The sequence below is a fragment of the Phaethon aethereus genome, assembly GCF_964289735.1.
Source record: "Phaethon aethereus genome assembly, chromosome: 2".
Classification (NCBI taxonomy): domain Eukaryota; kingdom Metazoa; phylum Chordata; class Aves; order Phaethontiformes; family Phaethontidae; genus Phaethon; species Phaethon aethereus.
The window spans coordinates 75,324,739-75,901,454 of record NC_138582.1 but is presented as its reverse complement, the minus strand read 5'-3'; the positions used below and the strand labels follow the sequence as shown (position 1 = coordinate 75,901,454).

Here is a 576,716-nt window from a genome sequence, read left to right as displayed (position 1 = left end):
CTTCCAAAACAAATTGATTAAAAAAGACACCACATTTAAACAGATAATTGTGTTCTACCACAAAAGGAAAAAAAGAACAAAAATCCTCTTTTAGAAGTTGAGTTGTTTCTTTGCCAAGTAGAGAAAACTTCACCCATTCTTTAAGACTGAAAAGTGCAATTAGATTTGTTTAAACATTTTAGAGGTAAATTCTATAGCAATGCACTCCTTAATGCCAATGCCTCTATGTTCTGTTGGTCTATAAACAGAATACCTGTAATTAAATTTTATACAAGTAGTTAGAGAGCTATTGTTCATCTTAAGATCACAGGGCTAAAGTTCAAAAATACATAAATAAATTTTACCCAAGGAGCAGTCCACTCTAGCTCAGAATCATTTACCACCATCAAAATATCGTGACTTATCAAGCAAGGAAAGAAAAAACCCAAACCAAACAAACAGCCACCCTAAATAAAAAAAAAAGTGGGTGCAGTGTTGCCTCTGAATTTTAGGAGAAAGTACGTATTACTGCAAACTTTATACAATTTGAAGGACAACCTTCAGAGAAGCCTGCAGTGCCTGTGTTTGCTAGGCACCCATTGCACTTACTCTAAAGTTTGTTACTTAAAATGCACCCTTAAGAAGCAGTCTACTTCAACAGCTCAATTTAAAATGCTTTCAATGCAGGACATTCAATGCAGGACACACATGGAAAAGAACAAATCCTTTGTCAGACTGCGTAGAATGAAAAATTCTCCCAGAGTTGCTTGCTGCAGGAGAGGCTCCACCTTTCCTACACAATGGTGAATCAGTCTAGTGCGAGTGTATCTTTCTGGACTGAGCTTACTGTTGCACTTGCTGGGTTGGCAGCAATGCAAAACGCAGCTGGCTGCACTGCAGCCCTATTGCATGTTGTGGGCAGAGGCAGCCCGAGAGCCTCAGTTGGGCTGGAATAGCAAAATTAAACCCTCTGATTGCTCTGACATGAGTTATCTCCTTCTGCTATGGTGCTGAGGGTAATGCTTATATGTTGGGAACAATTACGCCACGTAAACAAAAAGGAGAAATTTTCCTTTTTCCTAGCTCTCTGGATGGTAACAGTTCACTTAACGCTACCTACAGGGCATACAATCTTGTCTGTGGTGCCCGAGGCAGAGGTGGTTCGGGCAGTGCCATACTTGTAGTTGATTATTACCTTGAGGAGAGCTTTTCTCCAAAGCTAAGCTGATAGCAATATTGCAGGGTGACAGAGAACAGCATTTCCTGCAGACAACCCTACAATAATCCCCAAAGCAAGCAAGAAATTCTTCCTATCTCTCCACCATAATGCACATCCAAGGCAAATATTACTCTCTCTGGCATGAACTGACTTACTCCCTATGTCCCCCAGCTCTGAAACAAACACAGAAGTAGTTAGGGAGGAACAGCTCTACTGTCCCTATCTAGGAGCAGAGTTACCAGAGTGATTTTTGATGTTTTGGGAAGAATGTTCAAGATGCCCAACTGTATGATGTTAAAACATAATTCAGAATCATTTGCATGGGTTAAAATATGTAAGGTAAGTGAAGAGAATTGTCAAGGGGGAAGAGGAAGCTCTCTGAAAGCCTGCAAGGTTCAACACACTCACAGATTACATACTTTACAGTTATTCAGTGATGGACTAGTGGGAAGATACAAAGATGTTCAAGTTGTACGTTAAAATATGCATCTCCTGAATAAGCTTTCTGGAAGATTCTGTGTTACTCAGGAGTGTTTAACTGAAACTTTTGGCAGCACTGGTACAATACACAAGCAGCTGGTGTTCTAAAAAAATAAAAATCCATGGATACAAAGGAATAGCGAAGCAATGGTGAACGGATAAAAACATTGCCTGGATACATTGCCAGAAATATGTTCTGGAAGTAAACAGCCACTTTCCCTTAAGGTGTTTCCGTATCTTGTCCTTGCAGAAGACAACTGAGTCACAACTGCTCAAAAGAGTCAAAATGAGACGTCCAACAAAGCTATGGGACCCTGGAACAGAGTTCCAAGCCTCAAAATATTACCTGGCACTTTTATTGTGTGATTCACAGAGCTGTTTGTTTGTTGTTATTTAAGAGCATTGTAAGAACAAGTTGTGTATAAACAACACTTGCAAATCCCAAAGGTCTTATGAATTTTTAGAATGAATGCTTATTCACTCTCATTAGTAAGATAGTGTAGCATTCCTCTTTTCTGCAAGAGACAAAATGACAACACAACAACAAAAATAGCAGAATCAGAAAAAAAAACAGACACAAATCAAACCAGAGACTGATAGCGACTCAGGGTATTTTGGACATACCTACGAATAACTGCATACACTGAAATCAAGACTGAGTTGTTAGAAAGACTATGTGAATCATGTTATAGGATTACTCACTATGTGAAATGAATGAATTCATCCTAATTTGTCTTCACAAGACACAGAAAGAAATGGAAAGTTCTGTAACCAGTTATAAAATACAACACAAGCTAGTTCTTCAAAGTGCCTCCTCAGGTAAACCAGACAAAAGATAAAAAGCACACCCTAATGACAACTTGGAAGTACACACAAAAGACAGTATTTAACTGAATTATGGGGGTACAAGCTAGGCAGTAAAAAAAAAAAAACCCGAAACAAAAACAAAAAACCCCACAACCAACTTTAAATTGAAATGTTACATATTTAATGAGGATTAAAGTACAGCTCAAAGGACCAGTGACTCAAGTCAATACTTCTAATTAACCCTCCAGTTTTGTACAACCTTAAGGTAAATCTTCTTCTGGTTTAAGTCCTAAGACACAAATTCTTCATTCTAGCAAGAAAGCAAGAAAGGATTTGTTCTTTGGAGATGCTAGAGCAGAGTATTAAGACACTGAAGTGCTGTTCAGCTGTTTCATACTGCATTCAGAAGGCAAGAAACATGTCCAAGCTCTTCATAGAGCCACCTTAGAATCATAGAATAGTTTGAGTTGGAAGGGACCTTTAAAGGTCATCTAATCCAACCCCCCCACAATGAGCAGGGACATCTTCAACTAGATCAGGTTGCTCAGAGCCCCGTCCAGCCTGACGTTACTCAAATCCTACATTTTCTGCCTACAAAAGTCAAAGAAATAATGGCACACAAAAACAGTGGGGAAGCAGGGAAAAAAAAAAGTTTTTGGTTTAAAGAATTTTGCCAATTGACTGAAACATCTCCAACATTTATACTTATGAATACAGGTGAGTCTGAGAAGAGGTAAAATATGGAAATACTATCTACAAGTTATTTGCGTTCTCTCTCCTGTATACGCACAAACCCTTATTGCTAAGTCTTGCTCCTTCCCAGAAGGGTAGTAAGATCACTACTACAACAACAGGTAAACCCCTATTGCTGCCTCATCTCAAATTTGGAACATGCTTGGATTTAATTCTTTAAGGCCTTACTTAATTATTTTCTGAGTTTTATTTTTCATGTTCATTCGCTTTATCTTAAAAACTGCTCAGCCATACATGACACTTCTATTTTCCTAAGACTATTGGGCATGTACTTACAGAGGACTATAAATCACAGCTAAGGGCACCATGCTCATAGCTTTTACAACAGTCCTTCCTTCTTAACCACTTCCCAGTTTTCAGTCATTCAGGGTGAATTTAAGGAAAAATATACACATGGTCAAAACACTGCTTTCAGACTCATCAACTTGAAGCTGATCATCCTCATCAAAAAATAAAAAGCCGTAAGTGTCTAAAAACTACGGGAAGCTGAAAATCATAGCTCCAGATACTACAAAACCTTAGTTACAGAGATGTCAGTTAAAAATAAACTCTCTTGGAATGGTTTATAATTCCACTTCTTCCTGAATCAAGCTATTCTTTCAATAAAGATTTTTTGTAAGTTTGGTTTGTTAAGTGTTGACACATCATCTTGCCAACAAATTAGCATAAATGGAAGACAGCACCAATACACTGTAGCGATAAGTAAGGAAAGTTGAGATACAGTTTTCTTAACTCCTGAAGAGAAAGTTCCCCACACCCACCCCCCATAATTAACATACATGATCCAAGTCAAAACAAAAAGAATCGGACACCAGTGGATTTCTTGTGCTTGACCATAATATGACAGTTAATAGCACATACATTCTATTGGCATCATTCAGGAATGGCTCTGCCCAAGCATCTTCTCTCATTTGGAAGTGATTTTTTTTTATCAAAATCTTCCCCACAAACCTGACACATTTCTCAAACCAATCATTTCCACGTGGATTTCATATTTGAAAAATTGATCTCTCAGCAAGATGTAGGTGCACTAAAAACAGAAGAATAATGAGTTATTGATTCCATCCAACAGCACCAATGATTTGAGCAGTAACACTAAATTCGGAGAGCGAGAAGAACTTAGAAATTGAGAGTGCACTGAAACAAGTTGAGGGAAAAAAATATTGTCCAGTTAAATGGTATTATGTTTTTATTGCCTATCATTTTATTAAAAAAAAAAAAGCAGAGCTGATCAAGTACCTATTTTCTTACATTTAGAGACAAAATAGAACAGAGTAGTAAAAGGATTTTTTCCTTCAGGTAACGAAAAAAGTTGTGCTCATTTTAAATCTCCCAGTGAAAATTTACTTTCTCCCTCAGTTACAATTTTAAGTGGCAAATAGATTAGAGGAACAGCTAAACTTTACCATTAGTACATTTATTGTGAATCAATTTGTCCAAATCTCTTCCAAGAACATGAATGAATAACTGCTATTATTGATTCCAGTTACGGTATTAAGAACTCCAGAAAAGAACTAAACGACATTGCTGTAGTAATGGCATTGTACCCAGAGTTTATATAACCACTGAGGAACTGATAATGCTCTATCCAAAAACACAGAACTGGACAACAGACTAACATGGTTGATAACCTTCCCATTGCTTTCCCCTCTAGGGGGGCTGGCCAAGAGCACAAGCCTTTTGAGTCAACCAGTAAGACCAAGGGAATTAATGTCACAGATATGTGACAAAGACAACATAAGTATTCATGAAGCAGAAAACAAATGAACAAATAGCTAGTTCCCTCTTAAAATTCTACAAGAGCCTGTTCTTTTTTTCTTCCCTTTGAGAAGGGGAATTGCCTACACTACCACATGTAATCTTTAAAGGACTATGCCTACTTACAGATCAGTTCAATTCCTTTGAAGAATCCACCATGCTCCAAACATACATACATATATATATGTATATATGAAATCCTAGCTGTAAAGACTATTTAATATTGACAAGGGCATCCATGACATTCAGTTCTAATATAGAAACACTTGCAGCAATTCAGGCTGCTGAGCCAGAAATTCTTTTCTTTACATCGAATCTAATTAATAAACATTCCTCACTTCATTTACTTGTACTATTTCTTTTCTTTACCTAGAAAAAAAAATGCTGAATTTTTAAGTAAAGATGCTTTGCCATGCCTTAGTATTACCTCTGTCACCAACCATAAATCCTTCTGCTATACACCAGAGTTGGATACTCCAAAAACGACATTTATCAAGCAGGAAAGTGATATTTCCAGGATAAGCCTTCAAAAGTTGTATTACACAAGTTAGAAAGTTACAGAAGTACTAGTTCAGTCTTTGACACGTCTACAGGAACTTACTGCATATGGTGAAAGAAGACAGAGTAGGTACGGATTAGGCAAACTAGTATCAAAATACCCCTGGGTTCTGCCCATCCCTACAGCCAACTGGATTCCCAAGATGCTGCCAAACAGCTTCGAATGGTACAGAGAGTAGCAATGTCACCATCTCACTCAGGCATACCTACACATTTTGGGATACGAAGCACAGCTCTCATGTTGTTCCTATCCAGACCTCAGTTCTGTCTCTTGTGCCAGAAGATTTGTAAGAAATGTCACCACAGTCTTCCTACAGACCTGAGATCCATGTCTCAAGCAAATGTCATGACCAGATTTACAATTTTCCAGGTGGCAGCAATGAATCTGAAGAACATGCATGTATGTATATGCCATATTCATACACCTTATTTGTTCATACTGACAGTGGGTAAGATGTGTAAGCTTCTTCCCTAAGTACTCCCAAATACATCAAAAGCTATTTCTGCACCACGGACTGAACTCAACCAGCAGGTGTTTGCACACTTATTTAAAATGCTTCACTGTAGCATTTTTTTGGTGGTATTTTTTTCCCCATACAGGTGAAATACTATCAGTTTCCTAAAGTCTGAAAGCAAGTGTTTGTACAGATGGGGACAGATGCAAGAACAACAATCATCAGCTAGCCTTAATACAACATCTGTTGTATGTTTTTAGTATAGTTATTCTGAAGACACAAAGATTAGCAAATCAAAGATTAAGTGATTTTTAATAATAAATTCCAGGCTGACTACAGAAATTCTTACAGAACTAGCAACAGCAGTAGATGGAACACTTTATGTTTAGCCTGCTATTTATGACTGGCTAGTTACAAAGTCAACTAATACTCACGTAGGCTGGGCCAGTAACTTTTAACTGCAGATTCACATGCCTCCTTTTTCAAATCATTAAAAATGAGTAATTTTCACATAAGACCTCAAGAAAGTAAGGTTAGGTACTCAGTTCCTTTGGCATAAACGTGATTTAGTGTCTCAGGCCTTTCAGTGAAGGCCTAAGACAAGACCAGATGACAAAGAGATAACCACTACTTTCCTGATGACATACACACAAGTCCCTTTTAAAACATAAAATGATCTTTAAATCATTAGCTCTCTAGCCACTAAGAAATGTGTCCAGACTACAAAGTAAGCTACCCTGACATAAGTAATAGTACCACTTTCAGAAGGTAATACAACGTCATAACATAGTTACCACAGTCATCCAGTATAACTCCCCATAAAAATGCCAGCAGACCATATACAGCAAACTGTTCTGCCTATGAAATGGATATGCAGGGTAGTAAAGAAGAGGCACGTTAACGCATCTGTGCTCTAGTATAGACACTGTTAAGTCAACATCCAAAAGTCTTGCTCCATTTTCATGCATTGCTTGAGTAGGAATACTGCATCCACTATTAGAATAAAGGCTGAAGTAGTAATACTTGGGCTAGACCCTATCACCTGCTGACTTGAAAAACTTACACATGAGAGGAAGGTGAAACCCTCAAGAATGCATTGGCTCACGCTGGGGTCCTGGTCTGCATTGCTAGACAGACCTCCATGGAAAACATTTTTAAAAGTATTTTGAAGCACTGCCAGTGCAAGTCAGTCAGACCCATTTTCAGAAGTTGCCACTACTGTGGTTTAACCCCAGTGGGCAGCTAAGGACCACACAGCTGTTTGCTCATTCCCCCACTGTGGGATGGGGGGGGAGAATCACAAGGATAAGAGTACAAGAACTTGTGGATTAAGATAAAGACAGTTTAATAGGTAAAGCAAAAGCCACACACACAAGCAAAGCAAAACAAGGAATTCATTCACCACTCCCCATGGGCAGGCAGGAGTTCAGCCATCTCCAGGGAAGCAGAGCTCCATCACACATAACGGTTACTTGGGAAGACAAACACCATCACTCACAGTGCCATTCCCTCCTCCTAACGTTCCCCCCGTCTCCTTTTCCCCCAGCTTTTATTGCTGGGCACAATGTCATATTGTATGGCATATCCCTTTGGTCAGCTGCAATCAACTGTCCCGGCTGTGTCCCCTCCCCACTTCTTGTGTCCCCCCCCCAACCCCCAGCAGGGCAGTGTGAGAAACAGAAAAGACCCTGACACTGTGTAAGCACGGCTCAACAATAACCAAAACATCCAAAGCATAGCACCACACAAGCTACTATGAAGAAAATTAACTCTGTCCCAGCCAAAGCCAGTAGAGCCACATTTCTTAAATACTCTGAGACAACTATCAAAAAGATAAATAAGTAAATTTTTATACATGAGTGAAAGATCAGTCTAGCTTAGTCAAAACATAGATCTTCCTGTCAAAACCTTCAGAGCAGTGGCAAAGATACCACTCAGTTCAGCAGAGTTCACTCGTTCTTTCAAAGGTGAGGGCAACACACATAGCCTACTGCTCTTGAGAAAAGCATGTCTGAAACAGAGACTTGCCCATGAAAACATTACGCTAGTCGCTAATTTCGGCTTGGTCTGAATTTTTACCTCGCACAACCCCACTAAATATTTCTAAGTAGGTATACACTTACGAGTACATACTTAAGTACAAACTAACTGCACAGACTAAGTGCAGTTAATTGAAGGAAATTCCCCGAGTCTCCTTCAAAGCTAAAGAGATTTTTAAAAAAGGAAAAGGTTTCCTAAGATACTACATGTTTTATCACACCCACAGCATTCACCAAGAGATGATCCTGTTTGTGGCTATTGAATTAAGAACCTGCTTCAGTACTCATCTGTCTCAGTCTACAAACCACTGTTACTAAGACTGCACTCTTCAATTATGCATGTAACAGAAAGCAAATTTCTTCTGTGGCATTATCTACATGTGCCTACAGAGCAACTGTCAAGACAAGGAGAACTCTATGATACAGATCTGAAGATGTAATGGAAAGGTGTATAGGTTTCAAAGGTTTATAACAGCTTTATGCTGATCTCCCCATAATGCCATAAAGTCTAGAATTGTGTCATATTAGATTCCAGATTGACTTCACAGTGTTGATTTTTGACCTATAAAATCCTAAATGCTCTGCCATTTTGTGAGATAGTGGCACAGCACAAACATGATAAATTAATACCTCTCTGCCAGGATCTAAGTGCCCTGTCCTAACAATTACTACTTTCCAGCCATGGTTTCAGTCCATTTAATATACAGGCTTGTGTTGTCACACCAATCTCTTCACAAGATCACCACAGTGATGATGCAAGGTAGAACTCTCTGACATTGCAATACTACGATTGAAAAAGCTGATGTAGAAAGAATGTTTGATTTTGAAATTAATTTTAGAAGTTGGCATAGTTTCCTGGGGCACCATAACTGTTAAGATTAAACTAAGACACCTGAACTTCAAAGACTTTGTGGTAAAAAGGGGTGATGGGCAAATGGAAGACTAAGACTTTTAACAGTATGGTAGTAGCTGCTTGTGGGAAGGCTTATAGATACCCTTTGAGTTACAGCAGCTAGAAATTCTACAAGAACAGAGGTGACTCTGTACAACATGGTGGGAGGATTTGTTTTGGGGTTTTATGTTTAAAGATCTCAGACACTGGGGTTGCCCCTGTAAAGGAAAAAAAAAAAGAAGAGGAGAAAAAAGATTAAAAAGAAGAGCGTTACAGCACTTCCCAGCACTTCCCCCCATTGAATGCCGCAGACGCAGTAGAGCACAGAGCAGTCTGTCAGTGTGAAAAATCAATGAGGAAGAATTGTTCATTTAATTTAATCAAAAAAACCCACAAGCACAAAAGAAATCTTCAAAGCAGCCTGCAAAGACTGAATGCCATACTGCATGAAGAGGTGAGAAAAGGCTCATTGGAACACAGGCTAATGCTCAATTAAAGAAACAACTTAGTGAACTGAGGAAACAAAAATTCCTTCCAGCACATGTCAAATTCCTATTAGAAGTAAGTCGACATTACTGCTACCTGCAAGAGAGTCAAGTAGCAAGAAGGAAACTGAAAAAGGGAAACATCTTCAGCCAAAAAACAGGAGGATGCTGGGTATTGAAGAGAAGCCCCATTTGCTGGCTGTTACTTGATACCAAGTGGGAAAAAATATGAAGGAACATGGTCAGAGCACGCTAAAAGAAAGCAGGGGTGGCGGCAGAAGGTGAGCCTAACACCTTGGTCTTCAAAAGGGATAGGGTTGGGTTTATCTCAGTTAACCAAACTATCAAGTCAGACTCATTACTCATACTAAAGCTCATAAACCAGTTCAGTTGTTTTAGTCCTACTTACATTCTTGCCAAGATACAAGTTCATTAAAATCAGCTATTCTTCTTAAAGAAAAATAAATTTAAAGCATAGGGCTGCTGTTAACTTGCTTAGAGAAAAGGAAAAACTTGTAACCATTAGACTCCCTAAAACCAGAGGGAGCAACTAAAAACCTCAGGTTCAGTTTCAACTGGATGTTCAGTAGATGGAATGGTCCAGGAAAGCATAGAAATGAATCAACATCATCTTAGTACAGAACAAGCAGACGACAGTACAGTAAAGAAAGTGCCAAAAATAGTAACCCTTGCCACTACGTACTCCAAATATGAAATGCATTTCAATGAATGAAAGCTGCCCAAATGTCTATGTCCAGTATTAACAACTTAACGACCCAAGTTATCCAGAAAGACACAATCTCAGAAAATTAATCTTTTCTGAAAATTTGATAAAAATAAGTTACCCACATTTCAAAATATCTTATCCCATCCAACTCATGTAACAGTGCTCTGTATAAACTATCCATATCCCCTCCTTTTTTCTCCCTCACCACACAATTTTTTTTTTTTCTTAAACTGTTGAAGAGATGGCAGATGCATATCTCAATTCCAAAAAAGCTCTAATGTTAAGATAGCTTTGGAATTAAGATGGCATATCAATGGGGTATGAAGCTTCCTAACCGCATGTTTCTGACGTTAGTGTAGTCTCTCTGTCAAGAAGGGCACTGCTGCTCCTTGTCCTGGTTTCAGCCAGGATAGAGCTGGTTTTCCTCACAGAAGCTAGTGTGAGACTGTGTTTTGGATTTGGGATGAGGAACTGTTGATAATGTGCTGATGTTTTGGGTTGTTGCTGAGCCGTCAAGGACAGTCCAGCTTCTTGTGCTGGCCTGCCAGCGAGCAGGCTGGGGGTGCACGGGGAGCTGGGAGGGGACACAGCCGGGACAGCTGACCCAGACTGGCCAAAGAGATATTCCCTACCATACGACGTCATGCCCAGTACATAAACTGGAGTTGGCCGGGGGGGCGGAAATCGCTGCTCGGGGACGGGCTGTCGATCACGGGGTGGTGAGCAATTTCTGTATTGGGCATCACTTGTTCTTATACATTCCTTTGTTGGTATTATCATTATTGTTCCCTTCTTTCTTTCTGTCCTATTAAACCGTGTTTATCTCAACCCACGAGGTTTTTCCTAATTCTCTCCCCCGTCCCGCTGTGGGAGGGAGAGTGAGCGAGCGGCTGCGTGGTGCTTAGTTGCCGGCTGGGGCTAAACCACGACAGTCCTTTTTGGCGCCCAACGTGGGGCCCGAGGCTTGAGATAATAACGGTTGCAGGTCACAATATCAGTTTGAGTTGCATCATGCTCTCGTCTTTGCTGTACATGTTAAGGATCGGTGTTGGTTTCTGCGGGCTGCTGTACTCTGCAATGATTAGTAATGTCTCGCCTGTGAATTTTGTTTTTAGAGCACTGACCTTGAGCTTAATGTGGTATCATCTGAGCTCTGTACTAAAGCCGTTACTGTATTTTGGCTACAGTCTTGTGGAGACGATTAGCAATTATACTTCTGCCTCTGAAAGGTTTTTTATGGAGGAAATGCAGAATGGTACCTTTGATACCCTCTATCATAACATTTCCTCCTTCATCACAATAATTTTTCAGTATTTTGAACACCCTTGGCTGGTTAAAATACCTCTATTGCTACTTCTGGGGAACATGGTTTCAGTTTTGTCTAAGGTTGGCAAGCAATTTAAGAATATCACCCGGAGATCTGCCCCAAGGCTGGATAGTTATGAATGGCAGGGCGTGTGGAACAGCATGGGCAAATGCCTGGGGCGGTGGGCACCTCCGGTGTTTTGGAGCTTCACTCCCGAACAAGTGCAGAATCCTGATAAACTAGCAGAATATCTGGAAGAAGTATGCTGTCAGCCTGGCAGCTCCAAGGAGACACAAATCATTGCCATGTGCTGGGGCCTGGCCCATGCCTACCGAACCCTATTTAACACTATGCAAAGGGGAGAGGGGCTCTCTGGGTCTGATGGCAATGTGGCAGGCACTGTGACTACTCCAACGTCTGTAGCAGGCACTGTCACTACTCCAACCCCCACGGCGGGCACTGCCACTACTCCAACCCCCACGGCGGGCACTGTAGCTACTCAGACTGTTGCAGCTGAACCAGAGGACCAGCCCATCCCGGTATCAGTTGCCCCTGTACAAAAGAAGAAATCTTGGAAGCGGAAGTCAGCTCGTTTAGTAAGGGAGGAGGAAGATCCTGCTAAGAAGGAGCCAGAGGAAGAGAGTGAGGAGGCAGAGTGCTCTGAAGCAGGGCCATCACAAGCACGGAAGAGGGAAGAGAGCGAGTCATCACTTGAAGAGGAGGAAGAGGAAGAACTTATAAAAGAGACGGTAACTACCCGATCTCTATCCCTGAGTGAATTGCGAGATATGCGAAAGGATTTCAGCCGTCGTCCAGGTGAGCACATTGTCACCTGGCTGCTCCGATGCTGGGATAATGGGGCCAGTAGCCTGGAATTAGAGGGTAGGGAAGCCAAGCAGCTGGGATCCCTTTCTAGGGAAGGGGGCATTGACAAAGCAATTGGAAAAGGTGCACAAGTCCTCAGCCTCTGGAGACGACTCCTGTCGGGTGTGAAGGAAAGGTATCCCTTCAAGGAAGATGTTCTATGTCACCCAGGCAAGTGGACCACCATGGAGAAAGGTATCCAGTACCTGAGGGAGCTAGCGGTGCTGGAAGTGATTTATGGTGACTTGGACAATGGACAATCATCCAAAGATCCAGATGAAGTCAATTGCACGCAACCTATGTGGCGGAAGTTTGTACGCAGTGCACCATCGTCATATGCCAACTCATTAGCAGTAATGGCCTGGAAGGACGGAGAGAGACCAACGGTGGATGAATTGGCTGGCCAGCTCCGGCAATACGAAGAAAGTCTCTCTTCCTCCCTACGGGCCTGCGTCTCTGCTATAGAGAAACTGTCCCGAGAGTTCCGGCAATTCAAAGAGGATATGCCCTACCCTCCACCCATACGGACCAGTGTCTCAGCCATTAGGAGTAAGCGCTCTTCTGTTCAAGAGAGAAGATATAGAGGATACACACCACGAGCCACCCTGTGGTTTCAATTGCGTGACTACGGAGAGGACATGAGGAGGTGGGATGGAAAACCTACCTCGACCCTAGAGGCACGAGTACGCGAGCTGCAAGGAAAAACAATTACAAAAGGGGGTTCAGGTTCCTCGAGGAAAATCGTCGCTCCACTTTCCAGTGGGCAGCTTCCCAGAAAGAATAGAAGAGCTGATCTCACCTCTGATCCTCTTGAAGGGACTTCTGATTCCTATTTACAAGAAGTGGGTAACGAGTACTATGAGCAGGATTAGAGGGGCCCTGCCTCCAGCCAGGCGGAGGAGAGGGACAACCGAGTTTATTGGACTGTGTGGATTAGATGGCCTGGCACGTCAGACCCACAGGAATATAAGGCTTTAGTGGACACCGGTGCACAATGTACCCTGATGCCATCAAGCCATATAGGGGCAGAACCCATCTGTATTTCTGGAGTGACAGGGGGATCCCAACAGCTGACTGTACTGGAGGCTGAAGTGAGCCTAACTGGGAATGAGTGGCAGAAGCACCCCATTGTGACTGGCCCGGAGGCTCCGTGCATCCTGGGCATAGACTACCTCAGGAGAGGGTATTTCAAGGACCCAAAAGGGTACCGGTGGGCTTTTGGTATAGCTGCCTTGGAGACGGAAGAAATTAAACAGCTGTCCACCTTGCCTGGTCTCTCAGAGGACCCTTCTGTGGTGGGGTTGCTCAGGGTCAAAGAACAACAGGTGCCGATCGCTACCACAACAGTGCACCGGCGGCAATATCGCACCAACAGAGACTCCCTGATCCCCATCCATGAGCTGATTCGTCGGCTGGAGAGCCAAGGAGTGATCAGCAAGACTCACTCACCCTTCAACAGCCCCATATGGCCAGTGCGAAAGTCTAATGGAGAGTGGAGACTGACAGTAGACTATCGTGGCCTGAATGAAGTCACGCCACCACTGAGCGCTGCTGTGCCGGACATGCTAGAACTTCAATATGAACTGGAGTCAAAGGCAGCCAAGTGGTACGCCACCATTGATATTGCTAACGCGTTTTTCTCGATCCCTTTGGCAGCAGAGTGCAGGCCACAGTTTGCTTTCACTTGGAGAGGTGTCCAATACACCTGGAATCGACTTCCCCAGGGGTGGAAACACAGCCCTACCATTTGCCATGGGCTGATACAAACTGCACTGGAACAGGGTGAAGCTCCAGAGCATCTGCAATACATTGATGACATCATCGTATGGGGCAACACAGCAGAAGAAGTTTTCGAGAAAGGGAAGAAAATAATTCAAGTCCTTCTGAAAGCTGGTTTTGCTATAAAGCAAAGTAAAGTCAAGGGACCTGCACAAGAGATCCAGTTTTTAGGAATAAAATGGCAAGATGGACGTCGACAGATCCCAACGGATGTGATCAACAAAATAACAGCTATGTCTCCACCAACTAGCAAAAAAGAAACACAAGCATTTCTGGGTGTTGTGGGTTTCTGGAGAATGCATATTCCAAATTACAGTCTGATTGTAAGCCCTCTTTATCAAGTGACCCGGAAGAAGAACGATTTTAAATGGGGCCCTGAGCAACGACAAGCCTTCGAACAAATCAAACAGGAGATAGTTCATGCCGTAGCCCTCGGGCCAGTACGGGCAGGACAAGATGTTAAAAATGTGCTCTACACGGCAGCCGGGGAGAATGGCCCTACCTGGAGTCTCTGGCAGAAGGCACCAGGAGAGACTCGAGGTCGACCTCTAGGGTTTTGGAGTCGAGGATATAGGGGATCTGAGTCCCGCTATACTCCAACTGAAAAGGAGATATTGGCGGCATATGAAGGAGTTCGAGCTGCCTCAGAAGTGGTTGGTACTGAAGCACAGCTCCTCCTGGCACCCCGACTGCCGGTGCTGGGCTGGATGTTCAAAGGGAGGGTCCCCTCTACGCATCATGCGACTGATGCTACGTGGAGTAAGTGGGTCGCACTTATTACACAGCGGGCTCGAATAGGAAATCTTAATCGCCCGGGAATCTTGGAAGTGATCATGGACTGGCCAGAAGGCAAAGATTTTGGAATATCACCGGAAGAGGAGGTGGCGCGTGCTGAAGAGGCTCCACCATATAATGAACTGCCAGAGAACGAAAGGCAATATGCCCTGTTTACTGATGGGTCCTGTCGTATTGTAGGCAAACATCGAAGGTGGAAAGCTGCTGTATGGAGCCCTATACGACGAGTTGCAGAAGTGGCTGAAGGACAAGGTGAATCAAGTCAGTTTGCGGAGGTGAAAGCCATCCAGCTGGCTTTAGATATTGCTGAACGAGAAAAATGGCCAGTACTCTATCTTTATACTGACTCATGGATGGTAGCAAATGCTCTATGGGGGTGGCTGCAGCAATGGAAGCAGAGCAACTGGCAACGCAGAGGCAAGCCCATCTGGGCTGCTGAATTGTGGCAAGATATTGCTGCCCGACTAGAGAATCTCGTCATAAAAGTACGTCACGTAGATGCTCACGTACCCAAGAGTCGGGCCACCGAAGAACATCAAAACAACCATCAGGTGGATCAGGCTGCTAAGATTGAAGTGGCTCAGGTGGATCTGGACTGGCAACATAAGGGTGAATTATTTATAGCTCGGTGGGCCCATGACACCTCAGGCCATCAGGGAAGAGATGCAACATATAGATGGGCTCGGGATCGAGGGGTGGACCTGACCATGGATGCTATTGCACAGGTTATCCATGAATGTGAGACGTGTGCTGCGATCAAACAAGCCAAGCGGTTAAAGCCTCTCTGGTATGAAGGACGATGGTTGAAATATAAATATGGGGAGGCCTGGCAGATTGACTATATCACACTTCCACAAACTCGCCAAGGCAAGCGCTATGTGCTTACCATGGTGGAAGCAACCACCGGATGGCTGGAAACATACCCTGTGCCCCATGCCACCGCCCGGAACACTATCCTGGGCCTTGAAAAGCAAGTCTTATGGCGACATGGCACCCCCGAAAGAATTGAGTCAGACAATGGGACTCATTTCCGAAACAACCTCATAGACACCTGGGCCAAAGAGCACGGCATTGAGTGGGTGTATCATATCCCCTATCATGCACCAGCTTCCGGAAAAATTGAACGATACAATGGACTGTTAAAGACTACACTGAGAGCAATGGGTGATGGGACATTCAAAAATTGGGATAAACATTTAGCCAAAGCCACCTGGTTAGTCAACACTAGGGGATCTACTAATAGAGCCGGCCCTGCCCAATCAAAACTTCTACGTACTGTAGAAGGGGATAAAGTCCCTGTGGTGCATGTGAGAAACATGCTGGGGAAGACAGTCTGGGTTACTCCTGCATTAGGAAAAGGCAAACCCATTCGTGGGATTGCCTTTGCCCAGGGACCTGGGTGCACTTGGTGGGTAATGCGGAAGGATGGGGAAGTCCGATGTGTACCTCAAGGAGACTTGATTTTGGGTGAAAACAGTCAATGATTTGAATTGTATTATGTTAATTGTTCAGAATGACATTACTACTATGGCTGCTATCTACCATATCAATGGTATTATAGTAAGAATCACCCAGACTGATGAAGAATGAGCTTCACTGAAACCAAGCAACGTGCAGCAGTGATGAAACCAGAACTGGCTTCAGCAGCTTGCGCCCAACAAATCCCTCGAGATCGACATCTTCGACCTGCAGATCATGGACATGGACCGTGCCAGATGACAATCCAACACCACATACCATCTCCCCTGCCCTGAGAGACTGCTATGATGGATGAAGCCCAGAGTCATGGACTGACTGAACTCCATAGACATTTTAAGTGATGGCCCATGGACTAAGAGAGTGATATCTGTGTGTATATATTAAAGGACAGGAAGAGTAATAATGAATAATTGGAATGTATTGAAAAGTATAGGACCTGAGCATGACGTAAATGGTATGGAATAAGGGGTGGATACTGTCCTGGTTTCAGCCAGGATAGAGCTGGTTTTCCTCACAGAAGCTAGTGTGAGACTGTGTTTTGGATTTGGGATGAGGAACTGTTGATAATGTGCTGATGTTTTGGGTTGTTGCTGAGCCGTCAAGGACAGTCCAGCTTCTTGTGCTGGCCTGCCAGCGAGCAGGCTGGGGGTGCACGGGGAGCTGGGAGGGGACACAGCCGGGACAGCTGACCCAGACTGGCCAAAGAGATATTCCCTACCATACGACGTCATGCCCAGTACATAAACTGGAGTTGGCCGGGGGGGCGGAAATCGCTGCTCGGGGACGGGCTGTCGATCACGGGGTGGTGAGCAATTTCTGTATTGGGCATCACTTGTTCTTATACATTCCTTTGTTGGTATTATCATTATTGTTCCCTTCTTTCTTTCTGTCCTATTAAACCGTGTTTATCTCAACCCACGAGGTTTTTCCTAATTCTCTCCCCCGTCCCGCTGTGGGAGGGAGAGTGAGCGAGCGGCTGCGTGGTGCTTAGTTGCCGGCTGGGGCTAAACCACGACACTCCTGTTCAGGGCAGGTTCCATAGTGGGCTAAAATGCTGCTGCACTGAAGCTCATTTTTATAGGGAGGTACCCGCGTCCAAAGGAAGGGGCAAGGACCAAAGTGAAGGTGGGTATGCAACAAACGAAAACAAAGAGATCCACAATGCCTCCTGGCATCCTAAACTACTGAATTGAGCATTCAGAGGGGCAAAGATGTAATAGCCTTTTGGTAGGAATCAGCTAATAATTTTATTTTTTTCCTCAATGGGGGTGGCCCACCTATATTTCCTGTTAGAGACCACCTATACTGGGTGAACTGTTACTACACACTTCATATTTTGGGGAAGAAGAGTTACCATAAATAAGTGGGAAGTGCTATTAATATACAAAATAAATCACAAGAGCATCTGATGAGAGGTGGAGTAAAGAAAACAATCATGATGCAGGAAGTAAGTACTCTTACCTAGTAAATACAGTAAGAGAGGGCAGAGACTAAATGAAAAGAGATGAACAGCAAATGGTAGACTATTGTAAACTCTAAGCTGATGCCTAAATACAAAATGTTTTTATGCCAAAACCAAATGTGCAAGAAGTCAAGGAATCAAACTTCTGAATTAAACGTTAGTATTAGGTTTGTAAAGACAAACACTAAGCTTAGTTTATGATATATGCTATAAGTGAAAGCTTACTATTCATGAAGCTTTTAAAAAGTAACATCAGAATTAATGACATCACTAAAAATTCATGGCAGTATTTGATCTGAGAGAGGAAGAAGAGAGAAAAATCTACAATTCAAATCAGAACACGGAGTCTGTGATCACCTCACTCCCAAACAGCTGGGCCATACATCAGTTGCAGAACTTCAGAGACATAAAAGGCCATTATTTTCTTAGATCTTTGAAGATCTCAGGCCACAGCTTTGAACTACCTGAGTATTAGTTAATGTTGTAGACAGGATGGGTTTTTTCCAGATAAATATTCCTTTATACTTGGATAAACATTAACAGTAGGCTTGCATAAGTAGAAGACTAAAATACTCATTGTTTCCCACGGAAATAAGACTGTTTACTACTGTGTTCAAACCTTGAACTTGATGTTTCAAGGTCAGCATGTCCTACCAACTGATGTATTAAACAAAAATAGAGGCATAAAAGGTAGAAATAAAATTGAGATGCTTGTTCTTGTTATACTTCCCAGGGCTTACTGAAATACTCTTCTGATACTGAGGTTTTCTTCCCTGTGCAAATACTTTTAGAATGATCTTAACCTTCTTTTTACAGCAAAAACAGCAGATGATAATAAAATGCTGCAGGCAATATAACCACAGGCATACAAACACAAAACATTAAGTATTTTCTATGTAAGCAGATCACAAGGGTGTTTAACTGTCAAAATCTTGACGTTAGGAAATATTTCTTAACTTCAGTTTTGAATTAGGATGAAAATAAAAGTTTGACAGAACTTCTAAAATCTTATCCTATAGAATCTAAACATATTTCTGCTGTGGGGATTTAGTTCACTTTCAAGTATTAAAGAATGTAATGTCATTCAGATAGACTGATGTTTCCACAAGGACTACGGATACTGCTTGGAACATTTTCATTTTTATCTGTTCTAAATAAATTTATTTGTCTCCAGATTAGCAAGATGATCTTCTTCCTTGTGATACTTCACATGCAGTGTTATAGAATTATAAAGGTAAAGTCACTTACTTTTCTGATTTGAATTTTGAGTTTTCTCCAGCTTAAATATCTTTATCTTGTTCTCCCTCACATCCCCCTCAGACATCCTACCACCTTTATTACTTGTCTGTAGACCTTCATAATTCCTCAAGTTTTAGTTCAACAAGTATTAAAAAGTGTCATACTACACGCCTTCAACTTATGCTACTACTTCAGTGTACCTAAAATAAGCGCAAGTCCCCTATATCTGCTTTGCACTTCAGAAAAGTTCTTGAGCCCAAAAAGACTATGTGTTAAGGGATGTTCCTCTGGCAAAGAGGTGCATTGCTGGTGAACATCTTGCCCTTATCCCTGTTATACTATCACATCCAAACAGATAGTCAGACATATCAGCTTCACTCCTTGAACATCAGCTTACCGTTCAGTTACTTCCCTATATCTCATTTCCGGTAAAGTTATTGCCCGTTATGACAGTTTTCTCCAAGATCTAGAAAGCCCCTGAGCATCCTCCCACCCCAGAGAAACCCATGGGAATAGAGAGCTCCCTAAAACCCAGCTTCCTCCCAGTACCACCCCTAATTAGGCCAATAATGCCTCTGGTCACCAGAAGAACTCTGTTGAGCAGCTAGAGTAGTTCATATTGTTCCAAGTCCTGGTTCTCCAGGCCTGCTGAATTCTGAAATATTTCCAATAAATTTCTACTGACCTTGCATTGTTAATTGTTCACAACTACAGCATTTTGAAATGCTGTAACTGAAAGAACAACAGCCTTTTTTTTTTTTTTAACCAGCTACTGCTCCAGAACAAAGCAAGGAATACCTGTTTGAGGATTTCAGTGCCTCCTGGAACCCTAGGGGCTTGTGCTTCTGCAGTCCTGTGAATTACCTTGAAAACAGAGAGGCTCTCATATTAGAAAAATAGTAGCAACAGACTTAAAACAGTCTTATTTTCTAAGTCAACACTCACAATGCAATAAATGCTTTTCACAGTTTAAGAATAAAACAAACTCTGAGTGCTCACATGAGCAGCTTCAACTGTCCCGTGTGTCTTAACAACAAACTCTGAGACCCACAGCGCGGTTTATACTTACTATCCCAACATGAAGCAATGCTGTTCACTTTTTATAACCCAGAGCAATCTAGCTAATCAGTTCACTGAGTAGCATCAGATGACAGTGGTTTAATGTTGATAGCATTTTCTGTCTTAGAAATTTGGATGAAACACCTATGACCAGAGCTAAAATTAGAAGAGTTAACATTTGCCTATTCTCTGGAATAGGCATTGTGTGAGCTTACAGCTATATTATTCCTTTTTATTTTAAGAGAAACCTGTGCTTTGACAGAAAGGAAAGGGAAAAAGAAAAAAGAAAATAATCCATCTTGCTAGCATCACACAGTGCTAGGAAGTGGATGGAGCTTTTCAGATTACTGCAAATCATACATCCATCAGTCATCTGCTCACCTGGTTCTTTATGATCCTTTACAGCAGTAAGAACAAATTTCTGGAAGTAAAGAGAAATCTAAAAGCCTCATAGAAGCCAATCCAAACCAAGGAAAAGCAATTTGACAACACCACCTTGTTTCACTTTTCACTGTAACCAACATACCAAGCATTGTAACCTAGGGACACTGAGAAAACACATCTTGTCCTGGGAAAAATCTTTCCACAACTCATTTTAGAGTGAGACAGAAAGGAAAGGTTGGGCTTTGGGGATTTTTTGTTTGTTTGTGATGTTGGGGGTTTTTTTTGGTTTTTGTTTTTTTTTTTTTTTAAAAAAGAGGTAACTACACAAGAAACACATATAGCTGAAGCACTGTGCTATTCTGCACTCAAGCAGCCTCATGTCTGAAAAACCCTCCGTAATGGAAAAGCTTTTACCAGCCAGGCACAGAGAAGACACATGCCTGAATGTAATCATTCAAATATTGGATATAAGGACATAACCTACCAATACATGTGGATTATTCAATTCAAAAAAATATGGTTCAGGTTTTATTTCAAGTGATTTTTCACTAAAACATCTGTTGAGACAACAACTAAAAATGATTAGCAGGAGACATGTTTTGCATAAAGGAATACAGCAGGATCAGAAGAGATCTTTTTCCTCACCACACACACACATCCCAAGAAAGGGAAATGACAAAAGTACACTTGTGTCCTTTAAAGGAATATGCTTTGATCGTTTCTTCCCAAACACAAATACAGAGCAAATATATATGAAGTCAAAGAAGAACTTATACAATATGGAAGGGAATAGATCTGTAAACCAGGAAAGCAGCTAGGCAGTCAGAAATGCTACCAAAGGACACCTAGAAAAGAAGAAATGTGAAATTGAAGTGACTTCCAAAGCTCATGAAGCATCCAGTCATACTGTTACAGGCATCATATACTGTTTATCCTACAATAGACTGAGTTGGTTTGAAACTATTTTAATAACAAATTTTGGAGGAAACCACCTTTTTTAATTCCTGATAGAGGCAAGAGCAAAGCTGTCCTGGGTCCAAGATGTTATTTGCTGCACTACTTGCAAAGATAGAGACAGCCTTATTCTAGCACAGGTGGCTGGCAAAGGAAACCCAAGAGCAGGTAAACCTTGCAGCCTATAGATCATAATTCCTGTGCATCTTGGACATGAATTCTGTCACAGCAGGAAGCCTCAAAACTCCTTCCCAGAAGGAATTTCATCCTGCACTCCTGCCAAAATGCTGACAATTTTAGAGGTACAGACAGCCTACCAAGTTTTTTACAAGGAAGAAATGAGAGCTTCGCAAATAAACTGAGTAACCTTTTGTTGATTAACTCACAGACTGGAAGGATCTAACTGATCCTTACTTCGAAAGCTCCTGGTCAGAAAACAACTAAAGGAGTTAACCACAGTTTAATGATAGTTAGGTATCCATAAGCTATAAATACTGACAAAATTCCCTTGTAACCCTTCCCTGTGTCAACTTTAGTGTTGCTATATTGTACAAAAACGTATTTCTGCAATTACCTACTTTGAGCTTCAACTGTTTTTCCAGAAACCGATGTCACTAAGCATGAGTCAAAGAACTTCATGAACTACTGAACAAGATTCATTTAAGACTGAAAACTGTTTAAACTGAGAAGCCAACTTTCCTTGTACATCTGAGGACTCAGGTAACCCCCAGCAGTGGATGACTAAGGCAACATCTGCTCCAAGCAGGCGTATGCATGAGCACGCACACTCTTTCTGTTATAATCCCTAGAATACCTGGAGGAAATGCACAGGAGTTTCCATGTAAAACAAACTCTTAGAAGCAAGGTCCTAAAACACACATTTCAGAATGGATTTGAGTAATGCAACTCCAACTCTGTTATGCTCCATACTACAAAAAAACTAAACCAAAGGCTTAAATGTCAGTTCTGTTAAGAAATGTTGAGCTGTTAGCCCTCTCTTCAGAAAGAAGAGGCCATCTGAACAGGCTCTCAAGTATTTAGTAAATCAGAATAATAAATTCAACTGTGGGTTAACTAAGCAAACCAGCAAATACCCATTCAGGAACATAACAGTGACAACTTCCTGCCACAAATGTATGGCAGGTCTTGTACTGTACTGTACCCAAAGAGGAGACATGCTAAAACACCAATGGAGTTTATATTAATTTTTTTATTATTTACTACATTAGTACGGGCCCAAAAACAGCTTTGAGGTTTCTGAGGGCTCACAGTACATCAACCTGTACATAGTACAGTACGTTACACTCTTACGTTACAACTACAGGCATTCACATTAACATGATTGCACTTCCTTGAGTCTTCATGAAAATGAAGAAGCCTCATGAAAAATCAGAATTTCTAATGAATTTTAAAAGACACCACACACATGCATTAACAGATTCACTGTAAGGGGGAGACCATCATACAGTTTCTTACAGTCTACAGAAAAATGAGTTGCAGAGCTGAATGTGAATTCCTGCAGCAATCCTAAGTCTACAGTTTTGTTGCATATTTCAGCATGTTTTAAAGTCATTTTTCCTAAAATAACATCCTTATGCAAGTGCTCTTGTTGAATGAGACAGAGCTGTTTAAAGAGGCTTTTTTATTATTAATGTAGTACTTAGCAGTTCATCCCCAGTTGAAATAAAAGCCTGCTTTTGTCACACAGAAAAGCTTCAAACACATTTACATATTTGTATATTTTCAGATATAATCATGACCCATTATTTATAAGAAAAAAAAATCATCCCAGGACATTTCAAGTTTAAATTCTGATTTTATAGCCACAATAAGATACCATCTGTTTCATCAAACTAGAAAGACTACTAAAAAAATCAAGGTGAGCACTCCCACTGTAATAGGGCAATAGAAAACGCATGCTTTCCCAATTAATTTAGATTTGGGCTCTGTCCCTCAAACACTTACTATTGCCTGGACTGTCTACAACCAAGAATAGCCTCAGCTATGATTTCAACAGTACAATATGCTGCCATCTCAGCAGCATGCAGACATCCAAAGCAGAGGAATCCTCATCATTATTTACTTGACAGCAGCCATATTCTTCCTCATCTAAAAATAAGGGGTGAGGGTGACAAAAATCTAAGACTGAATTACTTGAATTTACTTCTACGTAAATATAAAATAGGGATTCTTGTTTGTCCTTCCCACGCCTCCTGAGCTCTAAGTACAAGAAGAAATGCAGGTTAGGTGACAGTACAAGAAGTCCTTTTAAGGTTCCCATCCAGACCTGCCATTCATTCTCAGTAAGCAGTGCAGATCTGCCTTCAGCTGGTGACATGAATCACCTCCATTAAGGAAAAGAGCAGACAACAAAATAGGGTATTCCTACAAAGCAGGGAGCAGTACCCATACCTGAACTACCAGAAACAGTGATTCCTGATGATCAGAGCCATCACATTGATTTGCAGAGGCTGACATGTCCCAAATTTCAGCAAGACTAATTGATGCACCCCGTGTTTTGTGTTCTCTCTACTACCTTGTTTCCTCTTCCACATTAATCAAGGCAGAGCTATCAATGAAGGTGCTTAAGATGCTTAAGTGTGTTATGTAGGCATAATACTAGACATGAAATATATGTCAACATCATGCAGAAGGCAAAGCGAATGTTCTTCCACTGAACTAGTGTCTTTTTCGGGCTTTCAGTAAAATGGACACCTCTGAAGATAACAGACAACCATCCTTATAGCCCCAGTCAGCTACTTCTTAAATTGGAGACAAGTTACGGAACTCCTTGCCAAATATATGGTGTATATAAAAATTTACACAAGTTCAAGAAGAGACTGGACACATTCACACAGTGAAATCTACTAAACATTACCTAAGTATGGAGAAACCACAGGTGGCTCTGGAACTCCCTGAGAAAAGACCAGTCAAAATCGGACAAGAATTAAGAATACGTATTGTAGACACTTGTCCTGCTCTTTTACTCTTTGTAATTACCCACTCTTAGCTTATTTATAACCTCCTAGTCATTTTTCAGAGACAGGATAGGAGTACACAATGATTTGGTTGGACTCTGTACATACGCTTCTGTGGTGTAGATTTTCCTGGGCTCTTGACATGAAAAAAAAAAATCTTCTCATTTGCACTGGGCAATTACAAGAATTAGTATCTTTGTAATGGCCAAGAATTAGACTTCTAGATATCAGCATCAGCTCTTGGTTAGTAAAGATACTAGACAGTAAAACAGTGCTTTTTAAACTCTATGCACTGCAGTGCCAATGTAGTGCTCTGTATTGCTTGAAGAGTACAGTTACTTTCTCAATTAATCCAACAAACAAATGCCTAAGAAAGGTTTTCCCAAAGACAGCATCCCAAAAGTTTCTGCCCACTTCATCTCAAATTAATGGAATTAAACCTGTATATCACTTCTCCAAACATACACCTGTCAGTTCGTGTTTTTCTCTCAGCTTTAATAATCACTGAAACTGGTAACATGGTCAGCTATGGTACACATACTGTCTGCACTCTTTTGCTCATATCTGAGTAAATCTATTAGTAAGACATATCCCTAGCTTGTTTGCTAATGACAGTCACTCTGTATAGTACGTTGTCATTCTCTAATACTTTCTGGGAGCACAGCCTTTCTTCTTTGACTTTATGCCTCTGAAATACAGCACCTACAACCAATGTATTTGCACTGCTGTTGGAAACATGGAGACCTTTATGAACTTACCTGTAATAAATCTGCCCATCATTCCTAGCCATCCAGTCCAGCACAGCTGCTGGCAATAGCTACTGTCTGTAGATCTCATGTTTCTGCTAAGCCTGAAAACACTGCCCTGTGGTTCATCATTCGTGTCACTGCAAGGAGGTCCAAAACTATCCTTGGATTAGATGCTCTTGAGGCATTATATAAAAACAGAGGAAACCTTTTTCTACACTATCTAACTCAGACTGCAACAGTACAAACAAAGGAAACTATGTTTTCAATACATATCAATAGTTAAAATCTACAAGGATGACTAGATTTATATTCTACTTTTGACCTATTCTACCTTCACCTCACTGTTATCTTAAACCAGGTTTAGAACACTGGTTTGTTTGCACATCTGTTCAAAAATAGAGACAAAGTCAGTCAGTCCATTCCAAAGCCCATTTCTGTGCATCTGTTCAAATACCTGTAACCAGATACAAGTTCTTACCACACGGAGAATTTAACTACTTCTAAGACATCCTTATCCTCATTCAATTTACTGCCTAAATATTCTTTAAAACTCATTCCCACCAAGTCTACTCCGACACTCATGTTTAGAATTCCAATAACCTGAAATCTCAACCTGTGCTCTCCCTCAGTTTTTGTGGTTGTAAAAAGCAAGTGCATATGCATGCACACACATGTCCAAAACATAGCTTTTAGTAGCACAAAGTGACGCATTTGTAGTTTGACAGATGCTTTCCTCATGGAAAGGAGCAGCCCTGCAGAACAGCTGGCAAAGCTCCACAGAACACTTGTGCACAGACTGGTACACCTGAGATTGTACCATCTGAAAATGTCCCTCATAAATAACCTCAACCAAAAGCATAAAGTAATTATTCTGTCCGGCTACATATAATACATCTCATAAATCGAGAGTTGGAAGTGTTTATCTCAAAAATCTTTGTAATTACAGATCATATGGCTCTTCTGGGTGTATTGAAGACTTACCCATTTGTGTGCAGTCAAAGCATTCCTTTGCTTGCAATATAATCCTGAAGTGTCAGTGTCTGAGTGTCAGCAATTATTTCATGCAACGCAACTTAAGGGATTCAAATATTCAGAACATTGCAAAAAATAATTCAAATTACATATGATTTCCAAGTATAAAACTCCTGTGTTCTTCCTGCAGTTAAAAGTGACACTACCAACAGAAGAGAATGTATTGCCATTGGCTTCCAACCCAATTTTCTATATGCTACATAGTTTACGGAAAAGAGAAGAGGTAATTGTTAGAGTGTGGGGTTTGGGATTTTGGTTTTTGGGGGTGGGGGAGTGTCGTGGTTTAGCCCCAGCCGGCAACTAAGCACCACACAGCCGTTTGCTCACTCCCCCATGGTGGGACAGGGGAGAGAATGGGAAGAGTAAAAGTAAGGAAACTCATGGTTTGAGTTAAAGACAGTTTAATAAGTACAGCAAAAGCCGCACACGCAAGCAAAGCAAAACAAGGAATTCATTCACCACTCCCCATGGGCAGGCAGGTGTTCACCCATCTCCAGGGAAGCAGGGCTCCGTCACGTGTATCGGTTACTTGGAAAGACAGATGCCACCACTCCCAACATCCCTCCACACCTTCCTTCTTCATCCCAGCTTTATGTACTGAGCATGATGCCATATGGTAGGGAATGTCCCTTTCGCCAGCCTGGGTCAGCTGTCCTGGCTGTGTCCCCTCCCAGCTCCTCATGCACCCCCAGCCTTCTTGCTGGCAGGCCAGCATGAGAAGCTGGACTGTCCTTGACTGCTTAGCAACAACTCAAAACATCAGCACGTTATCAACATTTTCTCATCCCAAATCCAAAACACAGCCTCACACTAGCTTCTATGAAGAAAAATAACTCTACCCTGGCTGAAACAAGGACAGAGAGTATTGGCATTAAACGCACTCATGCAAGATTCTCCCCTACAGAGCCTGTGGATTTCTAATTTAATGCATAAAACTATGCCCAGTCCATATTTTTGTTATTATCTCATGTAAACCATTATGTCTACTACTTTTAAACACCAGAAGCTCAAAGTTAATAGCTGAGAAAAGCAAGTTTACAATGATGGATTTTATGCTTGGCTTCTGCACTAGACAACAAGTAGTAGGGAGGACTCCTACTTGGACATAGAAAAGAGGAAGTCTTGGAGATAGTAATAGTATTATTTCTGGAATCCTGACATGAACTTTTATTTCTCTCTGATTCTGAGTTAACATGATCGTTTCTGTGGCTCTTTCAGACTCTGCTTCATCCACATTTATCTTCTTTGACTTTTCAGTAAGCCTCAGAGTACAACTCCTGTTTTTGATATGCACAAGCATTACAGAACCACAGAATAGTTGAGGTTGGAAGGGATGTCTGGAGGTAATCTGGTCCAGTGCCCAAGCAGTGCCACCTACAGTCAGCTGTCCAGGACCATGTGCAGACAGCTTCTGAATATCTCCAAGGATGGACACCCTCTGGGTCCGGCCATTCAGCTAGTTTTCAATCTACCTCACTGTCTGCTTACCCTGTCCATACATCAACAGCTTGTCTATGAGGATCTTATGAGAGACAGTGTCAAAGGTCCTACTGAAATCCAGGTAGACAATATCTGCTGCTCTTCCCTCAAATACCAGGCCATGCATTTCATTGTAGAAGATTAAGTAGGTCAACCATGGCTTTCCCTTGGTGAAACCATGCTGACTATTCCTGATGACTTTCTTGTCCTTAATGTGCCTGGAAATGGTTTCCAGGAATAGCTGCTCCATCACCTTCCCAGGGATCAAAGTGAGGCTGAGCAGCCTGCAGTTCTTAGGGTCATTCCTGAAGACAGGGGTGACATTTGCTTACCTCGTCTTCAGGCACTTCTCCTAGTTGCCATGATCAAAGACTATTAACAGTGGCCTTGCAGTAACACCTTCCAGCTCCCTCAGAAATCATGAGTCCATCCCATCAGGTCCCATGGACTTATGTAAGTCCAGTTTGCTAAAGTACTCCCTGACTTGATCCTCTTCCACCAAGGGTATGCCTTGACTTCTCCAGACTTTCCTCCCAGTCTCTAGGACCCCTGAAGGCTAGTAAAGACTGAGGCATAAAAGAAATTCAGTACCTCAGCCTTTTTCATGTCCTATGTAACCAAGCCCCCCCATCTCTTTCAGCAATGGGCCCACATTTTCCCAAGTCTCCCTTTTGTTGCCTAAGTACTTACAGAAGGCCTTCTTGTCTTTCATATCCCTGGCCAGATCAATTCCATTTGGACTCTAGCTTTCCTAACTTCATCCCCAGACCCTTGGATAGGGTCTCTGTATTCCTCCCAGGCTACCTGTTCCTTGCTTCCACCCAGTGTATGCTTCCTTTTTGTGTCTGAGTTTGGCTAGGAGCTCCCTGCTCATCCACGCAACCTTCCTGGCAGTTTTGCCTGACTTCAAATTCACTGGAATGAAACTCTTGATCATGGAGGAAGTGATCCTTAATATTAACCTGCTTTCTTTGCTCTCCCTTCCCGCCAGGCCCTTATCCCATGAAAGTCTTCCAAGTGAATCTTTGAGGAGGCCAAAGCCTGCTCCACTGAAGTCCACAGTTGAGAGCTTGCTTTTCACCCTCCTCTCTGTCCTCAGGATCCTGAGCTCCACCATCTCATGGCCACTGCAGCCACTGTTTCCTCCTGGTAGTCTTGCACAGTTTAGGGTTAGGTGGACCAGGTCCTTTGCTTTTAGGCACTTCTAGCTCCTCTTGAACTTTGAGGGTAGTGAACCATCTTGCAGTTGTAAATCCTTAGGTGGGGCAGGAGACTTCTTCCTGTTGGTGCCAGAAGTCACCAGCTTCCATCATTCTCCTTCTCCAGGGTTTTTGCTTACCTTGATACCAGCAGTAGACACTGCTTTCTTCTCTACTGAAGATGTGGGCTGTGGCCCTTCAAGCTGTTCCGCCTCAGAGATGATCCCATCTATCTCCCTTGCATCTCTTCTGATGCTGCGCAGCCTGCTCACTTCCTCCTGTAACTCATTCCCTTGGTGGCACCAACTTCTCCAAGACAGCACACCTCCTGCAGGACACAGCTGTCTCTCCTGATATCAGAGGCAGGCCCCAGGCACTCCCCGCCACCTGAAACTTGGAGGGCTGCATCCACCATCTGAAGCTCAGTCCACATCAAAGCCTCTACCTTAGGAGGGACAGCTGTTCCCACATCTACTGGGGAAACTGCTCTGTGGTAGCTCATCACCACATCCAGGACTGCTACTGTGGCACTGTTTCAAGTGAGTCTCTCTTACTTCGCTCCCCTCTTTGCAAACTACCGCATCTGTTGGCTGTCTCATTACACTGATATCCCCTCCCCAGACTGCAGATGTCTCATTGGCCACATCTCGCAAATTCTGCTCTATGGGCCTTCTGGACTTAGGCAATACAGGCAAAAGTCTTGGCCTCACTGGACTGAGCAGAATCCTTGTAATAGATTCCGTCTGGACCAGAGTTTCAACACCCATTTAAGCATATGGTAAGTGTAAGGTGAGCTGTCCAGTATTTAAGGCCTTGGTCTCATTTGCTAAAGTAAACTGCCCTAAAGTGATACTGCTATGGAAGAAACATACTAAGCAGTCACATGCCGGGGGGGGGGGGGGCAGGCGGGGCAGGAACAGGACACAGGGACAACACAACACAGACACACACACCCCAAACAAAACCAAACATGTTTTTGACAATATCTGTGACTTTGCCAATAAAAAACCCAAACAAACAACAGTTTAAAAAAGTGAAGGCTTTCAACTCTGTGAGTTTATAGGCAATGCTGCCATAACTTTTCCTTTGCAAGTTTCCATGTATACTCTTTCTTCTGCTTTCAAAAACATGACATCTAACTGTAAGAAGGCATTTGACCAGATCCTCCTCCCTTCTGGCATCACAGTAATAAGGCAGCAACTACAGCAAGCCACCAGAAAGGAAGGCAAGGGAAGTAAGTAGACTTTATATGGAGATATAGAAAATTGTAAGAGAAAGTACTTTCAGACATGCACTTTAGATTAAATCTTACAGAGGGCTAAGTCACTGCCCTTGGCAAAAAATAAAATACAAAAAAAAAAGTAATGCATTTCCTCTTCCTCCTAAGCTTATACAAAGGTTTGACACTCCTGGTCTTTCCAGCCCTTTACCTAGAGACTGATGTTCTGCATTTACTGAGGCTATTTTTCTCAAAATTAATTTTATTTTAAAAAAATATATATGCACAGACACAACAGCTTCACTGCTGGTAGAACAGAAAAGCCTCTTTCATTTTCTTAACATTTTCAGTAGCACTCTACATTTTTCTCCTTAATGACACAGCATCAGTATATGCTTTTAACTTTTATTTCTCGCCCATAGGTTTCCCTACAGTTTCTGCAAGATGACAGTCATTTTACTTCGGCAGTAACCTTTCAAGATGTAATCACACAGAAGCCAACATGAAACATCTGGACCACGTAATAAGAACACAAAGAGTAGACTTTTTTCCACAGAAAAAAAAAGAGTGGTATGACCATCATCATTTCAGTCTTAAAAAAATAAGTTAATGGAGAATTAGCTGTAACCTTTTTGTAATACATTAGCCTTACCTCTTTTCCATTCAAATTACGAAAAGGAGCTTCCTATATAAGCTAGTTAGGCAAGAGAAAAATGTTATCCTCTGTCTATTATACATCATTAAAAGTGCCTTTTTTTAAGCTTTGCGACAGACAGTAAAAACACTTTCATGGCATTATGACTGCAAAATGCATGCTAAATGAAAGAGAGGGAAGGGGAAGGAAAGGAAAAAGCTTTAAAAGACAGTTATTAGGTACTAAGGAATTCTGCCAGAAAGTTATACAAGTCTGCATATTTAGGAAGACAGCACTTCCGCTCATTGCCCAAGTCCACAGTTTGAAAAAAGTCTCTGTAGAAGGTGCTGCCTTTATACATGTATTTAAGTACAGTTATTTTATGCACACATGTAGTTGTTCTGGTCTAGCTTTAGCATCTCTTCCACAAAATTTTATGTAGCAGAGATGCTGCTCTCTGCATTCCTACTTCTTTCATGATAAAGATCTGGAACTGTGCATAGTCTGTGTCAAATTAAATTGATTTGCATCAAGCGTCAAGCAATTTAGGAGCATAACTTTATTTTCAAAAGCATCCAAATCCCTTAGAAGGCTTATTTTTCATTAAAAAAGATAAGGCTTTAGGCCTAAGGCACTTCAGATAATACCTGTTTTTAATGACAAAAGCTTCTTTTGTGAGTTTTTCTAAACAGATTAGACTCTCCCAGTCCCACACTTTCAATCCCCATATTCTCTGGTACAGTTCTACTTTTAACATCATTCAAGTTGAATACAAACAAAGCTTAAAATAGAAGGTTTTCAAAAGATGTAAAACTGAGTACAAGTGCTCTGCGAACAAGCCATTATTCAGCTTTTAAATGTAGTCACCATTGCTGCTTGCACTTCATGTTTCTTGGAAACATTCTTAAATATAAACAGGTAGAGATTTCAAATGAATCTGTTGTAGTGTAGAAAAGAAATGTGTACAACTGTATTGGTCAGAATTGTGATGTTAGTAAAGCCACAGCATCACATGATTCAATCGGGATTCCTTTGGAAGACATGAAGGACAAGAACACTTCCAAGTCACAGCATGTAGTCTGACTTACTATTAGAAGCTAATTTGCACTATAGGAGAGATGATTCTTATAATAACATTTATATATGAAAACCTGTGTTTCAAGTTTCCTCAACTGCATTGAAACTAAACAGTGTTTTCATTCTTTTTTTCTCTGTGGCAAGAGCAAACAGCATTTCTCAGATGCTTGAATAATATAGACTTAGGAAGAAGTCTGAGTTTGTTGTTATACAGCAAGAAGGATTTTGGTCCTTTGCCTACAAAACTCAGAAGTGAGAAGAGCCAATAAATTATTTGCCCCTCTGTACCTCTGAGTGCTCAGGAAGTTTCTCCATCCACAGCAGGAACCCAAAAATATGAGGTGGTTATGTATTGTGGAATTCATCAGCCACAAAACATTTATGAACCATGACAGTCCAGAAACACACTCTCCCCACTCTGTAAGACCATTTTCACAGAAGTTGTTATAGACTACTCATGCTCCACACTTACATATGTTAAAACATGAAAACCCCTAAAAATGCAAAAACATACAGTGATTCCCCCCCCCCTTAAACTATAGTTCATACGGTGCTTTTCCATACACCAAGGGTAAGGTAAAGAACTATGGAAAAAAGATATTGCTTACAGCCACTCAGCTACAGCAACGCTCAGACTGTGTCATTAGAGCAGGAGGAATGTACTGTAGTCAGAAATTTGGCATCTAGCTGGCAGAAGAATTTTTCCTTTGCAGATAACCAGGGTCAATTGAAAAGCTTGATACCTGAAGTTGTCCACAGCTACCCACAAAATCAGACTCCTTGTTCAATTCAGGCATTTTTTTATTTATATGTAGTATTTAATTAGCTTTTCAGAGAAAACCTAATCAAAAAGCTTCTCAAGAAGCAGCCTGGTATCTTGACTGCTCAAGAGAGTTTCAGGGAATGGAAATCAACACAAACTTAGGAACATCAATCCTTGAGGCAGAAGCTCCTCCTGTTTGATCAGGCATGACACAAAGACAAATGGAAGGTGGGACTTACTAAAACCAGATCCCAAAAAATCTGTGTCAGGATGGTTTCCTGCCCAATATTTATGTTGTTTCGCCATTACTGGGGAAGCTCTGTTTCACTAAACCAAAAGCTATAGGAAACCAGACTTAATTTTCTTCACAAGGTACCACTTCTGCTCTCAGTCCAATTTTCATATTATTTCCATTCAAGAATCACACCAGCAGACTGGAGCCTAAGAAAATAAAGATAATCTGCACTTTCTGTGCTGCTTCAGCTCAAACAACTGAAAAAGACACGCCCAGTTACTACAGGAGAAGGAATCGGAGAAAAGGCTGAGAGAAACAGCAAGAATGAAGGACTCACTATTATAGATCAGTGGTACTTTATTTTGAATAAAAATTAGGGCTCACAAGATTAGGATGAAATACAAGACAGGCCCTAGATTTGTTTCACTTTTAAACCCAAAGTTAGATATCAATGCTTTTAAAAACTGAATTTTAAATTTAAAAGCAGAACTAGATACTCTCCTCTCCCTTAAAAGCTGAGCACTACATGCTACTTAAATAATAAACACATTTTACTCATAATTTATGTTCATGCTTCTGCACTCCCAACATAGCAGTGGGAATTCACAGAAGTAGGTGGAAAAAGGAATTTAATTTCCTTCCCCAGCATTCAATATTTTAACATTTACCTACAAATTAAAATCTGTTATAACAAATACATTGTCACCACTGTCATTTTATGCTAACTACTGATAAATTACATGACTATACACAGATCCTAAGAATGCAGAAATTAAATTGATTACTCTTTCATATTAAAGATTTGACTTACTCATTCCATCTCCAGGGTACCATTTGGTAACAATAACTGATTCCATCTTTTTCTGGTTTTTCCACTATTTCCCTTTATTATATATAAATATTTAACACAACAAAACTAGGAAAAAAACCCCTCTCAGAATTGCAATTAAATTTGAAGTAGATGGGGTTTCAGGAACTGAAGCAAAACAGAAGGAAACATTCAAGTACAAAAAAGTCGTTGGAAAGTTACACCACAAGAGAGTAGAACCAAACTTTCTTAATAAAACTATGCCATTATGAGGTAAGAATGAGTCTTGAATGGATACAATTTATTCCATACAACAAGGGGGGGGGGAATTAAACTACACTAGAGCTTTGAAAAATACACAGGCACTTTTAACCTGGAAATACCAGCTTTTATAACAAGAACATTGAAAAACTTCCTAGTAGTTTGACATAATCACTTTTTGAGTGGCAAGCAAATAACCTTCCAGGTTTCTGTGGAACTGCATCCTCTAAGACTCATTCCCACTTTCCTTCCACTCCCCACTAGATCTTTACGAAGATTTTGGCAGTGCATTTTCTAGAAAACAGAATCAGCATTAGCACACCAGTTACCTCCACAATATGCAAGTAAATTACAGTAACAATATTTCCTCTGGTCTCCTACTTTCAAAGGAAGACCTAAATTCTTTTCAGGACAGCAAGTCCAGCAATTCAACATCTTCTACACACTCACCCCCACACCACCCCCCCTCATCATTGGAGATGAACATTAGATGAACATTCATCTGCATTGAAGAAATGGATACTGCCCATCCTAGAAGTTCTGTTTTGTGCTCAGCACCAGCACAATGTTTTTAATCGGTACAGGGGGTGGTACATCCACAGTAAGGGAGGCTTGGTCTGTATGATCCTTAGAGCTGTTTTGCAGGGCAGGTACACATACAGGTGATCTAGGGAAAGGTATTCCAGGTTTATAACTAACCAAGTGGAAAGAGGCTGCCTTTACAGTCAGCCAGTGGAAAAATGCATGGGAAGACCACACAAAGATGAAACTCTCAAAAATGAAAAGTAAATCCAGAAGCTACAGAAAAATCTTTCACCCACAAAGGAAAAAAGATAGAAAACTTGATGTACAGAAGAGTTTTTGCATAACTCTGTCTCAGTCTATTACCCCAATTTCTATTCATGCTAATTAGAGCAAGGTCCTTTTGAAGTATTGGTTATCTACGGATATAAATATGAGTTATGCCCATGTTCCCACTTCCCCTGAATAGAGCATACTAAGTATGATGGAAACTATTAGAAAAAGCATTTAAGAAAAAAAAAGAAGAAAAAAATCACTACATGCAGTATTGTCTACTCTTGTCTTTATTATTCACGGTAAAGGTATTTCATTGCCCAGAATTTATAACTGCATCAAGGAAATCTAGTATCTCAGGCTCTAACTTGCACACTTATACTTCAAATTTTAGAATGAGTTTGGATGCATGCAAAGTTGTGCCATTAATAAATGTGGTTTTAGATTTACTTCACACACACAACAATAGCATTAGACTTTTACAGAGAAAAAAAAAGACAGAAATAAGACTATAGGAACAGGGACATTAGCCGAAATGAATACGAAATATCATTGCTTGCATTTCTCTGTGAAACAGTTTCAAAATGTAATGTGCTAACAGAGTAATGTTTTATATTCACATTTAAATACATGATCATACATTCATTCATGTGGAATCAACATAAAAAGCACTATGTTATACATTCAGAGTTGGCAAAGTTTTGAATCTCCACGTCTTTCCTCAGGTCATTAGTCTTTTACCATTGGTTTAAAACTTGCTATACAATCAGAAATACAGGAGCACGTATGTAGCTCTCTAGAAGGAATAAATCTTCATTATATACCTTGTATTAATAAATATCTATCATTGGGGGAAAAAGAAACTGTTAATAGAAGAACGTTTCAGACTAATCAAGGTGTCCTTGGCCGACTTACACAGCGGTATTTCACATAATGAGGACCATCACAAAGTTTGTGTTCCAAAACATTTTATGTCATTTTAACCTTGCCACAGGCACGAAGGTTAGTGTTAATCACCCCAGTCAAAGCCATTAACTTTGAAAAGCTAAAACGTAAAAAAAGACTTTAATGAACTCAACAAAATACCAGCAGTTAATATGCAGGTTCTTTAGCCAAACTGATTACTCGGACACTGCACAGAATGTGCCTCAGAGTCACAGCAGCCTCACAGGACACCATGTTCTATAGCGACAGAATTGATTTACTCCGAAACATCCCATGTGAAACAAACTGGTCAACCACAGGAAAATTTCAATTCTCCTACACCTCCAGTAGTCTAGAGTGTTGTAGGACACCAAATGAATGAAGGTAAATGATCTAATCTCTTATTTACTGTTTAAATGTCTATTCTCTAGATCAGCACTCTCCAACTTTTTTATCAGGTACTGCATCAATAAAAAAATTTGAGCATGCATCCCCAAATATGCATATTTATTTTTTAAAAGTTATGTACATTGTACATAGTGTATTAATACATTATGTACATTCGAAAACATATACAAAAATATAAACTAGAAAGAATGAAAGTAGTAAACAGTATTCTTGATTTTTTTTTTACTTGTTAACAGTACAAAAAAAACCTTTTTGCTCTCTCCCCAAAACAATATTTTTTTTAATTTAGTTTTTTTAGGGAGAGTTATGTGATCAAATATGCTGCTTTTTTTTTTTTTTTTTTTTTTTTTACACAATCTTCGTTTAACACTTTGTGATGCAGCAATTCAAAGGCCTGCTTCAAAGTTTGGTTTATTTCAATACTGATAACTGCAGGGTTTTTTGTGGACAAGTTCTTGTCACATCTGATTAGGACACCCTTGTTTTTACCACGTACTGTGGCTGACAAAGAATTTCTACTAAGAGTAGGACAAGTGTCAGCTCTGCCATTTTCTTGTTGTTCACTTCTGCTCACATTATTAGTATAACATTCAATCCACAGTTTCTTTGCAGGAATCTTTTTAAGACCATTTTGTGAGGGTTAGTTTAGTTAAACATAGATAATATAATCTTTAGATCCACTTAACCGGCCACACATAAACTATAAAACATCACAGTATGCTTGAAGCAAATGAACAAGCGAAGGCACCATTGTCAACCTCTCCAGATTTTGGAGTATCTAGTCTTCCCTCAAGATACCTTGTGTACCATACCTTGTATGTGGCCATCTGACATATGGACCAAGTGAGGGCACCAATGTGCTTTATTATTAAATATTAGTAAAGCTTAATTTTGTTTTTTTTTTTAAATCTAAAAAAAATAACATAAATAGAAGGTCAACTATTTTCTCTCACACCCCAACAGATCATCTTGCATACATCCCAGGGTGTGCACACCTCACTTTGGAGACCACTGCTCCACCTCTCTCCAAACAAGATGCCATGCTGTATTAGCTAATAGAACGATAATGTATTACCCAATACACATACTTCATGCCTGACTGGGGATATTAGCTACGCATAGCTCTTCCACAACACCTGGGAGGCAGCATTACTCACTCTTACTTAAAACATGGACAACTAAGGTCCAAGAAGGTAAAATTAACTGCAAGGCAGGCAAGGAAGGGCGGCGGCATTGCCTCTAGATAAGAAATGGACAGAGTGTGAAGAGCTTTCTTTGAGGAATAGCCACAAGCAGGTCAAAAGCTTATGGGTAAGAATCAGGGACCAAGGCAACAAAGGCAACCTTGTGGCTGGTGTCTACTACAGGCCACCCCACCAAGGGGAGTCTATTGACGAAGTCTTCTCAGTCCAGCTACGGGAGGCATCACACTCACCAGCTCTCGTCCTGCTGGGGGACTTCAGCCACCCCGACATCTGCTGGAAAAGCAGCACGGCGAGTTGTAGGCAATCCAGGAGACTCCTGGAGCGTGCAAGAGACTGAACCATGGGGCGAACTGTGGGGCATTTGTCTCAACGATTGTTTGCCTGGGCAAGAACTCCTTCGGCTGGCGATGGGAGCGGCTGCAGGGCCACAGAGACCTGTGATTGGTGCTACAAGGCCCAATCACGCACCATTGCGTCACGCGAGAGCCGCGTGATCATCACACAAGGAGCGGGGCTGAAGCTGCGTGAAGCATGTGCGGATGTGCAGGCAGGCAAGTACGTGTCGTTGTCATGGAAATTGCAGCCAGTGAATGAGAATTAAAGGGACTGCCAAGATAAACCCTCATGTGCACGCTGCCGTGATCGCCCACCACCGAAACATCAAGAAGCTTGGACCCCGGGAGACCACGGATCCATGGTGGTGATTTTCCTTGCAAGTCTATCCCGAATGCTTGCTTGATTTCGGTCTTTTTATTCCATTCTGTCATATCGCTACTAATTTCTTACTTTTGATTATAAGTTATCACTACTATTTTTTTTTATTTTATTTTTGAGAATAAAAGTTGCTTTGGGTATACGGCATTTGACCTCGTTTGTGCCTTAATCTCGCTCTTGGGATCATATCAAAACCTCACCTGACATTGGATCGGGACAGAGAGCATGGAGGATAACATCCTGTGCCAGGTAACAGACAGCCCAACCAGAGGGGATGCCATACTGGACCTGTTGGTCACCAACACAAGTGAGCCAATTGGGGACATCAAGACTGGAGGCAGCCTGGGCTGCAGTGATCATGCACTGGTGGAGTTTGCTGTCCTGAGGGATACAGGGCAGGCGAAGAGTAAAGTCAGGACCCTGAAGTTTAGGAAAGCAAACCTCCATCTCTTCAGGGAGTTGGTCAATAGAACCCCCTGGGAAACTGCCCTCAGGAACAAGGGAGCAGAATAGACCTGGCAGGTCTTTAAGGATGCTTTCCATAGAGCTCCAGAGCTCTCCATCCCCAGGTGTAAGAAATCAGGAAAGGAAGGCAAGAGGCCAGCATGGCTAAGTGGGGACCTGCTGGGCAAACTAAAGGGCCAGAAGGAAATGCACAGGCAGTGGAAGAAGGGACAAGTATCCTGGGATGAGTACAAGGATGCTGCCAGGTTGTGTAGGGATGGGGTCAGGAGGGCCAAAGCTGAACTTGGCAAGGGATGCAAAGAAGAGTAAGAAGGGCTCCTACAGGTTATGTCAGCCAGAAAAGGAAGGTCAATGAAAGCATACGCCCCTTGATGACCAAGACTGGGAAGCTGGTAACAACAGATGAGAAGGCTGACATACTCAACAAATTCTTTGCCTCAGTCTTCACCAGCAATCTCTTCCCACACCTCTCAAGGGGATGGACTGCAAGACAGGGACTGGGGGAGCAAAGTCCCTCCCACTGTATGAGAAGATCAGGTTCAAGACCACCAGAGGAACCTGAACATGCACAGGTCTATGGGACCTGACAAGATGCATCCCAGAGTCCTGAGGGAATTGGCTGATGTAGTTGCCAAGCCACTCCCCATGATATTTAAAAAGTCATGGCAGCCAAGCAAAGTCCCTGGAGACTGGAAAAAGGGAAACACTGCACCCATTTTTTAAAAAGGTAGTAAGGAGGACCCTGGGAACTACTGACCCACCAGCCTCACCTCTGTGCCTGGGAAGATCATGGAAGAGATCCTCCTAGAAGCTATGCTAAGGTACATGGAGGACAGGGAGGTGATTCAAGACAGCCAACATGGCTTCACCAAGGGCAAGTCCTGGCTGACCAACCTAGTGGCCTTCTGTGATGGAGTAACTATATCAGTGCGCACAGGAAGAGCTACTGATGTCATCCATCTGGACTTCTGAAAGGCCTTTGACACAGACTCCCACAACATCTTACTCTCTAAACTGGAGAGAGATGGATTTGATGGGTGGACTGTCGGGTGGATGAGGAGTTGGTTGGATGGTCACATCCAGAGGGTGGTGCTCCATGGCTCAACGTCCAGATCGAGATCGGTGATGAGCAGTGTCCCTCAGGGGTCTGTAATGGGACAAGAACTCTTTAATATCTTTACCAGTGACATAGACAGTGGGATCAAGTGCACCCTCAGCAAGTTTGCGGATGACACCAAGCTGAGTGGTGCAGCTGACATGCCTGAGGGACGGGATGCCACCCAGAGGGACAAGCTTGAGGAACGGGCCCATGTGAACCTCATGAATTTCAACAAGGCCAAGCACAGGGTCCTGCACCTGGGTTGGTGCAATCCCTGGTATGAGTACAGGCTGAGGAATAAACGGTTGGAGAGGAGCCCTGCCAAGAAGGGCTTGGGGGGACTGGCGGATGAAAAGCTGGACATGAGTCAGCAACGCATGCTCGCAGCCCAGAAGGCCAACCCTATCCTTGGCTGCATCCAAAGCAGCATGGCCACCAGGTCAAGGGAGGTGATTCTCTGCACTCTGGGGAAACCCCACCTGGAGTACTACATCCAGCTCTGGAGCCCTCACAGCACAGGAAAGACACGGACCTGTTGGAGAGGGTCCAGAGGAGGGACACAAAAATGATCAGAGGGATGGAGCACCTCTCCTATGAGGACAAGCAGAGAGAGTTGGGGTTGTTCAGCCTGGAGAAGAGGAGGCTCCAGGGAGAACTTCTTGCAGCCTTCCAGTACTTAAAGGGGTCTTATAAGAAAGATGGGGACAGACTTTTTAGCAGGGCCTATAGCGAAAGGAGAAGAGGTAACTGTTTTAAACTAAAAGAGTGTAGAATTAGATTAGATATAAGATTTAGACTATATACAAGGAAGAAATTTGTCACAATGAGGGTGGTGAAACACTGGGACAGGTTGCCTAGAGAGGTGGTAGAGGCCCCATGCCTGGAAACATTCAAGGTCAGGTTGGACAGAGCTCTGAGCAACCTGCTCTGGTTGAAGACGTCCCTGCTTACTGCAGGGGGGGTGGACTAGATGACCTTTAAAGGTCCCTTCCAACCCAAAGATTCTATGACCATAAACAATGTAGACTTCTGGGCTGGGGACTGCTGGATACACACACAAGGCTACTTTCTACCCTTCTCACCTCAAAGGTCAGGGAGGGTTAATCCTGGGGGAGGGAGCACTCTGCAACCCCCAAAAGATCTGGGCAGCTCCACGTAGCTTTTTCCCCGAAATGGTTCCAAAGTAACAAGTTGTTAAGAACCTCAATATAAATTATATCAGGAGCTCTTCTAGCCAAGCTACGACAACTCAAAGGTGACGTATGCAATATTCAGCAGACTTTTCTGAAGCAATTGACACTAAGTTCAGCTAAAGGGAATTGTCATGTTGCCACAAGGACTGGCTATCAGCAGCCTAACATAACTCTCTACCATATATTTGAACTCCATGAATCCTATAGAAGCCTCTGATATAACAAAAAAACAAATCACATTAATTTTATCCAATGCAAGCTGCAGAGTGAGGCTACAGACAGTGATAATTACTGCACTGTAACTCTTGAGCGGCCTCAATATGGAAAGATGTGACTTATCTGCAAACCAGAACTTACTAAAGCGGGGTGAAGGGCGGTGTGCCACCGCGCTTTTGAAGCTCTCACCTTAACGAAAACTTGATTGCACAAACTCATCAAGGACAGCAAGAGGGGTCAAAAAGTCTCCATGCGCTGATATTCCAGTCATACATCAGCTTCAGAGTGCAAAGTCAGCCATGAAAACCACCTTTGGCAAAACATCTTATGAACTAACATGTAGTTTGGCATGAGTTTCCATAATTTAAAAGCACACCTGAGTTGGATCTGGTTTCTCTTAAAATAAACTGCATGCAATTATCCCAGAGTAAAACACACTTGGGAAAGACTGGCAGATATGAATGGGGCTCCAAACTCTCCCTGTTCCTTACAGCCTTTTTCTCCCTCTATAATACTCCTCAAGCCAGCCTGTTCCTGCTGAGAGGGCTGCCCCTTGCAGGGTTCCCCCAAATGTAACTGCAACACAGACCACTGCTAGACCAATGAGTTAGACCCAGAAAAGAGCCAAGGTGTGCAGAACAGGGACATCTCCAGCACAGAGTACAGACTCTCATAATCCACTATCTCCTTCCATCCCTCATCCATACAGGTAAAAAAATCTCCTGAGCAGCACTGAAAGGCTTGCAGCTCCTAAGGAATACACCCATACCTTACAGTCACTTCACAAAACAAAACACTGAAGGGAAAGAAAACAACAAGAGCTAACCACAGCCATGTTGAAGGAGTCTGTATTGCATTAAACACAGGTATCAAAATTACTCAAGTCCTTCCCAGAATTCCCCCTCAATTTCTTAAAGTGTTTGTTCCCTTTAATATATCTAGATGACATTAACAACCTCAAACCTTTCTGTAGCACTAAATATCCCTAACTGCTTTCCAGCTCATTCATTATATCCCATCCCTTGTCATATTCTGCCTAATTTCCTTCTCTAGCAGAACTCTCTTATTTAGGAATAAGTCCATCAGCTGCTTCTGTTCTGCAACCTTCTATAAATCTGGCACAGGCATCTTCATTCAGGGTGGCCTCACTCTAAAGCAGTAAAGGGAACAGCCATCTTGCTGGTTACTATCACAAATAAGCCAACATCATTTTAAATAAAGAGCATCTGAAGAAGGAATGTCTTGTCAATATGTGAACACTTTTATGGCATAGGAAAGAAAAAGTCACACCCAAAACTGGTTTGTTGTAACTGCTATCATTACCTTAAACTGAACTTAAAAACCTCTCTAATTTCTATGCTAGAAATACACACTTCTTGACTCCCAGTCTTAGAAAAATGTACAAACAGTAAAACCTCTCTGTCCATGCACTGCATTGCTAAAATTAGCCATAGATGCTGGAACAGTTTTCTATGAACTTAGCATTCACTTATAGTAAGCTCTTTACAAACACTGGTGTCTTTGACTGTCTCAAGCTCTTACCTAAGCCTGCAACAAACATGACCTCCTTGCTGGATACACACTATGGCCTTCCTACAAACACTCTAGAAAGTTTAGATGTCTTGTATTCTTTAGACTACATGTAAGGAGTCATTACAAAGTAGAAATGTACAAGTTTCCCTTAGTTAAGTCCACCACATTAGACACCCTTGCTTTCCACTCTACAGCTGACAAGTTTGTCAATATGTCTCTCTAATAGTATATATTATAGTATATAGTATATAAACATTTAGTGGAAGCAGGGGAGAGCTGGACAGCTTGAATGAGACTGAAGAAGCATTTTTTCTTTATTTACTCCCAAGACATATAATTTCACTGCCACCTCAAAATAACAGCCACTTGCTAAATTAATTAGTATCTTGTCTCTGATCTGTGTGACTGCTCAGACTGTGAAACACTCCAGAAGAATGCAGAATTATTTTAGCCACAGCTTTGTAAGCGGCAGACAACAAAAAACACAAGGCCAGAAGATAACCTCATCTCAAACAACTGGAGACAGTAACTAGAGGCCTAATCAAACATGTAATATTTAAAGTCTGCATAATAGCACATGGATGTATAAGAAATCTTACCAAATATATAGAAAAGCAATGACTACAAAAAATTAATACTGGCCTGATTTGAGTTGAAAGAACAAAAACACAGAATTGGCTGGGCAAGGATTAGGGTTTTTGTGAAAAAGTCTCAGTCCTGCTCAGGAGTGTGCACTCCTCATGCCTCTGCCGAAACCACTTAAAGTTTCTCTGTAGACTTCAAAGGAAGGAGGTTGAGCGCATAACAGCTGTAGAGAAAGGGATTATTTACTGTTGGATGTTAGAGTGCTTTTATTATGACACTTCCTACATTTGGTGGTACATGTAAATTTTTTGAAAGCTCCAGATTTCGCAGCCCAACTGTTAGGTAAGCAACTCTTCTTTCTATATAAAGTTTCCAATTGCAAGGAAAAGCTTGACAACATTCCATACAGAGAGTTCTCTCTCTCAAACAAGAAAAAAAAATAATCAATTTTTTAAAAAAATTATTCCTCGCCATCACTATTTGGGAAGGGATGTAGTCTGAGTTATTAAATAGGTAGGACTGTCCAACTCACCTCTGAAAATCCACATCTAATTTGAGTCTGAAAGACAAGACTGCCATTGAAAGACAAGACTGCAAAAAACCTTTCAGTCTCCAGAAGTATTATGTTCTGTACCTGAACTGCTACACCACACAGGTCATCTGTTCCATAGCATAATGGGAGTAAGGTTTCAGTTACAGTTGCCTATATCTTAAAACACCGTCAAGTAAAACACATGCTAACAGCAGAAACATTCTTCAGTTATTCATACAGCCATGAAGTCCAAGAAGTGAGAATCTTGCTTGCTCACTTACTACATAAAATATAACATTTGGATGGGATCCAAAGCCCTCATTACAGACAATTACTTCGGAAATTTAACAATCATGCCCTTGAAAAACATTAAGGGAACAGGAAAAAAAAAAAAGGAGAAAAAATGCCTAGACAGAAGCTTTTGATAGTGGCATTCATGCTCCACAGAGGCTGTGTCATCAAGATCCCTTTTTAGTAGCCTTTGGTATTCACCGTTTCGTTCATTAGTATCTCTTGAGGCCTTTTTAGAAGTTTTGTTCAGCAACATTACAGATTTCCTGTCCCTTGTACTGCTCAGCTCTTAAACTTTGTTCTATATAGAACAATCTCCAAGCACAGTATGCTGCTTCAGTATACAAATTAGTGGGACAATTTAAATGCTTTAAATAATCATGTGCTCACTCCATCTTAACTGTGCGTAACAGTAAAATAAAACTGATGATGATTTGAGATTTGTATGCATGTCATCACTGGTAATTTTTCTTTCCTTCCAACTTACACAAACACACACACAAAGTGTCAATTTGATAGCGAAGGCCTATGTATCCCTTGGATACGTAAGCTTTCTTATTTGCAAGAGCACTATTTTGGGTACAAATGTATACCAATCATACTACTAACAGAATTATATACAGCTCCATAGTTCTTGAGTATCAGAGAAAAGTCTAATGCATTTGGTGTCATCTACACAACTTGTATACCATCATTCTTTCAACAGTAATTGATATAAAATGCTAGTCATAACATACATTTGATTGTGTCAGGCTCAGCTAATTAGCATAAAGACACATGCAGCACAGAAGTCAAAACTCACGTTTTTCCTCAGCTTTTCTTAAAAGCAGGCGGTAGAATTTAGGGAAAAGAGGCAACTTTTTAAAAGGCAATTAGCAATCACTTTGCAAATACCATCCACTTACTGAGCCTGACTTGATGGAACAGTGACATTACTGCTGCAGCCAAAAGACTCATGGAAGACAATCCCTCTATCTTCATGACCTACATTCCTTGAAAAGTCAACTCTACCTATCACCCTCCACAGCCAAACAGTGCTTTGCAGAAGTGCTCATGCACAGCTGCCACAGCCCCAATTACAGACACTCCCTCCCTTCAGCAACCTTCTGTGTGTGCTACTTCAGGCAATTTGCCTTTATGGTAGCCAACAGCTGTGCAGTCTAACTTCAGCAACACCTCTTTGCACATAAAGGTTCAATAAGGTTTTTCCAGACTGTTTCTGTTTTCTATGTGTATCTAATAACTAATCATTTTTACAAAGCAGCCATTAAACAAATGGTCATGAATGATTCAGGACAAAGAACTAATTAAGGATGCACTTGCAAAAGAAAAGCTTCCGGCTTCAGTCTTGCTTGCTTTAAGCAGCAGCAAACAGCCAAAGTTCTAGGAATAGCAACCACATATCGGGGGGAAGCTACAGACATGAAGAGATCTCCCCTCACTAAGTTTAGGATACATGCTATTATCCTTTAACCTCAGGCATCTACCCAGATTCTTGAATGTGTAATTTGACAAACCAGCTCAGGCACAAAGCACAGTAACAACAATCCTACTGACTTTCACAAAAGCTATCCACCAATGCATTTATTTATTCAGACATACAAAATAAGTCTATAATCTCATTGTTAAGTTGTTAGCCATATGCAGACTAGTTAATTTAAACCTATCAAACATATCAAAGTGTATCACACAATATCAAATTAAAAAAAAAAACAACCCCAAAAAACCTCCTTCAGACTCCAGGCCCAGTACAACAAAATTAGAGGGACTACAGTATGCAAGAGCACCACCTAAGTAAAACACTGGCAAGTGGTGATGGTTTATATAAAATAGCTCTATCACAGTTTTGCAGAATATAAACTTACATGCATTTTTTTCTGCCCTCAGTAATGCACGTAATGCTGTTTAAATAAATCTCTAAATTCAACATGCTTATATTTATTTATCATTCATCTACAATGAACTCAACAGTTCAGCAGTATATACACACAGTAGGACTCTAAATTAAAACATCAGGCATATTCACTCTGCAAGACAAATTTCTATTTAAGTTTGAATCTGAACCTTTATTTTCAGACCACTCCTCCCAGCATTTCTGCAGTTTCTGTTCTCTTCCTACAATATCTGGAAACCTTGAAACAGAACACCAAGGGTGTGTCAGGTTGCCAGGGAAGACTGAGCTCTGCCTTTACACAGCAGGAACTGTGACCTGTACAGATACTTTGCCAAGGGACTCGGTGAATTCCTCTCTGTACTTGCTTGCCTTGAGCACTCCTCTGCTCCTTCAGTGCAAAACAAAACAAGTAAGTAGAGACTGAGAGGAGACAGCTACGGACCAAGTCATTGAAAATATGCAGAAATTATCGGCAACAGTCTAAAACGAATGTGACACTAGTTTATAGCTATCCGATTCCATAAAAGCAAGTCTGAAGCTTAACCACAGCAAATCTGTTTTCCTCTCACATTCTGTAGAATTAGTAAGCAACATCTATTCACCTGTAATACAGGAAATAGTCAGTATGATTCATTATCAGACCAGAAATAGTCAATCAGCTCTACAGACTGATCTTTACCATTTAAATAAGGGGATCTCTCAAGCTCTCAAACATTAGGCATTCGTTTTTATTCTTCCAAGTGAATGCCCCAACTATTAGGTTACCACATCAGTCTCACCATCCATGTCTTGAATGCATCCCAAGTCAATATATTCCTTTTGTTCCCTTTCCAACTAACCAGCCCACTGCACAGAGTAGGAGGAATACCTTCCACTCCAGACACACCAGGACTTGGGCAGAGAAGGGCTTCTGCTACCACTGCTTCTTTCATCAAGTGGGCCCAGTCACAAAGCAATGACTATTTCTCGTGCCAGATCTACCAGGCAAGCCCCATGACCCTGCTCCCATGTAGTTTCTCAGTCTAGAGCTTATTACTTAATTGAGGAAAGATGATGTTTTCAGAGTGGTTTTGAGTGAACAGAGTATTTGTGAAATAACATTCTTAAAGAAAGGCTGTCTGTCCCTATTCTATTTTTTCCCCTCAAAAAAACACTCTGCTTATACTGCAGAAATCACTGTTAGCAGACCACATCCTCTCATCTCTACAGCCATCAACTGTTCTACCATCTCTAGCACAGAGAGCTACAGTAAAATGGATTCTGCATCAAGCCAGCTGAGAGAACTTTCAAGAGAGAGTGAAAAAGGACATTCCTGAGTGAAATTCCTTTATTAACAAACATAAAAAACATCAAGTACTGGATTATGCTCATGTTTCCAGCTATAGTAGTTTAAAGACTTTGTAACAGCAAGAGATTATTTGTTTTCTACTGCAAACCATCATTTTAACCTTCATTTATTAATGTCTTCCTCACAAAAATAAGTTAAAAATATCAGCCTCCTACCTTCACTAAAGCAAGCTCCCAGACAGTCCTTCCAGCCATGTTTCATTCTAAACTCACCTTAGATCTCCACCCAAACAAACCTTTAATTTTAACAAGTTAAGCACAACAAGTTAGCTGCCCTTCTGCAGTCAGAACAAGCAACACCACACATACAGGTTTGCTCTTAACTAATCCAACTCCACAAGCACAAAGAGCCCAAGTGCCTACTGCTAAATGGATAGGACCGACCACCCTTTTAAAGCATCAGCAGGCTGCATATTCCCATGCCTCTGCAGCAGTGTAGATACAAATGCTGAAATAGTCTGAACATTTAGGTATACCCTCTCCTCCAGCAGACCTACCTTTCAGTCTCCATGCAAGATAATTATACTGTGCAAAAATGGCATCTACTCACTGTGTATATCTACTTTCCACAAACACTCAGAATCATCTTTGCTGAATTGACTCATTGAAGTGCTTTCTACTCCTCTATGTACTATAAAGCCAACATAGCTACAGGTGAGGAAAATATGGTTTGTTTGTTTGAATACATAAATTCTGACACATCACTGCATTGCCTCAATTTCACCTGCTGAGCCAAATTACTCTCCATAAACCCCAGTCCCACTGAAGACAATTAAGTGCATCTGTGCAGACTCACAGTCATAGTCACAGGTGTAACAGGGCACAATTTCAAAACAGGTTATTCCACCCTACCAGGCCTTCCCATGTGCAAATAGTCAACAGCTGCTCTTCACAAGATGTCTTTTATAGACAGAGACCACTTAAGTATTTTTAAGGCCTTACCCTAAGCTCTAGCTCAAATAAATTATTCTAAAATAAAAAGTTCTTCTGTCTCCTCTGAACTGGCACAGAACATAATGCAGGTCATAGGAGTTGTAGTCATCCACCTTGGTGCCACAGAATGAGAACCACAAGCCATCAGTACATTTTAATGACACCCCAACTGCATTCAAGTTAGCCTTTCGGCAGCAATTTAAACCTGGTAAGTACCCACAGCAGCTACTAAAGGCATCAGAAGTCTCAGTTCAGGAACACAGTGTGCCTCTAATATTCTTTATCTCTGTCTGTTTCTGCTCAGGACTATAGGCAGGTAATTTTTCAAAAGATTAAAGTGTAGTACAGAGAATAAACAAACATCATGGATAAAGCCACATATACCACATAGATGAGGCTTTCATTTGTACCATCAGGGCTGTATAGGTGGAGGACATGGGATAACCATATTACTTTGTCAGTGGAAATTTCTGGTGTTGGTAATGATACGTAAATTAATGCACTAGTTTGACCTCTAGGTCCCAAAGGTGCTTCTTGGGATGACTGACTCACACATTTCCTTTCTCCTTTAAAATTGAGCACAATTTTTCTAAAATGAAACACAATAAATAAGGAATGCATAATGATTTTTCCCACTCTCATTGTAAAGCTTCACTGTAAACCAACTTGCATAGTCTGAGGCAGTGTAGATTTCTTGAATTTCAGTCTAGTGCTCCATCCATTAGCTAATCATTGCTCTCTAAAAGTATTGCTGCATCAGCTGTTTATTCAAAAACTACTTCCCTAGACACAGAAGACGGATACATGATGTACAAGACAAGACGTATGCAAAGTATATAAAGTAAAGGCTGCAGTGAAGGAAGAGAGGTCTGAAGCCCTCAGCACATGGATATGTTGGAGAGGGTCCAGAGGAGGGCCACACAAATGCTGAGAGGCATGGAACATGAGGACAGGCTGAGAGAGTTGGGGTTGTTCAGCCTGGAGAAGAGCAGGCTCTGGGAAGACCTTATGGGATCCTGCCAGTACTTAAAGGGGGCTTCTGAGAAAGATGGGGACAGACTTTTTTGCAGGGCTTGTTGTGATAGGAGAAGGGGTAATGGTTTTAAACTAAAAGAGGGCAGATTTCAACTAGATAGAAGGAAGAAATTTTTGACAATGAGGGTGGTGAAACACTGGCACAGGTTGCCCAGAGAGGTGGTAGCTGCCCCATGCCTGGAAGCATTCAAGGTCAGGTTGGACAGGGCTCTGAGCAACCTGATCTAATTGAAGATGTCCCTGCTCATTGCAGGGGCTTGGAGTAGATGACCTGTAAAGGTCCCTTCCAACCCAGATTCCATGATTCTATGATTATTTTCCTGTCACACAGATGTTATTAGGATGCGCTACTTGGGCTAATTGTTTCCCAAGATGCTGTTTTCTCACAAAGAGAAGACCTAAGGAAGAGTTGAAGGAAGAAGGATATCAACCAGCTTTCTATCATAAAGGACAACCGTTGCTAGGATATCCAGGGGCTTCTGGCCCAATTGACGGGAGATGCTAAATCCTCCCAAAAGAAGCAAAAGGGCCCCAATTCCCCTCAAAGCCCCACAGAATTTTAAAGCTGGCCATTTTAAAGCATTTTCCTCAAACTGAAATCTCTGGATTGTCTCAGAGAGAGAGAAAACCTATCCAGACTGCATAACCAAAACAGTCTGAAAATGGTAGAAGATAGGAGAGAATAGAAAACCTGGAACAAACAATGCCAGACACCTATATTCACAACCCTGCTTCCAAACTAGAGAACCTTAGCTGACATTTCAGTGTTTTCCAAAAAAGTCAGAATCCTTATAGGGCAGACTTGAGACACTGTCAAGAAACATATCACATCCTTCCTGTGCTACACGGGGTCACATGACCAAGGTCTGCAGTACACCAAGGCACCCTGAGCTTGTGCCAGTCTGTATCATTCTCCATGATGTAATTCCTCGGGGCCCTCCTCCCTCCCATTGCTTTCCATACCCTCTACCTTTAAAGAAATTTAAATTCAAACGTCTACACTGAAGAACAGCTAAGATCAGGGATATAAGCAGGTTACTCAAAGTAGGTAAGCTAAGGAGCACAACACTGAGAAGAACAAGTGGTTCTTGAGACTCAGTTAAAAAGAGCAATGCCTGGGAAAGAAACCTGTAATAAACAAACCAGAGTAGGTCGACCACATCAGCTATACATCATACCATCTACAAGAGGACAAGACTTGGATATCTGCCTGGACTTGTGCAGAGCATTTGACACTGTCCCATATGACATTCTTGACTCTAAATTGGAGACATGGATTTGATGGATGGACCACTCTGTGGATAAGGAACTGGCTGGGTGGCTGCACTCAAAGAGCTGCAGTCAACACCTCAATGTCCAAGTGGAGATCAGTGATGACTGCTGTTCCTCAGGGGTTGGTATTGGAACCGGACCTGTTTAACATCTTTGTTGGCGACATGGGACAGTGGGATTGAGTGTACCCTCAGCAAGTTTGCAGAGAACACCAAACTGAGTGGTGCGGTTGACACGCCTGAGGGATGGGATGCCATCCAGAGGGACCTGGACAGGCTTGAGAGGTGGGCCCATGCAAACCTCATGAGGTTCAACAAGGCCAAGTGCAAGGTCCTGCACATGGGTTGGGGCAATCTCAAGCACAAATACAGGCTGGGGGGAGAATGGATTGAGAGCAGCCCTGAGGACAAGCACTTGATGATGTTGGTTGATGGGAAGCTCAACATGACCCAGCAATGTGCACTTGCAGCCCAGAAAGCCAACCGTATCCAGGGCTGCATCAAAAGAAGTGTGGCCAGCAGGTCGAGGGAGGTGATTTTGCCCCTCTACTCTGCTCTGGTGAGAACGCACCTGGACTACTGCATTCAGCTCTCAGGCCCTCAACATAAGAAGGATATAGACCTGTTGGAGCAGGTCCAGAAGCCACAGAGATGACCAGAGGGATGGAACACCAATGTGCCAATGTGACACCCGTCTACAAGAAAGGCCGGAAGGAGGATCCTGGGAACTACAGGCCTGTCAGCCTGACCTCTGTTCCAGGGAAGATTATGGAGCGGTTGGTTTTGAGAGTGCTCACAGGGCATCTGCAGAACAGCCAAAGGATCAGGCCCAGCCAGCATGGGTTCATGAAAGGCAGGTCCTGCTTGACCAACCTGATCTCCTTCTATGACCAGGTGACCCGCCTAGTGGATGAGGGAAAGGCTGTGGACGTTGTCTACCTGGACTTTAGTAAAGCCTTTGACAGCGTCTCCCACAGCATTCTCCTGGAGAAACTGGCGGCTCGAGGCTTAGACGGGTTTACTCTTTGCTGGGTGAGGAACTGGCTGGATGGCCGAGCCCAGAGAGTTGTGGTGAATGGCGTTAAATCCGGCTGGCGGCCGGTCACGAGTGGTGTTCCCCAGGGCTCGGTTCTGGGGCCGGTCTTGTTCAATATCTTTATAGATGATCTGGATGAGGGAATCGAGTGCTCCCTCAGTAAGTTTGCAGATGACACCAAGCTGAGTGGGAGTGTTGATCTGCTGGAGGGTAGGAGGGCTCTGCAGAGGGATCTGGACAGGCTGGATCGATGGGCAGAGGCCAACTGTATGAGGTTTAATAAGGCCAAGTGCAGGGTCCTGCACTTCGGCCACAACAACCCCATGCAATGCTACAGGTTTGGGGAGGAGTGGCTGGAGAGCAGCCCGGCGGAAAGGGACCTGGGGGTGCTGGTTGACAGCCGGCTGAATATGAGCCGGCAGTGTGCCCAGGTGGCCAAGAAGGCCAACAGCGTCCTGGCCTGTATCAGGAATAGTGTGGCCAGCAGGAGCAGGGAAGTGATTGTGCCCCTGTACTCGGCACTGGTGAGGCCGCACCTTGAATACTGTGTTCAGTTTTGGGCCCCTCACTACAAGAAGGATGTTGAGGTGCTGGAGCGTGTCCAGAGAAGGGCAACGAAGCTGGTGAGGGGTCTGGAGCACATGTCTTATGAGGAGCGGCTGAGGGAACTGGGGTTGTTTAGTCTGGAGAAGAGGAGGCTGAGGGGAGACCTTATCGCTCTCTACAACTACCTGAAAGGGGGTTGTGGCGATGAGGGTGTTGGTCTCTTCTCCCAAGTAACTAGTGATAGGACAAGAGGAAATGGCCTCAAGTTGCGCCAGGGGAGGTTTAGATTGGATATTAGGAAAAATTTCTTCACTGAGAGGGTGGTCAGGCATTGGAACAGGCTGCCCAGGGAGGTGGTGGAGTCGCCATCCCTGGAAGTGTTCAAAAAACGTGTGGATGTGGCGCTTCAGGACATGTTTTAGGGGACATGGTGGTTCTGGATTAATGGTTGGACTTGATGATCTTAAAGGTCCTTTCCAACCTAGTGATTCTGTGATTCTGTGATTCTGTTAACACCTCTCCTCCGAGGGTAGGCTGAGAGAGTTGGGGTTGTTCAGCCTGGAGAAGAGAAGGCTCCGGTGAGACCTTACTGCAGCCTTCCCGTACCTAAAGGGGGCCTACAAGAAAGCTGGAGAGGGACTTTTTACAAGGGTGTGTAGTGATAGAACAAGGGCTAATGGCTTTAAACTGAAGGGGAGTACATTTAGACTATACAGAAGGAAGAAATTTTTCACAATGAGGGTGGTGAAACACTGGAACAGGTTGCCCAGAGAGGTTGTGGATGCCCTGTTCAAGGACAGATTGGATGGGGCTTTGAGCAACTTGTTCTAGTTGAAGATATCCCTGCCCATGATGGGGGATGGAACTAGATGGCCTTTAAGGTCTCCTCCAACCCAAACCATTCTATGAGTTTCAGGCAACCCTCACTCCACCTACCTGAAAGAGCTGCAACATTTTTTGAACACCTAAGTTGTATAATTGTAGGCTAGTAGCACATCACTTAACTACTTTGACTATTCCACTATCACACTGCTGGAAATCATCAGTTAAGTTACACTGCCATAAGACTGGAGCTACAGTTGTGAACTTAGCCCAAAAACTCTCAGAAAATATTATTTTGCTGTGCTGCATTTAGTTTTGCCAGGAAAATTAAAAGAAAAAAGCTATCTTAAGTGCAGTGCCAAAGCTCTCTTTGTCTAATCAAAGTGCTCTTTGCTGCCATTTCCCAGCACAGGGAAAAGGAGGACTTCACCTGCCCTGTGTTCCAGCTGGCAAGGCTTCCCAGCCGCTCCATCTCTACGATCAAAGACTGTGACCAATACTGCTCAGAGAGCCTGGCTAGCCATAAGTATTCACAGAAGCCTCATTTTTCATAAAATGGACCATTTTGTACATCTAATTTAAGAATCCCTGGAAGACACTTTTTCAAGAAAGCTAATTAGTTCTAAACTCCTGCAGCCTGATTTTTCTCCCATCATGTATCCGGGTCCAAAAACTCATGGCAATGGATCTTCCTTTAGGCTTTTTGGAATGCAGTAGCGACTGCCATTCCTGGGAGGAAAAAACTCTCTAAGTCACTGTGGAAGAAGAGCAAAACACACATAAGTACACACACTGAAAAGGAAAGGAAGAAGGCTAAAGTCTGTGTAAAGGAGCTTGCATTAAGATCAGAGGCCAAATGCAGCATTTATGTCATCACTTCCTTAAATAACCCTAGCAACTGATGGACTGTCTATGGTATGACTTTGAAAGAGCTTTGTACTGCTTTTCCTCACATCGTTTCGCCCGTATGTCCTCTGAATAGATGTGTAGGTGAGGGGAGAAACTACATTACACTTTCGGGTCCTCACTGTACCGATAGGTTAGGAGCAAGCTACCATCTGACAACCCAGACATACTAAGCTACTAAATTTCTGCCTTCAGACAAATTTCTCCATATCTCCCCTGCTAAAAGTGCAAAATCCTTTTTGAATTAATAGCGAAGTCGGCTTACTGTGAAAGTGGCATAAATTCCAGCTGCCACTAATTGAAGTGGCAGTTTCAGCGTTCATCAGATAGATTCACAGGTTCCAAATACATAGTTAAGAATAGGTGCAAAGGCAATAATGACTTAAAATGAGGCAAACTGATTACCATTATCTACTTCACTACAAAAGAAATGAGCAATATTGGATTGTTTCCAGCAATACTTTTCCTGTAAAATGAGAGCTTTTGTTTTCCTGTCTATAATGTGCTTTTCTGCACTAGGCTGACAAGAAGCCTTTTCTCAGGTTAATAGCCCAATTATTTCTCATCTTAATACAAAAACAGTACTGCAGTATCTATCTCAGACAATAGTGTATGTAAGATACTATCTATTAGGGTCAGAAAGTCTTCCAGGTTTTTCGTCTGTTGTGATATAGTAGAAGATTATTTTAACTAGCACCACTACGCTCTCTGCAACAGTCCATAGGAAAGTCATCCTATAACATCTGGCATAGGACAAGCAGAAAACATTTCAATGCCTGGACCTGGATTCTCATCAAAGCTAATGATACACTGTGACCTTGGAAACAGTGAGATTAAAATTTATTTCTAATAACACTGAGGTAAAAGTAAGTAAAATAAATTGAACAAGTACAATAAATGGAATTTTCATGTTTTTCTGTTCCCTTTTGAACTGATCTGCAGTGCCTGCTGCTCTTCTTTCAGAACATCACCACACACCATCACCTTCTTCACCTTTCCTGGCTAACAGTTCCTCCAGCCTATGTGCTGAATTCCCTTCTGTTAACCCTCTCCTAAACCTTCTGTATAGTTACACAAAGATTTTGCAAAATTTAATTTTAATGGACAGACTTTGGCCTATTTACCAGCCATCTTAGAGTTTGCAAGTTTGGGTTCCTGGTGAGTGTCCATTTCTCTCTTTTTTTTTTTCCCCCCTCTTTGGATAACCATTTCACAGTTCCACCTCTGAAGATCACTTTTAATCTGTGAACCACGGACTTAACAAACACTCCGAAAATTCTCTTCATTTCACCTCGTTACTTCCTTCATTTCTGCAAAGGCAGATTCTGAGTAGTCATAACATTGCCATTTTAATTTTTCTAATCAGAAGTCTTTAATAATAAAGACCCACAGGCAAGCCTCCGTGGAATCACTGCCATGGCTCAGCAGACAACAGAGCTCAAAGCAACATTTGTTGTGTCAGATACCCACTTACAGAGTCACCAGTGAAACCGCTGCAGTAGCATGCTAGTTTCTGGGGGTTGCATTCCCAGCTACACCTTCTTTTTAATTCTGTTGTTTTAATCACTTCAGCTCAGCACCGGTAGTTAAGCATAAGATTCCTACATCAAACAAAAACCTCCAACATACAACTTACAAGGCAACGACTCAGCACGATCTGTGGCAAAAACCTGTCTGTGAGAGCACACCCCAGCAAAAATTACTGATGGGAGAGGTGTTCAGGTAGACATAAGGACATGTCTAACAGCAGAAAGGCCACTACAGTGCAGATGCTGGAAACTGATGTTGCTATTTTTGCAGTAGGTACGTGGAGCGGTATCTTTGGTACCAGAAATGACATCTGTAACATAGCTTGAAGTCTGTTTGACACACTGGACAAGCTTCAGTCTGCAGCTCCTATGCAGAAGTTACACTATCTTCTAGAGCTGCATGCAAATCAAGCAAGCTATGCACAGTGACAAGGGTATATTAATCCCAAGTGCGGCATACATGAGGAACCCTTCAGTTTAGTGCTGATTTTAGTGATGAAACTCCAAAATGCACAAGGATGACTAATGTACAGGAACGCTTTAGAGTCACATCCACAATGCTTGCCCTCAGTCAGCTACACGTGGCATTTTCCTCATGTGCTTAAGGATCCAGCTCCCAATTTGGATATTGCCATGAGACTTCAAGCAACTGAAATCCTTTTCAGAAGGAGATACCAGGATTAAAGAAGTAATCGATTCCAACAGTGGCAAAAACCTCCTGCAGGCCTAAAATTAATTCTATTTCCAATCCTTGGAGACTCCCTATGGGACAGCATAGATTTTTTTTTATTAGGCAAATCTGAATCTGACTAAGGTTCAGCCCACAGCAAGTCCACTGCTGGGCAACCTACTCAACTGAAAACAGAAAGGGGGAGATGATAAAGCATACAATTGTATATTTACCTGAAGACTTATTCAGCATAAATACATGAGGTTAAAAACATGTCATATTTGATGCCTGCAAATCACTGAACTACGTCCAATTTAATACAACTTTCTCTCTAAGGGAACTGAGTGAACTGTGTAGCTTGTATGTTGGCATACATATTCATGAATTGCTAAGAAAGCTGATAGGATCAGTAAGAGTACAACCTAAAAGACTACATCACTCTTGCTAAGTAAGAATCCAATGCTCTTGCCAGCCAAGTCAAGAAAACAGTCTGTCATTAAATTGCCTCTCCATTGTCAAGACAGGGAACAAAACCGCACATGAAACTACTCCACAGTCTCTACTGGAGTCTGCAAGGAGCACTCAGCTTAGGGATCACTTAGGAGCTACTAACAATACACAGCTCCAGTGAGAAAAGCGATCTTCCCATCTAAAACATGTAACAAAAATGATTTTACAAAACTGCAAGAGGAAAACCCAAGTATAGTGTTCCTAAAGATTTTGGGGTTTTTTTTAGAGAAAAAAAATTATCTGATGTTTCCCCACTCCTCTTACTGCTGGCTATGACGTGCGGAAAACAGACTCCACAATCTGCAAGACTGTAAAGTAGGTATGTTTATTCAGCACTGGGCAGCCCGGGGGGTAGTCTCACCAAAAACCGTGCGCACCCCAACGCGGCACTTACTTCAAATATATACAGCAAAGTGTTGCATATACATAAAGTTTCGCAATATGCCTATACATATGCATGACCTGTCCCCACTTCGTATTGAAATGAGTTCCAAGACGTTATTTCCATGAACCCCTCCCATCTGCGCTTGCGCAGTGCCTCCTAGTGGTGGTCGTCGGGGGTTGTGGGGATGAAGGTTGGTGGTTCCTCTTCGTCACCGCTGGTAACCTTTTGTTACCTGCGCAGACTCGGTTGTTCCTTGGTTCTTACTCAAACCGCAGGGTCGGGTTTAGCTAGTTTCTTGAGGCAAGTTCCTAATTCTTATCAGGGACTGTCCTTGTGAGGAGCCACAAATCTTGCTCCTGTTAAGTTTATCAGGAACTGTCTTTGTGAGGAACTACAGGTCTCCTGCTTTAGTTACTTTACGCCATAGCTAACAAGATTTCAAACCTTATCTACTAATTAACTGCTAAGATTCCCTTAACCCCTTCTCTCAGCTACCCGTTCCCTTTTCACCCCAGCGGACCTGTGAAAGGGAACTGCTGGATGTACAGCTCCCTACAGCGTGCTTCACCTTTCCGTTTCTGCGAGGGTCTTCTGTACCTCGCCCCGCACCCCTGCTGACCGAGGGCTCCCACCGTTTCCCTTGTCGATCCCCTCAGTCTCCCTCACACCCCACACACGAATGTGGGCCATGGAGGAAGAGACTCCTCCGGCTAAGGACACGCCATGTGGCTCACCGCTCCTCGGGCGGCGGGCACGCCAGTCTTTACCGCAGGCAGAACAAGTGTCCGTACGCAGAGCCCCGCTACGGAACACCCCGTATCAGGCACCACCAGACACGCTCCGGGGGGGGGCCGAGCTCAGCTCGTCCCGCTCCCACGCGGGTACGGGGCGGGGGACGCCGCGCGCTGCCTCGCGCCCATCGCGAGTGGCATCCGGCTTCGCCACTGGCGAACACGTTCCCCCACCCCCTCCCCACGGCGCTTCAGACCCTCCGCCAATCAGAGGAGCCGGCTGGGGCGCGCGAGGAGAGCGGGCACCGCGCGCCCGGGGCTGAGGGTGGGCGGCCCAACCCGCGGCGGCGCGAGGTCACACCGCCGTCACACGCCCACCCCCCCCCCCCCCCTCAGGGAACCGACCCACAGAGGACCCGCGGCATGCCGGAGGAGCAGCAAAGCAGCAGTAGGGGAGAGAAAAAAGCCAAACCCGAGTAGAGAGCAGGACGTGGCAGCTGGGAACCGCCGCCTCAGCGAGGGGGCTCGGAGGGGGCGCTGCGACAGGCAACGGGTGGATGCCAGGCGGGGAGAGGCGGGTGTCGAACTGCAGTTGAGCCGAGCGTGTGGCAGGGCCGCTGGGGCAGCCAGCGAGCTGGGAGGCAGAGAGGGAAGGGCTCGCCCCGGGGAGCACCCCGACATCTCCGGTGGGGAAACGGAGGGCAGCGACGAGCGTGAAAATTGAGCCGTTTCAGGCCGTCCTGCATACGGTGGGTGAGCAGGCCTGTGAGAAACTGCTTCCCAGAGTGCAACGGTGGCTCGATCCTGTTGTCAAAGTGCCATTACAGACATGTGGGATACCTACAGCCACCATCCCAGGGAGATGCTGCTGCAGTGGCAATGCTGGGAAACTGATGCTGCTGAAGTACTGGTGGCGACTTCAAGAGAGCGTCACATTGATTTGTGTAATTTGGGGGCTGTGCCCCTTGTAAACACTGCCCTGCAGAATGCAACACAACCTTGGCATCAGTGATGACCCGCTCCTGCTGCTCCCACAAAGGAGGTGACCCCGTGCAGCGTCAAAGTGTGGAATTTGTGATGCACATGTAATCAAACTGCTGTAGTGTTCTTGGCTGTGAATTTTGCAGGAAGAAAGCCAGAAGTTTGTAATGCAAATTCAGATGATTATATAGTCTAGTCTGTAGAAATAAGGGGTGGAGTTTGTAATGAATATATATATTCAAACTGTTGTAACCTGCCAGGTTCTCTAACCTGCCAGAAGCATGGAGCAGTGGAGGTGAAAAAAGTAAGAAGCAAGAAGCAGCTGAAACCAGAATGCACTGACCCCAGCCTCCAGCATCACCTGTTGCCTCACAGAGGGAATCAAGAGCTAACTGAGCATAACTCACGGTGAAAACAAGGGGAAATGAGACTAGAAAGGGAGGAGGAGAGGTACTGCACTGAAACTGAGCTTGGGGAAGGGAAAAGAAAAGTGTTTAATTGCTCATTATCTTGGGTTTTTTTTCAAAACCCAAATTAATAACTTGAAGTTTGTTAATTGGCATTAAATTAAGTGAAACTGAAGTCAAGACTGTCTTGCCCACAGCAATGGTCTTCATCCCAAATCCTGCACAACTGCTATAGTCCTGGACTCAGAAAAAAGTGGAGAGAGAACTGCTACCCCACCCCCCTGACTCCAAGAAGTTAGACCCCATTTCTCTTTTGTTTTTCTTTCAACTCTCTGGATTGAAATGGTACATTTCTAAACAAAATGAAATTTCAGTTTTTGTTTTGTAGCATTCCATTATTGGTTTTGAGTTGAATGGTCAAACAGAAAATAGCCACAAAACCAATTTTTCATGTGGCTCTAGTATCAAGGGCATGTTTTATCATTCTGTAGCAGCCCAAGTATATTTTGCAGTCTGCTAGTTATAACAATAAATTTTCTCTTTGCACTTTTGTAAAATTAAAGTCCGGATTGCTCCTGAAGTTGGTTTTAGTTTGGTTGAGGGAAGGAAGGTTGTTCTGTTTCTTACGTCAGAAACTTATATAGGCAAGAATAACTGGAAAAAAGACATCCGAATGGATAAAATAAGTCCCTGTCAGACAAGTGTTAAAACAGTGGTGGGGCAAGGATGCTGGTTATATAAAGTAAGTGAGACCATAGCATTGAGATAGCACTGTACTTAAGAGCACTGAAGGAACATAAGAAAAAAATAGGGAAATCGGTTGTAAAAATATGTTTCCCATAGAAGTTGACTGCTGTAGCTAGGAACAGAGGATAACAAGTGATGTACTGGAAAACACACACACAAACCAGAGGGCAAGCTGTCTTTGGGTTTAGGGAGACAAGTAAGCCTTCCTGTGATAGCAAATAAATTGGTTAGAGACCCTCCCTCTTCGGCTGAGTTGGTGCATCAAAAACAAACCAGTAAGAGAGAATAAAGCCTCCCTTACTTAGGCTAATTAAAAGATTCTGATCACCAGCAAGGGATCAGGCCCTAGACATTTCAGCAAAACATACTGTAAGGCATTCAGGCACAACCAGATGAAGATGTGTGACCTCATATTCTGACCTGTTTCTGAGATAGGCCTTGAATAGGCTGCTCCAGCACTGGAAAGCTAAGTAAATGGGTTTCCACTGAAAAAGCTGCTGTAGGGGCAGCAGCCTTCTAGGCCCCTAGAGAAGAAGGAATTCAAGGGCATGCTTCTTTATGAAGTCTTGGTTGCCAGAAAAGATTGGCCCATTGGCCCCATTCACCAGTACTGATAGAGATGGTGAAATGTTTTCTCTCTCCTTCCTTAGGCAAGCTCACAGCAAAATCAGTGAGGATTCATCTCTTTAAAAATCTACTCTTTTCATGTCCTTTCTATGAGGCATATGAATATTATCTTGCTAATGGGTTTTAAATGCATCTCAGTAGGATATTAAATGTGGATTTGCATGGACAACTTCAGTGGTTTTGAAATGACAGTTAATCTCTAGTAACCACTCAGAATTCAGTGTCAGGGTCTGTGTGCATGTACATGGATCCCAGCAGCATCTTGGACTTGGCTCATCTAATGCTACCTTTAATTCTTTGGGGCCTTTTCTTTCCTTTTTAATTGTCTTGTTTTGCTTATTGAAACAGATGGATACCATTTCCCTCCTAAATATTTTTGTTTGTTTTATGGGCAGTAGAAAGGTCACTTTTCCTATTTCCTCTTCCCAGGCCCAACACCAAAGAGCTTAGACAAAGAGATGTACCTAATCTTCTAGCTCTAATACCAGTGAGAAGGGGCTCCTGTGTATTCTCGAGACCCTTTGGCCAACATCCACTTACTTTAATCGATTCCAGAGTGAACAGTCTTCTGACTGACAAGCTATGCCAGTTGCCATAATTCAGTATGTTAAGGTTTTGTGTGGACAGAGAGGACGATAATTTGTGGATAACAGTGGCCAAGATTTAAAAATTAATGAAGGTTTCTGGGTGGTCTTGTGGGTGAGAAAACTGCAGATCTTTGAAGGAGTCGGTGCTTTTAAAAAATCGCAGCTAACTCCTCAGAAGTCAATAGCTACTTCCAAAACTAGGTTGTATGCCCATTCCCAGGTAGTAGAGACATATCCCTTCTCTAAGGTGGTCCTCTAATCATGGTGAAACTAGTGTCACTCATAACTGAAGTAGATCTGGAAAGAGGACCATATATAGGCATTTCTAGCAATAGGACACTTTGGAGTGATAACACAAATCTCAGGCAAATCCCACCTGGGCATACAGATGTACCAGCAGCATAAAGGTTGTGGTATGACCTGCTTATAGAGAATGTGAGAGCAAAGAAAATTCTTTTTCTTCCATTTACCTTTCACGTAAGACTTACCATGATGCTTTAATCTTTGTGTCCCACTAGTAGTCCATAGCAACAGACCTGGTGGAATTTGTTGTGAAAAATACTTTATTTAGATAGCATTCACTCCATTTTGAGATTCTGGATTGGATTATGTTTGCCAAGCTCAAGTCCAGCAAATGGGTGGACTGTGGAGGTTTTATCCTCAATAATTGCATAAATTTACACTTTTTAAAGTTTGGTGCGCTAAGATGGGCTTAATTTCTTGGTTTTTTGGACCAAGTGTAGGTAAGATGAAGTATGGATCTGTATCACAGAAAATTACCCAAAACAACATGAGTGTAATATGGTAGGAACATTGGTCCCCCAAACTCCCTAGCCAGAATTACCCAGAGAAAAATCTATTATGGACATGCAACAGAAGCACCAGGAGACTTGATCTCTCATGATAACAGGACACATGGCTTAAGAATATCAACAGCCTTGTAAGAATTTTCGACATAGATAATCTACAGATCATACTAAATCCACAGCAAAATGTTAAACAGCATATTCACAAGGTTTTTTGGTTTGGGGTTTTTTTTTCTTTTTTTTTTCTTTTTTTTTTTTCTTTTTTCTGGCCCTTATAAGCACTCTTAAGGCCAAGAATTTATCTGGTTAATTTCATCTAGCTAGATGCTAAACTAGACCCCAGGTGGCTTATAAGGTAGCTTTAAAAGTGTGCAATTAGGAAGTGGAAGAGACATAGAGACACCATAGATCTCTCAAAAGATGGACTCCCTTGCCCAGAAGATTCAGGATGTCCTCTAGGGAACATAGGCAAAAGACATTTGCAGAGGCTATCTTCAGAGAATTCAGCTGCGCATACAGAGCTGCACACATCTCGCGATGGGCAAACTCATACCAGTCACATTAATAGTTTTGCTAAGTTGGGCAAGAAGAACAGGTACAGGGAGGAGAGGAGATACATGCCAGACAAACCATGTAATGTTTGTTGGAGAGAAGAGATGTAACTGCAAATGGGGCAATAAGCAGGAAACGGAGCCTGCAAAAAGGTTAAAAAAAAAAAAAGAAAAAAAGGAAAAGATGAGAGAAAGGTTGAAAACTATGAGAGAGAACAACAGGCAACTTGCACATCTTCATTGCCTGACGCAAGTCTGTCACAAAGAATTTCCCAGTCTTTCTCCAGAGAAGAGTAGAGCAGGAGTGACACCTCCCCCAGATTCTTACGGGAAACCACTGCGGGTCATTGTCATAAAATACATTATTTAATCCCATTCATAAAATGACTGAAGTCTCTCTGAAGGTGGTTGTTCTTTGTTCATGCTACTCCCACTCCCTTTTCTGAAAAGCTATTCCAGAATCCTTTATAAATTATTTTCATAGCTAGCTTATACCTATTGCTGGTGTACCAACATCACCTTCCATACTACTTCATAGTTTACTCTCCTTGCTGCTTGTTTCCTGCTGAATTTATGGACAGCATACCCACTGCTTCTTAATAGCCTTTTAGCCAGTGCTAACTTAAGTCTCGCCTGTAATTCAGAGGCTTCACTCTTCTGACTAGCTTTCTATCTCTTCTCTAGCTTGTTCTGAATATATCTTTCCTGAGTGCAGTAACAAACCCAATATACACTACGTTACAAGGCTCACAGATGTCCCGTATATGGCCAGTGGAAATAATACATGTCTGGGTACAACTTAAAATTGCATCCAGGAATCAGAACCATTTAATGAGTATATACATAGCTTCTATTTAATAAATGCCTACTGTGTGGCAGAAATTCTTGTTCATGACCTTATATTATATCCCCTTTTTACCACTTTTAAGTTCTTCTAGGTCAGCTTAGCTCTTCTCTTTTAATCTCCTCTGTATTGACAGTAACTTCCAACTTCAATTCAGTTCATTAAATATATATATAATGCACATACTACATACTTTAAATGGAGATCAGTCCCAGAATTAATCCTTGAAGATCATCTTTAGTGCTCAGGGAAAGATTGTATCTTGGAAGTGTAATATGGTTATTCACATACTACAAAGCACTGTCAACAATAGTTTGAATGTGTTTGGGGGGATGGGGAAGACTGACCCTTTTAACATTGTATTTAGTACATACCAGTTATAGGAAGTTAATAAACAACACAGTGCCTATAAACCTATCATAAAGGATGTCTACTCTGATTCTTGCAGAGACAAGCTGACATGTCAGAAACTGTCTAGCCCTGTTAGCCTCGTGCTTCATGCTGACCAGTTAGGCTTAAGTGGAATGGTAGACAGCAACAGCTATACAGCTTCCAGATGCCTTCTGCTTCCTAGGCAGTTTGAGCCTGGTCTGCTTTTGACTGTAGAAGCCATGTACTTTTTTCCCCCTTCTTGTTCAAACAAATAAGCCTGTAGTACAACCCCACTGAATTTCTTCATCTTTACTAGGTTGTAGAATTCAGCAACATGCTGATGCAGAAGCACATAATGGCAGGACACCTGAAGCTTCATTTAAAGTTTCAATTCTTTGCATGAGATGCTGAACACTTTATCCAGTTTGTTTTGGTAAATTGGTGTAATCTAAATGGAATGAAAAATATATTGGCTAAGGTTAAAAGGAAAAAGTAGCATATGTTCCTAGCAGAGGCTTTATATTAGTTAAAGATTCTTTTTTGTTAGTTGAGAAAATTCCCTTTGTTGTTGGGCTGCCACAGTAGGAAGCAGATGGCTGTTTAAATCCCAGAATTCCCACCAGGAAATGTGAACAGATGTATGTAAGCAGGAATAGAAGAAAAAAAAAAAAACCACCTTTCTGTAAGTCCATATGCAGGGAACAGAGCTATTTATGAGATTTTATAAAAATCTGTCTGCTTCCAGAAGCTAATAAAACATTTTGTCTTCCCTTATCTTTCCCTCTTCTTCCCCTACACTTTAAAAGTACACATCTGTAACATGGATGGGGCTTTGATAAAACAGACCAACTTTTAGGAGTGTAGGAATAATCCCAGTAACGCACCTGGCACCTTTGTGTGTCTGTCTTCCTCAGAATGATAGCTGCTTTTCCAGATTTGTTGACATTACAGGCACAAAATCTGTCATTTACACAAAAGCCGTACTACAAAGCAAGGCTCAATGCAAAAAGGAGTTCAGTTCTGAAGGCATAGCCATTATAAAAGAGCAGAGAGGGAGGTAGACAAGGTTGAATGCTCAGCAGAGGTTTCGCTAACACAGCCTAAGTCCTGCATCTTTTTCAAGTATTCATTTTCCTTCCTTATTTTTCAGTGTTTTGTATCCAATACACTAGAAAGGAAGACTGCTTACTCTTAATAACACCATTTCACCTCTAACAGTACATAAAATGTAATGCATGAACATGCAGTAAAAGATTGACAGCTGCCCGTAGGCACCATTTAGTGTCATGGATGCATAAAAAAAGTCCAGAGTTTTGAGAGGGAGAAAAAAAAACAAAAAGAAAAAGCAGAGTTTCTAATATGATACCCCTTGGAGATTACAGAATATAAAACCAGTTTAAACTCAGTTCTCATGCCCTTAAGGATTCCTCTCTGATTTTCTCCTACAGTGACTTTCAGCCCCTAAAATAAAAGCAAGCGTGTCTGAGCTTTCTCATGAAGTTGCTGAGAAATAAAGTAGCTTTATTACACTTCAAGCAACATGGGGGAAACAGTCCTGTATGCAAATATAGAACAATGGGTTTCCAGCCATCAGAATGTGCTCTTGGGGTTACTATCAACTCAGTGCTCAGTAGTGGTCAGAAAAGAAAACTGAATGCTAGGTATTATTAGGAAAGGATTAAATAACACAAGGATACTATCATTCTCAAATTGTGCATGATCATGACTGAACACCATATGCAACACTGGCCTTCTTTTTCCCTTCAGAGGGGGTTCAGAGAAGGACAGTCATAATGATTTAAAACATGCAATGGCTTCCAAAAGAAAAAACAGAACAAATTAGTACTTTTCAACTGGGAAAATAGACAACTGTGGAAGGACATGACAGAGGTCCGTAAAATCTGTGTATAGTGATAGGAATACATAAGATAGGGATGAATTGCTACCTGTTCCTCCCAGTGTAAGGGCTGCAAGGCCTTCAGTAAAGCTACTTCATTCAGAATAAGCAGAAGGGCATGAGTCTTCACACAGCACGTAGTTAAGCTATAGAATTTACCATGGTATGTGATGGATGTTGAACTTTTACACCAAATTTAAAAAAAATACTGCAAAAGTTCATGGGTAAATCCACTGAGACATTATAAATGCATAGAACCCCTAAGCTAAAGTGTTAGACTAGAACAGAATAGACTAGAATAGACTATTTCTGTTGGAAGGGACCTACAATGATCATCTAGTCCAACTGCCTGACCACTTCGGGGCTGACCAAAAGTTAGAGCATGTTATTAAGGGCGTTGTCCAAATGCTTCTTAAACACTGACAGGCTTGGGGCATCGACCACCTTTCCAGGAAGCCTGTTGCAGTGTTTGACCTTCCTAACATCCAGTCTAAACCTCCCCTGGTGCAGTTTTGAACCGTTCTCACACAGTCTATCACTGGATCCCAGGGAGAAGAGATCAGCACCTCCTCTCCACTTCCCCTCCTCCGGAAGCTTCAGAGGACAATGAGGTCGCCTCTCAGCCTCCTTGTTGCCGAACTAGACAAGCCCAAAGTCTTCAGCTGCTCCTCATAGGACATGCCTTCCAGCCCTTTCACCAGCTTTGCTGCCCTCCTCTGGAGGCATTTAGGGACCTTCACATCCTTCTCACATTGCGGGGCCCAGAACTGCACCCAGTACTCAACATGAGGCTGCAGCAACACTGAACACAGCAGGATAATCACCTCTTGACCAGCTTGCGGAGGGACCTAGATAGATTGGTGCATTGAGCAATGATTATTGGGATGAAATTTAGCAAGTTGAAATGCCAGATTCTGCACCTGGGGTAGAGTAACACCAGGCACAAGTATAATTTGGGAGAGGAGCGGCTGGCAAGCAGCCCTGCAAGAAAGGGATCTGGGGCTGCTGGTCGACAGCAGGATCAGCGTGAGTCAGCCCTGTGCCCGGGCAGCCAGGACAGCAAACCGCACCCTGGGGTGCATCAAACACAGCGTAACCAGCCGGGCGAAAGAGGAGATCGTCCCGCTGTATTCAGCGTTGGTGCTTGTAAAATGCTTGAAGGTTGAGAATACATCTGAGGTTGTTCTGCTCTTGTTCTCTGACGTTTTAGCACAGTCAGAGGCAGGATGCTGGACCAAATAGATCTTTGGTCTAGCTCAGTTTGGTTCTCTGGTGTTCTGTGCAGAGGTCCCCACAGCCTAGGCAGGTATCTACTGCCACCACAGCTGGACTGCAGAAAAGATTAAGTACCTCTGTTCTTCCATGCAGTGAGGAACTACAGATATGTCCCTTATGCTGTAAAGAGGAAAAGATGGAATCAGAACAATGGTAAATATAAACGGTGCATGTAAATCCTTTATTTTTTGCTAGAGACATTCTGAAGTTTATTGGGCCCCAAATGTATCCTATTTGGACTCATAAAACTATCTTTCAGATACAGACTTACATCTTACAAGAAAATACACACCTTGCACGTAATATTCATGAGAACTTTAGACAGCAACTGTATGCACTCAGAAATAAAAGGAGAAATAGATGTGAAAACAGAACTGTTTGCAAAAGCACAGATAGAAACAGCCATCTGATTAGATAAAGCATCTTTAAATTTTTTAATAAAATTGGGGAAAATATTGTAAAAAGAACAGGTATTGACCAAAGTCATGTTTCAAAGCAACCCATTTTCTAATAAAATACAAAGAAGCATTCTCTTTTCACTAAATATTAACCTAACACATAAGCATGTTTGGCAAAGCTGATAATCTGAGTGGAAACCATTATCATTGGCTCAAAAGATTAAAAAAAAAAATTAAAAAAAAAATTCAAAAAAAGATTATCATTGGCTCAAAAGACTCAAAAGATTGTTATTTCAAGAATTTTAGCTTTGCACTCGGTATCAGTCTTAATTTATGATGAAAAGCTGAAGCTGTGAATCTGATTAACTCATAACCAATTTTCTATGCAACTTAGCTAATCTACTGGGTTTTTTCAACTATAGGCACTTCCTAGGTTTTGACTTTGATTAAGCAGCACCTAATTCTGCAGAAACTATGTTCCTTACTTCTTGCTAGGGAAAGGAAACACTGAAGTCATCCATAAAATGGAAGGGTTTTTTCTGCACCTTTCCATCTCACTTTCCCCTGAGAATCTTTCAGTATTTGTAGACAGTTACTGGCAGCAGAGTTAACTTGATATAGACCCATCATTTCTTTTACTCCACAACCAAGAGATGCCACAATAATATTTAACAGAATATGCTAATTGAAAGCGGACTTAGCCTTTAATGCTTCTTCATGCCATTTCTTTGCAAAGCAAACTAACCACATGGGAAACTAGAAAATGCACATAGGAGTGGGAGGGAAATGCTCCCTAATAATTAATCTGTTTCAAATAACCAACGGCATTGTTTACTAAACTAAGGGTACTCTCCTAAGGAGTTTCTGACAGCTATCGCGTGTCTTTGTCACAGAGCCTAAGTGACACTCACAGGGATGTAAGTAGTTCCTTATCACTAATTAGCCATGCCGTTGGCTTTTGAGATATTCCAGCAAGATCTATTGTTTTTAGAGTGTGGGTTAATATACAGAACCCAAATCTTCAGGGTTCATTGCAAGCCAGACATTCATACGGGGAAGAGGTGTCATAGTAGGAACATATATCAGGTTATGGAACTCATTAAATGGAAAAGAAATGGGCAGTAATTTCAGCAAATCTATCGTTCTTGTTAAGTAGATTCCATTTTAATGCTTCTGTAAAACTGCAATCAATAAAAACACAGCTATGCTGGTTCCCTGTTTCCAGGCCTTGGGCAGATCAGCTGTTTAGAACCTCAGAATTAAGATGGTTGTGTTTTCCAGAAATTAAACAGTTCTTCAGGTGGCCCTCCATTCTGCAATGAGCACTGGATGAGAAAATAGGAAAACTTAAGCTCTTTACACTGATGAAATTCTAAAAAAAAAAAAAAAAAAAAAAGAAAAAACACCATCATGCTTGAAGGAGCTATCCTGTTTACACAACAATGCAGCTTTGTTCAACTTTATGCAAAGTGCGTGTTGTCTGGGGATTTGCCTTCAGCAGAACCCAAAATAAAAGGTTAAATTAGTTTTAGCCAGATTTTTGCAGGATTAGCATAAGGCAGAGATTTTCCATCAGATCAGTGGTCTGACTGTTATTAGAGAAAGCATCCAAGCTAGTTGAAGACTTCTACTGGTTCCAGAATTAAAAATCAGAAGGCCAGCCTCAAATCTGAACAAACTGGTCCTTCAAATTTCTATTCCTTCCTCCTACCCTGACAAGCAAGTAAATGCAATTCATTGCTCTCCACCCCCCAGATCTTTTCTCCTTAGCCTTTATTTTTACTTGAATGAAAACAGGAGGGTTTTCTTCCCGGACAACTGCCACCAGAGTGTACTTGACTACAGGAGTCATACAAGTCGGCAGAGCCGCTGCTTCACAAACACAGATGCTGCACATCAACAGGTGCCAAATACTACTTTGCCCTGCATGGAAAATGTACATGTACACCATGTGCACTTACAGGAATTGAGACAGTACTGGGACCTTCTTTCCTTTCTGCAGATGCAGGAATGAGGCAAAGAACAAGTTTTTAAGACAGAGAAAATAATAAAAGATGGCTAGGGCTAGGGGCCTGGCTACTTCAAGTAGGAGCGTGAGAGGAATTTCCTTACCTTCAAAGTGCCGTTCTGTCTCCTTCCCCTCCTGAAAAGAGCTCCACAGAAAGTAAAACAATAAAGTCAACTGCTTCCTTTAGGATCTGCCTATTTTACTTTCAGAATGAAACATTTGTTGTAACAGATGCCTTATTTAAGAGGTACTATCAGGTGTGCTGGAAAACCTGTATGAAACATTTCTTTACTCTTATCTTATGACCCAGCTGCATTCATCTCCAGACATCTTATGCTGGTACGGGCAATAATTTCTTTCTCCATCAAACTGCTTCCTAACACACCATCAGGACTTCCTCATTCTAACTTCTGCCTCTTGGGCAGCCCCTCTGGGTGTCCCATTCAGTGCTTTCCACAGTAGCGAAGTGGCAAGTCATATCTGTGAAAAAATTAAAGAATATGGCAGGGCATAAGAAGTTTCGAAATAAAAAATACCAATATCTATTTTGTTGGGGTTTTTTTGCATTTAACCACTCTGAGGGACCTTGTTGTAGGATATTTAGTGCATAATGACCAGATTATTTTAAAAGCGCAACTGTAACACACAGTATCTAGTCCTTTTCCTCCTTTTTTTCATAATACAGTGACTATCATGTACAGAACTTTGCATCACTTAAGAAACTGGGACACTGGCACTAAGTGTTTCAATTCTGCCATTGCTGTAATTTCCTGATGCTTGTCTCCCTGAACTGCTAGTTAGTTTACCATCTGCTTCTGTGTGTGAAAATCTGCACCTCGTTGATGATCTTATGCAGGTTTGTCAAACTGCCTGGAGTTCTGTGGGTATCACCAGAACACAATATTAAAGATGCTGTTGAAAGAACATTAAATATATGTCAAAAACATCATAGACAAGATACTTTTTTAGCAGTTTTTTTGCTTGGGTGCCTATTGCATACACCAAGACAGACTTCAAACAACAGAATTCAAGACTGCAGTGAACAAGCAATAATGTAAAAAAAAAATCATATTTTGCTTTTTCTTTACATGCAATTACAGGCGTGATCCCAGCCTCCAGAAGTATAATTTCTGTATAAACAATGAGCTGTTTCGTAAGAGGCAAATGAAGACTTTTTTGTGATCCTATAATGCCAGAGTGAGGTTTTTTACAACATAACTGAAGATCTGAGCAAAACCGAACTGAAACATAAATCTGTCTCACAACTGAGGACTTCTAAGGAGCTATTCCACATGGCTTTACAGCAGCCATTTGTGTGCTCTATAGTTTGCCCATGCTCGTTTTGATTTGCATCTGAATTTGAAATTACAGATAACAGTTTTATGTAAAAGTAGATTTCTCCATCCGACACAAGTGGAGGTCAGTCACATTCACATCTCTGGGCCAAAGCTGGAGATGGTAACAACGCGTCACCTGCACTGGAAGCAACAGCCTGCCCAGTGCTGGAATATAGTTGTACATTCTAAGTTCAGGTGGTGTCTCATTTAAAATACTTTTTGGGCACACTGGAATTCAAGAAGTAATGAAAAGTGCACCCACAGCTGCAGCAAGCGGTAAAACAAGGTGAATCGGGGCTGTCCTGGATGGCAATGTTGCAGTTGATAGTGGTTTTCTCACTACTTTGGATCCATATGTAGAAAAATACTGAGCCACCTAAAAATTAAACTGGAATTTGCATGTCAGTCAGATTAAATAAGTAAGTGCTCTGTTTATTCTCTTAGACTATGCTCTGCCAGGTATCTGCCACATGCTACATGTTTGCTGCTTAAAAGTATTTTCCATTTATAAAACATTTTGCATATTGGATGAAATGCATGAATCACAGGAAAAAATAAGGGGTACTAAAAAGCTTATGATAGGTTTTACTCAAGAAGAAATAAAATGTAAAATTAAAGAAGGTGAGGTGAAGATGTGGAAAGAGAACATGGAGTGATCTGCCCATATATTCTGCCTCATGTATTATTTTTACTTTTTTTACTTTGAAATCACTCCAATCACCACAACTGCCTAGAGATTAGGTACACAACAAATACTACATTTGGTTCCTCTTTAGCTTTGCCATTACTTTTTATCCCAATCCTGCACAGCACTATAGCACATATATCACTACCCCAAACTCCTATGCCTGAAACCAAGGTATAAACTGGCTATGCTTTGCTGCTGCAGTATGTTAATGTTCTGGTTGCTAAGGTGATGCACTTATCAAGTTAACTCTTGACAAGTAGTTTGCCTAAATAACTTGGCAATATGAGTCAGTGCAGAGCACTGTACAATGACAGCTAGGTAACTCTTGATTTTTCAAGGTGAGTCCTTTAAAACTAGTAGAGACATCCCCAAGCTACACTGCATTTTGCAGTACAGCTTATAGATATGCTTGATTTTCTATAGTGCCATCAGAATATAACGATAGCAAGATTACATCATTCTAGAGACTGCTTTAACAGGAAAGGGAAGCAGACATGGAAGCAGGCAAGCTTGTCTCTATGTTCACTTGGTATCCATTCATAGCTGAATGATGTTAAAGCCTCAGTAAGGAACCCACAAATTTTGGATGCTTGCATCAGAATAAAGATTAAGGGATTGATGGGAAAACAGCCTTCTTGCCTCCTCCTGCCCCATTCTATCTGCACTTGTATCTCTACTCAGCCAGAAAACACTTCAGTGAGCGCCCATCCTTGCAGTTTACAAAAAGCATTTAGTGACGCTATCATCTTCCTGCTTTGTACTTCTAGCCACCTACAAGTGACATTGTGTTTCACTAATAGGCCATTATGTTGTCTGCTTGAAAGCGTTTGTTTGATATAATTCCTTGCAAATGTACTAGAAAAGTCACATTTGTTTCTAGCTTTCTAAAAACGTATTTCAGGTGTTTAATTTTTTTTCTTTTTTAATGATGCTACTTTCAAATGAAAGCAGCTCTCTACCTGTAACTTGAGTTCTGTTCTCCTGTTTTATGGTTGATCCTTCCTAACAGTCAGGAAAGCTGCAGTTAAGTCATTTAGTTTTAACACTCTCCCTGCACTGCCACACAAGGAGCCCAGATTTATGAAAAAAATCCATCCGGCTCTCACTAGCCCAAGGAAGACCTGGTTAATTCCCACTGAATGAATGGGAGCAAGTGCTAGGGGTCTGCTTTGGGAGCTGACAGCCTTTCAAGAACATCTGTTAATGAGAACCAAATGAGGAGTAAGAATGTTCAGAGACACGCTGGAAAAGAACAGTTCAGTTCTTTCCTTAAATTGCAAGCAATTACAATTTTTTAAAATTATTTTTCTCATTCAATTATTAGTTGCTATTGAAAATCAAAAGTGAAATCAAAACTCATTTGTGTTTTGGGCATAACAGTTGCACATCCATGTGGAAAGCAGAGGGTCTTTTCATTTTATAACCTTATTTCATAGGCATTCTGCTTGGACATAGACCTGAAGATCAACCTGAGGATCCAGGTGATGCAGACTGGGAACTGCAGACCACTCCACGCATGCGACAGAGAGCAGTCATCAAGGTGAACACTTATAGACACAGATGAGCTCTAATACTGAAAGATGCGAACAGCCCAAGTTCTGAGCTATCTGCATACATGAAGGTCACTCTGTGCCAGCTGTAGGTGACATTGATTGTACATCAGTGTGTATCAGTGAGTAAAAAGTTGAGGGGAAGATGGGATTATTTACTCTTCTCCCCCTCCATTTTAACATTCAACCTACAAGTGATTTCTGGAAGCGGAGATATCCAAAGCCTTATTGTGTGTGTAGTGAGGAGTCTGTTGAACAAGCTACTATCTGCTCTTCCCTGCTGGTCTAAGACCCTCCCAAATAGCACACAGGCAACATCCATGACTTATTTGCCATAGCCTTGTCACTTATGTACCGAAATCAAGCAACTTCTGGAGGACACAAACATCCCTTCCCATCAGCCAGCCCACTCCTGGTCTGCTGAAGGAAAAGAGGGAGGCAGAAATGGCAGGCAGAAGGTCCTCACCCATACAGAACCTTCAAGCTCTGCAAACAGCCACGAGAAGTAGAACACTTCTGTTCCTCCATAAGATCAGGCTGTTCCTGATAGATTTTGACTCTAGGGTCAAGTCAGCACCTTTATGCCCAAGAGGCATGTTAACTGATCTTTCCTTGGAAGTTTTCTATTCCCTGGAAGATTTTTCTCTAGCAGAGAGAAGAAAGGAAAAGCAATCCAGGTAGTAGGCTTGAGGAGTTGAACAGGCCACAATGGGCCTAAGTAGGAATACTTCTTGCAGCTCTGTGTTCCTTTTCCAGAACAGAATAGCATCCTGTTCACATGAATAGCACCAAGGAAACTTGCTGGTATTTATTCCATTGAAAAGAAACTGTGGCAAAGCCAGCAGCACAAAAATTTAATAAATTAACCCAAATAAATAAGAATAAAAGAACATAAATAATGTCTTATGCATCAGACCAGTCACTAAATTGTGTCTCCCATTAAACTGCTGATACGCCCAAGGGCAAGGCTGCCACTCAGAGGGTCCTAGACAGGCTGGAGAAATGAGCCAACACTAACCTGATGAAATTCCACAAGGACATATGCAGAGTCCTGCCCCTGGGAAGCAAGAGCCCCTTGCAACACTTCAGGCTGGGGATAGACTGCCTGGGGAGAAGCTCTTCTGGGAAGACCTTGGAGGAGTTGGTAGGTGCCAAGCTGAACATGAACCACCAATGTGCCCTGGCAGCAAAGATGACTAACAAAGTATCCAGGGCTGTATTAACAGGAGCACAGCTCTCAGACTGAGGAAAACAGTTATCTCCTACTCAGCACTCATTAAACTGCATCCAGACACAGTGCCAAATTCCACCGTAGTATAGATAAGCTGCAGTAAGTTCAGCAGAAGCCACCAGGGTGGTGGGGGCTGGATGATGAGGACTTGCCCAGTAAGGAAAGGCTGAGGGAGTGAGGCTTGTTCAGCTTGGAGAAGAGACTGCCTCGGGGGGACCTCACAGCATTCCCCAGAACCTACAAGGAAGGCATCAAGAAGATGGAGCCAGGCTTTTCAGTGGTGTACAGTAGGAGGATGAGAGGCAAAGGGCATCACTTGTACCAGGAGAGGGCCCAGCTGGATAAGGAATTACTTTCTCACCACAAGGACAGACAAGAGGTGGAGCAGGTTGCCCACTGAGGTTGTGCAGGCTCTATCTTTAGAGGTTTTCAAGACCCAAGTTGGTAAAGCCCTGATCAACCTGTTCTGACCTCAGAGCTGACCCTGCTGGCAAGTAAGAGGTTGAATTAGAGATCTCCAGGGGTTCTTCCAACTCAAATGGTCCTGAGATCCTGTGAAACACTATTCAGGGAGGGCAGGCCACTGTTCGTGTCCCCGGCATTCAGAACTGTCATATAAAAGATATTAGGGTATGTATATCCATTCCCTTTTGTCTCTGGACCTCTTGTTCATGAACCTGGCTAAAACCCTTCCCCTCCCACTGCCCCTGCAGATACTGTGTGTATAATTTTACAAATACTAATTTTAGAACAGTTTACAAGTATTCCCCAAGTAGAAAGAAACTAAATTTAAATTAGTTCGGGAATTGTCTGCCTGCCTCTATGGTCACAGTAGCAGCTGTACTTCTAATCTCCAATTCTGCAAATATTTATAAAAGCAATTCTACTGACTAAGCAGTCCATCCACTTTTCACTTTCATTAGGATTTCTCATCTGAGTGAAGTTACACTCATGTTCATGTTTGCAAGAGCAGGTAATGAATGCCTTCTCTGATTTTATCTCTAAGCTGTCAGGGAAAAAAAAAATACACAGAGATCCATTCAGAGACTTTTTTAACCTAAGATTTCCAAATCCTTAACTGCATTTTCTTCCATGCATCTTTCTCCATACAATCTCACAAGCGGCAAACAAACAAAAAGAACATAGGCCAGAAGAGGCAACATCACTGTTTCTGAAGAGCACTGTGTCTGCATACAGAGAACTTCCTCACTTTTTAACATGTTGCACAAGGGCAAGTGAGCCTCATTTCCCATAACATGTTCTGAGCTCCAACTTGAAATTATCCTTCAAGTCTTGGACTTTTTACTTGGTGCAACAATTCATACTACTGTGGCCCAAATAAGCACACCAAGATGGTCAAATTAGCATATACAATCTGGGCTATGGGTATTTTTCCCCCCAATGCAAGGAGTGGATCTACATTTAATTTCTCAGGCTGTTTAGTCTCTGAAACGGACTCCTCTCCCTGCGTGAACCCCGGTGTTTTCAGTGGAGTCTGGCTAGCAGCAAGCACCGGGCCAGCAGGTTACGTTTGCAATAAGGGGTAATATCCTGTGCATTTTCAGAGGAGGCAATTCCAGTCAGTCCTCCGTTTTCGTTTAATGTTTTGCAGGATAAAGGTAAGCATGTTTGTGAAGAAAGAACTATATGAGCCTAGGGTTGGCTCAACTCTGCTCAGAAATAGAGGCAAGTTGTTGCTCCGCATCTTCCCCATCTCAGTCTTCCCCTTAGCCTGGAGGGCTGCAGTGTGGCCAGCAGCCAGGAATGGGCAGTAAATGGGCACGACAGGCCCAGAGGAACAGAGAAGAGCCCCAATACTACTGAGGGCCTGAGGAGTGAGACAGCAACCGCTGTTTCCAAAAGTGAGCCAGTTCCATAACAACATCTCTCCGCGGCAGTCGCCTCACCCAGTTCCCCAGAGCTCAGGCACAGACCGAGTATGGAGCATGTCCGTAGGTGCCTTGCCACTGCTGACAGTCTCCTACCCCAGGTGGACCTTTGCCAACTTTGCCAACGCTAATGCCAGCCCTATAAATGTATTTTACTTTTTTTTTAAAATCTCCTTGGAATACTGTATCCCTTCAAAGTTTCTCAGGATGGGATTCCAGAGCTTAAAGGCCCCTTGAAAGAAAAGGAAGAAATCCAGGGTCACTTTCCTGGACTACAGTGGTGGGTTTCTGTCTCTGCCCAGCATTGTGCAGTATTTATTTCATCTTCTGGCTTTCTTGCACTTTGCTCTAAAATAACAAGAGTCTCTTGACTGGCAAGAGCACTGATCAGCCTGGTAATAATCTGCTTACACGCTTCACCGATGAAACAGAGCTAGGCTACAGCGGGCTTGTGCTGCGCATCGTTACCGTACCCACTGGGGATTAGGATGATTATAGCAGTGATCAAGGTCACGGAAAGGATTTTGGCCTGACCATGCTTTTCCTGCTGACATGCTATCTGTGGCAGCCATTTCCCTAGTCAGGTTAATGAAACCCCCTTTCATTTGTGTGGTCTCCTTTAAGATGACAACTGCTATAAAAAAAAAGATAACTGCTCTGACCTCAGCCATCATCTCTCACTGTGGTTTTTCATCCCTGCATCTGTTAATTGAAACTACAGAGGCACAAGAGCAGCACTCTGCGTAGTTTAGTTCCTAAGCATGTGAAGCCTGCATCCCAGTGAGGAATTTATGTATAATGCTAATTATGACTGACATTGCCTGTTAAGGGTGGGAGATAAAAATCACATCACAGTGTAGCTGGAATGGTCTTGCAACCTCTCTGCAGCTGGCTTAATGTTTCTACACAAATAGCTTGACCTTTAGAAAAGAGAGAGGGGAGGAAAAGCAGGAGATGTTTTGAGCTTTAACTGATTCCCATTTGTAACTCTATGAATGGCACATTTGGTCCGATTTCCAGTCTCTGGCATTTTTAAGCTGTCATGTTGCAAGCAGGCAGGAGGCTATAAACTCTCCCCCGCAGAGGGAAGGCAGGCAGCCGAGCGGGTACCCCCGCCAGCGCGCCTGCAGCGCTGCCCTCTCTGAACCCCAGCGCCTACGGACCAGCCGTGCAGCCGCGGTGCCGGGGCTCCCAGCACAGGCCCGTGACCAGCACGGCAAGTGCACCGCGCGGGCGCCTGTTCCTGTGTCTAGAACGATGATACCTCTGGAGAGTGATTCTAGAGAGGGGATAAAGGTGACAGAGAATTGGGACTCGGTTCCTCTTGCCCACTCTGCATTACTCTTAATTCGTGCAGGTACCGGAGAAGGCGGCTCCAAGACTAGTATTTCTTCCCATCATTCTCAAATGCCATAAAAAGGACTGGGAAGAGAAAAAGGGGAAAGCATCGCTGTGGAAAGAAAATAGAGGCTTTGACTGAAAGCCACATGAAGAGTTTGTCACCCTGCAAGTCTCGCCTTTTGCCGGCATCGCTAGGAAAATCTATTGTTACTCCAGTTCATACGCTGAATTTAAGGGTCAGTCACGAGCGATACAGCCAGACACTTTACAATGTAAATAAGTAGCACACGTGGGGGATGTTGGAGATTAGTTCCCATTTAGGAACCCGATCTGATGGTTTGCTGCAGATTTTAATTCACTCCTGCACCTGTAGCTTCTCCCTCATCCAAGAAGTATTGAACATCGACCTACAAGTGGGTTCACGCAGCATAAAGACATCTGACTTTGGCGGAGGGGGAGGGAGAGAAATTCAGTCTGGGCCCTTATATCAACTCCTAAAACCAGGAGGCTGTCAACTGGTGTTACCACTCAAGAGGTTAAATAGGGAAGGACAAGGATGATCAGCATCAGGAAGCAAATAAAGACCTCTTCTTTCAGGCAGATGCTCTACAGCTCTTTCAGCTTGAAACTGAAAAAGTTTTTCTGAAACTTTAAACTCAAATACATTGCTTGCTTTGTTTGCGTAATCTTTGCTTCACTGGTTTACACGTACTAGAACTAGTTGAGGGAACAATTTAAATATATTGAGCAAATCATATAAATTGCATGCCCAAAAAGCTATTGAAGCAAAAAATATGTCATGGATTTGCTAAACTGGGGCTTTCACCAAGCTCAAATGAAAAATTTCAATCTTATGGGTTTTGCCGTACTGATTTTAATAAGAGCAGGTTCAGAAATGATATATTCAGACTTTTCAGCCTCTGACTGTGATGACTTAGAGAGTAGCCTTGATAAAGTTTGCATTCCAGCTCCCATTTGGCACCTTACAGCACGCATGAGCTACAGCAGTGCCTTATCATGAACTTCGGGACTGGAAGAGATACAAGACAGTCATCGTACCTGGCAACCAGGAAGATGCATGCTGCGTGAAGGTGCCTTCTCCATCCAACCATTAAACCTTTCCGTGGGGAAAAAAAAATCTTTCAGAGGGTGCAAAAGAATAAGCCTTTGGATGGACAGCTCTGTCAAAGATTATTTTAGTGATGCTAGGCAGGTATACACTGTATGACAAGTGTTGATAAGAAGGTTTGCTTTTTGAAACGTTCACATTAGTCACTGCTCCTACCAGCATCTGCCATTCTCAACACAACTGTGGAATCTCCTCTTATTGCCCCTGTCTTCACACCGGGCATAAACAGGATCTGAACTCAGTCTCACATTCACAACAAACTACTTCCTGGCAGACAGAATGAAAAATGGAAATTTCTGCAGATTTGCCATTTTTTTCTGGACAGCTACAGAAACATTTTCAGATACTTAACATTTACAGGAGTCGGTGGGACTGTGCATTAAAAATTTAGTTTCTCTCTCTACCTGTGGACGTGGTTTGTAATCTTGAAATGGTAAGCTGTGTGAATATATGTTTTAATTGGATTGCTGAACATTAAATCTGAAGACTCACGACAGCAGCCGGAGTTTACATTCCTGCATACAACCTAGCTACGGTATGCTCCGTGCATCACATGTGTCTGTAACCAGTGCTGAGATTTCGTGGCAAAGCAAATATTAGTTCAGACTGATATATTTGCAAAGAGCCAGAACTACAGAGAAGGGGGGATTCTGCCTCAAAAGCCATTGTGAGGGCAGGGGTGCCAACAGTAGGAAATGTACTTAATTTTTGCCAGTTCAACTAGCAGCGGAGTGATGGGAAAACAGGTTAAGTGTGGTGGAGAGGGAATACCCAGATGTGCCGAGACGTTTTGCTACACCTCTGGCAGCAGTTTGAATTTCTACCTCTAGTTCTATAAGGCAAAAACACGATCTCTCCGCTGTCTTGTCTGCAGAACAGGTGGCAAACAGTCACCTCCAAGGGAGCTGTACGAAACTTGTATCCATAGATGCTGCTCTGAGGGGAAAGGAGTTATTAAATCAGTGGTCAAAGAGACAATGAGGACTTGGATTTATGGTTTCCATTTAGTGACCTTCCTGGGAAGCTGGACGCTCATTGACACCCCTAAGAGTAATTAGGAACTTCCTGCAGAAGTTACTACAATAGCTTCAGAATAGTTTTAATAGGGAGAACTGGTAGCATCATCTCTGCATCACTTCTCCTAACCGAATTGCCGCAGAGGCAGAAAAGATACCGCCTGCCTCCCCGGGCCGTGTGCGTGCCGGCCGGCGGCACGGAGCTCTCCCGGCTAGCGCAGGCTCCCGGAGCGCGGCGCGGCGTGCCCGCCCTGCGGAGCACGGGCCCCCGGCCCCCGGCCCGCAGGAGCTCCTGCGAGATGCCCAGCGGGAGATCCTGAAGCGTGTACCACCGGAGTGCCGGGGCAGCCGGCAGCTCCCCCAGCCGCGACGGAGCGCCTGGAGTGAAATTTCAGTGGGGAGGTGGGGCAGCACCTGAAGCGAAAGGTGGCATAGGACAAGCTGCGCGCTGCGTCCGCACTCGCTGCCCTTTCTGCAGAGGTAAGTAGCTTGCATTGCCACCGGCAAGCCAGATGCAGTGAGGAGAAGCTACAGCAACGATCTGTCAGGTGGCAGCGAGTGACTGGAGTCGTTATTCTCACAGGAGCTGAAGACTCTCGTAACCGCATATGGTGCGTTGCAGCTGCCGGCACCCGACCCCCCCCGCCTGCCCGGCCAGCCCGTGCGGCGCCGAGGTTGCAGGAAGAGCTTTATTAGTCAGGCGCTTGTATGCCCTGCCAGGTGCAGGTGAAAAGGCTGCAGCGTACCCACCACCCAAACAGGCACCCCCGACACGCTCCCCAGAGGGGGGCCAGCCGCTGGGTACAAACTTGACTCTCGTCCTCGAGCGCAACACCCCAGCGCCGTGGACAAGAACAATTCATATGTTTCTCTGCTGTGCTGGGAACGATAGCTCAGCCTCTGCGTTCCACCGGCGTGAGCACTGCAGGCGGGAACGATGAGCTGACAGGACCTGCAAGGTGCTTCTCCTGTAAGTATCCTACCACCCTCCAGCACCACGCTCAAGTCAGCGGCCATCCGAGACTAAACTCAAGTCAGGCTTCTTTCCGTCCTCACCTTAGACGTGCAAAATCTGCTCCCTGTTCCTTTGAGGCTGCTGGAAGCTCCCAGGAATCAGTGATTTCTCCGACATAGATCTTGCTAGAAAGAGTAGTCCTGGAAAAACACAGGGGGATATCTAGAAACTGGAAAACCACTTCCAGTAAAATATCAAGTGGAAATATTTACGTGTTAGAAGAAGGAACGTTTCAGAGGCTTGGAGGAGCAAAATTTTTGCACACAAATTGGCATTAAACAGCTTCTCAGTTGAAATACTACAGATGTGGTTAATTAAAACGTGTATTAAAATGTATGAGAAAGTACCATTTAAAATAATCGTCAAGAATAGTTGAAGCATTTGCCCACTGCAGAAAAGGCAGGCAAAGGAAAAAGATGGCTGTAATAGGTTAGTAAGCAAAAAACCCCCAGCAAAAACTATAGGAAACTGCAGCCACCTTTTCATAGTTCCCATCAGCATAAGGACTATGGTTCTTTAAGACAAAGGGTCATCTTTCTTTGCTTTTCCTCCAAAATACTCTTTGACTGCTCAATTTTTAGCTAAGGCAATTAGATGTTCTGAATTCATTCTTCTTTCCCCATTCTGGAAGAGGTTTAAACCCCTTAAAATCTTGCTAAAGGTTTTTATATGAGAAAGGCAGTCTCCTAAGCCTGCTTGAACTTAGGCCCAGCTGAGAGTTTAAATTCAATAAAGAATTATTTGAAATTTGCCCTAAAGAGAAAAGGAAGCAAGGCTTTCAGAGAAGAGTAAATTCAGAAGTTCACACTAAGAAAACCAGAAGTAGTAAGTTGGTGCATGGGTAAAATCAGTCTCTGTAGGAGACTGATTTTAAAACAAACCAACCCAACTCATCCCTAAACAAAAGGGGAGACACATACAGATATGCAGTAGAATTGTTTAAAAAAAAAAGGTTCATAGTGAAGTGTTCCTGGTACCTCTATCAAAAAGCAAAAATAAAAATAATGGCATAATTACACAGTCATTCCAATGGGGAAGGAAGAAGTAGAGGGAACAGAGGGAATGCTCACTAAAGAAGTGACAATCAGCAGGTATCCCTCGATGTGGCTAAAGCATCCCAGTGTGCCAGGAGCACCGCTAGTATGCTTTACATCACCATGTCTCTTTTTGCCTTTTACTTCAGATGATTTTCCCCAAAACTGGTACGGAACAGAGCGTTTTTTCCTTCTCCAGTGATCTGGGCAGACGTTAAACCATCTGCTTGGTATCAGCTATCTCCACAAAAGAGGAGATAAACACCCAAGACTCTGAAAATGCACCCCTTTGGAAATATGCCTCTCTTCTGTAGGAAAAGCTGCACATACTAGAATTTAGGCCCGCGGGCACCATGCTCAGACCAAAGGGCTTTACATTACCATGAAGCGCTAGGCGTACTTGGGATGCGCTGGGAACAATATCCACCGCAGGAAAATACCTTCTTGGAAGTGACAGAAGACGCTAATTACTTTCACTTCGAAAACACACACATTTGCATGGTGTTACACATCACTAGTCAACTCCTCCAGGTCATTAGTCCTTCTGCTGTCTTGAAAATGGAACAAATTTCTTTTGTGCAGAAGCATACTTTCATTAGTGCCATAGTGACAAGGACTCATCCCTGCTTCCCCCTCCCATCATGCCATTCCCATTCCCCACTGAACAGGAAACTAAATCTTAAATCAGCTTTCCTTTTTTCTTGCACAGGTGCTCAAGAAAGGCCTCAAAGAATTGCTGTTTAGGAAACAGCAGGAGAGAGCAGCCTTGGAAAACATGGAAGAACCCTACTGTGAGCATCTTTCTTGATGGATCAAGAACTGTATTTACAATAAGGAAATTAAAATAATCCTGCAAAATAAAATGCTCACTTTCAGTACCTCACCTCTTGGTCACATGTGGAACTTAAATAACTGTATGTATGATACAGTATAATTAACAACTCCATTACACTTACTACAGAACTTCTGTGTGTAGCTTAGAGAATCAATTCACGAATAAAGTCTTCCCTACAGCATTCAAAACCTTGTGACCTAAAAAGCAAGTTTTGAGCAAAACAGTAATTTGGTATCTGCATGCATTCATATATGAGGCCACTTAAAATGATTTTACTAAGCTTGACAGACAGCAAGATTTGTTCCTTATTCAGATTTCCCTCTTTTCTTCTCACTTTAGCCCATTAGGAAATCCATTTTTCTTCTCAGCTGATAGGGGGGAAGGGGAAGAGAAATATAAAAGCAACAGTCTCTTGCTTCAAAAGCATTCAGAGAACAGGGGCTGGGGTGCAGGAAATAGTTAGCCAGTTAAGGCTGACCAAGGCAACAACAAAAAATCTTCCCCATTCGTACCTCTCATAGAATAGTTTGGGTTGGAGGGGACCTTTAAAGCTCATCTAGTCCAACCCCCCTGCAGTGAGCAGGGACATCTTCAACTAGACCAGGTTGCTCAGAGCCACGTCCAACGTGACCTTGAAGGTTTCCAAGGGCAACTACCACCTCTCTGGGCAACCTGTGCCAGTGTTTCACCATCCTCATTGTCAAAAGTTTCTTCCTTCTATTTAGTCTAAATCTGCCCTCTTTTAGTTTAAAACCATTACCCCATGTCCTATCTCAACAGGCCCTGATAAAAAGTCTGTCCCCATCTTTCTTATAAGACCCCTTTAAGTACTGGCAGGCTGCAAGAAGGTATCCCCAGAGCCTTCTCTTCTCCAGGCTGAACAACCCCACAGGAGAGGGGTTCCATCCCTCTGATCATTTTTGTGGCCCTCCCCCAGACCCTCTCCAACAGGTCCATGTCTTTCCTGTGCTGAGGGCTCCAGAGCTGGATGCAGGACTCCAGGTGGGGTCTCCCCAGAGTGGAGTAGAGGGGCAGAATCCCCTCCCTCGACCTGCTGGCCACGCTGCTTTGGATGCAGCCCAGGATAGGGTTGGCCTTCTGGGCTGCAAGTGCACACTGCTGGCTCGTGTCCAGATTTTCACCCACCAGTTCCCCCAAGTCCTTCTTGGCAGGGCTGCTCTCCATCCCATATAAATACTGCGTTTAACAATTGAAATAACTTCCTGGTAGTTTCGGCATGAGCTGGCAATTGCTAGAAGCCAGTATTTCTTCTATTTAAATTTTATCTTTTAGAGGCATGCGAGTTCAGTTCCAGTGTTTTGAACCTCTGCTTCTACAAAATTAAGCTTTTATACGAAAAGCTGATTGGACTGAAATTACACGTCATTTCATAAGCAAACACGAGAAATAGGGACCAGAAACAGCATGGAAAGGAAAATGTTTCTGTTTGCAGAAGACAGACAACATAACCTGGTTTGTACACACACTTCAGGCTTGACAGCAGTTTCTCCTGGAACTGTGTTTGGATGTATTTCAGGCTTGAAAGTACAGCTTTAGCCATTTACTTTGTATAGCTATAACATACTCTAAGAAGGTAATTAAATATTAATGAATAGAAGTGGCTATTCCAGCACTCAGGCCCGCCTTAATTCACAGAATCACAGAATGATTAAGGTTGGAAAAGACCTTCAAGATCATCAAGTCCAACCATCAACCCAACACGACCATGCCCACTAAACCATGTCCTGAAGTGCCACGTCCACACGTTTTTTGAACACCTCCAGTGATGGTGACTCCACCACCTCCCTGGGCAGCCTGTTCCAATGCTTGACCACTCTCTCGGTAAAGAAATTTTTCCTAATATCTAGTCTAAACCTCCCCTAGTGCAACTTGAGACCATTTCCTCTCGTCCTATCACTGGTTACTTGGGAGAAGAGACCAACACCCTCGTCGCCACAACCCCCTTTCAGGTAGCTGTAGAGAGCGATAAGGTCTCCCCTCAGCCTCCTCTTCTCCAGGCTAAACAACCCCAGTTCCCTCAGCCGCTCCTCAGAAGACTTGTGCTCCAGCCCCCTCAACAGCTTCGTTGCCCTTCTCTGGACACGCTCCAGCACCTCAACATCCTTCTTGTAGTGAGGGGCCCAAAACTGAACACAGGATTCGAGGTGCAGCCTCACCAGTGCCGAGTACAGGGGCACGATCACTTCCCTACTCCTGCTGGCCACACTATTGCTGATACAGCAAGACCTTTTAGGCAGATTTCTATAGAATTTAGCCAATCAATACCTCAGACTGGCAAATAAATTGGGTACAGAAAGAGCCTCTGCCTAGCATTTGCTCAGCAGTTAGTAGTTTGACAGGAAATGTGTTTGTAGATCAGCTCAGGAGCAAGGGGACACGGGGAGATCTGAATGAACCGGTATGTGGGCTTGAGACAGGCTAGTTCGGACCATGGATTTAGGTGTGCTTTCGCCTGGACCCAAGATAAAAAGCTACATGTCAAGTTTGAAAAAATTCACGTAGCTTTTAATATCTCTCTTCTTCCTCATTAATTTCTGGGTAAGCTACTTGTACAGGTACCGTATTTCAAATCTGCCGGTTAAGTTTTACTCACAGATAGATCAGTTAAAGGTTTACCATCTATTTTTTTTGCTGGCAACTGCATCAATATAGAGTAATTGCACGTAGATAGGAGTATACTGGCCTTATTTATTTCACTTTTCCAAATGCAATAAATTATCATGGTATAGCTGTGGCCACAGTGAGGGATAAATGAGGGATGATTACAGTTAAAGGCTCACTGCTTTAAGTACGATACTACTTCTCTTAAGAGCAGGTAAAGATTTAGGAGATCTCCAAGCTTTATCAGCTAGCAGTATGAAGTACATGAGGAAATATTTCTACATTTACCAACATTTCTAAGTATTAGGCCAAGAAAGTGTAGGAATATTTTTATTTATCTGGAAAGACTTGTGTTTTTAGTAACAGAACAGAATTAATACATGAATGATATTGCTTTAATACACATCACAATGTAACCTGCTGTTAAAAGTTTGGTTCTCCTTTTTCCCCACCCCCCAGCTTAAAAAGAAAAGGAAGAGAGAAAGGAAACCTATAATGCCATTTGTCTCACTGAGGAAAGTATAATAAAGTTACCTCCTCCTTTATATATAAAGATTTTAGATAGGGCCAGAAGTGCTCCAGGCCAACTCTGGCAGATATGGTAAAAAATTTCAGACTTCATCCAAAGAGAAAAAACAGAACATGTTCTTAAAAAATAATGCAAAAGAATGGGGAAATAAAAGACTGAACACTGAAGGAATAATTTCTTTGTTTAGTGCCAGACCATTAGATAATTTCGACTATTTGCAATCATATTTTTAAAGGTTGCGAGGTGGGGCTTTCAGCAAGTTCACCTTTGTGCTGTCTTACTCCTCTTTTTCTAGTCCAATAAAAGCCACAAAATTGTTCACAAGTGCTGTGCAGCAGGAATATGTAGTAGACATCCAAGTTCCTGCAGCCAGATGGAGTATCTAACTCCTCTCAGTAGCTGACGGCATTTCCGTAGGAGCCACGCGGGAGAAGCTTCCCCATCTCCACTGGCTTTGGGTAGTGCATTACAAGAACAGAGATCAGGAAGATAGCTCGTCCTCTGCAAGTAGCCACTCCAGGGTGGAAAAAGCAGCGGCACAAACTGAGCAGCAGCAGATGAGGAAACAAGATCCAGGGAACATCCATTTTCATGGTTCATCTTCTGCTACCTCTTTTCTGTTCAGAATAGGGCAAAGACATCTTTTACAGTTACCTGACTTAGTGGAGCTTGGTGCAAAGTTAACCACAGATTTAATATTAATTCATATCACACCATATTCATCATTCATACGTAATTATACTAAATATATGTATTATAATACACAGATTAATACAATGCGTTGTATATTATAACAATTCATACCACATCCATAGATTTCATATTAATTCAAGCCTCAAATATTTATACCTAGGATTTTTAATTTAGAAATACTATTCTGAGAACCCAGATACCCAGCATATGTTTAGGTACTTAATTCCTATTAAATTTGGTGTTGTGGGATTTAAGCATTTTCATATATCAGGGACTCTTGACAACAGTCATCACCCAATGAATCTCTACAGACTTCAAGGAGGGCAGATGTAAAGGAAGAAAATACTCAGGAGGCCTTCCTGTTGGAGATAGTTTCCATAAGCATCAGGCATGGAGAAAGATTTGTTAGTCTGGATAATGATCCTACTATATCTAAAATATCACGCAATTACCTGCACAAAATTCATAAGCTAAGAAGCAATTCTTTTCTTCTGACAGCATTCCACATTCCACTGCTGTTCAAAGGTGCTGGATAACGCCGTTCTCCATATTTATTATGGGTTTGTTGTCCTAGGTTATCTGCCAGGGACCTGGCAGATAGGAATTCTCTCCTTTGCATCTCTCCTCAGTGACCTACCGATGAGCTACTTTCACAAAAATTGTAAAGGCATTTACACACTTTTTTCCTACAGAGCAGGGCACAACCAACAATGCAGGATCCAGAGGGTGGAACCTGTGGGTGACACAGGAGGATAGGCTTGATCCACCAAGGTACACCAGTTCCCCACCTCAAGCATTTCCGTGAGCAGTTGTAAGGACAAAAATAACGAGCATACACACTTGCAGCCAGAGAAAAGCTCAGTTATTTCCCAGAATTCATCTAACTGCCTAGCAAGTAAGTTTCCACAGGGTGATATTTCAAAACACCCGTGTTAACAGTGAGACTCAATTCCCTTTGCGCACTAAGCAGCATCAAAACCCTGAGAGGGGAACATATGAGAAGCCTAATTTTCAGCCATGAAGAGCAGCAAGACCTGTTTTGCCTAAATTCACCATAGTATTCAGAACCCAAACACATTCAGTGTTTGCTGGCAGCTGAGCATTGGCCATCATAGCACCACCTTGATACCTGGGCTTTCTATACTGTCCACAGGTCAGACACCAAGAATGCAGTACAGCAGAGGCAGCCCACTGAAAGCAGAGGCTCTCATGTACCTGAGAGGCAATGTTGGAGACTCTACCTTGACCCTAGCTCCAACCCAGGAGGTACCTAGGAAAAAAAAGTACCACTTGTTCCACTGGTAATATAGAGGGAAAATTAAAAAATCTATGCAGAATTCAAGTGCCCAAATTCTTTTGGAAATATAGGGACTTAAAATAGCCTTATGCAGTGAACTAGCAGGGGAAGGCAACCAAGGCCAAGTTCTTTGCCTCAGAAGAGATAAAAAAGAGATGTTTCAACCCTGTGCTCAAGCTGCTAGGTGCTTTTGCTGCCTAGCCATGAGCAGTACTCCTTACATCAGCCTGAGCAGGCAAGACACATGCTGCAATTCTTACTATTCTTCTGAGTGCCCTAAGCATGGAAGTAAATTACAATTTTCACTCTCTTGTGCACAAAGTTAATATTAGTAGATTCCAAGCCCTGTTTTCCCATAAATATCCCATTTCCTGCAAATTAGTGCTCTTTCCTGTTAGTTGGAAAGTTCAAATGCTTTCTGGCAGAGGAGGAATGTTAATCTAGGTCTTTCTATATTCTAGGTCAGTGACTTAACTGCTGGTTCCCAGTGTAGGATGGGGCCATCTCTGGTGCTGGTCCACTGAAGCACTTCACATTAAGTGACTTCACCCTTGCACTACTTTTCATAGAATCACAGAATAGTTTGGGTTGGAAGGGACCTTTAAAGGCCATCTAGTCTAACACCCCTGCAATGAGCAGGGACATCTTCAACTAGACCAGGTTGCTCAGAGCCCCGTCCAGCCTGACCTTGAAGGTTTCCAGGGATGGGGCAACTACCACCTCTCTGGGCAACCTGTGCCAGTGTTTCACAGCCCTTGTCAAAAATTTCTTCCTTCTATCTAGTCTAAATCTGCCCTCTTTTAGTTTAAAACCATCACCCCTTGTCCTATCGCAACAGGCCCTGCAAAAAAGTCTGTCCCCACCTTTCTTATAGGCACCCTTTAAGTACTGGAAGGCTGCTTTTACTCTGCTTCTGATGCTCCCCTGAAACCTGGAAACTCTTCAGCAAATACTGCTAATTTTATTTGTATTACACAACCAACAAGTCTGATTCAATACCAGCGCTCCTCTAGCAGAGGACAGCAGAGCAAGAGACAAGCTTTACCCCAAAGACAGGCAAATTAAACTGCTATCTCCATTGTACAGACTACGCAGCAGAGGAGGAGATTAGGCAAGTTGCCAGAGGTCTCAACAGAAAACATCTGTGATAGCATAAGGAGCCAAGACGCCTTGAACCCCGTTCAGAGCTGCAGACTGTCACTTCTCTTTAGCCTTATAACTAAAAGGACAGGGAAATCTTTACCTCTGTGAGCCTGGGAGGCAGGTTGTTGCTCAGGTTTTATCAACTTTGTGAGTAGTTTTGTTCATCTGCCTAGTGACATTTCCCACTGCTGCTGCTTACAAGGGTCTCACACTGAAGCAGGGCAGAAAAGATTGCTATTTGCAAAGCCAGGAAATATGAAACCTTAAGGAATCGCCAGAAGAACCGACAGGCAGAGCATCCTAAACCACTTCAACTCATCCCTTAATCAATTGAATTGCTTTCTAGCTGATTGGGCCCCTTAGGCTTTCAAATCCCAGCATACAGACCAAGTATTAAAAAAAACTACCTTTTGGTCTGCATTTATAACTGTAGGATTCAAGGTCAATTCCAAGTATGAAATCTTCACACAAATCCTCAAGATGATGGCAAAAAAAGCTGGGAAGAAAATTAACCTCAGATGAAAGCTAGTAATAGTCTTGACTTCTGACTCCTGATGCTCTCCACAAACTGAAAAAGGGTTCTTATTCCCTCCCATTCCCTTAAAAGAGGAAATCCCAGGCAAGAGAGAAAGGCTAAGAAATGGATTTTTCTGAGGCGACAGTGCCACCTATTGTCTCTTGCTACAGTTTGCTCACTTGTTAATTTGAGCCTCATTTTGCAGCTCATCAAATGTCTGGTCAAAACGAAAACCTCCCCCTTCTCCCTCAATCCAAAACTGTTTGAATTAACTCCAGCTCTCGTCTTCTGCTGAAGATACATCCCCCAGGGACAATTCAGAATTCTCTTACTGGCCTTTATGGCTACAATGGACAAACCAGATGTAACCGAGAGCAAGCTCATCTCCAAATCTGTGTTCTGCCACTTAGGCTCCTTTTTGATTTAGTTACTCTTGTCCTTTCCAGTTTCTAGTTTGTACAGTGGACAAATAACTGCTTCCTCCTACCAAGTCCAACATTTTTGCTAATTGCCGTGTACATATTCACACACACATTTTATGCTCGGATCATAAGTACTAGGACAGGCCCAGAAAACACCTCAGGGCACTGCATGGCTCCATATACAGCCCCTATCAGTAAACCTGTGCACCATTGCTACTCCCAAAGATGGACTTCATTAGCAAAGTGACAAGACAGCTCATGCAGCCGACACCTGGCTCCTGAGATGGACCTTTAGGTCTGCCCCTACTGAAGCCTCCTCCTGAAAAAGCCCAAAATAAGACACTTGCAAAATCATCTAGCAGGTAGGTGATACGAGATCAAGAATAATTTCTCAGACTTTCATCTGAAGGCACAACCTCCAGGTTGTCTGGTGACCCTCAGGATGGCTATTCCTTTGGCAATGCTGGGCTGCTGCAGAGGGAGCCTGCCAGCACCTCCTGCCACTATGCTTCCACACACGGCAGATCATGCTCTGCATATATGAATGCCTTTGCACTTTGGTGTCTCTATCTTTCGCCATCCTGGGGGGGAAAAAATCAATGGTGAAGACTAGTCATAATGTTGAAATCAAGTACATGTGCATGTGTTCATATATCCGTATCATAATAACAAAAAATAGGACCTTTGGGCACCTTACTGAGATATAATGGGAAATAACATGTATGTCCCTAAAGGCCTAAAGTATGGCCACAAGTGAATGAGTGACATAACCGCTGAAGGCATATTTCTGCTATGCGAACATTTGTGCACTAACTTAAATTTATGCATGAGTAGTTCCAAGTTAAAGTGAATATATTAGTATTGCTATGTGCAATCACTGAATAGGTAAAACCAGCGAATGATAAGATAATTTCCAGAGCTGTTTCTTGCTTTCTTCACTTACATGTGGTGTCTGTGTTACTCTACGAAGAATGGTGCTTAGAGATGGTCAAAAAACTCATACAGAAGTTTAGATACAAATGCAAACTTTTCCATATTAAAAGTCAGTTTAACACGACTGCAGCTACAACTAGAAGAACCAAGTAGCAAATCCCATCACTAAGCTAGAATTTTTCTTTCCAAAGGTAAGATGTTCCTTGCTCTAGCATTAGAAATCTTGCAGAAACATTTTTACCTGTGCAACATTTTACATGTAGAAAAATATTTCTAATACTAGAATGAATAATTTCAGCCTTTGATATCAAAGAAGCTGAACTGAAAGGATATGCATATTTTGAAGGGAAAAAGAAGAAAACTTACTTGTTGATTTTCTTTTTAAAATTGTGGACACTTTTAGAGGTTCTCTGGAGATCGAGGTGCTAGGTTTAGCACCAGAAATTGTACAAGAGCAGTAAAAACATGCTGAAGGCATTCACTTTTTAAGTGGTTCTGTAGTTCATCACAACTTCTAAGTACCTCTGGTGGAGGAGAGCAGCAACGAGCTGGGCTATCATCCCTTTCTTGTGGCGTCCCTGGCATCCCTCTCCAACCTGCTGTGGTCAGAGCTCACCAGATGCTCGAGCCTGTTAGTGGCTTTAACTATACCCTAAAGAAGAAACCACCAGATCAACAAGAGATGTACACAGAGCAGCCCTGGGCTGTATACGTTCACTGGCAGGGGAAAATCTTCTGGCTCCATGTTTTTGCTTTTTCTGGATGACTTTTTTTAATGGGCAAAGATTTGCAATTTAGAAAACTTTAGTGGCAGATCTCAGGCTGAATCTTGGTGGTTTTAAGAAATCGCTATCACATGGAAAAAAACCATTTGGTACAAGTAGAATGCACCATATGGTTGAATTGTAAAGTCTCTATAAACAGAATCACAGAATCACTAAGGTTGGAAAGGACCTTCAAGATCATCAAGTCCAACCATTAATCCAGCACCACCATGATCCCTAAACCATGTCCCGAAGCACCACATCCACACGTTTTTTTAACACTTCCAGAGATGGCGACTCGACCACCTCCCTGGGCAGCCTGTTCCAATGTCTGACCACCCTCTCGGTGAAGAAATTTTCCCTAATATTCAGTCTAAACCTCCCCTGGCGTAACTTGAGGCCATTTCCTCTCATCCTGTCGCTGGTTACTTGGGAGAAGAGACCAACAGCCTCAACTCCCTTTCAGGTAGTTGTAGAGCACGATAAGGTCTCCCCTCAGCCTCCTCTTCTCCAGACTAAACAACCCCAGCTCCCTCAGCCGCTCCTCGGAAGACTTGTGCTCCAGACCCCTCACCAGCTTTGTTGCCCTTCTCTGGACATGCTCCAGCACCTCAATGTCCTTCTTGTAGTGAGGAGCCCAAAACTGAACACAGTATTCAAGGTGCGGCCTCACCAGTGCCGAGTACAGGGGCACAATCACTTCCCTACTCCTGCTGGCCACACTATTGCTGATACAGGCCAGGACACTCTTGGCCTTCTTGGCCACCTGGGCACACTGCCAGCTCATATTCAGCCAGCTGTCAACGAGCACCCCTTTCCCTTTCCGCCGGGCAGCTCTCCAGCCACTCCTCCCCAAGCCTGTAGCGTTGCATGGGGTTATTGTGGCCGAAGTGCAGGACCCGGCACTTGGCCTTATTAAACCTCATACAGTTGACCTCCGCTCACCGATCCAGCCTGTCCAGATCCCTCTGCAGAGCCCTCCTGCCCTCCAGCAGATCAACACTCCCACCCAACTTGATGTCATCTGCAAACTTACTGAGAGAGCACTCGATTCCCTCATCCAGATCATCAACAAAGATATAGAACAAGACCAGCCCCAGAACCGAGCCCTGGAGAACACCATTTGTGACCGGCCGCCAGCTGGATTTAACGCCGTTCACCACAACTCTCTGGGCTCGGCCATCCAGCCAGTTCCTCACCCAGCGAAGAGTAAACCCGTCCAAGCCACAAGCCGCCAGTTTCTCCAGGAGAATGCTGTGGGAGACGCTGTCAAAGGCTTTACTAAAGTCCAGGTAGACAACATCCACAGCCTTTCCCTCATCCTCTAGGCGAGTCACCTGGTCATAGAAGGAGATCAGGTTGGTCAAGCAGGACCTGCCTTTCATGAACCCATGCTGGCTGGGCCTGATCCCTTGGTTGTCCTGCACATGCCCTGTGAGCACCCTCAAGACGAACCGCTCCATGATCTTCCCCGGTACGGAGGTCAGGCTGACAGGCCTGTAGTTCCCAGGATCCTCCTTCCTGCCTTTCTTGTAGCTGGGTGTCACATTGGCAAGCCTCCAGTCTTCTGGGACCTCCCCTGTTAACCAGGACTGCTGATAAATGGTGGAGAGTGGCTTGGCAAGCTCCTCCGCCAGCTCTCTCAGTACTCTTGAGTGGATCCCATCAGGCCCCATAGACTTGTGGGTGTCCAGGTGGCTTAACAGGTCCTTAACTGCTTCCTCCTGGATTATGGGCAGGATATTGTGCTCCCCATCGTCATCTTCCAGCTCAGGGGGCCGAATACCCTGCGGATACCTGGTCTGGCTATTAAAGACTGAGGCAAAGAAGGCATTAAGTACCTCAGCCTTGTCCTCGTCCTTGGAGACAATGTTCCCTGCCATATCCAGTAAGGGATGGAGATTCTCCTTGACTCTCTTTTTGTGGTTAATATATTTCTAGAAGCATTTTTTATTATCCTTTGCAACTGTGGCCAGACTGAGCTCTAGCTGGGTCTTTCTAATTTTGTCCCTGCTTGACCTAACGAGATCCTTGTATTCTTCGTGAGTTGCCTGCCCCTTCTTCCAGAGGTGATAAACTCTCCTCTTTTCCCTGAGTCCCAGCAAAATCTCCCTGGTCAACCAGGCCGGTCGCCTTCCTCGCCAGCTCTTCTTACGGCACATGGGGACCGTCTGCTCCTGCACCTTTAAGATTTCCTTCTTGAAGACTGTCCAACCTTCCTGGACCCCTTTGTCCTTCAGGACTGTCTCCCAAGGGACTCTCAACCAGTGACCTGAACAGGCCAAAGTCTGCCCTCCGGAAGTCCATGGTAGCAGTTTTGCTGACCCCTCTCCTTCCTTTGCTCACAACTGAGAATTCTATCATGTCGTGGTCACTAAGCCCAAGACGGCCTCTGACCACCACATCTCCCACCAGTCCCTCTCTGTTTGTAAACAGCAGGTCCAGCAAGGCACCCCCCCTGGTGGGCTCACTCACCAGCTGCGTCAGGAAGTTATCCTCCACACACTCCAGGAACCTCCCAGATTGTTTCCTCTCTGCCGTGTTATACTTCCAGCAGATGTCTGGTAGGTTGAAGTCCCCCACAAGAACAAGGGCCAGCGAATGCGAGACTTCTGCCAGTCACTTATAGAATGTCTCATCTGTCTCTTTGTCCTGGCTGGGTGGTCTGTAACAGACTCCCAGCAAGATATCTGCCTCATTGGCCTTCCCTGTTACCCATAAGCACTCTACTTGATCTTCACAATCATTGATTTCTATACAATCAAAACACTCTCTAACATACAGAGCCACCCCACCATCTCCCTTCCTTGCCTATCCCTTCAGAAGAGCTTATAGCCATCCATTGCAGCACTCGAGGCATGAGAAGCATCCCACCATGTTTCTGTGATGGCAACTACATCATAGCTGTCCCGCTGCACAATGGCTTCCAGCTCCTCCTCTTTGGTGCCCATGCTGCGTGCATTGGTGTAGATGCACTTGAGCTGGGCTATCGATTTCAACTCTGGCACGCCACCCCTAGGCTCAACTCTAGTGAGCCTGGTTTTATCCCCTCTCCCCTTCAAATCTAGTTTAAAGCCCTCTCGATGAGGCCTGCCAGCTCATGAGCAAGAATCCTTTTGCCCCTTGGAGTCAGTTGCACTCCATCAGCTGCAAGGAGGCCCGGTGCTGTGTAAATCGCCCCGTGGTCAAAAATCCCAGAATTCTGATGACGGCACCAGCCCCTGAGCCATGTGTTGATCAGGTGTGCTTTCCTGTTCCTGTCAGCGTTCTTCCCTATCACTGAAGGCATTGATGAAAACACTACCTGTGCTCCCGCTCCATCGACCAGCTGCCCCAGTGCTCTCAAGTCCTTTTTGACTGCCTTTGGGCTTCTTAGTGCAACCGCGCCGTTGCCAACCTGCATGACCAACAGTGGGTAGTAATCAGTGGGCCGAACCAGACCAGGGAGTTTCCTGGTGACATCTCTCACCCAGGCCCCAGGGAGGCAGCAGACTTCCCTGTGAGTTGGGTCTGGTCGACATCTTGGGCCCTCTGTACCCCTCAGAAGGGAGTCGCCTACAAAAATTACCCTCCTTTTTTTCTTAACAGAGGACATCTTGATGCGTGGGGCTGGTTGACTCACCCTAGGGTCCCCCTTGGACAGACCTTCATCAAGGTCCTCATGTTCCTGTCCTTGAAGTTCCAGAGCCCCATATCTGTTGTATCAGGGCAGCTGGGATGGTGAGGGAGGCTGGGAGGGGATTTGCCGGCCTCTCCGAGCAGGGACCTGCTTCCATTTGCCCTCATCTCTTAGGTCCCCTTCTTCTGCCCGGCAGCAAGGGGGCAGGGGATCCCTTACTGCTTGTGGAGCCTCCACCAGCTGCCCCTGCTTCAAGGGTGGCCAGGTGAGGCTCCACCGATCTATCTCCCTCTCACACTCCCTAATGCACCTCAGCCTCTCTGCTTCCTCTGCCAGCCCTGCCCCAGGCTGAGCAGGTCACTCACCTGGTCACACCGCACACAGGTGGTGTCTCCGCTGGTCTCTGGCACAAGCAACAGGCTCGGGCACCCCCTGCAGCCGGATACTTGGACAGCCGCGTGCCTGAGCGGGAGCTCTGTCTGTGTCGCCACATTCTTTCTGGCCACGGTTTTCAGCCGAGTGGTGACCATGGCTGAGCCTCCTCTGGGAGGACGATGGCCACTTGTCAGAGAGCCTCTAGTGCTGGGGGGGAACTGCGCCCCGCCCGCGCGCCTTCCCTGCACGCGCAAACTGCCGCGCTATGCCCTTCCGACGCGCCACGTCCTGTTTGCCTGCCCTGTTCACCGCGCTCCGGGTCGCTCGCGCTCCCGGGGGCGGCTCTTGTAGGCGAGGGGCTTTGGCTGCCGCCGCTCTCGTACCCACCCGCACCAAGTCAGAGCTGCCGCTCGCCAGGAGCCGGCTCCGCCGGCCTCGGGGGGGCTGGGGCACCCTCTCTCTGCCTGTGCTACCGCCTTCGCGGTTTGGCCGCTTCAGGAAGGGTCCCCCGGCGCGATCCTTCGCTCTGGAGCCCTTCGCCTCTTGGGGAGATTTTTTTTTTTTCTTTATTATAATCACTTCTGTATTTCTTCTCCGTATAATTCCCAAATCCACCTTCAACATGGTTGAGCTACCAGGGGTAGCGATCGCATGCGCAGCCCTGGCAAGTAACAGGAGCCTGTGGGATGGAGGGGCACGGGGCTGAGAAGACATCAGGAAGCTGCCCGGACCTGGGATGACCTTGTGCCCTGTGCCAGGGCCCATGCCCAGCACTTGGAGCAAGCACAGTCGAGGACATGGCCACTTCTCTGACGCTGGCAATAACTAAAATACCAAGAGGAGACCTACTTTCATTGTATTTTTCTCTTAACCTCTCTTCAGTGATTTAATTGTCCCTTTTTGTATGGGCTGTGCAGTATTTGCTACAATTCCCTCCCACACCCCACAACCTACTTTTCCTAATTATTTCTTCCACCTACCTTTGTTTTTCTAGCTTTTCCTGCCACATGAGAGCAAATTCCCCTGCCGCCCTCCCACTGAGTGTGGGTCCAACAAGCCATGTAAGTATATACTTACATACCCAAGTACAGCCATTAACTTCTAATAGCCTGACTAATATTAAGCACAGTTACATGTCATTTAGTGGGCAGGGGCTAGTTTTTGTGGAGCACTGACCCCCAGGATCTCAGTTCATAATCTTCTTTCCATCCCACCAGGTCGATGGGGAGCTGGCAATAGGACACGCGCATATTCTGTGCTGTAGATAACAGCATTGGTATTTGCTGCCTGACGTTGCCTTTACCTCAAACTAAGGAGTTTTTATCTCAGAACTCGGGTAGCTCTATGAAAAACTCAGTGAAAATAAATTGCATCCGATGAATCATATTGTCACCACCTCCAAACGCAGGCCCTGGAAACTAATGCTGGTTTCATACTTGCAAATGCCCTCTTGTGGAGAACCTAATATTAGATTTTCCTACTTTAGGACCTAGCCCAAAATCAGCTGCTCTCAGAGGGCTGCTTTTTTTTTTTTCCTAGAGACCCAGTCCGCAAAATTCCCAGCAGCAGCAATGCCTGCCTCTGTCGCACACACACTCGGGAACACCTTGTGCCTCAGCTAATGTAAAGGGAAGAGATGGGGACACCACTGCTGATGGGTTGTGGGTTTGGGAAGGCCAGGTGGCATAAAGGCCACTGATTCCCCATCTGTGGTACATGGACCCAAGTGGCTTAAGCTCCCCAAGCCTGTCTGGCCCGTCCATAAACTGCAGATCTGAAAAAGAAGCAGAAAAAGCCTGCTGGGTTGCTCGCCTACCGCAGACTCACTGCCTTTCCACAGAGTAAACGGGAATTCAGGTCAAGTGTACAAATCATGCTGTGGTCAGACATGACTGAAATGTCCTTATCCCAAATTCAGGTTTTTCTCTGTAAGGTCCCATAGAGGTAAAAGGGGTTTCTTATGTTTCAGGGCACATTATATCATAAAATCTCCTTCATAACTATCCCTCAAAAGCTTAAGGAGGCATTTCACAAATCCCAATTCAGACAGGACACCTTGGAGGCCACCAGCTGTACCCAGTTCCTACTGACTTCACGAAGCAGGCTCCCCTACGGCGGCACCAGCACCCCAGCACAGGGGCACCATCACAGCAAAGAGACACAAGAGGCAGCAGCTCCTCCCAGCTTACTCGTCCCTTGCCCTGGTCGAGGTGAGCCTCAGCAGCCAGACCCCAGGCTGGGCAGGACCCACCGGAGGTGCCACCTTCACCTGCAGACAGACCTTGGGGGAGGATGCTCTGCTTCTGGAAATCCACCATCCAAAAAGGGCTGCCTTCCAGTCCCCTCCTTGGGGGTTTTCCTATCAGTATTTCCAGTGACAGAGACTCTGCCAACTTGCATTTGGTTCCACCACCTTTTCCACCAATGTAGAAGACTGAGCTATAACCCTATGATGAGCTATTCAGATTGAATATTTTTTCTTAGGCTTTCAAACTTGCAGTTTCAGGTTCCTTAAATATTACCCAACATAAGGCAAGTATGCATATATATATATACAAAAAAGCATCGTGCTAAAATTGAAAGTATAGGAAGGAAAAACCAGTAAGTGTTGCAATCTTCCACAGCAAATTCTCCTTTACAGCATAATGGGGAAATTTTTACAATTGAAAACCATTGATGAAGGGTCAGAAATGCAAATTGCTACACTACTTTGTATTAACTAAAGATCCACTCTTATGATTCCAAAGCTTCTTCAGAAGTGACAGAGGCCTTCTTTTCTTTGAGAAATGACATCACCCTTCCCAATCCTTCAACAAGAACCCAAGTCTTCATTCTGTCCTTTAACTAATTAAACTTATAAAATGTTTTTCTATTCTTGATAACCATGTTAGCTGTGACTGGCTTATTTTGAGTAAACTGGCTGTGCCTAATAAAGTTAAGAAATAGAAGGCATTTTAAGAAACAATCCATATGTCAGAAGTTAGTTATACTTCAGTTTTAATTTTCCATTGTAGTTTTTAGCTTTTTTTTTTCTCAATTTAAACCAGCAAATTCCTCACCAAAAGAACACCTATGTCCCCAGTGTCCTCTTGACTTACTCACAACACCTAGCTGCCAAGATGATCTTAATGGCCATGTTTTTCTCAGCTTAGAATTTTTTTTTTTTGTAGCCCAGAAGCCAGCAGGAATATTGTCTTTTTTAGTGTTACTTTCTTTAAAAATCCTGCAAAGGGTATTTCAGAAAAAGTAGACACTTGTACAAAGTGTGTCTCAGGGTAGTGTATTCCAACAAATATTTTTACAAACATCCTTGAACCTTGAAGCTGCAATTTCTCCCTGAAATGGAGTACTTCTGACTGCTCTTGTATCGTACTCTGCTTCCAGATACTTTTTTCCTTTGACTACAACAGTAAAGGAGTTGCTTTGCTTGAAAAAGGAAATTATTCTTTCATTCAGTCCTAAAATACAGGCCACTTTCTTTGTCCTTGAACTTGATAATAAAATAACCTCTGGCCTTGAAACAACATTATCTCCAACTCAGGTAGTAAATAAAACAAAATTGCTGAGAGCAATTCCCAAGGCCTCCAGGGTTTTTCAAGGCTACCTTGGTACCTTGGTCCATGGACCGTGGTCCTTGTAATGTCTCGTATAAAGCCTTAGCAATACGCTGTCAGCATCTGGGAGCCACGGCTGCAGCCTGATGTACATGTACTACATCGGTGCTCGCTCTTGCTTTCGGAGGCACGTCCCAGCTTTGCCTCCAAAGCCAGAGATACGATGGTTACAAGGCCCCACTCTAAATGTGCCAGAGCTGCTACCACCATCTGCCTTTTTCTTTTCCATTGGCAGTTTCTTGTTCTTTTGAGTTCTTGAAAGATCAACTTCCATCTGCAGGTGATTTTAATGACTGCATGCACTACTCTGTTACAGTGTAAAATGTTTGAGACACTTCCAAAACTAATTTGTAAATATTTTAAAGTCTGGATCTGTAATAGGCTGCAATTTCCTCACATTTCAGGTGTATGGAAATATGGGATGGTAGTTTATCCACACAGAGACAAACAACTATGAAGTCTACTGAAAAGCTCAGATCCCATCTAACTACTTAGGAATTAAGGAGTCTACATCCGTTTCAGTGACAAATACTCATGTTATATTTGCAAATACACTTTAATTAATAGTAATCGGAGTGTAAGTTTCCAAGTCTTACGGAGTCTTAAAGGACTCTTAAGGACTCCTTAAAATAAATTTAATTGCAATATGTATTTGACATTTGTGATATCCCGAAGCATATGTGAAAAGGCATATCTCACCTGAAATTCACAAAATGTTTTCTTACTGAATGATGTGCTGGCTTTATCAATTAATTTACTCATTTTGAGTATTCATTAATTTTTCAGTGGTATTTTAAAGGCAATTAAGAGGCATCTTGATTTTTTTTAAAGGTTCTCCAATTTCAGTCCTGTGGATTTGTCCATTATGCTATTTAAATAATAAAATTACATTCACTTCACTTATGGCTATGGTTTTATTGTACCTCGTTTTCAGCTGCAAACTTGGTGCTGCAGATGGCACCCTACACCTAGGAAAGAAATCGGTCACCTTCAGCACAGCAAGACCTTGCTCATTCTCTTTCTTCCCAGCACAGTAGCTGCATAAAGCCTGTATTTAATTCATTAAATAGCAAATAACAATGCTTATCTAAAAAGATTTTATTACAGCCTTCTCACATGCAGTGCTACTCTACGCTTCACTGATCTGAAGTAACATATATGAAATACTGCACTGGGGTTGTGCACCCGTTTTCACTGGGTTATGAAAGCTGCAACTTCTGTACTTGGAGTTGAAGCTTTGTGAGCACCAAAATCTTCATATAAATATCCAGATTTTTAAACTATTTCTCCATATGTTTGGAGGGCAGAGCACTAGCAGTTTAAATGAGGAGGCTACCTGGCAGGTCTCGTGGGTAGGCAGGCTACTGCATTGCACAGTGGTTACCCGAGGATGTAACAGCTTCCCAGTACCCCTTTGCACACTGACTTCCCGTGCTTGCTGAGCTCCAGGAAAAGCACCTGCTTCCTTATATTTTATTTTCCATTTTGTGTCTACTTTAGCTCTTATATTGTAATCACTTCAGTCAAAGGCAGTCTAATACATATTTGGAAAAAAGCCTTACACCATTCGGACCCTGCTACCTGCTGGTATCTAGGCTTTATTATTAAACTAAGCATTAAAAGCTTATCAACAACATGATTGGGAAAGATGATGTTTTCCTAACTTGGCTTTTTTTTGCTATTCACCAAAAAGCTGATTCATAATGAGCTGAGTCCACCTGAGGCTCTAATTTACCGTTCTATAGATAAAATAAAATGTGAGGAAATCAAAATCCACATAAAAAAGCAAGAGGCTACATTCTGAGAGAATTTACTCTGGGGAAGGCCAGAATCTTGTCAGTGCCCTCAGTTGTCCCAATAAGCACTAATTGCCCCATCATTAAAGACTGAGGAGGCCCAAGCCAAAGCCAGATTTTAGAAGGAGCTCATGAGTCTCCTCCAAGTGTAAACCCACCTGTCCTCATTGCACCAACCCCAAACTATGTTTCTCCGTAAAGATATTCAAAAGCCATCTGGACATAGGCCTGGGCAACCAGCTCTAGGACTGACAAGATGACCCCCAGAGATCCCTTCTAACCTCAACTGTTCTGTGATACCAGCAGGCAGACAGACTGGTTTCTACCTCGTTTCTGTTTCATTCACAAAAGAAGAGTCAATGAAATCCTGTAACAAGACCTCCAGCATCACACCAACTTTCTTCAAGATGGCTGGGTTACCTCCCCGCAACAGGCAGACTTTGGCCTACAGCAATAACATCCATGTACCCATGCCACAGGCTCCGTCCTTTGCTAATTTCAGTTTCCACCACTGAAGTAATCCAGCCCCTTCCCACATTCCTATAGCCTGCTTGCCCAGTTACACCAGGCTCATGTTCTCCTCAAATAAAGCCAGAACGACCTGTGAGAGGCAAGTAGGCACACATTCCCAGCCAGTTGCTACCAAAGGCAGCCAGGTTTAGCTTTCTAGAAAACACAGCCAAACTATTCAACCATCTATCAAACCAGACCATTGTTATTTGAGGCCTTCTCCTACTGTTGACCACATTAACCCAGTAACCAACTGCCTTGAGCACCCACAGTCACTGCAAGCTCATCTAGTTTTTCCATATTTCTCTGCTGAAGCCTCATCACCCAGACCTTCTCTATCACCAGCCCAGCTCCCACACCCCAAAAACATCAGGCAGAGGCAACCAGAGTATTAAATGCAACAATTCTTTTGCTGTAAATTATTTCAGGAGAAGCTCTGTTACCTCAGCAGCCAGTAGGGCTACAGAGTTGACCAGTACCCTTAAGCCCAAGGCAACATCCTACACACTCTCCTAAAGCACCTGAGAGCAAGCCTTCTTCCAATGCCACACTTTTATAAGGACGGGACACACCCTGGTGGGAGGGGAGCCTACGGTCAGGGCCCCGAGGCACTAACAGGCTTTGATGGCCCTGACCATGCTCCCCTGCCCCCCAGCCCTGCCTATAGGGCCAAGGCCTCTATTAAAGCTCAGGGGGCTCCATGCTTTTCCTTTAGCTATGGGTGTACCTGATCCTAGTGCTGGTTCATGGTTTTTTCTAAATTGTTTCTGGCTTCCTCAAGTTGTTCTTGTACCTGACTTCTTTTTTTTTCATCTTAGTGCTCAGTGGAGTGCTGGTAAAGCCTGTGGCTATCCTCTTCTCTGCCTGCCCCCCCACCAAGGGCTGTGCCTCATCAGTGAGACCTTTGTCTGTGTCGTGGTCATCCTCAGCTCCCACCTTGTTCTTCCTCATGGAGTAGCCTTGCTCTTACTACTGCCTGATGAACCCCCTTGTCTTTGCGTAGGCTGTCATCCCTTCCTTTACACATCTGACTTACATGCAGGGTTGTGAGTACAGGGGATTACTGAGGGAGTTTGTCCCTATACAGGGGAGAGACAGAAGTGAGTTTTGGAAGCTGGTGCCGCAGGTGGGACCTCCATGTGTGAGTTAGTCCATTGTAGGCCAGCCTGGATGCGAAGTAAGTTCTCTGGTAGCCTCCCCCCCAAAGCCCTCGGCTCTTGCGCTCTGAGCGTGAGGCTCGCGTGGCCAGCTCCCACCCTACGAGCACTGTGCGGGAGGGCAGAGGGGAGGTACCGTGTCCCTTAGCTGCGGCTGCCGTTGGGGTTCCTCACGCCCTGTGCTCAAGGGGGACTCTCTGAAAGCACCGTAATGCTCCTTCCGACTCCGTGAGTCACACGCCTGTGTCAGAGCCAAAGGCCAGATATCTGCCCCTGCTTTTTCACGTAAGGCAAGGAAGCTGAGAGGTTTGCCCGTGGAAAGGCGAGGTAAAACGTTCGGTGCAAACTGCAGAGACCATGAGATATCCCACCTGGCTGGTGGGGAGCTGTGGGAGGCCGCGACTAACAACGTAAATGTGCATCTCACTTGGCTGGCGTTACATTTGACAACATACATGTGCTGTGCATGGGGCAGGAACTGGCTTATCATTTGATCATATACACTTTTTTCTGGAAGATGTCAGTCAAAATATTACAATGCTGGTTTTCATGTTACTTTAATTGGAACATGTTGAGATGTGGAGCTGCTTGCTCCCACCCATGAAGTAGAAAGTTTGAAGAAGACAAAGCAGCAAGACTTAAAAGACAGGAATAGCATAAGAATGTAAAAACTGAGCTTACATCAATATTTTAAAGTGTGGAAAAAGGTAGTAAAGCAAATACTAGTTTTCTGCATCACATTCCTAGTGGTTTATGACTGTTAAGCTTCAGTTAATTAACATACCTAAGCAAAGATGTAATGTAAATACATTGTTAGTGTTTTAAGTAACACTTAGAAATTACAAATGAGAAAGTTGCTAATACTTGTGTAGCTAAGTTTATTTTACCCAAAACATTTACATATTTATTCTAACCTTATACCCTGAGATCAGTGAATTCTCACATATCTGCCAACCAGCTCTGAGTGACATGAAAGAATTAATTTTCTGGCAGTGGTAATCTGGAAGATCAAATTTATTAGGTAATGTCAGTGCCAGCATTTTTAGTACCCTTTACCCCACAGTAATTAATTGCAATGCTAACTTGACCTAATAGCACAATTGCAAATGCTAGTCTGGATATTCCACACATTTTTTCTTCCAGGACTCAAATACTTGTGGTTTTTCTTGAGAATGTCCTGGAACAAACATTTGTGGCATGTCTAGACCAGCACTTAGCACTGAATTTGGTTAACTCAAGTTAATGGGTGATCAATTAACTGGAAGTAAAATAGGACCAAAACCTCTGTTCTAGGCATATTGCAATCCATCAGGCAACAGAAAAAGTCCTGCAGCCTGACTCGGTGTGATCCGCATCTTTTCTATTTAAACGTAAGGTTCATTGAAGAACATTAGCATTTGAAAGTCAGTAGCAAAGAAGTTATTTGTATAACAGTCCAGCATCTGTCTGTGCGTGCCAAGTGTCTCTGAGGAGTAACTTTCTCCAGCTACACGGGTGTAAAACCAAAGCTATTGTACGACTGGTCTGCAACCAGTCTGAAGAAGTAACGCGGTGGCAACGTACACGGGGCGCGGAGCCGTACACGCACGCGTGGCGTGGGAGCGAGCGCTCGGTGCCGGTGGCCGCGTTCGGCCACCTGGCTGGCGGCTGTGCTTCCCCAGCTGCGTGGCACAAAGCGTCCGGAGTGCTCGGCAGCCGCTGGGGGGACATCGCCGACCGTCGGGTGGTTGCTGTTGGGGGCCAGATAGCCATAAACAAGGTTCAAAGATCTCACTGGAAATAGCTCTCGGGACTCGTGCCGTCAGTGTTTGTTTAATCAAGACTGGCTGAAAGCGATCTCCAGAACTCGTGGTCTCTGACCAAGTCCCCCCAGCAGAGCAGCACATTGCTTACCGCAACTGCACTGGCTTTTCCTCGTATAATACCGTGTTCTTCCCCGGCGTTCTGTCGCGTGTTCCTCGACAGGGTCCTCCGGCAGTTTTAGTTTTTCGATTGAGAATTGATTGTATTTCAGCAGTATTTTTGTTTATGCTTACCAAGTGTGCTGAGAAGCCAGATCTTTGTTTTCTCTCGTGCTCTGAGAATGAGGCGAGCTAACCCTATTGACAAGATGCTGCCTGATGATCTTTTGGAAACCACGGATCCAAGGGCTGTGTTCACATAAACAGTAGCAGTGCTGCTTACGTACTATACACAGGGGTGTACAGAAATGTAATGTCTCTGCAGATCTAGCAATATAAAGGAGTTTTCTTCCAAGATTGAAGTGGTCATTTCAGCAGAAGAAGTAGAATAAGTATACTGCTGTGAGTCTCCTCAATAACACTACAGCTGCATACACAGAGCTATCTACTTATGCTGCTGCAATGATCTTGTTTAAAAAACAAATGGTTACATGCAAGCATCCCTGTGCACAATAATCACATCTTTAATGCTTAGAGACTACCTGATTTATTTTAATCACTAAAACGTGTTCTCCAATCGCTTTGGCAGGTTCCCAAAACAAATCAATGATAACAAGGAGAGACAGAGAGATGCATCCAGTATCTTGGAGGTACTCGGATGACTTGGACTTCTTGGAGAACCTCTACAAGTTTCCAAGTTTGAGCTACATACTGCAGTTAGATTTTCATCCTTTGGTAGCCTAAACATGATACAGCCACTGAAAGAAGAGGGTACAGCTCAGTTTGCACTAGCTCTTTAGTGGCAAGCTTCAGCTGGGCATCAGCTTTGCCACTAAGCGATAACATGGTGGTTCCTCACGCTTCAGCTATTTGCCAAATCTCATTATATTATTTTGCTAATGCGTTCAGCTTTGCCTTTCTCTCTGCACGGGGAGAGCTGGGGTTGTCTTGCTGCTAATTTCCTGACCCACAGGATTCTTGAACTGCTTTTCGAATAACTGCTGGAGCTGCAAGAGCAGTTTGTAATAGCCAAGGTTGTCAAGCCTGAGATTAAGCTTGGAGGACTATATTTAGGCACTTCAACAGGTGGCCCGATGTACGAAAGTGCTGAGCCTGCAAGCTCCCGCTCAGCTACTTAAATACTGAAATCCTTGGACCAGCTGAGAGAGGTCAGGACTCCTGGACATCCAGACATGTGCTAAGTGCCTGAGTGTGTTCACAGGAACATAGTATGGAGTCTTTGCTTTTAATTCCACCTACTGTATATTTTGCGTTAGAAACCTAGTTTTATCTAGGTAATCGTTATTTTCTTCATTGTTGTGGAAAAGCCGATGCCTGACGTCCTCCATCAGTTCTCTCTTCCTCATACAAGCGTTCAGTCAGTTCGGTGGCCAGATCCCACTGTTAATACCCACGCAACACTAGCTGATTTCACCTTTCCTTTAGAAAATGAACAAATAGTAAAATTCAGTATTGATTTCTTATCAGTCAGTCTTTCATGGTCAAAGGATACCTTAGTTTCCCTTTGTGCAAAATACTTACTGCCCTGTAAGGATGGCTTACGGCTCACTGCTCGGTTTCCTGACAGGTTTTCAAGTCTGGGCATCTATTTCTGCTCATAGTGGGCCGAAAGCAAGTCTTTGGAAGAATGTCACAGAACAAAATTCTCTTCAGCCACACAAATTCTCATGATCAAAAAAATCATCTTTATCTTTCCAAATGGTTTATGTGAGATGTGATAAAATACTCCATTTAAACTGCTGTTAACACTGACACATCTGCATGAAATGTTTCCATGTAGCCAAAATGGCATATTTTAATGACTAAACAGTCTTCAAAAACCAATAATCAAGATTCTCGATGAACTCCTGAGTGTTTGAATGAATCTGATTTTAGCCTGTTATTTTTTTCCTCATTAGTATTATATATAAAAATGCTTTTTGATACATAATACAGCTGATGAAAGTTCACTGATCTTTTGGCATGTGTCAATTTAAGCCATTATACCTTGCAGACAGCTCGTAGCTCCTAGACAAAAGCTAAATACTGCTTTATCCAAAGTTCTTAGATGTGGCCATTGCTTGGAGCAGAAACTCCCTTGTTTGGTCTAGAGGCAGATCTGAATGGGGACCAACCCAGCGCAAAACAGTGCTGCCCAGTTTCTGAAATCTTACGAACAACAGACTCTGCCGGTAGTGAATAATTAAACAAATGAGCCTAATGTTCCCCGCCTGTGTTGATTTTGGCTTCTTAATTGTGTGTGCGATCCCGTGACCCATATTTCACTGCAAAGAATAACCCCCTCCCCGGCGGTGTGGAGGACTGCCGCCCTGGGAATGGGCTGCCTCCCGCTTTGTTCTCCACCACTGAACAAACACAGCGTTTCTACTGTATTTAGTTTAACACCCCTATATAAGCAGGCTCAGGATTAGACCTTCTGTTTATAAGACTAGGTTTAAAACAAGTTTGTTTTCTCTGCTTAATCCAGATTAATGAGAGATTTGCATTTTGTGTCATTCTTCATTAGCAATAAAGCCCATTAAGGATATAAGGCTTGCTGTGTGATTGCACAAGATACTACAATGATACTCTCTGATCGTGAGCTCAGATATAAGGACATTCTATATAACTAAGCGCAGCGAATCTTCTAATTGTTTTAATGATGCCTCTGCTTTGCCATACTTTTAAATCCAGTTGACAGATTGGCTCTTCGTCTTCAGAGTTATCAGCAGCGTTTAACCTTGCTTTACTTTTAGAAACAGCAGATAGGGCAAGCGTAAGAATGTATTGGTCATAAATCAGAACGGCATGTTTCAAAGAAAAAAATTATATCCCTACACTGACATTACTATTGATATTGCATCACTTTTACATGGGTATTTGAGCTCTTGTCCTTTGCTTTGCTTGAGCTTTGTAACAAGGTAAGTCTTTGCAGGTTTTCACAAGCTCCCATTTTTATCTTTCAGGGCTGAACTGTGTTGGCATGGAATCTGACTGCAGATCTCCTCTGAAGATGGAGCTGAGATTGTGCCGTAAGAAAGAAAAGCAAATCTAGTATCATTTTAAGACTACAAAATCCTATTCAAGTTTTGGTTTGTTTTTTGTTGGTTTTTTTTTTTTAATAAATACGACCACATCAAGCAGAGTATTCCACACTGGTTTTGACTACTAAAACCCCAACGATGGCCTATCTATGAACCTGAATGCCACAGAACAAAACAGTGGTTCATGTTGCAGGTACGAAAGCCAGTCTCACCACCAAGAAGGAAACAAACTGTGTATAATTAGGAGTTTATAAATTGTTTTCTCCACAGACTTTTGCAATACTAGTCCTTCATGGATTTTGACTGTTGCTTTCATTTTTGGTACATAGCCAGTTCAAGTTAAGATGAAGACAGGAAAATGTCTGTGATAGCTCAAGGAATTTTTTAATCAAAGAAAATCAGTATTACGTAAATAGTCAGATTCAGCCTAGTTGAAAGAGCTGAAAAGGACTGTCACTGATTCTGCAGTTCCAGCTGCTGAATGCCAGATAGTCCATGACCAATCACCTGGCCCACCCAGTACTTTTCCCCCAGCACAATGTACTAATTCATATTAAATCTGTACATTGTGCAAGTGTCATATTTCATCACTTGGATAAGTCCAGGCACGGCCTGACCGCAGCAGCATACGGCACTGGGAGTGCGGATGTTGGGGTACTCTCTATGGCTGACATATAGTGCCGAAAGTGAGCAGTTTCATGCAGTTCCGTGACTGAGCCCATCAACCTAATTTGTGGGAATCGGGACTCTCCCCCTCTTTATCTAGGTCTTGGCTGAGCTTCATTGCCAGCTCCACATCTTTCTCTCTAACAGGAAAGCTGCCTGTGATCCTCCTCAGCCATCTGTGCTTCATCCATGATCCTGCACGCGACTTATTCTGGCTGAAGCCTCATTAACTTTCAATACCCACAGTCTAACATGCACTTACTCGGGGTCTCGGAAGGAGAGGTAGGGCAAGGTCATTTTCGGAATCTTGATTACATGGTTTAGTAGCAGCTGCCCAAATCTGTTTTAACACAGTGGCCTTGAGCAAAAATTCCCTTTGCTACTCCTTATCTCGGCAGAGATCTACAGGTTATTTGCACTGTTCAGCAGTTAAGTGGGGAAAAAAATCAAACCTAAAGTAATTAAACCTAAAAGCTTTTCATACAGATAACACTGAGAAGTACCTCTCTACAGTGAAGGAATAACAAGCAGAGGGCAGCATGCTGATGCAAATGAGTTTCCAACCAGAGGATGTTTTTGTTATTAATAATAAAATATTTTGTAAAATTAATGCTTCGTGACAAGAGATGAAAATGCCCTCTGTCCTCCTAAATCACATGTGCCCACTTCTGCCCCTTACCTCAGACGCCGGCAAATTGCACTTATGGGGTGAAGACTAGCCCAGCAGAATCGTGGGTTTGTTTTGGCGGTGCTTTCAGAAGGTGGAAAGGAGGAAAAAGTGTCACATTAAAGTGAAGGTTTTAGTGCCTCCTGACTTAACAGTTCAAGTGGTAAGCTGGATATGCTGGTACCCTGAGGAGTTTTAGGAATAGCACAAACTGAACGAACAGCTCCTTCAGTGGGTTCCTTTCTCTTGATTAGAATGCTGTGACCGTATGATAAAAATCAGACATCAGTTTCAAAAATGAGATCTTCTTCCACATATATGAAGTGCTCAGATGAGTTAGACTTTGCTGTCAATCACTCGTCCCTGTTTGGAGATTAATTTTGGCATCGCTGATCCTACAAACATTGCCTCTGTGTTTAGCTCAGAGCCTGGGTAGTTCACCAGGATAAAAGACTTCTCATGTGAATAGAACAGTTCCAAGCTTTGGGCCCAGAGAATATCAAAAGCTTTCTAATATTGAGTCCCTGCCCAAGCCAAGAAGTAAGACGTGCCATCTTTTGCCCTAGGCAAGGGCTGCAGAGCAAAGAGCCTGTTGGTTGTGACCACCTTGCCCTGCCAGTGCCTTTAAGGGAACTGTTGGAGAAGTGCGACTGTTTTCCCTCTTTACCTAACACATTTAAAGGAGACAGACAAGCAATCTCTCTGCAGGCTTGTTGGGTTTTTTTCTTTACCACTTAGCAAAAGTCCAAAGGACTGAGTTGAAAAGTAAAATCGAAAGGCAAACCCCTTATGACTGGTGTCAAGTGGCAGAGGTCTGAGGATTAAGCCTGCAAGCTTCAACCAGCAGAACAGGTTTCTATCCATCAGAAGTACGTAGGGACGCCTTCATGTTTCTTCAAGGAAAGAAAAACAGATGTTTTCTGATTTGGAAGCTACAACCTCAGGCTATGACCCAGGTAGAAGACATTTTAAAACAGCAAAACAGAAGACAGCTCGCTGGCCCAAAAGCAACAGGATCCTTGTCCCATGCAGCCCTCAAGCAGGAGACTTTAACTAAGAGTCCTAGTAAGGAATTATTTTGCAAGTCTTCAAAAAGCCAATGTTCAAAATGGCCATCTGCAGCCCAAGAGAGACAGTTAATTGCTCCCATAAGCATGGGATATGCATGAGTTCTACGTTTGCCTTTGCATACAGATATTTATGATCAAATTTTCATGCATATTGATGCACACAAGAGAGATGAGGTAAGACCATTCTTTCCAAAAAATTATTCAGAAAACTTAAAATATGCAATGTGTATCTGCTATACATTGGAAGAAGAGGTATGCATCTGATACAATGTTTTATTAAGTTCTGTAGTAACTGTGCCCATTCCAGGAAAATAGCGTGATTTTACTCTGAAGAGTTAGATGAAACTCCTGCTCTGTGTACACCAGGGGCCGGAAAGGCAAGAAATTAATAAATAAAAATATTTGGATGCATAAAGAATAGGATGAAAACTAATACAGAAAATATTACAATGGCTTTATGGAGATAGTTTCCTTTTACTCTTACAATTCTCTGTCCAATTTTCATCATTCCACTCCCCCAAATATAAACCAAACATACAGCATATTCAGAGACAGCCTAAAAAATAGCAGGGGAATGTAAAACTTACATTTGAAGAGAGGAAGAAAATATTAGACTTGTTTATTTTACAAAGGAAGTGAACAAAAAGGAAAATGATAAAACTATTTAAAACAATGAATGCTGTAAAAAGGAAAAATATTAATATCTATGTAGTTGTCTTACAATGCAAGCTTTCAAGAAAATTGAAAATAGGGGAATTCCAAAATGATGAAGGGGAAGGCTTTAAAAAAATACATATTTAGCCTGTGGAATTCATTGCTGTGAGACAGTGGTGAGGTCAAGTATATGTCAGCATTCAAGAAAGGAGGGAGTGTTTACACTGATAAGAACATATGAACTTAGAAAAGTGTATTAAAGAAGAATATTTAAAACTAAAACTGTTGTGGAGTATACAAAATCATCTGCTAAATAGTGTTTATCATCAAAATGGTATGTACAAATTACCTTGCAGTTTCTTACGATGAAGTATCTTGCTTTTCACTCTGGAGTAGGTGATGTTGATCACTAAGACTAATATTCTCCTGATTTAATGTCCCCAGAAATTTGTTTATGATCTTGTGTTTACAAAATTATTAACAAGTAATTTTGAATTGAGGATGTTTATATGAGCCTTTATAAGACTCTTTACATCAAAATAAATAATGCTGGATTATCTACAGTCACTTCACATGTTTATAAAAGTTGATACGAACACTCTCCTGTGTTTTCTTCAAACTACAAATATCTATTTTTGGTCCAAGCTTGGAATACACTTGTTGGATGTGTATGCACTGATTGGGGAAAATACATTTTAAGTAGTATCTTAATTAGCAGCTAACTAACCTAAGGTGCAAAAGCCCAACTATGAAGACAAGTTTCAAATGCCATAGAAGCTCATTTTGTTGACTAAAGGATCGATAAACTGTCAAGCACACCTTCAAACACTGATGGCCTTTTCCCATAAACACATTTCCCCTTGAAACATGTTGATTTTAACCTTCCTAGTTTCTAGATCAATTCACATCAAGTGAGCATCCACAATGCAAAGTGGATACCCAAAATACAAAATTACAAACTATTTTTTCTCCTCCAAAGTTTAGTTTATACAAGTCACCAAGGCAAAACTCAGCACTATGATATGAGATATAAAGTGATGTGATACCAATTACTTAATCAGTGGCTTAATGCTGATGGTAAGACACAAATTAAAGCGAATTTCAGCCGCTCAGTTTTCAAACTGAAGTGTGATATTTCTCTCAAGGAGAGGCCATTCATACTTATATCAGAAAATACTTTAAAAAATGAACTGCATCTTGATAGTTTTTCAGAAGTTCTCACTTATGGTCATGTGCCTGCAAATGGCCACCACTTTCCCAGCTGTTGTCTGTTAAATGTCTCTGCTGCTTGTGTCCAGTCTGGCATTTGTTTCTATTTAACTGCAAAAGCAAGGAAGCCATCGATGCTACAGCATTTCTGTAAGTAAGTTACTTTATTCACATTTCCTTCTTGTTAATCTTTTAATGATAGCAGTACAAATGTCTGTGAAACACAGCCCTTTTGGCTCAGAAGAAAATTAAAGAAACAGCAACATGAATTCAATCTGAAAATATACTTTGTTTGTGAAGTAATGTAAGCCTTGTTAGTCCTCACATCATTAAACCACATACACCAGCAGACCTAATCAATGGCAGTGTCTACCTATTTTCCAAGAAATACTGATTATCTGAGTTTTATGGTAAGACTAGCAAGTTATCACTAACTTTGATAAAATCAATGTCAATCCATATCAAAATTCAAATGTCAAAGAATACAATAATCTTACTAATCATTCTCACCGCTGCTTCTGTTTTTTTCAGTTACCCAGTTCATTCACTTTTTTATAATGGAGAAGAAGGGATGTGCTATATACTTTATCCCACTGAAATATAATTATTGCCGAGCCAAAAAAAACCAGTTTGAACAATACTTTCAGCTGACTATTGGGCTGGGAATGAATGAAATTTTTGGGGCTCCTTACAGAATTTGCCATACCAGGACAGACAACTAGTTTGCTTCTGGAAAGTGCCTTTGCCTCATGTCCTCTCTGGAGACAAAGTTCAGCAACCCCCTGTGACCCCTGTGCTGTTGTCCATTAGGGTACAGCACGTGTCACAGAATGAAGAGTAAAATGAAGAGAGGCAAGCTCCCTCTATGCCATTCCCTAGAATGAACTTCTCAAAATGGGTCAATGGCTTTTCAACTCAAAAAGACAGACTGTGTTAGAATACAGGCTAGTACGTTTTAAGCAAACTCGAAGTGAGGAATCCAGAACAGAAATAGAAAACGCTTGTAGCCAACCCCTCCTGCAATGTTCTTGCAGCGTGACATCAGACCTTGCTTCCAGTTTTATTTGTAGTCAGTGCAGTAACTTTCTGAGTTGCAGCAAATGCTGCAGACTTCCCTCTGCTCCTTGGCAGGTTTTCTTTCCAGCGCTTTTGTGGCCTAACTCAGCAACCTCTGCTTCTGAGCATGATCTGCAGGCTCTGAGGTCTCTCTTGTGACCCTCACTCTCTGCCACACTCTTCAAGCTGTGTGACCTCCTCCTCTTCATCTTAATCAGACACTTTCAGGGAAGGAGCAACAGTCACATCCTCTGGAGGAATCCACCCAGCTTCTGATTTTTTAAAGGAGGATAATGAAAAGTGGACAGAATATCTATAAAAGATACATCATAGTGATAAAAGGAGGACTTTATTTGTAGCTGGAGTTTTTTATTTTAATGGCCAGCTCTGGAGAATCAGTCATTGTTTTGAAAATCACGTATGCTTATGGCCCTGTATTGTTACTAATGATAAAAGATCCCGCAAGAAGAAATAGCTCTTAAGCAACGCTTGTTCGTTCCCATTGTCTCTCACCTATGTCCTTAGGCACCTTTGTGGCCTCACTGACATCCATGGCCGTGAGAGCCTGAGCAGTTGCAGTTAACTGGACTTTGATAAAGCATGGATGGCTCTTGGCTGGAGGTTTGATGTGTAGGGTTACCAAGAGTAAAGAGCAGGAAGAATTCCCTTTAGAATCAGGGAAAATGGCTCTGCATACATGCTTATACAGATGCAAAATAAATTATTTTCAGAATAAATTTTACTTTACAACTTTGTATGTTACCCGGCTTTTCTTTCTGAGAATCAGGACTGACTAGCAGAGAAGGTTGGTATCTGCCAGCTCAGGTGTTGAAGAACTTAAAAGTGGTTGAATCCAGTGCCTTGAAGAATCAGGAAAGGGGATCTCATGATTAAGCTCTGCAAATGCTGCCACAGTAAAATGCCAATGCAACATTAAAGTCACTCACAGCGACTTTTTCAGTCTCATTGCACATGTTTCCTCCTCCTCCTCCTCCGCGCAGCCTGGTGTTAGATGCAGCGCATCCATCCAGCCTAAGCCAAGGTCGCTGGCAGCTGCACTTTTAACACGTAGCATTCTTAGAGGTTTTGGAATCTGGCTGTAGGCAGCTCAGACTTCGGCAGCCAACAGCGGTGGTTACTTTTGACCTTGTCTCCATTTTGTCTGGTAACTCACCATCCATAAAGCGGGAGTAAAATGACTTCTTCCCTGCACAGGAGCACTGTGAAAATAAATTAATAAATAGCTGTGAGGCATTCATCTGTTATAGTACTGAGCACTGGAGGAAATCTCTTGAGGAAATTAGTTCTGTCATCAGAACAGGGTTTAAGTAGCGTGCAGTGGATAAAGCAGGAGGAGGCCTTGAGCATTAAACGGTGAAGGTGAAATAAAATATCTGTGCGCATGAATCAAGCCCCCTTGCCTGTGTGCCGAAGGAGGGAGGAGTCCTGTACGAGACTGCAGGTGTGCTCCTGTAACCAAAAACTGCACTGTGCAGCGTGCACATCATAGAAACCTCGCTTTTCCGCCCTTTCAGCAGTGGTTCAGGCCTGGCTGCCTTAGGGGAAGACCTTGCACAAAAGAAGGTGGATTGGGTTTGCGTGGCAAGGTTTTGGTAGCAGGGGCTGCAGGGGCGGCTTCTCTGAGAAGCTGCCAGAAGCTTCTCCTGTGTCCGACAGAGCCAGTGCCAGCGGCTCCAAGAGGGACCCACCGCTGGCCAAGGCCGAGCCCATCAGCGACGGTGGCAGCGCCTCTGGGGTGTTGGAGTTAAGGAGGGGAAACACCCGGCAACAGCAACTGCAGCCGGAGAGAGGAGTGAGAAGGTGTGGGAGCAGCAGCCCTGCAGCCCCCCGGCCAGGGCAGCAGGAGGGGCAGGAGGGGCTCCAGGCGCCGGAGCAGAGGTTCCCCGGCAGCCCCTGGGGAAGAGCCTGGTGAGGCCGGCTGTGCCCCGGCAGCCATGGAGCTCCACGGGGGAGCAGATCTCCACCCGCACCCGGGGAGGGCCCCACACCGCAGCAGGGGGATGCCCGAAGGAGGCCGTGACCCCGTGGGCAGCCCACACTGGAGCCGGCTCCTGGCAGGGCCTGTGGGGACCCGTGGGGAGAGGAGCCCCGGCTGGAGCAGGGTTGCGGGCAGGACTTGTGACCCCATGGGGGACCCAGGCTGGAGCTGTCTGTTCCTGAAGGACGGCACCCGTGGGGGGACCCAGGCTGGAGCAGTTCGTGAAGAACTGCAGCCCGTGGGAAGGACCCACGTTGGAGAAGTTGGTGGAGGACTGTCTCCTGTGGGAGGGACCCCAGGCTGGAGCAGGGCAGAGTGTGAGGAGCCTCCCCTGAGGAGGAAGGAGCGGCAGAGACAGCGTGTGATGAACTGACCACAACCCCCATTCCCCGTCCCCCTGCGCCGCTCGGGGGGAGGAGGGAGAGAAATCGGGAGTGAAGCTGAGCCTGGGAAGAACGGAGGAGTGGGGGGAGGGTGTTTTAAGATTTGGTTTTAGTTCTCATCCTGCTTTGATTGGCAATAAATTAAACTAATTTCCCCAGGTCAAGTCTGTTTTACCTGTGATGGTAACTGCTGAATAATCTCTCCCTGTCCTTATCTCGACCCATGAGCTTTTAATTATATCTGTCTCCCCTGTCCAGCTTAGTAGGGAGAGTGATAGAGCAGCTTTGGTGGGCACGTGGTGTCCAGCCAGGGTCAGCCCACCACAGACCTGACCATGGAGGCTATCACACAGGTCACTCATGACTGTGAAACATGTGCTGCCATCAAGCGAGCCACGTGAGTAAAGTCTCCTTGGGAGCAGGGGGCAGTGGCTGGGTTTTCGATAATGCGTGGCCTCGCAAACTGACTATTGGACCACTGCCATGAATATGCTAAGGCAAGCGCTACATACTCACCACGGTGGAAGCAACTGCTGGTTGGCAAGAAACGTAGCCTGTAAAGAATGCCATTGCCCGAAACACCCATCTTAAGCCTTGAAAGGCAAATTTTGTGGTGACATGGTACCCCAGAAAGAATTGAATCAGACAGTGGAACTCCTTTCTGAAATAACCTCACAAATTCCTGGGCCAAGAAACACGGCATTGACTGGGTGTATCACATCCCCTATCACTCACAAGCCTCTGGAAAGACTGAAAGATACAATGGACTGTTAAAGACTATGTCAGGAGCGGTGGGCGAAGGGGCATGGAAGCACTGGGATACAAATTTAGCAGAAGCCACTTGGCTGCTTAACACCAGAGGATCTGCTAACCATTCTGGTCCTGCCCAGACAAAACCCTACATACTGTGGGAGGAGATAAGGCCCCTGTAGTGCACACAGGGAAGTGGCTGGGGACGGCGGTGTGGATTGCTCCTCCCATGGGAAAAGGCAAACCCATTCATGGGATTGTCTTTGCTCAAGGACCTGGGTGTACTTGGTGGGTAAAGCAGAAGGATGGGGAGATCCAGTGTGTGGCTCAAGACATTTAACCTTGGGGAAAAATAATCTGTGATGTGAGTTGTAGGAAGTAATGTAGCAGGAATGACCTGAACCAACAAAGAGTGAGCTTCACAAGGAACATGATGAATGCAATGATGTCCCAAGCCAAGATGGTGTTGGTGCCCAACAAGTGAACATACTGCTGCTTCTGTCCTGAGCACCCATCCTGACAGATGGAGCCCAAGCCACAGCCTGTTCTTATGACCATCTAAGGGCATGGAGGAAGCCCATGGAATGGGAGAGAGACATCTATCTGTTAAAGGACAGGTGATAGTAGTTAATGAGAATGTATAATTTTCTGTATGTTGGGTATAAAGATGATTTAAGTATGTAGTTTAAGTTGTAAGTGTTGGTGAGAAGGGATTTCAGTAATGAGAATTAAATGCAGTGGGATGGTTAGAAGATAGGTGTATATGTATTAAATTATGTGGGACCTGAGTATGATGCAAATGGCATGGAATAAGTGGTGGATATTGCATTGAGTTTGGCTGAGAAGGAGTTTATTTTCCCCACAGCAGCCCTCATAGTGCTGTGCTTTGTACTGGCAGCTAGAACGGTGTTGATAATACACCAGCATTTTGGCTACTGCTGGGCAGAGCTCGCACAGCATCTCTCCAACTTTTCCCCCCCAGTGGGCTGGGGGTGGGCAAGATCTTGGGAGGGGACACAGCCAGCAGAGCTGACCCAAACTGACGAAAGGGTTATTCCTTACCACATGATGTCTGCTCAGTGATAAAAGCTAAGAGAAAGGAGGAGGGGGATTTTATTTGTTATTACAACATTTGTCTTCCAGAGCAACTGCTACACATGCTGAAGCCCTGCTTCCTGGGAAGTGGCTGGACATTGGCTGCTGATGGGAAGTAGAGAATAAATCTTGTTTTCCTTTGCTTCCGCATGCAGCCTTCGCTTTTATTTTATTAACTGCCTTTATCTCAACCCATGTGTTTTTTTCCATCTCATTTTCTCCCCTTCCCATGCTGCTGAGGAGGGGAGTTGTAGAACAGCTTGGTGGGCACCTGGCATCCAGTCAAGGTCAACCCATCACAGAAAGCGAACTCTGTAGGATCACCATTAGAATGTCTAACAGATCATTTCCTAGGATGGTATGATCCATGGATCCAGGGCTTGATCTTTACAGATCTGTACAGGATCTTTGGACATTAAGTTATTTTGGAATTGTGTACCTTAGACTCACCTTCACCCTCAAACCACAGTATTAGCCTGTGTTAGTAGCATACAGTATTCCTTAATATACAGTATTAGCTGCCCACCATTGGAGAACAATTTTCAGTAAGAATCAACTGAATTTGAATGTGTGATTCTGCAATGAAAGCTGGATTCAGACCACCGACAATCTTCGGGGCCATTACAACTCCTTAGCTCCCAAAGAAAAAGTTTTCTGTTAAGGTGGGCTTTTCTGTGGACGTTTTCCAGTCATATGACACCCAATTCAGTTCCCACTGCAATCAGTAGAAAAACAGTTCTATAACAAAAATAATCATGTTAGAATTGTATCCTTGAGCTGCTGGCTCCTCAGTGTCCCCATATGTGGGGCAGGAATAAGCAGGCAATATTTAACGGTAGCAAGGAGCTTTGAGATCCCTGGATGAAGGAGGCTGAAATCCACAGTATTATTCTTGGTCTTGTGACAAACTGGATTTCACTTACAGACCATTATTTTGAGAAGTGTGTTATGTTATTTGCCTGTCCACACTAACAACGACGATAAATCACTCTCCACACTTCACTGAGAGAACTAAGCGTTATTTACAGATTACAGTGCGGATAAGGCAGAAATACTGTTCCCATCACTACAGTAAAGAATCTGTCAGCACTTTCATTACCATACTTCAATGCCCGTGGTTTGCAAGCCCATTTTGATTACTATGACCAAATAGACTGCTATTTTTCAGCTTTATTAGTGTTAAGTGAATAAATCATGGAAGTTAAAATTGCCTTTGTTCTCCCATAACTAAAATTGGCTTGAAGTTGAAAAAATGAAATTTGGAAAACGGTTCAATTTGTCCGAAAGAGAGAGATAAAGAAGTCAAAGGACTGGCCGCTTCACATGCTTACACTGTAATCTCATGATCATGCATCTAGCTCCATATTGACGTGATGATATACTGGAAAAACTAGAATTCCTGTGGAGGTATTCCAACTGTTCAGATACCTAGTATCATTTTTTTAAAACTGCTTAAATACATTTTTTATATTGTGTCCGGGTGGTCCTTGGGTTAAAGAATATGCTTTCAATAACCTTCCATCAAACATATATTTTTTATTTTTAATAAAAAAGAGGAAATTAAAGACAAAAAATGATGTTATTTTAACATTCAGGTTTCAACAATAATGAAACTCAAATTTAAGCTTGACACACCATCTTAACTCATTCAACAATGTTTTTTTAAGAAATGCCAATAATGGGATGAGTTAAGAAGAATAAATCAGCCCCAAATGAAAACTCATAAGTTATGTTTCATTCCTGAAAAATGTGTGTGCGTGAAGAATTTCCCCCTTATGTTTTTGTAAAAAGAACTTGGGAGCTTAAAACTGTGAACTTTACTTGATCATGCTCAGGCTTTGTTTTTTGGAAAAGGCTAGAGATGGACTCAGGAACCCCAAGGTCAGCAAGTTACACAGCCCATCTGGGTTGCCTGCCCCGGGAAGAGGACTCACTAGTCCGTGATACTACCGAAGGACCACAGCCCGGACTCTGCTGAGGATTCTGCAGAGCTCCTGAACGCTGATTTCTTTCAGTATGACCAAAGAAAAAGTGTGCGCGCTCTCTCCCTCTCTCTGAGAAGGCCTTATCTTCTCTAATGAGGAATGGGGTGAGACAACCACATATGCTGTTCTTGTCGTGCCTCTGATTGTCTTTCCAGATGCAATGCCCGTGGTGCCTCGTGCTGCGTACCTCTGACAGGCAGTATCCGGCTGTTCATTTGTATTTTACTGTGTGTTAAGGTCTTTTAAAAGCCATCTATGTTCACTTAAAAGGCTGTAGTGGGACAGAAGGAAGGCAAGTCGCCTGCTTGCCTTGTTTTAGCTGTTACACTGGATAAATACAACCTTGTGGAAGGAGGGCAGAGGAGAGAGTGCTCTGTTGCAGGCTGCAAAGCAGACCAGGGGTGGGGGAAGGACTTCTCAAAGGATGAGATATAGCTCTGCAGCAGGAGCAGAAACTGGTGACTGTTTGGAAGAGGAGGGAGCAAACTATACAGAGCCCTGGCTCAGGCTGGTGGAAAAAGACTGCACCTTCAGAAGGTCTGTGAAGAATACGTAGAAACGTGGGAAACTGTTCAAAAATGGAATTTAGACATGTATCTCTCCCTCTACACACATGTGCGCGTGCACACGCTGACCTTGTAATGTTACTCTGTTTTATCCAGCAGATCTGTGATTTCTCTTTCCACCTGTATTGTTTTAATTATAATTCAAATAAAATCCACCTTCTGAAATTCAAAGGTCTGTAGTCATTTGGGAATGTTTACAATAAGGAAAAAGTATAGGTAGATACCACTCGAAGCTCTGGCTGACTCAAGATCCTTTCACATTTGCATCGCTGCATTTTCTTTCCAGGAGCCTGGTCACAGAAGGTGTCTGCGCTGGCCACCTCATAATTGGAAATCCAGTTGAAGATCACGATGTACAATGTCTAATTCTTCCTTAGGGGATTTAGAATCTGTGGCTAGACCTTTTGATCTTGAACCTTAGAGTTACCTGATCTTTACAAGGATTGCATTTACCCTTTATTTTTGTTTTCTGGTATTGGAGGAAAGATAGCTGATGTTGTCACAGAGACATGATACAAAATCTTGGCTTCCTTGATTTATTTCAAACTGCTCTCCAAGTATTAATTCCTCTGCAATGAGACAAGTGCCGTATATTAATTAGCAAAAGTCAGGATTAATCCAATGAATAGCAAACTTATGCCTCCGCATATTGATCATTGATTAGCAGCAAATGTACAAATTCGTTTTACAAAATAGGAAGCTTAATATAAATGGTAATTATGTAAATTATGATTAACAAACCCAAAACATCCTGTTTAATCTTGACTTTATATGGTGACAAAAATGTACAATATAAATAAGCAAAGAGATATGCAGCAACACTGTTTTCTCTAGAAACTAAATTGTCAGTACTAAAGCAGATACAAAAATACATTTCTTTATAAAATACAGATTTTCAATTGCCTAGGTACAAAACTCAAAATCAGGACTTCATCGTGTGTAACTTTTGATGGTACATGAGAATCACAACCAAGAGATAGACATGAGAAATGGGGTGAGACAGGCCCTTTTTCTTGTCCAAGGTGAGAGAAAAGAAGAAAAAGAAGTGGCTAAAACATCAGCTGTAAAATATCTGAAGCAGCAAGATAGCTTCCGAGTTTTAAAATCCTTCTTGATTTTAGCAATTTTTATGCTAGATGTTCTTTTCTGAAAATATGCATAACTGCAGGCAAAACTGAATCATGACAAGCTTGTACTGAAAATAACGGAAACAGAAGGACAGACCATGTGTGGACAGAAATCCCCTTTTGTCCCAACGCTGACAAATACTCCCAAACCAGTAATCATTTTGGGAGGAAACAGTTGCTTCATGCGAACACTATGATCTAGAGGTCATGCTTTCTTCCTTAAGACATATAATTTCTGTGATAAATCCCCCCAGTTTCTCACAGCGCTACATACAGCTCTTGTCCCACAGCCCTCTCCGCAAAGGACAAAAGGAACCATGGCCGTAAAGTAGAGTGCATCCCCTCGGGGAGCTGCTCAGCCTGTGGAAATGCAGCCATTCCCCCAGGACAGCGAGACCCTTCATTCCCTGTATTTCGCCCATAACTTAACTTCGTGTTCCTGCTCCTGCGCCCCGTGCCCCTCAGAGTGAAGAGACCCAGGGCGCGCGTGTCCCCCAGCCCCGCAGAGGCGGTCGCCGGCTCCATAACACGGCGCAGAGCGGGCTTGAAGGGAGTGATGCAGTGCTCCGCACCTGCCCCAGCTGCCTGGCGCTTTGTCCCGGTCTTCCCCTCTTGGGCATGTACAACCGGGCCCAAGGCGAGCTGAAAGCTGAGGTGCGAAGCCCGGCGGCTCCCGGCACGTCTGCTGCCGGGGCTGGGGAGTCGGCCTGGCCTGTAAGCTCTGGGAAGCCAAACGAACCACAGGTACGTACGACCCAAGCGGCAAAGAGGGTTTTTGTGCAAATACGGAGAAACCCACCCAACAACCTTGGTCGAACACTCAGGTTTTGGGTCAGTTTCTAAATTTTTTTTTTTTTTTTTAAGCGGGTATTGTTTAAAGCCTCCTTTTTGAACTGGATAAACATCACACTAAAGATTTAGGACACTTCGGATGTTTGCGACAGCATGACCGAGCTTAGTGCAAGCGTGCTTCTAACGGAGGGGGGTGGGGGGTGCTCTGCCCGCGCCATCGGCTCCGCGGCACATGCCCTCACGGCGGGGGCGGCTCCCGCGCCCCCGCTTCACCCGCTGCCCCCAAAAGGGCCCCGGCGGGGCGCGGTGCCCGGGGCCGGCGGTGCCCGCCCGGGCGGCGGCCGTTATTCCACCCTGAGGCGAAGGTCGGTCGGCCCTGACAGGGTAGAAGGGAGAGCCGTGGAGGAAGGGTCCCTCCCTCTCCCCCGCCGCAGCGGGAGAGGCTGGCGGCCCCGCTCGCTTACTCTAGCCCCCTCCGCCCGGCCCGGCGCGGCGGAGGCGGGGGATGCCGGGCGGGCTCTCCTTCCCGCCCGCCGCGGGGAGGTCTCCTCAGGCCGGCGGGAGGAGAGGGACGCCCGGGCGCCCTTGAGGGCGGCGCCGCCGCCGGCGGCCGCGAGGGGGCGCTGGCCGTCCTCCGCCCGGCGCTGCGGGTCTGCCTGTGCCTGCCGCGGCAGTCCCGCTGCCCGCTCGGCGCGCAGCGGCCGGGCATGGGAGAGCTGCTGCCGCCGCTTTGCCCGCGCCCCGCGGCTCCGGCGCCGCCTCCTTTCTCGGCCTGAAGCGCGGCCGCACTCGTGGATCCCGGCGGGGAAGGGGCCATGGACCGCCTCCCCGAGGCGCGGCGGCTGTGAGGCGGCCGGCGCTCGTTCGTGGAGCCGGGAGGCTGCCGGCCGGCCAGCCTGCGCCGGGGGGGGGGCTGCGGCCGGGAGGGCAGCGCCGCTCCCAGCCGGCGGCAGGCAGGCAGCACCTCGGTGCCGGTGACTTGAGGGTGCCCGCTGCCCCTCCCGCGCCCCCGCCGCGGCGGTGGATGGACGCGCCATGGCCACGCTGGTGTGCCGGGTGCAGCTGCTGGATGACACCGACCCCTTCAACAGCACCAACTTCCCCGAGCCCACCCGGCCGCCGCTGTACACCTTCCGGGAGGACATCCCGCTCGCCACCCAGCTGGCCGGGGTTCACCGCCTCCTCCGCGCCCCGCAGAAGGTACTGGGCGGGGGGGTGGGGGGCAGCGGGCGGTGGGCAGCGGCCTCCCCCCCCGCGGCAGTGAGGAGGACGGGCCGAAAGGCGGCGTGAGGGCCCCCCCGGGCCCCTCCGGGGCGGCTCCGGGAGGGCGCCCGGCGGAGGGGTTGCCGTGCCCCGCCGGCTGCCGTGCCCCGCCGGCGCTATCCCTCGCCCCTGGCAGTACAAATATTGCCTTGAAGTCCTGGGGAGAGTCCCCCGGGAGGACGCCGGAGGGGCACCCGCACTGCTCCCGTACGTTCCCCAGCGCCTTCAAGGGCAGCTGCCTCTGCGTTAGCTGTAGCTGCTGTGCGTTTTCCTCGGGAGAAGAGGAAAAAAAGTCCAAAGAAACCCAAAACCAAGCTAAAGCCCTAGCTGGGTATCACATACTACATGCCTGTCCCTCGCCAGCGATGCCTGAGCATCTGGGCATACTGAGGAACAGTTAAAGGGCAGCCGAGCTGCGAGAAGCACAGTCGCGCCGGCGGCAGGGTCCCAGCTTCGCTGCGGTAAGGTTTAATGAGCTCGGACGGTACAGCAAGGGCTTTGGTAAAAATAGCAGTGTCTGCTGCCCTTGAAACAACCGGTACCGCTAGTCCCTCTTGCGAAGAGCTGCAGTGTGTTACTGCCACGGCCCTTGTCAAATCCTACGTATCTCTTCTTGCATACTTCTTCTAATACATATGCTGGCATCTGTAGTTCTGCCCTTGAAGTCAGGCACCCGGGCATGATCCTTGAATTTTCAGTTTTCAAAGCAATGCCGTTGATTAACAAAATAATAATGTCCTTTCATTATTATCTTGTATCTGCACATTAGTTCTGCAGAGTGCACTGAAGAAAAAAGGAAAAATGCCCACTTTTTTTTTTTCTTCCCAGAAGAAAACAAAGTAAAAGTTGTAAAACTTTATTCGTGCTCTCATGAAGTGGGAGGAGAATACTCTCTTAACATCACTTGTTGTATTATATCTTGCTCTTGGGAGTTTACGGGAAGATGACAAAGGGCTGTGTGTGCCCTTAGATTTAAGGATATCCAAAACCCCATAAAAGTATTTCAGAGAAAAGCTCTTGGAGCAGACAGAAGCTTTGCATTTGTAGAATGGTTTCTTGCATAATAGTTGCCAAGGATACAGCATCCAGCGTACAGAGCTCTGCCTAACGCACAAAACCTTTGGAAGCTCTTGGTGCGCTGGGTCAATTCTGTTTTCATGTACTTGGTCGTCCCCAATTCAGAGACTGGTCCCATTGTTTTCAAGGGAGGCTTTTTTTTGGAGTCAGAGCTAATTAAAAGAAGGGCAGGACGGATTCCGACACCTAATGAAGTAAATAAAAAAGATAGTTTAAAATTTGGATTTACAGTTAATTCAATCTCATTTTCAAGGGTATTCCACTGTGTTGTGTTTTGCCTTTACTTTGCTTGGAATACTGTCCTAGCATTTTTTTTATAACCCTATACTAACCAAAACCCACCCACAGTCTCATGTCTTAGGAGCCACCCAAAAACCATGGCCACTTCTATACGTTTAACTCCTGCCCTGTGTTTCAGCATGCAGCGTGTTTCTCAAGTTTAATTCATGTTTGGAAACAACTTGCAGGATTTGAAAGATGGCCTAAGTCCCTAGAGGTGCTGTAAACCTGGCTATTGAAAGATAGCTGCTCTGCTAAAGGCAAGCCCTGGCCCAGTGACTTGTTAATCTGAGGTTCTGACTCTTGCAAACATTCTGTTTCTGCTGTTGTAATGATGTGGGCAGGCTCACTGAAATCCACTTACATGGTTACAGTTACCTTTGTGTTTGCAGAACCAGGGCCTGTTTCTGGAGTGCCTTAATTATGTCTCTTGGCCTTCTCTTAGCTTCTACAAAGAAAAAAAAAAAAGGAAGTTGATTAGACTTGTTTATCTTTACTAGTTATACTGAAAGCTTAGTTCTTTGGGTGCATTTGCAGTTAGTGCAGCCTTTCTGTGTTTGGTATTACATCTCTGTGTGCATGATTTTGTAGAACCAACTGATTTGTGTCTCTCTTTAAGGACAGGCTTTCCCTTTTCTTTTTCAGAGGTGGGGATATTCTTTCTGCAGCTTTTCCTCAAGACTGTATTCCCTTGGTCTCTAGAAGATCACCACATTAGTTGACTGAGAAGGATTTTGCTCCATTTCTTCTAGAGATCAGGACAAACTGTGTGATCTCGGAGGAATGCAACTGTCAAAGCAGAGCATAGGTTGAAAGTCAGGTGTCAGTTCACGTTGACACGTTTGAGGCTTGATTGATTAATTGCTTTGAAAATTAGTGAGCTAATGGATTAATGGTCCATTTAGTATCTTGATGGTGACTAGAGCAACATATCTTGAAACAGACTTAGGAGTATTTAGCTCAAATACGTAGCAACGCAGATGTCTAAAGCATTCCCGAAATCTTAGAAACTGTTGACCATTTTGCCAGCAAGTTCGAATGATCAATGCTAGTTTTCTTTCATCAGTTTTTAAGTTATCATCTTTTGACTTGGATGAACATTCACTTATTCTCTGAACAGAGGTGCCAACTTCAAATCACCGGCTGGTTTGTACATCTCCTCATAGCCGATGTACTGCTGTGGGATGTACTTGAGAGAGTGAAGTCAGCAGTGGGAATCCAACTCACTTCAGTGGGTGTCAGATTTTGCCATTGTGGAGTTGGAATTTGTAGTGACGACGGTATTTTTGTAGTTAATAAAATAACTTTTATCTTGCAAGTCATTGTAAGTTAAATATTTTAAAAATTAAGAAGAAAACCATTTAAAACGCAAATAAAAAATGCTTCGATGTTCTGACCTGTAATAGTATGTCATTAGGACCTTTTTTGTAACCAACAAATGTTATACTTTGACTCCAAAGGGCAGCATTTCTTCAGTCCAGGAAGTAGAACTTTTGATTTCTTATGTTGGTTTTACTACTTCTCTCCAAACTTACAAGTATACTTGAGTCTGGATGCAAGTCTAGATCTGTAACATGTCTTCTGAGTGGTAATGTTTCTAGATCCTTGTGGAGGAGCGCAGTGAAATTAGGTGGCTGAGTTCTACGAACCCTGGCTAGGCTGGGCATTACCATCCTGAATGCATCAAGTATCTGGATGAGGTGGAGCACCTAAACCAGTTGATGGGGAAACCTGAGAAGAAAAGTGTCTGCAAACCTTCTTTCCCTTGGAATTAGGTGCCTAACTGTAACCTCCTCCCTCACCTATTTTCCCCTGCTTCTCTCTGGGCACACACTTTTCCCTACAGCCGTATCTCTGGCTGACGCATCTTGCTGTACCCTGGGTTGCGCTCAGTTCTGCCTTGTGTGTGCAGCAGGCATGCCTGGTGCACACGTGCTGAACGGAACCCACGGGGCACGGCGCTGTTGTCAGGAACGCTTGCCTGGGCTGTCCCCCGTGGTTTCGGGAGCCTTGGTGCTAGATGGTGACACACCATCTTACTTGCTGATGCAATGAAGCGCCACAAATTCTGTTATGGTATTTTTAGCCACATCTGCAAATTCTTGCTCTGTAACTAAGCTACGTTGCAGAGCTTTTGTGGGTTGCTTATATTGATCTGACTGCCCAAGGTGCCATTTTGGATTTGGCTTTTACTGGTTTGTTTCTGAGGATTTTAGGTCTCTCTTACTGTCTGTTATATGAATAAGAACTGGATCTAGTCTGGACTCTGAATTCAGATATCCCTTTTGACTATTTCTGTGAACCTTGGGAAAATTCAGACCTGGATCTAAATTTGTGGCTCAGGCCCAGTGCCAATAATGCGCTTTGAATCTAATTTGGTACTTTGGGTTTGTTGGTTTTGAATTGCTTTGAGTTACTTGATACTTATGACTTGCTGACACAGGGTCATTCAGGAAAGTGGATATATATACATGGCCGATGTCAAGTGGTGTGCTTTTTTTAGAGATCATCTTCATTTTAACTTATTCATATAATTACAGCTTGCTCAGTATGTTGCCATATTCTGTTTTCAGATCCCACGGTAGTGGTCAATGTTGGGGCAGCTGTGTAAGAAATACATATAGTAATAGAGGAAATCACACTAAGTTATCAAGAAAATGTAATTGGAACACTTTGTGCAATAATGGAAAACAAAAAAACCTCACAGTGCATATGGTGTACTGGTGGTCATGGTGGAAAGGGGAGATCTAGTGCTATAAGGGTAGTTGTTTTGACCTCCTGTTCCCTCTGAGAAAACTGGAGGCAACTTCTGTGTTTAAATCTCTTCCAAGAATTTGTAATTAGGAACAGTGTAATTCAAAAAAAACCAGTGGCATAAGCAAATAAATCCAGTGAGCACTAGAGGGATTCGGGAGTTTCATTCATAAAGAAACCATCCAGATTTCCGTCTTCAGCTGCTGTGATTTAGCCCTAGATTAAAGCCAGGGCTTCCTCTGGGGCATGGTGTGATGTAAACTGATAGCAGGGGCTGTTCCACTGGGTTGTGTCCTGGCATGGAGCTCAGCTCTGGCATTGAACTCTGTGCCAGGCTCTATCCTGGCATCAACCTCAGGTTTCCTGAGAGAGAAAACCTACCAACTGACTCCTTTTCCCTGGGTTTCCCTGAAACACAGTGACATTAAGAAATGCCCTAGTGCACAGAGGCTAGGCAGAAGCGGAAGAAGAGAGGATGGTTTGGATCCTGATCCTGCTGGAGGTAGCGGTAAACAGAGCAGCCGTTCTCTGAAGAGAGTATTTTTGGGTTGGTCATTATGCTATTCTGGGGAGCTGAAGAATAGAAGGTGGAAACTGGAATATCATCGTTGTCCCAGGGAAAATGAACGCACAGGCAGGGAAAACTGGCCGATACCTTCTGCAAGTGTTGCTGCTGAGGACTGGGCAATATTTTAGTTGAGGGCTGTCAAGATGCCTAGGTCTTTTATATGCTCCCTGAGGCAGGTGGACATCAGCCCTTTCGCATCCTTCGAGGGAAGAGGGGATTTAACACAACGGTTATTTCCACTAGGTTTCCAAAGTGCTCTGGATCTAGCGAAGTATTTCTGAAGCTGACAAAATCCTGTGCTTCAGGAGACTGGGCCTGCAGTGGTCATGTGTGCTTGAATTTTCTGTTTTATGAGGGCAGAGGGGGTAGGATCCAGCTCCGCCTTCTGACTTGAAAGCACAAGCTGCATCAGAGTCCTCTATGAAACACAGTCTTCTGGGGAAGTACAAACACCTGCCCAAAAGCACAACTGTGAAAAGCTGCCCAGTCTCTAGCAGCTTATTGTCTTCTGCAGTGTGGGCCTCCAGAGGAGCAGAGAGACCAGTGCAGCAGATACAAAGTAACAGTCAAATGCTGGGCTTTACCTCTGGCAGTTTAAGGTAAGAGGACTTTGAAGTTCTTGCAAGGTTCTTCTGACAAGTTATAGTTTGGGCAAGTTACAGTTCAGTTCAGTGGTTTTGATCTGGGCTTAAAAGCTGTATTGTAAGAGCAGGGGAGCAGACCTATCCAAGAGATCTAATTCCTGAATTTGACACTTCTTTTCAAGTCTCTCAGTTTGGCTGCTCATAGCTCAAGAGTCCTTTTAGAGCTCAGTCTCAAGAATGATGGGAGCGAGCACGCTGGTAGTCTCAGAGTACCGCTAAATTTTGAAATCCCATACTGGTGAGGTGCAGCCTCTGGAAACTTGCATCACCATGGGTTTACTGGAGGTTTGTAATCAAACAAAGGAGATAAATAGGAAGAAGTTAGACCTTGCTGTTATCATATCCCAAGTTTTGTACTTGCAGTTACAAATTTTGGTGTTTTCTTTCAAAACCAGTTGTAGATACCTCCTTTCTTCCAAGATTGTTGCATGAAGATCGCTAATGGCTTCAGTTAGCAAGAGACTAAAACAACTTCAGTCTGTATCTGTGTTGGTGGAGGAACGGTCAGAGAAAGATGTGGGACCTGGCATGTTGCAATCTCCTGTTCTTCCTGTGTTGTCCCAAATAAGAACAAGAGTTCTAAAAACTTTTAGGAAGAGTTTTTTCTTTCCAGTGCTTGCACAGCCATCCTACCTTGCCAGTAAGTAGGGTCTAAATGAGAGTCCTTTTTCTGTCTTATCTCACTCACTGGATTGTGAGGATGAGTATTACAACCCTTTTACAACTGTATGCAGGGCAGTTGGGCTGTGAGTCTCCCATCCATCGCATTATCACCTATGACAATGCTACTTGGTTTTACAGTCCACTTCTCTGACCGGAATTCATCTAGGACAGGTTGGTACCTCTAGTCTTTCAAGAAGTGTCATGTATTTTTCGGTGACCCCGAGTGGTCTGGTCTGGGGCTATACACCTTCTTGGGCAAACAGTGCTTCAGTAGGCTGTACCCATGTGCTAAGATACTACTCCATTTCCAGCTCGGAGGAAAGAGTGCCAGCTACTACACTTCTGTCATCACTTTCCACACCACCTGGATTGCATTATATTAATATTAACTTTATATTGTATCACAGTTATTAAAAAGACAGCTAGGAATGTTGTTACATATTTTTAGCAGAGGAACAAGTTGGGACAAAAGTAGCAGTGAGCTCTGTAGTAGGCCCGGCTACCTAGAAACATGTGCAACCATCTGGTATATGAAATTATTGAAGTAAAGGTGAGTGAGACTTGAAAGTTCACTATCCACATGTCATCAGCTTAACATATATATGTTAAAAAGATGCATTGCAGTTTCCAATTCCAAACACTTAAAAACAAGTAATTCTGTCATTCCCAGCATTTTAAGAATGCTTAAAAGAAAGGAAAAAAAAAAGGGGGGGGGGGGGAAGAAAAAGGCTTAGACCTTTTCCTTTACTTTCAGTATGACTACTTGATTTCAGTATGACTATTTTACTACTAAACTGATCCCCAGTCCATTTTGTGACTAGGATGTTTACTTGAATTACAGAGTCCTGGAAGATTGCTAATTTCAATCTTGGATGCCTAGTCACTATTGCTAAACAAGGGCAAAGCATTATTATGAATCTCTTGGTCATGTCAGTCATTATTTTACATGGTAGTACTCAGTAGGCTGAGTAGCAAAGAGGGGAGTGACTGGAAAAGCAGTTTCATCTCCTTTTAGTCCTAGTTCTAGAGTGATTTTTAAGACAAAGAATATAAACTTAGAAAAATGGGACTTGGACAGTGTTGCCTTGCATTTACTAACAGCTAAACTCTCTTGATATCACGAAGATGAGAAAAAGCTGCATAAATAAACCATTTGTAGTACAAAGTCAAGGCAAGTACGTGTGATTACATGCAGTAGTGTAGGAGTGTATGGTTTGAAGCTTTATGGTCAAGCAGCCACAAAACCAGTAAGCTCTATCTTGTGCTTTGTGTTGGTAAACCAGTTGTATTGCTTTAACTCTATTGATACAGCTAAAGCAATACAGTTTTCCTCTTGTACATACATACATGATTATATTGGAATAAAATGCACTTACAGATAGCTTGTATTTCCCTATTTAGGAAAAAAAGTTATGCCTTCATCTTGGCTTTTGTGCTGTCTTCTGCTTTTAGAACTACAGACTATGCCAGTTAAAAAGATAATTGTAAGTAACATTGATATTGATTCAAAAAAGAAAACACAGGACATTTCAGCGCTGTTCTTTGAAGCTAGTTGCCTCAGATTTACTCACAAACACTTCAACCTTTGTAAGTGACATTAAGAAAATAAGCATTTTCTTTAGACCTGTAAATACACTAGTGCGGCCACATGTAAGAGCTTCAGAGGTGAAGCAGCTGCTTCAGCTGCTGCTGAACTGCCTGGGGATTTTGTGTCTAGCTTTTTCTGATGGCTCTGTTACCAGCAAGGAGAAGTTCCTGGCCCATCTCTGGTGGGGCTGCTCAGCATGTTCGTTGTGAGCCACCTGGTGTGATTTGGGAGCTGGCAAAGGAGGCAGCTGTAGCTGTAGCTAGGCTGCTCGTCCAAGGGTCATGTGCAAGGTAAGGCTAGCTGAAAAAGCATATCCTGTCTGTTTTCTTACTTCATTACTATGAGGCTATTTTACAGTAAGGTTTGCAAGGAAAGAGTCAAATAGCAGGACGTGCAGTCAGGACACCAATAGGAATTTCATCTGCGCTAGTGAAATGCCGAATGGGGACTTATGCCTGGTTTTTGTCAGGGTGGAACAGAACTTCTGAATTTTCTCCAAAGCATCAGTAATGACCCTGTTCTAGCTGTGAGGCATGCATATGAGACTTCTAGTACTTGGAAACACTTGGCATTTTATGGGAAGTGGAGAAATTGAAAGACCTACATATCTACCCTCTGTGTTTATTACCACACTGCAGCAGCTGTCTCTGGAGCGTGACCTTTGGCTCCACTCACAAAGGCATTTTTTTTCCCCCTTCATCTCTAGCATTGTGAGGGAGTTGGCTTGTAAAAATCTGGAGTCCTCTGTCCTCTTTATGGGAGGTCTTGGTGTCTCTGTTGGGGGAGACCCTCCCAGGTTTACCAGGCAGAGGATTAAGGATACCTGTTGAACTTTATTCTTTGCACCTGAGAGGTGCTGCAATCCTGCAGGGCCTGAGCAATTAAAGGCAGTGAGCAGCTGGTGAAGAAAAGGGAATAAGCAACAAGGGGGAGAAGGAAAATGGTAGTTTCCTGCAGCCCTTGGAGGAAAGGGAAGACTCCTGAAACTGTGAGGTTTATCTGTGCTTCCCTGTTTCACAGGCAGTGAGGAGCTCTGTGGCTGACCATGCCTATCAAAAGTAAGAGAATTTGTGGGATTTAGTTTGTGTTTTTCTGTGGGTTTTTTAAAAAACTCGGTTGCTTTCCAAAGGATGCAAGGACTGAGAAGCCTGATAGCGGTGAGTGCTAAGGAAAGGAGGTGAGCTGCAGGCTCGCCCATGTCTGGTTATGAAGTGTGTTGTTACTCTGAATTTTGAAAGTTTCCCTTATGAGGCAGATTTCATTTAAGTTCTTCGTTTTGGCGTCTTTATAGGAAACTGTAATGTGACTTGAAAATGCGTGGTTTTTGAAAAACTGTGTGCTTGAGGAAGGAAAGGCATTGCTGGGGAAAACTACCCTATTTGTGCTTTTCAGTCTCTACACGTTTCTTCCTTATTTTCTTCATTCTTTCTTTCAAGCACTCTGTATCATGCTACCAGTTGAGTCAAGCTTCTCTTACAAACGCAGAAGGACTGTAACTCTCCAGCAACCACAAGTAAGATAGTCAGGCTTTATTCACAAGTGGAAAAGCAGGGTATAAGTAAAACATGGTATTTTATTTCAGGCAGATGTGACTGATTTAACCTGTTAGTATTCTAAACCATTAATATATTGCAATGATCATTGCCGGTCACAGTTGAAGGACTCATTTTTACTGTGAGTTTTTTGTTCTGGTTTGATTATAAATACATGAGATGTTTTGTCTTGTGGCTGTACAAGGCAGAATGAAGGGCACCACTTCTGGATTTAGTATCCACTGTTTTGTTTGCCTGTGACCCAAGTGCTCACTTCCTGTCCTATGCACCCTTTATTTTATGTTGTAATACTCCTCATTATGTTTTCTTGTTTATGTCCCCTTTCCACATTTTTGAGCAGAGGTGAGCTTGAATTACTGAAATTAATAAATCTTGTTTAGATGCTGAGTTCAATTGTTGCTTTCTTGAGCCTAATTAAAAAGTTATCTGCAGTATTGTTTCAGCTACTGTATGGTGGTTTTTTTCTGCCTTCTGTGTGTGTTAAGTAGTATGTAGTTAAGAAGCTTCTTCTGGAATGAATTTTGGCTTAAGAAGGAAAATGAGCCATTTTTCTGATGAAGCTGCATGTTGTGGGGGAAATGGTGGAAGAAGATCCTGATCTTTTAGCAGGTAAAGGAGCATAGTTTCTGAGACTTAGGCTGTGTTTCTCAGTTCAGATGCAACTTAATTATGCTTTTAGGTTTCCTGTCTTCTTGATGGACTTTTTTTTGTCTTGGTTTTGAAACATGGGTGAAAAAAGCCACCACAATTATGAATGTGAATTTATACTAAGGGTGTGCTCATATCTTTCAGTTTCTGAACGTACTGTTCAGCTTCTCAGAGTTCAGTTTTTCTGGTGCTTTTATTTCATTTGCTGAAGAGAAGTGATCAGCACTCGAAGTGCCCCTCAGAGAAACAGCTGCCTGTACTAAGTTTGAAATCTGGAAGCTTGCAGTAATGGAGAGAATTATCTCAAGATGCAGCTATCCTTTCTTTGCTAATTAATGTGCCTAAATTTATATGTGTGTTTAGCTTGAAAGTCTTCGGAACATGTATGTGTTCCTTGTAGTCTTTCTTTCTCTCTTATCAAGGGGTCTGAAGGAAACCTGTCCTGATGTTCATCTGTACAAAGGTGAAGAGGAAGAGAATACTGTTCAGGCTAGTTTTCAGAAGCTGTATCAGAAAAGATTAATGGTCCTGAGAAACTGGTAATGAAACATGGCCTTACTCTTCCTCACATCATTGATTAGTATTCAGCTCTGGTTTTAGTATATAAAAGTCATTACTGTTTGATAGGTCATTTAGCTATATCGTAGAGGGTAAGTGATTGCATCGTGGTGTCACTTCTATTTTGTTTTGATAGTCTGAAAACATTAGGTCCGAAGTCTGAAGCTGTCTGTTACACAGCAAGATTTATTTTTTCATTTTTTTAAAAGTCTGTATAGTTGCAGGGGGAAAGCCTGAAAATGTGACTCCTGAAGATTAAAAAGACAGCAAGAGCTTAACATTTTTAATTAAGAGTTAACACTTGAGTGTATAAGAACTTCTTGGCTTGAAGAAAAGAAATTTTAATTTTATTTTTTTTTCAGTGTTACGGAAGACAGGTATTTAAAAGCATCCTTGCAAATGCTGTTTCAAAACAGGTCCTGTAACTGCTACCTCAGCACAGAAATTCAGGAGCGTGCGGGGTGAGGACTGAGTTGTCTCCTCATTGGCATTGTTTTCAGGACAGGAGTGAAGCAGGCTGCTTCAGCGTTGACAAAGCTAAGTCATCTGAACAGCTGCCAATGAAGGTAAAAGGATATTGATTTTCAAAGTTGTCAAAATGTTGTCTGTCTTTCATGAGTGCTAAATCATATTGAAAGGAATTGGAGTAAAACTGTGACTTACTTTAATGTTTTCCTTTGTGGACTATTAATCAAGATGGGCAAGATGTGAGTGTACACTCTGCTGATAAAGACATCCGCTAGCACAGAGCAACTGTCTGTCTAGTGCTGCTCCTCCCAACGTTGACTCTAGTTTACCATCACGCTCTCTTAACATGTTTCAACATGTAATTGCATTGGCCAATATACAGCAGCATGGCTGTCTTGGGCTTTAATCCTAGCTGTTGTAAGAGTGCTGATTGAATTGCAGGCTAAAAATAGGCTTTACTCAGACGTGCTGTATATTATCAGTTGCGCTCTGCTTTGGCAGTTTGTTGGTAACGTGACTTAATTAAAAGTTGACAAAGGCAGTAGTCAGAATGATGTCCAGCGACTTCTAGGATTTTATAGTTGAATGAGGTATTTTCTTAGCTTGATGAAGTTGGATAGTATGGTTACACCTCAAATAAGTGACCTAGTGTATTAAATTCTTCGATAGTTCTGGTAGGCTGCTAAAGGAATGTTCTTGCCTTAAAACCATTCTTTAGATTGATGTTGCTTCTGTGTTAAAGGCACTGGTAACAGCCCATAGCATTTGGAAATCATTACAGCTAGGTGTGATTTAAGTGACAAAAAGGAGATTAGAAATACGTTTCAGTGTAAGGTGAGCTATATTTACTTCCTTTATGTCATTTTGGTTTGTCACTGATACTCTAACAAATATTTTGGAAAGATATATGCAGCTGACGAGGGGAGAATTGCTTGCTATCTCCTGAGTAGTCATCAGCTAGTGTTATTTTAAGAAGTCTCAAGGGAGATTGATTAAAATTATGCTGTCATGTTCTTCATCCACCAAATTAGATTTCTTGAAATAAAAACAGTAATCTAAATCTCTGAGATAATTAAGCACCAGCTCATAAAATATGGTTTGGAGAAACACTCAAATGAGAAAACAAAACTTTTTCCTCAGTGAATTCTTCTGAAGGAACCGGCATGGGATGCAGGCTGCCAGGTACTCAGTCTCTGTGCTTAAATGTTAAAATCAAGAAAGGGAAAATAAACTGCAAACAATTACTATAAAAAGATTACTTTCTTGTATGATTGTATGTATATGTAGATGCAATCAAAGCAATGTTATACCTACCTTTGTTTTTTCATGTTGGTTATTTGTCCATTTCTTCTAAGTAAGTTGAGTCAAGGCTGAAGTGTGTTCCGTAGGTGAGTCACAGGAGGTTAATACTGAAGTTGAAGTCATGCCCGCGTGTTACTTTTTAACAGGCTGGCTGTTTGACAACTTAAAATAAAAGTGACGGATCTCATGGTGTATTTCGATGTGGCTACTAATAATTTGCGTGATTTGAGTTATTTATGAAGGCAGATTCTGAAGAGAACCAAAGGCTGATGGTGGTGTGGTGATTGTACATGAGAAGAAGAAAAAAAAAAGAAGAGGGAAGATCTAGAAAGTTTTCCTGGCCCGGAAACAAGAACACAGTCATGTGCAGGTTGTTAGCCAAATTTAGTATCTCTTGTAGACTGTGCTTTGTCAGTTGTAACTTTGTGAATAGGTGTTATGTCAAGACGTTTTGCAGGAGGATCTGTTCTAGCAAACTGAAACCCTTGTTTATTTTTGGATATCTATGTTAAATATTGATAGGATTTGTTGTGAGCAATTGTAATTAGCTGCTTGGGGAAGTATATGAGTGATTTGGCATGAGTCTTCTTACCATAGCCTGTAACAGCACAGTTGTGTAACCTTGTGCTTGTACTACCAGGGAATTTGACTCTCCTATTTGCTGTTGCAGTGAAACCTATTTTGGCTTGATTGTAAAGCTGTCACCACTGGGCAATGACCTGAGTGGTGCTCACATTAGTGTCCACCTTCATGAGCTACTAATGGAAAGGGAAAAACCTATTTACTTAATCAGATGCTATTGAAGCTAATTACTGCGTTTAGTTTGTTTTTGTTGCAGAGCAGGGAGGTGTGTGCAAATCCCCAGCCCCAGAATGTTTATACAAGCACATCCAAGTGTTTGGGCAATTACAAAGGCCCATGTAGCAAAGCAATGTTTGTGCCATCTCTCATTCTTCCTACCCTTCCCCTTGCTGTTTTGCAGTATTGCAGCCTGCAGCATAGCACGAGGCGCAAGCTCAATTTACAAGTGATGGTGGTTTGCGGGTCACTGTGAGTCAGCCTCTTCAAGGAGACAGATTTTGGCCACTGATGATAACTACTTTGTTACTCTTGATGGATGAAGCCATGGTGATGCCTATTTTGTGCATGGGACAACTGTCTCAAGTAACCAGGGCCTGCTCCTTTCTTCCACTGTAGGTAACAGTGGAAGAAAAGTAGCCATGAGAAAGGCTGTAGTTTTTCAAGAAAAGTACATATTTAAAAACTGGAAATAGTAGTATTGTAATTTCTTGATTCTCAGAAGCAATTTCTGGAGGGCAGCCTATGAAAAGGGTGCTGCCGTAACCTGCAGTGCTAACAAAAAGATAAACGTGATTTCATGACTAGCTTAAGCTGTGTATTACAACCTAATATTGAAAGCCTTGTGTACTCGTGCCCATATTCCTTAGTTATAGTTGAGTAACATACTGTTAGTTGCAGAGATACTCGCACTGGGTAGCATAAATCTGACTTGTAATTTTTGAGGTCACTGAGTGAAGAACTTTGGTTTCAAGTTGAGGACAGTTAAAGCTTTGGAGCCCTTATATGCAGGTGGATAGAACTGGCAGAGCTACTATACTAGTGCAAAAGCAAAAACCAAACAGAACCCTTGTAGTACCAGACAAAGCCTACCTTGCCCTTGGATGCACACATACATTTGTGGAGGAATGGGGAATGCAAAATAAATATCCTCTTTCCTGTATTAACTCTTGGATAATAGCCATTCCTTCTTCGCAGAAACACAGAGGTTTTGGAGCATGGGCCATCAGCTCTTTGGGCGCAGGAGCGGGTGGGTGGGTAGAGGAGAGTGGTGCCTGGGATTCCAGGAGAAGCTCTTCAGCTCAGTGTCTCCTAATGGCAAAATTGGCTTGAAGTTTAAATACCAGTGTTGCTGCTGGCAGATTTTAGAGTTAACGTTTTGTTTATGCAGTTCTCCTTTGGGTGTTACATTGTGCCCTTAGCATAGTCTTCTAAAGCCATGCAAAGCAAAACAAAGTACTAAGCCGATGAGCAAGCTTTTATTGAACCTTGTTTTGTTCTTGTCCAGGAAAAAAATAGGTTTGTAGTGACTCTGTTATTTTATGATTTGTGGGCAGGGGAATTATTTTGCTGTCTTTAAATTCTTCAAGCTTCTGTAAGTGAAAATAAGGTTAAAGGAGTATGTCTATTGCTTGGAACAAAAAAATATTAAGTCTTTCCAGCTTGCCTGAAATAAGTGTTATAACTGAGCCAGCCCCTGAAAAAACTTCCACAACTCATTTCACAAATGAATTGGTATCCAGCTATTTTATTGGTTGGGAGGAAAAATACTTACATATCAGTGTCATATCAGCAAGTGCCTGAATTTGCTGTGAGGAAGAGAGTGTCTTTTTAATGTATCTTGGATGAAACATGTTTAAGTTATGGTTTTAATATGATAGTTCAATGTAGTAAAAATGCCCAGTTAGTGCAATAAAAATGTATCTAGATGGACTATTTTTTCCGAAGCGTAAACCTCACATTTGAAAGTAGTTAGTTGAACATTTGTTGGAAAAGTTTTTGGGATTAAAGGTTTTACAAAATTTGTCATGATAGTGATGTCAATACCTGCTTAATCAGGTTGATTTGGAAACGGACCTCTTGCCAACATTCAGTCTCCTCCTTTGCCTGAAGGGACCTGTATCTCCATTTCTGACCTCTCCAGAGGGTGCCGTCACTGTTAAATGCGAGTGGACCATTCCGTATTTGTATTAAAAATAGAAATCAAACATACAGGGCAGTGGTGATGTTTGACAATATGACACAGGCTGCAATCACCCTAGTTTTGGCATGTTGAATTATGTAGTTCACACAGGGAAGGTGTTAATGAGACTTGCCTGCGGGATGTGCTTTTAAATGAGCTTAGGAGCCTTTTAACTGATGTGTTTCCTGTTAGAATACTAGTGATATTTGGAATTGTATTAATGAGTAGGAACTCAGTTTAAAAAACAGTATACATTTTTGCTATAGCAGTTTAGGTCATATAAATTGGGAGAAAGTAAAGAAGGAACATATAAATGAGAAGCTAAATAAAAATACCACATTAATCTTAACACTGGATTTGAGAACGGATTTTTTTGAGCCACCCTCAGTTTTTGGGAGAAACTATAGAGAATGAATGATGGGAAGAGATTTACTTGCAAAAATAATTGTTGAAGGAACACACCATATTGGCATATGTAGTGAGAGACTTTCTTGATGTGTAAGGTCCTCTCAATGCAAATATATTTTAGTTAAGTTTAGTCTTACCAGGTTGTACTGGGACGGTTGTCAGAGGTGAGGCTATTTTCTCCATGCTCTTGATGACACAGTGCTGGCTAATACTTTGACTCCAGACCAGACCTTACAGTAAGTAATTTTTTTATTTTCCTGTGTGTCTCCATAGCACGGTGATGGATGACTGGTACTTAGAAGCCATTTTCCTAGTTGCTTAGCTATTGACACTGAGGTTTTCTAGATATAGGTCAGAGGAGGCATTTTTCTTGGAAATTTGAGTCATCTCAAGTGGATGCAGTGGACTAGTGGACTGTGAGTATGGCCTTAACATGCAGCTCAGCTGGACTCTCGAATGTTATTTTTTCAGGAGATCTTTACAGTGGAGCAACAGCTTAAGCAGTAAGTCTCTGTAGTAACACTATCCTTGTGTAAATCACAGTAATTGTTTTATCAACCAAAACCTTGGTCCTTCCTTCAAACATATTGTAGATATTACTTGGTTACTGAACAGACACATAGTGCGCTTTGAGCACAGCTGATATGCATCCTTTATCTCGCTTTTACTTGTGATTATGTACTTCTATTGTCTGTTACCCCTTTGTTAGTGTGCTTTGATCATACTGTCATATTATTCAGTCTGCATAATGTAAGACTAAACAGCTTCTGGTTTGTACTTGTCTGTTCAACTTGATAGTTCTGCTTTTTCTCCTTCCTGGGAAAAAAATACACCCTACTTGGTATTGGAATGGCTGTTTCATCACAAGCCATCATTTGGGCTTGTGTATCAGTCAGGCAGCAACTGCTATAGCCTTTGCATGGAATTTTTTGTATTTCTTATATTGTTTTAGGTTTGCAAGCAAATGAAATGTTACCAAAGATTATAGAGCTGTGTGAATCTTGACATGTTAAAGGGTAACTCAGCAGAGCGGTTTGCAAACCAAAAGTACTCTTGGCATAAGTATAACCATAGACAGTAATGAATATAGATTCCTTTCTCATAGCATTGTGTTGAGGATTCGGCAACCACTATGTCTTTTCCAGGCAAAGGAGGGTCGGCTTGTTATTGTGACACTGTTGTTTAGCAGTCAGGGCTGACCCTTCAGGAATGGAAATCATTCAATGATTTGATTCCACTCTTTGGAAGATGATCATAGTGTACCAAAAAGTTCTATGACTGGGGAAAAGAATCTCTTGAATATTTTGTGCTAAATGTGCCACTGTTCTCAAGTGTGACTTGATGCTGAATTCCAACCAAGGCCGTAGCGGGAGGGAATCGGAGACCCCTGGGTCAGCCCCTGACGTGTTATGTTTTCATTTATATGCTGAGGTGCTCTTATATGCCTTTCTGCAACGTGACCCTCTGTGCCCTAAAGCTATGTAGGCTTTGTTGTTGTTGTTTTATGGATTCAGTTTCCTGGTTTGGTGTCTCACCGCAACGAGTGACTGAGAGCTGTTTCTGTCACCTTTGCGTGGCAGGGAGCCCTGCTCCCCCCACAGCTCACAGGGCTGTTAGGGTGTGTAAATATCTCTAAAGTCTAGACTATCTCAGTACTGTCAGGATAAAAAAAGTTACTGCACATGCCTGATGGCTGAAATCTTTAATCCACTGATGCTTTAGTTCTCTGGAGGAGCCGTAGGTCTCGCTGGCTGTGGCATAGGCTGGCCTCTGACCACCTCTCCTGTAAGAACTGACAGGAGGTCGCTGGGGACCACATCAGGTGTTTCAACCAAAACTCAAGCTAATGAAGTGAGTCTGCTAAAATTCAAATGAATTAAAACCCATCCAAACAAAAACATAGGTGTTATTTAGCTTGATGTGGCCTTACGGCCTCGTCATGTGGGCTGTCTCCTTCCCTTCGCTGCCAGCTCTCTGGGGGAGAGGGGCCAGCTGGGCCTTTGTAGCCCGTCACCTTTCTTCACGCGCAGTTTGGTCGTCGCCTGACAGCGGTTGAGGCGGTTGCTGATTCGGCCTCTGCCCAGGCAGCCTGTGGGGAGACCGGAGATGTGAAGGTTGCTTTTGGAGCAGGGACCGTCTGTGTCGGGACCAGCTAACCTCCACTTTTCTGGCATTTTGGGGGCTTATGGTCACAGGCCATCTTTCTAGGTTGAGTAGGAGCAGGGAGGCAGGCAGAGGCCAGGCAAGGTCCTGAAACTTAAGATCCAGTGCCAGTGGTGGCCAAGACTGCAAACGCTCTCTGTAGGAGGATTTTTGCTGCCCTGATCTCCTACAGACAGGAAAACCAGCATTGCCAAAACTAATGCGGGGAGCCTAATGCAGGGGTTCAGAGATCCTGGGTAAGCTTAAACAGCGAAGCTTCGCTCTCAGGACTTCTGTCTGTCACGTACTCGCAGTGTTGCTGGCTTTTGTACGCAATGCTGAACTTTGTGTCGTGGCTCCCCTCCGCTGTAAGGACATAGTTAACACTTATATAACAATTGCAAAGTGTAGTAGAAATTGACTGCAGATCTATGCTCTAGGCTGTTTACAACCCCCTACCCTGATTATTTAATAAGTTGTTTCTAAAGAAGGGCTATATTTATTCACCAGTAATCCATATTTTCAAATGGCTCAGGAAGGGCAGTCAGGACGAATGAATTGTGTGTATTAACTTTACTGGTGCATAGGGCTTGTGGTTACTCATCAGTGCAATTTCTTATTATGAACATAGTGCAATTTTGTATCATAAACATTATGTCTAACTGGAAAAGAAGAGAGTAAAAGAGAAATATCATAGATTTCATTCTTATACTAAAAATGTTTTGTGCCCCAATAAACATAAAACCAAGATGTTTAAATTTTTTGCTAGTGGAGCTCAAGATATGACTTCTTACAATTAGTCTATTTAAAAAAAAAAAAATCATTCCATTAAAGATTATCTTCTCTGAATATGTTCAGGGAAAACACCTAATTGAGACAAGAACATACCTTCTTCAGAGCTAAACAAAATTACATACTCTAAGCAAATCCTTGTAAGCTAGGTTGCCAGAGCTTTCTACTTTGTTCTGAGACACAGGAGGTATTAAAGATGACTGTGCGTGCAGGTTTGTGGAAGAGCTGGGCTTGTGGTGAGAATGAGAAGTCAGTGTATGACTATAACTATGATGAGATCTGACTCTCATTCCAGTGAGGGAGAACACTTACTTTTTGTTTGCTCCCTACAAATCAGGACCTTAATCTTTTCCTGTTTGGTATTTCCTAATATATTTTTTTGGCAATCTGTGTGCAGAATCTGTCTGTCCCTACAGGTGGCCATATGGAGTCCCAGCATCTTTAGGAATTGTGCATGTGTATCTATGAGGAGTAAGGAGGTGTTGCTGCCAGAATAATCAGACAAGAGTACGTTAAATAAACCTATGTACTCAGTCTTGTATAGTACTGCCCAAGATGGCAGCTGACATATTTCCTATTTAAGAAAAAGGACGTGATATTAATTTTTCTTTCCAGCGTTGCTTGCTTAGAATTTTTGTGCTGCGCTCTGAGGAAAAAAAAAGACAAAGCTGCAAAGAGAAGTAGTGTTCTTTTCTTAGACGGGTATGTGAGCCTTTCCTTAGGTCTGAAACAGAAGTAGGAGCTGTAAGGCCTCAATGTCGGAACCACTTGCTGATAGCTTAACTGGATCATGTTAACACAGTAAACAATTTGAGAGGGAAGATGACTGATAACTGCGGTACAGAGACAACATTAGCAAGGGTAGTTAGTCCCTGTGCTGGTGGAGAGAAAGAGGCAGCAGTTACTGCCTACAGGAGATTGGAAAGTTACCTATTGATAAAGAAAAGCAGAGGGAGACACAACATAACTGAAAAATCATGACCATCAGGGGTTCTGTGTCTTACTACTTAAAAGATGTTTTATAGGTCTTCACATCAGTGAAACTATAGCAAGACTGTCCAGTCAAATAGTAGTTTACAAAGCTTATAGAAATGGATACAAACTCTCATTTTCACCTACTTCATGTAATTGCAAATACAGTTTCTGTATTTTTTTAAGTATATTCATTCTGTCAAATTCTGCTTGTCTTAGTATGCCAAGTAAGGATAGAGAATATGCAAAATGCTTCGAAGATGCAAGGACTAGGAAGACTTAATTGCTGCTCATCTTTTAAATGGTCCTAAATCCATCTGGTGCAGTCTACACCCATAATTTATGGACACATTTATAATAACCCCATAAGCAACTTATTGGAAAGAAAATATTTGTGGCTGTCGCGTAGGAAAAATAAGTTTGGACTATTAGGTATCTGAGACATCTGGAAGGGCCATGAATTTCCTGGTGGAAAACGTTCTCGGTGAAACATCTGGGGCTTATTTCTCTGTCTAAAACCAAATAACCTGAAATCTGTTTGAAGCATGTATTTAAACATAAAAGCTAGCAGGACATTTGCTCTACCAGTGAAGAGCAATGAAGTGCTTCAGAAAAGGAGGACACAAAAAAACCAACCTGAAATACTGCTGCTGTAAAAATTAAAGTACCATTTTCAAAAAAGGAAGAAAGAGTAGGAATGTCTTGTTGTATGCATAGTTGCTCTTTGCACTGAAGTAACACTTAGACAAAATGTTTTCTGATTTTTTCTTTTTTTCTTTTTTTTTTTTTTTGTGGAGGGGGAAAGTGTATTTTTAATTTCCTACTTTGAACCTTCTTCATGCATGACAAAAAGGTGCATTCCTCTCCTGTTTTAGGATGATTGACTCAGCTATTCCTTGCCAGGCCAAGCTGAACAACCATAGCTGTTGTTTTCTTTTTAATTGGGCTTCACAATAGCTTTTGGATCATCAGAAACTTCCTACTACTTAGGTTGTCAGCAGTTTTCCAATCTGTGGATCTTTGTTGTTGGCTTGTGTTTTGTTTGGGTTTTTTCCTTTGGACCACTGCCAGGATAGGCTTGAATGTTGCCCCTTGCCTTTTTTTTTTTTAATTTATTTTTTGCTCTGGGAAGTGAAAGGTCGCCCAGAGGGACTGGAAGCAGGAGAAGCACAGGTCTCCATGGCCACAGGGATGCCCTGGGGCACCCGGGGTTGCCATGGCCATGCACCAACCAACTACGACAGCAAAGCACCTGTGGAGAATTTCAAAACTCTTTCCTCTTTCACGGACCGCCTTTTGAATGCATCCCCAATACTCAGTCCTTTTTTTTCCCCTTTTAAATAGAGCAGGGTTAGTTTATCAACAGGGGAGGGTTTGAGCACTGAAAACCAAACAAAAGGTTTGGGCCTTGTGCATGTTGAAAGGACCTGTTTCTTATTTCACTGACACGCTGTTGGAGAAGATGACATCATCCCTGTGGAGCCGATAAAGTTACACCGGTGTATATATTGTGAGATTAGAATGGCACCAAAGACCTTGATGCTTTGCAAACTGCAATTGTTATTATGCTTTTTTTTTTTTACATCAGGGTTTTACCTCCATCCTTTTACTGTGTAGTATAAGATGGCAGCTTAACCTAGCCAAGCTACTCTTCCCACTGTAAGAACTGCTTTCAAATTAATTGGCAAACAAAACGGAGCTTTGTGCTTCGTATTTCAGAGTTTTTGACTGTAGCTAGCTCTCACTGGAGCGTGTGAGCTACGCAAGACACTTTCCTGTAATGAATGAAACTGGAAGGATGAATAGCTACAGCTTTGAGGTAAAGCTCAGTTATCTTATTGTGGCGCAGTAGCGGTTAAGCTCATGCTGAAAATAAATTAGTTTTTGCTGTAATTCATAGTCAAGTCAATACTGGAGAGAGAGTGAGTAATGGCTATTAGTTTTTTTTCTTGAATGTGGTGTTTACTTGTTTCTGTGTTTTAGGGCTGTGCTATTTTTTAAGTCAGTGACGAGAGAGTGTCGTGATTATAGAGAGAATATGGAAAGTGAGAGACATACCTGTCTCTCCTCTTCCTACTAGTTGTTCAAAACGCCTGCTGTTATATCAGAGAGGGGAGTTTTACATTTTATTTGAGCCAGATACTTTTTGATGAGATTAAAGTGACTTTGTGGAAGGGAAACCTACTTTGTTCATTGTTTTTAGTTAACACGATGATTTTTCTAGCATAAGGTAGTATATAATTAATTTTTGTGTCAGAAGAGAGCATATAGTTTTGTTTCCAGACTTTTGAGAATGCAGTAAGTACCAAAAGGCCATGTTTGGAGAGGGGGGATGAGCTTATGTTGAGTACCTTGATCTAAGGCTTGAGAGAACATTTGCTCTTTCTGGATGTGTGAAAAGCTTGCTGTGTGATGTTGGGTTAACCACCTTAGGGTTGATTCTGCTGTTGGAAGTGTGATTCTTCCCACTGTTTTAAATTTACTCCTAGCTTTGTTCCAAACTGCAAGTATTGGGCATGTTTCTCCATGTGAAAACCTTCAAACTCTTTTCAACTTTTAGTATTAAAGGTGTCTCCTTTACATGCATTCACATTTCCTTCATAAACCATATCCACATTCACACTCAAAAGTATAAATCAATGTGTTTATTGCAGCTTTTTTTGGGCAAAGTCGTCTTCCATTGCAGAATTGTGAAGTCTCAAGTTTTATGAGGTTGCAAATATGGTGTTCCTGCACCTTCCCGAAAATACCCAACCAGCTAGTCTATACAGTGACTTTGGAGACAAATCTGCACAGACACTTCCAACCAGCTGCTCCTGGGCTGTTTTGACAGCTTGGTGCCCAGTTGCATAGCAAGGAAACCCAACCATTTGTCATGAGGTGGACTATCAAAGTGATCTATGGTAAAAGTAACCACAAGACAGTTGTTGCAACTGCTGGACAGGGGACTGCAGTTACACCCACGAGGCTATTTGCTCTGAAGTTCACCAGTGCCAATTTGGCTGATGACAGCATGTAGGTACATAAAGGTGCCGTGTATGTTTGGTCTTGTAGGTGTCTCTGAACATTTCCAGCATCTTTTCCACAGGCAAATCCATTTGGAATCGACAAGCTAGACATCTGTAAGTTCAATTAACCAAGTACTGCAAAAAACCATATTCAATCTTAGTGGGTTTGACCTACGTTACCTATCAAAACCACTATTTGTGTTTTATTTTTATTTTGGTTATTCAAATGTGGTTTTGTGTTTTTGTGGTGTGGGTTTTTTTTAAATGTTGGGAGCAAGCACAGAAAACACGGTCCCCAAGTAGTTTGGTTTATATGAGCTTTTATACTTATAGTAAAGTATGGGTACGTTGTGGTCCTTTTGTGCATAGAAGAAAGTGATAACTATGGCAGCGATCTACAGTAGCTAATACCAGATGGTTTACAGGGATATTCGAGTACCACCCTAACGGACCAATTTAAATAATAGATATGGGTGGCTGATATCTTGAAATATATATGTTTTATGTGCTCTTAATTACAAGAAATTAGTCTTCCAATTCCTGGGAGCATTTAGCTGCATTTGATCTCTAAGCTTTGAACTCTAATTATGAGCTTTATTGGACCATTATGTACTGAATTTAAAGCTCCCTTTTAAACAGTTTTGTATTTATTTATTCCCTTGCTCTGAAAAAGGCTAAGAGCATAATCAACTTTTTTTTTTTTTTGAGTACCATGATCCTCTCTTGCTTTTCCCCAAACTATCTTGGTCTTTTTGTTCTCTTATGGCATCACTTAGTCCTCACTGATACCATTTAGAGTCTTTCTGCTGCCAGGGAAAATAGATCAGGAGTTTGACTGACGCAATTTGTTTCTAGTTATTTTCTCTCTATGCCCTTTGAAACAGGGTAATTAGAGTGTAGGCAAGGAATTAATGTTGTTGAGATATGGCTGGTAATGCTGCATTCATTCTTTCCTTACAAACTTATATTTTACTTGTAACTGAGTTGGAGAGTGTGGTTTTCTGTTTCAGTATTGTTCAGATGTGATCCTGATGAATGCAGGGGTTCTCTTTTTGTTTGCCTATTCTAGTCCAGACAACTGTTTTAAAGCTGGGGGTTGAAACTGCTTGGCAGCTAATCAAACAAGGAAGAAATGAATGAGGAAAAAAAAAAGATGAAGCATAAATGCCAAATAAATTCTGCTAAAGGGTAGAAAGTCTGACTTTAGATCTCTCATCTACTTTTATAAAATCTGGAAGTAGTAGTTAAGAGAGTCTGCAGGGTACTATTTTTTCAATGTTCTTGTAGTGAGATTCATTCTCTTGAAAGAGCATGATTAAAAAGTTTAATGACTTTCCAATTGATGTTAGGTTTTGAAACCACAAAGCCTTTAAGAGGAGGTCTAAGTGTTAGGAAGAGTTGATGACTGTAGTCATTAAAATGTTAGTAGACAAAATCTTTCATTTAAACCTCTGAGATTCAGGCTATGTCTGAAAAATTGTTCTGTTGACAAATGTAGGATGTTCTCTTTGGTAATCCTGCCATGTTTTATTTTCTTTTGTATTCCACACAAACACTTGATGTGAATGTGTTTAGTGTATTTTCCTATATCTTAACCCATGGGTTTGTGCTAGTGTTTTGGTTTGTTGTTTTGCAGTGGTTGTGTGTGTGTTGTTTGGTGATGGTTTGTTTTTGGGTTTTTTTAGGGGGTGTTTGGTTTTTTTTAGCTTTCAGATAACTAACAAGAAGCCTTTGAGTCAAGTTGTGATTATAACAAAAGACAATTTACCCTGGGATTCCTGTTTCTATTACTGACTCTTTCACTCTCATCAACTCCAAATCCTCCCTGCTTTGGCCCTCAAAAGTTTGTGATTTTTTGCTAGAACTGCAGTAGTTTCAGATCTACTACTCGCTCTTTTCCTGCTGAAGCTGTTCTTGTTTTCTCCTAAACCTCACTGCTCTGGGTTTCCAAATGGCCTGGTATCTTGTCTCTAGTTTCTCTGTTTTCCTTAGTTTTGATTTTTTTTTTTGTAGAAGAGGGATCATAGATGCAAATAAGATCAGTATTTGAGAGAAGAGGTTAATTATGTCTTATCTGAGGACTGACATTCCAACTGCATTATTTTTAAAAGGGTGCAGATGCGAGTCATGTGGGTGGAAATGCTATTTGCACTTTAGGTTAGAGATGAGTATCTTACTTTTTGTGGTATATTGTCTAGTAGGTGTTCAGCCACAGTGTCAGTGAAACCACCGCTGCTGCAGATGGATTGCATTTATTGCTTGCTTACTGTGTCCTCTGTAAATGGTGTGGGCGGTGCTGCAGTAGTGCAGTGTTTTAGTTTTGCGATAAGGTAGTAGGCAACCTGCGGCGTCCCAAATGTCGGTAGAGGAGCGATGGTGGAAGCCTTAGAACAACTTGTGTCTTTTAACTGCTCAAGCAAGGTGGAGGATTCTAATAGAAAGCTTGTTCTCAGGGACATGCATTAAGAATAAAAGGCTGCAAGTCATAAGTTCATTCTGCTACATCACTTCAAAAATTATTTTTCAAATAAGATGTACTTCACAGTTTTCAGCTTAACAGAGGTACAAAAGAAGCCAGATGGAATTGTTTGACACAAATTCAGTGTGATTTTTTTTTTTCTTTCCTGGACTACTTCTTACCTTTAAAAGAATGATTTCTGAGATTTTAACTCAATGTTTTTCCTACACACACTGAAGAAAAGATTCCTCAGATGGTAAACTCCATTGAAGCTAATCCTTTCCCTCTTCCTCTCGCTCTTCTTGACCTATCTCCTTCTTAGAGATTATTTCCATTTCCTTGGATACCTTCACAGTAATTCCAGCTAAATGGTAATGAGAGCTTGTCAGCTGTAGGCATCCCCTGTGTGTCAGCCAAAAATCTGTATATACTTCCAAATAAAGGATCCTGTTCTTATGGTTGCTCTCCTTTATGTTCAGCTGAAGATGTACTTAGCCATGCAGGTGAGAAAAGCTAGTTTTTCTTTGTTAGGAAAAGCCGAACATGGATGGGGAAAGGGCATGGAAGAATCTAGATGCCAAGAAGTTAATGACAGGATGCAGAGGTTAGGCTATTCTCATCCTGTAGGTTCATTGTGTTTACTGTGAGAAGACTAGAAAATGCAGTAGGGTTGTTTGGGTTAAAGAACTGGTGAGTTGTTGGCCTACACAATTTGACTTTGTTAAGTTCTACTGGTGGCTGTTTGGTTTGCAGGTAATCTCAAATTTAACTAATCTAACTTAAAATATTTTAATTAGGTGGGGGAGAAAGGATGTGTGTTAGTTCCCCATGCAGCATGCAATTCTGCCTAGTTTTAATGCAGAAATTAAATTATTTTTAGTGTTTTCAGTTAGCTTTTTAAAGTTTATATGAAACATTGCAGTAACCCCCATCTCTAGATGAATTCATTTGCCCCTCTTCTTCCATCCTAGTTGACATTTTGAGCACTCATACGCTTTCTAACAATGCCTGTGAGGCTGCTGTTGGAAGCCACAGCGTCATATTTGGACATGGATACTCTGGTAAACTCCAGATTGCTCCTTGTGGAGCACTGTGTTAAAGGGAATCGTGAAGCAAAAGGTCTGCGAGTTAGTGACATAATTGTCTAAGACTAGCAACAGGTAGGCATCTACATGTTACACTTTTGCTGTGGTGTGTTGCCTGTATTTGAGACCCCCGAAATAGCAGTTTCAGAATTTTGAACTCTGAACTTCCTTTTGTTATTCTTATGTCAAACCCATAATGTTAATATAACAGCTTTCTGTGTTTGTTTTCAGTGTCTTTATTATTTCAGCAGAATATTTTTATTGGCAGCATATTGTTCCAGTGGCTCTTGAGGATTTAATGTGGCATTAATGTTTCACTTCATGCACTGAAGTATTACCTGACCCCGGGAGTATTTTGTGGCGTCTAACAGGCCAGAGATAAAAGCTGCTGTTTCAGACTAGGGTTGCCGGCTACATTCAAAATGCCAGCGCTTTCATAGCGGAGTAGCAGTTCCTTTTAAGTAACTGTGCTCTGACAGCCCTATGCCCAGTTGCACGAACCTGCGGACTACACCTGTAATACATCCATAGGCATGGCTCCACCAGTGCAGCAAGCTCCACAAAGCATACACCGTTTGAAGTAGTTTGACAACAGCAACTACTGTGCTAAGAATAAACCAGAGGTACATAAGCATTAATAACTACTCCTACAGGCTATGCTAATAGCTCCTGAAGAGCTGCAAAATTGGGGAATACTGTTGTACATGCTAAATTACTTTTTATAATGTAAAGTTGCAAATCAGTTTGTTTTTTTTTCTCTAGCCTCTAAATGAGTCTGGAAGAGTGAGTTTGCAACAGTGCAGAAACCTTGCTGACTTTTGTTGAGTGTGAATGACTGAAGGTGGCACAGCTGCTTTCTCCATAAACAGCCTTCTATATAGAGCATGTCCCTGACCTTACTTTTAAAACTCTGACCTCATGAAAATATTGGTTTTACTGCAATTTTAAAAGGATTTTTAAGAAAATACTTTGAGTTACAAAACTATGTTTAAAAAGAAAAAAAAGTGGTGAGAGAAGGAATATAGTTTTGTTTTAAGCAATTGCAATGGAGCTATTTCGAGCATAGGGAGTTCTAAATCAGGACACAATGATTGTATGTTGCATTGCTGTCATACTTGAAGATGAGAGCAGTTTTTAGGGTACACCATTAATTTGGGGCGCTAATATTTGGCTTACATACAGATTACTTACTTTCATCTCACTAATGTCAAGTGTTTTACCTGAGATGTGGCATCACTCCTGGGCTAGATGCTTTGGTCTTTCTCCATGATGTTACCCAAAATGCTGATGACTGGAACATGCATGACCCTGGCACAGACCGGTTAGCACCTACTCATGTAAGAAGGGGGAAACTGAGGCCCTCGGTGAGATGGCAGTCGGGGTGGTTCTGAAGCCAGATAATTATTCTGATGGGTTGGCTGTGGTCTGTGGGATGCAATTAGACCATCCCCATTTTTCATTACTCTGTGAGAACTAACAGTGACAGCAATCCTGTTACATTTTAAAGGGCTATCTGTGTGCCATTGCAGAAAATCTGCAATGAAATTTCGAAAGCAGTAAAATATGATGCCTTCTGAAAGTAGCATGGTTGTTCAAGTTTGAAGTTTAGCCTTGAATAGGAGAGTATTAAATATTGATTTGCACCAATCAGTTTGTGCTGTTTGCTTAGAAATATGGAATGTGTTTTGGCTGGTAAGCAGGCAGAGCTGCTGTTTTCTCCTTTTTCCTGGGTAGAAATTGGTTTTGGTAAAGAAGAGGAGGAGATGGCAATGCAGGAGGAAAACTGGCATTTGTAGGCCTTGTCAATGGGATTGCCATTGCACTGGAAACAGCGGAACCAGAAGGGAGCATGTTTAAAAACTGTGTAGCTGGAGTGTGCAAATGTGTTGGGCTTGTGATGTGTAAAGCAAACAAAATCAGGCTTTGGCTTTAGAAAGGAAAACCTGAGCGTAAAGGAACTTTGCTTTTTATCAATGCTACTCTGCAAAAGCATGTAGTAGGTGAATAAGGAGCATGCCACCGCTAATGAGAACAGTTACCACCCAATAATGTGTAAATGAAAGATGAGCCAAGACATTTGAGTAAGATAATGATTTTCAGTGTCTCTGCCAGAAGCTAGAGTTGAAGAGGGATTTTTATTTCTGCAGTTTTACACTGGATTACTCTAATCTCTCCTCCCTTTCTCATTCCCTTTCCCTGTGATTTTGGAAGCAACCAAATGAGCAAAATAATCTGTTCAGTAGCTCTAGCTCGGATTACTGGAAGTCTGGTGAGGGTTGGTTGTGTTTCTAGCTAGTGGCTGCAAAGTTGAGTGGTTCTGGTGATTTGTAGTAACAACGGTAAACAAGCATATCCTCCTATCTCATAATGTAGGGCACTTAATCCTATGAATGTGATCCTTGATCACTATCTGAACTGAATTTTTGAAGTGTGCATACCTTTATTTAAATGGAAGATAAAAAAATGAGAACATTTGGCTCTATCTTTGCATGCACTGGCTGCTGACTTGGTAACATCTTGGCATTTGGGAGACACTTGTCCAAAATACCTTCTTCTGAATGGATTCTTGAGGCAGGGCATTGGGGGTGAGGAAAGAGTATCTCTCTGATTGTTTGTTGAAACATACAGCTCTGTGGTCTTTGAACGAGCAGGGAAGAGGAGAACCTTTTCTAATGGTTTGTGGCTCTGCTGTGCTTTTCAGAAAGGTGGGAGGGTGCCTCTGGCATTTCCCCCACCTTAACCTCTGCCAGCCTACTGCTGCCTTGGGACAGAGAAGTTAAAACAAGCCAAAGGAAAGTCCACTTCGGATGCATGCTAATCTAGCAAAGCCTTCTGGAAGAAGAGAAAACATAGACTTGCAGGAATTTCTGTTGGCATGGTAAGGTATGTGTTGACTCTGCATTGAATTATTTACCCTCTGGGCTTCTTGATGGACAAGGCTGGTGTGTATGTGGAGCGCTCGCAAGTGTGTGCAAGATGGAGCAGGTGGCAGTACTCGGGTGGGCAGACAGCAGTCTGCGTGTTGACGTGTGGGTTGCATGTGTCTGGAAGCGGGCATTTTGTTTTTTTCGCACCCCCACCCTCCGGCTTTGGGTGTTTCTCTTGGACTGTAAAAAGCTAAAGGCAGTAGATGAAAACAATGACTGAGCTCAGTTGGTTTTTTTTTTCTTTTTCGATTCATTCAACTAGTTTCTGAAAGTGGCAATGGTCGTTTATTGGCATCCGGTAACTGGCTGATCGTCACCTTTTCTTGCTGCTGTTCTTTTTTCCCCCTGTTGTTCCTTGCTCCTTTTGGTGATGTGCTTCAACTCTGAAATTCAGAGAAATGACAACGTTTCCTATTGCACAGCAACATGGGCTTCTTTACGAAGAGAAATGGGTGTTACCTCTTTCTGTGAGTCAGTGTATGAAACAAGGAAGAAGTCATCACTGGTATATTACTGTCAAACTATTTTGACTCCTCTTGGGCTTGATAGCCTTGCAGCGCTAATTATTTTGGCCCTGCAGGTTGAGGGACTAGCCATTACTAGCTAGATTTGGTTACCTGCAAAAGATGATAAACAGAGCTTCCACCCTATATTCTTGATTTCCTGGCAACTTATAAGGAACACTTGCATGAGTTATTTAAAGAGTTTCTAGCTGTGGTGATGACTCACAAGGGCATCAATAAAATTTCTTGTGCTGAAACTATCATTCTATTTCACTTTTTAAAAAACTATTCTTAAGTACTTATGTGGAGATCATTACAAGATTTTTGTGTACCATAAATGTTTGTCTTAAAATTGTGAAAGTAACCTTGATTTCCCCCCACCCTCCCCTTTGGACACATAGATTACAATTCAGTCAGTAGTAATATGATCATGTACTTCTTTTTCTTCATGCCTTGCCTTATTGAAATCATACCGTGGGTCTGCTCTGAGAATACCGGCACAACAGTGTGTGTGACCTGTCTTGTTTCCTGAAGGTGTTTGGGAAATGAATGAAGCAGGAATGTGCAGGATAGAAAAGTATGTTGTGGTTACAGGCAGTGGATGATGCTGTCCCCAAGTTCTGGTTTTTATCTGCACTTGTTTGTCTCTGGCTTCTGAGACAGAGCTGTTCCTTCTCTTCTTAGGGCTCAACTTTTGGTTCAGGGATCTGACTCTCAAATTCAGTCAGTTTTTACTTTTTTGAAAACTGCAGGGGAAAAAAAATCTAAAATATATGCATATATATACACTCATAAATATACATGCATGAAATTGTTGGGATGGTGGCATTTAAGGTCTGTGTGTGTGCATGATGCTTTCTTGGTTGCAGCATAGGTACTATAATAGTTGGATCATGTGGGTCAGTTACCACTGTGTCGATACTAGCTATGATCCAAGAAAGTTCAAACAGCTCTTGTGGAACACTTATTACAGAAAAACTGTCTTAATGAAATAGTTCTACTTGCATTTCAGGCCATCTTATAGAAATATCTGGTTCTATCACTGTTTCTATGCTTCTGGCCAGCTATGGAAAACCGACAAAGAGCTAGTGGGGTCAGTGCTGCTTAAGATGCCTTTTCCAGGTTCTCCTCTTGTCCAAACTAGACAGCTATAGATCAGTGAACCGGTACCTCAGCACCTCTACTTCTTGATACCCATCTTGTCATGACAGTGTACAGATTTTAAGATTTCAATGAGGTTTCAATATGAAACTGAAGGTGTTAATTAGCACATCAGTTAAATTTTTAGTGAAGACGACTTGCATAAAGACAGTCTTATTCTTCTTGCTTCGTTCCTGTAAACCCAGCGGGAGGGTGGTTGCTGATGGGTCTGGCCATCCGCATCTGGTGATTCTGGCTAAAACATTTGTTTTGATGACTGTTGCATGTGTCTTAGGTTTTGTTCCGTCACTCCTGTGAGGGACACTACTCCTAGGTAGACTTACTCTTTATAGAGACAAGAGAATTGAGGAATAGCCATAGAGATTCAAAAATATGCTCTGGGTATTTTCTCAAGAAAATGTTAATGTGAGAAAATGAGAATGTAATTGAAATGCATGCATATTTTTTTACAGCTTTACAGAGGCTTATGATATGATTTGGCACTTACGCTGTGATTAAAAAAAAAAAATTGAAATCTCGTAGAAGACTGAAAATGGAGTTAACCCTGTGTTTGACTCGGAGAAGTAGCATTGCATTTGTCCTATCTGATGGTGTGTCTTTCTGTTCATGATCCCATGATACCTGTAATATTCTTTTAATGTGACTAGAGGAGGTGTGGAAAATTGATGTAAAGCTTACAGGATGAGTGGCATTTAAATGACTTGTATCAATCTTCTGGGCAATACAGGGAAGTGTACAGAAAATAATACATGATTTGAAGGGACTGGCAAGAGAGATTTTTTTTAGAAAAAATGGGTTTGTAAGCTCATGAAAAGATGTTGGAGAATCTGACCTTCTGGAAATAGTATAAATGAGTTATGCAGTTTAGTAACAACAAAATGCAGATCTGCGTACTGATTCAGTAAGGAATACTGAAGAGTTAAACAGAATTATGAATAACAAAATAAAATAAATGGAATTAATTTCTAAAAAGTTGACTAGCAATCTTGTTCATGATTATGGAATGCAGCTCAGTTCATTGTTCTTTGAAAAACTTTATGGATTCTGTCTTTTAATTGTCCTAAGAGAAGATGGGTGTTAATAAGTATTTTAATGTGAATTATGATCAATGGGAAGAGCATGTTGTGAATGAACTAGATGGGGCCATTTGTGAGGGTCTCCAGAGAGGAGGGAATTGATGCATAGCAGATAAACATGGGATTAACATTGAACAGAGGGAAGAGACCAACATCCTGAATTGCTACTAATAAGCACTAATGAGTGAACATCAGCTGTCCTTTGTGTTGAAAAAGGCAGGCAATTTACTAATTAAAGACAATTAGTAAGGTGGCTTCTCTTTTTGTATTCTGCCTGTGAAATATGTGTGTGGGTGAAGCTTGGAGGTAAAGTAGCAAAGTGATCCCATATAAGCATGATTTTAGAGTTCATTGCATTAATACTTAAGCTCCCTTTAAAAGTGATGTTTTACTCCCATCTGTGCGTGTGTGTACACTCGCAAGAGAAGAAAAAAAAAATCTTTTTGGTAAGACTCGGTGTTAAGTAATGGAAATAAAAGATATTGCCATTTCTCCCTAACTCTCCTATTAATGGACACAGCATACAATGTACAGTGCTTTAAAGCCTGAATGAATAAATAGTATCTTCAGCTGAAACTATGGACATGAGATGAAAATAGGTAGAATGTACTTATTCTTCTTTATTTTGTACATGAAGTACTTCCTATTCGTATTGTGCTTTTTATATGCTAAAGTCATAAGATATTAGTAAAGCACAGTTCCTTTTCCCTCGTTATGCAGTATAATTGGAAATTGTGGGCAAATATCCTAATCTCCATAGTGACAGCAGAACATTTATCTAATTAGTAGTTTGCCTTTTGGCATTACTTTCAATAAATTAACATTTCATTAGATACCCTGGGCTACTGGGAAAAAGTTTCCCAGAGTAGTGTTCAGTCTTTCTTCCCTAAAGAGTGTACTCTGAATTAGCATAGGTTAATAATATCCTTTGTAACTGGAAAGATACAGAATAGTAATACTGTTGTTACTTTTAATATCAGAGGGCTGCACTTGGAGGTTCTTTGCTTTCTTTAATCCCCAGGAGTCAGAGTAAAAACTTATGTCGCCTTATTTGATGACTTATTCTTTCCTCAGGGGGGAAAAAGGAAAGGAAAAAATGGAACTGGTTTGAAATACAACTTGACCTCCTCCTCCTACCCTTTCCCTTTCTCCAGAGGAGGAACTCTTCTTTCGGGTTTCAAACAGTGCAAAGCACAGTGGTGTGGACTAACCCAAAAGTCATGCTCTCTCACTTGCTAATTATAAACTAGCTCTTCTGCAGTATTTCCAATGCAGCTAATCTGGAATAATCAAAGACTACTTGTATTCTTTTCTTGCATGTGTAAATCAGTGATAGGAAACTGCGTGACTAAGTTTTGGTATTGACTGCCAGATAAGAAGTGTGGCTGCTTATCGTGCTTTCCTGAACAGCTACTGGGAACCCATAACTTTGATGGGAATTTAAAACAGGTAATTCGTCAAAGATGGATTGTCATTGATTTTCTTTCCTCGTGTTAAAAAGGGCGGAAAGAAAAAAATCTATGGACGTGATAAAGGGTATAATTTCCTTTCCTTGAGCCATTGGCTATTTCAGACCTTTGTTATTAGCTGCCACCTGTGGCAGAAGACTGGTATGAAGTATGGTGTTAAATATTGTCCTCTTTCCAAAGTGGCCATTGCAGCAGAGATGCACATTTACATCACCATCGTCACCTTTTGGTAGATAGAAGCACGTGAAGGACCTGTCAGCTTGTTTTGCCAAATCCAGAGAATCAAAACACCTTCTGTTTGGCAGGCCAGTTTGACACTGCTTGGCTGTCAGACTGGATTTTGTATTTAGTAGCATAATACATCTGGTGCTTACAATATCTGAACTTGGAACTGGTTACAAAAGGACCCCCAGTGCGGTGTTGACACACGAAGGTCCACAGCAGCCTGTCCAGCTGGGCTCAGTGACAGCATTTTCTCTGCTTCTGGGCTGGGCTCTCCGGGCAGATGGTCACTTACTCCCTAGTGGTGCGGCTGGACAACCCTGTACCTTCACCTGCCCTTTGGTAAACGTTTTCTTGTTTCCCTGTGCTGGGAAGGCTTTTTTTCTTCATACCTTGTGATTTGACACCGGGTTATCTCATGGTGAGAGAAGAGCTCATGTTACTTCCTGGATCTTCCCTCAGGCTTCTTCAGTTACCCTTCTCGATCCAGTGATTATTTTGTATGTCTGTGCAATGAGTTACCCAGAGTTTTGGGGTGGATCTTCATAGACAGTCTCCTGTGGTGAACTCCCCATAAAAACCCGCAGCAAATACAGTTTCTAATTTCAAATCTGTGGGTTTTTTTTAATACTAGCTAGAACAATTAACAGAAAAACTTGAGGGGAGACAGGATGGAAATAAATGGAGTTTATTAACATCTCTTTTCCTCTTCGCTGTCATTGCAGGCAGGTTGCTGCTTTCAGGTATGATCCTTGGTTACCTCAGTGCCTTTGTAGTAAGTTGGTGTGGGTGCCCAGTCCTCCTCCTGGTACCCAGGAAGGCCTTCCCTGCAACCTGAGGCAGGTTTGTGCCTGGCCCGAAAATGAGAATGTCAGAAAATCTGGGTCTTGGTTGACTGCCCCACTTTTTGGCACAGGACCCCAACCCTCGGCTGCATAATGTGCAACCATGTGTTCTGTATAATTCATGATAAACCTTACACTGTCCCTTGGCCTCATCCTTCCTCACAGAGGATGTTCAGTAGCTCACAAAACAACTTCCTTCCACCCCCATCCAGAGGCCCAGAAACTCTGCTTAGATATACTGCAAGAATAGTCATTCGTATCATAATTATACACTTAACTTCTCTCTGTTTGTAGGATTCTAAAGGCACAGTGATAAAGCCCTCTAATCCCCTTTTACATGTTCAAATAAATAAATTTCTCTGTGTTTGTTAGTTGTATTTATATTGTCATGACTAATCATGGTCTAGTGAATATGGAATTGGGATTGCATAAATTGCCTAACAGCACCTGTTTTCTTCTCCACTCCCTACGTATGGTTTGTTTTAGGGAGATCTTGTCTGGGGACCTGGAGAACAGGAAGGCCGTGTTAGAGGTACATGAGTGAGAATGACTGCTATAATCTAATGTTTTGAATTTTCTTTTACAGCTTGATGACTGCACCCTGCAATTGTCTCACAATGGTACCTATCTGGATCTAGAATCCACCCTAGCAGAACAAAGAGATGAACTGGAAGGCTTCCAGGAGGATGCTGGGTAAGTAAATGTTTACTAAATTTAGATAAATAAGTGTATTTGTCCAGAAGCATTGAGGTTTTGGGAGTGTATGTAGTTAATTTGGTACATTCAGTTCAGCATAGGAACAGAAAAGATAAAATTCTTTCTTCTGTAAGTACATACATCTCCCCCCTCTCTATGTAATTCAGATAGAGAAGTCATAATATTTTTATCATATGTTCACTCTTATAGTGTCTCTAAAAGAAGATGGCATACTGTGAAAAATCTATCACGATTAATGTCTTGACTAGTCTAATAAATTTTTTAGTTCTTTGGCACTTGATAAATGCGGGTGGTTGGTTCTGATCTTTCTTACACGATAATAGTCGATGTAGAAGACTATATTGGGTTGGTGCTCCTGAAGTTATAAACTCAATTTCTTTGTTCGTTGGGATTAAGTCCTTCTTTTATATTCTTGGAGGAAAGACCTGTATGGATTTCGCTTTTTATTCCTGGAATTGATTTAGCCAGACTGTTGTGTGTGTGTCTGTTTTGTTGTTTATTGAATATTATCCTCTTTCTTTTTTTTTTATTACTGATGGCACACACCAATTGCTATGACACAGCTTTCCATAAACTATCTCTGAGAAGTGAAAGTGAAAACAAAAGTTAGTATCAGTGTGTGTCTATATCTGTGTATGAAATTCGCTATTAGAAGAGTTTTTTCTGGGGCTTTTAGGTGACTGTCTTGCTTAAGATATAAAATGAACAGACAGTAGAGCTATTTTTGCCTTGCTGGTTGCTATATTGGACTGGATAGTTGTAATTAATTTTATGGGTGCGTTTTGGCATGGACTTTATGCATGTAAGTAATGTAGCTGTGCCAGAAGGAAATTAACTGCATTCTGAATTGGTCACGGCTTGTCAACACTGAGATGCAGCCCTTTTGCTTATACTGGTTTCTCTACTTTTTGTGATTGCTGTCATGTCTCCGAGTACTTGTTACAAGTTTAAACTGTGCCTCTGAAGATTACTTTATGTGGAGGAGAATTTTAAGTGATACCATGTAGATATTCGTGTGTGTGTTTGTGTAGGTTGTCTTCATACATAGCAAGTTTTGGACATGTTTTTGTAAGTGTTTGAAAATAAAAAAAACCTGTTTTGTTAGAAATGAAATTAGTTAGGGGGTTCTTCAATAGGCAGAGTAGCCCATACAGCTGAACTGAGCCTCCCTTTGCATGCCATCAGAGTGTTGAGTTGATAGATGGTTGAAGTTGATCTAGTCATCAGCTCTATGCAGAGGTGATAAAAATTGCTGCAAAGAACAGCAAGTTCTTCTTTCCAGTTTACTTGATAATTAGCTGAAAGCAAGTAAGATGAAGGGAAAACTTTCTCTTTTGATAGTTTTTTTTGTAGTAGTATCTGTGAATTAAGTCGCATTTTCTTTCCTTTCCATTGATGTCTCTGATAATTCTAGTAACTTTAACTTCATTGCCTTTGATACCCCACAATGGTATCTCAATTTGGCAAGCCAGAGACCAGTTGGTGCTTTCCTGCCAGAGTTCGCACTTGAAACGGCAAGCTACTTTCCACCTTGTTCTAGTTTCTGGGTGTGCATAAAGTTGATGCTATGAATTGTTCCTGAAACACAATTCTATTTTTCTCTGTGTTGGCTATCTTAGGAAAAAAAAAAAACACAACCACCCGACATGTGGAACTAACTGTGCTGCTTAGAATTGCATGTTTACTGCATTGTTCTGGTCTGAAAAATCAGGTTATGCTTTTGTGTATTTTGCATGTGTGCACAGGCCTCCTCTTAATTGTGCAACCTGTTGTCCGTTGTGTAATTGCTTCTTCCAATGGCTTGTCCTGCCAGGTGATGTGAAATCTGCCGGGAGGTCCTTCATTCCTCTGCAAAGATGGATAGGCAGGTACAAAACTGGGCGTATTAAGGTACATCACAAAAGCTTGGGCTACAAGTTATTATTGGAATTATTTTTTTGAAATGGGTTTTGTGAAATGAAGATAACTCTCGAGGCTGTTGTCATGTATGTAGCTCTCGCCTTCACTGGTCTTTGCTCTGCTCTCTGAAGCTGTCTTGGTGGTAATTGTGGGCAAATGGGAAATACCGTGTTTTCACATGTCGGCTGCCTGCCTTGGGTGAAACACCAGGACAGGCTGTTAGGTGCTGCCATTGCAGCTCTTGTGACCCATCTTTCTCTGATGTCTTCCCACTACAGCCCTCCTTCAGAACCTGTTTATGTACTTTTATGCTAAATTGCCCAGCTGGTGGTAGTTGCAAAACGCTGAAGTGCTGAGAATGGAGGAAAGGAAGGATGGGGGGTGTGTTGGGGAGTAAAGCAGCCAGTGAACCACAGATGAGCACAGAAAGGCACGTGCCCTGCTGCAGAGGCAAGAGGGGGGGTCCTTCCCTCAGCACCTCTTCTGATGTCCCTGTAGGTAGGTACAAGGAGTATACTTCCCTTATATAATCCTAGCTTGTGCTTAACCTGTAGTGCTGCCTTAAGACGTGGGTTGTGTTTTAACTTGATTCCCCTGATGTTGAGGGTTTTTTAGTTCCATCTCCCCTGCACACACATACCCAGTAACTTTCAGGTTGGAGCCCTGAAATCGTAGTGTTTTGCTTGGCTGTGCTGGGATACAGCTCAGTGAAGTATAAAACCTTGCATCTAGGAGTAATTGGCTAAAGGACAGGCAGGTACTGGTCAGGCAGAAAATGAAGAAAGGGGAACACCTGACTTGTCAGCAGATTGGCAGGAAAGGATCTGATGTTTTGGGAACTGCAAGCTGAAAGTGATCCAGTGATTCTGGTGATGTGAAAAAGATAAGGGGTATTCTAGGGTGTAAAGCAGGAATTTAGCTGATGAAATGCAAAGAATTTGGTGTCTTCAGCAGCACTGGTGAGGCTTCCGCAGGATTTCTGCGTCCCATTTTTGTCCACGTTTCAAGAGAGAATAGGAGGAAGATAAACAAGAACACCCAGAACTTTAGAAATCTGTGAGATAGCTTCCTCATATGATTTAGTAGCATTGTCACTGCAGAGTAAATGCAACTCATGTGACATGATGAGAGAAAAAGTAATATTCTAGACATAGGGTAGCAAATACAGTCAGGAGGTGTCTCCCTTCATACCAGCTTTCTGGCAAACTGAACTCAATTTTTGGGCCTCGCAGTTCTGATCTTTTGCCCCTGCAGAGACCAAGGCACTGAGCTGGAGTGCTCCTGAGCTGGAGCTACTGGCTGCAGGCATTGGGGCCTTAGCAGCAGCCCGCTGTCTGGGAGGGACTGGCCACAGAAACCACTTAGCCTCTCTCTTTCTCTCTGGGTCACTTCAAGGTCCTGCTCTTAATCTTCAAAGCTTTTAATTTTCTGAGATTAGGCTACCTCAGGACCTGCCTCTGCCATGCTGAGGCTGCTGTGCTCATCAGGGTCACTGAAGCTTGCTGAACTCTGAATGAAGGATTTAGTAGCTGGATATTCATGGCATTTTTAAAATTTTAGATCCTAAACTGTGGAAACTCCCATTAAGAGTGATCAGAATGTCCTGCAATCTGGCTGTTTTCAGCATCTTTTTTGCCAAATGTTCCTAGTTGCCCAGGCAAAGCTGTAAAGACACTTTTTTTTTAAAAAAAAAAAAAAAACAGCAACACACTGCTGGAAGGAGACTTAAAAATAAATAAACAAACCACGCAGGAAATGCAATGTAACAAATTTTTATTGATATGAGAGGCTGCAGCTATGTGTTTTCTCTTGGAAGGATTGGATGAGCGTAGTGAAAAACGAGAAGGGCTTTTCTTCAAGAGGAAAGAAAAGGATGGTGGCAGTTAGGCTAGAGGTTTATGATGTGTATCTGTAAATCACAGGTATAAGAAATACATGTACTCATACACAATTTCACATGAATCCTCTTCTGTTACTGAATATAATGAAAAGACGCTTTTGGTAATCACTATCCACTCCAGGAGAAACTAAACTTCTGTTTAGGGAAGGAGAGAACCCAGTGTATGTGCCCTTCTGAGCAACATGTGGGCAGGGACAGGACTGTTTTCCTGTGTCCGTAACTCTTGCTGCTGCCATTTGCACCTTTAGGAATAGCAGTGGGATTCATAAGAATCTGATTGGTTTTATATGGTTTGGGGGGGGGGGGGGGGCAGGAACGGATGGACACAGGACATGACACAGAATGAACAGCTGGCCAAGCAATGAGGCTGGCCCTGCAGAAGGTGTCATGACCAGGAAATGGGTCAATAAGAGCATGTAGGAACAGTGCCTTTCTTTTTAAGTCTGGCATGTATGCATGGTGTGTTTGCTTGTTTGGGTTTTTTGTTGTTGTTTTCTTTTCCCTTGCTCCCAACACAAGTTTCTTTGTGGGCGCTTAATCGCGTGAGGAGGTAATGTGGGGGCAGTTTAGGTGGGCTGGTTGTTTTGTTAAGGTGCCCATGACAGGAAATGCTCTTTTCCTTTGTTTATTTGCGATTTTATAGAGTGAGCAAGAATTGTCAAGAAGTTTATGTATTTAAATTACCATATAATTGCCCAAGTTATTTTATGGGCATGTTTTAACAGGCCCTAATGGTAGCCCACAAGGTAACACAGTCCTAAACCACAGAACACAAAAGCTTCTTCAGACAGCACGCTGCTAGCGATGGAGATTTCCTCGGGGAATACGTTTTTGAGACTTCTGTTCAGCAGACAGATTGTTTTAAAGTACTTCTCACAACTCACTTCAGCACTCTGATGTTTTTGCATTCCTTCTAGACACCCTGTCCCGAGCCATTTTGGGCTGGGTGTATCCCATTTAAGTTGGATGCCAAACGTTTGCCCTCTTGATGCTGCTGTTCATTTTGGGCTCGCTTCAGAATCTGTCGAAGGCAATGGAGTCTGGCAAGGATGTTTAAAATTCTTTTCCTGCTTATGTAGTGTATTTTTTGCTCTCGTAGACTTTGCCGTTAGCACACTTGTGAGAATGAAAATTTTTTGTCACTTTTTTACATGAGGAAATTGGGGATGCATTTGAAGGTTAACTTGTTTTTTGTCTAATAAAAACTATGTGGCACATTTCTTGAAGCACTACTGCAAACTAGCAGATCCTGTGCTGATTTTGTAGTAGTTTGGACAGAGTGTATTTGTATTAGTTCACTGTTGGAAGACACTCTCTTATGACAGCTTTCTCTCCATGTTTTGTCTAGATATCATTTCCATAATGTGTCTCAGTTCCAACAGCAAGAAAAATAAGGGAGATGCCTGTGGGAGATTGTCATGGTGCCGCTGCAAACAGTAGAGACTGTGACTGCTTATTGCAATGATTTACTCATGTTTTGAAAAATGCATTATTTCATCTGAATATTTTGATTTCTGTGATATTTAATTACTCTGACCAAATGCTGAATCTGAAAAATGTAATGGATGGTCACAATAAAAACATGCAACAAACAAAAGGGGGAAAAAAAAACCCACCAAAAAATTCAAACAAAAACCCAAGCAAACAAAAAACCCCAATCAAGAGAAGCTTCTTTCTATCAAGAACACTGAATTAGTTTAGGAAGCATACTTAGAGCAGGTGGGGTATGGAAGCCTTTTGCATGTTTTGCTTATGATGCTCTTTGTATGTCAAGTATCATCAACTGTACTTATCCAGGTGCAAGGACTAGAAAGGCTCAGAACTGTGGAGGAACGTGATGCTACATGGGGTTGAGTGATGGAGTGACTCAAATTACACTGCTTTTGATTTTGGCTCTCTTAGGCCTTGAATAGGCTGGTGTGTTCAAGGATTTCCCTAAGTGGGACCCTCCTCATGTTCTTTGGTTCGAATCTAGGTGTATTCCATCTGACATAGCTGTCATAACCTCAGCTGAGAGGTTATACTAAATTTTGGAAGATACTTTCTACAGGTAGCTGTATTTCAGTCTATAATGTATCAGATTAAGATGTTGAACCATGTTTTGAAGTGAATGATTAGCTAAAACTTTACTATTGCAAAATAAATGGCCATAAAGGTTAAGTTTTCATATTTCTAATGAAATGCATTGTTCTTCTGGATAGCTAGCTTGGTGCTTTTTTAATCTGCTCCCCCCCCCCCCCCAACTTTGAGGGCAAAAGTTATTACTACCCATGTTTTCAAAACTTTATGCAGCTTTTTAACTTCTTAATTTTTAATCCTAATAAAATGTCTTTGTTTATAAAAGGAAAAAAAATCATTAGAATGTTGACATTATTCTTTAGGTGGAACTGTAGAAATTAATTTTTGTAGTTATCTTGTGATAATCCTTGGCAGCAAAATGACATGAAATAACAGGTCCCATACACTTTCCCTGCCACCGAACAACAGGCAAGGCATCTCTGAGCATTCATGCTTCCAGAGTATGTAATCAAGAATAATTAAGCAAATGCGCATATATTTCATAGAGCCTGACAAATGAGATGTGACTTTTAAGGATGTGCCCTGGAAGTAGGATGGAGGCAATTAACGCTTGAATGTTCCACCATACAAGTTATCTACCAGTTATGAGAGAAGGATTTCTTGTCCTTAGACAAGACAAGGTATGTTGTGAAGATGGCTGTCAAATTAAACTTTCCTACTAGTAGTAAAATGCTACTACTTTTGTAGCTGAAGACAACACAGCTGTTGTGTGAATGTAAAAGGTATTTAGAAAACAAGCATCTGAATAAATAATAGCAAACTTGGATAAACTTTACTGCAGATCAAGGTTTGTTTTCTCATCTCAGCTGGCTTGATGGTGTGGAAGTAAATCTCTTCTGCATATATCTAGGTCAGACACTGCAAGCCACTTTGCTCACACCAGAAGACACACAATGCAGGATCCATAGGGGCTTGTGGAAAGAACCTGAGGTCACCTAATTTGGTGGGCTGGCCAGGAGGGAGCTGGAGGGTGGCAGTAAGCGCAGAAATTACAGCAATCACAGGTACCTATGGTCTGTAGTTGAAGCCTGGGCATGTCAAAGGTGGGTGTAGTCAATGCACCTTAAAACTTCATTCCTGTTGAGACAGAGGACCCACAAGCAAGTGGGTTAGAAAAAAGTTATGAGGTACTGTGTGGTCTTTCTTTCAGTGGTGTGCCCTTTAAAGTGAAACAGTTGGTTTTGCTCTTCTCCCAGCACTCCTAGTCTTCTGAGTTGTGCCATCCTCCTTCCAGCTAAGGGGGAGCCAACATCCATAGTGGCACCTTCTGCAGCTTGGAAGGGGAGTCATGTCATTGCTTTATGAGCTCTTCCTCACTCTGTGTGGTTTTGGGAGAGTAGGAGCCTGGGATCAACAGACCTGACCGGTGAGTCATGGGCAGCTCTTGGAGTTGATGCGCGTTGTCCCTTGTTGTTGCCAAGGGACCCAGTCCTCTTGCCCCATGGATCTAGGAGTAGTGTCAAAAGGTCATGCAGGCTTTTGGGGTGTGGTACAGCACCTCAAATCCCAAGCACTAAAATGTTTTACTGTCTGGTTTTGTCCTGTGTGGTGTTTTTGTGGGTGTTTTTTTGGTGAAGGTGTTTTTCTGTTGTGCGTGGTGTTTTTTGGGTTTTCCTGAGAGCTTGACTCATGATTTTATAGCTTGCGGTTGTCAATACTGAAACAGCTGTGTCTTCTTCTCCCCCACTTTGCCCCAGAGTTACTCACAGCTGTCGTCGGGGGAAAAACCTACCTCTGTAAGAAGGTATCTGTGGAAACATTTGAAAATTTGCTATTTTTGAATTTTGGTGATTACTGCTGGCAAATGAATGCCATAAGAGTGCTTTTCTTCAAAAATTATTTCCCTTGCAAAATGTATTGCAAAAATACTGTTGTGCTTAGCTCTCTCCCAGCCCATTACATACCAAATACAGTGCCAAACCAAAAAGTGTGTGAATAATTCTTACAGTTTTTCCTAGGACAACCTTTTTTTTTTTAAGATAGTCTAATTTGGCATTCAGGTTTATATGTGAAAATAGCTGAGGAGCCCAATATTTCAGGGTGGAAACTTAAATAAAAAACAGCTTATAGAAACAGCTGATGCCAGATGTTTTATTTAAAAACATTTAATTTTATTAACATTGAAGCTCCTTAACAGCTGTGTTTGCACTCTGCCCTCCTCGACGATGATGAGGTTGTAAGCTAAGTGAGCAGCTCTCGAGGCTTGGAAATGTGTTTCTCTTCAATTTGTGAGGAGGAAATCCCTTCCTCTCTCCATAAACAGATCATCTGCAAGGCTTCAGGTAGGGCTGCCAGAAAGTGCTTTAGGACTGCTCCAAACTCTACTCCTGCTGCTAGTAAAACCATCAATTTGAGGAGCTAAACCTTGAACAGCACCGCCACCGGCTGCACCCATTGTCTGCTGGTGCAGCTTCCAAAGGGACATAGAATTGCAGCTGTATCGCCCGGAGCGTGCAGCAGCTGAGTGAGTTTGTCCTGGGTAATTAGTCAAAGCTGTGAACTTGTTACATTTCCTATTCCACAGCAGCTATTCGCGTGTGCATGCTCCTACCCTGTGGTAAGCGCAAAGTAGATTTGCACAGGCAACCTCTCACTCTGTTTATCCCATGGGAATTTGTCTGTGTGCGTGGTGTGTGTGTTTCGCCACCGACTAAACTAAGGTAATAATCCGCTTCTGATAAAAATAAGTGTCTCGACTGCTGGTTGTGAACTAGCAGCTTAAACCACTGCAAATCAGTGACTAACCCAGGATCTCCAGTAATGAAGCCATGAAAATGAGTGACCTCTGCCGGGGTTAAGACCACAGGCAGTATAGCAGAATATTAATTTATTTCACATTTACTGCTCAGTAATTGTGCTTGCTAGCAAAAGCATTGACGGCCCAGCAAAAAATGCAAAGCCTATTTCCTGAATGGAATTAATCTGGAGAAATAAATGGCTTGAGGGCAAAGTGTTATATTTAAGAACTTGTATGTCAAGTTACGAAGGAGCCCTTGCCAAATACGATGCTGATGGAAAACTTCCAAAAAAAGCAGAGGGAGACCCAAAGAAGCATATTGATCAATGCAAAGTAGTATTTGTTCTTATAATTACATATACACATGCATGTCCTACCGCAAAGACAGACAGTTTTAAAATAGTTCTTGCTGAGTCTGGTTAAACTGATGACATCCTGAGAAAAAGGGTGATTGGCCAACCAAGGCAGTAGGACATAGCTTTGAAATGTGTTTTGTGTCACTTTGGGAAATTTCTTCAGGTGTTACCTTTTTTGTATCATCAATTTACAGCCAGAATCTGTTTGATTTATTGAAAGAGGAACCTTTATGTTTTCAAAACCACAGCAGTCTTTGTCTTTTCAGGCCACGGCTGAAGAAGGAAGTGCCCTTTCAGACTAAAAGTTCCTGCGCTCGCTCAAGTGATAGGCCACAGCACTTGCTGTGGCTGAGCATTACGGACAGTCCTTATTCAGTTTGCTGTAGAATGTTAAGAGTCTTTCATATCCTCCTGTTAAAGCGGGTCCCTTTTGCCTGGAGTTTGTTCGGTACTCATTGGAAAATCATATAAGATAGGTTTTTTCCCTCAAGATATTGGAGAATGATTTCTAGTAAAGGGAGTAGTTTATGAAAAAACTATTAAAGCCACTTTTTCCAAACCATTTAAGTCAGTTTTTTGGATTATTTTAATTATGAAAAAAATAGATCTCTTCTTGATACTATAAGTAAGAATTAGGATCTTTGTGAGAATGAAGTGACTGTGAAGGTGCCCTTTTGCTTCTGCTCTGTGGCTGGAATTTTTCTACTGAAGTTGGTCTGGCACTGTGTTCTCCTGGAACCAGAGCTGTGGGTCCCACGATGTGTCATGGAGTACCAGAGGAACCCTTTGCCTGGAGAGGTGGAAGCCTCAAGTGGCCCAATTGTGGGACATTCATTTCTTTTACTTTCCCCCTTGCCCCTTTGTCCTGTAGGTTCTCAGTACCGATTGTTTTTTTTCCAAGGCATTTGTTGATCCAAGTGCAAGGAGGTTTTAAATGAAAATCCAAATGTAACGTGAAACTTCAAAGTTCAGGTGATAGCAAAACCACTTGACCAGAAGGTACCCAGTGTAAAGATGCCTGGGAGGACTGTGCAGCCAGACTTTGAGAGCCACTGACAGTGGTGGGAAATATATAAACTAAGAATTGGAAAGCATTGCTCAAGTGACATGTCTTCTTTTCAGAAGAACATGATGCAAGGTTGACAAGAAGTGAGGAAAGAAACCGTCTGTTTTTGTGTTTTACCCAGAAGCAGTATTATTGTTAAAATAGCACTTCTAATGCAAATCTCTTCACCCTTTTCCAACTCATAAAGTTTGTGTTTTCTTGATGCAAAAATACAAGGTGGAGATTTAACTGATCATGCCATCAGTGTTTCACAAAATGCCAGGATAAACTTCCCGCTGAAAATAATTACATATGTGTCGAGCTTTTGGCGTGGGAAGGGACACAGCTTTGTTCATGAATAAGGACAGCTCGTGAAAAATGATTACTTGCTGACTGCAAAGGCAGCCCTCAAGTATTTTAGGGGCTCTTAGAAGATTGTTTTAATGTGTGGAAATCGAGGCATTAACAACTGAGAAATAACCAGCATGACGATTCAGAAACCAGGGGAAGGGTGTGTGTGGGGGGGACTAATTTTCCAGCTTCTGAGAAGCTTCTTCGTTTTCTTCATTCTTCCAGCTTCTCATTTTCTAAGCTTCTTCTTAGCTTGCACAGAAACTGCTAAAAAGGACAAATGGAACAAATGTTCCCCATTTTAACTTGCTGCATTTCACCGCGTGTGAAAGTGATTCATTGTCTTTTGGCAAAAATCATTGCCTTGTGGTGAGGTACACGGAAGGCTCCACCCAGACCTTTACTGACATACACTCAGCATACATTAGTAATAAATAATTAGGCACTATTAACGTGGCTTATAACACGTACTTGGTGAACCCCTTGAATGTTTCACTCGACCCTTTTGAGTTTCTCATTTTCTTCCCCCTTCCCTTCCCCTTTCTCCTTCCATCCTATTTCATTTCCATTTAAAAAGGAGAGAGGGGACAAAAAAAGATAAAAACTCTGCCTAGTAAATGTGCTTGGGAAGAGTAGGTGGATGTAAAAATCCAGCACCTCGTAGTGCCAGTCTGTATGTAGGCCTTCTTTGCACAGTTACACAGGCATGGGTGTGTCAGCCAGAGTGCTCTCCCCTTCCTTGGCATTCACGTGTAACTTTTTACATGATATATGGGTTGTTAGTAGGGAATGAGGCAGTTAATTGTTAAATTCATGTTGGCAAATGCAGAACATAATATTGGAATAATCTTCAGGGGAAAAAACATGTACAAGTCTCAGCATACTTTGTTCCTTTGCATACTGTTGCTTATACTAATTATCGGCAAGATTTTGCCTGCCCGGTTTTTGTTTAGCGAATATGCTGTTGGGATTATTTGTACCTGGATTAGTCAAGTTTTAATTATTTTTATTCTTTTAATAAAGAGTCAACAGGCATCTTAATAGTCTCTGTCTGTTTACCTATTTTTATCTGCTCTTGTCAAATGACTGTTACTTTAAGTAAATTTGTTATGGTACAGGAATGCTCAGAATAAAACCACTACGTTAAATGATTAGATGACTTGCAAGCGTATCACAAGAACAGGATGCGGACACATTCTGACTTCACGCTAAGTTTTTAGATGGAAAAACTGAGGTAAGAAAGGAAAAGTCCACTGACTTCATTTGGAGATGAGTGTGTGTGTGTTTGCATCTAACTGCCTGTTATGTACCAGAGAGGGTTACTAGTGCTGTCATCCATTTGAAGTGTATTGGAGGTGAATTTTTGCATTTAAAAGATCTTTTTCATTTATTTTATTTACTGAGCTCTTTCGTTTCCATTATTCAATGAGAACAACATGAGCTTGAACATGACAGTTGAATCGTTGGATGATGATCTGTGAAGACTTCAAAAAGGTTATTTGTTTGGATAAGATTTTTGGATGACTTTCAAGAGAGATTCTTAATTCCTCTCTCCATGTTCTCTCACTTTGTCTCAAAAGACTTTGCTTTTATACAACATCTTCTAAGTGTCAGAATTTTTTTTGCATCTCTTGGCTGTGCAGTTGAATGGAGAAGCATATGGTATTGAAACTGCAGTCAAACTGTATCTTAACAACTTTGAAATCAAAGCACAGAATTTATGCTGTCTGATTAATAGCAGGTTAAGAAACAGTTTCCTTACTGCGTGTGTGCTGACTTGCCGATCTTATTCAGGGAAAACCTGATAGATTTGAGCGTGCTTGAACTCTGGCAAAAATTTCATCCCTTATGCGTTCAACAAGGAACAGTTTGTTTCCCACTGCTGGTGTGGAGTACCTGCACTGACTGACTGTGAGGCACTAACCCATCGCATAAGCATTTTCCACTCCCTGAAAGGTGTGTGCAAAGCGAAAATGGAAATGCATAGGTGCTGACATGAAAATGTGAAAGCCAGTTGCAAAAATTAATGTAATGTAGTGTGTGTCTGTTTTGCCATGCATGTGCTCCTGGTGGCATGCTATTGTCCAGGCTTCTCTCGTGGGAGTCAGTGACTCGTTCTTGAGCTTAGGGATTGCTGTTGGATGCCGTTCTCATTAAGCTACTCATCTTGAAAAACATGGGTGTGATTAAAAGAGAAGGTTGATGGTCCACCAAGAAAGCTGAGTGCTATGAGAGGCTGTAACAAAATGTGAAGCATGCGTTAGGTATGTGTGCTTTGAAAGCTTTCCACCAAGAGCAGCATCTGTGTTAGGTAAGTTTTCATAATGGTTAGGTTGTTACATCAGGCACAAGTAGATGCAGAATTGTTGTAGGGTAAGTTGCCTAGTTAGGCTGGCTTTATGTGCTGGCCAAGTCTGAAAACATTTTCAATGTTTATTATGAATTGGTAGATTTATTCCATTATGAAGTTGAGGTTAGTTTTCATCTGGCCTATGCCATCTCTGAGATAAACAGGCACCAGCCCATGGTGTTAGTTTAGTGTGATTCAGTAAGCTGTTGTGTTTGCTTTGCTAGTGGTCGTGACAGACGATGAAAAACCTGATTATTTCAAGAGAGGCCTGGGACAAGGTAAATTGATGCCTGGTTGATCTGGTGCTGCCTGGTTCAGAGGTGGCCTTTCTTTGAGCAATTTGCTAGTACTGAACCTAACAACAGTGTGAAAGACTGATTATGGAGGAGGGTTTGAAGGCTGGGCAGTGGGAAACCTTCCTGTGTAATAATAATTGAAACTAATAAAAGTGCAAGGTGCGCACAGTGTTTGCCAGTATCTGATTTCACCTTACTTTCCCTAATTTGCTGATGCTGAAGAAGGTGAGCCTTTATCTAACATACAGGTTTTTTTACGTAGAGTTTCACAGGTTACGTGCGCGCGGCAGACATGAGCCAGTTGCTCTTTACAGTGCTCCTCTGAAGCAGGATGAGGAAGAGTGGATGTGAGGAGGGCAGACGTAAGCTGTGCTGTTAGCCCACTGTAGCGGAGCAGTGGGAAAGATAAGGTCCCTGCTCTGGACCTCCAAACTTAGAATCCCTTTGCTGCTGTTGCCAGTTTAAATTTAAACTTCTACAATTTGTTTTCCATTGTGTCTAGGCTGCCTTGCCAGAAGGCTGGCTGGGGATCTGAAGGAAATGCTACCTTCTAGTTTAAAAAACAAAACACATGCACACACATACAAACTACTCCAGTTTTCAAAGGTTTTGTGTAATTGTCCTTTCTAGCACAGCAGAGGTTTCTACAGAGCGAATGATATTTGGTCTCTGAGTTATCCTAAAGAATTATCCCTGTCTAGAACTGACTGATCACACTAATCTTAAAGGCTGAAATCCTTGCTTGGAACAGAATAAAATGAAGGTCACAGGAATATTCTAGTTTAAAACTGCTGTCAGGGTAAGGTATGATTGTTTATTATTACTAATTGTTATTATTTTCATTAAGAAAAACAAACAACCAAACAAACCAAACCCCTCCCAACAAAATGCATTATTCTTAAAAAAAAGTCCAGACACCATACCAGTGTGTTATGGTGGCTTAGTGGTATAATCCAAATTATAGATCATAGAGATGAGGGATTTCACTTATTTACTGTGTAGTAGTATGAATGTGTGTAGCACTTCCTGGATGATTCGGATCCAAGTTTGCCATTATGGGGCTAACTTTTCTTATGTATTTTAAAAAATTTAAAAAATAGAAGGGTGTACAGACCCTAACGAAGAGTAGAGCTTAGACCATCTTATCTGCATTAACTGAAAGGCACCAAGCTGTTTGTGAACAAAAGTCGTGGCTTCTAAACAGCACCAAACTTTTGCTTCTGCTGGTAATTAGCTTTTTATGGTGTCCGTGCTACAGATTTTTTTTTTCCTTTGTGAGTGTAATGAAGAATAGTAAATTTGCTTGACAGCTGACTATGTTGCTAGAGTGTTATTAAAATTCTTGGAGTTGATCTGTCGCTGTGCTATACACCTGTGGCTTTTTCCATAGTTGTAGAAAGTATTGTGTAAAAAGCAAAACAGGACCCCAGAAGGGTGTAGCACAACCTGTTCTCATGAAGTGGGTGATGCGCAACCTTCTAATGATCTCTTCTTAATGAGATATTAAGTGATCATTAAGAAAGTTTGGAAAGTAATTTAAGTTCAGTTTTAAATGATAAAATAATGTGTTTTCAGAAGCATGAGAATGTTTTGAAAGAAACTAAATTTATTGAATTGAAATACTTAAGCCTTTAGCAAAACATTAGAAGGCCTGAATGGTTGCCTGTCCTCAAAGAAAGGTTCGTCATGCAGGAAAGAAAACATTGGAATGGAAAATGTATGCTAATTGATGCATTCTGCTATCATACAAAGATGAACTTTGACAGGGAAGTGACTGTGGTCTTCCTCCCTAATAATGACAATGAATTGTAACTGGATATTTACATAAAAATCCCATTTTTGATACTAGCAACCCTTCAGTATATATCCAAGGAGCAGGGATGTCTGTGCCCTAATAGAATAGGCTCCTTAAAAATTCTTTTCAAAATTTCATTGAAATGTTAAGAGGAGAACAGTGGGGGGAGTTTTGGGGTTTGTGTGTGGGAGGTGTTGGTTTTTTTTGTGTGGGTGGCTGTGGTGGTGGTGTGTTGTTTTTTTTTTTTTGGCGTGTGTTTGTGTGTCTGTTTTTTCTTAATGCAACAGTTGTATTTCTCTTCTGGTCAAGGAATTGGTAGGGTGAAACCTAGGCTTTACTTTGGAACAAATAACTATTTAATACAGCCAGTCTAGGTACTGTTTTCGAAGTGTCATATATAGATTAAGTTTTGGAAATGTATAATTTACTGAAACTATTTGTAATATAGCATATAAACAATGGCAAAGTAAAGCATTTATTATTCCAGATGACAAGCACTTGGTGAGCTGTTGGCATGTGTTTATTTACGTTGACTTATTAGAGAAGTCAAATACAGAAAACATTCTGGAACTTGGTAACTCCAAAGACTAGAAGTTAATCTAGTAGCAATAATGATTCTGATATCAACACAGGTTTCAACACAACCTGATGTTGGCACAATATGTGAAATTTACCTACTCTACTGCTGCTAAATTGCAGCTATTCAATTAACTATTAAATACTTCTTGGCATTTTTATATAAATACTAGCCAGTTGCACTCGCTACAACATATTTTAAAAAAAAGTCATATAAAAAAATACAAGCCTTACTTAAGAGAAGAATATGGACTTTGTTACATGGATAGGTTTTGCTTTTAATAAATGAAGCCTGTTTGTTTGAAATAATCTTCCCCAGTATATTTTTGAACCTTTTTTGTTTCTAATGCAAATGCCCTGTCTGTCTCATGGGGACCCCCTCTCCCCACCAGGTATCGGGACAAACTTGCCCACAGGCATGCCTTTTAATGTTATTTGGCCAGTAGTTCATGAAGTTATGAAATCATGGATATATTTAAAGATACACCCTTTTTTGGCATTTGTTATTATAAGATGCTCGCCACTAAATTGGTGTGCAATCGAGGATGTAACTGTTTTCAGAGGGTGTCTTCCTTTTGCAAAAACATCATTCATACTGCACGATAGTCAAAGGCATTCAGTAGGGAATTACATGATTTTTAGTGTTTTATGTGTCACTAGTCTTACTGTAATTAGCTTCTGTGTGCGAAGTCTTGTATGTCTAAACCCCATTAAATGCCTCCGTAGTGAGTTTTCATCTTTGTAATTTCTAGGGTTTGAATCCTATTGATTTTGGTAGACTAGAAAAGTTGGCAATGTCACCAAATGGGACAAAATAATAAAAATTAATGTTTGTTCGTGTGAGAATTTTCTATGTTATGAGGTATATAGTTGAGATGATACTGTAGAACAGAACTTGTAGATGAGAGCTTGCTCTGAATTTTGCTCTAAATTTTCAGGGCTCTTTGTAGGGAGGTGAGGTAGAGAGGGAAGTAGCACCACTGTTGAAGCTTGGAGAATTAAAAAAAAAAAGAAAATGTTGTTTATATTGAGGAACATAATGCATTAGATTTTTAGAAAAGAGGGAAAAATTGTATAAAATTGTAATGAGCCTGAATCTCAGCAGGGCTTACAATGGTGCTGATTTCTTAGGTCATTGTGTTTCTTCACTCTCTCTCTCTGATGACTGAGCAGTACTTGCTGTCCAGTTCTTCCAGCAGGTCACCACAGACCGCTAGATTTCAGCAGAGAGCTGGTGAAGTCGGCATATGTTGTATCCCGCCTGCTGCTGAAGCACTAAAGAATATGTTATATGTTACTTTTAAGACATTAGCAATTTCTTTTAGTTGATTGATTTTTTTCAGGATGGGAGGAATAATACTTGAACTTGAGCAGAACTGATCTGGGTCACCCCTTCACAGTCTCACTGCTCTGAGATAACAAAGCGCAAACTGCTCAATTTTTCCATTTTCTGATTTTGTCATCTTGGAGGATTTGTGCATGTCAGGAGTACCACAGTTCAAAAGTCTGATTGAAATTTTTGTTAAGATAAAAGAAAGGCAATTAGAACGTTGGAATATGTTGATAAGCTGAACGTTAGACCTTTGATGTTAGAGGAGCTCAGTTCTGGATCCCAGAGGGGTTAAAATGGTCCTTCATCCAGCTAGTAGGAGTTTTGTGAACATGTAGAAACAGCACTGTATGGTTTCTGTGTAATACTTCTAACTTCTGCTGTATGAACGATCACTTCAGAGAAGAGGTAAGCTATTTAAAGGAGTCGAACCCCATTGACAACATAACAAAAAGCGACTGTCGGTAGCAGGATGTGTGCTGAAGCTGAGACATTTTTTTATTTCATGGTGAGCTGGAGTCCAGTTCTGTTCCTTCATTCTGCAACACCTGGTTGCTGTTAACCAGAAGTTACACAAATGTCTCATTTGTATATTTAAATTTGAGTTTTTTAGTGAATTATGAAAGAGTAATAGGGCAGCCCTATAGTACATACACAGAAACAAGATTCAGGATGCCTTACGCTGTCTTGCAGTTTGTCCTCAAAGCTGATACCACAAAACTGCTTCACAGCAATACAAAGAGGGGACTTCCAGAGGTGGTTTGGATTCTAATGCTTCCATTGCTGTCAAAAATAGCTTGAAATTCTGGCAAAAGCTTATTATTAACTGGACATAGCTACCAAAATACCATCAATGTTTTTTTTAGCTTCCATTCATTGCAATGATACAATACCCTACACACTGTTGACTCTTTATAGATACTTGCTGAAATTAAACCAGAAATGATACACTGGTGTGTGTGTGGGGGGTTTGTTTGGTGTGTTTTTTTGTGGGTGTTTTTTTTTTTTTTTTGTAGTTTGAAGTACTTACTGATATCTTTGGGATTTTGGTCATCGACAAATTAAAGCTGAGTCCTGGGTTCTTTGGAAATAAGATGTGTTATGTGATAGATTGCAAATGGGAATTATGGATGCTGTAGGGCAAAGATTACAATGGTTTATATAGTTGAATTTCAGCATAATGGCCACATCTCAGCAAGGCTTTGCCATTGTTTATGTACTATATTACAAACAGTTTGTAATACTGTATGCTCTGAAGCATACTGTTACACATGGTGAAGGTTTGGGATAAGTTCCTCTACTATATATCCCACATCAGTACTTAGAAAGTCAAGTTGTGGATATTGTATCCAGCTTTTCCATCTGTGTATGGGTGTACAGGTAGCAGAACATTGGGCTTTTTCCTTCCCCACTTCTCTACAGGGATGCCAGGGTGGTTTTTTTTGCAAATTCCATATGTTTACCTCTTTCCTGAATACGTGCCAGGGCTAATTCTATTCTTAATGCTCTCTGCGTGGTACCAGGAACTGGAAATTAGTCTGCCTGCTCCTAGTTGATAATCTGTGCAACTGAAAGAGATGAACTTTATATTATTGGCTTAACTGGTCTTCTAAAATAAATCTTTGAGAGGGAAAAACAAAACATCAGCTGCTCTTTCTTCATACTTCTTGCCTATGTAAGGGGGGCGGGAGGAATGCAAACAGTTTTATTTCTGACCAAAACATCTCAAATTCCTATCCTTCATGCTTGCTCAGTGTAAGTATTACTGCTATTATTAAATGAAGAAAAGTATGTCAAGAACATTTCTGTAGGAAAATTATTTTCACTTAGAAATGTGAAAGCTATATAAAAATCTCATGCCTGATAGTAGGAAATACAACTTCATACTGGGAGACTTCAGGGGTCACCACCCTAAACTAGCAGGCTACCATGCCACTGACTTGGTGGAAGGTAAATAAATGTTTTAAATAAACCTTCCCTGTGCAGGTGTTGAAATATCATATGTAATGCTACCTTTAGTATTATATTATTTACAAAAACCTCATCTTGCTATGTATGTAACTGTTATGGCAAACATAGTCTCTTTCCATCCTCTATCCCCTGTCTTTGTTATTTACTGGTGGTTAGTGACTCTTTCTGGAAAAATGATCACGTTTCCTTTGTCTATCTCGGAAGCTTCAATGAGCCTTTGATTTGGATAGGAGAACCTACACATTAAAATAATGGAGACAGCAACAGGAATAATATTAAAACTGAGCTTCACATTGGCTTCAAGTCAGTGGATAAGAGTTCTGCTATAATCGTGAAAGTATCATGAAAGAAAAAACTGTTCAGCTGCAGTGAGAGCAAGTTTTAAAGCTTTTTATATTTTTAAAGTTTTTAAAGTTTTTAAATTACCTGCATTGCAGGTAATTTTCCTTGTCCCTTAGTAGGATTTCCCAGTAAATGTAATGCCTGTACTGGAAAATCCACCTCAACTACAGGTAGAGCCTTTTGCTCAGTGGAAAGAAATTAAAGGCAGGGAGGACTCGTCCTTGTTTCTCTCCTGCTGTTTTGTTTCTGGCTCAGCCTAATTCCTAAAATCTTGCTCCTGTGTCACTATCTCCACGTTCTTCTCCTGACTTGCGCTATTTCTTCTTTTGCCATCAGCTTCTTCCTCATCGAGTTGTTCTCTTCAGTTTTGAATTACTTTGTGTTTCTCAAGAATGGGTTTTCAGTCGGCATTTTGAAGAAACTTGTCTGAAATTTAATGTTTGCCTTATTTTTTTATTGTATCTATTAGGCAAACTGGTGCCTCCCTCCTCTTTACCAAATTTGTAGGCATCAATAGTGAAATGAATTATGGACTGGGAAATGAAGGTGCTACACACCTGCATTTGAAAGAAGTTTTTTTTCCTTGCCTAAAAAAAACCTACCTTGAAGCTTATGAATAGCCTGTGAGTAGTTCTGTCAAGGTCAGTGGGCTTACTCATGTGTTTGAGGCTTTGTATAGAAGAGGAAATTTAATTGCAAGCTGTCTTGGGGCCTTAAGGCGAGATGTTGCCTTTGAGGATGGGTGCTTTAGATTTCCAACAGCTTTCAATCCTTGAGATCAGACGAAAGGGTTAGCTGTTCTGTTGATTGCATGCTACGCGAATTTGCTCTTTCCCTTGTCTAGTAATTGGAAGGATACAACTGCAGCTTAGCAGTTGCAGACAGTTTCATGGAAGACATCTAACTCAAAGAATTTAGCAAAACTATTTCCCATTTCCAGAGTTTTCAGTGACATGAGGAATGAGTAGCATGTATGAAGGGTCACAGCACCTCATAGTCATTTTTACCTCTGTTGTGTGCCTTTGCAGATGAGAGTGCCCTTAAGGCTTTGCAAACGAGCCCATCAAGGGAGGTCAAGAGAAGCAGTTTTCCATACAGAATCAGGTGTTGAGGAGAGCAAGGGGTGTAGGAAAGGGTAAAATTGGTTCAGAGAAAATTGCCCAAGGGTCCTGGGTGCTTGTGTGTTCTGTCTCTGTCCTCCTGCCTGCCACCCTCCCCACACCCCCACCCCTCCGACAAATAAAGAACCAAACAAACCAAGTCGGGGGGGGGGGGGGGGGAGCTGAAGAAAATAGCCCAAAGGGCCTGTGAAATAGGTTTCTTGATGTGAGCAATGGCAGCCTAGTTAATGACTTACTGGATTCTTGGCTGGGCATCTTTTGGAGGTGCCTGTAATTCAAAGTACTCCAGGTTTCTTGATGTTTTTTCTAGTCTTCACTTTTTTTACTCCTTGGGACCTCCTCTCCCATAGTACTTTGGTCCTCATTTTCAGTTTTCTTCTCCTTTCTTGGAATAAGCAGGTGGATCTCAAACTAAAGAGGTTCCAAGTGCTCCCACAGAAAATCTCTTACATGCAGGTACTATATAATGACATACAAGGTTTTGTTGTTGTTGTTTTTCCATGTGTGTGTTTATTTGTCGGCCTTGCAGCAAGAACTGAAAATGGATATCCTGTTTTATGCCTGCTGACAGAGGTCTTCGCAGGCAGCTTTGCACAGCTCAGACTGCAGTATGGTTTTATTCTTCCCTAGTCAGCCTGGCTGTGGAGCCCAAGGATCTTGCACTTGCTTCGGTAGTCAGAGACACACTGACTCTTCTATACCATTATGTTGTTGTTTTTCCTGATGTTCCCATGCTATAGAGGATGTCTAGTTGATGGTTATCTGAAAGTTTTAAGTGCTCTTCTTCCTCCCCTCATCCTGTAATCTTAGAAGAGCAAAAATATGGTCATGCAATGGTCAGAGAAGAGAAATCATATGGAGAGTATAGAGTGCAAGGCACACCTATGGGTGGTGCAGGTTGGCAGAGCTTGCAGAACCAAGGGTGAATCTGCTGGTGTTCCTTGCTCAGTGAGTGTCTGAGTGGAAGTGCCTCATTGCTCCTCCCGTGCTGAAATGGTGGCTGGTCGCAAAAAAAGTCGGCTGTTTGCTCCCACCGCCCGTTGACAGCCTGCAGAGCGACGGGCCACCCGTCAGGCTGCAGCAGGCAGAATGGCCGTGCTTTCAGTAGCAAGTACATTTAGCTTTCTTCTACTTGAAACCCCTCCCCATAAGTCAAAATCAATACTAATTTAATAAGAAGTCTTATGTTGCTACATTTCATCTCCTTATTTTTGAAGACATCATCTTCTGATCAAGTGTTTGATTCAGAAAGAAAGATGCCCCTAACATCTACTGATTTTTTTAATCTATACACTCCTTAAACTCACTTATGTAGACCTTCTGTGAGGACTATATGGTGCTCAAGTACCAGCAATGTTTTTAAGGGTCTGACAAGACCCAAGTCCTAACAGAAGCAGGAGATGGGCAGCTGCCATGGTCCCTGTTTTGCAGATGGGGGATGCAACGTGTAGAGAAACTAAACTTGCATCCTCCGAGAAGCTGAGGTGTGGCTTTCAGAGTGGCACATGGGCACCTCTGTGGTGCTTTACGTTACTTGCTCACAGCTGTGCAGGGAAGCTGTGGCAACAGGGAAATTGAAAATGTGTCCCAGATAGAGACCTCAATCCCTGAGCCATTCCTCTTTTGTTTCCATGGAAGAGATTTCTTTGAGTCCTAATGGAGGGGGCGAGGTTTAGAAATATTTTTACTTTGTTTTTCAAAGAAACAGTGTACCCTAGTAAGAGTATAATGACTTTTGTGTAAGGCGATATATCAATGAGAGATGCTTATATTAGTATTTTAAATTTGTTTCTCTGTCAAAGATTCCTCAGGTCCTTTGCAAATTAAATGTTCTGGAGGAGTCCTGGCACCCCTTAGGGAAGGGGCAGCCATTAGCAATCTGCAGGATGCGAGCGCAGGCAAAGGCCGTGTCCAGCTGCATCGGCAGGAGGAGTTTAGGTGGGCAGAGAGTCAGTCCTAAACCTGGAATTGCTCCAGGAAACTTTAGAATCCAGACGGCGGGCAGCTCTTCTGGGCGAATAGCATGCTGCTGCATGGCACTTCAAAAGGCCTGCAAACCAGCAGCAGCATAAAGAAAAGTTCATGGTTTTCCTGCTTTATCCTAACGCTGTTCAAGCAGGACCCTTCAAAGAGCAATTTCATTTAAAGTTTAATTATTCTTTTTTTAACCTACAGAGAAAGGTTGCTGTTCTGAAACTGGAACAGAGTCCTTTATTACCAAGTACATAGTTCCACACTAACCAATTTTTCAGGTGCTTAATGTGTGGTGTTCTTTTTTTTCCTATATTCTTCTGGGAATGATATTTTCCTGAAAATATTTGTCAATGCTTCTCTAACCTGCCTTCTCCTGCAAGAATTTTGGGAGATGGTATAAAACATATTCTTTTGTTGTTGAAATTAATGAAAAATATTTTTGTTCCTCAAAACAACTGTGGGCAGGAATACAGCAAAGTGAGGAAGAGCCCTTGTAATTGTCTGGAAAATAATGGGTTTATTCTGATGAAGTTATAGCCGATGGGCAGTTCTGCTGGGTATCTGTGCAAAAGAGTTGGCCCTGAAATCTCTCAGCAGAATCATAATGCGTATAACTGAGGAAGGTTGTGCTGGTTTTTAATTTGCTTTTAATTTGTATATAGAAGTGGGTTTAGGGTTCTTATGAAACAAACTAAGCTGCACCTCAATGTGTTCTAAAAACAGTTTTGCTTCTTGCATGTTTTCCCATGATAAATTCGACAGAATCGCAGAAGGTTTGAGGTTGGAAGGAACCTCTGGAAGTCATCTGGTCCAAGCACCCTGCTCAAGCAGGGCTGCCTAGAGCTGGTTGTCCAGGAATTGCGTCTTTAGTTTCAGAGGGAATAGAGAGAATATGCTGCTGTACAAATGGAGAAGACATTTGGCTTTTCTTACTTTCCTGCCATCCATCAAGTGAGCAGGTATGGGTGCAGAGGCAAGGTGCTCCTTGCCAGTGCCCTGATGCCATTTTGTGGATGGAGCTCCTAGAAATCAAGAACATGGTGCTCTTGTCCAGATTGAAAAGCGTCGAAAAATACTAATTTGTCTGAAAAACAGATGAGAAATATAGCTGGTGATTAAGTCATTCTATTTAAGACCAGGATGAAACTGGGACAGTGCCAGAGTGAAGGAGGACTCGGTTGTGCCTCATTGCATGAAGAATACATATTTTTTTGTGCTTTCAAGAACCGTTAGGATACATGAGCAGATTTGTGAATGTGTAAGCAACATCTTGTTTGACCTTGCATTTTCTTTCATACTTTAGTATGCTTAGCTTTAAAATACTTCTGTGAAAATTAAACCATGCAGTCATCAGTCGGTACTTCTCTAATAGGGATTTCAAGAGAGTTATTGTGGTGGGTGACCTTGGCCAGCTGTTGGATGTCCACCCAGCCACTCTCTCACTCCCTGTCCTCAACAGAAGGGAGGGAAAATAAGATGAAAAAACTCGTTGATTGAGATAAAGATGGGGAGATCACTTGCCAATTACTGTTATAGGCAAAACAGGCTTGACTTGTAGAAAATTAATTCATTGCCAATTAAAATAAAGTTGGATGATGAGAAACAGAGACATAATTCATATTACCTTCCCTCACACCCCCCCGCCCTTTTTTCCTAGACTCAACTTCACTCCTTCATTCCCAACTCCTCTTTCTCCTTCCTACATCTTTATATATTTTTCTTCTCTTTTTTAGGAGGGGCAAGAAGCACAGTATAATTCTGAGGACCCAGCTGTCAGTGAGAGTCCATGCCTGCATTGGTAAGTGGAGTTCCATGTGCCCGAAAGAGAACAAATAAACAGAATCCATCTCTGAGAAGCAAATCTGGGGAGAACGAATCAGATTTGCTGTGTTGCAAGTTAAGGATAATGGCCAGTAAATTGATTTCTTTGTGTTTGTTGCGTGTTAAACTTAGGTTATATAGTTACATTACCCTTCAAGTATGTTAAACAGCCCAGGGAATTACAGGATTTGACAGTGAAGTGTGATGGTTGGGGCTGCTTTGGAGAATCTTGGATGATCTGTCTTGCCATAGCTTTTGTGTGTGCCTGAAGAAGACTGCATTCTGAACTGGGAAGGGGATCTGAAGAATTGTTGGCTCACAGCTCACTAGTGCATTTTAATAGCATGTAATGTTTATTACTTCACATCTTGCAGATCTTGGCCACATATTTGTCATTATCACAGTGTCAGTGTCTTAAAAACCCTGGTTAAAATAATGCTGTCACGAGGAAAAGTCTAATGAATGTCATAATGTGCGTGTCTAAGAGCTTTAACGTTGCATAAACGGAGGCTGATGTGCTGTGGTCGTTTTAATATGTTCTCCAGCATTCTGCAGAGCAGCATGTTTCACTGAGTGTTAGTGGCAGAGGTAATGCTCATGTTCTGGTGATATGATGATAGATATTATGGGTGTCTGTTTCTTCTTTAAAAAAAAAAAAAATCCTATATGTATGTGCCACAGTTGCCTCTTGTTTTCAACAACTTTGTAGTAGATTCAACACCCTAATATGTTTAGCTCGTAGTTGGTCTTGTTTCAAGAAATCATAACAAGCATTCAAATATATATACTTAAAAGGAGGCGAAGAAAAAAAAAACCCAAAACCTAAGTTTTGTATTATTTCCACAGAGCTACTGCTGTCAGAGGATTCAGGCTTTAAATACAACTAAACTTCTTTCCGCTGCCCCCAGGACGTGTTATGAAACAGCCTTTCTGGGAATTTGAACTGAGCATAAGCAACCTACAGAATTCCTCGAATACCTCCCATTGAGAGCAATCTCTAGGCTGCCTCACGCAGGAACAGATTCTCCTCTACTACCTTTGGCTTGAGGAAGTACAGCAGAGCAAGCCTACGTGTTAAGTATTAGAGGAGAAACATAGATGCTGCAAACTTTAGGCTGATTTTACAAATGTGAATGAAATTAAGAACAGCTTGGAGAAGCTTGTTTTTGTTAGGTCTGGGAATATCTTTGGCAAAACAGACCAGTGCAGCAAGAAAAGATTTCATGTTTCCTGGATACAGGTTTTATAAAACCAAATTTCATGTAAAAATTTTTGTCCAGAGTGTCACCATCGAGGAATTGAAGCACACTGGGTTCTAAGCTTCCATGTGTGGTTGCTTTGTTGTTATCTGTTTGCCCACAGTGAGCTTGACTGCAATTAGGCATATGACTGTGCATGTATTTTAATTGTTCCTTTATGAACGTGTGTATGAAGGTGTTGTTACTCTCTGGCAGTGGTGATGCATTCAGTGGTGAGTACCATGGAAGCCAGGCTGCAAAACTTGAGTCCAGATTTCAAACTCCTAGAACAGAGGTGTGTTTGGATATGGGCTTTTGGCTTGGTTTGTTACAGGCAGAAAAGCCAAACATAAGATCTGGTTCTAATTTCTAACCCCCCTGCTGAAGTTAAGATTTTTAGGGTAAGTTTTTGTTTCAGCCTGTAGCTTGATGTAATGTAGTTTCTTTTCTTTTTCATTTCTACATATCAAATGTGTCTTATTTTTGGGATGTGGTAGTTCGAGAGAGTCGGGGACTCTCTGCAGTTCTTAGTACTGGCCTCATTTGGTGACCTCCACCTGGCAGTTAAGCTTTTCACAGAATGGGAGGGTTGTTTCACTGGCACAGTGGGTACTTTTCTTCCTCTTGCGTGTACTTTCACATCAGCTGCCTGTTAATGTCTTTTTTGAAATATAAGCATTAGGTCTTGAGGTTAAAAGATGTGTTACATATTTGGAGCAGAAGCCAGGAGCTAGAGCAATCTGAGATGGTGTTATGTGGAATAAAACAGTCTTGCTTTGGCTATGTTCTTTGTCTTCACAATATCCTTGGAAAGTATTGTGGTTAGCAATGTTACTGACTCTGCAAAGTCCCTTGTAGGTAGCTAGGACTGCTTTATGAGAAGATGCGGTTCATTCCGTAGTGCCCTTGCCACAGAGCCTCCTGTCATCCTTGCATTCAGGGTTTTACTTTGCTCTGAAGAACTGAGAGGTGTAAAGAAATAGCTTTCCTGTCATAAACTCTTTCCCATTTGGAAGCTGGACCAGTTTTTTTTTTTTTTTTTCTTCTCCCTAACATGTTGTACTTTTAAATTGTGGGAAATACACAAGTGTTTATGTTCAGATGTCCAGATAAAGTTTTCCATCGTTAATGACTTAAAATCTCCAGGGACTTCATTGGGCTTTAGTGTCGGAGGATGCATTGACTACAGGCCAATATTTTATGAGACTTGGGAAGCTTTAGCAAGTCCCATGTCAAGTGAGGTTTGGTGGGTTTTTTTAATTTGTTATAAGCAAGGCAAGAAAGGAATAAAGCTTAATAACTTGAGTGCCAAACTTGTTAGTGAGTGGTATTTTCTGCCCTATTGCATATCAATCACTTTTAAGCATCTCATTCAATTTAACGCATTATTATTTTCCTTTTTTTTTTTTTCCCCTCTCAGTTTTGAGTTCTTATGTTCAAACTAAAGACTTTCAGCATGGGGGAACAAATTTTCTTTCAAATATCACTCAACTTCTTTTTCCATTTTGGCTTGAGCCTAATTAAATTGTCAGGACTAATTAAAAGGTAATTTAAAAAATAAAATTTAAGTGGTTTTAATACAAACTGCAATATTTACAATGTTCTTTTCATATAAAAAGACTATTGCCGAAACCAGTTTTGTTAATAGAACATAACTAATTGAAAATTATAGATGTACTTTTGTACCTGTTGATATTAAAAGACCTTAGTGGAGGAAGATCAATTCTTAAATCACATAGTGTCAATTTTTTTTTGTTTTTTTTTTCCACAGTGTGTCAAATTTGACCTTCTATTCAAATTAGATTCATTGTGAATTAATACCCTGTGGGAAAAGTCCTTCTGGTATTTTTGGCAGCTGTATGACTTTCCTTGTTTGTATTTGGTTGTGTCTTTAATGTGATTTTAATTTTTATGTCTTAACAATTACAGGGCTCAGCTGAAGCCTTGATAAAGTCCAAGGTAAATGAGGATGTAGCTTTACAAGGAGAACACCAATGGTGGCAAAAACTTTAGCCCCTGAAACGGAATGAAAGTTTTTCACCAGAGCAACTCTGACAGTGAAGTTTTAAAGATCTTTAAAGGCTCCACAATTCCCGGAGAGTGACTTGGTTTATTCCCTGTGTCCTTGCTTGGACAGCTCTGTGGCTGCTACTTCATTTGTCAGTTGCCTCTTGGTAGTTTTCTCTCAAAATCTGAGATGGTCTCTGAGGGAAAAGGCCCAATTTGCTCTTACGTATCTAGACGAAGTATTTATCCTAAAAGGGTCCCACATCCTCTTTTAAAACGTTTATGCCTGTCAGGAGTGTTTTTCTCCATACTGAGAATGAGGTTTGGACAGGGACCCATGACAGGGACCCATGACAGTGACTTAGAATGATTCTGCCAAAAGAAGTTTGACATAGCTTCAGGTGTCAATACCACGTAACACAAGAAGAATGCAAATAACAAAGGTTGATGTAATTCTGGATACGCGTATTGGCCTGGGATTGCTCAGAGTACTATAGCTTGGAAGGTCAGCAAATGTTGCAAGGTGTATTTTAAATTTTACTTCTCCTTTGTGTCAGTTTATTATTTAAAAAAAACCAAAACCCAAACCACCACACCTCAATTGGTTATTTGAATTTTTTTTGCATTATAAAATTATGGTTTTGTATGGTTATAGCTCCTTCCTGTATTTATGCTAAGTCTTGCTTTTATCTCTGTATAGATTAAAAATAAATATTTGCATATATATTTGTGTGTATTAAGTTTCATAGCTTGAGCCAGCTAGGTTCCTAAACAGTGTACAAGAGTATTATTGCAAGAGTGTAATTTAGCTTCATTATTAGTCATTATAACCATTTAATAATCCCGTTCTGTTGGCTTTTGCACATAGGCTGTTGCAGATTCACTGAGGCACAGTGCTTAGGTGACACATGGCATGGCTGCCCTTCCCCATCCTTCCGTGGGTGCACAGCAGTGGGTTGTTCCCAAGTCGGGGATACAACCTGTGGCATGGCAGCTGCGTCCAGCCCCTATTTTAGGGCATCTACTTTAACCAGCAACGTTAGGGCCAATAACCCAGCCTTTCCACACAGCTCTTTGGATTGTCTTTTTGACATCCACTTGCTCTCGGTATCTTATATGAAATGTAGCCATAAATATTTTCTTGAGCTCCTTTTGCTCTGGGATACCTGAGGGAAGCTGTAAGCTAGTTGTAACTAAGAGCCTAGTAGAAGCCAGCTGTTTTTATTTGTCCTTTAATGGCTGAAGTATGCAGCTAGTCCTTTTTCCCATGTACAGTTTTCCCTTCTGTTATCCATTATGTGGACTTGTTGCCTGTATTACAGCAGATATGATTAGGTCCTCCAACTATTTATGCATGTATCAAACCTTCTTGTAGGACCTGTTCCTCCTCAGTGGAACCACGATGCTTTCCTGAAGACAAAGTCACATCTTGAGTCAATAACTGTGTCTGGTGCTTTGTTGCAGAGATGTCAAGATACATGGACAGAAGTGGGGAAAAAACATGGTTTATCATTTTATAAGTATAATATTGATGTATAAAAAACCCAGTGTGATTCTGGTTAAGGAAACATGTGAAACCATGTTGTGTTTCATTCTCTGAGGGCAGAGTTAAGCTTGTGTCTACAACCCACGTCTCACTTGAGGAGGTGCTTCTCCCTACAAATATTATTATCGTATTGCATCTGTCTGGAGTATGTGTGTTTGCAGTGTGCTGAGTGCTGGAGTAGAGTTCTCGTAGCCGTGGACACTCTGAAGCTCCTCAAGTTCATACTTCAAAACTTTGTGGTGTTTTGTGTTTTTTTTTTAATGGATATCTTTTATTGAATTTAAAACAAACAGCTTTTTATGGTAAGGAAGTTTCTGAATACACTAAGGGTCAAATTAAAAAGTTTTCCTAAAGGAAGTTTAATTGTGACATTAGGTGCTTTCTTTGAGCCCTTCATTTAGGCAAGTAGTGATTGATATGTTCAAATGAAAGCCTCAAAAAAGAGAGGTACTTTGGGTTGTTTGAAGGACATTTTACAGTTTTCTGTTCAGTGTTAGGCATTCCTAATAGAAAACATTTTCAGTTTGAGAGAAGGGAACATGTGGAGAGCATTAGCAGTTCAGCAAAACGTGCAACCGATTCGAATTTAATTTAAAGGGAACAAAAGAGGTGCCTTGAGAATTTGTCGGAAGCGCTATGGTTTTGCTTTCTTTGCACTGATGGTAACAGGAGAGAGAGGTGAGTTGAAATTGCTTAGCATAATTGGGACAGAAAAGACAATGATTAATGGATTTAATGGTGCTGCAAAGGGATCCTGCATGCGTTATGGATTTGTAATCATGATGCGCTTCCTATGACTCTCGCTGTAACTTGGTAAAAGTTCTGGCTTAAATGAAGATAATAAACAACATGTTTATTAGATGTAAAATGACATCACACAAATGGAAAAAATGTGAAAAGGAATGCCAGAGCTTGGGGGGATTTTTTTTTAAGGGTTAGGCTTTTTTTAATAGAATAATTTGAGTTCTCGTTAAGACAGTGCACACAGTACTGAGGCCTGCTTCCAGATGTGATTGGAGATATCTGGTTCAGCTCTTTCAATCTGAGTTAAACATGAAATAGCTGCAAAGGGTATGATAAAAATACCTTTTTCAGCTTTTTAGGATTATTTAAATTTTCTTTCCTGAGAATGTGGAACACAGATGCTCTAAGTAAAATCCCTTGGTTCCCAGACCAGATTGCTTTGTGAAAAACTATCCGTATGAATAACTTGTGGTTTTGCTCTAAAAATGTCCACCTCTTTAGACTGAAATATTAGACTTTTGTTGTATTCCGCATGCATGCGTTTGGTCAGCCTCCTTTGTGGGATGAACCACGGTACTTCCCCATAACCTGTGATTTGCCTTCCGTGATCTCAGCGAAGCCTCTGGGCTAGTCCTGTAGGATTTCAGAAGGTGTTTGAGACAAAGCAGGGAAATTTCCAAGAATTGTCTCTGAATATTTCATTTAAATTATAATCCTTAAAATAGGCTTTGCAGCAAGAAGAACGAAGAAGCTGTAGAGCAGATAAAGCCTCCATTAGCAGTGGGTTACTGCTTTAAAGCAGTGGATTCCTGTTTTAAAAGGGTTTGTTCCAGGTTTGAAAGGACTGCTGTTGGAGCGTACTAGTGGCATGCTTTTCTTGTCTTGGGAAGCTTTGTGTTAAAACATGAAAGCTTGTGTGAAAGCTTGTCTGACTTGACTCATACTGGGAAGTACTGCAGAAATAGAGTGAAATGTCTTTGAATTGGGATATCCTCTTTCTGACTATTTTTTCTTTTTTTTTTTTCTCTGACAACTTAGGTTTCCATAATAATTCCCTCTTCTTACTATACGTAAAAATTTACAAGGGAGAAGGAATCTACTTTTGACTCTTAAAACACAGTGAGATTTAAAACAAATCTTGTTTCTGCACAAACAAAAATCCTTAATCATCTTCAGTGGTACCTTAAAGGAAACAGTCTCCTCATAAAGGAAGGAAAAGTAGTAGTATGATACTTTGCTTCCCACCCCCCGACACAAGCCCATTTAGACTTGTTTCGGGTATTTTTTTGAATGACTTGTGAAGTACCGTATTACCGATACGTGGATTTTCTTTTTAAGTGGATAGGTTTTTTTTTTTCCCATGCAGTCTAACCACATGTCTTTTTGAAGATTAAAAAATTCTAACAAAATACAGTAATGCTTTTATTCTTTGCATATTACCATCTACTCAGTGCTTTGAAAGGACTGTACATCTGCTAATTAAATTTCACAAAAAAGAGGATTAAGTTAATTAGAAAATTAACTTGAAATTACTGGAGTATACTGCAGTTGCAGTTTCTAAAATTTTAGACATAAAATAGTCATGTTGCTATTGTTAGGACTAGTTTTACCACCTTTTTGTAATCTAAAGAGAAACAGACATTGTAAACTTAACCTCTGAGATGAGGGAGAACAATTTTGTAATGCTTTGAACTGTATAACTGGTCATTAATGGAATGCAAAAATGGATCCTTCTGGAAATAATTGGTGACACCAGTAGTATCTACTATGATGAGGTCTTTATGGATTTGATTTTTGTTTGTTTTTTAATAAAAGCAAAGAAATTAATTGACTATTTTGATAGATGATTTAGTAATTTTTGAATGACTTCCGTGTTCCTCAATTAGATTTTGAGAAGTGCTTGCCTGATAATAAATGAGTACTGCCTAGGAATTGTCTCTAGATGTTCCTGTTGCAATTCTAGAGCAGATGTTGCCAAGGATGGTCCTGCGTGACCTATGGGAGTTCTTCGTGGTTAAATGTTTTGAGAAGGCTCTGTGTGTATGTGTGTGGCAGGCGGGGGGCAGCTGGAGAACCACCACACCAATTTCAGAGCTGCAAAATGCTGTGATCAAGGCAACCTTGTCAGCTTGGTCTTCTAACATGAAGCTGCATAGCTCAGGTTTTCAGGTTCACACTGAAGTGCAAAGCTCCCCTTCAGCATCACTTGTCCTTGATGTGGCCTTTCTCTCACCTCGGGGGTTGTCCTGGGCGTCAGTCTGTCCCAAATCACAGCTTGTGTCTCTTGGGTCACCTGGCTGGGACTGGTGCAGCTCGAGGGTCCCCTGAGCAGTGTGGAAGAGAGGTGTGGCTGTAGCCATCCTACAAAGATGGGAATCTACAGAAATCATTACTGCTATATAGCTGGGTATGAATGTGACAAACTTGCTTTTGCTTCTTCTTAACAGTCCCCACATCTTCAAGGGAGTATCCTAAATTTCAGTAAATGTAGGAGTTCATGTAGTTTCCTTAAAAGGAAAATAAAATAACGAGTTTCTTGCAACCTCTTACATCAATAGCTGTCATTGGTTTTCATGTAGTTTCCCTTTTTAGCTCTTTGCACTTCCACTTTATAGAACTCTGTATTGACAGGCAAAGCAGTTCTTAGGCTTTTTGGTCTGTGTTCAGACAGTTGAACTAATTTTGCTGTAGATGGAAGCACAGCACATTCAAGCCCTTAACTGGGGAAAAAACGTTTAGTTCATATTAAATGTCTTCAAATAAATTAGCATTATGCTCAGAAGAGTGATTTGTTTCCTGCCTCCATCTAAACCTGTTCTATATGGAAGAGATAAACCAAACAAATGAATTTGGTTCAGATTAGTTTTCTTGAAACTGTGCACCACTCAAGCCTGTTTTAATCTTTACCCTGAAAAACTTGTTAGAGGTGCATCAACAAAACAAAATTAAGCACTTAAGCTATGGAGGAGAAATTAGGAACTGCTACTTAAAAGCTGTGGGTTTGGAATAGGAAATGTTGGTATTTTTTTAGCATGTCATTCTCAGTGCAGTGATGGTGACTCCACCACCTCCCTGGGCAGCCTGTTCCAATGTTTGACCACTCCCTCGGTGAAGAAATTTTTCCTAATATTTAGTCTAAACCTCCCCTGGCACAACTTGAGGCCATTTCCTCTCGTCCTGTTGCTAGCTTCTTGGGAGAAGAGACCAACACCCATGTTGCTACAACCCCCTTTCAGGTAGTTTTAGAGAGTGATAAGGTCTCCCCTCAGCCTCCTCTTCTCCAGACTGAACAACCCCAGTTCCCTCAGCTGCTCCTCAGAAGACTTGTGCTCCAGACCCCTCACCAGCTTTGTTGCCTTTCTCTGGACATGCTCAAGCAAAGCAGCATCCTTCTTGTAGTAAGGGGCCCAAAACTGAACACAGGATTCAAGGTGCAGCCTCACCAGTGCCAAGTACAGGGGCACAATCACTTCCCTACTCCTGCTGGCCACGCTATTTCTGATACAGGCCAGGACACTGTTCAGCCGGCTGTCAACCAGCACCCCCAGGTCCCTTTCTGCCAGGCAGTTCTCCAGCCACTCCTCCCCAAGCCTGTAGCGTTGTATGGGGTTGTTGTGGCTGAAGTGCAGGACCCGACACTTGACCTTGTTAAACCTCATACAGTTGACCTCAGCCCATGGATCCAGCCTGTCCAGATCCCTCTGTAGAGCCCTCCTGCCCTCCAGCAGATCAATATTCCCACCCAACTTGGTGTCATCTGCAAACTTACTGAGAGAGCACTCGATCCCTTCATCCAGATCATCAATAAAGATACTGTGTTTGTCTGCTAGCTTTTGTGTTTAGAGATGTGATATTCTTTGTCTTGGTTGGCTGTAGATTTTAGCTCTGGATTTGCTAAAACTTGAGAAGCTATGTAATGATTCTCGAAGTAGCTCCAATGCAAGTTGTGGCTCTCGCTTTCCCAAGTGTTTGGGTAGAGGAGGAACTGGATTAATGATGGTTATTTTTTTTTAACATACTTCTAATGTAATAAAAGAGCAGAAATGGTGTTAGTTCATAAAAACAAGCGAAGAAGGCTTCGCTTCATTTTAGAATGAATCTATTACATATAATGCTTTTGAATGGAAGTCCTGCAAAAGGGTAGAGTTTTAGCATAAGGCAAACTCTGTATATCCAGTTTAGTAGTAACAAAATACTGAACAAAACCCTCTCTATGTCTAGAGAATGTCTGGACTGATTTTTCTCTCCAGTCAATTATGGAGGGAGTTGCTGTGCAATAAATAGGGAAACATTTCCTAACTGTATTCTCTCCTGTATAGTGGGTTTTTCCTCATTCATTGCTTGTCTGACTTCTGCTTTCTGATGGACAGTTTTGATCTGTTACTTGACTGTCATGTACCACAGATTAATGCATACTCTGCTACGCCTTATGAAGATTTATTTCGTATTAGCTTAAAAAAGAAAATGTATGCATGTCATTGAAACGCAAGGTCAGGAGATGCATGTTTGAACATTATCAGTCTGCTTCTGCTTGCTTATCTTTAAAAATGGTAAAAACATACAAACTTGTGGTCAGCGATGCTTCGGGTGGATGCCACTAGCTAACTTTTTGTGAGCTTACTGCAAGGCCAGGTATATGGGTATCATATTTGCAGACCAGGGCTATGTTGTGTCAGTCCTTATATGTACTGAAAGGAGGGTTAAGTTTTGTTACCCTCTCAAGATCTTATAGTGGAAGGTGTTATAAAATAGATGTGGTTTCGTAACACTGTTGGACTGATTTTTTAGCTGGTTTATTAACTTTTTTCCACTATGATATGTAACATTAAATATACTATCTCATAATTCAACAGTTAAGAAATAGTTGCTCTCTGTGGTTGAGTTTTCATCATGGCTTTCAAATAATGTGTACTGTTCTTTCATTGCCTTCAGCTATCCTATTCCTCCCTCATTTGTATCCTTTTTATCTTTTTCATGTGCAGCTGCTTTTATTTCTGTAGAAATTAAGATGATTTCATTTGTAAATTGGGGGCGTCTCAATTTAATTCTGTTTTGAAAGAAATACTCCCAAGACTGAGGAGTTTTCTCGGGTGGCACAGTTCCCTGATGTAACATGTGTTGTCTTCTGTAAGACTTACAAGCGAGGTAACCACCAAGCCCATCCAATGTCAGGCAGAAAATGTGTACTGTAATGCAAAATATTGCTATGGTGCCTTCAGAAACATTTAGATAAAATTCTCATCTTGGCATCAGAACATGCCATGGTCAGATGTCGTCATTGGTGGTGGAGGAATCCCACCACTCATTATCATTATGGTTTTGTACTTGTATGAGCCTGATGAATTTGAGGATATCATGGTGTCTGGAAAAGGGAGAGGGGTATGGGATTTTTTTGAGCATTTCACTGGCAATACTGTAAACATTGTAAAATAACATGTAATGCAGAAGATTTTCTTTATTTCACAGCTTTTCATGTCTTCAGGTATTACTCTAAACACGAGTTGCCCTTTTCTGTTTGATTCTTTTTTTTATGTACAGCACCTGTATTTTAATAATAACATCTCATTTAATTCTCTTTTTCTCCTGTTTAAATTTTCATAAAATTTAGGCACAATAAGGCACGTAAATTTAGGCTTTACAGTAAGGCACGTAAAAAATTTAGGCTCCAAAGAGGTAAAGTTACAACCTCTTAATTTAAAACCCCAGCAGAAGTTACTGTGGCTGAGCAGCATGCTATTGTAAGTGATAGGATGTCATAAGCCATGTCAATCCATATTTAGCAGTTTGAGATGAGTCTGGTATGTATGAAGTTATATATCAGGTTTATTTTAACCTTTCAGCCATTAAATATTTAGCTCTGGTCTTACTGTTAAAACATGAAGAAGAGTCTGTTGGTAAACTGTGTTTAAAAAAAAAAAAACACAATAAAAAAAAAAAAACACGATAAAAAAAAAAAAACAAACCAAAAACCAAAACCTGTTTCTGTGGATTTATTTCTTGCTGTGGCTCTTGACAAGGATTACACTCCAGCTTTAAGGGCCACTTTATAATTTCAAAATGTCTAAAATTGGCATATCAAGTTAACCTGTTGATGTGTTGAGGAGGAAAATATAAATGTTGGATGTGTTCCTTACTACTTGCATAATCCTAAATTTATGTTCACTGGCCATTTAAGAGCCTGTTCAGCATCAAATGCCACTGGAGAGATTTGGTTACTGCTCGACTTTTCATGAAACATGGACAGCTGAGAGCGTGGAAAGCTTCTCGGAAGGTTGGGCACAGGAGGAGGCCTGGGACTGATCTCGCCCGTGCCCGAGGGCCCCGGGTTCCCTCAGCCCTTTTAGCAGTAGAGCTTATTCTGAGAGTGTGGGGGCTGGACGAGCTCTTCCAGGCAGGGGAGGATGGTGATGATGCCAGCAAGACGGCAGCCAGCTGTTACTGCTTTTCTGCTTCTTGCTGCTTGGAGGAGCACACATGAGTGGGTCCCTGTAACTGCATCAGAAACGCATCAGGAGGATTCCTTAATTTTTTTTTTTTCTTTTGTTGTCATACTGAAATGCTTGGTGTTGCACTGAGGAAAAACTTGCTGCAGAAAACCTGTGTGTGTCTGCATGAGAGGTCCAGTGTCATATGTATCGGCATCCTGAAAAACTTCAGTTAAAACCCTCACAGAGGAGTTCTGCCATATGTTGTTCGCTTCAGTGTTTATTAATTCCCAATATATTAAAAATATGAGATCCCAAAAGAGTGGGTGAGGAAATAAAATCCTCCTTATATTTTTGTTGGAATAGCCAGGCACTACTGCAATACTCTTGTGGTGATGTACCCTGGGGAAAGGGAGCCCCAGGGGTGCTCCCTAAAGCCCCGCTGCGCTTTTGTCCAAAGGTTAGTGCAAGCGATGGGTCCACAAGCACCCATGGTTTCCCTAGATAACATGCTGTGGGGCACTCTGGTTGCACTGACTGGCTCTCCTGGATTTTCACTCCAAGGTTAGTGGCCTGCACATTACTGTCACTGTGGTCTTGTTGTTCTATGTTGTGTACCTGTACTTCAGGTGTTGTGTGTGGTTTTCTGTTTGTACATTGCATGTTTTAGGCTCTTCAGTCAACATTCAGTTATTTAAATATCTTTATGAGGACTTTAGGGGGAGTTTTCCTAACCTAACGGCTATGAGGTTGACTCTTTTTGTTCTAAAGCCAGTAAAATACATATAATCTGGTACCAACTCCAGGACCTAGAGGAACGTCTGGGAGCTGGCAGTACCTCTTTGAGTAGCTGAACGTTACCTTGAGGTGCTGGGTACTGTTTCCAGCTGGGCCCTGGCAATGCTTGTCTGGGAGGCAGGAAGTGTGAGCAATCCAAACACAGAAATACCCAAACAGCTCCTAAATTTCTCTGGAGGGAAAAACAAAACAAAATGCCAAACAGAAAAGCACATGCTATGTAGAACAAGGATTTTTGTAATTGCATCTGTTTTATGAAGACTGAGAGCCCCTATTCTTACTCGAAAAAACCCCCAAAACAAACAAACCAAGAAAACAACCCATAAAACTTACACCCTCCCCTCAAAAAAAAAACCAGAAAACCAAACCCAACAGCAAGAAAACAGCATGGACTTAGTTCTTCCCTCTTTGCTGCTTTCCTCTTCTCTCTGTTGCAGGAAAGGAGGAGGAGCCTTACAAGCCTAATTCAGCTGATGGGGAGCTTCAAGGCACTGGGTGTAACTTCTCTTTTTTATATTGCTTGAGTTGCTCTGAACCATGGTGCATGTAGGAAAAGAACTGTTTCTAGGTGAAGCTTTACTGCTGTATTACTGCTACAAGTCCCCTTCTTGTCAGCCTCCCAGTCACACCAGGCATGCAGCTGGGTGGCTGCGTTAGCCGCTAGGCTCCCTCCGTCAGTGGTGCGTGGAGTCTGTCTGGAGGGCATTTCAGAGCATCTCAGTTATGTTGCTGCCCCAAATTGCTCTTGTTCCATTGACCATAAAGGGAACAGATTCAGGAGAGGAGCTGCCTGGCTGAGAGGTACATGTATTCTCCGTTGTCCTGTTCTGGTTTCTGTCTTCAGAGTCCTGATAGTCATTCTTGGATGACAGCAGCTTTTAGTGAAATCTGGTTCTTTGCCAAGCTCTGAAAATAGTTGTACTGACTTACTTTTTCCTAGTTTATCCAGATCTAATATGTAATTTGTATAGGTAAATTTACTGATTGGAATAACACCTGTGAAGTTCTCCAGGAATGAAGAGCAAGACTCAGGGATTCAGTCTATGAGTTACCCCCATTGGCTCTAAGGCCCTTCACATGGGCAGAAGCGAATGGAGACGTCCACTTTGCGGTTGTGCCCAAGCACTTTGCTAGGACTGAGGCAGAAATTCTGGGCATTGGAGCACAAGACTCTTTCTGGGCAAATCCTCGCCTCTCGTAAGGTGGCTTGGGGTGAGAGTTGCTCCATTCTACCCTTATGGAGTGCTGGTCGCATTTGAATGAGATGGTGTTCTTGATGATTTGTACCAGCTTGTTTCCTGGAGATCAGATCTGCAGACCCATCCCTTCCCAGGAGAAGGGGAAAGTTCTGGTTCCCAACATGGTGTTTCTGACAAGACCTCCTTCAGAGCCAGCCAGCTGCTTCCCACGTCGCACAGCCTGCCGTGTTACGTGCCAAGCTGCGAATGCTGAAGAGGAGGATTCCTTTTTTCGTTGTGTCTCTCCCGTTGCTGCTGTTACTTTTTGGTGTTGCCTGATCTTCTTACAAGCCTGATGCCATGTAGCCGGCAGTTTCTGGAGGCGGCCGCTGCCTGTCGGCGCCTGTGCCGCCTGTTGAGGGATGGGCCAGTGGCAGGCGGTCAGGCAGCCCGGGCACCGCGTGCGCAGGCTCTCGCCCATCTCTCCCTGAGGATCAGGGTCAGCTGTACTTTGGCGTTGAAATCCCAGCTGGAAAGATTTTTTTCCGTGTTTCCTGTGAATAAAAAGGAAAAGGAGGAGAGAGTCACTTCATGGGCCGTAGCCGTACCTGCCCTCTCCCTGCCAAGAAAACAAGGGATCTATTTTCAGGCCGGATGCGTGTCCTGGGCATTTAGATGCGATACCTTATCGGAGGCGGCTGTGGTGAATGTCGGCATTCACCTCTTTCACGCTGGCTTCTTGGTAGATAAAGAAATCGTGACTTTCACTTATCAGTTCTGCCTTCATTACGTGATACTACAGCTAGCATTACAGTGTCTCAGCTATGTGCCAGTGATCTCATATTATCTCTTGGGGTTTTGTACCACTGTTCTTTGTGTGCTTGCTCATGCACAACAATGTTGCTTTTCACTTTTCTCTCTTTCTTACCTCATTGATAGGACATTAGAATGTATTACAGCTTTAGTACTTCTTATCAGGGATAGCTTGTTCTCTCTAGGAAGAAAAAAAGTAGCACGAGCTGGTCAAAGAGCCCAAATTCCTACCCGCCTGCCCTTTCTTTTAATTAATTCATTGGGGTTAAGTAACATTAAAATTATTCAGGAAACGCTTACGTTTACTTTTGTCAACCTCTAATATCTTAATAAAAGTAGCTGTTGCTGACGGAGTATTTGCTCACAATTCTGTGTTTGCCATTTTGGAGTGCTATATCTGATTTGGGCTTTGAGTATTTTGATGTTACAAGGAAGTGCCTGGTGTCTTCCCCCTGAGCCCGAGTCTCCTGAGCCCCTGCCTCTTGGCTTGATAAAGCAGGCAGCTTCCTTGTGGCTGCTGTGGTTTAACCACAGCTGGCAACCAAACCCCACGCAGCTGCTCACCCACTCCCCCACGGTGGGATGGGGGAGAGAATTGGAAGGGTAGAAGTGAGAAAACTCGTGGCTTGAGATAAAGACAGTTTAACAGGTAAAACAAAAACTGCGCACACAAGCAAAGCAAAACAAGGAATCCATTCACCACTCCCCATGGGCAGGCAGGAGTTCAGCCATCTCCAGGGGAGCAGGGCTCCATCACGTGTAACAGTCACTTGGGAAGACACATGGCATCACTCAAAACATCTCTCCCTTCCCTCTTCCCCCAGCTTTATATACCAACTATGATGTCATATGGTATGGAATATCCCTTTGGCTAGTTTGGGTCAGCTGTCCTGGCTGTGTCCCCTCCCAGCTTCCTTTGCACCCCCAGCCTTCTCGCTGGCAGGCCAGAACATAAGAACCTAGACAGCCTTCGACTGCTTAGCAATAACTAAAATCATTAATGTGCTATCAACATTTTTTTTCATCCCAAATCCAAAACACAACACCATACCAGCTACTAGGAGGAAAATTAACTCTATCCTAACTGAAATCACGGCAGTGGCTTTCAGAGGTTTAAATTGGACTGAACAAAATATATGCTGGCGAACAAGGCAATGCTCGTGTTCTTTCGTTGACTCCTCAAATGTCCTGCAAGTGACTGATTCAGTTCTTCCTTTTTGATGTAACTAGGATTATGTTTCTCAGGCTTGCTTCCTTGACAGTCTTAGTCAAATTCAAGAAAATTAGATTTCTTGGAAAACCAGGTCTTCCTGAGGACGGGAAGACCATTTTGATTCAGAAGGTTTCTGTAAAGGAATTGTTAGTGACTAGCCAGGTTTCCTCAGTCTTATGTTTATTGTCCTGTGTTCTCTTGAGTTAGGTAACTGTTTGGTCCTTTGGCTGCTCTGAACTGCACAGGTAGGAAGGCCACGGTGTGCTGCTTGTGTCTGTAGAGAATGGATGAAGACTTCTGGGCACCTGCAAAACAAATGTTGCTTATTTAGACGCTTGATTCTCTGCTTCCAACTCTAGCAACTTCCAGCCTGTTTTTTGGCGTTTGTTTGGGGGTTTTTTGTTCGTTTGTAAATTTATTGTTCGTTTGTAGATTTATTTTATAGTTACTTTCTTTAGGTATACTTTCTATCTGATTATCTCCCAAAATCTATTACAAAGTTCCGTTTAGTGCAGTGTGACGAGCATGCTTGGTGACTACTGTGCAGCGATTCTATGGGCAGGATCTGTGGGAGCATTCCTTGGTAACAAGTGAGATAAAACCATAAGCATTGACTCTGTTTTCCCTAAAGAAAGTAAATGAAAATGATTCCTCATCCCTTGCAACCAAGTAGAAAGAAGAATAATCTACCCAAACCTTGCAGCATGAGTTTGCAAATTTGGAAAAATAAACAGGTAATAATTTAGTTGGAAATAACTCTGAGCATTCTCAGGAGGCAGCTGTTTCTAGGGAAGGTGTGTGTATATTGTCTTGCTATTGTGTTTTCATGAAATACAGACTTGGAAGCACATATGGCCAACAGGTATAGTGCAAGTAAGCGCAGAGCTAATTTGTGTTACCTCGCATGATTGAAAGAAATTATGAAGGTGATAGCTTTATTTTGTAGAGGATTATTTTTCAGAAATATTATACTTTTGTTTATATATTATATATATTTATTCATATATTTATATGTAGTATTTATTATATGTTATTTATTCTTAAAAATGTGTAACTTCAGGAAGATTTTCATCTTCTGTCTTACAAAGAGTGGGCAAGCATGAAGTGAATCACAAATGGGCTATAGAACAAAATGGCCTTGCTGGATCAGATCAAAGGTCCATCTAGGCCAGTTCCCTGATCCCCCCACTTCTTTCTTCAAGAGCTGCTAACAGTTGCTGAATTGAAGAATGTAAGAAGAGTGCAAGTATTTCACCAGAGTGCTTCCCAGCTTCTGGCAGTTTTGTGCTTCAGGGACTTTGAGATGGTGTCTTTATAGTCTGTTAACTTCTGTGGATTCTCCTTCCAGGAGCCTGCCCAGCTGTTCTTCAGACACCCTTCAAACTTTTAGCATATAGAAAATATCACAGATGTGAGTTCCAACAGTTCAATTGCACTTGGGGTGAGGGACCAGCTCTTTTTGGCTATTTTGGACTTGAAACTTTAGTTTGATATTCTGTAGCTGTATTGGAAAAGGAATTCCTGATTCACCTTCTCTTGAAGGCTCAATAGCTGTTTCTCTCAGTTCCTCTCCCCTGATATCTCTTTACAGGGTGGAAATCCCTGTAAAGGATTTAAGAATGACCTAATGGCCATTCCTCCACGGGAAGCGGGACTGTCTTTACTGCGTGATGCTTCCTTAAAACTCTTCAACAGTTATTTACCACTTATCAACCTTGTCACAGTTCTCTCTATCTTTTTGAGTTCTGCTATGTATGGCGTTTGAGGCTGAGGGCCTCAAATATACCCGCTATTGAATATGCAGGTACACAATTTCTTTAAGTAGTGTTATAATGATGCTTTCTGCTTTGTTTCATATTTCTTTTAAAATGTTTCCCATGATCATTTAGCTCTGGAGCAGTTAAAAAGCAGAATTGCTACAGAACTGATATTACCAGAGCACCTTCTGAGTGATAAAATTCAATTCAAGGCCATATTGATATAGAAAGTTTGGGTGATTTTTTTTTGTAATGTGTAATATTTTTCTGTACTAAATTTCATGTGTCATTTTTACTATCCAGTCAGTCAGTATTGGATGCTCCTTTAGCAGTTCTTCATAGCTGAAACTCCTCTTACCTGCTTTGAGTAGCTGAGAATTAACAAACTTCACTCCATTTCCATGTACTGCTTTTGTTCACGTTCTTTATGATTGTGGTGATCAGCACCAGTTTGGTTAGTTAGACTCTGAATTAAAATTTTGTAAGTAGAAATTGTAGATTAATTTAGCTCTGGCCTTTCTGAGGGGTTAATGAAGGTCTGAGTTTGCCCTCATACATCTATTCTGGTGTGAAAACAAAGGTGTAACCTGATGCGTGTTCAGGTGTACTGAAGGAGCCAGAACTAACCCTTATGTTCTTTGTGCCAGGGTGGCCTTGTCTTAACTTGAAGGTGATCAATCAGTGCACATCTGTTTTCCATTCCAATCAAAACGTAACTAATACCTCTTTCTGCTTGTTCATCATCACTGGTTTTTCATGGATCCATAAGCGACTCAAGAAAAAAGTTTGGTTTATTTGGCTGAAATTTGAGATCTTTTTTCTCCCCCACAGTATAACTACTTGAATATGACCAGTAAATGTTAATTAATGGTTTTTAGGAAGAATAATGACTATAATTTGACAGAAAACAGGTCTTTTCTATATGAGCTCATTACCATATCAGAAATAACACCACTCCTCTGTTACTACACTTTCCCGTCCTCTTGTTCAGCTGCAGATTCAGCACTTGCAGGGCTGATTTTCTCCTCTTCCTCATGGTGGTAAATTCATATGGCCTAAATACAAGACTTTTTTGCAGAGGTTTTTGTGTTCAGATAGGTCCAGCAATTCTCTGAGCCTGTTGATGACTTTTAATAATTAGGGTTTTAATGAGTGGGTGATGTCCTAATCACTGGTGTCATGCCTTGTGCACCTCTGAGGAGCAAAGTGAAATACAGGAACAGCCTTCCACCTTGTGAACTGTTTGGTGTTTTGGAGGGAGCTGGAGGACCCTGTGTGTGTGGTGAGGATTAGCTAAATTCAGGGTATGGTTTCTGAGAGGAATGTGCTGAGTGCTGCATCCTGCCCCTCTGCCGCGTTTCTCCATCCCCTCAGTCACACTGGCACTTCCCGCTGAATCACTGGGATTAACCGCGGTCTGTGTCCTATCCCAGGAGGGAGATGGACTTTAAGCACAGATGGCTTGAGTCATTCAATGTGCAGAGCAGCCACCTCCTCTGGCATCCATGTCACTAGCAAGGTTGTGGAGGTGAGAAGCTGCAGCTTGAGAAACAGGCAGCAACAGCATTTCTGCCACTAGAGAAGGCTTGTCTTGTAGTTGCACCTGTAGCTCATCCATGGTTTTGGGCAGTGTGTGGAGTGGGAATGGGACCCCCAGTTCAAGAAAGAGAGGGAACTTTTGGAGAGAGTCCAATGGAGGGCTACGAGGATGATTAAGGGGCTGGAACCCCTCTCCTATGAGGAAAGGCTGAGAGACCTGGGGCTGTTTAGTCTGGAGAACAAAAGGCTGAGAGGGGACCTTATCAATGCCTATACATATCTGAAGGGTGGCTGTCGGGAGGATGGAGCCAGTCTCTTTTCAGTAGTGCCCAGTGGTAGGACGAGGGGCAATGGGCACAAACTGCAGCACAGGAAGTTCCACCTCAACATGAGGAAAAACTTCTTTACTGTGAGGGTGACGGAGCACTGGGACAGGCTGCCCAGAAAGGTTGTGGAGTCTCCTTCTCTGGAGACCTTCAAAACCCAACTGGATGCGTTCCTGTGCAACCTGCCCTGGGTGATCCTGCCTTGGCAGGGGGGTTGGACCAGACGATCTTCAGAGGTCCCTTCCAACCCCTACCATTCTGTGATTCTGACTGCTCTAATGGCAGTACGTCATGCTTGCCACTGGTATGCACGGAGAGGCTGGTTTCATCCCTGCATGTCTCTCCTCTGGCTTTGCTTTTGGCTCGAATTAGCTTTGCTTGCTACTTTCTGAAATACATGACCAATTTGTTCCCCTCAGATTGAAGAGATGACATAAATAACTTATTTCTGGATTTTTATGAGGACTTGAAAATCATAGAACTGTAGAATGGTTTGGGTTGGAAGGGACCTTTGAAGATCATCTAGTCCAACCTCCCTGATATGCGCAGGGACATCTTTCACTAGATTAGGTTGCTCAAAGCCCCATCCAACACAACTGTGAACACTTCCAATGCCTCATCGTTGGCAGTGATGACTTGATATGTCAAGAGCTTAATCATACCATCTGGAGAGTTTTTTGTATGGACTTTAAAGGTGTTTGGGATTACATAGGATCCTACTTACATGAAATTTTATTGATCTCACCATTGGGATTAAGCAAGAGGTCAGAGGCTTCTGGAGATACTGTAGACTTTTGATCAAACCCTGAGGGTGATAAACTTGGTCCTCATGAAGAGTCCATATATCATGGAAGATCTATAAACAGAAGGCACGTCGTCTTTGTCATCCTCTGAGGAGGTTCTGCATACAGGATTTGCATACAAATCTTGCTTGCAGGCCTGTGCCCCAACTCTGGGCAGCATTGCCACTAGTGCAATGCATAGTTATCCCAGATCTCACTGGCTTAAGCTGCAAAATGAGAGAACTGTTCATAAGGACCCCTGAAATGAGCAGTAGAAAAACACAAATTCTTTCATTTTTCTAAAAAAGACAACTATTTTTAAAGAAAAGGTGTACTAGTGCTAAATGGTATTTTATACACTCCTCAATTTTCACCACAAAAGGTGAGTTTCCTGTTTTAAAAAATTATGGTGTTTTTCAGGTAAATGCTGAATTTATGAGGATTAAGAAAAAACAGTCTGCGTCACCTGTGCAAGCTGGGAGTATGTCATCCAAACCAGTAAAAATGTTCTGTTGAGGGCATTTCTATCTTGTTCTGCTTTACCTAACACATTTAAAATCTCCTGATCTCTTTGTCCTCCTGTTATTTGTGCTCTCAGAACAGATTTTTCCCAATTTTCCAGACAGAAACAGTTGTGTTAATCTCTGCTGAAGCTCTGGGTGTTTAGCTTGTCTGAAAATCTGTCAAAAAAAATCTTGATCTGTCAAATACTCATATTTTTTAAGATGAGCTTTTTTTTCTTTTTCCTTTCTGCTTTGCAGTTTCCTAGAGCTATGTACTTCAGTCACTGGTACTTTTTCACCAGCAGGCAATGTGCTGATGACTTCAGTTTTATTACTTAGTTACTGGGTAATTGTGAATTTCCATTTGAAATTGGTTGAAAATCCTAAAGCCACACAGTCTGTTTTCAAGTTTAAATCTGTTCCACAGTGGCACAGAAAAGTACGAGGGTGTTGAGGGCAATTACCGGGGAGTGCAGCTGATGCACCCTGTATGCAGAGGAAATCAGTTTACCATGGAAACTCACAAAAAGTCTCTGCAGATCTGCTGCATATATCAGAAATATAAAGCTACTCAGGAGGTATAAGCTTTGCTTTCCAAAAGAAATAAAAGAATCCTCTACAGCTTTAGTTTTTATGCACAAGGGTGTTTATGTATGTTAATTTGAAAACTTGTGCATGTTTTCAAAATTGTGTGCTATAAGGAATGTGCTCTGGGAAGTCAGTGATATTTTGCACTCATCTGTATTAAAGTTAGTGTACTACATCACATCTAGTAAAAATCACTTTAGACAAGTCTTTCTTTTCTGATAGTCTCTATGCAGGGATTTAAGACTAGAAGGGGCACCCTCCGAGAGTAGTCTTCTGCTATCCTGCATTACATAATCTCCTCTATAAAATTTCTACCTAATATATATGAACACAGGAATAGCCAATTTTTTTTTGCTTTCAGTCGTGTTTATGAATTGCTAAGTTCACCCTGTAGATCCTGGATAAAACTGAATTTCTGCTGGCCATGCAGCTTGAGATTTAATTACTGCTAACCTCACTTGGCATCCAAAGTTTGGGAACAGCTGTGTGTGCTGAATCAGGTCTTCAGCCTGTGCAAACTAATTCTTCTGTAAGTCATCTGAGAAGCTGGTACAGCCTGTATGTCATTTCTTTCACGTATAAATGCAAAATACTTATGCTGAGCTTCGTTGATGCTTTATAGATTCTGGGTTCAAAGCAGCAAGGAGCTTCCAAGGTGGAATCTCAGGGTGGAACGAAACCAATATAAACATGCTTGGGTTAGAGATCAACAGTCAAAGAGTAATTAAGGTCTCATGCTAAAATTTCAGATTGGACATTTCTGTTCAGCAGCCATTCTCCTTAAGGGATTCTGCAGAGCTTGTTTTATGCTGAGTATATTCTCATTGCATTGATTTTGAACAGCAGAGCATTGTATGTGGCATGTGTTCACTCAATATTGATAACTTAGAAACACGTATACAAACTTCTAGAGTGGTGGGAAGGAAGAGACTACAACTTGGAGGCTGAGTCTTGAGTTTCTGAATCTGGCCAATTTATCTTGAGCAAACTGTGATAGGGATTGCTGCGGGGTGCTGCCGTGTTGCATACCCTGCAGGTTTCCAAAGGAGCAGCTGTGAAGGCAGTTAAATCCGGTGAAGACTCTCACTGATATTACAGTAGGGTACTTGGCACCGACAATGAAATATGAGGCTATAGAAATACTCTTGAGGCTACTAAGCCAACTCAAGGCAAAACAATGCAACCAACCCTGCCCTTCCCACTCCCCTCAACGTAATCCTGAAGTGAATGCCTGCTTCTGAGGATGAAGAATGTGTAAGTGGGTGTATATATCCATTAGAGCAGTCTTGGCCACCATCATATCCAAAATGAATACTTGCGTTTCTTCATTGTGTTAAGAAAAAATGATGCTGTCACTGGGGGGAGATGACAGGGCTAGTTGAGAAACCTTGAGTGCTGCTGTAAACAGATACCTAGGTTGAAATGAAGCTGAGTTAATTCAATACAGGCTCACTCCTAGAAGACAGGTCAGTTGAGCGGAGGGTAAAATACTGCTGTAACGAGATAGACAACTGCTTGGGGAAGAGATTGAAATAGAGTGAGGTAATTGGGGCAGGAGGTAAATGTATTGCATGACACTGCATACATGACTAGGGCTAGAATCAACAGTTACCTTCCTGGAGGTCTTTGGCTGTAACACCAAAAGGAAGGAGTATAAAAGTGGAAGCAAAGCAATATTTCTATTACGATTTCTTTTATATATTTGCATGCAAGGTACTTTCCAGGTACTTGAAAAGGATAATCCCTACTTCAAAGCACTCATTTTTTGACTACAGTAATGTAGACAGAGGTTAGGGGAAGGGGAACTAAATAGGGAAAGTATATGTAATTTAAATGCCGAATTACACATCCAGAAAATATTTGAAACAGTCAAGGTTAAGAGTTAAACCCTCAAAAGTTAGGAAACAAGAGAATTATGGTAGACTTCAAAGCTTTTATTATGGTATATTCCAAAGCTTTTACTTGTATATCTCTTTTTCTTGGCCATGCATGCTGTAGAAGGAAAGGCTGGATGGGGTACCTGCTTTATGGAGTTTAGCTCCTGCTACTTCAGGCCTGTGTGCATTAGGTGCTCGGTGAGAAGGATCTGTGAAGCATGTACCATGGGTCACTGCACACTTCTCACTGTCTTGCAGGCAGGCAAAGGGCAGTAGTGAAGTACTGAAAGATGTAAGCACAGCCTAAGAGTGATGGTGGTTCATGCAATTCCCAGATGTGGCGTTACATGTTCCTTAATTAAATATGGCATAGAAGTGTTAGAGATGTTTTGTGTTCAGCTTGCAGAGCTTTGTGAAAAGGACTCTGCCACATTCTGCAGTGCGGCATCCAAGACTGGGTGCAGCGATTCCGGGGATTCTTAGGTGAATCTGTGTCGTGGACTTCTTGGCACTGCTGGTACTGCCCTATTGGATGGCAGGGGAAGGTTAAGATCTTTTGCAGGATCTCCTATTTTGCCGGTGTTTTTTTCAGTTATTTGCTGACATCAAAAGTATGTTGACAGTGACAAACTTGGATTTAACTTCAGGTGCTGGAGGGAGTTGGCTTTAGAAATCACAAGTTTTTCCTGTATTGGTAGCTAGATTTTTCAAACTACTAGTAAAGGAGAAAAGGGACAAAGCAATGTTTCTCTGTTCCGTGAATGAACCGTTTTTTCCCTTCTTATCTTTCCTCAACTCCCTCTTTCCCTCCCAGGAGGAAGAGAAGAGGGGAAGACAGCAGACCAGATGGCTCAAGTTTTGCTAAAAAAATAAACAGTGAAGAGTAGGGTCTTACAATAACAAGCGTTAGGTGACATTAACAAGAGGCAAAGCTACCAGACTGACTTGTAGCTAAACTACTGATGTTCTTCTGGGCCAGAAATGTCACTCAGAGGTTGCTAAGGATGACTGATAAAACAGCTGCTTCTTCAATCAGCATGTAGGTCTGGGGAGATTATTCTCATTAACAATTAAACAAATGTAATTTTAACTTTCCTGCGTTTCTGTTACTGAAACGAAGTTGGTTGGTGCAGTGCACCATTGAACTCTTCTTCTCCCCCCCTCTTTATTTTTAGGACACTGGTTACGCAGTTGGACAGTTTACATCTTTTGGTAGAAAGGCTATGCAGGAAAAGCTTCAGCAATAGCATGTGCGTTTGAGCTATTTTCCTGAGTCTACTTTCAAGACCATATTCAGCTGTTTGAATATCTTTCCAAAAGGGTGTTATTGCCAAGGACGATTTGTGGAGATATATCACACATGACTGCCAGTACCTCCAGCAAGCAATTTATTGCAGGAAAAGTGCCATGTTAAAAAATAAGTACCTCAGTTGCCAAACATTGGATTGTGGACTCGTGTTCCTATTTGCAGCTCTACGTGGCCATTGTATATATTGTGTGCTATCTCAGAAGTCCATTCAGGTTGATGTCGTTCACTGCTTTTCATCCTCCATTCCCCATCGCTTCCCCACTGTTATAGTCCCAACTTAAAGGAGTGTACAAGTCTATTTCTTCTCTGTATTGATACACAAAAATGGCAGTCAAAATATTCTACAGTTTTAATTAAACTAAAATAAATAAAATTCTCCACTGTATAGCAAATCAGACAGGAGTGGAGATAGGATATATTTAAATATCATCTGCTTGTTTCTTCATGCCCTTTTCTAGAGATGGTTTAAAACACTGAGAAGGTGGGAGGCTTTATTTTTACTTGAAATAAAATGAGTGAAATTGTGTGTGTGATCCTAATGTTAAATGTAACTAGGTGATACTGCTAAGGATTTTGCAATGTAAATTTGACCTAGTTGTGTCACTTTAATTTTGTATTTTTTCGTATGATGACTTTATGTATTCAGTTATTTGTAGCTCACTAATTGTTTAGGTACCTGATTCTTCAGAAAAGAGCATCTGTTCAGCTTTTTCCCCCTATTTAGGAGATATACACAGCAGTGTGTACATCCATTCCCTCTTTACTTCTACTTCACTTATGGAGCTTTTCCAAGCACTGGTTTCTGTAGAAGCCTTAAATAAGAGGCTGGGAGAAACACAAAACAGTGCTTTACAATCCAAAGGTTACAGGCATTACGAGGCCCATTTACTTCTCCAAAGCTTAATTTTCAACCTGAAGGCCAACTTGCTGTGGCTGTCCTGCCGTTCCTGCGTTCTGCAGCCCCCTTTGGGCTGGCTCCTCGCTTCTGCCACAGGCTGCGTTTCTTGTGGAAGACACTCTGGAAGAGCACATGTCCTCCAGAGGCTCGGACGAGTAAACGTTTTAAAGATCTGGGCTGGAGCTTTGAAACCTTACTGTGACCAGGCTGGCAACCTGTCTGGGGTTGCTGAATGGTATTTGGAAGTGTGTGTCAGGTGGCGTGTGAGCTGCTGTGTGCCGAGCTACCGCTTGCTCCTCTCCGGATGAGTACGAGCGTTGGAGGCAGAGTGTGTTGCGTCGCGTTATGAAGTGCCTTCTTGGGCTACCTGGACAGCACGGGGATGTGTACGGTCAGTCTGGCTGGCACACAGGTTTCTGCTGTTCCTCCAAGTAGCTTTCTTTCCCTGCCCGTGTTATCTCTGTTTTAACAACAAAAAACCCCAGATAAAAACCAAACCCCACAGGACAGGGGATCCCCAAGCACTATTTCTAAAGGCTGCTTACTCAACTTGATACTACACTGAGGCAACTGCATAGTGAAGGTGTTACGCTATACACACTTCAATTGCAGTATTATAATTTCAGTTCCTTTGGCTGTAGGATATAGTAGCGTTGTGGATCATGTTTTGAGAATCTGAAAATAGAAAGTCATTGCAGTAGCACTTTTGTTTATCTGTTTACAGGAAGGGTTGTGACATTTAAAAAATGATCACCTGTTCATGTGGGTCTGTGTATGCACATAACGTACATAGCTGTGTGTACATCCACGTTCAGCAGTGCGAGGTTGTTCATCCTTATGGGAAGTATTGTACTCCTGTTTGCAGAAGGGGGCAACAATGAAAGAAGTCAACAAGCAAGGACATCAGTTAAATCTCAGTATTTGAAGGAGGAATGGTCCTTGCCTCCTTTTTCTTTGTTGTTCTCTAGAAGCTGGGGCACTTGAGCTGTTTCTCGAGCTGAGCAACCAAAGCCAAGTTCAGCTACTTGGGAGGTTCTTCTAGTAGAAATAGTAAGGCAGCAGCATTGCTGTTTGTTTTCACTGTTGGTGTGTTGTGGTTTTGTTTTTTTTTTTTTTTAAATGCTTAATGCATGTAAATTTCAAAAGCATTTTTTTAGTGTAAGAGAACCTGATAGCTAAAAGGCATCAGTAGCTACTATAATCTATGTTAACGTTTACATCAGTACGTCTCAACTCTGATTATCTTGTACATTATTTTTTGTAAAATCTATTGATTTGTGTCATAATTTTGACAAACTTTATGATAGGTCGTTAGGCCCTTATGCCAGGTGAAGGTTTGTCTCCATTTTCTGAAATAAGTTGTTCTTTTTCAAATAGACCAGAGAGCTTGTTGTTCCTTCAGAATCAACGAGCTTCTGAATTTGGAGTGGCTATACACCGGTGCGCCACAGCAATGCAACAAGTCTGTAAAAATTAAACGAGTAAGTTTGCTAAAGCATTGTGGAAGTTTTTTTTTTTTGTCGACGCTACACATGGGGCATCCTGATTACCTGCTAATTATATTACTGAAGTTCAAGAGAGTCCTGTTGCAGCTAAATTGCTTCCTCCCTTACTAGCTTTTCAGAAGACTAGTAAAATATATCCTGGATTAAAGTCAGCAGAAATAGTCAAATTAATATGACATTTTCTCCTTCGAACCCCTTTTGCTCTCCTAGGGTTTGGATAGCTAATGTAGGTAATCAGATTTGGTTTCTTGCTGAAGCGTTTAGCTGGGTAATAGTGGGCTCATCTGTCTGGCAAAGGAAATCAAATCTCTCCTCTTGTGTGAGTAGAAACAGGTTAAGATAGAGGAAAGTGCAATTACAGTTAAAGCTGGGTGCAGCACTGATGTTGTCTTAAGTCTTCTTTTATAATAGGTTGGTTCTTTGTGACTGCTTACAAGCTTATATGTAGAAAAGCTGCCGTAAGGGTTAACAGGTTGTACAGAAGGGAGTTGTTTTCTTCCATGGTATTAACAGTCACTGAAACCTGCCAGGTTTGACTACTCTCAAAGCTTGAAAGGATATGGAAGTAATACGGGAGATTGTACTTTGTATCTTAAGGAATTGAGTAGAAGGTAGAATAAGATTTTAAAAACCAGTGACAACATCTTTCCTCACTTTCCTGAGCTGCAGTCAAGACAGCCCCTTGGTGTCCCACTGCCCCATTTTTGGGAGCAGAGCCCAGCCCAAACTTCAGTTTTGAATGTCAAGTCTTCCTTCAGGGCAAAGAGACCTTCAGGTGCTGCCAACGGTGTGCGCAAACAGACTGTGTAGTGTCTGAGACTATGTATAGGCTATATTGGAAACTGTGGAGACAGGCTGCCCCCTAAATCTTAGCCCATCCTGTGGCTTGGGCACTCTGCATGCTCGGGACATGCAGGCTGAAATCTGCCCGTGGTGGTGAATCGGCGTCAGCAGGTCTGGAAGGCTTTTTCCAGGTATGAAGCAGGGATGATTCTTCTCTTCTGATGCGCCGTGGGGTAGCCAGAGGGGAAGGACGTGTTCCTGGTGGACTGGCAAGAGCTTGCCTACCAGCACCTTCTGACTGACCACAGGAGGGGTACATGGGCAGACCTCAACAACAGGAGTTTTGTATGTCATTTTCTTTTTTTAAGACAATATTTTGGGCTGTGTCCTCACTTGTTAATTTCCCTATTGAAATTTTGAGAGTATTTATTTCCTGTATAGTGTAAGCATTACATTTAACTACATTATTTATTCCATAATGTATATTTTCTTTTTTGTCTTTACATTGGTAAGTACATAGAAAATGTAGCCTCCTGATGTGTGTGTGTATATATATATATTTAACTTGTATATGAAACACAGTTTGTGTCTCCTCTCTTGAGACTCCAGTCTTCTCAAAGGAAGGGGAGCATCTAAATGCCAAGTTGTTATTGTCTTTAGATGTGCTCTATCACTTGCTTTAAGAAATGGCTCCCTTGTCATACTGCAGCTATATAACCTCATGCCCAAGCCAGGTGTTGCAGGAGCAAAGCAATTGTCTTCAATAGAAGAATGAAGAGGAAAAATAGTAGTATGAAGCATTACTAATAACCTGCAATGTATGTAACACTTTCTAGAAATATATTAAGAAAAAGAGCAGACCAAGAGCTGTCCCAGCCCTATCTTTGCTGAATGGAGGATAACAGATCTTTTCAGTGTTGCTTGAAAGTTAGGTTCGAGTTTCTCTTGTCCTACACTGGAGGAAAGTACACATCAAAGAAATGCTAGTGTGACTTTTCTTGCTTGTCTCATCTGAATGCTGCTAATTAATAAATGTTTACTTTGCTGCTGGCATGGATTGGGAAGCTCCAAATGCCTCATGAAATGGAAGTTACTCATGGTAAAGAGCTTCCTTTCATTTGGTCTGAAATTGATTCTTTCTGCCTTTTTTGTTTGTTTGTTTGGTTTGTTTTGTTTTTTTGCTGCTTCAAGACTGTGTTCTGCTAGGCTGGCACAGCCTAGCCTGGGGCAAAGACAGATGCTAGTGGTGGAGTTAGGGTTTTCAGCTTTGTGTACTTTTGTGTATTCTTTTAAAATAAATAAAATAAAAGCAGCATCTCCCTTGCAAAATACATGGTGGTTTGTGTAAGAAAGCAACTGTGGTTATAGTATCTAGCCTTTCCCCCAAATAACCTCATCCAGAAGCTGTCCTTAATCTGCAAGATTTTTCCCATTTAACTTTTTCACTTTTATATGTGGATAGTTTCTGTTCTAAGGGAGCGATGTGTGGGGTGGGATGAGAGCACAGTTGCAGTCTGTCACAGCAGCTCTTTCAGGTGTGGGTGGCAGTCCTCATGCACTGCCATGGGGGTCCCCAGGGACTTTTTGGTAGTGTGAGTCTAGCTGTAGAGCGGTTGTGTAACAAGAGACTTGGCCAGGAGTTTCTAGTGTTTCCTATGCAGTTTTGCTCAGGAAAAGTGTTTTGGGCTTTTTCTTTAGGTTTAAGAAATTGTGGGGATCTGGGCATATGTTTTTACACTTGGGATACACAGTGTAAGATGTAATATGATTTTTCCCCAAGGGATTCCAAAATGGGACTGGGAAGCTGTAGGAACTGCAGAATTTGCTCTAAATGTGCAGGGGTTGATTCAGCTGATAGAGGAATTGATACTTTTGAGTGGGGGATGAATATTCTGTGTGACTATTTTTTGTTTGACAGCCCCCCCCGCTGAATACAATGTTTTGTTTTCTTTTCAATTGGTCATTCCAATGCCCTGACTTGCAAGGCTAGCCATCAGTTATTACTGGGAATACAAAGGTAGCAGAAGATCAGATTTTTAACTTCAGATCTGTTGCAGCTGGTGGAAAACTCATTTGGTTTGAAAAGTGCTGAGAATTCGTTCCCTCTCGCAGAACTATTTGCATAAATTTTATACAACGCTGTCCATCTAGTGAAGATTTTACTAGGCTTTACTTTACTTTGATTGAGTTCTATATCTGATATAACATAAGCAACTCCTGCACTCAGGTTTGGGTTACTGATACTCATCCTGTGCAGCTGTATGCTTGAAGATGCTCCCTCCTGTGTGAGGATTTTAATGAGTGTCCTATACTTCATTTATTCCTCAACTGGCAACTGAAAGTGGCCTAGTGAAGGGCTGAAGCACACACTGCCAAGTGTTTAATTTCTGGAATACAAAAGAAAACGTAATGAAAGCAGGTAAGTATCTTGCTTACTGCAAGGAACAGGTTACATGTAATTGGAAGCGGAGCCTGGTAGCTTTAAAATCTCTTTGGTACTTGAAATGAGGTGAAGTTATACACACTGATAGCCATTCTTCTTGAAAGACTTTGCAACACCTCGCTTCTGGATGTGGACAAATTCCAAGAAAGTTGGCACTTTTATGAAATTGCAACAGACACATTTTTTTTGCACAATAATGTGGGAAAATGGAAGCCTTGGAGCGTGACCTTCATTCTTTGTTTCTGTTGTCAGCATTGCAAGATCATTAGTACTGTCCTGAGTGAGCACGAGCTTAAGTTTTAAGCCATTATTGACGCTAGAGGTTTGTCAGAGGAGTGATATTGGTACTGGCTTTACTGCTCTCAGTAGTATATAGAACCAAATTGGCCTTGCTGAGCTGTCTCCTCTGCATTGCAGAAACTTCGGTCTTACATGGATTGGGTTTTCTCTGGTTGCATTGCTGACAATGAGAACAGGCGTAGCGTTCTACGGTGTGGGGAAACAGTGTAGTCCATGCCACCTTTCTCCTCAGTGCTAGCGAGGCTTTGGGAAAAAAAAACCCAAACAAAACATTTAAAGGTTTTCTGTAGTGCAACTTTGTAATCTTTTGTTGTTTAGAGATTAATGAGTTAGTGTTTAAATACAAGCTTTTTGATAATGTGCACAATATACTGTCACAGATCACTGTTATACTGTTTTATCAATAGCTAATTTTATGAAATCAGAGACTTTCATATTCATAAAATGATAGCAAAGTTTGGATATTAGATTATTTTTTATGTATACTGCAGTAAAATCAGTTTTGACTTGTCACGTAACTGGTATCAGGGTAGATTCCTTGGCTGATTCTGACTGTATGAGCAGTTTATTAGGTTTATTTAAAATACAAGGTCATGATCCTGTAAACTCGAATTTAAGGAAAGCTTGGCCTATTGTATTTTGAGATCTGTCGATAAATTTTGCAGAGTATCTGGGCAGGAGGTTTTGTTTATAGTATTGCCAAGTGCCGGGTCCTGCACTTGGGTCACAACAACCCCATGCAATGCTACAGGCTTGGGGAGGAGTGGCTGGAGAGCTGCCCCGCAGAAAGGGACCTGGGGGTGCTGGTTGACAGCCGGCTGAACATGAGCCGGCAGTGTGCCCAGGTGGCCAAGAAGGCCAACAGCGTCCTGGCCTGTATCAGCAATAGTGTGGCCAGCAGGAGTAGGGAAGTGATTGTGCCCCTGTACTCGGCACTGGTGAGGCCGCACCTTGAATCCTGTGTTCAGTTTTGGGCCCCTCACTACAAGAAGGACATTGAGGTGCTGGAGCGTGTCCAGAGAAGGGCAACGAAGCTGTTGAGGAGTCTGGAGCACAAGTCTTATGAGGAGCAGCTGAGGGAACTGGGGTTGTTCAGTCTGGAGAAGAGGAGGCTGAGGGGAGACCTTATCGCTCTCTACAGCTACCTGAAAGGGGCTTGTGGCGATGTGGGTGTCTGTCTCTTCTCTCAGGTAACTAGCCATAGGACGAGAGGAAACGGCCTCAAATTGCGCCAGGGTAGGGTTAGATTGGATATTAGGAAAAATTTCTTCACTGAGAGCGTGTTCAAACATTGGAACAGGCTGTCCAGGGAGGTGGTGGAGTCGCCATCTCTGGAAGTGTTCAGAAAACATGTGGATGTGGCGCTTTGGGACATGGTTTAGTGGGCATGGTGGTGTTGGATTGTTTGCTGGACTTGATGATCTTAAAGGTAATTTCCAACCTTAATGATTCTGTAATTCTGTATGCATATGACATACCTTAAGATAGCCTGTTTAAAAGGCAGGAATTTTTTAGTCCTGACTCCTACTTTATCACATATGGATCTCTAGAATCCAGATTCTAGTTATGTGCAAATTAATGAGCAATTTGGTACAGTACGGTCAAACCTGGACATTGATTGGTGTTGAGCCTTCTAGTTCTGTACTATGTGCAGCTTGGAGTCTTCAAATTGTATTTAGTCGGTCCCCTGGACTGTCTCAGCCTAGCATGTGTGTCACTCACACCTGTATAAAAGACCAGCCATTGATTTGGTCTGCTACTTTGTATTTAGGAGTTGGAACGTATTTTGTGTGTGGCTGGAGCAGGGCTTCTAGTTTAATTTATGTCCAAAAGGAGAATGTGTTAGCATGCACCAAAACTGCTCTGTGAACCAAACCAATGAATAGTTAGTGAGAATGTGCAGGGGATTTTTATTTTTCGAAACAACTGCAGCTGCTATCGAAGGCTAATTTAGCTGTCAAGAGAGGTTCCAGAAACTCAACTGATGGAAATGCTCTGCTGTAGTCTTCTATCTAGCCTGTCGTGTCTAACAGCATTGCTTATGCAACAAATTAAAACTAAATGTAGTTCAACAAAGTACTGCTATTAATGTCTTTCCTTCTGGGGGTATGGTAATGATTTGCCACTAGCCAGAAAATTTTCAATTGCTCTTTCAAAGGTGGTGCCTTTGGTTGAGTGAACTAGAGAAGTGCTGCTCATTTATATTTCTGGCTGTAGCTGGCCTCAGGCTCCCAGCCAAACAGGGATCCTTTCAGTGCCAGGCTGTTATTTCTAGTGATTTGTGGCAGTGGTTTGTGTTTGCTAGTTAGGCAACATGACTGGAAATGCAAGTACATGAACTGGAGTGTTATTGCAGAGCTGGGGTTTCCCGCATGCTGATGTAAAAGCAACCTGGGTGTATATCCGCACCCACCCTCTAGAAGCATGTTAACATCAGCCAGCAGGCATTAGGGAATCGAACAAACCTGAGATTAGTTGTGTTCTGCTTGGCCACTGACTTGTAAATGCTGGTTTATGACAGTGGTAAGAAGTCTGATACTGCTACTTTTAGTATCAAGTAGCAGTTGAGAAGAGTATTTTGAACTAGTTTATTTTCATAATACGATAGCAATTTATTCTTCACAAGTTGTCTTCAATGAATTTGATTAGTTTGCCCTCTAGTTAATTTTGTCTGTGCTATAGTAGATGCTTGAAAGCAGTGTAAACCACCATGTTTGTGTGGCTTTTTTGTTTCTCATGTTTTTGTTAAAGCTACGTGTATCCAACAGAGCAGATCTCCAACTATGTAGATTTGTCTTCCATATATTTTTATGTATTAACATGGGAGTTGCTGCAAAAATCTCTCACAATAGCACACTAGATTTATTTTATATACTTCTATTTTCACATCAACCTCATTATTAAAGGATTAAAAAATTGAAACAAGATGTGAGAGACTTGGTTTTGGTTTTATACCAGAAGACAGAAGTTAATGTTAGTTAATTATAGTGAACATGCCCAAGAATTTCTATGTTCCAAGTGAACTAGTTGTCATCATTTTGTTATGTAATAACTAGACAGATCGCAAGTGACCGATGTTATGAGTCTAATTCAGCAGGGCTCTGGTGCATACAAATAACTTTAAGCATATGAACTGACTTCTGTAGTTCTACTTGGTGCACACGCTGCAGTTGCTGTTTCCTGGACTAGTTAACATGCCAGCAAAACGGAGTAATTTTGCACCTCCCAAGAGAAAAGTATCGCGTTGTAGCATTCACCAATGCCTAAACCCGAATGGTGTGTAGCCTACTTCTTTGTAATGAAGAGTACAGTCTTCATATTTGCCATTTTTTTCCTTGTTAGTAATTTGTGTGTATTTATTGTAAAAAAAAGTTTCCAATATATGCATGAAAATGCTTACCATAGTACCCTTTATATAGCACTCGGCTCTTTAATATGCTGTGGTTTTTTGTCTTCGGAAACTTGAGAGCATAAAGAATTTGTTCTCGACTCCCCAGAATTCCACTTCATATGGTGTGCAACAATGCAAACAGAGGTTTTGGTCTTTATTACATTAAGCACTCCTGTAATTTCAAATAAATGTGTATAACGTGGAGTGGGAATCTGTCCAAGGGGAAAAACATGTACCAGATATTTCACAACTACTGTGTCTTTTGTTCTGAATAATAGCACTATTGCATCTGTGTCAGTGTCTTAATTTAGGCTGTGCAGTTTGTACTGTGTAGAAATGTGCAACTGTAAGTTGTATTAAAATGGGGTAGAAGTTGTGACTAAAAGGACTACACCCCTGAATTCGGGACCTGCTTTGTTCTTGCATGCTTCCATTTTAGTTCTTTGAGGGGGGGAAGGGAGGCGGCAGGTTGGGGGGGCGAGGGGGGGGCTGTTTTAGTTTGGTTAGGTTTTTTTGGTGACTGTAAATCTAGAGTGAATTCAGGCTTGCGTAGATTTGTTCCCTTTCAGGGAAATACACTTACATGAACTCATGAACTGTGATGCCTAGGTAGCATGTCAAGGCCTTTGAATTTCTCATCTTTAGTAAGTTTACTCATAGGTCTAAAATGTTATTTTTATGCATTGCTTTGACAGTGCTAATATGATGTCCGAATCCGTCAGTCTTGAAGCTTGTGGAAAACTAGAGGCTGAAATGTGATGCAAAAAAGGCAAATAGAAAATCCTTAGCCAACCTACGTTTTCTGCATCCAAGTGAATAAAGGAGACGAGTTCCGTAACGGTCTGTGCAAAGTCATGGCAGAGGAAGCTGTATACATAGTCCATGACTATGCCAAAACTCAGGGTGAAAAATAAAAATTAAGTTTGTGACCAACTTCTGTATTTAAGACATTAATCCTTTCTGCATTCTCCTTACATTAATGCCTTTGGTTACTGTCTGTAACTGCCAGTTGAATTGCAAAAATTACATTGGGAAGATACCATATCATCCACCAGATCACTGCAGATCTTTTCTTGATGTTGAAATAAGTCTTTAGAAATGCAGACATGGAGTGTGGTTTGTAAGGAGGTAAGATTAGCTGGTAAGGGTGACTCCAGGGAAGCCACCTGTTGGTCCTTTTCATGAGTGTTGTAAAAATACCAGACTCTTTTCTTTGGCTAATGTGTTTTTTCAACGGGGATCAGAAGCCATTAGATCAAGTCTGTGGTGAGGTTTTATCAGTCACTTCATGTCTGGTCTTGTGTGTGTCTCTAATGTGTTCATATTCTCCTTAGCCCTCTACATATCTTTGTTCTTACCAGTACCACTCTGGGATGAAGGTAGCCATTTTTCTCTGGCAATGTGGAGGGTTATTTTCTGTCCTTCTGAACCACTTCAGCATGGAGTTTTTCACCCATGGGTAATAAAGTAAGAGTTTCAGCAAAACCAACCAAAAAAACCCAAACCCCTTCTTGTGTGATACTGTGTAACTATGAACATGTGTGCAGTTAATCAGAGCTATGAACCATGGATATGAGTTAAGTATAGCATTCTCACTTACTTTATTTTTCCTGTTGGTGCCTAGTTGTGCACAGTGTAGACTGTCATAAACAACTGAAGGAAAAAAAGAGGCCTCTTAAATAACCTGGTCCTTTGGTCTTCTAATGTAGGCTAGTGTTAACACTTTCCTTTTTGTTAAGTTTTAAGTCCTGTAAACATCCAGTGGCACAGATTCTACTTCTTTCCTTGTGATAGCGATCCATGTCTCAATACACTTAGTCCTTAATTTCTTCCTGGTATTTTTCTGTGTCCTTTCATTATCTTTACTACATTATTTTACTGCATTTAAATAATTTTTATTTTACAAAAACTTTATTTTCATCATCTTCAGAAACATGGAAACTTTTTATCCTTTTGATATTATTTGGTAATTAATTACTTTTATTTTTCTTGATAATTCCATGCTATTTCTCTGAACACTTTCATCTTGAATTCATTAACTGTTTCCATAACTAAGCTCATGTTTCTAAGACTGGAGATGGAAAGAAGTTTCACTCGTGGTACTATTTTTAATTTTTTTTTTCCCCCTAAACAGGATACTTGCCATGCTTCAATGACCTTTTTTATTTTTTCAAATCCATCAGATGTTTTAAGCAAAACCTGTTTTTTCATTAATCAACTATAAGGCTGCATCACCTATCTGAATAAAACTTACTGTAACTCATCTGTAGGAGTGGGGACTCTGTTAACTGCTTAATTCAATAGTTTTGTTCCACTTGTTTCAGAATTTCATATGGTAATTATGTTAACGCTGCTAATCTAACACATAATTTCACCATATCTTAGCGGTGTCCTATTTTTTGTCTATGAACTAAACTTTTAAACTAGCAGCTTTCACGTTTACCATTAATAAATAATTCATGAATAAAGAGAAGGACTAAACAAGCCAGCCATTGTAATACCTTTACATAATACGCTGATTTGTGTAGCAGCTCAAGTGCTGTCTTTACCATTTGCAGAGAGTGTCACAGCTAACACCAGAAAGCTTTGTATTTCTGGTGCCTATGGTTTGGTTTTTTGTTTTTCCTTTTTTTTTTTTTTTTTTTAAAATTCCGTCTTGCTTTTAGTGTTGAAGACACCTGTTTCAGTCTGCTGTTGGTCAGCCCATATGAGATACACGTGTGATTCACAGGGGCTAGATGCTTACTTACTAAGTGTGTAAGTTATGCTTACATCAGTGTGTAAATTAAGCTGGCATAGTTATGCTCACTTTGATTTGCTGCTTTGGTTTGCTCGGTGCTCCTATGAGGCTTCCTAAGACTGTGGCTTCTGTGCTGTCTTCAAGTTTTTGAAAAAGCAGTCCTTACTCATTAACATTTAAAATACATGATGCTAAAATTCTGTGCATAACAAAACTATGTTTAGGATTTATTTAGCATGCTTAAATTGCTACTGAGTGAGCAATTTGGCAATTCTGAATCTCATTTTATAGCAAATTATTAAAGTTGTTTATGCTATTGTATGTCTAGTTGCCATGTGCTGGAAAGCTGTAATTACATGTATTAAGAGTTACACAATAGATGGAACTATTTAGGAGAAACAAGGAGATTTCTGCAAATTCCTGGATAAATGCTTTTTTGTAACTTCTGCTTTTGGACACAGAAGAAATAAGAAAATGCGAAGTGCTTTGTGGGGACATCCTACTTGTTAGGAAAATTATAATGAACATTTAAATTTTTATCTGTGGAAAGACCTAGATTTGTTGAGGCCAAGTCTTCAGCAAGCATCCATTGTGACAGGTCCTTTGAAGACGGTGAAGCTGTGCTGGTTAAATCCAGTTTAGAATTGAGTTCATATGACATGTGTCAACTGTCCTGCATTTGACTTCCTTCTGTGCACCTGCCTGATGCATTTCTAGTGAAGTCCTGTGCTGTTTTTAGTTCTTGCTCCCAGACTCCTGCATGCCTCTTGTTTGGTCTGAAGGACCCATACAGAAATGGACTTCTAGCTGTGCTGCTGTGTCATGGCTCATACCAAGGTGTACACACTCATCAGTGCAGAAGCTAGAAGAAAATTTAGAGGCTGCTTGTAGTTGACAAGGGAGTTTTAGCATTTTAGTATTTTTTGGTGAAAACAAACTGATTGACTTGAGCTGTCAGATTCAAGGGGTAGAATGCAAAAAAGGATTGAATTTAAGGGGGAAAGCAAAAGGGAAAAAGTTTCTTCTAAGCAAATATGATCAGAGTTTATTTGATTAGCAAATATATATATGTACTGCCTTTTAAAGGTAAAAATGGAGTACCTTGCTTACTCGCTGGAGTGGAGATGAAGAGCATTGCCCTGGAAAGGTGGCACATTTGACCTGCGTAGAGCCACTTGGGTGCACTTGCCAGTTCTTGTGAATGTGGAGTTGCTCGGAAATATCGTGTTTCATGTGTACATCCAAAATGCTGTCATTTTTTGTGAGAAAGATGTGTAGTCTGCTGTGCACTTTCTAAATGCAAAATTAACAGTTCGGTTCTGTTAGGTTTTAGCCTCTGAACTGTAGGTGTTTGCACTCTCAGCACTGTGCCTTTTGGAGGAAAGCCATGCTGTGGACGATGTTTGATGGTGAGTCCACACACCCACCAGTTCAGGAGATGCCTTAGGGTGAAATCCTCATCCCATCAAGTCAATGAGAATATTACAATCAACTTCAGAGTTGATGTTTTTACTAGAGGGGTTTCACTTGTCTGTAGGCTAGTTGCTAATTTTGGAAGGGAAGGAGAAGAGTTGTCTGATTATGCTAAGAACAATTTAAAAGTCATTTGAAAATAAGCGAGCATATGTTGAACAAGGAGGCACTAGAAGTTTTCATCTTTAGTTATCAGTGCTTCTCAGTCTTCATAGTATCAATGTCTACAGTAGACTACTGTGACTAGTTCACTGCTGTGGTGCAATTTTAAATATTCCCCTTAGTCTTTAAATGTTAGACCTTCAAATCCATCTGCAAAACATCAAATATTTGTGCTTGCATGCACGTGAATACTGAGAAAGAGTTTGCATTTTAATTCAGAAGTTACTATAAAGACTTTCCTTTTTACCTGAGCCTTTTAAGACCTTTGGAAAGATTCATCTGATGCATCAGAATCACTAATGTACATTTGTCTTTCAGCATAATTGCTTGATACCTCCTGCAGAGTCTCTGTATGGGCCCGTTTGTTATCTCCTCAATTTGCCACCATTACATTTTATGTTTTACCTTACGCAGCATGTCACAAGCAGAGAAAGGTGCGTACTTGTAAGGAGATGGTGTGTCAGGCTAAGTTTTTGTTTTGAGCTTGTAAATAATTGCCAGTAGTCCTGGTTACTAGAGAAAGTGCTCGTTTACTTTATTTCCTTCTGGCTCATATAGCGTGTGAATAAGTTGATGTATAGTTTGTTCTGCATACGTCTCAGCCCTGTACGAGCGCAGGTTCTGATGAAGAGCTTGACAGTTTGATGCTTCTGTGGAGGAGAGTGCAGACTCCGGCCATCCATCTGATTTCACACTTCCTTCCTTTTAACCTGTCGTGGCGTTAGTTCCAAGTTTTAACCCCTGGGCAAATGGAGATGTCTGTGTTCACTTCCAGCTTCTGCCATCCAGAAGGAAATTGTAATGCGAAAAATAACGCAAATGAAGCTTAATGAAAAGAAAAAATCAGGGTGTGATGGGAAGGTTAAGGTGACTTGCAGTGTTACGTATACAGTGTTGTGCAAGTTACCTGTGTAGCTGGAAGATAAACAAGGATTTTTGATAGGTGTACACATTTACACATGTATCATTTACTTTTATATCTCATCTATATATCTCGGGAGCAAGCAAGACAGATGATCTTTTTGAAAGCTGTGTTTAGACCCAAGAAATTAGTCACGTTTTGTTTTGCCATCTGATTTTGGCATTAACGTTACCGAGTAGCATGGCATGTTCAGTCCAGTGACTGAAAAAGAATGAACAGGATATGAAAATAATAAATTAATTTTCTAATGTTTTACAAATAACATGGGTTTGTTGTTTTTTTTTTTTTTTCCCCCTAGATTTTATTTTGCTTTAAAGTGTGGAAAACAAGAATAGTTAAAAGCTCTTTTTCCAATAGGCACTATGATGGGTAGGATCTGTGCATGCACTCTATTTCTGCTCCCACCGTTCTTTCTCTTTCAGGCTCAGGTATTTTTCCACAGGTTCTTCCAACTTGCAGAGTTTACTTAACCTAGATTCTCTCCTGTGTATTTTCATAGTTCTGAAGTTCGGCTTTAGAACATCATTATTTAACATATTGACATCATTATTTAGCAACCTAAACAGAAGAACTTTAATTTACAAACCAGGATCAGCACACACTCTTCTGGTTAAAATCCTGGGAACACATCTGTGTATTTTGAAAGTCTCTGAAAATTTCTCAACTTTTATTTCAGGTAATGGCTAAGTTTTCAGCCTCCAATTTGAAAAAGTTGGCTGTAGACTGTCATACTAAACTGGAGGGGTGGGAAATGCAGTTTGATTTTTGGTTGTGTTTATAATAGAAGCTTGTTCAGGTTTAAGGTAAGAGTGGAAACTCTAAAAAACTTGGAAGCTACCTACAGGATGACGTACGGGTCTGTGAAGTTACGTACCTGTACAGTGCTTGAATTCCACCGAAACTGGTTGAAAAATACTAGCACATGAAGCTGGACTGGTACAAGAAGGAATTGGAGCCTGTAATTCGATGCGAGTTTTATCATTTGCGTTGGGTCTCTAGATAAAATGGAAATGCTGGAATTGTAACACATGTGGGTTCGTGTATATACATACTTACAGTGTTTCTGTGTTCAAGCATTTGGGAAGCAGACAGAAGTGAAGTTTTTAAGATACGCTGTTGTTATGCTTGAGGAGAAGAATTGTTGTAGCCTGGAGTCCTTTTCTCTACTACCCCTCACTTCTTTCCTTCAAGTCTTTCACATAACCTCCAGGATGATTTTTTCCCGTGCAGCGGTGCCAGCATCCTGAAAAGATGCAGGGATGCTGCTCTGGGAGCAGAGCTCCTCTGGGAACCGCTGCCTTTATCTTCCCTCCTTGTGGTGGGATTGCAAGATCTTTGATGCTGTTTATGTGTCAAACGGCAGCTGGCAGTCCCAGAGCACCCCGTGAAAGGGGTGTATTTGTTTGCCACCCCTGGCACAGGTGGCTGTGGGAAAGCAGCAAGAGCAGTTGGGGCTTAGTGCTGGTGGCTTTGTTAAAGCCTGAGCCCCATCAGCGGCCATCTAATGGTACTGGGGACAAAAAGGTAGCAACCTGAGAAATAATTGCACTTAGATCAGCATGCAGGCTGTTTTTTCTCCATGCTGAAGTTATACCATCACTGAAAACAAATGAATATAAAATTGGTTGGAAGTAGGTAGTATAAATGTTTCCTTGAAGTTCATGTGCTTCATTAACGGTGATTTTAAAAAAAAATTTCTGTTTGCAAATGTACTATTGCTCTTATGTAGTCCTACCTGTAGATGTTGTAGACACTAGCCCATTAATACGTCAATTAATTTGAAATTGAGACAGTAAAACAACGTGCAGTTACATCATTTCGTAAGTCTTAAAAAAGTAGGAAAACTGTTGCATTTCAGACATTGAAACATTTAAAACTCCTAGTACCTTTGTATAATGCATTAATCAAATTTCATAGCAGAACTGTGAAACAGTTAAATTTATGTGTCTGGATAGCTGTTTAGTCCACCAGAGTGTTCCAGCATTGCTCCTGTACTCATCTAGGGTTATTGCTTAGGCTGCAGAAATGTGGCTTGGCTGTAGTTTGCAGTGAGAGCTGTTCCTGTGCAAAAAAGTCTATGCTTCTCAAGCCTAACCTTTCTGCAGTGCACGTGTAGTCTGGAGTTCCTTAAGGCATTCTATCTTGCATATTAGAAACAATTTTTTCTAACGTTTCAGTTAGTTCTCAGAAAGTTTTGGGGTTTTTTTCAGCTGTCAAAACCCATTCAATGCTGAGTATCTTAAGATACCATTGAAATGTTTCTGGATTTGAGGCTAAGAAGTGTTTTAGGCTTGTTCTTTGTGTAGAATGTTCTTTCGGTAGTTTGGTTTTGGTCATGAAAGCTTGAAGAGCATTGCTTTCCACCTTTTTTTGTTTTATTTCTGGGGTGAGATTAATGCTATGTATTCCAAGTTTTTCATGAAGTGCCATCTTATAAGGAGAAAAATAAATTGTTATTTCCTAAGACCAGTTTTAGACAACTTATCACTGTAGTCAAATGCTATAAAGTTTGCATTTGGCCATTTGACATGCTGATGCATCTGCATTGAATCTGAACAAGTAAAACTTTCAGAGATGCCTTTATCTAAAATAGAATTTAAGAGACACTTTGTAATTCTTGAGTTTGGGTCCTCTGAGTCACTATGTGTAGATTTCAAATTATTTAACTGTATTTTCTGGCTGCTTTGGTGTCTGGTTTTAGAGAATTTTCTAGTCAACCATCTTAAAAGCCCATTTGTTAGTTAAGAAATACAGTATTGCCTATGCTGGGGGTCAAGCATGCATCATCTAGTAAGATTTCCTTGTTGCTAATCCAGTGCTTTTGGATTAGCACTGAATAAATAATAACGAATAAAGAGGAACAAGTACTTGTAGCTCTTTCTTACTCCAGCGTTTGTCAGAAGGTGTTTCTTGGGACTGCAGTTCTGGTGGTGGTTTGTTTGTTTTGTAAATTTTGTAGAAAAGTTTTGTGTGAAGGAAAGGTATCAGTGGTGTCATTTACAGCTGTAGGATAAGGTCTAAATGTTGCTTCTCTTGATTTCTTTGGATGGAGGCAAAGGCCAGTTTAGTCCATGAGTTTTTAAAGAGAGTGTTTTTCTTGGTCTGCAGGTGGAAAAATCCTTAAGAGGAATATTTCAGTAGTCTGTAGCAACTTAAATGAGGTTTTGGCACTGCTGCCATTTTGTAGTAATATATTTCTGACAGGTTGCCTTTCACCATTTGATGCTTAAGAACATAGTTGATAATTCTCTGGAAAAGGTGGAAGAAATGTAACTTTGTCAGTGGTTTCAAATATTGCCCTCTCTATGTTTTGAGACCTCACCCTGCCTTCAGTTACTTTGAGTTCTGGAAAGTACAGTACTGGCTTCTTCATAACTCTTAAAATTATTTAAATTAATACCTTGCTTTTGGTGGTTTGTGTTTTGTTTTGGTTTTTTTTCCCCTCAAAGAAGTGACAGGAGATGCTTGCCAAGGAAAAGATGGAAAGGAGTGAAGGAATAAACAATATATTTTTTATTTTTCTATGCTTTAAATGTCGGGGATAGGAGGCAACTGAGCAGCAGTTTTGTCTTAAGGTCTTTTTAGACTATGTCATTTTGATCAGTAAGGTTATACGTGTTTTGTTTTGGCATGTGTCATATTTAATGTAACACCTAATGAGGAATAGCTTTTGCAACTGCAGAACCCAATCCAAAGGCTACTGAAGTTAGTTGGAGTCTCTCTGCTTGCTTCCCTGAGCATTGTATCAGACCCCCTGAAATCAGCTTTCAGAACTGCTAAACCTGAGAAAGCTTTGAAATGCAAGAAGTTGCATTTCTGGGTCCTCTTAATTGTCGAGGAGACCATGCCATCAGAGGAGAAAGGCATTTCTGAAGCCGTTGTCAGCAGTGGCTCAAATACATCCTAGAGACGAGACCTCTCATGGGATGGGGGTGTCCCTCGGACACCCGATTTAAGGCTTCAGAGTAAGTTGTGTGTAAAATGTATATGCACCTACTTGGGCATTTTCCACAGCAGCTGGACGATTGGTATTCATGCCTGCTCAGAAGCAGATAAAACATCTTCAGTCTCAGGGGTTCAGTGGCAGAGGTGGATTTTTTTTTTTTTTTTTAAATTTGCCTTGTAAAAAACAAAAGCCAAAATTCATATGCAGTTTCTGGTTTGCAGAAACTTTGTCTTCAAGAAAGAAAATTCTCTCAAGAGTGAAATGCTATGATTCAGTGGGTTGCAATGTTGTGCTGTTACTTTTAGCTGCATTTTAATTTTTCCTAAGATTATAGTTATTTGTATGTAAAAGTTTATCTATCTTTGCTTCCAAATTTTATTTGTAGTAAACCTGGGTTCCCAGTATATTTGTTTTATGCCTATATATTATTTTCTGCTAAATGGATAGATTTATTTTCATTCATAATTAGCATATATATGTATAAGTTAGACTTAGCAGGATTGCCTGCAAAGCATGTTACCTCATTGCCGAAAAGGAATTGGCCATGCCATAACTGTGTGCGATGTTGGCTCTCTGAAGATGCTACAGAGTCCAGAGCAGTAATCTGCACCATGAATTTAAGCTTGACAGTAGCCTTGCTTTTCTTAACTGTTGTTTGCACAACTGTTGTTTGGTCTGTGGACCAAAGCTTGAAAATTGGTAGTATAACATAGAAAACACGAGAGAGACTGTAACACAGAGCTCTTGCAGTAGGCTTTAAATACAACGGAGTGTAGTGTAGCTGTGCCTGCGCTTGCAAGCGCTGGCTAGAGCTGGGTGAGGTATAGCCTGCTTTGTGCAGCATAATGCCGAGACGCGCTTCAGATGCTTGCTGTGACGAAGTTTGGTTTCTATTTATGGCTGGCTATTGTATAGTCTGCGTTCCTGCCCAAATCCCTCCGTTTTGCTGGAGTGCTGCTGTTGGGTTGAAGTCATTAGAGAACTGCTTGAAGAGCTTGCTTGTACATTCTCCATATAATTTTAGGAGCCTGCTCACGGGCTTAGTTATGCCAGGCATGATACTGAAGAGCATTTATTATCTTTGGAAACCGTTGACGTGACAAAAACATATGGGCTGGAAATTGTTCTCTAAGTTAATGTTGTAAGCAGTTGCAGTCAGCTGTAGATAAAAACGTCTTATCTGTTCTGAGTAGTCATTTCATTGATAAGTACTGTGAAGCTATAGTAGACTCAGAGGGCAAAATAGAAGAAAATGAAATCACACATTCCATTTTATTCTACTTCTATCATAATATTGATCTGTAATAAACAAAAAAAAATTGCAGCAGTTTGTAGGTGGCAGCCCCAGAATATTACTTGCTGCTTTTAATTCCTAATCCTCTGTCGAGCTACACTTTGCAGAGTTCTTCCCATTTGCTACAAAGTCAGGAAGGATGAAAAATCTTGGTATTTGTGCTGAATCCAAAGATTCAGCGTGTCCAAAGAAGGGCAATGAAGCTGGTGAGGGGTCTGGAGCACAAGTCTTCTGAGGAGCAGCTGAGGGAACTGGGGTTGTTCAGTCTGGAGAAGAGGAGGCTGAGGGGAGACCTTATCGCTCTCTACAACTACCTGAAAGGGGGTTGTGGAAACAAGGGTGTTGGTCTCTTCTCCCAGGTAACTAGCCATAGGATGAGAGGAAATGGCCTCAAGTTGCGCCAGGGGAGGTTTAGATTGGATATTAGGAAAAATTTCTTCACCGAGAGAGTGTTCAATCATTGGAACAGGCTGCCCAGGGAGGTGGTGGAGTCACCATCTCTGGAAATGTTCAAAAAACATGTGGATGTGGTGCTTCGGGACATGGTTTAAGGGGCATGGCGGTGTTGGGTTAACGGTTGGACTTGATGATCTTGAAGGTCCTTTCCAATCTTGGTGATTTTGTGAATGCTCTTTGAGTGGTGGCCAGTAATAGCCATTTAAGTTGACTATGGAGCTGAAGTCATAGTGATGGTACAGGTAGGACAATTTCGAGGTGTTTGTACTAGCCAGAAAGGAGTTAAGTGTCTTTTAGTTCCCAGGAAAAAAACCCAATCTCCTTAGGTGATTTCTAACTGAAATCATGACCTTTTGGATGCTGGTGTAAAATTAGCATCAGTCAGAAAAGGGTGGGGATTGAAATGTTAGGTCATGAGCCCTATTTGATCAAGTAGCAGCAGGTTTTATTTCACAGTTTAAGGGCTCTTTGAATTCCCAGTTTATTCTAATATTTCGTTCTGTTTCTTTATCTCACAAACTAAAGTAGCATGTACAAAAAAAGGGAGAGATGTTTGTATGGGTGGACATACTCATGTTAAATACATGTATAAATGTGTTAAAGACAATGCAGAAGCCCAAGTCTTGGAAAGATTAAAAATGTACTTCAGTGTAGTGTTGAAAGAAGAAGCTATTGTTAGAAATACAACACCAAGTGGGATTTGAAAATGCCTTTCTTGCCAGAAACAAGAATGAATTCCATTTTATTTTCCGGCTCTTATTTCAATAGGAAGGATTTCTTCCCATTCCTGTGGGAATGGTCACGCTTCTGAGCGGATTGGTCTCTCTTTAATTAAGATCTTGGATCTATCGCTAACCAAAGTTTCCATGTAACAAATCCTTCTTAGAGAAATGCAGATGCTGTTTAAGTGATTTTATTTTGGCATGAGCTTGTGAGAGAAGGTTACAGTGAAGACACAAGGTCAACGATGAAGTGTAGGATGTCGTTTGTGTTCATAGGGAAGGGGGAGATAATGAAATAACATCAATTTAGGCCTGTTTGTGTGTTCCAGTTTGCGTTATGTTCTTCCTCTCATAAATGCAGGATCAAGCCCGTGTCTTCAGAGCTTTTGGTATTGCAAGGGGTTTTGCACAAAGATATTTTGAAATTATATGGATGCTTCATCAAAAGAGCTTTCATTCTTGGCTTCCTTCAGTAATCTGTGCAGCAGTGCTTGTGTTAACAGTAAAGAAAGTGTCTTTGCCCTTCTTGTCTGCAGTGACAGCCAAAGGCCTGAGTTTCAGGTTTGTCTGTAAGTAGCTGGCAGATATCTCATTTCATTTAGTCCTGCTTTGCACAGATTGGAGCCTATTATGAAGTACAGGTTTGGCTTTTGGGTCAGCATCTCGTATGAATGTGTTTGCAAAATGGCAACTGAAGTGATTCTAAACAGCCTTTCTCGGAGATCAGTAGTCCTCAAGGTACTGCACACGTAAGGTGCTTCCACTGTAAAGTCCTGCTTCAGAGAATGTCGTAACTCCACAATATGTAGTGCTCGCCAGGGTGGAACTCCGTATGTAAAATCTCAGTCTGACACAGGGGAAGCCTTTTTGAAAAAGTCCATCTCCCCATTCTTCTTAGTGCTGGATGAAGTCAGACCCTCACAGGGGCCCGGGGTTATGTGTTTATTTCATTCTAATAAATATGTGGCTTGTCTGTATTTTTCTTAGCTTTGAAGCATACACACCTAGCGTACACAACCTTCTCTGCATCCATCCCTTTAACATTTAATTTAAAGGTAGACCTTAAGTAGGTAGTAAGCGTTTTAACAGAAAACTTATATTCACGTTGTTTACAAACCTTTATAGTCTACCCGGCCTAATCAGTAGGGTGTTCATGTAGCACGGTCCAGAGGTGTCAGCTGTGATGCCAGCAGTAGGTTCCTGCAGCGCTCCATCCGTTTCTATGAAGAGAAGTTCATTCACAGCTAGCAGAAGTCTGTCCTGACCGGCAAGAAGCAGGCAGGCAGCTGTGCCGTGACGGCATCCTCTGGTATGTGCTATTTCCCAAGTGAGAATTGTTACTGAGATTTTGCACTGAGTGGTAAACATAGCTCGTCTTTCCTTGCCATGGTGTTGGGGCAAAGCTCTGACCTATTTTTTAGTTCAAGGGTGGCAGTGCTGCTTCGGAGACCATCTGCTGCACGTTTCCCATTTATATCTGTGCCTGACTCCACTGGGTCACCTCAAGAGCTGGGGCCGTAACCAGATTGTGAATGAGAAACCTCTCTCTGTGTGATGGGTGGTTATTCCATGAGCACAACCCACCTGTTTGATTCAGTTTTCTGTCATTTGGGCTTCTTATATTGTTAGGATGCTATGATAAAATGTTAATAATACTTTTCTCTTGATTTGTATTGGGATTCCTCCTCTTTTGGTCATCAAAATGCTAAGAACATTAGGAACATTACAAGATTTGCACAAACAAGCAGAGGCTGTGGTAACTACTTGGAATCTCCAGGAAGAGTGCCTGACCATCTGAAAAAAGATTTTTTTGTCTCTCTGAGACCATGTTAGATATATGTACATCACCTCTATTCCTAATTATATTGATTGCAATTAAGGTAAGGCTGCTTTTGTAACACTTAAAACCTTTTCTCCAAAAGGCAGTTTAAAATGGCCTGCCAGCTGGCAGGGTGTGTTTGTGGGGGGTGTGAGTGTGTAATTACACCATAGGCAGGATAAACAAAAAGTTTGGGAAGCATTTGTCAGACCTTTTGAATGGGCTGCATAACCTTTTAGTAAGATAGCACATGGAACATTTAAGTGGGCTTTTCTTTTCCTTGTCTGTTTACAGATAGCAAAGGGCTGCTTAAAGGACTTCTGAAATGTGGTGCTTAGGCTCACTTATGCCAAGTATTTTGGTAGAGTCTTTTGTTTGCTTGTTTGTTTTCAGAGTTCACTCTATTTTATTTTTTTTAGTGTGAATACCAGGAATAGTTAATTCTTTGGTTTGCAGGAAGACTTGTGGGAAGATGATTAGGAATTCCTTCTTCAGATGACTTTTTAGTTCTTCTACTTTACTTGAAGGACAAATAACCGTAAGCAATTTGTATTTTCTTTCGAAAGTGCTGTTAGCTGCTAGAAATTATGTGGAAAGTACTGAAAGTTCAAATTCCTGTGACAAAATCCCTTCAGTTCCCAGTTGTTCAGTTTTATTCTCTTTTATTCTTATCGCACCCTCGTTTTACTGCCTCCTGACTATCGGGAGGTCCCGTATGTTAGGCAAGACTTCCTGGGTGGTTAGAGGCAGATCTAGTCAGTCATGATCCTGCAGTGATTGTCGTGATCCTTCATTTGGCCTTAAGTGTATATTTTCCCACTTGGCTTACCACATTTAGTAAATGCATTTTGCAGAGAGGAAGGGGTTTATGTTTTAATAGTAAAAACTCAAGTCAGTTTGTTCACATGCAGTGACTTAGTTAAAAAAGCTTGGAAGTCTTTGCTCCATTTATTTCTGTGGTGCCAGAAACTGAGATTACCCACTTTGTTAGCTGATCATGGCATCTTCCTTGTCTGTGGTAATTCCATGTGGGAATGGGAAAAGTTTTAAATGTACTCATCCAACTGGACTTTTAAAAACGTCAGTGTCTGCTTGTCAAGCAGAAAGAGGGATGCAAATCCTAGGCAAGATAAAACAGTAGGAACAAGAGCATTGGTTTGTTTTTTTTTTTAAATTTCAGCCAGTTCGTGAAAATGAAATATTATGTGCCAGGATTTGACACATCATAACTCTGTTGCTATTGTTCTTCCTCCCTGGCAAGAAGGAAGGGAATAAAATGGGGCAACATGATGAACTTGCCATGTAGCCTGCCATACCACAGGGTAAGAAATATTGTGAAGGCAGAAATTAGAGGGAGTTTGGGAAAGGGGGTTCAGCAACATGGTTGAGTCGTCCTTTCCTCTCTGCATGGCTATATGTTGAGGAGGCTGATGAATGTTTGCACCTTTCAGTATAAAGAAAGGTGTATTGGGAAGTCCTGCTTATGTTGTATCTATCACTGCATAAGGGGGATTGATCAGAAGAAACTTGTCTGCTGAAAAACCTGACACATAAGATGGGATTTGCAATATATGGTAGATGAACCACTCCTGAAGTTACATTTTCAAACTGCAGCTTTGCTAAACTACAGCACTCTAACATCTTCCCAGAGATTAGAGGACAAAACATGAGCACTAATTCATCTGCAGATTTTTAGCATACTAACTCATGTACATATGAGCGAGAGAGAGAATGACCTCTTGGCAGTTTGGCATCCTTTACGGTGTACTTACGATCTCGGATAACTTTTTGCATGCTTCTTCCTGTTACTTCTCTAACTGCATATCCTTCCATTACAAGGAGGAGGAAGGAGCTGCTGTATGCGTGCTGGACATTCAGCCTTTGCGTTACGCGTGTGCTGGTATGGAAGCGTTTAGGTGGATCAGCGCAGCTCAGGTCTGGGCTTTCTTTCTGTTGCCACAGAATGTTTTGAGAATCACAGGCTGACATTGTTTCAACGCTAATGCAAAGTGAAGAGAATAATTGACTGAGCAAGCCATAAAGCTTTGAAGACTTTGCCTTTGGACAAGCTGAACTTTCTTGTATGTAGGTTTGAAGCTGCCCTTCGTAGGGATGCATGTGAATTTTGCAAGGTTCATTCTCTATGGAATTTCCTTTTCAGGATCCTGTTTTTATTTCTGGAAAAAGGCTGAATCATTGCATGCCAGACAACTTCACTTCGACTTTCTGTGGATTCAGGGTGCTCCCAATGCAGCTGGCTCTCCAGTGGTCTGGAGAAACATCTTTGCCATCTGCTACAAATCCCTTTATTTTCCATATGTCCTCCTTTTGGTGGGAAGACAAATACTGTTGCTGGTTTTCCACAAGTCCTTTTGAGGTTGGTGAAGGATATCTTAACCCAGCTCTTATGTTGGTATTGGAGCAACGAAGCAGGTCTACCAGGAGGGTTCCAGTGGTACCAGCCTGGTGTGGCCAGCCGGGGAGGGTGCCAGGTCCATGTGCCCCAGCCAAACTGCTTCTCCATACCTTGCATCCCAGATGTACGTGTAGGGTCTTGAAGCAAAATATATGCTATCCTTCCATCTCTGCTCGTGTTTACGGGAAGAGGCTTGCAGCCTAACCACATATTTTGCTCTCGTTCCTCATTATTTGAAACACATGACTATAATTCAGTTAAAGACTTTGTGGTAGTGCTCTCTATGCCTTTTACTCTAACATAAATATGCTGGTTTGCAACATGACTTTTTGATCTATATAAAACCAGGAAGGGGAGAGTGGGGAGAGGTGTGGGATGGGATGGAAGGGGAGGAAATTTGGCATGAGGACAGCAGGTGGAATACATTTTTGCCTGCTTTACTGCTATAACCTTAAAAAGCAACAGTTTGGGGGGGGGGGGGCGTTTATTGGCTGAGTGCCTGCTGTGAAGGGAGGTGCATGTCTTTAACCTGAAGGTGGGTTATGTGCCTTGCCACAAAGCTGTTTGTGTTCTTAGCATCAGGCAAACGATTCTTTTCTTCTAACCATCTCCTCCTCCCCTGATGCTCACTTGAATGAAGGTAGCCTTACTTAGCCCAAATTTGTTTTAGTAAGATCACAGAATCGCAGAATCATTAATGTTGGAAAAGACCTTTAAGATCATCACGTCCAACCATCAACCCAACACCACCATGCCCATTAAACCATGTCCTGAAGTGTCACGTCCACATGTTTCATCGTTTATTCTTGCTGCAGTATACTGGGATTTGTTTGTTGGGTTTTTTTTTTTTTGTCTAGTGAGAGAGGCTTTTGTCTGTTGTTTTTGGTGGTGGTTTTTTTTTCCCCCTGGAGACCTGTGTTACTTCTGCCAGATTTTTCCCTCACTCCAGCACCAAGGCATTATGGGTTAAATGTGAGAGAGCATTTCTGCAAAAACAAAACAGTAATGCAATGTGTTAGTGTTTTATCTGATCCTTTGTGAAACACTTTTTTAATATCATAATTTTATAGCCGTGTCCACTTCCTTGGTGGTTTTTGATTTTTTTTTTTCCCAAGTTCCTTAAAACTACAAACCTAAACTACAAAATTAGAAAAGTGCCCCCAAGCAACAAAAAACCCTTCTGATTGTCATCTTACTCTGTTGACGGCATGTTGTGGAATATGTTCAGAGCTACTTTGCTGCAATAGCATCTTGCACCACAAATGGGAAGGTGGTGGGACTATTTACTAAGTCTTTACCAGTCTTCCTTCCTGGATCTTGCTTTTAACATATGTCCTGTGTTAGATGCTGAATTCTTCCTTGCTTTGATGGGTACTGGGCTCCATCACTATTTTAATTTTCTTCATTTTCTCCTCTGTCAAAAAAACCTCATGCTTTTTCCAAGGAATTTTGCTCCCCCCAAAGTAAGGGTGAGACTTGCACTGCTGGTGCTTAGCAATTGCCTGCAGAACAAAGCAAGAGAAAAAAAAAATCTAAACCACATCCCAGGCCACTGATATTTGTTTCATTATTGTATTGATGGTGTTAATTTAAAACAAGAACAACAAGAAGAAAAGCATGTTGATCTGTAACAGAACGACAAACAATAGAAGAATTTGTTTTCTTGCCCTTCCCCGCCCCCTCATTAAGGTTTCAAAAAGATGTTAAAACCATTCTTAAAAAAACTAGTACACAAATGCCTTTTTTTCCTCTTTTGTGTAACTTCATCCAGCAAAAGTGGGACAGTTTGTGTCCTCGACTGACGTTTTCTTCTGCGGGGGGCAGGATGGGGTACGTAGGTGGAACCTGGCAGGGGTAACGCGTACGGCACAGGTCGGCAACCTGCCTCAGGTGCCTGCTGTATTAACCGCCTTGGGCACTGCTGCTTTCGGGTATAGGCAGCGAGAGAGGTTTTTGTGGTGGGTTAGTTACACAAGCGACAAATTCTCTCAAATCCTACCCGCTGAAATTTGTCCTTTCATGAAAGATTTTTAGGAAGTCTTTTCAAGTTTTCACTGGGAACGTGCGCAGTATTGATGGACCATGTTGCCAGTTTGAGAGAAACTGAAAAATAAATCCTAATCTTTCTGTCGCTTTTAAGCTTAAGTACTATTTCCAGAAGGGGTGTTGGGTTTTTTTAGTAAGTAATTAAATCAGATTTCTGAAAAATAATTGCAGGATGGACATCTAGACAGCTCTGTGACTTTGCTAAATACACCTACCAGTGCATTTCTTTTGCGTACAAAGAAAAAGGAGTATTTTGTGTGGCTGGATTCTGAGTTTTGCCTGAGCTCAGCCTAGAAAGCAAACAGGCAATCTGTGGTAGTTTTTCATCTGTAAGAATGATTAAATAGCAAGAAATGTCAGTATTAGCAGAGGAACACCATTGAACAGAATATAGAACAGATGTTTGTTAAATGCGTCTTGTGAAACTGTCTGTGAAAATTCAAGTGAATATTCAGAACACTTAAAGAATAAAGGAAGCCAGTTATGGCAGTACTTTGCATTTGATGGTTTTCTGCTCTGCCCCCTCAAGGTTTAAGATATCCACTTTCTTGACTTTCAGAATGAGACACCGTTCTGCTATATTTTTAAGAAAGTTGGTTTTGAGTGTAAGCTGTTAAACTCTACGCAGCCCTGGCAAGTGCTGCAAATGGTGTGAGCAAGTGTTAAAAGGACTTTTGTTTGCTGCTTCCTGTGTGCTATTGTATTTGTTTGCTGTTCAGTGAATAGTAGGTAGGCATAGAAAAGAATAAGCTAAAATAATGAACAGTGGAGAAGTCCTAAAGAAATTGCTTAACGTCTTAAGTAGCTGAATGGCTCAAAAAATGTAGGCTTGCTACTTGCATCAGTCATCATACAGAATAGGGCACTGGGTGTGCCTTAATTCTTTGTGACAGTGTATTTTCTACCTCTGTTTATTCTTTGTACTTGCCCTTATTCTGTCTTTTGAGATCCAAGCAACAAAGATAGATGCCTGACGTCATTACAACTTAAGAAATTTCATCATTCAGATTCCTTCTTTGTACTTTCTCTCAAATACCATGGATCTTTTTGCATGATCCAGGTGACTATTTTCTTTGGTTCTTATTTAGGAAAATATGCTGTGAGGAGTTTTGGCTAGTCAGTAATAAGTATGCAGCCAGAGATGGAAGGCTTCTGCTGCAGTTTCTTATTTTAAAAATAGTATTTTAATAAATGCAACAATTAATAATGATTTAATTAAAAATAATTAAGATTTCATTTAGCAGCTTTGTTTGAACTGATCTCTCTGCTTTCAAGAAACATGGTCTAAAATGATGAGATAGCAGATGTGTCAGCAGCAAGCGTGCCCTCAAAGAACCAGCCACGACACACTTAGGTGGCAGTGGAAACACTGAGAGTGCCCATCTTGCACGCTAGACAGTACCCAAATCCCACTGCAGCTTTGTGCCAGCCTATTTAGGCTGGGCCGTAGTTGTTTTCATAACTAATGATGAGCTTTTCCATATATAATGAAATTGTGTGCTCCTTTGCCTTGTGTCTGAGGTCTGGTCTTGCCTGAGGTTGCTGACAAGCTGATGGTTAATACCTCTCAACTGTAACGTACTCATTGAGATGGTCTCAGATGGACGAGAAACACAGAAGTCTTGGTGTAAATGTTCACTCTGAGTGTTGGAGCTGTCACTGGTGCCAGTATCAGAAACTGGAATGGGCAAGGGGCTTTCCCAAGTCTTGTCATTATGAGTTAGGACTGGGCAGCTGGTTTGAGTTGTATCATGGCTGAGTTGTTTACCTTATAATGTCGTCTTTTTAATCTGTGGAGGAGTTGTGCATGTGTCAAGTTTATGTCTGATTCAGGTCTAGAAGAAATACAGATTCTTTAATTCCTGATAATTTAAAGTTTAACAGTATCTACAAAACTGACTTGTGGTTAACTGAGTTTTGATATATTCACTACAGGACGGTGTGATTAAAAAAAAAAAGTAGGGATATAACTATATAGGAAACAAAACTTATACATTTAGAGGAACTTTTGGCATATCTTGAAACACTGAGTGGTTAAGTAGCTTTAATACCATTATGCCAGAGAGGAAACATAGGCTGCATGTTGCAGTAGCATGATGTGGAGAAAGGGAAGGTTGACTTCATGAGTGTGCAGCAGCTGATACCCAAGGCTGGAGTCTCAAAAACTCACTGTTTACAGCAAATGCCAAGAGTTTTAATAAAGTACACCATGTTGAATGCAATTCAGCAACTCTAAAATCATTACCATGTATTCTGCTGACCACAGTGTGCTAATCACTGCTGAAGCAGTGTAGGGGATCTAAGGTGGAATGTAAAGTATAATAGTAGGGGTTCTTGCCTTGTTTTTCTGTTATTTACAATGTTAAATAGCAGGAAGGTTTTTCAGGAGAGGCTCAGATTTTCCTTGTTTCCAGATATCTTCAAGGCCATCAAACTGCTGAGCATTATAAAGTAATTTTGTAATGTTGTTTATGAAATTAAACTTGAAGCAGTTATTCTCAAGCTGTTTATCTTGGAAGTTTGTTACTTCTATTTTAGGCCTGAAGAAGCATTTGAATTTCCTTGTGTCTCCTAATTGAGTCCATTGCTGTGCTATCATTCTCTACAAACACTGCTTTGAGCAATATACTGCTTTTAAAGGGAAAATAACAGCAAAATTACTAATAATGGGACACAAAAAATTTCACGAGAAATGATAAACATTTCATTTTCAGAAAGTATAGGCATTTTGCTTTTGAGAACCTGATTCCAATGAGGTTTGTCTCTAAAACTGAGGTACCTAAAATCTCACTTTTCAGGCTCTGTCGGGTCTAGACCAGTTGAAACAAGTTTTTTTTAATGTAAGTTAAAATACCGAAACAAAACCTTTTGAGCAAAATGAAAGCCAATCTAATTTCAGACATCCAAGGTAAATGCTCTCAACTACCCTCTGGAGGTTCCTGTCTTGCCCAATACTCACATAGGGTACATACATAAAGACAAGTACTTAAGTCCTTCTCTAACACCAGACTCCTCTTTCTGTCAGGAATTTAAAGATCTCCCACAGCATGCCATTGTAACCACCTATGTGTGGTAAAACCTTGCCAAACATAGCTGCACTTTTATTGAAATAATGTCATTCTTTACCAGAAGTTATTCCTTGCTGAAGAGGAAAGACCAGCCTCAGTCTCTGTGGCACTAATGTAACTGTGCCCATGATGAGGACTGTACCAAAAAGCCTTTAGATGGTTTAAAAAAACCCCAAAATACAAAGAGATCAGTAATCTAGAAACACTACGTGTTCAAAAATAAAATCTTAAGGAATACACTGGACTTAAGAATTTGAATTTTGGACAAAAGGTTTTCATTCTTAGGTTCCAGTGCTCCTCAGAATGAAGGTTGAGCTTTCATTTCCCAAGAAACCAAGTTTTCTGAAGAAGCCTGAAGAATTTCTGCTTGATAGCTTATAGCTTGAATGCAAATTATTGTCCTCATCATCATTTCAGAATCACAGAATCACTAAGGTTGGAAAGGACCTTCAAGATCATCAAGTCCAACCATTAATCCAGCACCACCATGTCCCCTAAACCATGTCCTGAAGCACCACGTCCACACGTTTTTTGAAAACTTCCAGAGATGGCGACTCCACCACCTCCCTGGGCAGCCTGTTCCAATGCTTGACCACCCTCTCAGTGAAGAAATTTTTCCTAATATCCAATCTAAACCTCCCCTGGCACAACTTGAGGCCATTTCCTCTCGTCCTATTGCTAGTTAGTTGGGAGAAGAGACCAACACCCTCGTCGCCACAACCCCCTTTCAGGTAGTTGTAGAGAGTGATAAGGTCTCCCCTCAGCCTCCTCTTCTCCAGACTGAACAACCCCAGTTCCCTCAGCTGCTCCTCATCAGACTTGTTCTCCAGACCCCTCACCAGCTTTGCTGCCTTTCTCTGGACACGCTCCAGCACCTCAATGTCCTTCTTGTAGTGAGGGGCCCAAAACTGAAGACGGTATTTGAGGTGTGGCCTCACCAGTGCCGAGTACAGGGGCACAATCACTCCCCTACTCCTGCTGGCCACACTATTTCTGATACAGGCCAGGATGCTGTTGGCCTTCTTGGCTACCTGGGCACACTGCCGGCTCATATTCAGCCAGCTGTCAACCAGCACCCCCAGGTCCCTTTCCGCTGGGCAGCTCTCCAGCCACTCGTCCCCAAGCCTGTAGCGTTGCATGGGGTTGTTGTGGCTGAAGTGCAGGACCTGGCACTTGGCCTTATTAAACCTCATACAGTTGACCTCTCCCCATTGATCCAGCCTGTCCAGATCCTTCTGCAGAGCCCTCCTACCCTCCAGCAGATCAACACTCCCACCCAGCTTGGTGTCATCTGCAAACTTACTGAGGGAGCACTTGATCCCCTCATCCAGATCATCAATGAAGATATTGAATAAGACCGGCCCCAGAACCGAGCCCTGGGGAACACCGCTTGTGACTGGCTGCCAGCCGGATTTAATGCCATTCACCACGACTCTCTGGGCTCGGCCATCCAGCCAGTTCCTCACCCAGCGAAGAGTAAACCTGTCTAAGCCACAAGCTGCCAGTTTCTCCAGGAGAATGCTGTGGGAGACGCTGTCAAAGGCTTTACTGAAGTCCAGGTAGACAACATCCACAGCCTTTCCCTCATCCACTAGGCAGGTCACCTGGTCACAGAAGGAGATCAGGTTGTTCAAGCAGGACCTGCCTTTCATGAACCCATGCTGGCTCGGCCTGATCCCTTGGTTGTCCTGCACATGCCCTGTGAGCACTCTCAAGATGAACCACTCCATGATCTTCCCCGGTACGGAGGTCAGGCTGACAGGTCAGTTCCCAGGTAATTCCCAGGATCCTCCTTCCTGCCTTTTTTGTAGATGGGTGTCACATTGGCAAGCCTCCAGTCTTCTGGGACCTCCCCTGTTAACCAGGACTGCTGATAAATGATGGAGAGTGGCTTGGCAAGCTCCTCTGCCAGCTCTCTCAGTACTCTTGGGTGGATCCCATAGACTTGTGGGTGTCCCGGTGGCTTAACAGGTCCGTAACTGCTTCCTCCTGGATTATGGGCGGGTTATGGTGCTCTCCATCCCCGTCTTCCAGCTCAGGGGGCTGAATACCCTGTGGGTACCTGGACTGGCTATTAAAGACTGAGGCAAAGAAGGCATTAAGTACCTCAGCCTTGTCCTCGTCCTTGGAGACAATGTTCCCTGCCATATCCAGTAAGGGATGGAGATTCTCCTTGACTCTCTTTTTGTGGTTAATATATTTCTAGAAGCATTTTTTATTATCCTTTGCAACTGTGGCCAGACTGAGCTCTAGCTGAGCTTTTGCCTTTCTAATTTTGTCCCTGCTTGACCTAACGAGATCCTTGTACTCTTCGTGAGTTGCCTGCCCCTTCTTCCAAAGGTGATAAACTCTCCTTTTTGTCCTGAGTCCCAGCAACATCTCCCTGTTCAGCCAGGCTGGTCGCCTTCCCCACCAGCTTGTCTTACGGCACATGGGGACCGTCTGCTCCTGCACCTTTAAGATTTCCTTCTTGAAGACTGTCCAGCCTTCCTGGACCCCTTTGTCCTTCAGGACTGTCTCCCAAGGGACCTGAACAGGCCAAAGTCTGCCCTCCGGAAGTCCATGGTAGCAGTTTTGCTGACCCCTCTCCTTACTTCACTCACAACTGAGAATTCTACCATGTCGTGGTCACTAAGCCCAAGACGGCCTCCGACCACCACATCTCCCACCAGTCCCTCTCTGTTTGTAAACAGCAGGTCCAGCAAGGCACCCCCCCTGGTGGGCTCACTCACCAGCTGCGTCAGGAAGTTATCCTCCACACACTCCAGGAACCTCCCAGATTGTTTCCTCTCTGCCGTGTTATACTTCCAGCAGATGTCTGGTAGGTTGAAGTCCCCCACAAGAACAAGGGCCAGCGAATGTGAGACTTCTGCCAGTCGCTTATAGAATGTCTCATCTGTCTCTTTGTCCTGGCTGGGTGGTCTGTAACAGACTCCCAGCAAGATATCTGCCTCATTGGCCTTCCCTGTTACCCATAAGCACTCTACTTGATCTTCACAATCATTGATTTCTATACAATCAAAACACTCTCTAACATACAGAGCCACCCCACCATCTCCCTTCCTTGCCTATCCCTTCAGAAGAGCTTATAGCCATCCATTGCAGCACTCGAGGCATGAGAAGCATCCCACCATGTTTCTGTGATGGCAACTACATCATAGATGTCCTGCTGCACAATGGCTTCCAGCTCCAATTTAGCAGTTCACTTTTCATTTCTTCATGTTAATGCATCCTCCACTAAGTTTTTAAAAAATTTTCTGATTATTTTTTATCTTATACTGGTGGTGGACATGCTTTTCTGCCCTTGCTCCATTAATTCATTTATACATCTTCTGGAAATAATTTATGCAATAAAAAACAGTCCACACCACAATAATCTGCAATTTTCCTAATTGAATTTATCTTCAGTTACTTACCGCAAGCAGGGTCTACGTAATTCCTGCAGGTAGTGCTTGTTCTCCAGCTTGTTTGTGAGAAATTCATCTCAAAGAACAGTATTTGAAGTCCCAAGCTGTGTTGTTGACCTCTGATAATGCCCATGGATTAGGTGGTACTCTGATCTGTTCCCCAAAGTAAGAGCCACTAGATTAAAGTGCATTTATAGTGTAAATATTTGTATTTGCTTTCAGAATTAGCTTCTGCGGAAGTTCTCAAAACAATACTCAATGTGCATTTTTTCCAGAAAATGCCATCAAAATTTTCACTAGCGTCTCTATGCAACATAACTGTTGCAAGCTCATTTTTTTTAAACCTGTTTGAATAAGCCTCTTCCCCCATAATTACCCATGATTTTGTATCATAACTAAACCTGCATTTTTTTTGTCATGGTTTAACCCCAGCTTGCAACCAAGCCCCATGCAACCACTTGCTCGCTCCCCCACGGTGGTACGGGTGAGAGAATTGGAAGAGTAAAAGTTGGAAAACTCGTGGTTTGAGATAAAGACAGTTTAATAGGTAAAGCAAAAGCCACGAACACAAGCAAAGCAAAACAGGGAATTCATTCACCACTCCCCATGGTGAATGAATGGCAGGTGTTCAGCCGTCTCCACGGAAGCAGGGCTCCATCACATGTAATGATTTCTTGGGAAGGCAGATGCCGTAACTCTGAATGTCCCTCTACACCTTCCTCCTCCTTCGTTCCTGTTTTATATGCTGAGCGTAATGTTATATGGTATGGAATATCTCTTTGGCCAGCCTGGGTTAGTTGTCCTGGCTGTGCCCCTCCCAGCTCCCCGTGCACCCCCAGCCTTCTTGCTAGCAGGCCAGCATGAGAAGCCGGACTGTCCTTGACTGCCTCGGAACAGCCCAGAACATCGGTATGTTATCAGCATTTTCTCATCACAAATCCAAAACATAGCCTCACACTAGTATCTATGAAGAAAATTAACTTTATCTCAGCTAAACCAGGACAGTTTTCATTATTATTTTAAAAGTTTGATGCTTCAAGAGTTATTGATTTTCAGTTTAATCGTCATGTAAATAACAGCTCATTTGAGAACCTTTTCAGATATTTTTAATTGATGAAATCAAATGCCAGACTACAGAAGATGACTGTAATGTGGGGAAGATTTTCCAGTACCGTGTTCTTGTAACAATTCAAAAGAAGCTGTGAAAAGCTCTAGTGCCACTGCTAGGATGAAGTCGTCGCCACTGTTATTTCAAGTTCAGGCTCACCAAGATTTTACCAAAGATAGCTTCGTATACACAGGATTTCCAGAATGTTGCTAGAACAAGGAATTCATTCATTCATTTTCTCTTGAACCGTCTATCAGCTAAAGAGGAGGAAAGTAGTGCTTTTGATCTGCAGTCGTCCTCCACTGTAGAGGCTGTTGGCATCCAAATGCTCTCTCCTAAGAGCACCCTGAACTGTGCTTTTTCTTCCTCAAACAGATGATTCCTCACTGTTGCTGTAGATGAAAGCCTGGACATCAAAGTGAAGCAGGTACTTAAGGAAGAAAAGGAAACACAGGATATCTGAGCAAGCACGTGTGGATAAGTAGCCAGCGAACATCGGTGTTCGGCTAAGAGCTTTTGATTTGGAGGGAGCAAGAAGGCAGCATTTCAGGTGAAGCTCCTGGGCGTAGCATCTCTGCCATTCACGTCTGAAGCGGAGACCAGGGCAGCAGAAAATGCTACAAAGCAGGCCCGCGACCCAAGTTCTGCAGTTCGAACATCTGCGTACGAGCACACATGTGCATGCGCTCAGCCCGCGGGAGCGTTTGAAACCAGATGGAAGCTCTGGTTAATGTTCATGTCACCTCATAGCATTTCACATGTGGCTTCTTCAAAGCAGGCAATAGTAGCAGTAGAGTGCAAGCAGAGATCTTAGCTCAGTCGCAGCTGTAGCTTTGCTTATTACCTGAGCTGGATGGTGCAGACGCCTTCTGACAGTAAATACACGGCGGTGATACGTTACGTAGGATTTGCTACCCTTGCCGCAGGAGTGCCGCAGAACACTTCCATCCAACAAATTAAAAAAGCCAAATCGATTTGATGTCTATTTCTATGTGTACAAATAGGGCTAAATTTTACTTACTACTTGAAGTAAGGCTTAATTAAGATGATTTTGGGGAGGGATTGCAGGGAATAGGAGAAACCAATGTAAGTACCCCTCAGAGTACTTTGATACAGAGCCTTGTCTGTCTACGTCAGGAATTTAAAGAGAATCTAGCTTAAGTCGTTGGTGTACGTGGCGATACTTAAATCTGAATGAACTTTCTTCCCTGCCAGCCACAGAGAGTTGAGGGACCCAAGAGGACCTGCTTCAGGCCCACAGTCCGGCTCAGTTGCTGTGAGAAAGTTGCTAGTGTGGACTCGGCATCAACTGCGAGAGCCTCACACGGAGTGAACTGTCTGAAACCTGATTTGTCCTGCCAAGTGGGATGTACTTTTAGCGTTGTCAAGGAATTTGTTTAAAAATGGAGATGCTAGAAATCTCACCTGTTTTGAACCCACGGACTTCATGCACACGCACACAGAGACTCACGTTAACTGAAAATACACAACATCTGGAAGGCGGCTGTAAATGCCATTGGCTTTTCCGAATGGTGAAAATACTGGATAATGTTTTATGTGAGCTTCTGATAATATAACTTCTAAAGAATATTATTCACGTCTGAATCATCCATTTGTTTTCATGCTGTTCTCTGTCACTACAGCCACTTCAAGACTTTCTCACATGAGCTGCCAAAGATTAGTCACCGGTCCTGTGACGTTGTGTACAACCTCCTCTTCTCCCAGGGGCCGAGGATTTTATTCCAGTTGTGTTGTGGTGGTTGTTTGGGTCAGTGCTGTTGTTGTGGCTCTCTGGAGATGGGTTCTTAGATGATGTCTGCTGTTTGCTTTAGGAATTGAGAGGGTGTAAAAAGACCCTGTTGTCGTAAGACAGCAGAAACATCTGTTGAAGGGTGGGAGGTAGAGGAGGAGGAGGGGGTTGCTAACCAAATGCAGCAGCAGGGAGCTTGCACAGTTCCTCTTCCTCTGTTCTCACCGCTAGATGTGAACCTGCTGTAACAAAAGGGCTGGCACCACAACACAAGCTCCAGAGGGAGACAGGTCTCAGGTCAGCCAGCTAGAGAAACCTCAGAAGAAAACATTAAAACTGAATAAGCGGTGGAAATAGTTTTGATAGATTAATTCACTCCTTTCTGTCCCTAATGCAGTTTGGAAGTTGTGCATAAACTCCAGGGACGGAGAAAGGAAGGCAAACTTGTACAGTTGGAGTAATGTCAACCCTTATACATCAAACTTTTTACTCCTTTATCGAAAAATGAAGGAAACAGATGGTGATCAAAAAGTATATTATTAGAGGGAGGTTTCATATCATATTCTGCAGTAACCACCTGAAGCGTATGAACTTCTAGTTTGCTGCAACTGGTTGCATGCAGCCAGTCCTCTCCTTGGGTGGCTTGAGGGGTGAGATTAGGTTGCAATTCTTTTATGTGCAGCATGCAGAATGTTTTATCATCCTCTCAAGTGCAAGTTGCTGATTAAATTAATGATGATTTATTACTTTTATTAGGATCAGTAGGCAGAAAGTTCTGTGAAGGTCTAAAGAAGATGGGGACGTGGGTTTCTTATGAAACAAGTCAGAATCCTGATCTCAGAAGTTGCAGGTGCGAGCTTCCTATGGTAACAAAACAAATATACATTGGAAATTTTGTAAGCAAATATTACATCATCTGACTGAGAAGATTTAAAAAATTAGGTGAAAGTTTTAAGTTCCCACCATCTAACTTAAAGGTCAAATTGTTGGCTTTCATAGCTTTACCACATCCTTTCAACTTTCTCATTTAATCAGTGTTCACACCGTCAGGACAAGATGCCGAGAGCTTGTGCAGAAACCAAGGAGTCGTCTGTGTGTTTGATCTCTGCTCTGAAAATTGTGTTTGCCCTTAGATCGGCAGCTCTATCTGCTGCAAATTGCTTCTTCCTGGATCGAAAGATGATGAGGATGGGTGGGATTGAAACAGAACAAGTTGTCCTACCCATCCTACCTGCCTGGTACTGCTCTGTGTTGGGTGGTGAGGGGCTCGGGAGGAGCGGTGCAGTGTCAAGGCGGCTGGTGTTGCGTGCCCTGGCTGGCAGCAGCCCCAGCCCTGCAGGACGTCTGGCTGAGAGGTGGCAGGAGCTGCCCTTGCCCCCAAGCTCCCCAGCCTGGGGAGGAAAGGAGAGGACTCTAAAATGGAGTTTGAAGCCATTTTTAATCTCTGTTTGCTTTTTAATTGCTGCTGTTCAGGGGTCGAGGAGGAGAGTGTTTAACCCTGCCACACCATTAAGCTTGGACATACTCAAGAGAGACTGTCTGTAGAGTCTATACACAAACAGTTATAGTGAAGCATCCACCAAAGATGTATTTATATTTTAAATACTTACACATGGATGAAGCTCAAGATTGCAAATACTGGCTTTTTGTAGAGGGCTCCACAGAATAAACCTCGGAGCGACTGCTTTTTGCCTTTCTTCAGAAAGCATGGTCCTTGCATAGTCATCTTCTGTAGATGTTGTCAAGCAAACCTGTGGTTGTGTCTCATTGGAAAAGCTCTTGTGAGGATCAGTGTCTTAAATCTATGATTTGTAATAACATAAAGCGTTTGTAGTAGTGGGTACGCTAATAAGTTGTGGTCTTGTAAGTTTTTATACACACGGTTTGGATCAAAACTGGCTTATAGTCTTGCATGTTGACTGTCAAAATAGCACACCGAGTTGTTGCTGAATATCATAGATTTGCCAAGTTTTACCTTCAAGTGGTACAGACAAGATGCAGACCGTGTAATTGAATGATACTGCGCTTCTTGGTAGCGCCTCAGTAACCGGGCCCATGTTTACAGCGAAGCAGAAGGCGATAGGGGCTTAACAGCATCAGTACCTGTCATGCCTGGAGTTTTGGTGGGTGTTGCTGTGCCTCAGCTTTGAAGGACAGGAAGGGTCACCCCTTATTTCTGGTGGTTAATTTGCATGCCAGAGGAGGTGGCAGACACTATAACTGGCATCTCGGCATTGCAGCCTTTTGTTATTTAATATACTACAGATAATGTGAAGAGTTTTTGTATGTTGAACAACTTCTCTTATTGTCACTATCTATATTTCTTTGCAAAAGGTCCTCGCTTCTCACAGGACAAGCGAGTCAAATGTGGGTTGCAAAGGGGTCCAAAGGTCATATATCTCTTCTTATTTTTTTTTTTTTCTCTTTGCTTAAAAAAAAAAAAAATTCCAAACAAAAAAACACCCCACAACTCATTGTGGTTTAACTTCCCTTTTAAGACAGTTGAAATTACTGGTCGTCTTTTGTTTGTGAACGTATTGTTTAGTTTGAAGAGGAAAGAGTCTTTAGGGATAGTAATTTGCGACCCAGATCAATCAAGCACTCTTGCATTTTGAAAGTTCAGTTTCTCTCATTTCTTGACAATTTTGGTTGCAATTTTTCTTTATGCTTTTTTGTTTTGTTTTGATGTATTTATTATTTTTTTTTAACTTTAAAAACTTCCGTCCTCCTCTTTCTTGTCATTCAGTCAAAAATGCTGAGGAACTGAAGTTCCTAAAACCTCATCTCATGGAATCACAGGTTCCTACTGGAGATCGCAGCTTTGGGTAGGAGCGTAGGTTCACATATTGGTTTTTTGTTTACTTTTTAAAATGAGCAGCTTCAAGTTTTCACCTGCCTAAACTGGGCAAAAACCTCAAAAAGGAACTAAAATAATCTGCAGTGTACTGCTCATCTAGAATGAAAACTGTTAGTAATTTTTAATCATCTGGGAATTTGAGTTGTTATGCAGCATTTTTTTTTAACATGCAAGTTGACTGATTTTAGTATTTATTTTTGTTTTTCAGTCTTTGTATGTAGACACAAGTGCTGACTTTTGGTTTTTCCCCATATAGTTATGAAACAATCTTTGATATTTTCTGGAACCTAAGTAATTCTTTTCTCATGTCATGAGGTTTTTACCATTTCCTCTTGCAGACTTCTGTGTGCCACCTGGGTCCAAACCATCCCTGATGAGTATTCTCCTCAAAGGTTTCTGGCAACAGAAACTTCTTCAGATGATTGACTAAAAAGTCTGTGTAAAGTCTGGCTAGCTCAGAAAATGTTGCATTGTGAGCTAATGCTCTGGGATGTTTTTACTCGGTTTGAATCCATTTTTGGTTATGTTTTACACTCTGTTGGCAATGCAGCGCGAGACCACTCTGGGCGCACAAGTAGTGTGACACGTGGATACTTCTTGATGGTGGCTCGAAAGGGCACTTCAGCCTGCAACAGATTCCTGGTCACGAAAACATGAGATAATATAAAGTATGAGAGAGCACTTTGGTAAAACACTGAGCTTTTTATTTTCCTGTTTTTGTCATTTTTTTTGTGATAGCATATAAAATAAAGGAATGAACTAATTCTCTGGAGCTGAGCAGTGCTGCGTGAACTGGTTGTGTTTAATCATTGTGAAACGTACCTGATGTTAAACAATGTTTTATTTCGGTGGCTGGTGGTCTTCTGCGAACACGGGGTGCTTGGAGAGCCGCATCCCCCAGCGCCCGCCGCCAGGCCTGTCAGCACTTTCATCTGGGCTGTCCTTACTTCTTCCTGCTGCGAGAAAGGATGACAGCTCGTTTTATCTGCCTTGCGAACAAACACAAAAGCTGGATTTCCTGCATGTTGTGTTTTTTTTTTTTTTCTCCTCTGTGGGGATGAAGGCTTGTATATGAAGAGACACTGATTAATTCCAGCTGTTCCTTTTGCAGCTGAGGACGAGTCCCAGCTGAAATGCTGGAGACATTCACCGCTGCGAGAACCTGAGCCCAGTTCAAGACCTGATGTTGTTTCCCTTCGATAGGCTTTTCCAAACCCAGAGTTTGAGTACCTCAAACATAAGAGTTAGCCAATCTCGATCTTAATTTTGAGGCTCGGTCTTCTGCATATGTGTTACCTAATCTGTGTTGTGTACCTAATCTGCGTAAGCGTGATTAAGCTGTTAAAACACTCAATGCTGAAAGGTTTGCTGCAGGTTTTGTGGAAAGGAGGTGATACGCCACTGGAGGTCTGGGACAGCGATGTCTGCAGAACGAGTGACTGATATCAGGCTTTCGATGTGGGAGTTGAATGCAAGATCTGATTGCGGAGTTTTGTACCAGTGCCGTTATTCCCTTCTGCCCTTTTTTATTTCTGCCTGTTTTAATTTTACCCCATCTCATCTCTCTCCTTTCTAGAAGAAGCCATGAGCAGTTGGTAGAGAAGGAACAAAATCTTGGCAGTAGAAGAGATTTTTAAAAAGCTATTATGAGAAGGGCATCTTTCTAGGCAAACCTGACGTATTTTACATACCCTTTTCCAAAAGGGGAATGGACTCTGGAGAGTGCACTAAAGTTGGTTTGTAAACTTGATGCTATGGGAAGGTCAGGGCAGAGGAGAAGGGGACAGATTAGGGGCAGAGGAAAGAGGATTAAATGTCCAGCAAATATTTATATAATATAAAGCATATAAAATCTAACTTGAACCTAATGGAATATATGTTTATGTGCTTTGCTTTGGGTTTTTTTGCATAATTTGTGTCTAGAAGCTTGTGTGGAGTATGTATGTCACTTGGAGCGTGAAATTCTTTCTCCAGCTTTGCTGACAGGTAATTGTTGATACCTTCATGGGTTATTGCCACCTGCCGTACGCCAGGAGCAGGGAACTGGCTCCTTTGCTATGGGCCAATGAAACCTTTTGAAAACCCTTTTGCAGGCCGCGTGTTAATGCGTATCTTTGCTATCTGATGATGGCATACAGAAAATCAGCCATTGGTCATACAAAACTAAGCTGTAGACTGTACACATCCCAAGAAGTGCTGGCTGCCAACTCCCATCTGTTTAATTTATATTCTGTCTTAATTGAGTTCAAAATCTAACTGGGTGCTGTATGATTCTCATGCTACACAGCTAATATATACAATGCGGTGGCCTGGTTCTGAACCATATACTTCTTTCTAAAAAGAAAGAAAACTTCTTCATGTTTATGTTGATTTATGTGATTCTGTTGTAATTTAGGATGCCTACCTGACAAACTAGCAGGAGAAGGAACTGTAGAGTTAATTGGTGGTGTATGGGTTCAGTTCTGCACCCCCAGGTGACTGCACGTGGTGATTTCTGAAGACCTGAAATTCCCGTCCATGCTAAAAGCAGATGGAGCATGTTCAGGTTTGAATGTTGTCATTAGTTTTTGATGTAAGCTTGAAATTTGACTTTGGGCATTTTTATATGTTTTCAGCATTGAAAGAGACAGTACAGTCCCGTATCTTCTTTTTTTCTGTAACATTTAACATTGATGTGGTATATATTTTGAATTCCACAAGATAATACTTCTTTTTACCATGATACTTTTAACTTATTTTCTTCATGATCCCGTTCTGCTCTTTCTGCTTTCCAAGAGTTATTTGGCACACTTCACAAAGAAGTTGAGTATCTTTTAAGAGAAATGTATTTTGCAATGTGGCAATTACAGCTGGCGTGGAAGTGGCTCAGAATTATTGTTTTTATGGATAGCCAGTTTGGTTTAACTTTTTTTCCTTTTAGAGGGGCTCTGATTACTCTTTATTTTTACCCATGATGTTTACTGTGATCTATAATTTTCTTTCAATCAGATGCTAAGCCAGCTGGATTCATGTTTCAAAACAAATTGCCATCTTTTCTTATTTCAAAACTTTTTTTGTAATGCCCCTCTTTTTAGAAATCTTACAGCTTGGCAGACACTTCTGATTTAGTAAAACTTTTTGTTCTTTTGGGGGCCTTGTGGCCAAAATATTTTTTGTTTTTTTTCTCCATGGGAATAAAATCCTTTTTTAAATTTTATTTTCATTGTGTATTCTGTTAAACTGTAGATGAATTTTGCAGAGTTCCAGTTTCCTGGAGAAACTTCTCAAAGATGATCCAGTCTTGCATGCAGCTGCATATTTTGTCCAGCTACCTGCTTTTGTGTTGCTCCTGCACATTGCTTGTCTTTTTCCCGTGTCTTCCTTTGTGGATCTGCTGTGCGTCCTTTGCTCTTCTTTTCCACCTTCTGTATAGCTCCCTGCAGCTAGTTCCATGGCGGGTGAAGGTTTTGCAGCTATTCTTTCTGCTTTCCGATATAACATAAAGCATTGTAGATGACTCTGGTCTGTTTCTGTTACTTACAGAGTTTTTTCATAGCAGCCTCTACAGAATGAGGATAGAGGTTGGGACAGAGAAATGTAGATTTAGTTACAAAGATCTGTGAAGGGTGCAATGTAAATCAGTACATGGTGCTTTTAGAGGAATTTATAAAACTTGTAAATAAAAAGGCAAAAATGTGTCTCCTTGAAAGGATAGCTGAGTCTCTAAATCGCTGATCTCTGTGGATGCTCTTTTTAGGGAGACTTCAGGAAGCTTTAAATCAGAGCGTAAGAGAAAAGTGGTGGGAGAGCGCCGAAGCTACCGAGGTGATAGGGAAGAGGGTGAGGTGAAACGAGGAGCAGTAGAACAGCTGCTCAGAGTGGGCTCCTGGTGATGGGGCTGCCCGTGGGGTGAAGCCGGGGCTCTGCGAGCAAGTTGGCCGCAGACCTTGTGTGTGGCCTGGCCATCCACCTGCCTCCCAGGCGCTTCCCTCGCTGCCCCGGGGGTGCCAGCGGTAGCAAACTGCGCAGCCTTGGGAGAGGGTCGGAAATGGAGGAAGCGAGGGAGAGGAAGTCGGGAATAGGAAAAGAAAATGCATTAGTAAACCCTAAAGTAATGCATTGTGGTGGTGTTGCCGAGTTGCCGTGCACTTGTGCATGTTGATGTTGGCTTTCCGTTGTTTTAATGTCCGTTGTTAACAGGATCTGCTAGTGTTTGTAAAGGCATTTGAAGATGAAAAATGAATTTCCTACGATGTATTGATGTGGTCATTCTAGGCACAGCTCAGGGCAGGAGCAAATGAGATGTTAATTCAGTTGCTGCTTATATTTGTAAAAGCCAGCATCTCTGACCTATTTATAACTAAGAGGTCTTTATATCATTTCACTCAAAGACTGTTTTACCTGTTCATTTTTTTTTTCGTTCAGTCATGCTCCATTGAAATAACATGCTTGTGTAAGTGTAAGTAGCCTTCCCCAGTAAGAGGCCAACAAGAAATATGTGATGAGTTCAAGTTCTGTAGAACCTGTGGCAACTAAATTGCAAGGTGAAGGCTGAAAATAAAACGTATTAATGGAGATCAGATCTGGGCTTGCACATAATGGCGGACTTTCTGAATTGCTTATAAAATTGTAGCAATAGAATAATTTTTAAGGTGCTGTAGCATTCAGAACTATTTTTATTTAGTGTATGCGGACTCATAAGCTCCTTTGAGACAAGAGAGTACCATCTGGGATGTGGTGCCAACCTGCAAATTATAGGTAGTTCAGAATTCCCTAATCTGCTCTTCAAGGAGGGATAAGGTTACAGAGTAATTTCTAAAAAACAAAATAGCTAGATACTTGGACTAAGCTATCCCAATGAATATTATGTATTATAGATGATTGTTTTGTTCCATGGAGCAGAAATAAGTATTACTGTATTTGCAAGGTGAGGCCCAGAAAGAGGTTTGACGACTACTCCCCACCCCCAAGATTTTTGTTTGAGGGAAAGCTTTGTAAAATTTATAATTCAAGGATCTTTTCAGTTTCCATGACTGATGACTGAGTGCTTGAAAAAATATGTATTATGGCATAGATGTTGTTTTGAGTCCCAGTCTCTGCTCTGATCTTTGGTATCAGCTTTTGCCGTCCCTTGTGGGTGGTAGCACAGCCAGCTCCCTGGGACCCTTCCAGTTGCCTCACAGCAGATTTCTTTTAGAGAACATATTTTAGGGTAATTGCGTCCAGAAGAAAAGAATAGTCTTTGGTCTTCTCTGGTAAGCGTTAATGTTGGCCTGACTTAGGATCCTTGAGGAGGAAAAAATGGGAGTGCTGATTGGCATTGTAAAGCAGCGTCTTTTGTGTGAGAGGCCCTTGGCGCGTTACAGCGTCTCGTCTTTGGAGAAGGCTCTGCCCAATCAGTCAAACGTTGCTGCCAGCTCAAATAGCTCCGGCGAGGAGTCAATGAGCACTCTGTTGCGTTCCCTTTGCCTGGCCATGATTTAACAAAGCGCCTGTGTTCGCGGGGTGGTGGAGATGCCATTCTTTGCCCCAGTAATCTAAATGGAGCCTACATGAAAAGTTTCCAACCTTAGCTTTTCTTAAAATAATGAAGGGAATTGTCTTAGGCAACGTTGATATGAAGTGAAACTTTGAACTATTGAACAAATAAAGCCACTGAGCATATGTGCTTTGAAGTTTTGAAGAACCACTGTGAAGTGATTGGGAGTTGTTCTTGCCTCTACGTGGAGCTAGAGGTAAAGTTAGCTAAAAAATAAAAATTAAAAAAAAAACCCACAACTTTTTTTTTCTTTTTTTTTCTTGTCTTTAAAATAATCAAAGTAACGTTGCATCTGACACTTAAGAATCAAAGCCCGTGTACAGGCAGATGAAAAGCTGCAGAGTAAGTACTTGGGAAACTGTGACCTTCGGGGTGAACGAGAGGCTCCTGGCCACCGGGATCTACAAGTCCCTGGTCTTCAGCCCTGCCTGGGTGGGGCTCTGGCTCCCTGGGCTGTGGGCGCCCACACCGTCCCAGCCCACGGCTGCTGCCCGCGGCGCCTCGCAGCTCTGCCCGGGTGCCGGGCAGGGGGATGTGAGCTCGCTGTGGCCCCTGGCCCCCGCGTCTGCCAAGGTAGCGCCTGCGGTCAGTCTGTCCCCTGGCAGGTTGTTCTCGTGGCAGGAACCTCCCGAGGGATGGGGAATGAGGGAAGAGGAGAAGCCTGGCCCTCCTTTAGTTGGCCTCAATTACATTTATTTTTTTGGCAGATTTAGGCTGTTTATAGTAGCAATTTCCTGACACTACAAAACGTGGGAGCTTGGGCAGTTTGCAAATTCGAGAAGGCTAATAAATATTTTACTTGATATTTCCTTGCAAAAGCTTTTTCTCTGCCTGGAATGAGTCAAGTATGTGTGTCAGAATGACATTTAATGAAAATCCTCAGGGTTTTGGTGGTTGTTTTGGGTTATTTTTGTTTTGGCTTTGGGTTTTTGTGTGGGTTTTATTTTTTTTTAAAGATTATATATATAAAGCTATGAAATTGTATGAAAGGTTGATTTCCTAGCAGACTTGACTTGTCATTTAAATCAATATATAAAGCAGGTATTTTTTGACCTTTTCTATTTTTTTATTTGGTAGAGCTAAAATGGATCAAAGTAGTACAGATTATAGAGGAATAACTGCATTTGTGTCAGATTAAGTTTTAGTGGAACACACTGATGTCGTAGCCAAAGCAGGTAGGTCAGTGCTCAGCGTTGGTGTTCGTTGCCCAGTATGGCATGTGTGTTTGTAAGAAAGGTTGGGAACAAGAGAAGCAAGGAGAATGCAGTATACAGAAGCCTGGAGAAAGTTGCTTTTCCACTTAAGTTGTCTAAATTTGGAATAGTTTTTTTCTTAAAGATAAAACCACTGGCATATATAGTGCATTGTTTTATTGTTTCAGTTTTTGATAAAGCTTACGTCTTTGTGCTTTCCTGAATATTTACTTGCAAGCGTTTTCTATGATACTTATGGGCTTATTATTTTATGGTATTTATGAGCTCCGTGTCATGCAGCTCAGTGTTAATTTCCATATTCTTCCCCCTTTACTTGCAGACATCATCCCTGCCCTTCAGCTTCCGTGGCTGCTGTCTGACAGCTGCCGCCTTACATGCCCATTTCATTGGAGCATATATGTTCTTTTCCTGTTATATGGAAAGATGGTTGAAGGAGAGCTGAACTACCACTTCTGAGCAGTAGCTGGTAGAGTCAGAAGTCTGGTGGCAGCTGTCAATCAGACTGTTAATACACTTGGGGAGATTTTCCTTACATACAGTAATTTTGCAGCTGCTGTGCATCAATACGTTGTGGTTTCAGTCCTGGGTTTGATACTTGGTTTTCTTTGTTTTCTCTGTGTTCTGCATGTATGTTCTTCACATACTGTGTTGTATGAAGCTTTTCTTTTGGCTGGGTGGTCCCTGGTTTTCACTTTTGCTGTTCGGTGTAGGGGATGGGCCTCTGCCTCTTGACCATCCACCAGCTGCTGAAGATGGATATTTTAGTGCTATTGTCTAAGACTGAGTTTTGCATTGAGAAATGTCTTGTGTGTTTGGTTTAAGTAGTCAAGACACCTAAAGCAATATTTGCTGCCATTTCTACTAGAGTAATTAAACGGAATTTGCACTGACTTCAATCGTGCAGGACTTTCAACAGTGTGAGTGAAATCTGAATCTCTCTCATCTTTTTCTAATTTCTGCCGCTTCTGGAAACGGCAGTAAACAAGAATGAGTAACTTCACAGTGTTTATTGATTTAAACTCAAGTCATGGATATCTGACTCGCTATTAGGAACTGTTCCTGGATTGAAGTGCTCCTGACGGGAAGCGAGTCAGGGTATGGTCCTTGCCCCTGGCTTTAGTGTGTAGTTGGGATTGTCCCTGTTCAGCTGCGGCGCTCCGGGAATGAGTGATAGAAGTTTTTTGTTCTGGGGAAAACAGGGAGCTGTAGTTGTACGTGTACCACCTCCACGTCGAGTAGGCATTGCCATTCATTCCTCTGAATACAAGTAGCTTTACATAATATAGACCATGTAACATGGATAGAAAGTACTTTCTGCTACAGACAATTCCTCCGTATCTCAGCAGCTTGGAAATGTGCTGAACAGTACTTAGCATAATGCGCATGCGAATAATACATTCGTCAGAAGCAGCCAACACACATTTGGCACTTTTTGCACTTCTTCTCTTTTGCATTCTTTTTTTCTTTTATTATTTTCTCCCCTCAGGCTGTGCTCTGTGGGGGAAGCTTGTTTCTAAGAAACAAAAATGATGCTACAATATTGAGGAGCAGGGCAAAACTCAGCACTGAAGTTGCTTGACTCGTTGCAAAGTCTCAGGAAGGTTCGTTCTTCACATTAAGTTTTTTCAGACTAGGTTGCAATTTCCTACAGACTTGTTGCCTTTTCACTAGGCGAGGTACTTTTAATTATCAATGAAGTTACTCAACTCCGTACTTGAGACCCTAAAGCAACAGGTCGCTCGTTCAAACCGAGAGGAGAAGGGGGTGAGGTAGCGCCCTGGGTGTTGCACAAGTGCCACAGACATTGCATCTCGCCCTCCTGGAGCTGCTGCTGCTGCCCCCAGCCTGAGGGAGGGGGTGTGAGACCAGGCGTGCCCTGGGTCTGGCCGGCATCCCAATCCCCTCCTTCCCAGAAGATCCAGGAATAGTTTATTGATACTCGTTGTTGCTAATATTAACAAGTCCTTTAATAAAGTGCATTGCTTTTAGTAAAAACAGTCTCAGGGGTGAGGTGATTGGGTGAAAATTTGGGGTAAATTTTTATTAGAAGGAAATTTTTAACTGTCAGGGTCTTGGAGGCTCATGTGGAAAAGTTTCTGAATGTTTCCTAAAGCTTGAAATTAAATGGGAAGTAAAATAATCACTGATTTACTAATTTTAAGATGCTTTAATGCTTTTAAAAGATCTTAAGATTTCTGAGCAGCACTTTGACAGCATTGGATAATGGCAAGCTTTGAATATGTTAAATACCTTCACTGTCATGTATTTGCATCCAAAACAAGAGTAAGAGCCTGCAGCCCATGGCTGGTCTCAGACTTAGCACACATTCAGAGAGAAAGCAGCGGCTGTAAATGTGGGAACATTCTTCTGACAACTTGGTGTTGTGTGGCTGAGCTGCACCGATGCCAGATTTAGCAGCAGCTTTATTAATCTATGATAAATCTTATTCTCCCTTGAGTCTAGACAGGCAGAAAGCTGTAAACTGTACAGTGTAGGGTTGGGGCAGTATTATTCTTAATGCTGAAGTTAATCACTCACTGCTCCAGCTGTTGGCATTGCTCTGCATTTAATGCTTATGAAGAAAAAGATGGAAAAGAAAAGGGAAGAGTAGTTTTTGTCACACTCGGACTTAGGATTTTGTCAGACACTTTTGGAAAAGGATAGTTTTTTCTGTTGCTGAAATTTAGGACCAACTTAAAGAGAATCTGCTCTTTCTTGTATTTCAAAGTGGAACAAGAAATTTTGATTCAACTTCCATGGTTTGAACCAATCCCTACTGTTTCTTTCTAACCACATTTCAGAGTTGTCTTTTTTTTTTTTCATGTCTGAGATGCAGCCAAGACAATCTCTTCTTCATTCCTGCCATTCAACGTCTCATTGAATTTTGACTGCAATGAAACTAAAATTTATCTCTGAGTTTGCCATCAAGTCTGCTTATTAGTTCAATTTCATTTGTGTCCAGATATTGTCCTCTGGAACTAATATACTTGAATTGCTTAAGTGGGATAAATACAATTCAGTGATGCATGTTTTCTCTTGGACGTGCTGTCTATCAGGATTTAATGTGGTCTTACAAAACAAGGCAGGCAACTGTATCAAAGGCACGAAGTGATGCCAAAGAGTATCAAAAATCCCATGTCTGTGCAGTATTGAAAATGTGTCCACACACTGGGAGCATTTTCTGTTTATTGGTGTGGGATGCTTAACATTATCACCAAGTCTCCTGAGGCAAGAGCAACTGAAGCAGTGTTGGGACTGGTGTTGCCACTTGGCTTGCAAAAGCTGACTGTTTTTGCAATCCAACTGTATATAAAGGAAAATGCAGTTAAGAAATCAAAGCAAATTGAACCAGTAAAGCTGTGTAAAATTAGTGAATTATGAGGGTCCGATGAAGGTACAAGTAACTGCCAGGTTCCCTGCAGAAATATCATGCAACTTTTGAGTCAGAGGGGTAAAAAAATCTACTTCCTTTGAGGCACAGGGGGAGAAGTAGCTGGCTGAGAATGGGAAATGGAAGGAAAAAGAGTTTTTAAATTAAGGCTCAGTCTTTGAGAAGTGCACAGGAAGACCAGGTGAGCAGTCCAGGAGGCCTGCAGAGTCTGAGGTTGTTGACCATGTGCCAGAAGGCCTTCAGGCATTTTGGAAGGGGCCAGGAGAGTGACAGAAGACTGAAGGAAATATTGGAGGTCTGTGAGTCCAGGGAAACTTTAGAGGGGTCTCAGATATTTTTAATTTTTTTTTTTTTTAATCAACCCAGGACTGAATCCAAGTTTCTAGTTGAGTGTCAAATGTGCAGATAAAGACCTATACAGAAACCTGGCTCATGGCTGCTCTTTCCATTTACGCATATATAGGTGACATGTTTCAGCCATTTTATTAAGCTTTTCTAGTCTAGTCCTGAAAAACTAACACAGCAAATCTCCTAAACGTTACTGCGTACATTAGAAGAGCAAAAGTAAAGCTAAATACAGGTGTCCAGCTGGGCAGGAAGCTCTGGACCTCCACCTCACCAGCTGCAGCCATAGGGACTGGAGAGCATGCCCTTCATCCCAGGCATTGCTCATTGATTTTTGTCTTGGTTAATGTAAGTGAAAAGACATTTTGGTTGTCAAAGCATCACTGAGTGTCAAATCTAGGCCAAATTTTTGTTAGTGGTATTCCAGCAGCCAAAACCATATTAATTCCCCATGCCTGTTGAGCTTGCAGGGTAGGAGAGCACTATGGGGCTAATTGGAGTCACCTAGGAGTCACTGATGTCACTGAAATCACAAGATTGACCTCAATCACTGATTTTTCTTGGGCCAGGGGTCCTTTATGGCTGCAGTTGTGACCACAGGAGCTAGAGGAATTTTTTTTCTTGACCACGTGAGGGGCGAGATGACTGAGATATTTGTCCGGTGGTGTTAACAGAAGTTTACTTCATGCAAAGTGGAATTCTGATCTGCAGTTGCCTTAATCCACATTCCTCAGTTTTCACCTGACTGCAACCAACCACATACCAGTGCTACAATAATATTGCTGATTAAGGCAGCGCACCTGTGTTGGGTAGTTTTTCTGTCCAACTTTTTGTTATTGCTTTCCACTGATTTTATCTTTGGACTGTAATTATTTTATTCCTTGCAAAGATTCTTTATTGAGGTAATAAAAATTTCTCTCGGAAAATGACTTTACCCAGTTATGTGCAGAACTAATCCCTTTTTAAAATAACTTGCTGTTAGTCTATTTAAGCCCCTCCTAAGAATTTTGGTTAGGTAAAGTGTCTGAAAATGGTAATACTTTCAATTTTCATGGTTGCAGTATTATATCGTTAAGAAATAAAAAAGGAGACAAAATTGCTGAAACAATGAACAAACAAGCTATCAAGATGTGTACTAGTGTTCTGACCACAAACCAACAATTCTGCTGCTTGAATGCATTTTATGTCGTGAGGACTCTGAAATATGAGCAACAAAAGAAAGCAAATTTTATTTAAGAATAGATGTATTGTCTACTAGAAATAAAAGCAAATCTTTACTGCTGGAATTGCAGTGGAGCTGGGGTGTAACCTCTTGTTCCTTAATAAAGGAATAATGTCGGTGTTCCCAAATAATGAATGTGAAATAAACTTTTTTGTTCCTTAAGTTCACTTTTTTTTTGTGCTTTATGTCAATATATGTGTGTTAAATCATCAGTATGCTCACAGAAACTGGAGTAGGATTCTTTCATTTTGCATTACTGCTTTCCACTTCAGCTCCTCCTGACTAAACTCAGCTGCCATCCCACTTGGTTCTTGAATGGAGCCAAACTGTTCTTACTTGTCATTGATTTTTAATGTATGGTGACATAAGGGTCCAGTAGCAGATGAATAGGCTTTTTCGGAGTAGAGTAAATGATCTGATACTATATGAGAGCTTTTATTATTTTATTTTACTTTCATTTAGTTAACAGATGTATTTAATTTTGCTATTATTCTGTAACTATTACAACACAAAATCAAATGTAGGAATTGTTCCACAACGAAAAAAATCTATGAATTCCCATGTCCACTTGAGGAGTCCTGAAGTGGAGCACACGACTTTTTAAGTTACAGTTGACAATATTCGCATAGGTCTTTCTGAAGTACACATACCTGCTATATATTTCCCTATAAAGATTACTTTTGAGCTTGTAGTGTGTTATCTACCTTGCAGAAGTTCAAACAGACACCATGCCTTTCCATATGTCACACAATAGTTCAATCAGAAAATTCAGTGGCTTACTACATCTGTCACTTATGGGCAGCCTGGGGGTGTTGGTTCACTTAGCTTTGGTCAAGTTTTCTATTTGAAATTTTGGGAGAGGGATTTTAGAGTTACAGCCTAGGGATCCATGTAGTTTGGTTTCTGTTGTTAGAGAGTCTTTCGTTTCTCTTTCCCTATACACTTAAAAATCATGGACATTATTTTGATACGTAGTAAATTTCACTGCATGGATTAAGCCCCAAGTACCACACAAATAAGAAATTCAGATGGAAAGATTGAGTCCTGCCAACAAAAGGAACCACCTGTGGAGATGAGCCTGATGATCAAGGAGTTAAGAAATTTGTTTAATGTTTTGATAGGACTTTTTTGTTATGAAATCAATTGCAGAAGCTGTCAGGATGATTGATTTGGCATCTGCGTTTGATGGTAGTTTGAGACATAGGTGCAGTAAATTCTGCTTCTCCCCTCAATGGTGGTGGTGCTAACACCACCAGCTGTGGCAGATGAATTGGAAAAGAGACTGAGAAATGTCCCCTTCTTCCAGCACGTGCTGTGGGATGTACTCAGTGCAGAGAAGAGCAAATAGATCAAGTAGGGAAACAAAGGCAAGCCCCAAGAGGAGCCATAGAGCGAAGGGAGACTTCTCAGAGAAATAGGAACAGCAGATGCAAATTACATACTAAAATGTTAATATTTGTATTTTAGTACATTTCAGTATGTTGTTTTATCACCAGTAATAGTAGTACTGCTTCTTAGCAGCAGCTAAAACTGAAATGGCTCTTGTCTGTTGCATTTCCCCCCACCCTGCCCCAAATCTCTACATGGAAAGACAGACACTGCGTTTTCATGCTTGTGAAAATACCCCAAAGGACAAAAAATGTCATTATCTACAGCCTGGATAATAATCTATGTATTGATATAGAAGTGTTGTGAGCAAGTGTAATCACATGCTTGTTCTTTTAAAATCTGAATCACGCTTACTACCCTAGGCATAAAAAAAAAGAAAACTTGTGATGCATTAGCCCCATTCTGTAGAAGAAAAGATTTTGTGAATAGAAGGCTAGAGAATCAGGTGCAGCTTAGACACAGATCAGTGACTACACAACAAATATTTTGCTTGCAGAATAACAGAAATTACATGTATTTTTTTCCTTCATAAGAAGCTGTCAAAATGTGCTCTGAGTCTGTGTAGACGTACAGGTTGGAGTGAAGAAGATGAGTAGCATCACTTACCTCTTTGGGCCATCAGTAATTTTACTGAGTGGAAAGAATAATTTCTCAGAAAGAATAATCTCTCAGCATATTTTACAAGACCCGCAAGATAAGGACTTCCTTAAAGAGTATTTGAAATGTTGTGCTCTATTTTCATCTTTTGTTCCATGTTTGACCAGGTGATACAGTTCCTAAAAATTTGATATTTATTTCTCCTTTTGTTATAGGCTGATAAGATGATCTTCATCGTTTCTCTTCCCAAATTTACATAGGTGTTAACAGTACTGGGGCATTGGTATTCTGCTGCTTAAAGCAATCTTATATCTTACTTACAATTGAAAAAAAAAAAAAAGGTAAAATAATGAATAGCTGGCAAATTCCAATAGAAGCAACATTCACATTAAAATACTTTACCTGAAAAGAAGAGAGAATTTATGTCATATTAGGGAATCTTGTTTCATTTGCATGGTTTTGTTCAAGCATATATTATTCAGAGTTTTTTGGAGACTACTTGTTGTATTAGGGAAGCATTAACTGGAATAGTGTATTACCTGGTTTATTCTCTATGAGGTGTTTGACTGCTGGATATTCCAGTCATGACTAGGCCCTGTATGCTGCTATCTCTCTTAAAAATTAGAAGCAAGGAATGAACCATTGTAAAACAACAACAAAAAACCCCTTAACTTAGTTTTACTCTGAAATGTATATGATTTATTCCTAACAAAATGTGTGTGCATGCGCTTATATGCATACGTAGAGCACACCCTACACAATTGCATATACATACGCAGAGAAGCACGTACATTAATAGATTATGAAACAATTGTACTTGGGTAAAGCCTGTATATAAATCATGTTTCGGTAGCAGCCACTCTGTTTTTGTCAGATTTGTGGAACTGCTGGTTAGGTATCATGGAAGAATGTATCACTTGTTAAGTGATACCGTTGTTATTTATAACATAAACATACACCCCTACCTTTTGACGTATGTTACTTGAAAGATTGAACTCCTGGAGAAGAGATTCCTCAGTAAAAGTATTTCCTTAACACTGTTAAAAGTCTCTCTCTCTAAATCTTAACATTATGGAGCTTTCAGAGCTTGGTGTAATGTTGAATCTGTCATCTTTTACTAATGACTAGGAACTTAAAAATTAATATTTACTGATTTTAGAGCAGTGTTGTGTATCTTGCAATGTAAAAATCTAAAAGCTGGTATTAATAAATCTTTCCAGAGCAGAGGACTGTTTTGCTGGTAGTAAAATGTATGTGTAAATCATATGGGATATAAGCTATACTTCATTTTTCTGTCTTCCCCCAGCCAGTCTCTCTCCTCTGAGCTCCCTTATTTCTGTGTCGCTAAACACTTAACTTTCAATTTTATGGACATAGTGCTTTCAGTGGATTCAGTGGAAGCAACTAATGAAACTTGCCTGTCAAATATTTATTTAAGACTTGCGTGCAGTGAATGCGTTTCTAAGGGGAGTTACATTTGAGCATCTGACCTTCTTGAGGAGCTGACAGAAGACTTCTAGCAGAGAGTAGCGATGTGTAAATGGTATGAGGTGAAACGTTAACTCACAGTACTGCAGAATATAGATGCAGAAAAACAGAGACATTGGCTTAGATGGTGCTTTGTCGAAGATCTTGGTATGGATGCAGCTCTTAATTACTAATTCAAGGAACCATAAGTACTTCTGTTGTATTATTAGAATATAAATGGTAAGGAAGGGATTGATAAGGATTAAGGTACAATAAAATAGCCTCTAGAAGCTAATGGCTTTTCTAACTGTATGAAAAAGATCTAGAATGATAGTTATAGGCTTATCAAGGGCTTTATTTTTATCTTTGTGCATTGCATTATGTAACTCCTAAATAGCATTTCAGACTAGGAGAATTACATGGTGCTTGTCTCCTGGAGGATCAAAAGACAAGTTGCATGCTCCTGAAACTTGCATTTTGTCTTTCCACTGGATTGCCTTCCTGGGGTCAGGTAACAGGGCCAACACTGGGATGTTTCAGTTCAGTTTTGTATTCATTATGGCTCAGGATATCCTACAAATCCTTTTCAGTAGAAAAAAGAAGCTTCATTTTGTAGTAGGTTTAGTTTTGATGGCTTGCCAACCTGAATTCTCACTCAGTTTCTTTTTTTTCATATAATCATAGAATAATTTAGGTTGGAAAAGACCCTTAAGATTGTCGAGTCCAACTGTTAACCTAACACTGCCAAGACCACCACTAAACCATGTCCCTAAGGACCATAATGACACATCTTTTAAATACCTCCAGTGATGGTGACTCAACCACTTCCCTGGGCAGCCTGGTCCAATGCTTGACAACCCTTTCAGTGAAGAAATTTTTCCCAGTATCCAAGATAAACCTCCCCTGGTGCAACTTGAGGCCATTTCCTCTCATCCTATCGCCGGTTACTTGGAAAAAGAGACCAACACCCACCTCCCCACAACCCTCTTTCAGGTAGTTGTAGAGAGCGATAAGGTCTCCCCTCAGCCTCCTCTTCTCCAGACTGAACAACCCCAGTTCCCTCAGCCGCTCCTCAGAAGACTTGTGCTCCAGACCCCTCGCCAGCTTCGTTGCCCTTCTCTGGACACGCTCCAGCACCTCCATGTCTTTCCTGTAGTGAGGGGCCCAAAACCGACCACAGTATTCGAGGTGTGGCCTCACCAGTGCCGAGTACAGGGGCACAATCACTTCCCTACTCCTGCTGGCCACACTATTGCTGATACAGGCCAGGACGCTGTTGGCCTTCTTGGCTACCTGGGCACACTGCCGGCTTATGTTCAGCCGGCTGTTGACCAACACCTCCAGGTCCTTTTCTGCCAAACACTTTTCCTTTTCAAACGCTATTTCAATTATTTCTTTTATTAGTGGATAATTTTGTTGCCATTCTGAAATAACTAGAGAAAGGAGACAGTTGATGCCATCCTTCTTTTTTCTGAGTGCTTTTACTTTCTTTTATAAGCTTTTGCTGGTATTGAGGGGCATGAAGTACCAGGGTAATTCAGAGCTCATCATTACAGTAGGTTAGCAAAGGGGCAGGGAACTTGTTTGAGGCCACACATGTAGATACACACACCGCTTCTTTCTGCTTGCTGTAAAAATTGATCTGGTGCTTTTTCTCCTCAGCTGTATTTTGTGTTGGATGCTCAGGGTGAAGGAGCTGAACTGCTGAAATTGTGATTTACATGGTTGATTAGATTGAAGGCACAAATAAGAATTTTCTAAAGAAGAGTCTGAAGGTGAGCTGTTGTAGCTTGGTTCCTCTAGTGGAAATGTCTGCCTTTTCAGCAGGTTTCAATTCAGCCATGTAGTTTTACCAGGATGTATCAAACTGAACCTGAATGCAGGTGAGTGTGTTGAACTGAGTTGTTTCCTCTGCTTCTTTACTAGCCTGACTAAAATATCTCTGTATGTGAGAATGAATAGCTGCCCTGGTGCTTTGTCTCCCAGGGAACCCAGGGTTTGGCTCATCTGTACCTTCTGACCACCCAAAATGAATTGGCCTAAAAATCTAAAATTCAGACAGATAACACTGAGACACTAGAAACGCAAGTTTCCACAGATGCATCATATTCCTTTGTTATTCAGATTTCTTTATCAAATAACAGTCCTATTCCCTTAGCTGACCTGAGAGAGGTATTAACAGTTTCCTTTCTTAGGTGCAAGAGCAGGGTTAGTGGTAAAATATTTTATCTGTTCTTGTGCAAAAAAGACCCAAATCAACAACCAAACAAAAAAACTTGTGCGATTTAATCCCTTGTTCGGTGAACTTCCTAGGACTTTTGGAGGCAGAGTTACAGCAGTCAAATTTGATTTGGTTAAATCAAATTTGACTTTGTCCCCTAGAACTTCTTAAGATAGAAGATAGCAAAAGACTGAATTTGTGGGAAGACAGATTTTATCGATAGGTCTGATTTAGGAATTGCAGAAGGTCAAGGTAATTCAATTGAAGAATTCAGAGGCATTTCAGTTTGCATTTCAGATAAATTCCTATTTTATAGTATTATGATTAACTTTGCTAGTGTATTTGTTCATTTTGGACAGTAGGAAAAACTGTAAGGCACTTCAGTGTTTTGAAATGAATCACTATAAATTTTGTTTACTAAGACCATGAATGATTACATACGTAGTTGAAAAGAGAAGCCTCAGCTTTTTTCAGGAATTTTTAAGCATTGGAAAAGACTTATTTGTTTATGTATTTATTTTCTAAAGAATCTTTTGCTAAAAGTTCTGAAGAAAAGCCACAAATCTCTTTGAGATTTACTGGTAGTTATCACAAGAACGATAAAGGTCTGCTTATATCATGACTGCCCTTTTATTTGATGTTGAGTGTCTATTGGCATAGACCCCAGATACTGACTGAAACTCTACATGTGAAACCAAATAATTACTCCTGATAGGGATAATATATCAGCACTAGGACACCGATAGCGGTAATTCTCCATGTCATTTAGATAGTAGATAACAGCACTACAGCAACCGAGAAATGATTAGCTTAAGTCATGAAATGAGGCACATGTGTGTCTTCCTAGTTAGGGGTGTGTGTGAGAATTATAGTTATTTTTTATTTATGCAGGCCTGTAACGTAGACAATGATTTCAGATAATGGATTTAGTCAGACAGGAAGAGAATGTTTTTTCAGCTCACTGCTAAAGATACCCTCATTTTCCTTCAGTATTTCAGAACGTATGGAGAGAAGAGGAAGGCTCTACAGGTTGTACAAAGATGTCCCTGAGTAAGACAGGAGTACGTATACTCCCTCGTCAGTCTGTAGTGAGTTTCCAGGCATCCTCATATTCATAAGATGCTCTCTTTTCTTATGCTGCTTCCAAACCCGCAAAGGGGAAGGCAGAAGGAAATGTCTGTCTTGTCTTCCTGCTTTCAGTAAGCTTTTGGACACATGGCATACCCGAGGAATGGGATTAAAGCTCTCCCCTCTCTGTGAATCCTCCTCATTCCCCTGTAAATCTGTGTCTGGTTACTGTTCATGAAGATATAGTAAACTATTATCTGTCTTAATCCAGTCTCTTATCTGTTAGAGATCAAGATGTGCCTCAGGATGCTGGCTGATTATCCCACATCTGTCTGTGATGGAGGTCTTGCAGCCGGCTCTTGAGCAGCTGGACTGTGCAGCTGTCAAGCGATAGTGCCTCCACTCTGATTTAATATGGCAATTTCTGTCTTCCTCAGTTCCAGTTTTGCCTTCCATTGTGAACTGGTTTTCATTTCATTCTGAAATGATGAGCAGAACCATGTATAAAATATTCATCATGCTTTCTTTAATGTAGCCAGATGTACTTCCTTAATGAAAGCCGTGAGCCAGAGGTAATGAATTTCTGGACAAGACAGAAAATAAATCTTTTGCCACACAAACTACCTACTGCATAAATTTGCAGTATGGAAACTGAGTATTTTGTATGCCTTTTGCTCCCTGTTGAATGATTTGTTTTGCTGATAGTCACTGATTTTTGCTATGAATTTGAATGATTTTATATGAGGAGAGTGGTCAAAGATGCATGATAAAACTCAAAATTAAGCCAGGAACAGATCTTCTTAACAAGGCGTATTACCTTCATAACATTTTTTTAATATATATTTTCTTCTCTTAAAATGTGGCCGAGTCGGGCTTTAGCAACACAGTCTGAAAGTCTGTCTGTACTTGATGAAAAACAGAATATCCTGTAAGAGACAGAGAAAAAATGCAATAAAAGCAGCGATGTGGAAGAAAAAGCAGATTCGGACAATTCTTTCAGCCACCCACACTGTCACAGCAAAGTTTCGGGAGGGAATGACAGACTTTTTGGAAGTAATGTGGTTTTGTTCAGACCATGAAAAAAAAAACCCAAACCCAATGGATCATATCCTAAGGGCTGTGTAGATGCTCATGGGCCCAACAGTGATGCCCTTACCCATGCCGAGTAGTACCTTTCTCCCCCCTAAATTTACTGGGAGTGCTTAAACTGTGCAATGCTATTCAATGCATTTACGAGTGTTAAAGTCATACTTCTGTCTGCAGAGGTGTTTTTTGGCAGAAACGCTGCTTTTTGAACTTCCAGGGGAAAGATGTGTAAAAAATAGTGTGCTTAGTCCAAGCCACCCAAAAGTTTAATTACAGCTGCAGCAGAGAGGAGCAGTCAGACTAGACTGTATGAAAATCACTTCTTACACATCTTTTTTGCTGCTGGAAATGTGATCAGTCACCTTAAATCCCGTTTTATGTGAAGATAATAAGTAGAACTCATTACAGCTTTTTGGCTGTTTGTGTTTCGCTGCTGGCTATCAACACGTGACAAGGCAATGTTCATCTCGTCTCTCTGGCAGCCAGTAGAAAACAACCTCATGTTGGCATCCAGAGGCTGCAGAGGAAGCACAGGAATACACACACTGGAAAGGGTTGAGAGGTCAAGTTTAGCATTCAAACCCTGCTCATGACTAACTTAAAATATTACTCTTCAGCTGCTAAAGGCTGGATTTCAGCAGCAAATTTGACCAGACGGACCCCACAATGAAGTCATCAGCACTGAGACCCACCAGCTTGAAAAAACAACAACCCCTGGTGTTAAGACAAATGCTTTGAAGAGTGGCTGATATTAATCAGGTGGTGCTACTGGTTTGGAGTTTGTTAGTCATTCCGTATGGATAAAAACGCTGATAAAGGACATAATAACATTACAGAGCCAAGGCAAGTTTTGTAACACAAGAAGCCACAGATCTGAATCCTACTTAGGGGGAATTGGTCTATTTCAAAATTCCTGAAGCCGAATTTGTCTCTGGGCTAGCTCCTTTGAAGTCCCTGGGGTTACACGAGGAATTAATTTGGCCCTTCAGCTGTGTGCTGCAGCAGAGATCTGACTAGTGATCCTGCTCGCCGTGTTGGAGGTTTATCGTTTCAGCATGGTTTCCTCAGAGGAACTCCCAAGACAACCCATTCTGTTCCTACTGTGGGCAGCCCTCATCTTCCCCACCCTCTCTTCCCATCTGTTTCTTAATTGCTGTGTTACCAGCTGAACAATTTTACTTTTTAACTATCATGTACTATGAAAATATGTCCTTTTTCATTTTGAATGTTTGCCTACAACTATATTTGGTAACCTGAATTGAATTTCTAACTTGTCATAGCTGGGCATGGCCTTGGCTCGCTCGGAGAAGTAAAAATTTGGTGTGCCTGGCTGTGCTTGCACTGCAGGCACAGTTGAATTGTGGTAATGCAGGGGATGGATCCAGAATTGCTTCAATCCGATGGAAGCGCAGTGTCTGTTTCTGTCCTCTTCCTCCTTCTCATAGCAAGCAGCGTTTGTCCAGCCATGTGGTGAGATGGACCAGAGAAGCAAAGCAATTGAAAGTTCATAGAATCGTAGAATAGTTTGGGTTGGAAGGGATCTTTAAAGGTCATCTAGTCCAACCCCCCTGCAATGAGCAGGGACATCTTCAACTAGATCAGGTTGCTCAGAGCCCCGTCCAACCTGACCTTGGAGGTTGCCAGGCATGGGGCATCTACCACCTCTCAGGGCAACCTGTGCCAGTGTTTCACCACCCTCACTGGGAAAAATTTCTTCCTTCTATCTAGTGTAAATCTGCCCTCTTTTAGTTTAAAATCATTACCCCTTCTCCTGTCACAACAGGCCCTGCTAATAAGTCTGTCCCCATCTTTCTTAGAGCCCCCTCTAAGTACTGGCAGGCTGCAATAAGGTCTCCCTGGAGCCTTCTCTTCTCCAGGCTGAACCCCAACTCTCTCAGCTTGTCCTCAGAGGAGAGGAAATTAACCCAGTGGTAGTTCTGGTAAAGCCAGAGGTTCTCAGGGAGCTTGTCAGGTGAAGCTGTGGAATCTCAGTGGAGAGGCCGTCTTCAAGGATTCCTGTTTTGCGCGTGGGTGATAACATTTAAGTCCTACTTCAGGGATCTGTATCCATTAAGCAGTAATCTAATGACCTGTATGGGTGTTAATGGAGGTCCACAGAATATGTCTGTGCCCACGGATGTGTGCACAGTGCTAAGCCCTGGTGCGGCTCTCTGGCTGCACGAACGTACCCGGGTGAACATGCCCTCGCAAGCGTTAGCAGAGCTTGGGTCTAGCAACCTTCTCGCTGGGAGATGGATCAGATGTCTGTGATAAGCAAGTGTCATCGATCATCTGAGGGATTTTTCTCTACATGAAAAGTGATGTAAACTGGAAAGCAAACAGTACTGGTGTCTAACATTTCTATTCAAATCCTTCTAGTGATATGAACATGCAAAATATGTAACAGCATACCCCGCCCCCTGCCAAAGTTGCATACAACCAGGAAAAAAAGTTTTACGTTGGTATATTTTATGAAACAAGGACAAGTATTTATCCAAATGGGCAAATCTTTTTCACCTTTTTCTCTCTCTCTCTCCCCCTTTCCCTTCGCCTCCCATTTTGGAGAGAAGGTCATCACTCAGTGGCCAACTCAATGAGACTGACATCCATCTACCAAGGGGCTGCTTTTGTAGAACCAGACCCAAAGGCTGGTCTTTAAATTATTCCCATATTTAACATAATGGCCTGGGAGGGGTGGGTTGCCTAAGAGCAAGGTAATATGATACTTTGAGGAGCTGAAACACCCACTGTGTTGCAAGTTAAAAGTTGGGTTGTTCTTTTTCCTGTAGAAGAACTTTTTAAAATATAAGAGACTGATACCTAAATATTATTTCTCAAAATATATTTTGTTGTGTGACACTTGCTTCTGTCAAAGGAGACTTTGGATTACCATGTTGGTGCTATTTGAGGCTTCCTTCTGAGAAGTCCACATGTTTCCCTTGGAGGCAATACACTCAATTTCTGACTCGTATCAGCCACAAGCCTGCCAGGATGGCGAGCAATGGAATACTTCTCCAAGTATTCACAGAAGATGCTTGAGAATGTCACTTCTCCACTGTCAAACACGCAAACAACAGAAGAGCACAGTAACACAGGGAATAATGAGATAAAAGTCTGCTCTGTAATCAAGAATTGATAGTAAAAATCTTAAATGAATTATTTCAGTTATAAATGTGATTTCAATCTGGTTTTCACCAGACTCTGGCAAGTGGATACTGTCTTTACAATATTGGTTTTAATTTTATTTTTTATGTGTTATTATAACGTATCATTCAAGTAAAATGGATAAGGTGGTAAAAAGGATATGAAGCTGCAAAAGTGAATTCTATCAGGCCTCTCTAGAGCAAAATGATATCATCGGGTCCAATTATTGAATCAATAGATCCCTTTTTTCCATTTCTTTTTTCCTCCAAAAGGAATTGTTTGGGCTTGATCATGAAATTCATTGATATACGTATATTTATAGGAGTAAGATGTGCTTTCACCTATACGCTATAGCACCACGCAAGTGAAAAATGCAACTTGTTTTGTGAGTGTTGAAGGGACAAGACGTTGTTAGGATATGATTAGTTGGAGGTTGCTCACTGGATTGTGGTGGCTTTCTCAATGACAGGATCTGAATTTCCTCATGATGAGCCTCAACCTTTGACACCCCCCCGCCCCCCGCCTCGCGAAGGAAGAAGCTTGGTGCTTGCTGTCCTGCACGCAGCTACCTAGTGGGTAGTTAACTCTTCCAAGCTTTAGAGTTCAGAAAATGTGTTCTTTAAAATAAAGCATGCTTCTAGGTTGTCTAAATAGTGCAGCAGATGTTACTGGAAATGATATGAAATAGATTTTTCTACCAGTCTATATCTAAATGAGAATGATTTGAAAAAGCCTGTTAATCTTTCTGTGGTGCTATCTTGTGCTTCTGCAGACTTCAGATCATTTAAATTATTTTCCCTTTTTGTACAGCAAATATTTTAGGTCTGAATCTGAAATAGATTTATGCAGGTGCACATGCGCGTGAAGTTCACTATGTGAGTAGATCATGGAGCTTTCCGTAGGGTTAAGGTAAGCTCCTGCGATCTTCTGTGTGCGAGGGATCTCTTGTGTAACGAGATCTGAAGTCAAGTCGGGACCTGGAGTTCAACAGACTCTTGCAGAGCTGGCAAGAAAGCCTGTGGCAGGCTTTTTTTCCGCATTTCTGAGGAATTATAGAAAGTAATTGAGTACAGTGGTGCACTTGTGATTAGTTAAATGCTCTGGGTAGGTATGGAGAGTATTTTAAAACTAGAGGACAACCACTAGAATTTATAATAAAATGCCTGCCAATAAGCGTTTTTGAGGACGACAGTTCAGTTGTCATGGTTGACAAGTGGCTCCTCGCAGCGCTGGCTCTCGGGGCTCATTTTTCTAGTGCTTCTCTAAGCCTGGACTAAATGGACCCGTTCTCAGAGGAGCTGAGCTGGCTGTGGGTCATGGACTGCCGTCAACTGCATGCTGAGCACTTGCAAATGCACCCATCGTTGACCACACCAGTACTTGCTGAGGTTGCAGCATGTCTCGGGGTCAAACATTTACATATGTGCCAAAGCGTGGGCTCTGCAGTCTTTGCTTGCCAGGTAGGAGCTGGTGTCCCCCCATTCATATGTAAACTATGCAGACAGCAGCATTCCTTACATTGTACAAGGCATTAGTGCACTCTCCTTTACTGCTGCAGGATAAACACATACCCCAGATTCAAGTTGCAGCAGGTATTACAAAATGAAATAAAGTCCTCAAAATAGTATTTAAGTGCATTTGCACATTGTCATTTGAAGAGTGTATGAAAGCTGAGTTAAGGGCTCATGTCCTTAGGTTTTTGTTTATAAGAAAAAAAACTTTGAAGGGGAGTGAAAACGGAAGTCTATTGCTGTCTCTGATTTTAGTATTCCTAGTGTCATCTGTCAAGCTTTGTGTGGATGTTATGCTAAGCTGCTCTTATTTTGCATGCATGCTCTGTGGAATGTTTTTATTTATATTCTATTAGATAGATGACAGCAGGAATATGAATATAAAAGAAATTCATAAATGAATATAACTTTCACCAGACCAGCCTAATGGTGAAGAGAAAGTCATTGTTGTTACCTAAGATAGATGGGTATGGAAGTGTAATTTAGCGTAACTGATGTATTCAAACCTATGGATATTGGACTGGGACTCGGTGGACCTGGATTAACATTCATGAAATGCTTTCCTCACTTTTCTCATTTCAGATTATACAGGGACAATGTATTTCCCTGAGAAGTGTTTTAATATATACTGCTTTCCTTTCTGGGTAACAATATTTTTAGCAAGTCAAAATTTGTACTTCTTGAGAAAACAAAAACAATTAAGGCAATAACAGATAAATTGACAAATGATTACATAATTATCCATATAGAAGCCAAAGCTGGAGATGCCCAGGCGGATGCAGCCCCTTGCGAGTTCCCTGACAGGGCACCAGGCAAGCGTGTGCAGGGTTACATCAAGTTTTCCAAAACTAATCTTACTTATATATGGTGTCTTGATGCAAAAGCCTCTTGAAATGTGGAGTGCTCCATTTTTCTTAAATAGCCCTTCGTTCATGAAAAGTTTAGAAATTTATTTAAGGGAGCATTTCTGTTCTTCTTCTGCTCTCTTGCCTTATAAGGCTCTTTCGCAACTATATGCTCAATTGAAATCTTAGACTATGCTTTGGTTGTAACCAAAAAGGAATGGCTTCTTATCTTTTCTGGAACTAACATTCTGTTCTGTAGCTTACTATGTATTTTTTTTGAGAAGCTATTAATCTTCTTTTTGTGCTTTTTCTATTTTTCTTCCACACTTGCACAGTGGCTTTTCCTGGACCCAATCTCACGTTCAGCTGCCGACACAATCCCTGCCTGCTTCAGTAGGAGTTGTGTGAGGCCGAACAGGTTGCTGAACCATACATGCTCTTTGTTTCTTTGGTTTTGTGGGGGTTTACAGTCATTTTCTTAGTGTACAACTAAGAATTTTTTTGTTATTTTTTTTTTTTTAATATTTTAATCAATGTTTTGAGTGTTCTGACTTAACCCAAAACTTTGGTTTAAGAACATGGTAAGAGATGTCTTTTAAGAGGGTATGAGTTTCAAAACTATACTGTATAATATATTAATAGTATGCTATAGCATAGTCTAACTCCTGCAGTTGTTAAAGCCTAATGCTAATATATAGTCAATAGCATAATAACCCTTCTAACAATGAAAAAACAGGAGAGAACATGCTGAAGTAATCAGCCAATTTTGCAAAATTGCATGCTGGAATGACCAGTTTTTGTGTTCAGGTATGACATTTGATGAAATTATTCCTAAATAATCCTGACTGGGATGTTTAGGTCTTATTTTAGTAATTTAGATACATAGTCTAATCAGAGAGCCTATTTAAGATGCAACTAAATCTCATTATGTGTTTTTTATAAACTGTTTTTTCAAGTTGCTGTGATCATTATATTTATCTAGTGCAAGGTAAAATCTCAGCAGATTAATTTTCTGTCATAGTGAGATAAAATCTTGCACAACTAAGCATCTTAGCTTACCTGAGTTGGAAAGAAGACGCTTCCACCCCACCCTGGATCCAAATTCAGAAAAAAGTTGGGTTTGGTTTTTTTTTTTTAAATTCTACATACAGCTCATCCCTCCTAAACTAAATATTTATGTTCCTGTATTACATTGCATGATTTTTTTTTTCTTTTATTTGCCTCCTCTCTAGAAATAGTTATTCCTCCCGAGGGTTGTTGCCTTAGTAGTTTTGAAATTGCTTCATTCAACATGGCTTTTGCCCCTGCCAAAAGCTTCTGACAAAAATCAGTCTCCTAAATTGTATGCCTTCTGAAGCCCTTATACACATTGTCAGTAGGTATCCATCATTTTCCAAGGTGATTTTGTAGTATGCTCCAGAGCCTGGCCAAATTGGTTAAGTCTGTCCCTGTACTGAAAAAAACCCCAAAGAAGAAAACAAACAAACAAAAAAATTTTGATCTGAAAACAAAGGTTAGAAAGACAGAAATAATCCTGATGGGCTGTGGTCGGTTCCCATCTCAGTTGCCTTCACCCCTCCCTGTGCAGCGGCAGAAGGACCTTCCTGCCTGCGGCAGTCTCCGGGCACCAGCGTGGAATAAAGCTTGGGGGGATGCTGCTATGCAAACCACAAGGAAAACTGTGGGCCAAGCAGATGGTCCAGTGCTGCCAACTGCGCCTCAGTTTCTTTGCTGATTTTAGAAATGGGCACTGGTGCTCTTGCTTTTACTTCGTTCTTTGTCAATTATACACATTCATGTTGTAAGCTGCTGGAGGATCCATGGTAGGATCAGCACGGTGTCCGTCACTGGGAGGGAGATAGGATAGGAACGTGGACGAAGCCAGGCTCAGTGGCTCGGGTTCTTCTCCAGTCTGCCCCACAGCGAGGAGATCCATCAAATGGACACCAGCGTGAGGTCAGCAGTCGAGTCACTGGACATGCCAGCTTCCCCTGACCCTGCCTCCCTGTAGCACATGTCACTGCATCCGTCTGCGGCTGCTTTCATTTGGCTTTGGTGTTGTCTCGAGGGGAAAGGTGATGCATACAAGAAAGGCTATCTCAAACTAGGGTGGTTAAAAGCCACTCAGCTCCCTTTGCATACCTGGCTGCAAAAAAGATTTTGGCCGTAGGGGTTTGAAGTATTCCTGAGCTTTCTGAAAACAAATGTGTCTTATAGGCTTTACAGATGCTCTTCATCCAGCAAACGCTCATGCTGAGAGTTTGCACAGAGATGCAGAAGTCGACACGTTGGCCCTAAATAACTGGATCCAGTCCATAGTCTTCACGTCACTTGGCCTTATTAAACATTTATGTGCATCTGTGAAAATTCCCCACGCTAATTTCTCATTCTAACCAGCGTCTAAATATTTCAGATGGAATGAGTAATAAATGAGGCTGAGGAATCAGTACTGACTAACAAGATTAGAGCTTGATTGCCTGTGCTTGGTGATGAGTGAATTATAATTCACAGGGTGGTGAGACTGGCTTGCTTGTGCAACATGAAATTGCTGCTAAATGAAGGAAAAAAAAGAGTCTTGTTATAGATCATCGGTGACCAAACAGCTTTTGCGTGGAAAGGCTTTCTGTTATTATCATGCTGCAAAACAAGACCTGTGTAAATCTGTATTTGGACAGAGGCAGTTCAGAGAAAACTCAACACAACAGAAAATGAATTAAAAAATGTGTTGGTGTACTGGAAACAGTTGAGTAATTTGGTCTGGCTGAGCTGGTAGGCTGGCGCTATGTTATGAGAATATTCTGGAGAAGAGAAATAATTTGCAGGCATGTTCACTTCCCTGTTTTTTTCCTTCTCTCAGAATAAAGTGCAGTTATTATGGAAATATTGCAATGTAATATCTATCCATCTAGTACACGTTTCACTGTAACAAGTGACATGTTGCAGGCACTCTCTGTGTACGGTCATAGAAGTAAATGATAATGATTTTCAAATTCAAATTCCATTTTCAAAGTTGAATTCAATTAAGATGCAAATTTGGTAAATATTGAACAAAAATAATACAGAATGCATATCTGTATACACTAATCAAATGACTGTAAAACCTCACAAAAACAAAGAAACAAAGAGCAGCTGCTGTTCAGCACGCTGTTCAGCCTCGCACAACTCTCACTGAAGAGGGCAGCTTGTGGTGCTCTGCCAAGTAGTTGCCCAAGACCTGTTAGATGAGTATGTTGCTTTCTAGTAATTTTAAATTTCAGTGGTAATCTGTTACATTTAAGGTATATTAGTGTTACACAAGCCTTAGAGTTGCATGGATTTTCTTCACGTGGGCACATTCATTACAAGGTTTTGTATTCTTTTGTTGCCAGGATTTGGAAAGTTTCTGAAGAGTGAATTATAAGCCAAAGTAGAATTTTGTCAGCTTCACAGAAGATGGAGGCTCCTCTGCATTTGCAAAAAAAAAAAAAAAAAGAAAAAGAAAAAAAAAAAGAAAAAAAAAGAAAAAAAAAAAAAGAAAAAAAAAGAAAAAAATCAGTATTTTTAGCAATCATAAGCAGGTAGTACTTTGGTTTTACATTTTACTTGTAAGGCCACAGAAAGATCTAAGTTGTGTGCCTGTTCTGCCTCAGAGGAAAGAGCAGTATTCTTTTCTCCCTTAAGTACCTAAATGCCCCTTAGATGTCTCCCAGCCACAATTAAGCCAGGCATCCCAACATATCCTTTTTTTTTTCCTCACTTTTTTTTTTCCTGTGGGAGATGGGACCAGGAGGAGGTACTCAACACAAGGATTTCTGTTTTCAAAAATGGGACTAAGGTGAATATGAGAGGAAGAAAAAAAAATAACTACAGGGGGTCAGATATGCTTTCTGTATGCTGGGGTGGGGGTGAAGGAGAAATAAAACCATTCTTTGGAGGAAGACTTGTTAAATCCTGAGCAAAACAGGAGTATAATTTTGTCCTGCCTTTCTTTACACTTGCATGAATCCAGGTGTAAAAGTAGTGGCCTAAGTGCTCTGCACTGAAATGAGCAGTAAGGGTCTTCAGTGCAAGCTTCTCCACGGTACGGGCTGTGTGTAGAGTTGGGTCCAGAGGCTAACATCAACCACCATGACATTTTTTCTTTCCACACTTTTTAATTTTTTTTTTGTTTGTTTGTTTTTTTAATTCTTCTCTGTAGCAAGCACTTAGAAACTTCTTGCAAGATAAATGAACTGTGATGGCAAAGGGAAGCCGAGTGCTTTCCAGGATTTAGAGAAGAGGTGTAGTATTTCAGATTTAAAGAACACTTTCTGAGAGATAGTGTGTATTGTGAAAGGTTGTTGACTAAAATACTTCACGTTTGTTGCTGCTATATTCCCTAAAATCCAGGTGGAAGGATTTTGTTTAATTTGTAGAAGAAACTGCCAGTGTTTTAATGTGGAGCTGTGCAGAGGCACAAAGTTTGCAGTACATAGCCTAGAGGGCTAGGTCAACAGAGGTTATTTGAAGGATGGAAACAACCAGATAGATCAATTAAAAATGTTTCTCTACTAGCTTTATAATAGCGAGTGACGGGATGGAAAAATCCCGTTGGACCTCATTTAGAAAGCAGCGTTGAGTTCTGCCCACTGTCTGGTGATGGTCGTGGTAAAATCGGTGCCCTTGGAGATGCAACCCTTGCTGTCCTCGGGATTTTCCGTGTGACTTGTGACTGCTGAACTCCTGACTACGGCACGTGTCCTTCTAACGCTTTGCCAACCTGCAACATCGTTTGCCACTCGTGATTTGCAAAGGAACCTGAGTTCTGGAATTGTGCTGACACAGTGATTTTCTCAAAATGACTGCAAGAGCACAGCAGGCCAAACAGGACAGCATCCAGGTTACCTTGTGTTGCTTCCAAAAGCAATGCCATTAGGCAAGCTGAAGGAAGCACTGTCTGTGAAATGGAAAAGGACAGGACGGATCCAGGGCAGGTGCCTGTTCCACCTACCTCCTTATCTCCCTTTCTCAAATCCGCTCCCTGTCCTCTCCCGCCCCCCCCGATAGGAACTTGCTTGCATTGAAGTAGATCGTGCTGTCATCTCTTCGGGTGAAACATTGTTGGACTCCTTGGCTAGTGCATGGGTACTGATTTAGGGCAGTTAAGGACTTCTCATTGTTTTAAAGGGAGCAGCTTTAATCATCTGGCTAGCTATCATTCAGAAACCCTTACTACAGTCAATGTGGATTTTGCTGTCAGAAAAATCGAGTCTTCCTGACCGTGGTGAAGCAGCAGTCTGCTGGTCTGAGTCCCAGACCTCACTGGGAAAGTAGAAAAGAGGACAGTGAACACTGCCTCAGTGAATTTCCAATTCATTAGAAGGATGAAAAAGGATGGATTGGATTCACGGCTTGTTTTAAACTGGTGCTGAGAAGTGGTCCTCTTTCCTAATTTTTTTTTTTTTTTAATGTTATTTAAAATTATCATGTTCTTTAAAAAAGTGGTAGTATTACTGTGTGCAGGTAGAAATGCGAGACCTGTTCCAAACTATTTTCTGGAATATCCAGGGACCTGAGAGCATAAAAGTGAGACCAGGAGCGTTAGATGATTATTTGAAATTTCTCAATAGCATAGTTTTGTTTCTACATATTGATTTCATTATTTTATAACTTGGAATGTTTGAGGTTTGGGTTTTTTTTTTTTTTAATTGCAAACTTTAGAAAATTGGAGCAAAGAAGTTAACAAAGACAAAACTAAAAAAAAAATAATAAAACAAAACCACTGATGGTAATACGCATTGTGTGACAGAGGTCCACTGATAAACCAGAATAAGAAACTATGAATGCAAACAGATTGTTACCGCAAATAATAATATGCAGCATACGGCTGTGGTTAACAGCATGGCTTAGATGCCATGGGAGGTTGTGGTACATGTTTACTGTAAAGAAGGCAGTGGTTGCTTAGATGAACATAAAATTTTTGCTCATACCAGAAACTTTCTGAATGCTGAACTTCCAATCCCAAGAATACTTGGATGGATTTGGTTTTAATTCAGGTCTAAAATGGATAAGAATGATCTTCTATTTTTGATGTAGCTGGAAATCTTCTACCGTGATGAACCATCTCATGGAATTCTTTTATCATTTCATGATTTGACCTCCAAAACATGGCCATCCTTTGTTAGCTTTTACTGTGTGGCACGTATTTTTCAAGCAAAAGATGAAGGCATAGTCTAGAAATGTTGTGAACTCGGTATGTGTGTGCATGGCCATGAAAAGCCGTCTGTAACTTCATTCTTCAGTATTTCTTGCTCTTACTGTAGAGATAATGGAAGCTGAATATGTTTATTTTAGAATATATTCTTCAGTTATTCCATGGAAATATGAAATTGTTTTAATTGTCAAAAGGTTTTGAGACATATCTGTAAGCAGCTGCTGAACAGATGGTAGAATATTAAACAATATATTTCAACATACAGATATCTTCTGTGGGTTCTGTTCTTAAACAGTTTAGAAGTACTTATGTTTAAAGGATCTTTTCTGACTTCCAGTCTGACAACTTTCCTCATGCTGATGTTTGTTAAAAGGTGATTCACCAATTGGTTTCTGATAAGTCTTCTGTTGATGCGACTTATCCTGTGTTTTTATGGGAAGGTATACTTGTCTTAATGCTTTAGATGTAGAAAGCAGGAAGCCTACCAGTTCAGGAGTTTTCATTGTAGTGTCCTAGGGAAAAAAACCAAACAAACAAACACAAACAGATTTCCTATTATTATTTGACGTCTTGGAAGATACAGTCTTACAATCAGAAAAATGGGTGCCCTCCTTATGTCCTGCTGACTTCGTGCAGACATACAAGCTTGAAGAGGGGGTTATAGAAGTTTTGTGAGCAGCTGTGTCACCGGGTGCATATGACGGCATTCTTACTGTGTAGCGATTTTCTTAAGATGAGTTGGAAAACTTCAAAGCCATTGCATCTCCAGTAGAATAACATCTGTATTTAACCATCCCTCTCTGCATAAGCCCAGTCCTGGATGATGATGTCTGTCCATGGCTCAGAAAAGCTGTGTTTTGGGATCTCCATTACTGTCTGAACTGCATCTGGTTCCAAATAGTTTGATGTTTTTGCTGGAGAATGGAGAAATCGTGGTAGAAACCACAGAGCCGGTTGGGATACGAGAAGTAGGATGTGTCAAGTTTTGGAATTTAGTTTCCTCTGAGTCAGTCTTTTGAGGTTAATAAGCACTCATGCTGTTTTCTGTGGGATAGCTTTCTAATCCTTCCTTCTGTACTCTTTGTTGACCACAGGAAAACATTGCCTGGAAATAAGGGAAAAAAGAATTTTATTGTTGGCTAATTGTAGAGTTAGGATACAGCTAAGGATGCAGTAAGTGGTCATGTTGATGCGTTTTTCATAATTTATAGGCTATTTTTTCATTACTAATTTATTTATCTAAGAATGATGCTAAGTAGTCTGGGGGTTTTTATTGCTAGACTGTGGTGTTATTTTCACAAACGTTTCAGATTTAGAGATTAGCGTTTATATGGGCATAAGATGTATCAATTCACAAAGACGAGTACAGAACTGATGTACTAGATGGAAAATTTAACCATGTTAAAACCTTCATTATCTATGTTCCTCAGAAGGGACTTTTCAAACAGTTTTCTATGACTGGCAGTCCAGCAACTGGAGAGACCTATCTATTTTAATTAAAAATGGCTTAAAAATGCTAACATGGCAGAAAACGAATTAAAATCAAGGATAATTTTAACATCAAAACCTATTTTTATCTCTTGGTAATTTGATATTAGCAGAATTGAAGACCTTTCAGAAGGAATGGCAGCCCTTTTGCCTCTGGAATTGCTCTCACTGTGAACTTCCCTGGTTTTGGCTTTGTGATGAATTTGCTGATCATCAGAGTCAGTTACAGGACAGCTGCCACACCGCTCCTCTGATTTGATTTATGTTACTATATTACATTAGGAAAAGGAGAAAGTCAAATTGATTGCAACGTCTTTCAAAGACATAATTGCAGGAGGGAAAGGCCAGTTTTGCGCCTCAAATGCACATGAAGAAGGAAAGTTAATGCAGACTAAGACTTCATAGAAGAAAGGACACTTTAGAAGCTGCAGAAGGCATGGCTAAGTTTGATGTATGGGCACTAAGATTAGATTTATAGACCGCAAGGAAACAGTAATAGATGTTCATGTTTAAGTTGCAACTTGAGATTTTTCTGCTTATTTTCTTTAGGGTGCTGGCAAAATAAGTATTTTACACAAATACTTGGCTCAAATTGTTTTACTTTATTCTCCTGTGGGTCTCGGAGTAGATACTTGAATTGAGCAAACTATTTGGCCCCTGAAGCTATTATACGACAGCCTGCTAACATATCTGCTAATCTGAAATACAGTAAGCATATAACTGAAGTGTTTATTGCCATTACAAATATGTTCTTGAATCTTTTTTTTGAAAGAATAACCCTTGGGTGATTGCAGTCTTTGTTTCTCTAAGTTTTTTACTTTCCTTTTCTTTCCCTTTCCCCCTCCCTTCAAGGTGCCTTACAGTAAGGCTATACATAAATTCTCTCTTTGGCAGTGACTTGCTGGTTATTCATTTTCACAGAATTGCATAGACATGGCAAAAAGTTACTCAACTCCTACCAAGAGGGTTTGCAAGGAAACTTTTGGTCCTGGATTGCTCTCGAACCTTCTTGCTTGTTAGGGCGGGCAGACCAGGCAGTGTCCTGGGCAGGAGCCTTGCTGCTTTGCATCCACCGCCGCATTGCTGCGTGCAGCCTTTTGGGAAAGCTTATCTGATACAGCGTGCATAATAGGCTTGGTCATTGAGAGAGCATTATACTTGAAGTTCCGAAGATAACTGCTGTCGTGGCTCGTTGGGACATTGGTTTTACGTCAGGCTTTTAGTCACCCTAGGGAATGAATCCTTCAACTCTTCAGTAACTTTGAGCTTTGGCTCAGTATTTCCTGTCCTGTATTTCTTGATGGTTGAAATAGAACTGCCCAACAGGCAGCCGACTTTTACAACAGAAGAGCGTAGTATTTGCGCTAGGTTTTTGCAGTAAGTGTACGTTTATACGGGTTTTGTGAGGTGCTTTTAGTAAGCCTTGGAAACTCAAACTTTCAGAGGTTCTCACTGCTCTGCCCATATCTCACCCCCCACTCACTGTTCTGTCCGTCAGTCTCATGTCAGCCAGTTCTTAGCTGGAGCTCCCTTAGTCTAGATCCCAGTGGTAATTTTTTATGCACTTTTGAGTATTTTTTTTTTTTCTTTTTTTCTGTTCATAAAGTCTGCCTATATCCTCTTTCACATGAGAACAACAGTGGTCTATTACAACAATTTTTACATTGTAAGGGAATTATATTAACTCTTGCTCTTCAGCTTGGGCCCTGGTCCAAGCTTGAAAAATGAAGCGTCATATCCAAGTATCAGTGGTTGCTTCTGGTTTTTTCCATATATTTGCAGCCTGGGTCTTTGATCAGGTGATACTAGGTAACTGCATTTCTGGTGCTTAGTCTTCACCTACCATTATCTTAATCTTTACAGGAACATAATGATCAGCATGTCCAGAAGGATATATATAGCATCTATATAGGGAAACATAAATCAGAAAATCATGGAAGGGTTGAGGTTGGAAGGGACATCTGCAGGTCATCTGCTCCAAACCCCTGCTCAGGCAGGGCCGCCTAAAGCAGGTTGCCCAAGACCATGTCCAGATGGCTTTTGAGGATTTCCAAGTATAGAGAGTTCACAACCTCCCTGGGCAACCTGTGCTCGGTCACCCTCTCAGTTTCCTGATGTTCAGACGGAGCCTCCTGTGTTTCCATTTGTGCTCATTGCCTCTTACCCGGTCACTAGCATCACTGAAAAGTGCCTGCTAGTAGAAGCTAATTAGTCTTCATGTATTCCATGATTCTCTTGAATCAGTTTACATCATTGCTCCAAACGCACGTAGGTTATCAGCCTCTTCCTGTTACAGCTCAAATTGCTGATTCTGATCTTTACAGCCCTGGGCCGTGTAAGTTTTCTTCCTTTTCTTGTGTAGCATCACTACTGAAGCCACCCTTAAATAAGACAAGCGTCTGCCTGATTTTGAGGATAGAGGGGTGTCTGAAAAATGCTGACATCAACGTGGCTATGCTCCATCTTAATCTGAGCAACCAAGCCACGGATATGGGATACAGACTGTGTCATATGGGGAGCTTCATGCCCTGCATCTGCTTTTGGTGGCTGAAATGGATTCCAGTGCATAGAGGGTACAATAGCCAAGCTTAGCCTAGGCAGTTCTCAGGTGCCTGCCAAATAACCAGCATGAGTCTCTACTGCTGTAAGTCAGCTTAGTCTTGATTAAAATTTCACATAACTTTCATCCTAGGTGTTTAATCAGCTGTTGAAATATAAAAGAAACATTGATGTTATGTTTTTGTCCCATGGATACAGTCTGTGATTTGTCTCAGAGCAAATATGGCAACACTGCACAAAAAGGAAAAGATATTTTTACCATGTTTTGTCCATTGCTAAAGAGAAGTATTATTAAATTATGATCTTTCTGTTAATGTGGAGCATCAATGGAGAAAAGGAAGTAAGGAAATAAACTCCCTGATCTTATTTTATGAAAAGATTTTATTGGATACTGTCAAAAAAAAATCCAAAACACAAATGTGGACAACATATCAAAATAAGACTATCTATCTGGGCTTAATTTTCTTTGCAAGTGAGAATTTCCCAATCTGCAACAGAGGGAACTGAGATGAATTTGCTGACTTGGGATCAACAGACGTCGCCCTTTTTGTTCCCATTTGCAAGTCAGTGTGTCTTCCAGCAGTACAAAGAAAAATCTGATTGGTAAACTGAGCAGCATTCCTTAAATAAGCTCAGTTCTTCACGCTTTTCTGTAAGTATTGTTTTTCCTCAAATATTCAAGTGCCAGAAAATTAGTTTAACAATAGCTGAAATGCAATTAGAAAATACACGGGCATGTTCTTCACCTCTTTTCTTCCTTTTTTGGGCTTTTTGCAGAACAACTGTACTCGACTCACTTAACATGGAAGTAAAATGATTATTTTTAATATTAGTTGTAAGTCAGTGTGCTGAGACTTTCTAAAGAGTCTTGAAAAACCAGTGTTTTGTGAGAGCCAGAGGCAGAAAATACAGATATGTCCCATACTCTTTGTTGGTCGTTGTTGATGTTTGTTTGGCAAAATACTGTTTACCATGCAGTTTATCTTCTTTTCTTACTCTCAACCTCAAAATCTTCAGGTTCTTATATTTGCCTGTATTGCAGTCCTCTCTGAGTTTTCAGAGAGAGCGCTCTGTTCAAGTGTTAGTGGTGGTAGAAAAAAACTTGCTAGCAGGAATTAACTACACGTGTAATCTCCTCAAGTTGGTGTTTGTTGTGGGAATAGAGCAGCCCATTTCTCAATATCAAGCTAAGGTCTGAGAAGTCCTGCCTCTTAGCTGAGGGACTACTCCTCAGGCAACCTGGGGGGTGTGGGTGTGTGTAATGTGATGGTGGAAAAGATGACTTGAGATGCACCAACCATTTTTTAGGATTCTTATTCATTTCTCGATCTTAGAAGGATGGCTTTTCTGAATTTTGAAGTGAAGGAGTTTCAGGCTCCTTCGTTACTTTCTTTGATTGCTTAAAAATTAGCTTGACTTAATTCTCTAGAGGCAACCAAGACAAAGATAATATCTGTAAATCTTGTTATTCGAGGATATTTGTATTCTCTGTAGTCTTTCAGGCCATTTGTTCACGTAATTTTAGTGAGGCTGGATCATAAGTGCAAAACATAAACGTGAAGCCATTTATTATTATTTTAATTATAATTATTAACAACTCCTGAAATTAGAATGTTGTTTATTACCTATTGGGAGACTGTTTGTCATTTCCACTTTTTGTTTAATGGTAATCTGCGTGAACTGCATTTGTTTTCTGTGCAATATCTTCTTCTTTTATTTCCTCTGATTTCAAAGCGACTGTCCATCTCCACCCTGTGTCTGTAGTTTCCATGTTGACCTGTGTAGCTTCTGGAGAGGGCTGTGGGGACTGTGTCCTCTTCCCGACTAATCTTGGGTGAAGAACTTTGTTTATTGTTTTATCTCCATCGGTGCTGTATAATCTCTTGAGGTATGTAATGCAAACACATTTAGGAAATTCCTGGAAAAAATTGTTATTTTTTGCTTCAATGGACTAGTGTCACTGAAGAAGCACTTTCTAAACCAGGAATGCACAAGAGCTTGGATTTGGGAAGTGTACGCTCAAAAGGGGTAGCGGTTTTAAACTAAGAGAGGGCAGATTTAGACTAGATGGAAGGAAGAAAATTTTGACAACGAGGGTGGTGAAACACTGGCACAGGTTGCCCTGAGAGGTGGTAGATGCCCCGTCCCTGGAAAACCTTCAAGCTTGGGTTGGACGGGGCTCTGAGCAACCTGATTGAGTTGATGATGTCCCTGCTCACTGCCAGGGGACTGGACTAGATGACCTTTAAAGATCCCTTCCAACCCAAACTGTTCTATGATTCTATGAAATTACCAGGCTTAATAATGTCTCTGGAGCACAATGTGATTGTACTGGAGGTCCCATGTCCAGCAGGAGGGAGAGTGGAAGATTATCTCAGGGGCTGGGTCCAGACCCAGTGGTGCCTACTTGGAGCAAAGGACATGTAGAATATACACATCTTTCTCTCCCCTCCGACACATCAGTCAAAGCATTAGTGAATTCATGACAGTATTTCGGCATGAAAGCACTAGTTACATGAACGCAGGAGTCTCCGTTTCCCATTGCAGACATGCCCAAAGTTGGGATTGACAAGCTGGGCACAGGCAATGGTGCACGGGTGGATGTTGCATGGCTCAGCACGCGGTATGTAGCACCCGGAGAGAGGTGTCAACCCCGAGGAACTGACTCAGCCTCCGCTGAGTTCCTATCTGCATGCTCTATCACTAGCTTGGAAAATTAAACGATGTCTCTGATACTGCCATTTAAGCATTTACGATCCGTATCCTAGATCACTTTTTCAAAATTTGACCCTGGCTGTTAAATCACTTTGCTGCTTTTGAAAGTTGTCCTGAAGCCTACAGCTGGATTTTATTATACCACCGGGCTTTGGTAAATCCTGGAAATTGCAGGTCAACTGTCAGGTTTGATTTTAATAGGTAATATAAACAAGGAGGAGTTTGAGAAGTACATGGTTAAGATGTGCATACCTGTTTGAGCTTTTTATTTATTTGTTGGCAACATTTGGTGAGTGGAGTTACATAGGAAAATGTAGTTTATAAATTAAGACCTATTTGAAAATTTGAGTAGCTTGTAATATTCCTGGACTTGTCAACCCTGGGGAATGAAGTGCTTGTCCCCAGAATATCGAATGCTGCGGGTCGCAGGGAACCAAGATTCCCCAGGTCATTCTGGCAATGTACTTTGGAGACTGCTGGCTGTTGGTGTAGGCATTTCATGCTCCATGGGTGGTACTTCTGCCTTGGCCTGTGTGCTGAGATTAACCAGGTAGTTACTTCACATCAGTTGTGGTAGTCCTTTTGTTGTTAGGTGCTTGGTCTGTGAAATAGCTTGTTGCCCTCAGTCCTTCCCGGTCTGAGCTGGAGTTGGCACAGATAACTCTTTACTCTGTGGCCTTCCGGATAACACAGCTCCTTGTTCTCTTCTAGTGAGTTTGACACAATATAGTGTTAATCTCAGAGCTGTGAAAGATGTGGGAAGGTGGAGTTGCAAATATTTGTATTTTTGTAAATCCCCTCACTCTCAGCCCCGTCCTTGGCTGTCTTCGTTTCACATTTTCATAGCCCCAGAGAAAGCACTGCCAGTTTGAAGTGTTTCCTCAGGCTGTGCAAAATCTCTTTTCATAAGTTATAGCCCAGAGGTAAAACTTTTCTTGGTGTATTCTCATGTTTTACTAGATAAAAGAGATGTCCGGGTTTTATTTCCATACCTGGAGAACGCAGGAATATGGTCAACATACACATCTTGGGATACCTTGCCACTTTACTGGTAGACATATTTCGCTGAATTTTTCAGGCTGATGCTTTTTGGCCTTGTTGAGATGGTATGTTTTAATGATGGCTACAAGACAGGTTTCTCCGAACAGCGAGCCGATTATAGCAGCGGCTTTCCCCAGGCCCTCCTCTGGGGAAGGCTGCTGAGCTGTGCGCGGGCTTTGTTCCGCTGCGGGGGGTGGAGGAGACAAAAGGTTGTGTGTGACCGAGGGCTGAAAGCAACGGGTCGGGAGTAAGGAGAAGATTGATTACTTTCCAGTAACGGTTTGTGCCTGGGTAGTTTCCCAGTATCTTCCTGTCAGTCTCTTGCAGCTGAAGGGGGAGCGGTCTCAGACCGTATTTCAAACCTAAGGCCAGTTACAGCTTTGCTGTGATTTTAGAGAAGACTGTAGCTAAAATTGGATCTGGAGCAGCAAATAACTCTTGGAGCCTAAAAGATGATGAGAACAAATGATATGCTTAGCCCTGCTCTGGAATTTGCCTAAAGAATACAGAATAAGCCAAGATTAAAGAATTAACACTGAAATGTTTGGTGCAATTTTATACTGAGTCTTTGGGCTGCAATTCTTGTTCAAATTATTATAAAAAACAAAAAGTTAAGTTATGTCTAGGATATTTGCCCAGAAAGATAGCCTTACACCCATAATATCTTTGTTTGGACAGAATAGGATGTATAGAAGAGCCTGTTTTGTGATCAAAAGCAACTTTTTATGAGGCATAGAAAGCACAGCCAGCCGCCAGGCTATTCATGGTACCTTGTTATGGCTAGCAGAGGAGAGCAAGGTTGCAGTAAGGCTCTCGACAGTCCTAAAAATATGACGTTAGGGATGTGTGCTGAATGCTGATCAGCATTAGCCGGGTGTGGAAACTGCAGACAGCGTTGATCACGTACACGCACAGTTACTCCAATATCGGCAGAAACGCAAGAGCAGATGCAACGTGTTGTCAAGAGCTGAATCACTTGAAATCTCTGGGTGACAATTCAGAGCTTGCTAAGGGGTTCGGCTCCCCGGCTGTCGGATGCCTGTGCTGTGGCAGGGTCTCTCTTATTTTCGACAGAAGTGTTGTGGCAGAGAGGAAGTCAAAACCTTTGTGAAAACTTACTTTTGACTGGGGGACCTTCACCCTTCAATCTGCATTATTGCTTTAAGTGCCGAGGTGTCTGAAATAATTTTCCAAAATAACTTCTGAACTCTCTGTATTAACTGTGTGTTAATGTATCATCTCTGTAGAAGTATAAAAGGACTTGGGGGAAAATAAAAGCAAAAAAAAAAAAAAGTTTAAATAGTTCAATTTTACAGGAAGGAGCATTCAACTCTGCCAAATCCAGAGCCATCTGTAGTTATATGATTTTCTGCAGGATTAGAAAATGAAGCAACAGCTTCAACTGGTAAGTGTACACAAGTTATTGCAGTTCTGGGAAAGCTGTAATCCCAATTCATGTTGCCTTTATGGCAATAATTATAATTTAAGAGCTGGAATCAAATTGCCATGGTAAGCCATTGCAGGTTGATTATCCACTTACTGGAATACTTAGATATAAATGTCTAAATGAAAGAAATGCCCTTTGAAGGATTTCAGATTCTCATGAAACATGAGGGTTGCATAGATGAATTTGCATCAACAGAGTTTGAATGGTAGTTTGATCCGAAATTGGTAAGTAACCAAGACTTTGTAAGAGCTTGGTTATAGATGAGTACTGATGGGAGCTGTTTATTTTATGACATTAAAACTTAACTGCTTAAATTGAAAAGATGTCACAAATGTAAGAGGTCATGGTATTTACAATTATTACATGTTTAGAAGCACGTCTTCTGAGTATTTTTTTTACTGTTAAGATGGATCCAGATATGCCTACTGAGATGGTTTCTCAGATAAAACAGAAATTTTCTTCATAGGCTGCACTCAATTAAGTGATACTTTTCCTTACTGAAAAGGAGAGGTATTGGCTGCGCGATGGGACTGATGGTTACGTACAAATATCCGAGTGCAGGTAGTCACGGGTTTCTCCTTTTGTCCATCCAAACTGCAACCTTATTGCAAGACGCTTGATCTCCTCTTATCATGTCCCAAGGAGACCTTTCAAAAGCGGGCCTTTTAAATTCGTGATATTTTAAACAGTGGCTAAATAGCAGCATTCTGTTTCAGTGCTGACTTACGGCTGGAAGTACCCTTTCAGCAGAGGTGTTACTGCAGCACTTCTGGTTTCGCTTAATCTGGCGGTGCTTAGGATCCAACGTGATGTGATACCGGTGACTGTGTTGTGCTCTGCAGGAGTGCCGGGTTATTTCTGCTGCACTGGCAGCTGTTTGATGGGGCTAAATCTGAGTGACCAGAAGCTTTATTTTCTGTAAGGAATCGCACAATTGGCTTTTTGGTTTTGTCTGAGAAATACCCCGTCCCGCTGACTGGAGACCACAGGGTCCGTAAGCAGAACAGGTGGACGTGGGCTTTTTCTTTCAGTTACAGCCCGTGTCACCCTCTGCTTGGAAGCCACCCCCAGCCCTTTGTGCTAGGATATATTCCCTGTGGCAAAGCAGCCCTTGGCTGAAGCTCTGTTGCTGTCATTAGAGCAGACACTTGAACGGTGAGTGAGACATCAGGAGATAAGTCTGGGCTATGGTAGTGGGAGCTATAGAGCTACTGTAATTATATGGTTTGTCTGAGGGTAGGAAAGCATCTGTAGAGGGAAATCACAAAGTCTGCTTGGTGTAATAAGCAAGGAGTATAGATTATTTTATTTCCATAAAGCTAATTTGAGATCCAGAGAGATGTACAGTTAACTGAGTAATTGGCAATACAATAATGAAATAACTACTAGGGTTCATGCAGAACTCAAATATCCTTATAGGACAGAGAGAGGGAAAACTTTGAAGAAAAAAGTGCTTAAAGCAAAACAGATATTCACTGCCATAAAAAACCTTCTGGAGCAAATGTGAAGCTGTGCATTGCTTTTCAGTGAAAGCAGGATTACACTGCTCATTCTGCCATTTGCTCAGACATCGCCTGCCTACAGAAAGCCTGTGTGGAGCACTTCAAATGTGAGTTGAATAAACTTTGAAAGCTGTTGGAGCTACTCACTTGACATGGCAAAGCGAGCAAGTCCCTGAAGTCCCTACCTTTTGTAGCACTGAGAAGCACTACTATTTTAAAACTGTATCTTACACAGTTAGGAAGACAAGGAAGTTAAATAGGAACCATTTAGCTCTAAAGTCCACTGTCTTTTATTATTTATTCAAATGCTTTCAAAGTCTGGAAACAAGAAAAGTTCAACCATTAATGATTTCTTGCTCCCCACCCCCCGTTTCTTTTTTTCACCCGTAGTTTGATCACTTCCTACATTCATTGTTTCATTTCCAAAATTTTTTTTTCTGATTGCTTTCTGTTCAACTCTCATTTTCAGCTCAAGTGGGATGATTCCTAGTGTATGTGTTTTTTTGCCACCCGCCCCGTAAGTTTGGGCTCCCTTTTAACTGCTCTCTGTAGTATCTCACCCTTTGCTTCTAAGAAGCGTATTTCTGAGTAGCCAGGCAGAGCTATTTCAGTGTAGGAGCCCAAGCAATTTTAACAGCTGCAGATTCTTGGGTGTAATGGATGTCCTTGGCTAGAAAAAAGCAGCCCTTGAACGATACATCCCTTGCATTTGAGAGCCATTCAGTGGAAAAAGAAAAGAGGATCTGGTAGTTTTCTTTAGGGTAGTGGAGACTTCACAATTAGATGTAGCCAACTGTGGTCCCATTAAAGGGAATGCTGGGATTGGGTCTCTGGGTATTTTCTGGTTTTATTGCATAGAGTGCAGAAGCCAGCTCACACGTAGCTTTTCAGAGCCCTGCTTTGAGTGGGGGGTTGGACCGTGTGTCCTTGATTTCCCTTCCAACCTAAATGATTTTTGATTCTATAACTTTCTATGTTTCTTTTGCCGAGTTGGGTGTAGAAGAAGCATATTTGCATCTGGATTGCTCGTCGCAGGTATGAGAAACGAAAACCATGGCACTTTGTTCTGGAGAGCGTTGATGCAACGATGATGATTAGAGTAGCTCTTGGTTGACACAGCTGATCCGTTGTTGTGAGAGAGTGTCCGCTTCTCTCTGCATGGCATAAACGGAGATCTGCTCCTCCCTTCTTCTCGTTCGCCCCTCAGCAGGACCCGCTGCTTTTGCATCTGCAGCAGCAAAGAACTGAGCGCAAGAGAGAAAACCTCTGTGAAGGGCTGAGCTCTGGTTTCTCGGTTCTCAGTGCAGTTAGCCAGTTTAAAGTCATCTTGTGACTTACACAAACCCAGACTTATGTCAGAGATGTTTTAATCCCATGTTCTTTGTGTTGTGTATTCATGGGCTAACATGAGAGTAGGTTCTCCAGACAAGGACCTATGCGCGTGCTGCACAGCAGTGTAATCAGTGACGCTCTTAATTTAGTTTGCGACAGGGTTGGATCAGGAATCCTCTTTTGATATACCAAGAGTAGTGTTTTTGCACAGCTGAGTTCCACATCCCTTGTGTAGATACTGTAAATTTGGGGACTGTATAAGAAGCTGTTTGGGGGGCACAACTGCAGCAGCCTTGGTTATGAGGGGCAGGTATCTCGAGTGACTGAAGAACTCAGGATATCTGAATTCTTCTGGTTTGTTGATGGAAAAATTAATTCATTTACAATTCCTCATTCCCAGTGACTGCACCCTGTAGACTCACCACAGGGCATCTGAGGATTGCTTACTCCTTTTCATGCGTTAGGCTTGCTGTATTTTTGTATGGCTACAGAGCAGAACACTGATTATTTGTAGATATGTTTTACACAAACGGGAATTTAGCATTATCAAAACTTGTAAGGTTAGTAATAAAGAAAAACTTAACTTTTGGTGGGAATAACTCCCATCACTACCGAAACAAGAAAAAGAAGCTAGTAATGGATTTAAGTAGGGGAAAAAATTAATCGGAGAGCAAGTGAAGGAGTGACACAGCAGATGGTCTCCAGAACTGGTCTAGGAAGCTGTTATTTCATTTAAAAAGCAGTCTGTTTCAACCATCTCCTAAGAGCCAAGACTGATGCTTTTTGGGAAACTTGGTCATCTGTTTCCACAGAACTAAACAATGAAAATTAAGCTGTGAATTGGATGGATTTTCAAACAGACGTGGTGGAAAGAAAGGTTGCGAATCCTGCCATCCACTCATAACTTCCACTGATGTTAAAGAAAATTGTCCCATTTAGAATTACTGAGCAGCATAGCCCAATCTCCATTTAAATGCAGCAAAGTAGCCAGTAGTGCTATAGCAAGCTCTGGTGCTGCTTTTTCTTTGCAGTACCTTTATACTGAGCTGCCTACCTCCTTCATTTGTCAAGGAGGTAGGTCCCTCAGTATTTTGAAGTCACCTGGAGATGCTTTGAACTCATTTAGGCCTTGGAATACTTCTGAAAAGCTGACATCTGCCTATAAATATTTATTGAGAAGACAGGATAAAGTCACCTTTGCTTTGTTGTCACAAGCAAATTAACCAGACTGTGTTAGCAGCTTGGAGGTCGCTCGACTGGCTCTGTACAGGCTGGCTTCAGTCACCGGGGGCACGGTATCTCAGGCATCAGACATCGGAGTCTTTTTTGTTAACTTGACACTGAATGCAATGGTAAGTGCAGTACAAGGTTTTCTGAGCTTGATTCCCTGAGATAAAACTCAGAAAACAGTAACATTATCCATATTTGTTCTTTAACAAGAGCATCAGTGTGTCCCTCATTCCACACAATGACAACTAGTGGAGAGTTGACTCCAGCAAAATATTCCACTTAAACCTGAAATCCCAACTTCTCGGGTCTAAAAAAATCACACAAAACCTAAACGCTAGTAATATTTTCTCTTAGTGCATGTGATTCACATGTGTTTTTAATGTATATAATTTTTTTAATGGTGTCCCAAATTTTGCAAGCTATGGTCTTGAAAGTGGGATGTCTTGGGATTACATTTGTAGAAAGAATCACTGCAGGGCTGTGAAAATGTCTGTTTCTGATGAAAGACGGGGCTTGATAAAGTAGGGTAGTTGATCAGTCATCAGTAATTTTATTATGCGCTATGGGAGACATTTATCCAAGAGTTAATAAGAGACATTCCAAGATATATGATAACACTGAAGACCAGACAAAAGACTTGTGATATCCTCCTGAGCATCTCCTCCTCTCTTAATGGTGTTCTGATAGTGCCCACAGGAGAGTAGCGTTCTCTTCGCTGGTATTTGAAACCAGTCCAGGCTCAGAGTGGCTTATGCTCCAAGAAGATAAATGATGGGGGAAAGCTGAAAAGATTATTAAAAAAACCTTACTCAGTCAAAACATGTTGTTCAAAATGTAACCTCCAAACCTGGACGGTATTAGTGAGCTAACTATTTTAGGCACCATAGCACAGTAGGGTTTTGGTGAGAGTGTCATTCCTTAGCTAGAAATATAATACAAGTCTTTTCAAGAATTTCTGGTCTGACTAACAAAATGAGATACATTTTCATCACAGAGGGACACGAGGTGAAAAGTTCAGGTCTGGATCCGCTTTGGGTTTGGTCTGTTTATATGGATAAATGTGATAAAATGCAGCTGCAAGCTTCAGATTCATGTTTTTCTAATGTTTAGGAGAACGTGGAGTCAGTTGGGTTTCGCACCTTCTGCAGTTTCCAAGCGTCTGCTGCCAGGGAAGGAGTGGTGCCACTGAACAACAGAGCTCAGCTTCTCATGCTGGACTTGGGCGGGAGTCATGCTGTTTCAAAAGTAGATTGAAATCCTAGATCATAGACCATCGGAGCTAAAGCATCCTGACAACTCCCCCTGCATCCCCACCTTGCTTCTCTAAAATTACTTTCAAGTCTAGAATCTGCTGAGTAATAAAGCAAGGTGCCATTAAGGTCTCTGATCTGTATCTGAATAGCAAGAAAATTGCTGGCTGTGCAGCTAAGTCAAGTTCCAAGTGGAACAAAATTTGTGAAGAGATTCGGCTCTACTAACTAGCTGTTTGAAAACCCAGGTGTAAGCAGAGCATAGCAGCAAGTCCTGTACCTCTCAGGCTGGAGATTGATGTTTTATATAATTGTGTAGGATGCGTCAGATTTGCCTCTGCTCCCTTTAACCTGTTCTGAATGTAACAAATGTTTGGTGCTGTCCTGCATCCATTAAAAGATCTATTTATGTTTGACCTGTGCTTATAAATCTAACATAAACCAACTTAAAAGTAGCCTGTTCCAAAGGCATATCTGAATTTCTGTTAAGTATGAAAATACTATTCTGCCCATTTTAAATATGAGAAAACAAGCAAAAAAAAGCTAAGCAAAGATTCTGCTGGACTGATACTTAACCTCTGCACACAAATGGTATTTTTGACATCAGGGCTTCATTCACAATTAACAAGCACTGAGGAATTTATTAGGTCAAGGCATAGGCCTGCTTGCAGAAGTAGGATTGTGTTGGGGCTGTCCAAGTGCAAACCAGTTCTTCAACTCCAAGATCGCCTCCTTTGTTATTATTTCTGGTCTGGGATTGTGAAGATACTTACAGTATAAACGTAAGAGCCGTGGAGGCAGTAGTTGATATGTAAGGAGAAACAAAAAGATGACGCGTGCATGCAGATGTATCCCCTACTTCTCTCACCTGAAAGCTTAAGCAAGTGCTTACCTTCACAGGATTAGTTTGCAGCTGGCAGACGCTGTCAGTTGGGATGCTCAATGGGAAGGTCCCGATGAGACTTACAAGCACTTTAGCGTGAGATCAAAACTTACCCAGAGTGCGTTGGAATGCTTGGGAGTTGTCTCGGCTGCAGTTGCTGTCTTTTGTGGAGCGTTGTGTTGTCATGCGAAGCACAAGCTGCAGCAGAATAGAGAAAACATTCCTGACTCTAAATCTTCTGTTTCCTCATCTTTCTTGCACAAAAAGTGCAGTCTAGAGACTTGTGGTTAAATTTAATTCCAGGAACATGATACTTGCTACTTTGTATGGTACAGGTAAAAAAGTGGGGTTATCAATTGAAAGATCACCTTGAGCTTGTACAGTCCCAGCAGTTGCTTTGCATGCAGTTAAGAGAAGGGGGTACTAAAGGAGATAAACCTTTGAGGCTGCTTATCAGTTTAGGGGCTGTTAGTGACAGTGAATTCAGCCTACCAAAAACTTGAGTTGACCCTATGACTGTTCACAAATATCCTTAGGAAAAATGGGCTTCTCTATTTACAATGGCTGAATCCCAGCATCCCCCAGTTACACTCATATAATAAGAAGAAATTTCACATTTCTGCTTAGTGTAGGAAATGGGAATGTGATTGAAAGGCAGGACCACAGAACTTGTTTTATCCCTGCAACACCTATCTCTGCACCTAAGTCGCTGGCACCTGCATTGCAGTAATAACAGATGTTTATAAAATATATTTTCTTCTAAGCATCTCCTCAAAATGTTACTGTAACAATGCCAAATCCCAGACAGTATCATGTACCAAATTGTCTTTGTAAATTACCTCAGCAGAAGAGTTTGATATGTTATACCCATCCTCATCTGATAGTCAAAATCTGTGCTTCCATCAGCATAGCATATTCAGATTATGCTGTGCATGGATATATAGTACAAAATGATTGCGGATGTCTTGATCCCAGCTGATGAGTAATTCCGTTCCATTTAATGCACTGATGTTTGTGTCAGTAATTTAAAGCCATACTTGCAGTTTCAGGGAAATGCTTAGTCTAATGCTTAGTCATAAATTTTCCAAACGGCTTAGCAATTGTATTAGCACTAACAGGCCTTAGTTGTAATAGCAATTATGGAGCCACTAGGAGACGGGGGTGGCCCAGCACTGTGTTCAGCTCAGATGAAAGAGAATCCGACCGTCAGACTGGAGGGGTTTGGTGTCGGATGGAAGGCAATCGGTGAATCAGACCAATAAACTAGAGGAAAAAAACCACCCCAAAATTAACTAGATGGCAGAAAGCAATTCACAGATTGAGCTTTTCCAGCCAGGGCCAGGTATCAGTGATTTGAATATATCAATGAGTCACTTTTGAAGACGTTTGTGTCTTCTTCCAGAAGCCTTTTTCTGCATTTTATAAAAAAGAGAAGACTACCTAGGGTGTCAATTGTGTTGAATGACAGAGTTGTTTGCATTGTCTACAGAAATATGAAAAATAGAAGACAAATTCTGCTTTCTAAAATATATCACAGACAGCGTGAACGTTTTACTGTAGATCCTGCAATCACATTAAGCACTAGCAAAACCTCATTTTCGTTTCTTGACAAGATATACAAGTAGCCGCACATTTTTCAGTTGGGGGAACGAGGATCCTGAAGGAAACCAGTGTTTGAGAGAACCGTTTTTACGATCACCAGATGGGGAAGGAGTCTACATTCTAATATTTGTGCACATCTAATCCCACCACTGTCAGTGGGATTTAAAATGCCCACTAATCAATGTGATACATATGGTAGATGTCATGGAGTGACTAATGCGATGTAATGCAGTAGCCACTGTATACTGTATAGAAGCCTCCCATGTGGCTGTAAACATCTGCTTTTGTTATCAGTGACCCTAGAGCCGTCATAGTTGGCAAAGGAGGAAAAAAAAAAAAACCAACAAAGGGAGGTTTGCAAAAGAGACTTTGAGCTTTCATCTATGTGGGGGCCCCTGGAAGTGAAATGAAGTGAAATGCCCTGTTGGGAGCAAACACGGCCATGTGTATCTTCTCTATCTAGGTATCAAATAGCTCTTTCTGCTCCCATCAAATGGTTATTCTTAGTCAAAGGGTCCCAGCTTCTGCAGATGCTGAGAAGGTGGTGAACAGCAAGTTTTTGTGCATGCATGTGTGAGAGAGAGGAGAGATATACAATACGAAGATATCCTGATTTGCTCTAAATGAATGTTGCTGCCCACTCTAATGATATTACTTGTTGCTGGCAGTGCAGATCCTCTGACCCAAAACCCATAGCTCAGGCTGTTAAGAGTGGTGGGTATGTGTGGTGTGGACTCATCAAGCTCCCAGCTCCAAGGGAGATACTCCTTGTGTTGTCTGGCACATTGCAGCACAACCTGGAGTACTGTCTTTTCCAAGGGAGGTGTCAGGGTGTTGACTTCGGTGTCACTTGGGCGTATGCCTTTATAGTCCTTGTGCCTCGTCTCAAATCTGCAATGCCCTGTGTCCAAAAGGCGAACCAGCTCGCTTCTGAGGTGCTGATGAAATGCCTTTTTCAAGCACAGTGTGTGGACTGCGGCCCCTCGGTGGCCTTTGCAAAACAGCGGGTGAAGTTTTCATCAGCTTTCGTTTGCAAAGTGGATCCTTGAGAGGGGAGGTGGCTCCGTCCGTCTGCATTGTGTTGCCCCGTGCGATCCCAGGCAGGAGGGACAGAAATGGGCCCGCGTTGTTTTACTTCTTGATAGCCTTTTTGCTGGGGCAGGTGTAGGTAGGTAATGCTGCTGTGCGCGAGCACGCCTGCTGGCTTCGGCAGATGAAACAGTACGCGGGGAGAAGATAGGCTCTGGGAGGTTGCAGCTCCCGGTACCTGAAAACCTGTCAAATGTTTTAAACTAATGCTGCAATCAAAACGCTCACTTATCATAAACTCCACTGCAATGGAGTATACAGGTGGAAAGCATGATCTAAACTTTAGCCACCTCATCGACATTTTTATTTACTAATGGGATGCTCCTTGTTATTCCAAACTAGTTTGTAGAAGCATGGGATGTCTTATTTGAATACAGACATGTAATTACACTGACTTCCTTTTTGAGTGTTTTGCCCCATTAGTAGCAGAAGTTCCTATTCCCATTTTATATGGTGTTGCTCAGACACTGTGATGCAGCTAGAATTGAATCCAGCATTCTTAAGGTTGGGTTTTTTTTTAACTGCATCATTACTTTTCTCTCCCTGCTTTCCCTGAATGCATATGTGGCCGTATTGTCTTCCTCATCTTCATTTCTGTTGGATGTAATTCTTTCAGGGTAAATCCTGGCTCTTGTGAACTTTTTTTGATATATAAGCTCTTTGTTTTAAGACAGCTGTAGTGTTAGGCCCACCCACACTGTGCTGTCTCCATTGCTTTGAAGCCAATATTTCAAACATAAAATAGCTGTCAAGCCTTTGCTTTGGTTCCGCTTGCTGGGGATGGCATGAAAACAAAAGTTTTAATGTTCTGGGCTTTCATCTAAGTGAGCCAAATGAGTAGAAGATTCAAGGATTTCAATCAAGGACTTGTCAGGAAAGCTACTTTTGACTCAGTGATTAGATGAAGAGAGGGAAGTGCAAACTCTGTGTGCGTGCATACTGTATCTCTGTAGCTTTGCAAAATTCACATTAGCTTTTCAATGTTTTTTGTACTTGTTCTGTAGATGGGAAAAAAATGTTAATTTTTGCCCTCACTTGATCTGTTCAGATTCGGACAGGACTTTGTCTGTGGATTCTGTAGGCTTGGTGTATAGGAAAAGGATTTGCCTGCAGACGGTGTGAACTGGCATGATGTCAGTTTGTGCTGCTGCACCAGCGCTGCGCTACCCCACCGGAGTGGTATGGAAGTGCTCTTGTGTGAAATCATTCCCATGCCAAAACACTCATGCAAATGTATTTATAATCTTTTGCTTTGCCCTTTAGAAATTAATCTGAGAGAAGACAAAAACGTGACCAGGAGACTCACAAACATGTTTAGTGGAAAAAAGTTTTTGGTGGGTAGGTAGTGCAGTGATGCTCTGCAGGCTGTAGCCTGGGAAACAATTTCCATCTACCTGCAAAAGATTTCTTTTACTTAGGTTTTTCATAGGACAGCATCTCAAAAGGAAAAGGAGATACTCCTTGCAGTGTACTGATTTGCTGTAGTTTAACACTGAGGAAGTAACTGCCAGGGAAAATTGAAGACAGATCCTAGGCAGGTAGCTTTCCCGACTGATTTAATCTGCCTCCAACAGCACATGTAGCATGGCTAGAATGTTCCAGCTTCAGGAATGTTCATTTCTTTAGGCAAATTCTGATGTAATGACAGAAAAATGGTGCTTGATTTTAATTGCATAAGAAAGTCTCATTTGTTTTGGTAGTCTGTAAAAAGAGCACGTTTACCACGTTCAGGCTCATCTACAAATCCAGGGCTCAGGGGGTAACTGAATCTGAAGTTCAGGTCCTGGGTTGCGTCTCACAGGAACTTTGTTGGGGTTTTTTTTGTGTGGTTTTTTTTGTTTGTGTGGTTTTTTTTGTTTGTTTGGGTTTTTTGTTTGTTTTTGTTTTGTTGCTGTTGTTGTTGTTTTTTTTTTATTACCGTTTTCTAGCTTCAGAGGTTTTGAAGTGAGCTGATTTTCTCATCATGTATAACTAGCCAACTTGTTTATCCAGGGTATTTTACTTATAATCTGTAAACTGTAATCTGTAGTCTGTTGTCACATCTGTTCATGCTGGGAAGAAGGCCAGCATGCCAAAGCAAAAGCTGTTGCAGTGGGTATTGCTTTACATCTTTCAGGCATGTAATTTTTCAGTGAAACATCTCTTTTTGGTATTCAAGTATTTGATAAATTACCAGCCATGCTACTGGTAGAGAAAAACAGCAGTGTATTTTGATCAAAAGTATGACTAAAATGAATACACCAGAAAGATGTGAATGGTACAACATACTTTGATTATTTGTGTGCATTTGTATGTGTGCATATGTTAAATGTTCCCCAAAATACTCTCGTAAATTCGTCTTGATTGCTTAGTATTGACAATGGGCTTCATATAACACAGAGCACAAATCTGGGTAGTTCCTGCCTATCCATAGCGTTTGATGCCCTGAGGACTTCTGTACAGTGTGTTATGCCCTTGAAAGAAATGGGATGTAGGGAAGTATTTAATAATCTGACTGTCTTTGGCAGTGTAAGCGCTGTAACTAATCCAGTCCTACAGCAGCTAAAAGATCAATATAAAAATAAACTGCTGGGCCATGGGAAATGACCTTGTACAAGTGTCATCTGTAATTATGCTTCTTGTCCTTCATTAATTTCTAGGTTCAATCTGCTCTCATTGGAGTGGGGTTTAGTTCTGGTTTTGCTTTGTTGCCTGTTTTGTCATGAACAAGCTTTGCTAAGGGTTGAAGAAGCACCCCAGAAACTGAAAGTATGAATGATTAGTAGCTAATAAATTAGGTAGTAAACAGTTTTTTAGATGGCACCTCAGACGCTGGTCCCTTTCCTTCTGAATCCCTGTCTGGGTCGATGGCAAGTCAGGTATGATTCTCACTGGAAGAAATGTATGTTTTGGAATTAAGATCATATATACGAAACACAGTGTTTCAGTAGCATTCTGCTTTTTTAGTTGTCTTTAATGAGAGCGTTACTGCGAGCCGTGCCAGCAGAAGTGCTGTGGGGTTCGATTCTGGGCTCCTCTCTGTCCTGTGCTCCATCAGCACGGTCTGTCATGCTGTGTCTGCAGGAGAATTTTAAGTGTTCAAAACACGTGTGGGCATGGCACTTCAGGACGCGACTTAGTGGGCACGGTGGTGTTGAGTTGACGGTTGGACTTGGTGATCTTGAAGGTCTTTTCCAACCTTAATGATTCTGTGATTCTGAGAAAAAGCCGATCGCAGGAGCCAGCGATGGGGTTGTGAGACGAGCCTCGCGTGACGTCTCCGCTCCGTCAAGGGCGGTGTCGGCGCCTCGAGGCGAGGCTTGCCGAGCGCGGCCCACGGCGCCCGCGTGCGAGAGCGCGCTGCCAGCCACGCACCCCGGCAGCCGCCTCTTCCGCTCTGTGCCTTCGGCAGTGCCGATGCTCTGGGGCAGGACCGAGTCGCTGGCAGTCCAGCGGAGCCGTGGGGGGGCGGGGGGAGCGTTGCCCTCTTCCCTGCGGCAAGCTGCGTCCCGGGCTGCTGAGCGGCGAGGAGAGCTTGGGGCTGGCCTTGAAAGCAGCGTGTGGGGTCGGGGCAGAGCTGCCTGCGGGCCAGGCTCCTTTTTCACTCTTGTGGCTGCGGTAGGCTCTTGGCCCTTGGGAGAGCGAGGTGAGCAGCCCCGCGGCCCCCTCGGGCAGCGGGATACACAAGGGGCTTTGCGGGCAGAGGGGCAAAGGCAGGGAGGGGGCGAAAGCCTCGCCGCAAGATTACGCGTTCTCTGAAGCCTCGGCCTCTGTTTGAGTGATGCTCATATATACGCCTGTTTATGGCTGACGTCTGTGCTTTGCCAACGGGGCTGAAAAAGCAGGTGGCTTTTACGGGCCCCCATCTATCTGAACTGCGGGGGTTTGTTCTGACAAAGTCAAAAGTGCTTCACCCTGCGGAGCACGCCTTGCTTGTAAGACAGACCTACCAATTCCCCTCTCAGTTCTTGTTTCTCAGCGGATGTTTCTGAGAAAAAATGCTTGGATGTTGTTATGTCACAGGAAGAGGACAGTTTTCTCCATATGTTTTATTTAATTTGATTAGCTGTTGTCTCTGTTAATTAAACTATGAAATATTCCAAGAGGGAGGCTAGCTGACCTTCCAAGGTGTGCACGAGCAAGTGGAAAGAAAAATAACTGTCCTCTGTCGACTCCTGGTCTCCGAAAGAATAGAGGAGAAGATGTAAATAATGCCGATATGCTTTATAAAGACAGCCGTCGGAGTAAGCCAAAGTTGCCTCCCATATTTTTCTTTAATTGTGTTAATAGGAAATGGTTTTGAATTGTTTTATTTCCTAATAGTCACATCCTTATTAGCCTCATGTTTTTCCTTCCCATACCCCTCCTGTGGGCTGGGTTGTACGTGGGAATTTCTAGCCTATAAAACCTAAAAACTTGTGATAGGAAAACAGCTTATAATTTGTAGAACCGTTAGTCTGTGTTCTTGCCCTCTTGTCTATGTGCACATGCTGAAGTATCCCATGTTTTATTGTTGATGTGGACAACATTAGAGAGGATTATGCAGACTTTTTAACTGGCTATTTTATGACTTTATTGGCCTTCATAAATTAAACGTCCTCTTTATTTTAGGAGGGACATTTCAAAAGGCCAGAATGAAGGGACTGGGGGGAAAACTCCATTGTTCCCTTCAGATGCAAATTCTTTTCTCCCTCTTTCTCCTCTTGATTCTGTGGGGTGAGTGGCGTAGCACAGCTTGCCTGAAGTTGGAGCCCGCTGTTGCAGGGATCCCTCTGACGTTACCTTTGTAGCTAGATGTGCAAATTCCTTTATTTTCTTCTTGCCATCTTCAGAAACCGATGAAATCATAGCAGATTGTTCTCACTTGAACCCTGTTTTTGTCTTGGAGAAAAGACCACTACTGATTTTTTTTCTTTCTCCATAACTGTATACGTTTTCAGTAAAAGCCATCATCTGTGTGCGTTCAGAGATTATTCATATTCGTTTTGTTTCTCCATTTTATTGGTTTGATTCTTAAATGTTATCAGTGAGTTAGAGCTGAGCTCTTTTAATTCAAATGGCATAATGCCCAATCCTCTGAGATTAGCTGGCAAGCAATTCTGGGCATGATGCCACCTGGCATTTCTCAGAAAGGGGCTGCTAATAAAACACCGGAAAAAAATAAGATTGTTCCAGACATGCAAAGCCCTGAAGTTGCAGGGAGTGAGGAGTGACAGAGATTTCACAAACACACCCAATATTCTGTGGCACAGCTCGGAAACTGCTCAGGAAATACCATCCTAATACCTCTGCAGAAAAATGATATTGAAGTAAAGGTACTTTGAGTACAAATTCATTTTTCCTTTCTTAAATTTGTGGCCGAAATGCACATTTCTCATTTTTTCGGCACTTTGGCTCCAGGTTGGGCTCTCTGGGATTCCTGCAGCAGAGATTGGGCTCTGTGAACTCTCAGGCTTCTAGGACATGGAGTTTGTTCCCTTTGGATTTGCCTCACCATGGTGCAGCCCACAGCATCCCACAGGACCGTCTTAGGGCTGAAGACCGTATCCTTCCTGCGTCCCCAGCTGTAATTAATCTAGGCAAACATCACCGAGATCCTATCTTGGATCTAAAGAAAGTTTGTTGGCTGAGGGAGACTTGGAATGCAGTATTTCCAACTTAGTGACTGACATTTTCTGATTATAAGTTGTTTCATCAGAAAACCTCCAAAAAATCTCGATTGCTGGATAAATAGGTCCCAAGACATTTAGGGCTTTATAGGTCTAGACTAACATCTTAAAACTAGCAGGCTGGCCAAGCAGATTATGCATCATGGATTTAATATGCTCATGAATTAAAATGCCACTTAACAAGCAAGTTGCCAAATCCTGCACCAGCTGAAGTTTTCTGTACACACTTGAGAGGTTGTCTCAGATACAGCGTATGGCAGTAGGCTGTAGGGCACTGATTTGCATAAAAAGTCTAGCCAAGAGTAATAAAAAAGAATTATACAGTAAGAAATAGTTCTTCAATCCAAAGGAAAAGGATTTTTTTTTTTCTTTCTTACTGTATTTTTGTCCCTTCAACTTCACTTGTTGTCTTTCTGTACGGAGGATTAGTACTGGTTGCAGACCAGGGGTGCCACTAAGGCAGCCTTGAACAACTGATTATTTCTTCATGGTTTTCCTTCTGTAGATAGTAGTAATATGTCCCATGTTTGTTCTAAGAAACCACATTTTCCTGTTTTCTGAATGTAATAGAATATAATCAGATGTACAAACCCTATTGTTTTCTTGCTAGAGCTGCCTTCTGTACTCATCCCCCATCATCATCCTTATTTTCCAGTGGCTTTGTATAGACTTCAGAAATAAAGACGAAGTGGAAGGAGGCAAAGGGATTAGAACCATACTAGCCCTCAGAAGGTAAAACTCACAAAGGCAGTGGCAAAGATCCAGTTGACTTAAGAGAAGCAGAGATTTTTCACTTTCAGTTTACTACCTCAGCTTCTCCCTGGACCTCACTCTCCCAGGACACTTCTGTCCTTGCAAGAGTCCCTTAAGTCATGTATAATTTGTTCTTTGTGTTTCTCAGCCACCAAGTAATGTCAACAGAGTGTAAACTTAAGACTGTATAAAACTAAATCTCTTCTTTTGAAACAAGAGAAGTGATCCAGCATTCATTTCAGATTCAGTCTGACAACAAATGCGTTTGTATAGGATTCCTGAAGTGGGAAAGGATTGGGAATTATTTATTTACTCTGAAGTCTGCATTAACCAACCTGTGCTGTCAAGTGAAAATGTGATGATGTAGTTCATAACATTGTTTTACACAGTTCTTCAAGGGGAAAAAAAAAAACCTTAACATATGAGACAGCCAAACCATGCAGCAAACAGCCGTGGGTTTGTCAGGAAGAGTGAATGAATCTTGAATTCTCGAAGTACGTATGACACTTTTTGAACTACATTTTTTTGAATCTGGAAAGCCTATTAAGAACCCTGAAGGGACGATCTGGTCCTTTTAACATTCTTGCAGATCCTAGCTGTTCGCTTGCTTCTAGTTTTGTGGTTATAGACTTGTGTCAGTATGATTAATGAGCAATGCAAAGTATATATAAAAAAAGGGGGGAACAATAAAAGATCTTCCTTCTAGAAGAGACAAGAAGTAAAAAGGCAATACAGTACTTGTGCTCACTAATCACAGAAAACAGAACACCTTTTATTTTCCAGTTCCAGGATCTGATTCCAAACTACATTGACTTACTACACATGATGCTTTTACTAAGTGGATTTGTAGTAACATATTTGTTAATTAACAGTTAATTAATTGTTAATTAACACTAATTTGTGGATTTTATGTTACTATGTTTTCCTATGGCTGGGAATTTACAAATCTTGCATTAGGTAGCTGAATGTGTGTAATGTGTGTGCTGTAATATATGCATGCATCTGTCAACTGGATAAGAAACTATACAGAACTGTTCGAAGACTATTCACACAATCGTTGAAGTTGGATGGCACCGCTGGAGATTGTCTTGTCCAACTCCCCTACGCCAAGCAGGGTCAGACAAAGCAGGTTGCTCAAGACTGTGTCCAGTCAGGTATTGAATACCTATAAGCATAAAGACTCCAAAACTGCTTGATTGCTTTAATTTATATATAAAATATACCTTATGCTTGGTTTAGCTGAGCTGATAGAAAACAGGAAAATCCTTGCTACCTGAGGAAAAGAAACAGTACTGACAACACAATTGTCAGAAACTCATTTACATAAAAGTCATATTGTATTTGTCATGGTATTTCCTTCGTGGAGTCATGAGGGCTACACAAATCCATGCGTGCTTGTGAAGGGTGAACCCTGAGCGACTCTCTAGTGTTCATGGTGACAACGACTTCTTGTCTATTTTGCCAAGTCAGCTTTGTTTTTCAGGAATGGTTGTGTTCGTACGTAGTTATGATAAGTGGCTAAGGTTGTGTAATGTTGTGGTTGAAATAGGACCTGTAGTTTCATAGAATCATAGAATAATTTGGGTTGGAAGGGACCTTTAAAGGCCATCCACTAGGGTGGAAGGACCTTACATTTTGCATAGAGAAACACTTTGCATAGCAGCTGGCTGTATTCATATTACAAATGACAATTTCCAAGCCACGTGGCAGTTAAGCTTTTCTTTATCACATGGATCTTCCTAAAAAGAAACTATTGCATTTATATGTGTAAATATATATAACATATATGTATATGTAAACATATATAACATTATATATAACTAATGTGTGTATATATTGTGTGTGTGTATATATATATATAGTATTTGTGCATAAATAGTTGATATTCTCTTGATTAATTAGGTAAGAAGAGCTAGAGCTTTTCCAAACCAGTGACTGGATTAATAACAAACAGAGCAAAATTTAGTATATCTGAATGCTTTCGTGTGGCTTTGGTCAAATTACTTAGAGGTGGAAATAATCAGCGGTTGAATTAAGCATGAGGCCTGAGACATACTGGAAAACCTCCATCATCTGTCAGATGTTTTACGACTGTGATGAATGAGTTTGGATAAATAACATGAACATGTGTTAAACAAGTTCAGGCCAAGTGCCGCACGGTACGGTAAACAGAAATTGCACTTCAGGAATGTTTGAAAATACAAATGGATGGTAGGTGGTATGTGGAGAGCACTGGGAGGATAGGCTTTCCTCTGGGGAGGGTAAAGGGAAAACTTCTTATGTGCTTCAGAAATAGCTTTTTATTGTTGTTACTGTTTTTAACAAATACAGATGTAGAGGTTTGCTGGTACTAAAAAGAATTTTTTGGGTTGTTCAGCTGTTAAGCTGGAAACATGGTATTTTGTGCCCATTGCAAACTTGCCTGGAAACTGCCCTGAACCAGCACGGGACTGAAGCACAAGGGAAGGAACCCAATAGCTTGAGTGACTTTTCATTTAGATCGTATTTATTAGAAAAACTGTTGACGCAGAGGGGTTGGGGGGAAAATTTAAGTGGGAAATCAGTCTAAGTGAGGCTAGGAGTACTCCAGGATCTGTCTCACCTCCATCTCTGCAGACTGTGAGAGAGGTGAAGAGCTGGTGTCCCAATGGGCAGCGCACCGTTGCTTGGGGAGGCATTGGCCAGCTTTTGTTTCAGAAGGGAAAATCTGTTGCCAGAGCAGTGGGTGGTTTTGTGTACAACCTTCTCTCATGCGGCTGCTTTGGACCTGTGTGGCCAATGCACTTAAGCAAACTCACTGATTTCCAAATGCAACTGAGAGAAGCATTTAGCACAAAGTTTTTATTTATTGTATTTGTTGTTGGGGGTGAAAAGGTTGCTCAAGTATTTGCTTTGCATTGTCTCTCACTCTTACATCCGACTGTACTGTTGTGGAGCCTACCGGTATCACACATCTTGTCCCTGGAAAATCTGGGATATTTTTCACATGTGAAAATGGGGGAGAAATTCCAAAAGTGAAGTTCCCACTTGATGATCATGGTCTTTTATCAGTAATTTCCTGATTTTAATATGCGTGGCTTCGAGCACCTCCCTTTATCCTATTTGTGGCACTTGGAAAGTGGAGCAGTAACCTGCTTTTACCTCTTTTTTTATTAGGATGTAGTACCTGAGTACTTCCACTGTTAAATTTTTGAGTCTGATATACAGGTCCTTAGGGGAGTATGAAGGTGTGTCCCCACTGCTGGAGAAGCCTTTATATTTGCAACAATCTGCGTAGTAATAAAAAATAGCAATTGAAGGAAGAATAAATTGCACAGGAGTAAAGGATAGCAACTGCAGTGCTCTCTTGCGGGGCTGTTGTGTGCAGCACGTGAAGCTTGAGACTGTTGGCTCCTGCGTGGTGTTACCTCCCTTCCTAGTGTGCTAAGCTTACCACGGTGCCTGTGCCACGTTCTTGGGATGCCTGTTCGCGTCCCTCTTGGTGTAAGGCACAGTATGGCAGATGCAGCGGCTGTGTCCCAGCCATCCGCACCCAACACGTGCCAGTGTGACCCAGGAGATGGCAAGGCACGTGGTCCAGCAGCAGTAGAAATACTGGGAGGTGATTTGTCCAGCAGATAGTGGGGACCTCCGAGCCTCCCCAGCATGAGGACTGGCCACGTGCCTGACCTTGCATCCACATCAGATGAGATTCATGCATTGGCAGGGATTTAGCCTGAGATCTTAATGGTTCTCTTCCAGTTTATTCCTGGGGCTTTCTTTTCCTTTCCATTGCCAAAATGGCGCATTTTTCATGTGTCCCAGCAATTTCAGAATGATGGGAAACTTGCTGACCCTGAATTACTTTGACATCTGCTAGAAGCATTTGTGCTGCATTCTGTGCTTCTGCACATCTGATATTTCTTCATTCCCTCTCTGCTGCAAATCAGCCTCTGTTAACTTAATTTCTGTTCATTTAACTATATCCTTCAAGTATCCTAAAGAAGCATCCTTCAAAAACCCTAAAACACATCAAGACAGATAGAAAGAGACAGACCAAGGTAGTTGAACAAAGCTGATTAACTAGCCTAAAGTTTTTGACTGAGATCACGTCTGCTAGGAACCATGAGACTATTACTTAAGGTATTGTTCTTTGCTATGTTAGTCTGTAATACTAAAGCAAAACCCAGTCTGTCTGTTTAAATGTTCCTTCTCCTCTATACTCAAAAGCGGCAAAGCCTCAGTTGAATTGCAGTGTCTGGCTTTGGGCAGTTGAATTGCTGTGTCTGGCTTTGGGCATTTAAAGATGTGAATTTATTGGAGGATGCACACAAGAACAAGAAGGACTATCAGAGGTTTAGAAAAGACAAGCTACAAGTAAAGTTGTTTAACATAAGGCAGAGGTTGTTACATGGAGACGTTACAAGAGTTTCCAGATGGGAGAGGTCTGAAAATTAAATTTTAAAAAATTGTTTTAGACATCAATGTTATCATCAGTAAATGTTGTGAAATATTGAAATAAATATCCTGGAGTTGATGTGGCATTTCCATTGGAATTCTTTGCTTGTTCTGTTTTTTAACTAATTTTGGGGGGAAAATCCTATAGATGAAGCTTCACTGGAGTCAGGTGCCCCCTCTAGAAGCTTTCCAGAAGGGATCTTCATGACTGTGCGCCTAATGCTTCTGGGTGATGCTGAAGTACAAATAAACGTTAATACTTAATATATATTTTGTGTCTCGGTCACAGGAGCATCTACTGTTCTTTGTATGTGAGGATTTTGTGGTGGATGCTTGGTATCGGCCACTCCAAATGGTCAAAAAAAAAGACCCCAACATTAAGTTGGAACCTGTTGACCCCAGCAGTGTGGCTGTGAGACTGGAAATTCTCACATGCACGAAGGCAATGCAGGCTCCGGTATTTAATGGTGCACACACCATTGCAATTGCAAGCAGCAGTCTGAGGAAAAGCAGCTTTATCAGATTTTCACCATCAGCTGCTGCTGCTGCTCTTTCGCCTGTTGCCTTGCTATCAGTTGAGTGTTCCATACGTGCTGTCTACGTTTTTGAACGACCTCTGATGGGGTTCAGTGCATGCAGTTAATTAGGAGGCTGCATCCTCTGAGGTCCGAAGGCTGGTGAATCCTGATGCACTTCCCGAGGAGGGACTGTGATCACTGGAACAGCCTAGTCTTGGAGATAGCCTCTGATGTATTTTGGCATGTCTTGCATAACAGTAAAACTTGGTCTGAACTTGAAGCTCAGGAGCTCATTCATGTTCTTGGCACAAACCTGTGATGTCTTTGCGCTCGGATGTTTTGCCTCTTGCCAAGCTGTCAGCACAGATAAGGCATCCATAATTCTAGGGATAGCAGGTGTGGGCCTAAATGTTCTCCTCTTTTTTTGGTGATAGGTTGCTGTAACTTGCTTGTTGCTTTTTGTTTACTAATACTGATTGAGTGTGCAGGGCAACGCGTTGGCACTGTGTTTAAAATGGAATAAAACTAGAAAACCCAAATCATGACTAGCATGTAGTTATTAAGTACTTGTAATCCAAGAGGCACTGATGGCTTGTTCAAGCACAAGCATACAGGTCACCAATTTGGAGACCTAGTTGTAAACTGAAAGAAACGTTAAAGATTGGCCTCAACATACGTTTTTTTAATTATTATTTTTTAGACTCAGATTGTTTACAGTAATCTCTAAAGAAAGCAGTAAGTTCTTCTATATTATTTTCTTTTCTAACAATTTTCCCTGGCCCCATTCTCTTGAATTATGTAACCTATATTTTAGTATAACAACTACTTTCCTACTGTATTACTCTCTAGGGAACAATTTTGCATTAGTAAGGGGATGAACAAGATGACCTCTTAAGTCTTTTCCATCACCACTTGCTGTAATACGGTGCTGTAATATTTGACCTTGTTACGCAGCCTTTTCCCTTCTGTAACCCTTTGACTTTTACAGAAGAGCAGTCACAGCATTTTTTTGGACATGCAGAAGTGCCCTCCTTTGAAGTTATCAACCCGAAGTACTGTTTCCTGCACTACAGAACTAAAGAGCATATTAGTGCCTTTTGCATTCAAGTGGAGAGGACCTGTATAAATAAATCATTGCAGGGAGGTACGCTACGGTGCCTGTTCCATAGCTGGAATGAATAGGCTGAAGAGGCAGAGGATCTTTATTTTGTTAATAAGTTGGCAAGGGTGTAACTTTCAAATATGCCTTTCTAGTGTTGCTTTTTATTTCAAGGAAGGAAGGAAGACCGTGCTGCTTGAGCAGTTTGTTCTAGATCTGTGCTGTGTCCGCGGACCTACACAGTGTATTTACTTCAGTGCCGCCGTTTCCAACCGCAGGCTTTCCCATGTGTCCAAAGTTAGTAGTAGGTATCAGACTGGATGGGGAATGTAACTGTAAAGGGGAATTCTGTATTCTATTGTGCAAAATCAGAAGGGGTACATGTGAGAGAAGTAATTTGGAAATGAGAAGAAAAGCTGTGGTGATATTCAAGTGAGAAGTGGATTCAAAGATGCCTTGCTGTTCTGGTTTGGTCACAGCTTTCAGCTCATAGAAGGCAGCAAATGCATTGGCCTGGCAGTAATTTTTCCAGCTCCAGTCTGACCACGAAAGCCAGTTCTAAAAAAATTTTTTTTGCAATGAACATCCCCTGCATTTTCTTTATCTCTCCAGAGACAACTAATTTATAAAGCCTGGGATTTTTTAATCATTGAAATGCTCAAGTCACTCGAGCGTCTTGGGGTTGTTGCTGCTGCTTTCTGGGCAGTTAAGTGATTCCTGCTTGACTCTGCGTTTTAATGTCCAATTCTATTTTTACTTCATAATTTACAGAAAACCTGCTGTTGTGCTTTCCTATTGCTGGGCTTTTTTATTGCTTATGTCCTTTTTTCCACAGCAACCGCAGAAGACAACTGAGACAGGTTTATGCAGTACAGAGTTGGGAGAACAGTAGCAAGTACAGAGGTAGAAAACCAAGGGAAAAAGTACTAGCCCTTTCTATCAGCCAGCTTCACACTGCTCTCAGCCCATATCAGCTTGTATGTCCTTCTTTCACTTGCTTGCTTGTAAGTGGGACCTTAATAGACTAAGTTAGTTATAAATGGGAATAGTGGAAGGAAGTTTTGACACCATCATTTTTTGAGATCTTAGCATGACACAGTGCAACATAAAGAGAGTACCAGCTTCCATAGATGTAATGCCCAGGATCCAGCAGATGAGAACTAAGGTTTCCTTTTGTACTTAGCTCTATGAACACTTGCTGTGTTTTAGTATCTCCCTTTAGACGGTGGCATTTGTTTGCTGTAGTGTTGGCAAACAAATTCTTTGGCCTTTGTTTGCCATAATGTGTACAGATAGTGTGACAAATGTTCTTCCTAGCTCCACGTGTGTGTGGATGGGTCTACAGGAGCAAAGGGATAGTAATGTAGAACTTTGTGAAGGGGAAGCTCTGGCTAATGGTTTATCCATGACACATGGTTTGCTTGAAGCCAGACAGAATAAGCAGAAGTTTGGTAGAAATGCTTGAGAGGGAGAGATCAGTTTAGACCTGTTAGGCTCCCAGAGTGGATCAAGACTGGAAAGTCCCTTCTACCAGCTATATGTGAAAACCTCCTTTTAAATCTCACTAAATTACTTGGATGTTGCTGTAGTTTACCTGTATGTTGGTAATGAATCTCAAGCATTGACTGTAACCTGGAACCAAGGGTGGAGGAGTGTCCAGGACGTTCAGGAATGATGTGTTCAGAAAGAAAAAGTCCTACCCTGAATGGACGATTTCTCTCTCTTTTACACAAATGATTCAGTTTCTCAATCAGTCTTTCCATGCTTCCTAATTCTTAAGTTTAGTTCTCTGTAGGTGGTCAGTCAAGCGTTACTGCTTTTCTTTAAGCATTATTGTTTTCGTATTAGTGGCACTCCAGACCTTCACCTCTGTGTCTGTCTCTTCTCCCTCTTACTGACTCCCCTCTGCTCGTCTGTGCTTCTCTTTGTGTTGTTTCTCTGTTGTTGCGTGTCTCAGATTCTCATCCTGAGGGTCACTGTTTTTATCCTCAGTCCTGTGGAGTTCTCTTACTGTTATTCCTTTCCCCGCAAATGATTGAATCCATACCTCTTGGAAATAGAGGAGCAAGAATCAGAGTACACTTCATTTGCACCTGGAGGAGTGGATACATTTGTTACTGGATTTAAATGTATAATTGTTCTAGTGCTGACAGATTTGTGTTAATTCCCTTGCGACAGAAGTTAGGACATTTGGCGCTTCAGAGACACGTTCAGAAAAGGTTAGCTCCAATTCTTCTTCTGCCTTGTGTGCTCTCCCTGTGGAAATCCAGGGGACTGTTTCTGCTGTCCGCTTTTTGCAGTGGCAGGAAAGCAGACTGCTGCCCTTGGAGAGGCAGGAAACTCCTTAAGCAGGAGTGTACAGAACGGCTCTGAAGCGCTGGCCGTTATCGGGTGTTTCTCGTTCCCAGTGGAGAGCCCGCCGTGGAGTTCCCCCTGCTTGCCTGTCCAAACCCACGGACTCCCGGGGCTTTGCAGGTGGCTCTTTGCATGAAGCCTCTGCCGGCGTGGCTTTAGGGTATGGGGTAGGAAAGGACATCCAAAGCTATTCTGTGGCTTTCCCTCCTCCCACTCCCCACCTGCGGGTCCTTTACAGAGAAAGGGAATGAGGATGCAGGCTTGAAGGGGAGCCCTTCTCATATGCAGGCGTAACAGGATCCTCTGCCCACAAAGCATCCCCCTTTCCCCGCGGGGGCAAAGGACCCTGCTCGCTGAGGGGACCCACTGTCCCAGATAATTAGCTCAGCAGCTGCTGTGCGTCTGAATGAAAAGGAGGGGAGGGCAGGTCTTGCTCTGAGCGGGAGCCGGGGCGGCATTCCTTGGAGGCAGCCTGCACATTCCTCCAAAGCAGTCGGCGCTGACGGTGACGTGGGCTCGGCGTTGCACGGCCGGGCTTCCCAAAATTTGTACGCAGCCACTTGCTTGGCCGTGGGTCCTTTATTGTGGGGAAAACTCCTTTTCCTCCCTAAGCGCTAATCATTTATCCTTGGATCTGTGGGAGAATATATAGCTTGAGCTCACATGTGCCGTGTTGCACTAATTAATGCATAACAAACTATTTAATCGAGAGAAAATAAGATCAGATTTGGAGAAAAAAGGAAGATTTGTAATATGCAAAACGAAGTAATCTCAGCAGTAATTGTGTTAATGCCATAGCGGGCAGTGTGCCTGTGACTGAATCCCTTCTCCGTGTATTTTCTATGGGGTCCGGGAGGAAAAGGAGAGTGCTTTGTCTGGCCGACACATTTATGACTAGCTTTTGTGGACAAAAGCAAAACTGAAAAGGGAGCCTATTCTTGGCACAGGACCAGGTCTTTTCTTAGAGGACTGCTTTAATTTGTTTGACATACAGTGAAAGACTGGCACACTGCACTAATTAGTTTTATATACAGTTGTTTTATTGATCTGCAGCGCTATATGTACCCCTGGGCCCACTCGAGTAGCCCAGTGAGGTCTACCAGCATGCTCACAGGATTGGACCCACATGCCTGACTTCTTGTTGTGCTGCTCAGATTTTTACCCAGTTTTATAATTTTGTAAATTCATTCAGATAGAATAACATCCATTTAAAACTGGAATAGTATTGTAATACGTTTAGAAGCGTGGTACTTGGCATTTGCAGAAAGAGGTTTTTTTGTTGTTATAAACATACTTTGTTCTTTAATATTTCCCTCTCCCATCAGTGCTGCTGGAAACCTAGGCTATTCATTTAAATTCTAATAGGGTGTTACTTTCTATCACTAATACTTCTTCCTAGTGAGCACTTAAAATAATGTTTTATTCATTGTTGCAGGAACAAGAATTACGTTTTTAATTTCTAAGTACTAGTCAGTTTGCAAGTGGCTAGTGGAAGCCAGAGAATATTGCTACTTCTGTCCCATGCAAAGGCTTCAGAAATGAATGGCAGGAAATGTTTCAAATGTCCTTTAATTAGATCTGCACCAGGTACCCTGCTAATGCAATCAAATGTGGAGTTAATCTCCCTTTTATGTTTTTGTAAGGAAAGGAGCTCCGTCTTGAAATTATAGTTTAAAGAAAAGAGGCATGGATGGGAGACATGGAGGTCATTAAGGCAGCAGCAAGTGAAGCAGAGCAACTCCCATTTGTGCTCAGCCAGATGTTCAGGAGCCTTTGCCAATAGCTCAAAAGGCTGATACTACATAAATTACTATATCCCAGGGACTAATTCCATGGGTGTGATGGAAGAGGAAGGGAGGAGGATGGTACCCTGTCTGTCAGAGGTCAGGTGTAACACATGGGGCTGAACCAAGCAATATTCAGCCAGTTCTGTTTTTTCTTTTATTCTTGTGGATTGAAAACACTCATTTTGCCATAGGAAGCAGAAGAAAAGTCAATACTTTCATTAAGAATATAAAGACCAATAATGATTTGCTTTAAAAAGTCCCTTTTTCCATGTAGTTGAAAGAGTTGAATACCCAGTGAAATTTGAGCCTTTGACGGTTGTCTTTGAAAATACAGAATCCCCTTTGAAAGCTACCAGTGGTCCAATAAAATAAAGATCTTTAAAGGCTTCTCTTGCTTTCTGAAAAGTTGCCAATTGCAAACCACACTGCCTCCCCTCCACCGCCACGTTTGTACCAAATTCACCTAGAGAAATCCCTTTTCACCTAGCATGTGTTGTTTTCCTTTACTCTCTAGGAGCGTTGTTTTTACAAAAGTAAAAGCAAACAAAACCCCAGAGTAATAAGTAATGGTTTTCTTTCAGAGTGTGAAGCCTCCTCTCAACCAAAGTGCTGCTGTTGCAAGAGAATAGGCACTTGTAGGTTGCTACCTCTATGTGTGTCTGTCTCTGTCACAAGCCCGGTTATCTCTGATGTTCTGCCTGTAGAAAGAAATGGTGAGCTAAGGGAATCTCTTGGTCTTTCAAGGATATACACCTACCCTCTATGATGTGAAGGATAATTTAACAAATGTGACTCTTGTTACAGAAAGGTAAATAAAACTCCAGCCCATATCAGCACCCGGTTTCCTATCAGATTGTTTCAAAAGAGTTGACTCTGACTTTGAATGTTTGAGCTTGGCAGTGCTGATGCTTTTTAATTTCTCAGGATGTCCTACAGTCGACAGATAAAAAGCTGGGTTTCAAGGTTAGTGAAGTACCGACTCAGCATCCCAAACAGTATTGCTCAGTCGGTGGGAAGCCCATGGAAGGACAGAGTGCCTTTTCTTTCATAAGATAAAAAATTAAGCAGTGCCCTCTAGTGTTAGTTAACATCAGAGGGAACAACCAGGACAATTTTCTATCTAGGTATCTGCAAATAAACCTATTTCACAGCTGCAAATGCAGCGCGCTCATTTCTTGAGGAAAAGTAGTAAAAAAGTACTGCAATAGCATAGCTTATCAGGATGTAGCTTGTCAGAAATGCAGTCATTAATAGGTAGATACAGTCAGATATATCAAACTCCCTGAACTGTATTATCTTCTCTGATCTTGAAGTGTATGAGTGTAGCATGTCTCCAACCTGTACCTGACCTGGGGAGGGATGGGAGATGTATTTTACCAAAGGGACTGAGCCTCATGAAGTTGCAGGGAGACGTGTAGCAGTGAGTGTTCCGGCTTGAAGTTCGGAGGTTCAGTTTCTAGTATAAAGAAGTCCTGGTGTATGTATTCAAGCTTATCTACAGCACGTTATGACAAGGCAGTGAGCAGGTAAGCGTTTTGGCCTGTCCCTGGAGCACCTCAGAACTTTTTTAGTTCTAGTGATAGTAGCAGGCTGGACTCCTATTTCAAAGTCGTAGGCATCATTTGTTTCGGTTAAAGACAGCTCTGCCAGGGATGCACCGTGGGAATTACAGTCACCTCTGTGCTTTAGCATGGAAGGCTGTTTCTCAGTCTGTTTACAAGAGAGCAAGGCTTTAAATAGCTAATGTAAAACAACGACTGTTAAAAAGCATTTGCTGCCTGGTTTCTGAATCATCTTCAGTGTGAAAACATCATAAGCAAATTTGCTTTTCTCTCTCTGCTTTTTAAATTTGATTTTCTACCATAAAAAAAAAAATTGAGTGATTGTTGCCTTTCAGTTTCTGCTGATGCATTTTCATAGCCTTAATTGCAGTTTGGGGCTTTTGCGATGAGCCCTGAGGTCCCTGTGATGTTAAAGTTAGTGTTGACAAATGGGGATCCTGTCAGGCCTTGAGAGCATTTTCCCAAGTGTCCCTGAGCTGTAATCTGGTGTATGCATTTATTTTCTGAAAAACAGTGCACAGAAATACAGTAAAACTGCAAGCTTCTATAAGGTGACGCATGCAGTACCTTGGCTTATGCCAGCTTTCCTGCCCTGGGTGAGGTTCGCCCTGGACTGTGGTCTTCTAAACCAAAACATCTTCTGATGCGGAAAGACTCTGAGGAGTGACCGTCTCACTTCCCTCCTAGGGTTATGCTCCATGAATGTTTCTGAGGGCTGCCAGGACTATAAGTGGGTGCCAAGATGTATGTAGACAGTCAATATATTGCCCACGTTTAAGAACATCAGGTGAAGAGGTTAGGAACTCGTATTTCTGAGCTGATTGAACAAGATTAGCTCCATGTGAGAAGGGATCTGCCAATGTCCATCGTCTCTGCATAGATTGCTGTGTCCTGGTAGTAGCTGTCAGAAGTGCCTTACCTGGACTGCTGCTCCTCAAAAGGGGTGTCAGACCAGCTCAAGCATTTACAATACCTGCTGCTTTCTTGTTGCCATTGTTGTTGCCAAACTTGATAATTCCAGTAGTTATTGATTCTTCAGCTCTAATGATAGACCCCTTTTTGAGCTGCAGTTAGTAACTTCTGTCCTCTTTGCTACACGCGAGCAGGGAGAATATTATTTGTGCCAATTGCCAAGGATGATGTTATGCTCTGTGAAAAGACCAAGAAGAAAAATGTTTGGCATTGTTCCTCTGAGACGTATCGAAAATCTGCACGCACCAATGAAAGCAACCAGCGTTATGGTATCATAACAATGGTTTGTTAGACTTTACCCTGGGCCGGGATGATGATTGTTCCTGTTTAAGACCAAGACCAACAGATGGCATTTGTTAAGACATTGATATTTACGTACAAAGTCGCCAGCTCTTTAAGAAGTGGTGCCTCTCTTAATTAGGATGATAATGTACTGCCTTGTTTGGAGAGATTCTGCTTGTAATGATGCTAGTGAATTATGAATAGAGGGAAATTAGTAATAACAAATGCCAGATGGAGGTATCTTTCAAAGAGGAATATTTTGTGTAATATGGCATGTGAAGTTGACAGACCAGCTCTTAAACGACCTTTATTATTCTTTAAGCTTTCCTGACAAAATTACTCTTTATCCTGCCAAGAAACGTAGCTTCACATGCCAGTGCATTTTTAAGCGAGAGTAATTAAAGTATGCCTCTAAGTTTATGGCTTGAAGTGAAATCCGTTCCTCCAATGTTTTGTCAGGAATCTATAAACAGTGCAAAGAAGGAGACAACTTATAACAACAATAGTTTTGCCAATTCTATGTTCTGCCTTTGAAATCAGAGGCAATTAGGGATGAACAAAACTACTTTCAAAGTTTACCCCAAAAAAGTGTAAGTTTTGCTGAAGTTTTACTTCACATTTTTCCTTTGGTTGATTATGTCTGTGGGGAATAAGAAATGTTTTTCTAAAATTAAAACCTGCCGCCTTTGATTGATGTAAAAAATGATTACTGAGTAATAAATGCATTGACTTCTCAAATGCTAGGCCTTTTTTGTAACTTCCTGAGAGAGGGAAATAAAATTTAATTTGATTTTGTAGTCTAAAGTAGTAATTAAAAGAGAACTAGACAAAGGTGAGTAAGAAATAAAACTTGTGGGGTTTGATATTTCATTTTCTCAGCAGAATATTCCCACTCCATGGGCATTGTAGCTTCGATCTCATGACCTGCTGGCTGCTGTCCATTGTAGAGAAGGTCCTTTCATGATGATCTGTGGGTGAGGCAAAGTGTGTCATGGGAGGTGACTGTGAAGATTTGATTTTCCTTTGTAATTGTCCTCAGACTGCATTAGTGTAATAAAATTCAGTTTAGGACCATACAAGTGTTTTATGTAGTCTCTCTCTATCAGATATGCCAAATGTAGTAGACCGGGAAGACTTGAAGAGTGTACCTTCTGCTCCATCCATGCATAGTCACAAATCACTTCCAAACACGCAATAATAAACGTGAGATGTACAGTCCGAGACTTCTTCTAAAGGCACAAACAGTGTGGCAGCATTCAGAAAGATAGCAGAGGAGATGCTTTTGTTGTCTTTAAATTATTTCTATGAGTATGCATTAGTAGGGGAATAAATGATGTATTTCAGTATTGGATGATGAAAAAAAGGCTTCTGCTTCGTTTATAGAAAGATCAAGATCAGTTTTCATGACAATAAAATACTGTTTTGAATTATGCTTAGAACAGACTGTCCGACTATTTCTGGTATTAACATTCATTGCCATTGCAGAAAGGATTTAACAATAGAAAGATGAAAACATGAGAAAAGAATGTCTAGAGGGAAGGCAGTCAAGGATGGGATTCAGTGGCTGTAGCTTTGATAACAAAAGCAAAGAGTACTTTCAGTTGAGTCTTTTGAGACTAATCTGGTACTTTCAATAAACCCTAAATTTACCTTAATGCAGAAAGGGCAGTATTTCTAGGCATTTTCGGAAACTCCGTAGAGCATTGTTTCTCACTGGTCTTGTTGAAGCTATTGTGAATTTACCAGGGAGATGCTATCTGACGTTATAGACAACTAAACCCTGATTTTACTTGCACTTTTTAAAAGAACGAGTCCTGTATGTGTATATATATAAAAAAAAAATGCTTCTTTCTTTAACAGCAGTCCACCAAATGGGAAATGGGCGCTATGACTCTTCCACTCTAACTCCTTTGAAATCTGTACTGCTTTTTTTCCACGTTGTCAGTTTTGTTTATGCTGAACTTCTTTCTGTTGTCTTTTTCTTTTTTCCCAGAAAAACTTTACAATTCCAATGGACGGGAGCTGAGACGGGCACTTTTCTCCTTGAAACAAATATTTCAGGTGAGCAAATAATACCTGTCCTTTCTGTGATTTGAATATGAATTGAATTTCTTTTTTTTCATGTAGAGAATAACTTACTGTTTCTGGCAAAAGAGAATTTTAAGACTTCATTTGTAATGTGTAATTAGCCAGTTTCTTCTTAGGGTCTTTTCTCGTTATGGTCTGCAAGCTTTCCCCCGTTCCTTCAGTCTGTCAGAAGGCAGGACCAGATATGGAGTAATGGCAGAGTTAGTGGTTGGAACCTGCCGGGAAAGGAGAGCAGAAAATTTGGACTCTTAGATGGACACGTAGGCTGCTTGTTAGACAGTGGCATAGTTCTGTATTGGGAAGTTCTGTATTGGGAAGACTGGGAGGGCGGTGAGAGAAGAGGAGCTAGGAAACCATGGGTTGGGGTGATGGCCCAACATTGGCCCAATAATTGACAGACTAGGTTTAAGCCACATCAAAAACTGAAAAAGATGTGAGAGACATGGGGCAGATGTGATGAGAAACCAAGATGTAGTGGGAGAGCTCTGAAGGTGTTAAGAGTTTAGGTTGAGGTTAGAGGAAATGATTTATTGATTAGCTGAAAAGATACTTTATAGAGCTGAGGAGGAGACGGTAGCGACTGATCAGTTTCAGTTTAAGGAAAGGCATGGATTTGAATGTGGGCGTTGTTATGGAGGAGAGCTGAAATCAGCAGGATTTAGGGTCTTGTTAGGGGTCAAGTAGCAAATGTGATAGACAAATGGTGAGGATGATAAGAAGGTGAATTGAACTAAAAGCTTAGATTTCAGATTGGTTTTACTGGGTAAGGGGAAGGCCCTGGAAAATTGCAGGACTGGAAGGAAACTTGTTGGAGAGAACAGCTCAGGAAAAGTGAAAAGAAGATACCTGAGAGAACTAGGGCATACTGCCAATGTGGTCCTAAAATGGAATTTAGGATGCCACATTCCATTTCTATTAGTAAATATAAGTGAAGTAAATAAGAAAAGCACCTCTCCTCCTCTACTAATGGATCCAAATGGAGAATGACAACCTATAGTGGTTTTCGGCTACAGTAGGTAGGTGCAAGTGTTTGAAGCTGTTAGTTTAGCATTTTTTGCTTTTTTAAATTTAAATAGACATTTTTTCCTAAGAATAACAACAACAATTAACAATTCTACAAGACTGCAGAACTGCAGATTTCCAAAACACACAATGCTTTTTGCATATTTCAAGGTTAAGCATTCAGAATTTACAAAGTGCCAGAATGAAAATTTTCAGAACAGTAGGAGTAGATGTTGAAGTGTGGACCATTTAATGGAAAATTTTGGTAGATGTCTTCTGGGTCAGAAAAAAGTCCTTGAATTTTGAAATTTTTGGACAAAGAAGGGGTTCCAGCTCCAAAATAGTCTGGTCATCTCTTGTCCACAGATTGGGAAAACCATTGTTCCCTCAAGGCATTCCCAGGGAAAGACTGTTTGAGAGTCACAATGATGCAAGTGGGATTTCCCAGTAAGCTTGCCAAGTGGGTGGACTGTGTGCACAGAGGAAATTAGGCAGGTTTCCAAGAGTCTTCTCTGGTTTCTTCTTTTTGTTCATCTCCACTGTTTCTGGGAAGTATTTGTATTTCTGTGAATCTCTGTATTCCACAGGTTAATCTGGGCACTCACACATATTTAGCAGTGAGTGCTAAGACTCTCTTCCCACCCATCCTGCACCTCCCATACCTTCCATCATGACTTTTCCCAGTTTGGATATTCATAAATGTTCTCTTCCATGTAGATTATATGAAGCATAGTAGGTATTTCTGAGCACATAGTGCTCAGTGCTTTCAATGAACACACCAGTAAGATGTCTGTCTTCCAGATGACCAGCTGTTTTCATGGAAATGTTTAAATATCTATCCTAATAAATTTAATTGGAAGGAATAAATTTAATTTATGGGAAGGAATTTGGGAATTACTGCTTTAAGTAGCTACTTTGGTAGGACTGTGGCTGTTTGTCGAACAAACATACTCTTCAAAAGATCTTCATCTACTCTCAAAATACAGGTGCTCATTAGTGGATAGTTGAGGAGAAGTCTTCCTCAAGCTGGAGAGTATTCATATACTATGCTCAAGTATCTGAGGTAGTACACTTCAAACTGGAAAATGAGAGCATGTATGATGTAAACTCCTGTTTACCTGTCAACTTTGCTGTCCTTAACAACAGTTACCGGCATTGCTAAGGGCATCTTTGAGGACGATTTTGACTTATCTCCTAATGAACCATGAGAGAGAATGTAAGATGATTTTTATATCTATTTTATAAAAGAAAAACTATTTCAATTTTTTAGTGAAGAAAAATACAAATTATTATTATAAGGTTATATTGTAGACTAAGCACTGTCGTCCAAGAGGTTATACTTAAGTTTTCAGTCTATGACATTAAAGTATGTCAGCATCAGAAATATATTATGATGTTAAAAGTTTTTTAAAAAGTGTATTTTTCAACATAAATATCTGTTTGATTTTGTATCTCATTATGTTTAGTATTTTAAATTCCTTAAGAGTATAATGTTTCAAAAATAAAATGTTGACTTCAAAACCAGTCTTTATTTTCATTTTAACAAATTTTCAGAGTGTTATGAAGACCTCATCGTGTCTTTAAGTGCCAAGGCAGTTCGGAACACCATATTTTTATAATCATTTCATCATAGCTGAATTAATTTGGCACAGTTCTGTGTCAGTATCATTTTTAATTTAAAGAGCTTCAAGGTAATGTGCAGTCTCTTATTTGCATTGTGGGAACAAGCCCAAGTTTTACATCAAATATTAATTCCAAGTAGTCGGAGCTCTTGGTTTTTCACGCAAGGCCTCAGCGAAGCTTAGCAATGTTTGGCAAAAGCAGTACCTTTGTTTCAGATTTTAAATGAAAGATTTATTTGTCAAGTCCAAACTTGGAATTTCTCTTTGGTTTCTTCTGGTGGGCTGGTTTTGGCAAAATTATAAACGTTATGTGGAACATTTTTCTTTGACAGTAATACCATTCTAAGATAGCCTCCCTCATCATCTTTTGCTGGACTGTACTGTAGTATTCGTCTTCTGATTTATCAGTATGCTTTTTGATGAACAAACTTACAGAGTAAGGAAAGTAATGTTCAGACTAGGAGTATATGAAGCACTTGACCTTAAAAGAATTGAAAAAAGATATACAAATATAATTGACAATCTGTTGGAGTACAGCTCAGCTCCCTTAGAAGTCTGTCAGCAAATACATTCAGAGTTGCCTGGTTCTTGTGTTTAACAGAGATTCATGGATTTTGTGCAAAGTGCTAAAACTCCCAAAGGCATCAGGGGCAGAATCCAGCTGAACATTGCACTTATAAAATCAGGGTCAGAAAACATTCTTGCATTTCCTGATTGTGATGTTGAAAGAGAGATAAAAGTACAGCTGCTTAAAATGTTTAATTCAATATCAAACTTAAAAAAATTGTGTATGAGCACTATAATGTATGTGAATACCGCTGCGTAATTTACATGGTATCAAAAAAGTTTATTTAACAAGACCTCTGATAGGACTAGATGTAATATAAAGCAGGCATGTTTTAGAACCTATATTCAAAAATGTTCCTTGTAGTTACAAAGCTTTACAAAGCATGGTTTCAAATCAAATCACGCTGATTGCATAATTTCAAAATATGAAATAACTGGATAAGAATATGGTGTTGTAAGAAAGTTATAAAGCATGTTTCAAGTCTGTTGATATCTACAGTCGTGTAAATCTGCTTCTCAAAGTTTTGGAAAATATTTTATAATTAATCAATGTATTTGGTTTTCTGGAAAGCAGATGTAGAGGGTATATTTCAAAGTGTTGAGGAAAAAAAGCCAGTTTTATTTTAGGACTCTTTTCTCCACGAAGTGTCATTTGAGAAATGCAGGAGATCTCCCACTGTTTTTCTTGAGGAGCCTAGATTCCCATTTTGTGTTGTGATCAGAATATCACAGAATCACAGAATCACTAGGTTGGAAAGGACCTTTAAGATCATCAAGTCCAACCATTAATCCAGAACCACCATGTCCCCTAAACCATGTCCTGAAGCGCCACATCCACACGTTTTTTGAACACTTCCAGGGATGGCGACTCCACCACCTCCCTGGGCAGCCTGTTGCAATGCTTGACCACCCTCTCAGTGAAGAAATTTTTCCTAATATCCAATCTAAACCGCCCCTGGCGCAACTTGAGGCCATTTCCTCTTGTCCTATCACTAGTTACTTGGGAGAAGAGACCAACACCCTCATCGCCACAACCCCCTTTCAGGTAGTTGTAGAGAGCGATAAGGTCTCCCCTCAGCCTCCTCTTCTCCAGACTGAACAACCCCAGTTCCCTCAGCCGCTCCTCAGAAGACTTGTGCTCCAGACCCCTCACCAGCTTCGTTGCCCTTCTCTGGACACGCTCCAGCACCTCAACATCCTTCTTGTAGTGAGGGGCCCAAAACTGAACACAGGATTCAAGGTGCGGCCTCACCAGTGCCGAGTACAGGGGCACAATCACTTCCCCACTCCTGCTGGCCACACTATTCCTGATACAGGCCAGGACGCTGTTGGCCTTCTTGGCCACCTGGGCACACTGCCGGCTCATATTCAGCCGGCTGTCAACCAGCACCCCCAGGTCCCTTTCCGCCGGGCTGCTCTCCAGCCACTCCTCCCCAAGCCTGTAGCATTGCATGGGGTTGTTGTGGCCAAAGTGCAGGACCCGGCACTTGGCCTTATTAAACCTCATACAGTTGGCCTCTGCCCATCGATCCAGCCTGTCCAGATCCCTCTGCAGAGCCCTCCTACCCTCCAGCAGATCAACACTCCCACTCAGCTTGGTGTCATCTGCAAACTTACTGAGGGAGCACTCAATTCCCTCATCCAGATCATCTATAAAGATATTGAACAAGACTGGTCCCAGAACCGAGCCCTGGGGAACACCACTCGTGACCGGCCGCCAGCCGGATTTAACGCCATTCACCACAACTCTCTGGGCTCGGCCATCCAGCCAGTTCCTCACCCAGCGAAGAGTAAACCCGTCTAAGCCACGAGCCGCCAGTTTCTCCAGGAGAAGGTCACAAAAGCAATAAGGTCACAAAATTGTCTTGCAGAATTTTTTTCTATTGTTGAGAAATCCATTAATCATTGAACAATTGAGCTTTGTGTAAAACAGTCACAAAGAACAGCTATGTAGGGGCCCTGAAAACATTAACTAGAAGGTGTTTGGATAGACACAATCTTATCAGTGAGTGAAATCAAATGTCACACACTTCAGCTGCTAAGGAGTCATCAGTCATCCTTAGGAGAGCAGAAGGAGTATTCTGTGTTTGCCTCATTGATCTCAAGGAAGGAGGCTGCTCCTTCCCCTCCTGCAAGCATGACTGATGATTCCTTAGGGTTTGAAGATGTGTGACACTTGATTTAGGGGCTGCTGTCATCACTTGTGAGGCAGGCGGCCACCTCTCCCCTTTAAGAGCCCTCTTGGAAGGATTCTTGATTAAGTCATGAAAAAGAGAGAAACCTTCACTTCCTTCCCAAGTCGAATTCATTATAGTTCCACGTAGCAGTTTCTATATCTGTTTAATCCTGTTTTACAAAAGGTATGTCTCGTTACTGTTTAGAGATTCTAAATATAACAGACATGACACATTAAACATCAAAATCAATTTATCCACTGGCAAATAGAGTGTCATCTTCATGCTTAGACAATGTTAAGAGCTGAGATCTAAACAGTTCTTAATGAGACTATGAAATGTGAACTAATTCTACCACAAGGATAGCCTAAAAACTTGGGAAGCCACTGTTATTAATTCTTTAATCTGTGCGAGTCTTTGAATTAACAGGAAGCCTTGTTTTATATGGAGCCTATCTACTTTAGCTTCCTCAAGTATGTAATACAATGCATCAACGTTGTTTGATCTGTTGCTTGGCTGCCATGAAGAATATTCCTGGTAGGGTCTTGGTCTACGTGACTTTTCTAGTAAATTTTTAATTCTGCGATGAACTGCTGTCTACTCAAGGTGTAAAGGATGAAATTCTGTCCCCGTCAAGTCAACGGCATAAAATGTCTTTAGTTTCAGTGTTGTTTTTACCTGGTGGTTGAATGTATACAGGTAGATGGACTGTGGTAAACAGAGACAGTGACAGCAGGACTCTTTTTGTTCATTTTCAGCTAAATGCATTGTCTTTATAAGGAGAGGCAACCAAAGGTTTTCTGGCTAATAATTGTACAGATTAATCTGATACTGAGGTGTGACTTACTTTTGCTTCCTTGCTTCTTGCACTCACAGGGGAAAAAAGCTATCTGGGCAAAAAGATCCTGTGATTATCTGCACCTTCATTAACTGAAATAATAAAATATTGAAAACAGACAGTTACTTCCAAATGGTTCAGCTTGCTGAAATAGTAGTAGAGTTTCTTTTCTATGTTCTTTCTTTCAGCCTGTTTTAAGAATTGCAGTACAGTTTGGTTCCCTCTCCTGAAAGACAGAATGCATCAGTCTATTGCTCCATACAACCCAAACAGGTAGCCCACCATTTTCACTGGTAGAACTTGATGGTAACTCTGGGATCTTTCAAGGGTGAACATGGCATTATGCAGCTGCAAGGTTAAGTGAGAGCACTAGAAGTCAGGCATTATAGTGTCACAGTAAGATGGCTTTCTACCTGCAGGTTCCTCGTTTGATGCAGGAATCGGGCAGGTTAGGTGAAAGTAGTGAAGTTAATGACCAAAGTCACTGAAGAATCAAAACACCATGTTCAGAGTAAAGGGGAAACAGAACTGTCTTGGAGAAGATGGTGGTGAAGATCAATCAGGCAGGATCACAATAATTTGGTCTCTTGGTAACTGAAGATCATCTTTAAGTCTGTAAGAAGTAAGAACATAAGTGTGTCATGGGAACAACTTTGTTGTGCAGGCTAAGCATCCTTTCCTCTCTAAATTTTAATTTCTCTTTTGTCAACTTGGTTCTTTGGTGTTCTCAGTTACATCCACTGAAGATACCTTTGTTTTCGTCTTAGCAGTGCAAATTCTATTTCCTGCCCTACATATAAGTGCCACTATCTGTCTTTTACAGACTGATTATCTAATCAGAAAATTTTAAACATGAAAGACTGTAAGCTAATTTTTCTCCTTGGTCTGCTAAGAATTTGTTTTATGTATCTAAAAGGAAGAAAACTCTTTATGAAGGGATACGCAGAATCTTAAAGGACCAATTCTTCATTCATATACAAATGAGATGCATCTCACTAAGGAAGAAAAAGTAATAAATGAATGGGAAATGGGTGGTAATAAATGATGTATTGGACCTTGATAAAATAACATAAATATGAGCTGAAAGTTTTCAGGTTTTAAATCTATCCTTTTTTCATGTCCAATAGGAAAGAGCAGTTATTGTAAGAAGTTACTTTCATTTCACTAGACAAGATTACTATTTTAAAAAAGGAAAAAAATAAGAGAATGCTAAGAAATGTTTTCATAAATGTATGCAATATTTATTGTCTGCCTTCTACTGTTGGATGTTGGTCCCTTCTCCCAAATAACTAGTGATAGGACGAGAGGAAATGGCCTCAAGCTGCGCCAGGGGAGGTTTAGATTGGATATTAGGAAAAATTTCTTCACTGAGAGGGTGGTCAGGCATTGGAACAGGCTGCCCAGGGAGGTGGTGGAGTCACCATCTCTGGAAGTATTCAAAAAACGTGTGGATGTGGCACTTCAGGACATGGCTTAGTGGGCATGGTGGTTTTGGGTTGATGGTTGGATTTGATCATTAAAGGTCTTTTCTAACAATGATTCTGTGATTCTATACTTTTTCTTCTGCTTTTGTTGGCTGGAGCTTGATGCTCTAAACATAACCTTAACTGTGTCTTAATAAACAGTGATTTGATTCTGAGGCATCTCAACAAATCTAATAAAGCAGGATTTGATTCTTACCTATTACTTATTTCCTCAAGTTTTTTCTTCATATGCTGTAGGACAGCTACTGGGATAGTTACATGGCTAATGCTGGATATCTTAGGTATCTGTATACCTGTCATTTGAGGAATTTGAGAAGAATTTGAGAAGTCTTTGCATTACTGAAAAGTTATTCATACAAATGTCTTGTTTCACATTTTATACATTTTTAAAAATTCAGACAGATGAAAAAAATCCAAAGATGTCTGAACGTCTTTCAGATTAAAGTACTTCCCAGTATCCTCAAGCTTGAAGAAATTCTGTCTGTAAGAGAATTGCATATTTGTTTCAAGGTATTAAATACTGGTTATGTTTTCGCTCATTTTAATTGGTAAAGTAATGTTAACTATTAAAACATCTATTATGCCACCATGTATTCTTTCAACTATCCAAAAGAAACTGTGGGAAGGCATCCAATTTAAAATGTGTCCTTATGTATAGGAGGTGTGAAATAGTAAGTGTTGCAGCTTCTCTGCTTTGCTGATGGAAAACACTGGCAATTGCTATATTTGTTTTGCTGGTATTTTTAGCACAATACAAAATGTGTTTCTTGAGAAACAACAGAATTTTTATTTTCTGGACTGAGGTCATTTCAAAAGGGACATTATAGGGGATTAATGACTGTAAATTACTCTTGAGTGAATTTCTGTATCTCTTTATTGGTGCCAAGGTGGAAATCAATAATAAGCAATAGTGTGGTCTGTATTTGAAATGTTTTCATCTTGGAAAGAAAGACAATTAATGTTTTAATACTTTAATGGCATAGTGTTATTAATAGCTGACACAGATGTGCTTAAAAGGCTGACAAAAAATTGCTGACATTTCGTGATTGCTACTTGGACGACTGATTCATGGCAAGGGTATGCAACAAAATTGATTTTTCATTGTAATCATCACTAGGAGCCAAACTTTGCTTTGTAGCTTGCTTAAATATATTACCCCACTGAAAGTAAAGGGGAATAGTTATTTCCATGCATGCTCTTGTAAAATGTTGCTCCATGTAGATAGATGCGAGAATAGGAAAAAAGGGAGCAGTGTAAAAATATTGATGTCTTTATATCATGTTACGGTCATGCTTCTACATGGATGTACATGTAATGAGTTGGGAAAGCGTGGAGGCTGGAGGAGAGAAGCAAATAAGGAGTGTGGAGCCAGCACGGACGAGTGTAGAGAAAAGCTTGGAGGACAGAGGAGCGGAAGCTGTGGCACAGCCAGGGAGGGCCATAAAGTGGCTGAAGTGCATTTGCAATCAACAGAGGTAGCAAGGGGAAGGAGCTTCCACTGCGAGACAAATTGGCTGCTTGGTCCCTGTCAAACCCTTCACCGCTCAAACGCTTCTGCCACTGCCTCAGTTACCTCTAGCAGCTGAGTGCAGTTTTGGAACATCCCAGTTCAGGGCACCCTTGCTCTCAAGGAGTTCTTCTAGGTGTGCTGTTGGGAGCGGAGGGGAAGGAAGACAGCAACTGAACTTGCCTAGCATCCGTATCTTGGGGTAGTTTCTCATTTGCCAGGTATCAGGGAGTGAAGATACTTGTCTTAGAGAGGTGGACTCTTTGTGACAGCAGAAGGCAGCTACCCTTGAGAGCTGTGTTTGGTTCATCTTCCAAAAGTGGTGTCCTGACTCAAAATAGTGGAGAGGTTTCATGGTTTAATACAAGATTTGCCTGCTAAACCATCAGCTCATCTGGTCCATACATAGAATTGTTTTGTAGCTGCTTAAGTAATTTAGGCTGAAATGGCAATACAGCCTTGCGGGACTCATAGGACTTAATTTATGCTTGTATGTGTATATACATGTTTGTGTGTGTGTTTTTGGATGATTTCTTTCCAGATTTGTTTGCAGTAGATGACTTGGCTTTTAAAATGGACTGAAATAAACAGTGACAATTGAATTAGATAGTATCAGGCACTTCTGGACTGGCGATTCTAGTATTTTAATTATATCAATAATTCTGGAGTCCAAAGAACAGAACTATAGTTTAAAGTGTGGGAAAGTAACTATAAATTTCAACTTGGCGGTCCATGCTCTTTCAATCACTTCCTGACTATGTTTACTCAGTTTTTCAAGCCAAAATGAGCTTTTCTAACAGCAAACATTGCAAGCCAATCTTGATCTATAAAATGCAACCTGTTGCTTAGCCAGTAAAAAAGCTGGAGTCCAGAAATGGGCTGGGATTTCTGTTTCTAATAGAGCACAGAATAATTCTTTTATTACTACATCATTGTTGTCTTGTCAATGAGAGTAATTATTTTGCTGGTAACTTTAGCAGATGTGATGCATACTGAAGGCAGGTAGCAATAGTTAAAAATACTGTTGTGGAGACTATTGCGGTATATTTCTAATGTAGACTCTGGGGTTGCAGAGCTAGATAGCTGATAGGAGGGCTGAGAGGAACTGGCTGTTAATTTTCCATGAGTACTGGGGCAGAGCATCGTATAAGCATTTGAAATTCTATGGGAAACCCGTTCAACCTGAAGGCTCTCAGGTAATGGAAGTGCGTTCTGGTCATAGCCCCGCACTGCCAGATTGCTACTGCTTCTCAGGGAAGTCAGGTTAGGAGCAAGCTATGGGGCTGTTCTGGGGGTTTTCTGTATACGTGAGGGTTTGCCAGGGCTAGAGGAACGCTTAGGAAAGAAGACCCACAGTTTCTATTCTCCTTGCACTATTAGGGATAGGAAGGGTGAAATAAGGACCTACCCATCATTGATGCTATTGCTAACAGAAGCCCAGATTTTATTGTTCTGCCTTTATTCGCTTAGTAACAGAGGAGGCTTTTCAACTATATTAGGCAATAGTCCTGCATTTTACTTTCTTGTGGTGGAGAGCCAGATGTATTGTCATTTGAGATTTATGCCAGTGAAAGCCTGCAGTTGTGCATGATTTGCTCTTTGACCTGCCTCCTCCTTCCTCCCTTTCCTCACCGGTCAGCCACTGTCACCCTGCCACTAATTTACATCCCCAAATGAATGAAGCCTAATCCCTAGCCTTTAATCCTCCTAAAACCAGCTGAACTTTGTGATCCTATCTTGACTTTGCAGGAGATTTAAAAAAAAAAAAAAGAAAAAAGAAAGGGTGAAAAAATGTCTTTTCAGTTCTAAAAAGGGTGGCCATTATTTATATTTTTGTGGGGACTTCCTGCAAGTGCACTGGCATTTTAATGTTCTGTGTTTGTTTCCTTGTTATTTTATTTTTTCCACATTGAGCATAGTCATCCGGGGTTTCTGTTTCAGCTCTGCCTCCTTGCTGTGCAGCGTATGCTGCTGGCAGGGGAGTCTGAGGCAGAGGGGTTTCCAAGGAGACCTCGCTCCTTGGAGCACACCTTCCCCGCATACTATTTGAGAGATGGACATAGCAACGAATGGATATTGCCCTAGCTCCCCCTTTTTAAAAACTAGTAATTTTTATTTCTGGAGCCAGGCAGGGTCTGAAGGAGCCGTGCCCCTTCTGCCCGTAGGACTCTGCATTGGTATGCTGCCAACACCTCGTCCCACAAGATTTCAGGCAGCAGAGGAGGGTGCTCCTCCTCTTCGAATCCCGTGGGGTTCACATTTCTCCCTTCTCCTCTGACGCTACACTGCACGGTAAATTGGCAATATTCATCTTGGCTTTTGCCTAGGCGACTTATCACAGCGTTAAAATGTGAACGCAGTATATCTTTGTGAAGTTACTGGTTTTGGTCTACAGACGAAATCAGAGCTGGCCTGAGAATCAGAGTTTAAATCTCTTTTAAGAGGGATGTTGTAGAGTGGCAGAGCAGGGAGGGAAGCTCTTCCTCGGACAGAGGATGAAGTGCGTCAACCGCCGGAGCCCGGTGCGAGCGCAGGCCCCGCCTGTAGGCAGGGCTTAGCGAGAAGGTTCTCGTGGCTGTGACGGTACCCCGGCTGCCTGTGCTGCTCTGGCTCCTGGCTTTCCGCCTTTTGGAAAGTTTGACCGGTACAGAGCGTCATTGCTGGCTCACTCAGTAGCGTGTCACGTGGAGAGCGCAGGCTGGGGAACTCCGTGGTTCCTCACTTAAAGAAATGAACATTATAAAATGTGCAATGTTTAACTTTGTAACAGAAAAAAGGAGAAGATTGTACAGCATAGGATTAAATATGGGAATGCTCAAGCAACCAGAAACAATGGGATAGTTTATGAAAGGAAAAAAACCCATAAAAATTAGGTTCTCCTTGGTGGAAATCTCATAGACAAGCGTCTTGTTATGATTTCTTGGAAAGACAGTACTCTGCGCAGCTGTTAGCCACGTAAGAGAGAAATATGTATGTGCATATCCGAATGTGAATATTCAATTAGTAATCCAGTTTCCCCAAGTACTTGGAATAGAGCTTTCACCAGTGCTTGTTAGTTTAAAAAAAAAAAAAAATTAAAAAAACTTGCCCTTGAGAAACTGCGTTCCAAAACCTTGATTCTTATTAGGAAGTGCAGCAACTTTCTTGTGGCAGAGAAAAATAATCATGCTTTGGGTAAAAGTTTTCAAACATATGGCCCACAGAAATAGCAGGCTTCCGAAAGATTTATCTTTAACACTATGTAAACAATTTATCTTTGCACGTGGAAGCTGCACATCAGATAAGATGCATTCTTGCAAAGTGCCATTCCTTAAAAAAAGTCTTCACTCTCCACTTTCAGATAAGACCCCGCGAAACTGCATTAGAGAATATATCGTATGGTACAGAGACAGGAGAATGGGTAGGAAAGAAGGGAATCCTGCCCACACTTCTTATTCTGCTAGTGGTACATGAACGTACTGTATAGATTGCTAGATTATAGGGTTTGTGGGGATTTTTTAATAGCTAGGCTGATTTTGCAGGTGAACATATGGTTTGTGCATTTTGTCAACCATATAAGCAAGCTTTTAACTCACCAATTTGAATATAGTTAATGTCTTTTTCATTATACATTGGACAAAACTAGAGCTCTATTACAAAGTGGCATACACTGTCTTGTTTTTTCTTCCTTCTGAGACGCCCGAAGAATGGAAGAGATGCCATCTATTCCAGATCTGTGAATGGATGCGTAAAATATAGTTATCTGATGAGGCGACTGAGATCTTTTCATAAAGACTTTAAGTAGCCAGCCTTTGTGTCACTGCACAGTCTTTACGGTTGCAGGAGCTTAGCAGGAAGCTTAGAGAGCTTTGCCTGTGTTTTGCTGCTTTTCTTATCGGTGCTTTAATGCCTGCTGATTAAGGGGTCGTAAATCTTTGCGATATTAGCGGAGGAGTCTATTTCCATAGCAAATGACAACCTTTCCCTGCCTCCTTTTAACTGTTATCACACACATACGGCAGCTACTTGTACATATCGTTGTCACACACACCGTATATTCTGTACAATGAATGCTCTTTTCCTGGAAACCTGAACCTCTTACCGCTGCTAGAGAGTAGCCTTTACTCTTGAGGTCACCTAACTTGGCAAGTCAGTGAGTTAATGGGTCTGAAAAGATTATCCTAGACTAAAATTGATGTAAACATTCTCCTTTCAATGTAGAACGTATGGGCTTGGATGCCTTTCATCTTTCTTTGCACATTCCAGATGTTTGCTTCTTTCCTCTCGTCGTATATACATGATGGGATAGATAATGTACTGAGTTCAGATTTATGTCTAAAGCGTGATGTGTTTGTACTCCGCTTCATTACACCTTCTTTTTCCCTTTTATTTGGGAAAGGAGAAGTACCTTAAAAGCCTTTTTTAATTCAGGTCTGATTTGTTTATTCAGTGCTTTCCATAAGCAGTCTAGTTAGAGTCCCTTGTCCCCTTCATTTCCTCTGCTGTTCCCCTGCAATATATCTCCTTTCAGTCAAGGATGACTCTATGCTGTAGTGGTTTACTCCTTTGGCTGCTCTGAAAAAGTTCCAGAAGGCAGATCTCAAAATTTGCTTTGGGAAGGTCCTTGTTTAAAAAAAAAAAAAAGTCACCAACGTAAAACAGATCTTTAGCATTACGTTTTTTGAGAATTAAATGCTAACTTTTCCCCAGATGATACTCTAATATGCATTCACACCTTAAAGTTATCATGGGTATTTCAGTTTTTATCTTTCACTGAACATCAACAGCCTTTAATGGCTATGTGCTGTTAAAAATTTGCTTTTGTTTTTGGATTCGACCTGAAGGTCTCTGAAGCTGAACTACTGTTAACTTCTCTAGCATAGGGACAATTTTTTTTATCATCTGAACGTCTTTTATTTTTCCTAAACAGGCATATGAGGTCTATTAACAAACATCAGAATCGGCAGACTACAGTTACTCCTCCTTTTTCCTGTTTTTCCGGTCTTGCTTATTTGACTGTGAGTCAATCCAGAATAGACTTTCCCCCTGCCCAACTCAAGGATAATGCAAACACACTTGATGCAAAATCAAAATGTCTACTCGAGTATCAACAAAAGGTATTCAAAGAGCAAGGAAGTGTGCTCTGAGCTAGGACATCATTACTATCTGAACAAATAATTGTGGTTATTTCACTCAGTAGTTTATATTGTTATATATGTTGTTTCTTTTAAATTAGGCAATGGTGTTGTCCAATGAAATAGGCATCTATTTGACATCAGATTTGTAGAAAAACTATTTTGGAGGGTGCTTTCCCCACAACTTTCTTGATTCTGCACTATGCTACCGATTTCTGTTAGTTTTTCTAAAACCTGCGTACTCCTGTCCTTTCTGTCCCTTGCCCTTGCTCCCACCACAGCCCACTCTGGGTAGGTGAAATTTGGCACCTTCTGTCTTTAGTAGCAGGGAATTTTTAACCATTGACCTTGGCATACAGTGCAAATTACTTTCTAGGTGTGCAAACTCCTTGTGAATTACCATGGCATGTAGCCTTAGTGTGAATATACTTTAACAAATTGACAAATTCCAGGGATATGTTCCTCTCTCTTGAGTTTTAGGAGAAATAAGATTCAGAATTCTTGAAGAACAAGAGGTTATTCAAGTTTCTTTGAGTTAAAAATACCATATACAAAGGGATATATGGGAGGGAGCAGTTGCCTGGCTCCGAAGGGTGGCCAGGGAGGAGACTTTTCTGGGGTCCTTGGGTATGGTTCTGTCTCCCTGCTCTGTTGAAGGTGGCTCTCCATCATACAGGGTGAGCTTGAATGCTGCTTGCTATCCAGTGTGATTTGGATCTGCGTATTGCATGCATGCATATTTATTTATGTACTTATTTGTAGTTGCTTGATTTTAAATCAAGTACCCCAAGTTTGGGGGGAACCGACCTGAGATATGGCTTTGATCCTCAGAAAGCATTTTGTCTTATATACTTTTCTTACTTTTCCAGGACTCCAGTTGTAAAATGTTGCTCTGGAAGTTCACCTTGTGAATTTTGGCATCACTTGCTGCACAAATTAACTGGAGATAAATTGCATCAGAATTAAGAGTTCATTCCTTTCAGCAATGGCACTTGAGAAGGGCTTTGCCAGAGGGCCACTGCTCGGGATGGGACGGGCAGAGGTCCACGTGTCTGGGTGAGGCCCTTGCCCCATGCATGGGGACATGCTCTTTAGGTTGGCAGCTTGGCCAAAGGTACAGCAGCCTCTGTGCCAGCCAAAGTCCACATCACCCTGCTGTGAAAAGGTCCTTAGCTGCTCTGTGTAAACGGCTGTCTTAATTCTTCAGTTCTCTTCTGGAAGGGCAAAGGGAATTCCCTGGTGGGTTGCTGTGGAGGGGGATCTGTGCATGCACCTTCAAAACACCTTTACTTACAACAGAGGAAATCAGGTGCCGTCTGTATTAACAGGTAGATTGTCTGTGTACTCCTCCTCTATTCTACTAGTAATCCCATTGTGTTTTGAGTATGGCAAATGGATAGATAGAGGAAATTTGTTGTCTTCATAAAATTGAGTGCTTGTCTCTGTAGTGCTCTGGTCCGACACGGGAGTTCTTCCTAGGTCTTCAGAAAACCTTATCAGGGCTTTTATCTGTCTAAAGAAAAAAAATAACACCCTCAAAAAATAAAACATTGAGAGTAAGAAAGAAATAAAATTTTTAGCTCAAGTGTGCACAGCGGTGGATTTTATCTTGCGTACTTTGGAGTTTTACAGTATACTTTTGCAAAGATTTGGGGAATGATTGTCTTCTTCCTCTTTATATATATTTTTAAAGGATAAATCACCTTTATCATGTGATAAATTTCTATATTTATACACGACTGTGAAATATATATTTATATTATTTTAACAAATTTTACCTTCTCCTGAAACATTAAACACATTTTTCTCATAATTTCTCAGTTTCTTATGAATTGCTAGATCACCTTACGATTTTAAATATCCCATTTGATCAGCCTTTAAGAATTACATAACTTAGCTCTGGTGAAAGAAGGACATTCATAAGAAATAATCTGTCAGGCTGAAAGAACTTTGCAGTAAATGAATTGTCACACTAAAAGGGACCTGATTATTTTATTTCCCTTGGCAGTTTTCTAAATGTATGTGGTGAATTCATACTGTCTGTATCTTGGCTTCTCAGGGCTGTGTTATTGGAAAGCTGTAATTTCTATAAATACACTTTTGTGTATGAAGACATATATTAAAAATAATCAAAAGAAGGGACTTGGCAACTATGATGATTTTGTCCACAGAGAACTTCCCTTCCATTAATATTTTAAATTGGTTTTGTGCCTAATTTGTATGGCTAATGCATTGGGTGCTGTTTAATCGAGTTTTCAGTAGCTTTTTGTTTGTCTGCATGAGCTTTCTGTAAGAGGAGAAGGCAAGCTTTAGATACGGGGCTCTATAATCCCTTGGCATAGTATTATGCGTGTAGTGCCCAGCAAAGCCCTCCTCTCCCTGGTACGTGATTCGGTAAGTATCCGAGTAAAGGACTGATGGTTAAAAAAAAAAGTGAGTTGCTTTAAGAAGTTTAACTCCCATCAAATACTAAGGAGTATTTTCTCTTACGTTCACTGTTTTCCATCGTAATGGGAATATTATCTACTAGTGTTTTATATTCAACGCTATACTTTTCCATTTTAAATGTAATAAATTAATATTATGTTAAGATAATGAATATAATATTACATTACAATGAACAACAATTCTAAAAGTTTTATTGTATGCACTTCAAATACTGAAACTGGAATTACGCTAAGGCATTATAGATGGCCTTCTCTTGTTGATACTGACACTTTAAAACTTTAAGGATGACTGTTTATGTGATATGATGAGATTTTAATATCAGGTAGACTATCTACAAGACTAATGAAAAAAATTAAAAGTCATGTTTTACAGGTATTAATCTTCTGTAGTTGACTTAAAGGTAAAATCTTGTTTTTTCTGACTTTGCATCAATGTATTTAATTCTGATTTTAAAATTCAGAATTCTGCTTCTGGTCTTCTATGTAAAAACTTTCATATCAACATGCTTATATTATCTAAAACATAAAGTTAATGTTGCAGGCATGCGTTTGGTTTTATGTTATGATATATCCTAGTTTTTTTGTCTTTCAAACTTCTAACACAGCTTTTCCTTTCTACTGTGGCAGGATGACAAGGACTTGGTTCATGAGTTTGTTGTTGCTGAAGGTCTGACTTGCTTAATCAAAGTGGGAGCAGAGGCCGACCAGAATTATCAGAACTACATCCTGAGAGGTAAAGGAAATGCATCCAAAAGTTGGTTTTATTGCTGTGAAGCGCTCTCAGGTCTGCCACAGCTTGCTGTGTTAAGTGTCTTGGAACATGTTTCTCAGTTTGGTCCCTATTCTTGCATGTAATGCAGGAAAATTAAGTGGGCATATTAATACTCACTGCTGAGCAGGATGAATTGAAAAATTCAAATATTGATAATCTCTCCATTTTACAGCTTTTCTTGTAGATTATACAGAAAATCCATAATTCTAAGAAAGAAAAGATCTTCTAAAGCTTTTACCAGATAATTGTGAATGTCGAGGGGCACAGAGCAAAATAACTCTTGGAGTAGGATTAGTAGCTATGGAATAAACAGTGAGACAGTCATATCTTAAGGTCAGTTGGCTGGAAACAGTTTTTAGCTATCTGGTATTTTGGAGTTGAACAGGTGATCAGAGGTTTACATTCTGTTCTTTGCACTTAAAAGATAACTAGCAAAGGTAGCGTTTGGAGAGTCATGCGGAAAAGGTGCGTTACTGGATTAGAAAGCTGATTTACTGTATTGTGACCCAAATGATTGCGTGCGATTTTCATCTAACCAGGAGACCCAGGCTGCAAATTGGGAGAGTTCCTTCAGTATTTCAAGGGATTATGAGCGAGGGGAGAATAGACCAAGGGGTCTTTGCTGTTGGATGATCTCATAGTAAATACAGAGCGCTAATGAATGCATAGCTGTGGGTAACTGCTCATTTGAATTTTCTTAGACTGACGTATATAGCTGTCTTTAGAAATGTCACTTTCATGTATTTAACTGCCAAAACTCAAACTGCAAATTGAGGAGTAAAACAAATACAAAAATAAGGAGAAGGGTTCTTTAAGAATCAGAAATGCTACATTATTGAAAGCAAGGATGCAAATAAAGTGCAGCTTCATGTAAAGAACTTGAAGATAAGACTGTACAACTACCAGCTTTTGGGGGGGAGTAAGAAACCAAACCAGTACCACAAATTATGTTCTATGTCAGTAGTTGTACAGTGATATAATTTATGTGAATATTAGCTTGTATATATTCTAAAGTAAAAGACTATTAACCACAATGAAACTAGACAAGGACACAGAAACACGTGAAAGAAAAGAGATTTTCTTTACAGCTAAAAAGTTCTTTCTGGGAGGAAACTGGCCACAGATGCTCTCAGAAAATTCAGACTAGAAGCAAAATAAAGGTGCAGTATAGGACAGTCTGGTCTCCAGTCTCGGGGTGTACTCCTTTACCAGCTTGGCATTCATCTAGCATGGCTGGGTGATGCTTTTGCCCTTCTGCTGGGTTTTGCAGCCATATGTTGAAAATTCAAAATAAGGAAGCCTGACAGGTGTTTATACTACCTGAGTATGCAGGTGGCCTCATAATCCAAATGCTAGATAGCCCTGCAGCTCTTCTGCTCCAATGTCAGGTAAGGTCAAGGGCACTGAGCCTCATAGCTGGCAGAATTATCTGCTGATACCAGAGAAGTCAGTCACATCTGAGTGATTTCACCGCACTATTGTGTGTGCCTTCATCTTACTGAGACCTCATTTGACATCATCCAGGTATGGATTGAGAAGAATTAAAACTTCCTTCCACATCGATTGCTTTTTCTTGTTACTAGGAGATACCCTAAAGCATCCAGAACTCAGGGAGATCACAGTGGTCTCTTTCTTGGTGTGGCTTCTCTAGTTGTGCTGTGTTTAAGAGGTTGGCATTCATGGTCTGAAGTTAGAGATGTTCCACTGAATTCGGTGAATGATGAACCAGAGCCTTAGTGCCAGTGTCCACGGCATCATAATAAAGAAACTGCAAACTCATCTTGTTGCATTGTTGTTAACAAGTGGTCTTCTGAAATCAGGTCTTTTTTTCCACCCCCATTTTGCTGGTGCAAGAGGCTGAAGTTTGTCTCTGCATAGTGTATCCTAGCATCTGTTACAATAATGTGTGTGATGTGGGTTTTATTTCAAAAATTAAATTTGTCTTGATTGTCTTTCAGGAAGTTCAAAGCTTGTTACAACTCCAAGATTATGTCAGTTGGTTTGCAGTTCCAGGAGCCAACATGTACTTTCTGAATAGGTCTGCATGTGCAATGAGATAAAGATAGGTTTGGAAGTACACTGTAGCCACACAATCTTATCCAAATACATTGAGGAGGGTGCTGAAAAGAAACATTAAATACGTCACGTAAGAGTGTTTTTCTGGTATGTTATTTTTGGATGACCATAGCAATTGGTTGGATTTTTTTGTGACAGGTTTGTGTGTATTATTGCAGTGCTGCATTTTACTAAACTTGGAGTACTGGCGAATAGGTTAATATATGTCACTGAAGATACATCATAGTTAGCACTGAGGTGGTCCCATAAGCTTTAAACTCAGTGTTAAGTTGTGGATATTAAAAAAAAAGTTATCTTTGTCTAGAATTTTTGTGCCTTACTGCTGTGGTGTCCTTGTCCTGCAGATCCTTTTGGCATGAAATATATCCTCCTTATTTTCAGTGCATTTGACTTGAATCATAAAGGGATGTGGTTTCTCCCTGGTTCCATATTCTGGCTGCATTTCTCCAGCACCTTTGGTGTAATTCACTGTTTTTCTCCTTTGACCCTAATCCAGCTTGCAGGGCTTGTGACAGTACATGTCAGCCTTAGGCACAGCATTGCCTGCTCTGCCTCCGGAGCTCGCCCATGCGGGGCTGCCCGTCTGGACTGAGCTGGTTCCGAATGTTTCCTGTGAACTTGTTTGCCTGCACTCTTCAAGAAATAGCTTTGGACCTGGGAGGGAAGATAGGTTGCAAATATATAAGGATTCTAGGTGGCTCAATGAGTTTCCAGGTACAAGTTATTTCTTGAGGACATTGCTTTTGTTTTTCTAGAGGTCTGAGTTCTTTAATGTTTCCTGGTTGTGAATTGCTGCTTAGTGGTTTTGACTTGGTTCAAGCCAGACCGAGCTGCCAAAAAAATGACTAAATATGAGTCACAAAAGTTTTACTTATTTTAATAGGTAAGTGAAGTGTGGCTTTTACATACAAAGCTGAGAAATCCAGACAGTTTATTGTTGAATGCTAAGGAGTGACTGTTTCTTTCTGCTCGTTTTCCCTGAACTGGGGTTGTTTGACAGGACCTTTCCCAAAGTGTTCCTTTTTGTCACAGGGTAGTGTATAGGCCCTAAACCAATAGTAGCCAGGGCTTCTCGAGAGAGTTACTCTGTTGAAAGACTAGTTTAGAAAACAGCTTTTTTCTCTCCATACTTATTAGTTCTTCACCCTAAATTTCCTCTTCGACATTGCTTTTAATTATTACGGAGATGTAAAGAAACTCTGTGTTTTGAGGGATTTTTTTTTTTTTTTTTTTTTTTTTTATTACCCACAGAAACAGGCTTGCTCCCCCCCACCCCGCTTCCTTTTTTTCCCCTTTGGTGACAGTTATCCATAAGAATGAAGATCTTCACTCATAGTACTGAAGTTTAAATTTTCTGTCCCAGTTACAAGATTGCAGTATGGTGGGTGTTGCCTAAATGTTAAAAATAAATGGAAATGGGTGAAACGTAGATGAAAATGTACACAGTTGATGAGAAATAATATATGTCTTATTGTATTTTGGAAGATGCTTTTGGATATAATTTTGAAATCTTCTGTTCCTTGCACAGAATGAGAAGGCAACACATGAAATGCCATGGCTGAGCACAGACTAATGAAATAATTGGTAGAATTATGGTAGTCTTCATGTTTTCTATTAACTTAGCTAGTGCTATTGGGAAGGTGAGAAAGAAAAGCAGCTTGTGTGGACCGAGGCTTAATTGTTTTAAAAATATACCTAATAAGTGAGGTATGGGGGTTCAGGAGTCAGTCTGCTGAAGTAAGAAGTTCTACCTGGTGGGATCCTGTCCTGTCTGTCCCTCACATCCAGTGAAGTTGTCAAAAGGTCATCCGGCCTTTTTTGCAGAATGTGTTTGTGTACTTGGATCACTACTTGCCTGCTTGTGGATTCAAGTCAGTACTTAGCAATGTTCATAATTAGGTGAAAGCTAGAGTTCGTTCTTGTGGTCTGAAAGCATAAGCTAGGTGTCCAGTCCAAGCAGGAAGAGGCCTTGACCTTACTACAACTCAAAAAGTCAGAGAACTAACGCTGAGGGAAAAATGATACCATCACTCTGTGCTTATACTAGACCACATTTGAATGAAATTCTGCCTTTGGATGCAGGTTTCTGGTTTAGAGAGAGATGTGTGCTTGTTTGGGAATAAGAATCTGGGTTTAAAGTCTAGATGAGAGTTGTTTTCATATTGTTTGGTGTTCTTATTTTTTTGCTTTATGGTGTTTGTTGGTGGGTTTGTTTTTTTTTTTAAAGAAGAAGAAATACAGGAAAACAAGTGCTTGGAAAGAGGCTAAGTCTTATGAGTTGAGACAATATTTCTGCTTTAAGATACCCCCTCCCCCAAAAACCCAAACTATTATTACACTCTAAAATTAAAGATAGGGTATATCCAAAATTTCAATCATCTATACTTCATTCAATAATCTGGACAGAACTGGGTTGCAGTAGAACCAGCTTTGGTTTTTCCTGTCACAGGCCTGCTGCGTTTCTGACAAAGTCATAAGGTCCTGTTGGTCTCTACAGACGTTGAAGTAAGTGCAAAAGATGGTCCTGGGTGAGGACCGACTCGTATGTTGTATGTACAACATGCAGCTAGGTTGTACATAGCTGCCAAAAACAAAAAGAGAAAGGAAATTGCTGTAAGAGCTACAGATTGTAAAGCAGCAAGCGGTTTTGCTGTTGGAATTAGGAGGTGCTGGGCTGTTTGACAGGGTGGTCGAACATGCGCAGGAGCCACTGGAGTTGGTCAGAATTGCTGATGAATGCCCAAACAGGGTGTCAGGTTTGTAAAGCGACGGGCAATCGGCTCGATCATAGACATGCACCAAAGCCACCGAGTTAGGCCTATTTGTGACGCCAGAGGCACGCGATCCCGCCTGCACGCCGGCTTCGGGACGAAAGCCTGTGCTGCATATTCTGGGAAATGGGATTAAATTCCTGAAACGACTCAGTGCTGGATGGTAAAAGACCATCTGGTTACTGTCTGTCACTGGGGCACTGTGTGCCCAAAGATGTCAAGGAGCTAGAGGAAGTCGAAGGTGAGGGTGAGGTTTTGCAAGCGGGTGGTTGGAAGCGGCTGCTGATAACCCTCTCGTTGTGAAAGCCAGACATGAAGTTATCAGCGAGCCAGTGGCATTTCTGCATCGAGCCAGCCGCTGCTAGGAATGCTTGGGGTTTATAAGTGTGCTATCTGTGATGGAGGGGACGATCCATTTCCAGGAATCGGCTGGCTGTTTTTATCAGAAAGACCCCTCGTTATTACAAGGACGCGAATGCTTCCAGTGCTCTTGAATTTTCCTCCCTCACCCTGATAGATTACGTGACTTTGGCCTTTTTCATTAAAGGTTAGTATTACAAAGTGTTTAGCACGGGGAAGCACGTTCTTCTGCAATAAATGTAGGTGAAGCGTAGCATCATCAGCAGGGTTTGTGTAAATACCAAAAGACTAGAAATAAGGTCTATGAGAGGCTGTGCTATCCTAAATAGACGTGTCTTGCTGGGTTGGTACCGCAGCAGTAAAACAGATGGTAGTAATGTAAGTTTAGTAATGAAAATGGAGCTGGTACTGTGTATCGTACATACTTTTGCATTATTCCTGTTTCAGTGTGAACTGGAGAACGGTTTAAAGTTTTCCAGCTGTAGAAAAGTATCCCAGCTCCAAGTAAATAGGTACATACGGCGCACAATTAGGCTTAGCTTTGCAATTCTTTCTTCTCCTGAAGTATGAAAACTTTCCTGACTTCCTTCTCTTAACCTTCAGTGGGCAGGTGACTGTGAAGTTCTTGCATGTACCTCTACATATTCAAGTCAACTTCTTATGCACAGTCCTTTAAAATTACGTAAACTTCTCAGCTGATCTCAAAGTAGTTGCCTTCTGTTGGTATGGTTTCATGGGACTGCAGTCTGAAGTCCAGCATAAAATGAATAACATGAATGTTCAAATCTCCACAGGACAAGCACAGGCTTGCTTTAAAGAGAAATCAAGCACCTAAAGCCTGGTTATTTAAGAGTGTTGCTTCTGTGAGGGACTTGCTGGCTCAGTCTCCCTGTAAATTCGGTTCTTTGATCTTTCTGCTGAGTCCCATCAGAAAGCATATCAGGGTTTGACACTTGTCCTGTGGTGATTTGAACATTCATGTTATTTATTTTATGCTGGACTTCAGACTGCAGTCCCATGAAACCATACCAACAGAGGGCAACTCCACTCTGTTATGCCCACACAGTATGGGGCAGTGCTCCACATGGAGATACAACCTACATTCCCCACCACCACCACCAAAAAAACCCAAACCAAAACCCACCAAACCAAACAAACCACAGCTGTGTTAGCAAATCAGTAGCAAATTAGTGTACCTGTGCTAATAAGACCTGTTAATGAGCAGCACTGCTGAGCTTAGGTACAGTGTCACTGTGATGCAGCCATGCCATCTCCCTTCATGAAATCAGCTACGCTGACAACTTTCCATCAGTGAGCTTTGTAGGTGCGATTTGTTGTAGTTCATATCAAAAGTAACAGTCCCAGAAAAGTCAGACCTATACCTGATGGCTCAGTACCTTTTCCTGCTACACGTGTGCAGAAACCTTAAGATGTGCCTCTTTTCGTGTCTTGAGAAGCTATGGAATGAAAAAATATGAATGGATTTGGCATCCTGGTTCATGAACTCTTTAGATTAGAAACAATGAGATTACAAGGCTCTTCACTGTACCAGAAAAGAGAGCACATTATACTATCTCCATGATTAGTAATATAAACACTAAACCTCCTTGGCTGGGTAGCTGAATCCTCTGCAAATCCACTTCTGCAAGTATCTCTTTAAGACTAAACGCATTTGCTTACTTGTACAAGGGTAGTTGGGAGAGCTTGACCTTGGAAACCATGCGGTTTAAAAAGAGGGAAAACATCCTCTTTGCTTTTATCTCTATGCTTTTAGTGTTTCCTTTCTTCATTTCTCCTATGCATATTTTCAAATTATGTTTTTTTAGACTCTATTTATGCATGCATTACACTGAATTTCCTACTGAACACAACCTTAGGTGTTCCCTTAGTTTGTGGATGAGGATTGCCCTCTCTTCCCTCCCTCTTCCTCCTTCCCTTCTCCCTGGATGTGATTCTGATCTGTGATCCATCTGGAAGCAGAGCCAGATGGTCTAACACACAGCATACAGCAGAAGTCCTCCCAGTCTGGGATGGGAATTGGCACTGAAGGAAGTTTGAGTTCAAAAGTTTAACCACCCAATAGTAATTTACACATCTACAAATAAATGGAGCTGTTCCTTGCTCTGTGCGTTATATGAAATGGCCTTTCATGTTGGGACTGCTCGTGAGGAGGATATAGGGTTCTCATGGTCTACATGGAATTCAGCAATAACACCACCATAAAATTATGATTTCCCTTGTTTTTAAAGCTGACAGAGGCTGGGAGGCTTTGGGTTGCTTTCTGTCTCCATGAAAATGAATCTTCAGGTTTTGTGTAATTTTTTTTTTTATGCTTTGTGAAATTCCCATGAAATGTGACACCTCAGGCTATGCAGACCCCATGTAAAATGAGGAACTGAACCATGAAAAATGCACAACCTTAACTACTAAGCAAAGAATAAGTACTTGGGAAGTAGTCCCAGGGGCCTTTAAAGCCTTTGTGGATGTTATATGATTTAACTGCTCAAACTTCAGGAATGAGCCTTGAAAACAATGTACCGATTCCAACTGGTAGGAGCATATTACAGAGTATTTCTGCCTTTTTGTAGTAATCTTTTAGCCTGAAAGTGTCCAAAACCTGATTCATTAGAGAAGGAGAAAATGTGCATAAAGACACTCATAAGATGGCACAGATGTGAACCTTGCAACAAAGTGTGCAGCTGCTGGCGATTTCACTATGAATTACTTGTATTGAATGTATGCAGACAAAACATAGTAAAATACAGTTGGGAAATAGTGTTTGATTATTCCCATTTCAAGATTAGATACTTCCATAGCTATTCGTGATGGTGATAGCTAGGCTGCCACACAGAGTGCTCTGTCCTGATACAGAAGCAGGGAAAATTAAGTTTATCATGTTCCTCCAAGTTTTACAAAAAGTGAGCATTGATAAACTATTAATTTATTAATTGTAACATGATTTCTTTCTAACCATATTTCTGTTTGCACCTGAGTGGCTTCACATCATATCAGGCCCAGAAGGACATGTTAAGGGATGGAAAATGGTATATGAGCTACTGAGAGGCTCTCCATAAAGAAAGGTCTCCCTGTGGCTCAGAAGCCAAGGAGCATTAGCATGCCATGGGAAGGATTACTATTTAAGGGCAGATCTTAAGGGGTGTCTTTAATGAAAGGCTGGGATGGACAGACTTTCCTTTGGAGTTTACTGTTTTTTTCTTTTGACATTTCACAGTTCCCTGAAATGGAGAAACTTTAAAAAAGCTGCTGTTTGCTGGGAGGAGTACCGTCAGATGGTTCTGCTGTTACAGCATATTGACTTTAATCACTGAAGTACTACCCAGGATTTAATATATCTATAGTGTGTTTTAAGTGGGTTTATTTAAATGACATGTGGGGTCTTAAAGACTTCTGCCAATATTGGCAATATCCTGATTCCTCCTGCTTAACCTCCCTTCTGCTACATGGTACCACCTGCCTAGACAAAGATCTCAACTTCCTCCAACCTTGTCTCTCCTGTCTCTGTCCCTGCCCCCCCCTTCCTATTTTTGTACTCCAAATCCCTGCTTCAAAAAGAGCTCTGTAATTTTTAAAGTTACACCCCAAACTGGCTTTGGGTACAGCAGGGTTGCACGGCACTTACTCCTGACGAGCTTCAGGTATCTGGCACAACAAGAGTCCCTGTCCACAGACTTTCACCCTGGGTGCTCCAAATCTTGGTAGCTGGCCCCTGCGTGCAGAGAGGGGACTCTGAGCAGACACTGTTTTTTCACCCGGACACTACGGTGGGCCAAAATTTTGCTTTTAAGGCAGTAACTTTGAGACATGGTTTCCAACTTTTCAGAAGTCAGTAGTCGGCCACCATAAGCTTGCTTTTAGTATTTATGTTAATATCTATGGTGGCAACATTGATTGTAGTATTTATTAACTAGATATATTGGTTGCTAAGAATATTCTTTTATATAAGTTTTGATAAAGGTTTCTTAGGTTCCCTAAGATTATTATGCACAAATATATTAGGAATATTGTTTGGTTTGATTAATAAGACTTCAAAATTAAGAAATACCTGTATGATCTTACTTTGCAGGCATGCGTGCCCCCTTGGTGCGGAATCTGATGCAGTCTTTGATTGCGCAGTGGTGTGACTTTTCCACAGCTGCTCTGCTTCAGTTAGTGAGCACCATCGCACCTGTGTACTTAATGAACACCTTTTAAATAGCTCATCATGAGTGCTTCCCAAGGCTTTGGGGTTTATTTCGTGCTATGCAAACTCTGTTATAAAATGTTTGTTTTCTTCATGGATTTTTCTGTGGTTTGACACTAAATGTTATCCAAGAGCTGAAAGGGTGCTGGTTTGGGGTTTGTCCTTGAGCTGTTTTTTCAAACTTGATATGGTACTTTCTGTTTATGCCTTTTAATCTTTACTCTTAGGGCTTCTTTTCCCATTTAGATTCTTGCCCAGCCTGTCCTAGCTTTCTTTCTCTGATCTGTCTATACATTTTCCCCTTCCCACATCAACTTCTTTTAACTTCATCAGTTTATCAGGTCATTTACATCATCAATCCATTCATTAACATTCATCAAATCATTTCCATTAATTTATTCACCAGTTTAACGTGACTTAAACATTTCTTCCCATCAGCTCTTCCCACTTCTGCACTCTCTGTCCTGGCACTTACTGGCACCACAGTTGGGTTTATGTGATGGTGTAATGAACTTGACAAAGGAATGTGTTCATCTGAAAAAGGAGGATGAAAAGGTGGATATCTGGGTGGGGAGAAAAGGTGGTTATTTTGCTGTTGTTTTGGGTTATTTTTTTTTAGTACTGTTGAATTACCCACTGCAGTTCTCTGTGGTGGGACACAAACCCCTGTGCAAGCAAAACCCTGAGTTTGGCCTGAGACAAACAAGTAAGGGAGAGTGTTGTGGTACCACTATCAAGTATGTATTCACAGCTTCGGTATCACAATCAAGTATATATTCACAGCTTCGGTCCCTTTTCTCTTGTCCATTTCTTTCCTCAACATTGCTCACATCAGTCCTAACCCTATATTCCCTCCAGTCAAATAGCTTTTAGCCTTTCCCATTATTTCCTTCATTTATCCCAGTCACTTCATACCTTTTCATAACTCTCAGACACTCATCGGGCTTTCTGTCAGAGTTCCTCCCTTAACTCTTCCATTTCTTTGAACGTCGTGGCTTTAAATTTTGTTTCCATAAGTGTTCAGGTCAGTATTCTTATCCCCACTATCTAAGTTACAAGACAGTTCCTTTAAAACAAAACAAAAAAACCCTTACAAGCTGCCTGCTCTTAGTTTGACTGCCATGTCCTTCCTTGGTGGGCAGCAGCTGGGAGCATTATGGGGATCTTTTGAACTCCAAGGATGAAGTGAGTATTCAGAGGTTTTAGCTGATTGCATATGTTCAGTAGAGACGATTGTAAGTCTCAAACAATAGTTATTTCAAAACCTTAAAACGACACAAAGTTTAGATACAGTTTAATGTGGTCTGGATGAGCTTTTTCACTGACGTGACATTAAAATTTTCCCAAGTTTTATAAAGAGCTCGAAATTCGAAAATATTCCAATTTCCAAAAATATCGTCAACAGTATTTTTAATTCCGGTGAGATGTTATCTTCCTTCTCCTGCCTTCCACAAACCCACCCTGAACTATAAGTGTTAGGAATTTTCCATGAAAAAAGAAAGTGTTGTGTTTCAAACACCACAAAGAGAAAGTTTCAGTCCAAACTCAAAACTTAAGGAAATTATGGACAGCTAAACCCCAGAGTGTTTTCATGGGAGCTACAAGGCAATTTTAGTAACAAGCAACAATACCTGTCCCATATGTAATGAGTCTTCAATTTTAGTTTAATGGGGCTGGTGGCTCACTTTAAATACTGAAAATACATAAGAAACTAATGCTTTATTGGCTGGAAGTATAAAATTACTTGTGTTGCTTTATTCTGGTCTTTAGATGTAGTAATGTTAGTTGATAGGGTGACTACTAAACCAGTTACTCTCAGACTGTAATTGTTTGGTCTTTACATATAAAGAACTGACCTAAAAATCTTTTGAATTTAAGGAAGTGTTCTCATGTTGAGTTCTTGTGTAATATGTTCATCATGAATTAGCAGAGCAACACCTGATTGAGAAGTAAATGTTTATCAGCAATGTCTGTTGGAATCTTGCCTTTATATCGATTCTTTGGAGTACTTAACCACAGTTAAATATGTAGTATCATTTGAAATAATCCCTTTCAGCTGGATTACAGGTCAGGATTTGTCTCATCTAGTTCCAGTTACCTTGTCTCAGGTAGTTAGCTAGACTCCTTGAACAAGAGAGAACACAACATGCCTTTGTGATTGAACTGGTTTTGCTCCTTGATTAGCAGTTTGCTTTATATCTGCTGTTATCGTTTGTTTCTCTCTGTTTTCCATATGAAGTCATAAGCGTGTGTCTGCACTTACAGTTTAACATAGAAAGGACTTGAACATTTGTTGTAATGTAGTTCATTTAAATCTGAACTAGTTTCTCAAGAACAGTAGAGGGAACTTAGCAGAAACTGCTTCAGACCTGTATGCTATCTCAGTTACGATAAAGTAATCGGTGATAGAGTCTCAGTCTGAAGATTGTGGTCATTTCCCTCAATTCAGTTTCTTGAAAATGGTGAAGCTAGTCTCTTTCTCTTTGAAGAGGTGCAATAAGCTGGTTTATAGTAAGCTGTATGAAAAGTATTTCTCTTTTAGTGCCTTTCATTGTGTTTGTTTGTATGGAGGGGGATGAGATGAGGAAGAACACAGAAAAGCCCTTGTCAACCTGCTCCTGATCTCTAGAGTTGTAGAGGGTAAACATCTAGATTTCACATTTTCAGGCTTGGGGAATCCTGGTGATGTGACATGCTTATTGCTGTAGTTGATTGGCAGAGTTGATGCTTGTTATAAACAGCCAAGGCAATATTATTTGTTTAGTGGGTGTAACAGTTCCCTGAGTCATCTAGTAAAGAGCAAGAGTTTCTCTCTGATTTTAGGTGCATCTCAGGAAGATTGGGATCCTATATTTGGTTTCTGAAGTTACGAACTGTGAATATACCTTTCCTCTGTAGACAAGTATGAAATAGAATACCTTAAAGAACCTAAGATTAGGAGCTAGCTTTGTAATGTTTTATACCCGTAGGATATGTACAATACAAACAACAACGCCTGTGTAATATATACCTTTTAGCCACACTGATTCTAAAAGAACAATCCGGGAAGGACATTTGAACAACCTGTAAACTCAGAGAACCTCATCTTGTATGACTGCCTACATATAACTGTCCTGGCATGCTTGGGACTGCCAGGCTGGTCAGGACAGGAGTCACACAGGACTCAGTTGGAAAAAGACTCATGTTCTGTACTTGATTCCACTGGAACTGGATGACACTGAAGAGCCTTGTATTTTCAAAGGTTGAACCTGGTTGATTTCCACAGCTAGCATTCATGAATGTCAGAATTGTCATTTCAAGGTGTTTTGTTGCCTCAGTTGAACAAAGACCTGAGTAGAAAGACTTAAGCTTCCAAATTCAGGAAGGCAAGCCAGAATCTTATTCACTAATCCATGTCAGCAAAACCAGCTTTTGGTCAACAGAAGTATAGAGCGTATCCTTCCAAATCTGATGTAACAGCTTGTGTGGTTGGTTGGATGTGCCATCTAGAGCCAAAGTCAGTGCATGTGGTGGCCCGTGTCGGCCTGGGGGTGGTTGGCTGAGTACCATGGACAGGGGCAGCTCAGCAACAGCCTGCACAAGGCCTGGAGCTCAACAACATTGCTGGGAAGGTTCTTGTAAGCCTGCACAGTTGGTGCCAAATCAGCAATTATTAATTGCATGTAAAATAGGTAAGCCCTCCTAAACTCTGCCTCACGGGCATTCCAGATTCAGTCCTCCTGTGCAATTGTATTTCGTCCAGAGCTATTCAAGGCTCTTAAAATGCTGTGTGATAAAGAAAACTACTCCTACCTGAAATGTTGAGAAAGCACTGCAGGTGCTCATGGAGTCCTCTTTCAGAGTGTTTCCCTCTTGGTGCCAAAAAAACCCCCTTTTGAATGCCTTTTTGGGTAGAGTAAATTTCAAGAAGTCATGACCTTTACTCTTTATATGATACTTCATTTGGATACAGTGATGCTGTGATCTTAAGCAGCCTTTTCCTCAAGTGGTTGTAGAACTTCATGAGAGCTAACTTGTAGCTGGAGCATTGACATGCTTCTTCCAGATATATATCAGAATGTATTACTTGGTTACAACCAGACCATTCAGACTGCTTTTTGGCTCTGGTTACTCGTAGATGGCCATTCTTAGAAACATGCCCTTGCAAAGGTTGAGGCAAAAAAAATAGGTTGGTTGGTTGGTTGGTTGTTTTCTATCCTAAAATATTTCACTAATGGCAGTCAACATCATCTGCTTGCCTCAGATAAGACCAGATACAAAGAAAAGAGAAAGATGATATATTTGGGTCAAGAAAACGCTGTTAACTTTTGAGACATTGAAGCTTCTTATTCTTATTATATTATAAGGATACTGAAATGTGCAATGCTACCTGTGCTGAAGATACCTGAAGAACTAACGGTTACTCTCAAGAATCTGTAATTTCTTGGCATATAGTCAGTGTGAATAAGGCATCGCATTTTCTGCCCTTGATTTACAGGTTCTTTCCCCATGCTGCACTTGTAATTGTTAGAGAATCAGAAGAGTGTTAGCGGCTGCTCTGTCCTTTGTGCATGGCATAGTGGAGAACCATGCGCCAAGCCATAGTGAATCCACAGGGAATGATCCATTCTTGAGCACAGCTTCAGCACTGTAATCAGTGCATGGGCTCTGGCAGGGTGCCTGAAAATGTTATTTCTCCCCAAGCCTATGGAGGGGCATGACAATGATGATATTGGCCTTTGAATTAAACTTATGTATGAATTAGGGTGACAGGAAGTTCCTGGCATATTTATAGCTAAGTTAATGGTTTTTCCTTCACTCCCGTGTCATGTTATTTTGCATTTACTGGAATAATTAAGTTTACAGTTGGAATTCTATAAATGAAATTAATTTTGGAACTTTCTTATCTAGATAGCAGTGCATTGCCCAGATGTTCAGGAATACATTGATTCAGCATGTGTTCTCAGCAGCAGTTTTTCGCCTGCAAAACTGAGGGAGAACATGATGAATACCAATGCTCTGAAGTTGTAAGACAAGCTTAAATAACATGGAGTTGTTAGAAATAAAACGTACTGGATTCTTTGTATTTGCAAACTGATTTCTGCACAGAAAAGGTATAATATTTTAAAGCTTTACTTTGCAGTCAAAAGACCAAGAAGCTTGGAGGAGATTCTCAGCTAATGACATCATTCCAGACCTGAGGCTGTAGTTAAAACATTAACAGATTGCTGTGGAGTTGCAGGAACTGCTTGCTCCTTATCAGGTGATAGTGCTAGAAATACCGTTCCTTCTGAATGCGAATGTCACCTTGGAACACACCTGCATACAGGCGTGATGTGTGTGCATCATGAGCCAGCAGGCACAGTTCTGTCTTCAGACGTTGTAAACCAGGATGGTTCTTACCAGCAGGAACTTAAAAAGTTTTGTTTCAAACTACGTTATGATATGATGGGCTTGATTGTGCTTTTGTTTATTCTACTGACATGAATGGGAGTTAACTCTTGATTTGTGTGTGAAACACAAAAATCGGGTCCAGAACTCTTAAATAATAAAAAATGTAGGAGTCTTTTTCATAGTTATTTGCCCATCACTTACCATGTTCAAGCAAACAAAAACACAGTAATGCTGAAAATTGTGTTAATATTGAAAAAGTAATCTTTATTTTTCCTACATGGTTGTATTGACATTCACTGACCATGTTTTAATTTCAAAGGTGCCATGATCATTCCCTTGTCACACAAGAGCTTTTTTATGTAAATGCCCTGAAATCTTTGGAAAAGCTCCTTAAATTTAATCACGACCACGCAGTACTGCTTTAGCTGAAGAGCTCATTTTTCAATAATGTTCTTTCATGATTATTTATAAGTTTAAAAAAAGTCTTAAGATTAAAACATAAGATTGCTGGATTATCCTGTGAAAACCACAAACACATTACTGCACATTATGAAATGCCAGTAGATGTCTTACTGTATACTTCATATGGATTACATAGGGCTGTGGTTTCTCTTAATACAGTGATTTTTTCTGGCATTTCTTCTTTTCCCGCAACTGTTGTGTTCCCAACAAAAACCACGTTGTGTCTGAGGGCTTTTTATAGCTTGAAAGACTTTTAAATCTGTGTTCTACTTGCTGCTAATGAATGTATTACTTCTTTTTTGTCTTAATTTTTCCAGTCAAATGAAATTCAGGGAGCTTTCAGTTAAAGAAAATAAAATTGAAATTTTTAATTTCTTCTCCTTGATGATTCATATCTTCTTTACACCACCATTACTGCCAGCAGATAAGATCCAGCAAATCAAAATTGTAGAGACAACTTTGCTTTTACAAAGCAATATTCCCATTTTAACAGGTGTTAAACTTTCCGTTGGCATCACTTTGATGAAGTATTCACGCTATTCAACACCACACACCTAACTTAGAAAAATGAAGAAGCTCAACACCAAACACCTAACTTAGCAAAATGAAGAAGCTCATTTCCTTAGGGCTACTGGCTAATTGACAGAGACACACTTCTCAAGAGAACCCTGTAGAGCAAAGACCAGTTCTTGTTCATTTACTTTAGGAGACTAGCCAGATAATCACCTAGGTACCTAAAGCCAGATGATACCTAAAGAAACAAGTGCTGGGAACAGAGTGTGGAATTCCTCTCAAGCATGACAAAGAAGCTGCAAATGCTTTCAAAATAATGGCACAAGGCATAATATTTGTATTAGAGTGTGTCAGAGAGAAGGTGGGGTTGATATTCACAGGAATTTGTATACGTTTTTCTAAGTACTCGTATATGAAGAAGGATTAAGATTGTTACAGGATTGCTTTGCTGTATCAGACTAACATGTAACAGTCCAAAAGTTATTAGTGTGTGTTATGAGACACAACTTACAATGAGGATCCATTTTATTTGCCATTTAACTCTTTTCTGTGTAATTTATTCAGGAGCAATGGTATTTGAATGGAATCTCATTGCTGAAGATAAAAGAAAATCGACACTTGGGAAAGAAGGCAAATGTAATTCCCTTCCCTCCATCCTGATTACCATGCTTAACCCATCCTGTCCCTTCAGACAGGTTCCACCTGTGCTCAGTTTGCCTCCCAGGAACCAGAGGTTTTGTTGTCTCGTGGGAATTGCTAGTATGGTGGAGGGTCCCTCGGTTCCTGCTTTTTTGCAGTGTGTTTCAGTGACAGAGCGTGGTGCAGCTAGCACTGTACTGGCTGGAGAATTGTGGAATATTTCTCCAAGGTTATGTGGATGACTGGCATTCTCTGTGTCCGAATGATTGTGTTTTAGGTCTCAAACTAAAGCTATTACTCTAATCTTTTTTTCCCTTAAGCAAAAGGTGACTTATAAAAACGGCAGCTGACTTTCTACTTCAGGCTTTTCTTTTGGCTTGCAGGTAAAAGCAAAAGCCCCAGACTAAATTGCCTTGAAAAGAAAATTGTGTTTATTAGTGCTGTATTCATGTCACACTCGATTCTGCCAGGCCTTTTTACTTCCAGTGAGACAGGTCACATACATGAAATCCTGCTTTCCAGCATTGAGCGCTAATAAGCCCCGTAGACTGCAACAAGCAATCATTGCTTGATATCTCATCTTGGGAGATTAACAACGGATTCAAGTGGCATCTGGAGTACTTAAATGAAAACCAGCCTTAATTAACTAGGTTGTTGTCCCCTTCCTTAGTGAAACCAACACAGAGAAGAGGGCTGGTCTTTGAAAAGCTCTTTTCTGAAATTAATATAAATAAATTGTGATTTTTCATTATAGTCTTGATCTCAAAACACTGGAACATCCTTACCAGGCCCGTGAAGGTGTGAGAGCCCTTTTTGTCAGTGCTCTCAGTGAAATTTCTTTGCATGTACTTTGGCAAGGTTATTGTAGTGGTTGCCCCTTCTGGTTGTTCTAATTAGTGTCCTGAATCAATGAAGCTTCTGTCTCATGGAAAGGAAAAGGTCATTTAGGACCCTGGCAGTGACTTTCTATGGAAGAACCTGCTTCCTTGACATGTGTGAAGGTCAGGGGGAGAAGTGGTCATAAGCTGGTAACTGCTGGAAACTGTCCAGAGGAAAGATGTGTCCCTCTTCATCAGGAAATCTGTTTTCTGCTATATTACAGACACTGCTGTAATTTAGGTAAATTAGGCTGTCTATATAGCTCTGCTACTATAATTCTCTCTCCTGAAAATAAAACTTAATGAGAACGTATTTCAACTTATTAGGAAGCAGTAGAATCATATTGTTTACGCTTTTTGACATTGGCTTTGTGGCTTTTTATAGCTATTCTGTAAGTCACTCGGAAAAAGTCAGGAACAGGGAGATGATGTGCATCAGTTTTCTGCTCACTGTTGTTTCTGTAATGATTAATCCATTAATCAGATATTTAATTTAGCCAGTAGAATCAAACATGCTCCTAAACTGAGGCCATCTTCTATAGAGTGTCTCCTCTCTCTGTATGCATATACTCAGATTTCCAGTATATCTCTTCTTCTTTGGTTTTCCTGCTTTTCAATTATGCATGTCATTCCTTCTGCTTCTTATGAGATCATTGCAAACTGTTCTTCCTGCTTACAGAGTTCTGCGGTAAAATGCATCATTTAGGCCTAAAGTAAGAAATCACAGGTGTTGCTCACATGTTGTCATGTTCCTTCATTAGGCTTCAGAAACTTTTTGTGGCAGTTCCTCTTTTGTTTACTTTCTAAGAGTGACAGCATTAGTTATGACTTTGATTGGATTGACTCTTTGCTTTTCAAAATTCAGGCTATAAAGATACTTTGCATTGAAACACTGAAAATGAAAGCAGCAGAACCATTGTTCTTTCACTAAATAATATTAAATTGTCATAAACAGTGATTGAAAATTTAACTTTTATAAACTCCGCTGAAGTGGGAAGAAAAAAAGAGGAAAATATTTCTAGATTGATGGGGAAAGGCTAGGTTTAGAAATTGTCTTGAGCTTTCTGGGGTCTCCCTCTGCAGCCACTGAAATGATATTCTAGTAGGAATCAGTGATGAAAGTGGTGTGGAACTGAAACTTTTCTCTCCACATACATCATTGTCTTGGACTCTAAACGAGGCGATGTCATCTGTTGTTTGTAGCATGCATTTTGTTGTAAAAAGAGAATTCAGAATTACACTGTGAAGGTCTGGGCTTTGAAAACATGATTTGAAATATCTTGTACAAATAAACACCAGCACTTTTAAAAATCAATTATACACACATGAAAGCACTTATCATGAAGTGGCCATAGTTTTTCTTATTATATGGTAACACTTGAATTTTGAGAGAGGGATGTGTAAATGTAGATACATACAGTTAGAGATGTTCATCTGCAGACACACATCTGTATACATGATGTATATTTATAAGCAAAAATGTGTGCACAAACATACCCAAAACCAAATACGTGTTACTGCAAGATGCAAGGAGAAAAAAAAAAAAACATTGCTGGACTGTAGTTACCAGTTACTGTAAATTACCTGGAAGAAGTAATTTACACTGCAATAATGCATTTAATCTGTGTTTGGAGATTTCCTAATTTTCTAGCTCTCTGAAATTTATTTGCTTAATCATAATTGTAGGTGCTAATGTAGGTGGTTTTGGAAAATTAAAAGGAAAATATTATCCTATTTGGAAGGCACAATTCTTTGCACAGGTTTTGACTGGCCTTGCTTGATCCAGAGTGTTCATGACTGGTTGCACAAGGAAACATGCAGTAGAAAAGGTGCAAGAGGAAAGCACCATGATAGCATGTCTCACATAGAATAAAATATATCTAGCCTTTGAGTTCTTCATTTTATAAACTCTATATTCTTCATGTAAATTAGGTGAGGAGCATGTATGGTGTATGCTGTGTACAGAAGGTTTGTTAAAGTTGGAAGTCTAGATTTAAGAAAAAAGGTGATGAAAGAAGACAGGGGAGGTGAATGCAGCAATATCTGATTTCAGCTCTGTAGTTGTCGAGGGCTCTGAAGGCAGGCAAGCTTGGTGTGACCTTGGAAATCCACCTGGGACTCTGGTACCTCGCTATGTCTCTGTTTTACATTTTACTTTCCAGCTTTATGAAATGTCATATGACTAAACCCTCAAAGAACTGAAAGGTGACTACTGAATCTCATGAGTTTATATATGTTGGCGTTTTTTCCCCTTTCCTTGAATTTCACTTTTTAGTAGTCAAAAAATAGAAAGACACAGAGGATCTGCAACTTTTTCATGTGCATTTATGAATAAGGATTTTTATGGCAATGGTAAACACACCTCAAGTTGAACAGTTAGCTCTACAGGCACTGTTTCCATGAAGCGGCCACTTTTCACGGAGCACGTGAAGTACATGGAAAGGTTTTGCTTGTTTTGTTAGTTGGATCATTTCCTTCAAGCATGTTCTTAAAGCCCTTTGACTAATGACAAAAGTATAAAGTGTTTCTTTTGGCAACAGATAAATAAAACATCATGCTGGAATTCTTCCCAAAAAAAGAATCCATTTATTTGGATCTCGGTGTTCAAGAAAATCCCATCTCTCACCTTCTGAAAATTTCTGTTCAGAGAAAGAGTGAAAACTCCTCATGTTTCCTTCTACAAGGTGGGGGAAGGAAGGGAGGAAAGTGAAATGAAAGGGCAGTATGCATGTGGTCAACCCAAAATTAATTGCTTTGCTAATGCTACCATTCCTCCGAGTGACCTTCCCAAGGTGTTACCATGTTTACATTATAAGCTAGACCAGCTGCCTGAATTAGGTTGCATGGTGGTAAATGCCATTCCCTCCCTCTGACCCGGCTCAGGAATTCAGGAAGGGAATAAGGGAATTGGGTCTTTCTCAGGGGCGGCCACAGCAGTGGTGTGGGGTACCTTGTTGCTGTAGGGTTCATTGCAGGTCTGGGGGCTGGTTTCCATTCCTGTTTCATTTACTAAACACGTTGCAAGGAAGGAGGGTCATTCTCCCAAGGGAAGATGTGGTGGGAAAAGATTGATCGAAGATTTGGTGAGAAAAGATAGCTCTCTACGAGCTTTTCCTGCTGAAAAGCAGCATAAGGAACAATTGGAAGGTTTTGTGGGGACAGGGCCATATAGTCTGGAGAGTTTGTCTAGAAATTTATGTAGTTTGGATAAGTATTCTGGCTCTGAGCCCTTCTGTATGTTAAACTTGAAATGAGATTAAGGAAGGCGGGAAAGAATAGACTATTTTTTTAATGCTTGTACCAGCAATGTTGATTCTTTCTCTCACCACTTCATATTTTATTTCTTTTTGTAGGCACATGGATTGGGTGCATTTTAGGGAACTTATTTATGTAACTAAGTTAGAATTTCTCTCACAAGCTGATAGGCAAAAGTGGAGCTCTCAGAGGTTCACACAGAGCAGTATTTTGATGTCTCAAGACTTTCTCGGGAAGATGTAAAACAATTTAGTAACATTTGTTATGCAATGGTTGTGAAATAAATTTTTACAGGTTTAAATCAGCTATAGTACTCCAGTGTTGATTTTGTAAAGCTCTTTGAGATTTTCTTACACAGTAGCAAGCAGCTGTCCTTATTTAGCTGATAACTACTGTTTACATTTATTTTTTCTGCTCTTTGACCGCAAAATGTGAATTACTGGCTTTCAGGCTTTTCTGCTGCTTTTGCACTTTGTGCTAACATAAGTTTATTTGGATCAAGTGGTGAATCAAAATGGAGTATATTTCAGTTCCACTTTTTTTCCTTCGCCAATAAAGTAACTCAGGTACTTTATTTATTTTTTAACTTTTCCATTATTTGTAGTGTATGAAAAGTGAAAGACTACCCTTGTTCCTCGAGCAACCAGAAAGGATTAGTGAAAATTAACTCCCAGTTACAACTCTGAAACAAAATTAACAGCCCTAGAGATTGTAGTAATCATTTTGTGAAGAGCAAGGACACCTTTCAATGCATATACCCACTTCATAGTTTAGTTTTATGTGGACACAAATAATTTACCCCATTTTGTTTGACAACCTTTCATTTTACAAGCAGAAGATGTTCTGGATGGCAGTGATGATCAAAGGGTCAGCAACTGCTGCCTGCAGCATTTGCCCAGACGTAAGGATACCAACACCGAAAAGAGGCGTGATGTTTGTTGATCAGATGCTTGGAGCTAAAGAGCTAAAGATGCTTTAGCTAAAGAAACTAAAGTTCCAGGGCAACTGGGAGGCTATAGGAGCAGCAGCCTGGAGGAACAGTCACCTGGAGCAGATCAGGGGTCTGTTGTCTTTCCCCATGTAATAATTTTCCCTTGCCAGAGTTTGGTGCGAATTGCCGCAGGATGCTCTTCATTCTCTAAGAGTTCGGTAGACTGATGAGAAAGCTTCGGAGTTTGGTGACATTTTATCAGTGCTGCTATTGAGGAAACAGGGATAAAGAGGTGTTGTCCCAAAAATGGAAAACAGGATGACAAAGCCACGTGTGATGGGTGATAGCTGGTAGTTTGTGGAACGTAGGAAGTAGCTCAGGTTTACCAAAACCCTTTGGTCTGCGAAGTGCCTCTGGTGGTATCAACGTGACTTACTGTCCATCTGAAATAACTCTTGCTTCTTCAAACGCAAGTATTATTGCGATGATGGCCTGAACTTTTTAAGTCATGTCTGGTGAACCAGTTCCAGACAGTGTGACTTCTATTATAAACCAGAGATGGTGTGTAGATTTATTTGTTGTTTTACTTTAGGGGGTGTAAGCAGTTAATAGGGGAAGTATTTATTCTGTTAAATGGCAAAAAAACAATGTGATGAATGTAGCGGTTTCATTCCACTTGGGCATGATGTGGGATTTTTTTTAACACCCCCCCCCCCTTTTTTTTTTTAAAGTGAAACAAGCATAGCAGCTCAAAACCAAAAAAAGGTAAAGGAACGTAATGTTTGTAAACCCAGGTTTTACAGAGACAGGAAATAAGGCTGCCAGTTCTCAATGTTCAGGGGGAAAAAACAGATGGTGGTGTTACTCATTTTAAGATTCCTGACATGGGGGGAGAGGGACTTTAATGGAACCTCTGCCATAGTATTAGTATGTAATGCAGTTGCTAGGCAAGTAATTTCAATTCAACTTCTAAGAAAGTACCATGATGTTCCTTGTTCACGTGAGTTCGTTGTTTTCTGGGGGGCTACCATACTGCACAGAGCTGCACCTAAACTCGGTTGAAACTCTTCTGCAGATACTCGAAGTACTATTCTGTCAAAAGGTATTCTCAAAGATCAGGTTGTCAGTTGTCTCAAGATGTGACGTCCACAGCTAGTGGAAGCTTCGACTTCTCTGCAGAATGGAACAGAATTGGTTTTTTACCTCATTGGTGTGCTATGCAGAAAATTTATTCAGACCTGTGAAGCACTCAGCATATTGATGAACGTCACAGAAAGCCCTGCAGGAAATGAAATATTCTGTCTTCACAGGAGGTTAGCACTAAAAAATTCCTAGGACCACACACTGAGAAAGTGCTTTTTAGACAGTATTTTCCAGCACTTGCTTTGAATGAGGTAGCACTCCAAAGCTCTGAAGTAATGTTTCTTGAAATTGATTTTGACATAGTAAAGTGTGTGCACAAAGTAGGCTGAATGAAGTTTTCTACAGGAATCTTTAATTCTGTAATTTCTTAAATTTCAAGTGCTTGAGTTTTGTATGCCTAGTGTTCTTTTAACTTTTTTTCTAAGTACCCAGAAACGGTTAATTACCCATGGTGGATTTGTCTTGATCATGGACTAACTACGGCATAGATGCATATTCTTCCACAGTGGTTATGCACAGGTGGTTTGGGTTCAGTCCACATCACTTACCGAAGGAGTGTTGCGCAGAAGTGTCCATGATGCTTACGGGACTGGTTTGGGTCTGGAAGTAATTTAGCTGCTTCCATGCAGAGCTCAAGGTTATTGCTCACAGAGCAGACCTTGGCAACCTTGCTCTGAACTGTCTAACACAAGGAGCTGTTAAATTCCCCAGTCTCCAAATGGCCTCTGCACCCTCATCTTCAGTGTTACTGTTATCCAGGCATCCCGGTCCTGCTTAAGTGCTGCTAATGGGTACGGTCATAGAAACACGCTTGCATTTATACCAAGGATTGCCAGTGACGCAGTGGTCGCTGAATTGTAATAATGTCGACAAAATGGAATAAAATCACCCAAGGATGTTTTTGGAAATAAAATGTGATTGTTCAACTGCGTTTCTCGTTTACATAGTTACTGGTAAATAAGAAATGTAGACCATCAAACTTCAATAAATCCACTACCTTCATCCTCACGTTCAACCAGTACATCTTTGTCTCTCCCTGCCGTCACACAGGTGACAACTAGTTACCCATGACAGACCTCACATTTTTTGGTCAAATGAAACTTACACTCCCAAATATTTTTCAATTGTTCCAAATCTATTTTCTTCACTTTTTTATATGGTAAGGAAATAAAGTGAAAAGCAGAGATTCTGTAAACTGTCTTTCTGTTGATTGGAAATGAGGATTTAATAAATTTTTGTAAATGTATCTTTGCCTGAGAATTTTGAGAAGGGGGAAAAAATGGGATCGGTGTGCATTCTGCTTAGCTATTCACCTATGTAAATTCAATCAGAGAGGAGAAAAGTCTGAGCATGACACTGATGAAGATGATATTGTTATGTTTCTCTGTAAGAATTGCTGTAATAAGGTGGGATTCAGTATTCAGCAGAGTTCTCACTGTCACCATGTAGAAGGGGGGAAAAAAAAGAATAGAGGGATTAGAAGAGAATTACAGTTAATTTGGAAGGAATCTTTGCTCATTATCTGACATGAATGAGCAGAGACACAAACCAGCATTTTCAATCAATATTTTGGAAGAGTGTGAGCTCTGTACTTACAGGGATTTGCAATGATGTCTCTTCCCTGCACCTTTTTCTCATGGGAAGTCCATTTCTAAGAGGCGATGTGAACTTGTGACTTGAGCACATTCTTTACTGTGAGATTTGAAAGAAGACTGTATAACCCTAAATTTCACATAGAAGCAGACATACTTGAAACAAAAAGAATAAAAAACACATTTAATGAAGTGTTGTATCAGTTTGCTTTCTACTGCTGACTTTGGCTTTATTTAGTCAGTACTTAAAGAATAGAGTCTTTCATTAATTTTCCCTAACAAGCATAAATTCAGGACATGAAAGGGAATTCTTTAATGGCACACACATTACTGCAGGGTGGAGTCTATCCGAAACTTTAGAGACAGGCTGAGCATGCTGAAGAGCAATAAATATCTGAAAAGTATATCAGGAATTTCAGCATCTGTCATGGCGTAATTACAATGAAGAAAATTAGAAGGATATACTCGTTGTTGTTTTTTAAGATGGCTCAGTGACAGATGCATGTTTTCCTTAAAATCACTCGTGTTGGGTTGTGTCCCTGAATAGACAAAGACACAGAGATCTTGATGCAATCAGCTTTTCTTTTCAGGCTGTTTGGTTTGAATCTTTTGCAGCCAAGCACACTATGGCGAGCAGGCCTTACTTCCAGTTTTGTCTTTGCTTTAAACAGGCACACTTCCTTCTCCTGGTTCGCTTAAGAACAACTTTAATTTAGTTGCTGAAATTAAAGCATAATGAATTCTTATTTATCCTACCAATTTCTGCTCTTGAGTCAGTCCTTCCTGAGCTGGGGAGGAAATCAGTGATATTGAATTGTTTGGAATATAGGTAGACAGAAAAAACTTGACTTTCTGTGCTCCTCTGCAGTGCCCTTTAAATCAGTTGGTTTCAAGATGACAACTCAAGAAATCTTAAGTTTATATTGAATAAAAAAATTAAAAAGCGAAGCTCCTTTACCTTTTTGTCACTAACATTTCAAACAGTACTCATGTGTCCCAGAATTATCTCAATACTTCTGTGCTGTCTGTTCACTTGTTGCATTTCTGTCTGTTGAGATGAAGAAAGCCAATGCATGCTTTCACAGGAACTGTCGGACTTGTCTAAAATCCTGTGGCTGTTGTCACTTTAGCAACAGATGTTGAGAAATGCTAGAAGTGATAGCTACTTAAGGTGTTTTGTAGTGCTTCTTAGTATAACGTTTCTTCTATTGCGAAAGTTTTTCACATGCGGTCGTTTATTTTGGGAGAAGAGGGAACACCGTTTGGAATATGTTGCCAGTTAAAGAAACTATGCGAGAATTAAAAACCAGCTTGATATAGAAAGATATTATAGCTGGAGAAATTTACTTGTATTTTTTGTTCTCAGTGTAGCTCTCCCATGGTATTCCCCAGGCACACCTTACACTACCAGCTAGAATAAACTGTGTGAATTTTACTGAAAATTGGATGGCTACTTGGCTATTGGAAGCCAAAGGTGTCACTTTTGGCAGCACACTTTGCTTCCTACAAAACCCTCCATGGGAAGTGATGTGAAACACCAGTGGTAGGATTACTGTTTTCAGTGACTGTTGTTCATCTCTCTTTTGTTGCTTTTCTGTTCTTCAGGAATATAGTATTATGTTTAGAAGTCCATGCTTACTGAGCATATGCCACAGTATATGAATTTTGGGGACAGTCTTTTGGCTTTTGAGTAGCAGAAGTAACTTTATCTGCACACTGAAATTGTTTTGACGTTCTGCAAGCCTTCTTTACTGAAGTCTAGTTTGAACGTATTTAGCTGCCTTACCAATTGCAATGCTGTTATTTCAGGATGCTAAACTGGGCCCACGTTGCCCAGCATAGCATCTTGGAGAATGAAGTTGAGCTTAAAAAACAAGTAACTGCAGTCTTAGGAAATACTAGCACTCACGATAGCAACAACACGTTACTACCTGACAACAAAAGTTCATCAATCAATGTTTCTGCTTTACAAAGACTATGCTAAATGTACAGGGTAGAGCAATGCTTGAAGTTTCAACTGGCACAGGAATTTATCTTTTTTTATTTTATTCCTGTTGTTATACAATAATGCTGGGGATTCTTGTGTTTCTTCTTTTTGGTTCCCAGGAATCTTCTTTTTTGTTTAGGAAAAAATGTAAATATTGGGAAATGTGGCTTTTGTTCTGCAAGGAAAAAAGAAAGAAAAATAAAGCAGTCAGTGACAATCTGTCATTTGTTCACTTCAAAACAGCCAGGTTTCATCCTGGAAGTTTTACTGTTATACTAACAAGAAATACTGCTGATGACTAAAAGTGCTTGGTATGTGACCGCTTTTATCCTGCCGTATGTCCTTTTTCTGCTCAAGTGTTAGTCCGTTTGTTAAACAGCCCAGCTGTGTTACCCCTTGATTCTCTTTACTTACCACATAGGGCAGGAACCCCAAAGGCAGTGTCCTTTTTTTCATAATCACCACAAAAGTGCCTGACTGCCGTCAACAAAGATCCTATTGGCATACAATAGAAAAAAAAAAATTGTTTCATGTATCTCCTCAGAGTTTTCGCTGCCCCAGGTGCAAAGGCACACAGAGTCTGACAGTCAAAATAAGCTGGTTTTGCTAAGACTGAATCTCGATTACATTTTCTTCTGAACTCATCTCTGACTCTGGTGTTTCCCACTCCGAATACTGAGTTCATTCTCAAGGCTTAGCTTTTTGGCATGTAAAAGATATGCTGGAATTCCAAACTGATGTGCTATATGTAATTGATAATGATTGATAAAAGACAGCTAGCACCTGTAAGACCTTTCTTTGTGCAGGGTAAATAGATGTCTGAGGAGTTCAAGAAAGGGAGCTACAGAAATTGTCTTTTCCATTCTGCAAAGGTTGGTTTGTGTTTCCCTCTTTGTACCTTCAAAGTCAGGATTAGTATTGTTTACACAGACAGAAGGCTTACCTCCCTGATGATTAATGAAGAGGGAAAGGCCTCGAAATCCATCACATCTAGCACACTGCCAGACTAAATTACTCAATCAACTCCCAAATAGACGGGCTAAGGTATCGCTTCTTAACTTGGGAGTGTCACTGAGTTTCCCTAGTTTAATCCTAAATTTAAGGTAAATTTTCTTTTCTGGCTTCTAGCTCAGTGTAGCTATCATTTCTTGACTATGGATTAATCTTCAATTTAAATTCAGTTTAATTCAATTCATTGGGAGGGACTTCAATATTATGGGAGGGACGAAGTATATGATTGAAGGGAGTAAAGAAGACAGAACCAGACTTCAGTGGTTCATAGTGAAAGCAGAAGAGGCAAGACATGACACTAGCTGAAATACAGGAAATTTGATTTAAACTTAAAAACCAAACTAAAAAATGTGAGGGTGACTGAGCACTGGCACAGGTTGTCCAGAGAGGTTGTGCACTTTACACCCTGGAGATATATTGAACACCCAACTGGACAGAGACCTAAACAACCTGCTCTGGATTTCCCTTGTTTGAGCAAGGGGTTGGACTAGGCAGTCTCCAGAGGTGCCATCCAACCTCTGATTCGGTTTTACGGCTGTTGTAAAGCGCTTGGGTGCCTAAATGGATGCCTGCCATTTATCATGGAAGCATGATAAATCCATTATAAAAAGTTTAAAATACATTTAAAGGTGAGTCTTCTCTGAATTGATGTGTGAACTATTTTATTGGAGATGAGAAGACACACCTAATCCTTAAAAACAGATCTTAATTTCTGCCCTAAAACCAAACTACTTCTCTTTTTCTGCAGCACCAGTACTCGGTGCAAGAAGTCATAGCTGGGAGTTGGGTGTAAGCCCACTGGAGTTAATTGTTTAGTATTTCCGTGGCTAGTGTCCTGCACTGGCACGATGCTTTTGCAGAATACCTCACCTCACAAGAAAATCTCTCTGTTGGTCTTCCATCATGTCCTGCTCCTTAAGAAAGGAAGTTTTGTGGATCAATGTGGAACTCCCTTCAGAAAGTCCTTTAAAATTCTAGAAATCTAATTCCTTAAGAAAAATATGTAACTTCATACACATGTTGGAAGAATGTTATTCAGTATTACAGCCTATATTGTTTCAGTTGAGAAGCAGCTGCCTTAAATCAGCTCTATATATGCATATATTATAAAATGTCATCTTAATTCAGGGCTCCCACACATTCTTTTTTTCCACAGGAGTTTCGCTTCATGAAGCATTGAAGATGAACAGTTTTAAAATCATTTAGTTAACCTTTTATTTTCTTTTCTCTTTTTCCCTTCTCCCATCTTTCTTTCTTCCTTAATTATTTTTTCCTTTTTTTTCTTTCCTTTTTTTCATATTTTCATGCTTTTAGTCAGCATGCAAAATAGTGGTCTAATGCTGGAACAGACTTGCTCATTTATTAATAAGGCATTTTAATTACATATTTCTTTTTAATGAAGACATGTTTTTACTCTTTGCTATATAAGCTTTACCCAGCTTATTGTACGTGTGCAAGTGTTACTAATCTTGTAAAGCATGCTGGAGTATAGTGCATTTAAAATACGAGGGCTGCAACATAAAATAATGATTAAAACAATAATGACTAATTGTGTAAAGCTTTTATGTAATGCATATACGTAAGCCAGATTTCAGTTCATATAAAGAAGTATTCAGCAGGTTAACTGCTGACAGAGTCAAGTGAGAGTCTAGTCTTTCTTTGCCCTCAAGTAAATTGTCAGAAATACCACAAAAGCAGTATCGCAAGCGGAGCGGTTCTGATGCGCTGCTTTGGCTTTGGCGGGGCTACGCGCTGCCCCAGGCGTGGCGTGGCATCTGTAAAGGAGCAGCTTTTGCTGAAACACTTGAGCCGATTAAAGCTGCCTTATGCCCTTTGACTTTACTGCCTGCTTTTTTTAAAACAGAGAAACACCAGAGGAAAAGGGCGGCGGAGAGAACGTGAAGAGGAGAAAATTCCTGTGTAGGAAATCTCTCTGTGGTCCTAGGCCGCCGCATGTCGGCCATCTCTTGGGGACGGGCTGCGTTTCTCTTCGCTCGAACCTTGGGGACTCAGAACCGTGGGGAATTAGGCTTTTGGGGCGGGGGGGGGGAGGCTGAAAGGGTAGCTAGGGCCCTTCTAGTTAAGGAGCCTCAGAACAGAGAGTTACAGAGGCACCGACTGTGCAGGTACCTTCCCCTAAAAAAAGAGAAGAAAGGGGAGAATGTGCCATGCCCCCACCCCCCCCAAACCAGTCACAAACTGCTTTCAAAGTGAAAAATTAGGCTTGTTAATGCTCAGTGGTCCCTAGGCCTGCTTTATTGCCAAGGTGTTATCAGCAATCGGTTTCTGAGGACCAAAAATGTTTGTCTGTGTTCTTTGGGAATGACATCTGAGTACCTGCAGCACAAATGACTGTAAAAGTCATCGAGGCTTCAAAACTTTGCCACGTTTTCCCAGAGTCTTGGTTGACTGAAGCTTCTGCTCCGAGTGCCGAGCTGGCAGCCTCTTCCGCTTTGTTTTCATGTAGGAATCAGCAATGGAAGAGCGTTTCTTTGCTAGCAGCCCCTGGGGTTCACCAAAACTAAGGTTATTGTTAAAGATGGGCAGTTAGGTAGAATGGAATAATAATAATAACAACACAGATCTGAAGGACTCTCCATTGTGCCAGGAATGTCAGAGTTACGAATCTCCTCCAGTATTTCCTGTGGGCTTTTGTGAACAGTGGAAACTATTGCTAGGCTGTGCCATTTAACGATATACTGTTATATGTGGAGTTTTAACAGGCTGATTAAAATAACAAGTGTCAAAATACATATGTGCTGTCTCTTTTGAATTAAAATAATAGCAAAGGCACGTTTTTAGCTGCAAGTAAAGAAAGGGTTGACTCAACGTTCGTTCTGAGTCCTTTCCAACTCGAGATATTCTATGATTTTCGTTTCTTGGTGAGCTTGACCTTGATTTTTAAATGAGATGTGCTTTTAAGGGCAAGTTCCAGCATGTTGCTTTTGTACCTGCTCGGTTATAACCACAGCCAGCAATGTACATTGCAGGGCCCGAGCGTGCTGCAGAAAGCCCTATTGATTGCACAGGAGAGTGGTGCGTCCAGGCCTCCTGGTTGGTTTGGCTTTGCCCAGGGGTGACCTTTGGATGGCAGCTTCCCTTGAGCCTGTAATCCAGGGAAAAATTGTGGTTATCACTTTTGTTACTCATTTTCAGTATTAAAAATAGATGAGTTTTATGGTATCTTTGTATATTTTGCCATGAAAGTAGATGGGGAAAAAAAAGGAGGATTAAGTTTAATCTGTAAACCCTTTGTTTCTGCATAAATCTGAACTTTGAATAATACTTTAGGTTTGAAACTAGCATGCAGAAGTTTCCATATACCTTTGAGCTACTAAAATACTGCATGAGACTAAAAGCTAGCTTTTAAATAGTGTCAGCTAGAATAAAAACTTCAGATTTACATTAGCAATGCAATATATTTACCGTCTTTGCAGTTTCAGCTTCTAACTTTAATTCTGTGATGTGTTTTTTTGTGAGAAAGTTTAGTTCTTGGTTAATACAAGTTCAGTACATGGTTAATATGGGAGTTCTGAAAATGAGTTTCTTAGCATGTTTCAGCCATGATGTGTGTGATAATGGAAAGAACAAATGAACATGGGATAAAAAAAGGATTAAGCAAAGAGTTAGTATTTAAAGAAACTTTGATAAGAAAGAAAATATGTATGCATTTGTGGCCAGGGATAAGATTGTTTTTGTCTTTCTAGATGACATTACAGATACCTTTGACAGGAGTAAAGAAATGGGAATAGGTGTATAAACAGCAGATTTTGCAGTGAAGCTGAGAGCAACCATACCAACAGTAACAGTAGGGAGTGAAGTGGGGGGAAAAACCCCTAAAAATTGTAGCTGGTTCTAGCCCTGTGTAATTAGTGTGAGTCATAAGGTTTGGCACAGTGCTGAGTTGTAAGATCATTTTCAGAAGCAGTGGAGAGGCCGGGTCATCTATTTTATCTGATGTCACCTCTTAGAAGCAAGGAGCTCTGCTGTGATTTTGTTAATTTTCAAGTAGCTGAATGTATGAAAGTTGTATTTAATAATGACTTCTCATCAGGAAAAACACTATGCAATATCCGTGGATATTATGGAGACGATAAGTTCTTCCTCAGGGGTGCGTGTGCAAGCATCCTCTGTGGGAATGTGCTACAAGCAAAAGTAGAAGCTCTCAACATCCAGAGTGTGAGGGATGAACTGAGGGGGAGATTTTGTGTTCAAAATGAGGGCTGTTCCACTTGGTAGCTGAGCTCTTGCTTCTCTCTAGTGAGGAAACACGGAGAAAGGAATTTTGAAGTAGGTTGGTGGGTTTTTTTTTTTTTTTTTCCTTAAAATAATCCTCTAGTGCTTTGTAATAGAATAACGGAGAACTATATTATCTCCCTCCTGGGATCCCTCACTAGATAGATACTGGAATTTTGTTCTTTATCGGGATGTTCACTTTCGTGGCATATGCCTTTTTGGTGCCCAGGATAGCATACGTAAGCTAGTAATTTGTTTCCAAATGGAACGAAGGCAATCACACAGACCCTTAATTTCTCATTAAATGATGATGATAAGATTTTAACTAGCAATGAGAAAGATGACTTTTAGCAGCTGGTTCTTCCCCATCACTTTGATCACAGTTCTGTATGTCGCTCACTCTTGCCTGTTGTTGTACATAGTACGTCACGTGCACCGCAGCTGCTTGTTAAGAAGTGCCTGATGAACTTGGGCCAGAACCTTCCTCAGGAGCTAAAGCCTGCTGTGACGGGGTCTGGCTTTGGCGCACTTCACCGCGTATGTTTGCTTATTCTGATGGAAATAAATGCAATCAGAAAATGCATCCCTGCCGTAAGTTTTCATATGATGAGCGGGGTTTTGACTCACAGGAAACTGTAAGAAAATAGTGTTTCTGCTCGTTCAGTGCTGCTGGTTTCTCTAAGTTAGTCTTGTGGTAGAATCTGAAGCAGATAGAGCAAACTAGAGAGGCGGGTTTGTGAGAAACAGCTTTGAAACTTTTGACGCTATGGGTATGAAAAATAGGCTTAAAGTCATGTGCATCCTAATGATGTTTTGTGCTAGAGTTTTTCCCCTTTGGTCCTGTTAACTTTATATAGGAAAGATCTCAGGAGAGTATCAGTGCCAATACTGGCAAGTTTTTAGAGGCTTTCTTAAACCTCTTATTTCACAGAAATCTATGAAGTTTCTGGCTGGTCTGTCCTTTTCTAGCCTAAGCCTTTCCTAAGACATCCAGCAATTTTCCACTTGAAAATAGCTATGGATAAAGTCACACACTACTTTCACATAAGATTAAGGGTTTGACAAGGGTAGTGGGAACAAAGAAATTCCAAATTAAGTCTGCTCCATATTTAAACCTCCCTCTCCCAGCCCCCTGTTGCACAATAGCAAGCTTTCCTAATACAAGTAGGTTGTTGATATACTTCCAAAAAGAATTCCAGTTAGCCGAGAGATGGGATTAAATGGATTAAATAGCCTCCTCGTTTTTCAGTGAAAAAAAAGGAGTTTGGTTGAAGGCACGTACAAATGGGAACTTAAACGATTTTGGACTAGATTGGCCTTCTGAACAACCTCAGATTGCCTTGCAAATGAGTATGCCCTTTCTTGGTGAGGACCTGCGTGCTCCTGGTGGGTACGTGTGTGTGCAGACACACACGTGCAAGGCGGTGGGCGCGGGGAGTTTGCACTAAAGCTGCAGCCATTTCAGCAGACTATGATCGTGGGCCGGGAGGTAGGCTATCAGTTGGGTAGAAAAGCTGCAAAGAATATAAAAACGGTGCAGTGCTCTGTGGCCAGTCTGTCTCCTTCTAGTGTAAAACTGGTGTGTCCTACTCAGCCAGACCCAAGCCCCGGGAGAGCCCAAGAGCCTCCAGCCTACCAGTCTGCTCCTGCACTAGCATTTTTGTGGCCTCATCTATTTTGCCATTGTGTTGTGTCATTGATAGGTGTTTTTCTTTTCTTCTTTTCTTCTTAACCGTGCTGTTACTATTGGTATGGTTGCTCTTAGCTTCACTGCAAAATCCACTGTTTATACACCTATTCCTATTTCTTTACTCCTGTCAAAGGTTACCTGTAATGTCATCTAGAAAAAAAAAAAAAAAAATCTTATTCCTGGCCACAAATGCATGAATATTTTCTTTCTTATCAAAAGAAGAAAACTACCTTTTCTTCTTTGTGGTATAAACCCCAGCATTCTCCTTTTTTAAACTCTTCTCGTTAGCTGAAAAGCTAATTCTTTTCCTAAGAATTTATAAGGCATAAGCTTTGTACAAAGTATATACAGATTCTCCTTAACTTACTCTTCCTCATAGCAAAAGCTGATTTCTCCTCAACCCTGCCTATTATGTCTTGCTTTCATTTTTCTGACCCCTGAAGACAGGAAATAGCAAAATGAAGTTCCCATGCCAAGGTCTATCAGCAGCTGATAACTTGATATGTGGCAGATAATTCCTGGAGTAATGACTTTTATGTGGATAGCATGACTCCATAACAAACCTGTCTGTCTTCTTGGCCATTTCATGGAGTTCTAAGTCTTTGTCCTGTGAAACTTACTGGCTGCTTGTTCAAGTGACAGCAAGTAGTGTTTTTTTCATGTGTTACTAATTTTTCACCTATATCCAAAAGACCCATTCTATTGCTGGAAAGATACTGATAGTATCATATACTTGGGATAGCATTGATAATGACAAAAGAAAGGTGGTGGGAGGGTTTAGGTGGGCAAGATTAGTGGTAGCAGATGAAAATTGTCGGGAATCCCTAAAATTTTTTTGTGGCTTCTTTCTAAGGTCTACTAATTTGCCTTAACCTATTGTTGTTACGAAGAGTCACGACTAAGAGGCTGAAGAGTAATGCATCCCAGATCTCACTTACGCATCCAGTCTAACTGGTCTTAAGTATAAGCAGTGGAGTAATTTTGTATTGTGTGCATGTTTTCCTTTTAAAAGCAGACTTCTTGCTGTCTTTGATTTCTATATTAATTTGGAAAGCATGCGCCAAGAGTAAAATTTGTTTCACATTTGTTTCAAATTCAAATTAAGTCCTTTTACCCCCAACCAAAGAATTTGCAAAGAAGAAAAGAGTTTGCTGACCTTATCATGGCTGGATCTCATCCTGATTAAGGGCCAAATCTTTTTAGCATTGAAAGGAAGTAAAAACAAGAATTAAGAACTTTGATTACTGCTGGGATAGCAATGTTCTCCTCTTTCCGCTACCTGCAAGAAAATGTTACAAAGCAGCCATTTATTCAGCCAGTACCATTCTTATCTCTTTTCACTGACTGGCTTACGTCTTTTATTTTACCTTAACACTTGGGCCTGTGTCCCTCCCACCTAATGTTATTCACCGGAGACACGTGTTTCCAGAGGGTGGTGAATGATTGCTTCCCGGAGAGGAGGAGCAGAAGAGAGATGGGCATACCTGAACAGCAGCACAGCCTGCCCGAGGCGCGAGTGATCTCCTTGCCATAGCCCTCTTGCTTGCTTTTTCTCCATCTTCATTGACCGCATAGCGTGACTTTGCTTCCAGCTTGGTGTAACAGATTAAATAAGGAATATAAATACCTAAAATTAGTACCTTGGCTTTTTTAACTGTAAATAGACTGACTAGAACAGAGGAAAAAGGAGACTTCATGTAAAAATTAAAGTTAGAGGTTTAGCTATAGGGGTCCTTAAGTGCTTGTTTAACATTCATGTCTCTGAAAATTTGCCCTCAAGGAAAACATTGCTGCACTATGCACAACCTGTGCAAAACTTAGCAGAAGTTTGGAATGTTTTCGGAAGATTAATAACATCGTAGTTTTCCTCACCCTGTGGATTTTTTTCCTTTTATTCCCCCATAAAGTGGTCTGCTAAGGGCTTGTCAGGTTGTGCGTTAGATAATTGAGTTGTTATGCCAACAGGCTGTGCTGAAAGGTGTTACATCAGTGATTTCTTTTTCATCCCACTGTGCTTTGATCTCCTGCTATAAAGCAGAAGATCTAACAGTGGAAACTTTTGAAGATGATAGATGAATTTTGCTAATCCACTTTTCCTAATCCTTTCAAAAAATGCCTGTCCTTATCAGTCAGAAAAGATTTAATATCTGTTGTCTCTATAAAATCTCATATTATCAGGATTGCAAACTGTGGAATTGCTATTATGAAATATTTTATTAACATGTTTTGAAATGTTGTTCTAAATGCTTTAGAATAAATGAAGATGCTTCTTTGTTAACCCTGCTTTGTTGCATTTTCTCATTAAAATGCAAAACTCATTTGCAAGAGAGCACTGTGCAATGGTGAATATTTGCTGTCCTTATTGGTGTTAATTGCCCTGCTTTAATTTCGTATTATTGGAATTCACTGAAACAGTCAACTTATATACTCATTCCAAACGTTATATGATGCTCAAAGAAATAGTAAAAGTCTTGGCTTGCAAGATGCAAAGCCTTGTAGATGATGGAACTGTTGCAACAGTAAGCAGTGTGTAGAATACTGTTTGCAGAATTTAGGGCAATAAAATGTGGCATCTTCTAGGAAGGAACAAGTGCCTGTGCTTGTCCCTGGGTGAAATTCACACTTATATCATCCAGATGAAGTCAGTAAAGTTGCTGCAGTTGCCCAGGATTTCATCCAGCACAATCTTGCCCAATGTATCTTTCATTAGTTGAGCTCCCCACGTCTCTGGAAAACCCTGCTTATACAAACTTGCCAGCAATGCTTAGGATTATAAAAAATATTCACAGGGTCTGATTATATTTTATCTCTTTTCTTTGCAATAGCTTTGGGCCAGATTATGCTCTATGTTGATGGCATGAATGGCGTAATAAATCATAATGAAACCATCCAATGGCTGTACACACTTATTGGATCAAAGGTAAGACACTGTCCAAAATTCTCATTTTCATGTTTTTGGTGTTCTTTAAAAGCATTTTATTTGTATTACGTATGCATTTAGGCTATAAACAGACTGCATGTTAGGTTCTAAATGAGTATATGACACTGCATGGAAATCAGGGCACACTGAACTGTTATTTCTTTTTCTACTGTTTTTAGACTCTTTTGCGCTGTTGGCACCTACTCTGCTTTTAAAAGCAAAGGTACTAAAGATGTCCTCGTTACTGTCTGTGCTGCCATTGCAGTTGACCATGCAGAAGATTTGTTAGTCTTGCAGCTGCAGTTCCCAAGACATTCTTTGGAACAACTTTTTGGGGTGTTTTGTTTCACCTTTCCATGCTATGTTCTAGAGTTTCACCATTCTGCACTTCTTAATTTCGCTGAGCACTGGGGAAGACAATTCAGAGTGACTTCCTTCTAGTGCTTGAAGAGCCCTAGAAGATAAAGTCTGGTACCTGCCTTCAGAGGATTCTTTGTTGGTCCCTACAGAGGAGGAGGCAAAAGCTGGAGGCCAGAGTATATGCCTTGGGTTGGTCTCCTCCAGTGAAGTGCATGACCTGCTTTTAAGGACATCTTTATTGGAAGTGTAATTGAAGCCACAAATACACCATTCTCCAGTCTGTTGGCTCTCTAGCGTCAGGAAGTTCATTAAGACCTGCAAGGGACTGCTGCTGTTCTTGCCATATAGACCTACTTGGGATAGATCTGTATGACAAAATAGCTGGAACAGGATATGTTAGCTGTTGTTAACAACTCAAGAGTTGCCATAATTGGTGGCATTGAATTCATAGTTAGAATTACTAAGAAATTTCCAGGAACTTTTCCTCAAGCGGCTGAGTTGCAGAAAGTTATTGTTGGATACTGTAGTGACATCAAGATGGTGCTGCTCTTCCCCTGTTCCTCTGATAGCTTTCATAACACAAAGAGAAAAAGAGCACAGTGTCCCAAGGGCCTTTTTTAACCACTACAGAATTTTTTCTACTACGTGCGAACCTCATTTCTGCAGCAGATTAATAAGTCAAAGAACAGATGCTGCGGTATTGAAAGAACTGTTTTATCTTGAGTTCACATATCTATATTGGTAGCTATGTAAAAGTAAGATAATTATGGTTATCAAATCTCAGGCTTGCAGGGCATGGTTCATGATTGGGAGAAGATGAGGAGAAACTTTTCCCCGGCATGAAATGTTCCACTAGTGGCTGGGCATTGCATTGGGCAGTTTTACCTCTTGAAACAGGGAGTGTTAGTCACGGTTGGGAAACTGATGCCAGAGGAGAGAGAAGTGGTTTGCTTGGTATGGATCCTCATTTTCTATGCAACAGATAAGAAAGACAAGCAAAAAAGGAAAAAAAATATTACCATGTCCATGATTACTTTAATTCTCTAATGCACCTAATGGGAGTGGGATGGGGGAGACACATGATTCTATTGCTACCTTGCAGATTAAATTCTGCCTGGTTTTTCTTGACCAGAGTACTTCAGCTCTCAGGTCCTTAAGCTCCCTTCTCCCTCCCCCATGGCCAGCCTGAATGATTATCTCCATGTCCTGGCTCAGTGCCTGCAGCTGAGGAATGTAGGCATTGTGCTTTGAATAGTTTGGTTTCAGGTAGCATCAAAGTTGCTTTTTCATTATTCTTTGACTGTCTTGGAAGAGATCTAAGTCCCTGTCTGTGTGCCAGAAGTTAACCAAAGGTATGGCAGGCTTACTGTCAGAGTGTGGTGGGACAGCTGCTCTCTGCACTTAAAGGTGGTTTTGACTTTCTGTGAAAAATGAACCCCTGGAATTTGCAACGCACCTACGGTCTAATTTGCAGCCCTAATATGCTGCTGTCTTTTCCGTAGCAAAGGTGGCGAAAAATACGTTAACACTGCTGAACAAAAAAGGAATAGTAAAATTGCCACTTAAGTCTTGGGACAAATCCCTCTAATAGGATGCAGGAGGAATACAGTCATTCAGCTGCCACAGCTGCGACACATGGTTTCCTGCCTTCTCAAAAGCTCTGACCAGGTTTAATATACTCAGCAGTGGAGGTGGTTGAATCTTTTCCACTGATTTTTTTTTTTTTTTTTTTTTTTGGTGTCAAATTCTGTAACAGTTTTGACCCTTTACTATTACTTGCTCTGCTCTGTTTGCGTAGGGCTGCTGGCTCTGTCACCCTTGCTTCCCTCGGAGCAGTGTATTATTGCATGTGCTTGCCGCCGCAGCACACGTGTGCAGCAGAGTGCCTTCGGGTCTGTCGCGCTCCGCACTGCAACAGCTGTAATTTTGACACCCAGTGATACTTCCCTGTGGGGATAGGGGAAGGGCAGGAAATAAAATTTGAAATTAGTTACAAAGAAGGACTATAAGCAATTTGCTAAAAGACTGTCTAGATTGTTGTCATTATATTCCTTACTATTGCTGGTTCTGCTGCAGTTTGAGCCCTCCAAGCATCAATAGATACTTATATAGACGGATTATCAGAAGTTGCTGATAATTTTAGCGCTGTGGTCTAAATTTGCTCTGAATAAAGTTACTGAGAAGGTGGTTAACATTCCAGCAGCATGACTGCACTATTGCTGCTGCACTTAAGCTAGGTAAAAGGCACTAGTGGTGTCAGGGTGAGGAACCGAAAAGTGGGAAGGAAGTTAATCTTAGATGACTCATTTGTTAGTGGGCAGAAAGAGTCTCTTGTTTCAGATTGTATTATAATGGCATTAGACTGGAAATTTCAGGTTAGCGGTACCCTTCTTCTGCCATGTTCTTTAAAGAGAAGAGCATTTTTGGCACATCCCAGACTCTTAGGGACACTGTCAGTCCTTTGCAAGACACATTTAACCATGTGTGACCACGCCAATGTGTGCTAGTGACCTGTCACAGACTGGCTGTAGACCTCTTTCCGATCATCAATGGCTAACACAACCCTGGCATAAAACTTTCACAGCATAATCCCAATTTTAATGTGCATTACTACTATTTCATCATTAGATTCATAGGCAGCAATTCATCAGTCTTTCCCTGTTTAACAAAGCCCTCAAGTACGTACTTAATTATAGGTGTATGGTTACATGTTATTGGCTTCAAGGGAACTTCAATACATAACTGAGGTCAGCAGTGTACTGCTGCATGAGTGCAAAAGAGGGCTAGAGCAGAGCCAAGGCTCTGACCGTCTTACATGAGTTAGAAGTTACGTAAATAGGAAATACCTATGTCAACAAAATTTTCTTTTAACATTCATTTGTAGCATGAAGTATTCAGGCAAGATGGTTTGCCTTTTAAAAGACAAAACTAGGAGTCAATGAATGTTAGTTAACAGTGTTTTCAGAATTGCTCCTTAGTTTTTACTCTTTTTTTTTTAAGTGGATGAACTAACCTATCAAGGATGTTACCTTTACTGACCACATGCCGTAACACAAACCTTGATTCAACATCACAACCTCTGGGAAATGATATTTTAGCACTTCCTTGGTGTTTTTGCCAGCTACTTGTTGCTGGTGATGAAGTTGGAATTAAGTTTTTGCATCAGATTGCAAGTTAGATTTAGCCTGGCTGTAAAGGGGCCTGAGGCATTTGTTCATGCCAGCAGCTGCACCGCAGAGCCCCGTGGAGCTCTGTGGTGCATCACCTGCAGGTAGAATCTCAGTTTGATGGTGATGGCAAGGGCTGTTGGAATTTTCTCTTACCCAGAGCAAGGGACACCGGGTTAAAAACATGCACTAAGCCATATTAAGTCCTTATAATGTATTTTTCATCTGTTAGCATATACGAGTTTTTTATATATATATATATATATATATATATATATATATATATATATAAAAACTTTCCTATGTATTCGTATTCCCTCTGATCTGGTAATAGAAAGCGTGCAATACTGTTTCAGTGCCTTACCCTCTCCAGGACTAGCTACCAAGTGTTTACAAAAAGTACATTTCTGAACCAAACATATTGGAAAAAAACCAGGTGTTTATATCGTCCACTGGAGAAGCATGCGTTCCTTTGCATCACAAACCCACAGGCTTTTGCCACTTCACCTCGATCTTCAAATGCACATCTAAGGCGTTAAGTGGTCCAAAACCTGAGTCTGGTTTCAGCGTTTCTTTCAGTTCTGACTTCTACTGATGATTATTTTTTCCCATTTGATGATCCAGGCTGTTCTAATTTCCCCCAGGGGAGCTAAAGCCCCTTTTTGGCATTGTTTTCGGTGGAAAGTAATCCATTTTCAAAGTGGTGCTGGGTAACCTCAGAAGACGAGGTGGAATGCTAGGCCCAGGCTGATACAACGAGGCTGATTAAAGATTCCTATCTCACATCTTGTTTTAATTTTTTTTTTTTCCACTTTGCTTCTGTCTGGGTCCTATATTGCAAGGTTAAATACAAATTTTAACTAGCAAGTTGTTCCCTGTGCCTTGTGTGAATCTTTTGCTTCCCTTGATAGGGAAGTAATGACTTTTCAAATGTTTTAAATGTAATTCAATCCAAAAGAAGAAAAAAACCTATTTCAAAGCAAAAGGAAAAAACCCACAATGTTCAAACAGAACGTAGTCGCAGTGGGTGAATTTGTTGATTTCAAAAGGAAAGTCCAGTAGGGCTACTTTTCCTGCGTGATGCCAGTGACATGTTAAAACATGCATATGGTTGGTAAATAATTTCATGAGAGTTTTGAGAGAAATAATATTCTTAGTCACAAAAGTAAATTTGTTTTTACGAGTGAATCATTTAATGTATGTAGAGGTAAATACTCAGTTTAAGAACTTGATTAAATCAGTCTCTCTTTCACAAGTCATTTATGCCTATGCTCAGCTGAAGTCATAAGGAAAGCGGAGGATACCTTCTAACTTGAATTTGTGCTTTTCTATTCCTTAGGAAATTTCTTGCCAAATCTTACGCAAATGGATGTTAAAGCGGGTCTACAAACATATAGCAAAATCTGGTTTGTAGTCATGGAGAAAGTCACAAATATGAAGGGCTTAACATATATGGATAGGACTAAAATAGTAGCATTAGTAGTGCTAAGGCCCAAAGCGTGTTGATTTAAGTCACCACCAAAACTGAATGGTATACTTGCTTGTTGAGGATCATGGAAAGATGATGTATTTGCATCTCATTAATTTTTATGATGGTACATTTTGAAAATCATTGTGTGTATGAATGGCTTATTCTGAGTTAACTTTGCCTGGTTGATGAAAGTGAATATATGTAGGAATATGTCTGATCTTCATGAGCAGGAGGTTGTGCTGTAGAATTGTCCTGCGCTTTATTCTTAACGTGTTTGTAAGGTGATCTAGAAAAGCTGGCCAGCTAAAAGAATTAAGCATCCAGAAAAAATTGCACAGCTTGGGGACCTAATGCGATTAATTTCACATGTTGTCTTCTTCCCAATCTGCCGCCTTCGTGATTAACAAACTCTCTTGCAGCCTCTGACAAATGAGACCCCACATACAGCTAATGCTCAAGCTATATAGATTACATCGTCTCTCTTACCTCCAGCCACAACTCTGATAAGCCTGTGATTTGGTTCTGTTTTCAGGTCTAGCCCAAGTAGAAATGTGAGTTAGGTGTCTTTCAAGTCTTTCAAGTTCTGAGGCACCCTTGCTTCCTGGAAGGACTGAGAGCAAAGCTGAGATCTCCCCTGAGCCCTAAAATCAGTGCAGTCTCACCCATGGGCTGCCCTGAACTCAAGGCCTTGAGTTGCGGTGAACAGGTACAACTGCTTTGAGTTCAGTGAAACTCTGAACATTCACGTCAGCTTAGCAGCTGGCTCTTAAATTTAATCCGCTATGGATTTGGCCATTGAACTGTTGTTATGAAAATGGTTGTGTGAGGGAGAAACAAAATCCTGGATTTATAGCAACTTTTCTTCTTCCTGTCTCTCAAGGGCTTGAGCCAACACCCACCCAGGTCACCGGAGAGCTTCCCTCCATTTCTCATTCAAAATCTGTAACGGCACTGTTGCATGAATGGAGTTTATTCTGAATTGTACTTAATTAGTGCTTTGAAGATAAGGATCAGGATGTTGCAATAAACTTGGAATAGATTACGCCAGCCAGTGCAGATGAAGTTATGCGCTCACTTTGGTCTGTCCAACTTGGAAGACAAACTGCTACAAGTGCTGCTCTTCTTTACCAACCATATTTGTAGGTGGGTTTCAAAGTTGTTCCATCAAACATGTGAGTTTGCAGTAGTCCAGTCCTGCAGCAATAACTATGCCTGTAGCTCCATCTGTTGCATTCACTTCTGAGTATTTTGACGGGCTGAATATCCATTTTTCTCTGTTCAAAATGAACTCTTGTAGATTAAGGCGATACTAGAAAACACACGGTTCACCCACATCATATCAGAGATCTGATATGAACTCATTTGAAGTGGAAAATGTAATGATTAACTGCCAGTGATGTGGCAAATGTTCAGGCCCAGCTTTTCACTCAGTCTCACCTGTTCAAATCTGTGTGAGAAAATGTCCTGTTAGTGATGAGTGAAATAAGGCCAAGTATTTCCAGAAAATACCGTGCATCTATGCAGACGTACAAATTTCTTTTTGTAAAGGAAAGGCATGAAGAAAGAAAAAAGCATGTGTTATACTAGAATTAAGTAGGGGGGAAAACAAAAAACAACCTAAAAATCAGTGCTAGCATTTAGAATTACACTGGTCTCTCTCATTACGGTAGTTCAGTGTCACAGATCCATTACCATTCACAATTGTGAGCAAATTATTGTGCCTCAGGCCCTAGCTGTTAGTATTTTCTGTTAGCTACTAGTGTTTTCTAGTCACTGGAAGCATTACGTCCAGCATTCCTGTGCAAGGAGAAGGTGCAGTTGAAAAGTTTGTGTTGAGGGATGAGACTAAAGGAAACAGAGCCTACTTTCTCCAGCATGCTTGAAGTTGCCAGTGTGAGAGGTCTTTGACTATAAGATCAATTGCTTGAACAAGAAAAATAGGGAATTTTTAACCGTAAGTTGTTGGGTGGAAAAGAGTGAAGAAATATGAAAGACTTGCTCCAAGGATAAAAACCAGCTGGTTATAATCCAAGCTTATAGTACACACCTGAGATTTTTATGCATATCTAAACAGAGAAATCAACTTGGCCAATATGAAACACATTGCTGTCATTATGCCAAACCTTTTGGGGTAGCTAAGTTACATTTTGCAGGGTAGAAATATCATTAGTCCTAAGTCAGGAGTTTAGTAAGCTGCATTTTAAGGAGATATACTGTGTTTTAAAATTAAAATAAGCAGTTATGTCTGAACCTTTTCTGGAAGGACTGTTTCATGAACTCGGATGCATAATGCTTCAGTTTGCACAGTTGCCTTTTTTCTTATCTCTGTTGCTCTTCGGTGGTACAGGGATGTACCTTTTCTGGCAGTGGCTGTGGTGCTTGGCGAAGGGCCTGTGGGCTACTGGCAGTTTTGATGAAGAGCAGGGAAAGCTATTCTGGTGTGAAATCAGTTGTTGAAATGCCACCGAAATCAAATTTGTCAGCTTGGACCTTTAGCGAAGGTGAAGTGATACAGGGTTTTTTTTTTTTTTTATTCTATTTATTAGTTGAAATAAGTGTATGAGAAAAGTTCAGGTAATGTTTCACAATTAAGTACTTCCTCTGAATTTCCCTGTGCTTTTTTTAATCGTCATAATTTCCCTTTGGTCTGGTCCATTCAGTCATGTTGGTGTCCAGTAATATGATGTTTTTAGCATTGTCACAGAATAGTCTGCGGGCCGCACAGGTAGGTTCCTCTTCATGCAGGCACCTTCATGTGGCCTAAGTGTCAGCATCCTGATGGGAAGCCACTTGGCAATCCTTCCTCTCTCCCCTGAGCCCTGTTCTCCAAGAATACTACTTTGTGCTGCCAAACCCAACAGCTTCTGACATTGGAAGAAGAATTTGGAAGTAATTTTCAGGCTGAAATGACCTTGTGCATTGTCCAACATGGCTGTACATTAAACTAGCTATTGTGCTGATCTATCAGATGTGACTGACTCTGGTTTATACTCTTACACTCATCAGTAAATGGATATCAAAAGTCAAAGTCCTAAGCTGCTGTCAGTAGCAAATATGCTTTGTGCTGTGTCCTTGTATCCCCTCACATGCCTCATTTCAGCAGGCCCCTGGGCAAGGGCCCATCGCTCTCTCCAGCTATGATCGGAAGATGTAATTTCATGCCATGAGGCCTTGAATCGTGGGGAGTGGGACCTGTGTCTGTGTCACATGTGGTACACAAGACGGATCAGTATGAAAGACAAGAAAACAGACCAAAGTGAGTGTGTACGTTTCCAGAAAGTGCTGAGAACCGGTACCTCACCTATATTTATTGCCAAATTATTAGATTGTTCCTCTTCCCCACACATAGTGAGACCAGTATAAGAAACAAACCTGACATCCAGATCTCCTGAGACTTAATTAAGTGTCCTGAGTTTTAGAAGGAGCTTTTGGTTGTTCTGCTAGCAGAAAGCACAGGTGTGTGTGCTGAGATGACTCCTGCAATTTTGTAGGAAGACAGGAGGTGGTCAACCTTTTGCATTCTGCAGTGTGTATTAATGTTCTGGGATTTTATAACTGTTAAAGGACGTTATGGTTAATTTTTACTTACTCCCTCAGATGTGAAGAATGTAGGTAGTCTTTCCTTATATTAACAGAGCTGTAGGCTTACCTTACATATTTATGAGAATACCCTCTGATAGTCGTTCTGTGGCAAGCATAGTTTAATTAATTTATAGGATGTGGGTAGGGTGCTTTTCTTAATTGCTTAGTTTTTCTCACTGTTTATAGTAAACTTTAGGAGACTCAGACTTTGTTATCAAGTTGCTTCTTCCTCTCACCTCTATTTTGATGATTATTTAATTATTAAAGATTTTTGAGAAGAACTGCACTGTTGCTGTGGATCCTTTTTACAGGATTTTGCAGAAAAGCAAGTACAGTTTGTGAGAAAATAACACCAGAAATTCCACACAAAGTCCATTCAAATTTTTGGCTGTGCAAGGATCTTGTACTCCTCTAAAAGTATGACTTGTATCCACTGTGTACTCTGTGTCTGCTGTGAGGCATATAGGATCCATCTTTTTCTGCAGAGCTTTGCTGCTTAATCTTCCCTCTCAATTTTTTTTCTGAATGTCCTGTCATTTTGGAAACTGCTTGAGACAGAAACTGAATTAGTCAATACATCATTGCCTTTATTTTTCTTCTTAAATACTTCTTAATTTTCTTCTTAAGTTAGTCTCTGTCCCAGTTGCCATATATGTAGTGCGGTAGTGGAATCCTGCCTGCAGGAAAGAAGGAGGTATCCAACATTTTTCGCAGCGTCATGTAAACCAGATCCGAGACAGTTCAGCCAACGCAGCAGTTAATATACCAGTGTTTTGCTCATAGCTTAGCCTGGAAGAATTGGCCCAGCTGGGGAGAGAGTCCATACATTGGGAGACCCAGGCTGAATCCAGCTTTCAGGCACATTCTTGAACCAGTTTCCAAATCCCTTTGTGCCCCAGTCCCTCATCTGGAAAATTGATGTTTGTACTTTAGAGCCCTGGGGGAAGAACACGAGGGAGTGGAGGGACAGATTATATGTGTTGGAGACAGATACGTAGGTAAAAATTGAGCCTAATACTAATTGTTACCATATCTATCCTTCTGGCATCTCTCAAAAATGCTTGTCATTCTTTTATTCAGATATAGTCATTCTTTAAAGGAACAGCTACTGGCTGAAGGTACTTAGATAACAGCAAAAAATATGCTGTATCAAAAATGGAAACCACCAAAACATACACCATGGCTTTATATTCAGCATGTAGTGCGCCCCAGGGAACCTCTGAGTTTCAGCCAGCTCAGGTCCCTGAAGTTACCTCACCCGGTTATTGCCCTAGGACTCACTGTGATTACCTCATAGATTTTATGTTGGTCTCTTCAGTTACAGGACTAGTCCTTAGGAAGGAAGGTGTCTGGTAAAGTGTATGGACTTTGATTATTTTTCATAAGATCAAGATCAAAAGAAAGGCGCTCTGATATGTTTTCTTTTTTTTCCTCCACAGTCCTCTAATAGTATTTTATACCATATAAAGTTTTTTCAGAGTAATTTCCAGCATACCAGCAGGTTCTGTAGCTGGCTCCCATGATACACTGAAATGAGTCTCATCTGGACGTGCTGTGTTCTCTCTTTCCATATTCTGATCCTCTTTGATCACAGCAATCGAACAAGGAGGTCAGATGCTTCCTGGTTTGCTCCCCTCGATCTCTCTACTGTTTTCCTTTTTGAAGACCACATTAATGAAAAACAAGAATGTGGTGTTCAATATAAAAAATACTGTTAATACCTCAGCCAGCGTGGAATTTTTATAGATTGGTCCTTTTCATTTTTTAATTTCCTCTTCTTATTAAAGGGCACAGAACTGTAGCAAATGTGTGCTTTGTCTTTTTCGTTTCCAGCAGTGTGTAGATGTTTCCTTCTTTAGCCTAGTAATAAAATTAAAGCATCCTCTTCAGAAGCCATTTTTTCTCCACTGCACTTCAGATTTCAGTGTGTGGTTGTCTAAGCACATTGTTGTTACAATTTTGGAGGGAAATGCAACTCCTCGTTAACCCCCAGTTTGAATACGTCCCCCGTCGAGCTTTGCATATGGCAGCTTTTCTTGCAGAGTGTAAACATGAAGAGTAAAATGGGACAAGAGACTCCAGGTATTAATGTATGGGATTGCCTCTAAACGATTAGTCCCGTATGGGTTGAGTTTCTGTTAACCCTGTTTTCCTTTTAATAGAGAGAGCAGAATTCCACTTCTTCATGTGTTTTTTTTTTCTCCTCTGTGTCACTACCACCCTCCATGGTGTGCAGTGCTCTACACTCGGGTCACTGCTGCTTTTTTTCTTCCTCATTGCATCTACCTTCCCGGTGTACATGCTGTCCTCGTGTTTGATGTCTGTTGGGCCACACCGGGGAACTGTAGAGTCCCCTGTAGTAAGGATGCTGTGTGGCTGTGGGGGGAAAGACATGACAGACCACCTGAAGATAGGTTTACTTCCAGATCTGCACTGCCTGATGATTTGTTCAGACAGGCATCTGTACTAGCTGTGGATCCTACAGTGAAATTTGTGCCAAACTTGCTTAGAATCATGATATACCTCAACTTTTGTCACTGTGCATCATCATGCATCACTGCATGATGTCCCTTCTTGATTCTTTGTCATCCCCTTCTGGTGTGGGGATGCAGCATGAAGTTCCGTTTCATGATAGTTGGAAGCTCTGCATTCAGGGCAGAGCATCAGACAGAAAATGTCAATTCACTAAGCAGAAATTGCAGCGTATGTCAAAGAGGATAGCCTTGCCATTTACTAGGGTGGGTTTTGTATAGTAACAGCAAGTGCTCAGAGTGTGTCCCAAGGCGTTGGGCCATTCCTGACGTCATCGCCTGATGTAGTAGTACCGCAATTACTCATCTAGGGGGTTGTTTTGTTTTCTTCCCTTTGCTCAGAAGGGTGGGTTGGGATTATTCGCCAGCTTTGGCTAAACTGACACGAAGTTATATGGAACAGATGGACATCACCCAGCTGCCTTTACCTGCAGGTCATTAGCACAACATGTTTTGACAGGTCTGAATACTTCTATCCCAGTCTGCGCCAGTTATGATACTATGAATGTTAAAGCACTGATAGCATCCTGCCATTTCAGTAATTCTTTAGTTCCAGAACAAAAATGAAGCCTAAAAAGCATCCTTCCCATTACCTCCCCTTTCAGAAGGTTACCTTCTGAAGTTTTTGCAGTAGGTTACCTTTCCTCATGGAAGTGAGTTGCGGTTTGAGAGGGGAAAAAGGGAGATATTTTGCTCTTTGGAGCTTCAGGAGGTTTCAGACTTAACCTTTCCTTTGAAACCATGTTATTAATTTGTGTGTCTGATTTAATTCTAAATCCTGCTCTGTCAATAAAAATAGTTTGCTTAAATGTCTATCTTCAGATCCAAAGGAAAATGGAAATTTGGAAATCTTTAGAACAGATATTAATACCTCCTGCCTCCATCCGAGGTTCCTGCTTTCCTGCGTCACTATGGACGCATGCGGATGAATGCTGACACACACGCGTTTTCTCTGGCTGCTCTGGAGAAACATCATCGTCGGTGGTGGCCACCACATGCCTGCAGCAAGTGAAGAATGAGAAAGGAGACCAGACAGGACACATCTTTTATGACCAAGATGCAGAAAACACTGCAGCTGTTCTCATGTAGAAGGAAATTAAAATCAATGGCGGGGGGAAGGCAAGCTGCGTTTTCTGCCTGAAGAAAAGCCATCCCACAGCACCATCTAGCAGACACAGATGGGTATGAATAAACAGGCTGAGGACGAGACGAGCAAACGCTGCTGCAGGAATATGATGTTGAGCAGGACTGTGTTCTTTAAAACAGCTGTTCCACTTAACACCTAGCACAGGTCACCGATACAGGCTGAGGTGGGCTGTCCTTCCCTCATGCAGCTGCTACCCTTCAGTATTAGCTATTTGTAGCCTGGTGCAGCTGATTAATCTTTCTGCATATCTAATGAAACACATTGTCAGTTTTTGGGGGGCTTTTTGTACTCTGGAGTTGTGCTCGTGTATTTTTTAATGCCCTTAGCTTAATCGGGTGACAGCATTAATTGTCTTGCCGTTTATATTCTTGCCCACATTAGCCCAAGGTGCCGGGGGGAATCGCCGAGGAGCGCTGCCGGAGCATGGATCTCGAAGAGCGCAGCCTGGTCCAACCCCCCATGGCTGGGGCAGATGTGTTAGAAGATAGTTAAACTGCAGCTGCTGGCTGCCTCCATTTTTAAAAGTAGTTGTTGTACACATTTGCTTTTCTAGGGGTACCAGACTGCCAGCTTGCTTTTGGGCTGCAAATGCTAAGTGTTTATTTGTGAAACTGTAGCAGATTTCATGGCCTTTACTTTGTTGCTTGATTAATCTTGCTCCTCTCTGTACCTTAAATTGCCTTTTAGCCTTTGCTCTACCATCCTGAACAGGTGGGTATGAAAGGCTCTGGCAATGTCCACTTGTGGGAGGCTGTCTAGGAGCACGAAGGAAATATTCAGGTTTCGGCTAAAGAGATTTCAGAGCACAGGTTGTAGCTGGTTATGCTGAACTAGCACAGCACCGGTCCACCTATGAATTGTGCTGTGGCTGTATGGGTTAGAAACAACATGACTCAGTAATGGGAGGGAGTTGTAGGACTTTCAGCTGGCAGAGATTTTTAGTTTGGCATTATGCATGCAGGCAGATCTGCTTTACTGCTTGGAGGCAGTAGGCAGATCTGTGGCAGCAAGACTGAAATCCAGTCCCTTCCACATTCTGAGATCTTATTTTCAATGTTAGAGCAGGGGACTGGCTATCAAGATTCTTTAACTCGCTCTGTAGAATTGGGAAAACTGTTGTTGTTGTTGTTATTATTCAGAGCCAAGAACTATACAACTAAATCATGTGGGGACACCTAAAATATTCTTTCAGATATCTTGAGACATTTTACTATTATGAAAGGATATGTGCCTAGGCAGTACCTTGGAAAATTAAAAGGATTTTTTTTTCCCTGGTATTTTCATGGTCACTGGGTAGTATCTTTCATGCCCTTCACATAGTTGCTCCGTGATGCTTCTCCATCTCTTTTATGGAACTATTTAGATGTTTAAGTACATGTTACTTGTCAAGTGCTGTGAGAACCTAACCAGAAACATTTTCCAAAAGCAGGAGAAATAACACCAAAAGTACAAGTTCAGTGATTTTAGTACTCTCAATAAACTCACCTCTTCAAAAATAGTACTCTACTGAGTTGAAAGGGTCAAATCTCAATTACATTTGCTTTTGGCTAAATCCATAGGAACCTTTCCCATCAGACATTGCACACTTACCGCAGTGCACTTCAGTTGAGCTTTCCGGGATACAAAGGATCATGTTCTGCAGTTTATTTTATGGCTTTTGTGAACTGCTGCCCCTCATTAGGGCATCACTGTATTTACTGATTTTGCCTGCAGTTAGTCTTGACTTCAGAAGAAAGTGGAAGTAATCTGTTGTGGTTACTTCAGGAAAAACAAAGGCTTGGGTTTTTTTTCTTCTCCTCTCCCCTTCTTTCTGTCTGTACTGCTCTCAAAGAACTGAAACAACAGCCCAAATTTGATCTATGATGCAAGTCAAATCACTGCTGATTATGATCTCATGCTTCTGTGGGTTCAGCTCTTTGAATGACCATGGCAATTACTTGTCTAAAAACTATACAAGTCCCAGATGCTGAATAGTTCTCAAATACTACATCTCAAATATGCTTCATTCTGACAATAACAAAACTGAAATGCACGTTAAATAATGCCACAATAAAGGCACATCTGATTGTGCAGCGGTTTGATCAAATGAGTTTAGTCCTCAGGTTCAAAGTAGGGCACTAAGAAGAGTCAAAGGAAGAGAAATCTGGGCTTTGCTGCTCTGCTAGCTGCTCCCCTGTCTGGGTCACCACTGCTGCAAACCTACCTGTACCTTGGCAGCTACAGCCTCCTAAGAATATACAGGCTTATATTTGATTTTGTATCTCTTATTACATTGCTGTTGGGTATTTTTTGACTTGTGGCAAGAATGATTACATTTTAGGTGAGTTTGGAGCATGCTCTGTGGTACTTCTGAGGCTCTGTTATCTCACTTGGATGATAAGAAACCTGGTCCAGGCTCATCTTTGAGCTGCACATGCAGATTTCCAGGAAATCAGGCTGTAGGGAGAGTTGTACACATACACATGTGTGAGCTTAGAAGCCCTGCTGGACCTGTCAGTTTTGAAAATGAGTTTCTGAGCCTTAAATACTTGTCATAACCATGTTCTGAGCCTGCTATATAGAAAACATATTTTTGACCCTTTTGGTCTACTGTCAAAGTAGACTGAAATTAAGGATTGCTGTCACTGTAGTGCTGATGAGAAACTGAAACGTAAATTCTGTGAGTCATAGGAGGTTTGTTAGCAAGCTGCTCAGTATTCTCTTACGTGATTGGGAAAATTAAGTCAATTAAGCTGCAGTATCACAGTACTGTAATCCCAGACCATAGAACTACTAGAATCTCATTGCATAGAATGTCTTATCTTCAACTGATTTGTGAACTGGAAAGTACATTTTGGGTTATCTGGATGGGCATCTAAATCTTAATGCACGTAGGACTGCTGTGTTATACTGAAATGAGGTGATCACTGTGGTCTGGTGAAAATAAAGTGTTATGGACCTTTTTGCATCCTGATGTCCCTTTTGGTGTATATGTGTTTGGAGGGTAGTATGGGTGTGTGAGAGACAGACAGAAAATAAGTTGCAAATGTCAGGCTTCGGAAAATGAAGAGTACTTTAAAATAAAAATTATTTTATTATTCATGTTCTTGATATAGCTGTTATAATTTAGTCATATTTAATCATTTAGACATGGTCTTGGACAACTAGCTCTAGGTGGCTCTGCAGAGGGCTGGACAAGATGACCTCCAGAGGTCCCTTCCAACCTCAACCATTCTCTGATTCTGTGAATCACTCAAGGTTCCTCCTCCTTTTTCTGCTGTAGTGGTACCCCTATACATATGCCTTATACTATAAAGACAATGGTAAAATCCAGATCTTTTTTATGAGTTGTAACAAAGAAATTGACTTTTAGTTAAATTAGAGTTGGGATCTGGAAATGGTGATGTATCTGGACATGGTGATGAATCTGGACATCAGAGTCCTCTCAAGGATGTTGATGAAGCTGAAGTTGACATTATCTAGCCTGCAAACCTTTGGAACACAAGTGAACATGAATGTGTTTAGAGTTAACCTCAACTTGGGCTTTGGAAGCTACTCTCATGTTACCAGGAGGAGTGCTGTATAGAAACACTTCCATTTTTATTATCCAAGTAGGAGTTTGAAGAGTCTCTGTATACCTCTTTCTCCTTTCCATGATGCAAAACCGAGCATACATCTTATCAGTTCTTATGTTTGTTTGATTTGCTGTAAAATTGAGGGTGGATGTGATGAGTTTGGTTGATACAAGTCAGAGGAAGGAGGTAGCTTGAAGTAGAGGAATTACATTATCTCCTTGAACACTGAACTTTGTACCTCTTGCAAAATAGTTAGTTATCACTGTGATTATGAGAGTACTGTTGCCTACCGTAATAACGTCACGTAATCTTGCCATTCTCTAGCTGTATGCAGAAGTTGCATACCTGCTAGGATTTATGAAAATCGTATTTTAAAATATCTCCATCTCTATCCTCTTTCACTGAAGGAGAGAGAAAAATGTGAAATTGCTAGGGCTGTGTAATTCAGCAGTGCCTTAGCTGATACACAGTGACTTGTGCCCCCATAAATCAAGTTTCTAAATGTGAGCTGTGTGGAAGATGCTGCCACTCAGCTCAGAAACCCACCACATGGGTAGCTGGGAATGTGTCTGGGCTCACTTACATTGTTGTTTTCATCATGGAGTCCTGTGGATATAGAAAAAAGCACCTGGACTATATGGATGGTGTGAATTAGATTTGAGGATAGCCACCTTTTCCAGACTTGGGAAAGCTGTGACAAATAGATGATTGCTGGAGAAATGTGACTGCTTCCGTTATGTTTAGATGCTCCTCAGAAAGCAGCTTTATTCATTAACTTTATTTGTCAAGTTGTCCACAGGTAAATAAATGGGTCTGGGTTTGCAGTCAAACCGCTGCTTCTGGGTTCCTTTTTGTGCCTGATAATACTCAGAAGTTTGAGAATAGAGAAAAATCTTCAATCTATACATACAGTGGAATACTAGTACTCTTCCAGTAGTAAGTGGAATATATACATCTCTCTCTCTCTCTCTCTCTCCACCCCCCTTTCTCTAGTTTGATTTTGTTAGCTATTCTTTCAAGAGAAGTTTGTGGTGAGTTTGTTCCGTGGTTTTATGTATGATATTTGTTCTTTCAACAGTTTTATTATTTCAGTAGTTTAAACCACGAGTATGTTGCTTTTTAGGGTGCCTAAAAAAGATAACCTGTTAACAATTACTTGCTTCAGAAAGATATTGCAATAGATAACACATTGCAATATTGTATAACACATTATACTTTGAACTCTTTGTTAACACACTATCTTCAACCACAGCCATTTTATACATAGGTTGTTTTGATTTTGAGTTTTTGCTGTTGAAAAGTTGTCTGTGAGATTGTCCAGTGTCAGGAAAGGACTGCCAACCATATCATTAAACTTCCAGGGGCTTTCAGGTGAAGTTATTTAAACCCAGCCATAGTTCTGGTATTTAATATGAGTACTTTTTAGTGGAACTGTTGAAAGAACAAATTTCACGTGCATAAAACCACAGAATAATAACAGAGTAATTTTCCACTGTACTTGCAGACTCAGATAGTTTTTTCCCTTAGGGTCCTTGAACTCAACCTTGATACTATATAAACAGGACATGACCAAGGCCACTAACTCTAGCAAGTTGTTTCATGAGCAGTAGAACTAATGAAGCAATTTGTTACCTTTGTTTTCGTCCTTCTTTGTTTTTTCCTTTGTATCCCACATGCTCTCAGTACCATCAGTTCTGTCATATGTCCCGGGCCTGTCTTTTGGTAAAACTGGCAGCCTGCAGTATGGCTGGCAGAAGGCTTCATGAGGACTAATTTCCTAGCTGTCTCCATTTCAAAATGGCTGGAAACTTCCAGGAACATTGACTTGGGGGTCTTTTCTAGTGCAGTTTTCAATTTGAGTAGGAATATAGCTCAATTACTGTCAAATATGACTGAATTCAGTGAGCAGGTCCCATAGTTGTAGGGAAGATTTAATCTACACGTGCACAGTGGGAGGGACAGCACAGCTCTCTAAGGAAGCAAGAGTGAAAATGGAGCTCTCCTCATGACTGTTGTGTGTTTGAGTGGGTTTCATTTTGTAAGGAGGCTCTGAGAGAAGGTACTCTGATAGTTTCCTTATTTTCTGTTTTGCTCTGGCTTTCACTGTAATTCAGCAGAGCCACACAGTTTATTGGTGATGACTTTCGCAGGCAGGGACAGGGTCATCTCAGAGCCCTACCTGAGCTGTTCTGTGCATTGGACAGGAGGAAAACTAACTCCATGAAGATGTTCAAGTTTTGAGATGCTGCTTTCTACACACTTCCCATGTCAAACGTACTGCAGGTCTGAAGCTTGTGAAGCACGCTCTGCCAGTGTCATGAGGAAATTCTTTTTTTGCGTCACCTACAGGCCAGCCTGTACAAATCAGAGGTCTGGATATGACAGGAGGTGGGTCCCAGAAGAAGGTGATTTGGTGTGGAAAACTGATGTGGAGCAAGTCAACTTCCTTCTAAATAGTTCCTAATCACTCATGAAAATGATACAGTAGTGATTTAATCTTAAATTTATAGCCTGCATCTGGCATTTAAAATACTTCTTAATGTTAGAAAACACACATTAGTCAAACATTTGCATCGAGGCTTTAAAAAAATTGAAATAAGATGCAATGTTGCCTTCTAACTTAGCAGTACTTCAGCTTTCCCATACGTAAAATGCAGTCAATTGCTGCCCACTTCACAGAACATGACATGATTAATTGTAGATGATTTTCAGATCCTTAAATGCAAAGCATAGGATAAGTAACCCATCAGTAACTTACCTTAGTATTTTGAAGTATTAACAAGTTATCTAATCCCTTCACTCCTTAAAATTGATTGCCTTTTTCTTCAGTACAGTGACATTGTATTACATTAGATGCCTTCACAAACCAAGATGTCACTCAGCCGCATAATGAAAGCTAGAATAGTGTGATACGAAGGAGATTTTGCAGAGGGGAGTGAAGAGAAAGTCCTGTCTGCAATTAAGTTCATAAAAACTCTTTTCCTCTCCCAGTTTTTTTGGAACACAGCTAAGGAAATATCAGCTTGGCCCAGCCCAAGGAAAAGAAGTTGCTGAAACTGCCATTCTCTCGAACCTTTCCTGTTGCCAGAGGTTCAGACCAATGACCATCTGTTGAGGACAGCATAGTTCAAGGCTAACATCATACATCAATGCAGAGAGCTGGTGGGAAGGCTCAGCATGCAACTCTTCTATCATTATAAGGAGAAAAATAAAATTTAAAAGTGCCAAATGGCCTTAATTGTATTTCTCCAATGTAGGCACACACAATCCTTTGTTGTGATCAGTTTTAGTTTGCAAACTCATCTATTATGTGGAATTGTAATTCCCTGTAGTTTCATATCTTGTTGTTTAGTATCTACTTACCTTCCTATTACCAAAATATGAAATATCACTGTCTGAATAATGTCTGTTGCTGAACAGATCATCAGGGTAGCATTCAAGAGAGACAAGGTTATTTAGTTCATTTTGCTTGTCAGAAGTGCACCTTTTACTTAAAGACATATGATTAATTCCTTAAGACACCTCTTGTTCAAAAAGTGGGACATACTCTTAAACTACTTTGACTGTGACCTATAGACCTAAGGGTCATGCATTTGCAGTAACTACCAAAAAAGCGCCTAGGCAGACGGTATGTGTCCAGATGCTAAGTTGCATTACAATGACATTACACATGTCATAGTACTTTTTTTAATTTTTGAATAAGGATGGTTTAGTAGTATGTGCCCAACGAAGGTTATGTTATCTAATGAAAGGAACAGACTATACTAGACAATCTTACTCTATGATCCGTAACATGCAAATGCTAGAAAACCCTAGCTACACATAAACAATTCAAGGTACATGTTTGTAGAAGAAAAAGGTCTGTTCCTTATCAAAAGCTGTTTGATAACACATTACACGCTAGCGTGAGTTTTAGAAGAAATTGCGTCTCATGTTACTGTAGTTTCTCTCAGGCTGAGTGTTTTATACCTTATCTAAGATAATATGATCACAATCCCTACCCAGATACAGAAGGCGGGTCTAGATGTACTGATGGTGTTTATTTGGCTGGAGTCCTAGAAGATACCAGCATTTGGGAAGGGTTAATAAAAGCATCAACAGGTTGAATGCAATGAAACGGCACAATTTGAAGAGAGAAAGAAAAGAAAGTCTTACTGTAAATGTTTAAAAGTGAAGCATAATTTCTGTTCTGGACACAGGCTGATGGCAAATTTCCAGTGAAATATGTTTGGTTTGTGTTTTGCAATGGAAAAAGCTAAAAATGTAATTGAAACCAAATCCTTCCATTTCAGCAATTTCTGAAAGAGCAAAAGAGAAAAGCGCTCAAAACTGGGAAATACCTAAATAGTTCTGTGGTTGGGGCCCTTGACAAAGGTGGAATGATATCATCTCAGGAGTCATCTGAGACTAAAGAAGTTTGATCCTTTAATGTCCTTTAATCTCCAGGTCCTATCCTGTCCTCCTTTCTGGCTGAATAATTATATGTCGTTTTCATACAATGAACAGTTCCCATGGGAGAAACCGAGGGGATGGGTCTGTCTGCAGGGGAGGAAAACAAGACAAGACCGCTCTCACTTTGTGTTGCGTCCTGCGAAGATGTGAATGGTCTTCCATTCATCCTGTGGTAAAACAAAGAAAAACGTCACTTTAGACTATTTGATGGGATGAGAAAGTCACTTCCCCACCTCACAGGAAGATTGTCATTGATATTCCAGAAGGGGGACAGGGGAACACCCAAAAAACCCTGTAGCATCTCCTGTGTCATTCCAGGCTCTGCAGTGCTTAGTTTCTTAAACTACGTCTGTGTGACGTGGTGATTGCTGTATGAGAAATGCAGCTACATCATTAGTTCATTACAAATGGTTTAATACAGGGCTGATTTCTACCCCCAACATATTCTTTTAAAGCTCCCGTCAGAATTGCATGTATTCATCTGAGAGCCGCATTGGCCTATAATATGCTTTGATCTGTTGTATGAATTGCTTGCTTCTGTGTACAGATTTTTTTCATTTTTCCCTCTTCTGCTTCTGGACCATGATTGGTGATGTAAGTAATCATTACCAGGCATAAGCCTTTTTTTTTTTTTTTCTTCCTGTTGACCAGTCACTAATCACTACTTGCTCATCCCTGTGTTTTGTTGGTAAGCCAGATGAATTTCTTTTTAATGGTCTTCTTTCTCTTCATGTCAGAAATCTCACCGCAGATAAATGACAGATACATACCACATATGTAACAGTGCACAGACCTTACAATCATTATCCAGTACGTTTACAAAGTTCTGAGAAACTTCATTTTAAGAACAGTAAATGCATGCATTTCTCTGACATCCCCAGCATTACATGCCTGCAGAGAAAAGCTTAAAGGAACATTCAGAATTAAGAGACTGTTGATAATTTTTGAGCATCTCACATCTAAGCATATAGAGTTTTTCATCTTGATCTAACTCTCCTTTCTGCAACGTCCAGGCCTTCAGTCCTGAGCCTGCAAAGCACTTACCAACAGTTAATTTGCCATATTTATTTATATTGATTTGCCAATTTGAGTGAAAATGGCTGAATATTAAAATGGAGTCCAGCATTATTTTAATATACTCTAAATAATAAAAATCTAAATGCTTGAAATATCGAGGTAGCATCACACACATTCTTATTTGTGCTACTGGTACACCAGCCCACAGAAACATAGATTGTTTAATAGTTACAGCCCTAATGATATAAAACGTCCAAATGTACGCAATATTCAGTACCTAGAATGGGGTTGTTCACATACTTTATGCATACTGTATTTAACTGTTGCTTCCCATGCATCTCAGCTTTGTGATACCTCCACGTGCTCTGCACACCCTGTGACTTCAGCAGTTGTTGCCTCTCTGATAAGTGGAGGAATTGACATGTCTTCATTGCAGCCTAGAAAGCAGCTTTTAGGGCCCCAACACATATGAACTCTTTCTCCCTCCTCAAGGAGGGTGATTACACTCATTTGAGAAGTTTTGTGGTGTTCTGTAGGTTACTTAGATTTCTAAATTTTTCATCATTCTTCTTAAAAGAGGCTGCCTTTAAAGTTGAGATGGAAAATCAAGCTGACTAAAACACTTGGCTCAGGTGGTGCAGAAGGATCTCATTCTTCTGGGCATTCTTGCGTTCAGGACCTATGAATAGAAAGGAACTGGATTACTAAAGAGAGTCATCACCCTATTTTGGAATGAAGTAACTGACCTTAAGTGTCAGTTTTGGAGAAGAGAGTCAGAGAATAGAAAGAACTTGGTTTGTTCCTATGTTCTATAAGGCTTTTGCAAATTCTAGTAACAGGAGTTTCCAAATGTTTTACCCTCTAATGTCTTTCCCCTTGCTTGTTTGACACCCCCATACCCCCATTCTGGTATATTTTTGTCTAGGTTACGTAAACACTCTGTACAACGCATTTACAAAGCTATTTGCTGTTGCTGTAGATGTTACAGTTCTTTCCTATGTATAGCCAGTCCTGCGTACTTCTGAGATAGCTGGTCTTTAGTCGTCGTATCAGAGGTGGCTCTCCCTGCTTGTGCACCCAGTGCTGGAGTTCCTGGCTGGCTTTTTGCCATGCAGATGTGAGAAGGGTCCAGTAAGATGCTGGCTGCAGTGGAGACATCCTTCCTGCATAAATACAGCTGAACAGCTTGTGAAATACTGAACTGACATTGTTCCAGAGGTTCAAGAAAATTAATATATATCAAAAAATACTTGGATGTTGTATGTGTCAGATAAATTATCTTTCTAAAAGACTGGCTACAGGTATGCATCCTTGGCAAAAGGCATTGGTATGTCATGCGTGCACATACATGACTGACTACCTGGTTGTGAAATAAGATCAGCTTCCTCCTGCTTTGTATGCATCCTGTTTTATGGGCTGTAAATACCTTAATTTCTACCAAAGCTGTGCTATGCAAAGGGATGCCAACGTAAGATTATCCAGTTGTCCTTCCTCATCATCATCTGTTTTCAATATTAGATTTCTGATTTCAATCTGGTTTCAAGTTTAGATATGTCTCTGAGAACAAGGGCAGACGTGTTCCACGTGCAATTTTATCTTCTAGGGAAAGAAAGCAAACAAAGGAACTGGCATGGTTCTGGGAGCTGCCAGATATAGACACCTTATGGCAGAGCATTAGTAAGATAAGATTGCGTTGCGCAGTCGTTAGAGGCAAACCTTCTTTCATGCAGAACAGGCAGCTCCCATTGCCCATATCAGTAACGCTGAAGTTGAAGCACAATCCTGAGGCTTCTAGTACTGTGTAAACCAACAGTAGAATAGCAAGCTGGTAGCGAACAAGTAGATGGAGAAAACAAGGTTTTCTTCTAGTACATACATTCTTCCAATATATGTACTAGTTTCTTTGTGTATGTGGAAGTCTGTGTATATATCTGTAATTTTACCAGGTGCTGAAGGAGCTTTTTGAACTATTAGCAACAGCAGATACGACAGGAAACCAAAGAGCTGGATACAAACTCTGGTTGAATCCTAAATTATAATTTGGAAATGTTAGAAGATATTTTTCATCACTGCTCCACTACAGAGCTTCCCCCCCGCCCCCCCCCAATTTTATCCTTGCCCATCTTAGGATATTCATCCAAAGACATGTAAGCCAAAGCTGTGCTTTGGTCTGACTCCCCTGTCTGAACAGGAGAGACAACGTGGGAACAACAGATACAGAAATGTATGGAACATATAACATTGTAAGAAATCCTAGGAGAACGTCCATGCTTTTTTGTTTGTGCACATCTAACTTTTTGATAGATAAACATGTCCTGTACTTATTTTTTATGACCTTGGCAGTAATGCCAAGTGAATTTTGTTAGGACTAAGTTTTCTTATGGCAGGTTTTAACTGGCACTTCTTGTACATCTTCCTTGAAAATTACCCTTGAAGTGTACTGAGACCTGGTAATTCTTAAAAATCAGGGGAAATCACAGATGTTTCTTTTAGCATCACACCATTTAATTCTGTCTACTCATTCTGAACAAGACAATATGAACTTGAACAAGAGTTAATAGTGTGCCCTCGTGTGAAAGAAGGCCAAACACATCCAGGGCTGGGTTGGCGGGAGCGTAGCCACCAAGTTAAAGGAAGTGCCTGTCCCTGTGTGGTGGTGATAAGACTGCATCAGGAGTCCAGGGGTCCTGTTCTGGGCTCCTCAGTACGAGAGAGATATTTACCTACTGGAGCGAGTCCAGCAGAGGTTCATCATGATGGTTACGGGGGTAGAGCACATGATATGTGAGGAAAAGGGAACACGGTTTGTTCATCGAAGATGGGAAGGAAAGTGGTATTAGGTCCATTCTGACTTAAATTATTCTAAGATTCTCTCAAGCTCAATATTTATGTTTCCTTTTCCTTGCTTACCTCTCCTGTGCAGCTCTCACTGGCAGGCTGGACACTTGCTGCACTGCATGGTTCTTTAGCTGCAGCTCTGCCTGGCTGTGTCCTATCAAGAGGATGAATACACGGCTTATGAGGCTGTGTCCGCACTTAGATTAAGCCTTGGAAAATTTGGTTGTAGTAAACCCAATGTCCATTTCTCCTTTAAATTTGAATAGTATAAATCCAAAGCAACTACATCTCCCTGAGTGAAATATTAAGTTTTTAGTCAATTTTGGTTTTGCTTTCTTCCTTTAAAAAAAAAAAAATCCTAAATTTTAAAAACTGAACTTCGCAAATATTGCTTTGGTCTCTTAAGTCAATGAACTTTCTGACAACATTCCTTATAAAGGCTTAAGCCTTTCCTGGCAAGCAATTAACAACTGGGACAAGCCCTTCCATGAGACATGAGTTTTGCAGCCCGTTGTGTGGTCTGTTTGGCTGGGTCTGTACCACATTTCCGGTTGTCAAAATATAAAGAGATAAAAAGGAAAGGGACTGACAAACTCCACTGTGTAATGTAAAGCGAGTCAGAGGGAAAAGGTTTATAATTTTTCTTCTTCTTTTTACATTGCCTGCTACATCTTATCTTTAGCCAGAAGATGCTAACATTGTTTCCTCTCTATAAATTGGCTCGCATGTGATACAAAAACACCGTATGACTTTTTCTTCTAACTTAATAGTTAGATACTATTTGATACTTCAGATGCTATGAAATTCAATAATCCTGATCTATTCTCAGAACTGTTAAAACATTGCTTAACTGAGCTAGTGGGTGTGTATGTTGCTTCAGTGATCCATCCTTTTTAACTAAGCGGTAATATTTAGGGTGCAAATTGGAAATTAATCACAACAACCTATGTTTGCAAAGTGATGATACCAGGGTGTGTTTTTTCTGAGCTAGCATAAACACATTTCTACCTCTTTTATTGCTGTTACGATATCTAGTCCTGTTTGAACTAATAGTGTGATTGCCCTGTGGATTTTAACAGAACTGCATCTCTGTTGAAATTGATGCAGAAAGCAGTTGTGTCCATCTTCGCTACTGAACAAAAGCCCAGTATATCCCAGAAACAGCCTTAAAAGACTCCATGAAGTTTTTAACAGTGATTCAAATGAATAGTGATTTACTTACTCGTGAATGAAACAGGAAACTTGTTTCAGTTGCTCCTATTGCTGTGCCATCTGGGTACATGATGTGAAATAAAACGATACCAGTAACTGGCAAAAATTCCCGTGACTTCACAAAGGGAAGCAAGAAAGTCGATTTATTTCCTGTTAAGCAGTCTCCGAGTTTTGAGATTTACAGTTATTTTATTTGCAATGTAGCTGTCTATTATTGAAATAATTGAAAAGACATGCCCTGCAAACACATTTTATAATTCCCTCGCGAAGATATGAGGATCTCCCACTTTGACAGTCATCATAGTTAATCACAAATGGAAGCTTTCTGAATAGCTCTGGTATTTTGGTTGAAACACTTCTCATTGAGATACCCAACACTTAATGTGTCAGCAGCAGCATGCATGATCTGCTACCGGCAGGTCAAGACCACAGGGGGTCATTTAACAGGTAGCTCATCATGTTGGATGCCACATAAGAAAATACACCATGCTTCACATGAGTCTTGGCAGCAAGTATCCTTGGAACAGACCTTTCAGAGACTTCTTGGTGCCATGGTGAATAATTAGAGTAGTTTTTAGTGTGAGCCTGTCAAGCTCTGGACTGTCCTTGTGTCTGGGGATGACAGGCTATCAGATGTCTTAGAGGGGCTTTGGCTGGCTGAAGACTTCAGTTTCCAAGGAGCAGTGCGGCTGCTCGATGATTGCCACCTTCTGTCAAGAAGCACTATTAAAGCAGTATTAAAAAGCCCCATTGCAGGAAGCGTGCAAAGGTTGCATGGGCCATAAGTAGCTAGTAAGTCCACAGTGTAGACATTGTGCAGCTTAGTCTAGGACTGCAGTATTTTCATTTTGTACTTGCCCAAGGTGTCCAAAGCAGTATGCAGCCTTAAAAGTGCCTACAGGTGTCTCAAATGCCATTTTCTATTGAGCAGGAAACAGCATGTTTTAAATGCAGTTTTTCTCCAACGTAGTGGCCATGCTGACTACCGGCGGAAGGCTACCATGGTACGTACCTTCACCTGCAGACACCTCCACTTCCCCAAGCTGACTGACTGTTTTGTGAGGAGTTGGATAAGCCCTGAAAATTTGCAGGTTGAGGATCTGAACTTACAGTGTCCTTCTACTAGCTAAATGGCAAGCAAAACATGGCTTTTCTAATCACTCCTTTTCCTCAGGACTGCTTTTAGATGGTATTCGTTCCTTATGCTGTCGTCTGTTAGCTTGTTAAGCACAGGAGGTTGACACCTTCAGACAGCACCTGAGTAACCAGGCAGCTTGAGCCTTGGTCTGGTGCAACTGCAGTGGGCTGCCCTGATGCTCTACAAGATTTGCAGCGTGGATGATGCAAGCCACGTAGGAACTAGCTCCTTACTAACACAGCTGCCGTGGCCAGCAGGCAACAGTTAGAGCAAAGGCATTGCAGAAGCTCCTTGCTTTCTGAAAGTAAAACAGATTTGGAAAAATAGACATAAGGCTGGTACGTCCCACTGATTGCTGTCAAATGGAAATGTACGGGAACTTTGCCGTGAAGTACTTATGTGTAAATGTATCCCGTTGTCACCACGTGGCCAAGCCTTGAGGTTTTAAGGACCCTCAACAGTAATATCCAAGGTTTCCTTTCTAGGGAAATGGTCCTGATCAGGTTAGTAGGGAGTACATAAGTGGTTATCTGGGAAGTATCTTAATGCTAGAATTGTTTACAGTAATCTGATAAGTCCTGTTGTACAAAGTAACTTTGCAAAACAAGTTGGAAACATGTTGGAAGTTCTTACAATATGTCTACTAAACAATTGAACTTGATTACTAAGGGAGATGTCACTGCAGAGCACAAACAGTGTGGTATTGGCCTGACAGGCAAATACACAGATGTCCAGGGCAGTCATGGGGAAGTGATCAGCAGTGTCTCAGCAGTGTCTTTACAAGGAACGATTATGCTGTGTGTCATAAGATTTCAATTTCCTTTAATTTGCCCTATGTAACTATGAAGTATCACTGCAGCAAATTACGTTAACCAAGCATCTTAAGGGACCTGGTCAGGTTTGTCCCTGGATTTCCTGGCTGTCAGCCCTACAATCAGTAACTGATTTGATGATACATCAAGTCTGAAAGAGTCTAGATTCAACAACAGAAGATTTTACAGTGATCACTAGTAGTGACATTGCAGTGCACGAAGCTCAATTCAGCACGAGCGGGTAAAACCTGAGAAGCTAGGGAAATACCTGCGTCGTTGTTCACACTGAACTCTGTGTTTATCGCAGTAAGCTGCAAGCTGCATTTTAGCTTATTACCTTAACGTGAGCTCTAGTATGTCTCTGTGAGTGGCAATGTGAGCGTAGTAGCTTAAGTCAATGACTGCTGCACTTGAAGTCTTTTTTAGAACATAGACACAGTCGGTGTCTTTGAGTGCATCTATGAGATGATTAATAGTGATTCTTTGCCCATTAGGAGAGTTGTGGTGCGAGGAGTTGAAAAAATGAGGGAATAGGAATGAGCTAATACTGACAGAAACTCTATTTATATCCCTGAAACAGTTTAGCAATACAGTGTAATGATTTTTTTTTTCCTTTCCCCTGGGTGAGACATTTTAATGACCAGGCAGTTATGTTTCAGAGTGCCTACCAACATAACGCAACGAGACAAAGCTGAGTGGTGCAGTTGACACGCGTGAGGGACAGGAGGGTCTCTGAGTACTGTACTCTCTGAGTACAGAGAGGCCTGGACAAAACTCAAGGAATGGGCCCATGTAAGCCTCATGAGGTTCAACACGGCCAAGTGCAGGATCCTGCGCCTGGGTCAGGGCAACCCCTGGGATCAGTCCAGGCTGGGGGGTGAAGAGATTGAGAGCAGCCCTGCTGAGAAGGACTTAAGGGAACTGGTAGATGAAAATCTGGACATGAGCCGGCAATGTGCGCTTACAGCCCAGAAGGCCAACCCTATCCTGGGCTGCATCCAAAGAACTGTGGCCAACAGGTTGAGGGAGGCAATTCTGCCCCTTTACTCTGCTCTGGTGAGACCCCACCTGGAGTTCTGTGTCCAGCTCTGGAGTCATCAGCACAGGAAAGACATGGACCTGTTGGAAGGGTCCTGAGGAGGGCCACCAAAATGCTCAGAGGGATGGAACCCCTCTTCTCTGAGGACAAGCTGAGAGAGTTGGGGTTGTTCAGTCTGGAGGAGAGGAGGCTCCAGGGAGACCTTATTGCAGCCTGCCAGTACTTTAAAAAGAGGTCTTCTAAGAAAGATGGGGACAGACTTTTTAGCAGGACCTGTTGCGGTAGGATAAGGGGTAATGGTTTTAAGCTAGAAGCAGGCAGATTTGGACTAGATAGAAGGAAGAAATTTTTCCCAGTGAGGGTGGTGAAACACTGGCACAGGTTGCCCAGAGAGGTGGTAGATGCCCCATCCCTGGAAACATTCAAGGTCGGGTTGGACGAGTAACCTGATCTAGATGAAGATGTCCCTGCTCATTGCAGGGGATTGGACTAGATGGCCTTAAACGGTCCCTTCCAATGCAAAGATTCTATGATTCTATGATTTTCTGGAGTTTGGCTTATCTCTACATTAAAGTGTCCTAAAGTAGATTTAAAAATCTGTCGGTGGCAAAGGAGACATATTAATGACCACATTACTATAGCTGTCTCATTAAAAATCTTACACACGGTTGGATAGATTTGTTGTACAACAAGGTAACAGAAAAATACAGTAAACTTATAAATACACGTTTTTCTGGAGCTTGATTCAATTGCAGTAGACAGGAAATTGTGTTTCTGGGACCAGCAGTGTTTCACCTTTTATTTGGCTTTAAATACGTGATTTAGATTGAGAATATAATGGATTTGACCTAGAGTCAATTCTCCTAGTAAAAGTCCTCTCAGCTGGGTGTGTAGAGCCCTGCCTATTAAAAAGTCGTCCTCTTTCACATCTCCTTTTGTTAAAAACTCCAAGTATTCCCTGAAGTACCGAGTTGTTTTTTCACTTACCTGATCATGTCAAGCAAGTGCCTGAAAATTCTTAGTCAGCAGTTTGAAAATTATCTAATAGTCAAGTGGTCCTCTCTGGAAATGAGAGATCTGTGAAGAAACTGATAGAGTTTGGCTATTGATTTCCAATAGGTCCATTATATTGATGTCAAGTATTTGCTGAGCTCACGGTCCTGGGGATGTGCAAAGATTAGTTTGAAAACTTACAGGCAGAAAACTTGGTTCCAGGAAACCACACATTTTGTGACGGGGTGGGAGAGTTGGAGATAAAACACACTTCCTCCTAAGTTGTGTAAATAGTGAATATCGACGTATTTAATTATTTAAGCATTAAATATTGACATTATAAGACCATTAAAAAGCATGAAGAGAAAATCATCCTGTCATACAGCAATTTGACAGCATTAAAAGCTCACAGTGAAAGGGGGAAATAAATAGAGCAGTATATGCATTCTTAGCTCAGTAGATGCTGCGTACATCAGATGTTGGACAGCTATGTTGGGGGTATGCATAGGTGGGATGTTCAACCTTTTATTACATGTGGCAGCATTAAGCTTTCTTTTGGATTCATTGACTATTGAGACTTCCCTAGGAGAGCACTGTCCGGTGAACAAAATTTTCAGCCGACTGGCTACCTTTCATTTTTTCAGTCCTGGAACAGCTAAATCTCTTCCGTTCGTGTGTTACTACCAGTTCTGGATCGCTGCACTTGCGTCTTGCCTAGTGTCATGTAGCACATCTGGAAATGCTGTGGTTTGCTGAATGACAAGTCACACTCTTTTCTTCCAGTTCCGCCTGGTGGTAAAGACAGCGCTGAAGCTACTGCTGGTGTTTGTGGAGTATACAGAATCCAACGCACCACTTTTAATCCTGGCAGTATCCACCGTTGATGAAAAGAGAGGTGAGTAGCCTTACTTGGGGGGTTGCAAAATCCCAGCACCACTGAGATCAGGGTGGTACTTCATCATTGTTTTCAGTGATTCTAGAGTTGCTGTCATGATGCCTGCTTGGTGCGACAAACCCTTCATTTCTTGATTAAAAGCATATTTTAAGTATTCATGCAATATAAAATTGTTTTGACGAATGAATTATAGTGGGAAAGTGAAGAGTGAAAAGCCGAGGAAGCCGGCTGCCTCCCTGCGCACTGCAGTCATTGCCCCTTCCCTGCACCCACACGGCAAGTAAGCCCCATTGCATCTTCAGATGTTGGAGGCTCCTTCAGGCCAGGCCGTCTTTCCACTTCCTTCTGAGAAGCAGCAGTCTGATTTAGAAGAGAAAATGATATCTAATCAGTGTAATCCCTTTGAAGAGAAAGACGAGGTCAGTAATAGTACAGACTTTATAGTAAAAGCAAAACCATCTGTTGTTACATTAAAATAAAGCCCTTGAGCAGATATTATACTATGAAATCTGTTACCCCTCAGGCTCATGAAAAATACTTGAATATGTATACTGTATTTTTTACAAATAAATAGAACAAAAATGGTTCTTTCTTGTTCTTCCCACAAAGCCATTGCTAAGCTCCCGGGGCATTCTGTCTTGATGCAAAACATTCCTTTGCCTCCAGGAGAGTTTTTGAGGTTGGGAGAGCCATTGTTGTGGTTTCAAACACATGGAGGTTGAAAGCAAGATCCCCTCTGTGGAGCAACTGCCTCCATGCTGAACTTGTTTGAGCGACTTGATATGGTAATAGTGAAACAAAAAAAGTTGGGGGATGGAGAGAAAGGTGGTGCCAGAAATAGGAGAAGGTAGCCAGGTTTTGCTTTCAGCTGTCGGGATGAGTGTGTTTAAAAGACCCCCAAAAAACCCCAAATTGTCTCGTATGGCAGGGGAGCAGACAGGGACAATTCAAAACCAGTGTTAACACTTTGAACAGTGAACTCTTCAGGTTGTCTTTCTGTTTTGAATTAAAACCAATAAACCTCACAATGCCATAAGCAAAAATATAATTATAATATTCATGTAATTGTGAGCACTATGATTTTTACAGTCAGTCTTTCCTCAGCTCTCTGAACTCACTGAGATTCTCAACATGTTCAAATTGCCATCTGTTCACATGCTAGTAAACCTCATTAAAGATGAGAGAAAGGAAGACCCGAAACACACCACCATGAGCTGTGTGTTCCCTTCTGTATCTGTAGAACAGCCCCAGGCAAACATTTACATGCCCCAAAGTAATGAAATAACTTAAATAACAACATAAAACATGTGAAAAACAGTGATGCCTGTAGTTAGGTGGATACTTGTTAGGCGTACAGGAGAGGGCTTACGGGAATTCTCTTACCTTTGTGTTGGCAGATTGTCTCATGAACTCTTGCAAGTAACTTAGCCCCAAATATCCAGTTTTCCTTTCTTTTTTTTTAATTGTTTATAAGTTGCACTTAGCTACAAGAGAGGGCTTTTTTCTGGTTTTATATTTAGTTCCTTTTTTAGCTCATCAGTGTAATAGCCCTCAGGTTTAGCTGTGCACATGCTAAGTTTTAATTTATATTTTGAAATTAGTGGCTTATAACTGAGGAGTACCTGCCTTTAATGACTGATTTAATGGAACAGAAATACAGATGAAGAAAAACCCATGTGCCTTTTTTTGAAACGTCATAAATCTTGCAGGTATATAACTAAGTTTAGCACTGCCTTGAAAAAAGTCCAATGTTTCATGTACATACAAGGTGATGAGATATGACATAATTCCTCAACATGTGTACCACACATGATTAACAGAAAGAACCCCATAATAGCTCAGCCTGGTTTTGAAGTGATCCCATCTGTGGTTGCTATATGAGAACACATCCATATGCAAACTGAAGTACAGAGATCCATGGAAGTGCCAGTTTTACTCGCAGATACAAGCAGACTGTAAGTGTATAACTGCATGGCTCTCATCGTATAGGAAGTAGCTTTTACTTATATTTCCATCTAGCTCTCCCCCCCCCCGCCCCCCCCCCGCCCCTTTCTTGTTTCAGAGCCCCAGAAGAGTTTGATCTCTTTTCAGTTTAAGTATAGCGGGACTGTGCGGGCTCTGGAAACCGGAGCTGGCATTGCACTCTGCTGTCTGGGGCTGCTTTATCGTGAGCATTTTTTAGGACAGAGATTAAAGCCCCATGGCTGACCTGGACACTGTCACATACTGTTTGTGAATTAAGTCTCTGCTACCTGACTGTGGTGGGATGACCCTGGCTGGAGGCCAGGTGCCCACCAAAGCCGCTCTGTCACTGCCCTCCTCAGCCGGGCAGGGGAGAGAGAATGTAACGAAAGGCTCGTGGGTCGAGATAAGGGCAGGGAGATCACTCAGCGATTACTGTCACGGGCAAAACAAACTTGACTTAGGGAAATTAATTTAATTTATTACCAATGAAATCAGAGTAGGATAACGAGAAAATAAAAACGAAATCTTAAAACACCTTCCCCTCACCCCTCCCTTCTTCCCGGGCTGAACTTCGCTTCTAATTTTGGGGACGGGGAATGGGGGTTGTGATGGTTCATCACACGCTGTCACTGCCGCTCCTTCCCCCTCAGGGGAGGCTCCTCACACTCCGCTCTGCTCCAGCCTGGGATCCCTCCCATGGGAGACAGTCCTCCACCGACTTCTCCAACGTGGGTCCTTCCCACGGGCTGCAGTTCTTCATGAGCTGCTCCAGCCTGGGTCCCCCCATGGGTGCCGTCCTTCAGGAACAGACGGCTCCAGCCTGAGTCCCCGCGGGGTCACAAGTCCTGCCCGCACCCCTGCTCCAGCCTGGGCTCCTCTCCCCACGGGTCCCCACAGGCCCTGCCAGGAGCCGGCTCCAGCGCGGGCTGCCCACGGGGTCACGGCCTCCTTCGGGCATCCCCCTGCTGCGGTGTGGGGCCCTCCCCGGGTGCAGGTGGAGATCTGCTCCCCCGTGGAGCTCCATGGCTGCCGGGGCACAGCCGGCCTCACCAGCCTCTTCCCCAGGGGCTGCCGGGGACCCTCTGCTCCGGCGCCTGGAGCCCCTCCTGCCCCTCCTGCTGCCCTGGCCGGGGGGGCTGCAGGGCTGCTGCTCCCACACGTTCTCACTCCTCTCTCCGGCTGCAGTTGCTGTTGCCGGGTGTTTCCCCTCCTTAACCCCGTCACCCCAGAGGCGCTGCCACCGTCGCTGATGGGCTCGGCCTTGGCCAGCGGTGGGTCCCTCTTGGAGCCGCTGGCACTGGCTCTGTCGGACACAGGGGAAGCTTCTGGCAGCTCCTCACAGAAGCCGCCCCTGCAGTCCCCCCGCTACCAAAAGCTTGCCAGGCAAACGCAATACATTGACTTGTTATATTATTTGTAAATGGCCCACATTATCAGTTCTCTTCTTTTCCTCCTATTTCACACATAGATACCCACTAAATTAATGTCCATGCTGAGGTGTGATGGAAGGCTGTATGTTCACTCATATTTAAATAGACAGGAGTACAAGATGTTGAGGTTTCTCGTAAATATTAATAGTTTTCCATCCGATGTGTATTAAGAGAGAGACACGCTATAAATTGGTGGCAGTCCTCACGTATGGTTCTGGCCTGATGCAACGTTTTTCATGCTTTATATGTAATGTAGACACCCTGTGTAGTTGTGATTTCAAAATTTTGTGTAAGGCATGAATGACAGCATTAGAATTATTTTTCTGTTTTTTTGAGGTTTGTATGTAAAAACATTTAAAGGGGAAACTGAGGAAAGGCTGAGACTTAAAACAATGGGCAACATTATTCAATACACTGTATTAATTTAATATAGGCTTAATTGTTACAACCCCATAGTTCTCCGTGCGTTTATGCATCGTGTGGGACTACTCGGAGTGCTGTAGTAGCATCAGGGTTGAGGTTCCACAATAGCCATGATAATGAGCTGTTACCAGTGAGAAGCCTGGGGAAGGCAGTCGAGCATTTCTCATTTTACCCGTTAGAAGGCAGGAGAACACACACAAAACTCGACCACTGCTGTTCTACTCCAGTGAGCCTGTTGCATCGCTCCCATCAATTCTGCCACGAGTCCTGCATGAAGTCATAACCTTATGGGAACAGCCCAGTCTGCTCCCAGAAGAATTGCTGGGATGCTACATCATCATTCTTTTACATCATTGTTCTTCTACATCACAATCAGGTGGAGAAGGCAGGCTGGAAAGTAAACCTTCTTGACAATTGGCAGGCATAAATGATTGCACCTACTATTTTAAAAAATAAACTCCATAACATGCAAACATTAAATGGATTTACGTTTTTTACTAGAAATACACATGCATTGTCAAATCTATATTTGAGTTTAGGTTTTTCAGGATTTGTTATATTCTGATTGTTACACAGAAAAAGGAAGCTGTAGGTTTTAGCTCTGCATTATAGTTTGCTCAAAGGTTCCTCTCCATCTATAAATTGAGACCTTTTAATTTTCTCCACAATAAAAATATCTTTTTAAGTGAAAGGGGAAAACATACATCGTGTATTTAATCTCTTGAATGAGCATCATTGTTTTACTACAGCAACCAGTTAGTGTAGAAGAATCACCAATTTTTTTAGTGTATGATTTTCCAAGGTACCTTTCACAAGGTTTTTATGTGTAGCTTGAAAAGACTTTTTACACTGAGCCACCTTATCATTAAAAAAAATATTGCCTTGAAAATTAATTTTGTCCACATAGACTCCAGCCTGTGGTCTCATCTTTAAATGGTGGCTCTCCAGGAACAACGTATTTATAAATCCAAGCCCAGGACATGAGAGAAGATGAGAGCAGACACCTGCTCTAGATCTGCCCATATCCCATGCTGTCCAGGTCATAGTTTGGAAACTACAGGCTCTCAATATATATTGGGAAGGGATATTAACCCAAGTGTAGTAATTCAGTAAGTTCATGGTGCAGCTTCCACACCAGAACTGCCTTGGCCCCAGGTGGGTGGTCGGCCTTGTGGCTATTTCCATGTTCACTCCTTGGCTGCTCAGCTTGAGATCATAATGAGGAAAATAACATTTGAAAAGAAAGGTTTAATCTGGTACACATTGGAGTAGCTCTGTCAGTTTTTGATAGTACTGCCTCCTCTTGATATTAGTTAGGCAATACATGAAGAATTTCAAATTTAAGGCTAGATTTTGGAAATTGCCTAAGTTTAACATCAGCACCTTAATTAAATCCTTTGAAAGATGGATGAGTGTCGTGGTTTAGGCCCAGCCGGCAACTAAGCACCACGCAGTCGCTCACTCACTCCCCCTCCCACAGTAGGGTGGGGGAGAGAATTAGGAAAAAAAACTCATGGGTTGAGATAAACATGGTTTAATAGGACAGAAAGAAAGAAGGAAACAACAATGATAATACCAACAAAGGAATGTACAAGAACAAGTGATGCCCAATACAGCAATTGCTCACCACCCGGCGATCGACAGCCCGTCCCCGAGCAGCGATTTCCGCCCCCCGGCCAACTCTAGTTTATGTACTGGGCATGACGTCGTATGCTAGGGAATATCTCTTTGGCCAGCCTGGGTCAGCTGTCCCGGCTGTGTCCCCTCCCAGCTCCCCGTGCACCCCCAACCTCCTTGCTAGCAGGCCAGCACGAGAAGCTGGACTGTCCTTGACTGCTCAGCAGCAACCCAAAACATCAGCACATTACCAACAGTTTCTCATCCCAAATCCAAAACACAGTGTCACACTGGCTTCTGTGAAGAAAACCAGCTCTATCCTGGCTGAAACCAGGACAGTATCCACCCCTGCCGAGGTCCTGTATTTTTCAATACATTTCAATTATTCAGTATTACTCTTTTTGTCTTTTAATATACACACACAGATATCACTTTCTTAGTCCATGGGCCATCACTTTAAAATGTCTGTGGAGTTCATTCAGTCCATGACTCTGGGCTTCATCCATCATAGCAGTCTCTCAGCGCAGGGGAGATGGTATGTGGTGTTGGATTGTTATCTGGCACGGTCCATGTCCATGATCTGTAGGTCGAAGATGTCGATCTCGAGGGAATTGTTGGGCGCAAGCTGCTGAAGCCAGTTCTGGTTCCAGCACTGCTGCATGTTGTTTAGTTTCGGTGAAGCTCATTCTTCATCAGTCTGGGTCATTCTTACTGTAATACCATCAATATGGTAGATAGCAACCATAGTAGTAATGACATACTGTACTGTGTAACAATTAACATAATACAATTCAAATCATTGACTATTTTCACCCAATATCAAGTCTCCTTGATGTACACATCGGACTTCCCCATCCTTCCGCATTACCCACCAAGTGCACCCAGGTCCCTGGGCAAAGGCAATCCCACGAACGGGTTTGCCTTTGCCTGAGGCAGGAGTAACTCAGACTGTCTTCCCCAGCATGTTTCTCACATGCACCACAGGGACTTTATCCCCTTCTACAGTACGTAAAAGTTTTGATTGGGCAGGGCCGGCTCTATTAGTAGATCCCCTAGTGTTGACTAACCAGGTGGCTTTTGCTAAATGTTTATCCCAATGTTTGAATGTCCCGTCACCCATTGCTCTCAGTGTAGTCTTTAACAGTCCGTTGTATCGTTCAATTTTTCCGGAAGCTGGTGCATGATAGGGGATATGATACACCCACTCAATGCCGTGCTCTTTGGCCCAGGTGTCTATGAGGTTGTTTTGGAAATGAGTCCCATTGTCTGACTCAATTCTTTCGGGGGTGCCATGTCGCCATAAGACTTGCTTTTCAAGGCCCAGGATAGTGTTCCGGGCGGTGGCATGGGGCACAGGGTATGTTTCCAGCCATCCGGTGGTTGCTTCCACCATGGTAAGCACATAGCACTTGCCTTGGCGAGTTTGTGGAAGTGTGATATAGTCAATCTGCTAGGTCTCGCCATATTTATATTTCAACCATCGTCCTTCATACCAGAGGGGCTTTAACCGCTTGGCTTGTTTGATCGCAGCACACGTTTCACATTCGTGGATAACCTGTGCAATAGCGTCCATGGTCAGGTCCACCCCTCGATCCTGAGCCCATCTATATGTTGCATCTCTTCTCTGATGGCCTGAGTTGTCATGGGCCCACCGAGCTATAAATAATTCACCCTTATGTTGCCAGTCCAGATCCACCTGAGCCACTTCAATCTTAGCAGCCTGATCCACCTGATGGTTGTTTTGATGTTCTTCGGTGGCCCGACTCTTGGGTACGTGAGCATCTACATGGCGTACTTTTATGACCAGATTCTCTAGTCGGGCAACAATATCTTGCCACAATTCAGCAGCCCAGATGGGCTTGCCTCTGCGTTGCCAGTTGTTCTGCTTCCATTGCTGCAGCCACCCCCATAGAGCATTTGTTACCATCCATGAGTCAGTATAAAGATAGAGTATTGGCCATTTTTCTCGTTCAGCAATATCTAAAGCCAGCTGGATGGCTTTCACCTCTGCAAACTGACTTGATTCACCTTGTCCTTCAGCAGCTTCTGCGACTCGTCGTATAGGGCTCCATACAGCAGCTTTCCACTTTCGATGTTTGCCTACAATACGACAGGACCCATCAGTAAACAGGGCATATTGCCTTTCATTCTCTGGCAGTTCATTATATGGTGGAGCCTCTTCAGCACGTGCCACCTCCTCTTCTGGTGATATTCCAAAATCTTTGCCTTCTGGCTAGTCCATGATCGCTTCCAAGATTCCCGGGCGATTAAGGTTTCCTATTCGAGCCCGCTGTGTAATAAGCGCGACCCACTTACTCCACGTAGCATCAGTCGCATGATGCGTAGAGGGAACCCTCCCTTTGAACATCCAGCCCAGCGCCGGCAGTCGGGGTGCCAGAAGGAGCTGTGCTTCAGTACCAACCACTTCTGAGGCAGCTCGAACTCCTTCATATGCTGCCAGTATCTCCTTTTCAGTTGGAGTATAGCGGGACTCAGATCCCCTATATCCTCGACTCCAAAACCCTAGAGGTCGACCTCGAGTCTCTCCTGGTGCCTTCTGCCAGAGACTCCAGGTAGGGCCGTTCTCCCCGGCTGCCGTGTAGAGCACATTTTTAACATCTTGTCCTGCTCGGACTGGCTCGAGGGCTACAGCATGAACTATCTCTTGTTTAATTTGCTCGAAGGCTTGTCATTGCTCAGGGTTCCATTTAAAATCGTTCTTCTTCCGGGTCACTTGATAAAGAGGGCTTACAATCAGACTGTAATTTGGAATATGCATTCTCCAGAAACCCACAATGCCCAGAAATGCTCGTGTTTCTTTTTTGCTAGTTGGTGGAGACATAGCTGTTATTTTGTTGATCACATCCGTTGGGATCTGTCGACGTCCATCTTGTCATTTTATTCCTAAAAACTGGATCTCTTGTGCAGGTCCTTTGACCTTACTTTGTTTTATAGCAAAACCAGCTTTTAGAAGGATTTGAATTATTTTCTTCCCTTTCTCAAAAACTTCTTCTGCTGTGTTGCCCCATACGATGATGTCATCAATGTATTGCAGATGCTCTGGAGCTTCACCCTGTTCCAGTGCAGTTTGTATCAGCCCATGGCAAATGGTAGGGTTGTGTTTCCACCCCTGGGGAAGTCGATTCCAGGTGTATTGGACACCCCTCCAAGTGAAAGCAAACTGTGGCCTGCACTCTGCCGCCAAAGGGATCGAGAAAAATGCATTAGCAATATCAATGGTGGCGTACCACTTGGCTGCCTTTGACTCCAGTTCATATTGAAGTTCTAGCATGTCCGGTACGGCAGCGCTCAGTGGTGACGTGACTTCATTCAGGCCACGATAGTCTACTGTCAGTCTCCACTCTCCATTAGACTTTCGCTCTGGCCATATGGGGCTGTTAAAGGGTGAGCGAGTCTTGCTGATCACTCCTTGGCTCTCCAGCCGACGAATCAGCTCATGGATGGGAATCAAGGAGTCTCGGTTGGTGCGATATTGCCGCCGGTGCACTGTTGTGGTAGCGATCGGCACCTGTTGTTCTTTGACCCTGAGCAACCCCACCACAGAAGGGTCCTCTGAGAGACCAGGCAAGGTGGACAGCTGTTTAATTTTTTCCGTCTCCAAGGCAGCTATACCAAAAGCCCACCGGTACCCTTTTGGGTTCTTGAAATACCCTCTCCTGAGATAGTCTATGCCCAGGATGCATGGAGCCTCTGGGCCAGTCACAATGGGGTGCTTCTGCCACTCATTCCCAGTTAGGCTCACTTCAGCCTCCAGTACAGTCAGCTGCTGGGATCCCCCTGTCACTCCGGAAATACAGATGGGTTCTGCCCCTATATGGCTTGATGGCATTAAGGTACATTGTGCACCAGTGTCCACTAAAGCCTTATATTCCTGTGGGTCTGATGTGCCAGGCCATCTAATCCACACAGTCCAATAAACTCGGTTGTCCCTCTCCTCCGCCTGGCTGGAGGCAGGGCCCCTCTAATCCTGTTCATAGTACTCGTTACCCACTTCTTGTAAATAGGAATCAGAAGTCCCCTCAAGAGGATCAGAGGTGAGATCAGCTCTTCTATTCTTTCTGGGGAACTGCCCACTGGAAAGTGGAGCGACGATTTTTCTGGAGGAACCTGAACCCCCTTTTGTAATTGTTTTTCCTTGCAGCTCGCGTACTCGTGCCTCTAGGGTCGAGGTAGGTTTTCCATCCCACTTCCTCATGTCCTCTCCGTAGTCACGCAATTGAAACCACAGGGTGGCTCGTGGTGTGTATCCTCTATATCCTCTCTCTTGAACAGAAGAGCGCTTACTCCTAATGGCTGAGACACTGGTCCGTACAGGTGGAGGGTAGGGCATATCCTCTTTGAATTGCCGGAACTCCTGGGGCAGTTTCTTTACAGCAGAGATGCAGGCCCGTAGGGAGGAAGAGAGACTTTCTTCGTATTGCCGGAGTTGGCCAGCCAATTCATCCACCGTTGGTCTCTCTCCGTCTTTCCAGGCCATTACTGCTAATGAGTTGGCATATGATGATGATGCACTCCATACAAACTTCCGCCACATAGATCGCGTGCAATTGACTTCATCTGGATCTTTGGATGATTGTCCATTGTTCAAGTCTCCATAAATCACTTCCAACACAGCTAGCTCCCTCAGGTACTGGATACCTTTCTCCATGGTGGTCCACTTGCCTGGGTGACATAGAACATCTTCCTTGAAGGGGTACCTTTCCTTCACACCCGACAGGAGTCGTCTCCAGAGGCTGAGGACTTGTGCACCTTTTCCAATTGCTTTGTCAATGCCCCCTTCTCTAGAAAGGGATCCCAGCTGCTTGGCTTCCATACCCTCTAATTCCAGGTTACTGGCCCCATTATCCCAGCATCGGAGCAGCCAGGTGACAATGTGCTCACCTGGACGACGGCTGAAATCCTTTCGCATATCTCGCAATTCACTCAGGGATAGAGATCGGGTAGTTACCATCTCTTTTATGAGTTCTTCCCCTTCCTCTTCTTCAAGCGATGACTCGCTCTCTTCCCTCTTCAGTCCTTGTGATGGCCCTGCTTCAGAGCACTCTGCCTCCTCACTCGCTTCCTCTGCCTCCTTCTTAGCAGAATCTTCCTCATCCCTTACTAAACGAGCTGACTTCCGCTTCCAAGATTTCTTCTTTTGTACAGGGGTAACTGATACCAGGATGGGCTGGTTCTCTGGTTCAGCTGCAGCAGTCTGAGTAGCTACAGTGCCCGCCGTGGGGGTTGGAGTAGTCACAGTGCCTGCCACATTGCCATCAGACCCAGAGAGCCTCTCTCCCCTTTGCATAGTGTTAAATAGGGTTCTGTAGGCATGGGCCAGGCCCCAGCACATGGCAATGATTTGTGTCTCCTTGGAGCTGCCAGGCTGACAGCATACTTCTTCCAAATATTCTGCTAGTTTATCAGGATTCTGCACTTGTTCGGGAGTGAAGTTCCAAAACACCGGAGGTGCCCACCGCCCCAGGCATTTGCCCATGCTGTTCCACACACCCTGCCATTCATAACTATCCAGCCTTGGGGCAGATCTCCGGCTGATATTCTTAAATTGCTTGCCAACCTTAGACAAAACCGAAACAATGTTCCCCAGAAGTAGCAATAGAGGTATTTTAACTACCCAAGGGTGTTCAAAATACGGAAAAATTACTGTGATGAAGGAGGAAATGTTATGATAGAGGGTAGCAAAGGTACCACTCTGCATTTCCTCCATAGAAAGCCTTTCAGAGGCAGAAGTATAATTGCTAATCGTCTCCACAAGACAGTAGTCAAAATACAGTAACGGCTTTAGTACAGAGCTCAGATGATACCACATTAAGCTCAAGGTCAGTGCTCTAAAAACAAAACTCGCAGGCGAGTACAGCAGCCCGCAGAGACCAACACCGATCCTTAACATGTACAGCAAAGACGAGAGCATCATGCAAATCAAATAAACTGATATTGTGACCTGCAACCGTTATTATCTCAAGCCTCGTGCCCCACGTTGGGCGCCAAAAAGGACTGTCGTGGTTTCGGCCCAGCCGGCAACTAAGCACCACGCAGCCGCTCATTCACTCCCCCTCCCACAGTAGGGTGGGGGAGAGAATTAGGAAAAAAACCTTGTGGGTTGAGATAAACACGGTTTAATAGGACAGAAAGAAAGAAGGAAACAACAATGATAATACCAACAAAGGAATGTACAAGAACAAGTGATGCCCAATACAGCGATTGCTCACCACCCGGCGATCGACAGCCCGTCCCCGAGCAGCGATTTCCGCCCCCCGGCCAACTCCAGTTTATGGACTGGGCATGACGTCGGATGGTGGGGAATGTCCCTTTGGCCAGCCTGGGTCAGCTGTCCCGGCTGTGTCCCCTCCCAGCTCCCCGTGCACCCCCAGACTGCTCTCTGGCCGGCCAGCACGAGAAGCTGGACTGTCCTTGACTGCTCAGCAGCAACCCAAAACATCAGCACATTATCAACAGTTTGTCATCCCAAATCCAAAACACAGTGTCACACTGATTTCTGTGAAGAAAACCAGCTCTATCCTGGCTGAAACCAGGACAATGAGCTATTACAGGGCTACCTTCCTAGTAAGTGTGCCTAATGAACAATGTTAAAAAATTGTTTTCTGAAACAAGAAACAGTATGGATAAAAGGAAATTCTATATCACCCTTGCAGGAAAAGATCAAGGTGATTCTGAAAAATATTCTTTTATGATAATGGAGAAGTATCGAGACATTCAGGAAGAAAAAATCAAATGCCAGGATGCTGTCTTTGAAAGGCAAAACAGGATTGTTCCAATAAGAATAAAACCTGCCTGCAAAATAAAGACATGTTTCCCTAGAAGGACTCTTACTGACTAATGCAGTGGATGAAATTATTAATTTTTTATGTTGTTGTTAACTTGCTTTTTTCTAAATGGCATTATTCTAAGTCAGACTTGCATAGTTTCCCCATTTTGTTCCTCTTTCTTATTTTCTTCCATTTTTATTTTTCACTGGAAACCACAGGAAGACATTTTTGTAGTGAGGATATCATTCCTGCTGATCATATATCATTTGTGAGCCGACTGAATTTGTTCCACATGTCTTTTGAACATGTACTGTACAAAATGTCTGGTAATATAGGGACTCTGGTAAAGAGATGTCTAGTGTTTTTTCATTACAGCTGTGTATTTGAATTAGTATTTAATTAGTAAGGCACATAAATACAGTAGGAGAGCTGAGAGCGAATTCTCCCTCCTTTGATTTCGCTCGAGATAAGGAAGCTCTGATTTATTATTCGGTAGTAAAGATCAGAGCATGTCTCAAAAAGAAGGCAAAAGAAAACAGGAGAAATATTGCTGTCTGTGTGTTCGTTAATAGACAGGTTTTTCCACACAGTGCGCTGCCATCACCTTGAAAATAGAGATCCTTGGTTAGCCGAGGTCTGATGTCTGTGTAGCGGGATGTATATCTATAGTATATATATAATATCAGCATGAATAAACAAGGGTTGTTATCACTGTGAGAGGAATGCAGAGCTTTAACATCGGGTCACTGATCAGTCAGCAGCAGGTTGTCGTGATGAAACACCTGCATTTTACTGCCTGATTACTCAAGCTATCGTCATCCCTGTCGTGTTTAGGGGATGTGGGCTGTTGGAATACTCTGCATTTTTCTTTCTGAAATTCAAAGACTCTTGCAGTTATGCTCATGTAGTTGAATTGAGTATCTCTTAAGTTAGAGTTAGCTTTCTGCTTCGTCCTCCTCACCTTTAACTTTACTCCTAGTAAAACACTGAATTATAGTCTTTCATTATTTACTTCAGTTTCCTAGATAAAATAGTTATGTGGGGGTTTTTTGTTTAGTAAATGCAACCATCTGCCTTTTAGCCAAATGAAATAGGATGGTTTTACAAGGTAACCTTCCACACAATAGGTTATCTTGAGTCTGGCTAGCGTTGCCTGTCTGATGTTTTTGGCACAATAACTCACGAAGCCTCTTGGGTTTAGGCATCAGATAATCATACAAATGCAAATCAACATGCAGATCAAGCAAATACGTCCTAACTGGAAGAACAAATTTTGACCTTACTTAGTGGAAAAATGAGAGAAACATATCTGAAAATTCTGTAGAGGGCATTTTTATTAAAATAATTTGGGTAAGAACCACAGCAAAAATCTTTTCCCTTCATTGATCATTTATTTTATCCAAGACACACAGCCTGTAATTAGAGAAAACTGTGTTTCTCTACCACACCGTTTTGTTAACAGGACTTACGTTAATGCAACGTAACTCAGTAATATCACTGGGAACATGAGCAACAAACGCACTGAAAGCATAGCATATAGGTTTTTGTTGAAGATTTGTCTAAGCCTATGTGAACTGATGGTAAGTGGGGTAAAATTCCTCCCACCTGAATTTTAGAAGTTCAGTGTCGATCGAACTGGGCTAACAAAGCTTCCTTCATCCTTAAGGGAGAAAAAATGATATCTTTGGGGAAAGTCTACCTGGCATATTTTAGATCCCTGCATTAAGATGCACTGTAGCTTTCACTGTCTGCATTAACTTCACTCTCTGTGAAGCAGGGGAGACTGTAGAAGCTGGATCTTTCTGCTTGATCATCCACCTGGCCACATCATTCCACCTTGTGCTATCTCTTGAATAAATGATGCAACAGCTTTCCATTCTGATCACCATCACCAATGGTTTCTGCTTTTCCTCTAGGAGCCAAGCCGTGGTCCAACATCATGGAGATCCTGGAGGAGAAGGATGGGGTTGATACTGAGCTACTGGTTTACGCAATGACCTTGGTTAACAAGGTTTGTTTATTTTGTTAGCATAACTGGTGGAGACGTTAGTATTTTCAATTGTACAATGATCTTCCCTGATGAGAACACATGACAAAGGAGACCTGTCCCAGAGAACTTGCAGGATAAGCTGTAAGCAATCAGCACACTCCTGTTACTTGTGTTGTAGTCACCCAGAGGCAGCAGCGGGGAGCAGAATTGCTATTTTGCTAGATGCTGTGTGGAAACATGTTATGACATGGCTCCTCTCCCAGCGCTGACAATGCACTGCAAAACAAAACTCAACAAACTAGCTCAACACATGGTCCAAGGCGAGAAAGAAAGCAAGTACTGGTGAAAAAATCACATGCTCACAAAGGCTTGCATTGTGCACAATTTTCTAATTCAGATAGTTTAAATTCTTTTTTACTGCAAACCAGATATGATGAATTTAACAGGTCTGAGTGCTAGTAAGAGCATTTGTGCTTAAAAAAAACCAAGGTTACGTTTTTTCTTCTTTATTTCTATTTTCTGGTGTCCTGTACTACAAGTAGTAGTTTTGCAGTAAAACCAAACGTTTTCCAAAGTATTCAGTTGTGCTATGAGGAGGGAGAAAGTGAAAGGTTTGTAGAAGTTAAAAATTTATTAGCGTAAACTCCTTAAAAATTAGCGTCTAGTCTAAACAAATCTTAGGGTAACTAAAATTAAAAATGGATCTTTTAAAGAGCACAGAAGATCAGCATACTACTAGCAAATCAAAATAGCCATGTGTTTTATGATTATACTTAATAGGCCAGAGTATTACAGAATATTGTTATTGTTATTCATTATGTTCAGTTCAAGATCCCGAGTGTTGGTGGGGTCATAAATCAGGCTGCCAGTTTACTGTGCTCATGGCTACATGTTTGGAGCCGCGGGTTGCTTTGGGGTTTTTGATAAAGTAGTTTCTTAATGGCAGCAAAGATGCCTGAGGGGGACTACTGTCGCCCAGTGACATCACTGATGTCACTGATGTTTTACTTAGAGCCACTCTTGCTCCTGCTTACATGGTAGTAAGGATCCTCTTGACTTTAAAAGACCACCTCATCTCACTGATGTACTCTTTCGGAAAGGCATCACCAGGTTTATATGCTTCTGTCTGTAGCTGCTATTAAAGCCGAAGCGACTAGTTTTTAACAGCTTCATTTTACACCTCGTTGTTTTGTGTACCAGTTCCTCCTTCTGAGATAATTCTCTTCATCATTTTCACAGTTGTATCTACCTGGTGTTTGACTTCTTAAAAAAATGTGTTCTATGTTGACTTTTTTATCATCCTTTAGTTGATCACTTTAGTCTGAGTTTTTCACTACATCTAAAGCTATTTTTAGGAGGAGGTAGCTCTTTAAAAACACAAAAAAAGAAAAAGCATCTCGCAGTCAAAGGAGCAAGGCAGTTATGAAGATCAAGGAAGAGAGGAACCCCACAATGCCACACTTGTAATTATGATCTGGCTTATGGACAGCTTTATGATGTTTTTAATGGGATTTTTTTCATGATTATAGAGAAAACAGCAAGCAGCATGTCACAGTTGTAATTTTTTTCTCCCACAGAGAATACAAAGAAGCCTCAGATGGTTTCAGCTTCTCTAGGCAAGGAAATTTCAAAGATTTCAGTGCAGGCAGAGTCCTTACAAGGGATTTGTCTTGAGGAAGCATACTTCCCCCTTTTCTTTCTCCATGTATACTTTTACAGACTGCTTTCCTTCCTGCTCGGGACCAGAAAGCATATCTGCCCAGACATACGAATCGCTCCAATCCATTTATCCTCTTCCTTCTTTTTGCTGATGCTTAACCAACTTACTTATGCTGTCATTTCATTAACGCTCTCTTAATTTGCGGGGGGGTAGGCGTTAATGAATCTCTTAAATGAGATTGATCCCAATACAGATACTTCAGGTTATGTATAGTTCCAGTATAAACTTTGTCATCTTCCTTGGTTGGTTCCTGTGATCTGTTGGATCTTATTGTAATCTCTACATTCTTAATTTTTGTTTCTGAGGTACAAATAGATTAAAGCCTTTGTGTTTCCTTTATATAAAAAGAAAAACCCTACTCATCAAATGCAGAAATAAAATTGTGTGTTGCAGTCAATTAGTTTTCTATTTACTTGCTATGAAACCTCTTCATTATTGAGATTACACTGGAAGTTTTTAGTTCTAAGATTGCTATTGATTTTCCTTTTACCTGTATTTAAATATTGCCTATTCTCTCATATCATACAATACATTTAAAAACAAAAAAGTAGATAAAATAATTATGAGGTATATAAAAATTAATACATTTTGCTATAGTTGGATTAAGCACTGAATGCTTTTTAGCAGGTCCAGTATAAGACTGGAATTTAAGCACCAGCTTCCAGGCCAGTGGTTACTAGTGGGACCTTCGGATACCACCCACGGGCGGTCCATCAGTTGTAGTTGAAAAAGTGCTGTTTCAGTCCAATGTGGCATTAATACAGCAGCTGGCACATCGATTTTTGGTGACCTGCCTTAAGAACATCACCACTGCCACACTCGAACAATGATCGTCTTGCGTCCTGGATCTGATGTTGGCTGCACCAGATGTTTTAGAAGCAGTTGTGGTTCCTGGGAAAACGCATACATGAGAGATGCTTCTTCCTATCCCAAAGGAATTGAAAACTTGGCTAATGCCCGTGAGCGTGTTCATTTACCGCGTAGTGTTTTTCACCATAGCACGTAAGATTTCGATAGCGTCTCTCTATCTGGTGCCTGGGCCCTCTAGTGAAGCCCAGTGTGTTGGATGTTTAGTAACCAGAGCAGTACTCTTACGTTACTTGGACTTGCCTGTAAAGCATTGCACACCAAATGCATTTGGCTGGACTTTCTGCTGTCTGTATCCTCTCTGCACCCCTGGTTTATAGTGTGATTGTTTTGTAAATGACAAAAGGCACCATACTGATTAATTTTACTAGCTAGTGGCAGCCAGGGCTACACATTTTAAAATAGAGAGCCTTGCTGTCTGAAGCCAGGCATAGGCTACCACTAATTTATGTCAGGTTTTGCTCAGAAGCGTAACTGAGGATATGTAGCGATAAGAATATTATGCTGTTACCAGTTGAGTATGTTGTCCAATAGTTTTTATCCTCCAGGAAAACACTTGGCTGCTATACTCCCATAAAAGTCTTTCTTTTTTACCCGCGATACAACTTCAGCAGTTTTCTTGCCTTTCTTTCCATTGGGACTGTTACAGTTAGCAGTAGATAAAACGTATTGTTTAGACTTTGGTAAAAATGTGGTTAAGAAGATATACCAAGCTCAATACTCTTGGGCTGGGGTTTTGGTTTTAATTTCCATTTTGCCATTCCAAAAGCAGCAACCTGGGAGGGAAGAACCCAAAGTTGCATACGCTTTCCTGCAAGGGCTTAAGAGCAATTTGTAAAATCATACAAAAAACAAGTAAAAATCTTAATTCAGGGATGTTTCCTCAAATCAAAACCGGTTAGAGGCATAGGAACGAGTCTTGACATTCATATTCATGCTTCCTTCGTACACCCGAGTTCTGAACGTAACAAAATTCATCAAGCAAACCACAGAGTATGGTTTAAACACACTTCTCCAAGTCGCTAAATTTTAATTCTCTAGACAGGCTTTCATATTGTAAAGTTCAATCTTCAGAGCAGGAGGAAATATTTGGGACTTGTATGTATATTTTGATATGGCAGTATCATTTTGAACTTATCCAGGTACTCAGGAAGGAGCAAGGACCTTGGAAGGACCTGCCCAATTTATGAACTCTGTTCTGCCGGTTGCAGCTTTTGTTTCCTTTATAAAGCCGTGAAGAAAATGAGGGCCCACTCTTGCTTTCTAATATCACGAGCCAGAATTAATCAGTCATTTTATGCAAGGACCTCATGTTACTTGTGTTTAGTTACTGCAAATATCTTTCTCCTGGACTAACTGAACTGACCTTGTTGTGACACCAGAGGTGCCCTTTTACATCCCATTTTATAATGTTAGAAATTGAATTTGATATGCGTTAGGCTCTGAAAATGGATCTGTGTGGTTTAATGACAAACCATGCAAAGGAAAAATGTTTGATTTCATACTTGAGAGTTCAGTTGCCCAGTTCTGGCCAGTAGTGAAGATCAGATTTCCACTGCTGCATGATTTAAAATTATATTAACCAATAAAAGGCTGCTGACAAGAGCAGGGTTGCCAGTAAATACTACCTTATGCTGCTGTTTTCCCTGTCTACAGCCTTCCTGGCCTCAGATTTTTTTAAAAAGCTGTATTTGAAGGTAGGTGATCTGCATATCAACATTAAGACTATTTCCTGATATTTTAAGAAGGAAATGCTCAGCAGATCTGTGCAGAAGACCTGACTGTTTGTCCACCCTTTTGCACGTAAGTCATCAGATCTTACTGTGCCTGAAGACACTCAGGTCAGCATAGCTGCTGTCTACTTCTTTCATAAGCAAGAGAAAGCCTAATAGACATCGTTTTCTGTTACAGTTTTTCCATACCTGTGTTAAAGCTTCATTGAATTTATGATGTGATAGCTTCATTTGGCGAGTCCTCAGATTTCTACTCAATGCTAAGTGTCAGTTTAGGAAAGAACAAAATGTACATGGCATCTATTTTCAGCACTGTTCAGGAAAATTCAGTTCCATGGTCTTCAGTGGGTTTTAAAAAGAGGCTTAAACAGTGTCCTGGACAGAGAGAAATTCTTAATTAGACCCTGAACTCACAACCCTAACACTTCATCGGTGGTTGTGCTAAGCATCCCTGTTGCGGTGGACCTCACCAGACATCAGGCAATAGTCCTGTAGTACTGAAGAAGAAAATGTTGCTGTGTTGTGTTTAGTTAAAAAAAAAAAAAAAAATTAAATTTCAATGTACCTTGGTGATGCACGTTTTCCAGTGCCTTCTTTCACAGGAAAGAGGTGCTTTAACAGGACAGGGTATGTCAGCTGTCTTTTCCTCTCTCTTGTTATTCACATAATTCAGACCAATTTTCCTGAATGTAATGCTGCTTGGTGTAGGGAGGCAGCCCAGAGTGGCTGCTCTCTTCTGCGTTCTGCTGCTCAGAGCCACTTTGGAAAAGCCGTGCTCCAGAAAACCAGTATTCTCAGAGCAGAGTTCATCCCATCCCAGATATGAGAAGATGAAACTGTGGAGAGGGCCTGGTTTTTGCATGTGATGTCTCTATCTCTTGCTCTTTCTCTACTGGGAGTATAGATAAATTGCTTGGCTAATTGAATAGGAGAGAGGAAACTACTTCAGAGTAAGCATCTCTCTGCTGAGCTAGTCCAGAGTAATTTCTGGTTATTGTTGCTTCCAGTTAGTGTTAGTGGTTAGTGTTGCTTCCAGTCTGCATTCTCATCTGTTTTGCAGAAATGACCCCGTATAGACTGATTCTTGCGATCAGGTGTATGTTGCTCTGCAAGTAGGTTACACAGTATGTTCAGCAGTTTCTGCTCAACGTGCGCGGGATTACACTTATTCTTCTGCATCATCCATAAGGAGCAGTAAAAACTCAGCACAAGCTGAGCACAAATCAAACCAGAATAGCAGTGTTTTCTGTTGACTTTGTAAATGTCTGCAGGACTCTGGTGGATAAAGTTCGCTTGTGCTCTGGACAAAGCTGTCCGATGCCCATGTCCTCTTCCCATGCGTCACTCTGCAGTAAAGCTGTGAGTGGCTTGATCCAATCCCTCTCGCCACATACACCGCAGTGGCATACTATGGTATACTGCAGAAGACCACCTTCCTTTTCTTGGTTTTCTAAATTCACCGGAAAAATGGGAAATTACCATGGTAGGAAAAGTGCTCTCTCTTGAATGTACAGCAGGTGCCATAGAAGGCTCTGAACTCAAACAGTTCTTTTTCAATAACTATTATTATTGGCATTCTTTATTTTCTAGTGTGAAAAAGCTCCTCTCTAGTGTCACTGGTAACAGCTTACTCCATAATCAGGAATTAGTTTAACATTTTATGGGAATTAAGGAGTCAGTGTACCTTTAATAAGACTTTTCAAGTTGAAAGGGTAGGAAGGGAGGAAAGGAGTCAGTATCTCTGTAATATAAAACAATTTGTGCGCTGGGAGGATGACCACTGCTGCAGGTATGGAGGACAGTAGGCACACGGTGCAGGATATTTCCTGCTGCCCTGCCGTCACACAGCTGTGCATTGGACTTCTTCTTAAGGCCGAATTTACAGGAATCCGTAGGAAATCAACTTCACTGTTTTTAGCTAAACCTTTTTTTCTTCTCTCTTTGCTTTTATCCCTGCGTTTGATGCTTTAACATTCTCTGTTCTTTAAATCTGTACTTGAATGAAGACGGGAAGAATCCAACTGTGTATTTTAAAGACCCACATTTTCTATACTTTTTTGTATGAAATAACAACATCGATTTGTTTTGCCAATTATTCATTTTTCTGCACAGCGCACAAAGTTGTTTGTTAAAAGCTGTGCCACTTGTTTTTTATTTTCTAGCGGTGTCTCTAATCCCACATGATGGGTTTTGTTTTATTGAAATCATTCGTAGCACCACTTGCCACCCGCTTTTAAAAACCTTTGTTTAATTCTTTTCAAAACAAACAGATTTAAATGTTTTTCCTTTGATTCTTAGACGCTGTCGGGGTTGCCAGATCAAGACTCTTTCTACGACGTGGTGGACTGTCTGGAAGAGCTAGGCATTGAAGCTATTTCACAGAGACACTTGAACAAGAAAGGAACAGACTTGGACTTAGTTGAGCAATTTAACATTTATGAGGTAACATAACATGCCCTGGTTTATGCATCTTACAGCTTGTGCAAACTTCAAAGACAAAAGGAGGGGGGAATGTAACCTAGGTGAAATTTGGTTATCTATTTTGTTTTAAAAGAAAAACATCTGGTTGCTAGAAGTATTGCACACATTCGTGTATGCGACCTGCTACGGTACACAGCTGCGTTTAATGCAGATGCATTTCATGCTAAAGCTGGGGCATACTCCAAGGCAAACTAGCACGTTTACTAGCCTCCTTAGAGGCAGTTCTGCCTGCAATTAAAACTTTCTCAGACTGCTGGTTACACATCCTGAAGTAAGTAGAAGTTCTTTCCATATGAAAAAGTACTCAGCACATGAAAAAGTTCGGCTGAGCTCAGCTTCACAAATACCGCTTGATCTGCAGCTGAATACCCAACAAGTCCTTGTTTACGAGTTTACACTGGATTGGATCCTATACAGTTTGCAGCAATGGAGTAATGAGTGACTCCACATTCACCACCTAGGTATAAAATAACTACTTCTCAAGTATTTATATGTAAATATAATACAGACTGCGGGAAGTGTTGGAGTGGGGAGGTTTAGGCTGAAGTTAATGTAATGCAAATGTGAATTCATGTTCTGGTGTGATGAAATGAAATTACTTTACCTCCATCTAAGTCCAGGAAAAGGATTTTGGTGGATTTGATTCTCCATTTTCTTCATCAACTCTACACCCATGTCACTTCACTAACTTCAGCAGAGTTAAACTTTATGTACAGCAGTTTGCAGAAAGAGTCAGGCCAATATAGAACATGAGAATGAGAGGGCTCCATGTGCTTCTTTCTTTTTCTATTGTCAGAGGCGTCAGCTCATAAAATCCTTCTTAAAAGATGATCATTAATCTTAAAAGCGGGTTTTTTTTGTGCACGTTGTGCCTACTGAAAATTTGATTGCATAATTAGCAGTTGGCTTAGCTGGGTACCAGCTTTCTCTTGGTGACCAGACTAAATTGAGATATGCCTATGCACATTCTTTCTTTTTTCTCACATTGTTGTTTTTCATCTGAAAAATCTCTTCTTCCCCACTGAAATAGATTTTACACCCTAAGCAGAGATACCACACTTCCCCCTACCTTTGTTTTGTTAAAGTTGCTTCTGGTAAGAATTATCAGAATAACAAGACTAATAGAAACAAGAAGATCTGCATTCTTCTGATCACCCACATCGCCCTCTTCTGTACCTCTGCCTATTTGAATGCCTATTTGAATGGATCTTTCTCATATAATAATAATAAGATTACTTAAATGTTATGCTGCATTTCAGATGAGATCCACCAGTAACTTTTTTGTTTCTGCCAGTGATCTCTCTCCTCACACACCCTAATGTAGCACTTGCTTTGTTTCTGCTAGAGGTATGTCACATTGGCGTATCAACAGCGTGCTGTAGTTCAAGATACAAGGTGTTGCACCCATATTTTACTCCTCTACTATTTCTAACTGATGAGCTCCCAACCTGTCTCAGAAGTTTCTGTCAAATGTCATTGTGGCCATGCTATTCTCAGCATTTTTCTTTTCTGATATACATCTGTTCCTCTGTATTGACAGTGCTTCTGGACTGGCAGGAAATACTAAATTTTCCACTGAAAGGCATACATGAAAGTAATTATGCTAACCTAAAAACTGTGAGGGTTAGAGGAGATGTATGGTCTACCTTTTTTCCTTTTAATCCATTGTGATACCAGTTCACAGAAATAGATTTGTTTGTCAGGTTTTTTCCCTTTGTTTACTTTGCAGGGAGATCTGTAAAAATTGATATTTTTAAGAGGAATACAGTTACATACAGATCTGCTGATCTCTTCTTTGGCTGGATAGAAATGATGACACTATTCTGAGATACTTTCCAAAGTAGTAGATGGTAACTTCCACTCGATCATTACAAGTGTCATGTCTGAACATGAGGAAATGTTCAATCAGTCAATGCATGAGAGGTTTTTTTTGTTGATTTCAGTAGAGTTAAGGTTTCACCTAAGTATTTTGGAAGCAAATACAGAGAGCTAAGTGTCCAACATTGCTCAGCTTCCTTGAAAATTAAGTCCTACGTTAAAAAAAGCAAACTAGGAGAGATATATATCCTGTAGTGTTCTATACAAAGCATCAGTATATAATTTATATATATAATAAGACTTATAATTAAGTCTTACGAGGAGCAGCTGAGGGAACTGGGTTTGTTCAGTCTAGAGAAGAGGAGGCTGAGGGGAGACCTTATCGCTCTCTACAACTACCTGAAAGGGGATTGTGACGAGGTGGGTGTTGGTCTCTTCTCCCAAGTAACTAGCGACAGGACGAGAGAAAATGGCCTCAAGTTGCACCGGGGTGGGGTGGGGGGGGAGCGGTTAGACTAGATATTAGGAAAAATTTCTTACAGAGAGAGTGATCAAACATTGGACCAGGCTGCCCAGGGAGGTGGTGGAGTCACCATCACTGGAGGTGTTCAAAAAACGTATGGACGTGATGCTTCAGGACATGGTTTAGTGGGCATGGTGGTGTTGGGTTGGTGGTTGGACTTGATGATCTTAAAGGTCTTTTCAAACCTTAATGATTCTGTGATTCTATAGAAATGGTGACACTAATAGGAGTTAATCATGTTGAGATCAATTAATTTTTAAAGCCTAGTTGTGAAGACCTGTGGTGCCTAAAGGAACCATTGCAGAAGCCTCACCTTTCTCCTTTCTTTCTCAGATGACACTGAGACATGAGGATGGGGATGAGACTGCTGACCCCCCTCCCAGTGGGCGGAAGGACCGGAGAAGGGCCAGTCTTGGTGCTAGCGAGCGAAGGGGATTAGAGCGCCGACGGAGCCGCAGGCACTCGGTGCAGAACGTCAAAAGCACTTTATCGGCCCCTGCGAGTCCGTGCAGTCAGTCGAACCCTAGCTTCATGCTAGGCCACGGACAGCGCGTTGAAGATCTCAGTGAGAGGTAAGTGCATGAGCTGGGGATAGTCCTTTCTTTTCCCCTATTACTTTCTGTTTTGTTCATTGCACTTTATTAATCTGCTAGACTTATGTTTTCTTTTTTCCTCTCTTTCCACTGATTCAAAAAGGAAAAAAAAAAAGCATATTTAAAGTTAAAACAAAACAAAACAAAACAAACCCCAAAAAACAACAAAGAAGTGAATTTGTACGTGACTTGGTTTATCTACATAGCTAAGTTCTTTGGCACCATCCACTCTACTTAAACGGACCCAAACCACATCAAGTAGAGCATTGGACATGGGAACTAACCAAGGTTATTCTCATCCATTGACAGATTTTATATTCAGTATAGTGACGTAATAGAAGATTGTAACATCACAGTAATGCAGAGCTATTTGTCCTGGATGTGTGTTGTGGTTTAACTCCAGCTGGCAGCTAAGCACCACACAGCCACTCACTCAATCACCCCAGTGGGATGGTGGAAGAGAATCAGAAGGGTAAAAGTGAGAAAATTTGTGGGTTGAGATAAAAACAGTTTAATAATTGGAATAAAATATTATAATAATATTTTTTAAAAATGTAATGAAAAGGAAAACAACAGAGAGAGAGAAGTAAAACCCAAGAAAGACAAGTGATGCAAATGAAGACAATTGCTCACCACCAACCAGCTGATGCCCAGCCAGTCCCCAGGCAGCGCCACCCCACCAACCTTCCCCCTAGATTTATTGCTGAGCGTGATGCCATATGGTATGGAATATCCCTTTGGTCAGTTGGGGTCAGCTGTCCTGTCTGTGTCCACTCCCAACTTCTTGTGCACCCCCAGCCTCCTCGCTGGTGGGGCAGTGTGACGAGCAGAAAAAGCCTTGATTATGTGTAAGCACTGCTCAGCACTAACTAAAATACCCTCATGTTATCAACACTGTTTCCAGCCCAAATCCAAACCATAGCCCCATACTAGCTACTATGAAGAAAATTAACTCTATCCCAACGAAAACCAACATGTTCTCCATCCCTCACTCCATACCATTTACGTCTTGCCTAGGTCCCACAATACTCAATACATACAACCACCACCCCCCTTCCCATCAGCACAATATGTTACAGTTCATTCTGTATTTTCCCCCTTTCCAATCAGCACTCCAGCATAAATATTTTTCTTTGAGGCTATGCTGTAGTAGTGAATATATCTAATGTTTTATAATTAGTGAGAGAGAGACAGTAAAGACTAGTTGAGCAGCAGTCTGTAGCGCTGGAATCAGTCAAAGCTAGTGTCGTTGCCAGTCCCATAACGGTTGGCTCGGGCTACACACGCTTAGGAGAAGAGGGAGCTGCAGATCCTCAACGTGACTGACTACCTCACAAGAGGGCTGGAATTAATTTTGCCTAAGTTAGATGTCTGATCAGCTCGCCTCCCTTTGATGTCAGTGAAGTGCAGCAAGCACTGTTAGGCCTTCAGTTATCTAACTTATTCTACGTGCCTGAAATTTCAACCAAGATGAATCATGCTCTGAAACTGGCTGTTTCTCTCTGTTAACTATAAAGGGAGGCTGGCTGACTGGCTCAGGTGAAGATACACGCACTGCAGATAGCCAAAGCTGCACACTGTCATCCTGTGGCTGAAGGTGCAATTTGCAAAACCAAAGCATACTCCATGAAGAGCGCATCTTGTGCTGGTTATAACATTTGGGAAGATCTTTGCGGGTTTCTGTTGGTTAGCACTTGGATGTGAACTTAGAGCCTTCAAATCCTGCGTTGCATGTAGGCAGCCCTTCTTGCAAAGCAAACTGAGTTCACTAGAGCTTAATGGCTTCAGGCAATGTAAAAATGCAAGACTCTAAATAATTTAAACAGTAGTTGCGTGTTGTATACCGCATAGTGGTTTTTGGTTTTCTTTTTTTTTTTTTTTCTCCCCACCTTCTTGCATTTGGCAACACATTCATGCTTCTTTTCCATCACCTTCTATTGGCCGGCCCTTCAGTGAGCTGGAGGCTGAGCGCCCCGTGGTCGTACAGGCTGATGACAAGGATGACAGTGCATTTGAGGCTGAGTTTAAAGCATCTTCAGTGTGAGTACAGCTGCGGGCTTCAGCTGCTCTGCATGGGGTACCTCGTGCATGATCTTGGGCCCTGCTTCATGACTGACCAGTGTGACTGAGAATCTGTACCCAGGGATGTGCAGCAGATGTCGTTGATTTGTTAAACTGATTAATTTGGATTAGAAATAAGGGGATGCTTCAACACTACAAAAATAGTTGATTCTCTTACTGTAGTTAAACAAATACAAGTCACGCAGGATAACAACTGCTACAATATGTTTTCTCACTATTAATGTCTGCTTATTCGCTTTATTTTTCAGTTTTCAGTAATTCCTAATGAATTTGTGTTTGAGATGATTTTTTGTATTGGGGCAGCAGAAACATGTCAGATTAGTTTCATAAGTTCTTTCAAGTATTTTTTCACCAACATAGCATAATTTCAATAATTATCTTCCTTTTCTGGAAAAAAAAAAAATCCAGTTCTGCTCTACATCCTCCTTGAAGCTGACATAATTTATATCTTAATTTAAGTTGAAATCCAAGAAACAAATCTTCATTTAAACAGTCAAATTTAATTTCATGTTGCAGTTGCCCTTGGAATCTTCTCTAGGAAAAGAATTAAATTCTCTTCATCGCCATTTGGATTTTCTAACTTGCTCACCTGCCTCTATAAGGAAAGAGGCATTCAATTATGAATGTATGTAACACTGATCTTCACTTCACATATTGGTTAAATAGAAATCCTTTTCTCTGACCCTCTTAGCATGTAAAGACAAAGAGTATTACTGGTAGCTAGCAAATCGGGTTTTTTCCCATTGGACATTACAGACCACAGAATACGTTTTGGTACCCGAAGAGGCAAATTCTATGCCCAGTGAAATTTTTAAAGTTGCCATAACAAGAGGCTAGTCAACTGTTGGCACTTCTATAAATCCTGCTGGGTTTCTGGTAAACAAGCGTTTCAGAAAAGCGGATTCTGTCTTTCACATTTTTAGTCTCATAATCTGCCCAAATCTGTAGTTGTGGTAGGAAGAGGAAAACCAGCCTTCCTGCTTTATCATGTCCCAGCGAATCTCTCAACTTTCATTGAAATAGTCCAGATGAACACAGCAGTATCTCTACACCTGATAGCTAAACTGGGACAAAAAAATAAAGTAAAAGTTTCATGGCTTCTATTCATTAACATTTAAACAGAAAAATAGTGAAGGTGAATGCCTTGTACAAAGTTTTTACACATTTATAAAGTTCAAATTAACCTTAAGTGGAAAGAGGTTTTTCTCTCTGCAGTGTTCCTACTGAGATCAAGTTTTCAAATTTGAGCACATGGTCTCTGATGCAATATATTTATTGGTTTAAAGGACTTTAATAGAGCATCAGGAGTTTAGTCCTCACTGCAATTTGTAATGGAATTGTAAAATCCATTTTACCATCCAATCGTATGGTAAAATACGATGCAGGCATCACCTGCTTTTGTCAAAAGAAAGGCTTCTTGTGCCTGTTTCGCTTCCATCATTAGTGTTATAGAGAGGAAACTGTACAAATGGATAAAAATTACCTATTACCCCTCTAAACTGAAAGTAACTTTTGTTTGTCCAGGGAAGATGTGTCTTCTAGTAATGACCTCCTTTTGGTTCATAATCCTAGTCCCTCTCGAGGCAGGAAAAAAGTTTGCAATAAGTTTTTGCAGTGCTGTATTTTCTGAAAAATAGTCTGCGAAATGGGTTTCAGTCTCTCTATTCCTTCATTACATTTTCTTTACCAATAGGAAACATGTAACAATATTAATGATACACTTATTGTGTTGCTCCTGCTGGTATCTAAACTTTGTGTGTGGTTGCAGATGTCTGTGTCTGGTTTTACAGTGGATTAGCACCATCAAGTTCAGTGGGATTGCTTCTAATGGACATGGTTAGAGATTAAAGTCACACTCTTAACACTGCACTTTTGTTTTGGGCAGTATTCTTGGTTATTTTTGGACTTTGCTACCAAAATCAGTAGAAGGTTCAAGTTCTTCCTCAGTATTCTTCTTCCCACAGTGTTCATGTTTCTTTTCTTTCTAACTCCATCAGCTGGTTTGGCAGTCACTTTGCTTTTGTTTACCACATCAAACAGGTTGTCCAGAGTCATCTGCTTTGTGTCAACCGATAGGTCTTCCAAGAAGAGAAAAGTCTATGGTGCCGGTAAAACAAAAAAAAAAGACAATATTGGCCAAATTCTGTTCTGTCTCACAATGTTCTATGTCCAGAAAAGCTGTCTGAAGTCAATGGAGTTGCTCTGATTTATGCCAGGCTAATTGAGAGCAGACTTTGGGTTTTGAGCTGGGAAAAGTTGACCGTAAATGCTAAGGGCAACCAAAAGGAAAACTTGCAGGCCTTTTTCATCCATTTGGCAACCTTCTTCCAAACTAAATGTATCGTTTTTTCACTTGTGGTTCAAAACAAATAAAGACCCAAATCTGCTTTGCGTTAAAATAGTTTTCATGGAGAATGAAACCAAGGTTAATGCGCCTGTTAATAAATAAATAAGTAAAGAAGTTGATAATGACTACTAACTAAGAAAGGCTGAAGGTTGGTTTAAGGATATGTAGCTGCTGCAGTATATTTTAAAATGCCAGTCCTGACCACCAGCAAGTTTGCTTTGCTCAAAACGTCTTTCTTTTACCGTGATGGCATAGAGCACCAAAAAGCCTGGGGGGAGCTTCAGTCCTGTTAACATGACATTTTAAATGCTTCGCTGAGGGCACCTCCTAAGGTTTTCTACGCTGGTCCAAATTGAGAGCTCTCAATCTGTGGTCTAGCATGCTCTTTCTTAAGCAGCAGACTTAAACAAATTCTTCCATGGGTTTTATTGTTTTGTTTGGGTCTTTTTTTCTTTTTAAAGTAAAGCTAGCTTTTTCCAACCACACAATGGATAGAGTTGGGGAAAAATGTAAGGAGTGGCATGGAACTTGCACTAGATTGATGTTGTTATTGTATGCAGTGATTTCTGGCTATATAATTAAAAAACAAATTGCTGTCTGTCTGTCTGTCTTTCAGTCTCGTGTCTGGCTTCGAGGGAGTGGAAGGCAGGTAGTTTGGAGGTTCTCAGTGCTGTCTTGAGCACTGAACAGGTGGTCTGCAGGAGCCCTATGTGTACAAACGAGAAACAACTATTTCTCACAGTTTTTCAAATTAATGTGTTTCACATTTTGCTGTGCATTTCCCTTTCTTCAGTACTGCGCAGTGACCATCCCCGTCTCTCTCCCTGGGTGCCCCATCGGAGCTGTCTCAGCCAGACTTAGCAAATGTACTCAGTGGAGCTTCTGTGAGATTTACACTGACACCCCTTCCCAGCATTTGAGTGAATGGCTCTGTCAAAGCTCTGTGGAATTAGTTATGATCAAAGACTGAGATTTATAAAGTTGTGAATAGCTAGGATTAGGCATTTACCTCACTTTACTAGACTCTCTGCTTTCTTATTCTTCTTTTTCATAGCTTTGATTTATTTTATATCATCAAAAATTGCAAAAGAATTACTAGGATTGATCATATAACACTAAACTTGTTCATCTAGAGATAACAAGGCCTCGGTTAGAGCTTTCTTGTCAGTATTCCTGTGTTTGAAACCTAACAAGCAGAAGGGCTGACTGCCAGCTTAAGCACCCATCAGAGCAGAGCCGGCATCCTGAATCGGTGACCGAAGCTGGATTTAAGAAGCTGTCTTTTTCAGCCCGTGGCGCTAAAAAGGTATGAGGAAGACCAACTGTTCAGGTTCACCTGAGGCTTCCAGATTTTTCAATCTGAAGAAGCTTGGCCTTCAGGAGAACTGTATTGATAAGGAAAAAACAGCAGAGGACCAAACAGGGAATTACAAATCATGCTTTTGTTAGGGTCCTGCCTGGAAGGCTATTGGGACTCTTCCTCTGAGCAAAGAGTAGCACAGGGAATGCCAAAGTTTCCTGCAAATTTCTGGGCTAGCTGGACACAGCACTTTGCATGGTGCATGCTGGGCTCAAGGGCTTTCACATCCTTTCCAATCCTAGAAAAAAATTGCAAAATTGTTGTCTAAATAAAGGAAAGCTGTGCTGAGAAGTCATAAGGATCTGTTTGTTAGAAAATACATGTTTCTGATGCTTGAGGGTGGCTGAGGTTCAGGAAGAGATCGTGGTTCTATTTTGGTTTTACCAGAAAACAATGAACACAGCTGAGCCTCTGATGCTAAGCATTTTTTCTGCTTAACTTTGGATTCCTGTCGAGTTTCTAACCGACAGCACAGACCTTAGTTTGGCTATTATGCCCTATTAACTGATTATTCAAATTGCTTCATATAGAGCCAGGCCTGCAGGGGTAGTTTGTCCAAAATACAGCTGAGAGTTCTTTTTTTGTTATTATTATTCTCTATGTTTTCAGACATCCTAAACCATAACTAATCTTTGATTTTTCTCTAGCATTTACTATGGCAAAATTCTAGGTTTTGTCATGATGTTCCAAGTTCTGGTGACTTTCCACTTCACTGTGTGAAATGTTTTGGTATGTAAATACTTACGGCTATGAATCAAACTGCTGGTTATGGTGGTGGGTGGGATTTATTTTATTTTATTTAGGATGGGTACATTCCACATCTCTTGTGGCAAATATGATGAATGCTATGATAGGTATGAAACAGCAAAGTAGGGAGACTCAACATCAGCATTTAATGCAAGACTCAGGCTGTGATACAGATTATTAAAGGCCTAGAAGAGAAAAGTAATTAATTTATTTATTTTTATTGCTTTAATAGAAGAAAACAAATGTATTTCTACTTGTGTCACTGGTTCCTGGTTTTGGATATTTAAAACAACTGAGGTACAAATCTATACAAAGCAAACATCTCCAGGATAAACACGCAGCCACGTATCTGTGGATATGCTAAGGATCCCTTTAATACAAATATGTATGTGGTCTGAGCTACGTGGCATGGTTGGTGGCTTTGAAATGGAATGGCATATGGTCAGTTATGGCGGAGACATTAACTTTATTCTTAATTCGGTTGGTATGGGCAAATGTGGAAATGGGTTGTAAAAACAGTGGTTTTGGAAAGGAGATCTATCCATGAAATCAAAACTCTTGGTAAGGTCGCATCTATTCATAGCATCAGACCTTTATTAGTCATTGATAACAACAACAACATACAAAATCTGATCTGTTAAGGTGCTGCTATTTTAGTTTTAGGACAAGGAGGACACATTTTTTTCGTGCAGCTAGGTTTATTTGAAGCATGAAGTCAAGCAGATTTGAAAGGAGGTGAATAAAAATGTGAAATTTGTGATCTTACTTTTTGTAAGAATATCTTGGACGTGCCTGTAAGCAATGCAGTAGAGGAAGAGACACGAGATGGGTTAAGAAAAGTTTTCTTTCAAACCCATACCACAAACAAAAGACTCTATTTATGTATAGGTAGGGATTCACCTATTAATGCATGGGTAATAATAAAAAATTTAAAAAAGTTACAGCTTGATGAGTATTTCGTGTACTGGTCCTATTGCTGTCTCAGTTTGATATCGCCACCTTTTCTCTGAATTAAAATACCTTTGTGGAAGGGTGCTGTTTGCTCTTTGTGGATCTTGCTGAAAGGAAATGTTTTACACCTGGTATACATGCGAAGTCCAGTTGACAGCACTGGACTTCGCTATAAAAGCAGCGGTAGATTTTCCCTGCTTGAATTGTAGTAGGAATGAAGAAAGCACTGAGACTTAAATGAGGTTATAGCTGCATGGCAAATGAAAGCACAGTGTGACTCAGCCTAATATTCCCCCCCCCCCGTGTATTTAGCTTTGGTGCACTACCTGAGGAAATGTAATGCCAGACCAGGATTTGATTACATTTCTCCAGAGGCCCGTGGTAGTCTTATGCACTGGCCTATCTGTGCCTTAGAGGATTCACCTCCACAGTCTCTTCCCCGTGTTTGTAAACATGATCCTCTGAGGCCAGGAAAGTTTCTGATGGGAGGAAAAAAAAAAAGACAGCAGTTTGGCAGGATGCCATTTCCAGATCCCTCCCTTTGAAGTAAGGGGCAATAACTGTGACCTTCAAGTGTCAACCAACATGCAGTTCCAAGCTCTGAAAATAGCATTTCTTCTCCCTTTCTGTGTATGTTTCAGTATTTATTGCTCCTAATGTCTCCCTGCATCATGATTCTGTTTCTTTACCTCTTCTGCTCATACAGCAGTGCTGTTCAATGATCAGAGAGTTGGGGCTCTTGAAGTCTTTGCACAGCCCTTGCTAGCGTCTTAAACAAGACCGCTGTCTTGCTCTGCTTTGATGTGTCCTATATAAACCAACTGCAGCAATCAAAAATGTGGAGGCATTACCTAGGTATTATTTAGGTGTGAAAAGTTGTTACTGATAATATTTTAGGGATAAGAAAATAACAGTAACCTAAAGATAAAGAACAGCATAATGTGAACATATAAAGAACACGCTTACTTTACATTACTTGTCATTTCCTCAACTTTTTTTCTGAAGAGTTTTCTTTATTTAGGGCAGAAATTCCAGGATAATTTTCCTTTTGACCTTTGTAATTATTCATCTTAGTTTCCCTTCTGTGCGGAAGGCCAAATTTTGAGGCTTTCCAACTAAGTTGTTGGCTGTATCATTTCATGTATTTTCATCTTCACATAATTGCACCAACTGCAGTGGTCTGTCACATGTAGCAGTGGAATGGAAATGGGCAGCGGGGTTAACAGGTGGCTTCTTTCCTTTTGTTTTTAATGGAGGAGGAAAGTATATTGCCATATCTTTATACAGAGTAGTAAATGATGAATTTGAATTATTACCACTTTTGACTTGCACGTAAAAGTCTAGTTGAGCCTGTTCTGGAAACTAGGATAGAAGAAAGGAAGAAGAAGCAGAAGTATACCAAAACATTTGTTTATTTTACAAGAACTTAGGGATTTGGTTATGGATTGTGCTGTCTAACCTATGGAAGTGGAATTTCACTCGTGAATTGAGGATAATGGCAAGTGATTGCAAAAGAAAATAAAATTGCATCCACTGTGACTTGTAAAGATCTCTTCTTGATGGAGCATTTTTCATTTTCTGTTTGTTCACCTGTGGGCGGTTCGGTGAAGCAGCTTTCCACATGCTGTGCAAGAGGTAAAACAGGTCAGAGGTTTCAAGGTGGGTGAGGAACAATCTGGAAAGAAAAATTTGAGACCAACTGTAGTATTTAATTTAGAATAATATTCTGGAACGGCTAATGGTGATCTTACTTCAGAGAATGTGGGCTGTAGTCCTAGTCAGGAGCTGCTCCTCTGAAAGGCAGTGAAAGTTTAAACGAAAGTAATTTGAAGAAGTTAAACTGAAAAGCACTTGACTTAATTACAAAGAGAAAGAAGAAGAGAACATTCCTCATCAGTAATTAACTGCACATAGGGTGATTTTCTGAGAGTGTGGGAATAATGCCTGATAGCTTTACAATTCCCCGGTCCTTTCTCCTCTGGGTCACTTCAGAATTCCAAGACCCCTCTTTTCACTGAACTCCAGTGTTTGCATATCTTGGGAATTTCTGTGTAATTCTGTGGATGCTCACAAAAGGCTCAGAAGTACACTTAGGGCCTTGTCTAATAACCTGCAAAATTAAGAAAGAAATATTTAGCAAGACTTTAGTAAACGTTAAATGAGCCCTACACAAATTGGAATCATATACCAAAAGGGAGATACTTTAATCTTCTGTTATCTCATTAATTAACTTTTATGTGCATTGTATGTGCAGACCAAAATGTTGGTAGCCTAATTATGGCAAGACCATCCTTTTTCCTATTGGAAAACCACATTAGTGGTCAAATTCTTCCTGAATTAAAATGATGTAAAGCATATCTTACACTTAAAAAATTTCCTTTGATACCAAGCAGAGCAGAATGTGTTTCTTAGCTCATGCTTATTTTCTGGCTTTGGTGGGGTTTTTTTCTGTCAGCACAGCCTTTGATTTTTCTATTAGCTGTGTCTTTGGGGAGGAGGGGTTGGAGCAAGGAGAGTCAGAAACTTGTGTTTCTGGGCTACAAGCTAGAACAAGGAAAGCCTGAGTTTCTTCAAGCTGCCTTCATCAAAACCATGTGAAGGGAAGAGTTTGGGGGGAGCCTGGAGAGGACAGAAGCTAGATAACCTTGTATACATTGTTCATCTCTGGGGACCAGTAAGATGGAGAGCATTTTTTGGTGCTTTGAGTTCTTGTGGAGTGAGGGTCAATGTCTTCAGAGTGGTGCCTTAGTTTTAAAATCATCTAGCTGCGGCTAGGTTAGGTGTGTGTTAGGTATGATGCCTGGCATCCTACAGACTTTGCCCCTGCCTTCAGCTAAACTTGTAGATGAGTCCCTTCATTATCATTTCCTTTCACCAGTCTGTGTTTGTGTCTGTGCAACTTAGAGTAGCTATTTAATATCAGCAGGACAAGTTTGATTGGCACTCTTTTTATTCCTTTTTTTTATAATTTATTTTAAAAAGGAGAAAGGTTAATCCATTAGTTCTAAAGCCTTTGCCTAGATTTCGTTTTGATGCCCTAGTGGTTCTCTATCCATAAACTGCACTTTCATAGCCTGTTTAAACATGTGTGTATTTTAAGGGGCTATAACTACTGTCAAGTCAAACTTTAGTTGAAACAACCGAGCAAAACCTGCGCCCTAGCAGGTGCATGTTAGCTGCCATGACTGATGGGATACTTTATAAAGATTTGTGGGGTTTTTGGTTTGTTGGCTGGTGGGCTTGTTAGCCTGTAGCAGTAATCCATTTTAAAGGTGAAAATAAACACCATGCTTGTTTTGAAATTTGTTTTCACTGCTATAAAGATTTTGTTTAAATACTTCTAATCTGGTACTGTTATCATGGAACTGAAGTAACCTAGAAATAGCCTTAAGGTTAGTTGAATATATCTGATCCTTCAGCATTAGGGCCCCTCACTACAAGAAGGACATTGAGGTGCTGGAGCATGTCCAAAGAAGGGCAACGAATTTGGTGAAGGGTCTGGAGCACAAGTCTTACAAGGAGTGGCTGAGGGAACTGGGGTTGTTTAGTCTGGAGAAGAGGAGGCTGAGGGGAGACCTTATCGCTCTCTACAACTACCTGAAAGGGGATTGTGACGAGGTGGGTGTTGGTCTCTTCTCCCAAGTAACTAGCGACAGGACGAGAGAAAATGGCCTCAAGTTGTGCCAGGGGAGGTTTAGACTAGATATTAGGCAAAATTTCTTTACTGAGTTAGTGGTCAAACATTGGAACAGGCTGCCCAGGGAAGTGGTGTAGTCACCATCACTGGAGGTGTTCAAAAAACATGTGGACGTGGCACTTCAGGATGTGGTTTAGTGGGCGTGGTGGTGTTGGGTTGATGGTTGGACTTGATGATCTTAAAGGTCTTTTCCAACCTTAATGGATTCTGTGATTAGCTGAAGCCCTTCCATCCTGCCTCAGGGTAGATATTTGCCTTTTGTTGAACAGGATAGGTTCCTCTGTGCTACTGAAAAACATGCTGGCTTCTGCAACCGAGTTTAATTTAAAACCTCCTACAAATAATTTTTCTTAATTTAATTCTACTATTGTATTGACACCAAATTTGTATGTGTATTTGGGAGGGAAAGTGAGCTTTTCCACATCATCCCTTCTCCATTGCACACAGAAATGAACACATAACCCTGAAAGGTTGAATTCAGGGTTATGAGTTGAAAGTTGAAAACAGATGAATTCAAAAAATCTGATGTTCTGTTTGAGCATCTGTCTGTCTGATGTTAGTAGTTTTACAAGAATGTCATCTGTCTGTAGCCAGTGTTTTCCTGTTTTAATAAATGGTCAAGTGGAAATTTCCTTTTCTACCTTTTGTGAAAGATGTAGCTAGCAGGTACCATCTGTTTTCATGGACAGAATTTTTGTTCCCTAATAATACTGAGGAACAACTATTGGTTTGGTTGAAAGAACAGCACACTTGATTCCTGCCTGTGAGCTTACCCCTCTCCTCTCATCTGAATCTGATCCACTTTCTAGGGTGGTGTGGTTTAACCCCAACTGGCAACTAAGCCCCACGCAGCCGCTCGCTCACTCCCCCACAGTGGGACAGGGGAGAAAATCAGAAGAGTAAAAGTGAGAAAACTCATGGTTTGAGATGAAGGCAATTTAACAGGTAAAGCAAAAGCCGCACACGCAAGCAGAGCAAAACAGGGAATTCATTCACCACTTCCCATCAGCAGGCAGGATTTCAGCCATCTCCAGGAAGGCAGGGCTCCATCACATGTAATGGTTTCTTGGGAAGATGGACACCATAACCCTGAATGTCCCCTCTCCCCTTCCTTCTTCTTCGTCCCAGCTTTATATACTGAGCATGACGTTGTATGGTATGGAATATCTCTTTGGCCAGCCTGAGTCAGCTGTCCTGGCTGTGTCCCCTCCCAGCTTCCTGTGCACCTCCAGCCTCTTCGGTAGCAGGCCAGCATGAAGAGCCGAGCAGTCCTTGACTACTTAGCAACAACCCAAAACATCAGCACATTATCAACATTTTCTCATTCCATATCTAAAACACAGCCTCACCCTAGCTTCTATGAAGAAAATTAACTCTATCCCAGCTGAAACCAGGACATAGGGATAGTCCAGGTGTCTGAAACTGTGAGTTTAGCTACTGAAAGAGGTCTTTCCAAGCATTGAGCATCGCTCCTAAGCACATACTTACTTCCATTGTGCAAATTTCCCTTGACCGAACTTAGCTTCCCCAGGCTGGGCAGCATGCCCACCTCCACACACACCACCGGTCATCTCTGCAGCCAACACAGGCACAGGCAGCTCCTTCCTCTGGCTTTTCCAGCTGGTTGCCATGTACCTGCTGTCCTCCTACAGTTGTTATTAGCAGAGGAAGAGACCTTTCCAATCAAAGCTTCTTCTAAGCTTTTGATCCAGAAGTTAAGGAGATTTGAGGAAAGAGTCCTTTGCCTGACAGAAGAATCATCTGGCTGGTATCTCTAAAATTAATCCACCATTTAAGGTATGATGATGGACCCACAGAGCCACTTCCCTGTTTCTGGGCAGTTGGAGAGGAGCGAAGACGTCAGTTAACTTGCAGCCTCTGTCATAAGAAAGGCTGAGTCAGGTGATTGTAGAGGTCCTCTTTTTGGGTCAGGAGTAAAAAAATAATTTTCATTATTTTGTCCATCTCAAATCTCAGCAACTGACTCTTGTGGAGCAGGCACTGCTCTTGGCTATCAGCAGCCTTGGGAATGCCAGTCTACCAAACCCGTTGCTCTAATAGGCGTGTAACACCTGCACACCATGAGCTCTGAGCTGATGGGATGCGTGTATGATTTGCATATGGTCACTTCTTAGAGCTCACCCTGTTAATTCAGTTTTCATTTTCATTATCCATAGTTCAGGTATATGTGCAATAATTGAGAGATTATTTATTGAGTCAATCAAGAGATTGACTTCTAACAAAATATTCAGCTTGGAAACAGTACCCATTAGGGAAGTGTTAAGGCCTGATTATAAACTGTAAAAACAAGTGTGCCACAGAGGGTTGCTGTACATGCATATTTTTTTTTTAAATATGATATTCTCAAATAATATACAAATTAAGGGGCTGTTACTCTTGATCTGCTCCTTTCGAGTACAGCAAGTCATAATATCTGAGGAGCGGGCTCTTGACTTTTTACTTCCTAAACAAAATTGCAGATAAACATTACAGCAGACAGAAGTGTTTCCTGCATGTGACATTATTAATAGTTCATGACCCATTATGAAGGAAGACGGGCTAAACATTCCCTTCAAGAGGGAATGTTTAGCCCCTCTATGTAGGTCACATCACCTCCTGGTCTAAGTTCTGTTTCTCATTGTAGGCAGGCATGTGTCTCTGGCTGTAGGCTGAAACCAAAACCTTACAGGTCCCAAACTGGTCTTTATGTGATAATCGTTTTCAGTCTAGTAACTGACTTAAAGATAAAATTATTTCCCTGTTGTTTTAAAACAGCCTTCAGCACGTGGATGTATTGCACAGCTTACCTGAAAGAAGCATCTGTGTAAAAAACTAAGGTCCTTTAAGCATAACTATCTTTTATATATATATTTTGAAGAGCTATTTCTATTTTAATCATGTCTTTAAGTAAATGCCGCTGCTTATGGAAAATATGTCATTGATGGCTCTGGAAATTGAGATATCAGAGTTCCGTTTCCTGGTTTGTTTTTCAGCTGTTAACTTGAGCTTATATGGACATTTCTATTGTAATTCTAAAAGCTGTTTGTTTTTAAGAATTTTTTTGCACTCAACTAGTCCTTCCAGGGTGAGGTGCAGACTTTAAATGGCAGGTTCAGGGTTATAAACACAAGATGTCAAGACAGAATTATGAGATCTCAAGGAAAAGACACAGGATGTGTTGCTCACTTGGCAAATGTTAGCTTAGGGGCCTGATGATCGTGTGTTATGAGGTGATCCTTAACCATGAGCCTCTCGGTTATGGAAGCTTTTTTCCTCTCACCTTCTCTTTCCATTCAGTGCAAATACAGCTCTGGTGGTTCCCAGTTCAACCCATATTGTATAAACTCCTGTCCTTACTACCATGCACTCATGTGAATGAATAAACTCTCAAAGAACCCTTTCAAAGTTAGGAGATCCACCATACCTGAGCAGCATTTCTGTTACGATTTTGGGCATTTCGAGACAGCTGAGGAGAGCAAGGAATTTGATGTCATCAATATGGTGCTTAAAACATAGTAAAAACGAGGCCGCTCTTGTTCGTATTAGCAATAGTGCTATCAGCATTATAGGATGCATTGTGCTCTTATCAGAGAACTGTGATCTCACAGAGCTTCAGGAGTTACTGCCCAAATGTGATTGCTGTAGGACTGGCAAATGCAGACCTTTGCCCTTCACAGGGGGTAACAGCAAAGCTAGAGTTGAGCTGCTCTCTAGTAAGGAGAAGGGACGATGTGAGTGCTCCCCGGTCAACTCCTTTTTTGGGGTTTGGGGGTTTTTTTTGGTATGCCAATGTATATGTGTGTGGAAGTCGAGGGGTGTCTCTATAGGGGAAATATATGTTTGTGGAGAAGACAAGGAGATGAGGAGATGGTTATGTCACTATGATACCTTAGGAACGGTTGAAAGTGTCTACCTTATAGATGTTTGCCAGAGTATTGGAAAAGTTCCACATGCTGCCATTTTCCTGATTATTCTATAACTAACTCCACAGAAATGCAACAAATTTTGGATTGACCCTTTGCATTTCACTCAATGAGTTCATGATCTCACATTGTAAATATTCATTATTCTTACGACATGGGAACTAATTCTAAATGGAAGAAAATGCACAGAGCATCCCTTCAGAATTGGAGGAAAGAAAACCAGCTTTCAGGAAAATGGGAGAAATATGAGTGTCTTACAAAGTTTATTACTGTTTGTATGTTTTACTTTTTGCATGGAACATAAAGTAAATGGTATTCATCATTAAATCAAGTGGAGAACTGGATCAACTGCAAATATTAAAGAAATCCAAAGAGAGAATATTTTTTAAATCTTCCACAAGTCTGTTGGTTTGGGGAGGAAAGGCATAAATGGGAGGGAGAGGAGGCAGACAATGTAGCCTTTTTTGTTTTCTTTAATATAGTTTTCTTTTTTACTTATGTGGTTTGTAGGTTATGGAGGCTTTATGCATGACTGACAATTCTCCTCTGCCAGAATTACTGCTGAACCAAAGCCTGTTTTGACCATACTAATGACTCTTTTCTGAAATAATTCATGTACTGGCATTCGATAACTTAAATATTGCTATTTGCAAATAGTCCTGAACTGATTTGGTCTCTCTGTTATTTCTAACTTAATGGTTCACCCTGTTCTGTTTTCCAGTTGAGCTATCGGCTGCTTAACAAGAATGTTTTATTTGTGTTAATTCAGAAAGTGTGATGTCCAGTGCCAGCCGTCCCATGCCAACACAGCGTGTATTGTCCTTTAAGCCAAACAGACACAGCTTAATGGCTAACAAGTTGAACATTGGTATTGTCATGAATGTTTTCCATTAATACCTCTGCAGGTGAGGCAGCAGCAAATGGAAAGCCAAGCTTGAGGGAAAAGATGGCATCTCTGGGGTCTTAAAAATCAACAGTAAAAAACCTAAATAGAGGAGAGTATAAAATTTTTGTATTGGTAGCTACCCTTGTGCCAACACATACTTAGCGAGAAGTTTCAGGTGGCTGTTTGTCTAGTGCTGTAACTCCCCCCATCTCAGTGTTTTCCTTCCATTTCTAACTTCATTGCATTTCTTTTTCCGGGGACTCACCATGTTTTCTCTTCCACCTTCTTTCTTTCCATCCCACTGCATGCCTCCTTCCTTGGTCTGACCTCAGAGAGGAGGAAGAGTATGAAGAAGAGGAAGAAGAACAGCCAGTCACAGAGCCCAATACTGAGGATGAGGGGGAGGACGAGGCCAGTAGGCAGGTCAAAGCCAGGTACCGGGATTTGGTGTTGTCCTTCCACCTTTTCCTCTGCCTTTGGCTTGAACTCACCAGCACAGTGTGCAGCAGCATCTACCTTTTCACTCACATTCCTAGGTCACCTGTTAAAGCCACCCCCCAAGGAAATATTTTTGCATTTTTAAATTTTCTTTGTTGGTGTGTATGTTAATGGCAACATGTTTAATTATGTAGGCTCAATGCGCTAGGAACTGTCTGCACTCACTGTCTTTGTACAAAATGAGTAACGCTCACAAATCTTAAAAGATTTAGCAGAAAGCATAACTTCAAGCATGGCTTAGGTTTATCATTTTAGTTAAGGCAATAGTGAAATGTTGTAGTGCTTCACTGAGTTAGGATGTTGCTTGGTTTCTTAGGTTTTCATCTGTATTTTCATGATACAACCTTATTAGCAACATCTGTCAGTATGAAGATTGACATTTGTTGAATGCTGCCTATGATTTCTATGAATTTTGTTCATGTTTTAATAGGAAAGAACTCCTTAGAGGCAAAGCTGATAGATATACATCATTTTCTACATACCTGCCCATCTGTGTATATATGGATATAAACAAACCACCTATCAAAATAATATTCTCATGTAAAATTTTCCACTTATTTCTGAGGGATATATAGATTTGGCATCTGGCAACTTTACCCTAATAAATTGGAGGAATGAAAATACGTTCTTTCTTCCAGACAGCCATTTGATTTAGGTTAAATTGTTTGGCTTTGCAACTCGGCAAATGAGATTGGATTTTTTTTTTAAATAAACCACATTCATGCAGACGCTATACAGCAGAGAAGGAAGAAAGGAAACTGTTTAATGTGCAAATTCCAAAGAAAATACTGTACTGTTGTTATTAATATCTTCCAGTCTGCAAATCTTGCCAATGGCTGCCTGAAATTTCAAAATTAAGTGATAATTTCCTCAAATCCAGTTCTTAAAAGCCAAAGCTAAGACACAAGTTATTAGTAAATCAGGTGAATATGCTAAAATACTGTTTAAAAAAAAATGAGGAAGAGCCATGTGCAGGGCGTGAGGTGCTTTTTGGCCCTCGGTCCTAATAATAGTTTAAAATAATACAATAATAAGAGATACCTGTGTGATAGTCCCATGACTTTTCTAAATACCTCCTTTCACTGTCACTGTGGTATAACAAAAGTGATCTGTACCCTGACCGCTGGTGTTAGATGCTGTCAGGACGGGTAGGACTAGCCTGGCTTCCATGACTCCTGTCATGCACAGCTGGGGCACTAGACGAAGGTTTCCAGATTGCCTACTCTGCCTCTGTTGTGACAACAATTACCTGGTATATACCTGATGATTAAATTCATAATATCCTAATATATATAATATGTATTATATTTTTGTTGCATACTCTGCGCCAAACCCACACTCAGATAAGGGCCATGCCTTGCATGCTTGTAGGTGGATTGTAGATGTGGTCTCAGGAGAATGAAATCGGCCACCTGCCAAGTGATCCAGCCCACAGCCCACGCACAGTGTTTATGCTGGAGACACTAGTGAAAACAGCTATCTGGGAGTGCAGATCCCATGGCTTTTCACCTGCCTTGCTGCTTCTGTCACTCACCAACACCTGCCTTCACTAGAGCAAAGCAGATGTGTTTTCTGTTGCACTCGGTGCAACTCTGAACATCTCTATCTAACAGCAACATGGGATGCTGACACTCAGAGAAATTAGTGCCTTCATACCTGGCAAATGATCTGATAAAGCTTTGCTTTTGAAATTATTCTCAACCTTAATTTTGGCAGAACAGAGCTGATTGAGTATTTTTTATTTTCGTCCTTGGTGGATGAGCGTTTTCAGTAAAAATATCAGATCACCAGGGAGGATGATCATCAGATATCTGGCCTTCAGGAGGCAGTCATGCAGATTGTATCTTGAAGCATCTATACTCTGTAGACCACATCATACAGTGTGTTGAGACTGCTTTGTGCTGCTCTGCTTACAACCTAACTTGAAATACTTGAAAATTGTTCAGAAAATGTTTGTGAAAAGGTCCATGAAAATTAGTTTCGAAGCCTTTGGGCTTTCCTTGAAGCTGAGTCACTTCCACTCTTCAGTATTTGCAACCCCCAGAAGAATCCCACTGGGATACAAAGATGTGGGTTTCCTTACTTTAAAAAAAAAAAGGTAATCATTGTCTACATTTGGGAAGTTTTTGTTTGTCTGACTCTCCTAGACTTCATTCTTTTTCCTACAGGTGGTATGATCTATTGATCTCTCTTTTCCCTGTTTATCTCTCCTTCCTCTTCCCTTCCCTTTCTCATGATGCTTTCCTTCTGCAGTGCGGTCCCAGGTGTGCGGGAGGCTGTGAATGAAAACCTTTCATGGTGCTCTGATTCTTCAGCCATCTCCAGTGCCATCTCTCCAGCTGAGAGGCCTCTCTTCTGCTCTAGAGCAAAGAGCTCTTCTAGCAGCTCCTCTTCTGTGCCTGACTCATCTGTCTCTCATCATAATTCTGTCCTTTCATCATCATCTTCACCTGCGGCAGCATTGCTAAGCTCTTCCCAAAATTCATCAGCATCCATTACTCCAAAGGCATCCCCAACGGTGGAGAAACTACCTTATGTACCACATACTCCTTTTCACCTTTTCTCGTACGACTTTGAAGAGTCTCCAGCATCTGTGAAAGAAAAGGAAGCAGAGGTGATGAGGGAGAACAGGTAGATTTTATACAGTTGACATTAATGTTTAGATAAATGAATAACACCTTCTAGGAGTTCTGTAGTAGTAATAGTGCACTCTCTGTGTTCTATTATTTCCAGAACATACTGTATTAGTTTTAGTCCTGTAAGCCTGTATTTTGATTTGATTGGTATTCTCCCCTTGCCTTTGTTGCCTTCATTTCATCTTACTCCTCTTCAGGGTCTATAGTTAATAAGTATCCTCTACACAGCAGTAGGTAAATAACCTGTGATTTGGGAGATCACAGAAAGGATCACCATTTTCCTCTCATTTACAACCATGTAATTTGCAGACATGATTTCACAACAATTGATGGAGCTTTTCTGCTATAAAACCTCTGCTATACCAAGTGAGATCAGATCAGCAGTTGAAATTCAGGGGTGAAAACCTAGCTTCAAAGACTGAACTGCCAAATCCCGAATTTGCTGGTAGATTACAGTGCATAACCCTGTCATGTGCAATTTCAACTTGTGCTTGTGTTAAGAAAAGTAGATTAAACCCTATAAAGAGAATATAGCAGTCAGACAGTTTTCCCTCCACGTCATCTGGTCAGCTCAATTGTCCCTCATGCATTTCTCTTAGTTTTTAATTTTTATTTTTCCCCACCCATTTAAAAGCAAAAAGAAACTGCTTTGTCTCAATCTGTTTTCAGGTAAAACAGATTGACAATAGGTAGTACTAAAAACAATGTTAGGGAATCACCTTGAAAAGAAGTTGATGATTTTTAGCTATCTTTCCCAGTGTTCAGTGTTGTTTGATTTAGCTGTTGAAAATATACACAAATATTGTGAGCATATTTATTTCTTCCTTTCTCCAGCAGTCCTTCTGAATTCCTGCATGTGAACAAATACTTGGATTCCTTTGATCCCTTTAATTTTCAATATTTCTCTTGTAATAGGTGGGTGGGTTTTGTTGCATTTTCATTTTGATAAAAAGCCTGTAAATCCAAGTGGCTGTTGACAGCGGACTCAGTTCACATCTCTTTCCTTACCTGCAGCTTAAACACTGGGATTCCTCTAAATTTACGTTTTCCTGCATTGGTGCAATTTTCCCTTAGGCCTCTCACACTCATTTATTGCTCTCTTATTGCTGCTGCTGTTAGAGTTATGCTTTTTAGAGAGTAGATTCCTAAATACCTCCTGTTCCTGCAATATTTAGCATTTTTGCAGTGATTTTTTTACCTCTGACCATCCTTGTGCTTCTAGTTACCACATAGGATCAAGGGTCTGATTTTGGGGAAGGATTGTGCTGGGTTTATTTGGAGAAAAAGGAGGGCAAAGCTTGCACGATTTGGGCAGCAATATGTTCATTAAAGATGTAAAAGTCTGGGGTTTCTTCAGGGTGAAGGCTTCTGGGACAAGGCCATTGCATCTGCATTGGTATGTGAGACAAGAAGGGAAAATGGATTGTGTACAGGATACAGACTTACCTGGTGTGCTGGTTTTGCCTTGCTACTCTTCCAGCATCTCTGTCTCCCTCTAAATTTCATATATAGGGATGCCTTGGCCAGGCTAGTCCCTCTGAATTTGGTTTTGTTAATGCTTGTAGGTCTGAGTCTGTAGAAGGTGTGTTCTCTCCATTTTAATGAGCATTATCTTTGGACTAACTGAAATTCCTTGGTCTGAAAAAGGATTCTGCGCTGTGTCAGCCTTTTCACGGGGCAGAGAAGAAAAGCAAATATCATGGTTGATAAGAAGGGGTCCTTTCAGTTGATTGAAATGGAAATGGAGATTTCTGTTAGTGTTAGGAACACACCAGATGAGTTGTTCTCAGGACAACAGAGTTTTTTTGTTGCTCACTCAGTACGGGCACAGGAAGAACATTTTCTGAGCTGAACTTGCTGGAGGGAAGACCCATGCCAGGACTGTGCTACCAGAGAAGTCCCACATTGCCCAGCTACACAGCCCTCCACTGGGCCACTGTCTCCAATCTCTAGTTAGTTTTCTTCTAGGGCCGGAATGCCAGGAAAGCAATTATCTCCCATTCTGCAAAATTCTTTTTGTAGCACAGAAACGTTCATGTTAGCATTTTTTTCCCACAATTATTCCCCTGTTCCTAGGAAGTCAGCATGGTGTCTCAAAAATAGGTGGAGGCAGGGGGTGTTTTCTAAAACGAAAACCTGGAATTGTTGCCAAAGAGGGAAGGGGACATGTTCTCTAAAAGATGATCCCTTCCCCTATAAAAACCCCTAACTGAAATTTATTCTGATTTTAACATGGGCGTTGGCAGGCAGCAGTGCTGTTGTACCCGAAGGAATGAAGCTTGAAACTCTGAGTGAAATTTTGCATGACTAGCTGAGTGTGCTAAATGGAGCTGAAGGAAACCAACCAGCCTTTTCAAATAAAATTGCTAAGTGAAATTACTGAGTGCTGATGTGTGTGGGAGAAGCAGCAGCAGAGAAAAGATGCGGTGAAGGAGGATATATTATATCTTATAATAAGAAAAATGATGTTGCCCGTTTTCCTGAAGTGAATTTTGTCACTTGGATGAGTTGGCCTCATGAGTTGGAATAGTTCACCTATGGAGCATCAATACCCTTTCCACGTGGGAAAATGGTATCATCTGTGAATAGAAATGTTAACGTTTTTCCAAGTCGGGTATCTCTCCTTGACATGCTGGTTAAGTATGGTTGAAAGGCACAGCAAAGCAACACAACTACTGTTGCCGTTCAGTACAGGAGCGAGGATGAAAACTTTGATACAAGGGACTTTGGGGAGATGGCTGTTCCAGGAGTCCTGGAAACAATTTCTCTTTGATCAGCAAGCTCACATTGAAGTCAAGCAAGTTTTGGGGCTTTTTAATGGAGGGAATGGCTGGTAGGAATTCCTAAAGCCATGCTTCCCAAGGCATGTCTTTTTAACCCTGGTGATGATTTTTTACAGACACTGGAAGAAATGGCACATAAACAATGACTTATGTTGGGGGAGGGGAAAGAAAATACGGCCTGCTTTAACTGAAAAGAATGTGGATGCTTTTCATTTATAATGCAAACATTTGCAAATCTTGGATGTCCCTGTTCAGATCGTGTCTCGGGAATGCTGCTGTTTTCCTTAATTTCACTGGATATGAATACTGCTGACATGGATGGATTTGGGCCCTTTTCTGATGGCTGGGTATCAGGTCCTAAAACAGCTAATAAATTTGAGTAACTGAGCAGTGATTTAAGTACTCCTGCTCTGAGTTGTCACTTGGGAAGACCATTCCATAATCTTTATGTACATTATTTTCCATACCAATAGCTCACTGTTTGAATCAAGTATGTCCATGACATGGTTGATATTAAAATGACATGATATGTAGCATAGTTTGAAGCTGGGATTAGAGCTATATTTTCAGAAGGTGGATGTTTGAGAAGTTCTGGGGTATGGGATCACCACCACCCCCTAAACAAGAGGATTTACTGTTGCATGCCTGCTTGCTGACGAATTCTTTCTGTCTCTCCCTTTCTCCTACTTTCCTTCCCATTGCTTCAGATACAATAGCTATGGCAGCAGCTCTTACTCTTCTCCGCGACCTTACTCTGGTGTGAGTGCCCCTACGACACCCACTTCTCGTTATGGGACAACTGTCTCGCCGCCTCAAGAGGCCAAACCTGACAGGTTTGTAAATTAATCAGTGTTTTGACAACAATTCCTTTATAGACAGGATGAAGGAGATAAGTGTAAGCTGTTCTGAATGGGTACTAGAAGTATCTCGTAGCCAGATCTTTTCTAATGCTTGAAAGAGAGCGTATGAAAATCTAGACAGGTTCACTTCCCACTCATTCTCAAGCCTTTCTTTGACTTGTTAAATCCTGTTAAAGGATGGATGTATTTTCATCCTGTTTCTTCTTCCACTTAAATGGATAAAACAGAGTTGCTTCACACGTATGCTGTTCTAATTATTAAAAGGTGAATCAAAGAACATTTTATTTCTTTCCATTTTTTAAAATAAATTCAGACATCTATTTTCACTTCTGTCATCTTAAATCAACTATAAAATCTTGGAAAGGTGCTTAGTTCAGAATTTCCTAGGCCATAATTTTGTCCTTCCTTGAAAATACATGATATATCTAATTATATTTTATGCACAACGTTTCTTGAAAACTCATACTAATCTACCAGTTATCAACTCACCAAAAAAAAAGAAAAATTAACAAAACACACCAGCAACAAAGAATCAGTATATTGAACAATCAAAATACTGTTTCGAATTATGTAAGGTACTAGGGGAAGAAAAAAGGTAGGAAAATGTAATGTATACATGAAAGAAATTCTTCTTGGTGAGAGATTTGGACCACCAGCAATTAACTGTCAGTTAATTTCTGTTACAACCTGAAGGTAAATGACAGCTTCCAAGGACGTCATGCTGATTCTAAGGAGGAGAGGTAGATGGTTTTAATTAATTTAGTTAAATAATTTAATTAAATAAAATAATTAAATAATTTCCAATTAGGCCAGATGGGCTTTGGATTGCTTCTTGCCAGACTAGCCTCTAATTCATAAATATTCCATCTCCCACCTTTTTTGTGAACCGAAGGCTTTTTCCGGATCCTTTTTCTATATTCCAATTTATTTTTATTAATGATTTTTAAAAATATTTCTATATGTGTATACAAATACATGTATATATGTTTGTGTGTGTATGTATATATGTTTGTGTGTGTATGTATATATGTTTCAACCTACCTAATGCCTCACATCTTTCCCAGTCTACTACTCAGAATGATTCAGGTTAAGTTCTTCCAGCATGCATGTATTTCTAGCCATGAGTTATTGATTTAATCCTTTTTTTCAAGTGAGTAATTACATTAAGTTTATCTTTGGAGAAAGGCATCATTTTTCATTTGCTCATCTTCCTAGAGTAACTTGCCTCGATTTGTCTTTCCTGATCTGAATTAAATTATTGCCGAGTGAAACCATAATAAAAAGCTCTAAACCGGCATTGTCACCCCCTTTTACCTCAGTAAAATAGACGCAAGATAAGCAAGAATTAAAGGTATCCTGCTGCTTTTGAAGTTTCAGCTTTCTAAGCCTCTGCTGTTGTAAGCTTCTGATTGCTACTGCAGCAAAAAAAACCCAAAGTGGTCAAATGCTGAGATGGCTAAAGGTCGCTGGGCCTGTCCTGCGAGAGGCTGACCGTGCTGGCCCTGCTCCAGCAAAGGAGGCGAGCTCTGGTCGCAGCCCGTGCCTAAGGGCATTGCTGGTTTGGAGCCTTGGCCCCACAGGACGAAGCTGTAAAATTCGCAGGTTCATGGAGGGTCAGGCCAGAGGGGAGCTCTGGCATCATCTGCTGTGGCCTGTGACGGGTCTCACAGGAGGTACATGAAAGCCCCCTGTGCCTTCATGTGTCTACGAGTGGCATTCCGGTATTTATCGCCACTGCTAGGAAAATATTTAATATTTTGAGGCCAGTTTGTGTAGCAGCATCTTCCAGCCATTACACCTCGTTCTGCTTTTCTCTGTGAAACTGGAAAGTGCTCTGCCTTCAACTATCAGATCTCTCTTACATGTTTTAAGTGTCTGAACATGGCGCTTGGTTGCATCGCTGTCTTTCCTTCAGGTTGCATTCACCATTCTTTCCTCTTGTGTAAATTTGCAGCTTGCTCTTCACAGTAGAACTTACCAGGATTTCTGAATCTTTATATTTGATGGACGTCACAGCCTGGTGCTTTTTGTCTGTTAGTCTCCAAGAAGCGTGAAAAATACGTGTATGCCACAGCTGCGTGTTGCCTGCAGAATAGATGCAGTTATTTCTTGGAAGATAATTAAATTTACAGGTTCAGATTCCATTTTGCATTGTTGTCTTCTTTTCGAGTGCGCTGCCATAGCAGAGGTGTGACAGCAGGCTCTAATGGTGTGTGACTGCTTTGAAGAAGGGCAGAAACCTGCTTTGATTTCATTTTCCTAAAAGACACGTGTTGCAGAGATTGATGGTTAGAACTTTGCATACTGGAGAGCAAGCTGTGTCATCCATGACGCAATGGCTGGCGCTAATTAGGAAGTGGAAGGTATTGTGGTAGTTTTCACAGTCTTCTATCAGTGATGTTTGCCTTAGATTCTGTAAACATTATTTCCTACCTCCTGACGGTAAAATTTTACGTAGAGTCAAACGCAAAAAAAAAGTCAAAAGATGAGGCGGGGAGAGGAAGACACTTGATAAGAAGCAGATGTGTATCTATGGTTAGCTCCAAGGTGAGTTTTCTGCTTTCAGCTTATGATTACAGTTATCCGAAGCTTCCACAGAAAGATCCCTGTCCTTCGTCATGCAGGGAAGAGCTTCAGATGCAGTTCCTGGTACTGTTTATCTGACCTTTGAGAATGGGGAGGAAGGAAGACGCAGCGTTTAGAGCAGTGCCCAGTGAAATGATTCATGCTCCATTCAGTTACCCTAACAGCCCTTTCAAACCTTTGGCTGCATTTTGCTTACGTAAACAAGAGCTACAACTTAGGTGGAAAGCAGCAGTGTGGTTGACATTTTGACTTTCATACTTTTAAAACCCTCTTTGGCTAAGATCAGTAGGGAATCCAAAACAGCAGTATAATTCAGTGCAACAGTAACTAGATTTTGTTCTTTGAAATCCACATAATGTATATATTTCTGATTGAACAGCACAAGAAAAGGCTTAGTTGACTGTTTCTTGGTTTCTAAATTCAGCTGCAGCCTTTTGCCAACTTCTTGCAATACTGTTGTTCTCTCTCATTTCTCTGGGTCCCCTGTGGAGAGCTGTGTTTCTGAAGTGCATATTGCAGCCATGGGAGTCCCACTGAAGAAGGGCAAATTGCAGGGCACTTTCTGTTCAGCCCTTCATTGGGAGAGAAGAAAGGGTATATTGGTTCTTTCATATCTCTCTCCTTGTGAAAGTTGCTCCTCATGCGTAAGAAATATAACCAAGTCCTCCTGTTTTCAACTGCCAAAGACTGCTTTGCTCCATAAATATATTGCTCCCACTCTTCATGACTTAAATCGCCAATTAACTCTCTCCCCAGTTTGTAAAGAAGAAAAACAAAAACCAGTCTCGATTTCTTAACGTCATAAATCTTGGTAACAAAGGGGAAGAGCAAGGCACAGCTGGAGCACACCAGGGAGAAAAGAATTTTTTTGTACCTCTGAGTTGCCGCTTTGCTTGGGGGAAGAAGGTGTTCTAAGACTCTTCTATATTTCCATGCCTTGTGCTGACACCTAGGATATTTCTGCTTAGCCAAAGATTGCCTTCTCAGACTCTGAATCCAAAATGGTCACTCAAATTGAAAGCTGCAGCCTGGAATCTGTAGCTAGACAGCAAACTCATTACTTGCAAAGCTTCACACCCCCTCATAGTGTGTTTTTGGTGGCGAAGTGGCCATAGTTAGAGGAGACCCTGAAGGAGTCGAACTTTTAAGGCAAGAGGTCCTGAATACCGCAGTGGCTTTAATTCATTCCATTGCCAGAAAAAGATCCTGCTGGTGTGTTTGCCAAGGTAGATTTCTTCTGATGCCTTTGCCAGGAGACGGTTCCCACCGGGCTTGATAGTCAAACAGTAGTGCAGTTAGCCTAGCTTGAAAAGCCTTCTTCTCAGGGCGCTGTGTGCTGAGGGGGAGGGAGTTCACGATCCCCATTCTTTTGCCTCTATCTGCTAAATCAAATGCCAGAAAGTTCATCTTGCAGTCCTCCACTTCTGGATCCTCTTGGCCAGTCATTGTGAACTTAGTCTCCACCTCTGTCTGGTTCCTCTGAAGTTCTTCCAAATCTCCAAGCTTGGTAGGGGCCTGCTATGGTGTTTGCAAATTATTCCTGTTTGATGCACTCTCCAACTTTTCCAGACTGAAGAAAGGTGAAATCTGTTTCACATCCCGTAATCTGTTTTCCCTCTTACTCGCTTTATGCTCTACAGCAGTACATTACCTTGGGCCTCCGTGATGCAGAGCCTTGAATGTTGAGTATTCATCTCCGTGTTCTTATACATCTTTTAAAGAAAGGGTACCTTCAAGCATTTATTTCTGCAACAGGTGCACACAGACACTGAGATTAGCATTACTAGATTATAGCTGATTTTTTCTCCACTAATTTTAAAGACATTTTAAACACCATACCTGAAACGTAAACATGAAGTACAGCAAAAATCTGCAAGTACTCTTCTTTTGAGTTTTACTCCTTCTTCAGGTGCCTGAAACAATGATTTTCTGGCAATGTGGTGCTTTTTTCAAATTTGTGGCTCTTAAAAGCAAAGCAAAACAAAACAAAACATTCTTGAGAATGCTAAACTACTTTTCAGTTAGATTTTGTACTAAAATTAAAGGTCCCTGTAATTGACAACACCAGGGAGGTGCTGCTAGATGAAGTTTCTTGGCAGGTTGTCTTTTTGTCTTTCCTTTTTTTTCATTAGCCATCTATCACTAATCTGCACTCTGGAGTTACGTTGCTCCAGCTGTTGAGCACTAAGGAAAAACAAGACGCCTATGAAACAAAACCCACTAGACAGCCTACAAAGCTGCTGCTGTCCCAAGAACAGCTCCTCTTTCCTTGGCTTTCTATTCTTTCTGCTTCTACCATCTTCTGTGTGTCTTAATAAGTCCTTCTGGGCTCTCGGACCAGAAGCCGTGGCTATTTTTTCTTGTGGTAAATGCCAAGCACATCTTTCACTCGGAATAACGCAATGAGGAAGGGATAGCTTGGTCGTTAGCGGCCCAGGGCAAAAGCCTCAACTTTATTGCTGAGATTTTACTAGGAAAAGTGACCGTAGGAATTACTTGATGATTTACAATTTGGGCAGCAGCGGTGGCTTACGCTGGCTTAGCTGCTTGTCGAACTACTGTGTAAGCGTTATCCCTGGCTGCAGCTTTGTAGGCTTCATCACAGGGCGCGTGCTTCAGCGGAAAGCGCGAGCCGGGTTACGGCTTCGGACTGCAACGCGCTGCGCTGGGGCTCAGCGGACGCCCACCTTCGCCTGGATCTGTGGGGAGGGGGCCTGCGAGCCACTTCCAGGCAACTGGAGAGTCGTGCGAGGCCGAGAAGCTGCGCTTGGGAGAAAGACAGAAACACGACGTAAAACCTGTAAACCTCAGGCTGCGAGAGGAGCGCGTGTGTAGAGAGTCCTCATGCATTGCCCTGGCCCTGCACCGCTCGGCCCCGCTGTCGCTTTATTTTACGTAGCAGCCCCTCAGGCCAGTTAAAAGTCTAACGTTAATCGGTTCTTCTTTCGGTCATTCTCAAATTTCTTTCTCAAAGGAAGCATTAGTCAGTAGTTTTATCTCTCAATTTTGTGTTTATTTTTGAGAGAAGTTTTGTAAAGATTCCTCAAGTAATGTTTAGTCTGTTTGCAAAATCTTATATCAACACACTTTTGAATTTGCCGTGTCATGTAGGGAGACATAACACACAAAGAGTTTCTTTAACTGTGAAAAGCAGTATGGCTCTTGGCAGCTTTGCCTCCTCTTTTGTCTCTTTCTAAGCTGGAAAGTGGATTTATTTTGTTAAAGCCAAGAGACATTTAGAGTTACTTAAGGCCTGAGGAGGAGCTGCCGACTGTTCCCTCTCTGCAGCATTCCTATGACTGCGGGAGCAGGAGCACTTTGGCAAAATGGGTAATCAGTGCTTCCTTATTAAGGTTATTAATGATTCTGACTCTTGTTATATTAAAGCAAATCCTGAGTGTTAACCTTATGACCTAAGGGGATTTCTTCTCGTAAGTCATGTGTTAATTTTTTTTTAGCTCCTAAAAATACCCATTTCTGTTTTGTATCCTTGCTATAGATACCCATTTCCATTTAGGAAATTTCAAAAAATTCAACTAGTGGAGGAAAACGCAGCCGCAAAAGAAGTGTATTTCAAAGTTAACATGAATGAAGAACTACTGAAGTTGATAATTGCATTTTTGCTGTAACGAAGTGGCTTAGAGTAAAACAGAAATATTTTTGTCAGTTTTCAACAAGATTAGAGCAATTCAGGTCACATGTTCCTTTTCACAGTATATATTCTGTGAGAGAGTATCATCAGAAAACTGCCGAGTACTTGCAAAAAAAGTGTGAGGTATATTGTGTCTCCCTGAGCTTGTGTTTTTAATAATGATTACTAATTCGCTGCTGTGTTAAATGCAGTAGGTCAGGTTAGATGAATTTTTATTCAGGAGAGTTTTGGCCTGCAATCAGTGTTTGGTCTTTGTATCCTCTGCCCTGTGTATATTTTTGTTGCTTTCTTTTTCCTCCTTTTTTTTTTCCTGTTCTTTGCTCTTTCCTATCTTTTTCCAACAAGATAAGTGACTGGTGACCTCTTTGTCCCCAGGTGCTAATGCCGTGGTGTGGAGTTACATTCACAAATGCCCAGATTAGACATATTCTTGCTGTGTGTTTTCTTTCTGGAATGAGAGTGTAATAACATAGCTTGTTTAGCTTTTGCTGGTTTTAACAGCAGGCAGAAGAAAGCTTTTCTTAATATTTTTGTATTAACTGTCCGTTCTTAATAGCCTTGTGTTCTCTACAAAACTAAAAATAGTAGTCAGAGTAAGCATCCTTCTGGGTTGTATTTGTAGAATTGAACAAACGGTTGATATTACCAGTTAGTAACATATGACATCAACATTAAAATGCTGGCATATATTAGCTATAATCCCGTTTTGTGAGTGATAACTCTATTATGCTTTCATTGAGTATTCACATCCTATTTTCTGTTAAAATCTCTTACCACTTTTGATTCAATGCCAGATAATTTTTTTTTTTAGCCTTTTCCTTGCTTACCCATTTTTCAAATGCACCCTACAGCAGTAAGACTTAAATATTCCTGAAGGTACTCTCACCCTTTAAACAGCATCAAAGCACCAGAATTACCTAAAGGCTCAGCCCAAGCCTTCCCACCAGCTGGTTTGTCCGGTCCCGCTGCCACTTGCAATTCAAGTATGAATTCAGTGAAAGCAAACGTTTGTTTTAAGCATTATTGCCAGAGGAATAGAGAGACACAAAAAAAGATTTTGCAGGCAAACCAAACATAGACAAATCCCTTCTCAAATTGTTGAGAATATTTGAGGAATACCTCTTACCACTTGCCTTTCCTTCTGGCTGTTGTACAGGTTTGTACACCCTGAAAGTAACACCCGTTTTCCTTCAGTTTTAGTTTATGCACATATAGAACATTAAGGATAGAGTTTACTAGAGACTAAAATCTGCTCATTTACAGTTGCAGTTCACATGAAAAAGAGGATTGATGCACCCAAATACCAGCTCAGTTACAGTGTTTGATAGCAACAGCGAAGCTGTGAGTTTATGAGGTTTCATAAGGCAAATGATCTCAGCATTTGGTGTGAGGTGGGATCTTCCCAGAGGGAAGATATGTCCGGCTGAGTGGGCTGGACAGTGCAGGATCTAACCACTAAGCGAGCGCTAACTCAGCAGTATCAGTGCTGTTTCATTGCCTGTTGTTTTCTAAATGTGACTGAAAACCCAAAACTTGGCTGTTTTTTTTAAGAAGTCAGTGCCACACAAGGAGTCAGCTGGCCCTGTTCCTGTCTGTTTAATTGTAACATGATTCCACAGAACCTTCTCGCGGCTTTGACTGTTAGTTTTGACCATTTCATGCCTTAAACTGTTGTGTGCAGTATGGCAGTCCAGGACTGACTGTGTTTGGGACAAATGAATTGACTCGTGTATGTGCGTGCATGCTATACAGTAGCTTGTAACTCGGATGAAGTATAGACTCATAAAATAACCCATGGGAGATGCCAAGTTTTGGCTAGTCATTATTGATTCCATTAATTTCCAAGAGGTAGCAAGCTAATATGGCACATGGATGTTCAGCAGTTTCTTAGGTGCTAGCTTTTTTCCTGTCTATGTGACTCTCAATCTTTTATTTAGATCGCGAGGCTGCTGTTCATGCATCGGCAAATCTTAGCCAAGTGAGCAGTGCTAGCCAAACTGTGCTAGATCAAACCTCCAAACAAGGTGTTTTGACATGTGGAGACATTTTACTACCAGAGTCAGGTTAGAATCCTGTCTGCAGGACTAAGCTGCACATCTCCCCGTGACTCCTCTGTAATCCCTTGGATAAGAATGTGCATTTACTGTGGAGCCCCAAAGAGCTTAGTCAGAGCTGAAGGTTTCCAACCTGCTGGATGCTGTGCAGACCTACAATCACTCTTTTGGTCTTTCAGCATCACCCCATCCTTCCTCTTAATTTTCCTTCACGTTTTATTAAGTCGTAACTTCCTTTGACTCCAAATGGAGTTTGCAGACTTCAGGGCAGCTGGATGGGATGGAACAGGATGGGATAGCAAGCTAAATACACAGAACAGGTATGACCACAGACTTGATAGGGACCATCTTTTTGCCATCTCTTCCAGTTTATTTCCAGATGTCTTCATGTGAAGGCATCATGTGTCCAGTTTTCCCCTTTCGAGAGCAATTTCTGGTAATATATCCAACCTTATTGCCATGTTTTTTCATGCTACCACAGGGATGGAGCTCTAGATGTTGAATCTTAGTACAGTGGTGCTACTGTTTCTGCTGAGAGCTTTCTCTCGCAACATGCACTAAAAGGTCAAAGGTTAAAATAAAGTATGTTCAAGGGAAAATTCACCGCACGTACTTGACTGTCAAGGTTTGAGGATTTTTTTCTCCCCCTTTTCTTAGTGCTGAGGCATATTAGAGATTTTTATGGTTTTGAGCATGATCCAGCATTGATACTGTAGCTCTGGAGGAGCGCCAGCAGGGAGGCTTACAGAATATCGAGTTTTATATCATCTTATGTAATGTTTATGCGGGTGGGATATGACATATTGAAATTCAATTTATTGAAATTATTGAAATTATATTCATACTGCCCTGCTGCCAGCGGGGCTGAAATGGCTATGTTTTGTAGCATTCCTGCTTGTACAGACATAGGCACTCAGGGAAGATAGGTTTGCATTAATGTTTTTGTCTTTTCCTGCGCCAGTTTTCACTGATGAACTAGTGCCATTACACTAAATGCCTACGTTGTGCAGCCATAGGCATGTAAATAAATAAGGGAAAGGGCCTGACTTCTTACAAATAACGGAAATATATTCAGGTTTGCACTGCTGGTTTAGGAACCTCCCTTTAGATGGGGTTTAGCTTCTTTTCAGAAAAAGCAGTATCTATTTCTTTCATTAATCCTTTCATTGCAAAACTCATGTTACAACAATGCACAGAAACCGCTCTACATGAGTTATGTCTTTTTGATTTTATCAGTCTAATTCAATCAGTGTGGATACATTTACATCTATATAAAGCTACCCTGTACAATACAGATTTTTCCTGTCTAAGAGACGGAAAGACAGACGTGTTTACTCTGAGGTCTCTCTGTTGCCATGTGAGAGGCTGGTGGTACCACCATTCCGGAGAAAAGGTGTGCAAGAGGAACCACTCTCCTAGCTAAAGTAGTACTTGCAATGAAAAAAATAAAAAATCTATGTCAAGACCAAGCTATCAGTGTATATAGATGTAGCTTTTTTAAGTGTATATGCTACTCGAAGCTGTTTCATCTCCAAGAAAAAATCCTTTATATATTTGAGAAGCCTTTACTATAGAGGCTGCCATTTCTGAATGAAAAAGTCCCACTTTTTTGGCTCGGCGTTTGCCATCTTATCTCATGCCCTCTGAACAGCCCTCCGAACAACAGCTGAAAGTTTGATATACATTGCTTGTGGTGAGATCGCACTTCCTGCATTACAGTAACCTACCATGGAGCATCCAGTGCGTAGTTACAGTCAGAGGACTACAGACAAAGTCCCCTCTCAGACTAATTCTTGCTTAGCCATAAAGCAGGTGGTAGTAAACTGTTCTTTTTGTTTACTGTGGACAGAACAAGAACGAATGGGTCTAAATGGCAAAAAAAAAAAGGCGGCAATTTAGGCTAGACAGCAGAGAAGCCTTTCTTGCTGGCAGGCATAGTTTAGCACTGGAATAGATGGATGTAGTACGTCCATCATTAAGGATTTTTAAGGCAGGTCAGACAAACAGTTTTCAAGAATGGTTTGAGAAGACTAAATCCTGCCCTCGCCAAGGAGAGGCAAATGGGTAATCTGTTCTCCCTCAGCCCCATTTCCTCTGATTTTTTTATAGCAATTTTGATGCCAGTTAACGATTATTATAACTAGCTGTGCTGTCCTTGTGTATTTTACTGATATGTTGCCGTACGTGATTCATTTTGCTCTTGCAACACATGCAGCAAGGAAATCATGAGAACAGAATTTGTTAACGTATAAAGGAAAAATACACCGCTACTTAAGAGAGCATTTAAATTCTGAAGGGTAGTTCTTACATCTTATTTTGCTTTTGATTTGCTGTATACAGGATTCTCAAGTGTTTGTGACACATCTGTTTTTAATATCACTGCATAACATGTTTCGAAAATGCTGAAAAAGTATTCCAGCTTTTCTTTTTTCTTTAGAATTTAAAAAATCCATTACAGGATTCAGTTTTTCAGTTAACAGGATTATACAGTAAAAACAAAAATAAAATTTAGACAATATTGGAGTTGAAATAGATTGAAGAATTCTTACACGTACTTTATTTGTGCTTCAGAAATTTAAGAAGCCTACCATATCTGTCATTCTTAAGCTCATCACAGTATCTAAATGCAAGTTAGCAAGAAGATACTTAGCCAGTGCTTTGAAGCATCTGTACATAAATACTGCCATGTCATTCTGTTGGTTGGGATTATGTTACTTACTGAATGATTGCTACTCATTTTTTTGCCAGTATAATCAATAAAAGTGACACTGAGAAATTTGATCTTCCTTCTCTGCAGGCCAGCTTTGGGTGGTCTCCTTACATCATCTTTTCGGCAGCACCAGGAGTCCTTGGCAGCAGAAAGAGAAAGACGACGTCAGGAGAGAGAAGAAAGGTTGCAAAGGATAGAACGTGAAGAGAGAAACAAATTCAAGTAGGAACCAAATTTGCTCTCAGTCTGTTGCTTTAATGTGTGATGGGTCTGTAAATCATTGAAACATTCAATTGCAAAATAATTTAATTGATTAATAGTTTTGTGTGTCCCTTTAGATACCCTTCTTGATCAAAGTATGTTAAAAACTGATTTATTAAGCACATCATGAAGAATTTTGGCATTTAATAAACCAGCAATTTCTTCAAAGACAGCTATGTAGTTACCAATTGTACTGACTGGATATCTGCAGAGGCAGGTTTTATTAGCTAATATACTCCTTCTCAAAGTATAATCTCAGTGAGGCATAGGGTTTGAAGATGAAACAGTGAAAGGAAGGTATCAAGAAGGGAGGAAAAGACATCTTTTTGCTTTTATGTTCTGTAAAGTAAAAGTGGTTTTAGGTCTCAGGATGTATTCTAAGGTAGTGTTTTAAACTGCACTTTTTCCTCCTTTTCTGACCATGTGTCTCTTCCTTCTGGAAACAGCAACTGACAGAAAATAATTATCAAAATTATCACTCAAACCATGGCCAGGCAAAGGCCCCAGCTGGATGTAGGACACTCCATTTTCACATCTAAGACCATGTGGTGTGCTGTGGGATCCCAGGGTGTGCTGCCTGAGAATAGTAAGAGGCAAGTCCTCTCCCCCAGTTAAATCCATGCCTGGGAATCCCAGCACAGGCATTAGCCAAGACTGCAGTGGGCTTAGCATAGGTAAAGTGCCTGTACCTGAAGTGGTTTGCCTCCTGTCTGAAGAGTGTATGCTAAGAAACCAATTTGTTTCCTCAAACAGGAGTGAAAAGTAAACATATTCTTAACAGTTAGAAGACATAATGTAATTATCTAAGGAATGGTAGGATAAATGTTTCATAGCTTTAGAGTTGATATTTATGGAAAAGATGGCACTGGGGTTCATGTGAGCTTGTTTATTAGTATGCAGGATTGTTTTCACTGTAATTATCTCTTTAGTAAGAAGTGGAAATGGTCTGTGTCGTAGTGAATTTGGAAAGTTGAGTAACTTAGTGGTTGGTTGGTTGGTTGGTTGAAGGAAATATTCTCCTGGCTCCAGAAGATAGCTAGTTAGAAGAAAATGAGAGGTGGAGGGAAGGTGGAAGAGCACCATAATAGGATCTTTGGCAGCCAACAGCTGCCCAAGTTCTCCTGAAACAGAAACAATAAGGTCTCAGGCTTCAAGGCTCTTCCAAAAACCCTCCCTCTAAGTGGTATCATCAGGCTGCAGCAGGCTGCCATGGACAGCCAACATGATCTTTCATAAAGGAAAGTCCCAGACCAAAAAAGCCACCAGGACACTTGGCAGCTTGACCTGTTTGAATAACAGAGTTGTTCTGTCACTAAAAGAGCTTCCTTAAAGTCAGAAAACCAATTTTTTTTAAATATACATCTTCATCCCATTACTCCAGAGTCAGAAACTGGTTAACTAAGCGTCATGATTGTGTTGCTTATTTAAGACGACAATTTCTCAATGCCCAGTGTATTCATTTTCTAGATTTTGAGTTCCCTGGTCACCCAAAAGTTATAACTTGTGTTTGAGTAGAGGGTCTCCAAAGCCACCAAACTTCACAGACAGACAGCATCCCACAGTTGATTAAACAGTCTGTCAGGAGGAGGAAAAAGCCACAGCAAACAGTCATGGACAGCTTCATAAGAGTTCTTGGGATTACATTATCATATCATCAGTCTGGCTAGAAACCCAGTCTCTGAAGATGTATTTTTGATTAAAAATAGCACTTGCAATTCACAGCCTTTAAACTCGTGAGCAGTACTGGATTTGCCATCATGACTCATTTGTTATCTCATTCTTTCCAACTCTGCCTCAAGAACATTGCACTAGGTTCTGGCACCATTATTGACAAATTGAGGATAATTTATAGGAGAGCATCACCAGTTGTGAAAGAGCATGGTTTTAGCAGAGGTGTTAAAAAGCTTCATAAGCTATTGCTAGCAGAAGGAATGCTAATAATAATGCATAATGAACATTTTTCTTGATAGGACTATTGTACCCATTGCATATATAGAACAATATGTCCTAAAATCCAAGGGTTATTCTTCAGCTGTAGGGAAGGGTGAAAGCAATCAGAAGGGAAAGAGTAATGTTAGAATTTGCCTGCTGAAAAATTCCTAGATTTTATTTTTTTTCCCTTGGAGTTATTCCCATAGCTATTTTAATTCCAAAGAATGCTCTGAAAATGTGATGAAAGTATAACCAGTTCAGGGATTCAAAGGATGTGGAGGTAGCTTGAAAGAGTAATGTGTGTTCCTTGTTAATGGACTTTTGAAGAGCACATGACAGCAGATGTCTAGCTATTGGTATAGTAGATGATAAGGAATTAATTTGATGACACAATTAAAGAGAAAAAATAGCATTTTATTCATAAATGGAGTAGTTCTGAAAATCTTTCTGGTACTCACAGGTTATGCTGTAGAAGAATCTAACAGATAAGGTGACAGTCTCATCCATTTTGTCCACCAGATTCAACAAAATATTCAAAGGAACTATCTTGCTGTGCTATTGAGGCAGGTGGGATGTTCACATTTGTGGATGTGACAGGCCTGCCTGAAATCACAGTGCCCAGGTGCGGGAGAAGGATGGACTTCATAACTCTATGAGAGTTATATTCCAAAGCCCTTTATTGTCTTGTCTGACTCCAATATATATCATAATTTTTGCTTAGTCGCTGCACACACACTCATGATTGGTTACAGCTTGTTACACACATTATTGCAATTGGCTATATACAAAATATCACGCGCTGTCCACGCACCCCTCACACAGTCAGGATTGCTGCTTGCAGGTGTTCTTGTACTCCTTTGCTGCTTCTTAGTTGTTTACCACAGCTCCTCCTCCTCAAGGCCGAGCCGTGCAGATATCCAGCTGTTTACCAGCTTCTCAATGCCACAGCTCCTTCTCCTTAAGGTCGAGCCGTGCAGGGTGATCCCAGCACCCAGGCATCCAGCAAAGTTGACTTGGCAAAAGCTAAATATATGAGTTACTTGAGGAGCTGTGGGAGGGGCAGCGGAGATAGAGGGAGGTTTGTATCTAAAACACTGGGTGAAAAATAAAGAAGTGAAAGGTTGTTACCTGTCCGACAATCCTGCATATGCCTTCTAAGAGCAAAGAATTGTCCTGCTTGGTAATGCCAGTCCACTGTCCTGTTTCCAACCATGGCAACTAAAACATGCCGAGGAAAGGCGTATTAGAAAGAGGGCCAATACGGTATGCTCCGTGCCTTGGTCTGGTCTGCCAGGTGCCTCAGTCACTGTTTTGGGGCATTCTAGATGGAGCAAACGAGGAATGGTTTAATAGCCACTAATGTGCCCACTCCGTATGGATGAGTCAGTTCGTTGTGTCTAATACCGGGTTTGAAAATGTGCTTCAAGTTCTTAACTTTTTGGGGTTTTTTAGAGTTACTTATGATGACCTTCTGAACTACATATTTGGTGTACACGTACATGTGGTATATGCATGAATAAGTGTACACACATACTTTTCAGCCTTTTTTACAAAAACTAATAATTTTTGTTGACAACAGCCTTCATTGTCTCTGATCAGCTTGTTTGTACTGTTCTTGGTTTCTCCTACTGTACTTATACTTACCTTATTCTTCTGGTTTCCTCTGCAATTTACTGCAATTTTCTTTTTAGCCGTGATTATTTAGACAAAAGAGAAGAACTAAGACAAGCAAGAGAAGAGAGGTTTGTATATAATGCATCCATCGTTCCCTGTGGTTCTTCCCTATATTCTTGACTGTGGAGCTGTCATGTATTTAAATTTTTAACTCTGCATGCACATAACACTTTTATTGCAACAGACTTCTATAAGAAAGCAGTTGTTTCATTAAAGAGGAGAATGAAGTCCAGCTGTAAGCACAGCAATAAATGAAGAGCAGTGGGACTGGAATGCATAAGAATGATTGATGATCTATCTTTTATCTATTTGTGTGGGAAATAAGCTTACTCCATTTGCCTCAGAAATTTGTCCAAATTTAGTATAGTTACAAATTGAATAAGCCTGTCTTTCTCACCCAGTGGGTCCCAAGCTTTCTGGAGGGTCAAAAGAGGCAACTGAGGATAAAGGAAACTGGGGTCACAAGCGTTGCAAAACTGCAGTCACAGGCTGATGGAAATGGTTCTGACCCACTCCCAGCGTATTTTTGTCTTTAGGGCCAAGTTTTGTTTGCTGATCTCTCTAAACATCAGCAAGTAAATTACAAAGCTTAGCAGTGTTTATCATTGCGGCATTGTGTTAGATATTTAAATAGCACATTTAAAGGGACTGAGGTTTGGGTTTGTTGGTTTTTTTCTCCTTTTTTAAATTCAATTAAGTAGTTTAGAAACTCTGGGCTAGGCTGGGAGCTATGTGCTTATGGAAGCACATTTTTCAAGGAATACTTGGTTTAAAGACTTTTGCCTCTCAGTAGCTTCAGCTCTACCTCCACTAGTATTTACACTCTGGAGGGAGCTCTTGTTTTTACCTGGAAAGTATGCGTGTTACTGAACAAATAATAGATGAAAAATCATCCAGATTGCTTCAGTTCTGCTTTTACGGTCATCCAGAGGCTACCCTCTGGAAATACTTTTGGATTGTCAAGAATTGGAATTACATTATCAAAGTATGAGAGCAGCCATCTCAGAAATCACTGTGTTGCTTGTGTTTTTTGGTTTTTGGTTGGTTTTTTTCATGAAAATATCATACAGGAGGCAGTTAGTTTCTGCAGACTGAAGTCTGATCTATTGTGGCAGAAGTAGCTAATATTAAAAAAACAACTTTGCTTTATCTAAGAGTAAGAAAAGTGGATGAGCTTTCCTTTGTCCTTCCAGCCAAAATAATTACAAATAGTTGAAAGCATTTTCTGAAATGAAACGTGTCTGAGCACATAAGCATCATACACTGATCTTAGCCGAGTAAAACCTTTTACAGCAAGCATGCTCATCAGCAAGATTTGAAACAAACTAGAAGTGAGCTCTCCAGCACATTCAAGTTGTAAGGGAACATGCCAAGTAAACTGGAGTATTTTTGGGGAAGTGTTCATCAGCAGGGCATTGCTGCTGTGCAGTCTGAGACAATTTCATTGGGCATTAGGAATGTGTCTTTATCCTTAGGGCTCTTTTGAACTGAAATGTTAAACTCTCAGTTCCTCCTCATAAAGAGGAAAGACATGTTTGCTTTGATGGCACATAAATATTGGAGAACACTTCTGCAAGTGACATCTCACATCAGGAGTCCATTACATTGGCCTTCTGTAATTTTTTTTTTTAACAAACACCTTGGCACAAACGAAGTTGCATTTCCCATAGCAAGTTGAATGTTGGCTTGTTCCTAACAGAATACAATAATTATAAGAAAATGCTATATCCAAAGTGCTAAAATCCTAGATAAAATCTGGATTGTACATTTCTTCCGCATCAGTTTGGAAAAGGAGGCGACTATAATAGTGAGCACATATGAAAGGCTCTGTTAAAAGCACTGTTTTTTCTAAATTCTGTCAAATCCTTGGAATGTTCTGTGTACTATTGTGTCACCCTTGAGCTCCAGAATACAGGCACCCACTTTTCCAATGGCTCTGGGGTGGCCTTGATATAAGGGGAAAATATTCCTGTGGTTTCAAGGGGTCTGAGTGTAACTCAGCACCATTCATTTCATGTGTTCTTGCTGTTTGACAATTTGAAGCCTTTTTTACTTTGCTTGGTTGAGTATTTTCCAGTGGTAGTTCAAAATAACCCAACAAAGGTGAGCTCCCAAAACATCTCTAGTATGATATACAGCTCAAATGCTCTCCACTCGGTGGCTTTGTTAGTACATAAAAATTTTAAGTTGCCCTCAGGGCATTGCTCAGAGACCTAGAGAATTCACAATGATATTTTTATGTACTGGAAGATGGTAAGTGGAATGTAATGTTCATGAGGCATGCCAAATGGATAGCCCACAATTTTTTGGCTCTTTGTCTATAGAGAAGAGTCAGCATAGGCATGATGATGGCTGCAGGTTTCCATGATTTAAAGGAATATGGCAATATATACCAAGGCAGAGTATCAATCCTGTAGTGAAGGAACTAACTGCAGCAGGGGGGTGGTAGCTCATCCTTTCAACTCCCTCAGATTTTGATCTTCATGAGACCTTGTGTATTTGATGCTGGCATTCCTTCACATTGGGCAGAAATAAAAAATAACCTAAATTAATGTCATTTCTCAAGTGTGAAGTGTTAATAACTGATTCTTCAATGATTTTTTATTTCTCAGTTAAATTGCTATATTTGCTTATTAGGCTTCCCATCTGACAACTACTTACACTGATGTGCTGCCATGAGAGTTATTTTCTGGTGCCCTTTTTTTTCAGTGTAGCAAACGGATACATTTTGAGAAGGCACATCTTGATGATAGTCCTCTACTTTGCTAGTTGGCTATGCAGTGCACAGCTACAGAAGCCAAAATGTTAAAGCAGCTGAAAAAGAGCTGAGGAAAATAAAACATTGTAGACACCACCACCACCACCCCTGTTATAGAAGGATCCATCCAGATCTTTGTTGTAGTGTGCTGGCAAACTGCAAAACCCTCCTTGTGGGCAGCCAGCTGGGCTGTACCTGTTTGAGCCTAAGTGATCAATGTGAATGTCTCTTTATGAGTCTGAAGTCCCATCTGCTCTACTTGCGAGGAGGCAGAAGGCGCGATACGTAAGTGACCAGCGTCAAAAGAAAGACTGGCTTCACGAACTGTAACAAAACATTACACTAATGCCAGCAAAAGGCTTTCTCCTAAATTGAAAAGGCAAAAATCATTTGCGAGAATTGGCTTCATGTTAGAACTGTAAACAGTTCCTATTTTATAACCATACAAGTATTTGGCTTGTTATATTTTCATCCAGAGTCTGTAGGGGTTCTTTTGCTTGCAGAATTTGTTCAAAGCCTGTACATACCTCTGGAGGAATAAAAGAAAATGAGTTTGTTCTTCATTATTGCTGTTTGCAATAAAGCAAACTGCCTCTGAAAACACAAGGGCTGCTCTTCAAAGACACGTTCCGGTGCTCTATATGGATGTTTGCAAATGTGCATGCGTGTGTGGCTACCATATGTACTAAGCATGTCTGTTACCACATATGGCAGACTTCCTTACCCTGCCTGCTTTTAATGCACCCTCGAACACTAATTTGGGCTGTCAGTGAGGCAGAAGCGGGGAGGAGAGGTGTTCCCTGTTATGAAGTGTTTACAACACTGGGTTACAGGAGGATGACCACAGTGTTTTGGGAACATAAGCAGTAGTCTCGATTAACCTGTTTAACAGTTCACTTGTGGGTAAGACAAACAGTCTGAAGCCTGATCCAGCTGTATTCATGAGTTTATTCCTTAGCAAATAATGGTGGATAAAATTAGCAGACATCTGGAAGAGGCACATATTTCAAAGTTATTTTGGTCAAAATGTATAAAGCACACTATGAAGAATATGATTGGTAGCTGGTCTTAATAAACAGTTAGTGAGTTCTGCCTGCCTAAAATGCAAAACAGATGTATCTTTGTTCTTTTAAAGTGACTTTGATGAATAAACTACATGTGACGTCAGGTCCAAGCTATTGGATGCCTGAGTCCGGCAGAGAAATTTTTTAGAATGAAAAAAAGAAAACTTTCCATTGTAGACTCTGGAGAGAACAAAGTGAATTCCAGTGCATTGCTCTCAGAGCAAATAGAAGCAGGTTCAGAAACTTTAGATAGTCAATCCAAACATTTATTATTGGTCTTGTTTTCAGGGAGATCTGTTTTTGTCTGCTGCGTTGAACCATTTTCCTCTCCTTGCAGCAAGTCTCAGACTTTGGCTATTTGCATCAGTATTAAGGAGTTCTGGCTTTGGAGTTTTTTTTTTCTTTTGGTGTTTTTTCCCTCCCGTTTTAGTTTTAGGAGAGGGAGGGCTGGGAGGAGGAGGAGGAGGAGGTGAAGGAGGAGGGTGAAAAGGAGGACAGACAAATGCTTCCAAAAGGAGAAGGACTATGCAGACACAATACTATATCTAAGGACTCTCTCACTCTGCTGTTTTTTGCTTTTGTTTTGTCATGAGCAATTTAATGTTTTTTAGGGCAGTAGTCTTTGCTTTGGTGTGCGTTTTTTGGCAGATTGACCAGGCAGGCAGCTCAGTGCTGTACCCCTTGTGTCAGGAAGTCCGCGCGTTCTCTGCAGGTGTTTCGTCCATAAACAAGCATCAGCCACAGACTTCTTTTTCTTTACGGAAACCCTCTGGAATTTAACTTTCAGATACAAATACTTGGAGAGGTTGGCAGCGGAGGAGTATGAGAAGGAGCTGAAAAGTCGGAGTGTAAGCCGAGGCAGAAGTGAGCTGTCCTTGAACCTGAGATCTCCTTCAGCCCCATCCTCGCCTGTACCCAAGTGCATCAGCCCAGCATCCATAGAGTCCCAGGAAGAGCTGAGGACCCCTTCCACCCCTTGTGAGACCCCTCAGCCCTCAGAAGGTAAGTGAAAAGGAGAGCAGGGTTTCTCTCAGGCTAGCAGTGATTTTTGATGCATGAGTGTAAGAATATAACCTCTGAGGTGCCAAAGTAAAGGGTCTTATTATATTGCTTCGTGCTGTCTTCCTAAATTTCCTCTTTTTTCCCGTAGATTTGGATGTCTTCAAGTTTATTCAAGCAAAAGAGATACTGCAAATTGTTGCTACGATTTATATTATCATTGTCTGTTGCTATTAGAACAGAATAATTGGAAAATACAGCATACAGAGGGTCTTAATTTTAGCATCATGTTCCTTATATATTAGAAGTTACTGAATACTAAACTAACAATATTCCTGCCAACAGATTTTGCTTATGTGGTTTCTCTGAAAGAAATGCAACAGATGAATGCCAAGATTATAATAACCTTCCAGCAGAGCACGGGCTGAATGGGACAAACAGAAAAGGTCTTGAATTGAAGGCAGGGAGGATGCGTTGGTTATTTTTAACACCAACAAAAACTCTTAAAATCATAGCACAAGTAGTAAAGGCCTTAAAAGAGACCACAGACAATTAGTAAAAAGGAAAGTATAATTAGTGTTTGCACGGTTGGTTTGCTGTCGTATAATTTATTGGTGTACAAAGCAATATTTTTATGTGTGCACGTCATTCTGCCACTGGCATCATCACATGCCTCCTTCAAGTCCTCAAAAAAAAAAATACCCACCGTACAGATTTATATTTGCGCCACATGATGTTGCATTAACATTGGGAGCTAGAATGCATGTTGAGGGTGAATTATCGCCATCATTCATTTTTATTTGATTTGATTTCCTGCTATGTGCTATTGGTGATTAATGCATTTGTAACTTGCACTGCTTGGTTTTATTGAGTGTTATGGCTGGTAGCATGCTATAAAGCAAGGCAATTTAAGAAAAAAGTTACAAATACTGAATGTTGCATATGTTTATCCTCACTGTACTAACTAGGTGAAGTTTATTTAATTTAGCTTTATGTATTTTCCCAATTATATTCCCAGTTTTCTTGTCTGGCACCTTAAAAGTCTCAGTGGAATCATTTGAACTTAAAAAACATGGATATTTTCCTGTAACACTGATATTCAGAAACCTCCAGATGCCCATTTTTTTCAAGTGCAATATTGCTTTTAGAGCAAATAAGCTGGATTTTTCCACCATTAGGATTTCAGAGCTGAGTAGGGAGCAAGTATCTCTTTTATGATGATTATTTTAACATATTTCTCCTGGAAGCATTCAAAAAAAAATGCGGCATGAAATGGAGCAGCGCAATCCATTTGGAGAATACATTTAGAGCAGGTGTACAGGGCAACTTCAGGCAGCCAGAATATGGCAAAGCTATCAAGACGTGGGTAGGCAGGACGTCTCTACTAAAACTCCTGGCAATATCAGCAGGCATCCGAGGGCAACACCTGGAAGCCTAGCAAATGGACTGCAAGGAGAGAACATACGGATGGGGCAGGGTAAGCCTCCAGCCAAGGGCAGCTGCAGGCAGATGGCCAGGACAGCACCAGAACAGGGGCCTGAAATCTGCGTACTTCAGTGGGAGCTGTGCCTGAGGAAGGACTGCTGTTCCAGGCCTACCAAAAGCATTGGAGAGGTCATATGAAGGAATGAGCGTGTGGGCAGGGCAGGCTCCCTCATCTGGAAGTGGCCAGATTATTGGAGATCAGCCAACAGCTGGCAGACTGATTTACAGTTTTTGTGCCATGGCATCTAGACTATTAGCCGAGTTCCTTATGCTCCATAATAAATTAAAATCTCAACTTTTACTGTCTTTAAGAAACGTTATGAATCCCGCTTAATAGATAGAGAAACTGAGGCATTAACTTGCTTAAGCCAGTTGTTGGAAAGCTGAAACAGAGCCATGGACAGAACCCAGATTACTTGCACCCCAAGCGGTTGCTTTGAACGTGGGGGTCACCATCTTCCCAAGCAAGGATAAAACTGCAGAAGGAAAACACTTCCTTGGTTCTGTGCATAGGTCCCTCCAAAGACTTTGCAAGAACAGTATCAACAAAAGTATGGTATTCGTCTGTAGAATCCAGAACCTGAAGTCAAACAGGAAGTGTGTTCCTTTACTAGCAAAAAAATAGTGATTTTCAGAGTCAGATTTATTTTATGCCATTTGTGCTGAAGTATCCTTTGGCCATCCAGTATCTACCGGGCTTAAGAAGGAAATGGATTTTGTCTGTGGAACTCTGTCCCACACTGTGAAAAGTCTCGGTGTCTTTACCTGATATAAAAATCTGGGCTTACTGAGCTGAAGTGTTTTCTCATATAAAACAATTGTTTCCACTAAAGTAATCAAGTCTTGTAAGACTTACTCTTGTAAAACTTGGAGTATGGCATTCAGAGGAAATGAAGGCAGTCCCATAACTGCAAAGTGGAACTTATTTTTTTTTCAGAGCAGCTACTTCCTCTTTTGTAATTTCATTGGAGAATATTTTATGAAGTGCACATGTGCAGTAAAGGAGAGCAACAATAACCAAGACATCTCTGAAGTCAATCCACAAAGGAATTGGAGATGAACCCCTTTCCGAGAGGAGAAACTTTTTTAGCACTTGAGGAAGTAAGCAGGCCAACCCAAGTGCATGTTGTGGACAGTAGGAAACCTTCTGAACATATCAGTAGCTAAGCAAGGTTCAAACACTGCCTAAAATATGACTGGTGAAAGCATCTCAGCAGATGGAGAAGCACCAGAACATGAGGGTGCAGTGAGGCCATTGCAGCCCCAGTTGGAGAGCCAAAGGAACAGAAAGACATAGGAAGAACTGGGGTAGGGAACAAAGATCATTTCTCACTTGAAGAAAGAGCAAGCTCCCTACAGGTAATCACTCTGTGCTAGTTTTTACCATCATAAGGAATGGGAAGAAAAGATTGGGGTGAGGGTGGAGAAAGAGAGAGAGTTCCTACTGAATTCACAGCAAGAGGAATCCCATGCTGGAGGAACTGAAGGGAGATAACAACCAAGACTTTAAGCGATGCCCAAACAATAGAACCAAGAGGGCTTGTGTGGGTATAGCCATCTTCAGAATTACTGTATGCATCCTCAAGAGACACTTTAGCATATGTATCTCCCAGTTCCAAGCAGAGAGCAAACAGATGAAGACGCAGTTACCTAATCTATTTACTTACCCTGGCAGGGGATTAGATGTGGGCCTGGAGGGATGTTTGTTCCCTCTGAGGGCTTATAGGACTGGGGGGGGTGAGGTCTTATCAGCAGGTATTAAGGATACAACATCTTCTGTTGGCTTCAGAGTTCACTTACAGTTGAACGTCGAAAGAAAAGTTGTTTCCCTCCACATCCCTGTATAGCATTACAAGTCTGTAGCTGTGTTTTTCAGAAAGGAGCAGCTTGCTGTCCTCTCTAACCTCTCACTCAAAGAGGGCTATCACCAACGTCCGATCACATCCTAGCAGATCAGGTTGCGAGGGCTTTACATGGCCAAGTCTTGAAAATGTCAGAAGATCAGAAGATGCAGATTACACTGTCTCTCAAAATGACAAAATCTTTACACATTCATTGAGGGACTCTGCTACTATCTCTTTTAGAGATGAGGTTACACAGCTTCTTTGGGAGATTTCACTCCTCCGAGAAGTCTTCACATTTTTTTCCAATAATACATTTTTAGAGATTAAGTTCTGGCAGAAGAGGGAATGGGCATATGACTCAAAAATTAGTCCTTAAAGCCACATTCAGTTTTCCTCTTTCTGATTAATCCAATTGCAAGTAAAACTTCTGCTTATTTAAAGACTACAACTCCCTCATTTGTTTTAATTGGGGGGAGGGGGCAAGGAAGCTAAGCCTTGAAAGAAGTGTGAAAAATAGTATATGCAAGTGAAAAGAAACTACCTCTACTGCTGAATCTGGCAGTTCCATTTTAGGTTTCAAGAACTGTATATGTGTAAGAATTGGGTTTTAAAAAAAAATAAAACATATTGCTTATAATGGCATCACACTTCTTAGTGTCTCAGGAATGCCGCCTTTGCTGTTGATGCTTTTTGATATGACTGTGCTTGCTTCCCTGAGTCTTCGCAGAAGTCTGAAGACAGTGAACAGAGCCTGGTCTGTTATTTAACTCTGTTGCCTCCTGCAAGGTTTCTACTTAAAGTAGTTTTTTGTCTGGTGTGAAAACTGATCCAGTAGATACGGGACTGAAAGTTCCATCTCATTTCAAATAGGCTGCCACCAAGCATTCACTGAGAATTTTTTAACATCTTTAGAAGTTCTCACCAACATCAGCCCAATGGATTACACGATGGAACTGCAAGTGATGGACACATGTCTAGCTTGCTGGCTTTGTTCTCCAGCTAGTGTTTGCTGACAGGGTTTATTTTTTAAGAGCTTTTTAAGGGAAGCACTGCTGGACTTAGCTGACTATTTAGAAGTTATTTGGGTTATTGGTGGATTGTTTGATATTATCCCTAAAGAGAGAGAGAGACTGTCAAAATAGGTGTCAACATCATAGAATGGTTTGTTGTAGAAGTGCTTAGATTTTGATGCTCCTTGAACTCAGAGAGCAGCCTGTGTCAGTATACTGCTCTTTACTCTTTGTTGTATATTAGATTCTGCTAAGATACTGCATCTTTCTGGTATGTGTGGAATACTTCTTGTTTGAAATATTGATAAAGTCAGGGGAGACTTTATCCTATTGCATCTTCAGTGTAGCTTCATGATGACAAGGGTGCCATAAACATTAGAAGTCCTAGCCATGTTTTAGTCAGCTTCTTTCTCCACCTGAGCTGTTGGAGTTGACCTTTTTGGTTATTGCATGACAGCTTTTGTTTTAGAGACAAACATCTACAATTCACACAAAACTATGATGAATTGATGACGTTTGTCTACATGGACCACTGCAGAGTCGCAAGCTCAAGAGTCTTTCATGCTACAGTACCATATTAGTTCCAGGAACTAACTGAAGGATTCCTAAGCTTGCAATTCAGTTATATGCAAATTTTGGCTTGATCTTAAAATGCTCTTGTGCTATACCTACACACAGACAGCTGTGTTCAGAAACATACCACTGGGATTCAGAGTGTAAGTCAACTTCTTGCCAGCTCTCTATAATTTTGCCTCTCTCGTAGGCAGGGTCTAGGGAACAGTCATAGGTAAGGTACATTTAAAGGGACAAGGCATGTGCAGAGCTGCTCGCATACCTAATATTAGACTTTTAGATGCTGGCTATGTAGAAGAGGAAGAAAGGTAAGCTTCTAACTGTGAGTGTTTTACAACATCTTAGAGGGATTTGATGTATTGATATTGATATGTGCATGTCTGGTTATTTAACTACACATTTAAAAACAATTCTGAAAGTGTAGAAGCTTAGCTCCAATGAAATCAGTGGGAAAAAATAATTTGCGGTTTTGTACACTTAAATGATATGAAATGAAGTGGAATAGTGTGGCACTGAAGATGCATTACTGAAAGCTAGTTTAAAAGCATATGAGTTACTGTAAAGATAGGCATAGGCATTGTTAGAAACCACTATTCTTTGTGTGGGTGTCTCAGAAAATAGGTTAGGCACGCAACACGAAACAGTCTTAGGAAAACATTGTGACCTTCATTATTTTGGCTTATACCTTCTCAGGATAAATCTATTTACCTGCTCCCTGGAGGACTGAAATGTTTGGATTGCATTCCAGTGCACTACTTATTTTGTAGTCCTTGATGAAAGGCTCATCATATATCATGTGATGCAAAGACCATGACAAGTCCGGAAGGCTCTTTTGCAATATTGTAATGAAAAGTAGTTAACAGAGGGGAAAAAACAAGTATGAGTTGGTCATTGTAGTTCAGCCACCCAACACGAGATTTAGTACAGAGGGAATTTGGGGAGTATGCAGAACTAACATGCATGCCCATCTTCATCACTCTTGCATGGCCATTTCAGTTTTCAGAAAATTGTCAGCTGCTTGATGTGAATATGTGTGGATGCTCTTCAGTTTCTTTGCAGCATGCAGAAAATATTTGCATGTGAAAATCTGCTGGTTTAGCTAAAACCATAAAGGTGAATGGATTAATTTTGCTGTCATTATAAAGCAGGGAAGAAAAAAACAAGCATACTATCAACAGTGTTTGCTGTGTGCCAACTGATAAAAAAGCTCAGCATATGCCAACCAACTGGAAATTAAATTTGTGCCGTACACCAAGCAGTTGGAAACTTTGTTCAGTTTTGCTGTGGCTATTCTGAAGCAAATGTGCATGAAAAAGCATATGGTTTTTGTCAGCCAAATGTGTGACAGTGCCATTTCCAGACTGTGCCATTCAACTGTGTTACTAAAACTAATATTTGTATTTTTTCGTTGAAGTGTTCCTCATCAGGTGAAAAAAGAATTCTTCCAGAAACCAAAGAAAATGCAACCAAAAGCCACAATCTCTCTCCTTTTTGTTTTTTTAAAAGATTTCTTCCTTCCTGGCTCTGTCTAGGCACTGAATTGTCAATGTCATGCTCAGGTGGGATGCCCATTTTCTGCGTATTTCTTCAAATCCTTATGCAAGTCCAACACTCCAGCTGTGGAAGTATGTATAAAAATAGTGGGCTGTCTCCAGACAGCAAGAGAGGGACTTTGCCAGGCCACTCTCACGTGCAACGCTGTCGTTGCACAACATTCATCAGTCTGTTGCTCCTAATGTTCAGCATGCCGTGGACTTGCTTTTTTATTTTCTTTCTATAAAGCACTTGTACAACTTTCACGTCACCCTTGTTTAGAGGAGTGAGCCTGAGACGACTCCATCATTAAGTGAATCTCTTTCTCCCGTTGTTCTCTCCGCCAGTGAGTGCCAGTGAACCTGAACCAGAGACAGAGACAGAACCAGAACCAGACCCAGAGCAGGAGGCTGAGGCCGAGCAGGGAACGGAGACACGCAAGGAAATAGAGGCTACAGAGGTGGGACCAGAGAGTGAGGTGGAGCAAGGACCAGAGAGAGAGCCAGAAGAAAGTGCAATACTCAGTGAAAAAGAGAGGCAGAATGAGGAAGTGAATGAAAAAGACAACTGCTCTGCATCCAGCATATCCTCAGCAAGCAGCACTTTAGAGAGGGAAGAGAGAGAGGACAAGTTAACCAGTGACAATGAAACTGGTAAAGTGAAGCTTTTTCAATAATGAAAGGTTTCTGTGGAAAAAAAAATGTTAAATGAGCAGCTCTGGTTTTGTGTTAATTAGCTAACAAATGCTTTGCACCCATCTAAGTCTTCCATCACCCTGGCCAAATCCATTTTCCATTCTCTGCTTGGAAATCCACAGACTCTGATGGAGTTTCTATGTTTGAGGGACAGTAAGGCCTTGATGAAATGAGGTTTCCTTTGACTTGACACCATTTTCTTCCCTTAAGATTAATGTATTAACTATTGAACCATCATGTTGCAGCGACTTGGATCTCTAGCTCCCAGAGAGTTTATTTGGGTTTTCTACATGTAAAACAATGAGAAGAGGGGCCCCGTTGAGATTCCAGATACCTTTTCTCATGCTATTAGCTTTCAGTGGAAGGGGAAGAGCAATGAGGACTGGGATGTTTGTGCCTTCCCTCCAGTCTCTTGTCTTGGCTAGACTTCAGAAAGCAGACATAGATACACGGGAGCTGCTGAAGATAGGTCTGGGCTGTGGCCATCCTTAGCTCATGTGGAGGAGGCACATGAAATAGACCTTGTCTGGAAAAGACCCGTTCTGTAGTACCAGTGGTTCTGGTCAGATATGCCACCAGGCACCTGTAAAAGGTAGCCCAGCCTGGAAAGCACCTTAAGAACCAGTTTTCTGCCTGGAGTGATAATGACAACCAGAGCTTGACACGCAGCCCAGGTAGGGACTAAAAGGCAGATTTTGACCTTCATTGATGAATTACTCTTTTCTACTGTTTATAGAGATGTAAAGGAATGTCATGTAATTAAGGCATTTGGTTTCCAAGTCTTCTGAATATGGGAGTGCATTGTCCTAAGTTTCCTAAATTCTCAATAAGAAAACAAAAAGTGCTTCACAGTGTGAAATAGTTTTGTTCTTTCCTTGAATCTTTCCTTCATTCCCCATCCTGAAAGAAGAGGGATGACACTGAATCGCAAAGACCTCACAGAGATAAACTCTCAGACTGTACTGTTCATGTTTAAATGCTATCACTTTTTTATTTCTGGGAAGCATCAAGTTAATTTTATTCTAAATTTAAGAGCTATCTTCTTTTCAACCAGCACCAAGATTGAGTTACTTAGAATGCTATCGTACTCTTAAAGAATGTAGATAGATATATATCTAGGAAAGGGAGGGGAGGTATGACAGATGAAGGATGTCGTTGCACTTGTGGCATAGTCCAAGTGCAAGTAAAGGAGAACAGGTTACAGGTTTTTCCCCCTCATCTTGTCTGTTACCAGCCTATTACCAGTCTAATTAAATTGCTTATGTACTTTTTGTTAAAAGCTAAGAGATGTACCCTGTTATCAAAGAATCAACATCAAATTGACCTATGTTACCAGCAGACCAACGATTTATTAGGTTGTGCTATGTAGGAGATCTCATGTAGTGAGTTCTTTGCTCTCTAGTACATGAGGAGATTCGGAAAGCAAACGAGAGCTTTCTCCAGCAGTTCTCACATTCCCAACAAGTGGTTTGCCATTTATGAAGTGGCCCATTGGTTTTGTCCAGATGGATTAAGGACAAAGGAATAAAGCCTTTGGTCCTGGCTCCTCCTTCATTAGCCATCTTGCTGAATTTGGCTTCCAACAAGTCTTATTTCTCTGATGGTATTGCAAAGTTTTACCTGTGGAGAGGTTTACCTGCAGAAGAGATCCCAGGATGGCAAGAGTCTTCACAGCAATAGTCTTTGATCAGCTAGCGCAGGTGGAGGCAGACTTGGGGAGCCCAAACAGAGATTGTGTCTGGAGGAATTTTGATCATCGGTTTTGCAAAGGGGTTAAATCCTGGAGGATCCCAGCTGGTGAAACTGTGAGGCAGGTAGGTCATGTGGGATTTGTAGAAGGGATCCTGGGAGCAATCTTGAGCATCTTTGACTGAAAGACTGGGAGTAGGGGGAAATCCTCTGTGGGGACTCAGCTGGGTAGAATCTATGGTGTGGCGAAGGAGTTGTCTAGTCACGTTGTCTAGTGAAACTACTTCAGAGACAAATCTGAGAGACTACCTCAGGTTACAGTCTTGGTGAGAAAGTAATTCCATGGATAAAATTTGAGGAAAAATAAACAGACAATGGAAGCACTCAAGCCTCCTGCAGGAAAGTAGAAGGAAATGGTTTGGGAGGTTGAGGTTATATCCATTGCTGAAAAAAAGTCTTTCTTTTGTCTGAGGTTAAACCTCTGGGCTTATTTTAAAATGTGGTTTAGAGGTTGATCTGAATAGAGGTGAGAGTCATTTCTGTCCATATGCTTTGTGCTGTGAGACCTGTCCTACATTTTAACATGGTGTTATTTTAAAGGCACAGGGGGGAGTTGTGGGGCCCTGGATGTGGATCTCACTGAGGGGACACCTTCTGAGAGGACAGGGCTAGATGTCATGGTAAGAAACCAAGGAAGCCATAAAAGATGTTTAAAACTCTAAAGTATTGAAAAAGTTGGGAACATAAGGGGAGAAACAAAGATAAAATGTAAGTTTAAGAGAAAGTTCAACTGACAGGTGTAAAAGAAAATCTTTAACCACAAAGAGCCAAAAGGAAGGCAGACTAGCAGTCAAAATAAAATTTGTTCAAGAAATAGAGTTTATTAAAAATATGTTAATTAAATGTGTAAAGACTATAGGGAACAGAAGGAATCCATACAGGATATGCAGCAAGTGTGAAGAATTATCTTTGTCCATGTTTAATCACTTCCTCTGATGCCCACTGGAAAAAAAAGCACCATAATTTTTAGACACATTATTCACATTGCTTAGCAGTTGTTATATTCAGGGAAATGTAGTCAGAGAGATGCTTACATCATTTATTTTTATGATTCGACTGCTATAGTTTGTTATTTAAGGTGCTGCCTTATACATGGTATTTTGCAGATTATTGTTGAGAAAAGCAGTACTCAGAAAGACAAAGCTTCATTACAGTGACATGTTAAATGATTGTGATGTGGGAAGAAGGCCATTAGGCTTTCAGTGCCGTCATATATTACAGCGAGGGTAGCAGTGGTCGATGAGCAGCATTTTCAAAAATCTTTTATAAAAGTGCTCATATTCGTAGAATTAACTTTAAAAATCTCACTTATGCTTATATTCACTGAGTTGACCTGAGAGCTGTACCCTGGGTATGCAAGCCTCCTCAGGGATTCAAAGGGTCCATGTTGTGGATCCATCCACCCAAAATGGCCCAGGTACCCAGCTGGGAGGTCTGAGGAACAGCCAGATGAAAGCTGTCCTCCCCCAGCCAGGCCGGAGAGGAGGAAGAGGAGGAGAAGAAGGCAGTTACATATTGACCTTGACATCAGGCAGGGAAAATCTCCTTTATAAAGACGTTTTCCTGGGGCGGTTCCAGTTTACGGCCAGGTGAAAAGTATGACAATAACCTATTTTGTGCCATTGACGTGATATTTAAGCCCCATTCTGGATTACCAAAGATTCTGAGCGTTTATGCACTGTATAAATGAGGTGGGTTAGTAAGTACAAAGTGAAACCTGACAGGTTTCAGGAGAAAACTGAACCTTGAAATCCCGGCAGTTATATAGTCCCTCCCAAGCTACACTGATTATTTTCTGCTCCCATTCCTTTTTTGAGAATTACACTCAGCCCATCAAGGTTGGGCCATATACCAGCACTGTCACTTACTTCAACATTTTCAAAGCTACTGCTTGCCCAGTTTCAGACTAATTGCGCATGCGTCCCTCGGGCTTTTTCTGGTGGGTTGAGGAGTGTTCTTGGTGCTCTGGCTCCCTTGCCTTGACTCTTCTCATCTCTGTGTGTGTGTGATTGCAGGTCCATGGTTGCAGACCATTCAGGATGCTGGTGTGAATGAGCAGTGCAGCAACATCCTCAACAACAAGCGGTTTATGCTGGACATGTTGTATGCGCATAACAAAAAGCCCAAGGATGAAGAGGAGAAGGAGCTGGAGGCGAAAGAGGAAAAGAAGGAGACGGAGGAAAGCGAGGAGTCACTCACTAGCCTAGCCAGTAGGATCTCTATCCTTCAGGCCACAAAGCAGGCCAAAGATGAAAGTGTCAAAAAGATGGAGATCGGAAACCTGGACAACCAAGGCAGCGTGAAAGCCTTTGCAGAAAAATTCAACAGTGGTGAGCTGGCCAAGGGGACAGCCGTGCCCGAAGGTGAAATCAGTGAACAGGTCCCTGAGAAGACACCAGCACAGCCAAAGAAGGAATCTGACTACATCTGGGATCAGCTCATGGCTAACCCTAGAGAACTGAAAATCAAAGACATGGATTTTACAGACTTGGGGGAGGAGGATGATGTAGATGTGTTGGACATGGATATGGGTCCTGGGGACTCCCTTGTTCCCCCTCCTCCACCTCCACCTTCTTTTCTGGGTTTGCCTCCTCCACCACCTCCCCCGCTGTTTGGATGTCCGCCTCCACCTCCACCCTCTGCTAATTTATTGGCTCCTCCTCCGCTGTTCAGCACTGCTCAGGGTTTAGGGTCACCCCAGGTTTCTAGGGGTCAGCCAGCATTTATAAAGAAGAAGAAAACCATCCGTCTGTTCTGGAACGAGGTACGGCCATTTGAGTGGCAGTGTAAAAACAACAAACGCTGCAGAGAATTCCTGTGGTCGAAACTGGAACCCATTAAGGTGGACACTTCCAAACTGGAGCATCTCTTTGAGTCTAAATCCAAGGAACTGCCTGTCACAAAGGTACAACTTGTATTCAGCTTGCTATTACTTTGCTATTGTATTGGTATTCATTCTGAGTTAGATCCAGGTGATTTATGTTGTTTATATGAAAATGCTGGATGTGTTTCTAGCTTGGCCAATGACGGAAGATATTCCATGGCCCGAAACTAGGAGGTGAGGCTAGGATGGTGTACGTGCCAAGCTGCTCTCTTGTCTGAGGTCTACCGGTTTGGGGATATCACTTCAGGTGTGGAATACCAACAAATTTTACATTAGGTTGTTTGTAGCTGAGTGCCAAAGTGGGTATTGAAATCTGAAATATATTCTGTTACATTCTTATAAAGGTCACAGCATGATGATTCATATCTGTGTATTTGACAGTTCTTCACTTGGTAACATCTTCCTAATCATCATGTAGAAAGGTTAGAATATCAAACTGGATCTGCCGCAAAAAGCCTACACATGTGCTTTTTTCTGAAGGATTGGTTTATCAGCTGGACCGAGTTTACAGCTGAACTCTGCAGGGGTGTTGGTGTTTTGTTTTATAGTGGTGAGCAGGCCTACTTTACATCCTTAATTTGTACAATGTGGCTATCCAAATTTTAGGATAGAAGCTGTCGCAGGAAATACCTCTGTAGCTAGGATTCCCTCTTCCTTAGGAGCATTGTTATAAAATAAAATAAAAGGCTGGTGACACGGCTGTTTAACATTAGACTCAACAACAAAGGGAAGTCTTTTATAGTTAAATTTAGTAGGAATTTAAAGTAGCATTTAAAAAGTTATTAGCTCAAACATTTGTTTTTCATGGCTACATAAACTCTTTTTCTTCTAAGCAGAATAATTGGTATCAGGGAAACAATGTTTTTTTCCAGTTAAAATGCTAGTAAAAGATGTCCATCTCTCTTACTTAAAATAAATACATCGCTTGTATGTTTTCTATGTATGCCTATGTGTTTTATAATGACATAAAAACCAGTCAGTACCTTGAATATTCTACTTCTCTTTGGTTGGCAAAAGTTGTTATCTATATTTGGTATCGTATGTATTATTGTTGGCTCTTAATCTGGGGAAACTGGATGTCTCACGGTAAAAGTTCTGCGTGTCACTTGTCTGAGTTATTAACTCAAAATTTTCTAATAGTCACTCTTGATGATCTTGGTCAAGTGGAAACATTGCAATTTAAACAACCAAGCCCCTCACTAAGTACCTAGCAAACAACAGGTACATAAATGCATGGCTCACATAGATCCTGCCATCGCTGTTCTTAGCTGAATTTTTTGTGACACAGATGCATGTAGATCTGAAACGTATGGCGTAGCAGCTCTAAAAACACATTCAGCTGATCATTCATTTGGACGATGCTGAGATTAATTTCTCTCTCTAATTCTTTTTCTGCTGAGGAAGGAATTCTGGTGACGTCGTGGTGTGTTACTCCTCATCTCTCTCCCTGTAAATACAAATCTGCAACAGATGGTTCGTAGATGGAAGGAATGAGAGCATTTTCTTAGATTCATAAAACATTTAATTCCTCAAATTGAATGTGGAATTATGACATATTTGCCATTTCCAAACTTTAGCTTTGTGCTAAATGCCAGTATTGTAATGGATCAGTCTGGCTGATTTGTAATCTTTTATTCTCACACAAAATTTTTGATAAAATGTTAAATTGTTGGAATTCTGACTTGTTTACTTTTCCAGTCATTTGCCGTGCACATTCCCAAACTACCTTTGGCCATTTTCCCCCACCTCCCCTCATGCTTGCTTCCCAGACCCGCCTGGGCTGCCTGGTGCTTTGGCACAGCTTTTGGCTAGAAGATGAGTGAGCAGGTTTCTTTGAAATTAGTGCAAGTCTGCGGAATGATTTAGGTGACTGCTTTCCTCTTGGAGACTAATGACTGCTCTCTGCATGAGTTTTGGCTCTCTTTCCACCCTGTCCCATAACACAGACATAGAAGTCTCATTGTCTCTGTAGAGAAGACAATGGTGACCAAGGGTTACCATAGTGGCGGTCTGCTCAGACTTCTGAGACTCCTGCGTGATTTTAGTGAACACCAGCAAATCTTCCAGGGTAGGAGATGGTCCTTAGATCAAGTGAGAGTGGGAATAATTAAGCAGACCACTGAATCTGTAAAAGACTTGAGGTTTGGTACAAAGATTGCACTGAAATTAGGATACCTCTCGCTTTTTCCAGACTGCTTGGTTTATTTCCAGGGAGTACGTTCTCCGTTGTGTCTAGTTTCTCGTGTCCAATGGCTGCAATCCAAAACAGGTTTATTCTATAATATCGTAAAGTCTGACTCACAGCTCAGTTGGTTCAGCTGAAAAAAAGGAGCGCAGAGCAACAAATCAAAAGTCAAATCTCCAGGTTTCATAGCAATAGATGGAAGCAGGTGCATGGAAAAGGACCAGTCCAGAAAAGGATGAGAGGAAAAGCAAAGTCAGGCTGTCTAGGGGTGTGCATATGCTCTTTCATACAGCTGTAACCAATTTTACTCCAGTTTCTAATCCTTCACTGTGCTTTCCACAACACACAGCTATAAACAGCTACTTCCTGGCTCATAAGAAGTTTTTCATTAAACACAATATACTGCAATAAAATACAGTGGATTTTAAATTGTAGGATATAATATATGAGTTGGTGGTGGGGAGGCTGGGAGGTGAGATTCTTGATTTTAGGAAAATTTATGCCACCTGGACAGCTCACACATTGATTATAGTTAGTGGAGCACCTTTAGTTGCAGATTGTTTATTTTCTGGAATAGAAGATCACGACATTCTGTTTGCGAATAGAGAGTGATCAGGTAACCCCTCCAAGCCTGTCTAGAATTTCTTTCCTTCTCACTCTGCCAAACAAAGCAGGTATTTTTGCAAAGTACTTTGAAGTGTTTATTTTTCTGTGAAGAGAAATGAAAACACATAGACACTACTGAATCAAACGGTGTGTTCAGCCCTTCTGCCATCCGCTTGGTTCTGTGTGCCATTTGGAAGTATTATTTTGCTGATTCATCTATACCCCGTGGGACATAGTGATCCACCATGTGCCTACAGACAAGAAAACTAGTAGGTGTGAAAAATTAGGGAACGTGTTTTCGCATTCATCAGACTACACATCATCTTCTGTGGGATGGTAACAGTTTTTGCCTAACCTCTCTTGACTACCAGCCTTCAATAGAGGCAACAGAATCTGGCCAGTAACGTCTTGTAAAGATCTAAATTCACTGCAGTTGTTAATACATTGCAGGAATGTTTGTTTCCCACAAATTATACCACCTGATATATTTTGTAATTAATTTTGTATTTACATTTAATAATATAATATTCAGCAGTTCAGGGCTTACGTTACATACTGACACATTAAAATATAAAATGAAGTGCACTAGTGCACTGTTCCCTCAAGCATTTGAAGTCGTTCTCTGTTAATGAACTTATAAAACAGAGTCTGAAGTCACCTAATACTGTAATAGAAGTTAATAGTTGTAGCTTATTTTAACAGTCAGACACTTACACATGTGCAATTTCATTGCAGACAAAAAGGAATTCTTTTCCTAGCGGTAGGGTAATAAAGTTCATAGTAGTAAAATCTTTCTCTTTTCTTCATCCTTTTATTTATGTGGAAAGGATTTCTTTGTAACGCAGCCATCATCCCCAGTACGGATTTAAAATCTCTTCTGCCCCTGTTTTTGAAAAGAGTTACTTACCCCAAATTTTTACACCCCATATGCAGTTATAGCTCTGGAAAATACCTACGTGCTTACATCCCCTATACAGTTCGTCTGTCTTTCATAACTAATTTCTAGGGAGCGAGCGCACTGTTGCAATCGCAGCCATCCCAGTGGTTAGCATCATATGTCCCCCAAATGAGTATGTCTCTCTTGTCAAACGTAGGAGCCTAAAAACAGAGCTGCAGATCTGAGGCTTACTTACCCATACCGCATGTGGGAAGCCTAAACTTAACTCCTTTCCCCCAGCCTTTTTCCTTCTGCATAAATTCTCTGGAGCTGTGTAATTCTGTACGGCGAAGGACAAGGTACAAAGTGGTGGTTTAAAAAAGGCTTAGTGCGATGCAGACTCAAGAGGAAGCAGCCTCTGGTGAACCCGGCTTGTTTTTATGTGGTCTTGGCCACTAACTGTGGTCCTGAAAATGTGATTAATGGCCCTGGAAGTAAAAAAGGCTGCTTTAAAGGAGAAGACTCTCTAACTCAAAGAAGTACTTTGAGGACTCTCTTACTCAAAGAAGGGAAAGTTCAAGAAGACTTCAGGGATGCTTTTAAGGTGTTAAGTAGGCAGCAGTTCTGACAGAGCAGACATATGAAAGTTGAAAACAAATGTTATCTTTGCTCTCCTAAAATTCATCCTGCTTGCCGCAAAAGTGTGGTTCCTTTTCAAGTTTTAAAACAACAACTCTCTCGTTCCTATCACAGTTGCATCATACCGCGGTAATCACGTCGGTATGATGGAAGGGCTGTAGTGCTACACACATGCTGGGCAGGCTGCTGGGACCGATGGCATGCTCCCGTGCAGGCAAGGAGCTGAGCTATGCCTGTGCTATGCCTATACATCCCTGCAAAGTGCTGTAGCTGCATTCACATTATGGGCTGACCCGCAGCCAGAGGTACTTTGATAAATTCATGGTTATTAATTTAGACAGTTCATCCAACACAGAATCAGCATGGAGACCTGGCAGTAGGGCATTTTTTGACTCTGTGGTGCAGACCCAAAGGAAGTGGAGAACGAAGCTTCGTGATCTAAAAAGCAATCCTGAGCGCAGATGGAGACTGGGGCAGTAAGAGTCTCCTCCTGGGCCTCCCCCAAATCCACAAGAGTGGCAAGAGGCACTACTGCTGTAGACAACACAGATGATTCTCTGTTCTGAAGAGTCGTACGGGCTGCCACGTTGCAGCCTGGAGAAAAGGATTCCTGAGTCTCCCTCTTTGCCCCTTTGAGGCGCATCTGTGCTGGGGCTGCTGCTGCCAGAGCCACTAACCCCAGCCCAGGTAACAGGCTCTACTCATGCCTCCGTAGCCTGTGCCTTGCTGAAACACGGGCTTATACACAGCGAAGCATTTCTGTGCTTGCTTGCATCAATGTGCTGGTCTTCTCCCTACGCGCCTGTGTTTGACAGCATCCCTCAGCCCGTCTCTGATAGGGCAAAGGAAGGGGAAACGGAGAAAACGTGTTTCCAAAGTTCATGTCTGTGCAGAGGGAGGAAAAATCCCTGTGTATGAGGAGCAGAGTCCTCTTGCAGCTGACTGAAATATAGCATATGTAGCTGCCAAAGAGACATCTTCTGGCATGGGACAATGAGAGAATAAGATGCATGCTGAGGCTTAAAAGCAAAGAGCACATTCAACACGGTATTATACCATATAAATGGTTTATGAGTCACCTTGCCTAGTTGGTTCACATTTTGCCACTATGAGTATGGGGGGAGAGAGGAAGAAATTTCTTGGGTCTTCTCTAGAATGGAATTTAAAGCGTATGTTGTTAGTTCTTTGTGCTTTCGTTATTATTTATACTATAGTTTATGCTGGAGGTAAGATCCAAAGATTATGTCTAGTATCAAAAATAACTCAAAAAAAAGGTTGAAGTTGTTCTGCACCTGTGAAAGGCTTGATGGATGTCTCGTGAGCAGCAAGGTAGAATACCCTTCCTCTGACAGCCAGAGATCAGAAAACCATGCCAGTGCCTCCAAAAAGGCCTCTACAGCTTCTTTTCCAGTGCCTGAGGTGTATTCATAACACAGGAGAGTGCTGGCAGGCAAGTGGAGAGCACTCTGTCCGTTTCCCAGCCAGCCACACGGGCAAGAGAGGGTCAGTGGCCGCTCTTGGGCATCCAAGGGGGAATTGAGCCCCAGAGCCCATCAGCTGCCTGGCTGCTGCCCCGCCGTCCCTGCGCCAGCCAGTCCCGCCGCATGGCAGAGCTCTCGCCCAGCTTCAGGCTTTTTTCAGCCTGACTCCTGCCCTGAACTGCAGTGTTCCCGGGGACTCCTCTGTCTCAGGCTAGCTCGGGTTTGCACGGCATCTGAGACTGCATTCAGCTCTCTGGTTAAACCCTGGCAGCTCATGCCGATACCAGCAAGGATGTGGCAGAAGAATTCAGCTTTTTTGGATGACTATAAATGCATTAGATTTACAGTCAGTGTCAGCACCCTTGAGTAGGGGAAGTCATTAGTGAAAGGAGTGACTTTTTCTTTATAAAACAGGCTGGAGGAATAATATTCGTGTTCTCTTCTTTACCAAGAAAACTGCTGCAGATGGGAAGCGACAGGAGATCATTGTATTGGACTCAAAACGAAGCAACGCTATTAATATTGGCTTGACTGTGTTGCCCCCTCCCCGGACTATCAAGACTGCTATTTTGAACTTTGACGAATATGCCTTAAACAAGGAAGGAATAGAGGTAAGAAAGAGTAGTCGATGTCTTCAAGTCTGCATTTTCAGTGTTTCCTTTCTTTTCGATGTTGCACATGGTACAGGCCAGACTTTTCATGGAATAGGGAAAAGGAGATGTATTATATCATGACTGAGAGTTGAAACTTGTCAAGTCGATGTAATGTGCTCAGAAGCATGTAGTATTCACCTGAGGTTGGGCATGCTCAGTAAATGTGGACTTCTCTGCTTTGTTTGTGTAACAATGGTGTTAATTCCTGTCACGATTGTCAGAATATTACCTGTTCCTCTGGAGCTTGACTGAAATATTGTGAGCAGCAAGAATAGGCAGTGAGTTACCAGGGCTGATGCAACTGGTACAGAGTTTAATAAAGTTCATGCCCAGCTAGCTGCTGGAGTCATTCTAGATTGTATATCTAATGGAAAACAAATACAGTGACTAGTTCTGCTCAAAATAGCATTTCTGTGTTATGTTGTTTGAAGAAAAGCAGTTGGTATAAAGATTACAGATGATGTAATTTTTGCCATTACATGTTTGACTTTGCAGATATTCTTACCAAGATCCAAGATGAGCTCTGTTTATTATTTTTTTTATCAAAACATTTTTCTTCTATGAAGTGTAAAAGAAGCCTACTGCGCCCCTGGTTTTTTTCATTATGGTTGTATTCATTTCAAATCCCTTTTTTTTTTGTTTTTTTAATAAGCCTATATTGTCTAATAAGTGTAATCTGCACAACTACAAATCTCAACCAGTGGCTGAGCTGCAGAGGTCATGTATTGATTCACAGTCACCTTTCAGTGGTCTGGCACCGTGTTTCATGATTTCCCCCTTTCCACCTTCACTGTGCTGACTACAGAAGAAAATGAGAAAAGCTGGCTGGAATGGAAATGGAGTTGCCAACAGTTATATGCAGAAGAAATACTTAAGGCAAAAGATCGTTTTAACTAGAAAGCAAGGCCTGATTAATCCCTACTACAACATAGTTTCTTCCCAAAACTGTACTACTTATTTGCTATATAAATACCTTACTCATATTATGAAGGTGACAAATCAGGCTAAAAAAGTAATTTTTCGTTACCCAGCACATGTGCCCACCACTGCAGTTTGCAGTACTAAGCTTTAAAGTTTTGGAGAGAAGTACCCATCCAGCTAAGCCCAACGCACAGACTGCTGGTTAGATCTCAGTGCTGTAGGCAGCGTTTCCATACAAAGTCCAACACAAAATGGCTGACAAAGAAGTACACATCTTTATTATCTTCCATGTATCATCTCCTTTGGATTGCTATGCAGAGTATCTGAACTTCCATTCCACTACACTTAATGGAAGTTCAGATACTCTGCATAGCTCACCCTTTCCAGTGCCAACATTTGTAGCTGGGCTGTCCATCTGTCAACCACCTGTGGTGTGCACAGTTGTGAGTGCCTTGTACCCCCACACCCTCCTTTGGGTGGTCTTTCCATTAACTGCCAGAAACCCATAATTTCATTTAAAATATATAAGCAGGTAGCTTTAAAAGTGAAGCATTCAGAAACCAGGAAATGATACACTGTTGGTAAACTTTGCCAGTGCTAAAGAAAATGGGATTTCTGAGTTCTGTGTCTACAGCTTGCAGCTAAGGATGTGAGTAGTCCTGATGTGATCATTCATATATTTAAAATTAAGAGAAAGGAAATAATCCGAATATGAGCCAGCAGTGTGCCCAGGTGGCCAAGAAGGCCAACAGTGTCCTGGCCTGTATCAGCAATAGTGTGGCCAGCAGGAGTAGGGAAGTGATCGTGCCCCTGTACTCGGCACCGGCGAGGCCACACCTCGAATACTGTGTTCAGTTTTGGGCCCCTCACTACAAGAAGGATGCTGAGGTGCTCAAGTGTGTCCAGAGAAGGGCAACGAAGCTGGTGAGGGATCTAGAGAACAAGTCTTCTGAGGAGATGCTGAGGGAACTGGGGTTGTCCAGTCTGGAGAAGAGGAGGCTGAGGGGAGAGCTTATCGCTCTCTACAACTACCTGAAAGGGGCTTGTGGCGACAGGGGTGTTGGTCTCTTTTCCCAAGTAACAAGTGATAGGATGAGAGGAAACAGCCTCAAGTTGCACCAGGGGAGGCTTAGATTGGATATTACGAAAAATTTCTTCACCAAAAGGGTTATCAAGCATTGAAACAGACTGCCCAGGGAAGTGGTTGAGTCACCATCCCTGGAGGTATTTAAAAGACATGTAGATGTGGTGCTTAGGGATGTGGTTTAGTGGTGGACTTGGCAGTGCTAGGTTAATGGTTGGACTCAATGATCTTAAAGGTCTTTTCCAACCTAAATGATTCTACGGAGCAGAGTCCAAGTACTTTGCACCTTGAGGGCTGAAGCCTTTATTGGTTGGGAAGGATGATGTTCATGGAGAAAAGAGCTTTTTTTTTTCCCTCTATGTTCCGTATATGTTTACTCCTTATCAGGCAAAACCCTGCACTGAATTCAGATTCCCTTCCCCAGTCCTCAGTTTACAGATTTTTCTTGTAGCACATTGTTACAGTCGGACAAACGTTTATAGCAAGATAGAGGGCTGCATTAAGCTATGCAGCATTGGCCAAGAGGTGCAGCAAGAGATACAGAAATGCATCATTGTGAGTCCCACTGTTTTCAGCAGAGCCCTGCCTCAGTTTTCCATGCTGCCTCTTTGATCTACAGTGTAGACAAGCTTTGTTTCCCGTTCCTCTTTTCTGCATCCATCTGTTCACTGGCTTTAGCCTTAGTGTTATCTTAGAGGGAACAGGCATTGTCTTTTCGGTCTAGATTTTTAGAAAGTTTTCTGATTCGTATCTACAGTTCCTAAATACTAGGAAATAACTAGTAGTGATGATGAATGAATCAGTCATAGTGGAAATATCAGCTTCATTTGTATAAAAATGCAGAGAATAAAGCAAATTATTTGCTATATAATATACTTTATAGGTGATCTATGGGTTGAATAAGACATAGAATGGAAAAAAATTATGCAACTGGTCTAATTAAAAAACTGCATTACAGTGGGTACTCAAAAGCCTTTCTCTTAGTCTAGAAGAGAGATCACAGCTAGTAAGCAGAAGAGAGAGGTGCAAGGAGAGCAAGAGAAGGGATGTGATGTGTGCAGTGAGGACATAACATTCACTGATAAAATTTCAAGATAATTTAGGATCATTTTCAGCTTTTAGGGGATCCAGCATGGAGCAGGGCACAAACAGAGTATAAAGTTACCCAAACCATCCATTGCCTTGGCTGTGAACTCTGTGCTGTGTCCCTTGCTGAGGAGCATCATCACTGTCATGTCAGTGTGCACGTGGCTTTAGTTCTGCACTTTGGTGGATAAGTTCGGATTAAATGGTATCTTAAAACTGACCTTGGCAATTCCTTTAAGGACAGTGGACTAAAGTAGTGCTGACAGTAGTGCTAGCAACAAAGCAGTTGATGCAGTGGGATGCAGGCTACAAGTTTGTGATAGCCCAACTCATCATCAAGTTCATCGTGACCCAGTAAACCCTCCTCTACTGTCCTATATTCTGCTGAATGCTGCTTTGCTTGTGCCATTTAACTCCTGTTAGTAATCCATACTTTGCTTTTTAACTTCAAATGTGTAACTAAGGAGAAAAAAATCTCCAGGTATTTTAAAGCTCCCTATACCTAAGTATGTTGCGTATTTTAAGCCACATGTTTGAAGTGGTTAGGTACTCCTGAGCTGTGGAAAAGCGCAGAAAATGGGGCATGGTGCTAGAAAGGCAGACATAGTCCATTTAGTATGCAGAGCAGGCGCTGTTAGAAGCGTACTTTTAAAAGACAGCACAATGTGTGTCTGCAAGCATGAATCAGTCCAACTAAAAAAAATTTTTGCCACCTTATGTTTGGCAAAGTGGTGGTGTTTTCCTTTCTTTGAAAGCTTGGCATTTATTGTGTTCAAACAACTTGGAGCTCACTGCAGGATAAAGAGCTGCCTGCTTAACATCGATGAGGGCTTTGTATGAGCTAAGCAAAAGAGGCGAGCTTAAAATCCTGGCACCTAATTTTAATGAAGTGTATCATGGGTAACAGCAAGAATAGAGTCCACCAAACCAGTCCTTGGTGCTTGTCTTTAATAAAGGAAATGAGTGAGTCCCTCTGTAAAGTGCTACTCAGTAAGGGAATGTTGATCGAAATCAAATTATACCAAAGAGTATGATTAATTTAGCAGAGTAAATTTGGGGTAATGCTATGAGGAAGTTAAGGTGGGTTACTTCATGCTTTACAATATAGGTTTGTGATGCTACACAATATTGCATTGCATTGATAGGTATAGCTTTTAGTAGAACTATTTGAAATGAAAAAACTCTGCAAGTATGCTAGGCCCTCCATACCCACATTTGTTAAGTATTTTGGAGTCCATGTGTCTGGAGTGGCTACATAGCCCTCAGATGTAAAAAGAAATTAAAGTCTGGTGTATAAAAAGTCAGATGGTGACCTGTATAAACAAAAACCAAAATTTGATTTTTGGAAACATCAAGGTATTTAAGTTTTTGTTCTGATAGCTGCTGCGGTACCTTGGCATTTGCAGTTTCCAGTTTGTTTAGCTAATGCTTTGAAAAAGTGTGATGGGATGTTTCAAATTACGCTAGCTCGCGTGACCTGGAAGGACACCTCTTTTCACAAGTCTAGACAGAAGAGAAAACGGACTCAATGGTGCCTTGTTGGCCATATGCCCACGGTCAGCGTATCGCCGCCCTAATGAGTTTCAGACTTCATCTAAATAAAAAAAACCTACGCTTTCGCTCCTTGCAGCAAACCAAAACATCTTCTCCAGTTTCTGTGACCAGCAATGGCACATTCATGTATTGCAGTAGAGAGCTGAAGAAGTAGAGCCGTCTGACAGAGGCAGCAGCTCTCAGTTCCCGATTTACAGAAATGACTGTCAGCATTTTAGATGTAGTTCCCTTCTCAGAATTGGATCATTTTTGGAAGACTTGAAATAAAATTACTGCGGCCGGCTTCACTTACTGTGGAGTCCTGACCTTCATATGCTTTTATATTTTGTTAGAGTTTCTGCAGGTAATGCAAACCACTGATGTGCCTCACTAATACCTGCCTGGAAGGCTGAAGTGTGAGAGCCTTCTTGGAGCTGAATTCTCTGCTGAGGCCTGTCAAATATCCGATGAAATACCCATTAATGTGTATTTGGTTATGCAGCTTACAGTTTTGTGGGCCTCAAGCCACAGAAAGCTTTTCACCCAATGACAACCAGATACTTAGTTTACTAATTTTTTTCAGACTCCCATTTGCCTGGTAAAATCAGCTTGAAACCAAATATGAAAGTCAAGGCACCCCTGCATCCTCATCATCACTGAGAAGCCCCATTATCTCTTGAAAGGGGTAACTTAAGCACCTAATTTCTGCAGAGGCTCCGGGCTATTCGCAGTCTCTGGTTCGTTGCTTCCTTGTGTCCCACACTGAGGCTGGTAACCCTCAGGCATATGGGGCTTCTAAATTTTGGCCTGGGAGCCTTGTAAGGCTTTCCTCTTAGACGTGTTTGGAGATCATACATCAGGATGGCTGAGTCCAGGAAATAAACAGTTTGATCCTTTCGCTCGAAGTTCAAGCAAGTGGCTGGGTCCAGTAGTCCAGGAGCAGGATAATTAGGATCCGTTATCTCATGCGAACAGGATCGCCAAAAATGACTTCCTTTTTCTCCATGAAAAGATTTGTGCACTGGTTTTCCTCAGAATGTTAGTCTCTGGCCCACACAGTTGCGTGAGTACGCGTGGAGGTGAAATATGTGTATCACACGTTTTAGAGGGTATGAGCATAGGGTTTGTTGATAATCAGTTCTTCTTTAATCGACCCAAAGAGTGCCATACTCGGGAGAGCGATAGGAACTAACGATTAGAGTCAAAGCTATTTGTGATTTAGTGGTCACATCAAGTGGCAGTAACCTTCTGCTCTGTTGTGTTTTTATGCTACTTTTACTGTCAGTGCTGCTTAAAATAATAATAATAATAAAAAAAAAATAACAACCTGGCAGATGGTGTACTCATCGGTTTCCAGCGCTGAACAAATGGCTCAAATTAGTCAGAGAGTGGACATGAAGAATAGGAGCATTTTACCACTTGCTCGGAGGCACACCAAGGATGATGACCAGCAGGATCAGAATTATTTGCCCAAGCAGGTTGGAAGTGCGGATGAGTAAGCCGCCGTTATGGGGGCAGTTGCACCCTGGATGGTGTGAGACCTGCCAGCAGCTCCGGTCCCACCGAGGCAGGACTTTCCGCAGCAGGGGTGATCCCTGGCAGCTGGCACCGCGAGTGCAGGCTCCTTCGCTCGGCGTTCGTTCCACGTGCGCCGGTGGGTGCACAACGCAGCAGCCTGGCAGTACGTGGGCTCGAATGCTTTTTGTCAGTGTTGTCGGGCTTGCAGTGTTTACATAAAGCTCAAGGAGGAGGAGAGTCCCTTTGGAAATGAAGCTTACTGTTTCGTTGCTCTCTTTAAAATGCCCAATAGCAGTGCAGAATCTCTGGAGTGAGGGCCCTGCACCACCACAAAATACTTGTGGGATCCCTGGGTCGCTGCCAAAAGCCCTAGTTATTTGTAGGAGGCAATTTAGGATACTGCTGAAGTGTTAGCCTTCAAAAATACATCAGAAGCGTTTTTACATCCATCACACGGCTACTGCTAAACTCTCCATGTATGGGTGTTCAGATGATCCCGTTTGCAAGCTGCCCTGGCTCAGTGGAGAGGGTGTTGGCTTCTTGTTGTTGTTGAAGAGAGGACTAGGCACTAGGAGGCCTGACTTCTTCAAAGGACACTCTGCAAAACATCTCTTCTTACGAGTTTCAGACTCGGTCTGCCTTTTTTTTTTAGATGAGTATTGGTTAAGCACTGAGAAATGCCCTGAAGCAGCTACTTATAAATCTCTAGTTTGATGTTAGGTACAACCTAAGTTACAGATTTCAGCGTGTGTGAGTGGATGGATGGATAGCACATCTCAAAATCAGTACACAAATGCTATCAGTTGGAACAGGTATACATCAGAATATTTTCCAAATAGTCATTGACAGGGGAAGGGAAAGCACCACAGTGTATTGAGGGATTTCCCTCCTCTTTTTTTTTCCTTAGGATATCAATTTATTAAGGTAGAAGCTTGCAGTGTCCAAGCAAGGAGGCTTTTTTTTTTTTTTTTAAGCTGAAAGGCAGAGCCAACATCAACAGGAAGAAATGCTTCTTTATTTATGTTTATGGAAGTCAGCATAAGAAGATGGACAGCAATACAAATGCTGTGGCTGAAATTAAATAAGTCCCAGTTCAAGAAATTGAACATTATTTGCTTGCTTAACTCTTGTTCTTTGCCTGATTGACCAGAAAAAGTCCCTTGCTCTCCACGCTTAGCTCCAGTGCTATACAAGGAGCCAGATGAATTATCAGTACTGGACGGGGGTAGTTGTGCTACTTTGATGAATTGGCTATGTCCAGCGCTGGAACAAGGCTGTAGTTTGGATTGGCAGGTCTGATAGCTCTTTGGCTGTGTTTTTATTACCCTCTCCTCCCCTCCAAAACAGGCTCTATCATTATAGAAGGCTACAGCAAAAACATGTCATTCCTCAGATGAATAAACATAAGTTGTGTTGAAGATCTACTGCTTTTTCTTAACAAGGCCTTGATCAGCAGGATAAAGACCTCAACTTATCTGATGCCTTTATGTTGTCTTGCTTTTCTTTTTCATTTTAAAATGCATTTATTATATTAAAAACTAATTAAGAAGCAATACCTTAGAGAGAAATACTTTGAGAAGAAAAGATGCCACATGTGAACAGGCATGTAAAATGCAAGAATTAAAGGAAAAATATAAATGTTTTCAGCCATACTGACAGCAGTAACTGAAATTATTGAGATCCTTTTTCACTGATATTTTAGACTTTTCAGATCAAAAGGGAAAAAGCCCATAAGTTATGCAATGCAAAATACAACTTTAAATTCAATGCATGTTCCTTGGGAAGTTGTCCTCAGTTCGGGTGAAATTTTTGGGAGTGACCTGATAAGCTGCAATAGTTGTCATGTTTCATAAAAACCAAAACAGACTTAACAAAAAATAATAAATTATAAGAACAGCAAGGGGCAGGAGTTCTCAAGTTATTCCTGTATACCTACAAGTGCACTGGAAGATTCATAGGTGTTGAGGCTAAAAGGGACCTGCTGTCTAATCTGACCTGCTGTAAATCACAGGCCAAAAGATTTCACTCATTCTACCCTCGCTTCCCTATGTAATTTGCAGAAAGGTGGCCAGTTTTGATTTAAAAATATGAAAGCTGAGGAGAGCAGTCGTAACCAGTCTCCCATGTGTCTCCTTCAGTGTTTCATCCCATGATTAATCATCGCTACTGAGCACAAATTTTAAAAAAAAGTGGTTTAATACAGCTGTGTTTTTCAACAAACTGCAGATGTTGAGATGCAGGCCTTGTTTTGCTTTCTTGTGCAATGGGTGAGTTCTTGGTTACTACAGTGCTGTCCTAATTTACCAGCCGGGGACTTGCTGTGAAATCACCCAATGCCCATCCCGTGCGCGCCTCTCAGCCCCGCCGCTGACGCCTGCCTTTTATCTCCCTTTGCAGAAAATCCTGACCATGATCCCAACCGAGGAGGAGAAGCAGAAGATCCAAGAGGCGCAGCTGGCGAACCCCGATGTCCCCCTGGGCAGCGCCGAGCAGTTCCTTCTCACCCTCTCCTCCATCAGCGAACTCTCTGCCAGGCTCCAGCTCTGGGCTTTCAAAATGGACTACGAGATAGTGGAAAAGGTGAGAGGAAAGCGGGGAGACAGGGGTGGAGACTCTTCCGAGGCTTTACTTAATCTTACCCTGACATTGTTATTATATGAGCGTGTATTTTGAGGAAATGGTAAATGGGTCGCTTTTGTTTCAGTGGCCAGCCAGGAAACAGCTAAAATGATCCTTCATAATCTGTTCCTTCTATAAAAGAAAATTAGAGATTATGTCTTCCTTCCTCTAATTAGGCAGTAATGATATTGAAACAAAGAGGAGGGCTAAATCCTTACTACATCTTCTCCAGGTGTTGTTATTCAGGAAATTCTTACTTCAGAGCAGTAAGAATCTTTCTTTGGATTAAGGGTGAATGAGGACTACAGTATTCAGCCTTACATCGTATGACAAGTATTGATCTTACATCCATTTGAACTAAGGAGAACACCATCCTTGAAAGTTTGCTTTTGTTTATAACTCCCTTTCAAAGTTATAAACAAAAGAGAAGACATCTTTCAGGGGTGTTCTGTTCAGTTCAGTCACAGACAGTTGTTACCACCTTCTTCATGGGTGGCATTTATTCAGAGAACATTGTAATTGGGTTGTCTGTCATGAATGATGAATCATAGCCGAAAATTTAAAAAGGACAATGTATAACTTCCGCGCATAGGTGACACAGAATGTAACTGCGTAGGTGATTTCAGCTACTTGCTGACTTTCACAAGCTCTTTCAGGAATCTCAGCACAGGAACCTTCTTCTGCACACTTCTGGTGAATACCCCATGCATTGCTCTTCAAGCAGCTCTCTCCTGTATATATTAATTTTGTGTGTGTATCTGTGCACATATGTGTATATTAAAAAAATCAGTATAACTTTGTGTGATACAGATTCTGAGAAGTGGGACATGCTTCTGAAAATGCCCTATGTTTACCTAGCCATGGTTATTTAACAAGTTATACAACAGTGGATTGATTTGCAGATGATACTGTCAAGATTACTCAGCCTCTGCTTAATTTTCTTAGATTTTAGGAAATGCAATCGCACTAATATTCAGGATTTTTTAATTGTGAGGTTTTGTCTTAGACATTTACATTTCTGACTTGTAAAACATAAAATACTTGTATCTGGTATGAATACTTTCTTGCCAGTTTTTGGGTTCTGGGGTTTTTTTTACTCAGGTACGGTTATTTATTCTGCTTTGAAGTTACTATAAGGTTAAATTCTTCCTGTCATGTAAGCTGAGTTAGCTCTAGCTGTTAATCTATGGTTATACTTAGAATTTCTAGCTTCCTCTCAATCAAAAAGTAACATCTGAAGCACTGCTAAAAGCTAAATAAATTCTGATAGTTTTCCTGTTGCTTATACTATAATGTTTATGCCACAAAGTTAATGAATTGAGAGCTAAAATCCATGTAGAATGGATGCTAGTATAAAATGTCTCAAATACCTAAATTACTCAAAGAAACAATAGTTGGAGTGAAGATAGGATCAATATTTCTATCCCTGTTGAAAGGTAGATAGGCCTAAGTACAGTACTTACCATAAAATGATAGAGAAAATAACACATGATAACTCTGATAAGAGGAGCATGTGATAAGAAGCCTAGCAGACAAGCATAGATATGACGGGTAGCTTGGGTCTTAGTTGGGTGAAGAGGAAGATACGGGATCAGACATCAGAGGTACAAGAGAGAGCGAGGAGTTGGGTCTCTCCAGTAACAGAAGGTTGAAGTCTGAGTTTAAGTTCCAGATGACGAATAAATATAAGCATTATTTAGACTAAGATAAGGTACCATGAGCATATGATTATGATAATAAAAGAATCCCATGACCTGCTAACATTCTTCTGTTCTTGAAACTGTGTTTTTGCAGAAGTCCCTCTGCAAATGGGCAAAACCTTCATGAAACTTAGGTGCCAAATCACTTACCTCCACAGTTTTTGTCATTTTTTTTGTCCAGCATTAGCTTGATTTTTTTTAAGTTTGTTTTAAACCTAGGAAAATTCATAACAGTTCAGAATGCACTCATATTATTTATCGAGTCACACATATATTTTATGTAAGAAATAAATGAACCTTACTATTATTTCCATGAGGCTGGAGGTTTTAGATGGCCCATGATATCAACAGTGTGAAATACCTGATTTGTTGATGTGAGGCTGGGGTTCTCATTCATGGGACTCTTTTGCTAATCAGCCGAGAACAGAGATTTGCCTAAGTAGGTCTTAGCTCCATCTCTGACAATGTGAAAGAAAAGGGTTCAAGAAAAGGGTTCAAGAAAAGGGTTAAGTGAGAAAAAAACAGCATGAATTGTTCAAGAAAAGGGTTCATGTTTGTAGAAAAGCTTTCCAGGCACAATGAAGGAAGTAATCTTTCTTGGACTGAATTTAATTAACTAAAGCGAGTCAGGGTGCATTTGTAGGGAGCAGCCTCAGACTGTGAGGGGCTGAACTGGATGAATGAATACTCATTCTTTGCTCTTTACAAAAAATAAAAAAGGAAAACGCTTTCCAAATGATCAGTTTGAGAATGGGTATACTGTTTTGAAATGTTAACATGTATCTGAGGTACTGTATGCCTACTGACGGTCGTTAGTGGAACAATAATTTTTCTCACCTTTCTTTTGGTATTGTATCTTAAAGGCAGAAGAGGTGGAGTTTCCATTTTAAATCTTCATTTTCAGACTTCTGATTGCTCTGAAAATTACACTGTGTTACTACTAGTTCTTTGTGCTGAACTATTTATGATGCAGATGCTGTCAAATTTCATGATCTCAAAGGGATTTCAAAGGTCTTAGGAAGAGCAATAGAATCTTTAGTTGTCCTAAATCAGGTTTTTGGTTTTTTTCTTAAGGTCAATGTGGGCAAATATATCCTAATTGCTGGCAACTTTAAATGATCATAAGTGAATACTATGTATTCATTTATAGGTGTAGAATGAGAAAAGTAGAGCTGCTAAAGAAAAGGGCTTGCTTCAGTTTCTCTTCTGAGCAGAAAGATTACTCCCGACTCCAGTCTCCCCGGAGACAGTGTGCTCGAGAAATAAGCATTCAAAAAGATTGTACTTTTGAGTGATGCTTAAACTGTCTGCAGGTTTTAAGTGCATCGGAGCTTTTTAAGTTTTACCATATGATCCTGATACTTTCTGTTGCTTTAAAAGGGTACGATACTTATGCAGGTCCATTTTGATTAAATGCAAATATGGCAAATTACATTTTGGTCATCTCAAAGTACCCATCCCAACCAAGTTTTTACCCCTCCCAGCAAAGCATGCAGGTGAACTTGTATAGGTGCAATAAGCTAAACTTATTACTAGTGTTGCAGGTTGGTAACAAGGCATATGCCAGATCAACTGTACAGAATGTGTGCTACATCATCCCTGTCACAGGACCATTGGATTCATTGCACACATATAAAAATATATAAAATAAAAACATGGTAAATAAGGATATTTGGTATCTAACGATATGAGGTAGGTCTGCATTATGTACCTGCCCTCTTTAGGTAGAAGGTAAGTTTTATAGGAAGCAAGAATGGGTATTTCATGTGATATCTATGTGGTATCTAGCACACTCTTTTTTATTGCTTTTTAATGCTACAATAAGATAAAAAATAAAGAGTAATTATAAATGTGTACTATATGCAAGAAAGTCTAAGCTTGGATAACTTGCATGTAAATAGCTAAATAAAGGGCTACAGTATGGCCTGCTTTGGAAGCCTTTCATCCTACCTTTTTATTCACCTTCAGAATGTTTTAAATTAGCCTTTTAGGAATTTTTTAGCAGGTTGCAAATTGATACAAGAAAAATAGTTGAAAAGCCTGTGTTTACAGCAGCTGCAGAGCAGTTGATTCATCCCCATGATGCAGCAAGACAAACTAAATCAACCCTGACTTTAAAGCAATTCAAAGAATTCTGTGCAGCAGTTTATTGATTTTAGTTTAACTTGATAAAGTCTTGGATTACTTAGCACCTCTCCTCTGATGTATAAATTACTTGGCTCACTATACCATCTCTTAATTTGTCTCAATTTTGCCATATTATTTTCTTTTCAAGAGATTAGTTGTTCTGTAGTGACTGTAAATGTATGTTTCCTTCACCCTTGTGCTCCTATATATAGTAAAATATCACTACAATTGTTGAATGACCATTGTATTTCTCCAAGAAAGTAAAGTTCTCAGCTATTTTGCCTCTCGGTCTAAAATAACAGCTTAATTTTGGTTTCTTGGCTCCTAAAAAGTGTAATAATTTGGCAAAAGAATGCTGCTCACAGATGCTGAGGATGGCATTTGGAGATAGAAACAATGAGAACTGTTACTGTGCATACAAAATAAATAATCCTGGGCCTCACACAAAGACATAGAAATAAGCTCCATCAACTCAGTTACCCTTGCTCTCTTCCTTTGAACTCTCTGGTGTGGTTCATTTCCCGAGGTAATGGAACAGAATTTATGTTTTCAAGCCTTATCAGTTTACATACCTATACTCAGATAGCATGTGTGGATGGAAGATGCATTAAGTTAAACGATTAAAATGAGAACACTTGTAAAGCTTGATGTTTACAGTGGGTTTGTTGGGTTTTTTTCATTTTTAAAGTCACACAAGCACAAAACCATATCTAAAACTCAAGAGGTGGCCATCATTTGAAGAAAGCTTTAGGGTCAGGCTGCAAATGTCAAGTCAGCCAGGGTTGTAACTTTTTTTTGTTTGTTTTTCAAAGATTAGAAAAAATAGATATAAGAAGCACTTTTTTATCAGTCGGGGCAGGGGGATGTTGATGCATCTAAGTCAAATGCAGCAGCCCCTTCTCTGATTCTCTGTCTCCTGTTTGGAATCACAGAATAATCCCCAGGACAAGTAAAGCTATTGCATACATAAAGAAGCAACATTAGGAAAGTATTTTATGGGGGTTTTTTGCTGTCCTTGCATGTGATTTATTAGCTGCAACATGGAAGAAAGCCAGCACACATGGCCAGTTTGCACTCTGCATAGATGCCAGTTCAGGAACTTTTTGCAGTAATTAATCTAAACCACAGAATCAAAAACTTAAAGCATCTAGAGCCAACTGCAGCCTTCACTTTCTTGTTTCTATTCTCATGGCAGGAAGTTGCAGAACCACTTCTAGACCTGAAGGAAGGAATGGACCAACTGGAGCACAATAAAACTTTGGGATTTATCCTGTCTACTTTACTAGCCATTGGGAACTTTCTGAACGGAACCAACGTAAGCCTGATGTCCCAGCATTTGCCCTGCAGTTTTTTCCTTTAAAAAACAGAAGTCAAAACCATTATGACAGTTGAAATCCAGTTTTTCTTTTGTATCAGAAAAGTAATTTAGAAAACAGGACCTACTTTTTTGTGTGTCAGGGTGCTCTTTGCCTCTTTCAGCATAACCTGAAGGAAATGTGGAGCTAAGCACTCTTCCAGTGTAACTCCCTTGAGTTTAGTGTTGATGCTCCCCATTCAAATTGAGAGAACTGTGTCATGAGTTATTTCGCTGCAGATGGACTGATTTCAGGCCTACTCTTCAGCAAGTTAAAAACAATTAAAAGCAATAAGCTTCTTCTCTTGTAGCATTCTTCTTTCTCCTCTGCTCGTACTTGGTAACCATTTTTGTCTATTAAACTGCATGGGAAGAAGTAGACAGTTTTATTTTTATTTTTTATTTCTTCTCTTTTTTCGCCCTTACAGGCCAAAGCTTTTGAGTTGAGCTACCTCGAGAAGGTTCCAGAAGTAAAGGACACAGTGCACAAGCAGTCCCTCCTGCACCACGTCTGCACTATGGTGGTGGAAAAGTTCCCAGACAGCACTGATCTTTATTCAGAGATCGGGGCCATCACTAGGTCTGCCAAGGTATGTCTAGGGAGTGAATATATGTATGTTTTAAAAAACCCTCTTAAAAGTGAATTATTTAAGATTTTATTTTATTCTTTGATTTTGTTCCTCCCTGGTCACAGGACTTTTTATGAACGTGGATTCATTGTGTTATTCCCACTGAATTTCGAAGATGCCAGTACTCTCTCTTCTGAGCTTTATCTCTGTCTGTCAGGTGGTTTCCTCATCAATGAACTAATAGGCAACCATGTTATGACAGCCATTTCAATGTTACATACATTACCAATGTATATAACTATTAGGAACTGTTTTCAGGTTGAAACTTTATTTGACCAGTATCTTCAAATATATTTATTCTGCAATTTGGGGGAATCTCTTCTTTAAGGGAGATGCCTGATAGTATTTTAAGGGCAATAAAAGGAATGAACTTTTTTGGTAATAGAATTGTTTCCAGAATGAAAGTGTCCTGGAAATGATTTATTTAACTCCTTTTATGTCCTCCTCCTGACAATAATTTTGATGATTAGGAGTTAGGGAAGATAAATAGAAATAAAGGAAACTTGTGGCAGCACCTCTTTGTAAAAAGTGGTAATCCCTTGACTAATGCATAGGTCTGGTCAATGTCCATTTGGTATGTAGATTATTTATTAGTGCTGCTAGCAGGCATGATAGAAACACAGTAACCTCACTCTTGGAGCTCTCAGAGTGTGAGATTTCATGGATGACCCTTAAAAACAGTACATTAATTGATTAATGGAATAAACAGGACAGAATATCATCAGGAGATAACAAACATGAAAATTCTGGTCTGAAGTCATGTGTCATGTGAAAATGGAAATAATTACAGCAGATAATACTAGTATCCATCTCGTCCACTGTCTTGATTCAGTGGCCAATACCCGCTGCTTGAGAGGAGAGCACAAGAAGCTTCAAAGGAGGAAGATCTCTCCTAGAAAAATTTTAGTTCATGAGCCATAACATTATATGCATCAAATGGAGGAGTGATTTCTTTGCCAAAAGCCACCTTGTTTGGATATTGGGGGGGGCGACCCTGTATGATACAATTTTTTAAAAACCTGCAAAAATCAAATCTTATTTTGGCTCCTAGCGTAGTTCTTGTGATAATGAATTCATATTCTAATTTTGTCTGCTATTGAATTTGCCAATTTCAGGATTTACTGTCTGAATATATTGAACAGTCAAAACTTTTTTTATCTCTCTATTTCATAGAATAACTTAGGTTGGAAAGGACCTCTGAAAGTCATCTGGTCCATCACCTTCTTCAGTACAAGACCAAATTAAACTAGGCTGCTCAGATCCTTGTCTAAGTCTCGAATAAGCCTTCTACATAATTTTTTTTTAAGACCATTTCCACACTTGTCCTCCATCTTACCTTTTAGAATGGGTTAAACAATAGCAAACACAGTATTCCAGGTTCTCCTTATAAATGTTACATGGTTATATGTTTGTCCGTTCTGCTTGTGCTATCTTTTGTTAGATGTCCTGAGGTTTTCTTTATGGTTTTTTGATGATTGCTGTCCTTTTGACACCAGTTGTCTTTGGGCAGTTCACAAGGACATCCAGGCAGTCTCCTGAGCTGACCAGGCAATTCAGAACAGAGCCTGATGCACAAAGGAGCCCAATATTGCCTGCAGCGTGCACTTCATTGCCATCTACATTGATGACTATGATCCACTGAAGCAGATTTACTGCTTGTCTCTCAAACCCCTAATAATCTTTAATCAGGACTAATCTGAATAATTTCTTGCCATCTGCAGATTTTACCCTCTTGGTGTGCTTCCTCGTTTGCAGATAATTTTGAAATACAAAGTACAAACCATGAGACACCTGCTGTTAACCCTGTCATCAGATGAGAATCAATATGTATTCCTTCTTTTCTTCTGCTCTTTTAACCTCACGCTTCATAGGTGGCCTCCCATGAGGCTCTTGTAATGATTTTGAAAGTCTAGTTTTCTTTACTTGCTTTTATCTGTCCACTATTTTATAAACATATTCAGAATCTAGTGATTATTTTTATGTATTTAATTTCCTGAATTCATCCCTTCAGCCAGGTTACCAGGTATAATAATAAAGCTTGGAGCTCTACAGTCTCCTGAATCAACTTGCTGCTTTGGTAAAGATAGGTGAAACTTTTGCTATCCTCTGATTCTTTAAGTTACTAAGTGTAGTGAAAGCATACTCATTTTAGCCAGCGGCTCAATTTCTTTATTGTAATTGCTGTCAGAATTCTCTTCTGCTTGTTTTACTGCTTTGTAAGGTATCATCCTCTTCCAACATATTTGTCTTTGGTAGCAAGTATTCAAACCTTGCTGTTGGTCCACATCTATTAAAAAATAGCAAAATAAAAGCAGGTACCAGAATAGGTTTCTTCCCAACATCCTCTGTTTTGAGGTTGGATGAAAAGAAGTCATCTTTCTTCCCTTCCCTAACTTTTCTTTCCCATTTCTTTCATCTACAGTGATCCAGGACATCCTACATATTTTCTTTTTTTTTTTTTGATACCATAAAGGAATTTGTGGCTTTTGTTTTATAACCTTAGATATTCTCTCTTTGGATTCTATCTCTCTTTTTCTAATTTTCCTCTTGTACAACCTATGTTTAGGCTCTGTTTTATTGCCTTTACTAAGGTTGGTTTCTTAAGTTTCGAAGGTTTTAATTTTTGTATTTTTTTTTTCTTTCAGTAATTCTTTATCTCTTAACATTGGTAAGAGGTATATTGGTATATAAGGTATATTGGTTTCTCATTTCCTGCTTCTTCTCTTTATTAAGAAGTTATTTCACTTCTTTTTGATTAGGACCAAGTTAATCACTAAAATGAAAATTACCATAAAAGAGAAGAGCCCTTGCTTTCCAAAATCCACACGACCATGTATGGTGTACTCTCAAGTGAATGTTCTACTTCTGTTTTTCAGTCTTAGAAAGTGGAAGAAAGCTTAACCTAATGCTGTCACTTATAAAAAATTTTTAGGTCTAGAAGCGTACAAAATTGAGCACAGTCTTTCAGTCTGTGGTTTGCTGATCTAGTGGCCCTGCCCAAAGCGGATGAAATTCTGAAAAGACCAGACAAAATCACATTAAGAGAAATTATAGCCTTAACCTTCCCCGTGACGCCCAAGGTCTCCCTCCTTGGGATGTTCCTGCATGTGTTATACCACTGATGGATTACTGTAACAAGCTCTATTCCCACTTGATCTTAGCTGCCACAAATCAAAGAGTTAGGACGTGGAAGCCATCCAAGCTGCCCTCTTCAAGGGAATGTTCAGAGACGAGGCGAAATCTTGGTTTAGGAAAGCTGACAGGAAAGGAGAACTAATATTTCATTGTGGATTAGGCTGTATTTTGAGCTCCATTTTGTCTACAAACATCTTTCAGAAACCACAAAGGCTAAACAATTTCCATCCTGTAGATAAACAGAGATGCCCTTTCCCCTGAGATGCACATCATATGAGAATTTCCTGAGCCTGAGTTTATGAAAAAAAAAAAAAGAATACAGGCTGCCTCACCAGAAAGAGAGTTAGAAAGACCAGAAAGAAAATGGTATAGTTACTGCAAAACTTGTGGCTTTTTGTTGAAGGACTGAAGTCATAAATGGCAAAAAAAGCAGACACATGTGAAAGGATGACCAAAAAATAGAACTCTACATAAATAAAAGTATTCATAATTGTATTAAAATATATAAGATCATGCAGGGCACTGGTTGTGCAGTGTACCGTGATAAAAAGCACTTGCCTTTTTTTTAATTTTTCTCTTTTTTTTTGAACAAATTTTAAGTTGTTTTTTCACTGGAGTTGTACCAGAACTGATGTACCTAATACTGAAGCAGACCCCCAGATTTCTGCTGTTAAACTCAGTATTATTCCTAGAAGTTTTCTTACCAGCATGGCAAGGAGGGGTTGCATCAGCACTAGCATCGTCACTGTTAGTGTATATGTTCTTATTAAAAACGTTCATCTTCTCTCTCAACCCTATAAATGTTTTTCCCCATGCATCTGAAAGCTGGCCAGCTCCGTAGAGTAAACCAGTAATTGTCCTTTTCTCCTCCTAATTTTAATTTATTTACAAGATGCCAAACTTCTTGCTGTTTTTTAACCCCTGCAACAAGACACTCGGATTAGTTGCGGATACCAAGCAATGGAGCAGCAGGCAGCTTTTAAAAGTAAGCACTAGGAAATGTTCACAATGCAGGGCTGGGGGCAAGGGCTGCCGGTAGGAATGAACTTAGGATGAGATGAGGACATACGCAGGGCAGAAGGAAGCCTGCAGCTGCCCTCCGAGGGACTTGGTGGGGAGGCATGGGGAGAAGGGAGATGGCTGAACCAGAAGCGCCGTTCTGGCGTGCTGTAGCTTCAGCTCAATATGCCGGAACGCAGAGAAAGGAGAAAAGAAAAAAACGTAGGGAAGATCACGCTGCCTCCTGCGCTGCTTCAGTGGGGTTTCTCTTGTCTCACTTGACGAGAAGTATTTGTGTGCAATTATCATTCAAGTATGCTTTCCCTACGTTATTTCAAACAAAAATAAATGCCAGAAGTCAAATTATTTTTCCGTGGAAAAAGGGGGTTGGGGGATGCGAGGTTGCTTATGGTTATATCGTTCCTTGCGGTGCCAACTGCTGCAGCTGCCCCGGTTCCCGGCTCGGGCTGGCGGGAGCAAAGGTGAAGACAGGGCAGGGTAAGGCAGATCCCGCTGGTTTGCCAGGCAGACTGGGGCGAGGGGGAAGCAGCTTCAGTGGCAAATGAAACTTCAAGGTTTTGTCCGAAAGACAGCCAATGAAGGTTGGCAGATGTGCCTGACAGCACTGTGGTGTCGCAATAACGCCGCACGTCAAATGACTGCAAGCAGTGTCACAGGTGCTGTAAGACCAACCGAAGTGACCGATGTCACGGCTTACTGGTGTCGCTCCTCTTCATCCCAGACGGTGGGAACTGTCAGACAGCATCTGCAAAAAGGTCCTATATTAGTGTGTTTATTGTAGATTGCCTGAGGAACTAAAATGCAGTGGAGATGTGTATATAATTGGGTAGACCTACCTGTTCATACCTCAGTAAGCACCTCTGTCCTTTAATTTTTAATTAGGGGATTGATTCAGGTGTTCTCATTTCCCAAATTATTTTGGCAGGATGCCACCCCTTACCCTAGAATTAGAAATGTCTGGACAGAACCTCCTTTATATTTTGCTTGCTTTTGGGAGCTGGCATCTACTTTGCTTAAAATGTGTGACCAACAGCGTGCAAGTCGGACTAACATTGGTCTTGGGATAATTCTTGTGACATTTGGTGAAGCAAGCCAGTGTGGAAATACTGTGGAGGAGACAGAGTTTTGAACGTGCGCCACAGAAGGTCGCTGCACTCGGTTGACAGCGTGTTTGCAAGGAGCAATTCTCAGAATTTCCTTTGGCACTGAACCAGCTCAGGAAAAGAGGATGATTTCGTGTTCCCTGCCAGGACGCATCCCTGTAATAACGTGAGAACGAACGCTCTGACCCTAAATTGTAAACAGCTCAGATTGGGCTGTGGTCTGCTGCAGAAACTGTCTTGAACTTTGAAGGAGAAAGATTTTGTCCGCCCTTATATATATCTATGACATGCGATAAAATAGTTGTCATTTTATTGTGAATTTAAGGCAACATTTGTCATTGTGAAAGCATCAATCTGCTATTTAATGTGCCTTGTGGGTAGGATAAAAATGCAGAGATCCAGGTCTTCCTTAGAAAATATCTGGATTTGATATGTTCACCACTAAAAGAAACAAGCTGTAGCAATAAACAACAAATATAGTATCAAGCAATAGAAAACTTATACAATGATACTGAGGCTACATAACAAGGTATTCACAGGCCTCCAGAACAAAATTGGATAATTTACAGTGATTTTGAAAAGAAGTGCTTGTTAAGCAGAAACCTCAGCTTCACCAGTTGCCCTTCATTTATTTGTTTGGGAGTTTTTTTGCTTCAATCCAGTTGTGATATTTTTGACCCTGTTCAACAGCTGAATGTAAATACAGGAGGCAAAAAACGTGAGTGTAATCAGGTGCAGCATCTTTGGTTTTAGGACTGTTTTGTACTCTCAGTAGCAGGGGAGCTTAGCCCAGAGACTAGAGGAGATTTAGCTGAATCGTGAGTGTAAAGCACATCCCAGTGGAGGGAATGCTGAAGAAAAATAACTTGTTATCTCACAGCGACTACAGTTGTTTGCTGTGCATGGCAAAGCATACCTGGGATTGTATATGCTGCCCTAGGGACTATATAGCAGAAGGCACTTTAGGTTTGAGCCAATGCATTTGATTCCCAGTGTGACCTCAAAGCAATCCTTCCTCTCTCTCCCAGCAAGTAATAGGAGTCCAGTTCCTGTGTTGCCATGAGGTATTTGTGGCCACACAGATAAATAACACCCCAACCCAAAGACCAGAAAGGCTCCCTGATATGTGTCCTGCCTGGATGATTGGGGCATGGTCTAGTATTTCATGAATTAGAAAGTTTTAAACTTGTATACGCAGCAGGTGACATTTGAGGTATGGCATGGAGCTGAACTTGACAAAAATAGGCCTTTTGAAGGACCCATGTTCATGGAACCTGAATGGGCAAGGAATGCTGAGCCATTTGATATAGGTGCTAGTTTTTGAGTCAGGTGAAAACCGGCGATAACACAAGTCATTTGGGCAGTAGGTGTATCGTGCGATATTGAATTCTCAGCCTAGTAAAGTGAGAAACTTGATAGAATTCTTTTTTGTGTTGTGGTTTATGGCAAAGTCATCTGTTACTATGGTAGCAAGCAATAAATAACAATATGAAGGGATTAAAACGAGTGCTGGCATTGCTGGCATGTGGTTGGAAGGTTTTATTCTTGGTCTGAGTGTCATTTGTGCAAAATGTGGTGGTGCATTAAATTGAAAAATAGATTTTGATTTTTATTTTTAAAGTTTCCCATTAGTGACTTACGGCAATGGTTGCCTGAATGAGGCTGACCTCAGGGCTTGTGTCATGTAAACTAGTCTTTAAATCCTCTTTGGATAGACTGTCTCCAGCTACTCCATGCCGATGCAACAGTGTCTGCAAAGGCACTTCTCAGAAAACTGAACAGTGGGCCTGGCAAGAGATTTCACAGATAAATAACAAATAGTTCTGAATATTTTTCAGCTAGTGTGATTGTGAATGGAGAAGAACCTGGCAGGAGAAAGAAGGAACATATCAAATATATCCCAGGAGCATTTAGAAAGTTGCTTTTTTTAAATTGGTTTACAAATGAAAATAAACGTTATATAGTGTCTGAAAAAAAAGACATTTTTATTTTGCATAACATCCTAAGATCACTCATTCTTTTGCCTGAGGGTAAAAAAAGAGATTTATTTTTAAAGTTGTAGCAGAAGGTAACAGGAAGCAGGATCAGCAAGCTGCATGTCTTTTGCACATATATGTACTGAGGAGGAAGAGTATGTTTCCACCTTCCTCCAAATCCTGGGGCCAGACATAGCATCCTTACGCTGCTATCCAGGGAGAAAGCTATAATGACCACTTGGGATTACTTCTCCCTTTTATTCACTGGAGCATAGTTACAAAGTAATGCCACAGCAGTTCTTGTCCGAGCACCTCCTATGCTGAGGTTTCCTGGAGCCACAACTCATCTGAATTCCTTCTTAGTCCCAGCATGACCTTCCAGCTGCAGGCAAGAATTGGTGGAATTGGTGCATCTTTCCTTTCAAGAAAGAAAGAACAAAAAAAAATCATGTCCTTTTACCATTATGCATGATTAATTCTTTTAGTGAAGTGTTGGAAATAAACATGTAAATAAAAAGGTGCAATCTGTGCTCCCTTGGGAATGCTGTGTGGACTGGCAGGGAGGTAGTATGTTATTATGTATGTCTTTTCATGTTTCCTTTATGCATATTAGATTGAATAATTGTCATTATTACTCCACACAAGTTCTTGTTCTCCTGATAGGAACATGAAGTTGGGGGATCATATTTATCATCATTTTCACTGTTACATTTGTATATAACACTTTCAGTGTTAGAAGATATCCTAAACAGAACAAAAATAACAGCAAAAATTACGAAAAAAAAGGAAATTACAGGGATATTGATGAACAATATGACTGCTTTTAAACATTTGTGCACAAATATTAGATCTAGGTTTGGACCACTGTGCTTGTCTTTCGTGGCTGGTTACCTCAGTTAAAGTGAGGTTAAATTTTTGCTTTTCAGACACATTTTTATTTTACTTACATTTTTTATTGATGCAAGTACCTGCTGTTTTACGATGGAGATGTGCATGAAATGGAGGGGCTTGTTGGCCACACAGTCATCGGACTGCTGCTGCTCAGAATACTATAAAAGATTCTTTAGGTCCGTGATGCGTTTGGCTTCATAGTGAAGAGAGAAGAGGATCTGAGAATGTCAAATTCCTTAGGATCCTGCTTTTCAGTGGAATCTGGTGCTCATAATTAAGGGAATTAGTAGCTGTCTGTCTTGGTTAATATTCCAATGCATTGCAAGGCTTAGAAAACTAAGAGTTTGCAGAATAAGAGCATATACTTCAGCGGGATTTTCATGTATTTTATCAGTTAAAAATACATACTGCTATTTCAGATAGCCATGGAAAGCCAGTCTGTGTGAGAGTTGATACATATGCTGAAGATACACTAATTGCTGGCATGCAAACTGGCTATTATATTCCACTAGCCTGGAAAAAAACATCACCTGGATCCTGTATGCAAGTGTCTGCAATTACAGGAGAGTCCCGTTAGAAGATCAGTGGTCAATGCATCTTTGGCTTTACTGGGCTAAGAGGTTTATAGCTAATTTCTTATCTGAACATGAGCGCTGAATTAACAAATGGGATGGCAGAGGAAACATGAGGGCAAGGTATATAAATTAAGGAGGGGGGAGATACAGTGAGGCTGACTGTGCTTGTCACATTACACTGTTTCCCACCAGAAAGCATCACATTAGTGCTATTGCTGTTAGAAGAAAAAGCAAACAGGGTGGGGGGGAGCAAGTTTTCTGTGGTTTGGAATGCCATGCATGTAGTACTCTAAAGCTGCAAACTATCAAATGTTTTGATACATTTGGTAGGAGAGTCCAAATATTTTTAACTTCAGAATTTTCCTTTTGAGACGATCCAACCTGAACATTTAAAATCTCATTTCTGCAAGATTTAGTAGGAAAAATCTTGTCAGTGGGCTGATAAATGCTAGGTTTTTTCTTTGGTTGCTTGGGTTTTTTAGAAAGATCTGAAGACTTAGCTTTGTTACTGGTGCTTTGTTACCTGGTGCTCTGTTGGGAGGCAGTTTCTACACCTTGCAAAGACGAAAGGGCTGTTGCATGTATATCGCATGTGAAGAAGCTTCACTTAGCTCCTTGTATTTAAGACCTAGAGCAGACTGAAATGCAATAGATTCTGTGTCTGCCTGCAAAATTTGCACTGGTGAAATAGCACTTCATGAAATACCAGGTGGAATACCTGGTGGTCTCTGAAAAATTTTTAGTTTTAATATTTCACACGTGGATATTTTTCTGTAAGTGTATTCCTCCCTGTCCACAAACATGTGACCAAACGCTGGAGAGCTGGCAGCCAGAAGATTTTAGATTTCATGAGGGTTTGTTACATTCTTGCGGGCACAGGATAGTTGGCCTGTGGGGAATTTGCAGGCACATTATCCTATTTGATTTCCCTGCTTTACTCCTTCCAGGAGTTACAACTTCTGCTGGAGCAGAGCCACCTGTGCTCCCCAGAGGTTTACTCCAAGGGAGCTCAGGTGGTGTTCTCCTTGCTGGGGTCTCCTTAGGATTTCCCCAGAGATCTGAATTTTTGTTTGTGCTCAAAAAATTCCCATGCATGCCTTAGCCAGACCTGCCATCCCCTGTCCCCACTGAAGCTGCCCACTCTTGTGAATGCACTGGCTGTTGGCAGACTTCAGGGAGGCAGGGAATTGTCTGCATCTTTTCCCTGCAGATATGCTGTTCTCCAGAGATGTCTCTTGAGCCCCTACAGGCTTGAACCTCAGAGCCTTTTGATAGATTAAAACTCATTCTGTTTCCAGTGGAAGCTGTCATAAAACGTCATAATGTTAAATTTCTCTGCTGCAGGGGCTGAGAGACTTCCCCGACCAGGTTGGATAATTCTTACTAGTCAGACGTAGAAATATCTCCTTTTGGCTTTTTTTTTCTTACTAGGAATGCTAGTATTTTTCCCCATGTGTGTTTTAGATACACCATCTATGGAAAGCAGCAATGTGTTTATCATCAACAGTGAAAATACTGACCTGGAAAGGACTTTTTTTTTTTTTTTTAACATATGCATTGATATGGATATAAGGAAAACAAAAACCCCACAGCTGCTCCGCCTGCAGGGCTTTTCTGAATAGCAGAATGGATCAAAGGATGTTTTTATTTCCTTGTGAAGAGGAAAAATTCATCACTTTATAAATCACAGCAAAAACAAATCAAATCAATACCAGAAGCTTTTTAATAATAATGCATTTCTTATGGCTATCCTCAGTATAGGTCTCAGCAGTGGGTGCTGTGCACAGCTAAAAAGAATGAACTAAATCCTGTCTCTGACACTGGTTTTCATTTAGCATTAAGGAATTAACTGGAGTACCAGACTGTAACATCCCAAACACTGACGTGTTTAGAATCTGTGAGCTAAATCTGTATTATATAGCTTGAGTTCATCTGAACTGTGAAGTGTTATTTTAAAAGAAATTTTTCCTTTCTTCAGAATTCAAGAATATGTTGGGTAGCTTTACTTTTTTCATCTGTTGTGTCCTGTGGCTGGGTCATTGATGCACTTTGTCCAGTTGTTAGCAACACATCCTGAATGTCTTCTGTAGAGCATTGCAGTTTGAACACCTTTTTTAGTTGATGAGTAAAGGAGAAGCTCTCTCTCACCTTCTGTGGAATGTGTTGGCCTCTGTCTTGATGAATGTTACTGTAGGACGGAGTCATTTATTTTAACTGTGTTGAGAGGCTTTCAAAGCCATTGTATGATCTTGTTACAAGCCAACAAATTCGTACTATATATCAAGGGATGAAAGTTAGTGCTGAGGTCACTAAGTAACACTTACTTTCAATAGAACTTCAAAAAATTCCAGCCCGTGAGTTTTGTGATTAGAAGTAGATCATCTATTAACAAGTCAGTGCATGGCTAGGGAGTAGGTCCAAGTGCTTCCTAAATTGGAGAAGTGTTGGCTGGGTACAATAGTGAGCAGTAAGCAGGGTATAAAAAGCTGTGAGTAGTAGAGAAAAGGATTAAGAAAAAGTTTTGTATTACCTCAGAAATAACGGAGTCATGCAGTTGCTTGGTGCAGCCTTGAAGTTACTAGCAAGGGAGAAAACACATCACAATATTTTATTGTCCCTTCTTTAGGTGTTAGTTCTCCAAGACCAAAACTAGTAGTACTAGTAATACTACTTATTTAGGAATAATTGATAATGTGAATTAATGTTGTGCTGCCACCACACTGACCCTTTCTTATACATAAATTGCATTGTTCAGATATCCAAGGATACTACCGCAGTGTTTCCAATTAAAGCGTTACATTTTGTTTTCTTTTGATGTTTTTTTCAGGTTGACTTCGAACAACTCCAGGAAAACTTGTGTCAAATGGAAAGACGGTGCAAAGCATCATGGGATCATCTTAAGGCTATAGCAAAGCATGAAATGAAGCCAACTCTAAAGCAAAAAATGTCCGAGTTCCTTAAAGACTGTGCAGAAAGAATCATAATCCTGAAGATTGTTCATAGAAGAATAATTAACAGGTACAGAATTAGATTGGTGACTGCAATATCTTGACGATAAATGACTTGCTAAAATTATAAATTACGATGTCATAAATATGTTTTTAATAAGTTTCATCTGCATTCCAGCAAGTAATGTTAACAGGATGTATGTGGTGCATACTTTGTTATAGATGCCATTTAAGAAAGATCCCTGCTCCATAAAGCTTCTGTATTTCTGACGAAAAGAAGCAATGATACAGGCAATCATTTATTCCCAATAAATATTGGGTCTTTTAACTCCTACTCCCCAAAAGCTAGCAGCTTTACGGTTCAGTTGCTACGTTTTCTGTCCTTCCCTGAAGGCTTTTTTGGGGGGGTGGCTTGTCCGATAAACAAGAACAGACGGTAGCAAAACACTGAAGTTGTGGTGATGGACTTGTCATATGCAGAAGTTGAAACAAGTGAGTACAATGAGTACTTCTTATAAACAGCACCACCACTCCTATTTGCAAGATCTACGACTATGTGTTTTATGCCTCCACAGCAGAAAAGAGAATAAAGATTCCTGTCCTTAGGACTTGCTGTTGGATGTCATTTCATCCAATGGAGTTAACAGAAACTGCAGTGCTCTGAAATGTATCTATTCATGATAATTCCACACTACACCTGAGCTTTTGTTTTTTCAGATTCAGGATTGTAGCTGTATGAGTTTAAGTCATTTGAGTAATTTATCTGTGTTCATGCTATTTATTAGTAAAATTGTGAGAGATTTTCCAGCTTCTGAAGAATTTCCAAATTGCTGTGTTCAAACTTGGTATCTGGATTCCAAATGATCCCAGATTTGTGGATATACACTTGAGAAGTTGACTCAGTTCTTCTTTTGTTTTCACGATGACTTGTTTTTCATGCCATAAGTAAGCAGAAATCCCAACTGCAGTAGCTGGAAAGTGAATTCACCAGTTTCCTATTGTGTTTTCTGTATGCATTGGACAAATAAGAAAAAATTAACTTCTCTTATTATGCCCTGCAGCTACTACTGTAGGCTTCTCCAAAAATGTATCCATGAACTTGCATCTTTCTAGGTTTGGGAAGGCTTTTTATCATCGGAGATGTAGATGCCGTTAAAAGGAATTCCCATACATTTTTAGTCATTCAGTGTGCTATTGTAAATCATGCAATATAGAAGCAATAGTAAAAGCTGCAAATAGTGTGAAAACTCTGAATGCCACAGAAGCAGTAAAACTGTGAATTGAGAGTATCCCAAACTAAAGTACTTGGTAGATAATATAATTTTATGGTCAGTTTTCTGAACCAGAAATTCTTTCCTCGTGTTTTCTAGCCTGTAAATCTGCATTCTTCTTGTCTAGACTTTCCCCAACATCCTAACAGCCTCTTTGAAGTTGCTTAACACAAATAAATAAGATTGAAACTTAATAAATATTTTTTCTATAACTGAAATTAAATTGGTCATTCACATGCCAAATTAGTCACATAAAGTAGATGGAGTTCCATAAACATCTTATCTCCTGCATCAGCCTGGGAAAGTGGACTGAGATGAAGTTATCATAGACTAGACTTTCATGGTTTTAATCATAAAACATGCCAGTGTTATGCAAGGCATCCATGAAAATTCTGTAGCACAAAAGAAATTATAGGAGCTAATAAAGTAATAAATGGATTCACTGAACTGTGTTTTTTTTTCCTAGAAGCCATCAGGAAATATTTTTTCCCTTTGCATTTATGAACTCATTGTTTTCCAGGTTTCACTCATTTTTGTTATTTATGGGCCATCCTCCCTATGCAATACGTGAAGTCAACATCAATAAGTTCTGCAAAATTATTAGTGAATTTGCTCTGGAATACCGCACCACCAGGGAACGAGTTTTGCAGCAAAAACAGAAACGAGCTAACCACAGGGAAAGAAACAAGACCAGAGGGAAAATGATAACAGATGTAAGTGGCAAAATGTATCTCCCACAGCGTGGATTTTTAAAACTTTCTTTCATTGACTGTCTTATAGGAAGTGTTATTACTCTTTTATTTTTATTCTTAAGATGTTCTTCTACTATAAGTAATGAACTCTGTTCTCTTAGAAGACAAAACTTGCAAGTCCTTGACTGTGTATATTTTTTGCTTCATACCGATTTATAGAATGAGATCAAACTGAAATTAAGCATCCAAAAAGTACATCTCTGTGTGTTGCCCAGACAGTACCCAAAATATCTAGAAGACACCAGGAGCTGTGTGTACCTAATAAGCCAAGAATATAAAAAAGAAAAAAAAAAGAAATTAGGCTTCTAATAGAGGACATGATTTAAAGGATGAACCATTGTAGCCATTTAAGTAGTTACAACCAAACTGAAATGGATTTTTTTCCATCTTCAAATATTCTAATATAGTCTTTGATCTTAGCATTTTATCTATTTTTACATGTGTATACATATATGCATGCATATGCACAGCGATTTTCTTCTTAACTTTAAAGCACAGAACAGCGAATTTTATGGGAACAGACTACTTTGGGGTTCTGAAAGAATGGAAAAATGTATGTTCACAGTAGATGTTACCCTGCAAACTTCTTGACTGCATGATTGCATACTGATAGAATAAATTAAGATTAGTTTTCTCAGCATAGTAAGCTTTAAAATCCCCTTGATTTTTTTATTATTTTTTTTTAAGCTGATGTAGTTTGACTCAATCCAAATAAAGTTTTAAGAAGTGCCAGTACTTAATAAAAGTTTCCAGCTGTCTCAAAATCCAAATCTGGAGTCTCGATTAGATGTGAGTGCTTTGTTGCATATGAAGCTGCCCCTGCCTTTGGCATGAAAAGCCCTAAGCTGATTACAGTTTTATGGTTCAGGCAGCATGGGTCAAAATATATATATGTATTGAGACTGATATAAATTGAGATTGTATTTAAGTCATTGACTCACAATCATTTGTAGATCTTTCCTGGCAATATCCGCTTTAAATTTGGAAATCTGCCCCATCTAAAGAGCATGTTAAAGTTGTATTATTATCTCAAAAGATTTTCCTTTTGGTCTAGCCTCAGGTTAAGGAAGAGGCTCTGACTTTATGCAAAAGGTATAATACAGTCACACAAATTTTCACAGCTACCACCAGGGAACTGAGATCACTTTCTTCAATTGCTTCCCGGTTTTCCTGCTGTATTCTAGAGGAGCTAAATGATAGCATTAACCAAAGAGATTGGTAAATTAAAATTTCATTTCCTCGGGTAGCTTCAATGCTTTTTATTAGTTTAAACAATACTAAGATGTGAAGAAGTTACTGTTTTCCTAGAATACGATGTAGTGTTTCTGAATTACCTGTCCAGAAGAACTGGCTGTGGCAGAACAGAAAGCTTCTCTATACCCTGTTCCTGCAGGAAATGTGAGGGGAAAAGGAAATCTGATCACTGGGTTCAGGAAGCAGAGAGAAGGGACCCTTTCAAACCAGAAGGCTTAGTGCTGATAGCTAGTCACCAAGGAGAAGAGACAAGGACGATGGCTGTTTTCTGAAAATATAAGAAAGGAGGCAGCTAGGCCTTTCCTTGAAAAATGTATTATTGGAAGAAGATGTCTGTTCAGCTCAAGTGTTGAGATTTTACACCAATTAAATGCTATCTGAAAGTGAAGTATTCCACCTAAAAATATCTTCCAGGTCACCAGAAAGGCAGTATTTTTTGCCTTTTACTGATTTGCAATTATGTTATCATAGAATCATAGAATCTTTGGGTTGGAAGGGACCTTTAGAGGCCATCTAGCCCAACCCCCCTGCAGTGAGCAGGGACATCTTCAAGTAGATCAAGTTGCTCAGCCTCACCTTGAAGGTTTCCAGGAATGGGGCAGCTACCACCTCTCTGGGCAACCTGTGTCAGTGTTTCACCACCCTTGTTGTGAAAAATTTCTTCCTTCTATCTAGTCTAAATCTGCCCTCTTTTAGTTTAAAATTACCACCACCGTCCTATCATAACAGGCCCTGCTAAACGGTTTGTCCCCACTTTTCTTAAAAGCCCCCTTTAAGTCCTGGCAGGCTGCAGTAAGGTCCCCCTGGAGCCTCCTCTTCTCCAGGCTGCACAACCCCAACTCTCTCAGCCTGTCCTCATAGGAGAGGGGTTCCACCTGTCTGATCATTTTGGTGGCCCTCCTCTGGACCCTCTCCAACAGGTCCATGTCTTTCCTGCGCTGAGGGCTCCAGAGCTGGATGCAGGGCTCCAGAGCTGGATGCAGGACTCCAGATGGAGTCTCCCCAGAGTGGAGTAGAGGGGCAGAATCCCCTCCCTCGACCTGGTGGCCATGCTGCTTTGGATGCAGCCCAGGATACGGTTGGCCTTCTAATAGCTTAAAAAAAAAAAAAAGCCTACTGGAGTAAAAAAAAGCCATTCTTTAAAATTCCCCTTATAGAGATGTTCTTTAAGGGTGTTTTCATGTGTCCATATGGTTATTTAAGGATTTGGTAAAACTTTTTAACTGTAGCCCAGTAATATGGCCTTGTTTACCATTCATTTGATTGCAGTACGTGGTAAAACAGAATTCAAGTTGCATCAGACTATTTGTCACAGCTTCCTTTGACAACTTCAAAGTTAGATGTACCTCAAAACAAATTTCCAAGTCAGCAGGATGGAAGATATTTATGTGTGAAGAATGATGAAAAGGGGGAGTTTTATTGTAGTATTGTGTTGGCTGTGGTTTGTATCTGGTTTTGATTTTCTTAGTGTTTTATATTTGAATGCATTGGAAAGGGAAGATATATCAGTAGTGCATTGACAGTATGTTCAACTGGTTACAAAACACTGATAGAAGAAATTTTAGATCTTGACATTGGAAAGAAACTCTTTGTAGAAAGTAATTCTAATAAGAATTAGTCATGTGGGATTTTAACTTCTGCATTTCTTCATCTAGAAGGATTGTGCAGTTATTTGACCCTTACCTCCCTGTTCTTTTGAAAGTTTCTTCAGGACCTCATTTATACCACCTTGCGGTACATTGGTTTTAGTCAGAAGAAGAGGGATTTTAGCAAAAATGGGAAAGGAATAAGCCAGAACCATCCCGGTTCTTAAGGAGAAGGCACGTATCTCTGAAACCTTGGTCCCCCCTGCAGACTTGGAAGGCAGAGGGGTGCTGGCTTTTTGCGCGGAGAGAGTCTGCTGGCTCTTTGCGTGGAGAATTTGCATCAGCTTCAGCAACTGCTCACATGGAGTAGGGCTGAGAACCATGACGAGAAATATTTCCAGTCTTTCTTGCAGCCTTTTACCACAGAGATCTTTATGTTTATTTGTTCTTTAATAGCTGAAGCGGACTGGGCACTGTCAGTTTAAATCTCGGTGAATGTTGTCTGCAAGAGAGAGAAAGATGGAGGAGGGGGTAAGGAAAAAAAGGAGAACAGTGAGTCGCCACAGTTTCACAGGGAAAATTGCCTAGTCTCTGTAACCTTATGTCTGGCTTTAGCCAGTGATAGCAGTCACTCATTTCAGGCACACTAAAAATAACAAGCAAGCAAAATAGGGAAGAAATGCAATTATAGATACCAGTCTGAGCTTTTTAATGATTTTAATAATAGGAGGTAATATAAGCATCTGTCTTCCAGATTTATGAAGCTCTGCTTTTTACGATACTTACGAGTTTCAATTCCAAAATTGCTATGTAATAGAAATAATATTTTGAAATGGCATATCCACTACATAGAAGTGCTAACCTAAAGGAAAAATGGGAGGGCGATCTCGGAGTGTCCTGTAACATATTTGATGACAGAAGAATCAAGCAGCCTTTTTTTCTTAAAATTAACATCTTGTGCCTGCAGAAGGTACTCAGTATAGCAATATTCTTCCAGTGCTTTTTGGTAATATTACATGTTAAAAGTTTCCTAATTTATTAACATTTCTCAGTGTATTTATAATGATGACATGAAGAAGGAAAGAAAAGGCAGAATGCACACACCTGGGTGAGGCCAGATTCCCTTCCTGAAACAAAAGTTGGATTTATTTACTTTGCTACTTTGACTTCTGTTATCAGTATTTGCTGGGGGGCAAATGGCTCTCCAGTCATAGAATCATGATGGGGATGGTGAACCGCTCCTCCTGTGCACCTGAATAGCTTTGGGTGTAGAAGGACAGTGGTGTTGGTGTGAGCCCCCTCCAGCCAGAGCAGGAGGAAGGGAAATGGTAATGCCCCGGGTACTGGAGATGAGCAAAGTCAGAGAGGAGTACGTTGCTCTTAATGTAAGTACACGGCAAATCACTTCTAGCTAGATCAAATGTGTAGGAAGGCCAGCAGCCGAGACTTTCCCTGTAAAAATCTAGTTTGACATAAAGCAATAACATAATACACTTTTGTTTGGAACACACTCATTGTAATGTGCATACTCTGCTCTTTCACCTTTCTCTTGAGTACCTTCTGCATAGTTTAGCTTAATTTGCTCTCCTCCTGCCTTTTATTTATTAGATAGATGTACATACGGATTAGGATACAAGTATGTTCTTGCTTGCCATTCTTCTCTTTTCTGTTTCTTATTCGTGCCGAAAAGTGAACAGTGGCCTTCTTCAGAAGAAGTGCTATACAGTGTGACTCCCCTCCCCCCGGGGGATGGAAAAAACAAGTGGATCTTTTTATAATGTAAAGGGAACATACCTGCCAAGGTCCCTCTGCGAAACATCTGCCTGTGTTTCTGTCAGTGCCACTGTGTCCAGAGAAAAATAAGCATCTCACTCTTTGAATAAAACATACCCTTAAAAAGTAATGTTAATGTGCTGCTCAGCACTCTCACAGCTAATCTTCTTATGGAGATTGTGCTGAAACTAAGCTGAGGGCCAAAGTAAATCAGGCTTTCATTTTTAATGATTAATGTTTCTGGAACAGAATGTATCAATCCCAGACAGAAATCATAGCTGAGATGGAGATAAGGTCAAAAATATGTATTAGTAACACGAGGGAGGGGAATAGAATTGGTGGAATGCTTCTTCTAAAAAAAAAAAACAAACAAAACAACAACAAAACAAAACCCATTGAATTTCTAGGCTATGTTTGCACTTTATAAGCAATCAGACTGACAATTATGGAAACAAACAGCCCAGATACTTGAAAAACACTGTTTTACTTTGGGTACCTTCCATGTGGGGCATCTTACAACCCAATGAAGAATTCCCCAGACATTTGGGAACATAGCTCTAAATATTTTGCTAATTCCCTCTAAATGCCCTAATTTAAGAACACAACATATGCCATAATATTTTGATACACCCATTGCATTTAATGCAGTGTAACTGTCAAGATAGTTTTACACACCTGCTGTCACAGAGGTTGAAAGCCCTGAATGACAAACCATAATTGCATCTCCCTAATCTCCAGGATCTGGTATCAGGCAGCTACTGAAGAACTTTAAGCATTTATTCAAAGACTACTCGGCATTTGATTTTAGTGCTCTGTTAAACTGGAACTTGAAGTTGAAAATCCCCAGCTTAAAAAAGGGAATTAAAACAAGCACTTAAGTGTAGAGAAAAGGAATTGCCAAGAAGCTGACCTCTGCACTGAGAGAAAGAGCAGCCAGGACCTCCCTGTTCTGAACAGAGCTGGAAAAAGGAGAGAGAATCCTTCCTAGTGCTCTCAATTTCCACAGGGTAAAAAGTGGGCAAGCAACCGAATGACTCAAGGGAGAGAAACAGTATGGGTGAGGGGTAGTTTCAACTCATAATTTCTCTAAGAAAAATCAGGAAATTTTGATATACCCTACTAACAGGGACAGTCTGTTCTGTGTACAGTTAGTTAAAAAAAAAAGGCAAGTTGATTGTCTAAGGAATTAATTCCTTATATGCTTTGTATTTTTATGCCCTCCTGTAATTACATAAACAGTACCATGGTTACCTCTTAACTCTGTTGTGATTCGACCATACTGTCCTTCCTAAATCTTGCTGTTTGTCCTTCTCCACCCTGTCCTTTGTTTCCTGTGGCAGACCGATGAAGAAGAGGATGCTGAGGTATGGTTCTCTGAAAGAGCATGTCATTCCTGTGTGCTCTGTGTGCTGTGATGTCTAATTTCTAACTCAGAGGACTGCTCACCTCCATCTGCTCAACTGGAACTATGAACCATGACATTTTTCTCATGGCTTTTTGGCTCAATCATGAGAATGCATTTTTACAGTCAGCTTTAACTATGTACATACCTGCTCTCTCAAATAAGGATATCCTCATCTGAGGCCTTAATAATTTCAAGTTTCCTCATTTCTTTTCCCTAACATCTGTTTACTAAACTGTAAAGTATCCCCACTACACAAAACATCAGTGATCTGAATGTTAATGGGGATCATCAGGGCTACAGATGACCATGATAATTTCATAGTCATTATTAAGCCAAGTCCAAATGGTATTATTTTACAAAGTGTGCAAAAACATCAGGATATACTGATGCAAAGCAAATTATAATGGTTCTCCTTGCTGTATGAATTGCAAATAAGATACTGCAGTCACCATAGAGGTGAGCCATGGAGTAGTTCATGTATTTATCATAAAGTGCTCCTGAAGCTGATGTTGAAAACAAATAAAAGATTGAATAAATAATTTAAGAACTATAATGTGCTAGCTATATTCATAAGAAAACAATTTCTTGGTTTGAGGAGCATCTATTGTGCGACGCATTTTTTGTTCAGCGTTAGAGCTTTCTTCAATTTGCTGAACATAAACAATGTGCCTTAATGCTCATTGTTTCATAATGGCAGTCATTTGCTCAAGAGGCTGGGATTTGGCCATTAATCTACAGCAACATCTGAAAATTAAGGAAGTGAAATACAACTTCTGGCTACAGGGCTTCTCCCCCAGTGATGATTTGTGCTGTATAGCTTGGGGCGCAGAAAGAAAATTATATGAATTAGCCTGTTTATGCCAACATTTAACTAACCTGTGTAAATAGTAACTAAAAGTTACAGTAAGACTTTATCCTTTGTTTTTTTTCTGAGATGGGATTGATTAGCTTTACAACCCGTTGTGTATAAGAGAGTATTCGTAATGCAAAAATGGCATGCACTTTCATAGAAGTTTCTCTCTAATGTTTTTCTGTCTTTTAATTTCACGCGTGAAACTCTAGCACTTGCGCGCTTTCCACATCAAAATGTTGCACGCTAATATTTTAACAAGAAAACAAACTTCTCGCTATCAAAAATAAATCTCACACTGGTATATTTAGCTCAGTGCCTTGTAGGGATTATTGTTTTGCTACTCAGTTAACTTGCTATCCAACCCCAAAAAGTCATTATGTTAAAACAGAATCATCCTGTCATTCTCCTCCAGATTTTTTATCAGATCTCCAGTCTTTGACAGCCCAAGGGACTCGATCAAAGCTCTGAAAGTAGGGCCCAGTCTTTTTTCCAGTTTACCATTCTCTGACAGAAGGGCTCTGCACGTTTGCACCCCTTTAACTGACTGGCTCAATACTATCAAGTGAATAATGAATGTTGTTTATTATGGAAAGGAAGAAGAGAATGCAGCACACCTTCTTTCATCTGTGCTGAATCGGTAGGAGCAAGAGGAAAAACATATTTCAGTTTCTGATGCTGGACTGATATGACTGAAAATACCGAGGGGTATTTCTTATCTGTTGATGCCTCTGTGCTGTTGACAGGGCCAGTATTTTCTGCAGCCAGGGCTGTATTTTAAATGGGCTGCAGCCTTTCTGTAGATAAGAGCAGTGGAGCAAATACCAACGTCGCAGCCCTTTGTAGGCAGAGGCTGGGAAGGGAGAGCAGCCCAGAGATGCGAGCTCGTCTTCTCCTTCGAGAGTGTCCGTTGCTGCTGTTTTCATCCGTTTCCAGGTGGCTGTTTTCGGTAACCCGTGGCACTGCTGCATCCACATCCCATGCGTGCCCAGATAATGTCGTCTTAATGTAGTCGTGGTGACAGGGAAATCACGGCAGCGGGGACGCAGAGGGCAGATTTCTAAATCTCTTGTAAGGTTTTGTTTGTTCCTCTGACTGCTGACTGCAGTTTTTGTGTTTTGGCCATGAAATAATTTGGCTGGGTGTTTTGGGACCAGGGATTTTTTCAGCGTTACTAGTAATGTATTTTAAGGTTAACTTGTGGGTATTTGTGTTTGAGGGCAGCTTGAGAGCTTTCTGTGCGGCAGTGCAGAGAGGCAAAGGTCTCTCTTCCTAGACCGCTCTCCCCGTTTTGCCTTGTTACTGGAAGGTGATTGTACAGAAAAAAAGCAATTTCTTATTTGTGTCAGGTCTTGTGCTGTCCCCCTTGGTGTCGTACCTGACCCCAGGTCAGGCCCGGCCTGGGTCAAAGGTTTCAGAGCAAGTCTTTGCTTTGTACCTTATGCTGTCAGACAGAAGGTCAAAATTATAAAGCTCGAGCTAATGCATCTGGTTTTCCTCTGGCAGTGCCTGCTCCCTGTCGTCGCCATGTTTCCAGTTTATTTCTGCTCAGGGTGCATGCTCTGGGAGAGGAGCAGCTGTTGCCTGGCTCTTCTGGGAACAGCTGCACTCCAAACCAAGCCCGGCAGGACACTTTTCTCCTTGCAGCTCACAGTCGAGGCTCTGGCCTGTTCTCCATGCTGCTTTCTGTTCAAACAACAGATCCGTTTTCCTCCCACAGTCCGGCAAGTTCTCCAGCAGCTCGCCCCCCTGCCAGAGCCAGCCCCAGGGGCTGCAGTACGCCGAGGACGCCGCAGAGCATGAGAACATGAAGGCCGTGCTGAAGACCTCCTCCGTCGGTGGGGAAAGCACCGCGGCGCTGGGGGTCCGCACTCGAAGCCGGGCCAGCCGAGGTAGGTGCCAGCAGTTGCCTTTTGGCCACGTTTCTTGTGGCGCGGTAGCTGCACGGTGGCCGGAACGCAGGCCGTGGCCCCCTTGCGTAGCGCTCGCGGCAGAAGGGGTTGAAGGGGAAGGAGAAGACCCCGGTGGTGTTTCCACACTGGAGGTGGTGATTTGGGGCACGGGGATGTAGGAGAATTTGCCTGAAGTTTTTTAACACGTGGATCCCAGCCAGAGTAGTGCCGGGGGTGGGTGGGGAGGGCAGTTAGAAGTGCAAGCCTACAGAAATTTGCACCTCTCCCCGCCTGCAGCCCCATGAACATGGTTGCTCAGTAACATCCCAATTTTTATCCAGTTCTTATCATGAAGGCAAAATGGGGCATCCATTATGTGGTTTTCTTTTTATTTTCAACACAAGCATGTAGAAAGTAGCAATTCAAGTTGAAGTGAAAGGGCCTTGCAGCATTTTAGGAGTGAGTGGGGAGGGGAAAAAGGGTAGGAAAAAGATGATGAATCTTTTTAACCACCGCCCTGCTTAACTGCAAAGGTAGTGGATTAAGTGGAGCTAGGAGCATAAAAAGCTGCTGTGGACAGCCCCACACCTCCTTGCTGTGCTGACAGATACCTCTTTCTCTGAGGTCCACGGTGTTCTGCTGTTTCCAAGTGTCAGCACAGGTGATTTCTGAAAGCTGACAGGGAGGAAATGAGAACCTGACCCATCCCGCCGATTCCAACACCTGATACTCTGACAGAAGAGCCCACTGGTACAACCGTTCTTGGCAATGAGATAGCCTTGTTTTTTGTCCAGGACATGATTCACTGGTACACCTCTTCATTTAAGCAGCCGCTAAACCACTTCCTTTATGCTAAATCATTTTACAGGCACTGGGTTCACCAGTTTGTTTTCTTTCGTCTTCCCCTCACCCCCTCCCATACATGTGATATCAGGAAGATGATTCTGGAGTAAAGGTGATGCACTGAAATTCAAGTCCTCAGTTTTCTGTTCTGGTATTTCTTTTCCCTCGCATCTGGATATCTTACACTTTCTTGATTCTTTTTTGATACCGCTGATACCACACCCAGAGCATCCACCACTAGGTCTGTGTGTGTGTAGTTTATTAAGGCTTGAAACCATGATCCTGTCTGATTTAGAGGATCTCCAGAGAGATCCTGTTGGTTTCGCAGCCCAAATTTAAGAAGCAAGTCAACTAGCTAACTTACAAAGATGAAATAATTCAAGCTGCACTGCAACAAGCTGAACAGCTGAAGTAATCCACTGAATGCTAATGAGCAGTGCATCCTGATAATGGGAGTCAGCTTGCGTTCCCCTGAAGAAGGGCAGAGGCAGAGAGGGGTGAGCCAGGCAGAAGCTTGTCAGGAGCACTATTGTAATACAACTGCTCTTGACGAGAGCCAGGGGAGAAGCAGCAGAGCAAAGTGCTAACCAAAGCTCTTGTTTATTGACATCAGGGATGTGATACGGAGTGGCCTCGCTAGTGAATTTTTAGGTGCTTGCAATTCTACCACACCCACTCTTTTGCAAAGCTTTCTGTCAGTGTTCATGCTGCATACTAGCCTTCAAATTATTTAAACGCTAAAAGCACACAGAACTAGTGGAGTGGAGGAACCCAAAGATGTGTCTGACAGAGCTCTATGGAGTAAGGAGTGCCAGAGCCTTGGGTTTGGAGACGTGGCTCACTTGTTTGTTTGTGGTTTTAACCAAAATTGCTTATTTAGCTTTTCAGCTTGCCAGTGACTCTTGCTTTTCTGCTCATAACAGAGCACATGCAGTTGTGCCAGGACACATACAGCTTTGTGATGAGAAGGTGAATTCTTCATTGTGAAAGGGACAACTAGACATGTCGAACAACATTTTTTGCCCTTTTCATGTCTTCTTTGCACTAGGTTCTGATACTGATGCTTGGAAATAGATTGTTTCTCTCTTTTGGTACAAAGGACATGTCTTGCTGATTCGTGCCGGTTTCTAACATGTGCCATGACATCTAGTCTCTGTGTAACAGGAGCAGAGGCAAACATGGTCACACAACACTCCAGCAGTCCTTGGCTCATAGACAGTCTCGAGCAGACATTTGCCAGTTTTATGGTCAAGGATAAGACTCTGAGGCTAAAGGGAACAGAAAGTTATAATTGCATTTGAGTTCTCAGGTCTCTGCTGATACAGCAGAGAGTCTAGGCTTTAGGGTATTATTTAGAAATATTCTCCATTAGGCAGTCTTATACTTCAGCCAATTTGAAGTAGCAATGACTGAGCTGCTTGCTGCAATTCCCAAAAAACTTAACTGCAAAACCAAAATGACGCAAAAGACTTCTGACTTCTTTTCCCTCAATTCATTCGCTGGAATTTTCCAGGCCGTATCGGTTCCTGGAATGCTGGCAATGACGATTCACCTAACGCAACGGATGACGCAGCAGATGAGATCATGGATCGCATTGTAAAGTCTGCCACCCAAGTGCCAAGCCAGCGAGCAGTGCCTAGAGAGAGGAAGCGGTCACGAGCAAATAGGAAGTCATGTGAGTATATGGCTATTAAATTTCTTAAAATAAGCAAATGTGGAAATATTTATGTGTATTGGTGTAGGAACCAGGCTTAGTAGGCAGACATGCATTGGTAGCACAGAGTAGCTTGAGTGCTATTCCTCTTACTATTGTTTAAACGATGTATGCAGTGGACGACTGTTTTCCACAGAATTTGAAGTGTCCTTAGCAGTAACAGAAGAAGAATATTTCACGGTACATTAGAGCTTCTCTGATGATGGTACTTATTCATAACTAGAGAAGTCAGATCAAGACCTCAAATGGAGACTGTGAAGGTACTGTGAACTGGCATGAAGACTAATAGTTGTATCTATAGCTGTATTTATTCATAAAGCAAAAAGTAGTTTGAGAGATTTCAGCTCTTAAAATCTTTCTTTCTTGTGCTGCATACCACCCTTCCACAGCCCTGAAAACAAAATGTCTCCTGCTGCTTGGCTACAAAGTGGTTATAGAGGAGCTTAACTTCCACTAAGAAGAAAAGGTAGCACATTTATAAGGTGGTCTTTCAATGGTATAGTGTGGCGTCAGGGCTGAGCTGTGGCACTCAAGTTTGAGCAATTTGATTTTGCGCTTTAGTAAATACAATGCTTAAGAGGTGATGACTGTTCTAGTTCTTTTTTTCCTTATGTTCAGAGACTACTGTGATTACTGTGAGAAGGATAAGTACCCAAAGAACGTAAGATTTTAGTGTTTACTGTCGTTCACCATATGTGGCTTTTTGACTACCTTTCCATCCATCTTTTTAGCATTTCTGGGAAGTTAGGACAAAGAGGAGACAACAACAGTGAGTGAAAAATCACACGGATTTTTGTTTTTTGTAGAATTGTCTAACATAGTGGGTGATCAAAAACATTTGGTATAAGCAGTGATTGCTATAAACTAGCATGTGCCAAAAGCATATTCACTTTCCACAACATGCTGAGAAAGGAACTTCTGCATGTGGCAAGAGCAAGAACAAAGTGGACACTCTGGTTAGATGGGCCAGACTTTCAGCGAAGAAAATAAGCTGACACTGGATTGTCTGTCTTACTTTGTCATATGCTGTGCCGTACCCCTTTGTGGCATCACCTTCTGCTGCTACCCACTTCCCCACGCAGTTCTGGTGTTCTGCACGTGCTGACTGCCCTAGTTGGCTTGTGCATAGCAAATAAACTTCCTGTATGTTTGCCTATTTCCATAGTTTATCCTGTGCTAAAATATTTCCTCTGTTAGCAACACTATCTTCATGCACACACACCAAAAAGTCTTATTTCTGCTTTTTACCAGGTACCTTTTTCCCAAGGAAGCACTTGCAGCAGAAAAAAAAAAAGGATAATGATAATAAAAATAATACATATTTTTCCATGGAGTTGGCTTTTATATTCAGTAAAAACATTAACAGGGATTAAGCATTGAGTAAATGTTTAGGCTGGGACTGATTTCCATTGTAATTAATCATGCTATAATCCAGCTCTTTTGCTTGTTTGTTCTTCAAGATCTGGATGAGACTCTTAAGTGGATTAAAAGGCAGTTTCAAAACAAACATAAAGTTCAGTAGTTTAGTGTTCCTTTCAGCTGACGTGTGCTGAAAGAAAGCATGAAAGGAGAATATCTTAACTAAACTATTTCACTCTGATAGAGAGTCAGTATACCTGAATGATGAGTAGATGAAGTAGTTTAGCTCTAAAATATGCTCAGCTGGACTGGTAGACACCTGCAGGAAATGAGCAGAGACCAGCCCTTGTCAATGCATGATGTGAGTTAAACGAGCAGAAAATCTTCCAGGTAGAAATGGAACACAGGTTGTCCATGAACAAAAGTAGCTTTCTGCGAGAAAGTAGATCGTAGGCATACTCTAATGATTTAGATTAGCAGATGCTATGATATTTGTTAACTGCAGAGGAAAGAGACCCTATTATCTGATGGGTTTGATTCACTACCTGCAATCTTCAGGCTCCCATACGCATCCTTTGGCTTTTGCTCTGAGCTTGGTGTTCAATCTATTCATGGACATCAAAGCGAAATTCAGTTGAAAGGAATGATTTTCACTGTGCATCACATTGCATGTCTCATTGTTTTCAGTGCAGAACTAGAAATCAGCATTCTGGCTCACATAGCATTCGGCAAAGTTTTTACTGAACCTGAGCTGAGATTTTGTTTGTAGAAAAATTATAAGCCCAAAAGATTTATATGCAGTTGCACTGTAAACATTTTCTGTGGTTCAGGTAGAAGGTTCTCATGGGTGAGGGATTTTTTTGCCATTAAAAGAACAGAAAAATGTGAAGTAAAAAGCAAATGATACTCAAGTCATTTATAACTAGGGGAAAACAGAAGCAGATATATGGAAAAGGTTAAGTTAAATTCAAGAATTTGTTGTAATGGGAAAGTGAGACAATTTGACATGTTCATTTGAACCGTTTTACCTTTTGTAACTGTTGGGCAGCGTGACTGTATCTGGTATGCAGAGAGCTTAGTTAGATCTTAATGATGTGGAAGAGTTTGAACTCTCGGAGCAATCAGAACCATAAATTGGGAGGAGGAATAAGGCAGTGAGTCATCCAAGAAAAGACAGATAGAAATGTCTGTATCTGTTGGTTGAAGAAATGAAGGGTCACTGATAAATGCAGATATGACTGAAGCCAACTGAGACCTAATAGGAAGGAATTTATTCAGTGGGAGCTGAAATGGACTGCAGAAAGCTAAGGTACATGGTAAGTGCATAACAACTGAGCTCCTGTGATGATCTGCAGAGAGAGAATTTAATTCTGTGCTAGACCTTTACGCAGTGGAGGTCTTTAGAGATAAATTTTGACATTTAGAAGTACAGTAACCAACTAGAAGTCAGTGCCTCATGATGGGTGTTCAGTGACCTGCCTACCAGACCTGCCTATGGGAGTAGTGTTACATATGAGAAAACACGTATGTATTCATTCATTAAAAGCCTCATCAGAAAGCCATACAATTGAATGAGTCACAGAATCTGAAATGCTCTGTCACCCCTCGAGGTGGTTCTTCTAAGACAGCTTCAAGGCAATTTGCCATGGGAAGCTTCTGCTGGTTTTCCTCTCTGATGTCTTTATTCTTTGTGTAAACAACAGACCCCAGCCTCTAGTGATATCACTTCTACATATCTTAAAAGCATAAAAGCCAAATTAGGTTGAAAATACACTGTTTCCATTCTTGAAGACTGAGGGCAGCTTTCTGTGAGAAAGGTTTTTATAACATTATGGGGAGCTGTTAAACTTAACAAAGAAATAAAAAGTAATATAATTAGGATTGTCTGGTTCTCCCATAAGGTTAGGATGACCTTCACAAACAATGCCATAACAAACAGTGAGTGCAAAGGAAAATTGGGATAAGGAAGTTTCAAGAATCACTCTGATAGTACAAATTCAAATTAATACAATTGCTAAAGTTAATTTTAGCAGCTTACAAAACAGTATTACAGGCATTGCACCGGTGGATTTGGGGGAATAAAAATGAAAGTCTGTATGAGATACTACTGAGACTTCAGAAAACAGTCAAGAAAGGAAGTTATTTAATACAAAAAGAGCTGAATTTAAAAAATAAAAAAACACAAGGTAGGTGACCAGAGTTTGCTGTGAAGATTATAAGAAGTGAGGTAAGAGGAACAATACAAAAGAAACAAAAGAAGAAAAAAAGAAACAAAAAGAACAAAACAAAAGAGGTATATAAGGAACAATAGCACTGCATAGAAAATCCTGTTACTGAGAGTTTCACACCATGATGAACCAGCCTGTGCCAATTGCTTCCACTTGGGGGAGAAATAAAATAGGTCTTTTAGCCACAGCAGCTTTGAGGCAACAAAAGACTCTTAAAGACTAGCCATGTCATCCATAAGAGAAAAACTTTACTTAAGTACATTTCATTAAAAGAACCCCCTAAAACTCCATGATAGACAAATAGGAAATGAACACTCTTTTCCTTCTTGTCCTGGCTGTTTATCTAAAGCATCTATCCCCTAACATATCACAGAATCATTAAGGTGGGAAAAGACCTTTAAGATCATCAAGTCCAACCATCACCCCAACACCACCATGCCCACTAAACCATGTCCTGAAGTGAAATAAAATCATTCTCTCAGGATTAGACTCTTACACTCTCTGTGTTGGTCCCATTGAACTGAGCAATCTGTCTCAGGAGTTTGATATAATTTCTGAGTCAGCATCACAACAATTATACTCCAGTTTAATAGTCACAAATCAATGTACAGACGGTATTTGCACTAATTCTGGCATACGCAGAGTAATACTTGCAAATGTTGAGCCAAGCAGGGCTGATTTCTCACCTCTGTGAATGTCCATGGCAAGGATTTGAAAAAGGACCAAGAGAAAGTCCTAAGGATTCATTACCTTGTTCAAATGCTAATTAAGCCCCAGGGGAGCAAAGTCAGACCAGATGACTAGCAATTAGGCTAAAATATGAACCTGCAAGTTTCTCCCTTCTTCTTTATGAATTGTTAGTATTAGCCACCTTCATGCTCAAAAATGTGTCTCCTGGCTCCCTAAACTCAAGGCAATGGTCAAAGAGTGGGGATCCCAACACAGTCTTGCCAACAAATAATTTCAGATAACTGTGCCAAGAAAATAGCTCTTTAATGATGGCTTGACTATAGAGCACTGTTTGCATCTGGACCTTCAGCTGACTCGGAATGGTAAACCATAATGTAAGGCCCAGGTGTGAGTAATGTTTGATGGTGAGCAGCCCAGGATGTGTTGGATTCATCTGAAGGGCGTTGCAGAGCAAAAGGCTTGTTTTCCCCTACACTGTTTTATCTCAGAGCATCTCTTTGTGGGTGTGCTCTTATTTCTCTTAGATTTTGTTAAAATTAAAAATCTGCTTTAGATTTGAGTTAGAGAAATGGGTTTGGAGCAGATAATAATTGAATCAGAATTTAATTCAATATTCAAATAAGATAACTTGATCAAAATTATTTGTGATGTTTCAAAAGGAGAGAGGAGAGACATGATAATGCCTTGTTCTTTTATTAAGCTTTGGAAACACATTAGCCTAATAATATACCCTGTGACTGACCCTTGAGATATGGAGACATCTCATAAGGATTTATTGATTTATTTGCATAATGATTTGCAGGGAGTAAGAAAATCTTACAGTAATTATGCAGAAATGGATGTGAGGCACCACTCAAGTAATCTGTCAGACTCACAAGAGTGGACTATGGAGGAGATAGGAATTGAGTCGAGATTACCTGAATCCTAGACAAATAAACTCAGGGCTGGTGGATTCAACTTAACCGTAGAACATCCCAGGTCAGGTATTTCATACTAAATTCCACCTCCAGTAAAAGTGAAATAGGAGTTAGCACACTGTCATCAGGTGCCAAAATGTGGGGAAGAGCTCTGCCAAAGGACCGGGCTTGGAGACAAGCTTTAGACAAGTTTTAGTAACACATGCAGCGCTGCTTTGGAATAAACATGTTTGTAAGCAAACAAAACACTAGATAGGAGACTATTTGAATCCAGAGGTGCATAATTTTTGTTTGGCATTCATAGGGTGCTTCAGTTAACAACTTCTTTTCTTTGTTTTTTTGTTACTTTTCATTTTCATGTCTCTCCACTTACTTTTTCTGGCTATGAAAAGATACAGAAGTGCCAAAATACCAGGAGGGAGACTGTTCTTCTGGTATTTATAGCCTGACTAAAAGCAGGAGTTAATGGAAATTATGCTTTTAAAAAAATGAAAACCTTACAAGCAGAAAGTCTATATAAAATGTTTTAAAGGCAAGCAACTTCACTTAGAATTTGCAACTAATTATTTAGGATGTGAGTAACTGGATCCTATCAGGAATTAGAGGAGGGGGCAGAGTAATTTAGTTAGTGATGCACGTTTAGCAACAGTTCTTTGCATTTAGAAAAAGTAAATGTTTCACAGATGGTATTCAGTATCAAAGTCTGTTTGTCCTCACAAAAAGTACTGAGCCTTCAGAAGGTCAATACCCAGTTAATAAAAATCTAATTATTGAATGAAAACAGAACGTGAGATAAAGCACTTAAACCTCTGGCAGCTGGAAGGTTATCTCCATTAGATGCCAAGATAGCTAGTGTCTTTTGGATGCCTTTTAAGTAATACATTCTTTCATCCTTAGGATGGCAAGGTCTTTGCAAAAATGGCAGAACTAAGCTCCGTGATCTACAATAAATAAAAATACAAACAGTAAAGACAAATTATTAATAATAGTTAATGAGTTAATAATAATTATAGTTGACACAGTAAGCTGTAGAAATTGATGTACCGGATCAGGGTGAGGCCGTGTAGTCCCATATCTCGCCTCTGCCAGATGCCAGCAGCAACAGCTGTAGAACGAACAGGAGCGGTAGGATAAGTTGACTCACCTACAGGTCTCCTCATGGGTTTTAACAGTTGTAAATCAGTGTGTGTATTTGAAGCACGAGGCTGAATAGCTGGTTTTTGTTTTGTTTTGGTTTTAGTTTAGTTTGGAGTTGATGCGGTATATAAATGTGATTGGTTGATATTAATGCCATTTCTAAGTATGTATGTATTTATGTTCAGTTTCTTTCTGCTTTACAATGTGCATTACCATTATTTTTATAGCTTTCTTTTAAAGTAACTGATCTTGACAGATAGGTAGGCATTTTGCATTTTAACTGTTCAAATGTATAATAACTATGTATATTGTTGGCAGTTTCTGTGAGTTTCAAACTGGTATCTTTCATATCTGAAGTTTTATTCAGGAGCATTAGCCTGGTCCTAGCACTGTGAAAGTGAAATTCCCATCCTTCTGTACAGTCCTACATTATGTACCCTTCAAAACAAAAGGGTTTTTGAAAGCCTGGTTTAAAAATCTTGCTTGTAAAAGAGGCTTAAATTCATTTTCCAGCCAGTGTTGTAGAGAAATCTGTGAGTCATTTCTGTAAGGTATTTTATTCTGATACAAGTTATTTGTTTTGGGGTCTCAAACCCCAAATTTGCTTGTATCCTCAAACTTTCTTCTTGAAATAGCTTTATCTTTTTTATATAAGGAAAGTCAGATATAAAATTAAACCAGCCTGCACTACTAAGCACATTCCTTACCTTTGCATCAGATTCCAGTACCAGTATTCAGAGATACTGTGGAATGTAGTATTTGCTTAAAATTGAGCAGCATTGTTTTAGTACAGTAACAGAAAACAAAAATTAGAGAAGTTGTTGCATTGATCCGGGAAGTCAGAATTAAATATGTGATTTTTACAAAAAAAAAAGACATCTTTTGTCCCTATTTCAGTTTACAGGGAGAAGACGGAGATGTTGAACACTACACAGGCATTCACATGCTCATGTATGTTACATTACCCAAGCAGAGAGGACGTGATGTAGGTACAAGGAGAAAACTGCTGCTATAATGGGTTGTCCCTAGTGATTTTAAAGTGGCTGTCTCCTCATGTGATTAAATGCCCCCCCAGACGTGCTGCTCTGTGGAGGAAGAGGTGGTCACTGCTCAGACTTAGGTCTTAGCAAAGAGTATGTCATGGTAGCAGATGAAGCCTGTGTTTCAGCAGGATCCTACAGCAGAGGGAGACCATGGCATGTCCTCATGCTGTGTCGCCAGCAATGGGAGAACCAAAAAGAGGGGAGTGCTCTGCAGCTTCCCATGGGTGTCTAGACAAGGCATTACAGGTGCTGGAATTTCTCTGGCCATCTCTTCTTGGCCAAATGGCACTTTCTTCATTACAGGAAAGAACAAGTTGAAGGTAATATGGGGGAAACGGGCAGGAGGTGAGCAGCTGGTAAAAAGCAAGTGATGTCAGTATCTGTAGGAAATAAAGGTGTTCACGTTCCCAGGTCACAGAAGACAGGTATTGACATTTTCTGTAGAAATACTTTTGTTGTGATACACACTTTTGGTACTTTTTCAACTGTAGTTCTGTAGAAAAAACTAATTTTACTTCATTTGTTTGCATCTTACAAGAGATACAAATAGCTGTTTTCACTTCTGCCAGTTTGCCATTCACTGCATCAGTGAATTCATTTACATTACCCTCTGTTTTCATTTTAGTTGGCATATTTTAAAGGTATATTTCAAAGCTTTTGAAATCTTGTCACAGGATTCATTCCCAAACTCGGGATGCATAAGTTTTGAGTATTAAACAAATATGTATAGTTGAGTTACACACTGTTAGCCCTAAGTTGATAGGATATGTATTTTGTTTGGTTTCTCTCCGTATTAAAGTGGCTTTCAAGTTTACCCCCGGTCAGCAATATACTCCTTATTTACATCATCCTTCTTTCTGAATGATGATGATCATTTTCAGCATCAGAGTAAGAAATCAGCAGCAGTGAGTTGCTGGCTTGACACAATCACAGAGTTGTTATGGACAGCACTTCATGTGAGAACGAGAAATGACAGAGAAGTACAGGGTTGCTTTTCAAGTTGCCTTACAAAAGTAGTGGAGTAACAAAAGGGACCTCCTATACGGCTTTCCAGGAGAGCATCGCGATATCCCAGCTGCCAAAGAGAGCCCTCTGCTGCCATGAAGGAGTTTAGCACAAGGATCTGTGAAGGCAGGAATTTGGCTACGCTTGGTTGCGAGTGTCAAATGTGTTTGGAGGGAAGGCTGTTTTAGAAGATGAACAAAAATGTTTCACGCAGAGCTACTTTGAATTTATCTTGCTCCAGCACTATGTCAAAAAAAAAAAAATATATATGTGTATATATGACTTTCTCTAGGCAGAATAACACCACCTGATTAGCATAATTACATGATTGTTTTGATCATAGTTATTTTTAATCTAATGGGTTTATAGAGATGATGCCTTTTACTGTTTTATTTCCCACCGTGGATTCCTAACGGTGATAATTAATTTGCATTCCACAGAACCCGGGCGGTCAAACATGGTCACGCTTCTCTGCCAAGTCACTCTGCAAGAGGCAGCTCTGTGCTCCTAAGCCTGAGCTACCCTCTTGTCGAAAGTCTATCATCTAATAATAGATCACTTCAAAATAGACTTGAAGTCATTTTAAAATTTCAAATGGAATGTAAAGGCTGCATGCCCAAAACACTTGTGTTAGGTGGCTTACTTTCCATATCCCATCTCCTGCCTTTTTTTTGTCCTGTGCATTGTTGATATATAGTCTGGTCGTGAAAATAGTATATAGTGCTTAAATGCAGACTCCATCGTAGACAAGCTCTACGCTCTCGACGTCTTGCCTATTAATGGTGGAATCGCTTCTGACTGGTAAAGTTAAGTGGAAGAAATGACAAAAGGGATAGCAGCAGGATTGCTTTTAGTAGTAACTTTTTACAGTGGCACTCACAGAAGTCTGAAAACTTAGGGGCGTTTTGTCATGGAAGGTTTTCAAGGAAGGATTTATGTCCTTTTCTGCTTTACTGTTGGGATTATGCAAATGATGATCTGTGAAACACGTAAAGTCAGAAACCTACTCAATTCAACTTTAACAGTTTCACCTACATGTTAAATATTACTTTAAAAACAATGTCGTCTTCATGCAGCCCAGATTCTCTAAAGCAAAGTTCCTTTTTGCCCCCTATAACGTAAGCCACCTGGAGACGAAACACAATTTAAGATTTCCTTGCAAAATGCCACTTTGTCCTTTTCCACTCCTAGACTGCTCTTCATGTTACAGCCACCATAAGGTACACCAGGAAATGGTTGTGTACTACAGAATTTCTTGTTCGGAGGGACTTGTGCCATCTATGAAGTGCTGACAAGACTCAAAGCAAAGCTGCAGGGCAATAATAATAAGTCATAATATGTTGTTTCCTGCAGCTTTCTACGTGGCTGACCCAGACAAAGACCACATTTCAGTTGGCTGTACTTCTTCAGTGAAGTGCATGACAAAATCGAAAAATTTACCTACAAATCCCTTTAAGAAAATCTCTACACATAATGTTTTAGTATTTTTATTAAGCGTTTAGGCCTGCTCATATTAAACAATGATACATTCATAATTATAATTAATTATTATAATATAAGTGTAGCTTATATAGATAGTGACATAAAAATACACAAATGCAGAACAGGATTAAAATAAGAGAATATGAGCAAGACTGTCTGGATTGGACTTTTGAGTTGCATATTGCCATTGCTGGACTCATTGGAGTAAAGTCCAAGAGAATACGTCAAATGTAAATATAAGAGAAAATAGACTGCGTGTGCAAGCTGGGTGTGGATAGCTAACAGAAAATAAAACAACGATACATGAAATGAAATGAGATGATGGAGATGGCCTGTATTGCCTCGTATACTCTGCCCTTCCTGCTGTCCTCGCTGTGTAATTTACAGCCACCTGGAATTTCTTTGTTCCAAATCAGCAACTACCAGCTGCAATACCTTTGCAGCTGCGACCAAAAGAAAGTTATATGGCTGCCACATCTTTTTGCAATAGGAACGACACTAATTCTGTGACTTCTTGAGCAGGAGAATGGTCACATCTATTCTGCATTTCAAGAGACTCATCCATACAAATGTACACACCCGTGCTAAAAGCCATTGCAAATGGAAGAATAAATGGTGCCAGCCAGACTGATCTTTACTGATCTGTTTATTGCATCTTGTTAAAAAAAAAAAATGTAGAGGGAGGGGAAATTAGGAGTGCTATTTGCTCTTTATAATACCAACCAAACCCTAGATAATTATGTTCTCTGACAAAGCTACACTTAGGGAATTACTCTTTATTAAAACATTCCCAGTGTACTGTCAGGGCTACGTATCTGTATAGATTTCAACCCACCAGGCAGAGTCAAATTCATCGAGTTCATCATAAGCACGCTGCATTCTGCCAGGATATCAAATAAAATTCTAGATTTCCTGATTAATAAAGAATATCATGCCCTCTGACCCCAGAAAAACAACATTTAGTTTCTTGGTTATGGGATCTCAGCAGGCCTTGCTTGTCACAAAAGTAAAAGTTATTTTCTCTCTATGTTATGTTTCTTTAGCAAATGTTTTAAAAACTGCTTAAAGAACCTAAAAGGTCATTTGAAAGTCTTATTTTTATTGTCACTGCCTCCAAACTACATTCCATAACTCAGTTTAATGTGAACTGCAGCAGGCCAAGAGTTTTACAAGCCAAGATATTATGTCTAGTCCAGTTAAAGACATGACAGAGTTCAGTGAAGAGGGGAGAGGGAAGATCTAGTTTGAGAAATGTAATTTTGCAATGCCTATAAAACATGGAAGGAAAATATCTCTCTGCATTCAATTTTGATGACTGAATGTGTTCATGGCCTTTCCTAAGGTGGAGGAACCCTACCAAGCGCTTTATGAGGAAACAGACAAATGTCTGAGGACATCTGTTTAACAGCATGTCAAAACAAGGTTCACTCACCTCCCAGAGTAGTCTGGGCTCCTTTAGATAACTCAACTTTCTCCTGGCTTCATCACCCACAAGCCTCCATAGTCCACTAGCTAATGTAGAGAATAGTGGTGCAGGAACTCGCTCTTGTGTTACAGCTGATACCGCATCCGTACGCGGTATCTTCAGATGAGGAAATGTCCTGGAAGTAATTGGCTCTTATTAGATATAATTTTCATATAAAGAGACCCTTTATCAGTCCACTTTCATCTCCCTAAGTACAAAATACTTCAAACTACAAGTGGATTCATCTTTGTTAGACTGGCCTGTTGCATTGTAGCAGCAAGAATTCACTCATTCTTTTGAGTCTCGACTATGATTTCCGCCCCCCGGCCAACTCCAGTTTATGTACTGGGCATGACGTCCTATGGTAGGGAATATCTCTTTGGCCAGTCTGGGTCAGCTGTCCCAGCTGTGTCCCCTCCCAGATTCCCATGCATCCCCAGCCTCCTTGCTGGCAGGCCAGTACAAGAAGCTGGACTGTCCTTGACTGCTCAGCAACAACCCAAAACATCAGCACATTATCAACAGTTTCTCATCCCAAATCCAAAACACAGTCTCACACTAGCTTCTGTGAAGAAAACCAGCTCTATCCTGGCTGAAACCAGGACACTGCCTGATGGCGGACCGCGTTAATCTTGCTGGTAGTCACAGTACTTCGCAGTATTTGGCCCCACACGCTTAGTTTATACAAGTCAGCAGCCATCAGTGTTTATGGGAACCATTCTGCCACTAGAAAGATTCTTTACCTTTTTGCTTTTTATTCACCATTTTCTTGACAATCTCATTATGACTGCCAAAGTCGTACATCGTTTGGAGCTCTTTCCTCCTGACTGCTGGCCTTAAAAGCTTAGGACACTGGATATCTTAAATCCAAGTATATAAAATATATATGTAATAGCTATAATTCTCTGTGTTATAGGAGAGCTGAGATAAGTTAGAACAATCAACTGAGGGATGCAAAGAGATTATTTTGTTTAATTACAGCTGTGTATGCCCCAGCAATTCACTGAGTATTGTCATTACTACTTGTTTTGCAGTGGCACAAAAAGTGCAAACCTGGGGTTGGCCTCCATTGTGTGAGTCATGCAGCAAACCCAGAACAGGGCACTTGCCCTTGTCACATGCTGCATGCAGTATTCCTTTTTTTCAGTCATCTGAGGGTTATACAAGAGGTCATCAGACTAAGACTTTAGTATCTTTGATAGGTGGGATCTGAAGATTTTCTGAAGAAAAATCTTGCTTATGTAAAGAGGGTTCTCTAGGTTTCTTCCTTGTTTTTCCATGAAGATGGTTTCTACCATGGTATTTTTACCTCTGATTATGACTTCTGAATATAACCTCCTGTAATTTTCTTCAAAGAGACCTATATGTTATTGTAAATCCATTCGGCTTTTCCTAGTAAACTACTAATCCTGTAACTCAGGCTGATGGAGGAATTTAAACAACTGCATTCTGCTTGGTGGAAGTTACAGAGGTACATGTTGCCCTTTCAGTTGTTAGGCAGAGTCTCAGCCCCAGTTATGTGTGCCATGGCAATTGTACTGACCTAAAGAAGGTTATTCCAGATTTACATTGTCATAAATAAGACCAGAGTTTTGCTTATTCTGGTACATGACTAGTACTGGCAGAGTGCCTCAGTTCCTATTAAATATTTACAAACAGGAAAAACAATTGCTTGTCCCCTTACTCTTCCTGACTTACCGTCTGACAAGAAAAACAGTAGTTAGTGTGCTCAGTTTGTGAATGTGAGTGAGTGAGTGTGGTCTGAGTGAGTTGGGGATGTGTGTGAGAGCAATCAAGGATACGTTTGGTTTGGCACTCCTGCAAAAGTGTCTAAAATGTGGAAATTTGTTCTGCATTCAGTTTTCCAGTCCACTTTTGCCGTCAGTGGGAAGATGTAATGTCATCTAGACAGTCATCCTGTGAAAGTTCAGTCTCCTGTATGCATATATTTTCTCTGATGATTGACAGTTTCCTTGGTTCAACAGTACAGCTACTGTGGATAATTCATGTCCACAGAGGAGGAATACTCTCTTAGGGAGCAGTGTCCAATCCCACTTTGAGTCTAGTGACAGAGACTTTTGTCTGGTCTCTGATAAGCTCTTCTGAAAATCAATGTACATTAGTCTATGTTAACATGACTTTACTACTCGGTGGCCAAGCTAGCTATGGTCTGCATTTGGCAGCATGTTATAGAGGGTACAGAAAAAAACACATGTTCAGGGGAGAGGCAGTGGAGGCAGCTAAGCAGGTGAACTGCACGAGGAAATTGCTTTTAATGAGGCAGCAATGTTTCTATTGCAGCTTTCTTGGATTTGTTCTTTCACTCCTGATACACTTCATTTTGATACAGAAATAAGCATTGGGTGATTCACTGAGACCTTAAGACCCTAAGGTATTTCATAGCTCATGTCTAGAAATTAACATTTGTCACCGTGGATGTTTGGATATCAAATTTGAGATGTATAAAAGGGCGCCAGTGATGAAGCCTGACTCAGAAGTCTGTGTTGGGTAGTCTGCACCATGGAGACCAGAGCATTTTTTGAAGTGTGTTGCTCTTCCGCTAGTCTTTCTTAATCTTAGCTTTATCAGTTGCATTTAACCTTGTACTGCTTTAAGCTAAGCATTGTTAAACTTGGCAGATGTTGCTGATCAGTACTGTAGGAAAAAGTGGCTGTCATAAACTGTTGCCATGCAGACTGCTAGTCGTTTTTAGTAAGTATGCAAATACTGTAGGAGAACAGAGTGAGCCTTGAAGAAAAACTTTCAAGGAAGGGTTTGATAGTGGAGGAACAATTCACATGTGGCACTTTTGGCTCATTTGATGAACCTCAGTAACTGATGAAAGCTATCAAACATAGATCACATTCATCCTACCTGCATGGTATCAAATGTTCACCTATGTCATATTTTCCTTTTTTCTTATCTCCTTGTTTTCTATACCGATCCATTCCCTCCTCTTCACCCTTGAATGTGACCACCCAGTTTCAGTTACATGGACTGAATATCTCACTAAGAAGTCTTAATTGTGCTAAATGATAGTGATGCAAGAAGTCCTTAACCACTGTCTGCAATTGGTTTCTCTAACAGTTCCCTCTAGACTTCATTATTTTGGGGCTCTGAATATATTTTGTTCAACATAAAGTCATTGTTTATGCTTTGCGTGCAGCTTAAACTTCTGAATGTGCGTTTTGTACTTGAGGAATATCAAAGTGTGGAGTGAACACCCCATTTGTGCCTTGAACTAAAGCCCATCCAGCTGAAGATCATGGCGCCAGTAAAACTAGGAGGACACTAATGCTCAGTGTGTGCAGTCACATGGTCACTTGTTTCTGAATAAAAAAGGCAATCACATATTTTAAAAGTTTTATGTCGGGGCTGGTGTTCAGAACACTTCATAGAAAATTAAGAAACAAGATTTTGGCCTAGATTTCTCATTTAAATTCAGCTAAAATGCTGCAGACTGCTCATGGCAAAGCTGATGCAAATGGGGCTAGGATGGGGGAACATTACAGAAAAAACGGGATCGTGTTTGAAGACAGTAGTTTTAATTACTTGAATTGACTATAAAATAGTAGCATTTTTAATGTTTTAACTTTTTGGTTGTTTTTTTTTTTTTACACCTTTAAAGAGTCACATAGGATTAAATAGTGATAAATTCATTTGAGCCCTACAAGGATCCAAAAGCTCTTTAAAAAAAAACTTTATGAAACTGTAAAATAATAGGGCAGATGATACTTTCTATGGACTGAAAATCAACTGGTACAATTTCAGAGAAAAAAAATCTTAAAATACTGTGGTATTTTTTCTTAAAAGTTTTTGTTGACTAGATGTTAAATGACAAATGTCTTTTTTTGCCTGACTGTTTGGAGTTGCTGGGTACTTGATGCTCCCATTGATTTGGCATAGGGCATTACTCAGTATTTCTGAGACCCTTAGTACATAGCAATTTTTGATTTGACTCAGCTTGCATGTTAACAGGAGGTTTTTTTCAGCTGAAAGTCTTGTGTAATTATCACTTCTAATTGTTTGCATTTTCTTTGTGTGTTTGTTTTGGGGTTTTTTTTGCCTGCTTTTGGAATTTATGACCATCCAGTGAGAAGGACACTAAAGAGCGGACTGACACCAGAAGAAGCCAAAGCACTGGGCCTCATCAGCACCTCTGAGATGCAGGTTTGACGTCCCAGAGGTGGCAAGAAGAAGAGCCGTTCATCTGAAGCACACAGGCTGACAACCTTTCGGTGTGGCATTGACCTGCCAGCCTCCTCTGCTGCTCCCAACATCCCGTCCTCTGTTAGTTCGATTTTAACAAGCAACAAACAGCGAAACCCCACAGCCAGGGCAGAAGGGTGTGCCACAGCTCCGCACAACGTCCAGACAGTAACTGAGGAAGTGTTTGAGTGCTTGTAGGTGAAAGCATATGGCTGCTGCTTCTCATGGTGTGTTGATGTGGGTAGGAGGAGGCTCTCTCCAAGTTACCTGTCATTATGTGAGCTGTGTTTACGTTGGTTTTCCTTGTGCCCTGTTTTAGTCATTGTAAATGTGTGCATTTTGTCAATGCAAGGAACAGTCCTTAAAGAGGCAAAATAACTCCAGTTACAGCAACCCCAATTTTCCTGAAGCAGATTCATTAAGCAAAGATGCACAGTCTGTGCAACCCTGTGGTTTGTTGGTTTTTTTTAATTATTTTGCCACCAAAGAATGTAAAAATGTATGTGTACCTTTGTATATGTACAGAATGAATGTGTGGAGATGTGTGCATGTATCTATACACATACAGTCATGATGTAAAATCATGCTCCTGCTGAAGCTAGCTGGACCATGATTTTCACTCTGGGGCCTTACCGTTCCACCTGGACTGGAGGAAAATAATATCTTTTTGTGGGAACTCAGTGTTGTTCGATGAGATTCACCCTGTGGGGCAGGAGATGGCCTACAATACAAGTGGATAGTTTAGAATCCTGAATTCATGTGTATTAACACACTCATACTGTACATAGCGGCATGCACATAGAGGAGAGGACACAGAATACCTCTCTCTTGTTGAGCTATGGCTGTACTGTGCATTTGTACAGTTTCAAAGAGATCTATGCCAACAATTTTACATACTCGATAAATGCATTCAGATGCTAAGATCAAGAAGTTTTGTTCACTTGCCTGTGCCCTTCATGCTGCTTTTCTCTGCTGCAAGATAATGTGGTGGTGATTTTATTTCAAATTAATGGATCTGAATATGAAATGGCCCTGCTAAAAGCCTGCTGTGTTTTTGCTGTTCTTTACTCTTTTTTTGTGATTATCCTTGATGCAAGTGAAGAGAGTACCACAGTGAACACTCCAATATGTTTGCTCTTATCTTGCTGTTTTATAGCTGACTTTTATGACTACCCTCAGCATGTGTTTGAAAAACCTTTAGTCAACTCATCTGCCTGTAAGTGGAGGACATATATAGCAGTGAAGATGAATTGAACACAGTCACCCTAGCCAGTGCTGAAGCATTTTGAAGAGAACTGCAAATAACAATAACGTAAAAGGGAACTTTTTAAGCCAAAGTCTGTATATGACCAATTGATCCTCAAGAATGCACAAGATTATCTCTTTCCATTGCCTTAGCCTCTAAGATTAAGGGTGTACCTGCACAGCAGTAACAGCTGAGGCTTCCTTCAAGCTAGTTAATGGGGGAACTGCAGCAGTTTAGTCATGGTAACAGGGTTCAATTTTGGCTGCAAAACACACCTGAGAAGTCGGGATAACGCATAGTCTATGCTGGGCTCCTAATGCAATAGCTATGTTGCTTCTGGCACCTAAGCTAGGTCAGGTACTTCAAGTTTTTCTACTCTGCTCTCATTAAGGACAGGATAATCACTGAAGATCGTTCAGGTTAGTTGAACCAAACACAATAAACCGTTGAAACCTCAGTCATCCATCATATCATTCTGAGCACAGCATCCAACTGATGAGAGAATCAGGTAGCTGACAACACTGCAAAGAGATCTGCAGTTGAACATCCTATCTATCCTGTCCACCCTCTTGATCGTAACATTTTATTCTTTATCTGCTCTTGCCTTGGATCTTCACGTGTCAAAGTCCATGGCCAAAAAGTTCTTAAGGACAGCATTGAGTTTGATGTTGCTTTCCCCTCAGCTTGGTAAGAAGTCAATTTTACAAATAGGCAGAAGGCAGTGTTTGTGTAATTAATAAAATGTGTTGTGTATTTGAAAGCTATGAAAAGGAAGAAGCTGTTAGGAAACAGAAAGAAGTGGAATATAATTAATTTCACTGTAAAATAAGCAAGACCTACGAGCATCTGGACTTTAAAGTGGATCTTTATGTGCTGCTCACCGTTATGGACTTTTTAAATCTCTCTTAAAGATGCTTAGAACAAAGAAATGAAGGTAACGGGGGTTTGTGGAGGTCTTTGAAGTCGGAAACAAGAGGAAGACACCCTGAATGTAATGGTTATGTTGAACTGTGATATTTGCTAAGTGATAAAAGAAGCAAAAATGCAACAAAATGCATTTTGTCCTATATTTGATTGGAGGGAGAAAATCAAACAAGTTTTTAAAACTGAATATTTTAATTAAAATATGCTGAATGTGCAAAGTAGGTGGCTGTTGGTGACTGCTTGCTAAGAGGAAACAAATTTGTGTTTCATTTAGACATAGTACAGCATCTGTGTCTGACACATAATTTAGCTGATGACTACTAATAGTTGGGCATATGTATTTTCCAAGAATTATGCAAAAATTTTGCAAAACTTCACATGCTCCTTATCGAGGAGAAAATTCAATATGAGGAATGAAGTTAGAATAAGTTCAGCAAAAAAAGCCAGTTTCTTTCAGATTCTCTGGATGGAAGTGTCTTACATGTGAAGCATATTCTTCCTTGTCTATTTTTCAGTTATGGGTTTGGGTTTTTTTTTCTGTTCCTGCTCTCTATCTGTAAAACCGATACGAATTTTTCTGGCGGATAACTTGGTCTTGTTTATGCAGTAGTGTACAGTCAGATTAATTCCACTGTCCTCGGTGTTTACGGCAGCAAGATCATTAAACGCAGTAGCAATACCATAACTACAGCAAAGATTTCCATTTTGGTTCCTGATAAAAATGGCCAGCGGCCCAGTGTGCTAAGCTGTACAGTGGCAGCATTTCCTCTGGGGTCTGCACGCATGTCCTGACGGTGGGAGTAACGTTTGTTCCCCTTCACCTGACTAAGGGATTCCAGATGAAATGGAGGAATTGGTTATGTTTGCATGCCTTTGTCTGTCTAGTCAGGTTGTAACCTCCAGGTTTTGAGTTGCTGCCTGACCCTCTGTCATCAAAAGAGCCCATCGTAAGGATGTAACAGTTGTTCTAAAATGTGTGTGGGATGCGGATTGGTTTTTTGACAAATATAAAGGTCTTTGAAGCACGATGTAGTAACACATGTTCCCATTTCTCACTTAGAGATCCATGAAGGCTGTTTTAAACACTTGCAGCCATAATAACTACCTCTCTTCTCTTTCTCATAGTACCAGTCAGCTGCAAATGTAGTGCCCAGAGTTTTGTATGTCCACCAAGCTCTCAGAGTTGCTGCTGGTGTTCATTTCGGCACCCATCTGCTGCCAGTAACTTGTCTGTCCGTCTACCACCATAATGCCTTCCCGATTTGGATGCTGAGGTAAACTTTAGCATATGAAATGGCTGCCAAAGGGAAGCTATCCTAATTTCCTTTCATGTCCCTTGGTGTTTAAAAGCAGACTGCATACAAATACTTTGTAGTCCCTCGCTCCCAACTGAGGGATAGCTTTCAGTAGCAGTTATGTGGCTGCGGTGAAGAAACACCCCCAGGGAATGCTGTGTGCCACTATCGAGAGTGAAAGATCCCTCACAAAAATTAAATTCATCACTCTTCACCTTTCAGTAAGGCCAGGCACCAGGCTCATGGATTCCAGATGTTTTATAGCCCCTTGGCTACTATGTGTGACCCTTCGGTTTGATAGATCCCTGTCCATGATCCAAAATCAACAAAAAAATGGTGTTTTAATGAGGGTCTTTCTCGCTTGGATAAACACTGGAAACGGCATCAAAAGCAGTTTTCAAAATGCATTTCTTTTTCTCTTTTGACCCCCTTTTATTGTAAATCTCTGTACTGAATGACTCTGTCAGCAAAATAAGGCATCAGATTTGTAGGTAGACAAGACTTTGGCTCTAGCTTAATAGAAACTTGCATGTGAGTATCTAGATAAGAGTTCATAGCCTGAGTCAGAGTCCTGATGCGACTGAACAGCAAGGGCCTCCCGCAAGGCGCTCCATTCCCCCTCAAGGTAGTCGATGAAGTGGTGGGACAGCGCCGTAAATCCCCGCCGTGCTATGCTCTGAACGCTCCCTGGAGAATGCTAAAAGCCATTGAAGCGTCGCGAGTGAGGACTGCCACCTCTCCTGCAGACCTAAAGGGCACGATGCCACCGGAGGTGCAGGAAGTGGTTCCTTCCGCCCGGCACCTGCCCTAGGCCGGCGTCCCCGGTACTGTAACAAAAGCAAATGTCTGTCCAAAACCCTTTAGAAACCGTTTGACCGATACTGGTAGTCTGGATTCAGGTGTGTGCGTATGCTGTGTGGTTATTGCTTTTACAACGTTTGTACGATGTTCACTGAGATGAAATGGGGACATGGTGGCAGCCTACCAGTTCCACATCCTTTATCCTCCCGCTACAACTCGCCCACCTTTATCTGAAGGGTGTGCAGGGACGCGGTGTCCGGCAGCAGCACGAGCCTATTCCTCTCTCTTTCCCACTCCCGTGTGCTCGCTTCACATGTACCGCTCCTCTCCTTACCTTCGAGGCAGGCTGAGCGGGCGGGCGTAGGCAGAGCCTGACCCCGTGCAGCGTTCGGATGGTGGCTCTTGCATTTCCAGCATCGGGATGCAAGAAACACTTGCCTAAGCTGTAAGGACTATGACTGTTGATGTTTCTCCACACGGAAAACTGCCAGGTACTTACAGGCTCTGAAAGAAAATAAATTGAAGCATTTTTGAAGAAGAAAGTGTTTGGTTATGGGCAACTGTTGAAAATGATTTGCAAACACTTGAACACCTTCCCTTTTTTTTGACTGGGGCAGCAGTTGGCTCAGTTGGCATTTCAGATGCGATCCCAAGAGGTTTTTGGCAAGCGGTTTAATAGTTACATAGCAAGTAATTCAAGGAGTTTCAGAGATGTTGTATAGTTTTATGTTTACTCAAAAAAAAAAAAAATTATTTCTAATTAGTCCATTTCACATTGAGTGGCAGATAGAGATATATTTTGTTTAATCACTATCTAATACAGAGGCTTCTGTGAAAGAAAAGGTTTATTTGTAGTATTGGGTGCATTTCTCCTTTTTAAAGACTGTCTTTGCGCGTATAGTGTCCTTTTTTTTGTGAGCTGGGTATTGTAAAAAAATGTAAAGTAGAAAAGGACATGTTTCTTAGACGAAGGAGAAATACTGTAAAATTGTGTAAATGTCACTACTCATGTTTTTTTGTGTTCTGTGTAGCATAGTGTAAAATAGGCTTTCCAGCAGTGTTATTCTGTGAATTGTAATTTAAAAACCAAGCCATGCATGGTCAGAGATATTATCTACAGGTCCTTTTGGTTGAGTTTTTGGTTTTGTTTGTTGTTTTCTCATTTTAGGTAAATTTGTTTTATGTTAAATTTAATTGTCCATGAAACTGCATTTTTTGTTTCTCAGTTTTATTTCGTAAAGAACTTGAATTACTTTTTAAGATTTTATTACACACGAAGCTCACCTACCATTTGTATTGATCCTTCAGAAGCTTTGTCACATTTAGTGTAAACCAGGGGGATTTTCTTTTTAACACACCCCTCATCTGCCTCTTCTCCCCCCACTGTTCCCCCCACTTTTCCCACTTTACTGTCTGGAAAGATGCAATCACCTTTTTTTTTTTTTCCCCCTGTGCCATGCAGGGTCAATATGGAAAACTGACCGCAGACCTGTGTCCAAAATTTCTTGATATAAGTAGTTAAGAAGCTCACCTCTACAGCATTATATAAACACATCTTGCAATAAAGCTTTATAAAGCACTGAGTGGGCTGGTTCTGGTTTTGTTGGTGAAGCCTATCATGGGAGCTTTGGTGGGAACTGGGTGGGAAAGGGGGGTCATGGGTTGATTTTCCCGTATCCTCTAAGTACCTGCAAAGCCACCATGTGGACAACAAAATGGCTGCCATTAAACCATCTGGGTGGTCTGATCATAAAAAGCTGATCTTTTACCCTTTGTTTCACAGTTTGAGCCTAATTCCTAATCTTAAGTGAAGAAAATGAAAATGTGTCTCTGGTTCTCAAGGATTTCAGTAATTCAGCCCTACAAATCCTCACTAAACATACAGGGTTGCTGCTTGTTGCCATTAGCTCCGAGTCAGTTCCTGTCTCAAAAATACTCTGTGCACAGAGCACGTTGCCTAAAGGTATGAGATTTATAGAAGCAAATATGAATAAAATGAAAGACTACTTGTGTGCAGGGGAGCATTTCAGATTGCCTCTGCATGAAGACGTGAAACACTTGCTGTGTCTGCAGGGCTTCATAGCTGTAAAGGTGGCCAGTAAACGAGACGTGCCTTTAACTTGGCTGAAACACATTTCGTGCAGCACCCTGGTGTGTAGTTTTCTGCTGGCCACCTACAAGTGCGTCTGGACAGGCAGTGGTCCTGCGGTTTGCTCTATTTGCTGGTGTCTGATTCTTTCTTTTCTTGCAATTTCCCAGCACTTGAGAGGGACCGTGTGGACAAATGGGACATCCCCGGCCCTCCAGAGGGTGAGCCGTAGCACGGGCTCTTGTGCATCTGCTCTGCCCGCAGGTTTGGTGACTACGATGGGGAGGGGGGTCAAGGTGAGACGTAGAAACCCGAAGTTCTCAGGTTTCCACTGCTAGTCCTGCAACAAGCTACTCGCCAGTAATGGCTCTTTAGAGTTGCACGTGTAATAAGGTCAAAATACATTATTCAAAGACAGCTACGCGTGTTTATAGCGGCATCCTGGAAGATAAAGTCTGTTAACTGAGAGTCTGAGAGAGATTTTTCACCTATGGTTTCAGAGATTGTAGGACCTGATATAAAATGCTAGGTATGTACGCCTCCGTAGGGAAAAACACCACCTTCCTCCTTTTTAATTAGTTTTTAAAGTTATTTCAAATAAAAAAGGTGCCTTTTGGGATATGGCTGCATCCCTGAAAGGGCTGCTTAGCATTCCAGATGCGCTGGTGTAAAGTCTAGAGGATGAAAGGCTACTAGCCAGAAATGTGGTAATGCTTTTTAAAATAAATATATAAACCAAGTTTATTGGCCAGACACTTTTCTTTTCTATCACAGCATATCCATTAGCAATTCTAAATTCCAGATGTGCAATGACAATGCGTACATATATTTTTCAGACCTGGTGCCCAGTCAGAACTCATATGTTGTCACAGAGAAGCCTCTGGCCTGTAGTCAGGGAACGAGTAAGTATGCAGATTATCCATTGCACAGCTGCATGCCCTGGTTTATAGACCCTTCAAAACAGTTTGAGAACACACAACTGAAGAAAAAAAACCCACATTTTTTTCCTATTATAACTTCTCCAAGTTTTCTGATGGGAATGCAGTTTGGAAAAGGGAGAGGGCTGTTCTTGCAGCTTTACCTCTTGCGAGTTTCTTTGCAGGAAATGAAGAATGACGGCCGTACTCCATTAGTCAACTCTGGTGAGACGGACCTCTGCTGGGAAATCCCGAAAGGAACACGGTCTACGTGAGGTGTCATGCCAATAAGGGCCTCTCTTCCCAGCTTTTCCTGAATGGTTTTTGTGCAGGACTCATCCGTCTGCGGAGGTGCTCTGCTCAGTAATATTGCTTTTCAGTTCCCAGGAGTCAGAGGGGGCTGTTCTCTGCCCCAGTGCCCACCCCTTTCCCACCACCAAGCTTGCTCTCTTGCTTGAGCCGAGTCAAGAGCCTTTCATTTATTATTTATCTGGATCTATCTGGAAAACACCATGGAGCATGTCAATGTACAGAAGACATGTATGAGCACTGTGGAGGGTGAGACCCTTTCGGTGTCCCAAATGGGACTCCCAGGATCACCAGGCACATCCTACACCATCATTTCTGTAATGATGATCAGAAGTGCTTGAAGCGTATGTTAAAATCTTACAAATACGTTTATAGCCCTCTCTTGGTGAGTGTTCAGATCTCTCTGCATAAACAGACAATATGACTAGTTTTAACTTTTGTATATATTTTCCTTTGTTTGATCGATACTTAAGGTAATACAAGAAGACTAGCAGTTGACAAGCAACAAAGAAAAAGAAAATACCAGTGAAATCCAAAGGCACTTGAAACTGGACAAACTTGAAGGCAAAGGTGAGGTCAAAGCCATGTCATAACCTGCAGTAAACATTGTACTGCATCTGTCTCAAGGCAACATTAGCCAAGCCTGTCTTGGAAGGGCTCCGCATCTGCTTAACAGCAGTGGTTTGAAATCTTGTCCCAGGTACGAGGAGCACAAAGCCCTTCCAGAGCTAGGCAGAGCTCAGGTGGGGGGCCGACAGGTGTCAAAGTCTCCGGAGTGTATCCATCACTGCAAAGGTGCGGGAATTTATTTGGCATGTGCTGTGACTGCATGTTGGATATAAATGTTTGTACTAAAAACCTTGGAGTAACCTGTGAAAACACATTTTGTGCAGGTATCCAAAGGCTACAGCAGGGTAAAAATTCTCCTTTTTAATAAAGCAATGAAATATTCAGACTCTTGAACGAGAACTCAAAAAAATGAATCCTCCTTCCATCGTTGTCCAAACTTCCTATAAATATGCACTGGGAGGCTTAAATAATCTTGGCAAGATATAGCAAAGGAAAATTATTGTTAAAAAGAGGCCCTGGATATCGTTTCAACAAACTTTTTCCCCACATAAACTTACGGAAAATTATTTATCTCATAGCAAAGTCAAGAAAGAAAGAAACCTCTTCTTGCAAAATGCCAAGATACCTATCTGAACGCAAACTAGACTGCCTTCACATAGGTTTGTCTGGAACACCTCCCAGGTATGCTGCGTTAATTATAGGGAGCAACAGGTGTGTAGATTAATAAATAAAAATGTGAATGCTCAAAAGGTCAACAGTGATGATCTATGTAAAGCTAGCTGTGAGTAAAATGATAAAGAAAGTATATTGAATATCAGGCGGTAGCGACCCAAGCCAAATGAAAATTTGATGCTATTGGCTCGACGAACAGTGGAAACAGCCTGATGGACTTCAGTGATGTAGAATCAACCCCCAAAGATAACTACTAGAATGTTAAACTTGATGGAAAAATGGAATTGTTTCTCTGACAAAAAGGCCCTAAATCATTTTAACCTCAGCCGTTTCACCGGGGAATTCTCTTTCAAGAACGGATAGCACACTATAGCCTGAAAACCAAGAGAGAATCCTTGTTTCCAGAGACATTATCTCAAATGTGTTCAGATTACAAGCATGTGGGATGAAACACAGCTAGCATCCAAAATTATATAGTCTGGAAATTCTATGTCTTTTTAGAAGCCAAAACACTGCAAAGTCTGAAAACAAAACAACCTGACGCAGTCAATTGCAATATTTTTCTTTTCAGTATGGAGCATGACAACCATTACATTTCCTCACAGGAAAATCAAATTTTAGTAGAAACTCTTATCATTGTGCCAAAATTCTTTACCACGTCTTTACAGACAAACAGTGGTAGATGGATTACTAGAGACCACTAAGCTTAAGTTTAAGGCTCATCTTAAGAACTTATGCCACATAAGAAATGTAATGCCATGCAGTTTTGCTTAATGTACTCATTCCTTGTCAAAACCTGCATCCTCCATGCAACCTTCACTTACACCACCTTCAGTGTTTTTTTCTTTCATATGGTGGGAATGAGTTGGTTGGCATATAGAATGAATGTATTAATTGCTTATTATCCAGTAATATGCTATAAAACTTTCTAAAGGTAATTGGGGTGTTCATAAAGTTGTAATTACTTGATAGTAGTTAATCTGAGGGTGGGTAAGCTTTTACATACCTTACATACAGTAAGGTATGTAAAAGCTAAATATTCATATTTTCAAATACCTCTCAGCAACATTATATAAATTGTTTGCGGGGAGTGCATCTGTGTGCCAATTTATGCTTATGGCACATCACAAGTGGATTTTGTAATCTGGTAACTTGTTATTTTGACTTCTGAGCATATTTTTGCAAGGTGTTAGGGCAATGAGATGGTTATATGAGTGGTTTAACTTGTGCAAAGTATTTATTGGTAAGTGTGATTGACAATGTCAGAAAGTAGCAAGGTTTATTGCTCCTTGTATCTTTCAGAGCGTGAGTTCTCCAACCATCAATGAGACGGAAAATCTAGTACACTGAGATGTGGATCCCCTGAAGAATTATCAGCAGTTTAAGTTACTTGTTTCTTATACGTTCTTAGTGTTCGCTTCTACAATTACAACTTCTTATGTGTTTAGACATCATAAGCTCACAAGGTCCCAGTAAAGGGTAATACTGAGGCACGTGTGAAGACTCAAACTCCATCAAAGAGGGCTCCTCCCTGCAGAAAGGACACTGGGGGAGAAGGAATGAACTAATTTGGGTAACAAAAAGGAAAGCAACATCAACACCCAAATCAGCAGTATAGGGTAATATTAAGTGAGGGAAAGCCTTGATGATGAAGACAAGATTGTTATTTTGATATGCAGGTAAAGCCAGTGAGGAAAACCAGAGATCATTTTAGCAGCAACACTTGTGTTGGACTAAGTGAAGCCCAGGTGCAGTAGTAGGTCTGCAGGCTTGGAAGGGGATGTTTTGTGTATGTTCAAGGTAGAAAGGCTGACTTTTAGGGAAATTGTGTATTAATTAAGCTACATGAAAACAACAAGGGGGTGGATTATGACCTGTGTGCCTATAAGGAGAGAAGGGCACTGTGTACAAAGAATGACGACAAGAAAGGGGACATCATACATTTCCTGAGTGTCAAGTGGATTTGCCTTAAGCAGGCTATCTAAAATCTGTTTTAAGAGGTTGGTAATTTCCCAGATTTTCTTTTCTGCAGTGAGCACCAAAACCATAAATGCAACATAAATGAGGCAAGGATCACAGAAAGGAGCCATTCTGAGCATTGCAGCTTTCAGACAATCACAAATTACCTCAGTGTGTGGCAGCAAAGGCGTCACCTCTTGTTGGACTATAGTAAAATCCTGACTGGGGTACACAGGATAAGCTGTGGTTCAGCTGGTGTTGCACCTCTGTCTTTGGCAGAAGGAGCTTGGATTCCTCAGCCGCTGGGATCAGCGTACAGGACTCTCCCTGGGGTGAGCATCCTCAGCTTTATGGCTTGTGACTCTCCTGTTCTCAACATCTATATTCAGGCAGCAGTTGGGCACAGAAGTGGCCAGCAAATGACCTTGGTAAAGGATGCTCTTCCTTTTTCCTCACATAAAGTAGCCTTGGAGCCTACATGGCTCCTCCATGTAACATTTTGTGCCCTTAGGATGGCTAGCAAATCCAAAACAGTGCTAGCAGAATTGATGAGGGCAAGGACCAAAACAAATTGGAGGCTGCAGGCAAGATGCCAAAGAGTCTTTTAACCCCAGCAAGAAAGCACAGAGAGCCCTCTCATCTCAAGGGGGGTTGAATATTATGGAGATGAATTTTGCACAAGACCTTGGTAAGAAGTATTACTTCAGTCATCAGCTGGGAGGATTTTGCAAATGCCTATCTCCCCTAAGCAAGCAGAAATTAGGGTAGGATTATGTTGGCAGTTCTGAACGCAATGAAACGTGCAGTTGGTACTTGATCCTTGTAGTCAGGGATCTCGTAAATATCACTGACAGAACCTTTGGTTAAACTTGGGATTGTTTTCTCCTTTGTCAGTCACTGTTTGTCCACAAAATGATGAAGTTGTTCTCTCTTAATAAACTATCTGGATCAGCAGATACAGGCGAAGTTTAATGCAATTCATCCCCAGCTGCCAAAACTGATCAGAGGAAATAGGAAGATGAGAGTCAAATAGCTCTGTGGTCTCTCCAGTCAGACTGTTAGCAGCTTAACTTTCTCCTTGGCAGTGAAAAGGGTGTAATTTTGGAGAGAAAGCTGGCATACTGCGATGCAGAAAATGGGTATGTTTTCTGCATAGAAGGACCACAGTTTGCAGGAAACTTTGTAAAAGCTTTGCAGAAGGTACATTGTTCCTGCCAGCATCGCCATCTTTACAGTGTTCAGGGTAGCTTTCTTGCAAAGTCAGAGTACAAAGAGAAAAAAGTCCTTGAAAAACGTTTCTTACTCCAGGTAGGTAGTGGTTGGCTTTCTCTCTGATCACCATCAAGGTTCCAGTTATCCATTGTCCTGTGGGTTTGTTTCTGTTAATTTTTCTTGGCAACACGTTCCAGGAATTCATTGCACATGATCTATAAATTTCCTTGTGTGGTCTCTGACGCCGGAGTGCTGACCAAGGTGTAAGAACAGACCCCCCGGAGCAGACCCCTGACGACATGCAGCTTCCCAACTATTATCACTGTGCTCCCTTTCTGTGCTTCCTTCCTGGGATCCAGAAATAAGTAATCCCATACAGGCCATTGGGTTGAAATACTCATTTTCTAATGTTAGCTTACTATCTAATACAGAAACTGCTGCTAGCAAGTGAGAAAGATAAGTAAGATGATGGTCTTTGCTATTTCATGCAGAAAATTTTCTGACTAGGTTCTATGGTTATGGGAGCAGACAAAGGTAGAGACTTTAAAAAGGAGAACTTGAATGTAAACATCGTCAGAAAACTCAGAATGTTCAATGGCAAAAGACAAAAAACTGGGGGGGAGGGGGAGGAGTCATTATGGAATCCAGTATGGGAATTCAAAGTAACTAGAACTGATGTGGAAGTTCATGATGAGGAAACTAAAACCAGCACTGTTTGAAAAGGTGGTCGGTCATGGTGACATTCCTGGGGAAGAAAAAATAAAAATACATTTTGCCTATTGACATTTCTTCACTGAGAATTTAAGACCTAGAAAAACTGACATTGGAAGAAAAAAGGTCAAATTCAGAAGCCTGTGTTCACTGGACAGTGAACTGGACAGTTGAAACCCAGCAGCAAAATCAAGTAAACCAAAGACTTCCATAAGCCATCTCTTCATTTAAGACTAATACAATGGAAAATTACAGGTAACAGTAGTGTTTCAAAAAAGAGTATAAAATGCTACTGCTAATACCCATACTTATGGTAAGAGTTCAAGAACTCTCTCAGAAAAAGAGAGTTTAAGACAGATTGCTCTGACATAATGTTTTTGGGCTATGTACATGGATGTATAATTTTTGGATAGGTGATGGATTAAGTTTTGTAGGCCATTACTCAGGTCTGTTGACTTGGCAGGTAAGCAGAAAACAGATTTTGAGTTTCAATTACTACTCCTTTATTCTGATATCATAAGATTTTCTTACACTTTCATGAGCTACAGGTTTAAGTTGAAATTTGATCTCACAGCACAAACTGATGGAGAAGAGATTTTCTTCCTTCTGCCTTGAACCACATTAGACATCTTTGCAATCTGTGTATAGGAGCAGTAGATGTATTTCAGAGTAGACTGCAGTACCATTAGATACAGAATTGTTTATATAACACTGACTCATGGTTACTTACCAAGACCCCAACACTGAATCAGACTGAAGGATGCTTGCACTCAATATGACTACAGTATAAAATGGCACTTTGCTACAGCAATGAGGAAAAGAGGCTTTGCTTGAAAAAAAAAAAAAATCTTTGCTTGCTCCCACTATAGAATGTGAATGCAATCTTGAGTGCACCGATGTCAGAAAGTTTCTGGCTGTCATTAAAGCCTACGTTATTCTTAAGTAGATTTTCCACTATAGATCCTTTTCTGAGATGTTTTGACTTTGTAGCACATCATAGCAAATGACTTCTTAAAAAATACATGATCCTTAAGAGCAGCACTGTCAACATTTCAAATGTTGCAACCAACCAATTCAGGTCTCTTAATTGAGAGGACTGTGGTTGCAGGATAACTGCCTTGTAGCATGTGTTTTCAAAGTCTTTACTTATACTTGGCAGAAATTATCTTATCCACAGCTTTGGAAAGAACTTTTGGCTGAAGTTTCTGGCTGTGATAAACTTCATGAATATAGTTATGCCCAGAAGGTAATTGGAGTTGAAGTAGACCATAAGACTTTGGAGACCTTTTTTTTTTTAATGATGACAGTATTCTCTCTCTGTCACCTCTGAAGTTTTAAAGGCTTGTGTATGGGGCTACAAAATATCCCTGCTATCTAAAATGTATGTCTTTTAGATTATAATGGACTGGTGACCACTGATCTGTCAGCTGAAGTAGTCAAAACTGCTGTGATTTCATTGTGTGTGTAAACAAGGGGTTTCATGTAGACCAGTTGCATCTCAGTACAATATGCCAATGACTATTTGAGCACATAACTGTTTACACAGATGTTCATACAGCACAGCTGAAATGAAAAAGCAAACAAACTCAACTCAACCCAACCTGACCAAATCCAATAATTCTAGAAGAAGGTCCTGAAAACTTTCCCAGGGACTGGGGATGATTTCACACTGCAGTATAATGCATGTGTGATTACCTTCTCATCATGGAGGCTTCCGAAAAGCAGAGCTGATGCCACACCTCACACAGGTGGCAGGACATCTCAAGTTGTCCAGACATCACCTGGAGGAGCACCCAGTGGAGACAAGCTAGAGCACTTAGGCAAGGTTTTATGAAGCTGAAAGGCAGATGTTATTGAGTGGTACTCTCTCTGTTTATGCTGCAGATCATATTTTTCCCAGGGGCAAGCAGGTGACCAAATTTTGCTGGGGGTGTATGTATCCTCCCAAAATCTTGAGGAAAACAGAGAATGTGTGTCTGAAGGGAGGGCTTAACTGGTGCCTTCAGAGCATGACAAGTCCAGCTGAGAACAGGTAATCAGCAGTTGTCATAAATTAATATTGTTCTTTGTGCCTCTTAAACCTTTGAGAAGTGCTGGCAGATGATCTGCATGCATAAAAACACCTTTGTAAACAGGCATCAACAGCACATGGGGCTTGGCACTGTATAGATAAGGCAGAGATAATTCTTGCCCTGAGGACTTAAAAATATGATAATGCATTTGCTTTGCATGATAGCTGAAAATTACGTAACCACAGCTGCCCTCATTGTACCAGAAGAGCGTAGGAGAACAGTTCTGGGATGTGGAGCAGGGATGGGATGGCTCAGGTAACTTGCAGGTTACAACAGCACTTTCCCCCAATGTCGGAGGGAATATCTGAGGGTCCACATGTGAAGTGGGTAGGACGGTGGCTCTAGATACCGCTGGTCAGAGATACAGCTCTGCTATTTTAACACTTTGCTGTCACGTGTAGATCCAGGTATTTGCTTTCCCACTAATGTGGCAATCACTGCTGCACTGATATCCCTGTCTGTTGGAATATGGCACATCAGAAAACTAATTCTTAATGTATTTATTTGAAGTGCTCTGTTGATGTTTTATACCATCCATTTGTATTGAATGCCGGATATAGATTATATCTGCTTCATTACTTTTATAAACCCATCTTGTTTTCTCATCAAGTAATGATCTGTAGTTTGTTTAAATGAATTTATTTCCTAGAAAAAAGCACATGTTAATTATATCACTGTCCTTGAATACCTCCAGTTGGGGCAATACCATATTAATATTTTCCATTTATTTTGTGGGAGATTAACAGGAGCCACTGGGTTATCCCCCTCACCCTCCCTGACTCCTGCACAGTGTTTGCATTCTGAAATCCTGCTGGTATTCAAAGTATTATTAAAAGTTCATTCCCCTGGACTAAAGATCCCACAGCAAAAACTTTCAGGACTCTTGTATTCAACATATTCAGGCCTGATGATTTTTTCATAGTTTCTCCCTTACTGAATACTGCTTAGCAGAGTGGTTAAAAACTTAACTTTTCTCTTATGAAGTATCTCGTTCTGCTTCTTTCCAAAATCAGAACAGAAATATTAATGCCATGCTTCTGTCTTTTCTCCAGCAACATTCCCGCATTAACAGTTTTACTGCTAATGAGCTATCCTATTGCAAGGATTAATGCCTAGTATATGCAAATTTCTTCTTAACATTCATAGCACTGCCAGCCATCATTTCTGTTTCTGCCATCATCTTTTTTTTCATTTGACATTTATCACCTTACAGATTTCACTTTCCCACTAAAAAAATGATGGTCTTTTAGCCAAAGTTATCTTCTTTCCTCACTGGAAAATCAGGAAACCTGATTATCTAATCAACAGCTCTCACAGAACTCAAAGCTTTCATTCACAGTTTTCTTTCTAAATTTTCCGTGTCACTTTCTTTCCTCTTTTAAACTTTTTTGAATTAAAAACCAAAAATAATATGACATGGAGCTATTCTCCTTGCATATATAAGCTGGTTACGATCACAGTGTTTTAATATATTTTTATCCATCATTAAAAGGTTCGAAAGTTAGAAACAGAAGTTAGAAAGTGTTAGAGAGTTATAGGAGCAAGCAGGGATTCACTTCCAGTGAACATCCAAAAAAATCATGGTTGTAAATAATAAACATGGCAAGGTTCTTGAACAAATTCCTGCACTTATCTGCTATGAGGTTTATTGGACAAAATGTAAAATTGTAAAAACGTCAGTAATTGCATTACACCTTTTCTGAATATGGCTTCACATACATACTGTGTATCATGAACGCTGTAACTACCCATTTTTCAGTCCAGTCAATTTGCAAGCCTGCCAGTTAGATTCATACATTTTGTCACTCTATTGAATTGAGGAGAGAGAAGTAAAAGCTTACCAGATCCATGGAGTATCAGTGTGTCCTTGCAGGATGGTAGAATTATTTTTAATGGTCCTTTCTTGGTGACAGAAGAAGACATGGCTAAAATCACGCTAAAAGCAAGTTTCTATTTTTTTGTACCAGTCCTGTATCAGTTAGAGCTGCACTGTGCTGATGTAGCCACTTAAAACTCGATGCTTTTGCCTTCGCTTGAAAAATGCCATTGTAGAGCTTATCACCAAAGTAAAGCGTTTGCTCCTGTCCACTGAATAACACACCCTGTTGGACCCAACCTGTTGGGTATAGCCCAGGTTGGCCCATGCAGAAGCTCATGTGTACTAGGGAAGGCCACTGATACTCCATGCATTCTTCTGCCCAGGAAATTCCAGACAAGTTGAAGTCCTCATCTTTGAGCTCTATACCTACCTGATTTACATCCTAGAATGTAACTTCCAATATTTCACATTTAATCCAAAATGTTTTTATTTCTAGCACTTGTTCATAACAATACTTCAATAAGTCTTCTCATTAGTATTCTTATCCTATTAGTAATCCCTTCATTTGTAAATAATCTGTAAAAGGGATGAGACAAGACTTGTGGAAGTTTTCTTCTTTTCCTATTAATCTGGAAATCTCTTCAGACATCCTACTTTTCTAGACACCTAAGGAAACCCTAAGAAAATATTTTAATCTACTCTGAAAATTCTGAAAAATGTAAAATGGTGGCTGGGAATTCTGCTCCAGCCAGTGATCTGAGATTGCCGTAGGCAGCCACGGCTTCCTCCTGCCTTCCTTCTTTTCCACTGAGCGAGAGTCAGGCCAGGTAGACCCTTTGCTTCAGAACCCGCAGACAAGAAATCTTAATCAAGACCTGCATTGCTCAGCTGAACTACAGCCACGGAGGGCAGGGAGCTCACCTACCAGCCACCGACATACTTCCAGACCACTATGTGCCCCCAAGCCCGATCGCTCGTTATCTAAGCGAACCCAAGCTCTCTGCTCCCACCCCTCCTTCTGTCATCTCCTGGGTTTTATTGCTCCCTTCCTCCATCCTTTCTCTTACGCTTTCCTAGCTTTTGGCTGCTGGCACAGGTAATCAGCGTGTCTTGCCTTCAACTGGAAGAGAAAAAGCATCTTCTTCTCATGGGGACGTGGGTGCAGGAGGTGGGAAGCGTGCACGGGACCTCAGCCAGCTCACACGCGTGCCTCTCTGGGGAGGGAGGAGCATCGCACATATTCCGGCTTCTTGCCGGGCTGCGAGCTATGTTTTGACTCTACTGCTTGCTTTGAAAGCCCTTTCCATTTCTGAATTCTCCAAGTGAACGCTTCTGCAGTTTGAAATGCTTGAGGGAAGTGGATTCCTTGGCTTTTGGGCAAGCTAAGCAACCTGGTCTGCATCCAGTTCTGGGGCAGGGTTTTAAAGAATTGGCTCATAAGCTGATTGCTTTTGTGCCTTTCATTCTATCTGCACACTCGCTCAAAATCATCTGAACAGAAAATCAGCACCTCTGACCACCAGACTGGGAATCCTGACGCTGTCTCACCTACCTTTGACCACACTGACTGCCCAAAACATACTTATTATTACCAAGTTGGTAACAACCTGCTGACTTTTGATCCCTCCTCCCATCCATTAAGTTTAGGATTGGGCTTTTCAGATGATTGCTCTCAGAGGTGGTGTTCACCTCCTTCATATGACACAAGGAACATCTCTCGAGGAGAATGCTTGTTCTCACTGTGTTTCCATGGCTGCCAGAGGCGATCGAAGGCCATCTACCGCCATAATGCAAAAAAGCAGCCTTACATCTCGGGAGCTAGATGCCCCAGAAAGCACAAGGATGGAGAAATATCCATGCACAATAAAGGATATCTCCAATCTGTGACAGCCTTTGAGGTCTTCTTTGGCTTTTGGATTACTATTACATTAATTTTGCTGTTAATTCAAATGTTAATGTAAAATTAGTTATTTTTACTAATAATATTTACTGAGTATTATTTATTTAATAAATCCTATCCAGCTCTGCCACTCAGTACATTTAACCATACCTGAGGGTGGAGTCTCCCACTGAATATTCTTTATTCATTTACTCTGGATGAAGCTGGCAAACCAAGCATAAGGTTGCTGTCTTTTGACTTCCTCTCCTTTTTTTTTCTTCATTATCTTTTGTCTTATCTCTTGCCTGTATTGCAAAAACAATACACTGTGACCCAAATTAAAGAATTGTCAAGAGAAGTAGCCTCATCCTGTCCCTTCTTATTTTAGCACTTCCCAGTGCGCTGATGATGGTGTTCTAAGGGTGTCCTTGGCCATGGATACTCCAGGCTAGTATATAGAATGAAGCTCGAGCCTTCTGTATCTGCAGCCTTGAGTATCTGAGGGAAAGCCTTTCATCTTGAAAGCTAGAGAAACTAAATAAATGTCTTTAAGCTATTTAATCAGCAGAGGGGAGATGTGGTGGATTACTGGGTTACACAGAGCTGCGTCTTATTTGGAAGGGGCAGTTTTAGGACAGGAGTGAGTAATATCAGTGCAATCATGAATTGATGTTGAAACCAGATACAACTAAGATGATCTCCAGGGTATTCTTCCTGATCCTTTTTATTGCTTTGTTGTTGAAATTGTTTTCTAATATTATTTATTGTCTCAAATATCATGTTCCCATCTCTTGAAGAAAAAAGGCTGCCTGGTCTTTCATCTTCTTCTGGTTGTATTTCTTTGCCTCATTACACATTTGTTTTTATGAAGTATTTGATCATATTTTCCAAAAATTATTTAAGCTTTGGGTATCTTTCTAAAAGATATTTTTTAGTTCGGCCAAGAAGTTATGGGCCTAAGGCAAGAGCTATTAAATGAAATTCTGTCATCTCTATAATGACAGAAATCAGACAAGTTAACTATTGTGATGGATGTTGAGTGGGCCATAATAACGTATAAATACACTGCTGACCTTATTATAGGGTAGTCACTGTATGAGTACATTGATTAAGTCTAAAAAGAGGCTGTAAGGAAACAGTGACTCAAGATAAGCCATTCCACAGGAATAGGATAATAGGAGACCAACTGGCTCCGAGAGCACTGGCGTGATTTCCTGCTGAGACTATTGGACTGGTTTTGTCTAGAAAGGCAATAGTCCAAGAACTGACAAAAACAAAAGGAGTCCCTCTTTCCAGAGAGGAGCTTGTTATTGGAGAAGGAAATCATACTGATCTCAAGACCCACAAGGTCCCATATCTAGAAAGAAGGACTGTTATGAGCAGATGCACATGCACTTTTTGCTTGTTTTAAAACAGTTTGTGGGCTTTCTTTTTATTCTCTCATGGCTAGGGGAGCTTCATGCAGGTTTCTAATTTGCTGTGACCTATAAGCACATTCTTATTTTAATACAATTTTCTATCTCCTCCTTTAGTAAATCTGGTTTGCAATGAAGCCACTGGGGTAATATTCTGCAGTGCACCAGCAAACAGAAGGAGTTTCTGAAACAGCAGCGCTGTGATGTAACTCCTGTGTGGTGATTTGTGGCCACATTAGTCACACGATCTACTACTCCTGTGACTGAAGAAGTTATTTCCCAGGTAATTTGTCACCTCTCATGATTGCTTAGATATACAAACTTTAAATTGTCCATACACACCACTTGTAAACTCACATTTCCCAAGTATTAGAGAACTCAACCCCCAAGGACCGTGTGTTTCTGAACTGTGGTTGTCCCTTATGTATGTTTGCATCAGTATTTAATGGCATAACATGTTTGTGTTTTGGAAAAGCTCTGTTGGTATGATTCATTTTTGGCTGTGCAGCCTGGAAGCTGTCACCTCAACCTTCTGCTAAACACCACATAAAAGACAAGACATTTCTATGTACAAGGTAAAAATTTTGAAGTTGAAATATATTACCTGGTTCCTCTTTTTTGTATGGTAATTCTTCTGTCCGGTTGCTTTAGTTACCACAAAAAGTTACCCAGGTTAACAGAAGTATTTAGTTGCACTTTTACTGTTACTTGCACATGGCATTATGACATTTTGGGCATAAGGGCTTCTTCATTAAAACTTGACACCTGATGACACCTCCTCGACTATAGGTGTGTATACATGGGTGTTATGTTTGATGAATGTACAAGCTGGTTTTTGCTATGTTAGTATCTCACAGACAAGCATCTACTTGTGTTGATAATACTAACACTGGCTGCAGGCAGAAGCTCTGGGAGAAAGTACACTTGAGACAAACCATTGAAAAAGGCAGGGTAGCTGAGGTTTACCTCATTACAAGCTGTGGGGGAGACGTTACTGTGCTGATGAGGATGTCTAAAGAGGTCCTGAAGGTAGAACCACGTCCTTCCTCTGGCCTTCTTTGACAAGCTTTCATCAAAATCTGGAGTTGTTTCTTTTGCTCACTTACTAGGAGAAAGGCCAGCCAGTAGTCCCTGATCTACACCATGCACATAGCCTAGACTCATTTCAATTTTCACATCTGCAACGTCTCCTCCAATGGAGTGCACCCGTTCCAGTAATAGCAATATAGAAAACTGAAAAAAACAGAGTCTTGCATCTCAGAGCTCAGCTGGAGAGAAAAATACCAAGCATCTCTTCAACCACAATCACTGTGAAATGAAGCAGGGGCTTCATGAAATGTTGTTTTATTAGTTACTGTTCAGAGCAGAAAATAAGTAGAGTCTACAACTATCTTCTGGTTTTATGCTAGGGATATACAGAACTTTGAGTGGCTGAAGCCTGGGGACAACTACATTTTCAGGAATCCTGTTTAATTGCAGTTGTGTTGTGATAGTCTCTGACTGGGGATTGTTAATCTTCAGCAAACTCTAACCTATCCTTCTAATGCTGTTATTAAACCTCGCACTCAAAGAAATAAAAATACCAAGGAAAAGAATGCTAAAACTCAGAGTCTGTATATACACTTCCAAATGTACAGCTATATTGTAATGTTCTTTTTCTGCTGTTTTGACAGCAATAGCAGAAAATTAATGTGAAAGTTCTCTGACATTTGTATAACTGCCCTGAAAAATGGCCTTGCAATTTTCTCAAAGAACAGATGGATGATCTCAGTGCAGTCTCCTCAGCAAGTAAACAGATACACGTCGTCTTAGTTATTCTGCTTTTTATAATCTGGCTTTTGTGAAAGTGAATTGCCTAAACTAGACTTGCTCTTTTTAGCTAGGATTGTCCTTAGTGCCAGTGTCTAGTGTTAATTTAACTCTTTGGATGGCAGAGACTGTTGATGAACATAGAAGCTGGTTTTTGCTATGTTAGTATCTCACAGACAAATGCCTACTTGTGTTGATAACACTAGCACTGGCCGCAGGCAGGAGCTCTGGAAGAAAGTACACTGCAGCCAAACCATCAAAGAAGACAGGGTAGCTGAGGTCTGGCAAATGGATCCACAGATGATCCAGCTTAATGCTACCTGTCATTTGTGTGAGGAAATGAATACATCATGTAAAGCTAGTTGTTGTTTTGAGGTTGGAATGGAACTTCAGCAGTAGAAGGGCAAATCCTTACTCTATGACTACTGGCAAAACAGACCTGTATGAAACCTAGGACGCCAATGTGGACAGGTGCCTGTTATCTTCTGTTGGGCTCTACATGAATCAGGCCCATGCTTTCCCCTTACATCTCATAGTTCATTCACTTTAAATTATGGTATTTTCTTTTTTGGCAGTAAGTAGATGGTGACAACATGTTATTTTCCAATGCGTATAACTTCTGTGACAAGTCCATATGCCTGATACTTTTCTCCGGTTCCACTTCAATCAGGCAGCTCTAGCACTGTGAGTAGAAAGCAGACTTTTGTTTAGAGCAGGTGCATGTGTGTAGACAGAAATGTGCACACACACCCCCCCACACACCAACCAGCGTTATCAACTCGTCCTGCTGTTGATGCAGTATCATCCCAGTGGGATTATAGGGCTTGTTTACTGCCAGATGACCTCTCTACTTTTACCGTGAAGAAATTGGGCCATATACACATTCATCTGCATCATGTTTTTATATTGGGCCTGTAATTATGATCAACGTTGGTCAGCTCCATTCTTAAGATATCCTGAGGAAAACCATAAACCAATGTATCTGCATTCCTGATGCCATCTGCTGCCCTCTACCTCTTCTACAAGGACCTCACCTGGAGCCAAAATTAGGCCTTTCCATACTTCTGTTTTACTCTAAAGACTTCTTGCATGCAAAGGGGCCATGCCGTAGTTTATTCTCATTATAAGGTAGAAACGAGGGGCTAATATCATCAAACACCTTTGTCAAATACCTTCCCACAATATGGCACTTTCTCTTTCACCAAATGGCTGGGCCTTCGCAGAGCTCTTGGAAAAGTTAACCCGCGCGCACACACGGAGTCTGGCTCTGGGGCTCAAGGATTCCCAGCTCTGTGCGTGCAGTGTGGAGAAACAGGCCCCGTAGTCAGCCCACTCAAGCTGTGTCAGGCTGTGCCGGGTGGGTAGTTCCTCAGACCAAACGCTTTTCCATGATCAGCACTTTAAAAGTCTGCATCGACTACAGATTTTCTGAGCTTTTCCTGAATTCCCACACCATGGTTTCCTACTGCAATACATCTTTCTCCTTGCATTCATCTGCGGGATTCTTGAAGACAAAGATGCATTTCATCAGGTATGAAGTTTTCACGGCTGCCTTGCAAACTTCTGAACTAGAAACTTCAGCCAGCCTGATTTTGCCTGCTGGTGTCAGTCCCTCTGCCCTCAGTTCTAAAACATACAGAAAGAGGAGACTGATATAGTAGAAATTTGTCATAAGACTTATGGAAGTTGGGCATCTTATCATCCATCATCCCACCACAAGGATAATATTTTTCTCTGAATGGTTTCTGGATATTCTTGCAGACATGTCTCTAATGTGTCCGTGAACAATCCAAGTTCACCACCATCCTTTGGGCCTTCCTCTTACACGTACCTACTTCAGCCCACTGCCAGCTCCATCCATCGATACAAGGTACCTCTGTCCAGTTGACTTAATTGTCCTCTCCAGATTTCTCAATTTCATTTTCTAAGAACTGATCCAACTTTTTATGCCTCTTTTTATTGCTACAGATCTTTCTTTTTATTGCAGGTTTACTTTGAAATTTCAGACTTACAACAGTAATCTTAAGAAAGAGAATTTAAGGTAAGGGGGAAAATTGAATTACAGAAAAAAACCCAAACATGTTTTCCTAACACACTGTGATATACACTCCTTACAAATTGTCCTGGGTATGGTGTTCTTGGCTTAGTCATGGTGAATAGCTGCTGTTTCCAAAAAATCATCTCTCTGACCACCTCTGTCATGCTTTTGTCTTCTATAAAACCCTTCTTAATTTTATGTGCTTTGGCAATTTCTGTGATTGCTAATAAATAATTAATTTACTTTAAACAAGCCCATATAACAGTGTTCAGGTAACTTGCATGTCTTCAATATTTTTTCTGTTAGGATTTGGTAATCGGATATGCAGACAGTGTCTTGCAGTGCATAGTAAAGATTGCATACATCGAAGCTGGTTTTTTGAGAATTAAGAGAATGAATCCTAATGCTGTAGGTAGATATTTCTGGAATCACAGGAGAGTTTTCATAGATCAATCAGTTTCATATTCACAGTAGCTAGTATGTCATGAAAGGCATCTTCATAACATATTTAAAAACAATTAGCATACATACACGTTTGTATGTGACCATTTATGGATCCTATGCTGCAGATGTTATTTTTCTATTTTTCTATGGAAGGTGATATTAAGAGGATAATTGAAGACAGATTTCAAACCTATCAGTACACAGTCTTTTTTGTGGCTGAAAAAGAAAGGAATATAACTACCTGTAAGTTTGCTGCATGGGTTGCAGAACATCTGGTGAACAGCTGCTTTCTAAAGACAGAGTTATTCAGATAATCTCACTGAATAGCTTTAGGGTGCTGTCTAGCAACAGATAGCAGAAATGACCTTATTATGGCTCATACCTAATGATAGTCAAAATGTCTCTTTTTTTAAAGTACTTAACACTGAAAAATATGTAGCAGGGCATGTTTCCTGGGCATCTTCACAGCATTAACACTTGCAATCCTGCTGCCTGTAAAAGCTGCTCTGAAATCCATTTGCAAAATGGATTGTTTCTCATTAAGGACCTATATTCCCTTTGGTTGCATGCCATGAAGGGAAACAGCAGGTCACAAGTTATGTGCAAAATTGGTAATAAGCCCGTGCAAAGGAAATAAATACACTGCAGCGTGTTGCCAGCAGTTTCTGGAACCTTGCTCAGCACTTGCACATCTTATCTTCAAAGCTCTGATGAAAAATATTGGGGTGGAGGATGCTCAGGCAGCCCTCGGCACACTTGTTCTTTCTATCATTTGCACCATTTCTTTAAAATGAATTAAAATCTGAAGAACAGTCTTGAAACATCTCTCTCCCATTTAAACCTCCTGTGTACTTTATCATGAATTTGAAGACAGACAAGAGTTCTCTTTCCTAGAAAACTTTGGGATAGGAGACGTAAACACTTGCCAAACCCTCACCTTGTTGATACTTTCATCACAGATTTGAGAGCAGCAGTAGTTGCATGTTGAAGTGGGGAGAAAAAAAGATAGAGGTGTAGTTTAAAGTGCACCTGAAACACTGTTTTGAAGTGGTTCTGCATGTAAACATCTCTTTCAACAGACTCATATCATAGTATACAGATCACCTGTAGGTAGGTTTTGTTAGGATATGTTAAGAAAATGGGTAGACTTTGTCTTGTACAGTAAAAAAAAATACATGTGTCTCCATATGTGCCTCAAACCTCCACAGGTAGGGAAGTGCTGTAAATGCTTCATTGTGCCATATTCTTGTGTTGAATCTTCATGTGTGTAGTGATGTGATGATAGGTCCAAAAGAAAATCAGATTCTCTTCCTTTCTCTTTTGAATGCCACCTTAAGAAATTAAGGCAATTAGACAACAGAAGAAACAATCAAATAATTGAAAGACTACAAAATGCACACACAAAAATCACAGTCCAATTTGATTAACTTCTAGACAGTGCTTCAGTCAAGTGGGTATTGTGAGCGCATTCATCCTGAAGGACAAACTGCATGCGGAAGAATGAAGATCGCTTCCACAGAAGGCAATTAGTGCCAAATTACAGTTGAAATTGGTCCCTATTTCTTTTGATATACTTAGGGCTAAAGAACTGATTTAAAGTCTCACCTCCAATTTTCCTTGCTTCTCTTAGGCATCAGACCTGACAGTAACACAACAAATGTTTTGGGTTTTCCAGTGGTTTAAATTCCTTTTTACCTTTCTGGTGAGGGATTCTTGAGAACTGAGTCATGCCAGTGCATGTGAGTGATACAGATAATCAAGTCCTCACTTCTGTAGTACAGGCTATAGCTAAAGACAATTGAAAATAAAGCACATGAGATACTATGCGGGAAATGTAACTTTTAAAAAATGTTAATCCTTTACTGTAAACTCAAACTGGATGTAACAAAATATTTTCAGAGATGGATTACATCTTCATTTTTGTTTTATATAATAATAATAATTATACTTTTGTCTAAAGTAAATAGGGGATGTAGATCAACACTGGAAACCACCTTAGTAGGCTACCAGACCAAGAAGAAAGGTCCTACTGACTTCCAGCTTAGCCTTGGAGAATCATATTTAAATTAGTATTAATTAAGATTGCACAGCAAAGCAATATTTTCATTCTGCTGAAGGGAAATTTTTCAAACACAGTAGCTTGCTTCAGGGCTCAACCATTTGTATGTACTGTCTCCTCTGCCATCTCACTAGCAGCAGAGCTAGAATGACAACATTTGGAGTTCATAGACACATATTTTTGATTCTGTGGCAAGCCCCATCTGGAACGTTGGTTGCACAGCCACATAACGAAGGAAGTATTTGCAAGAAATGTTCATCCAGAAGACAACTCATTTCAGAGCTGCTTTGACCAATTTTCAGGCCGTAGGGCTGCTCCGCTTCCTTTGCTACAACCAGTAAAGGCCATCACGGACCTTTCCACTCTGGCAGCATGTAAGGAGTCTCATTTTAAAGGTGCTAAGAAAAAATCCATCTGCAAATCCTGATTTTAAATATTGAGAACAATGTGAGGAGAAAAAGAATATTGGTTGATTCTAATAAGCAGTTAAATTAACGTTAATAATGGCTCACGTCCCTCAGGTGGCCCTGGTCACTTCTGTGACCGTACAGAACTGGTGGGCCAGATGCTGCCCACCACTCCATTGCACGCTGTTATCTTTAAGAAGAACTTCCTGTGATGGGAACAATTCTACTCCTATTTTGTTGAAACTGTTATTCTTACAGGGGTGACTTGGTTTTTATCAAAACAACATATTTTCTTTAAGATCCTATTTGCTTTGAAAACTATATGCTTTCTTCTGTGATTATTATATAGTGTATTGTAAAAGCCTTCTACAGTCTTCCTCAGCTGAAGCCAGAGCTGTGAACAAGGGGTGAAAAACAGCGGCAGACACCACCAAAACCTGCCAGATAATCCCTGTGTATTTATTATATTCAATTCAGGGCGTATGAGAAGCTCAAGCATGCTCTGCCATTAGAGAGAAGTACCCAAAGTCATTACTCACCACGAGCCACACCAGGTGCCACTCTCATCAATTTCGACCAGAGACCTGATACTATTTTCAACGACGATATGAAAACCAGTATTCAGTCTTCAGAATAACAAAACTTAAATTATGCTTGTATTATCTGGTCCTTCTTTGAAGTGAAAAGACTAGCATGACATAAAGAACAACCTTCCATACTTTAGCTGAATTCAGGGATGCTTTCATAGTGAAAGTTTTCAAACTTTTAAAGTTCAGTATGTAAGCCCTGACTCTACTGAAGGGGAAGAAAAGGCTGGCATGACACTGGTCCTTCGTTTTCACCTACCTGCCTCCCTTCTCTGGGTACGTTTAGAAGGGCTGCTTTAACCTGGTGGCACCAGTGTATTGCCTGTTGCGGTGGTATACGCCTTTCCTTCTTCCCTAGTTTGCCGGCCGTCTCCTCCCTGTGGCCTCCCTGTGTTTGTTATGTGGTGGAAGATGCACGGCTGAAAAACCGATCAAATGCATGACGTACATTGACGCGATTTACACCACCACCTTTACTGCAACAGAGATGCAGACAGGTGTCTGTAGGAAGAAAGTGTCTACTCAGGCGTGATACCAATTTCTATGCTAGAAAGTTTGGCTCAAGACTAGAGATACATAGTCTTCACTTTGAAATGTGTCGAGGAGTGCATACCTCACATATTGTAAGTTTTCCGTACCATGGAGGTTCAGGGGTGGGGAGGATAAATTTTCGATTTAGACTGAAATATGCAAGAGAAGTGTTGAATTAGAAAATGTGCAACAGACTAAATATATACTTATTATTCAGTTTAAAAAAAATCTCAGCTGACCTTTCCCTGTTTAAGGTGGGAAACAAGAGAGCCTTGTTCTTGTGATACAGGAGTCTTTTTCAGGTGAAACATTAAAAATAAATCCTGAGTACACATGGTTTCTAGACACCCTGACCTTGTCTCAGTGTTAGAGATGTCTAGAACTGGGATTCAAAGCAGCACAGTAAAAGGACTTCATAATTGCTCATCATAGTCTCTGTACTGAATATGCCGTCTGTCATGAAATGGGTATTTTCCAAGGTACCTCAACTCTACTGCTTTAGATGACATTCACACAGCTGAAATCATACTCTTGCTAAGAAGAGAAAATAAATGTTTCTTCACGTCTGTTTAGACCCATACTTTTTGTCCACAGCAGACAAAAGTCTGGCATTTTGCTTGTGGTTAGAACATAAAAATTTTCCCATTACATTTTTGATAACATATCAAAAAAACACTTCTCCTTGTTACAAGGAATTCAGAGTTGTGACTTAAGCAAAATAAACGGGAATTAAATGAAACCCCCAAAAGTGCAAAACTAAAAAACATAAAACCACAGAGAACAAAACAAAAACTCTGAGAAACATAAATCTTCCCTGGGGAGACACACCAAGTGGGACGGGGGGTAGTGATATACTGTGTGCATATGTATATTAAAAGATGCTTACCCCTTGACATAAGGAAGCAAGTTAGATTTATATTTGTTGGGTTTGGTTTTGTTTTTTGGTTTTTTTTTTTTTTTTTTTTACTTTTAGCATTAATCTGTCTCACTCCTTTTTAAGAGCATGGTAAGTCTTTTGGATAAATCATCTTTATTTTGCTCTGTTGATTTCAGCATTGCTGAGCCCACCACGTTTCTCCCCTCTGCGCGGATTTCAAGGGGAAAAACAGAGCCGGGAGGCTATGGTCTGTTCTTTATTTCAAACACGGGTTTGTCCCTCTCTGGAAGAAGCTGATTAAAGTCAAAGGAGATGCCAGCGTTTACCGAACCCACTGAGCAGGCACGTCCCTAGCAATTCTCCTCCCTCCTGACAGGCGGGGAAGTGGTGGGGTGATGGCCGGACCAGGTCCAGTGTGCCTCTCCGGCCCCCCATCCCCTGCAGCTTTTGTGTACGCTGGCACAGGGCCCGCAGGCCTCCCCCGGCAGCCAGGGCTGGCATAAGGGGCGCGAGCCGCGGTGGCCCCGGGCCGCGCAGCCCGCGGCTGGGCGGGTGAAGAGCGCTGCCGGCCACGCCATCCGCTCCAGCGGCCGCGGCTCTAAGGAAGGCTGCAGCTTATGGGTGTTTGCAACCATCTGAAGACGGACGTAACCTTTGGGTTCAGTCGAAGTTCAGTTACGTTTTGTCAGTCTATTTCTCCGCTCTTCATTTTCCCAATGGGTGATTTTATATATATATATATTTAACATATCACCACAATGACACAGAAAACTATCTATTCTATTTTTCAACTCACGGTTAGAAATTACGGCTCTATGTAACACATCAAATTGGTGACAGAGACAAGCATTTAATGTAGAAAGCTGGAATCCCAGGGCAGCCTTTGACCCAAAGGTCTTTGTTGCACTTGGAAGGAGACCACACAGCCGATACTGTCTCTGCTGCGGAATCACTGGGAATTATAGACAGCCATAACCTTTATCATTCACTAGCATAGCTGGATGTTACTCTTGAGTATATGTGAAATGTGACATAGAATAAGAAATGCTACATGGAGAGAACTTGTTTTTCTGCCACAATTCTGATCTATATTGCTTCATTGAAATACAGATAGCTGAAAATTCATGTTAACAATGCATTTTCATGTTTCCAATACACAGGCTTATCATCGTCGTGATATTCCCGCTTGTTACTAGAAGGTATAATACTAACAGCTGAAAGTCAAGAAATCCAGGAGTTTGTCCTTTGAAAAAACTTTTTTACTACAGTAACCCTATAAACTATTCAATATGACATCATGCTCATTTCATTCCTAAAGCTGAGAACAGTCCTGCAATATGACTTTCTATTTTTTCCCTCCCTCTTTGTGGCATTTCAGGATGATTTGATATAGACATATATATATTTCCCCTCCCCTGGCATTTTATATAGTTTTTGCAATAAAAGGCATAAGACTTCCAAGTATTAAACTTTTTAAAAGAGATTTGGAGAAAGAAGTTGACTTATGTCCTGTATTATATACTCTCACAATATTCAGCAGCAAGGAACTGATCTTTGATCATACTTCCAGATGAAATATTTTTGTTACTTTTTTTTACCGTATGAAGTATTAATTGAACAATGATGCTTTAAAAATGTGCATATGGAGACAGTTAGATCCACCCATGTTATTGTAAAGTGACTTGTTTGATGTTTCATATTGTTCAGCACAAGAACATCATTAGAATATCCTGTCTGGCAAGAGAGGCTGTCATTTTGAAAATGAAGCTTTGCCTCAGATTTAAACCGATTTTTTATATTTTCTCTTTATTTTCAGTCTAAATCTGAACCTCCCCCAAATATGCTGCTGAACTGTGTGCATCAGGATGGATTCAGAGATCTCTGCTGCTTCACATGGACCGGGCTGCCTGTGCCCGGAGGGCCCTGCAGGCCCCACTGCCCCTTTCCCTGGGACTCCCCCACCCTGCCCACAGCCCAGGACCCCATGTCAGCCCCCGCGGCGTCAGTCCCTGCCCCAGTGATGCTGCGGCGCGGCTGGTCTCCGGCTCCCCGCAGCCCTGCCCTGCCCAGGCCAGCTGACAAATTGGTGATGAAGCAACGCGCAGCAAGTGATTATCGTATCACGAATGCCATGAAAATGACACATAGGGCAGGTTCTGAGCTGGTGTAAACAGCACAGCCTTGATGTGCGCTAGCTGTGGGTCTGCTTGGCACCGGCTAGCGGGTACCACGCAGACGCAGCTGGGATGTGGCAAGATGCTCTTACACATCCCGAGGGGAACATTTAGGCATTTCTGAAGTACAGCGAGTGGTTGGTATAATACAGCATTGGGAAACATGCCTTTCTAAGGGAGGCTGCTGCAAGCCATCAGGGAATTCTACCAATTTAATATAGGGTTGGAGCAGGAAGCCCCTTTCTGCCACAAAACGATGAATCTGAATTGTAGCTACAAACGTAAAGCAAGAAAAGTCAACATTACTCCAGACATGCTGTGAATCGGCCATGTGGCCTTGCTCTGCACCTGCCAGTCCATGATGATGGGCCAGCTCTGGGAAAGCTCATGTTGACCCTACAAGTGATACCGCAGTGAGTGATGCAGAAATATGGGCCTGGCTCACTGCCATCCTCGGAGGTTTCCCACCTTATAGAGGGGTAAGGACTTAATTACAATGCCTACATATCTGCTACTCCTTCTCAGAGCAGATCACATTATATAAATGCTTTGAATGCCTCTCAGGCAGCAAGAAACTGCTACTCTGTTGACTTCTCAGACGATTTGCCCTACACGGGCAAAAGTAATGGAATTTTATGCTGTAAAGTTTTAATTTTTTTCTCCTGATTATTCAGCATAATTTAGAATAGATGGTCTATATCATCTGAACTGTATGTTTATTAACCATTTTTACATGCAATGAACAGTGTGATGAGTGAGTTAATGACAATATAGTGGCAAGAGATAAGACTAAGTCTTATGGAAACATACAGAAATTGCATTAATGAACATAGCGCTATTCTCCATTTGCAAATCAGCTCCAGTGTTTTGGCATTAGCTTGCTGGGAACTGCACTCTGAATATGGAAAACACCTCATTACTTGTTATTCAAATGTGGAATCCTAATGGAAAAATTATTAAAGACAATTACTATTTTAAGGTTACATTAAAATCTTTACAAAGCAGGTTTCAAAAAAGGAAGGGAGAGGAATGGGAAGTTCAAGCTGACAATGGAGCTTTTCCAAAGATTTTTATAGGCTTTTGTGGTTATCTCCTATTATAATTACTGCAGTTGGAAAAGATATCTATCTTGTATATTATGTGGGTAAATCCAATCTTTCACAATTTAATAAACTGAGGATAGTCACTGAGATGGCTCAACACCACAGTCACCAATGGTGTTTGACAGACACCTTAGTATTTATCCAGTTCCCTTGGTCCCTTGGTCTGTGTGCAGACCACATCCCACGTGATGATGTTTTGGCTAGCTCTTAGTATTTTGTAGGTGGACAGGGCATATATTTACATGGTTTTCCTGAGAAACAGACTACTTGCTAGAAAATACAAGATTCCAGATATGTATCTTTGCCACTGGCTGGTAATTGAGCCAATGCATGTGATATTAAAATGCAGTCTGATGATTTCTCATGTTAATGAAGTGGAGAGAGTCCAAATTGCCCCAATAAAAGCTTCTGAGCAGACATGGAAATGAAAAGTCTGTTACCCCCCTTTGCAATCAGTGTTGACTCAAGAAACATGTACGGTGACAACTGCCTAGCACAGAAGCCCATGGATCACTGCAGCCTACCTGTCCTTTTAGCCCTAACGACCTGCTGCTGCGTCCCCATAAAAGAAGATGGCTCTAGTTGCAGTAGCAGCCATTGCCCTTTCATCTAAATCCACCAACAGCAAGAGAAGTATATCTGCTTTATCTGGGGACCTCTGTCATTTCCCCAAACTTCATGCTTTCCTCCACAGCTGCTCTCACAGAAAAGGGTAAGGGGCACTGGGTAGGAAGAAGGACGGGAGAGTTGCCTCTGGGGACTATAGGGTTGTTGGTGTGGGGGGCTGAACACTAAAAGTTGGTCAGGGTCCTTTTTACAGGGAGTAGCAGAGAAGTGTTGAGCTGAGAGAAGGACAGAGAAAGCATGAGACTCCTGACTGTCACCCCCTTATTGTCACTGTCCTCTCCTGTCTCAGAGATAGCCTCTCCCTTCAGATTTCACCACCCTTTTCCACATACCTCATCTACTCATCCCACTGACACTACCCACCGACCTCTCTCTCTCCTCTCTCCTGAACGAGATCCCAGGTTACTGGCGTCACAAAACTGAGTTTCTCCCTTTCTGGCCTAGAAGCCCTCAGCCAGCTCCATCTTAAACACTTTATCCATAAATCAATCAACCGTGCATATGGGATACACATCACCTTATGAATTTATATTAGATGTAAACTTGTTTTATCGGGTTCTGCTGGCTTTGACACTGACTGATACAATCTCTCACGGTGCAAGAAGTTCATTCGATCTCTTAGGAGCTTAGTGTTTCCATTTCCCATCTTCTGTACTGGATTCTTGCATTCAGCCCTTCGGCCTTTTGTTTCTTTAGTATTTGCTGAAATGGATTAGGAATTAAAAACTTCTTTCTCATTTCAGGCTATCCTTGTACTCAAATTTCACTTTGCCTTTGCCAGTCATCAGTAAGAACAGCATGTAAATACATCTCATCTCACATTTATTCTGATTAGGTGCAATACATAGTGCATGTAGCTCATTTTTATTTTCTCTGGTTCAGTAAGTGAATCTGCAGTATCTTCTACTGGATCTGAACCAATTTAAAGTTTCCTTTTTCCAAAGGTGTCAGAACTGAAGGACTCTAATTGTCAGGTAAGACTACAAACCATGTAAGGCAAAGCACCTTACTCCACTTCTCCTCCATGATAGATATGGAAATGAATTAAAATTCACATACACTTAAATGTATTTCAAAATTTTGTTAGAGATAAAGTCACTCCCTCTTCTTTCCTTCTCCTTAATAATTTTCAATCAGATGGGAAACAAAGTCCTCCAACAGCACTGAACAAATTGTTTTCAATCTTCTTTTGGCATAAGTAGAGAGAAGCACCAAAATGTTGTGACTTGCATGGTCAAGAACTAACTAGCCAAGATAACTTGCTAATTTTGGGGTTCCTTTACTAAGCAAATACCTGAATTTTTGAGAGAGAAGTTATCCCTGAGAACTACATAATGCATGTTCCATGTCCCTCCTGTCTCCTTTAAACTCTTTAAGCTCTTCTGGAACATAAACATATACTTATTGTTTAATAATAGAATAATTTTTAATAATAGAAGGCTTGAGAGATTGCTATGATACGCCAGTGTTTACATACTGCAGATCTATTATTACTAGTTGGACCACAGAGCCATAAACCTGGAATAAAATTGATGAGCTGTGCCCTAATTTTTGTATATTAAGCTTTTAACAGAGATAGCGTTCAGCTGCTGATTGTCTTTTAAAGCTGTGCTCAAACCTGAAGAGCAACCAGTAAAATAATATTACTCGCTCTCATAATTTATTATTTTGCGTATTCACAGAAGATACATTTTTTCAAATGCTTAAGTAATAGTGGGTGGGGTTTCAGGCCTGTTAATTTGGCAAAAGTAACTGACTCTGATCTAGAATATATCCAATTTTGCCTATCAGCAACAGAAATATTGGCAAATGATGGTTAGTTGCCGGCCACAGAATTTTTATTGTTGATGACGAATAGCAATGCTTGAATGTCACATTTATCACTGGGCATGTGCAGCTCTGTATGCACCATCTTGATGGTGACTGTGAGGCTGTTTTAGCTCTCAGCTTGGCACGAGGCTCTCTGACAAAACCAAGAGAAACATCTGTTTATCAAATAAAAAGGACAGTAACTGGCACAGACCACAGAAATAGTTCTCCTATTACTGGGTTTGTGACTGACCTATTTCCTCTTTAAATGGGGGGTGTTGACTGGGAAGCTGTATTTCATGGTTGATGGTTAGAAGGTTGGTTAGAGCTTTGAGTAAGCCAATGGAAAGTACTTAAATCAGAAGGAAATGAAGGGCAATAAAAAAGGAATCCCACCACATCTTTCTGCTGGGTAGCTGCTCACAGTAAGTGAAGGAGACTCTCTTCCAACTGAAAAATCCAATGTATTTCTTTCCTAAAATCCCTGATCCTTAATGAGGCCTTACTCTGGCCTCCTTTAGTGTAGGAACAGACATGGGGGTATGAACTGAGGGTGAAGGAAACCGTCTGGTGGGAAAGGAGGCATATTGCCTTGAAAGGCACCATTAGTGTTGTCTTTTGAAGGCAAACAAGGCTGCCAGGTTGCCAACAAGATTATGTTCACATGACTTAACCATTAGCTGTTGTCCCACACAGCCACACATGAAAGGCTGAAAGCCTTTATTTTTTTTCTAGCTATGCCTTATAGCCTACAAGTATTTATCTCGCCCTACGAATCACTGAGATTCTTAAGTCATCATTGTTACAACGGCACTGCTACTACATCAGGGAATCACACATACAGCTCCCGCTGCTTTTGAACAGGAATCTGGCATCCAGATCCTCATCCATCAGTTTAATAACTTACCAATTGTTGTCTTAAGATGTCAATATAATTTTAGAATTAGAGAGATCACTTTCCAATAAGTTGGTAGGTGACTGAACCACTTGACGCCCATCAGTGTTAATGTGAATTAGGTGGCTAAATGTTCTACATGCAGTTCTATAAACTTACCCCAGATCTTGGAATGCTTCCATGTTACTGCCTAGATAATGCAATGATGGTGAACTGTTTCCTTTATACAGACAGATTTTCCAATGAAAGTGGTGGTTTTTTCCTCTTTTAAAGCGGTCTTTAATAACATCTTTCGATGCAGAACACAGTAGATACTACACATGATCTCAGTAGATGGTTCTTGTTTAGAGACTTCCTTGAAGACTCTCAGTGGCCTCTTCTGATATTAAAGTATGCCACTAGGAATATTAAATTACTGTCCCACCTGTTTCCTATACTGTGTTATGTACTCTAAAAACTCTGCCAGAAATGTGAACGGAGTTACAGTGTTGTCATTAAAAGGCCTTGAAATTACATTACATCACATCACATACACAGGTATTGTTTTGATACGTTTACAAATGCCTTTTTCTACACCATTATTAGAGATATGTAAACTATACGGGTAATATAGCTGCATACACCTGTTTGTCACAAAGAGTGAAAATACACGCAGGTAAAAGTTACAGTATTTCTCTATAGCCTGTTCTTTGTTCTCACAGAATGGTAAGCCTTTTCATTATGGAAAGGCAGCATATTACAGTCATCATAGCCAAATCATCTTCATCAACCTCATTTCAGGGGCAAATAAACAGTTATTCTCTGGGTTAATCACCAAGTTCTGCCAAGTATTATCTGGCTGTTTCCCAAATTGTTTAGTTAGACCTCTGAACATCTGTAAGTTCTAATCCATGAAGATGTGACCATGATAACATCTAATCATGATACCAAACAGTATTTTCAATCAAGTCTTCATAAACTATTTTCCATTCTGCAAGGAGCACAGAGCAGGGCTGAGCTCTACTTTTACTGCAATAAACCTCTTTTCTGGAAAAGCCAAAGAACCTTTTCTTTTTAGCTCTCTGATGCTGCTCATTTCAGGAAGCTTGCAAGGTAAGGGTTCGTCTTCATCAAAGGCTTTTCCCAATACAGTTTAGACAGGCCAAGTTTTGCTGCCGATCACATTACACAATCCTTCAGCTGAGAACAAGTTTGCATCTCTCTAAATCTGAACAGAATCTGACTCAATACTTAACTTTCCATTGCTATTAGCAAGGCAAACTGATGTGTAGAGGGAAAAAAAAACCAACATGCCTTTGGCTATCAAAGAAAGAATGTCAAAAGGAACCAGAGTAAGTACTACTGTTGCCCTGGTAACACATGAATTGTAAAGAAATGGTTAGCCCTCTAAAAGCTTAAATGCATCCATATGCAAGAGCTTACATGTACATATGTGATTTAAAGGATTCTTGGTCTTTTCCCTGGTAAAATTATATGTCTCCAATTGGAGGTCTTTTAGTATGTCTTAGTTGCTCTAATGGAAACCAAACATGCTAGAAAGTGGCACATAAATTGCCTTCACCACATTGTACCACTAAGAGAGTATAACTAGGTACTAATTTAGGTCATGTAAGGTAAAAGGGAGCCAGAAGTGACATCTAGTCAGCTTTCCTGCAAATATTTTGACTAGAGCAAAGAGCCTGGGAAAATCTGTGTATTGAGCAAGCAAGATATTTTAGCAGATAAAGCTTGCCAGGCTCAAGAGTTTAGGGAACAAACAGCATCTCCAGAGAAAGCAGGAGAGAGGATAACACTTCATCAGAAACCAAGGACAGGAGATAGAGCAACAAGAAAAAAAACAACCAATGTTCTCTGATAGAACACAATGGCTGGTGCCTCCATGAGTCATCTTTTAGACAACCCAGCAAAGGAGCTAATCTACCTGGGACCTTCTTCAAAGGCAGAACAGGCAGTGGCCCGTATACAAACATGCACATTAGTTATGAAGGTATCTGATATTTACATAACTGGAAAGAAAGGTTACTGAGAGAATCAAACTTTTTTTCCCTACAAAGCAAAAACAGGCTGTAAAAGTCCTATTCCACAGGAAGCTCTATTCTTGGTCCAAAACAGCTATTTCCTGTATTTGCCCTTTTCTGGGTCA

General features: G+C 41.3%; 1 protein-coding gene across 3 annotated transcripts; it reads left to right on the top strand.

The window, feature by feature from the left end:
• Positions 1-120,623: 120,623 nt before the first annotated feature.
• On the top strand, positions 120,624-539,290 carry FHOD3 (formin homology 2 domain containing 3; the record flags this gene model as incomplete). 3 transcript variants are annotated; one of them, XM_081996645.1, is made up of 29 exons in its annotated part: positions 120,624-122,202; positions 156,783-156,889; positions 180,769-180,833; positions 315,740-315,807; positions 333,217-333,322; positions 369,305-369,399; positions 399,496-399,607; positions 413,747-413,841; positions 420,439-420,582; positions 423,296-423,534; positions 425,509-425,595; positions 439,881-439,982; positions 442,300-442,677; positions 446,173-446,298; positions 457,415-457,549; positions 461,212-461,262; positions 465,804-466,018; positions 472,808-473,113; positions 476,920-477,809; positions 484,029-484,187; positions 492,769-492,951; positions 498,013-498,132; positions 498,600-498,761; positions 510,328-510,518; positions 512,240-512,432; positions 518,425-518,448; positions 521,060-521,231; positions 523,588-523,749; positions 539,208-539,290. In XM_081996645.1, the coding sequence occupies exons 1-29, from the start codon at positions 122,038-122,040 to the stop codon at positions 539,288-539,290; spliced, it is 4,935 nt and encodes a 1,644-aa protein (XP_081852771.1). In that variant the 5' UTR covers positions 120,624-122,037. The 3 variants fall into 3 exon arrangements, with proteins under 3 accessions (XP_081852771.1, XP_081852772.1, XP_081852773.1); XM_081996646.1 differs by lacking the exons at positions 425,509-425,595; positions 446,173-446,298; XM_081996647.1 differs by lacking the exons at positions 425,509-425,595; positions 439,881-439,982; positions 442,300-442,677; positions 518,425-518,448.
• Between the last annotated feature and the right edge of the window lie 37,426 nt (positions 539,291-576,716).